The 439,707-nt window shown below is 38.2% G+C and overlaps 62 protein-coding genes, 1 long non-coding RNA gene and 1 other non-coding gene across 107 annotated transcripts; 31 read left to right on the forward strand and 33 right to left on the reverse strand.

Annotated features, from left to right (window-relative positions):
* Positions 1–27,443: 27,443 nt before the first annotated feature.
* On the forward strand, positions 27,444–35,060 carry LOC132194313 (zinc finger protein 628-like). The gene is made up of 6 exons (XM_059615492.1): positions 27,444–27,575; positions 31,266–31,407; positions 31,471–31,611; positions 32,176–32,537; positions 32,960–33,110; positions 34,447–35,060. The coding sequence occupies exons 1-6, from the start codon at positions 27,534–27,536 to the stop codon at positions 34,671–34,673; spliced, it is 1,065 nt and encodes a 354-aa protein (XP_059471475.1). The 5' UTR covers positions 27,444–27,533; the 3' UTR covers positions 34,674–35,060.
* Positions 35,061–36,301: 1,241 nt separating this feature from the next.
* Positions 36,302–49,396, reverse strand: LOC132194413 (protein abrupt-like). Its single transcript, XM_059615668.1, has 7 exons — positions 49,384–49,396; positions 47,174–47,607; positions 46,917–47,114; positions 46,634–46,834; positions 46,362–46,566; positions 46,256–46,309; positions 36,302–44,806 (listed from the first exon to the last, which is right to left on the reverse strand). Exons 1-7 carry the CDS (start codon positions 49,394–49,396, stop codon positions 43,863–43,865), a joined length of 2,049 nt encoding a protein of 682 aa, XP_059471651.1. The 3' UTR covers positions 36,302–43,862.
* Positions 49,397–55,977: 6,581 nt separating this feature from the next.
* LOC132194161 (voltage-dependent L-type calcium channel subunit beta-1-like) lies at positions 55,978–103,510 on the forward strand. Of its 8 annotated transcripts, XM_059615281.1 has the most exons (11): positions 94,111–94,512; positions 96,502–96,559; positions 97,137–97,253; positions 97,315–97,434; positions 98,512–98,758; positions 99,013–99,247; positions 99,314–99,479; positions 99,533–99,631; positions 100,832–101,147; positions 101,341–101,385; positions 102,857–103,510. In XM_059615281.1, the coding sequence occupies exons 2-11, from the start codon at positions 96,527–96,529 to the stop codon at positions 103,285–103,287; spliced, it is 1,809 nt and encodes a 602-aa protein (XP_059471264.1). In that variant the 5' UTR covers positions 94,111–94,512; positions 96,502–96,526; the 3' UTR covers positions 103,288–103,510. The 8 variants fall into 8 exon arrangements, 7 of the variants coding, with proteins under 7 accessions (XP_059471260.1, XP_059471261.1, XP_059471267.1 ...); XM_059615277.1 differs by lacking the exons at positions 94,111–94,512; positions 96,502–96,559 and adding an exon at positions 55,978–57,230; XR_009441516.1 differs by lacking the exons at positions 94,111–94,512; positions 96,502–96,559; positions 101,341–101,385 and adding exons at positions 55,984–57,230; positions 102,153–102,466 and having other exon boundaries at positions 102,857–103,000.
* A 2,186-nt stretch (positions 103,511–105,696) lies between these two features.
* Positions 105,697–111,596, forward strand: LOC132194255 (cationic amino acid transporter 3-like). 2 transcript variants are annotated; one of them, XM_059615416.1, is made up of 15 exons: positions 105,697–106,016; positions 106,466–106,600; positions 106,664–106,816; positions 106,871–106,975; positions 107,030–107,203; positions 107,258–107,385; positions 107,436–107,533; positions 107,586–107,728; positions 107,870–107,972; positions 108,025–108,158; positions 108,223–108,392; positions 108,443–108,551; positions 108,605–108,846; positions 108,911–108,962; positions 109,486–111,596. In XM_059615416.1, the coding sequence occupies exons 1-15, from the start codon at positions 105,797–105,799 to the stop codon at positions 110,592–110,594; spliced, it is 3,075 nt and encodes a 1,024-aa protein (XP_059471399.1). In that variant the 5' UTR covers positions 105,697–105,796; the 3' UTR covers positions 110,595–111,596. The 2 variants fall into 2 exon arrangements, with proteins under 2 accessions (XP_059471399.1, XP_059471400.1); XM_059615417.1 differs by having other exon boundaries at positions 109,495–111,596.
* On the reverse strand, positions 110,613–115,321 carry LOC132194256 (protein borderless). Of its 2 annotated transcripts, none has more exons than XM_059615420.1 (13): positions 115,185–115,321; positions 114,453–114,583; positions 114,160–114,394; positions 113,816–114,097; positions 113,572–113,762; positions 113,244–113,468; positions 112,633–112,895; positions 112,405–112,574; positions 112,057–112,128; positions 111,802–112,002; positions 111,242–111,487; positions 111,111–111,177; positions 110,613–111,051 (listed from the first exon to the last, which is right to left on the reverse strand). In XM_059615420.1, exons 1-13 carry the CDS (start codon positions 115,255–115,257, stop codon positions 110,985–110,987), a joined length of 2,223 nt encoding a protein of 740 aa, XP_059471403.1. In that variant the 5' UTR covers positions 115,258–115,321; the 3' UTR covers positions 110,613–110,984. The 2 variants fall into 2 exon arrangements, with proteins under 2 accessions (XP_059471403.1, XP_059471401.1); XM_059615418.1 differs by having other exon boundaries at positions 110,614–111,051; positions 111,802–112,005.
* A 955-nt stretch (positions 115,322–116,276) lies between these two features.
* LOC132194249 (DNA-directed RNA polymerases I and III subunit RPAC1) lies at positions 116,277–118,132 on the reverse strand. Its single transcript, XM_059615411.1, has 8 exons — positions 117,991–118,132; positions 117,873–117,917; positions 117,563–117,803; positions 117,379–117,495; positions 117,106–117,321; positions 116,964–117,050; positions 116,797–116,913; positions 116,277–116,659 (listed from the first exon to the last, which is right to left on the reverse strand). Exons 1-8 carry the CDS (start codon positions 118,030–118,032, stop codon positions 116,547–116,549), a joined length of 978 nt encoding a protein of 325 aa, XP_059471394.1. The 5' UTR covers positions 118,033–118,132; the 3' UTR covers positions 116,277–116,546.
* A 148-nt stretch (positions 118,133–118,280) lies between these two features.
* On the forward strand, positions 118,281–119,308 carry LOC132194250 (AP-2 complex subunit sigma). Its single transcript, XM_059615412.1, has 4 exons — positions 118,281–118,426; positions 118,494–118,643; positions 118,701–118,874; positions 118,930–119,308. The coding sequence occupies exons 1-4, from the start codon at positions 118,424–118,426 to the stop codon at positions 119,029–119,031; spliced, it is 429 nt and encodes a 142-aa protein (XP_059471395.1). The 5' UTR covers positions 118,281–118,423; the 3' UTR covers positions 119,032–119,308.
* Positions 119,303–124,213, reverse strand: LOC132194248 (membrane-bound transcription factor site-1 protease). Its single transcript, XM_059615410.1, has 18 exons — positions 124,011–124,213; positions 123,581–123,870; positions 123,371–123,519; positions 123,140–123,316; positions 122,961–123,084; positions 122,689–122,909; positions 122,448–122,632; positions 122,191–122,393; positions 121,907–122,135; positions 121,353–121,551; positions 121,104–121,297; positions 120,922–121,048; positions 120,629–120,870; positions 120,368–120,570; positions 120,173–120,316; positions 119,972–120,116; positions 119,811–119,921; positions 119,303–119,754 (listed from the first exon to the last, which is right to left on the reverse strand). The coding sequence occupies exons 2-18, from the start codon at positions 123,714–123,716 to the stop codon at positions 119,391–119,393; spliced, it is 3,153 nt and encodes a 1,050-aa protein (XP_059471393.1). The 5' UTR covers positions 123,717–123,870; positions 124,011–124,213; the 3' UTR covers positions 119,303–119,390.
* A 721-nt stretch (positions 124,214–124,934) lies between these two features.
* On the reverse strand, positions 124,935–132,257 carry LOC132194375 (sodium-dependent transporter bedraggled). Its single transcript, XM_059615608.1, has 18 exons — positions 132,104–132,257; positions 130,442–130,577; positions 129,954–130,174; positions 129,682–129,870; positions 128,585–129,459; positions 128,321–128,529; positions 128,133–128,263; positions 127,914–128,076; positions 127,805–127,844; positions 127,630–127,751; positions 127,419–127,573; positions 127,071–127,296; positions 126,735–127,012; positions 126,265–126,396; positions 125,982–126,206; positions 125,728–125,928; positions 125,499–125,668; positions 124,935–125,438 (listed from the first exon to the last, which is right to left on the reverse strand). Exons 5-18 carry the CDS (start codon positions 129,445–129,447, stop codon positions 125,030–125,032), a joined length of 3,324 nt encoding a protein of 1,107 aa, XP_059471591.1. The 5' UTR covers positions 129,448–129,459; positions 129,682–129,870; positions 129,954–130,174; positions 130,442–130,577; positions 132,104–132,257; the 3' UTR covers positions 124,935–125,029.
* Positions 132,258–132,337: 80 nt separating this feature from the next.
* Positions 132,338–135,976, forward strand: LOC132194377 (conserved oligomeric Golgi complex subunit 5). The gene is made up of 12 exons (XM_059615611.1): positions 132,338–132,554; positions 132,695–132,796; positions 132,886–133,224; positions 133,282–133,424; positions 133,476–133,641; positions 133,691–133,945; positions 134,003–134,150; positions 134,207–134,484; positions 134,535–134,778; positions 134,832–135,063; positions 135,123–135,323; positions 135,379–135,976. Exons 1-12 carry the CDS (start codon positions 132,524–132,526, stop codon positions 135,565–135,567), a joined length of 2,328 nt encoding a protein of 775 aa, XP_059471594.1. The 5' UTR covers positions 132,338–132,523; the 3' UTR covers positions 135,568–135,976.
* LOC132194380 (pre-mRNA-splicing factor ISY1 homolog) lies at positions 135,971–137,523 on the reverse strand. Its single transcript, XM_059615614.1, has 7 exons — positions 137,320–137,523; positions 137,143–137,165; positions 136,869–137,032; positions 136,605–136,808; positions 136,404–136,553; positions 136,244–136,344; positions 135,971–136,186 (listed from the first exon to the last, which is right to left on the reverse strand). Exons 1-7 carry the CDS (start codon positions 137,320–137,322, stop codon positions 136,019–136,021), a joined length of 813 nt encoding a protein of 270 aa, XP_059471597.1. The 5' UTR covers positions 137,323–137,523; the 3' UTR covers positions 135,971–136,018.
* On the forward strand, positions 136,979–139,168 carry LOC132194381 (peptidyl-tRNA hydrolase 2, mitochondrial-like). Of its 2 annotated transcripts, none has more exons than XM_059615617.1 (6): positions 136,979–137,087; positions 137,975–138,111; positions 138,167–138,436; positions 138,501–138,589; positions 138,644–138,758; positions 138,837–139,168. In XM_059615617.1, exons 2-6 carry the CDS (start codon positions 138,004–138,006, stop codon positions 138,921–138,923), a joined length of 669 nt encoding a protein of 222 aa, XP_059471600.1. In that variant the 5' UTR covers positions 136,979–137,087; positions 137,975–138,003; the 3' UTR covers positions 138,924–139,168. The 2 variants fall into 2 exon arrangements, with proteins under 2 accessions (XP_059471600.1, XP_059471599.1); XM_059615616.1 differs by lacking the exon at positions 136,979–137,087 and adding an exon at positions 137,582–137,737.
* On the reverse strand, positions 139,156–141,249 carry LOC132194379 (translation initiation factor eIF-2B subunit gamma). The gene is made up of 8 exons (XM_059615613.1): positions 140,952–141,249; positions 140,700–140,854; positions 140,481–140,646; positions 140,239–140,434; positions 140,029–140,177; positions 139,699–139,976; positions 139,391–139,640; positions 139,156–139,287 (listed from the first exon to the last, which is right to left on the reverse strand). Exons 1-8 carry the CDS (start codon positions 141,106–141,108, stop codon positions 139,235–139,237), a joined length of 1,404 nt encoding a protein of 467 aa, XP_059471596.1. The 5' UTR covers positions 141,109–141,249; the 3' UTR covers positions 139,156–139,234.
* A 113-nt stretch (positions 141,250–141,362) lies between these two features.
* Positions 141,363–143,534, forward strand: LOC132194378 (uncharacterized). Its single transcript, XM_059615612.1, has 4 exons — positions 141,363–141,771; positions 141,839–141,999; positions 142,058–142,221; positions 142,282–143,534. The coding sequence occupies exons 1-4, from the start codon at positions 141,483–141,485 to the stop codon at positions 143,267–143,269; spliced, it is 1,602 nt and encodes a 533-aa protein (XP_059471595.1). The 5' UTR covers positions 141,363–141,482; the 3' UTR covers positions 143,270–143,534.
* On the reverse strand, positions 143,326–148,597 carry LOC132194376 (dynein axonemal assembly factor 5). 2 transcript variants are annotated; one of them, XM_059615609.1, is made up of 13 exons: positions 148,511–148,529; positions 148,347–148,458; positions 147,588–148,239; positions 147,349–147,532; positions 147,139–147,284; positions 146,843–147,081; positions 144,862–145,059; positions 144,626–144,800; positions 144,378–144,536; positions 144,147–144,326; positions 143,801–144,079; positions 143,560–143,739; positions 143,326–143,506 (listed from the first exon to the last, which is right to left on the reverse strand). In XM_059615609.1, exons 3-13 carry the CDS (start codon positions 148,225–148,227, stop codon positions 143,370–143,372), a joined length of 2,517 nt encoding a protein of 838 aa, XP_059471592.1. In that variant the 5' UTR covers positions 148,228–148,239; positions 148,347–148,458; positions 148,511–148,529; the 3' UTR covers positions 143,326–143,369. The 2 variants fall into 2 exon arrangements, with proteins under 2 accessions (XP_059471592.1, XP_059471593.1); XM_059615610.1 differs by having other exon boundaries at positions 143,327–143,506; positions 146,843–147,078; positions 148,347–148,597.
* On the reverse strand, positions 145,888–146,080 carry LOC132194522 (U2 spliceosomal RNA). Its single transcript, XR_009441551.1, has one exon. It is a non-coding gene; the product is annotated as a U2 spliceosomal RNA (small nuclear RNA).
* Positions 148,598–148,794: 197 nt separating the features above from the next.
* LOC132194374 (nascent polypeptide-associated complex subunit alpha, muscle-specific form-like) lies at positions 148,795–153,690 on the forward strand. Of its 3 annotated transcripts, none has more exons than XM_059615606.1 (16): positions 148,795–148,813; positions 149,002–149,113; positions 149,354–149,558; positions 149,621–149,932; positions 149,986–150,111; positions 150,163–150,258; positions 150,328–150,468; positions 150,525–150,608; positions 150,663–150,701; positions 150,760–151,008; positions 151,068–151,804; positions 151,863–151,946; positions 152,000–152,746; positions 152,808–153,360; positions 153,420–153,509; positions 153,569–153,690. In XM_059615606.1, exons 2-16 carry the CDS (start codon positions 149,035–149,037, stop codon positions 153,597–153,599), a joined length of 3,573 nt encoding a protein of 1,190 aa, XP_059471589.1. In that variant the 5' UTR covers positions 148,795–148,813; positions 149,002–149,034; the 3' UTR covers positions 153,600–153,690. The 3 variants fall into 3 exon arrangements, with proteins under 3 accessions (XP_059471589.1, XP_059471588.1, XP_059471587.1); XM_059615605.1 differs by having other exon boundaries at positions 148,805–148,839; XM_059615604.1 differs by lacking the exon at positions 148,795–148,813 and having other exon boundaries at positions 148,884–149,113.
* Positions 153,691–153,936: 246 nt separating this feature from the next.
* LOC132194487 (beclin 1-associated autophagy-related key regulator) lies at positions 153,937–159,697 on the forward strand. Its single transcript, XM_059615792.1, has 9 exons — positions 153,937–154,165; positions 157,761–157,866; positions 157,923–158,004; positions 158,067–158,307; positions 158,365–158,537; positions 158,595–158,757; positions 158,889–159,065; positions 159,120–159,264; positions 159,319–159,697. The coding sequence occupies exons 1-9, from the start codon at positions 153,966–153,968 to the stop codon at positions 159,511–159,513; spliced, it is 1,482 nt and encodes a 493-aa protein (XP_059471775.1). The 5' UTR covers positions 153,937–153,965; the 3' UTR covers positions 159,514–159,697.
* On the reverse strand, positions 155,006–156,686 carry LOC132194488 (uncharacterized). Its single transcript, XM_059615793.1, has 3 exons — positions 156,322–156,686; positions 155,759–155,988; positions 155,006–155,470 (listed from the first exon to the last, which is right to left on the reverse strand). The coding sequence occupies exons 1-3, from the start codon at positions 156,551–156,553 to the stop codon at positions 155,135–155,137; spliced, it is 798 nt and encodes a 265-aa protein (XP_059471776.1). The 5' UTR covers positions 156,554–156,686; the 3' UTR covers positions 155,006–155,134.
* Positions 159,524–160,564, reverse strand: LOC132194490 (uncharacterized). The gene is made up of 4 exons (XM_059615795.1): positions 160,322–160,564; positions 160,129–160,235; positions 159,865–160,029; positions 159,524–159,804 (listed from the first exon to the last, which is right to left on the reverse strand). The coding sequence occupies exons 1-4, from the start codon at positions 160,374–160,376 to the stop codon at positions 159,703–159,705; spliced, it is 429 nt and encodes a 142-aa protein (XP_059471778.1). The 5' UTR covers positions 160,377–160,564; the 3' UTR covers positions 159,524–159,702.
* Positions 160,565–160,626: 62 nt separating this feature from the next.
* Positions 160,627–171,032, forward strand: LOC132194486 (kinesin-like protein KIF14). The gene is made up of 15 exons (XM_059615791.1): positions 160,627–160,788; positions 160,996–161,072; positions 161,210–161,403; positions 161,480–161,735; positions 161,786–162,013; positions 162,069–162,354; positions 162,410–162,598; positions 162,692–162,811; positions 167,788–167,951; positions 168,396–168,776; positions 168,830–169,163; positions 169,215–169,373; positions 169,436–169,549; positions 169,609–169,767; positions 169,824–171,032. The coding sequence occupies exons 2-15, from the start codon at positions 161,002–161,004 to the stop codon at positions 170,403–170,405; spliced, it is 3,237 nt and encodes a 1,078-aa protein (XP_059471774.1). The 5' UTR covers positions 160,627–160,788; positions 160,996–161,001; the 3' UTR covers positions 170,406–171,032.
* Positions 162,896–165,804, reverse strand: LOC132194491 (uncharacterized). Its single transcript, XM_059615796.1, has 3 exons — positions 165,588–165,804; positions 163,227–164,261; positions 162,896–163,153 (listed from the first exon to the last, which is right to left on the reverse strand). The coding sequence occupies exons 1-2, from the start codon at positions 165,775–165,777 to the stop codon at positions 164,086–164,088; spliced, it is 366 nt and encodes a 121-aa protein (XP_059471779.1). The 5' UTR covers positions 165,778–165,804; the 3' UTR covers positions 162,896–163,153; positions 163,227–164,085.
* Positions 170,588–171,978, reverse strand: LOC132194489 (uncharacterized). The gene is made up of 3 exons (XM_059615794.1): positions 171,785–171,978; positions 171,075–171,203; positions 170,588–170,925 (listed from the first exon to the last, which is right to left on the reverse strand). Exons 1-3 carry the CDS (start codon positions 171,879–171,881, stop codon positions 170,690–170,692), a joined length of 462 nt encoding a protein of 153 aa, XP_059471777.1. The 5' UTR covers positions 171,882–171,978; the 3' UTR covers positions 170,588–170,689.
* Positions 171,979–174,007: 2,029 nt separating this feature from the next.
* LOC132194287 (uncharacterized) lies at positions 174,008–175,199 on the reverse strand. Its single transcript, XM_059615458.1, has 3 exons — positions 175,011–175,199; positions 174,537–174,656; positions 174,008–174,391 (listed from the first exon to the last, which is right to left on the reverse strand). The coding sequence occupies exons 1-3, from the start codon at positions 175,087–175,089 to the stop codon at positions 174,171–174,173; spliced, it is 420 nt and encodes a 139-aa protein (XP_059471441.1). The 5' UTR covers positions 175,090–175,199; the 3' UTR covers positions 174,008–174,170.
* Positions 175,200–178,764: 3,565 nt separating this feature from the next.
* LOC132194350 (uncharacterized) lies at positions 178,765–181,342 on the forward strand. Of its 2 annotated transcripts, none has more exons than XM_059615575.1 (8): positions 178,765–179,050; positions 179,108–179,250; positions 179,315–179,508; positions 179,568–179,753; positions 179,818–180,269; positions 180,327–180,405; positions 180,471–180,696; positions 180,754–181,342. In XM_059615575.1, the coding sequence occupies exons 1-8, from the start codon at positions 178,941–178,943 to the stop codon at positions 181,020–181,022; spliced, it is 1,659 nt and encodes a 552-aa protein (XP_059471558.1). In that variant the 5' UTR covers positions 178,765–178,940; the 3' UTR covers positions 181,023–181,342. The 2 variants fall into 2 exon arrangements, with proteins under 2 accessions (XP_059471558.1, XP_059471556.1); XM_059615573.1 differs by having other exon boundaries at positions 178,766–179,050; positions 179,809–180,269.
* On the reverse strand, positions 181,150–182,920 carry LOC132194352 (uncharacterized). Its single transcript, XM_059615578.1, has 3 exons — positions 182,698–182,920; positions 181,864–181,980; positions 181,150–181,740 (listed from the first exon to the last, which is right to left on the reverse strand). The coding sequence occupies exons 1-3, from the start codon at positions 182,810–182,812 to the stop codon at positions 181,526–181,528; spliced, it is 447 nt and encodes a 148-aa protein (XP_059471561.1). The 5' UTR covers positions 182,813–182,920; the 3' UTR covers positions 181,150–181,525.
* Positions 182,921–184,128: 1,208 nt separating this feature from the next.
* Positions 184,129–196,244, reverse strand: LOC132194348 (inositol hexakisphosphate and diphosphoinositol-pentakisphosphate kinase 2). 7 transcript variants are annotated; one of them, XM_059615560.1, is made up of 26 exons: positions 196,085–196,244; positions 194,849–195,120; positions 192,522–192,713; positions 191,913–192,144; positions 191,701–191,867; positions 191,546–191,647; positions 191,307–191,497; positions 191,058–191,252; positions 190,912–190,998; positions 190,581–190,855; positions 190,372–190,533; positions 189,189–189,495; positions 188,927–189,135; positions 188,650–188,876; positions 188,346–188,597; positions 188,150–188,218; positions 187,876–188,003; positions 187,693–187,810; positions 187,532–187,558; positions 187,167–187,277; positions 186,998–187,098; positions 186,785–186,948; positions 186,657–186,698; positions 185,817–186,215; positions 184,793–184,993; positions 184,129–184,631 (listed from the first exon to the last, which is right to left on the reverse strand). In XM_059615560.1, exons 2-26 carry the CDS (start codon positions 194,957–194,959, stop codon positions 184,198–184,200), a joined length of 4,503 nt encoding a protein of 1,500 aa, XP_059471543.1. In that variant the 5' UTR covers positions 194,960–195,120; positions 196,085–196,244; the 3' UTR covers positions 184,129–184,197. The 7 variants fall into 7 exon arrangements, with proteins under 7 accessions (XP_059471543.1, XP_059471544.1, XP_059471548.1 ...); XM_059615561.1 differs by having other exon boundaries at positions 190,372–190,521; positions 191,701–191,855; positions 192,510–192,713; XM_059615565.1 differs by having other exon boundaries at positions 189,189–189,423; positions 190,399–190,533; positions 191,701–191,855; positions 192,510–192,713.
* LOC132194351 (uncharacterized) lies at positions 193,950–198,249 on the forward strand. 2 transcript variants are annotated; one of them, XM_059615577.1, is made up of 4 exons: positions 193,950–194,107; positions 196,867–197,707; positions 197,763–197,901; positions 197,961–198,249. In XM_059615577.1, exons 2-4 carry the CDS (start codon positions 196,917–196,919, stop codon positions 198,117–198,119), a joined length of 1,089 nt encoding a protein of 362 aa, XP_059471560.1. In that variant the 5' UTR covers positions 193,950–194,107; positions 196,867–196,916; the 3' UTR covers positions 198,120–198,249. The 2 variants fall into 2 exon arrangements, with proteins under 2 accessions (XP_059471560.1, XP_059471559.1); XM_059615576.1 differs by lacking the exon at positions 193,950–194,107 and adding an exon at positions 196,256–196,742 and having other exon boundaries at positions 197,961–198,248.
* A 1,018-nt stretch (positions 198,250–199,267) lies between these two features.
* Positions 199,268–219,759, reverse strand: LOC132194349 (cAMP-regulated phosphoprotein 21). 7 transcript variants are annotated; one of them, XM_059615568.1, is made up of 17 exons: positions 219,567–219,759; positions 206,248–206,438; positions 204,605–204,748; positions 203,766–203,866; positions 203,455–203,622; positions 203,197–203,392; positions 202,993–203,140; positions 202,688–202,934; positions 202,546–202,632; positions 202,208–202,389; positions 201,957–202,147; positions 201,423–201,901; positions 201,035–201,314; positions 200,818–200,938; positions 200,385–200,496; positions 199,990–200,311; positions 199,268–199,932 (listed from the first exon to the last, which is right to left on the reverse strand). In XM_059615568.1, the coding sequence occupies exons 3-17, from the start codon at positions 204,618–204,620 to the stop codon at positions 199,862–199,864; spliced, it is 2,721 nt and encodes a 906-aa protein (XP_059471551.1). In that variant the 5' UTR covers positions 204,621–204,748; positions 206,248–206,438; positions 219,567–219,759; the 3' UTR covers positions 199,268–199,861. The 7 variants fall into 7 exon arrangements, with proteins under 7 accessions (XP_059471551.1, XP_059471549.1, XP_059471550.1 ...); XM_059615566.1 differs by having other exon boundaries at positions 206,248–206,441; XM_059615567.1 differs by lacking the exon at positions 219,567–219,759 and adding an exon at positions 209,688–209,820 and having other exon boundaries at positions 206,248–206,441.
* Positions 219,760–220,009: 250 nt separating this feature from the next.
* On the forward strand, positions 220,010–222,155 carry LOC132194165 (phosducin-like protein). Its single transcript, XM_059615288.1, has 3 exons — positions 220,010–220,123; positions 220,624–221,078; positions 221,221–222,155. Exons 2-3 carry the CDS (start codon positions 220,629–220,631, stop codon positions 221,626–221,628), a joined length of 858 nt encoding a protein of 285 aa, XP_059471271.1. The 5' UTR covers positions 220,010–220,123; positions 220,624–220,628; the 3' UTR covers positions 221,629–222,155.
* Positions 221,867–222,932, reverse strand: LOC132194168 (succinate dehydrogenase assembly factor 3, mitochondrial). Its single transcript, XM_059615290.1, has 2 exons — positions 222,663–222,932; positions 221,867–222,414 (listed from the first exon to the last, which is right to left on the reverse strand). Exons 1-2 carry the CDS (start codon positions 222,840–222,842, stop codon positions 222,181–222,183), a joined length of 414 nt encoding a protein of 137 aa, XP_059471273.1. The 5' UTR covers positions 222,843–222,932; the 3' UTR covers positions 221,867–222,180.
* Positions 222,933–223,146: 214 nt separating this feature from the next.
* On the forward strand, positions 223,147–224,311 carry LOC132194166 (uncharacterized). Its single transcript, XM_059615289.1, has 4 exons — positions 223,147–223,510; positions 223,565–223,643; positions 223,701–223,916; positions 223,980–224,311. The coding sequence occupies exons 1-4, from the start codon at positions 223,308–223,310 to the stop codon at positions 224,094–224,096; spliced, it is 615 nt and encodes a 204-aa protein (XP_059471272.1). The 5' UTR covers positions 223,147–223,307; the 3' UTR covers positions 224,097–224,311.
* On the reverse strand, positions 224,308–239,012 carry LOC132194164 (protein patched). Its single transcript, XM_059615287.1, has 12 exons — positions 238,658–239,012; positions 236,618–236,810; positions 229,026–229,218; positions 228,795–228,962; positions 228,594–228,717; positions 227,959–228,531; positions 227,643–227,897; positions 226,463–227,551; positions 225,883–226,362; positions 225,681–225,823; positions 225,518–225,617; positions 224,308–225,456 (listed from the first exon to the last, which is right to left on the reverse strand). Exons 1-12 carry the CDS (start codon positions 238,787–238,789, stop codon positions 224,875–224,877), a joined length of 4,032 nt encoding a protein of 1,343 aa, XP_059471270.1. The 5' UTR covers positions 238,790–239,012; the 3' UTR covers positions 224,308–224,874.
* A 4,991-nt stretch (positions 239,013–244,003) lies between these two features.
* On the reverse strand, positions 244,004–247,622 carry LOC132194187 (zinc transporter foi-like). Of its 3 annotated transcripts, none has more exons than XM_059615323.1 (8): positions 247,322–247,622; positions 246,256–246,514; positions 245,821–246,173; positions 245,614–245,766; positions 245,425–245,557; positions 244,967–245,347; positions 244,725–244,912; positions 244,004–244,667 (listed from the first exon to the last, which is right to left on the reverse strand). In XM_059615323.1, exons 2-8 carry the CDS (start codon positions 246,494–246,496, stop codon positions 244,524–244,526), a joined length of 1,593 nt encoding a protein of 530 aa, XP_059471306.1. In that variant the 5' UTR covers positions 246,497–246,514; positions 247,322–247,622; the 3' UTR covers positions 244,004–244,523. The 3 variants fall into 3 exon arrangements, with proteins under 3 accessions (XP_059471306.1, XP_059471303.1, XP_059471304.1); XM_059615320.1 differs by having other exon boundaries at positions 247,317–247,621; XM_059615321.1 differs by lacking the exon at positions 247,322–247,622 and adding an exon at positions 246,895–247,219.
* Positions 247,623–247,957: 335 nt separating this feature from the next.
* On the forward strand, positions 247,958–250,504 carry LOC132194188 (proton-coupled zinc antiporter SLC30A2-like). 2 transcript variants are annotated; one of them, XM_059615325.1, is made up of 7 exons: positions 247,958–248,483; positions 248,548–248,676; positions 248,733–248,895; positions 248,958–249,111; positions 249,167–249,341; positions 249,399–249,639; positions 249,699–250,504. In XM_059615325.1, the coding sequence occupies exons 1-7, from the start codon at positions 248,223–248,225 to the stop codon at positions 249,845–249,847; spliced, it is 1,272 nt and encodes a 423-aa protein (XP_059471308.1). In that variant the 5' UTR covers positions 247,958–248,222; the 3' UTR covers positions 249,848–250,504. The 2 variants fall into 2 exon arrangements, with proteins under 2 accessions (XP_059471308.1, XP_059471307.1); XM_059615324.1 differs by having other exon boundaries at positions 247,959–248,486.
* On the reverse strand, positions 250,178–252,319 carry LOC132194189 (STE20-related kinase adapter protein alpha). The gene is made up of 7 exons (XM_059615326.1): positions 252,100–252,319; positions 251,811–251,996; positions 251,443–251,675; positions 251,214–251,385; positions 250,984–251,161; positions 250,651–250,917; positions 250,178–250,600 (listed from the first exon to the last, which is right to left on the reverse strand). The coding sequence occupies exons 1-7, from the start codon at positions 252,115–252,117 to the stop codon at positions 250,530–250,532; spliced, it is 1,125 nt and encodes a 374-aa protein (XP_059471309.1). The 5' UTR covers positions 252,118–252,319; the 3' UTR covers positions 250,178–250,529.
* A 730-nt stretch (positions 252,320–253,049) lies between these two features.
* LOC132194508 (uncharacterized) lies at positions 253,050–259,263 on the reverse strand. Its single transcript, XM_059615817.1, has 5 exons — positions 258,868–259,263; positions 258,515–258,775; positions 258,214–258,424; positions 257,249–258,083; positions 253,050–256,643 (listed from the first exon to the last, which is right to left on the reverse strand). Exons 1-5 carry the CDS (start codon positions 259,152–259,154, stop codon positions 255,490–255,492), a joined length of 2,748 nt encoding a protein of 915 aa, XP_059471800.1. The 5' UTR covers positions 259,155–259,263; the 3' UTR covers positions 253,050–255,489.
* LOC132194514 (testis-expressed protein 9-like) lies at positions 258,826–261,618 on the forward strand. Of its 2 annotated transcripts, none has more exons than XM_059615826.1 (6): positions 258,826–259,384; positions 259,931–260,019; positions 260,147–260,303; positions 260,361–260,534; positions 260,587–260,721; positions 260,776–261,618. In XM_059615826.1, the coding sequence occupies exons 1-6, from the start codon at positions 259,382–259,384 to the stop codon at positions 260,992–260,994; spliced, it is 777 nt and encodes a 258-aa protein (XP_059471809.1). In that variant the 5' UTR covers positions 258,826–259,381; the 3' UTR covers positions 260,995–261,618. The 2 variants fall into 2 exon arrangements, with proteins under 2 accessions (XP_059471809.1, XP_059471808.1); XM_059615825.1 differs by lacking the exon at positions 258,826–259,384 and adding an exon at positions 259,645–259,757.
* On the reverse strand, positions 261,012–265,178 carry LOC132194509 (cullin-1). The gene is made up of 12 exons (XM_059615818.1): positions 264,965–265,178; positions 264,269–264,455; positions 264,032–264,215; positions 263,864–263,973; positions 263,445–263,808; positions 263,096–263,389; positions 262,783–263,046; positions 262,279–262,727; positions 262,104–262,224; positions 261,955–262,055; positions 261,681–261,900; positions 261,012–261,625 (listed from the first exon to the last, which is right to left on the reverse strand). Exons 2-12 carry the CDS (start codon positions 264,415–264,417, stop codon positions 261,545–261,547), a joined length of 2,337 nt encoding a protein of 778 aa, XP_059471801.1. The 5' UTR covers positions 264,418–264,455; positions 264,965–265,178; the 3' UTR covers positions 261,012–261,544.
* A 571-nt stretch (positions 265,179–265,749) lies between these two features.
* On the forward strand, positions 265,750–267,847 carry LOC132194517 (DAZ-associated protein 2-like). Of its 2 annotated transcripts, none has more exons than XM_059615831.1 (5): positions 265,750–265,958; positions 266,422–266,451; positions 266,744–266,868; positions 267,074–267,289; positions 267,351–267,847. In XM_059615831.1, exons 1-5 carry the CDS (start codon positions 265,943–265,945, stop codon positions 267,540–267,542), a joined length of 579 nt encoding a protein of 192 aa, XP_059471814.1. In that variant the 5' UTR covers positions 265,750–265,942; the 3' UTR covers positions 267,543–267,847. The 2 variants fall into 2 exon arrangements, with proteins under 2 accessions (XP_059471814.1, XP_059471815.1); XM_059615832.1 differs by having other exon boundaries at positions 265,758–265,958; positions 266,744–266,859.
* Positions 267,848–268,016: 169 nt separating this feature from the next.
* Positions 268,017–270,350, forward strand: LOC132194512 (uncharacterized protein KIAA0513). Its single transcript, XM_059615823.1, has 8 exons — positions 268,017–268,443; positions 268,518–268,618; positions 268,670–268,756; positions 268,866–269,035; positions 269,092–269,281; positions 269,342–269,561; positions 269,644–269,738; positions 269,800–270,350. Exons 1-8 carry the CDS (start codon positions 268,241–268,243, stop codon positions 269,892–269,894), a joined length of 1,161 nt encoding a protein of 386 aa, XP_059471806.1. The 5' UTR covers positions 268,017–268,240; the 3' UTR covers positions 269,895–270,350.
* On the reverse strand, positions 270,302–286,820 carry LOC132194507 (protein transport protein Sec24A). Its single transcript, XM_059615816.1, has 16 exons — positions 286,542–286,820; positions 275,387–275,608; positions 275,016–275,095; positions 274,680–274,961; positions 273,663–274,464; positions 273,506–273,608; positions 273,317–273,443; positions 272,919–273,260; positions 272,703–272,860; positions 272,427–272,646; positions 272,217–272,370; positions 271,869–272,155; positions 271,632–271,810; positions 271,442–271,579; positions 271,064–271,365; positions 270,302–270,984 (listed from the first exon to the last, which is right to left on the reverse strand). Exons 3-16 carry the CDS (start codon positions 275,059–275,061, stop codon positions 270,873–270,875), a joined length of 3,252 nt encoding a protein of 1,083 aa, XP_059471799.1. The 5' UTR covers positions 275,062–275,095; positions 275,387–275,608; positions 286,542–286,820; the 3' UTR covers positions 270,302–270,872.
* On the forward strand, positions 276,065–278,524 carry LOC132194513 (probable very-long-chain enoyl-CoA reductase art-1). Its single transcript, XM_059615824.1, has 6 exons — positions 276,065–276,234; positions 276,510–276,560; positions 276,888–277,201; positions 277,256–277,472; positions 277,710–277,902; positions 278,023–278,524. Exons 1-6 carry the CDS (start codon positions 276,229–276,231, stop codon positions 278,148–278,150), a joined length of 909 nt encoding a protein of 302 aa, XP_059471807.1. The 5' UTR covers positions 276,065–276,228; the 3' UTR covers positions 278,151–278,524.
* On the forward strand, positions 279,719–283,278 carry LOC132194181 (uncharacterized). Its single transcript, XM_059615311.1, has 13 exons — positions 279,719–279,935; positions 280,099–280,388; positions 280,463–280,533; positions 280,592–280,729; positions 280,797–280,834; positions 280,899–281,001; positions 281,067–281,329; positions 281,391–281,610; positions 281,905–282,068; positions 282,126–282,279; positions 282,333–282,458; positions 282,565–282,723; positions 282,784–283,278. Exons 3-13 carry the CDS (start codon positions 280,464–280,466, stop codon positions 283,107–283,109), a joined length of 1,761 nt encoding a protein of 586 aa, XP_059471294.1. The 5' UTR covers positions 279,719–279,935; positions 280,099–280,388; position 280,463; the 3' UTR covers positions 283,110–283,278.
* On the forward strand, positions 283,758–284,699 carry LOC132194516 (protein phosphatase inhibitor 2). Of its 2 annotated transcripts, none has more exons than XM_059615828.1 (2): positions 283,758–283,873; positions 283,974–284,699. In XM_059615828.1, exon 2 carries the CDS (start codon positions 284,042–284,044, stop codon positions 284,624–284,626), a length of 585 nt encoding a protein of 194 aa, XP_059471811.1. In that variant the 5' UTR covers positions 283,758–283,873; positions 283,974–284,041; the 3' UTR covers positions 284,627–284,699. The 2 variants fall into 2 exon arrangements, with proteins under 2 accessions (XP_059471811.1, XP_059471812.1); XM_059615829.1 differs by having other exon boundaries at positions 283,783–283,873; positions 283,930–284,699.
* Positions 283,770–286,029, forward strand: LOC132194515 (NAD(P)H-hydrate epimerase). Its single transcript, XM_059615827.1, has 2 exons — positions 283,770–283,873; positions 285,180–286,029. The coding sequence occupies exon 2, from the start codon at positions 285,185–285,187 to the stop codon at positions 285,929–285,931; it is 747 nt and encodes a 248-aa protein (XP_059471810.1). The 5' UTR covers positions 283,770–283,873; positions 285,180–285,184; the 3' UTR covers positions 285,932–286,029.
* Positions 286,821–287,022: 202 nt separating the features above from the next.
* LOC132194510 (L-2-hydroxyglutarate dehydrogenase, mitochondrial) lies at positions 287,023–289,655 on the forward strand. 2 transcript variants are annotated; one of them, XM_059615820.1, is made up of 8 exons: positions 287,023–287,164; positions 287,430–287,603; positions 287,667–287,809; positions 287,893–288,176; positions 288,242–288,442; positions 288,498–288,659; positions 288,716–289,005; positions 289,054–289,655. In XM_059615820.1, the coding sequence occupies exons 2-8, from the start codon at positions 287,470–287,472 to the stop codon at positions 289,247–289,249; spliced, it is 1,410 nt and encodes a 469-aa protein (XP_059471803.1). In that variant the 5' UTR covers positions 287,023–287,164; positions 287,430–287,469; the 3' UTR covers positions 289,250–289,655. The 2 variants fall into 2 exon arrangements, with proteins under 2 accessions (XP_059471803.1, XP_059471802.1); XM_059615819.1 differs by having other exon boundaries at positions 287,070–287,215.
* A 470-nt stretch (positions 289,656–290,125) lies between these two features.
* On the forward strand, positions 290,126–292,401 carry LOC132194511 (nucleolar protein dao-5). Its single transcript, XM_059615822.1, has 8 exons — positions 290,126–290,285; positions 290,434–290,489; positions 290,551–290,799; positions 290,863–291,094; positions 291,145–291,292; positions 291,347–291,532; positions 291,591–291,737; positions 291,795–292,401. The coding sequence occupies exons 1-8, from the start codon at positions 290,217–290,219 to the stop codon at positions 291,959–291,961; spliced, it is 1,254 nt and encodes a 417-aa protein (XP_059471805.1). The 5' UTR covers positions 290,126–290,216; the 3' UTR covers positions 291,962–292,401.
* Positions 292,064–298,200, reverse strand: LOC132194506 (NACHT domain- and WD repeat-containing protein 1). Of its 2 annotated transcripts, none has more exons than XM_059615814.1 (17): positions 297,900–298,200; positions 297,167–297,303; positions 296,741–297,100; positions 296,469–296,678; positions 295,885–296,327; positions 295,480–295,607; positions 295,190–295,424; positions 294,897–295,133; positions 294,702–294,839; positions 294,521–294,643; positions 294,352–294,460; positions 294,031–294,295; positions 293,275–293,877; positions 292,871–293,219; positions 292,641–292,818; positions 292,454–292,588; positions 292,064–292,401 (listed from the first exon to the last, which is right to left on the reverse strand). In XM_059615814.1, the coding sequence occupies exons 1-17, from the start codon at positions 297,965–297,967 to the stop codon at positions 292,184–292,186; spliced, it is 3,936 nt and encodes a 1,311-aa protein (XP_059471797.1). In that variant the 5' UTR covers positions 297,968–298,200; the 3' UTR covers positions 292,064–292,183. The 2 variants fall into 2 exon arrangements, with proteins under 2 accessions (XP_059471797.1, XP_059471798.1); XM_059615815.1 differs by lacking the exon at positions 297,900–298,200 and adding an exon at positions 297,518–297,798.
* Positions 298,201–299,031: 831 nt separating this feature from the next.
* LOC132194500 (cytochrome c oxidase subunit 7C, mitochondrial-like) lies at positions 299,032–300,251 on the reverse strand. Its single transcript, XM_059615808.1, has 2 exons — positions 300,081–300,251; positions 299,032–299,240 (listed from the first exon to the last, which is right to left on the reverse strand). The coding sequence occupies exons 1-2, from the start codon at positions 300,171–300,173 to the stop codon at positions 299,124–299,126; spliced, it is 210 nt and encodes a 69-aa protein (XP_059471791.1). The 5' UTR covers positions 300,174–300,251; the 3' UTR covers positions 299,032–299,123.
* On the forward strand, positions 300,251–302,908 carry LOC132194498 (methylcrotonoyl-CoA carboxylase beta chain, mitochondrial). Its single transcript, XM_059615806.1, has 10 exons — positions 300,251–300,384; positions 300,455–300,657; positions 300,712–301,206; positions 301,265–301,443; positions 301,499–301,691; positions 301,744–301,893; positions 301,948–302,171; positions 302,224–302,338; positions 302,404–302,489; positions 302,541–302,908. Exons 2-10 carry the CDS (start codon positions 300,523–300,525, stop codon positions 302,656–302,658), a joined length of 1,695 nt encoding a protein of 564 aa, XP_059471789.1. The 5' UTR covers positions 300,251–300,384; positions 300,455–300,522; the 3' UTR covers positions 302,659–302,908.
* On the reverse strand, positions 302,831–305,453 carry LOC132194499 (PHAF1 protein CG7083). Its single transcript, XM_059615807.1, has 9 exons — positions 305,293–305,453; positions 305,154–305,236; positions 304,911–304,994; positions 304,589–304,792; positions 304,317–304,533; positions 304,052–304,263; positions 303,911–303,993; positions 303,765–303,855; positions 302,831–303,709 (listed from the first exon to the last, which is right to left on the reverse strand). The coding sequence occupies exons 1-9, from the start codon at positions 305,354–305,356 to the stop codon at positions 303,509–303,511; spliced, it is 1,239 nt and encodes a 412-aa protein (XP_059471790.1). The 5' UTR covers positions 305,357–305,453; the 3' UTR covers positions 302,831–303,508.
* Positions 305,454–305,711: 258 nt separating this feature from the next.
* LOC132194497 (phosphoenolpyruvate carboxykinase, cytosolic [GTP]-like) lies at positions 305,712–311,604 on the forward strand. The gene is made up of 11 exons (XM_059615805.1): positions 305,712–306,031; positions 306,364–306,472; positions 306,530–306,675; positions 308,101–308,282; positions 309,595–309,977; positions 310,036–310,249; positions 310,310–310,505; positions 310,566–310,764; positions 310,825–310,977; positions 311,030–311,233; positions 311,293–311,604. Exons 1-11 carry the CDS (start codon positions 306,003–306,005, stop codon positions 311,395–311,397), a joined length of 1,920 nt encoding a protein of 639 aa, XP_059471788.1. The 5' UTR covers positions 305,712–306,002; the 3' UTR covers positions 311,398–311,604.
* LOC132194496 (ATP-dependent RNA helicase DDX54) lies at positions 311,406–314,660 on the reverse strand. The gene is made up of 13 exons (XM_059615804.1): positions 314,533–314,660; positions 314,265–314,427; positions 314,026–314,193; positions 313,759–313,967; positions 313,550–313,696; positions 313,308–313,494; positions 312,845–313,249; positions 312,597–312,791; positions 312,429–312,534; positions 312,286–312,373; positions 312,093–312,228; positions 311,868–312,033; positions 311,406–311,814 (listed from the first exon to the last, which is right to left on the reverse strand). The coding sequence occupies exons 2-13, from the start codon at positions 314,418–314,420 to the stop codon at positions 311,660–311,662; spliced, it is 2,118 nt and encodes a 705-aa protein (XP_059471787.1). The 5' UTR covers positions 314,421–314,427; positions 314,533–314,660; the 3' UTR covers positions 311,406–311,659.
* A 5,313-nt stretch (positions 314,661–319,973) lies between these two features.
* Positions 319,974–342,261, forward strand: LOC132194340 (uncharacterized). 2 transcript variants are annotated; one of them, XM_059615537.1, is made up of 8 exons: positions 319,974–320,148; positions 331,013–331,107; positions 331,167–331,574; positions 332,987–333,085; positions 334,407–334,472; positions 334,535–334,789; positions 337,298–338,769; positions 338,879–342,261. In XM_059615537.1, the coding sequence occupies exons 2-7, from the start codon at positions 331,024–331,026 to the stop codon at positions 338,753–338,755; spliced, it is 2,370 nt and encodes a 789-aa protein (XP_059471520.1). In that variant the 5' UTR covers positions 319,974–320,148; positions 331,013–331,023; the 3' UTR covers positions 338,756–338,769; positions 338,879–342,261. The 2 variants fall into 2 exon arrangements, with proteins under 2 accessions (XP_059471520.1, XP_059471521.1); XM_059615538.1 differs by having other exon boundaries at positions 331,013–331,080.
* A 10,218-nt stretch (positions 342,262–352,479) lies between these two features.
* Positions 352,480–355,501, forward strand: LOC132194269 (uncharacterized). Its single transcript, XR_009441524.1, has 6 exons — positions 352,480–352,576; positions 352,762–352,797; positions 352,863–353,114; positions 353,208–353,324; positions 353,386–353,467; positions 353,578–355,501. It is a non-coding gene; the product is annotated as an uncharacterized LOC132194269 (long non-coding RNA).
* A 436-nt stretch (positions 355,502–355,937) lies between these two features.
* Positions 355,938–356,927, reverse strand: LOC132194205 (NADH dehydrogenase [ubiquinone] 1 beta subcomplex subunit 8, mitochondrial). Its single transcript, XM_059615355.1, has 2 exons — positions 356,781–356,927; positions 355,938–356,588 (listed from the first exon to the last, which is right to left on the reverse strand). Exon 2 carries the CDS (start codon positions 356,576–356,578, stop codon positions 356,054–356,056), a length of 525 nt encoding a protein of 174 aa, XP_059471338.1. The 5' UTR covers positions 356,579–356,588; positions 356,781–356,927; the 3' UTR covers positions 355,938–356,053.
* A 189-nt stretch (positions 356,928–357,116) lies between these two features.
* LOC132194335 (polyadenylate-binding protein-interacting protein 1) lies at positions 357,117–361,620 on the reverse strand. 3 transcript variants are annotated; one of them, XM_059615519.1, is made up of 8 exons: positions 361,404–361,620; positions 360,735–360,844; positions 359,934–360,182; positions 358,778–359,043; positions 358,499–358,721; positions 358,154–358,381; positions 358,007–358,098; positions 357,117–357,951 (listed from the first exon to the last, which is right to left on the reverse strand). In XM_059615519.1, the coding sequence occupies exons 2-8, from the start codon at positions 360,837–360,839 to the stop codon at positions 357,870–357,872; spliced, it is 1,245 nt and encodes a 414-aa protein (XP_059471502.1). In that variant the 5' UTR covers positions 360,840–360,844; positions 361,404–361,620; the 3' UTR covers positions 357,117–357,869. The 3 variants fall into 3 exon arrangements, with proteins under 3 accessions (XP_059471502.1, XP_059471503.1, XP_059471504.1); XM_059615520.1 differs by having other exon boundaries at positions 357,117–357,948; positions 361,404–361,619; XM_059615521.1 differs by lacking the exon at positions 359,934–360,182 and having other exon boundaries at positions 361,404–361,618.
* A 767-nt stretch (positions 361,621–362,387) lies between these two features.
* LOC132194101 (ensconsin) lies at positions 362,388–377,096 on the reverse strand. Its single transcript, XM_059615184.1, has 5 exons — positions 376,551–377,096; positions 370,063–370,138; positions 364,374–364,531; positions 363,751–363,906; positions 362,388–363,223 (listed from the first exon to the last, which is right to left on the reverse strand). The coding sequence occupies exons 1-5, from the start codon at positions 376,821–376,823 to the stop codon at positions 363,122–363,124; spliced, it is 765 nt and encodes a 254-aa protein (XP_059471167.1). The 5' UTR covers positions 376,824–377,096; the 3' UTR covers positions 362,388–363,121.
* A 274-nt stretch (positions 377,097–377,370) lies between these two features.
* On the forward strand, positions 377,371–380,608 carry LOC132194100 (BSD domain-containing protein 1-like). Of its 3 annotated transcripts, none has more exons than XM_059615182.1 (9): positions 377,371–377,552; positions 378,011–378,101; positions 378,600–378,716; positions 378,775–378,930; positions 379,064–379,258; positions 379,313–379,445; positions 379,503–379,766; positions 379,825–379,842; positions 379,918–380,608. In XM_059615182.1, the coding sequence occupies exons 1-9, from the start codon at positions 377,542–377,544 to the stop codon at positions 379,986–379,988; spliced, it is 1,056 nt and encodes a 351-aa protein (XP_059471165.1). In that variant the 5' UTR covers positions 377,371–377,541; the 3' UTR covers positions 379,989–380,608. The 3 variants fall into 3 exon arrangements, with proteins under 3 accessions (XP_059471165.1, XP_059471164.1, XP_059471166.1); XM_059615181.1 differs by having other exon boundaries at positions 377,373–377,552; positions 379,500–379,766; XM_059615183.1 differs by lacking the exon at positions 379,825–379,842 and having other exon boundaries at positions 377,376–377,552; positions 379,500–379,766.
* Positions 380,609–380,779: 171 nt separating this feature from the next.
* LOC132194095 (vesicular inhibitory amino acid transporter) lies at positions 380,780–384,418 on the forward strand. The gene is made up of 5 exons (XM_059615173.1): positions 380,780–381,440; positions 382,280–382,519; positions 382,712–383,473; positions 383,530–383,730; positions 383,920–384,418. The coding sequence occupies exons 1-5, from the start codon at positions 381,102–381,104 to the stop codon at positions 384,208–384,210; spliced, it is 1,833 nt and encodes a 610-aa protein (XP_059471156.1). The 5' UTR covers positions 380,780–381,101; the 3' UTR covers positions 384,211–384,418.
* A 1,435-nt stretch (positions 384,419–385,853) lies between these two features.
* Positions 385,854–395,371, reverse strand: LOC132194097 (uncharacterized peptidase C1-like protein F26E4.3). 2 transcript variants are annotated; one of them, XM_059615175.1, is made up of 8 exons: positions 395,203–395,371; positions 387,858–388,151; positions 387,695–387,758; positions 387,422–387,626; positions 386,722–387,017; positions 386,450–386,667; positions 386,246–386,397; positions 385,854–386,186 (listed from the first exon to the last, which is right to left on the reverse strand). In XM_059615175.1, exons 1-8 carry the CDS (start codon positions 395,354–395,356, stop codon positions 385,968–385,970), a joined length of 1,602 nt encoding a protein of 533 aa, XP_059471158.1. In that variant the 5' UTR covers positions 395,357–395,371; the 3' UTR covers positions 385,854–385,967. The 2 variants fall into 2 exon arrangements, with proteins under 2 accessions (XP_059471158.1, XP_059471159.1); XM_059615176.1 differs by lacking the exon at positions 395,203–395,371 and adding an exon at positions 389,369–389,499.
* A 7,910-nt stretch (positions 395,372–403,281) lies between these two features.
* LOC132194294 (exocyst complex component 1) lies at positions 403,282–410,968 on the reverse strand. 3 transcript variants are annotated; one of them, XM_059615469.1, is made up of 15 exons: positions 410,844–410,968; positions 410,626–410,757; positions 408,909–409,067; positions 406,559–406,648; positions 406,337–406,432; positions 406,018–406,278; positions 405,738–405,965; positions 405,440–405,682; positions 404,874–405,374; positions 404,614–404,810; positions 404,350–404,560; positions 404,128–404,281; positions 403,921–404,066; positions 403,673–403,867; positions 403,282–403,614 (listed from the first exon to the last, which is right to left on the reverse strand). In XM_059615469.1, the coding sequence occupies exons 3-15, from the start codon at positions 409,059–409,061 to the stop codon at positions 403,462–403,464; spliced, it is 2,628 nt and encodes an 875-aa protein (XP_059471452.1). In that variant the 5' UTR covers positions 409,062–409,067; positions 410,626–410,757; positions 410,844–410,968; the 3' UTR covers positions 403,282–403,461. The 3 variants fall into 3 exon arrangements, with proteins under 3 accessions (XP_059471452.1, XP_059471450.1, XP_059471451.1); XM_059615467.1 differs by having other exon boundaries at positions 410,831–410,965; XM_059615468.1 differs by having other exon boundaries at positions 410,626–410,773; positions 410,831–410,965.
* On the forward strand, positions 406,950–408,653 carry LOC132194295 (V-type proton ATPase 21 kDa proteolipid subunit c''-like). The gene is made up of 7 exons (XM_059615470.1): positions 406,950–407,144; positions 407,480–407,528; positions 407,582–407,665; positions 407,723–407,870; positions 407,930–408,065; positions 408,130–408,245; positions 408,304–408,653. The coding sequence occupies exons 1-7, from the start codon at positions 407,072–407,074 to the stop codon at positions 408,334–408,336; spliced, it is 639 nt and encodes a 212-aa protein (XP_059471453.1). The 5' UTR covers positions 406,950–407,071; the 3' UTR covers positions 408,337–408,653.
* Positions 410,969–439,707: the final 28,739 nt, after the last annotated feature.

A 439,707-nucleotide genomic window follows, 5' to 3' on the forward strand; every position in this document is an offset into this window, starting at 1 on the left:
AACTCTACTGCGGAGAGCCGTAGGGGAAAAGCGGCGAGATGCATCAATTAATCGAGTAAAAAGTGACCTCATATCCTTTTGTGCGTCGGTCTGCATGTTCACACGGCCATGTCGACCATCGGAGCGAAATTTGCTTGTGCCCAGCGCAGAACCTTAATCTTGTGTAATTGCATCATCACTCATTTTCGCAGCGCAAACAAACGGGCGCGCACGGGGGTCCGTCAGAAAGCAAACGCGCAATTTAGCTTGATTATGTAATTTCAGGGCCAAAATGGAGTCTAATCAAACTCGCAGTCTGCAGCCGTTACAATTAATTAACTCCGGGCCTTAATTTTCTTCGCTGCAGCTTCAATCATCAAGTAAGAGAAGAACAAAGTCCCGGCCGAGGACGGACATGATTGTGTCCGTCTGAGTTTTAATTAAAGCTAAGTGGACAGTAATTAATCCGAGTGAGTTGGTGCTCGATGGAGCGACGTCAGTTTCGGACTTCCAGGGGTCAGCGCTTCCTCCTTTCTCTCTCTCCCGAATTGACACGCTCGTTTTGTCTCGCTCGTCACGCGCAATGTATTCTGATTCTTCAAATTGATTTGGGTGTTTTGTTTCCTCAGACGGTGTTCGATTTCCAGCATGTGTTCAACTCGGTGGCTTTCCTGATTGATTAGATTCTCTTTTTATGTTTATTATGCAAACAGAAAAACAAATTTTAATAAATTTTCTGATACTAAATTAATAAAATAAAAATAATCTACAGGACTACAATTATTATTTCTCAATCCGGCGGTCCTTGTTATTCGCGGACAATTTCGCTGACAAGAAACAAACAGAAATCACTTTGTTTGTCCAGCAGTGTCGTTTCTTCTACGGCGTTCAGTTTTATTTCGGTCACCATTACTAATAACAAACTAGACTCAAAACAGAAATTAGAAATTTATAACTAAAATTATAATTTATGTAAAATTTCATACAAAAGGCTCAACGTTCAAGCTCTTATAAAAGACCGCCGAGTTGAGAAAATTTGGAAAAGTGGCGGCGCATTTTATTAGACTGCGGAGCAACGCGATCACGGCACTCCCGGGAAAACGATTGAGGCCACTGGGTTCTTCCTAATTAATATCTCCAGAGCATTGGCCAGAATATAATTTAACCGCGCACTGTTGAGAAGTCAAACAAAAGTTGGTTGATGTTGGCTGGGCTGTTTTGTTGGCTCTCTTCGGTTTGAATATGTGTTTTTCCTCTGGTGTATTAATAAAGTTGAGAGCACCGCAAAAAGTATACAAGCAATGTGCGGATCGAATGTTGACTGTAACCACAGCCTTGTTCCCTGGTCACTGCGCTTCACTGACCACCGCTCGCTGTGCGGCGGCCCAATAGAAATGCTTTGTAGAGCCTTTCTGTTTGTATGCATAACATAATACGCCGCACACAAAGCGCCACTGCTCTCGAAACAAAGCTCGTAAGCACTCGAAAAACAAACACGCCTCTCTCGCGCTCTCGCACACACACAGAATCTAACTTTTCTCCATTTCAATTAATTTTTAGTGCACAAGTTTCACGTTGCCCAACACGATTGTAACTGTTTGCCAAAGGCGGAGCGCCAAACTGATAGACGCCCGCTCTATTATTGTTTTATTCCGGCTCGAAAATCGAGTGGGCCGTTTAATTTCCGAGTTGATTTTGCTTTTGTTGGCACAGTCAGAAAAGCTAATTTGGCCCGCTGAATTGAAAAGCGCGCTGAAAATACAATCCGGTGTTTTAGTTGGATTTGTCGGCCGAACAAATATTTACACTGGAGAACTTTCACGCAACTTGTTATCAAATCATCAATCGTGCTGCCGGCCGGTGGACACGTTCAATCAAACTTCCATCATTAAAATTGAGTACGATTCAACCAAAATAAATATTTTTAAAAGTATATTGTTTTGTCCAGTAAAAAATATATGAATTTTTAAGATTTATCTTCATTATCTATTCTTGATTCTTCAGTAAAGGCTTATCTAGGGATCTATAATTATGTTATTTTACTTTTAAAAAATTTTCTGTCTGCATTGTGGTCGGGTGAAGAATAAGTTATTTTAGATTGATGAAAATTTCGGCAATTGAATAATATTCTGATATCTTCCTTTTGTTGCAGCGATCATTCCATTAGATTTCAGAACTTTTGATAAGGTATAAATATGAATCTAAAATACGCATAAAATATTGAATTTATGGATGATGTATTTAGGCAGAGAATGCCAGGTGATACATTATTAAACATGATTTGAAACTAAACATTTTCCAAAAAATTATAACACCGTTGATTGACATTGTTTTCATTAATCGTACAATCCTAAATTTTGAAAATAAAATACCCATAAGCTATATTTTCTGGGACTAAGACCAAAAAATTTCCAACACCGTTGTTTGGTATTGTCTTCTGGAGTTGTACTGTATGTACTGTATATTTAAAATCAAATATCCATCAATTTTTTAAAGGTTACATATCATATTGTTGTTTGAGTTTTGAAAAAAAAAAAAACAGGAAAGACTTCTCAATGATTCTTTTCAACAATCCTAATTTTTCCTTTATCGTTCGCTGCGCGGACCTTGAAAATATTTCATTATAGTACAAAAGAAACCGTACTCAACTACATGATTAACTGCTATTTTATATTATTATTAATAATAAAAATTATTTTTTAGCTTTTTCAACATTAAATTTGTAATTAATTGGGCGATTTTCACAAAGATTTTTTTATCAATATTTTCAATACCAAGAAATTTTACTTTCGAATAATATGTGATCAGCAAATAATGATTGAAAAGCTTTTATGAGTCTTTTACATTTTTCACAATTCTTCGTTCTATCTGCAAATTATGCTTTTATATCCTTTTTTCTTTTCTATATCCTCTTTCCATTGTAATGTTTTTTACCAACCTAGTGGAAAAACACTAACCTTAATGAACCTGATCAATCTTGGATATTACTTGTTTACAAAACGCTCGGTTCTGCCGGTGGACGGTGCGCGGCGCCATTAACTTTTATTTATATTCCACGCGAGTATCGGCAATCAATCAATGCGAGAGAGCACACGAGCTAGATGCCGGTTTAACGAAGCGTGTATTGTTTTCTGTGCGATGGGCGTGCCCCCAATAAAAAATCAGGCCCGCAAATCCCATTCCGACCGCAAAAGGAGGCCTTTCTGCTTCTTTGTGAGCGGCAAATTGCCGGCGCCTGCCGCTTATGCAGCTCGGCGCGTCACCCGAGTCCGACCGTTTGCATACGTCGGCTAACGAAGAACGCGCTCCAACTATTTTGGCCTTGTCATTAACGCACTCAAACTTATTCTTTGCCGGCAATTAACCTTTTATATACGCGAATGGCTCACTTTTGTGTCGTGCGAGGGAAAATCCAGTTTGAAAAGAGCCAGCGGCTGCACTGCCAGGCACTGTGCAAGGGGTCGTGCGGCGGCTGCATGATGAGCAGTTCAAAGAGAATTTCAATCGCTCGCTCTGGGGCAAACAATCATGTGGCTATCAAAGGACATTTAAACATCATTACTCCCGATGCCCCGACACGCTTAAAACATGCACCCCTATTGCTCCTTTTTTCGCGTGTAATCGCCTTTAAAATGAATTCTGTTGCAATATCTCCGTTGGGAAATTTGCAGAGCTATAGAGCAACGAGACAATTGCATATTTTAAAATCAAGGAAAATATATCTAGTCAATTTCAATCAGTGGATGATTTAAAATACAGCCAAAATGCTTATTATATAATGACAAATTTTGTCAGACAAAATAATAAATATATAAAAATTAGGGAAAATATAGTCTCTTTTGTTCTTTTTTTTCAGTTTGAATTGCAGTTATAAAATAAAAAATATTTGGTGATAAATGAAAATATTGATACATTCAAGAATATATTTATTAATGGTATTATACTTGATCATTAATACACAAAACTAATTTTAACTAGAACTCAGGAAGAGTTTTTAAACGAGTTTAAAGAAATTTTAATGAAGAATTTAAACAATTTGACAGACACAGATGCTGAATACAAGGTATTAAAACAAGAGCTAAAAACCCGATTCAAACAAAAGAACTAGCAAACGAGCAAAATAAATGGAAAAGCGCAATCGATTCCAAACTAGGTCAGTCTAAAATCAGGGTGTCATCAGCAAATCTGTTTGGTTTTTACGTTTGTGACATCCAACAAAAATGTGGAAAAAGTAAGAAATAAAATAAAGATAATGAGTTAAATTTTTATACATAATAGTAAATATAATCTTTTTTATTATTAAATATTAAATAATCTTTAATAAATTTATTTTGTTTTTCCCTTTCTCGTTGCAATTTTTATATAATCAGCGGCTCTAGTGACTTTTCACTTGTTTAACCAAATCATACTGTAACATTATTTAAGAATATATTGTGACAACAAGGCATATTTGCAAGGTCTTCCATTTAAAGTGTACATTTATTCAAAAATTAAGTTTTGCAGCTTTAATGTGTACAAAATTCATGGTTGAGAGTCCGCGTATGACAAGCGCAACTTAATTGGCGACAGTATAAATCGCCAGGCCACGGCGTTTGCAGAGTTGGAAAAGTTCAATCTGTGATGAATCAAATTCTGGGCCTCAGGTGCGGATGCACTAAAAGCCTTTATCCGCGGCGCCAGGTGGCATCGTCGCTATTACCTAGCCTCCCGACCTCTTTATTATTTGCCGAGAGTGCTTTTAGCCGGCAGCACGGAGCAAAAGCTCTCCTCACTCTCTTCGCACGCCGCGTCTGCCGAAGCAAGGAAGGCTTAAATTTAATGAACTCGTAAATTGAAGCGCACACTGCTTGCGATCGGTATTATTTTGCGCGCTCCAATCTTGCGAAAATCACCGATCGCTATAAACAAAGTGCTCACCAAAAGGAAATTTCCGAAACTTGATTATTTGCGTGCGAATTAAAATGAGAAGTGTCGGATGCAAATCAGACAAAAAATTGCACCTGCATTTTTGCCGACAACATGGAGGTGATTACCATAAAGAATTAGCACCCATTATAGCAGTTGGAATTGCTCAAAGTTAAAAAGCACTCTGAATTATTAAAGCCGGCTTCTCTCGTCATATAAATCAGGAAAATGCCCTTTTTGCCATAAAAGTAATAAGAAGGAAAACAACGTCAGTGACCTGAATTGGTCAAGTATAGAACTGCAGCCACCCGCAAAGTATTATTTGAACGGATAAATGTTCCGAGTGTGTTTGGACGCAAACGGACGCAGCACCTGCCCCTTTCTTCTCCAAAAGACGCGCCATAAGGGCCTATTAATTGCGTCATCGTTCCATTCCGCCACCATGCTCGCCGGCGATTAGCGCTGCCACAAGCTTTGATAAACTCCCGACGCCTTAATTGACGAATTTAGATTAAAAACTGCTGCAATAATAATTGCCTTTAATGACACGCACACGTGCAGCCATAAACATTTAAGAGACAATCCAAGGGGTGACATAAAATTTTTGTATTTTTTGTTATTGAGAAGTAGATCGAGTGATCCGTATTTCAATTATTTTAAATTGAGATTAAAATATAGGAATAAAATTAATTAAAAAAAAGGGAAATTATTATATGAGGCATATTGCATGCACATGTGAATTAATTTATGCACACATCACTATTTCAGATATTGATCCAAAAGAGTAGTCTGGCCCACGTTTAATAAGTCCACCTACTTATTTAAAGTTGGTAATTTGATTTGTTTACCTTGTTAAATCAAAACATGTATTTTAAAAAAAAATTAATGGATAAACTTCTGAAGGGTCAAATTAAATCCAATAAAATTAAATCATTGTCTTATTAATGGCTAATAAAAATGTGTGTGAAAGGAAAAATATATCTAATTCCTTATTTTGTTAACTAATTTTTTTTTTACAAATCAAAATTTGAGCATTTATAATTTTCCAGGTATTCAAATATATTGGAAAAATTTGCATGAATTAAAATAACGTGAAGATTAAATGATTTTAATTACACTATTTTTTATTAAATGCTTACAAGTTCTGCGATGAGGAGTTTAAACGAAATATTTCCAGTGTTATGTATTTTTAACTCCTCTCTAGCTCTGGGCAACAAACGACGAGCTGCTGCTGCAATATGTAAATAAGCAGCAGAGAGCTTCATTTAATTACTATTCATTATTTCATTTGCCTTCTGGCTGCTCGGGATCGCTCCTGCACTCATTGTCAGTTGCTTCGGATCTCTTTTACAAACTCTCATTCCAGAAAAGCGACGAGAGAGAGAATTAAAAAACAACAAAAACATCTTCCAAGCAAGTAAGCTGTGAGATTAAATGAGACTCATTTGGAAACACTCGCACAGCCCTCTTATATCAAAGACGCAAACATTACACGCAAATTAATAATACAACGCTTAAGAGGTGTATCGCGCTCCGCTTTGAAGTGGCGAGGGACAATTTAGAACCTCATCGATGCTTCTGTGTGTGTTGCCGTGGCTCTTTCCCTTTGCTTTGTTAATTTCGCGCTCCCGCTTGGATTGGCTGAGCGTTGCGGCACGTTAGGTCTGAGCAAACACAATCAAATGGAATACATTTGTCAGCGACGCTCTTCGCTGATAAACATGCGATTTCTGTTCAAAATGATGAAATTCTTTTTATTTAGACAGAGAAATTGATCTAGTCAAATTAATCAAAGTGGTAAAAAAAAACTAGAAATAAAAAAAACGGTTGATGTTCATATTTTCTATAAACATGAAATTCATGATTAAATTCCTGTATTGACAAAAGAAGAACTAACTGCATTGATCAAAATAACAATTTTTAAAGATGAAATCAAATATTCACACTACATATTAGTATGCACATTGAGTTTATAAATGTTTAAATTTCCATTAATTAACTACAAATCTTTTTTTTAATTAATTTGATAATTTTCATTAAACAATTTTTAATATTTAAAAATAATTTGTAATTTGTTAGAAATTTTTCTTTAATTCCAATTTGAAATATAATATTCATCAATAATTAACTGTAAAATTTGTCTCATTTAACGATAAATAAATTATGAAGGCTCAACATTGGTAGGTATACTTAATAATATGTATGAACTTTGAATAATACTTGGCATGATGTTTTGGGATTGATTACATAGTCTTCTATAATGATGGTTAAAATATGTATGTAATAATATCACTGACTGGAGAAAAATCTTCTAGGAATGCATTTCACATGGTCGCAGGATTAACTCGTCGCCGCCTTTGAACGTTGCATCAGACATCGGCACTAATTTAATTGGCGCCAAATATAGCAACAAGCGTGAGAACGGCTTTGTGCGAATTGTCGTGGGTCACAGCAGGGGCCGAAGGTCGCCGCGAGATGCGTGTGCGTTTGCACCATTGAGGCGCGAGCTAAATTTAGCATTTTGATTACTGCAAATGAACGCGGCACACAAGTGAGAAAGAGAGAGAAACAGCAACACAGATCTGTCGCTCGAGTTTTAGTTTCATTGGGATAAATTGGGCACACTCGACTTTTAAATTGGCCCTTTTACTTCACTCAGAGTCAGCACCATATATTTCACTGGAGATTTCATTAAATGCAATTTTAACATTGTTTTAAAAAGAAAGTAAATTTTTATTAAGAATAGATTGAAAATTTATATCAGGATTTAAATATAATATATCCTCACAATGAATAATATTCATTGTGAGGATGAAAAATCTGTTTCTGAAAACGTCGTCTTCAAGATTAAATTAAGCAATTTACTTTATTTATTCTATTAAAAAAACATTATTTTGAATGAAATTTTCCCATTAACAGAGATTATTAAAAGATTCTTAAAAAATACATAATGAAAGTTTATCCTATTTTTGATTATAGTGATTTTCTTATTTAATTTGAATAAAAAACAATTTATTTGTCTGTTCCCCATTACATAGACAACAAACATAGACAACTAGAAGCAAATTGTTGTGAATGAAAATTTGAAGGAGTCAAATAAATTTTAGTTAAGTTGTCCCCTGAAAAAATCCAAAATAATCTCAAAGTTAAAAATAAAATTCGCCCTGTTGATTTGCAAAAATAAATGTTCAAAAGTCATGGTCCTCTCTTCTGGCAGTTGTTATAAATCCAAAGTGCCCTCCAGACAGTCAGTATTGTGGTCTCGTTGCGAGCGAATCCAAACTTTTGTTGAAAATTAGGCCCCAACGAGCGGCCCCTTATGAAAAATGAGAGCAATTGGATTTGAATGCTTTCAGCTCCCCTCGCAAACTCACGGCCAGCCTAATTGAATTTGCACGCGCGCGAGAGAGAGAGGAAGCAACACCAGAGAGAGGACGCGACGGCCACACATATTTATGATTCTTTTTTGCACAAGTGTCCCCGGAGAGGAATTGCGAGAGAGAGAGAGAAGGGATGAGTGCGTGGCATGTGAGTGAATGTGAATTATTCAGTCCAAGTGGAAGATATATTGCCGGCACTCAAAGGGCGAATAATGTTTGTGCCCGGCGTGTGTGGTGCCGGTTGCGTTGCCACGGCGCAAACCGACCGAGCTCTTCTCTCTCTCTCTCGCTCCGTTTGTGCGTCTGGCTATCTTTGTGGCAATAAACAGTCATTGCTACTGAACCAATGATTTATTTAATCGAGTTACGCTTAATTTGTAAACAGCGCCGCCGACACACAATATGATCGGCGCGGCCACATAAACTGCTGCGACGTGTCAACAACGGGCCAAACATCGCCCATAACCGTTCCCAGGGCATTATGCGAACACACACTTTTGCAACGACGCACAGACTGACTTTTCGCCACATTTTAAACTTATATGGATTTCCACCGGTTGCAAAAAAAGCGAGTGAATTTTAATTTTTTTCAACAGTTCTCAAGAACTTTGTAAAGCTATCAGCTATCTCATTAAATTTTTACTAAATATTTTATTACCACAATACAGATCTGGCCTTATGGTCACCACCAAAGCCAAAAATTACATCTTCAACAAAATATTTATTAGGCCGGATTCGGCTTTTTTTAATTTAATACATAAACAAAATAAAATATTTAATTATAATATTTGTTTGACAGCAAGTTATGCCTGAATTTTACCTTTTAGTGCCGACGTGATAAGAGGCATGAAAGCTATCTAGGAGTTAAAAAATTTATAAAGTTTTAAATTATAAAAAAGTAATGTAAATTAACAATCAATTTTTATTTTAAAAGAAATTTATCGAAATTTATTATTATTATTTTTTTTTTAGTTATTAATCAATGTATAATTGCAATTTATTTATTTTGAAAATTTCGTAATACTATTCTTTTTTTTTCAAGTATTTTTATATAATGCGCTGATCACCTGAAAAGTTGCAGGATGTAGAAATTGATTTCACGTCATATTATAATCTCGATTTCTTGTACCTCTCTCATTAAAGTATCTATATTGTGATAATAATAAATTATTAAGAGATAATAAAACGCTAAGCAATCATTTAACTCAAAAAAGTAAAAAATAATTAAATTATTCTCCAATAACCGAAAATAATATTTCAATTTATAAATTAAGAGATTAGTATAATATAATTTATGATTATGTTCATTAAAATAATCATACGAAAAAATAATAATAAATTTTGAAAAAAAAAGTGGGAAACAAAAGTCACTAAAAAATTGGGGCTTCAGGGGAGGGTCTTACCGAACGGGTTGCAAAATTTTTACACTTTTCACTTTTTCAATTTGTAAAAAATTTCATTCTAATTTGGTAATATTTATTTCTCACTTTTTTGCAGAATATTCGAGTCAAGTCACGTCTTTGCGAATGCACTGAAGTTTCAAAAGACGGCTGCGTGCGCGTCTCAAATAACTAATGCAAGTTTGATTTGTGTGCCGACCATGATCGGGTAATAAAGCGAGCGAATGTCAAAAAGAAGCGACACACGCAATGTGTCATCCGAAGACGATTATATCCACGAGAGAGAGCAACTTGTTTCATGAAGGTGCGGAACGTGTTTTTCCGTGCGAGACAATTTCCTTAACGGCCGCGCGTCGACTTTGATGGCCACACCTCGTCAAATGTTAATGAGCCGAAGAGCAAAGAAAAAACACTGCGGCGGAAAATATAATGACACTAGAACTTGCGACGACAGATAGAATGCATGGAAATCAGTCGGAATTTATATAGAGAGAACTAAACTGGCTGCTCTTTTCGCCTCGCTTTTTGCCGCATGAAAAAGTTTCCAAGAGGACCCTTTGTCATGCAAATTGCCTGACTTGCTATGAATTCAGCGAGTGGGTGAAGCGAGGCTCTTTGCTCTCTCTGCCGATGGTGGCTGCGGCCGCCGCTGGATTTGCTTGCCAAAGATATCATGCCAAAGCTCTACCTTTGCCTTCCAAACTCCGTTCTGCAAATTCCATTACAGGGTCGGATTTCTCTCTTGCGAGCATCTCTCTCGACTGCGTACATGGAATAATGGGCGCACAGAGAGCGCTGGAAAAAAAAATTGAGACGGAAAGATAAATCGATCGTCAATTTCACAAACCGAATTGAAACCTGCGATTTTTCTTTTTGAAGTTCAGTTTCATTTGTTCTTTTTTTCTTCAAATTTTAGCTGAAATTTATTAGATATGTCGATATGTCAATTTTATTGAAATAAGATAATATGTTAAATTTCATAATTTGAAATTAAAAATACAGGATAAATATAAATTTTCAGCAATTAAATTAGCCGTATCTGTTCTCAGAAAGATTTTTATGTTGTTTATTGAAAACCCTTTTACCCCTCTAAGTTTTTTTTTATATTTATTTTACATAAACCATCTCATTAAGGGAGTAAAAAGCAAACAAAACTTCTTTCTTAAAGTCTGGTAAAGATTTATGTAAAGAAACAAAGACATTTTATACAAATTAGTGAATATAAACAATCATTGACTCTTTATTAATAATTTTGTTTCTATTGAAAAGCCACAAATTGGTAAGTTAAAGGGAAAACTACAGGAATTTTATAATAGATTCCAAAATTTGAGACCACCTACCTAATTCCATGAGGTATCTAAAACACCAAAAGAGCTCAAAACCAATATAATTTTATAATTTTTAAATATCTTATATTTTGTTATTTTTATAATATAATTACTTAATGATTTTTAGTAAGCTAAATTTTTATTATTTGATTTTTTTACGTATAATTATATATATAAATCATTAATCACTGTTTAAATTTTATTTAAATGAGCAGTTTTTCCAATTTTTTCTATGAGATTCAAATTATTGTGATTATTCATAAAAATATTATACATTTTCATTGCACAAACTTTGATTCAATTCATGTTAATTTACATAATGATTACATCAAATCTAAGATATTTTAACTTAAATAATAATAATAATTTAAATGTAATTCAAATAATTCTTGAAGCACAGAAAAACTATAAAATTATTTAATTAATTTTTTAATATGTAACTGTAAGTATTGCAAGAACTTTTTAGAAGCAAATCATTTATTTTGTATGCAGCTGCAGGAGTAGTAGCGGAAGAAAAGCAGAAGTGGCTTCACCCCTGCAGTAATGTGAAAATCCTCGGCGTGAGGGATAATAAATCCTACAACTTGTGACAGCTCCTTTAAAATATACATTCGCGAGAGAAACAAAACGAAAAGGCAGCGCGGCAGCTCTCAGCTAGCAGGCCGCGTATCAAATTCCGCGATTATGAATTTCGCCACGTCGGGAAATTAAATTGGACGCGAAGAAGCGGAATACATTTCCCGCGCCAAGATGCAAATCAGATAGGAAAACGCGGATCGGTGCCGCTGCAAATTGGACCTGGGAATATATTTCATTCGTGCCACGGGGGAACAAAATAAAAAAAGGGAAAAATAAAATTGCCAAAAAAAATTCAAAGCTTTTTCCTGTTCCGAGAACTGATTATTAAAAACAAAATTTTATTTTTAAAAAAGGGGGATTCAGCTCAGAGAGGAGAAATAATAATATTTTGGGGATTTTTGCGGCTAATCTGAAAGTCAAATAGATTGCAAACAGGAGCCGTGTTCACACACGAAGAGACACTCTGCGTTTGAAGATGAAAAAGCAATTGCTCCGGGAAAGTAAGCAGAACAGCGAGCGGAAGCAAAGAGATTCTCTCGCTGCCTCAATATGGAAATGAACCGGCGGCAGCGAGGTTAAACCAATATTCAGCAGATCTGCTGCAGCGCCGTGTCCCTTTTTCGGATGCCCTCCAGCATCACTCCATACCACTGCTCCCTTTTTCACGTGCATAAAATTTCACCTAAAAAATATATTTAAAAAGTAAAAAATTCACTGCCTTTTTTGCATTCGAGTTTTCTCTCCGATGCATAATTTAAATTCTCATCAGAGGAGAAATCCAAGGTTCTTGAATAAATTGGCTGCACTTTATCAGTCTCGCTGCGCGAATCAATCGACCCGGCTTGACAATCAATTCGCGCCGACCGCAATTTCCCTGACAGATTTCGTATTCTGCACTTGCTTGCTCTCTTTCTCGTAAAGAAGGTTTTTTTGCGGAATACAAAATTTACCCTTACTTAGCATATCATGCAAATAATGGAAGTAGAGCCCTCGGTTTTGTGGCCTGCAGGGCTTTATCAAGCTGGAATACCAAAATCCGCACCAACCCATTTTCTCTCTTTTTCTTCTTATCCTCGGCGCCGGCCGCCGCCGGAATGATTGAATTCAACTCGAGAGGTCTAACCGACACGGCCGCACACGCACAACTCTCAAATTTTATTGTGTGCCCTCAGCCCCCGCTTTTTTGATGCAATTTTACTGTGCGCGGTTCTGATGAATTATTCATATCCCTGATTGAAACTATTTTTAGAATTTTAAACAAAAAATTTGAAAAAAAAAATAAATAAATAAATTTTCCTTCTTTAAAAAAAAAAAAAGAAATTCAAAAAAATAATGTATGTTGAGATGAAATAGGATTTTTTTATAAAAATTAAAACTAGTCATTCTGTCAACCAAAAATAATTTTTTGTCAATAAAAAAATGTATTCCTTACCAAGTGGCCTATTGAAAAAGATTTAATTTTAAAGTGATCTTAGAATTTTGGAATAAATAATATACTCAGTATGGATAATTCTTTTTTGAAAAGGAGAGATTAAATTTCCAAGCGTATGCAGCCCGTGCCACCTCGTATCGAACGCTTGCACCACTCGGCCAAATAACCTCTACTCGTCTCTACTGCTTTGCGCCGCTGAAGTATTTTTATACTTATATTATTATATTACTGTTCAAAGAGAAATTCAATGTGAAATTGTGAAAATGAGGAATACACGATTTTAAATGACAAAAGTCAATATTTAACTGTAAATCTGGAATCTCTAGAGCCAAATTAATCTGTTTAATAATTAATTCTTAAAAATAAACATTGCTGGATTTTTTGTCTATTTTCAAATCCACAGCAAAAATCACAAATTTAACAATTTGAATGTTGAAATCTGTCTTTCAATAATTGACACAATATGATTGTAACAGTGAGGATAAAAAAAAATACAATACAATGCTTCGATTAAATTTAAATGTTATATTTTGAACCATAAAAACTAAATTTTCACTACTAAATTTTAATTTTTCAATAATTTCAGTACACTTATGTTATTTTTTGTTATTATTAACAATGTTTCTAATTATATTTCAAATTTGGTTTCTAAATCTGCCTCAAGTTTGATTGATATTAACTTAACTGGTGACATGTCTCTTATAATTATCATCTCTTGGCTCGAATTTTTGTTGATTATAATTCACGAAAGAAAATTTGTTTAATCTCTAAAGTTTTTTTTAGAGCTATTTTTATAAATCTTTGAAGTAAAATAAAATTAATTAAGGACGCTTTACTTTCTCTCATATTTCGGAGTTTAAGGGGGAACATATTTGTATTCAAATGTAAATTTGTTCCTTTAAAAGTTCATGGAATTTCTATGATGATATTATTTGCAATCGACTTTTGAACTCATTTTATTTATCGTCTTTTATGACGCATTTTGCTGAGATCACTTGTGAGAATGAACAGAAGATATGATAAAAAAAAATTGAAAAAAAAAATACTTCCATTAGATTAAAAAAAAAAATTCTCGCCCTATATTTCTTTACTTATTAGCAAGCTCAAATCATCGCTTGACTAAATCTAAACCGTCTGCAGAAAATCCGTTGGATTTGTCTTGATAAGTAAGCAGTGTAAGTCGAACATATGGCAGGGCATGCATAGTCATTTTCGGTCAAACGCAATTACAGGCCAGGAAATCTTCACCGACGCATTAGATTTACAATATTCAAATCTTAATCAGTTTCGGCGGCTCGCGCGCGCACGAACCAAAAACACAACAGTTGGTGCCTCGAATAAAAAGGCGCTCGTCTGTTACAATTTTTTTTTTTCCCCATCAAACGGGTGCTGCTTCTGCTGCTGCCTTTTATGTTCTCTTTCGCTTTAATTAGGGTGGGCCTGGTGTTGGCCGCCTTCCTGCTGTCGCGCGTTCGCTCTCCTGGCCGTTGCTTTGTTGTCTGCTTGGCTTGGTTGCATCACTGCAGACAGGTCGCGTGCCCCTGCCCTGCTCTCTATACACACAGGATGAATCTCAAAATGACTCTCTATAGTTGGACTTTCACTCGAGCGCACCTGGATTTGCACCCTCCCATATCTAAAACGCGCCCTGTTTTCACTTTTTTCCATTAATTTTCGAATTAGCCACACTGAAGACAAAAGAGGGAAAAGCACTTTCCTGCAGCCGGACCGCGCCGCAGCTTTTACCGTGAATTTAGATAAGATTAATTCCCCGAGTTTGATGCGTTTTACGGAAATAATCGACTTTTATATCGCATGTGATGCGGGGACGCTTGTTTCAAATTAAAAGTCGTTTATTTTATAGATGGTTTCTATAAAGTGGATGTTTTTAACTTTCTCAATATTATTGTTCTCTGGCTCAGCTGCGACTTGAATTTTTATATTTTAATGTCATAAAACCTATATATCTACATATAAGCTACTAAGCATGTAAATAAATATTGATGAATACAAACTGTAAGATTGCGAATTACATTATTTAAAACAATTATCATTTTCTATTTTTCTGTATAATTAAATGGAATTGTTTCAAAACAAAATAGTTAAAAACTAATTTAAATCATTTACTAGGCATATTTTGTTACATGATATTTAGAGTTTTCAAGCAATTTTAAACAATTATGACAAAAAATCAATTTTAATAATTCTCTAAAATAATTTTTCCAGGATCAAAAAGGCCGATTTAAGGAACGGGAATATTAAAATCAATATCGATCCACAATCCTCTAAATCTAATACAAAATTATTATAATTTATAATAAAAGGCACCTGAAATTTTTATTTGCTTTTGTAGACGACAGTAAACAAATTAAGACCTGATGATGCTGTTAAAAGTTAATACTTTAAATATGTGCAGAATTAAAAAAGCTTTTCGTGTAAGTATAATTATTAAATGAATTAATGCATGGAAAACACCAATTTTCACATTTGAATTATCATAAAATATTATATAACCTATAAATACAAAAGACTGATACAAATAATTATAATTTTAATTTGACAAAACAAAAACAAAATTAATTTGGTAAAAAAAAGTTATGAAAATGATACTTGAAGTTTAGCAAGACGCAAAAAAAACAATGATCTTATAGGATTATTGTATAAATCTGTAAAAAATTGAATAAATGATTTCAATTCATAAAATATATTGTTATTTAATTAAAAATTATTATAAATGTTAAATATTAATTTAAAAATTGCACTTGATGACAGGGAGGTTTCTATTGGCAGCAGACAAATGAGCCGTAGACGAGAGGGCAGACAGACACTCTCGTTTTCGGCTCACTTGAGGGTCCGCACAGGTGAAGAAGCTGCACGCGGGCACGTGTGTGTGTGCGTATCTGTTTTCTGATTACAACAGCCGGTAGATGCGCGTAGTGCGATTGCCGGACTATAAACAGAGAGGGTGGCTTCGCTTTTTCATCCCCCGCCGACTCACTCTTACTCTCGGCTCGATGAAAACGAAACTAACTGTTCTTCGTGCGGAAGAAAAATATATGTGGCGAAGAAGAAAAAACTTGAAGATGCACCCGTTAAAATTCTTTGTATCAATAAAACGTCTGCTGCGGCGTTTTGCACCCGCAGGAAGGGCCAATAACTAATGGTCGCACCAGCAGACGCTACCCCGAGTACAGTTATTCTTAATAAAGAGAAAAAAAGCCGCGCTTAGTTCTGCTTTTGCTTATCGTCCCACCCTCTATTTTGGATTAACAACCACGTTCACTTTTTTCCTAGGCACGCTAGCTATTTTTTTTTCAGCGGCAAAACTGAAACCGTTATTTATCATATGATTTCTTGAAAATTTGCAATTTTCTTCAATATTCATTGGAAAAAAGTTTGGCCTTTTTTTCTGTAATTTGTAACGTATTTTATGATGCTATTTTTCTCTTAATTTTGTTAAATCTTATAAAGTGAATTAAAAATTCCATGTTTTAGTGGCAAACATAAAGATATACTTAGAAATTGTAACAATTCATTTTGTTAATTAAACTAAAGTTTCACCCAATTTTAACCGTTTTTTGTTGATAGTGCCTTTGATTATTACAATGAACCTAAATTTTTAGATTTTCAAAGAAAATACTTTTCGCCAAAAAATCCACCAGATTTCAATGGCAATTTGCAATAATTACATGTTTTCCTTCAATATTCACAAAAACTTGGTCGAAACAAGACTGAATTTGGACGGTTTTCAGAAAGAAAAAAATTAATTTTAAATCAATTAATCTAGCCTGTGTCAGCCGATTGTAAATGTTTTATGGTTCTTCGAGCAGTTGGTTGATAATAGAATCAGCAAGTTTTGATATTCAAATTGAAGGGCTCGATATTTGCCGGGTGTGAATCTGGGTCGTCTAGAAACGAACGTCAGCCGATATTTTGAAAAATGTCACGGTTATGCAAAGTCACGAGATCTAATAACGCACGGCGTATTCAAATATTTTCCCCGCTCTGCGCAAACAGCACCTTGTACACGTTTTACGCAATCCTTTTGAGTTATTACTCAGGTAGGTCGTCGAGCATTGTTATTTATTCAAGAGGGGTGCATTTTGTGTTTGCCGCCGATGGATATCATTAAGATGATGATCATCCATCAATGAGGCTCGAGAGTGTGTGACGGGCACTCTCATTAACCTGGTAATATCATGATTTATTTGCATATCAATCAAAGGGGTGAAATTTCGTAAGCCACCAGTTGGCGTCAGATATGCTTTGTGCTCTATTTATAATTTTATTTTTTTTTATCTTGCGTGAGATATCAATATGCCCAAAAGAAGCAAATGAATTTTTTTTAAAAATCCGGTTTTGATTTGATTTTAAACAAATATTTTTTTCATGCTAATAATACAGTGCAATTTATTGTGTTGTTTTAATTACTTAAAATTTTGTATATGATTAATTGATTACTTATTATCAAATTAATTATTTATCAAACTGTCAATAATCCAATCAGATTTTACAAAAACGAGGGTTCCTCATTTGTCAAAAAATCGTGCAATCAAATCTTTGTGAAATCACCCTAAAGAAATCGGAAGTGTTTTAATTCTTCACTTCCTCTCTCTCCTTAATTCAAACCAAATTTATTTTACTACTAAACACAATCAATTCAAATCCGTGTGCAATAAATTTCCCCGGCCATATTGCGCGCAAAACGCGCGGCAGCTGCAGCAAACCTGCATGCGTGCTCAAAATTTTGTAGTGATGCGTCGGCAGGGGCGCATCCCTTTCACCCCTTTTGACAGGCTGCAACATGGACTTCCTGTCCAGGGTACGTGTTCTCATTATAATTTTCCTTCGCTCTATTGCTCTTCATTTCATGCCTAATGAAACCTCGCAGCGGCGGCGATTCTAGCAAAGTGTGATTGCTATAACGGAAAATCTAAAAACGCCGCCACCCTCGCGCACTGTCGTGTATAAAGTTACTCCCTACCATTGACGCACGTGCCTGGATTTTTTTGGAAACCTAAAACTGCACTGTTCAACCGCCATTTTAGATTTTCAGACTTTTACAATCAGGAAAATCGTGAAAAATAATTTAGCTACTTTAATTTTGAAAATTAACATATAGTATTAAAGAAAAAATTTCAGCTCTAAGAGATGAAGAAATCAACGAATATTGCAAATTGCAAGTATGTTATTAGTTTGAAAAATTGTAAAGAAAAATATATACAATTCATGCTTATAGAAAAAAATAAAATTTATGCCAGCTAGGGCAACAAAACTACCCTCATTTGATTAAAATAATATAAAAGTATAATAAATATTAACTTATAAATTCAATTAAAACTATTTTACAATATAATTTAAATAATGTCAATACTATTTTAACTAATTATGGTTAAATAAAATTTGTGATTGTAAAAAAGTAAATTCAACATACTTATTTTTAATTAAATATTAACTTTTCATCAAATTGAAAATACGGTAACATTAGCTGTTGTTGAATAATTATTGAGTGACCATTTCAAAATTTTTCTTAATCGGAAGTCAATGAAGTGCTGGGAAGGAAGAGATTCCAATCATTTTTCGCAGACGATTTTTCGTCACTGCATCTGCATGTGACGATTTTTTTCGCCAAACCGCTTTTTCGAACGCACCAGCATTCCAATCCATGTCCGCTTTTTGTCGTGATAGCAATACCAAATAAGCTGACAATGTTTCAAGAACTATTTCCGTGGCGACCTATCTTGTGAGAGAGTCACCTGCATCTCTCGCGCAGTTGCAGGTGCTTGGCCATTTTTCAGAATGCGTTGTTTTACTAAAACAGTTTTAGTGCTGAGAAAGGAAGACCGGTCACTGATTAAAATCAGGAATTAAGGGATGACCACTCACGAATTACAATAATAAAATAACCGGTGTGTCCAGTGATGGCTAACGAAAATCCAAATTTCCCAGACACTCTTATCTTCTCTGTTGTTAAGTTTACTATTATAAATGACTGCACGCAAATGTGCGCGGCTGCTTGAGAAAAAAAATTAATAAATGCAAAATATAAAAAGCAACAGGAAGCAGACTTTGCTGTCGATTAAGGCGCGATTGCATATTTTAAAATTATTCAAGTGGTCTGTAAATTGGTTGTTTATGTAAATCAGCAAGATTTTGTCCACTTTTATTAATTTCGCACAAATTCGCAAGCACCGTGATAGTCATAAAAGAAATCAACAAACAAAAATCTCAACCGTTTCCTTTTGCAATGACGGTCACAATTGTACTGCTTCTTGTCCCTATTTTCTCGCAAATACACAGCAAATCTGATTTTGCCGAGAGGTTTTCAGAGGTTTGTAATCACAGAGTACAAATCATTGGGAGCATTTGATTATTGGATTAGGCAGACATATTTAGTTGTAACAGAAGCCACCCTAGTTGCGCGACAGCTCAAAGGGGTTGCTTGCTTCGATTGTGTATGGTTTTGCTGTGTGTATTCTTTTTCAGCAGCAGGCGTGGGACGGGAAAGGGTTGAAGGAGTCTTTAACGAGACTATCGTGACTTGCGAGGCATAAAAATGTCAGGCTTCAAAGCAGATTTCTTTTGCCGCTGGCCTGCTGCCCGTCCAACTTATTACAATGCAAATTAGGGTGCGATTCGGGCTTGCTTACACTCAGCAATGAAGGGCTTCGTCCGACAATTATTTTTTTCTCGCAACCACTCTCCATTTCTTATTTTTTGACTTTTAGTAAAAATTTCTGCGTTCTATTTTATCACATTTCTCTGCTGTATTTTCTTTCAATCAAAATATATTCAGGTACAAAATTTTCATAAATATAATTCTTTATTTGTTTTTCGGATTTTTTTTTCATTTACAATTAACATTAAAAAAAAATTGATCTGGTTGTTTTGATATTATTGCTCTGAATAAAATCAATATATTATCATATTTTAGAGAATTTTCACGTCAAATTTTTTTCCTAAAATGAATTTTACAGCCCTCCATTTAAGGGGAAAAAAGAGATAAATTAAGAAGTGTTCATTACTATTTGTAAAAATTTCTTGTCTTCAATATGGTATATATCTAATTCAGCAAGGAAACGTAGCCATTCAATTTTTTGAAACTCTTGGAAAAAGAAATTGTTTAATTTTCATTACCAGAAATAATAAACGTTTTTCTCTCAATCAAGGATTATTTTCACTCATTGCAAAGCCACCAATTTCTTGGATTTAAATTACAGGAATAATAAGTTAGCTCTCATCGAAGGATAATTTAACGAGTCCTATTGTATTTTGCTAATTAAAACATTCATCAACGTTCTCCCGTCAAGGATATAAATGAGCCCATTTCGGCCGTGAAAATTCATCTGCTGCTCGATATCATGATTTTGATTTGTCGGCTGAAAGGCTGAAAGCATTCAATTTATTGGATATATAAATGAGCGTAACCAGTGAACGGTAATAATTTCGCAAATTTTGTATGCTGGTCGCTCCACTCGATTACATTTGCATAATTCTCGCAAAAAATAACAACTATTCCACAAACAGCAGGCGCTGCGGATACGTGAGTGCCAATGAGTAATATAATTGAACAGCTGCCTTGGAGGCACGGATAAGTTTGAGCACAAGGAAAAGATTTTTTTAATTGGTTCCAAAGACTTGTTGAGACAAAGCTAATTTTTAAACTTATAATAAATAAAAACTAATAAAACTTTCCTAAAGTCAAATAATTTTGATTTAAAATACAATTTATGCAACATATTTATAAAATTGAAAATATTTTTAACTATAATTTTAATAAACAGTTTACATTTTTATTGTATTTCCTTATTAACAAATAAATAAAATTGTTTTTTAATCATGATTTGTAAAAGTTTATGGCAAAATAATATTATGTATACCTGTCATCCAAAAGATAAGATTGGATTTCAATTCTGTCTTAGATGACACTTAGAAAAAACCATCATTTTCTTTATCCTCATAAGAGTTTGTATGAATTTATGAATTATTATAAAAAAAAAATAGGCAAATTTAATTTCCAACCAGCAACAAATAATAATAAAGCAATATTAATTATGATAGTCTTTTTTTCATAGGGTGATTCGCATAATTATTCATAAATTGCATTAAAATATAAGTCTGCATTTTCTGCCACATGATTAAAAAGCAAAATATCCTTATCGTAATTTTGAGAAATTTTAAATTAATAGCTCAACATCCTCACAAATTAAACTTTCCTGAATTCGCTAAAGCTCAACTGACATGTTACAAAAGGAGAAAATATAAATTTGGTCATAGGGACGATGTTGATAAATTAATTTGAGAGAGTCTCTGCATTAGCGATTAGCCCTGGCGACAAATGGGCTGCCAAATAAAACGTATATATTAATCGAGATGCAAATCCGCAGGTGCGTTTGGATTTGCACAGTGCTGGTACTTTGCAAATGAAAGAAAAGTCTCACGTGGGACATGTGCTGCTGAGAGGGATGGCCGTTGCTTGGCCCGTTCGGCCACCTGCGGCAATCGGTCGTTGGGCCTGACCGCTCAACAAACGTCCACTGCATGCCGGACTCTTAAATTTATATATAATATGCGAATTAACAAACTAAACTCTCTCATCCCTTATCTTGATCGTCATGTTTTCGTCCACGGCGGAACACTTAATTCCTGCAGCTCTTCCGAAATTTTCACCTTTCTTTGACGGCGCACGAAATTATTGCTCTCGGGTTTTGCGCTCGCTCGGACACGCACCCGAAAAAGGGATAATGTATGCGTGTCTTTATCGCAGCGATTGATCGCGCCCGGCTGATTTTCACTTTATCTCTGCGCGTTGATTAAGACTAGCCATCAACTTGGACGCTCTAAATTGATTCTAAACGCTCGGAATTTTTTTATATTAATAAATTTCAGCCCGCGTCAAATATATTTCTTATCAAAATATAAGTGTGATGGACAGAAAATTGAAAAAACAAATATAATCAGCGTGTTGGGTAAATCGTTTATACCCTGACCAGGATAGATAGATAAAATCTGATATATTTGGAAATTGATGTTATATTTTACAACAAATTTCATAATTTAAAAAATAAAATTTGACAACGTTGTTTTTGTTCCTCATTTCATTGGATTTACTAGAAAATGAATGTTTCTGTCAGTAATAGTATCAATTTTATAACTAAATAAATTTCAAATAAACCAAGTGTATATAATCCATGAATATCCAGAATTTTATTTGCAGCATACAGAGCTCTATTTTAGTTTCTATAAGTGACTTAAATCACAAGTGGGGTCTAATTCATCCATTTAACATGAGCATCAAAAGCTTTAACGCAAACAAGGATCGTTTAATCAAATTAATAGCAATAATTTGTGGCAGAATGATGCACATATTATTTATATTAAAAAAAATTAAAAACACCTAGAAAATATTTAAAATAAGTTAATTATCATATTTAAATTAACAATTTGTAAAAATCTTTAAAAATATTAATTTAAAAGATTTTTTTTAAATTATAAAGTAATAAATTTAGATTATTTCTATTAATTAAGTGCAAAACCGCAAAAACACAGTAAGACTAAAAAATAATAATTAAATAGTAAAATTATATATTTTGTATAATTACATATTATACTACTTTACAATATTATATAATATTATATAATAATTATATAATATTGTAAAGCAGTATATATGCGCTTGTACTCATTGAAATTTTACTTAAATCTCGTATGAAAATTCAAAAAGTGGTTATTTTAATTGTTTTATTTTTTGTCTGTTCGAAATATTGGTGTTTGACTTAGGAATTCGCACCTGGACGTTTTCCACGGTTTGATGATCCAGTTGCTCATCACGTCATCAGCAAGTCAAATTACTCCCGTGGCAGCGGAAGTCAACAAAAGCTTTTCGGGGAACAAAAGAGGGTCAACGCAGTTGCAAGTGTGCGCGATTTGGTGCACTCCCGCGTGTGCAGCTGCGGCCCGTGAGTTTTGGATTAAACCGTGCGTTTATAATGTTTAGTCTCTGTTGAAAATTTTTTATAGCCGCAAAGTTCATTTTTCATCAGGTGCGCTCTCGGCTTTTAGCACGGAGCTGACACGTCCTGCTGAGGTGACATCGTAATGAAATTACCACCTTGATAACGGTCATGCATGATTTTGTCTGACCGACGGAACAAATGGACGGGAAATATATACAGAGAGAGAGAGGAAGTGGTGTTCATATGTGTCTCTTTTTGGATTTTCAAACTAAATCCAGGAGTTAATTGTACCAGACTAATTTTTCTGAATATGTTTAGAAACCAACAATAGAGATTAGAAGTGAAGAAAACATGCTTTGCATGAAAATATTGTTTTTCATTAAAAAGAGTTTTGAATTTGTGCAAAATAATTCTACTAGCATACAAAACCTGTTTATCTTCATATCTACAAACATCTCCTGAAGGGCCAACTTCACAATTCACAATACAATATTTTTTAAATAAATTAACAATATAAATAAAATGCAATACTATAAAAATAGATTTGCGGTGGTTTTGCTTGCATGGGTTCGATGAAGATCACATTTTCCACCTTTCACCTCTGTAATTACTTCTACATAATCAACATAGTTTTCAGTACCGGCTTTTGAATCGTTTCCTGTCATTTCAAACCAGCACAAAGCAAATTGAAGCAATCCTGTCACTGCTGCCAATGCGATTTGTTTGATAAAATCCGCGCGATAAGCCTCGGGAAATCAAGCACATGTGCCTTTTTACCTCCTCCACCACTTATAAATAAATAAATAATTTTCCGTCGTGCCACATCCTCCTGAAAGGAAATGCAGGCATTGTTATCTCATTCGCCCATCGAATCGAGTAAGCAAACCGACTTATTGGTTCGACGGGAGAGCAAGAATACGTTCTGCTGCTGGCTGCTTGAAATCCTTGGCACTTTTTGCTCCGATTCGCTAACATGACCTCAGTTCGTCAGTCAGCAAATTCAAGCTGGAGCGAAAGAGCAATCGAAAAACACACCTTGGCTATTTCGTCAATGCGGGCCGGTCCACCTGCCCTTTGGATTTTGCTCTCCAGCTGAGTGATGTACGTGATGGAAATCGAAAAGTTTAGTAAGAAAATAAATTAATGTAATCCCTTTATGAAAAAATAAGTAACAAAATTTTTTTTTAAAAAATGTAATTAAAAATGATGATTTTTAATTTAATAATAACAAAGCTGTAAAAATAGCAAATATAAAAAAAAAAAAAATTATAAGAATCCCGAGAAACCAAAAAGAATTGCAAACATTAAGAAAACATCATTGAAAAATTCAGAATTTAAAAAGAAAAAAATTGAATGAAAGATCTAAAAAAAATTACCATTGAAATTCAAAAGTATCTCTGCCAAATAAAAAAGCATATATTTATAAATCAATTTTTTTTTTTAATTTTTAACCATAAAAAAGGAGGGTCGAGTTTAATTAAAATAATTTTAATCAGCCGTGCTTACACACACAAAGCAAGGTATTGCGTGAAAAAATCCAAAGTTTTGTTGGAAAAAATCAGCAGCTGCAAGCAAAACTTGAAAGGGCCAGCAGCGTATATTTTGAAAACAATGTTTGATAGACTCCCTCTCTCTTTTTCATAGGTTTTGTTTTATATTTTATATATACGGTTAAAACCGGAAAAGGCAGAGAATGATTTATCAGCAGACGATTGCGGGGGCAACAGGGGTGCTTTTGGCTCACTTTCGCTCTTTCATGCTCTGCTGCTGGGAGGGAAGTAAATTTAGTTTCGGCTCGTGCGGTGGCTTCTTTTGTGCCCGCGCCGTTGAAATTGCTGCGAGGCGTCCGCCCACCATATGGCGCGCATCCTTGCACCTTTACCTGCGAGTGGCGTCAGGCGGTGAATAACTGCACATCAACCCTTGCAAATTTCTCTCTCTACATAATATACAGACAGCCTCTGTTATTATACGTAGAAGGGGCTCGAGCCACAAATATTTTTCTCTGCCCGCATCTGTACATTTTTTCTTCACAGTGTCATCAGTTGGGGTGGAGTTTACAGTTATGATTCAAGGGTTGGAAGTGAAAAATGGCTCGCAACAATGATCATCAAGGAAATCACTAAATAATTGAAAATTACAGCGTAGTATTATTTTATGAAATTCAGAACATAAATAATACATTTATTACACGAGATATTTTATTAATAATGAAGGAGTAAACATTAATTATAACATAATATATATATGAATTTTACAAGATTTATATATCTCTATGTTACGTGACGCTACGTTACTCTACGCTACGCTACTTTAGTTTCTAGAAAATGATTATTCATGGGTTCGAAAGTAGAGCAACTATGCCCCATACATGAACTCATCCAAAAAAAATGTTATCACTCATGAAATAGAGTCACAGACCGTGACCGGAACTGGTAGAGCCATTTGTTTTTGAATGAAGAAAACAATTTCTGCGACGAAGGGATAAACAATAAAAAAAAATATTATAATATTTGTGGGCTCATCATATCAACAGTTTTTTACTTAATATTAACGCTGTTGCTTGAATATTTCTTTTGATCACATTGCAAACCTAATCATGGAATCTAAAAGCTCACTTTTTATAGAGAGGAAAAAATATAATTGTAATAAATTAGTGCATTAACATTAGTTCTTAATTGTTCTAGACAGTGACAATCAGGAACAAGGCAATGACAAAAGCACTCGATTTTCGGCCAAACGGAAGAAGCGGCTGGTGTGGACAAAGGCAGGGAAATTAACCTTTAGTCACGGGCTGTTGGCCATCGGCGGCGCATAAATGAATGTGAAATTACGCGGCTGGATTAGCGAGCGGAGGGAGGAGGGAGCACGCGTCCGTGCACGCGTCACTCTCGGCACACGCCGCGCCGCGGCAACCAAAGGTGAGGTGCATACCTGGGTAGGTACCTTTCGCAGCCTCCGAGCGAGGAGCACCTGCCTCGGCGGCCGCACAACAGGTGATGCGGCGGCTGCTGCGTCAGGGACCAGTTCCTTGCTCTTTAAACAAAATCTCAACCACATGCCTCTCCAAGATTTCGCTCGCCCGCCCAAAATAATACACTACCTGCAGTTGCCCGCAGAGGATCAAATGAGTTGAACCAGAGAGAAAAAAAGAGAAGAAGCAACTTTAATGACCGACGAGTGATCGTCGCGCGGCATGTGCTGCTCGTTTGTCTGCCTCTCTGTAATTTTCTCTGATTTCTACCCTTTAAAAAGATGAGCGAGTCGAAAGGGTGATTTTTTTGTTCATTTGAGATTTAGAAGAAGATGAATTCTTTGGTAATGGTTAAATATTTTCCTATGGTATAAAAAAAGATGTTTTTATTAAGTATAAAAATTTCGAGAACTTATTCGATTTTTAGATAAATATTACCATGATTATCCTAACTGAAATTTGTAATCTTTTGTAAATATTAAGTTAGTCAAGGTTCTATTCTTAAAAATATACAATTATTAGTACAAAAATCCGTAAAATTTTATTTTTTCAGCAAAATTTTTATTGAGTTAGTCGCGGTTCTAATTTGGTTTATAAGTTTGCTAATCAATTGGTGTGAAATAAACAATTAAATTTTCTGGCCAAGTGGAATTTTTTTCAACACAATAGAGTAACAATATTACCTTTTATTTAAAAAATTTAATTATTAAAATTTTTAATGAAGAATTTTTGAGGATCATAACAAAATTCCAAACGATTTATTAAAGAGATTTTAATTTTGTACATGATTGATTTTAAAAATCACATCGGTTAACTTGAGTCTGTTCTTTATATGACATTTTCTATCACAAGTGTCGGATTTGGTCAATCCTAACATTTTGTTTTTGTGTCAGTAAAATTCCATGATCCGTCGACACTAAGACTAAATAAATATGGAATTCTACAACTTAGTTGTAAAATTTAATCAAAAGTTTTTGGCTGTAAAAGATTTTGTCAATGAAAACAATGAGAGTAATTTAACTTAAACCCAATCAAAGTTTTTTAAAAGTCATTTATTAATAAGCTATATTTTTATAGAACGTTGCCTATATTTTAAATTTGTTGCGCAGTTCTAAATGTTCTAAAATATTGGGGCTGCTTATTTTCTTGCTTCAATTTCAAACAAAAAATATTTAAATTTCCAGATTACGTTACACACAGTTTTCGCCTCATTATTCACATTTCGAGGTGATTGAAAGCTGCGGTGCGTGCTGCCTACCGGGCAGGGGCATGCGACGGAACTTGATACACTCTTGCGGGGCGAGCGAAGCTTTTTGGCCGCGTGTGAGGTAGGTAGGTGAAAAACAATATCCCCGCCACCGGCAGAGCGATTCACCTGGCTTCTGTCCAGGTAGGAGCCAATGAGTGCGCGCCGCCCCTGGCCCTGCCACCCCTGGCCTGGCTCCTCCTTCTCACCCCGGCGTCGACCCCACGGCCTGACCTCTCGTCTCTTGTCAGTTACTCTGCAGAACTCGGCCCAAGTGGCAGCCTTTGATAGCAGCAGCGACGATCCTCGCTCGCGCGCGCCTTCAGGTCCAACTTAGATCTCCAGCGCTTTTGAATGAGGCATGGAAACGCTCCTTCACCTCTTGCTTGCTTAGAGGTAAGTTCTCTTTTTACATTTCAATTGCTGTTTTCAAATAAATATTCAAATTGATGTTTGTTTCTAATATATAAAAATTGCATACGTTTTAAATTTTTATATTTTTGTTTAAATTTTTTATAGTTTATTCTAATTTTAATGACTTTTATAGAATAAATTATATTTTTTGTATAATTATATCATTTGAAACTAGATTTGTCATGTAAATAATATTTTTTTTAATCAATTCTTTTCTGAGCGATATAATTTGGAATAATTTATTTTAATAGAAATTAAATTTCAAATTATTCTTTTTTTTTCGATAGTGTGGGTTTACCGCGGCGGCCGTGTCTCTTTTGATGTCGGGCGTTTTAGCAGACATCTGCTAGTTGTAAACCCTTTCTTCTCTTTTTTTCTCCAATTTAAAAATTTTTGTACAGACCGAGAAGAATAAATAATAATAATAAATAATAATAATATAAATTCTTCAACGTTTGTCTGAATTTCATTGTAAAAATTCATACATAATCATGCTTCTATCATAAGAATACGTTTGGCGTTATACAAGCTTAATAATTTTAAACTAACCGATTAATTTTTATTTATCAAATTCAATAAAATCCTGAGGCTGAAAGGTTCTTTTCAATATGAAATGGGATTTAACGCAACAACAAAATTAATTAATATGGCTTTGGCCTTTTGAGGCTTAAATGAATATAAAATTTATTTTAAAAAATGTAACAATTAATAACTATTACAAATTATTTTGTTTGAAATTATTGTATTCTATGCAAAGAAGTTAGTATATAGAACTCAAATATACAAATTTTATATTAGATTATTTCTACAAAAATATAGATGAAATTAAATTGCACACTGCAAGATAAGTAAATATTTTAGAAATTTTTTAAAAATTCAACCCTTTCTTTGGTTTCCGTCACAAAAGATGCGATCGAGTGAAAAAGTAGCAGGATGAACGTTTCTTTATCCCGTGGATTTTTGTCCTCCACAACAATAGGAAGAAAGGCTGGATCGGAGGAAAAATGCACGCGCGCGTCGCTTTTGTACAAGCGCCAATTTTACTCGCTACTTTCCTATTTCACCTGCCCGCTCTTTTCTTCCACACGTCTGGAGCACCTTCTGTCTTTTTAAAGAGCAGCTGTCTTTAACCTGATTTACCTACACACACCATACGACCTGCAGGCCTCTCAAATCCAAGCAGCCTGTCTGCTGCGGCTGGGCCTTCAGCTGGTGCACAAGAAAATCCCTAACATACCCCGCGCACGAGCCCGCTATCTCTCCAAAACATCTTCCAGCAATCCAAACAGCACAATGAGAAAAAAAATACAACTGCCCGCAGGACATAATTTTGTTTCTCCCCAGATTGAGCAAAGGTGTGGTTTTTAAATCAGGTGCCCTCTCAGAACCGCGTGCAGGTCTATAATAATAAATTTGTGCCAAGATGAGGAGAGTGTAATTTTTCGCTTCGTTCGCTGCGATAATGAATTATTTATGACGAAAAACTAAATTATTGACTCAAAGATGTGAATAGCTAGATATAGAAGGATAAGAACACGCAAATATGCCATGAAAATTAAATAATATGAAAAATAATGTATATAATTGATGTAAAAATCAGTTTCTTAATGGATTCCAGACTTTTTTAAAGTTATTATATAATCTAATCAATATCTGTTTGTCTGGGAATATAAAATGTATGGGTGTTTTCGCGATAGATTAAGCTCTCATTGGCACAGGAAAATAACCCATCCTGATTTTTAATTAATATTATATTGTTGGGTTAGATGAGAGACCACTTTCCCTGAATAATATATTATATAAAAAAAATGATTGATTGCGCTGTGGCAAATAAAAAGAGAATATTTATACAATAAGCAATAATGCATATAAAATTTTGGCCTCACCACTAAAACATTTAGTCTGAAGTTTTTTTATTTAATAATAGTTGCAAAATGTGTTTATTTATCTATCACAAAGGCAATTTGTTGCCCATAACGGGATACATCATTAAATTTCTACATTCAAAAATTATACAAATTCTATGCAATTGAGAGAAAAGATGAGAATTTTACAAACAAAATTTCACAAACAAAATTTGCAATAAAAGTCAATTATTTTTTAACTTCTTGAATTCGAAACTTACGCAGCTAGCTTATCTGAAAAGTGACAGGAACCGTTTTCAGAGAAAGAATGCTTTGCTAATTTTCTGTATTAGCAACTTTCTTATAACCGTCAAATCATGTAAAATCGCTGATCAAACCAATATTTTTAACTCCTAAAAATCCAATTTGAAAATAATAAAATTATCAACAGATTTTTGTTAAGAAATTATTTAAAATATTATTTTTTATTTAGCACTAATTCAATCTCAAAATATTAATTATTATTTTGGAAAAAAAAATTCATGTTCGGGTACATTTTAATATTTTCCTTTTCCTTAATGCCTCGTTATTTTGAATTTTATAAAACTGCAACTCTGATTTATGAAGTGTCTCATGTATTTTATTTACCATGGCGGAAACTGTCTCACGACAGTAAAAGTCTGGTGACAATAAAAACGCAATAAAACTTTGCGATAAGTTTGGTATAGCCCCCTTTTTCACCGTTCCACAAGAAATATATACATGAATCAAAAGCGTTTCTTGGAATGACCGCACCAGAGACGGTAAAGTAAAAACAAATCACTCCCTTTTAAAACCAGTTTAATTTGAATTTTCTATATTTGAAACTAAAATTTGCTTAAGTCGCTATTTTTATAAAATAGAACACAAATATCTCAACTCATTGAGAGATAACAACTGTGATTTTTCCCGCGGTCTAGTGCTGCATAAAACATAAGCCAAGGGACATGCATTTATAGACTTTCCAAAACATGCACACTTTCAGGCAGGTCATGAATTTTTAATAAGCAATCTGATAATTACTTGTAGGTCCTCGCCGGTGATGGATTTTCAGCTTTTATATTGTGTTTGGGCTCTCTTCGGCTCGTTAACTTTGTCAAAGGGAGAATTACTTAGCAGGATTACTTTTTCAACGATTGGCGCCGTGAATAATTTGGCGCGCGATGTCACTCAGACCAAGTGCTATTTCATTAAATATTCCGTCGAGAGGACCCCTTTCCGCTCTATGTGCTTATTATTTCTATTGACTTTCGCGTGAGCCTGTTGCTGGTTTGATTTTTGTTCCCTTTCACCCCGCACCACATTCATCACGCAATAGCGCGTTAATATTTGATGAATTCCGCCGGAACATATTGTTGCTGTCTTGTGCAACTGTTAGTGTCACATTGCGCCCCAAATGGAGAACACGTGATTCCATATTAACCGCTGGACACGAACAATGTGTGTGTCTCTTTTACCGAATTCGTTTCAGCCAAATTTCGCGCACGTGATTTCACAATCAGTATATATATTATTATTTTTCACAGCCCGTTCGAATTTATATTTATTGACATTCGGTGTAGTTCTATGAGTCGTGCGATTGGGGTTTATGCAAATTTTGGCATCATGCGGGCCTGCATTAATTTATGCACCGAAAACATTACCCTCTTTGCCAATTTACAATCCCCCATTAATCTCGTCGTTTGACGTCTGTGCGAAATTAATTGCAACATTGAAACTGATTTTCGTTTTTTAATCCTGCATAAATTTGAATAAATTTGAGTGCAATGTTTTTTTCTCGCTGTTACAGATGCCGCGATCATTTTTAGTCAAAACGAGCTACCCGTCGAGAGAAATGTCTCCGCCACTCACTCCGAGTCCCACCAGCGTCATCAGACGGCACTCGCCGAGTGCTTTTTCGCCAGTCAACAAACGCAGATACATAGAATTAGGTCAGTAAATTTTTTTTCATATTTTGTTTTCGAAATTTATTAACAATTTTTTTTGCACGCCAGAATGCAGGCAAACGCGAATTTTGCCAGAAACTCCACCACCGCAAGTCTTCATTTGGCCACCGCCGTCCAGACTGTGCATGCCTTGTCCACCAATCGATACCGTCCACACCCCAACCAGTCCTGAAAGAGCAACTGATGCAGGTAAAAAATGTTACTAAGTCAAATAAAAATATATATTAATAAAAATCTTATATTAATAGCATAACTTAATTTTAATACAATTTTTGACTGATTATAAAAAATATTTATTTAAAAATCAATTTTAACATTTTTTCATTTTTCAATTTAATTTTTTTATTCATTATAAATTTAATACAAACCGTAGTGACATTAGACATAATATACAGCATATACAGAGTAAAAATTATATAAAACGTCATTAGACATGCAAATCAACATGAATATACTGTTTTTACAGGCAATTGTTTTATCTAATTCACTTAAGAAATTACAATATATTGTTGTCTAATAATTATCATATTTTCTATTAAATTCAAGCACTTATTTTCTATCAATATGTCAGTTATATTGGCATTAATCAAATTTTACAAGCAAATAACATTTGTATATGTTAATGTTTTTAGTTTTTAGGTTATACTTTTCAGTACTTTTCATTACATCATACTTTACCATTACCATATTAAAAAATATTTTGGTTATTCTTTTGGATTCAAGCGTTCAAATCTCCATGTTATTTTGTTGCAGAAGACGCTCCACTCGACCTCTGCCTGAAACCCGCGCTGGCCCGTTTGGCCGCCTCGGCGCCCCCTCGCACCTCCCCAGGCCGCTCGAGCTACCCGATCTGGTCGCCGGCCAGTCAGTGCGAACAAGAGGCGGCCAAAACCAACAACAACAATCACGCCAAGTCGGCGTACAAGTGCGTACCTGCAGTGATCGTGTCGTCTTTGCGGCCGCCGTCACCGTCGGCCGAGCCGGACAGCACCGCCTTTCTGCCCTCGTCCCGCTGGAGTCTGCCCCTGACCACCCCTCTGCCTCCTCACCACCCTCCAGCGGCACAGCAGCCGCGCATCGCGAGACGGAGCGAGAATGGCGAGAGATGCTTTCAGGTGTGTAAACTTTTTTTTAAATATTATTCAATTCCTTCAATTCCAATTTATTTTTATCTGAATAATAATTGGATGGAGAATATTAAAACAAAACAAAAACAATGTCACACTTGAGTACAAGAATTGAGCTGAGAATGTTCAACAAATAAATAGTAATTTGAGCCGTATGGGAATTTTAAGAGGAAATAAAAGACAATTCTAAAAAAATATAAAAGTATAATATTTTTTTATAATTTTATGTCTGGAAATCATTTAAATTCCTACCAATCTGTAGCACAAAAAGGAATCTTTTTTAATTAAAAATTTTCGTTTCCTTCCTTTAACAAATTTCAATATTCGCTAGATCCATTTTTTCGCTACCAAATATCATTTTATTTTATTTTTTATTTTGGTCGTAATTTTATATTTTAATTCAATTTCAGTGCAAACAGTGTGGGAAAACTTTCAAGCGTTCGTCCACCCTGTCCACGCATCTGCTGATCCACTCGGACACCCGCCCCTACCCCTGTCAGTATTGCGGAAAACGCTTCCACCAGAAGTCGGACATGAAGAAACACACTTACATCCACACAGGTGAGAAACTTGATTGCTTTTCCTTCTGTTGAATAATTAATTGGATGCGTGCAATCACAAAATGTGTGTTAAAATTCTCGCGCTCCATTTTGGTTATTTGAGTTTGCATATACGAAAGGAAGGAAACGGCCGGACAGGAGAAATCATTCCATTATTCAGGGATTTCCTTTCATCGAAGCGCGCGACTGTTGCTTTTCGATTGAAATGTGTTTTGACGTGCTGGCTCAGCATTTTGATAGCCCTCATTCGCGCGCTCAATGAAAAGTGGAGAACCATTGTGCGACCATATAGCGCTGATGATAATGGATTGGCACGTCTAGCTTTATTATTGATAAATATAGCAACAGGGTGGCAATGTTGGGGTGGCGAAATTACTTCCCTCCCGTTAAAATGCTTAACTACTTAGGATTTTATTCAAATATTCAAAATTTTTATTATTTTTTATATTTTTGTTGTTAGCTTTTCCAATCCGTCAAATTTTTACATTCAATTTTTTGAAGATAAAAAAAAAATCAATTTTTAAAAAAGGACTTCTTTGAAAAACGGCAAATAATTCATTTTCAAAATTTTTCCAGCTTCTCAAATAATTTGACTTTGCGCATACAATTTTAATTTAAAATCAATGGAAAAAAATTTTATGAAATTTTTTCAAACCCTGGCCTGTGGTTTTTTTTAATATTTAACAGGCATTTATTTATTGTGTATTGATGAGCCATCCAATCGGTGACACAGAAATCGTTTCCAATCATTCAAGTGGTGTGTGTGGAGAGGCCACACGCGAAGTTGTGAAAAGGTGACAGCCGGCGGTGACATCTGAAAGAATTAATTTTCGCTCCCCATATCAGACGAGGGACCCCACGTTGATGTCGCGACCGGCCACAGTGCATGTCATTAGCAATTAACGAGGCGTCGCCCCCACCCCGAAATCAATATGCAGTCAATAATACATACAGGCATATTATGTGACAGTGGTTGCGCGCTAAGTAATACTGGGAGGTGAAAATTGCGCATCAAAAGAAGAATGTTATAAAAATACGCGATATTTCCCAAATTTATGTATTCTTTAATTTTCAAAAACAAAAATAATTCCAATAATTCATCCTACCTTAGGTTAAAATTTGACTGAATTATAAAAATATTTAAAAAAAAATTCGGGCGAATTTCGATAAATAAATTTATTTCAATAAAAAATGTATTTTAAAATTTGTAATTGACTGTTTTTACTGATTTGAGCTTAATTAATTAATAATTTTGATTTCATGCGTGCGCCAGTAATTGGCCGCCCAAGTGTCAAAGTCGTTCAGGTGGACTTACCTAGCTGCTGCTCTTGTTTCAGGCGAGAAGCCGCACAAATGCATCGTGTGCAGCAAAGCCTTCAGCCAGTCGTCCAACCTAATCACCCACATGCGAAAACACACCGGCTTCAAGCCCTTCTCGTGCGGCCTGTGCGAAAAGGCGTTCCAGAGAAAGGTGGACCTGCGCAGGCACCGCGAGACGCAACACCCTTCGGCCGCGCCACTGCCTCCTCAGGGCACCACCACCTACAGTCTCACCACCCTTTGAATATGAAAGCACCAGTCTCATGTACAGCAACATCTATTCATTCTTTCCATGCACCTTTTTATACTCTTTTAAAAACTGTCCTTGAAAAGGAGGAAAGACTTTTATCTCGATCATTTAATTTGATCTCAAATTTTCCTGTTAAAAATCCTAGATTTGTGTTCACCGTAATTTATTTTTCCAGCACCAAATTTTCTTTATTATTTTTCTATCGAACATCTTTAGCAGTTTCTTGAGACAGCGTAAAGAAAGAGCAGCTAATTGACCAAAGATTTTGTGAATTTATTCTTGTATAAATAATGAAATGATAATTGTAATAAAACGTATTCCATAGAGATACAAAATGAAGTGTTCACGTCAGCCTAGTTGGTTCTCAGGTTGTGCTTTGAGAACCTCATTAGATTTAATTCTTAATTTATCTGTCCACTAGCAAATAAAAGTTGAAAGTTAATGTTAACTCTTTGATTTTTATTTCATCATTAATACCTAACTTACATGAAAAATCTGGAATATTTTTTAAATTTCATTTCATTTTAATCCTATTAAATTCATAACATAAAGTTTTCAATTCTTCATTTCAAATAAATAAAAGTTAAAAGTACTAAAAAAAAGGTATCAAAACAAGTAATAAAATTATACCTGCAATATCTGAAGAATCTAAAACATGTCAATCAATTTGCATCCATCATTTTCATAGAATTAAAAAAAAAATGTTCCTCTCTTCATGACTAATGAAAAAAATGAAGAATAAAAAAAATAATAATAAATACTTATTGTTGGAAATTTATTTAACTGGTAGTTTTGGTGAATAAAAGACGGAAAGTGCTTGGCGAGCTCTTTATTTTTAACCTACTTTCATCATCCATTTTCATCAATTGTATAACTATTTACAATACACTGTGGATAGTTCTACAAAATGTCATACACGTTCCCCCTTGTTTCAAACCATGTTTCAATATAATTCTCAATCCAATTTCAACTTCAGTGATGTGATAACAATTTCCTTTCATTCAAGATGGTACATCAGCGGTAGTGCTCGGAATTTCAATTTTGAAATTAAAAACTTTTCTTTTTCTTGGTCGGTTGTCATCAAAATGGCTATTCATCATCATTTTTATAAAAAGGTTCTTTTTCACGATAAAAAACTGTATTACAAATACAAGCGGCCGCGGGTGCCAAGCAAACTGTCGGGTCTCTACCAAATTACATTTATTTGTATCACACTACCTCCTAATATAGTCTCTCCTTATATAATATTATATATAAAATAATTTTTATAGAGAACCGACAATTTAATTGGCTGCCGAGGCGTTGTGTTCTTTTTCAATATCCCTCTCTCTGTTCTGCAATTTATATTTCTTTTTGCTCAAAAAACACATCACAATAATTTTACACCTATTTGTTTGTTGCATTTTCACGAAAGTAGAGACAAAAGTAGTAAACATTAGTAATACAGTTCTTATAATTATCATACAGGGGTCGGCCCGCGGGGGCGCCCACGCGTCCGCCATCAGCCTATAAAAATTATGATACAATGTGGCGGCGCGCGGCCCCCGACGGACGCTCTCTTTTCTAAAACGTTCTGTTCGCAAAGACACATTTCATTTTCTTCCTTCTTCGTCATATTTAAAAAAAAAAGACGTTATTATTGGAACTGACTAGTGAATTGAGATGAATTCAACACAAAAAAATCATTATTTATTTATTTAAACTATAAAAAGTCATCATTAGATCTGGACTTGATTATCAACATTTGCTCCTAAAATTGTTTCGACGACTAGTGGCACATCTGATTGTGAAACAATCAACACCCAGTAGTACAGAATGTGACCTATGTCATCCCCAAGTCCAGATACGTGTGAATATTATAGCAGCTGGAGAGGTGACTTTTTTAAACTAATTTTTTTTTTTAAATCGAAAAAATGCACTGTATCTTTCGCTAGTATTTGGATCGGCCGACAAAATTTCCACTCCAGATGAGCAAAATCGGTTTCGGGGAGGAATTTGTTTCAAAAACATCTTTTCCGGAAAAAAGAGATCAGCGGAATTTGAGGTTGCGAATAAAAACGGACGCAACTGAAAAACATCAGCAAAGTCTCATGCGTCATTTGGAATACAGGCGTTGAGCCAGCAAATCGGTGAGCAAATCACATAATTATAGTTTTTGTGCGCGTGCACCGCCCGTCACTCCGAGTCCGCTCCTTCAAAGAAATATAACTCGAGCGGTCGGACGGGGCGAGTGCACGGAACGCACCAGTCTCGCCAATTTGCCGACCAACTTGCTCTTTTTGGCACTACGTGGATGCAAATGTGTAGAGTTAATTAACCCGTAGGAAGGGGTGGGAGGCGAAATTTTGTCCTTTCCGATCGCGGCTGCGTCCCCCGCCGAGCACGTCCGAGCCGTTTTCTCTCTTTCTTAAAATCCCTATCGTCAGTGTAGTATAAAAATAATTTCGGCCGTGACTGTGCTCGCGGGGGAGGCGACAAAAGCAAAATCCAAGTGTTGGTTTTTAATTATTATAATTGTTTGTAGAGAGTTTCCTTTTCTCGTGTAAATATATCAAGATCCTGAGGTCGGTGTGAAAATGGGGTTTTTTATTAATAAATTCCGCAAAAATTCTTTGCCGTTCGATTTAATTTTTTGTTTCTCATTTAAAAAGGGGACTGCTGGGGTAACAACATGCAAGCACTCACACACATTAACTACAATTAGGGAAATGTTTAAAATTAAGCTCAACTTAAAAAGTAGGGGTGAGGATTTTTTCATTTTGAAAATAATGATGTTTTCCATTTTTCAATTAGTGGGGAAATATTAATTTAAAAAAAGCAACAAGGGGATCAATCAATCGGAAACAAAAACGGTGACGCCTTTTTGTGACGCAGAAAAATTACTCGTAATTCACTTTGAGGTGCCAACTCGCAATAAAAAAAATTAAACGCTTCAAAGGGAAAAAATCTCCAGTTCTCCGCACTGATTTCATTATCACATGCTCCAATAGTAGGAATTATTTTGATTTTAGCCGCGTTACGCCGTCTGCTGTACAATTTGGAGAACGGGAAACTTTCACCGAAAAATCCCCACTTGCGAAAAAATCATCATATTTACTTTGAGAACTTTACACGCTAGGACATACAAAAATAAAAACTAAAATTGCCCTGAGTTGCAAAATCAACACACAACATAAATCCCAGGTGAACGCGATAGATAAAAAATTAAGAAAAAGATATATTGTGACACTTCTTGTAAGTAGAAAATCAAAGAGTTTGGCGTCAGCACCATCAACAGCGAAATTGGATTATACGACTTTCCTCTTTAAGTCTATAATATGGGGTGTACTATGGAGCATTTTGTGAAAATCTTTCTTTTTTTTTAAGGCGGCCCCACTCTCATGGCATAGGAACCACATTTACACTTTGAATATTTGCACGGATTACGCGGTGGTAATTTTTTACATATTAAATTCATCATTCCATAGAGGGGAATATTTAAAACTTGTATCGAGTGTTCTTGTTGCAAACTGCGCGATTATTTTGGTATATAATTTCAACCGTACTTTTTTTCTATATAGTTCAACACTGCCAGTCCGAGAAACAATTTTTTACTTCCTTTTCATACAGTAATATAACGTCAAAGGATACACGTAAAACATCTACGGTAATAACATCATCAGTATTAAAATTTATGGCACTAGCAGTACAGTCAGTTTCGTAATTATGTTCTTTTTTCAATCATATATCTTGTGATTATAAGCTCGCGAATCAGCAGTTTATTTAGTATATAAGTTTGGTATTTTTTGTTTGCCTTCTTATCATTCAACAATTGTGTGTACCTTTGCAATAAGTAGAAGTAAAAAATTCACTTTAAACCAGCACTAAAATCGGGGGCATCTACATACGCGCCAAGAACACATGCAACGAATTTTTTGTCACATAGAAAGAGGTGAGCTGTGCAGCAAAAACATGGGGGAGTAAAAGTCGTTTTCTATACGTATATAATTTTGTTAATTTTCTCTCGTCTAAATAAATCACCCAAAGAGGTTCGCCAATTACGTGTTAGCAAAACGTGTCTCGTCCGTGATTTTTACCAATATCTACGTGTGTGTTATGTATATATTTTTTCCTTTGACTCTTTCTCATCGCAATCTAAAATTTAGTTTTCATCAAATGGGACAACGCACAAATTATTCGGTAGTACAACGAGTGAGGTAGTAGCAATAGAGTAGCGAAAGTAATAAGTAGTAATATATATGCTTCGTGTTTTTTCTTTCAGAGAAAACATGCCTAGAGTTAAGTCTGCTCTTTTTTTCAAGTTTTTAATTTTGTTTTTATATATCCAATAACACATTAATCATCTTCACCACGGGCCGTGTCTCCTTTTTGTTCAATGTAAAATTCCGAACGCGTGTTCACTAACGGGGGGTGTTAATCAAGAAGCCCAATCGGGGATTCCGGGATTTCTGGGATGTGTTGATTGGATCGCACTTACATAATTATACACGAAAAACACTGAAATTTACATACAGAATTCAATTCCTTTGCAAACAAAGAAAACAACGAGACTAATTGTCACTTAATTAACGAAATAGCGCGCGCATCATTTTAATTCAATAATAAGCCTAGTCTATTAACGATTTTTGAACTTGCAAAAATTAATTGTAACCTATATTGATAGATAGATATACAAATTTGAATTAACTCAAAAGGTTCTCTTCTTGTTTTAATCATCCTGCAACTTCTCATCCCACCCAAGAGCCCTCGAGAGGCGGAAACTTAAATTTTATACCAAGTGAATAACTCCTACGTTTAAGCCTTATTATTTACAACCATCCAACTCGTTCTGATTTCAACCAACTTGCTGTACAAACTTTTCATTTTCTAGCATATAAGCACCCGAGGATCTAAAACACGTAATCAATCTTTGATTTTGTTAATAGCCTTAAACGCGAAAATTTTGATAATCCTAGTATTACCGTTAGATTACTACGTAATTATTATTCCTTTAGACGAATTTATCGCGAATTTCTAAAACGCTTGCTTGTCAACAAACCATTTTAATCCGTTCCATGCTCGATCGTGACCTTTTTCGCACTCTTTCGCAACTTTCCCTTAAGACGTAATTTACAAAATCAAACAAACGAAAATTGTACATCTACTTTCTAGCATCAGAATTGAACGAAGAATAAAGAAAGATTTTCCGTTGGGTGGCAATTAGCTTTTCTAATATCCCATTGTGAATCGTTACTTTCTTTACAGTGAGCAGCGCTCAGCTGATTTTTTTGTTCTCATAGCTTATTCCCTCTCAAATCGATTTCATCTGAACTTTTCCGCAATACGTAGTCCTGTCTTCTCGCTTTTTACATTTAAAAAAATGTGTGCTTTCACCCGACTCATTCTAAAATAATTCTCCGCGCCTAATATTAAGAGTCAAGTGGAGTTAATTCAATTTGACGGATTCTTTTTTATCATGGGAGGTTCTACTTCTGATCAAAGGTGGGCACTTTCCGAGTTATCTTCCTTAACTTTTACAGAGCAGACGTTTTACATTTGAAGTTAACTAAAAAGCCCTGAGATACACTCATATGATGAATTAATAATTGTGATCTTGAAAATGTTTCAGTCTCCATTTGTGTGTAGTCATCTTTCTAAAACGAAATTTCAAAAGAGAAGCCCGTCTGTGCGCGGCGTCGCACAATTGTCAAAAATAGCGGAAAATGTTTAAAAAAAGGACTTTAATTTTCATATATACTTCTTGCGGAATTTGCGATGTTTTGTGTGAGAAAATCATAAAATTCTGCGATAAACATTTACGATATAATTTAACAGAACTCGTAACCAACTGAGAAACCAATCAATTTTACATAAATCTAGTTATTGAGCTTCAAAAGCAATCTACGATAAAAACCGATTTTTTTAAGAGGAGCCCTACTGGTTTTAGAGTCCATCCGCGGGACTGTTCCAACGAAGAAAAGATCCCAGCTTCTTCAATCAAAACAGCCAATATTGCACATTTGTCAGCGGGGTGATCAGCAATTGAGGGAATCACAAAAGGCGAGTCGCGCGACTCGGCGAAAATACCGAATTTGGGCCGCCGGCGCGCGTCGCCCGAGATTTATTTAAATGTTATTATTGTATAATGTTCTCGTATACTAGTGTTGGTGAAAGTTATGTAAAGCTCTTGTCAATTATAAAATTTTCCAATCAACAGCGTATTTTCAAAATAACCAAAGCTGGGATCTAACTTGTCAACATATTAATTTCTTTTCATATTCAACTGCAACATACGCAAGGGCGGAATCGGGGCGCGAAAAAGAAGAAATTACATTTTGTGCACACGTTCGCGGGTACACATATCAATAATTTTTTCCAGGCATACTACAAGTGTGCTTTGATTCATACACATCATTTTTATATAATATTTTAAATTCCCTGAAGGTCAACGTTTTCTTTTAAAGTGAGAACTCTCCTGTCATGGTATTTTAAATAAAGCTCATCAGCGTTACAAAGATTGATGAATTATAACTTGTGAAACGGTAATTTTGTACTGTATAGACGCGGGATAAAATACGGGTGGCTGTTTTTTTTATTGTATAAACATGTGTGTTCTGTATAATGACTTGGAGTCTAATTCAATAAAGAAGGCAAGAACATCGCCCGAGTTAACACGCGGTGATTTGGGACAGTTATGCAACCTGAGGTAGTTGGTTCGCTTTGCTAAACTAACTGCTTAAATAATATTATTATTTTAAAATTGATACTGATTTCCATATTGAGTCCCTGCGCTTCAAGCTAAACGTGTAAAAATATTTGCTGTGTTTACAACGCGAATCTGAGTCAGTATAAATTAATCCATTACATTAAGCGAGTGTTGTTTGAATGACTTTTTAATCGGCTTGACGGCGGCTGAATTAGTCATCTGAAATATATGCTATGCGTTTTGATGGAAGTGTTATGTAAATTTTGTGTGTGACGAAACATGCATTCAGACTTGCTTTTACTCTGTAAAGTGTGAGATAGGATGAGTTTTAAGCGACGATTTACATGACAATTGCATATAGCACCATTGGCATCAAAACAAAACTAACAAAACGTGATCAAGAAATCATCTTGCTTCAAATTGTTTAAAAATAAATGCAATAAAACGAGTCTATATAATAAAATGGACAGTCTCCTTAGTAATAGATGTAGTTAATATCCATTTGATTACATGTCAACAAATAATGAATGGTGTATAGGATATGTGTGGTCTGTTTCAATATCAGTTAATGAAAAAAAGAAGCGCGAGTAAAATTCAAGCTCTCTGCAGCTTGACCGCGTTTCCTCTTTTTAGATGGAAAACTTTTGATTCAAGATGACTAAATCAGATAATTTTTTCCTTAACTCTGTGTTTATAATTTTAAGTAGTTGCGACTGTGTTATGATTTTGTGTGTGAAAAAGTATTGTTTTTAAGTGGCTTCTCCGCGGTTTAACGTCAGGGAGTGACGATGGATCTTTTTTTACAATAAAAGGTATAGATTTGTACTTTGTTAGGGTTGGGATAACTTGTGGTCATCGAGTTGATAACATTATTCTATGGAACTGCACGATTGAGGTATTTCACCAAGCTCGTATATTAATATCGAAGAACACAACACTAAAAATATAACTCTCATTCGATATCAACTACGGAAGCTTCAGTTGGTAAATTAAAAATTATCAGAGAACAACACTGTAACTATTTTTCATTGTGTTTTCTGCAAAGTTAAATTCTCCCGCTTAGCGAATGGGTCAAAATTTAAGGCTTGCGTGGATATTTTTGTGAATAAAGGTTCTCTTTCCTGCGCTGCCATATGAGGAGCGAGCGCACAAAGATTTCAATACATCATAAGTTTGATTTGAACTAGCTATTTCTTAATAAAAAATTTCGCTCATCAGTCTGTTGAAACGATACAACAGGTTAGCGTAAATGTCTTTGCTTGGATTTGGATTCTGGTGGGTGGGTGTGTACGGTTTGGTTTCGAATTCGCGTTGAGGAGGTTTGCATACAATTATTTATATTTTGGACTTACACTTCTTTTCAAATTAGGAACCATTGAAAACCGGTGAGGTGGTTTTTTTGTTTTGACAAAATCTAGCCGGAATAAATATTCCTCTTATACTTGCGTAAATAATGCAACTCCTCGTTTTTATATAAGAAAAATATTTCACAGTGTTTGCTTGTTAGCATTCATCAATAATTGAATACACCTATAGGAACCTTGAAGAGGTTTTGTCAATCAATGTTTCTCACGCTTTCAAACCCCTCCCAAAGACGAAAAGTCATTCATTACATCGCTTATTTCAATTTTGTCATGATTCAATTTTTGCCTAATATAAAGACTTAAAAATTAACAACACTAATTTTTTGTCCTTAATAATTTCCATTCCATAGGAGCGGTCAATTTATCAATCTTCAAACACTTGTAGGCTAACAATTTTACGGGAAAACGATGTGGCAAGATTTCAACGATATAACTGGACTTGGCCACATTGAGGGTGGGTGGGTGGGCAGGGCGGGGCTCAATATTAATTTGAGTAGCACGGGGCGGGATGCAAAGTTCTTATTTTCGTGTCACTTTTCCAGTCCACATTTTTCAATTATAATTATTTATATAATTAACAAAGCACATTATTGGAAGGAGAAGACTCTGCGCGTTTCAGCATCTCCTGTGGCCTTAAATAATAAATAACACAATAAATTTTATCATCTTCATCTTCTCTTCTTCCGTCATCGGGTTGATGGAACAGAACATCAATATTATGCAATGGCTTGAATTACAGTTAACTCAACTTTGTTCTGGGCACGGTTTACCTTATTATACGTACGGATTGATTTAGTTTTTCGCCTAACTTAGTTAACAAAAAAATCATATCTCGAAAGTGTATGTATGCTTTCAATTTCTCTGTAGTCAAAATGAGAACAGTGTCTTTGTGTCAATGAGGTAGATGAGTTAATTAAAGCATAAATAACAAAATGCTTCCAATATTGATTAGCCTAAGTTATTACCCGCATAAGAATTTTTACCTTTTGCTCTCGAGAAGGTGTTGGTGATAGTAGTTGGAAATTAAGAGGTAGTAGTTGAACAACTGTGTTTCTTGCTTACACTTAGGCTGAGGTAAAGATGTTTCTGGTGGTTGTGGTTTTTTGTTGCTGGAGTAGTAGTCGCGGCAGGGGCTCACTTGCCCCTATCCTCGTCGCTGTAGTCGTCCGACTCCTCACCGGAGGACTCGCCGTGGCGGCCGCTGCCGATCCGACGGCGCTCCTTGCTGCGGTGGTGCTGGTGCTCCCTGTGCACGTCTCCCCGCTCCTTCCTGGCTAGACCGATGTCTCCCTGGGGACGGGCTGCTTTCCGTAAGGCCTCGTTGCGCGCCGCCAGCAGGGCGGCCTGCTGCTCAGGCGTGATGCCGAGCGCGCTGGTTTCAGCTATCATCTGCAGGTAAGTGTCAATAAGGGCACTGCCAGTGGAGGAGTTGGGCGTGGCGGCCGCTGCGGCCGCCAGCGCCTCCCTGTTCATCGACTGTGCTATGGCATCCAAGTGAGATCTGTTGCCACTCACAGCAGCTGCCGCTAGTAAGGCTGCTTTTTGCTTAAGTAACGCAGACGAATTGGGCGGAGAGAGGGCGTCAAAGCGAGAATTGGTCACGCTCAGGTCTTCGGGGTCCTCGCCGCACATGCTGCTCTCGGACTGTGCGGCCGAGTGGTGCCGACCTTCGTAGCCTCGGTCGTTGTTCGAGGCGTGCTTCAGGTCGAGCCTGATGTCGGAGCGTCGGGGACCGGTGGGCGAGGCTCGAGCTGCCAATTCGGCAGGCGAGACCCTGACGCCGGCCTTGGCCAGAAGACGGGAAGCCAGCTCGGGGTCAAACGGCGATGGCATCGGAAGGACGGGCAGGTCCTTGGTGCTGATGCCGCGGTGCTGACGGCTCATGTGGCTGTGCAGAGAGTTCCGCGACTTGGCCACAGTGCCGCACAACACGCAGCGGTAGCCCGGGCAGATGGTGTGCTTGTCCTCAAGATGCGTTCTCAGAGTGTGAGCGGAGCGGTAAATCTTGCCGCACTTTGGGCACGGCCGAGGGTCGGTGGCACGGACTCTGGTCATGTCGATGCCTCCTCTTCTGTTCACTGTAAAATGGAATTGGTTGATAGAGAGTTGCCACAAAGCAAATTTGGAAAAAAAATTGTTACAAGACTAAGGCCAAATTCAAAGTTGCTCTCATGAAAGAGGTCAGTGTTAGTACAAAAAATCACAGTTAATATTGAATTTGTTTATTATACAATAGCTGCTGAAACTATTAATTTACGTAATAAACAGTCTGTTCGCCATTGATTGGCTAAGTTACGAACATTTTTAACGGCTAACTTCTGTAAAATAAATTCTGTCTCTTAATCTTCTTCATTAGGTCCCACACGTGTCCATGCTTCTGTTTCATGTGATTGCGCACTGAATTAGGGTGGGAAAACAATTTTAAACAGACGGGAACGGGACATTGTTTTGAGTCTGGGGGATAATGATCGGACAAATGCTGCGAGAGGTCAAATTGCTCCTCGAATAGGATCCCACAGAGTGGACAAACTAAATCTGCGTGGCTTTGATGACAGGACACTTGGTAATTAGAAGTCGACTCGCCTGCACAACAGGAGGAGCCAGAAATTACTAAATGATTCTCACAATTAACTAAATCAAGCAAGCACTAGAAGAAATAACTAAGGGAGAAATTAGAAAGGCGGATGGAAAAGTGAAGAGTTGCTGCGCTCGTCTTTGACTTGCTGGTTGTGCTGATGCTGCGGCCTCTGGATTTGTGACATTCCTGGGCCAGCCAGTTGGTTCATTAACTCGGGTCTTGCTTGGAACTGCGGCATGAACGGAGGTCGGAACTGTAGAGGGTAGAAAGGAACTTCATGGTGCTCGGGTGCACTTCTGACCGAGGGCGTCCTCACAGGTGATGGTCCTCTGATTGTAAGTGAGCTGTTGGGTCCACGGAATGTCTGCACGAAGGTCAAGTTTTGTTCTTGACCAGAGGAACTGGATGTAGTAGGTGGCTGGGTGCTCTGAACTGGCAGCTGGTGGCTTCTCTGTCTCTGTCCGTGTGCGTATAGCTTGTGGTTCTGAAGGTAATGCTTGGTCTTGAAGTTCTTGCCACAAATGTTACAAGTGCACCACTGCTGTGGTTGCTGGTGCACATTGTTGATGTGTTGCCGCAAGTTTCCTTTGGACGAGTACTCCCTACCACAGATGGGACACAAAGGGGAGCCTTCCGAGATGTTGCTGTGTGAGGAATGTCCACTTGACGATGGCATGGATTGGCTTAGCTCAGTCATTGTTCCTGCAAGGATAGCCCAGCTCAGTGTTATGGGCCCCACAAGAAACAAATGTGAAAGTTTTTATCAAAATACAATTGATCACTTGATGCAGGGCCTCTTAATGACATTACCTACCACACAAAATTCATTAAAATCTACAACAAAAACCGTCAAATTTCCATGATGATCCGACATCTAACCAAGTTTCAAGAGAGCAAATTCCCATGCAAGTTGTAAATTAACGCTACCGATAAAATCACTTTTACTAACCAAAGCTTCCTAGGTCTTGTGATGTTCCTGGCCCAGGCAGCAAATCAGTGAGTCCTGAATAAATAATAATGAGCGAAACTTTGATAAATTGCATTGGAAACAATACCTCTTATGCCAAGTAAACCAGTTGGATAAAGATTCCTCTCTCCCCTGTATTGATCGACGCCTTCTCCAAGATCTTCTCCATACTCAGACGGCTCCGACTTTGGAACAGCATCCCGCTCGTCCCTACGACTACTGCTGCTTCGACCATTGTTTGTAATCTCAAGTTTGTCGGAGGCAGAATCACTGGCATTGCTCTCATCTCCAGACTGGAAGCAAGGAATGTTTAATTTAAATAGGATCTATTAAAAACGTTTAACTTTAAAGATAACTTACGTGCAGTTGCACACTCAATGGATGGCCTTCGAGAGCTTGACTTAACAAAGATTCCCTGTGGTCAACCTGGCTGTTGATTTGGCTTGGGAGATCCGAGTATCTGTCTCCCCTGGATCTTTTCATTGGAGGTGGTGACACAGCCCCATCGTCACGAGCACTTGAATTCAATGTGTTTGAACCCCAACCAACCTGATCAGAACCCTGAAAATTATTACAAAATTAGCACCAGTAATTTGGAATAGAGTTGATGTTACAAAAATGATTGAAAATTTAGATCAATTACCATTGACAGTCGATGAGAATCTCTCTCTGGGACGTCAGCAAGGCCTCTAACTTGTAACATCTGAGCAGTCTTGAGGAAGTCTTTGAGCTGTTCCTGGCCAATATTGACTTCACCATTGTACATAAACCGTAGCAGCGCTTCAATGTCCTTCCTCTTGACATCTCTTAAAATCACTATTGGATGTTGGCATGGATTCGCCTGCAAGATAAAGAATATAATTAAATAACAGTAAGAAATAAATTTATTTTCTCGAGTACCTTCAGCAGTCTCTTGAAATAGGGACTGCAAGCAGACAGCACGACTTTGTGGGCAGTGAAAGAGCAGCCGTCGCAAGCCAGCGTGACATCCACAAAGTCCTCTTCGTCCCTCAAGTGTCTGAAGGAGCTGAGGATGCTTGTGTGGTAGTCGTTCCATCGTAAGCTGTACTGCTGTTCGCCGATGGGGTGACTGGACACGATGGCAGGTTCTGACGGTGGTACTGGAGGCGCTAGTGGCCTTTCAGGTGGCCCTCCAGCGTTGCTGCCACTTTCCACGCTGCTTATGCTGCTCGCAGGAGATGCTGGCCGCTGTGCCACCGCCGGTGGCGGGGCCAGCGGGGGAGGGGGTGCCAGTGATGGCTCCAGTGCCGAAGCAATCGTTGCAAGATTTTCGCCGGGCGCGCCGGCTGCCTCTATGGTCGAAATTTTTAAATCTGGAACAATCAAAATCAATATTTTATATATATAAAAACCTAAGTGGTAATTAAAAATCAGTTTTTAATGTTTAATTTCCTATTAATTTGTTTGTAATTTTAAAAATTTTGCTTCATGTGTAATCACAATTTCCTCCTAATAGCATGAATTATTTACTTTATAGATAAAAAATAGATTAATGAAATGGCAGTTTTATTACTTCGATTTAATCATTGACTGTTTCAATTTAAATTTTAAAAACATTATACTTCAATAATAATCACTGTCAATACTGTCATAAATTAATCTTATCTTGATGCCCATGACCAATATTTTTTCAATTTAGATTTTACTAGAAGTTGTTACATATCAATTAGTAAACAAGTTAGTGCATCGCTTTGCAAATTCTGTACCACATTTTTTTATAAATCTTGAAAGATTTCTGGACCGAATTATGCAGTGAATGCATCTTTCACGCATGTTGCATTTCGGTCAGGTCACTCACCTATTGGCAGCCTACTGGGGCTGCAATGTGCTTGTTGATTGAGAAGAATGATTCGTCCTTGGTGACTCTTCCAAACTCGCTGATCCTCGCTGCGGAAAGTGTTGCTGCTGATCCGTTCGCGTCGTTATTCTGATGTTACTCATTGAACAGCAGCCCTTCATAAACCTTTTGCACTTTCCGCGTCGTGCTCCGGCCAGCGGGGGGATTCTCTCTTGGTGCCAACTCTCTAAGAAGCAATTTTCTTCTTGTGTCCTCAGGACGTTCCGTAAGCTACTGAACAGTTTTGTTCAGCACCTTGCCTGCATTATCGACTTCCCCTGATGATTCCGGCTCACACCCCCTGTCAACAGCAGAAAAATTCGATTAGCAAGAGAAGAAAATTCGCACAATAATCAAGTTTGTTTGGCGGGAAACAAAACGGCGGCGGTGGATTCCGGCCGGAGGTGTGCTGGAGGAACGATAAAAAAAAAAGAGTTTGGCGTCCTCCACGTGCGCCGCGCCTTCTTTCTAGGTCAGATCAACAAATTTCAAATGCCCGATCCGCGCGCAAGTGAAAAAGCAAGCAAGGTGACATACATAGCTTGAGCAAGTGCACGCCGATTCATATGCTAATGAACCCAAATGAAAAGAGCCACGGACGACCGACACCTGGCTCACCGCGCGCGTTTCGCTCGCCAAAAAGAAAATAGGATAAACCGAGAGGACGAAGAGGAACCGACCGATCGTATTGATTGAAACGCACGGCAAGAGAAAAACAAAAAAGGCATCACGAAAATCGCGGCGCTAATCGTGCTGCTCCACGCATTCCAACTGATAATTAGCAAGAGAACTTTGAGAGTCTGCGATTGTTGATAATTGTTAGAAACACGTTTCGCAAGAGCGAGAACTAAAAGTATATTTTTAAAAAGGTGTTTGATTTGTAAAATATAAAATGCAAAAATAAGAACGTTAAGGAGAGGATTTTGGATCCATCCAGAGCAAATTTTGGAACCAATTTTGTAAATGAAAATTCATTTTGCTAGCAATTTTTTCATAAGAAATATATTTTTGGCAAAAAAAAGTAAATAAGTAATTAAATAAAAATAAAAGTTTAAAACGTGAATCTGTCAATGAATTTTACAGAAATCTAAACTTGAGTAAAATTTCACCAACACCATCTCGGTCAAATAAATAAACGAACGTTTTGCTAACTGTTCTGAACTTAAAAAGTTGCCTGCACGCCAATTATCACTGCAGTCGGGGGGCAATTAGTGTTGAGAATTTCTCCGCACACTCACACAAACGCACTCACTCGCTAGCTCCATTCTGGCGCAAACAATTTGGCGTAAAAACACAAGGAAAGAAATGCATAAAGAGAGGAAGGCGCGCGCGATAAGAGCGGCAACAAAGTAACGCAGCAGCGGTGGTGGTAAAATTACTGGTGCTTGCTTTTCAAATGTAATATTATGCGCATGTGGTACAGAGTGAGAGAGCGAGAAGTAGGGGAAAATGGTTAAAAATAAGAACACACACTGCAGCCATAAAGTGTAATACATAACATGGAACCTGTACACGCATTTCCTCAAAAAAGAGAACGAGGGGAACCGCCGCGCTCGCTGGCGCGGTGCTGCCTTTTTCTTTGCGCTCCGTACAATCGGCATAAAATTACACGAGAGGCGGTCATTAAATTAGAGACCCTCGCTTCTCCTCCTCCCGAAAATTCACAATCGATTCCTCCGAGCGCTCCGTCAAGTGAAGAGAAAAATACTCGAGTGCGCACCGAGCGCATTTACTACGCAGTTGCGGCCATTCAAGTAGTTTCGGAATAACTGAGGGAGCAGGTTTTTCTTAATGAGGAGCGAGGCCCCCCAAATGGCGATTCGACTTTGAAGTCAGGGAGAGAAAATCTAAATAAAATGGCAAATGAAGAAAAGGGCCCCTCGTGAAAAAAGAACTAGGCATCGATTTCCGTGGTGACAAAAGTTATTAAAAAATGCAGCTATTTTAATTTTTACTTTCCCGAGAGAGCTTCTAATTTGATACGAGTTTTGTAAAATGAGGAAATTTTATTTTAATTGGTGCAGGAAAATTTCCAATTTAAATAAATAAAACGTGGCCTTTCATCGCACTTTCTTCACAAACTATGAAGGCCGCGGTGGTAAAAAGGCCACCAAAAGTAAAATATTTTAAAATGTCGAAGCGTTGCGCTTTTCACTTTTGCTGCTGTCCTTATTTTTAAGGGAACGAGATAAGAAAATTAAAAAGGCAAATAATTCCCCTTTCTACTCATTTTTCCAATTTCAATTTTTTTTCGTGACTCGAGTTGAATAAATAATAATAATAATAATTAGGACTTATTTAGAAATTTTATTTTTTTCCAGACATATTTTTTTGGTTCCGGCAAAGGCGCCACTAGGTAAATAGCGTTAATTTTGTACTAGGAAAAATTATCTAATCTCACTGAACGTTAATTTGATTTGTTGAAAATTTATATTGTGTTTGCTGGAGGTGCATCTTTTTACGGCAATCATATATAGAAAAGGCGCGATAAGACGATTAAAAACGCCTTCGGGAATGACTTCATGCGATTTCGAAATTATTTTCTGACAATTAGAGCAAAGGTTCAAAAGTCTCCGGAAACAAGCAAAAAAAATTAGAGAAAAGGAAAGAGGGGCTCTATCAGCCGGAGATAGCAAATGCAAAGTCCCAGTAATAATGTTTATCTAACACAGCTGTTCGTGAAAAGCACAAAATTTTATCTACGATTTAAAAAGTCGGTCACTTACAAAACTCTTCGGCAAACCGAGAAAGAGTAATTTTCATGAATTAAAATAAAATTAAAAAAATTTAGAGAAATTCAAAAAATGAAAATTGAACTCGAAAGTAATTTTGATCAGGCGGGCGTAAACTGCAGCTTTTCGGACAAAATCGATAGCGTTGCACCTTACCGTACTGATAGCGAGCGTAATTGCGTATGAGCCCCCCCCGAGTAAAGTGCACGGGGAGCAGCGAGTGAGCGAACGAGAGCACAAAAGGGCGAAAATCAATCAGCGAGAAAGAGCACCGATTCGGCACCAAAACTCGGCACGACGCGCGGCCCTGGCCATTTTACTGGCCCCGCGAGAAGTAATCGCACTCGCGGCACCAGCAGCAGCCATATTCGCTCTCATTGCTGCGGAGATTACTCGGCCGAATACAATTGCACACCAGCCGAAACGGCACACACCACTTTGGCACGACACTGGCACCGGTTTCGGGAGGCCGACTCGTCGGCCGGCGAGGGGATTCGCACCTTAAGACGAATTTCGGACGAGTACGATTCACGTAGACATATTCACTACAGCGCGCATTAGCGATCACTGCCAAATTGATAAAAAAAGGAGGAGGCGCAGCGCAAAGAAAACACGCCGTCGGCTGCTTTTTACTTCTTCAAACTTTTTATGCAGCTTGCCAATGCCAAACTCTTCCCCTCCCACGGCGCCACTCGGTCGCGCCCCCGCGGCCCCCGAAGTCCCGAACGCGGCCCCGAAACGCGGGCTTACCCTCCGAATTTGCGAAAATCGGCGATAATCGTACCTGTTCTCATTCTTATAAGCCACAAAAGATCAATCAACAAGCACAAAGCGGGATTATGAGATGACTTCCGGCCAACTCCATACTTGCTGTTATTTTGGTATGAGAATCTCACTCGCCGCGGCCACGCCCAGCGCGCCAACTCGGCCGCCCGGTTTGAAAGTTTCGTATTGATTTTCGGCGGCCACGCGCTGCCCGGACCGGAGGAAATGAACTTTTTGCGCAATGAGATCCAATTTTCACGCTAGCACTTGCTATGGTATGGTGTACCCGCGACTCGGGTGCACCGGGCACGCACGAAATGGAGGCGAGGTTGTGCCAGCACTGCTTAAAATTCGTACCGGCTCCCTTTGACTCCGACCGCGCGCACATTCCTAGCTTGAAACCCCGCGAGTTTTATTACTTTAATTGATTGCAGAAGAAGAAGAAGAGTAACGCAGAAGGAATAAAAATCAGTGGACACGTATATATGTGAAAATATAATATCGTCTTTGCTCGGCACAGGAAGTAGAAAGATAAAACACTCCGCAGAATAATATGGTGGACACGCAAACTCGAGGCGAAAACACTTGGCGCTATGAAAGCAAACAAAATTGCTGATAATATGCATGGCCCACACAATACACTTGCGGCAACCGGCAACGTTCGTGCGGCGAATACATTGGTTTGCACATGACCAACTGGGCAATCCCTTTGCTCGTTCTAGAATATTATTTGAAAAACATTAAAATAAAGAAATATATTAAGCATATTTGTTTTTCAAATTTATGTTTTTTTTGTTTAAACAGTTTCATACTTATTCGGAGTCGTTGGAGAAATCAAAACATTTTGATAGAAAATCTACAGCTGCAACTACAGTGGCAATGGGCTGTGCAATGGGCCGCTGTGATTTTCTACCTGAGCAGTTACAAACATCATACCGAGAGAGCAAGAGGAAGTTTCATATAATTTTGCACTGCTGTTTCCTGCACGCTTGTGCTGGGGGTTTTTTATTTCAATACTAAAAATTCATCAGCATGCATGGGAAAAAAATTGGAGTTAGCAAGAAATTGTGTATCATATATATAAATTTTTTGGAATAGATTAAAGTATTTATAATATTTTTACAGCGTTTCAAAGTTAATAGAATATTGTTATACCCTAATGCATCTATTTTTCATTGATGCTGATATAGAGGAAATTCAAATTTTAAACACCAATTTCTACATGAAATTCTAAAATTTGCCACAGCGTAACAAGAAATTTTGCTTACAAAAGCACAAAATTAACAATTAAAAAAAGGAAATAACAAAATTTAAACTTGCATACTTTTAACCTTTGAACCATGCAACTGAGGTGTTTTTGACTATAGTAAGAACCATAAATGATTATTATTATACAGTGATGTTCTTGTTATTTGAATTATTGAATTGATAAAGATTCATAATTTAATTTTTTTTTTCATATTTTTTATATAAAGCAAAATTTTATTTTTCTTTTGCTGAAATTAGAAAAAAATGTAAATGAAAGGTAAACTTTTATAACTTCCTCTATTTCTTTTACTAAATTGACCTAATTTCTTAAATCAAAATTGTAATTTTTTTTTCTTCGACAAAGAATAGGAGAATTTAAATTTATACAAAATCTATTTTCCTGTTCAAATCTCGTCTCTTTAACACGGCGTAACTTGAGAAATTACACCGCGAGTCGAAGGAATCATTCGGTGTGAAAGCTGTTGTTCGGCTGTGGAGCGACCTCGAGATTGGGCATTGACAGCGGCGGCGGGTTAGATCAAGCCGAGAAATAATAACAATGCAGTAAGACAGTGTGTAAAGTGCATTTGACTGTTCTCATTTTCTTTATTTCGAGGTGCTGGAGCTTAACGAACGGCGACGAAATGGGAAACAAAAAGGCAGAAAACGAAATGTTGGTAATGACACGGGGCGGCCGGCGCTGCAGATGTGGCTGCGCCGCGCTTCAAGGCTGCATTTGAGGAGAGGCGAGCGAGGGCTGTACGTACTTTCCAGCAGCCCTTTTTGCCGCATTGCTGGAACTTTTTTTGCTCTCGCAGCAATGTGTTTTGTTCCAGCGTATTGATTCGATGCAACTCGAGAGTGGATTCAATGGCAAATAGCGCTCTTTTTGTAGTAGTGCTCAAGTGCACTGCGCGCGTACTACGCACACTCGCTCTCCGCGGCGGCCCCGCGCCTCCCCGCGCCCCCTGCGCCTAGCTGCACTCGCACCGAATAATCGCAAATTGTTTAATTATGCTGCTGGAAAAAAGTGCCGCAGAGCCGCGTGTCGTTTTGCACTTTTCGAAACGCATAAGGAAACGACGCATAAAACAATAGGTGAAAATTGCAGCCAGCTATATGTGATGAATTTCAAGCGTTTTCAAGCATCACGTAATTAAAAAGCTCACAAAAGACGCATAACAATTAAAATTAAATAATTAAACCATAAAAATGGCATTATCCTTTATTGTGTGCTGGTTTCAACAATAGTGTATTTTTATGCACTTTTAAAAGTTATTTTTAATGCTATACAAATAAATTTGCATACATGGGTGCGCTCAACAATTTTGCGCTCGCGCTCGCGCTCGCGATCACTGGCAACAGTGCGCTCGCGCTCTGCGCTCGCGATCAAGATTTTGAAAATGTTGCGCTCGCGCTCTGCGCTCGCGCTCAAATTTTTAAAAAGTCTTGCGCTCACGCGTTGCGCTCAAAAATATATTTATCCGAGGAAAAAGTGCGACTTTTTAGAAATTTTTTTAATATAACAAAAAATACATCGGCAATTGGAAATGATAAAGTTGAAGTTAAATCACCAAAATTGGGATCAGTTTTGAAGTTTTTGGTATAAAAACACTGTTTTTCATTACAATTTTTGATCAAATTCGGGAATTTTTACTCTTGGTTTGAGCGCAAAATGAGCGCAATTGAGCGCTGCGCTCAGCGACCAATGCGCTCGCGCTCTGCGCTCGCGCTCACGATTTTGAAAATCGTGCGATCGCGCTCTGCGCTCGCGCTCATGAGCGCAGAGCGCGAGCGCAGATCGCAGAGCGCAAAGTGCGCTCTGCCCATGTATGTAAATTTGTTTAATTTATTTAATTTTGATTAACTCTTTTGTATTTTAATATTAATTATAAAGTTGATAATTAATTTTAAATTTTTTGTGAATATTAAGGATATTAAGGATTGGAAACTCCTAGTAGAATACAAAATACATCAATTGAATTGCCAGATAAAAATTTTACGTCACAATAAAATTAATTTTTAAGTTGATTTCCTATATTTTTAGACAAGAAGTAAATTTACTGCTTTTTCCCTTTTATATCAAGCATTAAAGCTCTATTTATTTCATGCACTCCCTGCGTAGTTGCACAAAGGAAATTGCAGATTAAAAATGCAGCAATTAGTGCGCAGCTTTATACTTGTTTGTCGTGTCTTATCTGCGAGGGCCGTCAAGGGGAACGTAAAGAGTGCGTTTATTAGAGAGCTAATTTAACATTCTCGCAATGTATTAGCGGGAGACGCACACACCAGTGCATAATTTATCACGCATGGCCATCTCGGAGTCTAATTGTGCCAAAGTGCTGGCCAAAATTTGTTATTAACATGACAGCCACTTCCTTCTCGCAATACAAATGACGAACAATTACGCCAAGTGTGGATAATTAGTGTGCGTACGCCACGTCAATTAAACTCTAATTTTCCTGTATATCTGGAAATCTGTTCCACCAAAAAAAATCAGACTATAAATTATAACAAGTGACTTTTTAAATTATAAAAAGTAGACTTATAAAAAAATTTGATGCGGGTTTTTTTGTAAGATGATCCCCGCATGAAAAATTTCTCATTCCTCTCTTTACTCCGCAGACCCTCGTCAGCATGCAGCAACCACCCAGCGCATAAAACAGGATGCACGCAGCTCAGCAAGATTTTGTGTCAACAGCCCTCAAGACCCCCTTTTGTTACAAATTCCCCGAGAAATAAAGAAAGTTATTGATGGAAAGATAAGGCGGTTTTGCTGAGTCAGTTGCGCTTGTAACTCAATAATATTAATCAATAAAAAAGGGAGCGCACATCCTTCAACCTCTCGACCACCACATCGCCTATTTACAGCAGGCATTACTGCGCTGCTCTGTCGGCAAAGGGCGGTTCACCCGCGTACGAACTGGTGAGAGAGAGGGTGAGCGAGCGAGCGCTTGCACTGCCGCCCCGAGTGCGGTGGCCGATTCGAAAATATCACTCAAACTTTCCCGGTCTGGAGAGAACTTTTCCGTATTTCCTCGACGCAAACCGAGGACACACAAGTTTGCCCTAACATTGAGTCGATACACCTTCAACCCCTACGTACGGCTCTAACCCTCCCCTTGAATTTTCCCCGTTGTTGCCCTAGTGCTTTAGCAAGTCGGCTCTCCGGGCTTCCATGCGGGCGTATGTGATTCACGGGCGACCGAAAAATAGCAACAAACAAACAGCATAATGCAATTATCGGCGTGCAAGGCGATTGTCAACGAGTTCTAGTGTCGAATCGAGCGAAAACAGCGGCCGATCGCGAGCATCCCCTCGGCGAGGGGCAGGCAGCCACCACCGCAGCAGCAGCAGCAGCAGCACCGCCACCACTGCCACCGGAGGAGAGTGAAATCGTGTAATGCTGCTGGTGTTTTGCAACAACTGCCATTCGAGTGCATCAAATGTGCAACAGGCTTCAATTGAAGTCAGTGTGCTGCAGTTAATTCGCGACACCCCCGCTCGCCTCGCGTCCCTGCGCCAAAATTCTCCGCCCCGGTTCGCCGATTAATTAGCCCGCTGCCGAATCGCGCGCGCGACCCTTAATTGTCAACGTAGAAAAAGGACGAGTACTTCTCGTTGCCGTGCAAATTGCTACACACCGAGCTCTTTGGCTCGCTCGCTGCTTCTCTGTGTTATATTTTCTCTCTCGCAGGGAAAATCGATCTGCTGGCGTTCAGCATGCACTGGCTGGCCTCGTGCACCCTTTCTCGCCAGGTCTGACGCACCCGCGATTTATTCGCACGCAGAATAAATTGGCACTCAGTCCGAGCCGCACGCTCTTAGAGTAGACCCACTTCTTGTCTGCGGCAGCATGAGCATGGAGTGGAACGAGCACTCGGGGGGTGGCTACCCTCACCGACGCGGCGGCCCCAGCAGCACCACCCGGCCCCTGGCACCGGCCTGGGCGTACGAGGGCACCGGCGGCCAGCAGCAGCAGTACCACGGCGGCGGCCACGCGTACTTCAGCGAGGAGGAATCGGCACAAGCCTGACCCCATGGGTCTGGTCCGGCGACGGTGATGACGGGTCGTCAGCACTCCTCTTCCTACCCCCAGCACTACCAAACCCATCCGCCTCCGTCTTCGTCCACGCAAAACCACCACCACCATCACCACCACCACCACCATCCGCAGCAGCAGCTGTCACCTCTGACCTCGGGCCCTTCCGCCGCCTACCACGGCCAGCAACACCACCAGCCGGTCAATCACCACGGCGGCCACCCCCATAGCTCAGCAGGACCACACCACGTGACCCAACAACAATCCAACTCTAGGGAGTGCCTTGAGGAACCCGTTGTCTCCGGCAGCCAGGTAAGTTTTGTACACATAATTCATTTTTAAAATAACATTTTTAATTTTTTTTCTTTTGTCTTTGGCCACAATTTTTAACTAATATAGGAACCGGATTTTGAAACCGCCGATGAAAAATATAATGTTTTGGTGTGTTTCCGTCAACAGAAATATAGAAATTAAAAAAAAAATACGAGGCAAATCTTTGATGGTTAAATTGGTTAAGATAAATTTAAAAAAAAACTAATTATAACAATATATTTTTTAATGGAATTTATAAAAAAAATTATAATATATTTTTTAAGCTATTTTTATTTTATGGTGAAAATAATTTGTTCGAAACAATAAGGGGATAAGCGCCATCAGAGCAGCATAAATGCATCCGCGATCAACAAGTTATCCCGGAGCATAGCGCAGGATTATGCACCCTTCCTACCCGCGTCGAGCATGAGCAGTGGGTTCATTACCAACCCTATTCAAACCGCGAATTTAATTAATCCGTGAGAAAAAGCGAGAAACCGAATCCGAGAGTGCGTGTGTTTGTGCTTATGCAACGCGCCCGACACGGATGAGCTGCACTGCCGGCCAAGTAATGCGCGTTTTGCACACCTCAGTACTCACCCGGCCGGCTTCAAAAAGTGGAATCGGGCAATGAGCTGGCACCAGGGTTATCTGCGTCCAAACATACACACACAGGGCGCGCGCACACATGCATGATTTGTGTTCATAATTCACTTGAATGAACTGCAAGCTCACTCGCAGGGCAACACTTTTATACACTCTGCGGTGAGCATACGATCGAGATGCTGGCGAAATTTCACAGCTCACTTGTTTCAGCACAGCCGTCCGCCTGCCAGTTGCTGGGATGCAGCAAAACGTGTCCACGTGTATTGATCATGCGAGATACACCGTCAAGTACCCGCGCGCGTTATGCTGCATTCGTCACATCCTTTTTGCGGGGGAAAATACATCATGAAATATAACAAATCATGGGCGTCATCTGTATTATATTCGATGATGACGACTGGAGCGATGCTGAAAAATAGAGGGAAATTCATATAATAATGTGGTGCAGTTGGCCAGCAGTTTTCCCAATGTTTTGATGCACCGCGCAGTTTTCCTGTATTCATTAACGCGCTTTTGCTCACAGGAATATAAATCAAAAGGACGTGATGCTTTCAACTGTCGAAATCACACAATATGGCGCATTTGTGCGGAACATGGATATTCAGCGCAATCAGGAAACGATTCTAAAATTTTATGGAAACTAGATATAAAAAAAAATCTAAAACATTTGCTGCCTCAGGCTAGCTTTTGAAATAAATTATAAACTAAGCAACATGTGTTCGCTCAAATTATTTAGAATCAATTAAGTTTGCTTTAAAAAATTACCTTCCTTGATCTTGCACCCTTATATAGACTCCATTTCTCAACTTTTTTTATTTAATTTTTTTATTATTATTATTATTTTTTAGGCACATTTTCCTTATCAGAAGTGAAATCATGAAAGAGAGGCTATTTATAAAGCAGAAAAATCATAGGTTTACATACAAAGGAAGATTTAATATTTTAAAAAGTTTTTGATTTAAGAAACTGAAATTTGACAAAATTAAATTCATTTAAAAATTTATCAAATTTTATTGGTCCCATAGTTATTAAAAAATTAACTCCAGATACCCCATTACAAGAATAATAAATATACCAAAATCAATGTTCAAGTTTTATTAATTTTGCTTTTCAGAAAAACTAAAAAATTGAATTCCTCAAATCAAAAACTTTTTTAAATATTAAATCGTCATGTGTATGTAAGCCTGTAATATTTTAAGCTTTTTAAATAGCATCAGCGCCACATAAATAATGAGTACCAATTTTTCTTCTCCATCTGAGCGCGCTTTATTTTCTGCTGTCGACCGCAACAGTTTGGAACGGAAGTGATGCGTTTTGATTTTTCATGGCTCGATTTGCAGCTGCTGTCGCGGTGCATGAATAAAATATAAAATATTACGCACGCGAAAATAAATACAGCGGCAGCAGGGACGCACACGCGCAAGTTTAAATTGAATGCAAATACGCTCGGCTCGTGCGTTTTAATGATGAACCTCCGTGACGCGAACTCGTACAAAGTCGTTTTGCTCCTCTGGAGGCCACAATGTGTGCCGAGATGCCTCCCTTGCAGCATTTTTTTTCCCTCTCGCAAATTGCCTATCTCGACATAAATCACTTTTCCTTCTTTGAAGAGGGCATTTATACCGCGCAAAAAAAAACTACCAAATGTGCGCAATAAAGTAATGCGAGTCATGTCCGGTGCATGTGCTCGACGGAATTGTTCGCTCTTGGAGATTTTCCTCCTACATTAGTAATTCCGAGGATCACTTGCATGAAAGTTATCCTCACAGGAGTGGCGGCCTTTTTTTAGCACAGCCAAATTTTCAATTATTTTTATACTCGGAGAGTAAGAGCGATGTACACACTTCACTCAAGTCTAGACCGACATTCTTATGAGCTGTTCTTAGAAATGAGGAAAAGTCTTGTTACTTCAATTATTTCCTGTTGAAATAAGAAATAATGCTTAGGTTAAAAAATAATTTTAATAACCTTTTGAATTATTATATAATAAAGTAAATATTCTAAAATATAATATTATACATTGAGGCTTGAGAACATTTTCATGAGCAAAGTTTTTCATTTAAACAAAATTCAACTCCCCCATGTGGAAATTTTTACAAGAAGTGAAATTATTTTATTTATTATTCACCATTAAATTTTTTTCAATATCACAGCTTAAATATCATTAGCTTAATGATAAGCGGTGTAAAATTTGCGATTTTCATAAGGAAAACTTTGAAATTAGGGAGGTATAACTACTCTTCTGGAAATTATAACAAAATCTTTTACAAAAATCGTATCAAAATCAATACAAAATTAAAGGAAGTTGGGCAACCAAAATGATAAAAAATTTGGCAATTTAATAAAAAAATTTAAAAAAAAAATTGTTATCCTTTAAGAAAAGCAACTTATTTTCAAAGTCAAAGTTTTTACAACAATGACGGTTAAAATTTTCGATTGTTCTCCAATCTTTGCCAAAAATTGCTACAATTGTTAAGTCCTCCTTAAAGCGAATTTTAAAATTGATTTCCGCACCCTCTGCAAGGCCCACCTGTGGCAAAACCAGGGATCAGTGACAAACTTGTAAAAACTAAAAGTCAACCAAGGCTCATTTTAAAACTTCATAAATTTGGAAGTTTTAAAAGATGTCTCGCTAGTGGTGATACCGTTTTTTCCTAACAATTAAAAAAAATTCTCTCAAACAACAGATTATTTTTCAATTTATACTTAAATTTCGCAACAATTAATTAGGTCAAATAATAATAGACACGAGAAAATAAATTTAATTTGAACCAGTTTTGAAATTAAACAATTATACAGATAAGATATGAAAAATCACAATAAATCTTATCCCAGTTGATATCGTAGCTTAGAACAGTTGTAGGGCAAAAGTTGTTTCCACCAACTAATTGGACGGTGGGCCATTTTTATTATAGTCGCGGTGTGTGTGGGTTGGCGGTGGTTGTGTTAAAATAATTTATTGCTTCGCAGACGTTGGGCCGGACTTGCGATTGTCATAACAAGAAATGTACTGCAGCACTTGCCCACCCCATTAAGTGCACGGCGGGTCAATCGATTTCCTTTCCGCTCTCGCACGCAGACAAACGAAAAATTCTCACACGCCACCCTCCTGCCTATACCGGCCAGCGAAAAGACAGATTGCCGTCCGGCAGGACAACATTTTTAATATTTTCTGCACCGCGAGGGATTTCGTGATTAGCCTTTTGTGCGCGCCGGCGAAATGCTGCTCTCGACAAAAAGCAGCGAATTTTGCGGCTTGCTTTTGAATTGAACGAAATATTATTCTGCCCTTGAATCATCCTGTTCAGATAATGGGCCGCGCATATTTCGACTAAAATAGTATTTGAAAACAATAGGCTGGCAGAAAATGCAAAAACTAGTTGTAAACTAGGAGAGGCAGCAGCAGCAGTGGAGACTCTTCCGAGCTCTCCGCTGAAACATATATTTGATGTGGAAAACCGGTTGTATCTTTTTCTTAGAATTTGCATAGTGGTTTGACCACAAAACTGAAACGGGGGAACATTGAAATTATCTAATATGCCCCAGCACAGAGCGCTAGGGTCGAGCAACAACGCCTCTTTTGCTCGCTTGCTTTTGCGTGTACGTACCCTACTTACATTAAGTGCGCGCAAAACATTACCGAGCGATCAATTTCACATGCGGTGCGCGCAGCCCACGGCGGCAAATAATAATTGCTGCTGGACACACACATACACACGCCGATTTTCAATAACAATAAAATCGCACGCCGGCCAGTAAAAGAGCAGGCCGCGCAAAATAATAAACCCATAAAGTGGTGGCCGCATTGAGATCAAATTACACCTGCAAAAACACACACCAGCGGAACGACCGACCCGGCCAGCGCGAGTATTAGAAAACGCATAAAAGCTATCTCAACCCCACATGTTGGTCCTTATTTACGTAGTACAGGTTTTAGTGTAAAAATATTAAATCTAATATTCTCACAAATATTCAATTTTTATTTATTTAAATTTCTTATATCTTTTTATTTTAATTTTTTAATATAATTCAAATTCTTTTGTTGAAGCAATTTACATTTTTTTTATTTAAAAATAATGATATTTGGATCAAAATAGTTATTTTTATATTCTTTGTTGTGATTCTTAAATTTTTTTATTTCTTCTCTTCAATGCCATAAATCAATATTATAATTGAAAGATAATTAATTGTGCATTATGTTTTAAATATGAGTTAACGGTGATATCATTTGTATCAGCAGACAGTAGATATAAGAAATTCAAATAAAATTGAAATAATAATTAAGAAAATACAACAGGTTGTATTGCTAAAATTTCAAATTTCTCTGTTAATATGCGTCTCAAATAAATTTAAATTGTTAGTTTTCTGCTTTTTTTTATAAAAGTGCCCAAAATTAATTTTACTATGGTAAATGCCAAACTGCTGCTGTTCAAAGTTCGACGAAACGTGACGTCGAATGTAAATTTTTTCGGAAGGGGCCGGAATCGAAATTGATGTGTGCCTACGCAAAGGAGTGAATAACTGAAACAAACAATTACTGTGCGCCGAGTGAATATTAATAGCATTGTATCAAACGCAGCATTAGTATAGGGACGAGGACGAGATTGAGTGAGAGAAAGAAAGAACGAGAGGCTTGGTGATGTGTGTGTGTGTGCATGCGAACACACACATATACAACATACAACAGCCGCGTTGTAATAATAAAAAAGAGAGGAGTGAAAGTTCATCGAACTCGGGAAATAATTACCAAAACGCGCACAGTGAAAAAAAACACAAGGCTCGGCTCGTTCCCATATTAATCCGGAATTCAATTTTTCATGTAAGGCGCATTATTAGACATCAGTGATACGATGCAATAAAAACATAATTAGTATGCATGCTGAGGAAACGCAGCTTGCAGGGATTGATGGCCGCGCTAATGCCAAGGCTGCCTTACTACGCGTTCGACTTCAAAAAATAACACTACGCTCCTTTCTTCTGTAATAAAAAAAGAGAAAACTTATTACAATGTTTTATGCCCATAGCTGTGCGTATGGCACTTTAATCTCCCCTCCAAAAACGTCTTTCTTTAAACAGGAGTATAATAATAATCAAGGTCTCCATACCAAGCGTGTCAGTGCACTTTTTAGTGCGCACAAATTTTTAGCACCTCCTTCAGCACTGCTATGTAATATTTATTCAGTACGTGCTCACCTTCGCACGAAAAAATGATTGCGCAGTTTCATCCTTTGGCACTCACTTGAGCGGGTCTCTGTAAATTTATTCCCGCATTGGATTAAAAGCAGGCGTTGTGTGTCGCCTCAAGTTTATGTACGAACAGGTCCTGCAAGTGTTGCAATGGCAGATTTTGTTTTCATATTATATTATGTATATCGGATCACACGTGAGAAGCAGTCGGCGTTACCACATCGGTGCGTTGATATAATTGTAATGGCTTTTCATGCAGTTGGTTCTTTAGTTGGTTAGTACCTCCTGATGGCCGGTCGCCTGCCAGGAGACTTTCCCTTTCAGATTAGAGCCTCCGCGTGTAAGAAGGACACACACAGCAGTTTGGTTTTTTTTTTAATTTTGTTTGGAGATTAAGTTGCACTCACCTTTCTAATTCACTTCATTAATCATGACTCTTGTGTAATGAGATTTATTAAATTTTAATCTGAGTGAAAAAGAAATTAAAAAAAAAACAGCGGAGCAGACGAATTTATGACTCCATTGGCCAAATATTTTAAAACTTCTATTTTCCAGTCAAGCTTAATAATTATGGTGTAATATAAAGACGTCAAAGAGAAATATTATGTTGTACGCCTTCTTTACTTTTTATTTTGAGACAACACACAAGCTCTTGAAACAGGATACAAAATTTATTTGCCAGTGCCACCCGAGCATTACTATCTGGATTCTCATAATTTACAATTAACATTCTAGCAGTTGAGAAAATAGTACACGCACCGACAAAGAAACGAGCATATAATAAGTGGATTACCAAACGCGCCGCTGTGAGTTTCCAGCTAGAGAGGTTGATAATTTGTTGCGTTTGTTATCTCTCTCTATATATAATATGAAAAGAGACCCAAAGTATGTATCTTGCGTGTTAATTTCAAGGTTGGTCCATCTAATACCTGCTGCATTAGAACTGCTGTGGATGCCCCCTTCTCGATTTTTACCTGGCTACCTCCTCCACTTTGCGCGTTGGTTCCCCTTCGCAGCTCCTCGTTCTGCACAACCTGACTCACAAACGAGCCCGGCCGACGCGTCCTCTACGGCATTTTTTACTATTTCTCCTTACAATTAAGGGTTTTATTTATTCACCTATAAAAACTGATGCCCAACTGTTAAACTTAATGCCTGCAACACGAATTCTTGGTGAGTGGAGTTGCGTCATTAGCCATGCCGAAAACGATGAGAATAAATAGAAAGACGCGGCCCAGCACTTTGCCAAAATAAAATTAACCTGAAAAAACTGCGTTTCGGTTTTTCTGGCGTGAAAAATAATAAGTCGATGCGAAATGAATGTGTGCCGCCAAGAGTGTGTTCATATTTTCGCTTCAGACCCTCTTCTTCGAGAGAGTGAATGAAATGTTATGAAGAGTGCGCGGAACTAACCTATTGTAAGCCACCATGGTATAACCCTTTCTGTTTCTTTTTCATTCACAGCTCGACGTGCCCGGGCTGTGTATGCTCAGTCAGAGAGAGAAGACGTCATTTTCCTTTTTCGCAAATAAGCGTCGAAATTAAACACAGAAAAAATTTTCATTCTTTTATTAGGGATAAGCAGAAAAAAACAGAAGCCACACTTGACATTTTAATCTGAAGTGCATTTTTTTTTTTAGGTAAATATTTATCGTTTTAAAATGCACAGGTGACTTTTTTCCAACATGTAATTATGGCAACTGTGCAGAAAAAAAGCATAAATTTCAAATATTTCAAAACGGCTTTTGGATACTTCGGATAAAAAGAAGAAAAAAATTAATCAGGACAAAGCTTGTTTTCTCACTTCGTGAAGTCTCCCAAATCAAGTGCTAACTTCTTCACTCAAATAATTTAATTGATAACAAATATTAAAATATTTCGTTTCCGAGCTAAATTATTATCTATTATTGTTAATATCAACACTTACTTTTTGTATAAAAGTGATAGAATGTTATCGCTCACTGCCCGCTCATCGACGGCCTGGGAACAAATTTTTCCACGGGGATGAATTTGAGCGTCGAGAGGGGATGCTTTTTATCCGCTTCAAATCATCATTGCTCTCGGTGCAAAAGATTCATTTTTTAGAGAGGAGGAAGTGGAGAATTTATATAAAATATTTTCACTTGGGGGAGTTTTGATAGAGATGGATGTGAGGGTGGGTCCCTCTGAGCAGCGGCCATCAAGCACAAGTAAAAAATGCATTGCACGCCCCTCCATGCACTTCATACAATTGTAAAAAGTACCTGTGCTGCGTGGAATCTTGACGTCGGCCAGACGCAAAAGTCTCTCTTATTCTCGGCCCCTCATTTTTTGAATTTTTTCGGTGGAAATTTTTCTTGGCTTCACGTTCGGTTTCTTATAAATATACCCCGCTTTGTGAGAGTTTCTTATATAGTGACGTCACACAGCAAGTAGTTGGAATAAAAAAATCAACCCTCTTCAAGAGCGCCGACCACCTACGGTTGACGACTATACAAAACTTCAAAGAAGCAATAAGGAGAGGAGAAAAAATGTGTCCTGTGCTCTGATCGAAGGTCAAACGAATGAAAATTTTCCTTTGTCTTGCACTCCGTGACTCTTTTTGTTAATCTCTTTTTAGCATAAAATAAATTGTGAAGTGAGGTGAGAAAAAACTATTGAAGCAGAAATTGCCATAAACAATAATCGGCGCATGTTCATGGCTTTTCGCACAATCGAGCATGTGGTCTGTGCCAGTAATCAGGGCTTTGGTCAAATTTCTTTCAATTTCTCTCGCAGAACACAATGAAGGATGCCGACCAAAAACTTGCGGCACGTTTCACATAATGTATCGTGCATTGTCCATTCATTTTGAATTTATAAATTACAACGCATATTACAATCGAGTTTTGTCTCGTTAGGTCGAAAATTATGCGAGGCAGCACTCTTTGATGTTGCGACCCCCATAAATCCATTCATGATAACTCTCATTTTCGCGCGGGCCCACAGCTGCCGCATAATAATAAAGATGGATGGACGGAGTGAATCAGTATTCGTCATGCGGATTCAAACGAAAAACAATAAAAAGCAGGCGACATTGCGAAAAAAATGTCTAGGAGGAAAATTCGAATATTCCGGCGGTGCGCCGGCGACTTGAAAATTTTTTGGCTCCTGTCGCGCCAAAATAATTTCTAGATCTATTTCAAGGCGGCGGGACCTTTAATTCAAATTAGCAGGAGAGTTTCATAATAATATTCTGGTGCGAGCCGCGAACGTAAATAAATGCGCGCGTGGATAATTTAAATGCTGCGCGGTCTCGAGCTCTGGATGCCGCCCCGACGGAGAGAATTACTCTGTGAAAAAAATAGCCCTGCGCTGCTTCTTATTGGTCTGGGCACTACTTTTTTCCCTAGTGCTGTATTTATAAATGCATTCGCCCTAGATTCAACGGCTCTTCTTTATGTGCTGGTAGATAGAAGAACGCGCGGTGCGTCTCTCTAGCTCGCCATATTACGCACTTGCTGCGTTATTCTCTCGCTCGCGGAGCCGCGTGTGCGTGTTTTGTGCTCTACACACACACAGAGCGCGGCAAAGCAGCATCCCAGCAACAAGAAGAGGCCTTAGATGAGATCAGAAATAGCTTTTGGCATATAAAGCATAAAAAATATAATCTAAAGAGGAGCAGCAATGCATGTGCACATGTGATGACGCGACATTTGTTTAAGATATAACCATCATTTTTTTTTTTTACATTCGCCCGCTCTCTCGATGTGATACATTCCCTAGCTGCGGCGCATCCACGCACACAGGCCATGCCATTATATATCAAGTTACCAAAGTTGACTAATAAGGAGGAAGGAAGAAATTTTCGGCCCATGCATTGAGATTATTATATGAAACTGCGCCCGACTTGAACACAAATGCACGCATATGGCATACAAAGACGAGGCATTATTTATTAGAGACGCGCCAGAGCTATATGAGATGCAGTACCCATTTCTGATGACAAAAACTAAATTCACAGTCAAAGGTTTTTTCCTCCTTCCGATGACATCACGTCAACGCATTGGAAAATAATTGACGTAGATTTTGATAAGAGGGGAAATCATCTCACATTAAAGCAGTGAAATATGATTGAATCCCACTTGAAAATAAAAACAAATAAGAAAAATTAACTGAATAAAAGTTGTTTCCGATAAACAATTTAAAATCTTTCTATTGAAAAATTGCGGGCTCTAGCTAATTCAAGCTAATAAGGAAAAGAGCAAAAAAATAGATCAATATAATCTATAATTTTTCTAGGATGTAAATTTTACATTTCTTTTACTTCATTGATACCCTTTTGATCTTTTGAAAAAAAAAATATTTTTATATAAATATACCAATCTGTGAAAAAGAAGCATAATAATCCGATTATTCATTCATAGTTTTGTAAGCTGTTTTTTTCGCTGTTTTTTTTTCGGAATTTTAATTGTGAAGGATACCTTCTCTGAAAATTAAGAGCTAAAATTTCATGCGGCACAAAAAATCAACTTGGTTGCGTTCCGGCTTGCTGAGTGAGCTCAGCATTACTTGAAATTATATGGAGAACCTCGTCGAGTATAAAAACCAACAGGTCGATAATGCGCATTATTTTTTGCGTATACTTTTCATAAATCGTTTCCTGCGGGGTGAAAGAACTGCGCAATTAACATTTCACAATTTCCATCACGTCACACGTACGTACCAGTTTTATCTCGAAAGTATAATCTCGTGGCACTCGTTAAGTCTTTTTGCGTGCAAATTCAAGAGCGGCTTGTTATGTACAGTTGTTACCTCATTTCCAAAGCGCGAAAATCAAACCGCGCACCTATAATTTCTTTTCTATTTTAAGAAACACACGCGGCGGCCTGTTGTGCTTCTTATCGCACCGGTGAAATCTGCTGCTGCCGAGTTATAATTTCATTCCACGCAAAGTCGCACCGTACATTGAGAGAGAAAGAAAAGAAAGAGGGAAGCTATATGCGTGCACCGTGACCCAATACGAATTTGTGTGCCAGGACATTAGATATATACACAAAAAATGCCATTCATAATAATGCCGCGACTGACACGACCCACTTCCGTCACCCCGTAGCAATTACAATTTTTCTCGTTTCAAATTTTTATCTGCGCGCCTGCAGCGGCGGCGAACGCGAGAGCTGCCGAATGATAATTGACGCGTTTAATTAACGTCCGCCGCCATCTTGGTTGCGCGATGAGAAAAAGAAATAAATGCATTTGCCGTTAATCCCGGGGCCGACGCAATTTCGGTTCATAATTATGCAACGCCTCTCTCGCGCGCCCGGTTAAAAATAAACTCACGCACCTATTTAATATTACGCACGCCGAAAAAAGCAGCGGCGGCCGCGCTGATGCTGCTGCAAAGTCTCAAGCGCGGCATGCGCTCCCGCGCGCGCGGCCAAAGGTGACTAACAATTTATCTAAAAATACGCCCTAAATCAAAATGCGGCTGCTCTTTTTGCATCACACACTCGCTGCTCAGCACTTGGCCCTCGCTTGTGTGTGTGAAAAAGCGCCTGCAAGAAAAAATTGTCGCGCGGCTGGGCCGATTTGGCGCCGAGTCACTTTTTTCGCCCGCCACTGCCGCCCCGACAGAAAAGAGGGAAGGCTTTGCTCTCACTCGCTCTTCCTCTGTTTGTCTCTTTGTGCGTTAATGAATAACTTTAATTTGCATTCGCCGACTATTCAAGAGACATTCGCCTCTTGTCAGCTATTTCTGAACACAGACTGCTTGTGATGTTCACTTTGTTGTGGACGCGCTCGCTCGCCGGACACTTGCTTGGGTTGACAAAGAAAATATTAAGTGAGAGAACGGACATTACAAGAGAGAGGTTTAAGCCCTGTTCGATTAAGCTAATAAAGTTTGAGCCTGTGTGTTTGCAAATTTTAACGCTGTTGGCATGTGTTTTAAAAGCATACCAACAAAGTGAAATTGACTTACTAATTTAGTTTCCAGAACAGTTTTATCTTTTAAAGACAGGAAGTTAATTAATCTTATTGCTATAAAAAATTATGCTAATCCAAACTGGATATTTTATTTTAATTTTACAATCAGATTGAAGTAAGAAATGAAGCCAGTGAATTGTAACATCATGAGTAATCCCAAGAGACACAAAATGCAACCAAAATGAATTGTTATCCATTATAATACAAATTAAGCAATTTTCTTATAATCTGCCTATAATTTAAATTTTTGTACAGTTAAAAAAAATAATCATTTAATCCTGATTTAATCATTTTGGATGATGGTTAATTTTTAATTATTTTTGAAAAATAAATATATATTATAGTAATTCAATATTAATAATACTAAATACGTCTAAATAAATAAAAATAACAGCACAAATTAGCAATTAATAAACACAGATAACATTAAAATAAAACGGGTAAATAATAAATTTAGATTAATCTATTTATTATTAAAAACCTCAAATTGTTAAAAAGCATTATATTTATCTATGAAAATATAATTATTTTATCATTATAGGCTCAAAATTTCCACTGATTTGAATTAACATTGGCTATCAGTTTACAGTGGTTTACAGTTTATTTATTTTAAATTACCATTCATAAGCAAAAATGTTCTAAGCCTCTAGGATTATTTTATTTGTAAGATAATTTGACAGATTTGATTTCGTAATTTTGGAAAATCCGCCAAACTAATGCATTTCCTGTTCCGCTAAAATTGTCAAAAGCACATCTTCCGACAGAAATTATGGGGTGATCGAAATCTGGAAACACGTGTGGACATGAACGCATTTTTATATTTTGACCCAAATTCTACCGAATCATCTTCCGAGCGCGTGAAATGCATACCGACAAAAAGCTGCTCTGGCGGGCGGCAGCACCGCGTGATGTGTTTGTAATTCAAGCACTCTATGCTCGCTGGTTGCATGAGCTGCGCTGCTTTTCTTGTCGGACAATGCGTTGCCGTGAAACAAAAGGGTGCAGAATAAATAAAGAAGAAAAAGGAAGAAAAACGCGCGGGCGCGCGTTCAAGAGTGCGTGTGCAGCGCAGCCGAACACAAAGGCAGCAATTTTGTAGTAGGTTTCTTGGTCGTATATATATTGTTGACGGAATTAACCACGGGCGCGAGAAACGCGCTCGCTCGATTCATGCCTTTTAATTATTTGGGATAACACCGCGCGCGAGAGAGCTCATTGCTCTCGATGGTACCACGCCAAAGTTGGGCTCATAAAATTGTACAAAGCTGCAGCATAACAGAAAAGGAAGGCTACGTCACTCGGACGTGACGTCACAGAGACAAGCAGTTCACAGTTCACATGGTGAAGTCGCATTTATCGATTGTAATCTCAATGTGCCTCGGCCCAAGCACCACATGCAGTGTTTGTTTACTTGGCAACATTAATATATACACATATGAAATGTAATGCAATTAAGAATATTATTTCGCTTTGTTTCTTTCTCCTCCTTTCCCCTTTGTGCAGCTCCGTGGGTTGGCGCAAAAGGAAGCATGCACCGATTTTATCACGTGTGTAAAAAAAATTGTTGAGTGGATACATTATTATGTATAGCATGAGCCAAAAACATTCCCAGTAACTCCTTTGAGGAAATATAGATAATTTAATGATTTGAAATAAAATTCTCGGAAATCTCCACTATTCTACTTATTTTTTTACCCGCGGGTTTGGAGAATTGAAAGTATAATCGGGCGCAATCGAAAGAGAAAAAATGTCGCCGGCGAAACGAAACTAGGCGTGCCGGGCATGAGAAATCAAATTGGGAGGCGCATTGCCCAGCCAGGTCTTGCAAAAACAAAAACCCGCGGTTTTCACATACACCGCGGCCAGAACCTGTTGAAAAAACCTGCAGCAGCGGGAGCGGGAGAAGAGAGTACCTGCTCAAAAAACCTGTTTTTCAAAAGCAGCAAGCACACTTTTTTCAAAGAGGTGCTCATTTTCCCGGTGCTGCCACATAATAGCGCCATGATCATAACATACCTATTATATTTCGTTGCCGCTCTCTGGCTGCGTTCTTTTTTTATAACTTTCAGCGCCAAAGTTCCTTTTCCACTGTGCGGTCCTCCTCCCCAACTTTTCATCAAGGTGATCTGCATTGCGAGCGAGCTGGAAAGAGCGCTCCTAGCTGGACACACACACATCCTTACACATATGCTGCATATAAAAAAACCAGATCTGATTTATAATTCACCGTACAGAATGGAATAACAACAAGCCTTTCAAAGTGACTCTTTTTTCTCGGAAACTCTCTTACCAAATCTGTGCGTATGAAAATAAAATTTCATTGCTCGCGCACAGAACGAGGCTTTGAGCGGCTGCATTTTTGATTATTATAAGATAAGCTGCTCGCAGGCATTCTTTCATTATTATTTCTTATACCTGCGCCTCTCCAAAGAAATTTATTTTCCGCTCCTGCAATGACGGGCGGCCGACAACAATTAATAATGATTCAGGAAAAATTGCGCGCACCTGTGTAATTACAGTGGCGCTGCAGGGAGACGTTTCTTTCTTTGGCTGTTTTGTATGTGCGAGCCGCGTTAATTTTGCTCTCTCTTAAGTGATTAATAATCACTGCATGTTAATGAGAGGAGGCTCTTCTGTATATTATTCAAATTATTTTATTATTATTCACCTGAGGAGAGGCATTGGAGCGTAATGAAGGTGATGTCTTTCTCTAACTACGCCAAATTATTTCGCTTTGTGCGTGCCGCTGTGGCCAGGTGCTGCTCACGTGCACCATTACTGTGAGAACAAACCTCGCAAAATCAAAGCGAATGTGTACGTGTCTTTATGAAAGGAATTTTCTATCTAACGTTTGCAAGAATGTTCTCCGCGTATACACGATCTCGATGATGAGGGCATAAAAATTGGTGTTCATTGGATTTCACGCAACTCCTCATGCGTTCATTCCGGAAAAAATAAAACTATTTTTAGCCTCTTCTATTTCAAGGATGGCATTTTCTAACACATCTTGTAGACCGAAATTATTTTATTACAGGTAATAAGCGGCCCAGTGTTGTGAATAATTACTATGCGGAAAGTTCACACAGTAGCGCAGTTTTCGGCCTGTTGCTGGGAATATACACAAGTGCATTTAACTTTAAAAGTGGGATGTAAACACCTTGGACTCAAAATGAGTCATGAAAAGATAAAGAGAAAGACAAGTACTTTAAAAATATATAACCGCAATAGCAATTGGCAATTGAGAAGTTGAACCTTGAGTTTGACGTTTAAAAAAAATTCAGAAATAAATATAATTATTGGAAAGCAATTTGACCAAAAATAATCGTCGATTCAAAACAAAAATTTATGGGAAATGGTCAAATTAGCTAAATCCTTCTATCTTTGAAGATAATTTAAAAATTCAGGTTGGCGAACTGTTATTTAAAAGCTGCAACTTTTTAATCCAATTTTAATTGCATTAGTTCGGTGCAATGGCCCAGATTTATTTATGTGCGGCCCAAACAAGGTCTTGAAGCGGGCCATAATTTATCTTTTTTCATGCAGCAGCTCCGTTCTCGATATAATTCATAATTAACCCGGCGAGGAAAACAAAACAGGGCCTGATTAGGTGTCCAATAAGAGATGGTCTCGGCACGCAGCATCATGCAGCGAGTGCTCTTATTTCCAGCGAAGAGATGTTAATGCCTATAAGTGGGTTGGAAACCTTGAACCCGCCGGTTTTTGTAAAGTATGATGCACGTGTAAAAGTCGACGGACCTATGGTCGCTTCTTCCTCTCTCTCTCTCTCTTTCTCTGCTTGACAAGAAATTTTTCAAACGTACACATGCATAAGATGCAGCAGAGACTTTTCATTAAATTTAAAGACCGCGCGCGTCTAATTTAAATTTAACATCGATGTTGCTTCTCAACTCAAATCACGCTGGTGTGTGTGTGCCTATCTGACAGAGAGCAGCGCCAGAGATCACATACATAGTTTGACTTTTCATTGACCTTCATTTATTCAACATGGACCTCAAATGGAATCATAATTGTCCCTCCGCGCATTATCAGCACACACACGCACGAGCTTTGTACATTTAAATATACATACTAGAGCTCGCTCTCAGTGATGCCGTATATTATAAAATAGAGACTCGCCTCTCATGAATTTAACTCAAGCGTATGTGTATATCGAGCCACTAACTGTACCGCTCGTTTGTATAAGACGCACAATATACACGCACTGTGACCGCGCGAGGATAATATGTGTATCGCTCTGATCACATTTAACGAACAGCATTTCTCGCTCTTGAAGAGCAAAAAGTGGTCCACTGAATTTTAAGCAGCTCGCATGTGTCCACGAGGCAAATTATAAATGAATCAGAGCTCTCGGTGTGCGAGATGCCTCAACCGGCTAATTTTAATACTAAATTTGCTCAGGAGTGCCGCTTCGGAAAAAGGTGTGTGTGTGACCCTATAGGATTTTTTCGCTTCTCCCACAGCTGCGCCACGGAATTGCTGCTCGATTTATTAGCGACAGGTCCACACTGACGTTAATCGAAATATATTTTGCCGCTCTTTGCGACGAGCTGGCTCTAGAGAATCCTGTTTGCACGCGAAATTCAGGTTACCTTTTGCTTCTCCCATGCCGAGTAATTATTTTTAGTTGGCGTGGTGACCGGTCGCACCGACAATTATGTGCGTTGATGAGCGTAAAGTAACGCGCTCGGCTCAAGTATATTGTGAACGTACAAGAGCGTAACTGCAAAACATTATTAATTCTAAAATTAGAGTTCGGACGCGTTATTTAAAATTTTTACGAGTGAGAAGATCAAAATCTGGCGAAAAACAATTGGCACTAATTGTTAATTGAAGAATAATTGAATTTTTTTAAAATAATTTGATGGTTGCTTTGAGTGAGAGAAAGGGTATATGCAACCCGTTTAGCCACTGGCGTTGAGCGGATTTACTGCCTCGGACCTTTCAAGAGTTATTTACGAGCTGCGATTTCATTCGGCGAACCAAAGTAATAGGCGCTCAATATTTTAATTTGCGGCCTTCAGCTGCGCGGAAAATTAAGTAGCCTTAACCTTAGCCGACACAAACCCTCAAATTTTGTTTGGCCTCTGAAAACCATAAGGTGAGATAATCTGCTTTTTCATATCCACGTGCACGAGCTGCAAATAAACTTTTTCTCTCAGATCTAATCTCATTTTTTCGGAGAGCGAAAATAAGTTATAAAAATTCATTGTCCCTAAACAAAAAGGCTGAGCTCTTTTAAGTATTATAGACACACAAAAGCCGCGCTCCAACAGGGCGCTTAATCGATTCATAATTCAATAATGTGTTGAAAAGGCAAAGCTGCTGCGATGGGCAAATTAATTAGACAAATCTTCGCCGCCTCCTCCTCGACTAACCGCTGGCGATGAGTTTTTTCCCCGGCATAGAAAAAAGAACAGAAACTCCCCATCAGCACGGTGAGCACACGCTCTACGTCTTTCCACAATATTTATCGATTACTTCGGATGAGAGGAGCACCCGCGAGAAATTAATAAAGCGCGATCTATAATATAATATTTTAATCCGCGCGGGCAACACACGCGGCTTCGCCATCGGCAATCAAGGTGCACGCGGGCGCCGAGTGTGAGAAATTATATGCTAAGCACACACGAGCTCTACATTATGCCTTGATGATACTCTTTCATCTCGGTGGCACACAACAAAAAAGCAGGTGCAAGATATTATGCTGCAAAGTCCTTGTAAAAGAGCGCGGCCTGGCCATTTGACCAAATTCGTGTTTCGCTATATCAAGAGGAGAAGAGGAAGAAAAAAATTAATGCTTTTTAAGAGAGCGAGATGCCCCCTGTGAGAGGCACGCCGTTTTGTCAGACCTGCAACATTAGGCCTATTTAGATGCGTGCCAGAACACTGCTTTTTATTGGCCTGCTGCACTGGGAAAATTTCTAATTTTTAGGCATGGCCGAGTAATTTATTAGACGTGCAAGCGCTCTGTTATTTCATTTTATTATGTATGGGCTGGAAATTTTGAGGAGAACGGCCGCTTTTTGTGACGCAGGCACACGATTTTTGGCGATTCGAAATAAATATAAAAAAGTATTCCTCGCCGTGATCGAAAAGGAAAACCCTCTTTGGAATTTATAGGTGTATGAAGTCATGCGAGCAAAAATGCACCTGACTGACTGCTGCATCTGTTGTCGGCATCATTATATTTTCCCAAGGTGGATGCTGCTGGATATGAAATCTAGAATTTCCCTCCCCCCGTCATACCCTCGTATAAACGCACAAATCATGACGAAAAATCTCGACTTGGAGCATTACAAAAAGCATTATTCTGACCCTCCCGGAGTTATTTCTCTCACAGGTATACATAAAATGCCTTTTTACCTGTAAGCAGCGTAAAAGCTGCAGGTACAAAAAGGTGTGACATAACTTAATGCATCTCTGCAGGTAAAGAGGGTAGTTGAAAAGGGCAGGGAACAAATATAATAAATATAAAAATCTCTTGAGGGAGGGAAGGTCTCTCGCCATGGTACTCACTAAATATTTTCATTCCAGGCGAGCGCGGCCGAATTAATGTTATGTGAAGGATTGTCAAGAAAAAAAAAGAAGAAACTTACCCCCTGTCCCCCGAAATATGACTCCTGCCGCAGGAGGAACGCTGCTGCGGCAACCTGACGTTTTATTTCTGGGGGAGGCTCCGACTTTATTGCGGCGTCTCTTTTTCTCTACTTGCGTTTGTTACCTTTGTGCGGTCAGGGAAAATGTTATTCTTACTGAGAGGGACCGACAAAAATCTCTGCGCTTGTCACGGGAATAAAAAATGAAGGAATAAGACTATGTTGCGCTTTATCTCTCCTCTAATTGAAACTCGGGGTATTTCGTAATGCGTTCCTAGAGAAATAAACTGCCCGGGCACGATTTCCTTTATCTGCGCCTCTGCATCCGCATCATCAGCAGCATCAGATTTGGGGAAAATGCCTGCACAATGAACGCCGCTCTCATCATGGACCGACTTGGAATTAAAATTCCTCAACAATATATTTATTGCGATGGGCAAAAAAAATATTTATTTTCTGGTAAGCATTTCGCGTTTCCGAGAAGGAACGGCCACTGCCGAAAGAAACCAATAATTTGCGCGGGATAATTATCAGCAATATTTATGCTGTCAACTGACATGCACTTTAATGGCTTTTCATATGGGCACAGCAACCAGTGCGAGAGAGTCCATCCGGTCGAAAATTTTATACACGTGCCGAGCTGGCGCATGAGTTGCCAAATGCTACTTTTGCACGTAAACTGGCCATTTTAATGAACTTTCCTGGCGTATACGTGATTTCCCGTATTTTGTGTGTGCTTCCGACATGCAGTGTTTTTTTTTTTATGATAAAAAAACAAGAGCGCGGTATCGCAACTACTGCAAAGAGGTGTAATTATTTGCAAAGGCACGCTGATTGCAGTATAATATCTCCCCCACAGCCATTTAAATTATCAAAAAAAAGCGCACTGCACTTCTTTATTGTTTTTTTTTTTCACCGAGAGATAATAAATTCATTATTTTACACACGTGTAGTTGAAAATTTTCAACGCAAAAATTGGGGCGCTCCACTTTTTAACTTTTAACTTTTATCAAATAACTTCAGAAGTTTCCGGCGTAAAATTGCAAAATAAAAATCATAAAATGAAAAATAAAATTCTGTCTCTTTCCAAACAAATGTTTTAACATTGAATTTCATAGTTATCAAAAGCATTTTGTTAAACATTGGTTCCTAAAAATTTTAATTAATATAATATCTTTTAAACTAGGTTTAACAAAAAATTAAAAATTTTCCCAACAAAGTAATTCTAGATTTTAGGAAAATAAAAAATAAAGTTAAGAAATGAACTTTGAAACATAATTTAGATCGTGATCTTGAACAAGTAGAGAAAGTTTTTAAATAATCCTCCTCAAATATTCACCATCTTAAATTAATTTTTCATCGTTTCCCATCTGTTCGATTGATTAAATTTTAAATCCACTATTATATATTTATTGTTTTCCATAATAACCCAAGATTTGAAAGTGCCGTTTATTTCAAATAATACCTCATCCTTTAATAAGCCTAAATGCATCAGCACACACACACGTGGAGCACACAAAATAATTATGTTGGCCGAGAGCAGAAAAAACCGCTTCGTAATTGCAGGTAATTATGTAATTTCAAATGATCGTCACTTACACGCTCAGTGATATAAATTTTTCATGAGCGGCGGAATGGATTTCAGGCGATTGCAAATGGCCAATTATGTGCTGTAGATTTAATTGGCTGCGTCGAGAGCGGGCGAAAAGCTGGTTGGGAATTATGCACCTGAGCTCGATCCGCGCCGAAATATAATGATACCTTGGCATGAAAGTCATGAAAACACTCCGGGCTTCCTCTAGAGTAGCATTACGCGTGCGAGAGTAGTGCAAGAGCATATTTTTAGTGGCCCATAGATGCGAGAGGGTCATTAACATTAGGCAGCATGGAAGCGGCCTAGCATGTGTGTGTATGTGTGCAGTGCGTTTTCTCTTGAAAAATGCCTGGCTAGTTGTGGAGCTGCGGTGGCCAGAGGGCCTGATGGTAAAATAACAACGCACATTCACCATAACTGCATGCGAGATTCGTTGTGTAAAATTATTAAAAGCAATAAAGAGCGCATTGAGCGAGGAAGAGCCAAGAGCTTTCTTTGCCATCACTTATTCACGCACACCTCGACTTGGCCCAAGCACGAGAAAGGAAATAAATACTAGAGTAGATAAACGAAACACTGTTTTAAAAATCCTACTATTGTAACTCCAGGTGCTATCATATATTATATATTATAGGTCAGCTTATACAAATTATATATTGAATTAATTGATCTTCTTAAAATCTTCGTTAAAAACTAAACGCAGGAAACGAGATTTAATATTTTTAACTAAACTAAATTAAAAGGTTATAAATAAGATTTAAAGGCTAAAGAAAGACTTATTTAGGTCCAGTTCCATGTATTAATAATATCCCTAAAATCAGACAAGTTTGAGGATTTTTAGTATATATGTGTAGAATTTTTATTTCCTCTAAGGTTTACATTTAATTTTTTCAAGGGTGGAAAATTAAATGAATTTTCATCTATCTATTGGAAATAATGTTATAAACAGGTAAAAGACTTTAATTAAATTTTTAAATTAATTATATTATTTACTGTTACTACAAGATAAAACTATAAACAGCTGAAGTGCTGGATAAGAACAGAGTATAATAAAGTAATAAAAATATAAAAATGCCATAAAAAAAAATTTACGCAATCTAATTTTTTTTAATCTTAAAAAAATATATTATTTTCCACTTTTAATTTAATTAATAGAACTGTTGGGAAGAATTATAACGTGTTTGTTTATAATGTTAGTTAATCATTTGCACAAGTAAATGAGTGTTAATGTCTCTCTTCTGCTATTATCTACTTTAAAGAGGTGGTCCATTCTTTCTGCATCCCATGAAATATGATAATTTTCCCAGGTAAAAGCTGCTGCTCGCAACACATGCGCGCAAAGTGCGTCACAGGCCGAAATCTCGAGATAATTAAAACACCAAGCCAATTTGCATTCTTAACAAACTTGCCGTGCCGGGCAGAAAGCGCCGTCATCACGCAAAACTTTACAAATGTGCGAAGCTCTTCTTGCAAAGAGCACTAATTATTCCAAAGGCTTCTAAATATAGCGCCTCCGCATTGGATATACTAAACCGGCGAAAATTGATATAAAAGAGAAGATAGTTTTTTTTTTGCCCAGAAATCCAATAAAAGCCTCTCTAATTCGCCTGTCTGCGCAACCGATACGATCAAAAGACTTTTTCACCCGATCTCTTTTGATACTCACACACTTAACAATAACAACAAATTGGCCTGAATTGTATTTTTTATTTTATCCGGCGCACGTTTTTATTGGATGCAGTTAAAAGAAAAGTGCATCTTGAAGAGAGAGAAAGGCGATGTGTCGGTATACATTGAAGCAAACATGATCAAAAGTAATAAAAAAGCCTCACTTTTTGACGAGGCTTGCTTTCAGAGAGCATTCTTTCATCATCTCTATATTTTATCAGCCTGCAGCTTCAAAAAATAATATATAAAAAGGATATGAGCTCTCTCGGTATAAAAGTTTTGCTTCCAGCGCTTCTTTTCTTTTAATGTTTGATTCGCTGCCTGTGCTCGAGCAAGCAAGATTTTTCTGCTGCTCTCTCATCAATGGTCATTCTTTGTGCAACTGCATTATAAACGCGGCGCTATTCCAATATCATCGCACGCCATCCTTAGTCTTTTTATTCCACTTTGCCATTTCCTGTTGCACTTGTCTTTAATGGCACATTTGCAGATTTTAAATACCAACTTCAAAACAAATATTTATATAAAACTATCTTTAATTATTTCAAGTTTGAGAAAAGCTAAAATATATATACGAAAATTTAAATAGGAACATAATCTAGAGTTTATAAATAAATATGATTTTTTTTCTTTTTGAAAATATCTTCAATGTGGCAATAAATAAATTGCCATCCTTCCGGCAAATATTCAGCCCATTTATCGCAGCCAATGAGCGTTTTCAAAAAAGCGGCGGCCATGAAAGATTTGCCACAAACAAACAGGAAACCTGGCGTTTATTTCTGCATAAAATAATCTTCCCATCAATCTCGGGATGGAGCAGAGCATCAGGCGCGGGCACTCTTATTTTTCGCGGCAAAGAATGCGCCAGGTTTCGTGTTCTGAGCGCATTCTTGAAACGTCTCCGGGCAAGAAAAATAAATTCGGACCCAACAAGGGGCCTCCATCAAAATGCAATTAACCATTTACATCGGACGACGACTAATTATCAAAAATTTACAACCGCATTAACAGCTTCGCTGGCACTTCTTTTGTGGTGCGCTTTTGATAATTTTTTCTTCTGCTCAATGCTTCTCTAGAGCCAATTTGGACTGAAAAAAAATCGGAAGAGGCTTCTTCTCTTGTGCGTATATGTTTATTTGCACTGGATATATCGGCAGCAAGTTGTGCTGCTTCTGGTGTGCGTCTGTATTTTTATGGTTCAGTTAATGAAATTAATGATGAGGCAATCTCATCATCCGAGAAGCAACGCAGCGCGCATTCTCCTCGAGAGCTGCTGCTGGGCACGCTGAATTTTATAAATGCTCTCTTCAAAACAACGTGCAGCATTTCGACTTTCCTTCTTTTTCATTACTCTAACGCACGGCATGTGCTCCTCTCTGTGTGCAGCATTTAATGCTCCGAAAAAAAAAGTACAGGCGCCACAAAAGTCGGTGCTCCACACCTCGCTTTTCCTCCAACTTATTACGTTATTACGCACGTGAGCTTCATAATAGCAGCGGCCCTTTTTGTTTTCGAGATTACATCACTCGATGTGCAGTTGCGATAATGAACGTTTTCAAGGTTTTTTGTATAATAATAGTTAACGTGCAGCATATTTCCCACAGCAGATGCACCGCTCGTTTTATGATGCACTTATATATCCGAAATGCACTTCTTTACTTGTTCTTATATATATACGAAAACGAATTATTTCAACACACAAAAACAATGAGAGAGGTTGGGTAATTATTTCCCCGCTTTTCTCAGGTTGATGACTCACAATTAGAAGAGCAGCTGTAATCATAAACTCCGATCTTGCGAGCTCTGCTTTGATTAATTAAGCGTCAGCAAGTTTTGGTATGAAAAGAATGGCTTGTAAGTGTAAAGATGGTGGCATTACAATGATAGTAATTTCAATTAATGGTACAGTTAAATAAAAAAAATATATTGTAGCAGTTTATAAAAATTTTAAAATTTCAAGCTAGGTTTTTTTAAATTATATTTTTATTTATAATTATATTATTTTACTTTTTCTTGATTAAATTACGTTTTTTTTTTTAAATTTATTTATTTATTATTACCTTTTTAAACTGAATAACTTAATTGTTCATAATTTCATTTTATGTTTAAAATAATGATATAAATCTACCATGCTCAGAGTCATCTATCCTACATTAAAATGAATTAATAATAACCAATCTCAAATTTGCATTTAAAATTTTTATGAAGAGTTATGTTATTTCATGTCAAAATAAGCCACGTGTTATTGTAATAATCTATCATTTGAAATATCATTAAAAGGCCTTTTAATTTAATAGGCAAAAACACCACATTTTCAAGTTTAATATTTTCCAAGCCCTGTAATTTCTCAAAACGAAAACACAGCTTGCGTTTGATACGTGCTGCATTAATTACCTTATCCCGCAGTCATCAAAATATCATTACCGGCATCTAATTACGGAAAATCGAGATAAGGATCGTAGAGAGAGAGAGTGCGCAAGAGAAAGATCGAGAGTTGCCTGCCAGTTCTTTTTAGCTCGGGCAACGCTATTTGAATAAACGCATAAAAATATAATGACGTTGGACGGTTGATGAAGAAAATAAAATTTATTTTCTTGCAGGTAGAACGAAGGGATTAAAATAAAACCTGCCGGTGCGTGAGAGCCATGCCGCGGCGAGAATTGAAATGACGTGCCAAAAGGGTATAAAATGCATGCAATGAAAAACGCAATCAATTTCGTTTTCGGGCGCGGCGTGTGCAGTTAGTTTTCTGTGTACATTCGGGCCTGCAATCAATATTTGCGTGTACACACACAAGGCCCGGCCGTGTCCTTTGCACTTGCTAGTCAGCGCTTTTGTGTGTGGCTCTCTCGCGCTTTTTCACTTTCCCTCCATAAGAGAACGGGTGCATGCGGCAAAATTATGATTGCGCGCGGCGCCACGCAGCAGAAGCTCTTTCTTTCGTGCGTTTTTTCTTCTTCTCAGAGCTGCAGAGCAGGCGATGCGAAATAATAAAAAATCATTTTCCCAGTCAGAAAAATGTGAAATAGCAACTGCGCGTAATGCCGCGCGAGCAAAACAAGCGGCATGTATAGGGGAGCGAGAGATGGCAGCCGCTGCTGTTTCAAATGACGTAAGAGAGAATATAAACTTGGTGCAATGCGAAACTGGAAATCAGGGAGCACTTTTTTGGCTCACGCCGTTATGTGCCGGCGAATAAATTGCCGCTGCAGTTGTTTTTCATCCGGCTCGCTGAGCGAAAACATTTGCATTTCGGGTGCGCTAATGCGATTACAATAATTCACCCTTCTGCTGGCGGGCGAGGCATCTTGGTGATTTATTAAATTTGTGACGTTTCCACCGAGCACTGATGAAAAATATGCAAAATTGCATAAGGGACACTATTTTATCAAGATATAACATTTTTGAATTATGGTTTGAAATTTAAAAATAAAAATGTGTTATTTGGGCGGCGATTCAAAGAGTTGTAATATTTGTCCGCCCACTTTGCCATTTAGCGTGCGTGCGGCTTATTTGGCCAAATTAACATAATATGTATCAGCTTGAGGAGAAAATTTCCTCGGTGACTTGCACTTTTGGTAATTTCTTGTTTAACGACTCTGCCTGCAGAGAGTGGGCTCGTGAGTCTGACCGAGGAGGAGGAGCGACTGACAAATGAAAGGAATCTGAAGTGTGGCTCGGTGTATTTGCATTTTTTAAAGGCGTTTCCCGATCGATTAGCTCCTAAAATGATAAGTGATGTCTTCATAATAAATAAATGTATGGCCACGATTTTTCACCAGTAAATCTATCAATCACTGGAAATACAAAAATTGCAATTTTTTATTCTGCAAATGAAAAAAAAATATTAAAAAAAAAATAACTGAAAGAAGAGACTATAACAGAATCAAGGAGCCTTATAGAGATTCAATTGCTAATTATTCCATTTCATGACTGATTTGTAACAGATTTTACAAATCTGTTTTTTCAGGAGTCTGTGCCGTTTCACAAATAAATTAGTTTTGATTTTTTTAGATTTATTACAATCATTATAAATAAATTTTTAAATATTCTTGTTCCATTGAAACTATATTTAGCAATTATATTTTCTCCAGAAAACGAGAAAAAGAAAACAAAATCTATCTCTCCGCATAGAATTGGTGACTTCGTCCTGGATTTTAGAGAGCGCTCAATAATGGAAATACAAAAATTGTAATTTTTATTGTGCATGAATGAAAAAAAAAAAAATAAAAAATGAAATTCTTCGAAAGAAGAGAAAAGAAGGAGCCTTATAGAGCTTCTATTGCTAATTATTCCGTTTCAAGACTTTTTTAACAGATTTTTACAAATCAGTTATTGCAGGGGGTAGACTGCACCGTTTCACATCAATTTTTGGCACCGAGCTTGCTAAGAAGGGGAGCGGCGCAGCCTGCTTCCCTAAAGCGTGATTTTGAAAAAAATTAGAAAAAAATCAGCACATAGGACATCCTTCGGAGTAGGAACTCTATTAAGGTACCCTGAAGTCCCTGCGAGATCTGCAGACTCAGTTATTCGCTCACTTCGTGCACTCCGCTGGTGTATTTTTTGCAAAAACAGAGAAGTTATGCAATCATTCTAGAAAGAATCAGAAGCACATCGAGGCCAATGGTTAAAAGCAGCACCCAGCACTGTGCGCAAAGCAGCAAACACGGTACATAAATAATCAGCACACTGTATATACCTTCTTGTTCCTTGAAAGCATTTGCTGGCTAATTTTAGTATTACGAGGATCTAAATTCCTGCTGTGCAGCGGATTGAAGAATCGCGCAGTTAGGCTTCGGATTTATGTTAAGTGGCATAAAAATGTATGCGTTGGGCCATTAATTTTTATATTTCGAAAAAAAAGTAACAAAAAATTTCTCCTATTAGCACCATGATTAGATTGTTTCGTGAAATTGTGCCTCTGTTTACATTCCAGGTCCGATTTGCATTATTTTTCAACCTGTACACTTCACACGCCTCTTTGGCCCAGGGGCGTTGGTTGTTCCGAGAAGTAATCAGCCTCTCGCGCACAATGCGTTTTCTTCCCAACAATGACCCCAGTAGGCTCTTGCCCAAAAATCCCTTTAGCTGCGGAGAGTAACGACGCGCTCTCGTTTTCTGCCAGCCTCTTCTCTCCTCTCCCTGGAGTATAATTTAGGTGAAATCCGAACATTTGTCATGCAAATTTGCGCACTGCTCGTCTTTCAATTAGGCGCGCGCGTCTAATTGGGCCACGAATATTTGAGAAAAGAACGCAGGGTGCGCGCATTTGCGTCAGAACTGCGGAATGAAGGATGATATTACTTTGTACAGTTATGTCTTGATTACTCGTTTTTACCTGTTTGGCCGGTCACACCGATCATTTTGTTTCTCTAACAAATATTAGCGCTAGGCCTAGCTTTAAAACGAGTAACCTCCGTTAAAAAATCAGCCTGCATAAAAAAATTCTCGTTTTCTCCACAAGTTAAATATCCCCTTATGAAAATTCCTTAATACTGGGTCGAGTATATAGAGTTTTCTAAATTACTTTTCAAAATTCTTGTGATTTTTCCGCTAAAGAAAAAGTACAATAAGATTTAAAAACATATAATTATAATCAAATGGAAAAGGCCAAATATATTTCATATTGAATTTGTTTAATTATTTATTTTATTTAATTCCATTTAATTTATGTGGGTTTCCCACTCATTTTATGCGGCTAAACCACACAGGAAACTTTTGTTAAAAACAATACTTTTGTAATAAATTCTAAAAATATTTCTAATTTCCAAAAATCATGCATTTATAATATTATTGTATTCTTGTTTATTATCTAAATTAATTATTCTTGGTTTTATATACTATGGTTACTTCACTGAAGTAAAAAAAAAAATTGTGCCTTTACAGAAAGTGGAACAAAACATATTAAATGACATGTGTGTCTTAAGTTTGGAAAGTCCTTCTAAATAGCAAAACAGTTATTCTTATCTCTCAATTTGTCGCCGCAGCTTTTTGGTCAAAACGTTACATAACTGATTTTTGTGAGTGTCATGTGTGCGTAATGAACGGCAGGGCCGCGATAAGAGGACGCACAAGAGCACATACAATAAATGCATGGCAGAGATAAATCAGCAAACTTTGGAAATTTCGCTACTCATATATAACAACTTTGCTAGAAGAATCTGTTGTTTTTTCCCTGGTGAAAATATAACAAGACGGTGCCGGAAAAGCGATTTACGACGAGTTTTAGCGCCGCCATCCTGCCGATGACCTTTCTTCCATCCATCAGTCATTGGAAAACAATCGCTTCGGAAATCAGAGGAAACTTGACGCATTTTTCTCGTAAAAAGAGCGAGTCGTAAAATTAAGGAGGAGCTTGGCGGAGCATGGCGCTGCATAAAAGATTTATCGCGCTGATCGCTGATATGCTCGAATGGATTTTCTTTCCTCTCTTTGAAGGTTGCAATGAGGTATACGCGTGATCTGGTGTGCGTGATGCCAGTGGAAAGGCCTAGTGCTGGATCCGACCACCAGAGCAAGCCTTGCATTGCCCGTCCAACTCCCTCTTTCTCTCTCACTTGTTATTGCAAGCAAGCACCAAGGGTCTTGCGCTTTGAACTCTAAGAAAAAGCAGGAGCAGGAAAAAAATATAATGCCTTATCGATTAAGTGTAAGACAAAAATCGATCTTACACTGACTCTTTATTACTCCGCGAGAGAGCCGCGCTAGCTCCCATTATGGACGAGAAGCAAAGCAAAGCCAACCCCTTTCCTTTTTCTCATGCCGCTGCTTGCGCCGCAGTTTTTTCTTCCCTTCTTCTTCTTCTTCTGCACCCTGCATTGCGTGGGGGCCATGTTTGATGTCGGAGCCGCATGAAACGCACTGCTTCGGCGCCATAAAATAATAATTACTCGTTTTCTTTAACTCGCGGCGGCTACTGCAGGGCCCGAATTAATAATATGCACCCCCGTGTGTACGCGCTATGAAGAAATAATGAGCGCGCGCTGTATTTGTTTAGCCGCTTTGTTGGCTCCTTTTCTCTTCTAATAATGAATGCGTTTTAATGCAGTCACCAATCCCTAATGAGCGGCTTAAGATGGATTTCGGCACAAAAGAAAGAATAAAGCGAGAATTGACATTCTGTGCGTATGTGAGTCGATGCCCGCGGCAGCTGCATTTTTATATGTTTTGATACCGCGCCTCTGCAAGATAAATAAATTCTGTATAAACCAAAGGAAGCTTCCGTTTATCATGCATACATATTTTGTGGTGCAGGAAGTGCATGCGCTAAATTATAAATTTTTGATAAACAAAACAATAAAAACGAACTCTTACCTATTATTTTAGAAGTTGTGAAGTTTGTATCTATCAGATGATAAAAATTTAATTAATAAAGCTTTTTATGGACGAAATTAAATAAATGTAAAGTAAACAATAGTTCAATATCTTATCAAATTACTTGAATATTGAAAAATTTCAACATTTATTAGTAAAAACTTACAAATTTAATATATTTTGGTTTAGATTTACTATAAAAAAAAATTTCAAATATTTTTGTTACATTGAAACTAAATTTAACAATAAAATTATATCTCCTACAGAAAACGAGAAATTGAAAACAATTTCTTTCTCTCTCTGAATAAAATTGGTGACAAATCTTCGTCCTGGATTTTAGAAAGGCGCTCAATAATTTACGACTGAAAGCAAGCGCACGTCTCTTTCTCTCTCTGTACTGCTATAACAGTGAAAGATTTTGTTTTGGTAAGGAAAAGTATTGATTCAAGTGTCGCCCTATCCGAGAGGCAGGCACAGCGCAGTGCACGCGGCCAAAGTAAAGAGAAAGGCCGGAATTAAATGGGTCATGATATTTGCTTAAGTTTGGTGCACACACTCGGCACAATTATATGTGTTGCTGTGCGCGCGTGAATTCATGAGTTTGCCCCCACACAGCAATATTGAGCGTTCCCATTGATATCAATACAACGGGGCGTTTTGAAGTCAAGGACAAGCACGACGCTGCTCTTGCTCGCTTGCTAAAAGCTCAAAGAAGTAAAAAAAACTAGTTTTGCGAATGGTACACGCAGGAGAGGAAAATATAATGCCGGACTTAATAAGAGGAGTGCCCATTATCACTTACCACGAATTTAGCATTCTCCTCGCAATTAAGGCTTTCTTTTTCCAGAAGGATGTTAATTTTAACGGTTGAACGTACTGCAACAAGGAAAGTGGCGAAAGAATCATCTGCGTTACATCGCAAATGAACGTTGGAATTTCCGGCTCTCGTTCGGCAATGCCCTTGCCGGATTTATTTTAGTCATGATGAGTACGTGATTTTATTTCCATTCATTTCGTCGCTTGAGGCGCCATTGTTGAAAAAAGAGCGCATTTATCTTGATTTACTGCAACTACAATTCATATTTGAGAGGTTCACCAACCTAGAAAATATTTTGAGGTTATAAAGCAAATAATTTTTGTAGATAAAAATGCTCAGATTCCACTATTTCAGGAGAAATATCAAAAAATTAAACTAATTTTTATTTACTGCTAATGATTAAGAAAACAAAGCTGACACTTGTTTTATTTTTCTTTATTTATCCGTTGATGAAACCACGCTCCTCCGCACACAGGAAAAAATTTTGTGGCGAACACCGCATTTTCACCAGTGTGTGTATAACAACGCGTTTGTATTCTTTAGATTTATACCCTCCGATAATAGATACAACATTTCTGTGGCTTGTATTATTCGAGCTTGTTTATTTTCATAAATTCTCCTCTCCATACGCACGGAAGACATTTCCGCGGACGAAAGGCGCGATGAAAGATTGACTGACACCAAAATAAAAAGCGGCTTAATCACAACTATACGCTCTTCTCTGGTAGAAAAAGCTTTTTCCAAATTTTCGCAAGGTGCGTTTCAGAACGGAGAATCCTCCTGAAGAGAGTGTATAGTGTGCAAAAAAATTATTACCGCGCAGCCCTTGAAAGTTCACTTTGACCCATAAACATCGGCGCGCGGCAAAAGAAGAAAGAAGAAACACGGCATTCGGCAACAATAAATTTTACCGACTGCTTCTTCTTTTCTTTCTTCGGCCTCTCTGCATTCATCTGATTGCGGGACGAGTTACACGCACAACCACCCATACCGATAAATTATTTTTTTCTTCACTTCAACGCGGGCTGCTTGGATTTTATTTTTCGCGGGAGAGAGAATATATAAGAAAGGACAATCGCGGCGTTACAACCTTAAACTCGGGCCCCCGTACACGCACACAAAAACGCGTATATATATAAAATGATATTATACAAAGAACCTTGAGTTTACAGCACATTTACGTATGATACACACACACACACACACACACATAGCATACACACAGGCGGGCAGCGCGCGGTGTGGTGGAAGGAACCTTATATTCCTATAACAATAACGCGCGAGGTCCAGCTCTCCTTTTTGGTGACCGCGACTCTCCGCATCCCACGTGGCCTGCGACCCTTTTCTGATTTCCATAACTCGCGGTCTTTTTTTCTGCCTTGACGCGATGCTAATCGCGCTCCTCCGTGTATATAATTGATGAGGCCGCGAATTATTCATTTCGCTGCAGTTGGAAAAAGGTTTTGTGTATACTTGGAGAGCAATTTCTCGAATGCAATTTTCGCCCCGCTGTGTGGTCCGCGGCTCAAATCGGCCCTGGGAGATGTAGATGGCGAACCAGTGCGCTCCTAGATTTCTTAAACTAGGAGTTTATGTTACAAAACGAGTTTGCTCTCGCAGCTATGTTGGTGAACGCGGCCTTGAATTCTCAATCACATTGCTACGGCTGTTCTTTTTTTAGTGAGTAAAGGATTGGTGATTCTGGAGGATAGCTGTAGTTGTTTTGTTGCTACAAGCATCTTTATTTATAATATTATCCTCACTCTTCTTTCTCTCTCTCCTAGGTGCACACTCTGCCCATATAACCTCCCCACCGCGCTTGGAATGCTAGCTACTCTCTGCGAGCCGAGGCATTTTTTTTTTATTGCTCTCCAACGATTTTTCGCCATTCCGCGCAGAATGAAAAATCCGAACGGCCCCGGCCGCGCTCCAGAATTAAATATCTTCTACAAATTAATCTAGACCCGGCACCGACCGAGCCCAAAATCCATTTTTTAATATTTCACCTGCAGCTCTCGCTCGTTTCATCCGCGGAGAAGGGCTTAATCTGCAGCAAGAATCTATTTCAAAACGTAGGTTTTCAGATCTGGTTAATAAGAAAAAAGAGCGGATTATTTGAATTTTTTTAATGGCCTAACAAATTTAAGAATATTCTTTTTTCAGCAAATTTATTATTTTAAATATTAAAAAATAAATTAAACTGCACATTTACTCAAAATTAATATTTTTTTCTAATTAAAATTAAATAAACAGAAGAAAGATAATTTTTCCAAGACGGTATAGATGATTTGTGGCAACTTTTATCATTAATTTTTCAATTAAATCGGAAAAAATTTAATGTGTTATTGTATCTTATTTTTTTTTATATATTGGTAAAAACTTATTTGTTAAATAATTTTTGCACTTTTCTTATTTTTAAACAGATATTCTAGTAATAAATACAAGTTGTAGCATAGCTTTATTAATTTTTCTTTTGTTAATTCTTTAATTTATTTTAATCCTGAACCATCACAAATTAACAAACCCTTTGGGTCTATCAACACCTAATATTGTTTTCTAAGCTGAAAAAAGAGTGTTATTTGGTAAAGTAAATAATTGAACCTGCCATGATATTTATAAATTATTTCGGTCCATTTCACATCCATCTGCTTATTGGAGATGAAACGCAAAAGAGAAAACTTGGGGCGGAAAACTAACCAAACAGTGTGGTCGGAGTTAAAAATACATAAAGTGTGGTGTAACCAGCTTCCAATTACTTTTCTCAGATGAATAAACTAACACGCCGGCCGCCGCCGAGTCCCCGGCCCCAAATTGCAGCATAATGGGTGGCTCGCACATATATACTGTTTCTAACCGGGCTAATTTTAGCACTTATTTAGGTGGCAAAAAGTGTTGCATGCGTTAGAGGTGCTTCGGAATCGCAGCGCAGCAGTTTCAACCAACATAAACAGACACAGGCCGGCTCGCTCGCAGCGAGAAGAGAGTGATCGCCATTGAATCTCACAGTGGGAAAAAAACTAGGTGCGGTTTATTAATAGTCCGGTCCATGCGTAGGCAAGTTTGTTGTACGTGCAGCACTTTCCGTGTTATTTTATTTGGAAATGCATATATGCGACGAGCTTCTCACCGCTATATACTATATTTTATAATACAATGAACTCTCATTTCCAATGCACCCATGCATCTCTGAGAAAAGCAGGCGCCATTCAAGCTCGGAAGACAAACGACGAGGACATTGCACACATAAAATAATGGCGTGGCCACGAAATATTTTGTCGTTTGATTGTCCTCGGTGGATTTGTCACGTGAACCGCAAGATTTCCGCTGCAGTTTGTCTGAATAAATAACAAACTCTCTCTCACTCCACACAAACACACAACTTGGAACGCGCGCATTTATTTGGGAGAGAAAGATAAGGAAGAATTTTATATAGTTGCTCGTCCTCGATTTTGAGGTTGCAATGCGGGGAAATCATAGCCTGATAATTGATGTAAATCACGTTCGAAAACCAACCAGTCGTCTTTTCTTGCAGCGAAAGAGAGAATCAATCATTGTCTTATCTTTGTTTTTTCTCACACTCGAAACGATATTCAATTTATGCTTCTTGGACGGCCTCGTTTATTCTAATACTTTTTATGCACAACGAGGAAAATGCTTTTGGAATTTAATCGTACATCAGAGTCGCCGACATTTCAGTCTCTTCTTATCGCAATAACAAAGTAATCTCTGATAATCTCATCAACTACAATTATTGTCGCTATGTTTTCTAGTCTAAGGCCTATATATCGCAATAGCTAAATTTACAAGAGCATATTTTCCACAAATAAGATAATTCTGAATTTGATGGACGATGACAGACGAAATTGATTACGAATAGGAGATGGACTGACTCAACCGTCGGAATGAATGAATGAATGAGAGAGCCGCATGCATGAATTGAGATTTGAAACCCATCTTTTAATAATTATTAATTCAATAAATTCCCAGTCCGCTTTTTAATGCAGGGTCGATGCTCTTAAAACTTTTTCTCTCAAGAGCCGGTTGAGAAAAAGGCTGAGCTGGCGTTCTTTCAATTCGGAGAGCGCGCACGAGAGGCACATCTCGTCATTTCAATGCATCTAATTTCACTCTCTTTTTGTTGATGACGAGAGATGCAGAGTGCGCGGCGAGTTCGTTGAACTCTGGCATCATTCAATTTCTTCGGCAGCAGGCCCCGGGCGATGTACGCATTGCATTATTGCCACACACAGAAATAATTTTTATTACTCCGGCCTCCCTGCTGCTGCTGGATTGCCCCTTCCACCCTTGCTTGGCACCGTGCGTTCGCCAAAAGTGGTGCCGCCAGAGCACTCTAGTCCGCGCGACCCGAATTGACCGAAAGCGGGCCAAAAACGCACGCACCAATGCCATCTACGCCGAGGCGCCGCAGCTACCAAGTCTGCAGCTCGGCGCCTCGGAGAACAGAGGGCCGCTCGAAAAATTAATGCTGTGTGACATCACTTTAATCGATGCTGCTTTATCATCTTTGAATATTTCAATTGTGCAAGAGACGCCTTCGGTTTCATGGTCAATCGCATGATTCGATGGAAATTGTGAAATCTATGTCACACAAAGTCTGCTTGTTTGGTACATGAGTGACCCAAATTTGGTTTGCCTCAATATTTTCTGATGACAATAATTATATAAAAAAATCAAACGATCATTCCTTAATCTTTAAATAATAATTATTAATTTTTGAGATAACTCAGCTCCAAAATAAAAATCCCTATGTAGATTATCGTCGCATTTTAATTATAGCTTTCAAACAGTCGCGACATTATCCTAAATAATAATTAAAGGCGATTAATCTATTTACTAATTAATAAAATTAGCACTGATGAAGACTATCTTTCCAAAAGAAAATAATTAAAAAATTAAAATTAAAACATATTTTTCTGCGGATCACCAGTCAAAATATATTGGTGGAAATCAAATAATAATTAACATACAAACTCACGGGACAATTTTAATTTTTAAACTTCTTTACTTTACAATACAAAATTAGCGGAGAGAGAGCTCAAAGATAATGACTAAGTTGTTTTGCGCGAAAAAAAAACCAAAAAGTCTCGGCGGCAATTGCAGGAGGAAGCACCGTCCGGTTGGGCGACGGTCGTCACAGTGGTGTGCCCCCTCAGCCTTAAGCCAAGACACAATTATTTTTAGCCAGCCGGGGCCTTTAGGTTTCTTGAGCATCACAGAGTGCGGGAGCCAGCCATAATCATAGATAAATATACTCCAACGTCATAATCCGAGGGAATTCGGCTGCATAGTGTGTGTGTCGAGTGTTGCGCCTGCGAATCGATATTGTGCATTTCATGTGTGCATTATAAATTGTGAACCAGTTCCCAATGATGAGAAGCAGAGACGTGTACAAACGGTCTCCCAGGAGGAAGGTAAATCAAGCCTGTTTATTTTGCCTGGCCGCTGGTACGTTTTTTTTCCTCCACGCCCGCCGCGATTATCCGCAGCTCTCTCTCGCATTCCGCGCTTTTGTTCCCTCCTACTTATTTTTTCGCACCTGTCCAGTCCGCTGGCTTCTGCGAAGATCGATTTAATCTGCGAAACGCCACGGCCAATTTCGCCTCCCGAGGTGCGGCCAAACGCGCCGCTTTTGGCGCGTGCTTGTTTAACTTGATGGCCGCTCACTAATTTTTCTTTACACGCTCGGGCCTCATTTTGAACTGTCCATTAGTCGTAGAATAAGAAAATTGCATGAGTCGGTGACAATTGTGACGTAAGAAGTGGTGCCGCGGAAGCCATCATTGTTTCCTTGAAACAGAAAACACATCTGAATATTTTTATACATTTGAATGGATGTGTGCATACTATGCCGACGCAGCTGCCAACGTCGGGGGAAATCTGTTGGCATGTCTGTTATTCAACCGTTTCACTTCTTATGCTTTATTGGCAAATTTTAAATGCATTTGCGTTTTTATGACGAGCAAATCGAATTATTATATTAATAAGTTTAATATTTGAGAGTGCAAAATTAAAAATTTAAATTAATCCCTTGAGAAAAATTTTAAAGGAGGAACTGATATTTAAATAATATATGCATTTATTTACAAAATTTTTGTTAAAACGACCTGTACTTTCATTAGGAAAACACGTCAGTGAAATGGAATTAAAAATTAAACAAACACAACACCGACGGAGAATAAAACCTATTAATAGCGTGAGTGCGTCAAAACAAAAGAGCGCTCTCCGATCTGCGACACGCTATGCCTCAATCGGCCTAACTGCATTCGCTTAATTTCCAACGTATTAAAGCTGCGCCTGTAGTAGCGCGTTTCTTTGTTTCACCCATTACCAACAACGTAATATAAATTAGCCTATCATTCTTTGAAAATCGCATTGAGCTAAATAATAAAAAATAAAAATGACAAAATGTACGAGTTTGAATTTTTGTAATTATTTTTAATATGATAATCTTCATTTAAATTTCTAAAATAAGGGAAAAAATATATTGAAGGGAATTTTGTTTAAAAAAAAATCACTAGAGACAAGTAGGTTTTTCAATAATTTAGCAACGTAGTGGATCGATGTGTGACAGATACTGGTGCTCTCCAATAAATTTCAATTGAGGAGTTCCAACCCCTTTTTATAGAGGGTGGGATGACGTATTAACCCTCTCTCTGCTCCAACCCTCTCGACCGTGGCGCGCAATGAATGAAATAATTCATGGGCCACGCGTCTCGGTGGAATTCTCGAGGTGCTCGTACAAAAACGTGATCAACTCTCTGAGGCACCAGAAAGAAAGTGACCCCGTGTCGTATATATATGTACGGAGCAATCCCTGGCAGACATTTATTAGCAATGACGAAGTAGTGGTGGTGGCGACCACGATGAAGTACGACCAGCGACCCGCCCCTTCAGAGGGTTTCGGAGCCAAAAAAACTGGCCGAAAAAGGGCCAGTCCAATTGAGGAAAATCAGTTTGGCGTGTTTTTCGTGGAGGGGTGTCCAGTGGGCGCGCTGGTGAAGTGTGACTATCATAATGTATGCCTTTGCTTGTTAGTGGCGCATTGGGTACAAACACAGAGGGCAGGATATGTTGCATTGAGTCGCCTTAGATCAATAGAGGCGCCTGCGCCTGTCTCACCGACCGCCGCTCTAATAGCATAGGATCAGTTAACAATTTGCGACTTCCATGTAAAATATTTCCAGTTCTGGGACCAGGCTAGCTGCTCGAAGCTCGCCGCCGCCGAAAGTGCTCTTTCGCCCGAAAGTGCAGGTGCGATAGCGTGGCCGCCGATTCGGCCAATTGCGAAAGTGAGGCTGCGAGCCGAGAGGGGCGCGACGCACGCAAATCTCACGGCGCCCAGGAAAATGTGTTCCAGCAGCACCACCACTGGCTTCTTGTTTTGATATTCGCTCCGATTGAGCCGAGCGAGCCCGTTTCTGGATCTAGATGGTGCAGAAGAGGGATCATGAAGAGCGTAACATGATAGGATATAATCAGTACACACAGGGTTACAATAAGCTGTTCACGCAGGTAATTTCACCCCCGTTCTTTTCGCTCTTTTTTCCGCCCCAGCTGATGTCGCGCGCACCGATTTTCCAGAGTGTGTGTGTGTGTGTGTGTGCGTGCATTGATTCGGGGTGCTTCTTTTCTCGGCCGGGACCGAAAGTAAACAGGCAAAATGACGTTTTCGCCGCCGCTAATTGGATGAGTCGAGGGTGCTGTGAGGCACTCTGGGCCCTCTTTAATTGGTTTCCGCGCTCACATCGCTCGCGAAAATAACTATAATTGGATCACACAATCCTATATCTTATATTATTTGTGTTTTTCCAATACATATCCGCCGTGCTTGGACAGAGCTGTGCCAAGGATTGTTTGATTGTGGCTTTAAGTTGCGCCCATGACAAAGGTATAATATCAACGGCGGAAAATGCTCCAATTTCTATATGTTCTCTACACCCAGCACAGCTTTGCAGAGAGAGCTCCTGGAACTCCCCGTAGAAAATTTAGGTCCCCTGTCACTAAAATAATAATAAAAAACTGCTCTTCTACACGGCAAAAAAAAAATTGATTTAAATTTTATAGAAGAACAAAATTCGTGTGCCGCTTTTTAGAGTTTAGATGAGTGTGTCACACTTTTGAAACGCCAGTCACAACCCTTGTTTTTTTTTACCAACCACAAAACCCTTGAAACTAGACCGAAAAGCACGCATTCGTGTTGAAAATGCAGCACTTTTATCCACATCACTGGCCGCGAGTCAGTACCACCGGGTACTAACTCATCCCCGCGGAGTTTTGCAAGAAAGTTTTCTCATATTTTGCCAGCTGCTCTTCTCCCGAAGCTTTTTCCTGCAGTGAACTGCCACACTGATTTCCTCTTTTGTACAACTTTGCCCGTATTGAAAAAATTTTAAGTGGCAAAACGTGTCCGTAAACATACTGAAAAATTATCAAAAATTCCGTAGAAACAATAATTGCTAGATATAAATCACCTAGCGCAATCAAATTAGAAAAACATGCTGTACGTGAAAGGCGATTAAAACGTTTCAAGTAGTGTGTTGTCGAGAGTTTTGTGATCCAAGCAATTGGCTAAGTAGCCGTGCTCACTACTTGTGGAATGGGTCCCGCAGAAAAAATTGTATTTTTCCTCCTTTATTTTTGTATAATTAAAAAATTAATAATTGCAGGCTGGGGGTTGGTTAAAAAATAACGACGGACGAGCGGGGGCACTCGGTGTGCAGCACAGTGCTCCTCATTCTGTGGCCCTGATTATGGTCGTGCAGTGTGGCAAAAATCAATATACCACACCAGTGAGTCAGAGAGGCAGCTCTAATGCCCTGACTCGCGCGCTGTGCAGTGCGCTCTTTCATGAGTATACTCGCGATCCGCGCCCAGCTGGCCCTTCTTTCTTTTTTTTTTCTTTTGACACGTGCCGTGGCCAGTGCAGTCTGCTGCAACCATTTCAATCACGCAGGGTCACTCGCACTGCTGAAAGTGACAGTGATTTGCGCCGTGAATAACAACGGTTGCGGCTTGATTGACAGTTCAAAAGGGCCAAGTCCACCCGACGGATGAAAATGAAATGGCCCACTCTCGTCATCCGCTGGTCAGGAAACGCACCGGAAATTTAAAAAGTTTTAAATTTCAAAACGAGCGACGTGGAAATGATTTAAATCCAAAATGCTATTCGGTTGGTACCTCCAGTGTGATCTTTAACCTTTGCGGGTTTGAGGAAAATTTGGGTGTGTTCCTAGAAATTTTAACTGTTGATAATTAAAAAACTTATTCTTATAAAAGGTTTTTTAATTGAAGCATAAAAATTTAATTAAAAAACTTCATAAATGTTAGAGTAGGACGCGCTTTACTAGCGGCAGCAGCATTTCTAAAAGCGCCTCTATATAAAATACACAAACATAGAGCTTCAGAACGAAGGCCGCAGCAAATCAATAAAGCGAGCCACAATTGTTTGATTAAAATGTAGATCGCAGTGGAAAATAAAGTCATGTGTGTTGTTTTCCCCAGGTCTAGAGCGCCCCCTGTAAATAAAATGACCAAATATAAACCGCTGAAAAATGTCAAGGTATTCCAAGAGCCGTTCTGATTGACTCATTTTCTGTAAACATGTGTAAACGCAGAGCTATTTCAGTAGGTGTGAATATAATTTGGCGCATTGCTGGATATGCGGGCAATCCCCGATGCCTGCGCGTAAACGAAGCTATTTTCGCTCGGCATATTACCCAAATCCCATGGATTTCTTTAGCTTAATCCCCATAAACATAAGAAAAGCACCACGGAGTTAGATTGGCTAGCTAATAAAAAATTTTGGTAGTTAAAATTTAATAAATCATGCAGCCAGAATAGTAAAAATCGCTTTAGTCCCTCAATTTCTTTTGAAAATCACAAAAATATCCTCCGCTTTTCAACTTATGCAACTAGTTGAGCACCGAAGCCATGCCAGTTGCCTACTTCACTAAAAATAAAACGTGTTCAGAAAATCTACACACTCGTGAGCAAATAAATCGAACTACTGTCTCTTTTGTAGTTCTCAAATAGCATTTTAAGTATTGTGGCCAAGTAGAAGCACTTGTTTCTTTCTTTTCTATAGTTCACCATTTTACATTAATATTGCCAGTTTTACACAAAATTTATATTTTCAGGGCTCGGCCGACTCGAATTACTCGCAACCTTCGTCAGACCTGTCGCTAGATGAGGAAAAGGAGACTCTGAGAAGAGAGAAGGAACGCCAGGCTTTGAATCAGTTAGAAAAAGCCAGAGTGAGTGGCGAGTTTCATTCTCTCTTGCCCTCTTTAATTAGCGCCTCTCTTTGCTTCACAGACCAAACCAGTAGCCTTTGCAGTACGTACTAATGTTAGCTATGATGGAACTTTGGACGACGATTCGCCAGTGCATGGCAGCGCAATATCATTCGAAGTCAGAGACTTCTTGCACATCAAAGTAAGTATTGATTTTATGTTTGTTTTATATGCAGTCACTGTCTGCTCGCCGAGCCTTTTCAATCATACCACTCCCCATTTTGATAGCCCAAAAAAAGAGTCGGCATTTAGTTTTGTAATAATTTACATTCAACAATTAAAATGATTAAATTTTGATCAAAGCTATTAAATTTAATAAAATTTCAAAACCAAAAATATTTTAAGAAAATTATATTGTATTTTAGTTCTGGGTCACCAACAAAATTTGCTGATTATGTCTTTTCAGTTCCACTACATTTTATTAGCGAGGTTTGAAACTCGATTTGCACCTTTGTCATGATATTTTTGATATCTTTCTCGCAGGGTCCCATTATTTAATATATTTGCTGATATACGGAACATCAATATAATAAATTGTTCACGGTAAAATACCGTTTAATTCCTTACTGCAATAATATTTAAAGCATAGCAATGAACAATATATTAACCAGTCGCATTTTGCATTTCTAATCCCCTAAAAATCTGGTGCAACTAACGATAAAATTGAGATTTCCTTTTGTAGTTGTAGAAGAATATGTTATTTATATTGAGAGTTAAAATTTGCTTATTTAGTAATCGCTTCAAAATTGAAAAATTGATTTTTATAGTGACAGGAAATTGATTTGTTTATTAAAGCCTATAGAAGAATAATGACGATAAATGTTAAACTCAGTATTTTGTGTTATTAGTCTTCACAGCCAAAATTATAGAGTTTAAAAAAAAAATTCATTAAATATGATTATGGACACGCACAAAATTTCTCTTTCCGCTTCTGCGGATGTTGAGAATAAAATCATATATTGATTTTTTAAATTAATTTTACTCAGCAGAAACAGAACATCAAAAATAATTATCTTCATTTGGATGAATCAGCTATATAATTATGTCCTTTTTGTTAGATTATGTCAATGGCGTAAGAAAAATGTACATTTCCGTCAGGTTTCCGTATTAAATGGAAATGTATGCAGTATATATTTTTCAAAAGCATTGCTTACAAATAATTCAAGCCCCTTTAAATTGCTCCTCTTTATAAATGAACTAAACTGATTATAATTTACAGGAGAAGTATGACAACAACTGGTGGATTGGCAGGTTGGTCAAAGAAGGTTGTGATGTTGGTTTCATACCATCCCCGGTGAAACTAGAGAACCTGCGACTGCAACAGACGCAGGCTCGCAACTCAAAGCTTTACGCCTCAAAGACTTCATCATCCAGTAATCTAGGTGCTCTAGCGGGTGCCGATGGCAGTGGTCTTCCTACAGGCAAAACCGCCACCAGTTCCCGAGGTTCAACACCCCCAACTCCAGGCAAGTAGTCGCTTTAAAACATAAATAATCAGACACAATAAAATTTAAAATTGCAGTCTGGCGCGATTTCATTAAAAAAGAAAAAGTTTTTTTATCAAAATGAGAGACTTGCCTCAATTACTTTCTTGCCAGTTTTTTTTTAATTAAAGCAGCTTAATTGACTGGACGAAAAAAAATACAATTAAAAATTAATGCCAGTACTTTGCAGTAGTTTCGTTTGTGTGTCTCGATTTAAAATGGCAAAAATGTTGCAGGGGATGACTCAGACTCTGTGGGTAACACAAGACTTGGAAAAGGTCCAATCACCACGCCGCCAGCGAAAGAGAAGCGCAAACCCTTCTTTAAAAAGCAAGAAAACATGACACCCTACGATGTAGTACCTTCGATGCGACCGGTAGTTCTTGTTGGACCTTCCCTCAAAGGTTACGAGGTCACGGACATGATGCAGAAGGCGCTCTTTGACTTTCTCAAACATCGATTCGAGGGGAGGTAATTGAAGCCTCTTTTGATCTTTTGCATCGACTTTTCAATAATGGGAACTTCCTTCCGTTGCAGAATTATAATAACAAGGGTGACTGCCGACATCTCGCTGGCAAAGAGATCATTGCTCAACAATCCTTCAAAGCGTGCTATCATGGAACGCTCCAACTCTAGGTCTACTTGTTTAGCTGAGGTTCAAGCCGAGATCGAAAGAATATTTGAGCTCGCCAGGACCTTACAGGTGCGAAGATTCTTACAAATAATTAAGTGAAATAAAACGCTTTGGTTTTGCAGCTGGTGGTGTTAGACTGTGACACAATCAACCATCCATCGCAGCTGGCCAAGACTTCTCTAGCGCCCACAATAGTCTATCTCAAAATTTCTTCTCCGAAGGTCAGTTTAAAAAAATTACATTCACGTCCTCCTTACATTGAAAAAATTGTAAAACTTGTTAAAATACTCATTAGCGAATTTCAGACTTCTGATATTAGAGTGAAAAATAGTAAAAATAATAGCAGTGGGTGCTACTTTTAGTATAATATACTATTTGATCTTCCAGTTCTATATTTTCTAATTAAAATGTGCTGCATGAACAATCATGATAGCCCCCGAAAATCCCCAGTTTCCATCAAGTGACCTTTGCCCTTTTGGGTGTGGTTCTGCAAAAGTTTTTGAAACTCCAAAGAACTGCACTTTTTGCGTAGTCTGCGCAATGTAAATAGCCCACCCGCTAAAATCACAAAAGCATGCAGCCCTACGATCCCTGCCATTTCAAAAGTAATCATTCATCAATTGGAATTCGTTTTACCATTTCCATGACTATCAACGGACTTCTTTAAAAAATTATAGCCAGTGAGTACCAATGGCATTGTTTCGTCGTTGTCTTTTTACAATATTTGTTTTTGCTCAAATGAATCTTTTCTCTCTATTGTCAATGTTTCTTTTTGGATATTTTTCACTAATATTTTATAATGCACCAAAAACAGAGGTTCACGTAGTTTTCACTGTGTTTCCTTCAGAGTTCCACATTGTGATCAAACCCACTGAGAGTTGTAAATCGACTCGTTTGATATGATCTGAGCATGCCAAAAACGCAACCTCTCACGATAGTCGGCAGCATAATATGCATTTGGAACCGTAGTTTAGATATATCTGCAACTTATACCTGCATATATTATGTAGATGACTTTTGGGTTATTTTTGAGCGGGGATGTCGTTCGAGGGGTCACGAAATGACTATTGGAAATGTTAAATATACGCATGAGCATCAAATAATGGGGAATCAGTTTTTCGTTCAAATTTGCATGATTCCTCAACACACAAAAATACAGTGGAAAAATCAGGGAAATAATGTAAAACTTTCAGATAACGAAACATGAAAATTTCAATAAAAATGTACTCAAGTATTTTAGCAAATATGCAAAACAAAATCAATTCGGAACAATTTTGCATGAATTATTATAATTTTTGAAGGTTAATTTTTCTTATGAACGGAATGAAATTTGCATAAATTTTTCGATCGATTTGCCCGATCAAGATCTTGCTTGGCGCGTTTGCAACCCATCGCTAATCCGCCCGTTTTCCTGTCTTCAGGTTCTGCAGCGACTGATCAAGTCTCGTGGCAAGAACCAAGCGCGCAACCTCAACGTTCAGATGGTGGCTGCGGAGAAGTTGTCGCAGTGTCCGCCGGAGATGTTCGACGTGATCCTGGACGAGAACCAACTGGAGGACGCGTGCGAGCACATTGCCGAATACCTGGAGGCGTACTGGCGCGCCACGCACCCGCCGGCCCCACCTGCCATTTCCACCCTACCTTCGCCGCCCTCGAACGTGCCCGCTGGGGCGCAGCCCATGCACGGACAGTCGTCGCCCGGCATGGAGCACCCCCCGCGCAACTCGACGCCCCCCGGTGAGCAAACAACCCTTATTTCTCGCGAGCGCATTATATTCATTACACGCCCAGCAGTCTTTCTTTCTCGCAATTCTCTCTCTCATTAATTCATGCCTCCCGTGTCGTTCTCTTTCTCAAGATGTGCACACTCAACTATTGTACTATGTTTGTCGATTGTCATGAGTCTAAACACGCGCGTACGTAATTTCAGCTCACCTCGATTCCTACTACGGCCATGACCACCATGACCATAGAGGTACATTGCGGTGCTCGCATTTCTCTTTACGGCTCGTCCTTCGAGCCTTTCCAATTGCTTCCTTTTTCTTCCCAAGCGTGGCCTTCTGCGTGATAGTTTTGCAAACCAAAGACAAACTTTACTTTTGCGCACAAGGGAATTTTCCCGAAGCATTCGCAGAAAATTTATGCCTTGCTCTTGTAGAGTTCCTCAAGGACTGGCCAAAATTAATGTTATATATTTGAAAAATCTGAAATCATAAATTTCTTTCATTTACCGTTTGGAAATAATTTTACTTTCTTTTTATTTTTCACTTTCATTGCAACAACGTTTCATTTTCTATTTGTCTCTATAGTCATTAATATTTGTTAACATTTTCAAACAATGTCATATCCAGTTTCAAATCATTTGCTTCATTGATTATTTAAAACAAAAATCTCATTCTTTAGGCTTTTGGCCAATTATTTTTTACTTCAAATTTAATATAATTTCACTTTTATAAATCATGCAACTCATAACGGACGATACAAGTCCAAAGTATCGATTTTGAGTAGTCACATTAATATTCAGCACCTTTCATTAATATGAAGTTTTTTTATAGATTCGCTAGATTTATTGTCGTGTAGTTTGCAATCACGCAAAAGGCCTCCACGCAGTATACATAGTCGCTTTATTTTCTATACATGTATTTCTAAGATTTATTATTTTTGTATCTTTCTCTCTTCCTTCTTGTAGCGCTTGCATTTTCGTAAATTTATCTTTTTATTTCTTTCTGTTTTGTTGCGCAGCTGGTTCAAGAGGGGTCATTCGAACGGCAGTCATTCCAAACTAACTCCTGAAGCCTAACTAATTTTATATAAAATTGTGGGTGGAAGCCCCTTTTTGCATCCACATGACTATAGCTGTTTTGCCCAAAGGAGTTGCTATATTGAAACTTGAAAAAAGATGAGGATAAATGACGTTCATTGACAGTCTGTGTCAGTGGCAGACTGCACTTTTCATTACTTTTTCTGCTCCTAAAATTATTTGCCCCTCGCATTCCTGACGCCTTTAGATTTTTAAATATTTGGATTGATTGTGCCTGCCGATTCGCGAAACTGCAGTAAGTAGTTTTTTAAACAACAAAAAAGACGATTCAGCTAACAAAATCGTTATTCCACTAACACCAGCTAGACATAAAAATCTTCAGAGTGGAAAATGTTGACTAACACGCTAAAAAAACTAATTTGAGATTATTTATATATTATATAAAATCAAATTTTAATTTACTTTCACTAATTGTGTATTAATTTGAACAATGTCCCCAGAAACCAAAACCAGTTTTCTTTCAAATAAAAAATGAAATCATTACAGCTTGTTTGTTTGAGTCAGAATTTAGAAACCGTAGATATTTAGTAAATTTTGAGTTTGCAATATCAAAGTAGCTAGATATGAGTATAGAATTTATTTTTCTCCCAAGATGAAGAATCTAAACCAGAATTTGCACTTGCAGGATATCACCACTCGTCGAACCAGCAGCCGCACTACCAGCAACAACAACAACAACAACAACAGCAGCAGCAGCAGCCGCACCCGCAAGGCCAGCACCACCACCACCACCCCTCGCAGCACCACCGGCGAGGGTTAGTGCCGCAGCAGAGAAGCATGGACCACCCGCACGACTACGACGAATTCGGTCTTCCCGTTGGAGGCGGAAGCGGAGGCGGGGGTGGCGGCCACCCCCAGCAACGTCAGCAGCACTACCACAGGGGCGGCAGTGGCGGCGGCATGGACGAGATGCAACAGGGCAAGCCGTACCGGCGCGAAGACGACATGGGCAATGGCGCTGGGGGCGGCGGTCGTCCCAATTACCACCCCCAGCAGCCGCAGCAGCACCACTCGCCCCACAGATCTTCGTCCAGAAGAGCGCTGAATGCCCTTTAAAGGACCGCAGTGGTTGTTGCAGTGCGCGATGAAGAGACGATTTTACACACAAAATTGATAATATGAAATTGATGGATGATTAATATTGAATTGAAAGAAAAAATCTGATTTGCACCTACTGTTTGCGAAGTGCAGTGATATATAAAATGAATTAGATTTAAAATCGAACGAGACAGAGAGAGTTATTATCTCTCTGGTCTATGTACATAAAAAAAAAATACAATTCAAAATGACAGAATGGAGGAAGAAAAGGCAGTATAAAAATTTAACTTGATTAAGCATCATCAGTGTAACCTGATATTATACTGTGGTGATGGAATTTTCAAAACTTGAACATGAAAAGTATGTCTTTGAACTTAGATAATTAATATATGATGGTGATCAATATTTTGTTAATGCTACCTAGCTTAATGCGATCCTTATCGATAAAAGTGAAATGTGGTGTATATAACAAGAGAGCGAGAGAAAACGTGAGGTTTGTGACAAAAGAGACCTCCTCCTCCACCTCCTGATGTGTAAAATCTAACGCGAGAGAAGCTGATGAGCGAGATGTTTTGTGAGTTACTGTCGATTTTTTTTATATATCTTGCAATCTTTGAGAAATTATCAAAATGAGGGTAATTGCTGAATTGATTTGATCTGTATGCCGTTCCGTTGTTCCAAAAGACAGCAGGAAAAATTTCCTCTTTGACCTTCTTGAGTACGGAAAATTGTTATCACCTTCTACATATTATATATTATATATTACTGTGCATTAACTGAATGCAAAGTTTTAAATTTTTTACCTATCACTCCCTTTTTAAATTGAGACAAAAGAGAGATATGCCTTAAATTTCAAAAAGAATGTAGATAACACTTTCAATAAAAGATAAAAGGCTGCAGTGTACTACTACTACCTATTAAAAACAACTACTGTTCTACTCTTCACTCTGTAAGATACAATTTAAACGATGAGGAAAATAGTGAAATAGCAGTGACATTATTTGGAGTGACCACACGTACACACATTATTACTTGAAAAAGAAAGAGAGGAAAATAGTCTACTTAGCTCCCCATTTATCATAAACCACAGTACCAAAACGGAGACTAAAGAGGAGAGGAACAGGAAATAATTAAAGGTTGTTATTTATCATTCGATTTGCATAAAGGATTAAACAAGAAAAACGCAGCTTTTCTCGAGAATTACAATGCCAAATCCTTCATATATGATGCTTTATATTTATATATCAATCAATAATATCTCCATTGATTACTAATGATTACTACTTAATTGATTGCCAATTGTATTCTCTACCGACAAAGTGTACGATCCACGAAGACCGTGTTTTTGGTTTTTGCAGACTTCTCAACTTCAGATAGATATTACTACAGCAAAACTAGGATTACACAGTGAGGAGATGAATATTGTTATATATCGAATAATTACAAATTCATTTTCTCCGTCGTGCATATTTTGCAACTCGCATAATGATTATTGATATATTGTAATGGCCAGAGTATGCGAAATTGCGGAACCCTGTTTTCATTTGGCGCAAGCATTGTTCGAGTATAATCTTTCTTATATTCTTCTATTACTGCAAAAGTATATAATATTGTCAAAACCTCGTCCTCCTTCTTGTTGCGTGGAGTTTTATCCACCTTTCTGTTCCCCCCTCCCCCCACTGTGTCAGGCAAGTGCAGTTTTTTTGCATCAACAGCTGATGACAAGCAAATTGTGTAACCACCGACCAAAATTTACGACTCCTTTTGCAGTTCTTTGGGAATACGTATATTGTACATGAATTAGGCACTCTTTCAAATTATCATTGAACGTCAAAACCAGTGGTTGATTTTCTCTGGAACTGTTCAGTTCTGTTGGTACATGATTCTTGGATCAAGTTCTAGATTAGCTTTCATTGTTATTTTATGTTCATGTGGCGTCCAAAACGACAAGCAAAAATATAATGTGAAATTTGACACAGATTTATAGATTTGCAATTACAAAACAATAAAATACAACATCAATGAAAGTAAAAAAAATCCGCTTTTTGTACAGATTGGCTCCCACTTTATTATTTTAACAAGAACTTTGCTTTAATTTTATCATTTCACTGCGCAATTGACAATTAAAGTGATTCACGCATTGTCCACCCAACGTCAATGAAAAAAAAGAGTCCGAGAAGGTGAGAAATAAAGATTACAACTGCCACAATACTTATTGTGCCCTTATAAAGTGTTGCACGCCCATCCAGCTTGCTCGCGCACAAAAGAGGCGCTAATCTCGAATATGGTTTACAGATATGCAATAAAAATTCGAGTTGCAACCTGTGTTATTCGAGATAAAAACGTCATTACTACCAACGCGATATCTCGCTGATAACATGGAAATGTACTTCAATAATCTTGATTACACGCCGGCATAGTATTGATTACGTGCGTGACTAATGAATCTAGAGCGTCCGACACACACAAAGAAAAAAGTTTGCACCACAGCTGCTCGTCGGGGAAATGACTAATTAGTGGACTCGGAATGGGAATTTGCCGCAAAATGTTTCGCCCTCGAGAGCCGACAAAGGTCGAGCCGCCGGTGCAAGGGTTGCGAGGCCTCTACCTGGCGGACCTGATCAGCGACTCCATAGGAGGGCCACTCGGTCTCGCCGTTTTTGTCCTCCTGGGTTATGTTGCCAGGTTGGCAGGACCAGCAGTGATAATTTCCGTCGTGTTTGCAGCTGTGGTAGCAATTATTGCAGGTAATGAGATTCGGTGAATAAATTACAGGAAAATATAGCATCAATTTTTTATAATTTTATTGCGTTAAAATTTGGCCAATAAATTGAGTTATGTTTTTACAAACCAACACTGTTGAGACTTACGTAAGTTTTATGCAACAATTTTGAAGCAACAAAAATTTAAAATAATTACATCAAATTGTCTTCTAAAAATTTGAATAAATCATATTTTCCCTAAAATTAAGATTATTGCAACACATTACTTTTTTGCATTAATTGATTCTCTTAAATAAAGATAGAAAATATATGCTTGTTATCTGCGTTAAAAAATTCGTCAATCAATCAATCTGACACCTAAAAAATCATGGAGGGATTTGATTTGACCAAATATACGATTTTCAAAATCTAGGAAACATTTCTTATTTAAAAAGAAATACTTAAAATTAAAATAAAACTGATTCCAAAACTAGGAGCATGCTACGCTGAATTAGGATCATCAACCCCTAGGACGGGGTCGACGGCTGCTCTTGCCCTAAATCTAGGGAGAGTCGGCGAACTAGTCGCGTTTCTAGTCACCTGGAATCTCATCGCAGACCTCGCAATAGGTTTTGTATTTCAAGTTGCATCCACATTTGGAGATAATTCACGTTTAAACTTCTGCTCATCAGGTACAGCCGCGGCCGCAAAAGGTGTTCGCGCGTCAATTGACGCCATGACAAACAACGCTCTAACGCAGTATTTCACAGAAGTAGCTCCTTTGGAATCGGAATACACGTCTCCATTCGTCGACTTCCTAGCCCTGCCACTTCCAATAATTTGCAGTAATTTTTAATAATTTAATATTTAATTTCAAAATTAATTCCCTTTGATTCCAGTAATTACTTGCTGCGTGTTCCGAGAATACATGATGCCGAGAGTGGCCGGAACGCTTTTCGCCGTTGTAATTTTCCTCTACATGGTAATCGCAGGAGCTTTCGAAGGTGATTAAAATATGGCTTCAGTAATCTCTTTCGCTAAAATATGCTTATCTTTAGCCGACAGTTCATTGTGGAGCATTCCAGCAAATTGCACAGGCAATACTTGCCCTCCGGGGTTGGCGGCGATCATAGGCGACGGCTACTTTCTGCCGTACGGAATGTGGAACGTCTTTCAAGGAGCTGCCATTCTGTCAATAGCGTTCATTGATTTAGGCAAAGGCGCATATCCAAGTAAAAGAAAACTTTGGAAAAATTGATAATAATAAAAAATAAAAAATATTGCAGTTCGAGGATTGGTCAGCAAAAAACAGATTCTGCCTCCTTTGTCATCAATGGTTGCATTTGCGATCGGTTTCGTGTTTCTCTTTTCTATTGGAATAATTGTGACGATGATGAGAGCGTACTTTATGCTGGTATGCAGAGGTTTTTACTAAAAGTACCTTTTTATTTAGTCCTATCTTAGATTCCAGCGCAAGAGGTCATAACCGTATTCAAATTACTTTCTTACCGCGAGGGTCTTTACATTGTCGCAACGGGAGCGATTCTTGTTCTTTTATTCACGTAAATTAAAAATATTTGTTTTTAGTTCATCATTTACAAGAACAATTTTTAGGATAGAAACATTTGCGTACACCATTGCTGGGGAACTGAATGCCCTCGTAAAAGAAAGAGCCTTGTTTCCATTTTTAGGAAACGTGGACGTTTACGGCAGGGAAAGGCCTTTATATGGAGCTCTAGTTATTGGATTAATATCAGGTTTGTTTGATCACAACTTAAAATTTAATTAAAAAATGAAAAAATTTAAATTTTTTCTGACTTATGAAATTGGAAGTTTTATTTCAAATATATAATGATATAATTATTGGATTTTAAAACTAATAAAAATTTAATTCATAGGTTTGCTTGGTGCATTTTTCACGGAAGGGCAACTGGCGCAGATGCTCTCAATCGGTACCCTGATTTCTTTCGGATTGATCATGTGCTCGTCCATAATCAACAGGTACTTAAATTATGAAAAATTGCATAGTTTTTATGTGTACATAACATAAAAGATGCCAATACGACGCTTGGAAAAATGAAACGGGTTCGTTCGCAAGCGTGGTCAAGCAATTTCTGATGTGCCGGAGGTTGGAGGCGCCGAATTTCGCAACGTCAAACGCCGCCAAAATAGCAACAGTCCTTTACAGTGAGTTTGACAAAAATTATTACGACGGCAGGTCTTGGTCTCACAAAGAAAATTTGACACACAGGCCTTCTGTGTCTCGGCCTCGGAGGGTTAATTGTGTATTTCTCGGCGGAAATTGGTTTTGGCTACGTTGGCGCGGTCATCGCTTTGATCGTCCTCTCCGTCCTGGCACTCTACGTGCTCACCATTATTACTTTGCAGCCCCAGAACACAAGCACCCCCATTTACTTTAAGGTTGGCTCAAAGTGTCCAATTTTCCTTAACTTATTTCCAAACTCCGGCAGGTTCCGCTCTTCCCGCTCTTCCAAGGACTTGGAATTTTATTTGCGGCTTTTCTGATTATGAACGTGCACGCGTGGGCCTGGTACAGACTTGCGTTGTGGAGTGCAATCGGTAATTAATTGCTTTAAAGAAGACTCTAGAAATTTTAGTTGAAAAATAAACAGGTTTAATTTTGTACGTCGCAAACTTCTGCTTCAAGTCCAGTGACCCCGAATCAAATGACAAGAGCAAAAGAAGCTCAGGAAGCGACGTGGCCGCTTTGGTTGGAAGCAAATCTAGCATCTCGGTCCAGTCCGAGACTAAATCAACTAAGGAAATAATTCTCACTGGCGGCGCCGTAATGAGGGAGAAGAGTGAACGGAAAACGGACGATTCGAGGCGAAATGGATGGTTGGAGGCAGAAGAGGTACATGACTTTTATTAAATAATATTGTTCAATTCCAAGATAAATTTCTAATTCTTTTTTACAGAATGAGGTCAAAATTGAACTTGTCGACACTTTGAGTCTAACATCAGAATCAGGTATTTTTAATATCTCTCAATAGTCTCAATCGATTCAATTTCTTTTTTAAGGACTGCTTCAAAGTTCAGTAGCACGGGATTTTGTGTAGTAATTATAATAATCTTGATGGCTAAGTAACTTCGCTCGTGCATTATCTCTCGTAATATTCTTTATCTCGTGCGACCAAATCTGCCAGAACAGAAACTTGCGATATTTATTAGAGAAATCCCTTTAATTATTGTTTTAATTAAATTTAAAATACATTTTTCGAGAATTATGGAAAAAAAATTGTTTAAATTTTTATAGTTTTTTGTATAATTTATATAATCATAATTTAAAATTACTCCAAATTAAAAAAAAATATATATATATGCTTAAAGATTACTGTTAAAATCTTGCATAAAACCGGCCTGCATATTAAATCATTCATGTATTTAACATGAATATTTTTATGCACTTTTTATTTTATTAAAAAAAATTAAAAATTTTATTAAATGTAATTTATGTATGTATTTAATGTTGTACTTACATAATACAAATCAGATGTTGCAGTTAGCGGAAACTCGTCGGCTACTGCCGAACAGCAAATTGTTGAAGTGGCTGTGCCTGACATAGTGGTCTCGGAAATCCTGAAGACCGCGGACGATGTCGGCACTCCGACATCCAGCAGGCACGAAGACACCCCCGAATTCTACGCCAGACAATTGGACGAAATGTTCACGTTTGACACTCCGGGCGACACCGACTCGCACTACAGCTCCGGTGAGAGCGTCGTCGAAGTCCACCAGCCGCCCAAGGTGCTCGTGGACGAGGACACCGGCGAGGTGTCCAGGGAAGAAAGCCGTTCCGTCCGCTTTGCGCACACGGACGATGAATCCTCGAGCGATGAGGAAAGTAATAATGAGAAAGACGAAAACAAACTGCATGTGGAGGCGGGAGAAGACGAGGTCGTCGTTGCCCCCTCCAGCCCTAAACCCCCTCCCCTCCCCCCGGCAAATTTGGTAATTTCGGCGCACCTCTCATCCAAGTCGCGACCAGTGGAAGTGGAGGATGTGGTGGTGCCTCAAAGTCCAACCACCAGTTTCATCCCCGAAGAATTCTTTGAGGAGAAGACGACGAGTCATTTGAATGACTTCCAGCTTGAGCTGAGGAACACCCTGAAGCTGCGAAGCCAGAAACTCATTGACAGCATTGACAACACGGTCGTCAACGTCAACGAAGGTATAGAAATTTTTGGGGGCCGCAGAAGTCGGGAGGTTTCCATTTCCGAGCCGGTTATTTTGCCCCCACCGGTCACCATGAAGGGAGGCAAATTCGAGAATCACGCCTTTGTGGAGAAATTGGATTCGATTCTGAAGGAGCAGATCAGCGGAGTCGAGAACAAACGACCGCGAGCAAAAGTCTACAAACAGCAGAAGAGGGTGGTTATTCTGCAAGAGCTCGAGGGTGGCGAATCCAGTGCGCCTATGAGATTCTCCTCGGCTGATCTCCTTTCGGCCAAGTCGAAGTTGCGCTCCAGCAATGGGGAAAGTTCAAGTCTGGGTGACCTTAATAATAATTCTAATAAATTGGCTGAAAAAGCGCCGTCAAGAAGGGAGGCCAAGTCGCTCGAAGCTTTTGAATCAAATCCCATGATCATCGAGGACAAGTGATGGATACTTAAAATAATATAGTGTTTTAATTGTGCACTTTTGGATATATGTATATCAATTTATTTTATAGAATTTAATATTTCAACAGTCCGTGATTGTACATAGTATTTTATTCTGCGCATATCTGTATAAGTTTGAGATTTATAAATATTTACAATTTTTCAAACCCCAATTTCTTATTCCTAACATTTTAGGAAATAAATTATGTCATAAATTCTTAATTAACTGATAAATTCTTTAAACAAACGGAATTCACATGCGCGCTCTTTGTTATAAAAATATCAGCCAATTATTAGACGCACCACTTTCTTCCACTATAAATCAAACGCATTTTTTTTTCATTTATATATAATAGTCTCTGTTCGATATATTCAACAATCACCAGATCAATCAGTCATAAGCAGCCCTAGCGTAAACAGGCGATCCCGTTCCCGCCGGATTGGAGGGAAGATTGTTCCTAAACAACAATCCGAATTACTCTCTAAAGCATTTGCGCTCTCTCGGAAAAATATTTACGGAGGCATCCAAATATTATCAGGCAAATCCGGCGACGCCTGAATACCACTCATCAGGGCTCCGTATCCTGAACAATTAATTTTCCGCACCTTTATTGACACGCTTAGTTTAATAGTGAGCTAAATTTTTACTCTTGGAGTCGATGTGGTGGTGGTCCTCGGGAGGCGCCGATGCCGGAGATTTGTTGCCGCACGACTTGCCCGCGTGCCACGACGCGATGGCCACCGTCAGCAGCACGATGAAGCCCACCAACACGGACAGGGCTAGCATTTGGGCGCTTGAAACCTTTTGGGTGGAAACTTCGGTCACTCGCTGCACCCGTGATCCGTGCGCCTCAACTTCAAAAACGTAAATCTCACCCTCCTCCAAACCATTTACTGAAAACAGCAATTAAAAATAATTAAAAAATTTAATTAAAAACGAAGTTTATTTTATAAGTATATAAACTGTGGTCGAACTAAATTGCTTCCTGTATAAATCAAGAATAAGTTCAAAGAGCTTAAATAAATAAATATTTTTGAATAAGTGTTATTCTTTATAAATTTTTTTCTTTTTGTCTTCTTGTTTCTTGTTGTTATCTAAAATTTTAAAATTATTTCTATATTATTAGAGATGCATATTTTGAAAGCATTAATGATTTATTTAATTCTTAAAAAAAGTTGCGAAAATTCTAAAATCAAAGTTCTTATACCAAGAATCCATCTGTCGTTGGTGTCGATGACTCTCTCCTTATTCGTTCCATCTTTCATTGTTCTCCAGCGCACGGTGTACTTTTTATTGTGACTATTCAATCTGCTTGGTTTGCTATCATCTTTCCATGTAACTAGCCATGACGGGGCGCTCACTGCTCGAACGCTTACATTGGACGGGCCGTTTCCTGCTCCCACAGTGTCTGCTGTTTGAATTTAGAAATTAGTGATCTGCAATTTTTGTGTCCTCTGCCAACCTAAATTATCAGCGAGCCCTTCATTTGTCTCAGTCTCGTCGTCTTGTTTCTCAAAGCTGTCAGGTTTCTCCCCTACAAATAATCGCATTATATTGTTATTTTTATGTGTGATTTTTACCCAACAACACAAATCTCGGTTAAAAGAGGTGCAAGGAAAATTAAATAATACTTCTCCAAAATTTTACTTCCAACCCCAGAATCAAATTTTATATCTATTAAAAAACTCAATTATATATTCGTAAAAAGGAAATTATTAAAAAGAAGTCAAACAGATAAATAAATCTATCAATAAACAATATTTTATTTATATTATTGGGTTTTTATCACAAAATTTAATAATTTAAATACCTTTAGTGTGGATTCGCACTGTTTTACTCATGAGCCCCTCTCCGTGGGGGTCTCGACTGGAAACCATCAATTCGTAAAGGGAACCAGGAATTAGATTTTCGACGGTCGCTTGGAAAACGTTGTTTTCGACTTTCATTGTTCTCCATTCATCGGTACTCACAAGCCGGAACCTGAATTAAAATTCTGTTTTAGTAAAAAAAAATGTGTGGCCTCGAGCATTTTTTAAACCAAACGAGTATTTGCTGCGACATCCTTGTTTCACTGGACGACCACTTCAGTAACACGGAGTCTTCAGTACTGCTGGCTGATAGGGAATGCGGCGCCTTCAAAGCGCCTTCCTCCACAACTAACTCGGCTTCTGCAGTCAAACTGGCAGCCTCGTTGGCCACCGTGCAAATATAAATCCCAGAGTCTCCAGGTATTAGCGATCGGATGGTTAAATTTCCACTTTCCAGCATATACCGTCCGTTTGGAAGTCCCGTTCCATCTTTCTACAATTTAGTGTGTTGAATGCGAAATAGTTTACCAGTTTTCAAATAGTAAATAAAATGGAAAAATGCGGTTGAAATTTCCAAAAAGTAACAATCTTTCCTTAAACTGGAGCCCAAATTTACCCTGCAATCCCAAAAATTATTTGCAGTGAGATTTTTTTTAAATTATATAAATTTTAATTAACTCTTGTGCACTTCTCAAATTTTCTTTATTGCTTTAATTGGCTTCTTTTTCACAATATTTTAATGATTTTATATATAAATATTTGCCGTTCCAATCTCCCACCACCAAATAACGAGTTTGAATTCAATAAAAAAATTATTTCTATTGCTATTTAAAATTCTTACTCTGAACCACGTGACGACGAGCGGGTTTTGGTTTGAGAAATCGTCAGATTCTGCCGCGCAGTGCATTTTGACACTGTTTCCCACTCGCCGCACGTAGAGACTGGCCGGACGCACCGTGAACATGGGCGGCTGCTGGACGACCACTTTCATCGGGCTTGAGGAACCGGCGCTTCCGAGATCGTTGAACGGCGTGCAGGTGTACATACCGGCGTGGCCTTGGTCCACCTAAAAAACGCATGATTAAACAACCTGCCCGACACCGCAGTTCGGCGAGTTGCATAAATCGGAAATTCGAAGGATCGTTTTTTCTCTTTTCCATTTTACTCACGTTGTCGAAGGCGAGCGAGCCGTTGTGCAGAAGAAAAACGCCAGGCACGTTGTAGGGATCGTACAGAAATCCGTCCTTCTCCCACTTCAGGTACGTCAAAGGCGGATTCGCTCTGAAATGGCAGTCGAGCAGACCAGGTTGGCCCTTTGTCAAAAACTGCTCTGGAGGTGAATTCACCACTTTGGCTTTATCTGAAAATTTTTCTTTACTTTTTACTTCCTATTTCTAAATGTAATTTTTTTACAAAGGACGTTTAAGTAGGCGCCTGCCGTTTGCATTTCGCCTGCTTCGTTGGTCACTTCGCACACAAACGTGCCAGGGTCGGTGAGTTCGGTTCGTTGGATTATAAGTGTGCCGTCGCCCTGAACCTCCGACCTGGCCCACAACTCAGGCACCTCGGCTATTGGTACGCCGTCGCGGTACCAAATAATTCTTGCTCCAGACTGCTTCGCCACACATTTGAAGTTCACATCTTCTCCTTCGAGTGTGGTTTGGTTCACTGGAGGGATGGTCATGACTTTTCCGCCTTGATTTAATTTAAGGGAAGAATTTTAATTTTAAATTTTTTTGGCCCAAAAGTTTAGTCACCTTCGACCGTCAGGTGGAACCAAGTTCCGTTCGGTCTGGTTGGAGGATTTCTGTTAGGGAAGAAAACTTGGCACTCATACCAACCCTGGTCACTTTCTCTGATCGACGTCAAGTTGACGGCCCCTCGGCCGAAGTGACTGCTCCCCTCGTTGTGGGGTAGACGAGAAACGCGGCCTTTGAAGTTTGGAGAAATTTCTAATTCTTCCGGTCCGTTCCACGAAAATGCAAGGGAACCCTTTTGTCATATGTTTAGTTTTAATTAATTCTAATTATTTTTGAGTGAAATGAAAAACCTCTTTGTTCCATCGTAAAATGTAAGGCACCACAGTGTCGTGCGGGAAATCAACCTCGCAGTTTAGAAGAACAGATTCACCAATCTCGGCAGTCAAATGGGTTGGCTTTCTCCCGTCAACAGTTTGGCCATCTAAAAAATTGGAAGATTCGAGATGCATTTTTTTCTACTCGTTTTAATTTTAGTTTTCAATTGTAGTGAAGCAGGAAGTTGCCTATCATGCTAGATAATTGATTTGTTTAATTTAAAAGTGAAATTAATAAAACTATCATTTATAAGAAAATTTATAATCCAATTCTGGCACAAGTGTTGGTATTAAGTAGGCTGTTGCTTCACCAGCCCATTCATGAGCCGAGCTGCTCTTTTATTATCAGCTCTCATGACTTTATATGACAGCTTAATTTGACTGCATGTACCATACTCGATCTGCCCAAGCAGAGTTGGAATTAAAGGATTAAAACTGCTGGCTGGTCGTGCGAGTGCTCTTGCATTGCTCAGCTAACCGCACTTACTTAGAATAATACAAGTTACAATTTTGTGTATTGTTAATATTTCTCATATTGAATTTTGTTTTTAATTGGACACAAAACTAAGACAAGAAATAAATTTAAATCATTGGAATAATAATTTGCTCTATTTAAGTTATTTTCAATCTTATTTACGTGCTGATGGTTGTTATTAAAAGCAATTACGTGTAAATAATTTTTAATTTTTTTTATCTTGAAATACTCACAAATTTGAGAGGCCAACAAGAAGATTGCAACCGCTGGAAAAATCAAGTGACTGCACAATGCAAACTTCTCCATGCCAAGTTTGCTAGAACTTGAAACCGAAAAACGCAATCCAATTCCGCTTGACACCACAGGCCGATCCAACTCCAACTGATGTCACGCTCAGCATCTGCGCTCCGTACCGAGCGCGGTGCTCGTGACGTCAGGCAAGCTCTAATACAATCCGGATGTCCCAACTACACAATACCAAATTGCTCTTAAAATGCACAAATTTAAATCTACTCACTCAAGTATTAAAAAATTTGCATTATCTAATAATTATAATAATATATTTTCCTTTAAATTCAATCTTTTTATAAATGCGGAAACACATTTATTATCTTATTTAATTTTTTATTCCTGTGTTGTTTGAATTATTTATAGAGGGTGGCGTGGGTGCACAGAATTGAGATGAATGGGGGCTATTTACTCAATTAACCCCTCGGTCATTCAAGAGTGCATTCTCTCTAGAAATTCATTTCTGATTGAAACTATATATGGCTGCGGTGAAACAATGACGATGAATTCTCTTCGGCTGGACACTTGACAAGTGCAATTATGGTGCGCGCATTCACAGATTTTGCCCACAATGGAAATTATGTATGCTAATGAACACCATTCAGAAGTGATTGCCAGGCAATAAGACTCAAAGGGGCAAGCGACTCATTTGAAGTCGCGCGCGTCTGCACCGAGAGCAGAGGACATAATATTTCATGAAGGCTACAATTATTTAATTAGAACAAATGGGACTCGTGCTCGTGTGCGCTTACGTAATCAATTATTGTTGACAACCCCATGGTGCGCGGTAACTCCAGGCTCTTCCCTCGCCATTGGGAGTCAATTTAACACTTCGGTTTCAAATTTGTTTCCTTCTCAATTTTATTAACAAAGGACGACTTTATTAACGCTAGTAAAATGTTTTCTTTTTGCTTCGGCAGCATTAAAAATTGCGGGTTTTTTTTACAAAAGAATTTCATTTTTATTGACAAAATTATTGAGAAATGAAAATAAATAAAAAAGTATCAAATATATTTAGACTCAGCGGGCCAACAAAAAAAAGCAAATTTTCACGGTTCGTAGTGCTAGAAGGGAAGTCCGCGCTGGCTAAACAAATGCATGCAAATTATGGTGCAGGCGGTTCAAGGGCATATGCAGTCTGAAAACAATTACATGCATGGCGCCCGCTCATTAAAAGGCTTATTGTGATTAATGATGCTTGTTCCAGTGCAAAATACAGGCAAATGAGTGGACCGAAATAAATTATACACCGGCTTTTCAATGGTTAAACACAAAACTTTTAATTAAAAAAAAGTAGTTTGCCACGTTTAGGAACATTTGTCCAATTCTGCTAGCAAATTTGTACATTTTGTTTTGAGAACTTTAACAGCATCTAGAAATAAGGCTTCCGGCTCCATAGCACCAACAGATTCAATAGTGACTGCAATAAAAAATTTGCATGAGAAATAAAATTATTTTATAAACCTTATATTATAGTAAAATTATGACTTGCAATTAATTTGACATGTAGATATTATGCTTAAATTCCAGAGGAAAACTATTGAAAATGGTACTTACAAATGTGGTGGTCTGGAACTCTGCCAACCTTGACAAATGATGCCAAATCAGGATGCAACATGTAATTTCGACTGCCGTTGTCGTACCTTGCATTTTTCACCTTTGCAATGGATTTTCCTGTGACAAAATCATATGAGAAAAAAAACATTTGCATTTCTTTAATTCACCTTTCTTTTCCACAACTTCGATCACTCCAGGACTGAATGATTTTTGAAGTCTATGAGCTGCGTCTCCTTCGATTTCACGTGTCAACTCTAATACAAAATTTTTTAGTATTTTTACTTTTTTGCAAATTATATTGCCACCAACCAATAGTTGGAAGCAGCCTGTAGGACGCTGTGGACACAGGAGAATATTTGGCGTGATCTTTTCCACAGCCTTTCCCAGCAAGCATTTTCATCTCTATTTCCTGTCCTGGTCTCAGTTTAGCAATAAGGATGTCGTCGAAAACCGGACCAACGTCAGCCGCACTGAACATTTTCTCCTGGTCTCCCATTGGCAACCATTTGATACTTTTGCTATAAACTGTTAATAAATATTACAGTTAGGTATAAAATTTCATGAGATGAAAATTTTAATTGCCTGCATGGTTTTTGTACAGGTCAGCTAGCTCGGTGGACTTTGCTGTGGCATTGTTGTTTTTGGTACACTTGATTTTTAATTCAAACTCCAGTGTGTCTTGTTCTGATGGAGCAGCGCCTGGCATGGAAATAATGAGAGATTTAAGAGATATTTTTTGTAACAATTAAGTGACAGAGAATCTCACCTTCTTGTTGAGTTTCAAATTGGTGAGGGTTGGCTTTGAATGGAATGAGGCCTATTCTGTGTGCAAGAACTTCGTCTTGAATCACCGAGGTATTCATGTACATGTGGACCTCTTTAATAGCAATACTTGGAACCTCCGACAAGAGGATCCTACGGAATGCATTAGCCAGGGAGGGTTCGACGCCTACCATGTCAAACTCCATTTCCATGTCACCCATGTACATAACTTGGATTTTAAATTTCTGAAAATCAAAGCTTTCTATTAAAAATATCCATAGCTTTGCTTTGCTGCAAATTTTATTTTTGTTTACCGTCTTAAAGAATTTTAAACTCCACACCGACGGCTTTGAAGGAGCCTGTAAAAATTTTGGAATTATTTTTTTAGTTATTAATACATTATACATGTTCCAAACAGCTGAATAAAAATACCTTCAATGGGCCACTATCAGTTAAAATGTAATTGTTATCCATTTAAAATCTTTTGTTTCTTGCGAATTTTGGCTTCAGTGTTTTCACACGTGCTTTCCTGTAATTCCTGTCCCTGTTTGTTTTTTTTTTAATTACACTGTTGCCAACGATGCAACGAGTAAAGAAAAAATAAATCATAACCGAAACCACTGATACACATACTAAAATTAATATAAAAAATTCTTGAATTTAATATTAATATTAAGCATTTGAGCTGAAAACTCCCATGGCCCTTTTATAACATTATGTTAGTATTTATTTTAGGTTGGCAAAACGTAAAATCAATTTTTGTTTTTATTTCGGGAAACTCCCCCTGAAGTGTCAAATTTTCTTCAATCCGATCAAGTCGTTACTCATTCATTGATATAGAAAACTCAAGGAAAATCGAAGCAAAATGGTAAAGAAGAATACATTTATTAACTCATGAACACTTTTCTTACATGCGCCCATTTGTTTTTGCTCAGATCCGGTTTATCTTGATCCAAAATCGTGCTGGCAAAACCAGGTTAGCCAAGTGGTACATGAACTTTGATGATGACGAGAAGCAGAAATTGATTGAGGAAGTCCACGCCGTTGTCACAGTGAGAGATGCGAAACACACTAATTTTGTTGAGGTTTGTTACTGAAATATTATTGTGTCCATTACCGTATTTATTTTTGTGCAATTTCAGTTCAGAAATTTCAAAATCGTCTACCGCCGCTATGCTGGCCTTTACTTCTGCATTTGTGTGGACGTCAACGACAACAACCTTTGTTACTTAGAGGCGATCCACAACTTTGTGGAAGTTCTCAACGAGTACTTCCACAATGTCTGTGAGCTTGATTTGGTGTTCAACTTCTACAAGGTGAGATTAATCTTTTTTTTTTAAACAGCGCCCTAAAATTGTTTTTAACACACAGGTCTACACCGTTGTTGACGAAATGTTTTTGGCCGGGGAAATTCGAGAAACTAGTCAAACCAAAGTTCTCAAGCAGCTGTTGATGCTGAACTCACTGGAGTAACTTCGGGCTGCTATCAAAACATAATATATTTGTCATTATTATGTGAACTGAAAGCGCAAGTGTAAAATTTAACATATATACAAATAATTATTGGTAATGTATTGCCAATTACAATGTCATGTAGCAACATCCTTCATTCAAAGCTAATCATGACTTCCGTCGTCATTCCATTTCATGTATAAAAAAATTAACTGGATCGAATTTGGTTTGTTTAGATCTGAAAATGTGAAGTCTTTAAAATAACCTCATGTAATAGAATATTGATAATAAAAAACATTTGTTTTTGTAAATTTTCTTGCTGATTTAACATTAAAAGCAATAATTTATTAAGATAAATCAAATAGATAGGTAAATAGATATTATACAGCAGGTACTTTTCCAGATGACGAGTTCCCTAGTGCCATCACCAATTTTCTAAGTCTTTGTTGTTTTCTTCTGCTTCGTCGTGATGCAGTCACTGGGGTAATAAAACTTCGACGCCGTAGACAAAAGAAGCAAACCACGCACACAATAGTCAGCAAAGACAAAATTGCTACTGGAGACGGACTGATTTCTGTATCCTGCACGTCCATGATCGGATTTGCTGCGTTGTTCCAATCGGCAGGTGGTAGGACACCTACAGAATGCTTCGGGCCACCTCCATTGCCCATCGCTGCCCTCAAGTCAAGCTCCATGGGGCCTTTAGGAAGCACGGAAAGTAGTTTTTGGGATTTGTACAAATTTCTGAAAAATATTAGTAGGATGAAATAATTTAAATTAAAAAAAAAATACAAACTTACGTTGGTGCAGATTTGTTTAATGGGTTGGGTGGTGCCCATACAAGATGAGGACACTGAGGAAGAGGTCTTGTTCTAATTCCACCCATGTGTGACTCGATGACTTTGGAATACCTTAATTAATAATTATTAACAATGCAGTAAACTTTGAAATAATATTTTACCTGTAAAGGTGGTTTGCTTCCATTCGTTGAGGCAATGGGAAGTCAGAGGGTTTGACTAAAGCTTTCCCAGCATTCGATTTGAAAACGGATGCCATGTGACCAGTGGAGGTGAACTCCAAAATAGCATCCAGCATCCAAAAGCAGTCTAAAAAATTCATTTAATTTCTAAATTTAATTATGCGAGAAATCAAAACTACACACCTTTTTGCAAGTGGCTATTATCCAAACAATTTGAGTCTCCGTAAACAACAATGCGCCCACTGTTTTTATTACTTGTGCTTTGGTACAACCCCAAGATGGGTACATCCTTAACTACTTCAGACTTTGAGCCCATTATCTCCGCACCTTCAATCAGAACATAGTTAATTTTAGGAACACTTAAGTTGCAACTTTTACCATGATCTTTAAGATCCTTGTAAATTACAGTTCCGGACTCGGGAAAATGAATAAGGCTTGTGCCCGACGCATAATGCATATCATGTCCTCCTAAGCTAAAATCACCTTCCAGCACCATATCACCCAAAGCCATCCCCCAAGAAGAGAGCAACTCATTGAGAGCAGGGATGTTTGAGCCTCCCGTGTCAGGGAGCCACCATTGCCTGAGATCAATTTTAATATTAATATTTTTTTCTTAAATAATTCATTGAATGATTTTACCTTGTGTTTTCATCATAAAATTTAACTTTTTTCATGACTGATGAATTGTACCAATCAGCCACTATCACAACAGAAAGACCAGCCTCAACATCACTCCTTAGTTTTGCAAGTTCTTCGGGGAAAAATTCTTCCTCCGAATCGACGATCAAAAGTGTGCTGTACTGTGATTGATCGAAACATGTAAGAGGTGCTCCGAGGACATCAACGTAGTAGCCAGCATTTCGAACGTGCTGGTACATATCCTAAAAAACGTATGGTTAAGAAAGCAAATTAAATTTAAATACTGATTCTACCTTAAAATTTGTGTGAATGTGATCTCCATTCCAGTCGAGTGGATCGTTTTTCATGCGCAGATTATCTCGAGGGAAATAGCCTGGGGGATATCGTAAATTGTGATATTGGTCCCATAAAATTCGTTTCCTAATAATTACAATGAATAATTAAGAAGTTATATGCAAAATGAAAGCCACTATACTGTTTTGGGGGCGTTGGAACAATGCGTGCTTTGATGGCCAGGCGAACCGAACTTTGACGAGGTTCAAAATTTCCTTCTTCTGGCGGCGATTCAACGGTTAGGGATATGTGACCCTGGACAATACCTGACCAATTTGCGCTGTTTTCGTTAACTGCAAGCCAAACGGCAAGATAACCTGACCAAGGCCATAATACCTAAGAAGGAAAATTCAGACATAGTCAATTAATTAGCAAAACATAGATAACTTACAGGCGAATACTGAATGGCAACATCAAGTCGATGACCCTGTTGCTTTGTGTATGGGTGCCACTTTGGCTTGCCCACAATGTGCCCAGAAACACCTAATCCATTAAGAACAGTAACGTTCACCGCAATGGGCATGCCACCCCTAAACAAGGGTTGAGTGCAATAGGGCCACATGTACTGACACTCTGTCAAATCAATATAACTGAAAAAACACAAATTGTTAAAATCTCTGCAAACGAAATCTCTTTGAAAATAGATTTTAGGTAAATTGTTCCAAAAAAACTTTTCTACCGCAGATCGACTCACAATTCAGAATACGACCTGATTACAATTATCAAAATAATCCAAGATAGGAAAGGCCCTCAGATGGCGCCCCTCGGATCAAGAATGGCACCCCTTGGGCAAGAACAGCAACCCTCGGGTCTAAAGTGGTGCCCTAAGAGCAAGGATGGTGCCCCCTTTTATGCTGTTACGTTATGCTTACAATATTAATTGTAATAGTCAGAAACGGCAATGGATTTGTCTTGGAACAATTTACTGTCACTCTTTGTAAATACCTTGGGCTTAGACTAACTTGCGGCTTGTATGTATGCAAAATATTGTGTGCCCGTAGCAAATCCAACTTTCCGTGGCCCTGTTCAAACATATTTACGCCAGGTAGTCTCCTGGCCGAAGCCATGAGTGCTTGCTTCATAGACGCAGGGTTGATGATACTGGCCCTGTGTAGGGCACCACTGTATAAAAGGGCAACAGCTCCAGCTACCACTGGAGAGGCAACACTTGTCCCTGAAGTGAAATTATCTCTTATGTTTTCATTGTAATCTTAAAAATGGAGTGTTACCTGACAGCGTTCTGCAACCTTTTTTGACACTTGAGCCTCGGACAGCTGAGCCATAAGTGACAATATCAGGCTTCAGCCTGCCGTAGCCTCCTGGCAGTTCCCAGGTGGTCATTCCTCTAGAGGAAAATTTGGCAATTTGGTCCTCAAAGTTGATTCCACCAACACCAATGACATCCATTTGGTCAGCTGGATTATTCAGAGTGCTAGTTTCACGCAATAAGATATTTTGTTTACTAAGCAGAAAGCGAACTTTTTACCCGTATAAAGGTCCGTCATTTCCAATAGCGGAGACCATTATTATTTTGTTTGCAGTGAGTTCCCAAACTTTGTCTACAAAGGGTTGATCCATGAAATCTGGACCCCCAATGCTGAGGTTGAGAACAGTTACTTTCCTCAAGATGGCGTAGTTAAATGCATCCAAAAACCAAGATGTGTAGCTGACCTTATTTTCAAATGCAGGTTAAAAATGGATTAATACTGTGTTGTAATCAGGCGTACTTGGTTGTTGGTAAAAACTCGAAAAATGTGCAGCTCTGCATCAGGAGCAAGACCCAAACATTCAGAGCTGGACGCGATAAGACCAGCAACAAATGTACCATGGCCTAAGCCGTCGTCAAAAGACTTTTCGTGGGTCCAGTTTGTCCTTTCTTTCACCTTTCTGAAGTGAGGATGGCCTTTGGCTAGACCAGTGTCGAAAACAGCTACCTTGACTCCAGCACCTATGCAAAAAATTATTTTGCAACAAATAGATTCAAAATTGAAACTCTAACCAGTTATGCCCAAGTTCCACAATGCATCAGCTTGGAGGATAGAAGTTATCTGACGAGGAACAGCTCTCAAAAGCCTTCGACTCGACAGTCTTCCAGTAGCTTGCCAAAATTGGTTGCTTCTCACCTATTAAAAAAAATTTTATAATTCAGCATATTAATTATCTTGTGGAATTAATTACATAGTGAGGTGTCTCGTCAGCTTCTTCTTCCGCAGTCTCTCCGTTATCTTCGTCTCCAGAGTCTTCATCAATGTAATGAAGTGTCCTTGTAACAGTTCGTTGTGGAGTCACAGACTTGACGTTAGGATGACTTTCCAAGCTCTTGATTGATTTTTGTTTGGAGGGGTCATTTTTGAGCTGGTGAAGGAAAATATAGAGTAACTTGAAACAGCCAGTGTAAATAAATATTACCAGCAAAACATCAAAATCACTGGGAAAGTCACTCGCAGGATTGTTTCTGGGCAAAATCTCCCAATCGGAAGTGGTGTCCCGCAGAGCAGCCGAAATAAAATTCTTTCGAGCGGACGCTTTGTAATACTTCTTAAAAGCGACTATGTATTCTAAATTTTTATATTTCAAATTTATAAGAAATATTATTAACATTTTAATTTGAAAAATTACCATCTTTGACAATATCAGAGCTGAATTCCATTTTTATGACTTGATTCACAGTCGTTCCATTGCCACAACCTTTTGCAAGGTTGACGAGGCAAATGGAGAAAGTCAAAATCCATATTACTCCTGAGAGCGCCTTCATTGCGACTCTAAATTGCAATCCTTCATGCTGCTATTAATAAAATGCCAATTCCCATTTTCCGCAGAGGACACCCAAGTCACGTACTTGTAATCTCAGCAAAGCTTTACGATTGTTGAACTCTATCTTGCTGAGTCTCTTCCAAGTTTGTTCGATTCTATAATAATAAGAATGGCACCATTCAGTGAAGAAAAGGGTCAATGCAGGAAATACAAAATAAAGTGTGAACTACATAATTATACAAAAACATAATAATCCAAAATATTATTGCGTTTCTCAAGTAAAAATTAAACTCACCTTCATAATTGGAGAAAAGATTGCGGAATGCTCTTAACATTTTATAGACTACCGAGATGATTGAATATTCTTATTTATTGACGGACTGATGAGTCTGTTCCTAGTGAGCGGTCTTCCAAATTAAAAACTGATTGTTGTTTTCGTTTTGCACCAAAACATCAATTTTCTGTCATGAGGTTGTGTGTGCGATGCAAAAGTGCGATGTGAGGTCGTAAGGTGGCGGCAGAAGGGGGAGGATGGAATCTGATGGAATCATGGAAATAATCAAGGAGGTTTATTTTTTACGTGCTTCTGGCGGTAAAATATAATCAATATCCCAAACGCAAACGCTTTTAATAAAAGCATTATTATTAACCAAACTTTCAACGATTAAAAAGAATAATTATTACTCATTTTATGGACCTTCCGATTTCTTCCTTTTGCAACAAATATTATCAGAATTGTTTAGAATTGCAATAAAATGATGAAAATATTTATAAGATCTAAAAATTTCTACATTATCAGTAACCCTATGGACCACACAATATATGCGTCTGAAAAATACTCATAATTTGCTGCTTTTTCATGAAATTCATATCCATTATTGGTAAAAATTTTTAAATCCTTTTTATTTTTTTATTAAGCTTAATTTTCCAAACAAATATATGTTTGATATCGGAAGCATAAATTATGAATCTTTTTTTCACTTCTTTTAATACTAATAAAGAGTTAACTAATTTATTTTATAGACGTGAACTAACTACTATTTTTGTAAAATTCTGCATTATAAATTATAATAGACTGTTTTCCACTGTTTTCTAATTTTCTTTTGACAAAAGTGCAAAAAAGTATCCTAGCGCTTAGATCATGCTTAATGGTGCTTAATGGGTTTAGTGTGTGTTGAAGGCGCGTGCAAGAATAAAAAACAACAAATTTTAAATAAACTATTCGACTAAAGGCACAATTTTATTTACGTTACACAAGCTCACTTTTGTTAACACAAAATATTACAATGCGTGGGAAAAAAGCTTTTCATCACTTCATTTATCATTTTCTTCAGTCTGTCCTTGATCATCTGGTTTTTCATTTCGAGCCCAAGGGTACAACGTGTGGTTCCGATACCTCTGACTTCTTCTAAAGCTGCCGCGCAAAATTTTGGCAACCTCCGGCGCGGTCAGCTGCTTGCTCCTGGAGGGCAACGTCTGCGACCTCTCTCCATAGGACTGCATTATCGCTGAGGGTAGCTCACTGCTAGCCTCATTAGAAGGCAGCTGCTCTGCATTTGGCAATTCTTCGGCAGGTTGGTGCATCTCGATGGTCACTGACGCTGTATAGGCTGGAGGCAGAGTTTGATCGTCACTTTGATTTTGAGCTGCCGCCTGGAAAATCGTGTTTGCTGATATTCTGCGAATACTGCGACGGAAACTTTGTCGCAAAATATTAGCAATCCTGAAAAAATATATTATTTTAAATTATGTAAAAATTATTGAAGTTGGCAAGCAGATATACCTAGCTCCAGTGGCTGTTGAATATGATGGGGGAGGAGTGTACTTAGGGGGTGGATCATACGGCACTTCAGAACTTTCGATTCCTTCTTGAGTATTCGTCACAAAGTTTTCAATATTATTATTTTGATTGGAAGGTCTTTCAGGTGGAGGCCTGTACAAAAGCTCAAGCCGCTATAGAAGAAATTGTAATTAATTCATTATAGTTACAATTTTTTTTTTTCAAAACTTACCTCAAGCCAATCGGAAGGGCCTTTTGAAAGATATCGACAAGTTTGCACAATTGCTACCAAAGGCACAAGTAAAATTGGCATCAACTGCAGACATGATCCCAGCTCACGAGCCCACACTTCCCAGTAGTGATTTTGCTTGGCTATGTTCCAGTCATACAACTTGACACTTTCACTTGAATAAAACAGCAGCACAGTCATGCCCTGTAAGTATTTCAATTGTTAGATAAGATGGTAATTAATCATCAGGTGCATACTAGAAGATAAACAGGAAGTGCTACGCTCCAAATGAATGCCAGCACTGGAGAGAGGAATTTTTTGACAGTGCATTCTTCCCCTAAAAGGACGTTTGCCAGAACTTCTCCATTGTATGGATACCCTCTCACGACAATGACTGCTATTATCAGGAGACAGTGCAGGAGCGCAATCCACCAGCCATTGCCAACTATGGTGTCCAAAAAGTACACAATCCAAATTCCAAGCTGAAATTAGGGGGAACATTTAAAAAAGATCAGAAGATAGTATATTTTAATATCATACCTCAGTCGTTAGCGGCAATCCGAGGACACATGCAAATATGCAGGTGAAAAATGCAATTGTTGTGCGCCAGGGTTTCAGATTTTTTGAACTTATGGAAATTATGCCACTAATGACGGAGTGCCATATAGCCAACTGTAAATGAGAAAGGAACTTATTTAAGTGACACAGTCTATGAATTAAATATATACTGAGTTCACCATTGTTCGGCCTGAGAAAGTTAATGACCTTGGTTAATTGTGTGAGAAATCCACCCACTATTTTCTCATACTCATATAATATGTTACACTTATTGGCCATGGCAGTGACCTTTATGGCACTTTTCTCCAGAAATGTCAAAATAAACGGATAATTAATTTTTTTAGCTCATTAAATATTTAAATTACTCCCAAACCAATTAATTTGCTCAAAAAGAGGCATCCCAACTAAAATAATAATTGCAATTTAAAAAATAAAAATTTCAAAAAATTAACCTGCTGCAGGAGACCAAAAAATATTAGGGTGAGAAACGCCAATACAGCCCAGCACGGTGACATCTGTCTCACTCCAAGGGCGGCAAACGTTGCTGGCAAAAGCTCCGTCACCAGCCGAATGGCTTGATATCCACTTCTGGAGTTTTGAGTTTTTGAGGCAGTCATCGGAGCAATGACTCTGTTTCCCACCATTAGCGAACTGTGCATCAGGTACTTTGTTGTAGGGTCAATAACTGGCTGATCCACCGTTCTCATAAATTGAGCAGTGCTCATGAGTTCTGCAAAAATTATAATAATCAGTTAAACGAGTACGTCAATTAAAATAGACAAAAGTACCAAATGAGGATGTGTGGAAATACTGAAAACCACTTCCAAGCAAAATTTGCGTGCAAGCATCGGCCATGCATGCCACAAGGGCAAGACATGCAATGACAGCAACGATGGTCACAAGTGATTGGCGCAGTATTTTGTGTCGGTTGTTTACATGAGATGCAGTTTGCATCGTTGCTGCTCCTATCATTCCCCAAGTGAGGAAAGTTTCAGACGCAGCTGCAATCCAGCTCTATAAAAATTGGAAAAAAAAATATTATGAATTATTCACCTATTTTTGAGATTTTTTTTCGAGTTCAACTTTCTTGAAGTTTTTGATAAAATGTTTTCCTATTTTTACAAAATTGTTTTTACCTGTCCGTTGTAAAAAATGTCATCCCAGGTGGTCTCTGATAAAATGCTGTGTTCATATTTTGAGGCCAGATAAAAAATTTCAGAGGAGAAAACAATCAGGCCACAAACAGATAAAAACACCAAGGCAGTAAGTGCTTTTGTGTAGGACTTCACTCCTGAAATTTTGCGAAGTTAGATAAGTTTCTTGTTTGTCTCTTTGTGGATATTTTACCCTTGCTCAATGTTAAAAACACGACAATCCAAACCACAGCAAGGTTGAAAACTGGGCTAAATTTAAAATGTCCAAAGGACCTGTCGTTTGAGTATAAATTGAAGCGCTTGAGTACGACCCCACTAAAATTCAAAATTAATTATTTTTAAGCAATCGATATATAAGGTTAGCTTACTTAAAGTAATCAGATACAGTCTCTTCCAATTTTCCTCTGTCTGAAAGATGACAATAGAAAATAGAACAATAAAACTTCTCAAAACTAAAATCTAAATATTAAATAATACCTCTTTTGGAGAAATCGTTGTGGGGCGTAAAAGGGAATACCCATCGGTATGAGTCACTGCCTCTTATGAATGAGTCTCTTAGATAAACCAAGAGCCACGACATCCCCACAATGCCGTAGAATCCAATGAATGCTTGGCCTATCAGCAAAGCAATGCCGACGCCCTAGTAATTTAAATAGGAAATGCCAAAAACCATTAAAAAGCTTGAAATATTTTTACCTGAAATATTGGACTAATTTTCCACATGCTGATAACTCCACATCCTAAATAGTGTCCCAGTGCAACATGGAATAAGAACAATGGGATGCCAAATAAAACTGACAAGATCAAAAACTGCACTAGGAATGAGCCTAAAAAATTATTCAACAATGAATTTAACACACAATGGGAATAAAAAAGTCACTTACCGCCAAACTGAGCGCTGAGAATTGCAAACCTACTGAGGCTGAAAAGCCCTATCACACATCCAAATGAGGCCAGTGAAAAGCAAAACTGGAATGGCCATTGGCCCAAAGAGCTGGGAGTCGCAGTGGGACTGTAAGGAATATCATCCACAGAATAATGACTTGATCTAGTGTCTCTCCTCTCTTCAATGCTGGTTGGTAACTCAGGCATTCTAATTAAAAAATAAATATATGAACACATAAAAAATAAGGGAGGAAAATCACAACCTTGTTTCACTATATTGCACAGTTGATGCTGATGATAAATTACTTTCAATGCTAGAGTCCAAGACGTTTCGTCTCAAAGTTTCCACTCCCGTAATTGAATTAGCATCTAAGTACGAGTCCTCAAAATCTGTTGTCATTGTTGAGTTTATTTCTTCGTTACTTGTTGCAAAATTAAAGGGAGGAGGCAAAGGATCAACAGGTGGCTCTTCAGCGGCAAGTGGGAGTCGAATTCGTTTTATCCGCCTCATTGAAGGCCTCACAAATCTCGGAATCACGTCCGGACTAACATCGACGTCTTCATCACTGGACGATGTTGAGTCCATCGAAGTGACGTCAGTCTTTAAAGAAACATCGAAAAATTCATCTTCTCTCTTTCCTGCCACAGACGCACTGTCCTCTGCAGGGGCGGAAGGCCCCGCCGTGGCTGACTCATCTGTCGCTTCCAGCGAAGGCGTTTCGTAGCTTTGATTGAAGCTATCAAACAGGGGCTTGCTTAATGACATCAGATCAAATCTGGTCATATCGACTAAGGAGGGCGCTCTTGTGAGAAAATAATGTAAATGGCCCGGTCTGTCCACTGAGTGAGACGACGAGGGTCCAGGATCACGCACAAAACTCCTGGCCGACCGCGGGACGTGATGGCTCGGAAGGTGCACCAAGTTGGTAGCAACGTGATCACTGTGCCGAGCATTAAAATCTCCTACTTGGTCGCCATAGAGTTTATTGTTGACTTGACTAGTTGGTTCCTCTTCGTTAAATGCAGCATTGGTTGCGCTGAACGTCCTTTGACTGCTTGCTTCTTCTTCAGGTACAAGCCGATCATGCATCCCGTCGCCGACAAGCGTCTCGTCGCACCGACTCATTTCAGCAACTTCCTGCAATGCGAGTTAAATAATAATGCCATGGGGACCTTTAATAAAATCCAAACAAACATGCAATCAAGCTACACACAGCACACCCCTCGTATAAATGAATATCCGCAACACCTGCTTCTTCCCATAGTTGCAAACACACCTGCCGCTGGCTATTTAATTATATTTTTTAATTTTCCCATAACGGTGTTTTTTCAGCAAGAATTTGTAAAAGGGATCACTCACGATTTAGCCTCGGCAGCAAAATCCATCTCACGCGTACCCGCAGATTATTAGGACACGATTTGATGTCGAGCCACCCGACGACGCACTCGTTGCATTTTGATTGCGAGGCGGAACACACACGTCGTTGCAGTAGAGAAAGGCCTGCAAAACAATTGCAGCTCCTCCGTCCGTTTGGCTTGGCGTGCGGCGCTGCAATTAAAAACAAGTCTAGTGTGACAGATGACAGATTACGGAGTGAGATGAGTCGGGAAGCGAGCAGCAGCAAAAAGTACCGTTCTGCACGCAGGCTCTTTAGCTTCTGCGCTGCTCTCAGGGTCTGATTATTGGGGTCATTGGACCTGCTGCTGCTGGAAGCCAAGATGCAAGGTGGTCACATGGAAAGGTGTTTCGCTCCTCCTCCTTCCAATAGTATTTGTTCGTTCAAGGGCCCACCAGGTGCCTCTTCTGCCGATACCAATTTTGTGGCGCGGACTTGTGCATTAAAAATAATTTCCTACAACAATAGTGAAAGTTTCAATTTTCTGGCTTTGTCTGAAATAAACAAAGGAAGCAATGCGTAGAAAAAAATTTATGCAAAGTGCTTCCCCCGTCTGATAAGAAAATTACTGATTTTGTCGAAGCGAGAAATTGCTTGTGGTGTTTCACAGTAGTGATTATGAAAGTGAGATTATTATTACATAGAGCAGACAGCTCAGATACATGGTTTTTAGCGTTAATTATTTCTCAAATATACATGCTTCATTTAATTAATAATTCTTACACATTCTTACGCCAAAATTAATGACAGGATTACTTGCCGGGCCAAGCAGGTGGTGCGATTTAATTCCATTTTAAGCCAATATACAGATGAGCGCTTCGTTCTTTTGCAATCACAGAATCCACGAGCACTTCCCTAACTGTAAAACAAAATAAAAATAAAACAATAAAAATCATTACACAGAGTTAAAAGAAAGCTTGACCCACAAAAACACAAAAGATTTTTCTAATATCAATAAAGCAAAATAATATCTTGATTTTTTTATATGTGTGGTGTGTAATTTATAATATTGAATTATGGATGATGTATTTGGGCAGAGAATGCCCGGTGGTACATTAATAAACACAATTTGTAACTAATTGTTTGCATGGTGTGGGGTGGGATTTTACGTTTTTTGTTTTTCAAATTATAATAAATAATGAAATTATTTAACATTCATTTTTGCTAGTATATTGTAAATAATACAATTGAATAAAATTTGCATTGCATTTATAAAGAAAATTATTAATAATGTACTTGAAAATCTAAATTTATCATATTATTAATTTACAATTTCAAATAAATTTGGAAAGATTAAAAAAAATTTGCAAAAAGTGTGAAATCAAAACCCACTCAAAATGGAAATAATTAAATATAGTAACTATAAGACTAATTGCTAATCGCCTTTACAGGGAATCACATCAGGAATTTTCTATACTATTTTATGCCGGCTTGTCTCAAATACCTAGCGTCTCGCAGGCGTCTCGGAACGTAATTCCACGTAAATAATAATAAGAATAAGAGAAATAATAATAAATATCGATTACTTGATTTTAATTGATCATAATTTTATTATATTTAATAAAATTTTTTTCATGATATGATAAAAAAAACCAATTGCCTTTTCGTCCAATAATTTTCATTTTTCCCTCTCAACAAAAATGTTATTCTTTTAATGTATAAACTTTGGAACAATTCGGAAAAATAAATATAAAAATTTATCATTGGGGCCAAACTGATACAAAAGTATCAAAATTATAAATTTAATCATTATATTGAATTATTATAATTATTAGAATCATAATTATTGTATTGCCTGCTTTGATATAATTTATCCAATTTTATCATGCAAAAAGCAAAAGCACCACCTGATTTTAATATTCTTCGAATGATTTAAAACTTGGTAATTTAGATTTTCAATCAGTTCAATTCAATTTTTTCTATCACAATAATTCTAGTTTTAACGATTTTTAATTGATTGTAAAATTATGTGTGTATATTGTAAAAATAAATATCGGCGCATTCACCAACATAATTATATTTTTGCTATGCAGATTTTTGTAACAACATTAATTAATAATTATTCTTGTGCCTTCCCTTACATAATTCTGATTAATGAATGTATGTAATGAGCCTTCTTGATTTAAGTCGACTGCACAAAACTTAATTATACATACTTTTTCCTACAATCGCATAAAATATGCGAAAATTAAGAAGGATGAAAACTATAGATACATAGACGATGGGTCGGGTGTCAAATGTGTAAAAAAAACGTAACAAAAAACCGAAAAAACATCATAATACACAATAATGTATGTAATACATAAGATGTTGTTGCTTATTTTTCTTCGACTCTTCGTCTCTGCTATTGGCCATTTACCCTCCTATAAACAATACTTATCTTACCTTTTGTGTGTGTTTGCATCCAGTTGTGTCCCTACAACCACATAATTCTGCACCCTTAATTGGTACTCAGCTGCAGGTACGTCGAGAGGTCCCTATTTCGCAGGTTTTGCGGTGTCTTCAGCATTTAAAGGGACAATATATGCTGGGCATGAGACGTGAATGGCATTCCCAGACATCAAAGAGGTTTTTTAAACATTGTTTTGGTTCCGTAGCTTCCGCACCAATGAGATGCGAGCTGCGCAGCCACATAAACAAATAGACGTCACGACACGAAGGTGCAGTGCAGTGCCGGTTCTCACTTTTGTAAATTTAGTTTTTATAATTATTACGCGTGCACTGCATTCCAAAGAATTTTACGAATTTTTAATACGCGTATAATCACCAAAGTTTGAACAACTAAGATTAAAATTTGCAGTCATCATGGACTTTTGGGAAACCATTGAGAAAGATGGTGAGCCTTGATCAGTCTCCAAAATTTAATTTCGTTTAATACATTTAATTAAATTTCTAGAAGTTAAAGTTATAGTTTGATCTTAAGCCAGTTTTAGAAATTTTCTGTTCAAAAATTAAATGCGTCTGGTAAAATTTCAGACTTCTTCAAAGCTTTCCTTGAAGGAGCCGATGAAGGAAAAATTCACGAGCAAATTTCCAAAGGCCTTCTTGTCGCAGACCAACTCGCTAAATTGTCGGAAGGTAAAGTACATAATATAACTAATGCAATTATTTACGTGTATAGATATATCATTATTTATTTTTCTTAATTCATTAAATGTATTATATAGGAATCGGACTGCTCGATAAAGAGCTTATGAAGCAAGTCACTGACCACTACGAAGATTTGATTTCCCAGGCAACTTGCATTGAGAAGCTCGAAGACGTTTTAAATGTGATGCAGCCACACATTCAGTATCTCCTTGTAGCTGTTGATCGACTGAGCTCTAAAATCGTAGAGCCGTACAACAAGATTCAATGCCAAACAAGGATGCTGAACAATTTACATGCCACATCGGACCTTTTACGACGCGGCGTTCGCATCTCCCAGCTCATCAAGAGGCTACAGAATCACATCAAGGCAGGGCCCCAAGAACTAACAAAGGCAGCAAAAGTTTTGAGCGAACTTGGTAATTTTAACAAATTAATATCTATTTGAAACCCAAGACTTATTAAATTATTTGTAGACGAAATGTCAAGTGATGTGGACTTGACTCATTTAGAGGCAATCGACAAAGACCTGAGGTTATCTCGTCATCATAGGGCTGATGTGGACAGGCAAGCTCGTCAACTTCTCATCGATGGTCTTGCCTCTCAAAATCAAACTCAGGTTGAAGTATACTTAAAATTATTGGATTTAAAAAATAACATTTTTTGATAGGTTGAGAATGCCCTGCTGGTTTTCCACAATCTTGGCCTTTTACAAAACACCCTCAAGCAAGTGATGTCCAGCAGTAAGGAAATGGTTGCGTCGAAACTGAGAGCCGAGCTTGATTTTCATAGTTTGACACAGCAACTACAACCAACATCTGCACCAAAGAAATCAGGTTGTCAATCTCCTATAAGATTTAAAAGTTTTTCTAATTTAGTGCTTAGGTCCAGGAGGTCCAGGACGAGCACCGTTAGTGACCCCTGGAAAGTCTGCCGAGTTTCGCTCTTCATTGTGGGGCGCTATCGAGAAGAGCTTAGAATGTGTGTTTGTTGAGACCAAAAAAGCTGCAACCCTCCAAAAACAACTGTCGTCAAGTTCAATTTTGACGCCCCATGCCAAGGATATTGATTCTGAGTGCTCCAAATTTTGGGATGACGTTTTGAAAATATTTGGCGAAGAACTTTCCAAAGCATCACAAAGTAAATTAACAAAGTCAAATTGATTTAAATTGCTTAATTTGAAAATTTTTTGGCTAGGCTCCATTTTTATCCAACAAACGCTGGAGGGTGAATATCCAAAGTTGATCAAACAATATTTGGAAATGTGTAATCGTATGCAAGCATTCAACAGTCAACAAAAAGGCAGTCTTTTTGCTAGCGGTTCTGCCCAGCAGTACACCTTAAAGTGAAAACAACCATTGATATTTTCCTGTTTTAATTTATTTCCCTTATTATCAACAGCCGCAAGGTGGTTAACTCCTTTGAAAACGCCTACTTGGCGCGCTCTATGTCAAGACTCTTCGATCCGGTCAACAACATGTTCACCACCGAAGATGGTATACCGTCCCACGACAGCATTGATAACCTTCTGAGGACTGTCCTCAATGAACTCACTGTGTCAATGGTTGATTCCCACCTAAATAAAGTGGTCGCCAGTAATGTCGCCAACACCATCAAGTTATTATGCACCAAATGTGAGCACCAGGCCGTAACGGGAACTGATGCCATTCAATTCATTGGTACATATTTTAATTTAGATGTAATTTGCTATTAAGAAATTTGACTACAGAGGCACCTACCAGTGGCCAGTTGCTGAATGCATCTTTGGTTGACATTCTTCATTATTTCACGTTACAAACAAAACGACGAGTTGGAAATATAAACGGCCTTTCCTCGGAGGCATCGACAATTATATTTGATGCCTTAGAGAATTGCTCGTCATTAGCAATAGCAATAATTGTTCCTGTGGTGACTGCAATTGAAAGTGCAGTGGAGGCAATACTTCTAACTATGCATAATGAGGATTTTTCACAGTAATTTTTTCCATTATTAATTGGATTAAAATTAAATAATTTTATTTCATTAGGAATGATGACAACAAAGCCGAGGCGCCGTGCTCCTTGTACGTGAAAGAGCTGCAGAGTTTTTTGAGCAGAGTCTCCAGTCAGTACCTGACACTTTTCAAGTGGTCGGAAGTTGTGGCAGAAAGTGTCAAACCCGCTGCCGAACGGTGCTTGGACCTATTTGTCCGCCTTGCTTGTTTAGTGCGACCCCTTGGTAGTCTTGGCAGACTTAAATTAGCTGCTGACTTTACTCAGGTATATTAAATCAATCTGATTAAATTTTACGGGCAAATTAAATAACAAATAAATGACAGATGGAAATGGCTATTGGTTTCCTCAGCATTCCTTCAGAGCTGGGGAGACCTTACAGGATGCTCCGCTCTTTGAAGCCTCTGTTGTTCCAAACACCAGAGGACATTTCCAAGTGTCCCATGTTAGGGGACATATTACCCCATAGTCTGGTTTTGACACTGCTGTTTGCATTTGGCCCAAATGAAATGCAGTCACCTCATGTTGTAAGTAATGTAAATAATCCTTTGTCTCTAATCTCAGAAATTTTGAAAAATTCAGAGCGCTGGCTGGTCGGTGAAATTTTATTCCAATTGGTTGGACGAGAACAAGAGTGAAAGAAAGCGATTGGAACTAATTGACGGTGCTTTGCAAGGGTATGCTAAGGCTGTGTCTGCGTCTGGGAAAACAAGTTATCACTTTGTTTATCCAATTATGGTTGAACTATTACAAGCTGGATCTGCAGTTTGAAATTGACAAGGATGGACAAAATCGCAAAAGCAATCTGCAATTGCGATCTGATCGCACTATTTTTTTGAAAAGATGATAGCAATCACAAAAAGGTGGTCAATTGCATGCGATCATTTGCAACCGCGTGTTAAATCTGGAAGAAAAACTCAGTTTCAGGCTATTTTATTTTTTGTTAGGACTCCTTGACCCAACTCTGATAATAGAATTTTTAAAAACAGGTCAGAAATGACCGGTAGAAAATAAATAGATCGCAAAAAATTGCATCATTTTGAGATTGCGATCTCAATTGTCACTTTTTCAATTTCAAGATCTTGATCGCAAAACTTGAGATCGCGGCCATCCTTGGCAATATTTTCCTTGCATTTTGAAGATTTTTGTTGATTAAAGCTAGATTCTTTAAAAGTTAAAATCTAAAATTATTTTATTTTTGAACATTGTTCTTGAATTTTTTTCAATCAGCCATCATCGAATCACTGGCATATTTGTCAATCAGCTCCTGTTTCTTCCTCTTCAGAATTGCAGCTTCAATGTCTTGTTGTGAAGGAACGGGCACATGAGCAATAAATCTTGACAGTTCTCCAGTTCCCTCAGTGGGGTACGAGGTCATTTCTTCGTCAGACTACAAAAAAGAAAAACAATATGTACATTCGTTCTCCATTGAAATAAGTTTGCTTACATTTTCTTCAACTTGTGCATAGTAAATGTCCTCTTCTTCGTCGGGCTTTGCACCTGTTGTATCTTTCTTGCCTTTCCACTCCTCAATTTCTGCTGCAATTACTGAAAAAACCAAATATTTTTCAAAATTCATGCATAGATTTTCATATTAGTTGTTGTACCTTTGCGTTCAATTTCTTGCTCTCTGGGAATCAAAATTCCGTCATCATCGTCTCTGTATCCATAATAATCAGCATCGATCTCTCTCATCAACTCGCCCCTAGTCTTTTTAGTAGGAGGCGGAGGCTCTTGTTCAAATAATTCTTTGACACCTGAAAAATAGTGTTATTATTTTAATTCAATTTGGTGTCTATAAGTATAACCAGGTAGTTCTTTTGCTGCTCCAAAATATTTATAGCCTCTGTTTCCAGGCACCTCTCTACCCTCGTGGTCTAACATTTTGGGGCCCGTTCTTGCATAGTCCGGACCACCTAGTTCCTTGATTTGCGCCTCCCAGTGACCTTTTTCTCGGAGAAGTTTGTTGATTTCATCGTTCAGATCTCTAATGCGGAATTCACCCAGGCCGGCTAGAATTTTAAAGACAAACAAAAGTGCATAACATGTTTATAAAATATTATTCAAACTACCATTTTGTATCTGGGTAACTTTCTTGGCAATTTCTCCAATGACCTGTCTTCTCCATTTCTCGCACCACCGTAAATTTTTGCACTCAGACGCCAAGTACGGTCGTCTGAGGGTTTTCTTTTTCCAGTCATCAAGCTGAGATGCTCTCCACCGAGCAAGTGTCGTCCTGAAGAAGCATTAAAATACATAAGTGAGGAGATCGTCAGATCGTATGACATAATGTATGTATGTATAAAAATTTAAATCAAAAGCAAAGAGATAAATATATGTACTTACATAGCCTTCTCTGCATTTCGTGCCTGAAAAAAATTAAAGCAATAAATAATACATGAAAACACATTTAAATCGCTAATATTAGCTTATTACATTGAGAATTACTAATTAATTCTAAAACGTGTTTGCAAAAAGCCGGCAAACTCATTCCGTTGTTATTATTACAGCAAAAGTTCTTACCATTTTAATCTATCCACGGGGGAATGGGGAATTTTCTGAATATTTATTTTGCGAGAAGAATGATTTTAGATAATTAATATGCTAAAAGTAGAGATGGATCGGGTAAATTTCAAATACTGCAGTCAAATCTTCAAATTTCTCACGAAAAAACAGAAAAAACAACGCAACAACACAAGCTGATGCGCCGAGTGAGGGGAAGAAAGGGGATGGGTTATCAAACACCAAGGAGGTTTTCGGAAAAACGTTTTTAATTGGTGGAAATCTATTGCTATTGTTTCCCCTCCTCTCTATGTTTGGATTTGGAAGACAAATTTGGAAGGTTTTTGTGGCTGCAATCATTTCTGCTGGATAAATGTTCTTATTTTGTTGAAAACTTTTCATGTGACCCTCTCGCTGCTTTGCAATCAAATATTTGAAGGTATGTAAAATAGATTTATGATTATTTATCTGGAAGAAAACTTTGAGTTTAAAGTTTTGCTCCTGTGCCAAATGTAGAAATGTATCAACTGCCTAAAAAAATTAGGGAGTTTTCGCATTGTCCCTTAATTGAGTTTTATTTGTACCCTTATTGGGTGTGGACATAATTTACCCTACGCACTTACAAACATAAAATGTTTTTATTTATTTTTACTAATCTCAAGACTGTATGATCCAGGAACTTAATTTCATCTTATTGACACTGTGATGAATGAAGAAGCTGCCGGTGGGGACCCCCAGCAGGGTTGGAAGCCTAATCCGGAGTTTCTCCAAACTCTAATGAGTATGGGGATTGAGAGAGCAGCTGCTGAAACCGTAAGATTTCAGATTAAAACGGTATTAGGCAATTTCCTGGATGTTTATATTGCAGGCCCTTCAAATCACAGGCAACCAGTCTGCAGAACTTGCTGCCAGCTTTTTGTTTGACAATGAAGAGGACTGGGGCATGGCAAGCGCGGTAGGCGGGCCTGGCGATGACACTGTATCTCAAAATAGGGTTCAAATCGATCCTCTCGATGACTGGACCTCAGCCCCACCAGTGGAGGTTGTGACGAACGTGGTTGGGGCAGGAGACTCGAGCAAAATGGTTTTTGTTATCAACACCGAACTGAGCATGACTCCAGGAAAAATTGCTGCTCAGGTAGAATTACATAATAATGTGCTTCAATTAAAATTGCTAAATATTTTGCTCTTTGTGAATCCAGGTGGCACACGCAGCTTTGGCCTTGCACAGGAAACTTCAGTATATGTGCTCAGCGGGAACTGACATATTGACACAGTGGGAACAATCGGGGTAATTTTGGTAGTTGTACAATGCGATTTTGTGTTAAATAATTTCTTTGGACAGTGAGAAGACCGTAGTGCTGAAGTGCAATAATTTTCCTGAACTAAAGAGGCTCCACGAAAAAGCAGATTCAATGAATGTGGCCAACTGCATTATCCATGACGCTGGTCGTACTCAGGTAATAAAATTGATTTTAATTTATCTCTACCTTTTGAAGACTTTTCAAGTGAATTAAATATAACTTTTATTCTTTTAGGTTGCCCCGAACTCGGCAACAGTTATGGGATTGTTCGGATCTGAAAAGGACGTTGATGATATTACTGGCTCACTCTCACTGCTGTAGAGAAAGTTGCTTCAAGCTGAAGGATTATACAATTTTTTGGGATTTTGTTGACCCCTGCTACTGCTTTGCTCTTTTCTTATTTTGCGCAACTTGTATTAATTATACCGCAAAGTGAGTATTGGCCCATTTAAACATTCCAGGCTTAAAGAAATCGAGCTACAGCATCCTTGCGTACCTTGCATTATTTATGTAGATTGTACATAAATTTTCATTTATGAATAAAACGAGCGCATTGCCGCAATAGACTTTAAATTTATTTTATTATAAATAATTGTAGCTTTGCTTTCAAAAAAGCAGTCCACTCTAGATCTTCATTCGTCAGTACTCATCAAGACTCCAGAGAGAACTTTGAAAGAGCTCTCCACTGAAAAGATCATATTAATTAAATAAAATGACTAGTTCTGAAATAATTATATAATTTTACTACATAAAATTCACTTTACGTAGTTTTCCTTCAAGACGCATACCTTTTTCTGCAACAGCAAATTTTGCATCCACCAGGCAAGACTTGAGTTGGCATCCAGTTCCAACGACAGCTCGGTCGCAAATTAGGCAATCAGTCAAAACGGTGCCTTCCTTAATAGTTACACCATCCATCAACACTGAACCACTGATCGTCACATTCTGTTCAATAGTGCAAGAACTGCCTATGGAACTCCGCTCGATTTTTGAGCCTTCACCAATGCTACAGTTGGCACCAATCAATGACGATTCAATCTAAAAAAATACAATATTCAAATATTTGTTTAAATACTTTCCGGAAACTATAGTAAACCCTTTTTGTTCTACTGGTGCAAGAAGAGTCGACACGGACCAGTGGCCTTCCCCTTGCCAGCCGTTCCCAGTTTTCTGTGCTCAAAATCTGCCTATTTATCTCACAATAAGAAACAAGGTTGTTCACTTTGAAGCTGCTCCCTGTTGGAGCAATGTATGCAAAGCAGCGCAGGCGATCTTTTAGATAAGGTCCAAAAATGGAGTTCGGATGATCGTGATAGCCAGTGCAAAGATCAATTTTATTCTGAAGTTCATCAACAACAAAGTGCTTGAAGAATTCTGTGAAAATTGATAAATAAAGCTAAAAACTAGAACAAATTTTTAGTCTTACTGTGCGTTTCTTCAGTCTCGTCGTTTTCATTGGTGTCAGCATCCAATCTCATGAGCACACCCTCTTGACACTCATTGACTTTGTTGAGCCGAGACATTTGCTGCTTGATTATGTAGGGAAGTACTTCTCCCTTCAAGGACATGTCAGAACTGGAATAACAAGTTGGGTTTTAAATATATGTTGCACACTTAATTTTCATTATTAATTTACTTTTCTTCACTGATAATGAAGTTCCAAACTCTATTATTAATGATGAAAAAGTGTCCATCTGTCAAGCGGCTTTTGATTTCAATGCTTCCAAATTTCCTCAACAATCTCATTCTAACATTCATTGAATCGTCGTGATCCATGGCCGAGGTTAACATCAACAGTCTCTTATGTTTGTCAAGTACAACCAAGTCACGATCTAAAAAAAAATAAAATATAAACATAAAAAAAAAATAAGAAGAAACCTGTTCTGTTCTTTGACTTGGGGCCTGGCACGGGCGCCGAATCAGAAATCGAGGGAAAGAAAAAGGATGTTACTCCGGATCCAGTCGTTCGGTGCAAATTGATGATTTCACTAAGGGATTGGTCAGTGACAAAGTCACAACCAAGCACAATAACATCTTCTTTCCACTGCAGGAAGAAATATGTAATAATATTTAATAAAAAAAATTTGATATTCACACCTCTCCAGGGATTGCGACTTTTTTTAAAGCATCCGCTGTTCCTAAATCATCAGATTCGCGTATGGTGTAATACTTGCACTCAAGCCTGAGGCCTAACTTTTCAATGGCCTTCTTCACTTCAGCATGCTGCACGTCCAAAGTAATAATCGTCACCTCTAAAAAAATAGGGGCAAATAAAATAAAATTGAGGCATTGTGCATTGACAGATAAAATAGCTTGAAAAATATTTTATTGATAATTCAATTTCCAAACCTTGAAAGCCTTCTCTTTCAAGCAGGGACAATGGAAACCAAATCAAAGGACAATTTCCGACAGGCAACAAGCATTTCGGCTTGTTGTTTGTGATGTCTCTCATCCTTGACCCCGAGCCAGCGGCAAGCAGAATCACACGGAACTCTTTGCCGTACATTTTCGGAAGAGATTAATGATTATTTTGCCCTAAAAGTGAACAAAACTCTTCGACACTGCTACACGAGAAAAGCTGTTGTTTACTTTTTCGCACATATGGTGTAAAAAATGTACACATGGCATCACTTTTGTTATGACAAGTCGCAAGTTCACAGTTGTCGTGCGTGGTACTTTCTTTGTTCCCCTGTTGCGTTGCGGGGGGAATTCATGAACCGAAACTGTGCGTGTGACGTTGTGCGCAACATCTGTGAAGATGCTTTACTCCTTGATGCTTTATTAGAAAGGGGAGGAGCCATACATATTATACACAAACAAAACAAAAAATTCAATTCAATTTCTGCAATTCAATTTTAGATTGCTCTATTAGATTTGAAGATGTCTGGAAGAAATGCCTTTTTCTACGTCGACAACGCATATTATGCAGCCTTGGAAGATTTAGAAGACGAATTGCCACGACTTCCAAGCAAACCGACCAATCCTTTGGAGCTCATTGACAAGAGAACCTACCTGGCGCGGAAGAGTCAAGCCGACAATTTGAAAAGCCTGAAAGACCTCTGCCTTGAAAATGTTGCTAGGAACATGGACAAAATCTGGTGTAAGGACTACGTCGAAAACTGGTGTGGACAAACACTGACCTTTTTCCTTGGTCCCTTTGAATTGCTAGGTAAAATTTAATCCACGAGTATGTATGCATTGCAATTAGAAAATTAATTTTGAAAATTATACTTTAGCCGGCAGATGCATTTTTGAGCTGATGGAATTACTGAGGTCGAAGAATTGTCTGCATTTCCGATACCTGCCAACCTTAGTGACAGGAAACTTGGCCGCTTTAAATTTGAAGAACTTTAAGAATATCAATAGAATTTTGACTCCAATCAAGCATAGATGCCAGGTTCACACATTAAAAGTTTCCTGAATGAATGCAATTTAATCATGAGTTTTTCTCGCAGAATAATTTACGTATTCTGAACTTAGAAAATTGCCTTGGGATGACGGAGGCAATTTTGTCATCTGCCCTCGAGGGTTTGAAAAGGTTGGAAGAACTGAACCTTAAAAGCACAGGTGTGTCAAATAATATTTTGGAAACGATTGGATTGTGTGCATTCCCTCTCAGGTATTTTCTTATTTTTTTTTTTTTTTTGTGTTGCGGTCATTTATAAAATTTAATCGGTAGATATCTTCAATTGAGTGACAATGAAAAAATAACAAATGAGGGGATAGAAAAACTCTGCACAAAACATCTTTCGCTCCACCTTTCTGCAGTTTTACTGGATTTCACTAGCGTCGACATCGAAGGACTGTTTAAATTGATCGAATCATTACCAAAACTCCAGGTTTTAGATCACATATCAACAACAGATGCAGTTCTGTGTTGGAGACTCAAAAATATGGACAGCGACAACAACGTACTAAAAATCAGGCAGTTGAAACTTGACCCTGGGATTTACAGCATTGATGAGCTCTGTGGAATTGTTACGACCTGCCCTAACTTGACTGATATATCATTTGCCTCTAGTGCACCAATAGATTTCAATGCCGCCTTGCCTTTTCTGGACGCAAAAAATCTTTCAATGTTTGCGTCTAATAACAGTTTGATACCAGATAGCTCTTGGTTTATGCATATGGGTCAGTCTTTAATAAAAATTGATCTTCGGGGCAGAAACTCAAGCAGCTTACAATTTGACTTGACTGTGATTGGAAAATCGTGTCCCCTTCTGCAGTTTTTGAAGACTGAGAATTTGTATTTGACGGAGAGCACTGGCCAAACTACAAAGATGTTTGAAAGCTTGACTTCCCTATCTTTGCAAAACCAAAGGTTGAGCAATTGTGTTCCAAGCACACTTAAAATTGTAGTTACACATGCTTTCAATTTGAAAAGTATTGAACTGACCAGATTTGAACTCATGGACAGATTTTTTGAAGAATTATTTGTAGAAAGCAGTTTGGATCACAAAATACTTGCAAAATTGCAAATTTTGAGCTTAGTTAAATGTGAAAACGTGACTGATAGTGGTCTAAACCACCTGATTTGCTGCTCTCCAAATCTCTCAGAAATTCACTTTCATGAGAATGCAAACTCGTACATGATTGACAAAATTGTAGAATTCAACAAGTTAAAATTAAGCATCCTCTGTGATAAGTCAGTTGAAGATGTAGATTAAGTGCTTTCTCTTGTCCTGTTCATCACAGGAAAAATGAAATGTAAATTTTTAAATTTTAAAGGTTTTTTATGAATCAGAAAAATGAATGAATTTTTATTCCTTACATATTATCATTATTTTTTGTCACATAATTTATAAGTTCATCGCATAGATCTTGTCTGGAGAATTTTTTCCTGCACACACCCAGTAGTTTGGTCAAAAGTTCAATGTCAATCATACCAATGACTCTGAGTGTATCTGGAAAATGTAAAGTTTTAAATAGTTCAAAGAAACAAAGAAAATTAAATTACCCAAAACGGCAGCTGAATAGTTTAAATCTTGGTCATCAAGGTGAATGAGGGCCGTCTTGTACAACAATTCAAGGTGCGATTTATAAGAGGGTGGCACATGATGAGGCAGTGCTGCTTTCACAACTCTCAAAGCTTGAAGGCGAACTTCTGCTTTGACGTCATCTAGTCGTTCAGCGGCAACTGCAATAGAAAGAAATGTTACACATGATATTATATTATTTGTATAGTTTGTTCTTAAAACCTTGCACAATTCTAAAAGTAGTGTCAAGATCCAAGAGATTTAATTTTTTCCATCTGAGACACAAAATTTCAAGGACTTGTGCTGCTCCAAGGCGTGGTTGGTTAGACATTTCTTCTAACATGGTCATGAGAAGAGGAGGGAAATTCGTAGCCATGTGAGCAAATATGCTATCAGGTACCTCTGGATCACTGACAGCAATGACAAGTAAAACCAGAGCCTGCGATCTTTTTGCCTCAGCCACTCTTCCTGCCGACCATTTCAAATTTGGTTGAATAAGCCCTGAAAAATATTTTGAAACAAATTAAATGTTTAAATTAAAAATTAAATACAAGAAGAAAAAAAATACCATTAATAAGTGAGAGCAGAATTTTCTCTGGATCAGCAGCACAACTTTCCAAAAATTTCCACGAAAGGATTGGCATTGCAACTCTTACCATGTCAGCCAGGTCCACCCCAGTAGTCGCATGTTGTCCCCAGGTAATCAGGATATCTACTACCAGTGGCAGGTACACACCAATACCAACACCTTTTAAGTTTATTAGTTTATGACAGATTACAAATTAAATCTAGATTTTACCAGCTTCTCTTGTGAATGCTATGAAAATATTCTTTGGTGCGCAGTATTCAGTCCACACAGACACTGTTGATAGGATTGGTGTCAAAATTTCTTCTCCGTATAGCTCAAACAATTTTGGATTACTCGTTTCCAGTAAATCAACCAGATCGTTCACTAAAACTAGTAGGAAAAATGAAAACTCGATTTTATGAAGAAAAAAAACTATTCAAAAAAATGTATATAAGATAGTTGCAATTCATTTTTTTTACCTTTTGAAGCAGAGCTGATGTCCAGGGACTGTGAATTTCCCATCAGATTTAACAACACAGTGAACAAAGAAAGGGACGAAGCTCTATCAAAAGCTTTTGTCTCATCAGATTTTGCTCGTCTAGCTGCATACAAAGTGTTTGCCGTGCAATTCAGCAGAGCATTTTGGTACGAGAGCTGGATTAAACAAGAGATGAGAGTTAGTCAATTTTAAATTACAAGGTTATTTATTTAGTACCTCCATGTTGGTATTGACAGATTTGCAGAGAGCCTGGCAAACAGTTGCGAGATACGGCTCTTCGAGAGTAGTCAAACCTTTCAGGGCTGCAGAGAGGCAACAGAGCTGGCTCATGGTAAGCTCGTCTTGTGGAATGGCAACCTGAAGAAGCGCATTTTCGGGCACAAAATATCCTAGCAGGAAAATGCATTGCTCAATCTGAAAATTTCAAGTTTAGAAAATGTATTGCATACACTAAGTTTTTAAATTTCAAGTTAATTTTTAATCAGCTTAAAAGTTATGATATGAATAAATATTATTATTTTATATTCAGTTTATCAATAATTCATTACCTCTCTGCAAAATTTTTAACAAAAAACACGATTGTTTTTTATAAGTTGTGCTCTACTCGACAGTCTTAATAATATCCTCCATCATGCAACATTATAGACCTTGATTATAGAGATATTCAGGATATTAATAATTATAGGCACAGCCGCACAAGAGATCTGATATTTTTCTTGACTTGAAAATTGCTGGAAATTTTTTGCTCTCGTCTAGGAACGCCGATTGCCGTCTGCAACCTAACTAATTACTAATATAATTATGAAATATTTTTTTTAATTTTTAGCAATGCAGTTGATTAAATATTTAATCGATATCTCATCGAAATATTGAGTTAAAATTAATTTTAGGCAAAATTTTTTTAATATATCATTTATTAATTTTTAATTATCTTTATTAAAATACCCTTACTTTTGTTAATATTAGTCAAATCAGAGATTTCATTCAAAGTTTGGCGTGTTCCAAATTTTGCCAGGATCGAAAGTTATATTTTGTATAATCAAATTTATAATTTATGCAACAAAAATTTAATTTTAATCCAATACAAGCAGTTCTGCGCTAATCACTTTCCAAAAGGCCGAGTGACGCTGCCATTCGCGATCAAAAATCTGTTTTGAGAAAATAATTGAATTATAAAAGTGATATTGAATAAGGTGGGATGGGAATTATATTGTTTATGGGGAATAGACTATTATTAATTCGTTTCTGTGGGCCGATCCTGGCGGTACTGCAATACCAGGCCAACCCGTGTCAGGAGTGGAGCAAGCTCCTAGCATCCCGACAATTTCCAAAAATCAGTTTAATATTCTGGACCGGCAATGCCGGTCGTATCAGATATTAAGCTGATAAGAACAGATACTACACTTTGATCTTAGCCAAAAGGCCGAGAAGCGATAACTTTTAAGAGGAACATTTAGGGACCCGACGAACGCTCATTGCTCAGTTGCACGTCCGTGGCTCGAATCTATTTTGCTAACGCTTACATTGCAAAGCCTTATTTTACAATGAACTGAACATCATAACTAATTCTATACTTGATTGTTTGTAAAGAATTAATTAATTCATGAAAATATGAATTAATTATGTGTTTAAAATTGTATTAAGTAACAAGTTTTTATCCTAATTTATAAGTGACACCTAGCGGTCGACTATACTACTTCAGACCTGTTGGCGCTGTGCACTGCTTGGCAACGCCAATCATGTTCGTAAATTTCTATAGCCGAAAATGAGAAGAAGCAATAGCACTTGCAATAGCAATAGCACGCATGTTTTAATATCTTATATGTTTTTTTTTTAATTGTAAAAATAGTTAAAAATAGACACATTTTCTTTCTGATATATAATAAAGACTGGGCTTCCAATGTTCTTTCCTCAGACTATTCAATTCAATTTTGAATATGTGTTAAAAACAATAAAATATACAAAATATATATTTTTTTAAATAAATCATATTATGTATTGCTGTTGTGACAATTAAAAAAAAAAAAAAAAAAACAAGTAGTTCTGATATTGCACCGTTTAGGGAAATGGAGGCAACAATTGCTTCAAAATGTGTGCACCAAATTTTTTTAGTAAAAATGTTATAAAAAAATTATATTTTGATTATTTTTGCAATGTATATATACATAAAAAATTAAACCAATGAATTTGTACTTACATTTTTCTGCATGAGTTGATCATTAGGGTCAATGCACTTGAGGCAGAGGTCAGGCCACAATCGTTGCAGATGCTGAATACATTTACTTTCAAGGTGTCTGATTAGTTGGTACAGGAGACTAGCCGACTGCATTCTGACGCCAGCATTCCAGTCATGGAGCTCTTTCAAAGTTGCAGGAATCAATTTCATTGCATTTTGCTGAATTAAAACACGACATCCAATCCGAGGACGAGGTTCTACTAAATTTACAACATATTTTTAATATTCTTCATTTATAGGTAGAAAAACTAAAATACCTTTTAAAGGGTAGTTGGGGAGATTTTTGATGCCATAATCAAGTTCGTTTTTTAACTCGTCTTCGTTTTCCATCTCGAACAGCCGCCCTGCTTTATCCCAAACAGTGAATGCGATTTCTCGAATTTCAGGCATTTCATCGTCCATTCTATTTAAAATGGTCGAAAAATAAGTTGGCAAAATAATTTAAAAAATAAGATATCAATAATTACCCTATGATCACCAAAGGGATGATTCGGCAAAACTGTGAATATCTGTCTGGTAAGTTGCAGAGCCAGTCACCACCAATACTGACAACTGCTTTCCTAACTGCAGGGGAAGAGTCGTAAAGACGTTCAGCAAGCACCTGCGCAACTTTTTCCACCAGGTTATGAGTACCGTACTGGATAACAACTCCTATAAATTAGAAATTGACTTATATGTCAAATAATAAATTAAATTTCTATCTAACCAATGGTGGATATGGCGGCAGCTCTGACTCTGCTGTGTTTGTGAAGAGCCACGGGGATCAAAGATTTTAAATAAGTTTCACACTGCACATGAAAATTTTTAGGCGCTGACAGTACGAGGTCCTTTGTGCAATCACAACAGGCTGACTTCACATCTGGAAAGTCATCTGCAAGTCCAGAACACAAAACCTTGCTCAGGTCATCCAGGTAAGGGATAAGATTGCATCCTTTGGCCTTTTGAAGGGCACCAGACAAAAGTTTAAACAGCAACAGGCGAATTTCCTCAGATGGCTCTTTGTTATCCCCAGAAGAGATTCTCTTGACAAGGATGGTCAGCAGGAATGTTAAGAAGGGTTCGATTGATTGAATTTCCGGCAAAAAATCACTGACCAGCATAACCGATTGTTCGCGACACGCTTCAGACGGGTCATTGAAGGCTCGGAGAAGATCTTTGAAAATAACTTCAACCGCCTGGGCCAACTTTTCGTGCGGCAAATCATTCAGATGTGATCGAATTTTTAAAATACAGCGTTTTCTTGCAACTTTGTTTTCATCACTCAGTCCTCGGCACAAGCTAATCAGGGCTTCCTGTTCAAACTTGGCTGTTTCGTTAACATTCGATTCCTCAGACGGGCTCTCCATATCAAGAAAACGCTATAAAAAATAATACATATAATTACATACACAATATAATTTATATAAGTAGTTAATGACGTTAATAAAGTATGAATCAATATTATTTAATGAATACATAGACCAACCAGTGTTTGTCAGCAATTCGCCAATTTAGTCGTTTGTAAAAGATTAAAATGAATGAAAATACGTATGAGGAGTTCGTGATCAATTTGGCAATTTGGCGTTGGCCTCTAAACTCTAAACAGATTAAATTTTAAAATCAGTCAAAACTTTTTGCTGTCAATCTTAAGATTCAATATTTGAGCGATCGAGGATCGAGCTCCGTTCAAGTCAAGCGTGTTGATGTTGATGTTTGTTTTTGTTTGTAATCAAAGGAATCCGTTTCCTGCGCGCTGATTGGCTCAAAGGTTGCTAGAATACCACTGGCACGCCCTCTTTTGTCGACAAAAACTTGCAATGTTTTGATCGAGGTGCCGCAGTTTCTCGTCTCCGCACTCCGCACCTCCGCAGTCGGCTACGAAACGAACCAAACGAACTTTCGTTCAATATGGGGATTGGAACTCCACAGTCACGTGACTGAATTTTAAGCCACGTGACTCAAAAATCTATTTCTGATTGGTGGAGCTACGTTATCACCCCACATTCTTGTGTCCAGTGTCCATGTTTAGATTTGATTTTCGCAGCTTAACTCGCCTATTTTATACATAATCATAATTCTAGCAAAATAATATCGGATATGTACATAAACATTAGATTGTAATGAAAGAACTAATTATCTAGGGCAGAGGGTGCATTAATCAACAAAAGTTCGTCATGTCTGCATCTGCTGCAGAGATTGAACTGGCTGAAGAGCAGGGAGCTGAAGAGGCTGCAGAGCAAGGAAGAAAACAAGGCATGTTCATATTTATGAAAGGAAAACGATTTAGAAAAAAAGGAGAAAAAAATATTTAAAATGCACAATGATACAAATGATACATGAAGCATTCACTGCAAAGCTCACACATATTTTCAAATTTAATTATACAATAGCAAACATAAATTAATTTAAATTTGCAAGCTGTTTGCAAGTGAAAAGTATGCATGAGTTTTACATAATATGTACCTTAACAATAATATTTTTTTTGATTTTTAGGAAAACAGTCAACAAGCAAGGCAGAAAACAGCATGCAAGTGAAGCCCTTAAAAATAGAAAATGAAAGCACAGAATGGCCTCTGCCTCCTAATAAGTGGGGAAACAATTACTGTTGCGTTCGAGGTTGTCCAAATCGAAGAAAGTACCATCAAGTCAATCATGTCTACGGAATTTCCTTCCACAGTTTTCCACGAAACCCTCATACGTAAATTCTATAATATATGATCTGTTATTACATGTCACAAACTGTTATCCTGTTGATTTCAGGTGTAAAAAGTGGTTGGATTTTTGTGACAACGAGAATTTGGATGCATTGTCGCTGGATCGTGTTGCTAACCGTCTGTTTGTCTGCTGTTGGCATTTTGACTCCAGCGAAATCTCACATGACAAAAAGAATAGGCTTGCTTTCACTGGTCTAGTGCCTCATTTAAGGCCACCTCGGCCAAAAAACGTCATTGAAGTTTTACCAGGCGACGAAAGGCTAAAAGCAAACCATTCAGATGATCCCAGCAACACGAAACCAGAAAGCAATTCAGAAGGCCAAGGCCCCTCAGAAACTGAAATTTCATCCTCAAGCCCGTAATAATTATTTAATTTACCTTAAAAAAAATAATTATAATTTTATTTTGAAGAGTGTACATGGCAACCCGACCAATTCCGTCAAAAAGGGCAAAAGGGACACTTAAAGTCACAAACATGGAAGCCGAAGTGACGAAAAAACCTAATACTGTTTCTATCTTACCCAATCCTACCCAAGGGTAAGGAAACCTGACTGTAATTTAACATTTTTCACATTCAATTCCATTAAGAATGGTGCTGTTGAAAAGGGATGTTGCCACTGGTACTTTGACTCCAGTCCCTGGTGCTCCAATACCTAAGTTGCCAGTTCCCAAAGTTGCTAAGAGGTTGGTTTTATTTGCATACTTAATTATTGTAATAGCTATAATTATAATTTTTTTCTTGTTGATTATTAGGGTCACAATTGCACAGCGGGCAATACATCCGACCCTGGGTCCTGGTATAGTTCTGCAGCAATTGTCTCCTGCAATACAAGGGGACCCAACAAAGAGATTGATTGCTCCTAATTCTGTTATTTTCTGTCAAAATTCCAAGAGGTAGATTTTTAACATATTTTGGTGCATTAAAATAATTGGTTTCTTAATTAAATTAGGCTGGTGAAAGTTCACGAGGTAGCCAATGATATGGAGGTCGAGGTCCCTGGCAAGGAATCAGAAAGTCCCTCTAATTTGGAAAGGTATAATTTTTTACTATGTTAATACATTATTTATCAAAACGCCTGTACCTGTAGCTCACCTGCACCAGGTCAACCTAGTGGTGGTGTTGAAAGGTAAATTTTGTATAAAATCCCATAAATTCAATTAAAAAAAAAATAAATAAAAAAATAGGGTGGTTGTAAAGAGGCATGGTGTTGACACTTCAGCAAGACTGATCTATAGTCTTCTTGGAAATAGCCTCACAGGAGCTGTGCCCCTAGATGCCGTCGTTTCTGCTAGTACAGTACTGCCGTCAAAGCCTTCCAACCCATCCAAACCCTGTAACACACCTAATTCTTCCAAACCCTCTAGCCCTTCTAAACCCTGCAGTCCCTCCAAGTCTTCTAAAAATCCCAAACTTCCACTCATTAGCACGCAAAGGTTTGACTTAATTTAAATTGGTGTTAAGAAAAAAATTGCAAAGGATCAATAATTTTCAGGGTGCTAAAAAAGATTCAGACAACAAATCGGCCATTTCAGCCTCAGAAGTTTCTTGGCTTGCAGAAACATGACACTAGTGCTACTTCAAACACAGAACCAAGCTCAGAGCCTGCTTCTAAAAGAATTAAAACTGATGAAAGCAACCAGGACGAACTTAAATCTGCAAGTGGTGAAGTCTCTGCAAAAACGACTGACAAGCAATCCGAAATCATTGACGAAGGTCCGAAATTGCCTGGGCTAGAGCCAATAGAAGCTTCAGATTTTAGTGCAGCTATTAGGAGAATGCCGAAGGACTTTTCTCCTTCTTCCCACCATCTTTATGCCGTCACTGATGCAAATTTATGGAAAGTTCCTATTGGTACTCTACTCTCATTCAAGATGAGTTTGCTGGAGGCTATTTTGTCCGAGAAGAGCGTGTCTAAACCAAACATTCTCAGCAGAAATCGCAACACTCCACTAAATCAGATTTCCAAAGATCAATTCCAGAAGATTAAACTGCTGGGCAATGCCGTTTTTGACAGGGGTCAACTACTGACTAAGAGTACCTTAGTTGAAGTGATTGCTTCAAAACAAGCCTACATTGTGCCCAGTACAAAGAACAAGCCGTCTAAGGTTCCAGCCAAGAGACAATTGGTACCTGAAAAAGTACTAGACAAACAAGCCTCACCAGCTTCTACTACTTCAGAAAGCTCTGAAACCTTAGAAATGGTAGACAACTGTATGCTTGATCCTGCAGGTAAATTTTATTCACATGGCATTTTTATTTAACTCGTTAATTTTGTTTACTTTTTCAGGTGACATCCCTGTTGACGAATCGGCTTTGGCGAACCAAAACTCTGAATTAAATAGACAAGAAGTCAGCCAAACCTCTTCTTCTGGTACATTTTTAGCTGATGGTTTATTTATTTTCTTTTAATGTGATGTTTTGTAGGTAACATCCCTGTTGATGAATCGGCTGCAAGCAACCAAAACTCTGAACAAGAAAAACCAGAAATTAGTCAAACCTCTACATCTAGTGCCACAAAAGTGCAAAAAAGGAAGCAAAAATCTCCAGTCAAAAAAGGGCCCATACAAAGCAAGGATAGTGTGTCGGCTCCTTCAGAAGAACCTAAAAGTCTAAATTCAGTTTTGTCTTCAACTAAGATGTTCCCTGTTCTTGGTACAATATCGGCTCTACCAGGACAGATTTCCACTCCATTAAATAATCTGGCTCCTACCGCATTGCCGGTTGTGGCCCCCCAGAGACAGTTAGTCATGCTTCCTGATGGGACACTTGGGACTTTGGTCAGCAACCCACTTGCTCCGCCTCTTGCTCCCATCAACATTCCACCACCTGCTGCTGAAGTGCCAAAAGAGAATGAGCAACAACCGAAGAAGAAAAGGTCGGTTGCTACTCCAACTTCAATTCGTATTCCACCCAGTGTCACAGCAGCTCTCAAAGAAAAGCTGCCAATGCTTGTTGGCAAGGAGGGAGAACTGCGAGTCTCTAAAGGAAGTTTCCAAAGTATCTTGAATGCACTTGACGAGTTGCATTACCGAGTCGATTATCGTGGCCATGTTGTGCCAAAATTACAGAAGAATTGCAGGCGCATCGCTAACGTAATACCAGGACGAATTGCAAATGGTCCACCCAGAGACCTGAAGCAAGAGGCTCTTGATAGAGAGGCCAAGAAAGAAGGTATTTATTTTATTTAACACATTTCCTATTGAACTAGCTATTAATTATTGTAACTATATAGCAAAAAAACGAGTCCCCCGCAACCGCATCAAAGATTCCGTGGAAAAAATGTACAGGGAAATCACTTTGCTCCGGCGCAGAAACAAATACCTTGCTGCACAGATGGAAAAAATGAAGACTAAGCCACTTACCAAGCAGCAAAAACGAAATGTGACTATTGAGACAATGAAGGAAGTTTTCAACAAAGAGCAATTTATGTTCTTCATGAGCCAGTTGGAAAACGCTGGAAAGTTGGGAGGTTCTGGAAACCGATACGAACCAGAGCTGTATGAGTACTGTGCCTCAATTTACCTTGAAAGCCGTAGAGTGTACAGGAAGTTGAGGACCACTTTCCACTTGCCTGCTCACCACAGTCTGGAGAAGAACGTGCCCGAACCGAAGTACTTTGTACTGCCCAAAAGGAAACAGTATCCCAAGAAAAAGACTTACACTTACCCCAAGAAAAAGGCTCAGCAGCAAGATGGAGAAACTTCTGTGAAAAGCAGAAAACAACCATCTGCTGGAGGTGGCGGAAAGAAAGAAACCAAGGCCAGGCCTAAAAAAAATCCCAAGGGGTATTATTTTATATTATATATTTTTTTTTTAATTTTTCCTTAACTAATTTTCCTCATAGGAGCAAAAAATCTCTGGCCGAAATTGTGCAAGAGGCCACTGTGGAGGATCAGCATGTCTTTAATGATGGTATATATCAGGATGACTACAGGTAAATTATTACTTTTATTTGCAATGGAATCAAAATATTAAATTAATAATTTTTTTCAGTGGAATTCATGATTTGCTGCAAACGCTATGATCTTCCAAATTTAGCAAGAATTTAAAATATTTGTTACACAAAGGATAAAATAAATCAAATACATATTATACAAAAATTACTTTACTATTATGTTAAAACCGTTCACATACTCATGATCATGAAATTCTGAAATTCTACCACAAGTTTAAGGATAAAAAAATATAGAGCAGCTATTTATTTTCATAAGCTATTAACTTCTGTTAATTTTTATTTATATTATTGTTGAATTTTTATAAAAGGAAAGTTGAACAGATTTTTTAATCTTGCTTTTGAGAGGAGATTTTGACTTGACTGGCACTGGATATGGTTAAGTTGGCAGCTCTTCCTGAGTCACTGCAGCTGTAATTTTGCCATAACAAAACAGGAATGGCGACTTACAGTTCGTGTGAGAGTTCTTCAGCACCCATAGACTTCCATTTATCCTCGTCGACGGACGACTACACCTGCAGGATTTCGACTAATTACCAGAAATGTCCATTGTGTAAAAAATCCCGCTGCAAATTCTACTGCAGGGACTGCGTCAGGAGCGGAGACTTTGTCCGTTCGACTGCGCCCATGGTGGACAGGTAAAGTGCAATTTTATTAGTAATTACATACCTGCAATGATTACCCAAGACACTTTACTTCTCGCTTGTTTTAAATTCCCAGAATTAACATTAAAACTTCGTATTTTTCTCATCGGTAGGAAAATTTGAAAGTGTAATAAAAAAAATATTTATTTGTTATTAACTTATTAGCAGTTTTTAGTGACGTCTTCATTATATTATGTGTTATTGTCTTTTAATAAATATTTAAGCCAATTAATTTCTTTACGTTAAAACTCGATTTATAGTTTATTTTCTTTTTAGATATTTCTATAAAGAAATGAAATTAGCGTCTTAATTATGGGACTTTTGACGTTTTCCCATATCAATTACATATTTTTATTCTTCTCCTAACAAGTCAGAACAATCACAATCCTTTTGTATCCTAACGAGTAACGAGTTTCATCTTTTAATGTCTAAAATATTGCGTTCTATTTTTATAAGAAATAGAATTCACAGAAAACTTTAAACGTGTTTATATATGATAAGAATTTCAGCGATTCCAGTTAAATACATGACTCATAGATGAACAATGATCAGGGGCGTTCTTTATAAAATAAAAACATTTTTTTTGTAAATATTGATTGATTAATTATGATTACTTGAAAATGATTTTGGTAAAGTAAACTATAATAATGCAAAAATTGATACAAATTTTATTTTATTAATTTAAAATTTCAACGGTAATAAATTTGGTAGCTTCAATATGGTGAAATTTTTTATTTTCTTATTTATAGAAACATTTAATCAAACATAATCATGCTACGATTTTAATTATTGCTTGGGGTAATTTTATAACATTGAAAATAGTATAATTGTAAATATTTTTTTCTTTCTAAAAATTTTTTATTTAAAATTACAAAAATTTACAATTATGGGGATTTTAAGAGAGAAATCTATATTTTAATGTCGCGCTTAATTTTACAATTATTAATGAGCTGTCATTTGCCATCAACCAATTGCCTTCCTGCATTTTCCATTAGCGTCTCTGCGTGACCCCGGCGAACAGTTGAGCAGGGGTGCCTCTATGATGTTGTACACCCTCACAGGCTGGGCGCAGTTGAGCTCCATGGTGGTTTCATTGACAGTGAGGACAGTGCCCTCCTGGATGTCGTTGCAGGGGCCGCCGGTTGTGTCGAGGGGAATGCATTCGGGGCTCCTTTTGGGCTTGACCTGTCCGTCTGGACACGGGTTTCTCGTGCACTTGACCTTTTGGGTGCGTTTCGAGAAGACGAGGTATTCATTCTTGTCACAAGGGCCGCGACGGAATAATGGGTAGCATTGCTCCTAAAAATTTAAAGCAACTGTTTTATTTTTCTTAATAAAAAAAAGGAATGTTAGTTGATTCCTCAGCTTTTAGTCCAAGCCCCGGAGTTATCAACAAGAATATTTTCAAATTAATATGATTGATCATTTCTTAAGAGGTCAGGCCGAGGTTAACTTGTAAAAAATATGAGAGCAGATAAGTTGATAGTGATTTATAAAACTTTACCAAATCCCTATGACTTTTTCCTCGTTTGATAAAAATTTTGCTTTTACTTTTTCCCTTCAACCTTGATTTTTTTTATTCTATACCTTGTCGCTGGGGTTGGGTCTCCAGTAAACGTGTGCTGGTTGACAGTCGCAAACCCCTTCGCCAGTCTCTGTGATACTGACATGCATTCCTCCCGGACACCTGGACCTGTCCTTGTACTGGACGCACGTGCCGTTGAAGTGCACCGACGGGAATTTGCACTCGTATTTTTTGCACACGGGTTTCAGCCTGTCCGAACTCATAACCAACCATTCGCCTGATTCGCACGGACCTGAAATTTTTTATTTAAAATCTTCCATTTCCTTTTGTACGCCTTGAAATTATTTTTTATTATAATCTGCAGAGCATTCAAAATTCCCATCAGGAGTCTATTAACAAAATATTTTCATGGAACTTGAATAATCTACTTGGCCGCGTTATCATGCTTGTTTTTCTTTTTCTGGTTTCGTAGCCTATGTCGCCAAGTCATTTCCAAAATTGCTCCCTCCGAGAAGATGATTTTTAAACAAAAAATTCATTAGTTTTAAAAATAAAAAACTTAAAATAATTGACTCTTCAAAAAAGTGACACCGTCAAATTGAAATGAGATCATTTTTTAAATCACCCTTTGCAAGCAGCGTCTCGCACTGGCCAGTTCTCAGGAACCAGACAGTTTGGTTGAGGGGGATGGAGCACTCATGGCCAGGTCCTTCAAGGCCTTGGCGACCAACACGGCTCCTGATGGTGGCGGCTGCGGCAGGCTTGATGAATTGGATCTTGTCATTTTTGGCCAAGTCGACTGCGAAGAGGAAGATGACGATGAGCGATGCGTAGAATGTGGCTGAGTTGGCCTCCATCTCTCCCAAATGCCCCAGCAACACTGTGACCGAGACTCGGATAGCAGCGCCGGCGACCGTGACTTGATTTATTGTCGCTCCTTCGGTCAGCTATTGTTCTTCTGCTGCTTCCGTTTAAATTGTAATCAGCACTTAAATTCCGACCAAAAAAAAAACTCATTATTCTAATCGCAATTAAATTTGCATAAATTGTTTATTTTCCGCCAAGGTATCTCACACACGCACTTTATGAAAAAAGCGAATATCAATCAAATTGATGCTCTGCGCTCTCATTATTGAATACTCGCTTGACAACTTTTGCCACAGGTGGGTCAACTCATGGGCAAACCTAACCGGATCCTGTGTTTCAAATCATCTGCCGATTTAAAAATTTCCCTGTTGTCCTAGATGTTGGGAGGCAAAACGTCTTTCTAATCGCAAGACTCGAACCAAGCTGCTTATTTTAATCACACAACCAGCGCTAGTAGAAAAATGAACGCGACTTTTATTTCAGTTTGTAATCTTGATATTCACAAATAAAAATTGCTGCGTAATGGTTGGTTGAGGTTCAAAGTCAAAATTAAAAGTTTCCAATTGATTCTGCATTATAAAATTATACACGCCTAAAACTTTTAAAAATAATTCCATTTTTCCCATGTGTTCTCTTGTTTCTATTTTACTTATTTTTAATTGTTAATCTTTTGGCAAAACGCCTATCATGTCAAGTTAGTTGAGAATAGGTGCGAGTATTTATATATATTTATTTGTTGCTGTGAGAGGGTGTGTGCAAGCCAAAAATACCCGGCTGTTGTGAAATGCAGTGCGCGGATGGTGCGCAGTTTGGCTGATTCAGCTCGAGAAGAAGTGCATAAGTACAATAACAGCAGTAGCTCAGTATGTGGTGCGCGAAATGTGTCCTTCTGGAGACGGCCAGGGTGCGAGGGTCTCGTTGCCAAATTTGCGATCGCCAGCCTGCACTTGAACCCAGTAACTTTGTCCAAGAGTGAGTCGACGACCTCTCTTTTTATTAAGTGGTGCTCACGTGGCCTTGCTTGCTAATTGCACAACAAATTGACCAATGAGCAAGGGTTCCCCAACGCACACGTTAAATATGAAACGATTATTAATATTTTAATTGAAATAATTTATTTTAATAGATCAGGATTTTTTTTTCATACATGTTATTCCTTGAGAATGAGATTTTTACCAAGAAAATTTTCTGTTAAAGGTTTTCTGAAATGAAAATTCAGCTGCAAAGAAAGAAAAGACTGAGGACGGAGGTTCAAGAGAGCTGTGAAATCATTCTTCGAAAGAGAGAGAAGGCTGAAAAACTGGCGAGCAAAATCAATTTGATAAATAAGAACAATAAAATTATGTTTTTTTTTCTCAGAAAAATGACATAGATGCGTGTAAGGATCGAATAAATTTGCTGAGGAAAATCTCTTCTCAATGCAAGGAAAACATTACTAAAAGTGAATAAAAAAATATTTTGTATATACTTAATTTATCAAAACGAGCACTTCTTATTTCCTAGATAGAGCATTAGCACGGAATTTAAATGAAGTTAATAGGCAACGTTCCGAGCGGCTCCCCAAGTACCAGGAAAGAGTTGCTCGACTGGAGACGATTGCTCGCCAGTCAAATGAAAAAGTGGATGTCCACCGAAATCAACTGGTGGCCATACAGCAGAAACTGAAAGTTGTTGTCTTGAGAAGATCAGAGCAGTTGCTCAAATACATTTTTCCCATTACTGAAGTCATTCCGCCTTCGAGAAGGTAATTTTATTTTAATAAAAATAGTAAAAATAAATCATTAAAAAAAAAATTTCACAGTGAATATTCTGACGGTCTAGAGGATTCGGTCACAAGTGCAATAGCTGAAGCTTCGCAAATGACCTTTGTTAGAGGTCAATGGGTGTCCAGTGATTGCTCTGGAGAGTTGCACCACTGCATCGTGGCACCAACCCTGCCCATTTCTGGCGATTATTCAGCTTACAGCATGTGGGGTAATTATCTCAGAATTTTTAATATCTATTTTGTATCTATATCTCTATTTGTTGAAGTTGCTGCAAATAAAGATGGTGTGCCGGGCGCAGGAGTTTCAGCCGACAAAGTTGAGCTCAACCCAGCCTACACTATATCAGCAGCACTCACCTACACTGCTCAGCTAGTCAACGTTCTTGCCTTTTATTTGGACGTCCGACTACCTAGAAAGCAGTACTACAGGTTGATATATATTTTACTAAATTTGATCTTCATCTGAGGGTTATAAATTTTCAGTGGAGATTTTGATGAATGGTTAAAGCTTTGAAATAGAGATTTTAATACATAATTTTAAAAGTACCATATTTTTTTAGTGATTTTTGTCAGCATGAGATGACGGACCAGCAGTTTGCTAGACGTGTTGCAAGGCTGAACGCAAACGTTCTTCACTTATGTTTTTCGCAGAATATTTCTCCTTCTGTATTACATCCTACAAGGACCCTTCACAATTTGCTTCAGTTGTTTAACAAAGACGTCAGCGACCTTGGAAGGTATGTTGCTTGCCATGCTCAACTTAACATAAACTGAAAGTTTAAAAATTTAAGGCAAGGTCCAGTTGAAGTTGACACAGATCTTGTTCGATCCTTGGAGGAACAGTTGATTCGAGATTTAGAGGCATTTGACGGAGACGAAGAAGAAACTTGTTCAGACGGTGAAGAGGAAGATTACCTGCCAGGCGAATGGGAATCGGTAATTGTTAAAGTTTTTGGGTAAATTTGGATTTGTAACTACGAAATCGCTCAGGTTCCTTCACTGCCGTACCAAGAAAGTGGCGCTGGCGCCCTTGTCGGCCGCAGTTCGACTGATGGCAGGGCTTTGGTTTCTGCTCAGGGCAGTGCAGTTGGCACCAGCGTAGCTGGTGGACTTGTGACTAGTGCGGCTGCCAGCATTGCGTCCCTCTGGCGTGGTTGGACGGCTGGTGGCAATACCAATAGGTGATATTTTTGTTAAAGCGCAGATATTGTGCTGATTGTGCAAATTTAGTTTATTTCAATGTTAAAAATACTCTTTATAATTTGTGGACTGTAATAGTTCCTCCGCACATTTTTTTTTTATCTTTGTAATGGACCAAGAACTGCAATCTTAAAGCTAATAAATACAGATTTAAGCATATAAAATATTTTGTTATTAAACTGGGTTAAGAATTTTGTAAAGATCATTATCCTTTTGGCGCACAAGTTGGTTTTGAACTTCTTTGATTTCCTCGACTTTTCGCACAAGACGTTGGACCTAAACTCACCAAAAAATTATATGAATGAAGGTGCACTATTCAAATTAAGATTTTTTTACCCTGAGCTCAACATTTAAGTCCTTGAGATCTGAAATAGGCACTTGAACGTTTCTGAAGAAGTCCTCGCAATCCGATATGATGTGATAAGATTTGAGCCTGCTCTCCAATTTCTGGTTGTGCTTGCTTGCATAATGATGCCAAGGGAGAACAACTTTTGCAGATTTCTAGAAAAGATAAAATAAAATGTAAATAAAATGATTTTCATAATGCTCATCATGTTATTAATAATCGTGCGACCAGTAGCCAAAATGTTTAATCCTTACCACTCTGTTTATCTTAGATTCTTGCATCTGCTCCAATTTTTTGGCACACTTTGCAGATTTTGACTTCCTGTATTGAGCTCTTTCGTATAATTGGTTGTAGTAAGCCTCTGAAAAAGAAAGAAAAGTTGTGTATATAAAAAAATGTCATTATGAAAGAAAATGAATTCTGTATTTAATTATATTATGCTTGTACCATCATCAGTGACATCCCCACTGGTTTTGCTCTGGGAAACTTCCTGGTTACTCATTTTGCTTAGTAGGCTACGATAAACTTGATCCCGAAATTGTTGACAGCTTTAATGCCTGTCGCACAGCTTCCTTGAGCTTCCTTCAAGTGTCCTGTATTGTATGACTATTAAACTTTTGTATATCTGTATTTTTTGTGTAGCCTTCTGCTTTGCTTATATTATTCTTTATTTACTTTACCTGCTGTTCAGCAAATTAACCCGCCAAGAAAGGAATGATTACATTTTTTTGATTGGCTGCCCCGAAGCCCCGCCCCTACAGAGGAAAGACAACTCTCCGCCGCAACGGTCAAAAATAAAAAACACGCGAAATCGAGTGGAAAACAGAAATGATCATCTGAAAACACGTTTTTTTCTTGGATTCACTTGGATAATTCTTGACAAATATCATCTGAAAAGTGTGCATTAATCTAAGGTATGCAAGGAATTTCGTTCGCGAGGAACTTTTCTTTGATAAATCATTCAAAACATCTAAAAGATAATGCATCCGCATTTTGTGTCATATTCCACGCCTGGTTTTTCAATGCCTACAGCGCCTGTTTTAAATCCATTCTGTTTCAGCTTATAAGAGATGAAGTTTTCAATTTAAATTATTTTTATTTAAAAATTTCTATAATTTTAGCACATCATGAGAGACATTGTTGTGCCAAACAGATACAATAAGGAGAATAAAACACATCATGCAGCCGGCACATCGAGGTAAAAATAAGAGATTTTATAATTATTTAAACACACCACCCAAATGTGCTTATAAATTTATGATAGGAACATTTTTAGCACTTTTTAAAAGTACCGTACCAAAACTATGCAAAACATTAATAGCAGAAAAATTTCAGCTCATCAAGACCTACTCCAACTGAGAAAAGCAACTCTTCTTTAAATTCGTCTTCAGCCAAAATCACAATCGAGATGAAAACTGCTGTCACTCCAGGCAGAAAAGATGGGTTTGCCACCCCGAAAATAACTGTGTCGCAGCACAAGTCAAGTTCATCGACGTTTCACCAAAAGAAAACACAAGTTTACAGTTCAAGTATGTATGATTGTAATATCAAAATACTCCAAACACCGTTGAAAAATTTCTCTTAATCTAATTTAAATTCATATAGCTACAGATTCTTCAACACCAGTTGGAAGCAGCAAAAATTTAGCCACGCCAAGTTCTGCTTTCAAAACACCAGACTTAGTGAGATCAAATTCTGTTAGCCAAAAGAGGAAGTTTTTCAACACTCCCACGTCAACGAAGCATCCAGACACTCCGATTCCCAAAAGAACCGCCAACCAAAGTCTTCACGCTTCCATGACTGAGACAGAGGAAGAGTGTAATGTTACAGTGGCCGTCAGGGTCCGCCCTTTAAACTCCAAGTAATACAAAATATTTAGAATCGAGCATTTAATATAAATAAAAATTATAGAGAGCGAACTGAAGGCAGCACAATCAAGACTGGTCAAGATGGACTTGTGACGATAGACGGAGCCGACGGTTCTTCCCTCAGTTTCCAATATGAGCACTGCTTCGGACCTGATTCAACGCAGATGGAGGTCTTCAGGGATCTGGTGCACCCTTTGCTCACAAAAGCCTTGGAAGGCTACAATGCTTGCTTGTTTTCCTACGGGCAGACAGGTTCTGGCAAAACCTACAGGTAGATTTAAAAATATTTTGATTATATTAAGGAATTCAAAAACTTTGCCTCTCAGCATGATGGGTGCCGAGGTTGTTAGTGGCTGCAAAGTTAGTCGAGAAGCCGGAATCATACCTCGATTTGGATTTTCCCTGTTTGAGAAAATCAACAGAGGTAAAATGAATGTATCCATCGAAGTGTCATACTTTGAAATCTACAACGAGAAAATCCGTGACCTTCTGAGTGATGACGCTGGACTGCGACAAGCCAAACCAACCCTCAGGGTGCGAGAACATCCTCAGTATGGGCCGTATGTAGAGAACCTGACCGTGCAGAGCGTCAGCAGTTTCGAAAGTCTTCAAGTACAATTTTTATTTATTGAAGTGAAAAGTTGGAACTATTTTCTTTTATCGTTAGGGATGGCTGCGCCTCGGTATCAGCAGAAGGGCCACTGCCGCCTCTGCTATGAATGACAAGAGCTCCAGGTCGCACAGCATTTTCACCATTACACTGACTCAGGGCCCCAAAAGAAGCAAAGTGCACCTGGTTGACCTGGCTGGAAGTGAGCGACTGGTGAACACCTGCGCCACAGGAGACAGACTCAGAGTATGCATACTGATCAATTTTGCAGCTGTTTAGAATTTTAATATTATATAATATTATTTGTGATATTGATTTTTTTTTTCAAATTGATTACAGGAAGGAGTGAGGATAAACACGTCCCTCTTGACTCTGGGCAAGGTCATCAACGCTTTGGCCGACAAAGCAAAAAAGACGTTTGTCCCATATCGAGACTCCATGCTGACCTGGATCTTGAGCGTAAGTTTCCAGAACAATTTATTTTTATTTTTATTGACCCATAACAACATGAGGGTGCCAGTTGCGTAATAACAAAAACTTTAGTTAGTAAATTCAAATCTGTTTATTATGTCAACAATTATTTTACAAAGCTATTGCCAAAAAAGCAGAGATCCGATTGAACTTTGTGGGTCGCCAATTAGTGAAAATCAAGGGAAAAGGGAGAGCCCATGGCCACCTTGAATACAACTTGGCCACACCTGCACGACCTGCCACATTTGCAGTTTGAATTTTTGCAAAATCTGTTGACGCAGCTCTCAACAGTACCAGTGGACGAACTTCCCTTGCAGGAACAACACGAGCCTAAAATCATGTTTAGCAAAATTGATTTTTTTTTTAGTTTTGCGCTGACAAGGTTGATTATTAATAATTTTACCGCTATTGTTATTGCGCAGCTCGTCCTTTTTGCTTATCTTCGGCTTCATCTCGAAAAATCTTATCAGAGACTCGGTGCTCGCCTTTTTAACGGTTTGTTTTCACCCGTCACTGTGCCTCGTAGTTTTAGAAACTTTGGCCCAAGTGCAAAATGAACGTCATGCGCGCTGCGGTATCTCTCACTGCGCCTGCCGTGTTCGCCGACAAGGCGACTCGAGTGCACCATTGGGGCCCCAGAGCGGTTTCCCATGCAATGTGCCAAGAATAGGCTGCAGATACATGCACCGATGGCCGAGAGTCACTCGCTAAATAAAAATAGCATGATTCACTGAACTGTGAAGGCGATCGCCTGTGACTAAAATGCTTTGTCTTTAATACAAAAGACAATTAAAATTTACAAATGAATTTCTTCGAGCCAAGGGTTAAATAAATAAAATGCATTTTTTCCAGAAAATAGAAATAACTTTGTAGAAATTTATTTTTCTCTATTTGAAGTAGTTAGTTTTTTAATCTTTTAATCAGACTTTGCCGTACATTGGCCTTATCTTTTTTCCATTAGTTTTTATCCACGTTTGACAAAAATATAGAAACCTTAAACTTAATAAAATATTCATTAAACCAAAATTTAAAAAATCAAAATCAGTTTTAAAAAGTGCTAATACTCCTCAGGAGTCAACTCTCCTGTCTCTCAGGTCTACAGGGCAAAGTGTTAAGTGCGAACTGCGAATTATTTGTACAAAAAGGAGGAGCGCTTATCAGCGATTAACATTTTTTAGTCTTATCTCGGGCGCAACCAACGATCTCTTCACGTGTTTTGCACCCAATCTCTCCAGTCCATGATTTTCGCGATCGAAAATTTTTCACTTTTGCTGTTCTTGGGGTTCTTCCTCCTCTTCTTCGATCGTACTTTCGCTATCCTGCCTCGACTTTGAGCGAATGTAGTTGTTGAGTTGACGGCGCCGATTCGCTTTGCACATCGGACAGTCTTTGTGGTCTTTCGAGCCTGACGATTGTCGGTGCCTCGGTTTCTCGGCCACTGTAACAAGCAATTTTAACAAAAATTAGCGATTTCTAGCAAAAGAAATAAGATAATTTTTGTAATTTTATAAATATTTGCTAGAAAAATACTTCATAAGTTCCGAACTAAGTACTAAGATTTATTTATCCCAAATTGTTTGTATTTTTTCGACCCACAAAAATTGGACCGAGGTCCCTGTTTGTTATCAGAGAAAACATCTACTCGTCTGGTTGATCATGATAATTTTCAAAATAAAAATCAACGAATGAATCTTTGTCAGGGGAAAACTTTCTTTTTGAAAGTCAAAGGAAAAGAATTTTTGATATTTTTCACTCGCTGAGAAAAAGTGAACGTCCGCAGTCGCAAGGATGACGGACAATAAAAAATAAATAACGACTCAAATTGCCACATAAAGTAACGCGCTTATCATCCTGTTGCCGCGCGCCATGCGACGATACTATGATGTGTTTGGCATGAGAGTGATAAATGTTTGGTAATAATTATGTGTGCGTAGCCTTGGGAGTAACGAAACGAAAAGTCCAACCAAAATATTTTTGACTAGAACTAGGCGAGGTCCGCCGCTTTCTAATTTTTGCCTCTGACCTCAACGTCACTTTCAGGGTTTATAAAGGTCGTTTGCTCACTGTACAAGATAAATTAAAAATATGCGTGTCATTTGCTCGCTGCAGGATGCTTCGTGTGGTTTAGGGGTTTCCCGATTATTGCTCGTGCACTAACAAAGTTTCTCTAAAAAACAAAGTCATAAAATTTATTTTACTCTTCAGCACAAGTTTAGCATTTTCCTTACGACCGCAATTTTTTACAATGCACGTGATGCGCCGAACCTATTTGGATAAAAACCTCGCGTCTCTCATGTGATCTGCAGCGGATGCTTGAAATTTAACCACTCACATTTATTCTCAACCGACCGAGAAAAAAGGCTTTCTCCGATGGAGCGTTGCTAACTAGAGACGAAAACAGAGCGGCGACCTGCGTGGGCGCACGTAGCTGTTTCTTTGCGCAATCTTGACAGCGTGCGTTTCGCAAAATGTAAACATACGGAGAGTCTAATTACTCCTTCACTCTGTTGAGGCGAGAGAAATTCGTTTCCAATCTTTTTTGTTCTACGAAGGTCTCGTTGGATGTCGAAGGTCAAACTGAACAGTTGACTATTGATTTGTGAAGGATTTGGCATTCATCGGATATTTAAAAAAAATCTGAATATCAAGCAAATTCAGAAGAAAAAAAATCAATAATGATTGTGCGATTGATCGTTGTTCCGCTTCACCTTATTGTCGGAACTTAAAAAAAAAAATTGCTGCGTAAATTGATTAGGGAACGCACCTTTCGAGGTGGACTTGTTCGGGCCCCAGAGGATGCGTTCCTCCTCGTAATTGTAGTAATTGCTCTGGTAGGTGTCGGGCAGGTACATCAGGTCCATGGCTGCGAGTCTGCTTTTGGCACTCGGGAGGGTCGACGGTGCGTTCTTCCCGGAGTGGCTTCTGTTTAGGACTGGACGAAAGCAAGCCAGCATGTTCTCCACTCCCCTCGCCCGAAGCCTCTTTTATTCCGCGAGCGAACCAACAAGTCCAACGAGACGCGCGAGTCGTTCCGAGTGAGCACGATCGAAGCTCGAATTGCGTCTCATTAGCTTTAAGCATGGGCCTACGTGTCCTTTTCAATGACACGCTCGAGATCAAATTTCAAATTCCAAGACAAATAAATTGGATTTTTAACGATTTTCATAATTGAAAAATATATCATCTTATAACAGAAACTATTTTACTGTTGAAAATTTTCATTTTTACTTCTAAAGTTTTCCACCTGGAATATATTTAATTATTTATACCGATTTATACGAATAAAAATGACGCGCATATATATTAAATTGGGTTATAAAATAAACTATTATTCATTGGGTTCCTTATTTTTAATGGACTTATCAGAATTCAAACAATTTGCATAGCTCTTTCATTTCTGATAAATTTTTTAAGTCGTAAAACAAAGTTTTCTTCAATGGAAAAAATTTCCCAAGCTTCAACACTTATCCGCTATTTCCATTATCAAAAGACAATGCTATTGACCTTATCTATAATTTTTTGCGTCATTCATAATTCAATTCTCAAAACGGAAGGGCTTGTCTCAGAAATTATCACATGATTATTTTGTTTGCTACTTTCAAAAATATTTTGTAGTAAAATTTAAACAAATAGGAGGCATTAACCTGTTGCTACGTGCTTAAAAATAATACTTTTCCGGTATGCGCCGCGTCAAACTGTAAGGCTGTGGTTCTGCAAAGATAAAAAAAAATTCAAAACCTGTTGGCTTCCAACAAGGAAAGTTATCATCAAAGATCGATGTTTGATCAAAAATTTAACGTTCCCATCATACAAGTTATTTTTTCTAGATAAAATAATTTTAATAATTGAAGAAATGTACACTAATAGTAATATAGAGTAATTTAAATTGTAATTTTTCGTGTCAAGGAGAAAATTTTGTCCTTGTCTTTTCTTCTGGGAAGAAAATCTTTCTGCAAATTGAGAGTATTTTTTTAGGTCGTGCCATGAAGTTCTCGTTTTACCACTTCAAGTTGGACGATATTTCTTTCTTCAAATATTATTAAAAAGATAATTTTTGATAAGGATGCCCTTTGTTATCAACATTCGCAAATTAATTAATTTGGCTTTCTTAAACTGTCAAAAGTGAGCTGGTTTTATTTGAAAGCATTCTCGCGTTTCTTGGAAGACCTTTCTGCGATTTGTTGCATCTCAAAAGCCGCGTGCAATTGAACAATGCTCAAGAGAGTTTATTGCTCCTGCCAGTCTTTTAGATTAGAAATTTATCGGTGCGCGACGTGTTATTATTTATTTGCTCTCAGCGTCCAACTGGCTAGAATGGCAAACATTTATATAGAGTCTACGTTTAGCAATCTGATCTTACAATAGAGAACAAAAGTTGATACGTGGAGTGGTCATTGCGAATCCAATTATGTATTCATTTTGATTGCCGCCGAAGGCTGACCAAGCGCAATTATTAGGATAGGGACCATTATCAAATTTATTTGATCGCGACCGCTATTACGCGATTAAACGTTGACGTAAGCACTGGCGTTTGAATTTTATTACAAAGAGAGAAAATATGAAATTTCTTCTCTGGGAAAAATGAGTAGAGAACGACCAAGCTGTCGCACACTATTAAAATTTTTGTCTCGTCTCGCATCAGCCAATTTTATCAGTGGCGTCTGCATCGCACTACTAAACTTATTACTTAATCTTCAAACACACACTGTACGGCACAGTATCTTTTTTCTAATTTATTCACGGCAATTACATTATCAGATTTGATGCGTCACTGCAAAACAAACAGCTGCGAAGACGAAACGTAGAATTAAATTGTTATAATCCCCATTATTCATACCTCACATGAGACTGATGCGGCTATTTTTAATTATTCGCCTTTTGGACGATAATATTTTGCCTGTTTATGCGTTGCTGACCTAATTTCTAAAGGATGATAATTATTTTTTTTAATGTTTTGATCGCAGGATTCTTTGGGTGGAAGCGCAAGGACGGTGATGCTGGCCACCGTCAGCCCATCCAAGTTGTTTGTCGAAGAGACTTTGGCCACTTTGCGCTACGCCTGCCAAGCCAGGACCATCGTCAACAGACCGCAGGTTCAGCTTCAACAGGGCGCCACCCCACAAATGCAGTAAGAAAAAATTTTATTACTTTAAAATTATTTAATAAAATATTAATACATTACAAATAGTTCTATGACAAGAATAAGACAATTAAACTTTGGATTTTTGAAATGAAAAATTTAGTCAAATTATATAAAAATTCAGTAAAAATTCATGACAAGCCCCTCAAATGAATCATATTTTTTTTAATTAGAGCTAAGAATTCAATCTATCTTCTAAAAAATATTCCAATTAAATTAAATAAATGACAATTTTAAGGCCAATTTAGTTTCTTAAAATGGAATAGTTTATAAAACAAATTAGTCGTAAAAGATTTAAAAAATTATAATAATAGAATTTCCAGTTCCACGTAATCAATTTTTTTTATTGAATGTAAGCAAATAATTTATTTTTTTTATTCAATAACTAAAAATATCATAGGTGCAATTAAATTAAATGAATCAAATTTTAAGGCGTCAGCTGCACGAAGAAATGGATCGACTGAGGCAAGCTCGCGAAGAGTATGAAAAGCGCGGCGCCGGCCGTGAGGTGCAAGCGCTTCAAATGGAGTTGTCCTCGGTGCGGCAGAAGCTGCGGCAAGTGGAGGAGGAGCGTTCGGAGTGGGAGTCCAGGGTCAAGGCCTATGATCTTGACCGCTCTCGCCAACTTGCCGAATTGGCGCGCAAGGGAGTGACCACCAGCGATAAGCCAGGGTTGATGTTGTTGACCTCTGACCCTTCCTTATCACTCCATTACGCGCTGCCCACCGAGGCCAAGCCGAAATTGGTGTTCGGCAGTGTCCAGCCCCCAGCAGATGTTATCCTCGACTCGCCCCTTGTGGCCGAAAACCACTGGTAATTTTTTTGATAGTAAATATTATAATTTTTAAATAATTTTGAATAATTAGCTTGTTGGAGTTGAAATGTGGCACCTTCTGGCTGACCCCTTGCGAGGGCTGCGAGACTTTTGTCAATGGAACTTTGGTAACCCAGGAGTTGCCCCTCACAAATCGGGACAGACTCGCTCTCGGAGGTGACGTGTTCCTTCTTTTGAATCTTGACAACTTCAATGAGTCTGAAACTGGCACTAATGCCCCTCTTGTGGACTACGAGTTTGCTCGCATGGAGTTGAGCTTGGCCCAAAATGCGAGACTCAACATGGAACTAACCTCGGCCAAACAGAAGGCGCTTATGGAACTGGAGGCCAAGAAGGCAGAGCTGGAAAAACTTGGAGCATCAAAAGTAGTTGAAAAAATAATTTTGAAATAAATCATGTATAATTTTTTATTGAAGGATGCTGCTGAGGCAGAACTGGAGCTGATGAGAGCTGATCAGCAAAAATTGGCTGCCGCTTTGAGGGCCGAGATCGAAGCTGAGAAGAGACGAATGGAGCTTGCTATGGCCCCGCTCGACATCAGTATTGCACCTTCGTATGATTCAAACTTCATTCAGGTAGGAGAAAAAAATAATAATAAATGTTAAATTCTGAATATCTCAATTTTTTGCTGTTGTAGGAGTTGAAAAGTCTTGAGCAAGCTTCAACGGCGCCGTCTGGCATCGGTCTGCATGAAATGCACTGCTTGGTTAAAGAGGCAACTCAGCGCTGCAAACAATTAGGCCTACCATATGTAAGTTTATAGAAGAAAAAGAATCAAATTTTATTAAATTATTATCATTATTATTTTAGAGGTTCACTCAGGCCCAAAAAGTGAACTCTGGAGGCAGTTCAAACCAATCAGCGTTGCAACCTTGCGTAAAAATCCGTGGAAAGGGAAGACTTTCTACTGTGTGCACAAATGACCAATTTATGGATGTTCTGGACACTATTAGAGATTGCGAAGGCGAGGTATATTTTTTTTTTTTTTTTTTTATCATATCGGGGACTTATTTATCTATATCCAGGTTTCCACTGCCACTGATCAGCTAGAAAATGGTTGTCTCTTGGAATGGTGTGAGGACGAAAATGACTCTTCATCGTCTGAGAATAGCATTTTAGTTGACATGGCTCCATTCCGACGCCCGAATTCCACTCCAGCAACTACAATTGATCCCGAAAAATGCTTTGCTGTCATGCAAGAAACTCTGAAGCAGCTCCAAGGCGTCACTTTCAAGCACCCGAATGCCAGTACTTATCTGAAGAATGTCTCTGACTTGTTGTGCCAATTGGAAAGGGCGTACTTGCACCCGGAGTTTGACTCGTTCCAGTCAGAAATTTCTAGTGTCCACAGCGAGAAGTCAAATGACACGGCCAAGTCTGACTCGTGGCTGAGCGAGGCTCTCGACAGACTTCGAAACACCTCGGTGGCGTCCTCAATCGCATCATCAGCAGCGTCCACCTCCACCATTCTTTACTCGCCACCCTCAATTTCCGCAGTGCCCATGAAGTCCAACATCAGACAGCCTTTGGCAGATTCGCCTAGCAAGGAAGTCCGGTTCCACATCAAGTTGAGCAGAAAGCGAAAAAGCGACCCGAAAGATAAGTGACTAGAGTAATTTGCTCAAACCTTGAAATCTTGCCTTTACGATTGTGCCTTAACATAATTTTTCAAAACTAACCTGTACATATATAAAATGTACTTACGCATTTAAATTATTTTCCCGTATTTTTTAATTAACAGACAATATGCGACAGGCATGTTTGATAAATAAAATTGATCTGCATTGGAGTTTTCAACAATAAATATGTAATTTATTTGTACAAAATAAATAATGATAATGTTAGGGGGATTGAAAAACTGTGCTCGGATATGCCACTGTAGCACACAATTTCATTGTTGTGTGGTCATCCATTGGCTTGGAAGAAAAGTGTTAGTGCCAAATAAATTCTTTGAAGTATCAATTCCATCAAAATATTTGAGCATCTTCTGCGCTCTCTTGCCACTCTGGAGACTCTCCGAACGAGACTTTTTGCGTCTGACAAAGAAGTCAATCAAAGAGGCGGTTCGGTCGGACAACGAACGTCTACTAGAGGACGCAAAGGAAGATCGGTCGCTCGAACCAAGGCCTGAAATATTCATAAATCCTAATGAGAGACCGATTAAAGACGCTAAAAATTATTTATAATTAAATATATGTTTACACATTGCAAACTTGATTTTAGGCAGCAAAAATGCAAATAATAAAATGTTACAAAAAAAAATAAAGAAATCTTACTGTTGTTGCTCAGTGAATCAAGATCGTCCGTAAGACTGGAACGATATATTGGTATCTTTGGTGATGAGGTACAGAATGGAATCTTGAGAGGCAGATCGGAGAAGGAGTCTCGGCCGCTGCGATAATTTGCTGAAATTTTTATGAAAAGAAAAAAATCACTATATTTAGTTTTTACAAGAGAGGAAAAGACTTAAAATTATAATCTTATTTTATGCTTAGGATGTTCATAAAGTCGAAAATGAATGAAAGAATTATAACTTTTTTATCTTTCTCGCATCTCAAAAAAAAATTTGTGAAAATTATTGCTGACGGATTTTAAGAACGGAATATTATTCTAAAAATTAATTTTTTTTATGGGGGGTCTTGTTCAATATCATTGTGAAAAATGATTGATGAAGGATTTATTTTTCAAATTTTAAAATAAAATCCTGCTATGGGCAAAAATTGCCTTTGCAATAGATCAATAAACAATTTTTTTTAACTAAAATGGAAAAAAGTTGAGTTTGGTCAGATATTATATGAATTTATTCCCTTTGCTTATGGACCAACCAAATTTTTATTCCTTTTAAAAGGACCATCGGCGTTATGGGATTAGCATGACGTGAGTATTCCCTAATATTATTTATATAATTGTAAGATTATTTGGTTTTTACCTTATTTTTTATGGAACTTAAAAATCTGCACAAAATCGATTAGGGAACGGAACAAACCTTTCGGGTTGGACTTTATAGAGCCCCAGATGATGCGTTCGTCCTTGTCGGAGTAGTAATTGCTCTGGTAGGTGCCAGGCAGGCAAATCATGTCCATGTTTTAGTCTGCTTTTTGCTCTCGCGAGGGTTCACAGAGGGGTCAGAGGGGCTGCTTCTTCTTACTGGAAGAAGGCAAAACTTCATGCGAACTCCTTCGGCCGAAGCTTTTTATTCAGCGAGTGAGCAAACAAGTCCAACTAGCGGAGCGAGTCAACAAGCTATGCGGCGGGGGTGAGCAAGGTCAAAACTTTAATTGCGACTCCTCATCAGCTGATAATTATGACCAATTTTAAAATCCAATTTGAATAAACTGTATTGAAGGAGATTGGAGCTTTAAAAAAAATTGGTGTAGATTAACTGATAAAGAGAAAATTAGTTTTTTCATGTTCCATAAGTTTTGTATTGACAATATAAATCTCAGTGAAATATATCAATCGATTTTAAAATGAATGGAAGATTTTTATCCTTATATTTATCCTTATTTTAAACAAACTTTTAATACTTTTTTACACTTTTTATGTGAATAAACTTTATTTGAATTATTTTAAAAGTTTTTATTTGAGACTTTCAATAAATTCTGCGGAACAATTTGATTATAATTTTTTCAAATTGAATAATCCCATAATATTGATCGACAATAATCAGATAATAATGAGTAAATATATTTTAACAAAAACGTCAATCTTCAATTTTTTTTAAATCCTTAAGTCAATGATAGGGGTGACATTGCCTTTTTTTTAAATCAGTGCTGTCAAAATTTTTGTCAAAAATGAAATTGATGCAATAATCAAAAATTTTAATTTTACTTCTGACGTGGAAACTAAAATGGCTCGCTATAAAAAAAAAATTTTTTTAGTTTTCTATATATGCTATAAAAAAAACAGGTAAATTTTAGTCTAAAAATCCCCCATTGGCTATTTTGGGGAAAAAATCACTTTCGCCATTCCGGATATCTATCTCAATTGGTAAATAATACTGCCGCAAATAGACTAAAATATACTTATTGATTATAATCTAGTTCAAGGTTGGCAATATTTTTTTCCAAGTATGATTCGCAAGCAGATTTTTTTGATAAGGATGAAGGACGCCGTTGAAATTTGTGTAACTGGGTCTTTCAAGCCCTACGACCATGGAGACCAGAGAGCCCCTTTGCTTTATTTACCCTTTTATCACTTGAAGGTTGTGTTGAATGCACAATGCCCAAAACGTTTAAAAAAATTAGAGAGTAAATAAAATGGGGGATTAAACTGCCTGGCTTTTAAATGCACATTGGTGAGCAGATAAAGTATGGATTGCACATATTTTCAGCATACTAAAAACTTTTCCTTTCTCACCATTCCTTGTACCTATGATTATATGCTGACAATGATAATGGAATGGAATAATTCCAAAATTTTTTGTAATGTTCTCTTGCGATGTAATATAATATGCGGCATGCGCCAATTGGAGAATCATAACTATTGGTGTTCTGTGTTGATCACTATTTGATTTGCTACAATTCTTGCATTTTTTTTATCCCGTACATGCAAATGAGAATTAAAGTTTATGCATGTGTTTGATCTTTGATCAAATTAAATAGTCATTATCATGATGACCAATTATTTATAAAAATGGACTATATCATTTATTCATTTTTTGCTACCACTTGCTACGATTAAACACTGAATCACTTTATATTCTTTTAATGAAAATTAAGAACAATTCCTTCACCCAGGAACAAGCTGCGAGGCGCATAAAAAAAATCCGCGAACAATATGCAAATTGATGAACTATAGTATAGTCAAATCAGCCAACTTTTTAAGCTGCCTCTGCATCTGCATAGCACCTTTTAGTTAACATCATAAGTTTGCAAAAACAAGCAACTTTGATGACAAAACCAAGAATTAATCTGCACTTCAGCGCCATTATCCGCATTATTCATGCCTCACATGAGGCTGATGAGAGGCTATTCTAATTTGAAATCTTTTGCCTGTCAAGTTCTTACTTATTTTTTATTAATTTAATAGATTAAGTTTTTTTAAATTGAATTTTCATGTTAAAAGCCATTTTTATTGTATTCAAAATTAAATAAATAAATGTATTTCTGAGGCAATCTTATGATGAGTACAAAGAGCGCCAACCTCAATTTCCGCAGATCATTTTTCCATTAACATAGACAATATTATAATTAAAAAATGATCAACATTTAAATTTCAAAAATATTATAATTATAATTTATTAAACCAAAAATGTGTACAACTTAAAATTTACAACAATAAATAAATAAATAAAAATAAATATATAATTTATTTGTACATAAAATAAATAATAATTTTACGGGGTAGCACACTGTGCGCGCCATTTGATTTCATTGTTGGCTTGGGGGAAAAATTCCATATGCATATGCAATCTGCGTAGTATCAATTTCGTCAAAATATTTGAGTATCCTCTGCGCTTTTGTGCCACTCGGGATACTTCCCGAACGGGACTTTTTTCGTCTGACAAAGAAGTCAATCAGAGAGGCGGTTCGGTCGGACAACGAACGTCTACTAGAGGACGCAAAGGAAGATCGGTCGCTCGAACCAAGGCCTGAAATATTCATAAATCCTAATGAGAGTCGCTAAAAATTATTTATAATTAAATATATGTTTACACATTGCAAACTTAATTGATTTTAGGCAGCAAAAATGCAAATAATAAAATGTTACAAAAAAAAAAAATAAAGAAATCTTACTGTTGTTGCTCAGTGAATCAAGATCGTCCGTAAGACTGGAACGATATATTGGTATCTTTGGTAATGAGGTACAGGATGGAATCTCGAGAGGCAGATCGGAGAAGGAGCTGCGATCAATTACTGGAATTTTTATAAAATTTTCTACAGTTAACACAAGAGAGGAAAAAAACAAACAATGATGAATTTATTTCATGCTTTCAAATGCTTTGAAAGTTCATAATATCGAAAATGGAAGTATTACATTTTTTCTCTCTTGCATCTCAAAGTAAACTGAGTAGAGAAAATTGTTGGCCTTCTTTTTATTTTAAATTACAGATAATTATTCTAAATTTTAAAATAATGTTCATTTAATTAATTGATCTTAAATTGAACCACATAATGTGAGAAAATATAATATTTAATTGAATATACAATGTAGCGTTCGCTTAATTTTGGGACAAGACTTATAAAAAAATCGATTATAAGTGAATGCACCTTTCAGGTTGTATTTCTTAGGACTCTTGATGATGCTTTTGTAGTAATTGCTTTGGAAGGGCAGGTCCAACAGCTCCATGACTGTAAACTTGCTTTTGACACTCGGGTACGTTCTTCTAGGACGGGCAGCGTCTTCTAACTGAAGGAAGGCAAGACTTCGTGTATTCCTTTGGCCAAAGACCGCCTTTTATTCAGCGAGAGAGCAAACAAGTCCAACTATATGAGCGAGTCGAGCTATGCTGCGGGGGAGTATACAAGGCCGAAACTTAATTTTGTCTCATTAAGCTCTATGATAATAATGACCCATTTTTTCTTTTTTTTTTTTTTTTTAGGGTCAGGCCAAGAAAAAGTCTTGTCGGCCTGTGCCCTTTATTGGTGGTACAGAAGGCACTACCCAATTAATTTTTTTTTTTTTTAATTCCAAATTGAAATAACTGTTTTTAGGAAGCTTAAAAAAAATTTATGTCATATAAAATTATTCCGCATAAAATTAATGATATCATTTATTCATAAAACTTTTCTCTCAAAAATAAAATTTTGTGCTGTTTTTTTTAGGAAAAATTTAAGATTTTGCTTTTTTATATATATGGTTATAATATCTGTTTGATTTCTTCAATACATTTTGTGATATTTTTTAGTATGGACTAATGGAAAAATTGTTTTACATTTTTTTTTTTTAATGCTACAAATTTAATTTTTTTTTCATCGGATCTTTGATAATCATATCATTCTAATTATATTTTTAAATATTCTATCTGAAAACTATTTTTACGAAAAATATTGCTGCTTTAGATTGTTTGATAATGATAATTTATCAAGACTTTATTTTAAACTTTAAGACTTGACCTGTTTAAACGTCGTTTACGACTTCTTTGAGACAAATACGCATTATAATTTCTTTGCGACTAATTATAAATGTTTATAAATATTAATAATTCGGGGAGCAATATGATCATTCTGTTTTAATTTTAATAAATGCAATTGTTTTACTGATTGACTATTGTGTGAAAAGTGTGTGGCCACACACTGGCTCGATTTGACGTGGCTTGGGGTCTTCTATTGAGGAGAAAATTATTAAAAAATTTGTACAAAATTCAAATTGATCAGTAATTTAAATATAGAAACTTAAACAATGGCTTGCTAAAAAAATTTTTAGACTATGAGAAAATGTACCAAGCAACTAAAATATTTAAGCCTTAAAAGCCACTCGTTTTGGAGGAAAAATTACTTAAGCCGAATTTTAGAGGTATCTTATCCCGAGTAGAATAATAAATTTAATAGTATTAAAAAATTGACAAATAGACCAGAAAATTTCATCTCAGGGTTATAATCGAGTTCAAGGTTGACAATAATGTTTTCCAAATATCATAATCAGAAAGCTATTTTTTTGATAAGGACGCCCTTGCGCTTCTTACTTCGTGGAACTCGGTCTTTCAAGCCCCGCAAGACTAAAAAGAACATAGAGTAGACCTAGCCCACCACATAGCGAGAGGTTTCTCTGCACTTCTCCGCCTTAACTTAATGTAATGCATTTACCCATTTTACCCTTATCACTTGAAGGTTGCGTTGAATTGAAGTGCTCAAAATTTTTGTTGAATATTTAAAGGTAAATACAATGGAAAAATTCAGATTGGCGAGCGGTTAGTGCTCTAATTTTCAGCATTTTCAAAACATACAACTCTTATGTATTTTCCTTTTTTTTTTGTATTATAGTATTTTTTTCGTACAGTGCACCAACTTCATGTGTTGTTCACATGCAATGTAATTTCTACGAATTTCTGGAGAGCAAATATATTTAATAAATGAATCAAAAATACCCTTCTTTGGGCCGGTTCGTGCTTGCGCTGTCCAATGGCTCGTAAATAGTATCTTTTTTCTATATTTATTTTGCCATACCTTCAGAGCGGGAAGCTTAATTATTGCTCTGATAGGCTGCTAAGTTTGTGGTCAGTCAAAAGACCTTTCCGCTAAGAGCACAGCATCTCAAAAGCCAGTGTGTACGATCAAACAAGGCGAGCAGAGTTCGTTTCTTCTGCAAGATTAGGAAATTTATCTGTATAATATAGTAGCGCGTGTTTCTTTACTAAATTTGCGATTAAGTTAATAATACACGTGCTAAAACAAATTAAGTGGGCTGCGCTACCATCATTATGTATTGTTATGCATTAAATAAAAAAAATCCGCGCAGTATGGTATTATTATTTGTAACTATTATTATTATTTATTCTTCTCATTGTCAGTCAATACAGTAGTAACCAAATTAATTTATCAGCGGCGTCTTTGCACCTGCATCGCACCTTTTAGTTTATCTAGCTTCAAACAACAAACCGAAGCATCGCATTTTTATTTTTATTTACGCAAGGTTGTGATACAAATAACAAATTCATAGTTAAATTTGATAACAAAATCAGGAATTAAGCGCCACTATCCGCTTTATTCATGCCTATAATATTTAATTTTTTTTAATCTTTAGCCAGAAAAAGTTCATATCAGTAAATCTTTTTTTCCTGGTTAAAGCCATTTTAAAATAAAGTTAAAGGATGTCAAAGGCAATCTTTTGACGAGAAATAAGAGCGCCAACCTCAATCTTTATTTTAATTTAAAAAAATAACTGATGTATTTTATTTGCAGAAAATTAAAGCACGATTAACTACGATGGCGGGACAAGTCAATAGCAGAAAGCGAGCCGAAAGAAAAATAAAAAATTAAATTTCCGAGGTACGAAAGTGAATATTGAATTTAATATTTAGGCGGGGTGAGTATTTGCGGCGGCGCGCTATGTGCGAAACACTCCGTGTGCCTATAGAATGCCGAAGACTGGACTTTAAATTTCAAAAGCTCACCCTTGATATAAAATGTTGCCCATCCAGAAGTAGTTTCTTTGCGTATGTTTCTTCTAAGAAAATGAATTTCAGTGGGACGAGTTTGTAGAATTTGAGTGAATAATTTAATGTGATATAATGATGCGCGCAAGAATAAAACGTGATCCTTTTACACAGTAAAATGCAGCAGACTTGTTTTTAAAATTCAATTGCACGCTTACCCCTTTAAATATAAAGCAATGCATAATGCAGAACTTTAATTACTTATACTATCATCTATTTTTATTGATGAAAATAAAATTTGTAGAATAACGAAGCCCCCTATGAAATTTAAGCGGAGATATTATTAAACTGTCAATGAGGTAACAAGTTTGCGCTTTGAAGTCAAATAATGCGTTTCATGGAATTAATTAATGAGCGGATATATCCAGTCAAGTCAAAGCCCTTGCAATGAAGAGCTGCCCGTCCAAAAATAGCTTATTCTTGCATCATTATATATTTTTTTCATTTTATAAAAAAAAATTAATGTAATTTATATGGGAATGAAGTGCTTATGAATTCATAGGCTCCACATGCCGCATCTGGGTTTATAGATCTGTGTTCGCGAACTTCGCGAGTTAAAAGACATACCTCAAAACATAATATATGATATGTACAAACAACGAACTTAAATCTGAAACTTAAATCCAAGCGTATTCCTTGAAATAAAAATAATGAAAATAATATGCTCCTCTCAAAGATTTTCACCGCCTATATTTGTACGAGTGACATAAAACTCTGTCCTACTCCTACAACGCACAGCACATCTCATCCTTACATTAATTTATTATTTATTTTCATTTATATACTTTTATCATACTTATAGAACATTACACTCCTTGATTACATTTTTTCTCTTCGCGCCAAACTAAATCTCCACACTTGCCTGTTAAAGGGGCGTAACCAAACGGGCCGTACCAAACGACGGACGTACGACGGACGTCCGGCAATCTTTTTCTCGATTTTCCCGCTTTGCCGCTGTTGTTTTAGATTATCCGTGTAATAGAATTACCCTCTCAGAACATTTTATGTAATAACAATTTAAAACTAAGTTCAAACTGGTCCAAAAATGGCCAAAACAAGCACCTTCCGTGGCCCTTCATATCGCTATCATGCAAAGATACCCGTCACAGATCATGAATTGTACCAAGAAGCATTCAAACAATTCCAGCAGTTCAAGTAAGTATCAAAAAAATATTTAAACTAAATTTTGTTTTATTAAGAAACCTTTTGCAGGTATCTGACGATTAATAAGATGGAGATTACGATAGGTTCGTTTGTTGAGCTGCAAGATGATGTTGAAAGGCTTCAAATTCCAGGGTCGAAGGATAATCTTCCTCCACCTAAATTTGCCCAAATCTACAGGATTTTGGAGACTGGTAAAAATCCTTTTGACGTTTAGATTGCTCTTTATTAATGGTTCCTGCATTTATTTTTTAATAGATAATGGCCCATATCTTTTGGTATTTTGGTTCCACTCCATATCCGAAGGATTGAAAAGCTTACCATTAGCCCCTCCCAAGGACAGAATCCTACAATTTCCAGATTTTACAACAAAGGACGTGATTTTGGATAGGAGAAGATCTCCAGATTTCTTTGGCGGAGTGACTTATCATCAAATTGCTGCTGTCAGATCGGTTTGGAAAAATCTTAAATTGATTGAACTATAATTTTAATAATTCCTTATCATCTCCAGTTTGTTAAAGTCCACTTCCGTGATGACCCAATAGAGAAACTTGGAGAGTCTGGAATGGAGTTCATCCACCGCTTTGATGTTGCGTACAAAAACGATAAATCAATCTTGATTCCTCGTTTAAAACCAACTGACCTGAAGAATGATGTCTACCCAGTTGACGTTAAAAAGACCAACGAAACCTTGAAAGTAAGCAGTCTATTGATTTTCTTATTTTTGATCAAATTATTTTAAAATATTTTAGGTAAAGACGGTAAAGTGTGCAGCTGATTTGGCACCACCTGCCACAATAGACTCTAAATCAGCAAGTGTAAGTGGACAGAAAAGCAGTGACAGTCAAAAAAACAAGGAGAATGTGGCACCATCCACTTCAAAAAATAAAAGAACGCCTGTCTCAACTGAAGACGAGGACAAAAACCTTCAGACAAGACTTCGAGAGAAAGTTATCCAGACAAGAAGCAATCAGAAAAATCAACCAGACAGGAAGAAACATGCTGAAAAGCCTTCCATTTCAGTTGAATCAAAGGAAGAAACGGAAATCAAGAAGCTCCAGAGGAAATGTGATAAACAGAAAGAAGAGAAAATTAGGTTGGAAGTCACTGCTCAGCTATTAAAAGAGAAACTCCAGAAAACTGAGATTGAGTCTACAGCAAAGGCGAGCAGCGAGCCGGATAAGAAGAAAAATAAAAGAAGCGAGCAATATTTGTAAGTGAGCCATGATCCTTGAATTGGAAGAAACCTGAATGAATATCTTTTTTCTAGAACCCATCTCAAAATCATCTCCCAAAGGATGGCGAGAGGAAAGAAAAAGGAAATACTGCTCATCCACCAAAATTTTCTGGTAAGTGACCAATATTCATTAATATTAATATGTAACAAGTTAACTGTGAATTTATTAAATTAAAGGAACAGGACGAAGCATCCGAAGTCAATGGAATTGGAGTTTGTGATGATATGGTGCTGGTTGCGAAGGCTGAGTGCAACGGAAAACTGTTTAGCTACGCTCAAAAGCTAGCCACCCAGATTTTCAAGAAAGAAGGGGCCAAGTTTTTTTCCACTTCGGGCCGTGCGCCCAAAGGTGATAATCTGAACACCCTAAAATTCCCGTCAGACTACCTTTTTGGATTTCAAAGTAAGTTGAAATTGGCTATTAATTAATAGTTTGTACCTTGAATTAATTGTATTTTAGAAATTGTGGAGTTGACCGCTAAAGCTCATGATATAACAATGCCTACAAAGCCTGCGAACCTCAAGCCTGATGATGATGATGCGTACAAGAAACAGATTAGGGAGGTCACAAATCGAGCTCTAAACAACTGGCTGAGCAAGTTGCGAGACCCTTTCCGCACTCATTGTCAAGTTAAGTCTAGGAAGAACAACAGTGGCGAACCAGTAGAAGACAAAGAGAACTTTGATGAGAGCAGTCAGAAGTCATCAGAAGAAAGTAGTAATGAATGAGACAAAAATCAAAGCGGTCTCATTGATCTAATCTTAAGGAATGTCGTCTGATGAAAAAATTAAGTCACTTTTTATAAACTCTTATTGTATTCTAAACCCATCCTGTCTCACAAAAGCAACGGCTGTGCTGTGTGCATAATAATTTTTATTTTTCAGACTGCTGATATTTGTATTTTGATAATGAACTGATTTTATACAAAATATTTGAGTGAGATCTCAGACGCTATTCAATAATTTATTTTGTGACAGTAACAGAAGAAAATTGATTTACATTTGTATTCCTAATGAAACAGAAATTTCAAGAAGATTTAATTTTCAATGATTTGTTGTTTTCTTCCCAACTACCTAGACTCCTTTGCAAACAAAAATACGATAATATATTATGATTAACATGTTGGATCAATAAAATTCATCTTTATTTAATTTATAACAATTAGATAATAAACTACAATTTATTTGTACAAAATTTATATACATAATGTTGGCAAGGGTGAATTGTTTTTTCATTGTTGTAAGGGTACCCACTGGTTTGGAGGAAACATGCCTGGTTGAATCTTTGTAGGAACCGCTTCGATAAAATATTTGTATAAACCCGTCACTTTTCTCTCACTCTTCGAACGTGACTTTTTGCGTCTGACAAAGTACGAGTTGGAGGAGCCGCTGGAGAACGAAGGTCTAGTCGAGGACACAAAGGAAGGTGGGTCGCTCCAACCAACACCTGAAATGTTTTGTATCATAAATATGAGGAGATACAAGTTAAAGAAACTTGGAATTATCAATATATGATTCCATGTATATATTGTAAACTTAATTTAAAATAATAATAATTAATCACTCTTACTGCTGCTGCTCAGTGACTGAAGATCACTTGGAACATTTCCTGACATTTTAGGTGACGAGGCACAGGATGGAGTCTCGAGAGGCAGACTGGAGGAATATTGACCGCTGCAATCAATTGCTGAAATTATAAGAATTTACAATTAGTTTTCATAATCAAGACAGGAAAAATAAGATCTAGCAAAAGTCGAAACACATCCGTAATTTAATTAATTACTGCATTGGAAGAGCAAAGGCGAAAATAGAGGAAGAATCTAAACTTTTATAAACCTATTTATAGTCTCTTGCATTAAAAAAGGTAATTTGTTAAATTTAATTAGTATTTGATGCAATAAAATTAATTTATTAAAATTATTGCTGCTGGATTTTCACACCGCATAATGTGCACCACAGTTTTTTTTTTATTGAGTTTTGAAAATGATTATTCATTTATATTTATTCTTCTTTTGTCAATGATAAAAAAATTTTAAAATTGGAAAAAGAGAATAGTTTACAAATAATATATTATGTCTGCTGATGTCTGCCAATATGCCAATGTCTGCTAAAACGACTGATATCAAAACTCAGCCGCCGCGGTAAACCCTCATCAGTATTACAAAAAAATGTTAAAAAGTATTTTTTTTTCTGTGAAGGTCTCGTTGAAAGCCTCTATTTAAAAAACATTAAATTTGATTCTTAAGGATTATTTAAGTTTTAAAGTTTTTATCATTTAATAATTTCGTAAATTAGACCAAATTTGTACAAAAATATTGAAAGATTAAGTGTTCCCCTTTTAATTTTTAACTTACAAAAACTGCCGAAAAAATTGAGCATATGTAATACGCGGAATTGAACACACCTTTAAGGCTAGACTTCTTTGGGCCCCAGATGATGCGATCATTGCGGTTGTCCTCACAGTTGTAATAACTGCCCTGGTTAGTGAGGTTGGGCAGGTACATCAGCAGGTGATTCATGGCTGTAAGAGAATGCCTTTGACACTCAGGAGGGTCGACGGTGCGATCTTCTCGAAGGGGCTACTACTGCGGGTACTGCGGAAAGGAAGGCAAAATATATAATATGCTCCCTCGGCCAAACCCGGCTTTTATTCAGCGACTGAACAAACAATTCCTACTATACAGGCGCGGGCGGCGGGGGTGAGTGCCGAAGCTTTAATTGCGTCTTCATTATTAGCTTATGCGACACGCGCAAATACCACTTTTCAAGTACCAAGTTCAATAAACTGTATCTTGTTGTAGCGCAATAATACCTTAAAAATCCGATTGTTTGACGAAATTTTAATTTTTTTTTAACTTTAAGTTTTGGTACAAATTAATGATATTTAACATCAGGTCTGTGTGAATTATTTTTTGCTAGAAGTAGCTTTTTCAGGAATTTTTTTTCCTTTTCAAATTTTGTGCGCATTTTTGTTTCTTTATTTATCTCAATTAGGTTTTGCAATATTTTTGGCACGAAAATTTAATTGCGACATTTTCTGTCCGTTTTTTCTGGTACGTATCAAGTTTGGTGATGATGTTTGTTCAAATATTAATAAAAAGCTAATTTGTGATAAGGACGATCCGACATCCTAATATATCAGCACTTTCAACGGTTAAATAATTCGCCTGTTTTGTTAAAAGTTTGCGGGCCTAATTTTGTTGAAAAGCATTATCAGGTCAATATCAAAAGACCTTTTCCACGAAGTACAGCCTCTCATAAGCCGTATGTACATATTATAGGCCACAGCAAAATTGAACAAGGAGCGCTGAGTTCATTGCTCCTACTAGTCTAGAATATTTATCAGTACATGCACACCATCGTCATATTTGCTCTAATGAAATTGCAAGCATTTATTCGGTCTGCGTTCTGTTTGTGCAGTCAAGAACGAAAGTTAGTACACGTTTTTGAGAGAGTTAAGTGGTCATTGCTATTATTTTATGTATTCATTTGGTTGCCAAAGGCCAACCATCTGCTAATTGAAAGAGGATCATAAAAGTCGTTATATAGCTGCACAAATATTTTTATCTTGATAGAAATTGTCTTTAGCCAGAAAAGTTTGAATAAAATTGATAAATTTAATCAATATATTTAAATTTTGTTTTCCTTGTTAAAGCCATTTTTATCGATTTCTTATTTAAATGAAACCTGAATGAAACAATAAAAACGCCCACTGAATGAATAAATGGGTCGTCCGAGGCAAGCTCGTGAAGAGTGCACAGAGCGCCACTCTCAATTTCCGCAATGCCTACAAAGTGCATATAAATAGAGGGTTGACAAGTAAAATTGATCTGTATTTAAATTTTCAACAATGTAACTATAATTTATTTTCACTTTTCACAAAATAAAAAATTCACATGATTCATTATGACGGTGGTGGAGGCAAAACAGTGCTTTGCGCGTCAGTGCCACTGCTGGGCGAGTTGCTTTCAGACTCGGGCGGCACCAGAGGTTCTGCTGGCCAAAGCGGCTCCTCGGTGACCGTGACGTCAGGCGCGTGGTCCTCCTCGTCAGAGCGCTCGTTCAGAAAGTCGTCAGGGGTGGTGGCAGAAGAGCCGGCGGGGGTGGCGTTGGAAGGGTTGTTTGGAGGAAACATGCCGGCCGCAATCTGCGTAGGAACCATTCCGCTAAAATAGTTGAGCAGACCCGGCGCCCCCTCCTCACTCAGCAGACTCGCCGAAAGGGACGAAGGGGCGGTCGGTTCGCCACCGACAAAGTAGTCGATCAGAGAGGCGGAACCGTTGGGCGAGGAAGGTCCACTCGAGGACACAAAGGACGGTGGGCCGCTCCAGCCAACGCCTGAAATATTCACATCAGAGATGAGCAACACAATTGATTCGGAGACGGGGTGAAGACATTTGAACTTATCAATATGTTCCCATGCAGAAGGATTCACTGCAAACTTAATTTTAGCAGAAAATAATAATGCAACGAAAACCAAATTTAGAGGTCACTCTTACTGCTGTTGCTTGGTGATTGGAGATCGTTCGGCAGACGGGGAAGATTTCCCGGCAACTTTGGCGGCGAGGCACAGGACGGAGGCGTCCGGAAAGGAGCAGCCGTCATCCGTTCGAGAAAGGCGTCCAGCTGGCGCAGGGAGAGAGCGTTGTGAAGAGTCTCGAGTGGCCGAATTGGGGGAACTCCGCCGCAGCCCTCAATGGCTGAAATCCATATAAACATAATTCAGCATTAGGTGAAATTTTACTTCAAATGCAATTGACAATCAAACGTAAAAAAGGGGACAAAATAAAAAAAGGAACATCCTTCATTACTTACTGCTTTAGAAGAGTATAAAGGTGAAAATGGAAGTATTAAAACTTTTGTTAACCTCTCTTGCATTTCAAAATATCTTATAAGTAAAATTATTTTTGCGGATTTTCTTTTGCCAAAACTTAAAATGTCTTCTCAATAATTTGTATCAATGTTTTGAAAGTTAATTCCAAGAATTTAATTGTATGTAAAATTTTCAACAACTAACTGGTCCACGGCCAATCAGCTAACTACTCCAAACATTACATGAAATATTACGCTACTTGCAGCAAATAATTCCAAGATACGAAGCGGGAAATGGGACACGTATTTAATATTTGAAAATTATCATTTCTTCCTAGGCGTGACTTAAAGTGAATGACCGTTAGCTACCAGTGGGTTGGGGGTTACGTGAGGTGGCAATTATTTGATATATAAATAATTTTAAAAATTTCAAGCATTCCAAACTGATTCCAAATACTCTTTATCCTGTCACAATATTGAATAAATCGCCGCGTTCCACATCTTAATTCTCTTAATGCTTTGAATAGTATTTTCGAGTTTCTTATCCGATCGGCCATGGAAATTCATGACTGTATTAAATGGAGAATAAGTAAATAAATAATAGCTCTTGTAATGGTAAAATTTAAATTTTCAGTTTAAAGTGTGCAAAATTGGTATTGTTTTGATTGTATTAAAAAAATGAATGAGAGGGAAAGGCATAATGGTGCGCACCTGCGACGGTGGGGATCTCGTGGTCATGCTTGAGGAGGCAGGGGGCGCTGACAGCCGCCGTGCCTCCACTGATGACGGCCGTGCTGAAGAGGCTGGAGGCGGAGGCGCCGCCTTTGCCGAGCATCTTGAAGAGGCTGGGCACCTGGTGGGCCAGCCGACGACCTTCGGCACCTGCGTTCAGGGGAGGTAAGGACGAGTGTGTGCCGCACGGCGTCGAAAAGGAGCGCACAAAGAGCGAGGAGAGCGGCGAGGAGGGAAGGGTGGGCGAGGACGTTGCGTATGCGGACAGGAGCGGCGCCGGAGCCGACGTCGGTGATTGCGAGCGCGGGCTCAACGGCGCCAGGGGCGGGTTCAGCGAGTGGGGAGCCAGGGGACACGGGGGCAGAGACCAGGGCGCCACTGGAGACCACAAAGAGAGAAGAGCAGAAATGATCAAAAGAGAGAAAATGACATTAAAATATTCAGCGACTTCTTCATAGCAAAATGTGATTTTTTTAAACAATTTCTTTGTTAATTAAAAAGTTTTTTAAAATATTATTAAATAATATCAAATTATTTCAATAATTTTTTACTTTTCAATTACTTTATTGCTGATTGTAACAAACAACTGAAACTCAGAAACAAAACAAAGAAAAAAAGACAAGAAATAAGACAGGCGATTAAGAAAAGAGTAAACAGAAAGAAAAGAAAACCGGTGTGAGTGGCAGGTCTTGGGATTGGTAAATAGGCGACGGCCAAACAGCACACAACTCAATCAACAAGTTATCAAACAATTAGCAGTCAAAGAGTTAATCACGAGCCAAGCGTATGGAGGATTTATTGTGACTTTGTGCCCAATACCTGGCCACTGGGCTGCATCCAGACTCTGGTATCGCGCCCCATCTGTTGGCAGGCACATCACAGATCATATCCGGGCTCGGGGGTTCATACTCTTTGCCACACAAAAGCTCTCACAAGTGCAAACTTACCCTTGTCATGTGTCGCCCTCTCCCTCTGGTGGTCGAAGCTGCGAGACCGAGGCTCGTAGTCATCGGCGTTCAGTTTACTGCGATTTAAGGAGGAACTTCTTTGGTTGCTCTCCTCGGCAGCCACCGTTGCAAGATTGATATCTCTTGGAGGACTTGCTCTACTTCTATTTAATTGATCACTAAAAAGTTTAAATACGTTCACAAATCTCAAACCTTATTGGAATTGGTTCCGATGATCTCAATATTGATGAAGACGAACATGACAGCTCATCTGCGGCTTCATCAAATTCGTTGTCTTCCTCGGCAAGAGCATCCTATAAAAAAGTTAAATTTAAAAATATATATTTTTTTTTTGTAATTTTTGTGATCTTTGATTACGCACAGGGGTAGGAGTGACCTTGTCCTGCTTTGGTTGAACTCCCATCATTTCGTCCATGTTGAGATCTTCTTCGTCTTCCTCTTTTGTTGTACTTCCGCCAGAATCAGAGCCTTGCTGCAATAAGAATAACCAAATGAAGTAAAAGATACATCGTGCCGCTGATTTTACACAAAAGAAAAAACTTGACAAATTTATTGCCGCCTTCTAACTTTGTGAATGAAATCAAACTAATTGTATAATTCAGGATTTTTTTAACCATAGAGGAAGAACTAATATTGCAAGCATAGCACGGTAGAATAGAAACAGGCTTATATAGGTCTAAAGGGTTTAGGTCATAGAGCACAAAAGTACATCACTTGCACAATTACCTTGCCCACTAAACCAGTCCAAAAAGCCTGCTGACACAAATAAAGTGGAGTTACTAAAGGGCTTCATAGAGTCAATAAAATCCCAAAAACTTGGAGCAAGGGTGGGAAATTTTATAAATTTGAGCAGCTCGGTTGAAAGGATTGAGGAAGATTATGCATACCATATTTTTTGATGCTGCAGAATCGTTTCTGCTGTGGGGTCGAAAACCAGGCCCAGGAGGCAAATTTTTCTGGACACAGCAATTTACTCCTGGACTGAAATGCAGCTCTACGTGAAATCTACCAAATGAAGTATTTTAATGCGTTTTTTTTTTTAAATTTATTAATATTTTTGTAAATTTTACCTAGCCTCAGAAAAAGGATCTTTAGTTGGGTCTTCGTAAAGCATGATGACCACTTGTGCCATGTAATTGAGCTCGGACACCATGGATACATACTGCATTGCACGGCGCCACTGCTCATCCTTTGCTTCCTGAAATGGAAAAAGTAAGTTCAAATTGCCAGGGAACATTCGATGGAAATTACAAAGCAAATGAACGGATCCAATTCTAAAATAAAAATTACAGAATAGTCAGCGCTGTCATGCATAGAATAACACTTATTCCATCACAGACTTGCCTTATTTGCATTGCTTGTGTCAGGAGGACAGGTTGGTTCTATTGTTTCAATCTCTGTTTGGAGCTTTTTCTGAATTATACGACAAGATGTTAAAGATTTAGCAAAAACGTTAGTGTGAAAAGTGCAATACATTAATTAATTTTGAGAAATAAGCAGAAAATTTAATTTCATCATGAAATTCTAGCCTACAACTTACGTCAAGAAGGCCTCCATAACGAAGAACGGTCAGTAGAGAGTGCACATGACTCTCGCTAGTGAAATAAAGGCGGGTGCGCACATGGCGTCCTGGGCTGGACACTCCGTGAGAGTAACGTGGGTTCAGTCGGTTCACACTCTCTTCACCAAATTCTTCAATATTTCTCTGCAAGTCTGCTCTGATTTTCTTCAGCAAAGGTGTGCAGATTCCCTGACCAATCATCAGCTTGTTCTGCTTATTCAAGCCGTACTCCTGCGTAGCCGAGAGTCAATTTTATTTACTTTTAATTTCATTCAATATTTACTTGAGGTATCACTATGTCAGCCAGGTACTTTGCGCAAATATACAACTCTTCAGCTTGCTCAAATTGAAGAGTGTGCTGGTTGTGCTGGAGGTCGTATTTGATGCAGTCATAAATGTCAGGAATTTTCGAAATGTCAAACGACTTGTTCTTTGTGGAAAAATCCTTTTCGATTTTGCCCCACCGACGGCCCATCAGTTCCCATGTTTCACCATGGTATAATATTGCATCTAAAATTAAATCAATTAATAATTTAAAGGTATAAAATAGCACCGTCTACCTTTAGTTTTTGGGTCTTCACGTTTAGTTCTAACTATGGCAACTAGCTTTTGAATCAAGTCGTGGACTCTTTCACAGCACCTAACAGGATTTTTCACAAAGTCAAGGGCGGCAGTAATGGACGAGGCATTGCACGGATTTAACTTTTCCCTGTCTTCCTTGGTAAACTCTTGGTCCTGCTGCATCAACTCGTGCAGCTTTGACTTAGCCCTGGAGATATACTTTGTATAAACTTGCAAATTTATATTATAAAAATTATATACATATTCTGATGCTTGCTGGAGTCGCAGTCGTTGTCTAGCAAGCCGTTCGTGTTGGCACTCTTGACCATTTGAACGAGGATGGGGGTGAGTTCGCCCTCGAGAGCCAGCAGCCCCTTGGCAAAGGCAGCCGCCGTCATCTGGACACGGCCCTCGTCTGAGGCGTAGATCTTGAGGTCGTGTCTGAAGGTCGAGTGCAGCCGGAGCAGGCCGAGTCCCTGAGTACCAGCGTACTCGCCTGAAATGTGGCAGCAGTCAGCCACAGGCCCCTCTCTTTGAATCTGCTCTGCAACGCTCGGTCTCGGTCGTGCTGCTCACACATACTCTCACTCAGTTTAAATTGGCTTTTTCCAAAAAATTTTGAAATAAAATTTCTTATAAATAATTTAAGATGGTATAATGATATTTAAAGAGAATTAAATAATATAAAGTGACAAAATAAAAGAGTTAGAACAACAAAAAGATTTAGAGATAAAGCAACAGAAAAATTACACATCCCTGCGCTTTAGTAAAGAAAATTTTTTACAAAGAGAATAATTGTGGTCATGCTTTTGGTACTGTACTTTACTGCGTTTAATGAGAACTGGGACTGCATGTAAAATACACAAATAATGATCTATGTAAGTCGAATGATCAACTAGACGGAGAGCAAAAAGTCAACCAAAAACAAAAGAGCATTTCCTCATCCACTCTCACATTGCAGCAGGCAGATTCTAATTCTAACCAAGAGGTCATAATATACTAAATAATATATTTTTTAAATTCATGAGTAGAGACCAAACGCATTTGCAAATCTGAAAACTAAGGTGGCCCAACAGAGAGTGTCAACTGAGACCAATCTTGTTAGTTTCGCCAAGATCTAGAAATGTGGCCAGCAACCAGTCACGCACCACTTGGCCATTTCAATCAACCACACATTCAATTTAGCCGTGGAACCTCCACCGAAATTGCAAACCGAATCAAGACATTATCACACACACACATTTTTGCTATTTATGCCTACTCAGTTAATTAAGTGAACATTTCACTGGTTCTAAGGCAAAAGCAGATTGTTTAGAGTACAAAAACCATCCTGAGCCGCAGCGTACGTTTTTATACCAACAACGCACTTGCGAGGCTCAGCATGGTGTGTCAAATCAAGTGATTAGGAGCGTTAAAAAGGCGATGTGAGCATAGAGGGGCTCACCCGCAGCTGTGTGCCTAAACCTTCTACCTTGGCCTCCTGGGTACATGCAGCGGAAAATTCGGCCCAGCTCCTCTGCCTGCACCCGTCCAGCCGGGGTCAGTTCGCCACCCCACTTCAGGATGAGCACCAGCGATGGCTCTTTTGGCAGGTCTAGGAAAAGGCCTTAAGTTTAATTGAAAAACCATTGCAATCAAGTTTCAGTCTCTGACCATCATCGCTGCTTGAGCCTCTGGGTCTGCCTCTCGGTTGGTATTTCATTTGAACTTTGCGGTTGATTCCAGAAAAGTGACCGTACATTTCCAAAACACTTTTCAGCTGCTCAAGTTTCCCTTGCTTTTCTTCCAATTCTGGGTCAGCAGCTCTGTGCTGAATTTCTGTCAGCAGCGAGCGAGCCGTGTCGAGAATTTCTTGCAATTGCTTTGGTTTTTTCAACTTCACATGACCTTTTCTGTAGCCGTCGTACTTTTCGAAAATTTCAAAGAATCTATAAATTATTATTAATTTATTGAACACATTTTTATCATTTTTGTATTTATTTACTTCGGATGCCGAACTTCGACTTTCATTTTCTGTTTTGGCGTTCTGTCACCATGTCTAATCACAGCCACAACACATCTCAACTCCATCCTGCATTTGGAATGAAACAAAAATTATGTAAGTATTGATAAAAAAAACTTGAGTATTACATTTTTCCAAATGTTGTAGGAACGATTGGGGGATCATCTAATTGAAACGGAACATTCCAAGGGATGTGCAAAGTAGGGGCGAGCTCTCGCAAAATCATATTCCCTAGGATTTTGGCACAGTCGTCGTAGTACTTGTTGGAGTTCTTGACAAAGCTGAAGCCATTCACATCGCAAACAAAAGATTTACCATTTGCTCTATAAAAAATATATTATGTAATGGGGATTAAATTTTTAAATCCAATAGAGCACCTCAATAAATCAAAACCGCACACAGTCTGCTTGAATGCCATGCAAACCTTGCGCGAGATTAGCTTTTCAGCATTGCTCAAAATGACAGGATAGCGGATTTCTTTGCCCTCGCTGTCTCGCTCTACTTTGCCGTCCAAGGCAGGAGACTTTCGAGCCTCGGCATGGGCGTAATCAGGCCCAACAGTGTAAACCTTGATAAAAATAAGTCAGACACAAGAGCAACAAATAATATCTCTCACTTTAACATCAGTCCCATCAGTTGGCATGAAATCCTCGTAAATGAAAGAACCTGTCTTTCTAACTCTCGATTCTGGCGAGTAAACGGAACTCCTGCTTCCAATCTAAAAAGACAATCTAGATCAAAACTGGTGTTAAAAAAAGAGCTTGAAAGTACCTTTCTGAAAAGTCTCTGACTGCCGCCGCCAGCAGAAGTTGGATAGTAAATGTAAATATTATGATCCTCGGCCGAAACTGGCTTCTCGACAAAGGGCTTATTGAACACAACTCCATTGACTTCGACGTGATCCTCCGACTCCACCAACTCGTGATCTAAAGCAAGTTCTGGATGTCAATTTTCTCTTTTACCGAAAACTCCTTTGTTCCTACGTCTCGGATCGGGCGAGTCTCTGTCCAGGACAGCATATCTGGGAATCTCGATGCCCTCCTTCGCCAGTATCGAGTACACTTTCCGCCGGTCCTGTATGTCGTACTGCATGTGCAGGTTGTTAATGATGAAAGGGTTCCGCAGGTTGGCATACTGAATAGCCTTGTCCAGCGGGAAGCCCTTCGAATGGAATGAGATGAGACAGTCGCAAATGGGCCAGTTTTCCACAGGCTCCTGAGGACAAAATTCTAGTTTTAGTTTTTCTGTATACAAAGCGCCAAGAAATAAATAAAGTATGGTTAATGACTCGGAACTTGGATTCCAGCTTAGTCATGCATGTTAGCTCGCAAACAATAAATTGTAAATCAATTTTAAGTGTGAGAATTAAAGCACGTTCGTGATAATAACCAACACCCCCTTCTTCATCTTCGGCGTGCATTATTGCAATTTTAGTATTATAAAAAATTGAATAGAAAAATCATTTGCAAACTTTACTTTATTGAGATGAGATAGAGTTTAATTTGAGAACCAAACAAGCTTGCTGAGAAGCTGAGCGGGGAAGACACCTAGTTACAAAAAGCAGGAGGAACAAACGAGACCTTGAGAATGACCTCCTCGTTGAACACGACGATCCTGAGGTACTCGAACTCCTGCAGCCGAGTGAGGATCTCCTTCATCGGCTTGGACTGCGACTTCTTGGCCATGGCGCACACCCCCACCACCACCTGCTTGCCGCCGTCTTCGCCGCTGGACATTTCCGTGTCCAAGCCCAATCCATTGTCGTCCAGACTTGAGCCTTCGCCCTGCAAACAAATTCGCACGTCACACAGGCGCTGATAATCATTTTGCGGCGCTAATGAGTGAGATAAACGGAACGAAAAAATAACAGAGAGACAGCGCAGAGGAAAAACAAAAACAAATTTTTAAAACTTGACTTCTGCACAGGTTATACATAATTATTATTTCATCTCAAATTGTGTGTGCTGAAAACGAGGCGGAGTTTTTCGGTCGGTGATGACGGAGCGCAATCAGGGCTGACAGAGACAAGCTTGCATTTTTTTGCATAGTACACAAGCATTATAATTAATTAATCAATTTAAGAGTTCAATTAAAAATCTGCTTCGAGCAGCAGCTGGAGAGGAGCAGAGCTAGCACACTCCTGTGATTTTTAACAGAGATTATGGATTATTTTTAGGACAAGTTAATGCTGGATGATTGATGTTTAAAAATGGATGTTATGGTTATCAACAAAGCACTAAAAATTTAGCTCTGGGTTCAAATTAGTCTTTTATATTATTTAATTACAGCATTGGAAATTCGTTTTTTTTTTCAAGAAGAATTAATTTGGACACGTAAAAAACAACAATAATAAAAAAAATAGATATTAAATAGTAAAATTTACAACTAATATGATTTCTTGCTGTAATCTTTTGTACGTGGAAATTTTAATTTTGAATAAAAAAGTAAATTTTCAATAAATTTTCAAAATAAAAATTTAATACTCAGATTTACGTTATATTAAAAATAATTTGTAATTTAAAAATTATAAATAAATAATTTAGCAATTGTAAAACACGGCAAAATCACAAATAACTAGGCTTTTCCTTGTTGAGAACATGTGTTATTTTTAACAAAATTCTCAACGCGGAAAACTTCCATATATTCAATTCAAACTATAGAATTTTTTTTTCAATGAAGAAAAATATTTAAAAACATCAAATTTAAATTAAATATTTTTGTTAGTAAAAAAAATGAGGGTATGCAAGAAAAACAGACATTTTGTCCCCAGCAGTCGAGAAGGACGCTGACGTCTGCTCGGACGCGCCACCAGTCGCTGGCCCACTGCCGGACATGCTCCATGCCGGAGAAGAGTCGGCTGCCGAGTGAGTCGCGGGCGGGCGTTTATCATCCATCGCGACTCGCGGCCGGCAGATAAAGAGCGGAAAAATAGCATGTGTGTTAATTGGGCATGCGGTTAGCGGCGAGCAGCGAGCGAGTGAGCGAGTGAGGGAGAGCGCGGGGGACACAAACAGCCGCCGGGACAGTACCAGCAACAGCCAGTAGGGCTCTGCGTTGCTGTCCACGTCCACAATGCACACGCCGGGCAGACGCGCCGAGGAAGATTTACCACCGTCCATCCTCCGACCTCGACAGCTTCAGCAACGACAAAGCCGGAGAGAGAAAGAAAGAGAGACAAGTAAAAATCATAAAACGAAAAGAATGTAAAAGCCGAATGAAAATCATAATTAATTCTGCTACAAAATTACAATGAAATCAAAATTCGAAAAAAAAAATATAATGTTACAAAGAAAATAGATTCAATTATCATTTGATCAATGAAGGTCAAATCAGGTCAAATCAAAAAATAAATATATGGAAAAAATGGGTCGATTTGAAGAAATTAAATATTTTTATAATTAATTACATTATTGCTAAATGAAAATTATTTTCACCAAAAGAATTCACAACAAATGTTGAGATTTTTCAATTTTAAAAACATCAGATAAAAATTTCGAACCAAAAAATTTAATCTTGAAATGCCATTTTCTCAGAAAATTTTATTTTCTTGGTGCAAGGAAAATTTGGATGTAGTTTAATGGGTTAAATGAGAAAATCTTCAAAAATTTGTAAATATTTTTTTCTTAGTAATTCTAAAACAAAAAATTAGCCGATGTGAAAAATGTTTTGTTTTAAATTTTAAGATCATAAACCCATTTTTTTAACGTTTAATTTGTTTTTACCAAACTTCGAATTTTTTTAAATACAATAAATTTCATAAAAAAAATGGCAGAACTTTTTTGGCTAACAAATAAAACGTTGATAAGTTACTTAAATTTAACATCCAAGGTTTCCGCCTTTTACTTTTTTTTTATATAAATTAAAAAAGTTCTCACTCCCGATTTGATTAAAATTAAGAAATGTGTTGTTTGCAAATTACTCTCAGTTTGGCAATGCGTTCCTCGTGCAGGTAGGAGGGCCTGGCTTTCTTGAGTCCCTGGTAGCCGTGCTCCAGTTCCGTGTAAGACATGTCAGTGGAACTGCGTCTCATCCAATTCGTGGTTCCCACGACTCATTATCAAAATCACTGGCGCGCCTCTGTTTTTTCCGCCAGCAATTCCAAACGCCTTCCTTCTCAGTTGCCCTTGGCTTTTTTTTTAATGTGATGAATAACGAAAAAGCAGCTCTCTTCAGTGGGGACACCACGAACTCCTGAAATCACGATCAGCCCGAAATAGATATTTGAGTGGCCTGTCAAAAACAGCTGCCGCCCATTCAACATGACAATCAAAATGCAAACAAAATTATAATTCAAGTGCCTGTTGAGTTGAGCGGCTTCGGTGAAAGTAAATTAAAGATTAAAATTCATTTGTACTTCATTTATTGGAAAATTATTTTAAATGCGTAATTTTAAATAGTTTTTCATAAAAAAAATTGTTAATTTCAATGCAAAATATTTTTTAAAACATTGATTTTTGTACTAATTTATATCTTAATTATTTCATCAAATATTGATATATTTAAATTTTGAACACGACAGTTAATTTAAATTCTAACGAATTAAAAAACAAATTGATTTTTTTAATTAATTTAATTCAAAATAACAAAAATTGCATTATTAATATTTAATATTTGTCAGATTTTTGTCATAAAAATGAATTAAAGTTTTCAATTTTAAATATTCAAGGGAAGAGAAAATTTTGCTGTTATACATTTTTTTCTGTATTTTTTGTATTCTTCTCCAGAGTTCGTAATTGCGCAATGAAATGACCTACTATCATGTTACGTAGGTGGGCAAAATCAATACAAAAATAAGCCCTGCTCCACGCAGTTATTGATTTCTCGCTCAAGTTGTGCGCCACTTTTCTTGCTCTCGGGTGTCAGTGTTATATTTTTAAACTCTTTGAAGAGGAAAAATAAATTAAAAACAGCATTGAAGGTCGAGCGTGTCGGCCGTTGACACTGCACTTGAGACGAAACCGAAAGCACGGGAATTTGCCATTGACGAAATATAATCCGAGTCTTTGGCAAATTAATGAGACTTTGTCGGGCGATTTATTGTATATTTTCTGCCTTCGACTCTCTTCACGTCGACGGCAAAACAAAATAAAGGGATCAAGTGCAAACAGGGGACCCCTGGAAGCACAACGAGATAAAAATAAGTACTCTCTAATACCTTGCTTGGCGTAAATACAACAACCGTTGTCCTCTCTTATCAAAGGGCGAGGGACTTGCAAAGCACTCGTGCTCACCGCACTCCGCGACGACGAAAATTGCGAAATTTCGAAGATGGCGGGGCGGGACTGGGGCAGCAGGACACCAATGCAGTGCTGCCACCGTGACGGGGCTGAACAACAACAAAACAACAGCTTCAATGGTTCCCACGACCCCTGTTCGCTAGAGCACCTTTTGCTTGCATGTCCTCGACTAGCTCCTGCAAGAAAAAATCTGATGAGCTGCCTTAAACAGCTCCATCTCAACTCCTCTATCAATCTGTCTACAATCCTCTTAACAAATAATAGACAAATCTATTTTGCATTGCATGCCCTGTTTCAGGTCATCTTTCCTAAATGTAAATACAACTAGTAAAAATTAAACCAACATAAATAAGACCTGGCTAAATGGTATTAACTATAGCCAATTAAATCAAAATACAACAACAACAACAAGCTTCAATGGTTGCTGACCAGTTACGGTTCTCGACCAAATCTTTATCTTTATCGTTGATTACGTTGGTACACATGGCCAAGAACTGTAGTCACTGTACTGACGCGATTTCTGATCAAAACAAACTTGGGATCCCACGTGTGTTGGAGAAATAGCTTCTTAAAAAGGCATGCATTTTTAATTGAATTATAGTTCAATTGATCTTTTGAGTTTCTTGATTGCAATAGATTATAATTGATCTTCAAATAAGCAGGATTTTAATTTTAATTTGATTTTTTCTTTTTATTTAAGGCGTCGTCCGCTTTTGTTTCTGATTCAACGCTTGCAAGCGCAGCTTCGAAATGGTGAGGAAGTCCCTGACGCCGTTTCCAAAGTCTGAGAAAATCATGGGCGTCAAAAAGGAAAACACGCCTAAATCTGGCTTGAAGTCCAAGGCCCTGGTCGAGACTTCGCCTGTGTCAGCGTCTCCTCTTTCTCTCAAAAAGAAGAAAAAGGCGAGCATGTCCGGCTCGTTTGAAGTGTCCGAGGTGGCCGACGTGAAGTTGCCGGAAATCCCTGAAACTACGACCCCAGTTAGTGGAAAGAAAAAGAGGAAGGCGCTGTTGAATGTTCAGCCGGAATCTGAAGAATCGACCCCTGCCAAGGTGAAGTCTGAGAAGAAAAAGAAATCTTTGGGTCTTGTCAAAACGGCAGAAATCATAAAAGAAGAGGTTGTGCTTTCGGGAAAGAAATCGATGAAAAAGAAATCCATCGTGCCAGAGAGTGCCGAAAGCACCACTGAAGACGGACAGAAGAGTTTGTCTGCTAAAAAGAAGAAAAAACTTTCTCTTGAAAGTACCGAGCAACTTCAAAGTCCGGTCTCAAAAGCACTAAAGAAAAAGGGCCAGGAATCAAAAGTTGCCGAGGACTCTCTTGATGTTTCCGTCCAGTCACCGGAGAAGAAGAAAAGAAAGAGGAAGAAATCGAAAGGTCCTGCTGGAGAGCCGGGTTCTGCTGTGAAGAAACCAAAAGTGGACGGAGAAGAATCAAATGTTGAGGAGGAAACTGGAAAATCTCCCAAGAACGAACAGACGCCCAAGAAGAAAAATGAAAACCAGAAATATACTTTATTTGTTGGCAACCTCCCCTACGAGTAAAATCTCACAATCAATTTATTGAACAATATAATTTCATGTTCATTGTTTTAGCGTTACTGAAGAAAACATCAGGGAACATTTTGGAAAACACGGAATCAACATAACCAGAGTGAAACTCCCAAGAGACAAACAAACGCAATTGATCAGAGGATTTGCTTATGTTGATATTCCAGACAATGATCAATATGTTGTAAGTGAAAATACAATTGTGTATTTTTCTGATTTCTATAGATGAATTTATTATTTCAGAGAGCTTTGAAGATGGATGCGTCCTTCTTGAGCAAGCGGCGTATCAGGGTGCAGTTTACGTTGCCAGGCAAAAAGTCGCAACACGGCAGGATGAAGGTGATCGTGGCCAAAAACCTGAAGTTGCATGCAATGAAGAAAAAGGGCATTTTGTTGGCTTAGAAATTTATATAATTGCAAAATATTATGATCGAAGGCTAATTTGAGGAATAAACATTTAAGGATGGATATTATTTCACTAGTTTTTGTCGACATTCATATAACTAAAGCACTAATAAGATCACACAAAAAAATTTTAAATCATATCAATTTATAATTTAGGTGCACAGACTAATATTATAATCTGTGTTTAGGTGTTCCATTTATTCCTATATGAAAAATCTAGGTTAAAAAAATTTAATTAAAAAGCGAGGTTGACTTGACTAGCAATAAAAATGCAGTTGGTTCGTAAGAATTTCCGAATGGTTATTATTCGTCTGGAAAATAGTCGTAACAAGATGATAATAAAGATATACATACACAGTGCACAGTGACTGATTTTCAAAATCAACTCTACTGCAGAAGTATGACAAAAATAATAGAAAAGAGCAAAAGCAATGGCTTCATGATTAATAGAAGTAGTAGTAGAAGTAGAACAACCCTTAGGAGTAATCATCGTAAAATGTTGTAACATACAGTTAAAATTCTGCCATGGAATAACAAGAAGCATCGCATGGAGGACTTGTGCGGCTAAATTTTTATATTTTATTTCTCTTCTCTCGCTAAAACCTCTTTTCTCCAGCAAGCCTAGTGTGTCCCCCAGCATTAAATTTTAGTTGAAACACACAAATTAGCACTAAAGAGATTGTAGTTTTCAAGAAATTTAAATTTGCGCTCTCATGTTTTGAGTCAGACGTGGCTGCTGCTTGACAGAATATGACCCTATTCCCCTTCGACTAGGCAAAACAAAGGGCAGTGCTAAACGACGCACGCAAGCATTAGGAAGAGTAAGGTACCTTGGCAAAGACTGAAAGACTCTAATAAATTAAGTATAATTAAGGTACTACGTATGGCAGATATTTACAAAAATGTATAAAAAAAAGTGACTGATCCATGCTTTTGTGCTGCTGACAAGAATTTGTGGGAATAGGGATTTCTCCGAAGACAGCCTCAGGAACAGAAGAAACACATTGAGAGAACAACGCATATGATTTTTCTCATAAGAGTGGCTGGGCAGAGCCTTGACCAGCCTTGAGCGTTGTTGATCACAGAGCCGCAAAAAGACATAAGAGCTGCTTTTATTGCTGGAGCGCACTTTTTATTTACTTGAATTTGTTTTTTCTTTTTTTTTTGTGTACGAGACATTGAGTGGATTTGCTAATATGGATTCATTTACATAGTATTAATCAGAAGTTATACGTTTGATTTTCATCCAGACTAGGCTCAAAAACAGCTGCCCGGATGTAGCTGTACAGACACATGCAGTTAAAAATGATTATATATTCATATGATTTCACCTCTCTGTTAATAATGGAATTGTGCTATGCGCCATCTCATCTCGTTTCGTTATTAATATTTGGTCGAACGGTTAAAATTCGGGCTAGCAATGCAGTATAAAAAGTCATCTCCTCACAGTGACGGGACAGGAATGACAGCATTTCTTCAGTATTATTTAAAGTACGTAAAAGTGATCAAAATGTTTCATTATCATAATTCCTACGAAGATTTTTTATGCGCACTACCATCTCTCATTCTAGGTGGTGAAAAATTAGCAAAACCATCAGAGAGGGTGGCTTTTTGAAATTTTCTTAGAAGAAGAAGAAGTGACAGTAGAATAAGTAGAAGCATAGCAACCATGTCTGGGTGTGTCAAATGTACTGGGAAGTCTGAGTTGGCAGAGAACGGAGGCCAAGGCAAAGAGGATCTTAAGGCGGCAGTCGGAACCTCCCACCGATCATTATTGTTCTTTGGTCTGTCAGTTCGTGGTTGTCAGAAACTGAAAAAAATTTAAAATGTGATTTTCTTTTCAAAAAATTAAAATCAAATGAAGCACCTTGTGTGGGTTGATTTTGATGCTGCCTCAAGTGAGGCCAGAGCAGTTTGAGAGGCACAGCTGTGTACGGTGGGTGTGCAGTGGTCCCCTGCCTGCCCGTCGGGAGCCAGCTTGGGAAAGAAGAGGAGCAAGGAGAGAAGAGGCTAACAGTTCCAGGAGGCTGGGTCGTTGGCCGAAGGGGCCACTGACTGAGACTCCATGGTTGGCTGCTCGGCAGGTACCCACGAAACCATGCACTGTCCACCCCCGGGCCCGGGACCGCCTGGAGGGGGTTGTCCGGGTGCCCCGTTGACTCTTGGCTGCTGCTGGCCGCCGTTGGCACCTGTCCACTTGAGGTCACAATCAAGTTGATTAACTCTCGCTCAGCTACAGAGTTAATTACTCATGCAACTTACCTGGTTCGGAGGGTTGAAGCAGTACGATGGACACATGCCAGCTACAGGGGCTGCTGGGTAGTAGCCTGTTGTGCTTGCAAACGCAACCCCCTCACCAGACGAGGCTGGTCCCCTGGAATTTCATCATTGTCAAAATTTGAAATTTTTAATTGTCTACACCCAACGATCTCCAGGCCTGTAGCCGCGCGAACTGGAGCAGTGAACTCTCTACACTAGAGCTGCCACCGCTCTAAGCTTAGAGCAGCCACCGCTCTAAGAAAAAGCCCATAACGTTACACTAGAGCGGCCACCGCTCTAAGAAATTTCCCATAACGTTACACTAGAGCGGTGACAGCTCTAAGCTTTGTTGGGTGTAGCTTTGAATAATTTTGCATAGATTATTCAGTTATTATTTTATTAAATGCCACAGTTAAAATGAAATAAAATTAAAAACCTCATGGACGGTGAAACAGTGTGCTGTTGCTGGAACATAGGACCAGGATTGTTGTTCGGCGGAGCGGATGTTGCAATCATAGTTTGTGGCGGCGAATAGTATCCAGCCTCAGCGCCTCCACCTGCATTTTTCCAGATTACAAATTTAATATATTTTTGTTCCCTATGTCTCAATTTTATCATGATTGAAGTGGAAAGTTTGCTAGTTCAGCTCTCACCTGAGTGGGGAAATAGGGCCATCGGTCGCTGCGGCTGGACTAGAAGGACCGTCTGCTGAGAAGGAGGCATCACCACATTTTGTTGTTGTTGAGTTGATACTGGTGGTGGGGGCGGCAAGAGTGAAGGACGAGGTGGTGCCTGTTGCGGAGGCTGCCATCCAGGGGCGGCCACAACATAGCTGGAGGCGGGTGGGGCAGGACAAGCGTTGGATGCATCATTAATTTGCATGCCAGTCACATACGAAGTGATTTCAGTCATGCAGCACCCCTCCTGTGAACACTGAATTGTTTTTTTGTTTATCTTTTGCCTTAAAATTGATTTATTTAATAAATTTTATTTATGTATTTAATAAATATTATAGTTTAACTTCGGTTATTTTTTTGTTACCTGTGAGTGGTGAGAGTGGGAATGCTGGGCTTGAGGGGCAGCCTGGTACGAGTAGATGACTTGCGGTTGTTGCGAATATTCGGGTGGAGGCGGTGGAGGAGGGGCACAGGTGTAGGCGTGCACCTGTATGGAGGGAGGTTGTGGCGGGGGGTCTGAGGTGGTCAGCAGTTTGGGTGGATTGCTTGGGTCGTAGCGATAGACGGATCCATCGCTATTGAGATATGGTTGGCCGGTTTGCGGATTGATCAGTAAACTCCCAGCTGGCACACTGTCCATGCTAGACACGGCCCACATCAGAGTGGGTCCTACGAAGTGTTGCTGCAGGTGAGCCGGCATCTGCATTGGACCCTGCGGAAGTAGAGGTGTGGCTGTTGGAGATGGGGTTGCAGACATGGTCGCGTCCGACCGCTGAGATCCCAAAGACTTGTAGCCCGAGCTGAGGGGTGAGAGACGCGAGGCAACGCTGCTTGTGCCTGAGTCTATTTTTTTACCATTAGAAAATTACTGTTTAGAACCAAATTACATTTCACTTGCCTTGTTTGGTCAGGAGACGAGCGCCAGCGCTATGAGTGCTGACCATACTGTCACCCCTGGCTATGCTCGGAGCGGTAGTCCCACCAGAATAGCCGCCAAAGCTGTACGACTTTGAAACAGCCTGGCGCATCGAGTTTGAACGTAGAATGTCTCTGCTCTCAAAGGATTCCACTTTAAGCAATCGGCTTGGTCTGTAACAACATTTGTCTATGAAGACTGAAACTTTGTGGGAATTTTGAGGATATATTGACCTCAACGAAGAGGAATGGGGAGGACTGGGTCTGAGGAGTTGAGGTCTCCCGTCAGAACTGTCTGAGCTGCTCCAGGTCTGGGCACCCGCTGCCCAGGAGCTGCGCAAATCCTCCTGACTAGACCTAACTTCATCCCCTTCACTCAAACCAGAGTCTCCTCTCATCACTCGCATCCCATCACCCTGCAACCAAGCACACCGGAGATTTGAGCGTTTAGCATGAGCACAGGTTAATTGCATTGCATTTTTTTTTTATATAAGTGTATCTAATGAATCAAAGTTTCTGTGTTTCATGCAATTAATATTGAAAACGATAAATTTTTCTTGCTAATATGGTACCTCCTGCTTGAAAATTCGCTTTCGAACTTTCTCATATTCTTCTTCTCTCTCCTCAAAGCTTTTACTTCGGCGACTGTCAGCACTTGCCTATTTTAATTGTTATTTTGATAAGAGAAATTCCGTTATTTCTACAATGGCTCACTTTAGAATTTGGATCGTCCAGGGAGTTTGTGTCCCTCTTGAGAATCGACTTCCGTGGTTCCATCTCGAGGTCACCTCTCATCTGGTCTCTCAGTCTGAGGTCGGGTGTCTTGGAAGTGGCAGTCTTGCCGACCACCACCTGCGCCCCTGTCGAGTCCACGTTGTGCTCCATGTTGTACAGAGCAGCCATTCGATGCACCAGCATTCGTTGATACGACGACATGGGAGGGAACTTGAATTGCGTGCGCCTGCGGAGGAAAATTTAACGTGCTGATTATCCACTTGGATGGACAATTGGTTAATTACTTTGTATCTTTGACAAGGTTTTGCAGCTCTGTCTCAATTCGCAGCAGCAGCTGCCGGTCTTTGTGACTCCGATTGACTGTTTCGGTGAGAAAGGCTGGCAAGTCGACACCAGAGCTGTCTCCCGTTGGAGGTTGTTCAGTGCTAGAATCTGGTTAAATATCACCAAATTAGGATTTTTCATCAATTAAATGAAAAATTTCAAACCTCTAGATAAACTAAGAGGTGAGTTGCTATCCATGCTGCCTTGAGAAGAACCCTGTTGCTTGAGTCGCAGTCTAGAACTGGGCCTGCCCGCGCCTGCGGGAGGTTCTAGAGTTGCCCTCTCAGGGTCTGGCGGCGGCGAAGTCTCCTCCCTCATTGCATGACTTCTGACTAGAAGTTTTACTTTGCTATTTTGTGACTGAAACGTATAAAAATTTTGGAGATATTAAGAATTAAAAAAAAATAATCAGGAAAACATACCTTTTGACGAACAGGAGCACTTGACCCTGATGAATCACCAGGCGGTGGTTCTCCTGTCTGTTCGTCGGCCTCGTTCTGCTCCTCGTCGCTGGCTACAGTGTCGGCATTGAGATCATCGTCGTTTGCTGTTTTTGACTCGAGGTCGTCGCCCCTAGACTCCTCGTCCTCCTGAAATTCATTTTCATTGGTTGAATAAATGTGGAATCTTTATTTGCATCTTGTACATTAAGTGTGACACGCACAATGTGTTCAATAAAATTCTATATAAAAAAATAAAAATATAGTGAAAAAGGCCAAGGACGTGTGTGTACCTGTTCGGCTAGCGAGTGCTGCAAAGTGGAGATGGAGGCGCGCTCCATTTGAGGACTGGCAGGGCAGCTACACGTGCCAGCATGAACCACTATGCTGGGAACTGCGGCGAAACAGACTCAATCAGTTTTCAGATCCAACGGCTCAAGCAAGCATTTGAAAAGGGAAGGGGATCAACACAGAAAAGTGATTGAGGGAGAGTCACACTCGACTCAGATCTAAAAAACACACCAGTGACTAGCAATTATGGTTTTCCTAATGTTTGCCAGTTTCTCAGTATATAACAATTTTATTATAATGACAGTTAATTTTGTGAGCAGAGGATTTCAATATGAAGTTAAATGTTGGAATTTTCTCAAAACTTCTCGGACGGATTTATTATTATTAATATAACAAATTGTGTTATGTGACGGGTCGAACCAAGAGTAAATACGGGGGATGATGACACTGGTGAGGTGCAAACGTGTATGAGAGAGGATCTCGTGCAAAATGTATATACGACGGGATAAACCAAATTGGAGGCTGAAAACAGTGTTTCTGGCCACAGCAGTGCAACAAAGGAACAACAAACATGAATAATACCAAAACCATGTATAGATTATGTATGTATCTGCATGGAATGGAAAACGATTGATGTGATGGTGGTTGAGAGAGAGAGATAGAGAATTAATTTGGTGACTGGAACACCCAGCCGGGGAAAGGTCACAGAGATGTGTGATAGGGATGATGGCGAAAATAATTAAAGTGTATAAAACGACGAGCAACTAATAAGTAAGAGGAGTATACAAAATTGGAAAAGAACAAAATGTATATATAATTTGTATACGTTCTGCGTACTCACTTTCTAATCTGGCCATGATTTTTGATATTAAATTTAGACAACAGATTTAACTTAGGGGCTAATTAGAGCGAGCTTCCTACGATGTGTGTGCACCTTGCATTGTACAGGCAGAGGATTTCAAGAGGGTACTCAAGCATCTGAAATCTGCGCGGAACAATTATTTTAAAACACTCCAGATTGTCCCTCACAGTTCTAGAATTTACTCAAAGTGTGCAAATCAAAGCAATTGTATATTAAAAAATATATAGTTCTAATTCTCAAAACAGTGCACGCTATTATTAAAAATGAACTCTTTGATTCCTCCCTTGAATGACAGAAAAAAATCTGATTTATTTATATCGATTTCCAATGAACAACAAAACAGCGATGCTGGCGGGTGGAAACAGTTGGGCTGCCTCGAAAGGGACATCACGAGCGACGCGCCAAGGACAAGTAAATAGGAAAACTTGCTTTTGTTTGTTTCGTACCGGGTGCAAGTAATTCGCAAATTGGTTCGACATTTCCAGCGAACTTCCTCTGCTCATTGATTGGTTTAACCAGTAAATAGAAAAACTTTTCCGCACCCCCTCTATTGTGCAGAAAACGCTTGTCTGGCAGAAAATCACCTCTGCTGTTGTTAAAAAAAAATATTCGGAAACGTTAAAAACCATAATAAGAAATGAAAAAGACTTGACTGTACCAAGATAATTTTTATATAAAATTTCAAAATTTGATTATAGTAGATTTATTTTTCAGCTGCAACTTCATTAAATTGTTTACATGTTTAAAAAAAACATTAAAAAATTAACAGAAAATGAATGAGCTAAAAAAAAATGGTTATTGAAATGAAAATAGAAAAAGATGAAAAATAAATTGTAAAAATTTTAATAATAATAATTCCTCTTTTTTTTGCCATTTTGAAATAAAATTAAAATATATTTTAGTTATGGTTTAGTCTTGAAATTCTCAGCCAGGTGTAACTTTGAACTGCGGAAAATGATGCAAAAATTGCAAAATAACATTAATGAAACTGATGCAAAAATATTTCTTTACTTTTAAGTTTTCTTAATTTTTGGAAAAAGTCTGGAAATTAACTTTGGAACAAAATCGAAGGACGTTTTGTGTATTTGTGTACACATTATTTTGCATGTGTTTGCCACTTTACTTGTCCTTGGGTGGCCTTTTATTCGGGGTGGTTGGCGCCGATCGATCGAGATGGAGCCGCATTTCAAATCACAATTAATCACACGACTCTTGACACGGAAACATCGCCGACCGAAAGAGAAACTGCCGAGCGGCTTGCAGGATATGTAGTACGACAAAAGAGAGAGAAGAGACACAACGCATGCTTTTCCACCCCATCGATCATGCAATTTTTCCATTTCTCCCGCTGGCAGGCCGCTCGTGAAGAATAATAATATAGAACATCAAAGGAAAAACAGCAAATCGCAGGATGCGTGCTTCACTTTTATTAGGAAAATAAAAGGAATTCCGCGCTTTTGTTTACGAACGAGATTGATTTGATTGGCGACTAAGTACGTTAGTAATTAATTGATCGGCTAATTAATTGTCTGCCGTGAGAGCGAAGCGCGCGGGTGTGCTCTGGTTATTGAGATTAGCGATCGATCCGTTCGCGCATTTTGGCCAGTGTGAAATTATGCTACCTTGAGCATCTGATGGTTTCAGTTTGGCTTCCGCCGGGGTGCCGCCGCCTGAGGTGGCGAAATCGCTGATGGCCTCCTCCGGTCGGGACGGAGGCGGCGCGCCGCTGTTGCTAGACGACAGCTCTTTTCTCGCTTTGCCAACTGCAAGTGTCGAAAAACGCTGAAGCTCCGGTGGCGGCTGCTGCAGACCTCTTCTGAAACAACAAGCACGCTTGCTTTGAAAACGGAGCCATCTGATTATGTTTGACTATTGAATTACACACGAGAGGCTTATGTGATTTGCTTCGGACAGTTTTATTTCGAAGTGGATGACAAATATTGGGGATTGACTAAATATTTTTTATGTACAAGATTGGAATCAAAATTTTAATTTGATTTTAAGTGAAGATGGCATATTTCATTAATTATCCATTCTTGCATTTATTATTATTATTTTTTTTTAAGGACGAAAAATTCTTGAATTTGTTATTATTTTGTTTATAAAAGAAATAAATCGAATATTCTCTTCTCTTCTTAATTTTTCTGATATTTTAATAACTTCGATTTCCCCATTCCATATCAGTTTCTTAACTTTTATCTCTTTTCATTGAAAAAAACTTGATTGACGTGAGTAATGAAGAATCATTAACTTTAGTCACTGATGATGTTGAGTCTATCAGAGCAAGAGTTTATTTTTGCCAAAATAATATGTTTTCGTTAAAAAATGTTATAATTTATAATCACTTGTGACTAACAACAGACTATAGATGTAGTGGTGAGAGTGCAGCAAAAATCAGACATAGTATTTAAGTCAATTTGTGGTCAAAAGTGAGAAAATTTAATAAATTTAAACTTCTTAGCAAAAAATTTAAAATTAAATATTCATTTCTTTTCAACATTCATATTTGACGCAATTTTTGAACCACGCCTTAAAAACAAAGTTTTAAAATGAAATTGTGGATGTTATTAATCAGTTGCTACGTTTAGCAGCATAACTTGAACTTTGTTTTCCAAAAGGTATAAATTTTCGTTTTGCTAAAGAAAAGTATACTAGAGGGACACACAAGAAAAATATAAATAAATAAATAAATTATTTATAATTTTTATAATTTAAGCACTAAAATTTATAATTAAATTTCAGATTAGATTTTACTTTTTTTATCTTATTGTTTGAGTCAGTTTGATTGATGTTTTTAAAATGATACAAATTATCATAAAAAAAAAAAAAAATAGTAGCGGCAGTTTAAAATTGTCTTTAGATCTCCCTTTTGTTTGCGTCAATGGTTTCGACTTTCGGCAATTAAAACGTTCATATTCCGAGATAATGAGAGGTGACAAGAAAGTCGAGAGACACGCGAGCTAGCTCGAAAATGTCAAATAGTCACAAGTGAGGATATCACAATATTTGAGCTCGCGGGCAATATTACGATACGGAACGATAATTCCAAAGTTTGATCGAAACTTTCCCGCAGCCTCAAAATTGGAGAAGCCATTAGGCTACTCTCGTCAGGGTGTGTGTAATTTTGAAAATTGTCCTTCCTCTACTTCGCAACAAAGTCGTCGCATGTAATAAAGAACGAGTGATACATGAAAGTGGTTGGATCTGATCGTAAAAAGTAGCGGCGGCGCGCGATTATTTAGCCGGGCGCGTTCGTTATCGCGATGCCAAACATGCCAACTAATATGGATTTCGGGCTGTAATCAATTTTGAGGAAGACGAAGTTTGAAGGTCGCACCCTCGAATGAGTGACACGAGAGGGAAAAATCAATCCGTTGGGCGCTCGGCCGCCCAATTTGCCTGGCTCGCGTGCACATAATGGGAAATCAAAGCCGAATGTAAATATGCAGGGCGCCCACTGCGAAAAATTCTCAGACTTTTTCCGAGAGGGATGATCTTGAGGTCACGCAACCCGGTGATGAATCACGCCTGCCGGGGGCACGGCTGGCCAAGGTCAAGGACTTAATTGCGGCGTATTATCTCGGCAGACGCTCTCGTGCATAAATTAGCCGAAAGCGAAATTCATTTTCTCTGCGAAACGCTCCTAATCGCGGCCGGATCGTCGCCGATAAAAAATTTGGCGCAATGGAATTTCAGGCTCGCGTGCTTGGGAAAATCTAGCTTGGATAAATATGTGTGTGTTCTGTGTGATTTGTGCATTTCATTTCTGGTAATTTCCTCGATTCGTTATTAACAAAGGTCGATGAAATGTCATGAATAAAAAAAAGCAGGAAAACTCGCAGTTATTTCCTTTCTGCGTCGCAGATAGAAAAGTTGCGAAAGCGAAACTGTAAATCAACTTTTGGCAGCAACATTTTTTATTTTTTGGAAATGGATAAAGGTTAAGAAAGTTTCAAATAAGAATCACATATGGGAGATGAATCCCTTAAGTTCAATATTTATATGAAAGAGTGCTGATTTTTTTATGTAAAAAAAAAAATTGTTCAAATTATTATACCTGATCAAGAGCAGTAGCAAATAATAATCTTCCTCTTCCGGCTTTTGATTGTCGCGAATGGAATGCGATTGATTATTTTTATTACACAACAGCTTCGCCATAACAAAAGGCAGAAAGGAATTTGAGGAATTTCCGTTTATGTAGCGTGCAAGCAGAGGGTGGAATATTTCACAGCCTGATATCTGACATGCACATTGCACTGGTGCTGGCAAATTTCCAAAGCAAAAAGCACACTTTGTCAAAATCAATGAAGGGACGTGTAAACAGAGTAATTAATATGAATGATCTTGATGAAATGGCAAATTTCGTAGCTGAAATTTTCAAGGTGGAAAAATACTAATTTGTTTTTTTGCCTCTTAAAAATTTTAATTGGAAAAAATAAAGCCTAAATTTAATCAAAATATTAAATCACTTTTTAAAATGTACATTTGTGACTTTGATTTCCACGTAACAAAAATCGCTTATATAAAGTACAAATAATTATAAAATATTTATTGCTCAAAATCCTTTGAAAAGAATTTAAACGTATTTGAAAAATGCGAATGGTCTTGCATAAAAATATTGTTATAATGAAGACACAAATTTTAAACATCATTAAGAGTAATTACGAAAAGGCTCGTTCAAGAAAATAAAAAATGATAAAATAAAAATTTTAATAAAAAATAAAAAATATCATTTGTGAAAAGTATAAAAAAAACTTAATGATAAAGATAAAACCAAGGTTGACGTATCATAACAATAAAACAAACTATGATTTTGTTATTTGAGATCTTTGATTGGTAACTCAAGTATAATCAACAATCAAAATTACTGATTGCCTTCGAAAAACCCAATTAAGAGCAAAAATTTGCTTTCTGCATCATCAAATAATATTTTCTAATAGAAACTTGAAGTTTATAACTACTTATTACCTATTGTCAAGAAAAAGAATAGTCTGGAAATCGATAATAAGCATTGAAATTGATGAGAGACCAAAAACCGTTTTATAAATCTGAAGTTACTTACTAAAAAGTGACAATCAGCGTTTGAGGAAGGGCAGAGGGTCCGGCCTGGAGGGCAAGGGTGCGGAAGGGGTCGCGTGCTGCTGGTGAGGAGGCGGCGGGCGCACTGCGAGGTGTTTTGGCCTTTAACAAGGGGCCGAGACACATGCGCCCTGGGAAAGCGCGTGGGCGGCGTGAGATGCCGCCCGCGCCGCACGCCCGCGTGCACCTACACACGCGCCACAGGTAAATGTCATAGAGCAATTATCGGAAAAGCAGCGGCGCCGACGGAATTGAGGACTTCCTTTTCGCATGACCTACATATATCTTGGACCAAAGGCATTTGTGTTTGTTTTCGCCGGGTCTGCCCGTCGACGGCGGCAAACAAACGCTGGCCGGCCTGCGCGCTCTCTGCTGTTGCTCCATCCATTATTTTATTTGCATGCAGGCGAGAATAGAATCACGCCGTGAAAATCTAGCCGCCCATAAAAACACACACTCGCGCGCGCGCTGGCCCAAACATTTTTCGCTCCTCGCTCCGCACCCACTCGGGCGAAATTGGCTCCGCGTTTGTGCTCATGGAAATTAGACCGAGTGTTTGCGCCACTTCTTGAGCTTTTTTTCCTCTTTCTCGCCGGCCGGACGTTGGATGGGGCAACCCTTCTTGTCAGTGTTTTGCTTTGCCCAGTGTAATGAGCAGAAATGGCATTTATTATTCAAATTCCCCTCCATACATCATTGACCTAGAATTCCTCCATACAGCTCCGCGTGTTCAGCCAGATTATTTGATTAAATTTGGAAAATACATCGTCTTCAAGCATAGCATTGGTGTAATGGAAAAATTTTACATGAAATAATTTGTCTAAACAGCCACGAATAAATACTAGAGTGCAGCTTACTATATAACGAATAAATTTAATTGAAATTTTTAAATTCTTAACTATATCCCAAGAAAGGGCATAATTAAATTAAAGTTGAATATTATTGTTAATCTGCATTTTTTTTAGATTCGCATTTTTATTCTGTTAAACATTCAAGTAATTATTATTATAACTTTAAAAGTTTAAAATGTTTTTAATCAAACTGGGTAGCAGAGATTAATTGTTAATGATTAAAATTCACGTTTTTCCCCTTTTTTATTTCCAATTCTGTCTCAAATAATTAAAGGAGGAAAATTTAACTCTGCTATAGATTAACTTTCTCTACCCAAAATTTAAGTTGATTGATTGATCTTTCATCTGTCCTGTAACATCTGAAAAATTCTTTTGTGAAATTTTCTAATCTCATAAAAATTGAAAAAAAATGTACCATATTACATCCTTTTGTGATTGAAAGGGGGGTTTATCTTTATGTAAGAGAGAGTAATATTACGTAACATTACACACATTCTTTATCTTTTGCAAAGTTTAATAAAAGAAAAGGTAAAAATAAACATTTAGAAATAACAATTGGACCTATTCTCAGAATCTAGCTCTGTTTTTACCAAAAATAAGATTTCAGTTTTACGTTACTTGAATTATTGTTTTAAGCAAAAATTATAACACAACTTAAAATATGAGTTTCAAAATATAATTCAAATTATGACCTTTCTCAAATTTAATTTTCAGCCACATTCTTATTTGCTTTTTATTTCCGACTTTTTCAGCTCCGAACAAAACAATTCTCCATAGGAAATAGTGCGAGACGAAAGTTGATTCTCGATAGCACTTTTCCGCGAGTGACTGGAAATGCCAGGTGTCAGCGGCGCCCCGTGACCTCTGACCCGCGTGGGTCGCGCAGGGTGGAATTCCCTGCGCGGAGGATGAGTCATCCGCTTGTTTGGCTGCTGCACCCGAAAAGATGGGGTCTCGGTATCGCTGCGAGAGAGACCGGCGGAGCGAGATGGGCCGCCGCATAAATATCGACCATGCGCGCCAGCGGCCCTGACCCGTTTCCCGCGCGCGGTGCCGATAATACACCTAGCCGGCCGCCGAGCCACCCCATCAGCAGGCATCCCTTTCGAAAACTCACCGCCGGTTCACTCACCTCGATCGCTCGCCCACTCGCCTGGCAACAAACCGCCCTCGTTCGATTGCAAACGCGGCCTTCTGACAGGCCCTTCCTCCCTTCAGCCTGACTGACTCACTCGCTCTGAATGATTTCGCAAAAAACGACCCTGCACATGTTGCTGCCTCCGGCGTGGAAAGTGAAAAGGGTTGGGCAACTTTTTGGCGCAGTTGTGAGTTAATTGCTTTCAAAGGGTGGTTTTAACGACTCTGTTCTGGATTGTAATTACACGATTAAGGGGCTGATGCAGGATGAAATCTTATTAAATAGCCAGCAGGAAACGAGTAAAATTTTACAATCGCAACTAATTATCTGCAAGAGGATTCCAACGGTGCACGCAAAACCGATCAAGATTAGAACTGACTTCTTGATCACAAATGAATAAGGAAGTTAATAAAAACGATTGAATTTAAGACAGCATTGGACGGAGTAAAAATTCATTAAATGAAAGCAGAATAAAATATTAATATGTTCACCCTTTAAATTTTAATAAACATGATCTAGATAAAAAGTTTGTTACACATTTGGTTTTTCAAAAATTAAAATTTAGTCAACTTTTTCTGCCAATTTCATTCAATTTTAATAATTAAGAAATTTTCTCAAAAGAAATAGAATTAAATTTCTTAAATTGATTTTTGTCTAAACAAAAAATTAAATAATAAAATAAATTGCGCAGAAACGCGAGTTAAAATAAAACAGGATATTAGGATCATATGGAGCTGAAAGGTTGAGTTTTCACCTCTAGTAGTTGAGCAATAATGAATGCAACGAGTGAATCACTTTCCGATGGACACTGCGGACAGCTGGATAAATAAGCTGAGAGGCGGGAGGAGAAAACTGGCGGTCCTAAATCAGCTTAAAACTTCACCGGCACGTTAGGGCAAAAATACACAAGGAAACGCTGCTGTTGGCTTTCGCAAGCAGCACCCGACGAGCTCGTTTCACACAAAAAATATGTAGGACATTCCTGGCTGACAGAAGGGAGTTGGCAAAAGAGTGGTCGGTGATAAATTCGGTGCCAGTGAGTGAGTGATTACGGACGGACGGGTTGCTACGGCACTGCAACTGGAGCGCAAGGTTGTGCACAAAGCGTTGCAAAATATTTCTCACCCTCTCGAACGCAATAATCGCGTCCTCAAACAGAAGGCATCGATCCCTTTGCAAAACGTTTTCGCGGAACGCCACCACTTCGGCGAATGCACCGCTTAATGCATCGCGAATTTCCGCGAAACACCTTCCTTTTTATACCGAGAATAGGAAGGGTTGCATTGTGAAGGGCTCAAGCGCGGCTGCATGGCCTAGTTGGGAGCTTGTTTGAACCGCGAAGGCGATAACTGAAGACGGCATTTTCCTGTTTGGCCATCACTCTGATAAACGTTAAGTGGTTTGCATGATTTAGAGAGAGCGACTTAAAATTAGCGCAGCGGGAGTTTCGGAAGCAAAATTTTAACACTGAAGTGGCTCTTGAATTATTTAGCATTCAAATAATTATCTGCATTTCTGAAGTTTTTCTTTGATGATATTGTTAAATTTTTACAGTTATAAATAATTATTTGTCGCTCAAGATAATTTATTGCTGAGAGGAATTTTAAATTTGTCTTATAGTAATTTATTATTATTGTTTTTTCTTCACAAATGAAATGGCTTACACCTCAAATTATTTTAATTTTCTGTTATCGCCAAAAAAAATTCTAAATAATTTAAACCTTTTTGTATTTATAAATTTTATTGATTCCATAGCAATTGAAACAAAAATTAATATTTCAAGACACCGTTTGGAGCGTAAAATCTTTATATTCAATTTAAATATTAACTTCACCTGTTAAAGTGTTTACAAAAAATTGCAGATTTTAACTCTTCTTTTCATTTAGTTGATCTGCTCGTGATTTCCAGCTCCTCTGTTCCCATTAATTATTTATAAGGGTTAGGGTAGGGCAACGTTGGCACAACATGACCAGAGTATCAAAAAAATCTTTCGGCGTCATTCAAGCCAAGCCGAAGATCCGTAAAAGCAGAGATTGTGCAGCGACGATATAAGTGGGACGGAGATGATACGACGGCCAATTTCTCCTGCGCGATCGTAAAAACCGAACCGTCCGATGATTAAGAAAGGACCTCACCCAATATTAATGTGCGCAGGATGGCCGAGGCACGCACCACCCCGTGTTTTCCGCACACACAAAAATAAGGACGCAGATTGGGTGCGATAAAAAAGCAGTGTGGTGCACTTTTACAAGCTGCTCATTCACTAAAAATAAGGGCGTCGGCCCACCAACTGCCGGACTTTGACCCCGAGAGCGCCCAGACCAACGTCCGAAATCTTGCGGATTGATTGCTTTTTCTTATCGGGAGGAAGACTTGCGGATGTGCCGAGTCGTGATTGATGTGGGAATGAAATCAATTGCGAACTTGATAGACTTCCATTCCATTTTCCCATGGGAGTTTTAGTAGATTGCAAACAAGCAGAGGAATAAAAAGAGAGAAAACTTTTGCACAGTTAACATCAATCTGCGAAAATTTTTATGGATCGTTAATATCTATGTTTAGATCAGGCAACCTGTAGATGTCATTTGAAAATTTAAAATGAATTTAATTTATTGAATTACTTACTAGACATTGGTCAAATTTCAGTTTATTAAAATTCTTAGGGGTGATATTAAAAAGTTCAAAAAATGTCCTATTCATTATAAAATATATATCGTTTCATGTGAATATCATGGATAGTTGCAAAAAATTGAGAATTATTTTACAAACTGTATAATATTTAAATTAGTTATTTCATTAATTTCAACTTAACGGGAAATTTTCTTCTTGTATAAAATTTCAAATTTTGTACGAGAGTCCAATTAAAATTATTTAATTTTTTAATTAAACATTACCATTTTATTGGAAAAATAGTTACTGGAAAACTAAACAAAAACAAAATAAAAGGAAATGATTTTTTTTTTACTTTTATAGTTAAATAAAAATTTAGTTAAACTTATCAACAGACTAGTTGCCCCGTCCTAAGAATTAACATGTATTATTTTCTCTATTTGAAATCATGGATCGCATGCAATTCAAACAAATTACAAAGCTGACTTGAATTAATTTTCCGGCTGAGCGTTAATGGCGAAATCGGTGTTGCTGACGCGCGAGATAATTAGCATTAGAGATGTTTGCAAGTCATTATTCAAAATTTGCATTTGCAGCGGGTGTGCATGCGGAAAGCACCCGCGCGCGCTCGCTCGCTGATCAATCTGCGGCGCGAGCTGCCGGGCGCAATCGTTCTCTCCCTGATTAATATATGGGTCGACGGCCAGCTGGTGCTGGAAAGTGCAGCTCGCCGAGTGCAACTCCAACAGCAAACGGTGGTGCAACGGTCTTTTCCATTTTTCACCTGACGCAACGTACAAGCTCAACATGCAAGCCGCTCGCAACCAACTGCGGTCGCAGTGCGGGAAGACGCACCGGTGTGCATGGAATTTATAACCTGTTTACAATACAGCACTGCTCATCTGTTAACCTAATTGCTATCAAAGGTTTATTTGAATCAATAATCAATTAAAGAAAGTTGCTTGGCAAGAAATGAAATTTTTTGATAGAATGCTTTATAATTTGATTCAATTTCAACATTTTTAATGCTTGGAAAACTAATAAATGTTTTAAAATTTCAATGTAAAATTTCATTATTATGACGGTTAATTAATAATTTTCCTTCGAAAATTTGACGAGTAAAATAATTATTAAATTAAAAGGCAAAAATCAAAGGAAGATTGTTGGTCATTGTTGTATACTCTAGAAATAAAACTGCTCCTTTCAAAGGTTGCTATGGTCACAAGAAAAGAAGACCCTCTGTCTTCTTGCTATATGATTTTCCAACCACTATAGTATGAAGATTGTGCAATTTTAAGAAAAGTTATTAAGAACATTTGGAAAATGATAAATTAAGGAAAATATTTTTTTGTCATGTCATTAATATACGGAAGAAGTCGTATAATTTTCATTCTCAGTACTTAATTAGTGAAGTTTTGGCATGAATTGATTTTCTCGTGAAGCCTACAAACTTCTGTCCTGATTCTCAGTAGAAAATCATCAGAAATAAGATTAGTTTAAATTTTGTCATGCTCCTTATCACCGCATATTTACAATGGACATTCCAATAATATAAAACGTCTATTCAATTTAATCCATCCTGGTGCCAAAAATTGGGATTTTTAAAAGACGGTCATAATTTGAAATCGCATAATATTACAGTCCTTTGACAAAAAGGATAAAATTTAAAATTTTAATCAACATAATCAATCCCGATTCTATCAAATTATGCAACCTGCTTGTCACTTATGCGTTTCGGTTGCATAACTAAAAATTCCAGTGTAAAAAGTTCTGAACTAGAATATTAAATTTTAGTGTATTTTCGAAGCGAGAAAAAATGAATGCAAACTAACTTTAAAGAAATTTCAAGGATTATTTGTTGTTATTGTGTTGTAATTTAAATTTCTCTTCTCTTTCCGCATTCTTGCTCTAGTTTTCAAATTGAATATATTTCATTTCATAGAGAATGCAAATTAGAAAGCTTACTCGTCGTTGGGAAGGTCAAGTTAAACTACGCATCACTCGTCGCAATTAGCGTCGAAATAAATCGAGTTGTTGGAAATGGTTGGCTTGTGTGCATCCGAAAATTGGCCGACCGAGATTCCAAAGTTGCGTCACATTTTAGTGCGCCGGACGAAAGAAGAGAAAGAAAACGTGGCGCTGCGTTTTGTTGTTGTTTCGCTGCAGGATCAATGGCTGTGTTCGCGGCGGTGCGAATCTCATCGCGGCCGAGAATAGCCGGGTCGGCCGACCACGATTTTCGGCCGAGACTGGCCGCCGCGCATGCACTCGGCCAGAATTGAGCAAGCGTCCATTCACGGCTGCATCTGCGGCCGAGTGACCCCGACCGAGTCACTCTCGGAGAGTGAGCGCGTTCTGTCTTTTTGCTAAAAATGTCGCGTGGACGGATGCCAAGAAGGGCGCGCGTAACACAACTGCTAATCTCGCTCTCGGGAAACACATTTTTAATGACCCGTGCCTCTCTCTCTCTCTCTTTCTCCATTCGCCATCTCTCTAACTCGCTGCGGCTAAATAAACATTCACTTTTTGTTCCTGCCTGCAATGTCCTTTGATGTCGTCACCCCATTGCACCGATTGCGATGCACCACCGACTCTTTGCTCCTTTCATTGGACAACGATTTCAGCACACTTTCGCGACTCTGTGCCTGTTATGAGCCACCGTGGACTAGATAAGCTAATTTCAGGCATAAAACCCATACCAAATGGTTTTTATATCTATCATTTTATCATTTTTTTTTAAAACTAATTAGTAATTTAATATTTCTTACGAAACGCAAAAAATAATTAAAGTTAGGAGGAGAAGGCTAATTAACTAATAATGATATCAACCTCACACAACTCTCAATTTGAATCAATATAATCCAAAAATATCAAAGAAATAATTAAAATTTCATTGGTCTTGAAAATAAAAATAAAGAATAAAATTTGGATACTTTTTCAGGAGATGCGAAATTTCCACGCCACCAGAACGTATGGAAAAGTTTCCCTTTTGAATTTTTATTGTTAAAACTTATTATTTTTATTACCACTAGCATTAATGCAGATCAGAGAATGAAAAATTTATTTTAGCAATAAAATATATTGTGTATTTTTTTTTCATAAAAAAATATAAAGGAATGACTGAGAATGACACTGAAAATAAAAATATTGGGAAATGCTGAAATTAGTCACAAAGCAACCGGAGATTTTTCTTTTAACATAGATTTTCCTATATTATTTATATTTCTCTATAGTAATCATTGTTGTATTCGGAGTTCCATCAGACTCTTTTCTTTGCTTCTGCTCCAAAAAGCACTCGAGAAATCCCAATGATTTCTCTTTTCTCAACAACAAACACTAAATTACTATGGATACGGAGTTTTCCAAACGCAAGTTTCCCAGATATAACGACGTTCTATGAGTTACAAGAAGACAAGAAAATGAAACCTCAAATTTTCTTTGAACCACAATTTTTTATATATTTTGAAAGCATCAAATTTATCTCCCCCAAAATTTCAATCTGATCTTTTTTTTTTAAATAATCTGTTTTTCTCTGTCTGAGGAGCCAATATTAGAAAAAGATCGTTAGCTGCCTGCGTACGCGAAATGCGCTGGAATTTCAAACAAGCGATTGCCAAGAAAGAGTTGAGCGTTTTTTGCCCGCTAATGTCAAGGACCGGGGCAATTTTGGCAGAGAGAAAGAAAGAGAGCAACGCCGGGGAAAATAAATAAATAAATAAATAAGGTGCCTGCACTCTCGGCTTGGTGGCGAGTTGCGAAAAGAAAAGGAGTGGAAGAAAAAAAAAGAAAATATACCACGTAAACGGCAGCAGAGTGTGCATCTGTCCGTGCGAGAAAGAGGAGAGCATGTATTGCCGGGGGTGTTGGCAAATATGTGCAATCGACCTGTTTGTGCACGTGCGTCTCCCTTGATGGTCGGTCGGTCGGTGAACAAGGAAAGATGACTCACCCACCCACATTCCAGCCCAGGTGACCAAACACTTTATCTTTTATCCCTCGGAGCAACGATAAACAAGAATGAAGAAGAAATTTTATAAATGATAAAAAAAGACGATTAAAAATATTTAATTCATTAGAAATTATTTGTTTCAAAAATTCAGCCGGCAATTAATTGACATTTTATTTTAAATCTTTTTTACATTTATTTTTTATATATTTTGTCAAAATAAAAAAAACTGTTTGAAATTTCATTCCGCAGAAAATTGCGTGACAGTCTGTTAAGAGGGAGAGAGTCAAGTGCTGGCAAGGGGTGTCATTTGCTCAGAGGGCACCCCGAATAGGTCACTCCACTCTAAAGGTCAGCCAGAACAATGGCCCGCGAGAGTGTATCAAAGACTCTCAGCTTACGTTAATGCTAGAGCGGCTGCCGCGTCCTCGACGGCAAACGCGACACAAAAGAACAAGATACACTGCTGCAGTTTTCCTTCTTCAAAACGTCATTTACTTTTCGTTAGACGAAAATCTGTGGCGGGGACATCAATTTTGTGTTAAATTTATTTTACGGGATAAACTTGTGAAGCATTAACGCGCAGTTTAAAACACTGGCCTTTGGGAAATCTAGCAAAATTGATTCGCCATAAAAGTTACCATCAGGCCAATAATTTAATCCACTCAACATAAATATTTAATATATTAATTGATTCAAACTTGCTACTTTTATGTGAATTTTGGATCAAATTAGTGTTGTTAGTATTATTTAAATTTCTGATCCGAAAAAATATGTGCCAAAAATAATTCGTCACACCTGCATAATTTTACAAAAATATATAAATTTCTCATTATTATCTAGCTATATTTTATTTAGTAACTTTAATTTATTCCTATAAAGATGAATGATTTATGAAAAAAATTAAAAAAAAATTTAATCTTATTTTTCCTGAATTGGAAAACGACTAAACTTTCTATTTGAGAAGAACGAACAAAAAATTTGATCATTTTTCGTCTCTCCCAGCTGCCCAGCGCAGGGTGGCCAATAATTTATCCCAAAACCACCCACATAACCCTGTCCATATATCAGCCAAGGCAAACGTATCCGAGCACGTAAAATCTGTTTTGAAAATAACCCTAAGATGTCTCATTGGCCAATTTTCAAAATCAAGCGCTCCTTTCGGGGCCCCAAATGCAGCCCCTGCGTCGGGGCTCTCGAACTGCCCCCGGGGGCAACCTACGGCAGATCGTCCGCCGTCGTCTTGGCCGACGGTTGTCTGCAAGTCGAGGCCGTCGGGCCGGGCAAGGGTGGTGCCAGAAAGGTTGGAGGACTCACCTGGTGCCGGAGAACGGTGCTCGCAGGTGCAGAGTTGAGTCGCCAGCCGATGGCCCGCAATTTTCTTCACCCACGGACAGCAATTGTTCTCCACTGCTGTTCCCCGAGAGCAAAATCAACCCCCGTCTGATATTCGCATGCGCTACGCGACATCTCTCATCTCACGGTGTAAACATTCAACCAGATAACCTGCATTCCGAAGAATGGGCAAAAAGGGGGCGCGGTCGCTGCTCTGAACCGGTTGTTGAAAATTGACCGGTTTTCAGTTCTTCGCTCACGTTTTGTCAAGCTTTTGATCCAATTAAATACAACTTAAAGTCACATTGTGCATTTTAGAGAAGAGCGTGTCTACTTTTAAAGTTTTTCTTTGCAATTTGCTGTAAAATATATGTCAAATTTGAGATTCAGTTAATTTGCAAAAACCTGATTTCAATACCGGTTTACTTCCCTTTGGTCACTCGTGTAAACAAAAAAACCCAATCAATTCTCACGAACAGAAAGCAGTGGCAGTCGCGAGCAGGCATCTTTTTGCGAATTGGCGCAGTGACTGAGAGAAGGTAGGTTTATTGAGCCCCATTGAAAGAAATTCTCATCATCACATTATTTTCTTCTAAATTTTGCAAAGTTTAGTTTCCCCGGCACTCATCTTTTCTCGAAAAAATCAAACTTTAGTCAACTCTAAAACTCACACAATGTTTACAAGCCGTAATTTAATTACAAATTGAAATGGGGTGGAGGAATCTCAGTTGGACCTTTATTTTTGCCTTGATAATTAGCCGCTTTAAAATGTAATTTTAGAAAAGGTACATATGTATTGTCAAAAACAAGTCAATATGTATTGACTTGTTCTTTGTGTTTTTAGAAGGTCATAACATTGCCCTCTCATTTTCTTTTATTCTTTCTCATATATGTCTATTAATCAAAAGAACAGAAAATTTGGGTCACTGGTTTTATATCTCACATAAAAACTTCAATAATGTTATAAGAAAGATAGGTTTGTTTTGATAATAGCCTGCAAAGGAAAACCAAAATAACTAAATTGATTTAATTTCAACAGGTACCATGGCTACCTTGGACGACAAACTTTTAGGTGAAAAGACTCATTATTACTGTAGTAGCAGCGAGGACGAGGATGACAACAGCAACGGCTCCGACGAAAACCAGGCCGGTGGCAAAATGGTCAAGTCGGAAGCTCGGCCTTCTCAGGGCGTGGGGCCCTGGGAGGGCTCGTCAACAAACACGGGACCCAAGGGTGTCATCAAAGACTGGCAAAGGTTCAAGCAGCTTGAGGCCGAAAGCGCCGCCGAGAAGGAGAAGGAACGTCTTGCCCTTTTCAAAAAGCTGTCGTTGACCTGCCGGTCGCACCAGGACGAAGAGAAGGAGAAGCAGCAGCAAAAGGAAGCTGAAGAAGAAGACGAGCTGTTTGCTGAGGACCCTTTCCTTCAGCAGTACATGCAGCAGCGAATGTCTGAAATGCTGGCACACAATACATCGTTGCCAAATTTCGGAAAGGTAGAGTCAAAATAAATATTTTTTTTTCTTAAATTGCAAATTTTTCCCCATATATGTTTCCTTTAATTTTAAATTAGGATTATTAGATTTTTAAATTTATTTTCTCTTATTTATAATTAAGGAAATTTTTAAATTTCAACAGGTCATCCCCGTTAATGACAGCATCCAACTCCTCACTGAGATCGAGGAGGAGCACAAAGGAGTGACCGTGATTATCCATGTCTTCGAAGAAGACGTGGAGGGATGCGAGGCCATGAACGGCTGCTTGGTCTGTTTGAGCCAGCAGTACACTCGGGTCAAGTTCTGCAAGGTAAGCAGTCGGGTCGCCGGAATGAGCGAGCGCTTCCAGATTAGTGGGGTGCCGGCGCTTCTCGTCTACAAGGCCGGACAGCTTGTAGGGAATTTTGTCCGAATGACTGATGAATTCGGGGATGATTTTTTCGCAAGTGATGTGGAGAATTTCTTGGTGCAGCATGGACTGCTGCCTGATCAGAGCTGTGTGCCACCAATCATAAGGAATGGTGATGATGATGATGATGACAGTGAATAAATTTTGGGTCTTGTGAGAGACGAAGTGATTTTTTTTCGTTGCATTCAAAAGATATTATATTACATTTTCTTCTCTGTAAGTCTGTTAACGATCAGCTCTTTTCTGTACGCTAGATTTTTAGTTCCTGTGAATTTTATCTATGTGGGTCCAAAGTAATCTAAGATGTCCCTGTCAATTCTTGTAAAAGAATCAAATAACAATTAATTTAATTTGCTTCCAAAATGTTATGTCTATTTTGAGATGTAGATTCTCTTCATAAAAATGTGCATTTTTCTTGAATACAATTGTTCAGATGTAATTATCATCACTCTCCTTACTTTATTACTATTATTAAGTTCTGCATTAAGAAACAGGGTACTTAAAATGTCTCACAGCTTTTTGTTTGTTTAATTGTAAATAATATTAAGCAAACTTCCACAATCACATTATTTAATCTATTAATTCTATTGTGCTTACATGTTTTTATTCGATGATCATGCTAAGAAATAAATAAGAGTTTTCCATTCACAAATAAAGCGTTTTTCAATCTGACTCTATAACTCATCACGCTCTTTAAGTTTTATTGTTTGATTCACTTTTTTTAGAGTCTTTTTCACTTTCGGTTAAGTTTTTATCTTCTCCAGAATCATTGCTTTCACCTGCTGCGGCTAACTTAAGTTCATAAAGTTGAGCGATCTGATCTTCCCTAAAATTATCCAGGTGTTCTTCCGAAAATGAATTTCCAATCGGCTTAGAACTTTTTGCTCCTTTCAAACCCAACTGCTCAGCCAGATTTAATGCGTATCTCTGTAAAAAAAACAAAAACATAATATGTGTTTGTTTTTTATTCACCATTCATTCTCTCTTTAAAAAAAGACTAAATATGTATTAATAAAAAGCAACAAAATAGAGCTGGTTTGATTATGTAACAATAAAAAGTAAAAAGAATAATATTCAACCTGATTCAACCTTAATTTAATAATAATTTAAGTACATATAACATAATTATATATACTGATTAAAAATGGATAGAGGGAAGTAAATTTTATGCTTACACTCCATTCGACCATAAATACATGGGCTTCTTCTGGTGTGCAGCTTTTATGCCTTTTAAATTCATCTCTTGTGTATGTAGTGCCTAATTCACTTAGCTCGGCTGGCAATCCTCTATGAAGTCTCATTATTGCTTTGTACAGCGTCCGAACTCGTGATAAATGGACCGAAGAGGCTGACATTTATAAATATTGTGATATAATTCTTAATTTTTTACTTCTGCCTAAAATTTTCAACAGCAGTCGCAGCAGTCTTTGTGAGGCAGGCGTGGTTATTTTGGCCTTTTCAGCTGATTGTAAGTGGTTTTGGGAAGGATTTAACCACAATTTAATAAACTTTAATATTTTATGATATGTTTTTAGGATAATTTGCCAGTAAATGTAATTTAATTAATGTGTATAAACTTATTTATCTAAATATACTGCAAAATAGTGTAAATTTACCTGTTTTAAGAATTTAATTTTGATTTTATTTTTACTCCTTTGATTACACCAAACTTCTTGATCAGGCCTGCCTGCTGTTTATATAGGTCGCTCGACGCTCAAATCGAAGCAAAATTATTTTTATTTGATTCCTATCACTGGAAACCCCCACAGCATAAATTCCTAAAAGATTAAACTCCAGTAGGATACATTATTTGATAAGTCATGAATGCTGCAGACGCTTGGAAATTAGCCTGTGGTAATCTAAGCAACAGCGAATCATGGTGGGAAAAAGTCATTCAAGCTTACCAGGAACCTTGCAGACATTACCATAATGTGGCCTTTTTGGACCGCAAGTTCAAACTGTTGGATGAACTTGGAACAGCTTCTGACATGAATGCTGTCATATTGGCTATAATTTTCCAGTAGTATGTATATTTCAAGTTTTTTGATGAATTTTACTCATAAATTCATAATTTTAGCTACGAATATGATCCTCAGGACAGAGCCAGCACAAACAATCTTGCTCACTTTCAAGAGTTTGCCTCTACTAATGATTTGGTAATTAAATAAATAAATTTATAATCAAAAATTTTATCTTGAATTTAAAAATTATAGCCGCAAGGATTAAGGAGCAAAGTTGAAGCTTTACTGACTGGAAACGAAGATGATCTTGAGAAGAACGCTAATGGCGAAAATGATGTCCAGCTACTGCAAGATTTGGATATGTCATTTTTGGGGCTTGTTAGTGATGCTTTCTTGGACATTATCAAACTGGAGAGGAAAGAGTATGACTTTATGTCGGATGAAGCGTACAATGCAATGCGAAGAAAGGTAAAATTAAAATTTTAGGAATAAAAATTTATTGTTAGTAAATTAATCCTAATTAAAATTTAGGCGTTGCAAACATTTTTGCTGATACCGAATATTTTTCTCACAAATGTCTGTCGAGACCGCTTTGAAGCCCAAGCCAGAGCCAACATCGAGGCTGAGGTTCAGTCTCTCGGCAAGTAAGAAAATATCCCGATCTCAACAATAACTCGCTATTTATTGTGTGCATTCCACTTTGTTAAATTGTTTTGTTATCCACGCATCTAGTCACTCTCATTTTGTATTTGATTTATTGACTGTAATATGTGATATATATATTGACTCTAGATATTAATTTTATTGATTAAAAAAATGCAGCAGGAATAAATACCAAATAAAATACAAAGCATTCAATTGGGAGGAAATGTTTCATGTTTTATTTATTATTTTCTTTTAGTTAGCAACAGGCGCGACTATACAGGCTGCCTTATATTGAGGTAGGTTTGAGTGTCTCCGTCACTCAGCACATTGTGTGTATATAAATTATGAAGTTACCCAAAACTAGGGTCTGTACAGTTCAAATTTACATAAAAACATACAGAGACTGGCTCTCTCAGTCCAAATAAATAAAAGACCTGAACGTAAAAAGCTGCTGAGCTGTGAATTTGGAGGTGGTATGACCATTATAAAAAATAATCATCTGCTCAAGTAATAAATTAATTAATCGTAAAAAGGTATAAATGCTAATCGTATAGTAGTAGTAGTTGAGTATTGTGGTTCAGTCTCATAAGGGCTACTGTACAAAATACTGCAAGGTTGTGTCCAGATTTGCAAAAAAGTACATTTCTTAAGGCAGGTACAGTGGAGGCTGCTTTTTAAGTACAAAGGCAATCAACTAGCATTCACGCCCTATATGCATTACTAAAGCGGTTTTTAAAAGTCCAAATCAGGCTGAATTTTGTTGACTTCCTTCAATTCTAAACTACGACAGTCTTCCACCACTATCCCCAGATTCGTCCGAGGTTGAGGTCATGGACGACGAAGTTGACGACGACGTGGAGGCAGAGGTGTTGATCGGCCCAGCGGCTGCCAAAGCTGGTGTGTGCACTTCCACCTTGAATTTCGCAGTCGCTGTCACTCTGGTGGTGGTCATGTGACCTGTCTGAGGGGGAGGAACACTGGTATTGGCTGCCGACGGACAGCCTTTGGAACACCCTTGGGGCGCCACCTTGGGAGCCGCTGCAGGACAACCCTCTGGGCAACTTGCAACGCCGTGAGCAGGCGGAGGGTGGTTGTGGTGGTAGTGGTGCGTCATGGTCTGCACAACCAACTCAGGCTTGACCACCACTTCGTGAGTGTTGGATTGATACGAATTGGGCTCTTCACTTATGGTCGACAGTGACGGCTCTCGGCAATGATGGGCGCAATTCTGGGACGAAGACTGCTGACCAACCACAATTGGTCGACGGGGGTTGCGCGTGGAGGATGGTTGTGATGTGCGGCGCTTTCTTGGCGGTGAGGGAGTTGGAGTTGATATTCGATCCTCAAACTCATGGGGCACCACCTAAAATGAAATAAAGTATTTAGTGCTTCGATTCTAATTTTGATTCAGCAAATAAATTTACCATAGCCATAGGGCCAAATATTGATAACAAAACTGGGAAGAACAGCAGACCATTAACTAATGACACGACTTGCACTCCTAATAATGACAGGAAAAAGTACCTGGAAATTTTTAAATATAATTTAATATACAAATTTCCATGAAAAAAAGTCGGTGAAACTTACTTGACTATAAAATCAAAGCGGGAAAAGGCAAGCATCACAACACTCAGCAGGGCAGTAGCAGCGCCGTGTATCACGGGAGCCATCATGTGTTCTAATGAGAGTCTAACTCTCCTGTTTCTATTGCCAATGGCGGTAAGAAAACTCTAAAAAAGGAAATAAACAGTCAGATTCTATTTAAAAATTGCAAATCTATTGAACTTACAAGACTAATGTGAAGGCAAGGCTGGGCAGCAATGCCAACGCCAAGCACCGTGATCACTCCTGTGACTGCGCTGAGAGGGATGCCAAAGGCGCCAAGCATCCCCAACACCTGCAAGGCACAGCTTGCCAAAGTGATGGCCACCAACAGCACCATCCACGGGTTGAGCAGCAGGGCTAGGATGGTGATGCTCACTGCAGCCAACGCGACGACCAGCGCCACAGCCAGACTCTGCCGTAAGCCTAAGTACTGTTCCCAGAACATGAAGGGGATGCCGATGGGGTAGTTGGGGAGGCCCTTATCCTCAAACTTGGCGCACAGCTTGCGCACCTGCTTGATCATGTCCTTCATGGCCGCCGTGTCGTGAAGGTCATGCAGATAAAAGGGCATTTGGGCATAGGCGATGGGCTGGGACTTGGGAATTTTCAGCTCATAATCGGATGCTTCGTGGTACCACATTTTTGGTTCTGGCCTCAGGTTGGCCTGTTGACAAAAATTAATTTATATGTTGTTAAAAAAAATTATGAAAAATTTATTTAAAAATTTTAAATAAAAATTATTAATGAAATAGTTTTCTAATTACCTGACTGGCACTGTAAGAGAGCGCATCATTGGCCGTCCATGCACTGAGGTAGTTGTAAAATGCTCTGGGATTGATAATTCCCGCGTTGTCAACTAATTTTGCTCTTGTCAGCAGTGACTTGTCAATGGGGTGCTCGACTCGTCCAGTCTGCACAAGCAGTTTGTAGGCCAAGATGCCCTGGTCACTGGCGTTGGAGAACCACCGCTCAGTCGTGATTCTGTTTTCGTGCCAGTCGCGCTCAAAGGCATTCTGCAGATCGATCAACCAGTCTCTGAAGAGGCTGAGCCAGAAGGGCGGCAGGCCTCCGTCGTCGTTGCGAAGAACTTTTTCCACTTGGAGAAATGCATTGTGGTACTCGTGTAACAATTTCTGTCCACTGGGATATTCAAAACCATTCTGGGTAACTGCATACATGCTGTAGAACCCAAAGTAGTCTCTCTGCACACTCAAAAAGTTGTGCTCGTCTGTCTCGGCTGGCACCAGCTCTGTGAGCTCAAGTCCGTCTTTCAGTCGGAGGGCGCCAAATCCACTAAGCACCAACACCACAATCAGCAGCAGCATGACAATTGCCTTGACTGCTGGATTGGTGATAGTGGGACCGTACTGGGACTGCGCCAGCCTCTTCAGCGATGGGCACTTTTTGACACATGCAGGCACTGGCCAGCCGTCCTCCAGACTGCTGGGTTTGAGAGGTGCGTCCGCTCGCTCCCATGCACCCACAGTGGCCTCTGGTGCCAGCACAGTGGTCACTATGTGTCTGTCTGGGGGAAGGGCGCGCGTGATTGACTGCCGAATGGGTCGGATCAGGTCAGGTTTGGCTGCGGCGTTTGACTGCGACCTCACTGGGTCCTGGTAGCAAAGCAGGTCGGAACGCATTGCCCGACGCCGCATCAGATCAAAGCTGATCAGGGCGGGCATCACAAACAGCATTGAGAGAAGGTGGAAGAGCATCAGGATGGCCGCTTGAAGGGGCATGTTGCGCAGAGCTGGGATAGGGATGATGGCAGCTGCAAAGAAGACGCCGATTTTGCTCAGGGATCCGAGCAAGACGTTGATTCCAGCTTTCTTTAAAACGTGGCCAGTTTGCTCCTAAACAAAACAAAAATAAATGTTAAATCTTGGAAATAATTGTTAGTTATTATAGGTAAAAATTTATGAAAAATACAAAAAATCAACTTACTGCTGGTTTTCCATGGTTATGATCCTGATCTGCATAGGCCTGTGTGAGTAGAAAAAGGTCACTCATGCCAAGTCCAAGGGCCAGGAATGGTAGGATCTGAGTGGTTGTCGCATTAAAAGGCATTCCGAGCATGGCGCACACACCTAGACCAGCAGTGACAGTTAAACCAATGAGGAATACGCCCGCAATGCCCACTGCGCTCTGGGATTTGACAACGTCCTCTAGCTGAATAAGGGCACAGGCTGCGTAAACAAGCTGGAAAAATTGATCACAAAATTTAAAACCTTTCGAAAGGATAAATTTAATTTGCACTCACCACAAGGAGGTAGCCAGCTGCCAGTTTTGGAATGCTCAGTTCGGAAAACTCGGCCACCAATTCATCGAGGGACGATGACGAAAAAGAGACGACTTTGAAGTTTGACAGTCTGGCCATATGGGACTGATTCAGTTCTTTGTTGGGGTTGAAGTCGTGCTCCTCTTCGGGACCAAGTTGGACTGCCTCTCCTTGCACCAGTCGGTTCAGAACGTCTGTGAACTTCTTCTGCCATGCGTTGATGATCGCAGCCGCCTTGGCCGGAGTCCACTTGTAGTCCACCTTGTAGGACCGCTGCCAGTACTCGAACATGTCATTGGGCCCCACCAGTTGGATGACTGTCTGGAGAGCCTTGGCGCGCAGCATGTGACCACTGCTGGTGTTAAACTTGGCGCCGCCGACAATCAGTTCCTCAGGCGAATGCATGAAGCGCGAGGCGTACCCATAACAGCCTCCAGTCAGTTCTGAGCCAATGTTTGGCGGGTATGGAGAGCCCTTGTTAGGAGCCGTTTCTGGGCACTCTGGGTCCATGGGGTTCAAACATGGTTTGTACTGATAACCAGTGGTGATCCCAGCCTGAAGAATTAATAAAAGTCAGTAATATAATTTTTTCCAATTTTTTTTAATTAAATATTTACCCTTTTCATAAAATCTTCAAGTGTTCTGTATGGGAATGACGGGTCTTGGATTCCAAAGGTCTTTTCCATTTGCTCCAACAGTTCTTGAGGGTTCAAATTTTTCCACGTCCAATGAGAACCGCCACTGGAAATCAAGGAAATTGTTGAAATATTTTTCAAATGAATCACTCTAATTCACAAGGAAAAGGTGAAAATACTCACGGAAGGGTAACAGGATGATACGGTCCAAGCAGCTTGGACCCTTCCCAAAAGCAGTCGAGTGGCGTGATAATGGCACAGGAAGAAAGGCTCTCAAAAATTACATCAATGTGTTGCTTTTCAAATGAGGGGAAACTTAGACCGTAGCAAAAATCCTTTAGCCTCCAGGTTCTGAGGAAAACGGTTGTATTTGTTAATAAAATAAGGATAAAGCGGAAAAAATTAATAACTCACACGTCGAACATGTGGATGGTCACGGCCGAAGCTGCCCGCAACACGTCCAGGTGTGCTAAGAGGGCGGACGGGTGCAGGACAGAGGCCTCAGGGTCGCGAGGCGTCTGGATGACCAGCTGGTGCGTCGTGGTGGACGCATCTTCACCGAGTTGTTGCTTCGTGTAGAGCAGCTCCCTCTCCAAACGACCGCCTTCTGCGAAAATAAAAAATAAAAGTCGCATTAGGAGCGAGGCCATGAATAATGCAATTCACGCATAAATGATAAAATAAAGAGTTCCGAAGGGAATAATAAAAAATAAAAATTTGTGTAATAAATAAAAACGGAGAGGTTTGCTCATTTGAATATTTAAAAAGAGGAAAAACGTCACAAGGAGAATTAGCGATTGAGGTGTGACCATCGGACAACGACGAGAGTTGGCGGCCCCAGAGAGTAACAAGGCGCGCGGTTTTTATTGTATGTGCAGCGCGCGGCCATCGCAGGCCGAGAGGAGTCGTTATTGATACCCTCTCGTAAAAGTGACAAGAGGCACAATAGGTTGGATGGCAATAATTAGGCTGTTGTTAATCTCCTTATGGGGATATAATGTAGAAGGGGGCGCGGCGTTGAAGGTAAGAAAAGAGACCACACACGATGAAGCGCGACGTGTGAGGTCCGAGCTATAGAAAGCAGCCTCGCTCGCTTCTGGCTTGTTGATTTTCTTACCCACACACACAGCCGACTTTTTGGTTGCGCAATTTCGAACGTGGAAAAAATTATTCCCATCCTGCGCGGATTTTCAATTATCTTTATGGCCCGCAGACGAGAATTCTGCAGGCGTCAGAAAAAGCATCATTTTTCTCAGTTTCACCGAATTTTTGCTTTGGTAACGTGCCAACTTTTTTTATATCTGCACACAAATGAGAGTTTGCGTTTACTTTAAAAATGTAGTATAAATCAAGTCGCAAATTCCAGCGGGAAGAGAATTAAATTTTACGATCGCGCACTTTGTCGAATCGATTGCGAGAGAGCACAATTCTTGTTTCCTCTCGATCGTGGCCATGTTTTATTTTCTGAAATTGTGCGGCACACCCTGCCATTGAATTGAGTGAGTCTCTCTGCTTGGGAAACAATGCTGCACCACAATCATCGCGCCCACAGAATAACACGCAGCGAAAAAAAGAATGTAATAATTTATTCAGCAGCGACTTGGGTGACAGAGGCGGCGCCTCGGTATTTTGTTACCATACGGACGGAAAGACGCGAGGAAAGAACATTTTTTTAATAAAAATTCAACCAATGATTTTGTTTTCCTAGAAACAATAATTTAATGAAGGCAAAAGGAGCCGCGCGAGTCGAATTGATTCATTTGCTAAAGACTTTTGAATTGTTCTTTGTTCTGTCTCTCTCGTTTTCGACGGCGGCAATAAAAATGCAAATATTTACGGATTCGCTGCCAAAAGCTGACAACGGAGACAATTTTGTTTGGGAAGGAATCCGTGGCAACTTTATACGTTTTAAGGTGGATGCCCACCAGCCAGGCCGGGCGGGCGTCGTGGCTTTTGCAATTCGCACGCGATGAGGCTGCTGCTTTTTGCTCGATTGCGCGAGGGTCGTATTTCTTGAGCGTGTGTGGTCCTCATTCAGCCAACCAGCCGCACAATACAATCATAATAAAACGCGGCCGGCCGACGGGCCGCTCGCTCACTCGCTCGACTCTCCAGCGACGCACAGATTATGGTCGTGGCGGCGCGAATTATGCAATTGGGCGTGCATCCCGGTCACGCAGGTTGCCTCGCGACCAGGATCAGAGGAAAATAAGTGAATGCATCGCGCGTCGAGAAAAGGGGAGAAAAAAAATACGTTTTTTTTCCTTTCTCGCCATCAGACTCGCCCATCTCCCGGCCATGGAGAATTTTTTCTGATACCATCATCGGAATTGAAATGAATATAAAATATTGTTGCAAGGGAAAATTTTATTTAAAACAAATGCTTATAAATACATAAATTTCAAGACTGATATTTGCGAAGTTTATTTTAAATTAATTAGAGTAAATGATATTATTAAGTCTCTACGGGCTCAAAATATACTAAATTTCATAATTATAATAAAATTCATTACAAAAATATTTCTCGTGGAATTTCCGCCACCCACGATCAAATAAAATTGCGTTGAATTTTTATTTAAATCCTTGGGAAAATTCCGCCGAAAATCTCGGCGAGTGAAGCCCCTTAGCTCCCTTTCTGCACACATGTTGCTTCACATAAAATACCACACCGAGCAAATCGGCTGTCGCGAGACATTTAAAACAGCTCGACCACAAAATTAATCGCAGCAGTTAACGGTGTATCAAATGTTGGGGGGAAAATTAGCAGTGCAGAAAATGTGTTGCTGCTGAGAAACTCAATCTGGTCTCGTATTTAATATATTATTATGATCGTACTGAGCGTTGTAAGGATTCCCGGGCTGCTCGTTTTTTTTCTCCAAGCCGACAATGGCAGTGGATCAAATTTAAAATTGCACTTCGCAGGTAGCATATGGGAGTAGTATCATCATCAGTCTTGCATGTCAGACCTCCCCAGTGGCGGGAGCAGCAGGTAAGCCGCGAGGGAGGCGACTTCCAGGAAAATCTCTTCACAAGCGGCGGCTGGCCGGCGCGGTTTTGCCCCCTGCCGCCCCCATCCCCAAATGGCTGGCTGACTGACACGTGAAACGCGCCTAATTGCCAAACTGGCTCAGCTTTTCTCATCTCCGACTGACTGAATGACAGCGGCAAACAACTTCATTTTCGGTTCGGTTGAAATTTCTCATAGCCTCCCCTAGACACCAGTTGGATTCTGTGAATTTTCCAAAGACAAGTGTTTGTTCTTTAAAAATTAGTTTGACATTAAAAAAATTGGAAAGAAAAATCAGAAATTAATTCAAAAATAAATGCAAAGATTTTAAGAAATTAAATATTCTAAGAGCTTATTTTTAATTTTCAATGAAATAAATAAATCAATCAATCATATAGAGCACTAGTGGGAAAAAAGAAATTGTAATTAAATTTAAATTATTTTCTATGATTGTTATATCTATTTTCAGTTCCTTTCCTTTCTCCGGTAAGAAATTTAGACGGAGTCCCTACTTTGATCTTTTTCTTTTTGGGTCAAGCGTCCAGTTCACCCCATCAAATTCGATTTCAATTTTTCACGGAGCTTCAATTTGACAGTGCGAGAAATTTAAATTGAGTCTCTTGTGGGAACCCTTGTCACCCCCCGGGGGCCAGACGGACCGTGGTGAAGATATGGAAATTGAAAAGTCCCCAGAGCCTCTTTTTCCCCCCCCCCCCCCCGGCAGGACACTTTTATGACTTTATTGCCTTTATCCTTCCAATTGTGGGCTTTTTCTCGCAGTGGATGGAAATCGAGAGAGGGAAGCAAGTGAAATTGACTGCTGCAACGGCGGCGGTGGTGTTATTTCTCGTGGGCGAGAATAGCGAAAATTCCTGAGGCCACCGCGTAGGAAAAAGCAGGGATTCCTTGAAAAAGGCTTTCATAAAAAAACGCCTTTGTTGGGCCAAAGAAGAAAGAGACGTCAAGGTAGCAGCAGCAGCAGCAGCAGAATGTGCTTGAGGGGGGTGTACAAAGAATTTGAATCTCTTTTTGTCAACTCGGGGACCACAGCAGAGAAAAGAAGCACTCCTTTGTGCTGCCTGCTTTCAGGGGACGGGACCCTTTCTAACAGAAATGTCAAAAAGGCAGAGGGTGTCCACCCCACCTGTGTGAAAAGTCAGCGTCTATGAAGCGTTTGTAATAATCGGCACGACCACTGCTGGCAGAGAAAAGAGAGGGAGATCTGATGGATCAATTTGGGCGATGCAACCAACTCTTTTCAGCAGCAGAAGCCAATTTTATTATATATTTCGTGGGCCGACCAATTTGGCAGAGGTGCCGCGAAATTGGCCAGACGATTTCGACTGCGCAAATTAAGATCGAGGCGCTCGTTCGGTTGTGGTTTATGAAATTACCCTGATTATCCAGGAATCTTATTCTAGGATGAAAACGATCCATAAGAATACAAGTAAATAACCTTTAAGTATTTCGACTTTTTTAAAGCTATAAATTACAATGGAATTAAAAAAATATATATATTTTTTCCTCACTTGATGCGATAACAATTAAATTTGGAGTAGTGTCTTTTTGTGTGTTTTAAAGCGTAAAGCAGTTTCAGGGTTTAATTTTTAAGAGGTTTTTACGTATTATTTTTTTATTTTTCTGAAAACGTGAGAAAAACAATAGAAATTGTGATGTTTTTGTGACTCAGAAATATTAATTTTGAGCCATTTCAAAAACTCTCATTAAAAGTCTAAATTTTGATTTGTATTCCATTCTTTAAATCCAAGTTTTTCTCACACAGTTTCAGAAAAAACATATGAGAACCTTCCAGAGATTTTTGTTATTATTAACTAGTTTTTGACTTGTTCGTTTTACTTGTTTTTCTTAATATTTCTATAAATATTTTAAGAAATTATATCTGGGCGCATTTGAGGGCCGGAAGTAATCCTTTTGGAACATTGCCGGACCACAACTTCCTTTTCCGAATGTCTTAAAATTCAACAAATCACCCAAGACTCTTTGAAACGAAAGAGACCGCGCGGTGAAAAACGCTTATGAAAAAATGCACATTCGCTTTGAAACTAAGTTAGCAGGAATCTCGTAGCGAGAAATAAAATAGGCAATCAAAGCGAGGCACCTTTGATCTATCTGCCTCTCTTTCTCTCATCCCGTGCAACACACACACACACACACACACACACACACTGGGGCCAGACTGAAAAACTCATTTGAGAATAGGCGTCGTCGGTCGGCGGCGCCTGCCTGCTTTTAAGCACCCAGCAGCTTTTTCTGCCGCGAGAGTTGAAAGATGGAAGGAAAAAAACAACCCCGGCTCGCGTCTAACGAAACGAGACCGACAGAAAGGGTGGCTTTGGCCAGGGTGGGTGGGCGCCTATTGTGTGCATAAATTAGGGCCGATTCGGCTGTGGAGAGCCGAGGAGGCCCCTAGCGAGCGGCGCAGAGATGTGAAAGAGCGCGGCTGCACCTGGACTGCCTTAATGAAGACATCAGCGGCGTTGCGCTCGGCGAAAGGATCTAGACGAGGCCGACGTGGGGAGCCGCTGGAGCCATGTGAGCGGCCAGGATCTAGCGGCAAAATTAATATATATCCCACCAGCTCACAAGAATGCGGCCTTCCTTTTTGTGAGTGTGTGTAATAATATCATCGCGCGCGGCCAACAATGAAATCAGGCCCTGCGCCCTAAAAAAATTAGGGCCTTTCCGACGCTTAATGCGCCTTAATTCGGATTGGAAATTCAAATTTTTCAACCATAAAAATACTTATTTTGGTTAAAAATTTTCAAACGCTTCAATTTTTTTATAATTTTTGGGGAAAAGTTTTTTAGACTTGTTGGCAAGAGCAGCGGTGCGAACGTAATCGAGAGTGACCGCTCATTTGGAGCGAACCACTCGAGAGTAGGTCAATAGCATAGTGCATAAATCAAGTTACATGTACACACTTATTCTATAGAGCTAATACCCCGTGGTGACAATTAAACTGCCGCTTTGCAAACAAACTTGCTGGCTTATTTGCATGCCGAGCATGAACTGGAAATTGCGTTCGAGACAGACAATTCACTCGCGGTGGGGAAAAGGACGAGTTTTCTCGCGCCACCCAGGCTTAAATTTTAATATTTTACTATCCAATTCTTGCAAATTGAAAAAGAAAATTGAACAAGAACTAAAAAAAACACAATTTGATGATTTGACATACATTGGAGATTTAATGAAAGAAGGCAATTAACCAAAATTTTAAGTTCGTTCCTTTGAAAGAAAAAAAATCCCATAGTAATAAATACAACATATTGACGATTTCTGGATTGTTATACAAATTTTTGCATCGCTTTATGTTGATAAATATATAAAATAAATCCAAAATATTTTCAGATTTTTTTTACATTACAAGGATTTGATTGATCGCTCTGGTCATTTTGAGATGAAGATGCACCCACTGCCGAGTGCCGGACAAATAAAGAAAGCTGCACGCGGCAATTTGAGCGATTTTAATGGCGAGCCGGCTCATGACTTTCGAATCAAACAACGAGCGCCGCATCGAGGCGGCGAATTCAAAAGAAAAGAAAGAATGCCACACAATATGAATAATACGCGCCGGCGAGCATTTTTATTCTTGAAAAATGCCCGCTGATGCGAAAAGGAATGGCCTCGTTCAGTGGCGCTCCATTAAAAGAAATAATGAGTCAATTTCGCCTGGGCAGCTAGGCAATATAATATATATCCAAGACCAGGTGCCTCAAAACCTTTTTGGCCTGCCAGAGAGAGAGAGAGAGAAAGAGCGCCGCCGCTTGTAACAATCGTTTTTGCACGCGGGCGAATCCAATTATTGGCAGCTCGGTAATGAGAGCAGCGCAGAGAAAGAGAGCACAGTAGCAAAGTATAAAAGCCAAGTATAGAAAAAAAAACCACCTTGAATGAGTCACGCGTCACGGCCCTTAAGTCCAGCAACAGGTACTGAAATATTTTTCGCATAGCAAGAGGCGGAAACCAGAAGGCGAATGATGAGCAAAAACAACTTTTGATTTAAAGAAAATATGGAAAATATAAAGGCTTTAATGGCGGAGGGAGTAATTAAAAGAGATATTTATTAGACAAAACCCAATATGGAGGTTCTAATAAAAATCTCGAGTCTTTTAATATTAGTGATTATCATTTTATTGATTTTCTTGAATAATTATAAATCTTGCTAGTTAATTCGTTTCAAAAATTTTATTTATCATTCTTCTCTCAAATTCTACATCTTCACTATCAATCCAACAAGAGTCATAATATTTGTAAAATAAAAATAGATTCTCAATTTATATCACATTTTAAATTAATCTTAATTTTAACTAAAACAATGCAGTAAAAAAAATTAAAAGGCAAAAACTTCTGAAGGCCATGAAAAATGTAAGTTATAGACAAAATATTACGGTGCAATTTAATTAAATATAAAATTAATCACAATTAATGTGATATGAATTAATAATTATAATGCTAATTTAATACTTGTCCTTTAACTTTCCTTTCAATTTTATTTCAAAATATGAGAAATCGATTAATACAATAATGCAAAAAATCAAGATTCTTCTGTGCGTTTAATTTTTTTTGCCTTTTTTATAAATCAGCGTCATCTGGTAAGTATAGGTGCACCTGTGCTCTGCATGCATGAGTTTTGCGTCAAACTTTCTCGATTGCGCGCACCCTTATCGTGAAACATGAGCTTCGCCTGGCTAAGGAAGTGGCATCTCTTACTTTTTTACTTTATCGCGACAGATTCATCAGCAGATTTTTTTTCGTTACGCGACAGATAAGAGAGATGCTGCAGGAAGCCGTCTGCTCCCGCATTCGCAATTTTTTCCGGTACGGAAAATGCCGGCGTTGAAATCTCCAAAAAGATCGGAAAAGCAAGAAAGGGGGTAAGAAAAATTGGCATCCCCTATATTCAAATCCCCTCGGTAATCTCCGTGAAACTCATCGCGATTTTGAGCAAACAAAATGTATAAAAAAAAATTGGACTTACCTTCAACCCAGAGTTTGTCAACTTTGGTCTCGAATTTGGCCGATTTGAGGCCGATAATGCAGGCGGCCAGCAAAAGGGCGGCAAAGAAGAGCACTATTCCCGCATAGCGTTGGACGAAACAGCCAAGCTGGAAAAGATGCTGCTGCACCACGGAGCGCACCCACAAAACAGCCCTTCGGCCGGACGCTTTTCCCTGAAAGCAAAAAGAGTAAAACTGTAAAAACAACTGCAATTTGAGTAAGATATTTAATTTCATTAATTAAGAAAAATTCCAAAAATGTTGGTAATTGCATTCCAATTAAATTTAATTAACACTGAGAACAATTACGTCTAATTGCACTTAATTGGAAGCAACGCAATTTTCCTCTATCCGGTCTTTCCGCTTCAATTTTTTAATTTGAAAAATTAATTTAGAGATCAGGTTCACAATTTTTGAGAATATTTCATAACTTTTGAAAAAGAAAATTCTCTTCCTAATTTTGATTCAGGTTCGAGGTTGGGGACAAGCGAACAACAAAGGAAGATGGAGATGGCTTTCCTTTTTTGATTTTTAATGAAGCGGCGGCATGGAGGCTTGGTTGGTTCGGCTGACTTGTGTGGCCCACCCACTTTGAATGTGGCCAGGTAGAAGAGAAGAAGACAACAACAAGAGCCGCTCTTCGCTCTCTGGCAAGAAGGCAGGCAGGCAATAATAACATACGCAGAAGAAGGCAGGCGAATAAAAAAAGCAGCAGATGCCTCCAATATGAATGAATTTATCGCCCGACAGCCCCCCATGCAAATTATATTATTTCGCTGCTTCCTTTATTTCTGCTGCATGCGAAAGAGAAACACGACCGACGGCTAATGAGGTGAGTTACGAGCATGAGTTTTGCTGGAGAAAAAATGAATTGCGGTAAAATGAATAAAACATGACGAGTGGGAATTGCGCGCGGGGTCATTAATTTCTGGCATAAAAGTCATACTTGAGAGTTAAAGAGACTCTGACTCGTAAAAGATGATTTGAGTGAGCAAAAACTTAATTGGACGTAAATATTAAAATTATCGGTGAGATGGTAATTCATTAAAATTCGCCAATTATTTTCTTCATCAGAAATAATGGAAATAAATCAGTTTCATATTAAAGCAAGATTCGTGTTTTTTTTTCATGAATCAGAGAGGAATAATAATTAAAAAAAAAAAATTAAAAATTCGAATTTCCAGCAATGCCGAGCTCTTAAATTCCATGCTGAAAAAAGTTTTCCTCCAAATTTTTCAGTTATCCACGCAAAATCCTTCTTTGCATCTTAATAAACCGTGAATAATATTTAAATTTAATAATATTATTAATCAACATGAGACGTAATTAACAGTAAAAATATAATTAAATCAAGATGAAATTAACTGTTCATTTAAATTGTATTAGGAGGAATAAAAACCTAAAAACCCTTATCATAATCAAATTTATTTTCTTTACATCTTTTGACTTCAACGGTTAATTTTTTTAATAATTCTAAATTTGGAATTTATTTTAACTCGCATTAATTATTAAAGCTTAAATAATTTGGATAATTTATATGATTTCCCTGGTTGAAATGTTTAAAAATTGTAATATTTTAAAGTAAATTAATAATTAATGGAAATTTCTTGATTGATTAATTTGAAATTCCTCGGTGACGGGCCGGCTGGAGGCTGGAGCGCGGTCCAGCCAACACACGAATAGAGATGTTAGTCCTGAGAAATAAATTGTGTTCTCTCTGGAGGAGAGAGAGACGTCTTAGTTAGCTTATCCGGCACTTCCTGGTGCTGCAGCAGGCAGCGCTCGAGAGAGCCGCAGCCAGATCGTGCCACCCACGGCGCTCTACCAGCATGGCCGCCTCCGAAAAACAACAACAGCCGCCTCCGAACGGCTCGCAGGCCCGCGGGGAACGCGACTCGGACGCGAATTCCAACTCAAACGCCAACGTACACATGTCATTGATCAATTCAAGTCGGGATTTGAGAACGTTTTGGAAATTTTGTGCAAAAATCATCCGTTCAAAGTTAGTTTGACCAACTTACTTTGTCGATTTGCGAAAGGGCGAGGGCGGCGTCGACCCAGGAGGTCCTGGTGTACAGGTCGGAGGTGTGTTTGTCCTCAGGAGGACGGCAGCACCCCTGCTGGTCGGACGATGCCTCTGGCGCCGGCGTCATTGAGGGACGACGTCTTCATCGAGCCGTCGGACTTCTGCAGCTCGTCGTGCCGAGCCGCGCCTGGCGCCCATTGAACTTGGATTACACTCTCGGACACTGTGTCCCGACTGACTCAGGCTGGCGGGGCCAAACACATGATGAGCGCGTCACTACGACCACACGGATGCACCTCCGGCCCCAACCGAATTCAGCCTTCGACTGATTTTCTTTCTGCTGCCGCCTCTGTGGCCACACCAGATGCCCGGTTCTCGGTTTTTAACTGGCAGCATAACCGGTTTTCCTAGGTTTCCTCCCTAAGCATTTACATATTATTTATTTTTTTCTTTTTTTAGAATCAATAATAAGAATTTGGAAATATTGAAAATATCTATTTAATTTTTTTTTTAATTTTATATCTCAACTCATTTCTGTTTTAGTTATTTTATTTTAAGTGATTTTAAGGATCACAACATCACAAGAGTCATTGATTTGGTCAGAGGTCAAATTATTGCTAAAGAATGAGAGGGTCAAAACGTAACCTAAATAAGCCAGGCACCATTATTATTAATGGCCTATTTTCTGAGACCACGCCAGAGCAAGTGAATCGGAATGTTGAATAATAAATAATTTTCAAGAAAAAGTTTTGTAAATATAATCTACATTCTATTTTTTATTTTTTTTTTTTATAAGCAAGAACAGCTATTAAGCTGCTTTTTTTAATTTCATAGTGTAAATATCTCAACTATACAATTGTATAAAATTTTTCCCAATTCTAATATGTACGACTTTTATAATGGAAATGAAGAGGTCGGGCTTTTCCTCGTTGCAGAAATTGTTTTTTATTGAAAAAATAAATTGCTCTACCAGTTTCGGTCACGGTCTGCGACCCTATTTCAAGAGAAAAAATACCAAATATCAGCAAAATTGAAAAAACCAACATTTTAACATTAATATGAAAATCTTAAAACTATATATAATATGTATTTTTTAATTTTTATGTTAAAATGTGGTGTTTTTCAATTTTCCTGATTTTTTTTTTATATTTTTCTTGCTCAAGAAATACGGTAGTAGACCGAGCATTTTGTTTTTTCAAAAAAAAAAAAAAAAAAAAAAAAAAAAATTCTGCAACGAGGAAAAGCCCGATCTCTTCATTTCCATGACCATCTCCTCGAGTGTCAATTTCTTCAAACAAACTTTTATAATACCTTCTGGAATTATTTTTCACTTCTGCGCTGCAAAAAGAAAAAAATTTATATTTAATTTCTAAACGATTTCAATGAAAATCAAAGCATTCAATCGTTGTTTAAGGGATGCAATTAGATTAACTCTGCAAATTAATTCTAAATTAAAAACTTTTGATTACAAAACTCCGCGAATATCTAAAAACTCGAACATCAAACTTTTCCTTTGGTTCATTTAAATTTATTTTAGCTGACAATGAGTTACAAAATTTAACAGCAAGTTAATAATTTTTTCTAATTATTTTAATTAAATCTTTGTATTCAAACATAACTAAAATTAATGTGATAATGTCGTAAATGAAAATGTATTTTCATAATATTTTTATCTTATTTGAAAGTGTCGATATACTTTTAAATTATTACATTTTTTAGCTTTATAATAAAACATTATTGAAGATTTCGCGAGACCTGTGGCTTCAATCAGAATTGCCGATTAATTTGCTACAAGTACCGGTTATTTCTTGTTCAACACCGAGTTCGACGGCAGCGCCGTGACCCAATGCCGAAGCGATCTCGAGGCAGGCCGGCGGTTGGTGAGCCGCTCGGATTGGCTGTGTGATGAATGCCCGCGAAGAGGGCCATCGGCGAGGCCTGTCCTGCCATTGGGAAGGGACCACCCAAGTTGCCACCAACGTTGTTGAGCCCCAAATCAATCTTTTAGGGTCCTTATACGCCACGCTTTTTTCTCTTCTCATTGCTTTATTGCTGTCGTTGGGAATAAAAGAGAACCCTGCTGACGGTGTTCTGCTTTTGCAATAATTCAAGTGAGGCCAAAGCCGAACAGTACCATATTCTCTCTTCTTTCGCCTAACTAAATAGCAGGTACCACAATGTAAATGTGTACACTTGCCACTGGCGTTCCTATCGTAATTGATCAGCTTCGGCAAACTTGCTTTGAATCTTATTTATTGATAAAATATATTTACAGGAAAAATATTTCAAAAAAAGATATAAAAACAACTCGTGTTTTAGGAGAAACTGGTAGAAAATTTATACTTCAAATAATCCTAATTTAAAAGTTGTTTCGAGGAAATATCACGTCGAGATTGACGCTTTTTTGCCGAGTTTCTCGCGCCAAAGCCCCTCCACTCTAAGAAGCGAAATAAAGCGCGAGAGAAACACACACACATAATTGTGCGTTGCGGTGATCGGTAATTCATTAGCTAAATTATACTGGAACGAAGTGGCGGCGACTTCAAAGGCTGCATCTTTTGCGCGCGGCCCACAAAGAACAGGACGACCTTTCACGGGATCGCCTGCTCTTTTCTCGCCGCCTTTCATTTCATTCAGCGGTGACAATTTATAGAAAAATAACTTTTGCCTCATGACATGTCAACGCTGCTCCCTATTCATCTCAATTTCGCCCGCAATATTGCGCATTTTCCGCTTCATCAGCGGAATTATTCAAGTCTCGCGCGCGCGTCAGAGAGGAAAGGAGCCGCTCTCATCATTGTCCCTTTATTCTTTTCATTTCCAATTTCTTGCTGCCGTGCTTAAGAAAAAGTGCCGTGCGACGACAAGCTGACTGTAAAAGGACTGCTTAATTTGAAATAACCATTAGAATTGTGAAAATTTCCATTGGGTTTCAAGAAATTGGTGTTCTCTCTTTTTAATTAATTAAGTAACATTATCGGTTTGTGTTGGATAAACAACACAAGTTATAAAATATGATTTTTAAACAATTGGTGTTTTTAATTAGAGCACCTAATAAAATCGCGATCAATTATAAATATTCGCAGTACGCCATAAAACTTGATAATTTACGATATTTTTTTAATTCTTTGCTCCCCAAAATAGCTGAATTATATATAAGTAATTTAAAATATATAATATGCAAATATTTGCACCGTGACTGTCTATTCATATTTGTTGTAAATTCTTAATTCAACGTTAATGAACTATTTATTTGTATTTATTTATTTATTCATAAACAAATAATAAATAAAGGACACTAATTAACAATTTTTTATTTAACTTTGACAGCCCAAAATATGATTTGAGGAAGTTCCCGTTAGCAAAATAAAATGTTTTTTATTTAGTTGATTAGTTTTTTGATGCAAACATTTTTAATCGAAAGGAAATAATTTTCTCAGATAATTGTTAGTGTGCGTGTGTTTTTTCTGTTCTTCCTTTTCATACAAATATTTTTATGAAAGTGCCACGAAAAGTCAATACTGATGTGCAAAATCAGCCAAATGAATGACAGTGAATTTTTGGGCTTAATGATTTGGATAATCTTGGTTAAAGTATTATGCTCCAAAATAATTATGTAAAATTTACTATGAAATTACTAGAAAAAAGCCAATAAGATGCAAAATATTATTTGAATTTATCAACCAAAGCCAAAATGAAAAAGACAATTTAAGTTCAATTTTGAAATTTGTGTATTATTTTATTTACATTTGTTTTCAATTATTTTGATTATTTTGTTATTTGTGGATTTAAACATTTAAAAGTAAAATGTGGGTTTCAAATTTGTTTTCAGCTCTTTAATATCAATGAGCTTAATTAATTGACAGTATGACAGTTTGAAATTATAAGCTATTTAACTAAGACTACAGATTTTATTTGTTTTTTATAACTATGATGTTTTATATTTTACTGACTGAATTTTATTTAAAATCATTTAAATATTCAAATATTAAGCTCATGCGAAAACTCTTAACCTTTGATATATTAGCAGAAAAAATCAAAATGAAAAATAAAAAAATAAATATACACTTTATTATGGTTGCGATTGCTAGCCAAATTTATTCTAAAAAAACTTTATTTCCACTTCGATCAGTTTTTCGTCTCGAGAAAATGAGAAGCGATGACGTTAAAATTTTGCGAATTTTATATCAGAATCATGAAGCATTCAACGATAGTGATGCGCCAAAGTTATGCAGCATCAACCGCGAGAACTTTAATATATAATGGATGCTCTCTCGGCGCCAATTACTGCGGTTAATTACGGCACTCACTCGCGCTCATTCATATGGCGAGGGGTGGTTGGGAGGCAGAGCAGAGCGAGCGCGCGGTGTCACTCTGAGGACCACCACTCGCCACTTGGGTGGTCTGCCCTTCCACCGCTGCTCTGCGCCTCAAAACCAACAACTATTAGTTACAAAAAAACCTGGAAATGATATTTTAAAAGCACGATTTATGGCCGCTAGGGCATGCATAAGCTGTTCGGATGACAATGCGCATAAACATTATTATCCACTGGCACTTTTCTCTCGCGCGCCTATAATATACTTTTGCGCGAATCGGCCGCACTTTTTTTAATTGTGGGTCGTAAAGATATCATTTTATCCTCCTCGCTCTTTTCAATTACCATATTTCAGGCAAAAAGCCATTCCGCGAAGGGAAATTAAATTCGCAATAAATTTGATTTTGGAACTGGTTTTAAAGGGGCGTCGCAAATCGAGTTCACAGGAAATACGAAGTACATGCTAATAGATGTCATTTCATTACACATATTATAATAAAGCGCGACCGGACGAAGGGACACGGCGAGCGGCTCAAATCGTAAATTTCGGCCGCGACATGTCACATTTTGTTCAAGTCGATTTGATTTTCTCTGGTTGGATGAACCGCAGCGATGAGGTGGTCTCGATCGTTAATTTTTATTATTTGCCTTTTCATATTAAAAATATGCGCTTGCCACAAAAAAGGAATTTCCTTTTGTTTCATTTTATGGGTGCTGGGCCAAGCGAGCGAGGAAAATTATTCCACAGCTCGCATGGCACGTTGGGCAAGGAGAGATTATTTGAATTAGTCGAAACATCAATCAAGCAAAGTCTGAGGCGCGAGAGGGACCACCCAAGTCGTTTTATTGCCTGTATGAATGTTGACGCCATCAGCCAGTATATATGCCCATGTGTGATAATATCACCCCCAGCCACCATGCACATCCTCTTTTCCTTCTGCCCGCTTCTCAATAGCTTGTCTCGCCTTTCATTCATTATCTTCAAGTGCGTGTGGTTGAAAAAATTGAAGAAAAAACTTCAAGTACAAAACATTTGACTTAAATTTTTAATGAATGATATCATACACAAAATGCTTCCTATGGCTAACCTCTAATTAAGTAAACAAGTTTGCTAGTCAGAAAACTAACCAACCAGACCATTTTATAAAAATGCATAATTTTGTTAATGCCAAAGAGATTTATCACGCTTGGTCAATCGTAAAAAATATTGCTGTTTGATGATCGGTAGATATGTTTCTCTACTCAAATCTTGTGTTCAAAACTGGTAAAAAATTTTGTAGGAACAAACTCATATAACAAGTAAAATAAAAATCGTGTTATTTGTTTAAAACACAAATTATCGACTCTACGTTGACTGTACAACATGGCCAAATAAAAAATGCACCATTTTAAACCAAGAGGCCCTTGGTATTTTTTTTGTAAATGGCAATAAAAATTAGAGATTGCAAAATGAGAGTTCTAAATTGAAATGCCTCATGATTACGAAAATTAATACTGCAAAATGTTCTGAAAATTAGGCCTCCGTAGTTGAGATGTGACTGCTTCAGTCGTTAAACAAATTATGCAAATTCTCTTCATAGAAGGCGATCAGCATCATTATGGTTACCCCGAAAGACATACCACACAATTGCAGGATCAGTGTCTGTAGCCATGAGCCTGAGGAATGGCCGTTTGTCAACTCTGGGATCTGAAAATTATTACGAAATTTATAATATGTGCATAAATTTTGCTTAGAGTTGCCAACCATGTCCACCAACGCAATGTAGAGGAAAGTTCCTGCAGCCACAGCGTAAATCCATCCTGCAGCCGTTTCAGAGTGGCCTATTGTAATTCCTATCAGCATCCCCACAAAGCACAAGAAGGATGAAAGCAGGTTGTAGCAAATAGCTTCTTTGGCACTCATTCCTGCTTTCAGCAGCACCGCAAAATCACCTAAAATTTGAGTAATATAAAATGTACTAGCATTTCAGGTTATCAACAACTTACCCAATTCATGAGGAAGTTCATGACAAAACACGGCAGTGGCAGTTGAAAAACCACTGGTAAGGCCACCAGCAAACGCAGCACCAATGGCTAGGCCATCTGTCAAGTTATGGAGTCCGTCGCCCATGATGACCATCCAGGCCACAGAGCTTAGAGATGAAGGTGCAGAGTGCACATGACCGTGCGAATGAGAGTGTCCGTGGTGTGAGCGTTCGTGTTCTCGAACTATCACTGTGTAGCCTTCGCCATTCTCGGCAGGTTCCTCCTCGACCACCTTGAGCTCTTGGTTGACTATCAGCACCGGAGATTGGGCCTCACTTTTCTCAGTAGCATTCTCGGCCACAGTTTCCTCCGGCTCCACCTTCTTGTCTCCAGATTCAGCAACTGTAAATATCAAAATTTTAGAAATTGAATATTTTTTACTGTATAGGGATATTTATTTAAAATATAAATCACCGTACCAGCTTTGCCTGTGATTTCCTCATAGCAGTATGGATAGGAACTATATTTGTGTTTGCAAAGCTTTTCACCCACTGCACTGTTTCCTTGCAATTGCTCCGGATCTCTCATCACTTTCACCTTTGGCGGCAGTTGCTATAGCACAGTAAATTATATTAGTTGGTTTATAATTTCAAAAAAACTTCGCAGACCTTTTTCTTCTTTTGGTTCCTTCTTCTCCACTCTGACACAACTGTTAGACACCTCTCCATAAAGAAAAATAGCAAAATTCCAACAAGAGCTACAAAACCCCTCCAAACATTCCTCCTACTCTCCTCATCATGACTGTGACCTCCAGTCATGGCCTATAGGATGAAAACAAATTAAGGGTTGAAGTCAACACAAAAATCGTGATTTACATGTGGTAACAAGTGCAGCAGGGCATCACCACACAGGGTACCAACGGCAAGAGCCACAAGAAACTGAATCATCTGTTGGTAGAAGAGTTTCTGCATCACAGGAATGACAGCCACGGCCAGAAGGCCACACGCTGATATCACAACTATGCTGATCACCGCGTACATCCAAATGTGGCCTGGCAGGGGGTTGTTATTGTTTTTGTGCTTCTCATTGCAAAGGGACGGCTCGACGATTCGCAGCAATAACGAAGGACAATCACTTGCAATTGATTCTCTGGAAATAGGTTCTTGCCATTTGCAGACAGACAGCTCATTCTGATGATCATTTTCCTGGCTCAAGTTCAAATCATTTTCTAGAGTATAAAATAAAATCAGTGAAAATACGTTGCAAAAAAATCATAAATTTCACAAGAAGAGATAAGAAATGTTAATCACCAGTGTGATGATGGTGATGCGGAATCTTAAGGTCTTTGAATAGTTTTTCCAGTCCTTCGTGCGTAATAACAGTACCATTGCCGTAGCGTCTGAGCAACTCTTGCATTGGATCGCTGATGGCACTGTGGTCATCTGGAGGGTGACTCTGCGCACCGCATCCGTGGTGCACCAAAATGCAGCAGCAGAGGACGCAGCAGGTGGATAGCACCCGGCAAGTGTGGCGTCCTCGCCCCTCGCCCATCTTCTCCACACTGAAAAACTATGAAACAATAAATCAGTTTTAAACTTCTTGTAAGATCTGTTTCGTTTCTAGAAACAAAACTATTTGGGTCAAAAGATAAAAATACGAAGACGATTGTAAATTAATTTTTTTCAATGTAAACCTCTCGTTTATTTTTAACCTCCAGACGACCGATAATAAATTATTGTTTTTGTTTTAATATTTATGTTGCATTCGCGGTTTGTCAATTGGATTTTTTTAACATGCATTGCGCGCTCCATCCGCATCGTCTGGCCGTCGCGGTGCATTTTAAAAAGAGAAAAATGTAAGGTACAAATACAAACGCAACTAAAAATAAACTGGGCGCGCGTTCTAAACTAAAAATATTATTCATGATGGAGAAATAGTGAATCACGTACATCCGTGGGCGGCAATAATCCGTATGGGTGGACAAAAGAGTGACACTGGCGTCTGCTTTTTTGCTATGATCCGATCTGTTTTGCGTAGACCGATTTTATATTTGAACTAGGGTCGTGTGTGAAAATATTTTGCAGTCACAACTCACTTCCCACCGTTTTGCGGCGGCACAAAAATTGCACAGCGCGGAATTTAAAGAAAAAATCAACAAATTCGAAAGTGCTGATCGTACGCAATTTTGCATAGATGTTGGCATGCAACATAAAAAATTGTCACGTGCTTGACAGGTCCCAGCCGTCCCCGAGTGCCGATTATGTTAGGTCACATTGACATCGGACACGTTCGAAAGCGACCGGAAACTTGGTATTTAGCACAAAAGTGATATTGAAAGGTGGCAAACGTGATGTCACTCAATATAATTTACCTTACTATCGTGCACGCGTGTTTTGCACTTTGCGTTGATTCAATATTCCCGCTGGTCAACAAAATAACTGCTGCTGTTGTGGTCTCGTGTGCAACTCCTCAGACCTCAGGTCAGGGAGATTGCGAATTTAATGATGGCCTCTGGCCTGGCTCTCTTCATGCGGGTGCACTTTATACGGCAGGTCCAAACTTGTTGACGAACGCGCACAAGCCGCCATGTTGCATCCGTTCATGGAACCGCCGAAATTAAATTTTTAGTCACAGCGAACGACCATTGGGAGCCGATTGAAAATCCATTATGGCGCAAGTTTTAGCCTCTCATTTTTCGATCCAATCGTTATATCGTTATTCAGCCCTTTTGAAGACTCCTTGCTTGAACGCTTTTCATTGGCTGATGGCATAAGATTGCACGATTTGATTGGGTAAAATAAAATTATTTACCAAGACTTTGAAAGCGGCAAAATCAAAAATTTATTTTTAGTACTCGGATTTATATTATTTTCAAAACAATTAAATTTCTTCGGAACATGTTAATTTGAAAAAATAATAAAATAATTTTCAAATTAATTTTTGAGATGTTTGGAAAAAATTGAAACGAATAGAGTAGAAAACTAGAAAATTTAAAACTCCTTTTGAAATCCCCCTTTGACGGTGCACAAGTTAAAAGTAGAGCAGAACATCTGATTTGTGTGAGAGTAAACATACGTGTATAAAAGAAATTAACGATTCGCGACACTTTAGCAGAAAGTGAAACGCGTGCAGCCCATTGGAACATTTCTCTTTTGTCTAGGAATAATAGGGTCCGCTATTGACCTTATTAGTGAACCATGGTGCAAACGTGATCTCCACCTTGAACGTCGAAACTCGAACAGTTGAGTCCACTGACCTCAACTCGCCAATAATCATCATGTCCTCCCTCGGGCGGATTAACAGACTGCCGCAAGATTTGGCTGCGAGAATGCGCATCGAAAATTCGGAGCAGCCTCTGCTCGGCGTTGAGGACGACGACGAAGACGATCTGCCGACATTCTGCGTGCGATGCCGAAGTTTGTCAGGGTCACTCGGCGAACCTTGGCGAACCGAGTGCAATGGTCACCACCCCTCGCCCCGTGCCACTCCTCAACTGATCATCAACGCTGAGGATCCGGACGTGCCCCTTCTCACAAATGTGGTATAGATGATCACATTTTTAATTTTCATCTTATTAATGAAAATCTGGATTATGTTTTTAGGAGGGCTACAACACAACTTTGCTTCCGCCCTTTGAAGAATACCACTGCCACTCGCTATCACAGAAGGACACTTCTTCGTCCCCTTGGAAACCTCTTTTAGCCGCTACTTTGATGTGCTTGGTTTTTATGGTAATGCTTGTGATAAAAGTGTTTATTCAAATGTAATTATATTCTTGATATTGCAGATTGCCGAGGTAATTGGAGGGTACTTGGCAGGTAGTCTTGCTGTTATGACTGATGCTGCTCACTTGATGTCAGATTTTGTTGGATTCCTTGTCAGCCTCTTTGCAATTTGGGTCGCAAAGTGGCCCTCGAACAAGAACCTCCAATTTGGTTATCACCGTGCTGGTATTTACTTATTCAGATTTTTATTATATTAAAAATTAATATTTTTTTTTTCAATTTGGTAGAAATTTTGGGTGCAATGTCGAGCATTTTCATCATCTGGATTTTGACTGGGATCTTTGTGTACCTGGCTGTGCTCAGGGTTATCAACCAAGACTTTGTAATTGAACCTGATACCATGATGATCGTTGCCGCACTTGGGGTGGTGGTGAATATATTGTAAGTTTTTTAATTAATACGCTTGTAGCTCATTCTTATCTTGACTATAAAATAGTATGGGACTAGCTCTACATGGGGCTTGCTTTTCATCACACGGACATTCACATGGACACCATCACAGCGATGACTCAAACAGGAATATTAACATAAGAGCTGCTGTGATTCATGTTGTTGGAGATCTTGTGCAAAGTGTCGGTGTCTTCATATCCTCAATAGTCATCAAATTTTATGTAAGGCTTACAAAAATTACGATTTTTAACTTATAAAGCAAAATTTACTTCCATCAGCCTCAAGCAAAATTAGCCGATCCTATCTGCACTTTCGCATTCTCTCTTCTGGTGCTTTGCACAACCGGACCTATTGTGAAGGATGCTACCAGGGTGCTCATGGAAGGTGCCCCTCGGCACTTGGACTATTCGGCAGTGCTAAATGCACTGCAAAGCATCGAAGGAGTTCGTCTGGCTCACAGTTTGCAGATGTGGAGCCTCTCGCTTAGTCAGACAGCAGTTATGGTGCATCTTGCTGTCGGTAAGGAAGCAAAATCACATTTTCCAGCAACATCAAATTATGATAATGTATTTTTGCAGATCCGTCTGTCGATAGGGACCATGTCTTACACATGTCGAACAAACTTCTGCGCCGCAAGTTCAACATCAGCATGAGCACAGTGCAAGTGGAGCGATATCAACCAGACCTCATGAGCAATTGTGTTCAGTGTCAACCACTCTCCTCATAATCATGCAAAACTAGCGGGTGATTTGAATATGTGATAAGAACCAAGCGTGGAGCAATTTAATATAGTTTTGCTTTTTTAAAGACGTCTTGCGTAGCAATCACAGAATTTAGAGATATTAAGGACTTAGATTTAAATTTTTCCATCCGGTATCTTAAACCCTGACCACAAGATTGATTTATACTCAAAGAGATCTTGAAATTTAAAATTTTTTACTCTAGCTAAAAAAGCCGATGTGTTATTAATTGATTTTCATAGATTAAAGAAGTGACTGAAATTGGAGAAAAAAAATATAGGATATTAATTAGAAGTCTAAATGAGATATTTTGGGTGCATAATTATTTTGATTGTACTTTATCTTTGGAGATATCGTTAGGCGTATCAGTGTAGTTGATCAAATTCCATATTACGGCACAATAGTCTATAATATACCAGATTTGGTTACTGAAGGAATGTACTACTTGCACAACCCGGTTGTTATCATGTTAAAATAATGGACTCTTATTTAAATCAAATGCAGATTTTAGTCTCGATTTAAATTGAGGTTTCTTACCTTCCAGGACACATCACATGAATCAAAAATTAATAACATCACAGCCATATGTATGAAACATGATGCCACATTCCTGTGCTGTACCAATACAAGATCTATTTTATACAGACATGGCAGTTTCATTTCACTTGATTAAAAGTTCCATTGCACACTGTCAAGTTGAATATCAGATATCCTCTCGGCCGTCATATCTGTCAGCAAGTCTAATAATAAAAAATGAGTGATTTTTTAAATTCAATCAAAGAACTTCTACCTTGATTGAGAGCGGAGGCAGTCTGGTTGGTTAGGTATGGGGCCAGCACTGCAGCCAGGGAGCCTCTCCGACACTGCTTGAAGAACGTGTGATTGAGAAGGCGTGACGGAGATGGTCGCAAACTGGGGGTCCGTGAAAGACAGATCTCGACAAAGTGGTGGAAAGGCTCAGAAAATTCTCTTTTCTCCACAGCACTCAATGCTGCCTCTTCAGCCTCTGAAATTTCGGCGCTTGTACCAACTCCTGAGTCAGGTTGTTGGCTGCTTGCTGTAAAACATGTTTGTAAATTTTAATAACAAGGTGTTGCCGTTTTTAATTCCAAAAAAGTCTTACTCTCTGTGAGGTAGGGCACTGCGTATTTATCCAAAAGTTGGGGACACCTTCCACCAATTTTTTCGGTCAACATTAAAAGAGGTTCCATGTCAGCGTAGGGAACAATTCCATTGGCCATTTCGCAAGTCGTAATACCCAGACTATAAATGTCTGATTTGCTATTGTAGCCAAGCATATTCTGAAACATTTTTGTTTTTTAAATCAGAATATAATTTATGAAAAATATTTACCTGTTCTAAAATTTCAGGACTCAGCCAATTAAGATTGGGCAGTGTGCTGGAGGGAAAGTTGTGCAGACTTTTGAGCCACCTTCCGTCTTTGATAATGCTGCAAGCGTATCGAAGCCCTCCAATTCTCACTTTGCCCTTTTGACACACATACAAATGACTAGCTCTGACGCTCCTGTAAAAAATTTGATATTAAAAATATAGCGACAACAAATTGAATAATATTGCAAACCTTAAAATGATTCCCTGTTGATAAAAGTAATCCAAACCATGCAGCGCGTCACGCAAAATAAAGGCCACCGCGAGCTCAGGGATGCCGTTGGGGAAGAAGTTTGTGATAAGATCTTGGCACGAGCCCAGATCCATTAGAGGTGACAAAATGCACACCGACTGGTCCCACACAAAACTGGCAATGCAAGGTAGAACATTTGGGTGTCTCAGTTGCTTGGCCATGAAAACTTCGTGCTGAAAAATATAAGAATAAAATTAATAAACATTTACTTATGTTCTTCACAAATCGAGAAAAAAAGATATTAAATTTGAAACACAAATAAATTTTATCAAATTTTGATTTTCTTCAAGTATTTAAATTTGCCTAACCCTGATGAGATCTTCCTCTTCGGAAGTCAGTCTGTCGAGCTCATAGCGTTTGGCAGCGAATAGCGTGTTTGTGGGCGAATGCCTGACCATAGCCACGATGCCGAAAATGCCAGTGCTTTGTCCCAAATCGGCCAGGATTTCATAGTCAGAGGCTTTGGGCGTCAGTTGAGGTTTTTCAGTCTCATCCTGCATGAAAACCACATTAAGTAAATATAAATGAGCGTCGTGTACTCCCACGATTCCTTAAAAGAAAATCAGGCCGTGCACATTACATTGCGATTTGCCTCACCATTGCTGCGTACACCATCAGGGTCCTCTGGGGTGCGAATTCAGCGGATGCTCTTGGCCTTCAACGGGCCAACTCCGTCTGCTGCTTACTTCAGGGCGAAATGCGTCCGGTGTACCAGTTCGGGGTAATTTGTCCGCCCCTGAGGCCGGCACACGGGTCCGAAAAAGTGGTTTTCTTATTCCGGTAGCGAATTTGCCTGCAGCCCTGCCTGCCTGGTAAACAAGGGACACCGACACGCCCATTCTTAATGTCGCTCTTTTTTTGGGTGGTGGGTTGGGTGGAAGAGGGGGGGGGGGGGGGGCTAGCGCGCCAAAGAAAATGGTTAAATAAATTAAATTTGAAATAAAAGAAAAATATCAAAAACGCATTTTTATCATACAACGGAATTACACACTAAATAAAATTTTTGTTCTTCAAAATGTTTTGGCATGAAAATTCTCTTCTGCTTTTGAATAATATTATTAGATTATTGTATCGCTATTTTTTTAATGAATCTCTATTCTCGGTTGGATTATAATTTTCTCAATATATATTTTTTTCAAATTATTTATACATTAAAAAATGAGAGGTTTCAACTTCCATAATATTTATTGTTGATTTTTTTTTCAAAATATAAGTTTATTTTAACTGGATGAATTTTAAGTTTAAGCTTATATGTTTCTTCGTTTATTTTCTAAGTCATCTTTTAAATACAATCGTATCAAATTAAATTTTTAGAGGTTTCATTAAATAAAAGGTAATTTTTTTTCATATCTTTTTGCGTTTATTCGTATTCAAAAACAGGCTAAATTATAGTGAGCTTATACACAAGGTATTGATTTCAGCTAACTTCGCTTACAGCCAAGAAATCTTGGCCTCAGCGACACCGAGCTAGAAATAATCGCGCCATTTTAATTATTAAAATTTACAATCATATTCGATATCATCATCGTAATCATCAAGTTTTATTAAAAATTTGTACTTGGCAGCATGATACAATCGCGTCGTGTGAAATTGTATGACTGGCTCCCGTCAGCCCCCTCATGGTGCAAAGCTTTCTAGTATCTTTCTTTTTTCCTCTAAAAACGTTGGTCGTACAAAAATATTGTGTTTCCGAGTAGAGACGTCATCATCAGTCCGTACACTTTTTTTTGGCAAAAACGTCATTTCGAGATGAAACAATTGGTTACTTGTAATTAATCGGCTGCGTTAACAACAAGTCTGTCGAAAATATACAAAAGGCCGAATGACGAGCTGCAATTATCAAACTTTCCTCCCGAGTGTTGCGTGTGTGATTCTACAGATCAAATCCAACAACAAAAGTATCGCGATAAAAATTATGCGGTTAAGAAAATATTACAATAATAGCTCTTAAAAAAACTGCATGCAAAATCAACAACAAGTGCGTAACTGCAATTTTGCATGTGTCTGGACTTGGCGGACCCGAAGCAATTTCGCCTACCTCATGAGAAACCTTGAATTTTTTCAGCTAACAATAAGTTCTCAGTTTAATTTTTGAGTTTCTCAAGTCGTTCAGTCTTGAGTGAGAATTGGATCAAAAATACAGGCACTGTCTCGGAGTACGGATGGTCCCGAATGTATAAATTTTTACTATCAGACGAAAGTCAGAATGCGGGGAAGAAATTCACAAGGCGAAATTGCGACGGCTTTGTGCACGACACAATAAACAAATGCTACCAAACAACAACAGAAACAACCAGAGCAAAACAGAAAAAGAATCAAGAAGAATCATAGATTTTTGACGCGCAGGACATAACCGAAAAAATGTATATAAAACAAACGGATAAAAATTCGTGTGTTGTCCCGGTTCAGCAAAATATAATAAAAGCATCTATAGGAAGTATAAAATATAAATTTCTTCTCGCGTTTCAGTTTTGCATCAACATTTCTCTCAAATTCCTCTCCCATGTTAACACATTCTCCTAATATTCATCGTCAATCTTCATCTCGTAAAAAAATACAGGTCTCGATCGGCAATCACAAAATCAATTACTAACGATACGGCCGAAATTTTTGAAGTCTGGATGTAAAATATAGTCGCTTTTTACAGAGTGTGTGGCTTGTCTTACAGTCGATCAACTAATTCTTTAAATTAGGCGGCACACATCACATTGAATTCGCACGCGCGGAGAAACACGCGTCGACCGAAGCTGCCGTGCGAGTCTCCCGTCTGCTGCCCTACCCTACAATTAACAGTAAGTACACGGTCGACGTCGGCACGCGGGTCGGCCGATTTGGTGCCGACGACGACGACGCTTTTGTGTGTTTTATTCATTCGTTAACTAGCACAAGAGACGCTTAATTCCTTAATACTGCTGGTCGTACAAAACCACCAATAATATATAGTAACGTGAGTGTGTGTGTGTGTGTGTGATTAATCGTAGTTAGGTAGTAATATAACTCGCATGCAAAACACTGAGTCGAGTAAGAGAAAGAGAGAGACAGAGTGACACCAACATTAAATCGCTAAATACAGCAGTAGAAAATATTATTCCAATTTATCACCGAGGATTTTGAAAAAGACAGAGTTTGGTGCCCCGAGTGCCGCCGCGATGCACCGCTAGCTTTTATCTTTCTTATTGCCTCCGCTGGGGTGAGATCATTGGGGGATGCTGGGCCACTGGGGCACGCGCTGGTCAACCGAAATGGCACATCACATGATTCACAACGGACCGTTCCCCCGGCGGACCCCTTTGAAAATGGTGCTCAAGCTTCCGTCTTCATTCAGATTGTCGCGAAAAAGTTTCAAAAATATAGAACGAGTCTTTTTGGATTTTGATTCGGTTTTCAAATTCGACACTAATGGGTGCGTGCAAATCAGATTGTAGTAATCTGCATTACACAAAGAAGGCGCTGGACGTGGAACAGTGAAACGGAGCGAGGGTATTTGCTTATCAACAAAAACCGGCGATGAGAGAGTCCAAGTTTTAAAAGCCTTTGAGTTAATTAAAGCCTATCGTAAAGTGATATATTTAATTTGACCCCCAAATGCTGCTGCAGCTAGCCAACAATCCGCTAGAGGAAAACTAGCAGCTAACTGCAATTTCCAGAAGTTAAAAATGCAAAGAAGAAACTTTAAAATCTCATCGCACACGTAATAACCAACAACCACTTTGTACCAATGCGATCACATTTCCCGCGACCAACGACGTCCCAATCCAGCGCACTTTACTTTGCGGCTTGATCAATGGAAGCGAACAAAAAAAAATCAGCTTTATAAAAAGCGCCCATTAGCGTCTGGTACATTTTTCATATTGATTGCAAGAGCACCGACTGGCCGCCCGCCCAAGGAAGAGGCCCGAGCCACAAGAAGTACAAAAAATAAGGCTGGAATGCTCATCCTATCAAAATATAGAATTCCACGTACAAAAGAGTTGCTTTGCTTGTGCGTTAGGAGAGCGACTCGTCCTGCAGAAGACTGGCGCTGCCCTCCACCTCCTGCACCAGCTGCGTCAGCTCCGACTGGTCAAAGTCATCAAAAGTGTTCTGCTCCGGCGGCGCCCCAAACTCGGTGCCCATGCTCTGGAACATGGCCTGCTCGTCGGCACTGAAACTGCTCGACTGGTCGATCAGCTCGGACAAATTGCGTCTGGCGGTGCCGCCGAGTGCTGCCGGCTGGTTGATGGCATTGAGCGTGAGTTGCGAAATGACTGGGTCCGGCGCGTTGATTACCGGCGTAGTCGGGTACGAGCGGGACGACGCCGGCTGCTCGGCCAGCAGGGACGGCAGCAGCGTCGGCCCCCCGATTTCAGTGACTGGGGTGTTGGGGAAGGAGCGCGAGTTGAATGAGGTGGACACGGTGGCGCGGGCAGCCTCATCTAGAATGTCCTCCTCACCCATGAGCAACTGGTCCAGTTGGAACGATTCAGATGTGTCAAAGTCGTTGAACTCGGAGGGCACCGGGGTCGGCGCAATCGACGAGTTGTTCGTTGCCCCGATCATTTGGTGCAGAGGCACCGACTGTGAGCGGAACTGATGCATGTTTGGCAGGACTGTGTCGGACAGAAAGGTCTCGTGGCCGAGCAGTTCGTGGAGTTGCAGTTGCTGGGCCGAGACGTGTCGTTGTCGGCCGTCCGGAGGGGCAAGCATGGTTGAGTGTGACCCGTGTAAGTCGAAGCCCAACGGCGCTGGACCGGAGAAGTTTCGACCGCGAACGGTGAGGTTGGGTTTGGGTGCTGAACTGTGTCTGGTGCGCGAGGGGTAGATGAACTGGTTGCCCGAGTTGTTGCGAGAGCGCGGCACAGGGGTGTTGGCCGGTGACACAAACGGACTGGCCGAGGTTGCCGTTGAGGCTGGCGACGGCGGCGGTGCCTGCAGGATGCCGGGGACGACGTCATCCGGCGAGATGGGCAGAAAGTTGAAGACGCGCCTACGGGTGTTGGGACTGGCAGGCACCGTGTCGAAAGTTGGGTTTTCAAAGCTGACTCGGCGCTTGGTGCTCTCCTTCACCACTCGTTCGTTGCCTTCGAGCAGACGGCGCAGTTGCGAAATTTTGGCAGGCTCCTCATTTGTGACTGGTTGTGCTGGAGGCTCTGGATTGGTACCTGGGAACAATCCGAAATCATAAATTTAATATTTAATATAAACTCTTCTCTATGTGGTGATTTGAATTTAAAGTCGGCTTTTCCTCGATGAGTTTTGTGAGTTATTTATTGTTTATGAAAAACAATATCCTGCTCTACATGTTCTGACCAAAATTAATTTGTTAAAACATTTTAATTTTATTGTCAAATTTTGTTAAAATTTTTGGGTGAAAAAATGTAACTTAAAACAATTTTAACGAAAAATTGTTATTTTTTGGAGAATTTACTTTGAAATTTTTTTTTTTAAATATTGATTTTTGTACTAATGCTTGTCAAAATGATTTCACAGCTCATGAATTATAGCTGCAGCCCGCAGCCGAAACATGTAGAGCAGCCAGAGCAGGATATTGTTTTTCTAGAACAATAAACAAGTCACAAAATCCATCGAGGAAAAGGCGACTAAAAATTAAATTCACTATGAATCAACCCTCGATCATGAAATTCTACTACAAAATCCTTTTTTTTTTAAATTCATCTTTTTTTAATTTTAAATTTTAAAAGTATCTTTTATGTAAAAAAATAATTTTTTAATTGTACAATTAACAAATTCTGGAAAATACACTTACTTGCTGCTGGTGAGTTGGAAGTGTGGGTAAAATAAGTCATTAGCTCGTGGTCCTCCTGCTCTTGCGAGTTGCCCCCGTTCAAATAGTCATCGAACGCGCTAGGCTCCAAGTTAGGCATGCCAAGTGGTTCTTGAATCAGTTCACTAGAGTTGAGGTCGTTGAAGAAGTTGGCTTCCTCACCAGCATCCAGTGGCGGCTCTGGTTTAGGCTGAATGCGTTTGTACTTTTTGTTCTGCTGCTGCTGCTGAGTTTGTTGTGGTTGCTGCTGCTTCAAAGGCGAGATCAGGGAAGTTGAGGATCTGGTCCCACTAGTGGGGGTGGTTGCTGCTGCTGCTACCGTCGCTGGTCCAGTAGACAAGCGAGGAATTATCATTTTAGTGGCCGGAGTTGTAGGTGCTGGCGACACTGACGAAGAGGACGCCGATGGTGATGGGCGCTTTTTGGACTCTGAGGCTCGCCTCACCGGCGAATCGATGCTGTTTCGACCGTTTTTTAGCCTCTGCCTTTTACATTCAGATGCCGGCCGACCTGCAGATTCAACCTTGTCGCTGTCTTGGCTGCCTTTTCTTTTGGTCGGCTCCTTCTCCACAACCTTCCTCTCAAACTGGGCGTCTCGCTCTTTGGCGGCTAAAATGCTAGCAGGAGAATCCTCATCTTCGATGTTTTCTGCAGTCGCCGACAACAGAGCAAATGCAGCCACTGAACGGCCGTCTACGCACATTTTGTCCACAAGGTAAGAGGCTAGTTCACGGAGATTGCTGAACGACTCTCCAAGCAGCTTTTGAGCCCACTCTCTTATGAGGAAAGATGCGGCTGCTTCCAAATTTGAATCACCCTGGAACAAAGAAGTGAGAGAATTTTATAAAACATACAAGAAACATAAAACTGTTACCCTTTGAATATTTTATTTCAGTATTTAAAAAAATTATAGATCATTGTAATAAGAAAGCATAAATTTCAACTACCTTTTCAGTGATAGGTAACTCTACATCACAACCCAGGTCTGGCAGCATAGGTCGGTCAAGTCGCATTCTTTTGCACAAGCCAGCGTAGCAATATCTCGAGTTTCCTCTTGTACCTAATCGACGGGGTCTGACTCGGGGAAATACCTGTTTCATTACTTTGCCAAAATCTGCTGTCGACAAATGTTTCATCGCATTAGCTTCACAGTAGGCCCTGGAACAAATAAATAACAAATGAATTGATTTTTAAAATTAACCCGATGTTATCAAGAGTTTATCTTTTAATCTATAATTGAACGCTTACATGTATTCGTCGTAGACGTCTTGCTTTGGCAAGGACACGTCAGGGTCCTCAGTCAAATGAGTCTTGATCCAGGTGATTGTCTGCTGGATCTCGTGCCTGGTGCCCAAGGGATTGATGGGCTGCCTCAAAGGGTCAACCTGAGGTTGGCTACCACCGCCATTCTTGGATCCAGGGAGCTTCAGGTACAACAGCATCTTTTCTTGGGCAGACAGCATTTGCACTTGCGACAACAGCATGTCCACGGTACGTTTTGATTCGGGGCTGCAAACAGAGAATAACAAAAAGTTGTTAGTTGTCAGATCATGCCAAATTTGATCGATGGGGTCTCCAGGTCTGAGCACCCTGAGACTCACTTGGCGCTTTCCTCCAGGAACTGCTGCAGCTTGGCAGACTTGCCTCCAAGGAAGGAGGACGAGGGTGAAGCTGTCGAGGCCTCCTGGTGGAACCCATTTGTCGACGGAGTGGTGTGCTTCAAGTGTCGAGTCTCGAGATCAATAGGCTGCATTGTTTCGCTCTTGACGGGGACTGCATTTTGCTGGTGCTGGATGGGCGAGTGCGCCAACGTCCTCATCGTCAGCGGCTCCTGTTTTATGTGCAGCGGTTGTCCCAGCGTCAACGTGCGTCGCTGCGTCGCCGCCATCCCTAGTTTTGACCGCGGAACTGAGCGAAAATAATTCTCATTTGGCTGGGCAGACTATGCCCGACCATTTTGTCATTGCCATCAGCTGGGCATGGGCAACTTGTTAAAGAGAAAAAGCTGCTGCTCGGTCTGTAAATATCCCAGCTGGGGCTTGAGAACGATGCTGTGATTGGTTGACGACCGAAGCCATTGTCTCCCATTGGTCGATCGCCTCTTAGCTTCTGCTAATGGTTGTTATGCAAATTAGTTCAGGAAAATTCAATTTTCCATTCTCCAGGCAGTTTTTGGAAATAAGGAACCATTTTTCAGTCTCAAATTAGAGTACTTTATAGTTTAAAAAAAAAAAAAAGTCAACTGCGTAGGACTCGAAAGTAAAGAATCGCGAAATAAAAATAATGGTGGTCGGTCGCCATCATTGCCGTAAAATGGCTTTTGTTGCTAGGGCGGCGGGAAAGCAGCAAAAAATCCATTCCTTCACTCCGCGCAATAATAAGCATCATGGAAGGGAATATTCTAAAACGGGATCAGCAGCAATTCCAGATTAATGAGGAGCTAGATTTAAGAACGAGACTGCTCATGAGGGAAGCAGATTGCATTTTAAAGGTTTTTTCGGGTATTTTTTTGTAAATTTTATCCGATAAAAAAGGTTTATTTTTTAAAAGCAATTAATATATTGATTTTTCCCTCTGTATACGCTAAACAACGCCAACACGCTTTTTGCAAATAATATTTTTTGTTGATAAAAATTAATGTTTTTGTTTAATGAAATATTTCAGGATTCACCAAAAGAGTCAGAAAAAGATTCTTCAGTCAAAGAACGATCATCAGACATCGCTTCCAAAATCTTTATCCCCATTTCTGTGGGGTATGTTTTAAAAATAATAAAAATATGTATTTAATACAACAGCACAAAATTAAATAAACATTCAAAATTTATTTTATAAATTCATATATAATAAGCAAATGCAATTAAATTATTTAATGATTTTTAGAGTTGAATCCTCAAGCAAAAGTGGCAACGATAGAAATCTCCCATATACACTCACTTCGTCGCAAATAAACAATGAGGCCGAGCTGCGATTCCTCAGGGCGAAAGTAAAAATTTTGACAGCAGATATAGAGAAGCACAGAGATGATCACAAGAAAAAGGTTTTAAAATATTTGTTGAATGAAGTTTTTTTGAGAATAAAAATAAAATTTTTTTAGGTTGACGAGTTAAAAGCTTTTGATGCCGAGCTGCACACAGTGAAAGAGGAGCGCAACAAAGCCCTTCAGCAGCTATCAATGTCAGAAAATAAAGTTTCTAGGATCACAAGAACTTTGGCAGAGCAGGCAAACAATATCAAAATGCTTGAGTCAATCAAAAGTAGACTGACACAAGTAATAATTAGAATTGGTGTGGAACAAAAAATTAAATTACTTTAAAATTTAGGAGTTAGCTGTAGCAAAGAAAGATTCAAAATCATCATCGCAAGTGGTTGCGACGCTCGAGATCAGGCTAAACAGATCCTTGGAAGAAATTGAAAATCTACGAAGTTCTTTGCAGGACAAACGGGGGCATGAAAAAGTACGTTGTTGTTTTAGAATCATTTGTAATAAGACAATATTAAATGACTTGTAGGACGATCACGAAGCGCAAAGGAAAGTAATTGAAAATCAATCTACTGTAATTCAAAAACTGGAAAGACAACATGCAGAGTTGATCATGGCTTTCCGCAGGCAGATGATGTTATGTCACAATCTTCACAGGCAAAAAGAACTTCTTGCCAATAATGCCGCTTTGCAGTTGGCAGACACAAAATTTGGCAACCTACTGAACAGCAAAAAAGGGACCAAATGAATAGAAATGATGTAAAATTATATTATTTACATTGCAATTTTTATTCCATGTTGAAATTATATACTTTGGGGTCAACATCGTGGGAGGCTGATAGTTGATGTCAAAATTATGGTTGAAAGCAAATAACAAAAACGCACTGGATCCAATAAAAGTACAGGAAATATAACTGATAATAATTCACAACTTATTGTAAGAGAGCCGATTTGTATCACCATGATGTGGAAATAAACAATCTGAAAATTACTGTCTTTCTGGATTCTATTACAATACTTAAAACCATTCTGAATTCAATTTGTTCTATTCTAGATGAGATTAATTTGATAAAAACTATAGGCGCACATTCACGTTAAGGCAAGATATAAATTAGTTTTTCAGAGGCTGCCACAAGTATAAGCAACTGGGGCCATTCAGTTCATCGTTAGGTAGCCAGCCACCTTCATAAATTAATTGCTCCAAATCGCTCAACAAATAATTTTCCTGTTTGAAATTATATTTTAAATTTTTTTAATCAAAATCAACCCATTCACTTGCTAGCACCGGTAGTCAGGCCTCACGCCAGATAGCTGTAGGTGTCCTTCTGGCCCTCTGTTCGTTCTAGATACTCTTTCTCTATCAGAATGTCAATGCATTTCTAAAAGGACAAAAATTACTTTCAACCGACAATTTTGTGACAGAAATTTGCATACCTTAATCACGTGGACTCTCGGCTTAAAACGGGGTGAAAGCTGATTCAAAACTTCAGCCACCAGCTGCTGGTGCTTCAATACTTTGCGCATTTTCATAATTCGCACAACGGCAGCTTGGATAAGCAATTTTCGATCCTCTTCAATGTGCTTGTGGGTGGCTTCCTCTTCTACTCGCAGCTCAGTTTTCATTGGGATGTTTATGTTTACTCGCAATTTTTTACTGAAAAATTATAATTATGAGCTTCCTAAAATCACGCAATTGAACCGATCTTACTTGTTATAACCCAGGTACAGGGATAAGACCGAACTGTTCTGCAGATCAGACTCGTCATCTTCCGTTGTCAGCAGCTTAGCTCTCAGCAATATACAAACAACCTTACAGTTCGATAAGTAAAATTTTTAAATTAAAAAGTTTAGCAGTACCTGAATCAAATAGTCTTGCTTTATTTGAGTGTGTTCTTTTAACTGTCCTAGGGTCCAAGAAGAGGCGCTGTTAAACTGTAGAAGAACTGCCATTTGGAAAGTGGACGCTTGCAAGGAGTATCTGCAAATACAATTTCTATATCTTTCTGAAATATTTACAATCAGAAGAAAATACCTGTTTTTAAAGCAGTTTGTGACCAACTCGCCCTTGGACATGTTGTAGAGCCAACTGAGTTTTCGTCCAGAGTGTTGAGCACTGTAGAAGTTCGTGAATCGATGGACGCTGCGCTCCAGTTCAGTGGGTAGTGAGAAGCTGAAGGACTGCTGGAAGGGCCACGAACCTGAGGACAGCACCTGTATGCTGAAGTCTATGTCTGGGGTCTCCTTGGAGTTGCTTAAATGCTTCCTGAATTGATCGTTCAAGTCGCGCGAAAGCCCGATGTCTTGGAACATGCGCTGCAGTTTCGACGTGTACTCGAAACCACAAGCCTGTTTTAGTTTTGAGATCATTGAGGACTCGGCGTCGTCGCTTGCGGACATGTGCTGCACTAAACGCTTTGCTAACATTTTCGAATAGAACTTCTGGAAGACGTCCTTATCTTCAATGTATTTGAAGACTACCATCTAAAATTAATTTTAGATTGCAATTTATGTTTAAAATTATAAAAAAAAAACATACCACTTGATTCAAAGTATCTTCCAGTTCAGCCTCCTCTGGATTCTTAGAGCTCTTTTTTAGAAGGTGATCACAGAACTTGGCTAGAAGTTCTGGTGACTTTGACGATGCGTTGGCACTTTTAGTGACTGCATTTATATTTATAAACCGCCCACACGCCTTATCCAATGCTGCTACAAAGCCAGAGTCGTTGTTAAATGCCGTCAAAACTAAAGCATTGTATTTTTTGTGAACAGCCAAAACTGTGCTGACGTATACTTTCGGGTCCTGTGAAACTCAAAATGAGAAAAGAATACAGGTCAAATTCGAGTCTTACATTGACCGCCGATTCACCACATTTCTCAATTGCTTCCAAGCCTTGGGTGTAAATGTGCTGCTCAAGAAGGGACCTGAGCACTCCAAGACCGTCCGGGATCCTAGCTACTAATGAGTACATACGTCCAAGATCATCATCCTTATTTTGATCAAGGAGGATCTTGAACTCTTCGTGGAACATTTCCAAGTGCTTTTGTATAAGTTCATTTTCACACGTCTTTGCCAAACGATCCAAAGTGGTCTCGTGCAAATAGACCTTGACCCTCTTCTGCTCTTCTAAGAGCCTTTGCTCCGCCTGATAATACACACAATTAAATACAAGACAGACCTACAAACATCAATTAAAATACCTTCTTCATGTATTCGGTGAACGGATTGTGCAGAAGAAATTCACTGCTCTCTCTAGAATAAAATCGGCCAGTATCTTCGAAGAACAAATCCTCAAACGAGTCTTTGTAGACCGAAAGATTTGGACCTCTGGCGCCAGGGTCTTCCTCATTTAGACCAAGCTCAACATAACAGTTGATGACCCCGCTAACCAAGCGTGTGTTGATCGGCTCTCCATTACGTTCACGATCGATAAGTTTCAGGACGGCGTTGGTCACCTGCTTATTTAATTTGCTGAAAAGATACTCGCGCCATGTTACTAGAGCTAGCTGGTATATTTCATAGATTCCTTTCCGCCCTTCTTCACATTCTCTCCTGACCCAGTGCCTAAAACGTCACAGATTAATTTCCATTTTTCTATATTGACAAATGAATAATGAACCTATTCAGATATGCACAAACACCGTTGAGAACCTTTGAACTAAACTGGTATTCCTCCCATTGCCGTGTGTAAAATGTCAGTACATCCTCGTCCATCAGGTCGGTTCCATCCTAATTAAAACAAAAGATGATGCAATATGTTTAAAAATAATTTTTTCCTTGGACATACCTCTAGCAATTTAACAAGGTACTTTCTCAGGAAGTCTCGCAGCCTCTTGTAAAGCTCCAAGCCAACAAGCTGGGCGCCACCAGACATTTGCGTTTTTTTATTTTTACTCAAAGCCCCTGTTCGGCTTTCGTTCCTGCTGGCACTGTTGTTCTGGTTCACATTTGTACAGTAGTTGTACACATGACTAACAAAAATAAATATTAACTGGCAAAATTTTTAATTGGTATAAGATTTTACGTGTAGAGCTCCATGTATCGAGTCTTGGACATGGACTTCCTACTGTACACCTGTTCGATGCCCTCTCGCAGGTCACCCCATATCTGGTCCAGCTCAGTCTGCTTGGATCCGGTGGGCAATTGCTGTTGACTGCTCTTGGCGGCAGACATCTTCAAATCGTTATTATCAGGCAACCCCACTGCAAATCCTGCAAAAATCAAGACAAACGTGAGTCATCCCTTGTGCTCGGTCTTTGCCCCTTGAGAGCAGTGGCTTATTTTTTGATATCAAATGACGCAGTGTGCGAGACAACGACGTCTCGGAAATCGCGGTCATTGTCAAAATTTGCATTTCACGAGCAGACCACCGGCCACGGCATAGGATTTAAACTTATTTTTATTTGCATAAGCAAGGATAAGCAAGACCTCGGAATTTTACACAAGGCTGAGCTCAAAAAGTGAAATCTATTCACACCACTCGCGGTGATGAACGTGTCTCTATTACGAAAGCTGCTCGGTTTGCACCTCTCGAAAGAACCCGTCCTTCCAATTTTGCAATGGGACACTTTTTCAGGGCGTGCAGATGCCCAGGTGGATAATTTTGGGGTCAACAACGGAAGAAAAGCGAGGCGAATACGGAAATGGATTAGACAGTGCGCGGCCTTGCATTGCAGTGCCCAAATAATAATATAAAATGGAGTTTAAGCAAAGGGCTCACCGTTCACTGATTCATCAGTCTCAAAAATCTCAGTCTTGCTGAAGCTTTCCCGTAGATTTCTCTGCAGAATCTCTAATTGCAATATGCCAGCTCGAGCATCACACGGGCGTCTGGCTTAACCTGCAAATGGGTCTCGGCGCAAATAATCTGCAGAACAAGAAAGAAATCCCGTTCCGTTGTGAGTTGTGGTTCTTCCGCGAATGAATTCTTCGTCGCGGATGTACTTATTGTGCTCCATCTAGGGAGTACCCGCGAAATTCAAAAGTTTGTGTCGTGTTGCGATTTTACTTTACAAACAACGGACTTGCAGGCGTTTAAAGGCCGAAATTTTAAAGCTTAAAATGAGAAATTAAATTTACTAAATTTTGAACCGAAAATTCCTCCTTCTTGTCAAGCGGATTGTTGAAAAATGCACTTCTTTTACTGTAAAAATAAAGAGGACACTTTCTGATTTTGCTATTGGTCGAAATCGGCCAATCGGTATGTTTAGATAAACAGATCGTTCGCTGATTGGCCAGCAGGTGGTACACACAAGTTGCCTCGGGTGCAGCAGAGGGACAGCGGCAGGAAGACCCTGATTTTTCTTTAACAATAAATTTTTTACCTTGATAGACTTTATTAATGTAGTGACATGGAAGTAGTTTGGGCACTCATTTGATATTTATTTTTCTGATCAAATTGGCGGAGCTTTTATTTTGTAATTATCTTTGCAATTCAAATTTTAATTATTTACCCTTTGTATATGCTTATGCTTCCCACCGCTAGGTGGTGTATGAATGTTCTTTTTCTAGTGCTGAGGAAAACTGTTGTCAACCAGAGAAACACCAGCGACAGAGCCAAAAGAAAAGCAATCGCAGAGAAGGCACAAATCCAGCATAATCGAGTCGCAGTATAATTCTAAAGTTCCTACGATTGCGATAGTCTGCAGTTTTCTTATTCAATTCGCAAGTTCTTACGCTTATCGCAACGAACAGAATCATGTCCCACAAGCAAGGTAGGGTTGCAAAAAATATTTCGCGTCAAATTTCACTTCGAGAATCACTCTTACTTTCATGTTTGAATTACAATAATCTCTGGAAACCCCAGGAATTTTTCATATCAAAATGCCGGATTGTCAAAATTTTTTAGATTTTCCGCGAACTCGTATTATACGCAGCAAATTTTACATTACGCACTTAATCCACTTTGGCAGTGAATCAAGTATATTATTTTGGAAAAATCAATAAAATTTGCTGTCGTAAAAGTTGAATTATAAATAACGTTGGGGAAAGCTTTTTATCCTTTTGTTACTCTCCATCGCGTAAAAAAGGATATCGCGATATCAGACCTATGAATACGTCACTGGATGTGTCACATTACATTGTTTATGGTAGAGGGGATATCTTAAAAATTTCCACTAAACCCTGCTGATTTAATGGTTCTACATCTAAAATGATTTTTTTCTTTATTGTTCCCAGCACCAACAGCACCAGGCATGCCCCAACAAGGTTTGTATTTTAAAATAAATTATTTGACCTAAATACTTTCTCAATCAATTAAAAAATTTAAACGAAACATTTTTAATTTGTTATTAAAACAAAAATGAGTATCAATCACAAGGAAGACTACAGTAATAATTATTAAAATATATTTATTTCTTTATTCATTTGGCATATATTTTAAGGATAACATTAAGCAATGCCATTATACAATTTATACCCGCACAATTTAATTTGTTTAAATTAACCATTTGCAAATTATATATTTTTAACATGAATATTTTTCTGCCTATGATCGCAGGTGCTTATCCTCCATACCCTCAGCACTCACAACAGTATCCTGGTGCTCCACCAACCTATGATCAGGCCATGGCTCACCCAACAGCCCATACAGCCAACCTTCCCCAGGCAGGATGGGTAAGTGTGGTACATATCGTCTTACTAACAATAAGTTTGTTTGCAAAATCAGCTTATTATTTAACCCAATGGAATGTTGAAAAAGTTTTAAAAAAAATAATTGACCCAAAATGTTTTTGGCTATCTTTAATTTTGTACAGAACTCAATTTTTAAAGTATTGAATATTTTTGCAATAATATGTTTTATTAATTAACGATTTTTTTTAAATTCCAGCATATGCAGCATGGCCAGCAGCCTGTGATGTATCAAAATTACCAGTCAGCCGCTGCGGCTGCTGCTTCAGCTCAAAACTACCAGCAGCAGATGCAGGCGGCCGCAGGATATCCAGGAGCTTATGCGCCGACACCATTCTACTCACCTGCCCAGTACCAAATGCAAGGCCAGCACATGCACAATCCGCACAATCAGCCCACCACAATTGTGATGCCCGTGCGTTTTACTTTAATACGCAAATTTTCAAATTTCTCAACGAAAAATTGTGTTTTTGCAGGGAGTGGCTGCTTTCGATGGAGGCGCGCGGTTCAACGGAATTAGTCAACCAGTGGTGCCCCCGGCGCCCCCCGGAATCGCCCCGAATGCAGCCCAAGTGGCAGCCATGTCCGGCCATAACGTGGTCTTGGGACAAAAGAAGGGTGGCTTCTTGACAGGGTCTTCCACAGGAGGCGGGTTCACTTTCTGGTAGAGGCTAAAAGCCATTTAATTACAGGTGCCTAGTGCCTCTCTGCCAAATATTCAATTCAACAAGCATTTCAGTATAGGGACGATTTTCCGCAGCACTAAGCTGTTTTTAATATTCCTCCGATTTATTTGTGGTCTTTTTAAAGACTGTTTCCAAAAAAGCCATTTAGTCACAAAGGTTAGCGACAAACAGATGGATTAGTTGTAATTTGACAAAATTAATATTATTACTGTAATTACAATCAACTGAATGTGATCTTGTATTCTAGATTTCAGATTGCTTGATAATAATAAAAAGTTGAAAATGCTCTTGAAAATTTTGCTTTCAGATCAGAAAAACCCCAAATAACATTTATTTTATTTGATTACAATGCAGTAAGAAAAATACAGCTCGGTCTTGCGGGCTGGGAAAAACAGATTAAAGATTAAAAAACCACAAAAGAAATGTAGAGTGAAAATAAAATCAGTGGCCTGCATTAATGGCGCTCAAAAAATTGTCTCCCTGCCAACAAGGGAGAGTGAGCGGCCAATGTCACTGATCAGCTTGCACCCCTTACCCCTTTCACCCCCGAAACACAGGAATGACATAAAAGAAGGCGTGTCGTCGCACGTTCTCCAGCCAGAGCACCACCGCAAAAAATGTAAATCAGTTTGCGGTTTTATGTCGTTCATGGCCAGTTGAGAGAGAGCCGGAAAAAAGTCATGGTGGAGGTGCCTGGTCGGCGGGAGGAGCTGCTCCAAGGGCTGGTGGACAGGACGAGGTCAGGGCTGCAGTCTGTGCTGCGACCGTCTACGTCCAGGACTCGAATCTTCAACGGACTGAGTTCTCGTCTCGAATCTGCTCTCTCGATTCGGTCCAACAGCTCAGAATTGCAAACGCCTTCAACGCTCGAGCCACCAAAAATGTTCGTTTTATTATAAGATTTTATTTTAATTATATTTATTTAATGAAAGGATATGTAAAAAATTTATTTATTAGGGGCCTTGACGAGCCAGAGACCGAGATTAAAGTCAACAGCCCGAACGGATCTATTGTTGCTTGCGGCTCTGATCCCTACGAGCGACTCACATACAAAATTGGTTAGGTGTGCTGATGGGAACAGCAAAAGAAATTTATTGATTTTTTTGCAGATGCTCAAAGTAGCGGATCTGACAACGATGGATATGGGCCAAGCACACTCAGCGTCGAGTCAGATAAAAAGCAATACATGCAGTCAGGTAGCCTCTCTGTAAAAAAATAAGGCGCCAATGCAAAGAACTTGGCAAATAAAGGCTTAATAAAAATCAAAATGAGAGCTATACTATTATAAGTATAAACTTTTTTCAGGTTCTGAGGGATCGATCCAGTCGTGGGCGTCAAGCCTAAGCCTCGACTCACAAACAGACGAAGCTACTATTGAGGCTATTGAATTTATGCGCAATTTCGTAGCAACACTTTTCAGTGATAGCAACTCAATTACCAGGGAACAGAAATCTGCCTTTGGCAAATACGCCCAGGTTTGCTATTTTTATTTAATTTAAAAAAACTTCTTTATTTATCTCTATAAATTTAGGACGAGCCTGGGAGGTTGTGGTTTGCCCGCTTTGTCAATGCTCAAAGAGCGCAACACAAACGAGTGCCTGAATCGACCTTTTATAGTTTGGCTCAGTACTTTGCAATAATTTTATTTGAATGTGCCGATTCCGACGACTTTGGACCTGCAAAGACCTTGATGAACATGTGTTTCACATTTTATTATGAATGTATGAAATGCAAATTTTAATCTGGCTTAATTGAAAATATATATTAATTTACAAATTCAGCCAAGGGGCCCCCACCAATGCGGCAGTACATTTTTAATGTACTCAAAGAACAGCCCATATTCCATTCGCTGAGATTTTGGAATGCTGCGTTTTTTGAGGCTTTGCAAGGGGAGCGTTCAATAAGACCTGTAGCTACAAGGGAAGATGTGCTCAATAATCAGATGGAAGCAATTACAGACGAAAGGGCTTATCAGGAAAATATCACGTTTGGGCAACTGGGGTGAATATTACCTCTCAATTTCATTACATTTTAAATTTAATATTTCTTTATAAAATTATGCAATAATTTAATTTACTTGCAGGACTTTCACCAGTAACATGCACGCCTTTGGACTTACAAAAGATATGTGCATGGAATTTTTGAGAAAACAGTGCACAATCGCCAGTCTCAGTGATGGTAACTTATTCATTTTATATTAAAGAAAGTGGCAAAACTAATTTTTGTTACATCATTTCAGAACAAGAAAAAATGCTTAGGGATAATTTGGATGATCTGTATGTGACCGAGTCATTTAGTGAATTGACTCCAACCAAGTCGCTGTGGCAATCGTGAAGAGAGAGAAAAAAAAAATTAATGTGACGATCCAATATGTGCGATTTCCTTGCCTGGTCAATAACCAATAATATCATGCATTTGATAATATCATTCAACAATAAGCAAAAAGACCTTACAGAGAAGAAATAATGCGCCTTGAAATTTGCTTGCGCCTTTAGCGATATTGAATACTAGGGAAAACGCTATGCAATATTTAATCGCCAAATGATGTAGACTTTTAGTTTTGACAATAATTAATATCTACTTCCAAGCTGTAAATTAAACGTAAAAATGGTCATAAATTCATTTGGTTTACTCATTAGATGTTGAATGTGCTATCCTGTGATTATCAATTTTATTAATTAATATGTATTAAACTAATGCAATTTTGTAAATCATAAATAATAATTTTTATCTCAAAGTGATGAGTAAAATAAAGTTTTTTTTTTGATAAGGCAAATATATTTTCATAATCATTGCAAAATCATTCTCACCGCGTTTCCACGTACACTATCAACACTTACACGCTGCTATGTTCGAAATCAAAATCAACAATTCCAATTTTATTGCTACGTTGACTCGGATCGTGGCCATGTTCACATTATTTTCTTTTGGAAAGTCTTTGATTAAAATACAGTACTTTGAGTGAATCAATAAATTTGGTATCGAATATTTTAATAATATTGATAACAACGGCAACTTGAAACAAAGAAAAGCAGTTGAGTTGCCATCAGAATAACAGTATAAAAGGAACACACACCCAACATCGGTGAACATAATCAACATAACGTGGCGCCGGAATTCATGCGTTTAAAATTTATGGCGGATATAGACCGATCTTGTTGAACGTTGTTGGAAAATGAATATGTAGTGAGTGAGGCTTTCCCTCAGAGAGCAATGCATTTTACACACCCCAATACAAAAACGAAGCAGACAACGTAACTGATCGGCTAAAAGTGCGCTCATTTAGCTTCAGTCCAGACATGTGAACATCTATCACTTCACTTGTGTTTTTAAGTGTTGCAAAAATTCATAGTACGAAAGTGATGACTCAGAACGATCCTCGAGCAGGTATTGCATGAACCTGCTGCGGTACTTGCTGTCCTCTCTGCAACAGCACAATGCCAGACGCATTAAGTACCAAACTACAAAAGGACAGAGGAGGAAGTAAACAAAATGTGTCCTACCTGATAATCTGCAGAGGAGGCGGATACGGCTTGATCTCCTTCAAGTAATTCACAAACGCTCTCATCCGTTCAGAGTCTTGGTTGTCAAGCACTGGTAACTCAGTCATGACATCGGGGATGGCTTCAAAGGAGTTGGCACCCAAGAGAACACGGCAAAGAGCAGGGTTGATGTTTCGCAAAACATAGATGATTAAACTGTCGCCGGTATCTATAAGGAATAGGCCTCTCGAATCCAGTTTCTCTGCTGACAAGTGGAGTCTTGGTGGCTGTGGAATCACCTTGCCTTCGATCTCCAGAGCTCCCTGAAAATAAATTGAAATAAATTACATGTTAATAAAGAGCTACTCAAGATTTTAAAATCTAAGAAAAATAAATCACCTCATCAGTCAAGCAGTGTAGAGGGTACAAATCTGGGAATACACTTTGCATCAGCGAATCAAGTGGCAATGACTTGAACTGGCACATGGCATAGACCCGATCGTCAATTCGGACGTTCGAGCTTGCTCTGAATGCAGGCTGCAAAAAATTTAAATTTTAATATCTCTCAACAGGTCTGCTTTAGGCTTACATGTCTAAGCAAGGCCACAATATACAAAGGGAGGAGTCGAAGACTGTGAGGAGCCAGCAGGCCACTTCCTGCTCCACCCATGTTTTGAGTTGCTCTAAATGTAGACAAAACGTCAACAGCAACATTGATAAACGCTTCGCGCGCATCGGACAGTGAAGACGACTGAGAACGATCAACCGCTAAGAAAATAACCAAATTAATATTGTACCAAGTTGGGTGGTATTCGAGAAATTTTACCCATTTTTGTTAGAAGTCCAACAATGCACTGCTGGTCAGCAGAAGCTATGACTTCAGAAATATTGCTGGCAATCGGCAGACAAAGTGTATGCACTCGTATCCTCCTTTCTCCCTTGCTGGATGTGTAAAGCAAAGCTGCTTGGAGGCAGACGTTTTGCATATCAGAAAGGTTTTCCTCAATGGCCAATTGCATTCCAAAACCAGAATCTGGGCTGACGTTTGGCAGTGACAACAAATCTGTTGACCTTACAAAGAAGTTTCCATGGAATGTATGAATAGCAAGGCCCCTGAAATTTACAAGTTAAATTTATGAAACAGGTCTAACCATGAATTTGACCTTGAACAAACCTTGTGCATCTAACTCTCATCACAGCCTCTAAGCCAATTTTCCTAGTCAAATATCTCCGGAAACAGCGAGTTAATTGTTCTGAATGAAGTTTACTAGCAGCATGGAAATCAGGGAAGTGGTTAATGCAGCCGCCACTAAACCGAGCAATTCCACCTAAAGTTTTTTTTTTATAATTTGAAACTGGGATCAAAATTTATGGCTAAGCTTACTGATGGTGGCTAGATCGGCAGTCTGCGAATTTAACAAAAATAGATCCACAGCGACCTGTTGTGCTGAACACTCCAGAGCGAGACGCTTGTAGAAGTCAATGGCAGGGTTGAGCAGAGGGGAAGCATCTTTGGAGCCTCCAGATGTACGGGGTTGCAGCGCTCCTGGACCTAAACTGGGTAGAGTCACTTGGAAAACCGTAACTCGTCCTCCAGTTGAACCCTGACAAGAATCATAAATAAGACTTCAAGGTGTTAATTTTTAAGGAAATAATCTACCATCAACTTAAACGATGCCTGCAATGCAGCACCTAGGGCTGAGCTAGGCTCTGGATTGCCTTGGAACTTGTTAGGTAGCTCAGCCAAGAGGTCTCGCACCAGTTCGAAATCTTCGTGCAGATTTACCAGAAGGTTTTCAGGGCAAGGAAGAAAAATGTCTGTATTACAATAATAAAGAGTTATTTAAATTTATAAGCAAAGGGAACAAAAAATTACCGTCGATATCTCCTACAACCATCATGTGCGGTTGCTGTGCATCCTCAGCCAGTTCGTAAAAATGGATTGCAGAATCGTAGGTGATGAAGCCGATCTGTGTTCTCGAGTCACCAGGTAGGTTGTCTAGTTCCTCCAAAAGAATATCACACACAAGTTTCAAATATCCTGTATCAACAGCAGCTCGAGACACTTCAAGAACAAAAAGGTAGACGGCAGGTTGCGGCGGCCGCACCATGTACTCCGAAGGGGCGATGAATTCTATTGTGGCTGATCTGACTTCAGGCCTCCTTGTAGGCTCGCCGTATGTTTTGCTAACAGGGTCATATTGGAATTCGTCCGGCACTGCAATGAAATGAGATGCTTAGAAACTTGACACTACAACATAATGAGACACTTACATTCATTGACTCTAAAGCAAATATTGCATTTCCAACGTCGATGATCAATAAAATACACAAAAGGGTTGATGTACGTCCGACAGGCTCGACAACGAACAATGGTATTACACTGGATTACAGGAAGTTGCTGCAAATGAACGAAAAATTTCAGACATAAAAGCAGAATTTAATTCAAAACATATTACTCACACTTAGGTCTTTGAATGGATGAATTAGTATTCCAAGAGGTAGTCGGGATTTATCTAGAATTGACTTGGTCTCGGGAATTTTAGTGACTGTACATCTGAAGATACTATAGTAACATGAAAAATTAGATGCGAGCGATTTTAAAACTTAAAAAATATACTCTGGGCTGCAGTTCTGGGCGTCAACAAATGAATGCTGCAGGTTGACTCTCGGAGCCTCCACTTTGGTTGGAGGTAAGATGTTCCTCATTTGCATCAGGTCATACGTTTCCATGTTTCCCCACAGTCGATTGAATCCTTGTTGAGTAACAGACATCGAACCCATTTGCGTTGTCAGTCCGTCCATGGATTTTGTGGTTGGCTGTGGAAAAACAGGGGACCTGGCGGTTTGTTGGGAAGGGTAAACTGGCGATTGAGCTGAATTTTGCGGAGGATATCGATTGGCCATAGGCGGAGCTTGCTGAGCCACTGGTTGTTGCTGAGGTGCAGGCGTCTGCTGGTGCATTGCAGGGGTGGAGTATGATGCTGGAGTGGGCAATGCAGAGCCATAATTAGCACTGGAAATTGCTACTGGCTGATTCAAAGGTGCTGCTGGAGGAGCGGAGGGAGTGGACGTGTAAGGCATGCTCGTTGGAGGTTGATTGGGGTTGGAAAATGAAGGAGGCCCTGAAGGGCTAGTGTACTGAATATTCGCCCCAGGTGGTGCTTGTGGAGGGCTAGCAGGACCTGAGAAAGGTGGCATGCCCATGGGTGGTGCTTGCATTGGACCACCAAGATTTAACGGAGGTCGAGGAGGCCCTCCTTGCAGGTAAGGTGGGCCTTGACTGCCGACACCAGGTGGAGGTGGACCTTGACCAGGAAAAGGAGATTGTGAGTTGGGAAATGGCTGCTGCATTGTGATAGGTGGTCGAGGTTGGAAGCCTGCTTGCGATTGAGGTGGTCCAGAGAAAGGCCCAGGCACATCTAAAACGATTATAAATTTAATAAATTTATGTTTAAAACTGCCTTTCATTAATTAATTGCTCTAATTAAATTTGCGGGAGACAAAGTCTGCTTTCATAAAACTTAAAATAAGTGATGATGATGCACACAAAAGAGGATCATTTTACTCAAGGTTGAAATATAGCCCATAAAAAAGTCTCTTTGGATGGTTTGCAGAGTATTTTAGTTAGAATCACCTTTGTTAGTCCCCATCATCAACGGAGAGTTCCTGTTTGGCGAATCTACAGGTACTGGAGACGGCCTTGCATTTTGGAACTGGGGAGGCGGCTTCTGGGGACCATTCATGAAAGGCGGGGGCCCATTGACGCCTGGGGGTGGAGGGTAGGGTCCACTCTGTGGGGGCCTCATCTGTTGCTGCTGCTGGTTGTGGTGTCCGTTCACTGGAGGCGCCGAAAACTGCTGTTGTTGGACCCAGGGGGGCTGGCCATTTGGGAGTGTCATGGGTGGCCTTGCAGGTCCTGCGGAATCAATTGTAAATATCTCAGATTTGCGGACAACAGTGGGAATCGAACCGGAGAATGGAGGCATTCCTGGTGGAGGTCCAGCTTGGGGATCCATTTTGATTGAGTTGCTGCAAGTGGCACTTGATGAGCTGCAACATAAATATGACAAACAGCTTGTCACTATATCTTCCACGTCAGTCGTCCACTTTCAGATGGGTGCAAAAATAATTATTTCCGTCCCGAGGAGGGACTGCTCGTTGCTCAGGGAAAGCTAGTATTTAGAAATTGAGCGTCTCGTGACCTGTATCAGGCCAACAGGCAGCTGGAACGCTCTTGCATAATTCAGTAAAAGGGTCTCGAACAGCATTGGCAATGTCAACAGCCACCCAGAAGAACACCTTGACCAAGTTTGTTCGGCGTCGGCAAACTGAACCACTCACCTCTAGGGCAGCCCGGTGGTCGTGGCACTCCGTTGCATGTACGCCGAGGATTCGATTAGAGCCGACCGACGTCCCACAAAAAGCTATTTGCTAAATTAAAGGGGTACGAAGTGACCGATGAGTAGTGCCGTCTCTACCTTTGCCCTCATTCTTCTCAATCACATGCGCTGTTCGCTTGTTTCTCCTTCCACATCACCAGCAAGGCGCCGAATTTGAAATGGGCTAAAAAAATAATAATTAAGCGAATTAAAAATTGGGGCAAAAATTTTACAATGATTTTTCTACAAACCAAAATTAGTGCCGAAAACACTTTATCTCATAAAATATAAACAAAATGATATTTTTTCTAAAAACAAATCAAGATCAGACTTCCTAGAGAGAACGCCAAGAAAATCTTTGAAGCAATCTTTGCAAAAGCTTTGTATGTACGTGAGGTGGATTTCAATAAGGAGCATTCTTAAGATTCAAGTACTATTACTTTACATGCAATCCATTGATTCCAATAACGTACTGATCAATTTTTTTATAATATTTTGTGCAAGTGCCTTTGTTAAATGACATTAATTTACCATTCTCAGGCTTCATAAAACATTTACTTGTAAATCCTTAATCACACTCCACTTGAGTTAAGTAACATTTTACGTGGGAATCATTTGCTATAGCTAGACATACACGCTAACTGCTGACTGGCATTTTTCTTGTATTTCATATTCTTTTCACCTGAGGACGGCCAGCTACGTGTGCTTCGTGTTTTCTACCTTCTGAAAATTGACCTCAGGTCACCTTAGACGGGCTTGGACGGCCGTCCTAATCTCAAAAGCGAACAAACCCACCCTTGGACCATGGAGGTAAATTTTTATTTTGTATTTATTTTATATTTTTCATAATATCCGGCACTTGAAATAAAGTTTCCAGCTGATCAGACCCATTTCTCACAAAACTGTAAATTATTAATTAAAAGTTACACAAATAAATAAATTACAGCCTGCGGGTAAAGTCCTTATAGTAGCTTGTGCGACGAATCTTCATTTATTAAAGCAATTATAAAAAATAAATATTAACCCTTTATAATTATTATTATAATATTATATTTTTGTTGACAAAAGTTGAATTTCCATTTCAGATTGAAGTACTGAGCACCAGCGGCTCAAAACCTGTAGTGACCTTAACTGGTGTAAGTATGCAATAAAAAATTTAGATAATTGCCTAGCGATGGAAAATTTTGGTGCATCATCTCTTTTGTATATTAACAAAAAAAAAATTGCTGCGAACATTTGCACGTTATTCTGCTGGTGCCCTTGACTTTTGCTAGCTGCAATGACTTAGCAAATTTAAAATTTACAGGGACACTTTAATTCAGCAACTGACCAGCGTTTTCTTTTTCGTACTTAATACATTGTATAATATTTTTATATTTCCTATGAACGTGCTTTATTTTGTATATAAAAAAGGTTATATAAATTTTTCATCTATAGTAAAAAAAATTGTACAAATATTCTAGCTTGCACCTTCGACAACCATCAAGGATATCAAGGAGCAAATCTACAGGAAGAAAAAGAGCCTTTACCCTGACAGACAATCCATCCGACTCGAAGTGAGAGGTTCGAGTCTCAAAGAAAGTGAACCGATTTCCTCATTTGGACTAAAAAACGGAGCCAAGCTGTACCTCAAGGATCTTGGACCACAGATTGGTTGGAAGACTGTTTTCCTTGCCGAGTATGCAGGACCACTGTTTGTCTATTTGTGGTTTTACACAAGGCCCTGGTACTTCTACGGCGAAGCGGCGGCTTCTCAGCCGTTCTCACAATGCGCAAAGTATATGACTAATTTTTTTTTTTATTATTTGGGGATTTATTTTGAGTATTCCAGGATTGCTGCCATTTGCTGGTCTGTCCATTACGCCAAGCGTCTCCTGGAGACGCTCTTCGTTCACCGCTTTTCACACTCCACAATGCCCTTCTTCAACCTCTTCAAGAACTGCTCGTACTACTGGCTGTTCACCGCCTACGTCTCGTACCACGTTAACCACCCTCTTTTCACTGCCCCCAGTGACACTCAGATGTACATCTCTCTTGGAGCCTTCGCGGTAAAAAATTTCATTAAAATATTTCCAAAAAATATCATTTTTTTATAATATTCAATTTTTTATTTTTTAGAAATGTGGATAATTAAAATAAAATTATTATTGTTGATATAATAATATCCAAATTGTGGGGTATAATTATTTGTTGAAAGGTTTAACTTCATGAAATAGGATTGAAAAAATCCCTTTTTGAAGAAAACAGTAAAATTTAATGATTTAGTTTACTTATTTTTGTTCCAGCTTTGTGAATTGGGAAATCTGAGCATTCACGTTGCCCTTCGTAACCTTCGTCCACCTGGCACCACAGTTCGCAAGATTCCCATGCCCACCTCTAACCCGCTGACTGGACTCTTCAATTTAGTCTCCTGTCCGAATTACACTTATGAATTCGGAAGTTGGGCTGCATTCACAGCAATGACTCAATGCTTGCCTGGTATGATATATATATTTCCTCTAGTGAAAAAAAAATAATAATTATCCATAGAGTTTTGCTTCTCTTATATTTTTGCTTTTTATGTGTCTTAAAATTAATTTTCCCATGGCTTTGTTCCAGCTGGTATTTTTGCTCTTGCGGGGCTTTACCAGATGACCGTGTGGGCCATTGGAAAGCACAGGCTTTACAAGAAGGAATTCTCTAACTACCCTAAAGGACGCAAAGCTATTCTTCCCTTCTTGATTTGAAACAAATCAGCTTGTACTGCTATTTTAGTCTCTCTAAATTTTTGTTATTATTATATCATCGAATTGTATTCATTGCAGTTTTACTTTTCGCAGTGAAACTCTTGTTTGGGCATTATTTAGTCTCCCATTTTTTGTAGGTAATGCATAATGGAAATTATAATTTGTTAATTTTCATTAACGACCAATTTAGTGCATACAGGTTTTTCATTCCAAAGGTTAATTTTCATCTTTAATAATGCTGTGCTCAATGTATAGAGATTTGTTTATTTGTCATTAAAATTTGTGGAATAAGGTTTGCCATAATGGTGTTCTAATACTTTTTGTTTATTAAGTTGTGTTATTTTATTCAATAAAATTCCTGGATCTTCTTAAAAACAAAAAATTGTTTCTATTGTGAACGCAAAAAGAGTATTTGAAAACTACCTTTAATGAAGCAATATTCCTAAAATTTTCAAAATAAAAATTTAGAGGATTTTAAACAGATCTGGCTTTATGGTACCTGCTTTAGCCATAAAACTACAACAATAGGAAATTTGAAGAGCGCTGTATAGAAAGATTGGAGAATTTGGGTCAGCAAAAAGTCTGTATCGCTTTGCGGCTAAAAATATATTTAATTAACATCTATTCCTATCTAATAAATAAATAAAATACGAAATCATTAAAAAAATTGTAGAGTGGTTAAATAAATATTTATTCATTATTTTATTTAAATATTTAATTAAATTCATTTAGTTTTAATTTAATTTTCAAATTTTTTTATATTATGTGAAATATAACATTATAAATTCGTTTATTTAAATTCTATTTTCTTATTATAACTAAAATTTATTTAATTTCGTTAAATAGTCTACTTAAAAATTTCATTAAAAGTTTGGCGTCTTCAAAATTTTGCAAGGATTCCTAAAATTTGTCTTGTTTAAATTTATTAAATTCAAAATATTAGCAAAATTTATTGATTTCGTCCAACCCATTAAAATTCAATTAAAGTGCTGCTGTGTTTCCGCGCGCTATTCACATTGCAAGAGGCCGCGCGACACTGCGCTAATCGCTTTCAGCTAACCTGGCCGCCTCACTCGGGACACTCGGCGCGCCGTGGTGCCATGCAACATGAAAAATTGCCAACAAGAATTTCATGTGTAGAGAAATATCTGCTTTCCTCTGTACCTAAATATAAAAACAACGTCAAATGCTATTTTCCCCGCAGGATTTAAAAAATATTATTAATAAATTTGTGTATATTCTGTATGTTTTTTTATAGTTCTTTAAAGCTACAATATTAAAGCATTATTTTTGTGTGAAAGTGTCTTGGTTGTAGGTAGAGGTCTGGGGGAATTGCACTTATATTTTACCGCATTAATTCAATTTAAGCGCGTGGATATGCATTCTATGTATGTATTACATTATTGCTTCCACCACAGTATCAGCTTGTCCAATTATATCATCCTGCATAAGGAACCACCGCGGTGCACGCATTTATTTATTAACGTCCGAGCTTCTGATTGAACGAGACCCTATGGAGCACAATAACTTTCGCCTCTTTTAGCTGATGGAGGGCCACAAGATGATTTCATTGTGGTTGTTCTAACCTCATTGCTGGTTTATTTGCAACAGTTTATTATAAACGATCACAAGATTTTACGTACTCACTGGATATTTTACAACATGCGCGCTCTGTATCAATGGTGAGTTAAAGAATAGCTCGGCTGCCACAATTAGATAATAAGCTGAGAATATGAACTGAAGGAGAGCTCGATAAACGTATATCCCAAGACATCATTCAATTGCGTACGTATATTTTATGCTGTGTGATTTATATGCAACATATTATTGTACTTTTCCTATTTGCCTGCGTCATCCTATAATTTATTATTTTACTTTAATCGTGCAAGATAAAAATTTGATCTGCGAATTATCCGTCTTTACTTAATTGAATCTTTTGACCCAACAGCTGAACTTTTGCCAAAGAGAACGACACCTAATTGGCATGAGGAAAATTGAAAAATCAGCAGCATTTGACGCTTTGTAGAATATATGGTTAAAAAAAAAATAAAATAACGGGAGTGTGAAGAAATCAAAGAGATAACGCCCAGGCAAAGATCATTTGGTTCAAAGGGCTTTTAATGGAGATTTTAATATGAAAAATAAAATATCTTACTGCTGGCAATGACTACGTCTTGAACGTCCAGCTGAATCTGAATTCTCCATTTTTAACTTCAACGATTTTCCCCCAAATTTTAGGTAAACGCTTTTAAACCAAATTTAATTTAAGTATTGGCTGACTTTATATTTTTTAATTTCAATGATATTTCTAGCATGGTGGCAAAATTAATCCATTCCACGTATCAACTTGCCTTCTTTACGCTCCTCTGCGTAGTGCTAACAGGTTGGTTGCATCCATTTTAAAATTGTTTTAGTTTTAAACATATTAATCGAAAGCTCAGGTGCCGATGAATTGTTCATTGTGAGGCGGACGCTCACTAACAAAACTACAGAGCTGCAGTGCTTCTACAATGGACCACAGGAATACTCTCTGGCACTATCGTGGATCCTTCCACAGGGGGTGCCAATGATCTATGAATGTAAATCTATATATTTTTTATTTTTTCCCTCGAATTTATAATTATATGCATATTTCTTTAATTGCAGCTCACCAAAGATGGAAACACAAGACTAACGACGGTTTTGTAAGATAGAAATTTAACAAAATTTAAAGTAAAATTAAATTTGCAAACAATGCAAATTTTATAGGTAAGAGGTCACTTTGAATATTATGGACATGTTTGGGAGGCGAAACATGCTCTTGATGTTCAGAACAGCATATTGCCGCCGGTTTTGGATGAAAGATGGAATGGTGAATTATATAAAATGGTGTAATTAATTAAATTTTATTGAAGCCGCGTATGTTCTGCTTTGTAGATATGCAACGAGTGGACACAACGCCGTTGGGACAATTTAAACTTTTAAGCAAATTCACCACTGACCGATTCCACCTTTCTGTTTTGGCAAAAAGTGACGCTCAAATAGCCCTTCACACGGGCGACTCGGCGCACACGAGCATGTCCTATCTGTTGACGCTGGAGCCCAGTGATAACGCAGGAGTGATTACCCTGGCACTTTGCCCAGGTGGAATTAGAACAGAAAACGGCACTCACGGTTGTTTTCTGCTATTTAAATCAGAAGTGCGAACTTTGGTAAAGTTTGGAAATTAAATTATTTAACATTTCTTGGTATCCCTTTTAGGTGATTGGAAGCTCCAACTTGTTAAAAAACGCAAAAGAATGGACTCATTTCACCATCAATTTTGAGTATAGCCCCTTGCTACATCACATAACACTGTCAGACGCAACAAAAAGTGGAAAAAAATTGCTCGACTTCAGGAAGTCTCAAGCTTATCACAGAAAGCCAAGTGGTATTTCAGTGAGAACAGTGAATTCCTACGGCTCATGGAGGCTCCACAATCGTATGCAAACTTAATATTAAACAATATAAGCTATTTTTTTAGATGAGGCACCCAGATTTCAATGAAAATTGGTGAAAAAAATACTGTTTGGCAAATAATTGTTTGCCAAATTTTCCTTGAATCATTTTTTTATGCCAATTTAAACTCACATGAGATTTAATTGAATTACACTAGAGAAATTTTAAGTAGACAATAACTTTCATCAAAATCGTCGTGTTTCATTACAAAACCATTAATTTAGTGTGGAACTTATTGGTTAGATGATTATTAATTTTTCAAAATTCCAAAATTTAGATAGGGTTGTGATTCACAATGGCAAAGAGGACGGAGAAGGATTTAACGTGATGGTCCTCAACAAGCCATCAATGTCATGTTTACAAATCCATTACTTTTTTCGCAAGGGGTACGGAAAAGCCTATGTAAAGACAAAGGACGGAAGTTTTTCAATGGAACTGGAGGTAATTTCACGGTCGAGAAATGATTTGAATAAATATTATTATCTGATAAAATTTAAGCCCACTGACGGAAAATGGAAGTATACTGTAATAAAGGCGATGATGAAGGCGCCCTCAGATTACTTGCACTTTGTAGTTCCCTTCGGTGACCACTTGACCCACGTCTCTCCCGTCTTTGCTTTGCATCAACCCTTCCGAGTATGCGGAGAAGATGGTAAATATTTTTCATCTTGTTTCAAAATTTAAAACGGATATCTTTTCGAATAGAATTTTTTACTTCCAAGGTATTTTTACCTAATGGAACTAACCCCACCAACACAATTTGCCAAATTGTGGGCGAGGAAAAATTTGCTGTAGTTCGCAGTTCCGTATACACTGGACCTAGTGAAATAGGTAATTTAATTATATGCAAAATTTTTAATAATTTCATGAAGTTTCATATAATCCAAATATTTTTTTGCAAGAAAATTTAAGATTAATCCCATCATTTATTTTTTAGAATGTCCACCAAATGTTTTTGGAAAGTACTGCAACATCACCTGCGGTAATGTGATGGGCGACGCAACGTGCAGAGCAAAAGTCTTGTGTGACACGGACCGCTGTTCATGCCTGCCTGGATACGAACCGACTTCAAATTGGGACACGGCCTGTCTTGAAGGTAACGGATGATTATTTTCAGAGCAAAGTTTAAGAAGAATAATCCATTACTTATTGTTAGCTAAACCAAATGCACCAATTAATGTAACTGCCACTCCGCTGGAGGTCGAGGAAGTTGAAGAGGAGGACTCGTCAGAGAACAAGGAGACCTCGGATGCTTATATGGAATGGGATTATAATGCGCAGGAGATTCCTGAGAAAACGAATAACTCTGTTGTTTGGTGGATTGTTGCACTGTTGTGCTCTTGGGTTGTTGCGGTCTTTTCTTTGTACCTCGTTTTCAAAGAGAGACCCGATTTAGTGCCAATTTGCATTTACAACCCCATAATGCGATGCACAGGTCAGAATAGGGGCGGCGATCAACTGATCGAAGATGATAACGCATGATAATTTTCTGGCTTTATTACTTTAATCCCAATAAATATTTTTCTATCATTAAAACATAGAAAGAGTTACTTTTGAAAATTTAATATGAACATTCTGAAGGCGTTTGTAATCAATTCTTCTGTGTATTTTTTAGTAATAAAAATGAATTGAAATATACAGGTGGGCTAAACTACGTAGTGCAAAAAAAGATTAATAACAAATGAAACGGTATAAATTGAAATTTAACACTGGAGACAGAAAATTATTTGAATCATTTGATACAAAAATAATTTTATTTGATACATTTTTCATGCAAACGGTCATATCCTAACTGATCTCTAATTAGCTTTTCGATTCCAGTAATAATTATGCACTTTTTTTAAAATTCATCCAAATTATTAAAAATATTGTAGTTTATTTGTCAAATTTTTGAAAAATTATCACTGAAGAAATGCCAATTTATGGGAGGATAAAAATAAAATTTTATGCATGTCGTATCTTTCCTTAAATCTTACTCCATAACTATTATTTGCAAAAGTCATATATATAATTATGCTAATTATACGTATGTGTGAATTTGTCTCGCTATTTCCCGCGTCGTAATTGCAAATTGCCTAGGAGGTCCCCGTATCTAGAGAGTTCTCTTTGATAATTCCTCCTTGCCGTGGCCCGTGACGTCATCGTCAAAAGTGATCCGCCCTTTTTCTTGTTTGGCTGGCTGCTCGCAAGTCGGTTGTGCGAATCTTCAAGTCTCGCCGCGCCGCAACTAATTTGCATTTGTACAGGTAAGCAACCCTTATCTCGAGTGCCTGACCAATCTGAGTGGCCAAATTGAGCGCAGATCGATGCAGAGGCGGTGAATTAATGACACGTTCCTCTCCGCAGAACGCGTATGGAACAGCCGAAGAAGGACTCTTGACTTGCCCGCCGTGTGCAGATAGGTGCGTGTGACCATGGCCGAGAACCTGAAGAAGAGACCGGCCAAGGGCATCCTCAAGTCGTCGACCAGCTTCGAGAAGCAGGAGCAGAGCCAGCTGAAGGCCGCCAGTCGGCAAAAGGAAACCAAGTGGGACGAGATGAACATAATGGCAACGCTGCACCCCGCGGACAAGGACTACGGACACATGAAGATCGAGGAACCAAAGACTCCGTACAACTGGGCCAACGAGGAGCAGGAGCAGATGGACGTGGCCGACGGCAAGGGCGTCGACGCCACAGCGTTAGCTGAGAAAATTTCCGAGGCCACTTCGCTACCCACGGTTTGCCAAGAACCGGACGAGGAGAGCGAAGAGGAAGAGGAGGAGACAAGTCCCGAGGAAAAGGAGAAGAAAAAGCACTTTGAGAGCAAAAGGAAAATGCACTACAACGAGTTCCAAGCTGTCAAGTTGGCGAGGAAATTAATGGAGGAGGACGAGGAAGAGGACCACGAGGACGACGATGCAGCCGCGTCGAGTTCGGCGGCCAATCGAGAGCCTGAACAGGAGGTGGAGGAAGCCGAGGAGGCTGAGGAGGAGAGCAAACCCAGTGAAGGAGATTAAAACGGAGTACTTAACAAACAAAAAAGGACAGTCTGCACACAAATATTACTGAGTGATATGACAATGAAAGTGACACTGAGCCAAACAGAGGCGTGTGGCTCAAATCCTGTTTTCTGATCTGGTTGGACTTCAGCGACGCCGAGTCTTGACTGTGTAAATTTAAATTATTGATCTAACAAGTATTAAACAATTTGACGGAACGCAATTAATTGCAATAATTACTAACACGTACACATTTTGTGAAACAAAGCTGGATTAATTATTATTGAAAAAAAAATATGATGTCCTAGTCTGTAAATGTTTCAATTGGCAGCAAGAAGTGTTCAAATACAACCGGAAACTTAACTAGGATAATTTTAAAGTCCTCAAGACAATTAAATGTTTTAGCCAGAAGTGTCCATATTTGGTGCAAATAAATAAGAAATCGGTGAAAAAAAATGCTTTTTGTTCTTCTCTCATCGTTTCCATGCTCTTTTGTATTCATTCAGATTGGTCAGTACATGATTATATAATTTTCTATTAAAAGCCAAATCTAATTTAACTTTCTTTTCAGAACCTATGTTGAAATCCCTACTCAGGGTTAAATCTCAATCGTCCACCGCCCATCACATCAGAAACATGGTGCGTTTTTTGGGTCAACAAGAGGCCATCGATATTGACCAGGCCCTATTCAACAACTACCGCTTCTCAGTGGACCAACTGATGGAACTGGCCGGCCTGAGCTGCGCCACTGCCATTGCCAAGAGCTTCCCGGACAAGGTCGGCCAAGGGGTGCTGGTGTGCTGTGGGGTGGGCAACAACGGTGGCGACGGACTTGTCTGCGCCCGTCACTTGGCCCTCTTCGGATACAAACCAAGCGTTTACTATGTTAAGCGACCTGACCCGAGCAAGACCCTTTACCACAACCTAATCCGCCAGTGTGAGAAAATGGACATTCCTTTTGTGGAAGTGTCCGACGTGGACGAAAGCAAGTACCAGCTGGTCGTCGATGCCCTCTTTGGCTTCAGTTTTAAGCCGCCGGTCCGAGACGCCTTCGTGCCCATCATGGAGGCCCTGCAGAAGACCAAAGTGCCCATCTGCAGCGTCGACATCCCGAGCGGCTGGCACGTCGAAGACGGCTGTCCTGCCGAAGGAGGGATTCAACCAGAGCTGCTCATTTCCCTGACTGCGCCCAAAAAATGCGCCCAACACTTCAAAGGAAGGTTTCACTACCTTGGAGGAAGGTTCGTGCCACCTGAGTTAGAGACCAAGTACCAGATGGACCTGCCAAAATACCCAGGAACGGAATGCTGCGTTCAATTGTAAAATAATCCTTTAACAAAAAATTTTCCTCAACATTGTAATTTTTTCTTTTTCAATGAATTTAAAAAGACTGCAATAATAAAAAATATACTAAACTTGCACATTTTAATTTACATAGTTAAATTTTTCCTTGTCATTTTATTGGTAATGTGTTGCTTCAGATTCAAATCAAATTTTGATATTAATATTATTTTCAAAGTGATTTTTGAATTACAAACAAACAATCCACTAACATAAAAATGGTGTATCATTCGTCATATTGATATTATTTTGGTGAAGAAAAATTAAGGTTAAAAAATTGAAAAATTACTCAGAGTAAATACAAAATTCAGCTCGAATTTACAATTAGTAAAATAATAATTTGGGATTTTTCGGGCCTTAATTATTGTTGATAATTATTTTATACATACCGATACATACATGTTGCAATTTCCGTTATGATAATTTTGTATTATTTTCATTCTTAACGCATTACATTATACACTTTCATTCCTTATTCATGATATTGTCATTGATATTTTAACTCCGTACGAACGTAGATGAGAATAAAAATAATATAATGGCACAGGGAAATTTTTAATAATGTATAGTCATATTTAATTTTTATTCTTACCTGTAAAATAGGGGCATCAAACTTCACCGCAAATTAGCAGCACGATGAGATGCACAAAAATCGGAATCTTTGCTGCGATGGCTCCGCGATGAAACTCTAATTTATGTCAACAAAAAGTTTTCTTCCAAAACTGCACACGCACAACATAATTTCACACCATTACTACCAAAACAGCGTAGCAACCACGTTTTGTTACAAGGTCCATACATTTCACAGACACTATTTCATCCGATTTCATCAATTGACAGACACGTCACTATCAAAAACAATTTCCGTAACGTATTGAGAATTGAGTCAGCATTCTTGATCTTTTTGTCAAAGAACAAGAGCAACAAGCTGGAGGGTTGTCGGTTGTCGTTGTTTGTCGAAACTTGCAAAAATTTGCCCCACCTGCGTACACCTGCGTACACCCGCCAGCAGCGGCTCCGCCGGCTCCGGAAAAAGAGGGTGGGAGGACGATAGCGCTGCGATTGGCTGTCAACGGTATTGCAGCCAATGGTGATAAAGCTGCTTGTGTGTTTACATTTTGTACAGCTGGAAATCGGCTCTTTTTGACAACCAAGAACGAAAATCAGAAGATCTGCAAACATAACCTTTGGGCCCTTTGGCATGGAAATTTTCTGGCACGTACACCATACACTTACATTTTAAGTGCTCATTTTTTCCGACTTTTCGTAAGCACAGGAGTTCTTAAATTATAATTGAAATCTCTCCCTTTTTTTTAACAAATTTGGACAATTTGTATGTATGCTTATAATTTATTTATTTATGTAAATAATGTAATTGAACACAGATAACATCATTAAGAGAGAAACAGAGAGAAATTTCCTTGATAAAATTTTATTTGCATTGAATTTTGCCAAAATTATTAATATTTTAATGTCTCAGGTTTCAGTAAGCCTGCATTTGTTTGCCTGACGCTTTCAAAATGACATCTTTAAATGTTTTGTCCGCAAACCGCTTAAATTCGATGAAGCTTTTTGGCAAAACTCTTGGATTGAGGGTCAGTCCTTGTATCGTCTTTGCATCTCATGGCCCAAAAAGAGCCAGTGTTCCAGCTAGGTTTGATACAATTTTTTATATTTATTGTAAAACAAAATATCTGATGGTGTTGAACTTTGCTAGATTTTCTTCGACCTCTGAATCGAGCAAAAAATATGACGTGGTGGTTGTTGGAGGCGGCATCGTGGGAATGGCAACAGCAAGGGAACTTAAAATGAGACACCCTAGTTTGACCTTTGCTGTCCTTGAAAAGGAGAAAGTTCTAGGTACTGTAAAATATTTTTTATCGTATTCAATACTTTGTATTATTTAATCGATCAATAAAAATTAAAAATAAATAAAATTGCAGCTGCTCATCAGAGTGGTCACAACAGTGGTGTCATTCATGCAGGCATCTACTACACTCCAGGGACACTGAAAGCAAAACTCTGCGTTGAAGGCTTTTTGATGTCGTACAAATACTTTGATGAGAAAAATATACCTTACAAAAGGTGTGGCAAACTTATTGTGGCCACAAATAGCGATGAAGTAAAAAAGTTGGATGAAATAATGAGGAAGGGAGTTGAAAACAAAGTACCTGGTTTAGAGATGGTTGACGGTGAAAAAATAAGAGAAATTGAGCCATATTGTAAGGTGCGTAGTTATGCTATAATAGTATTGAATTTATTTTATGCTTCAACTTTTTTATCTTTATTTAGGGAATAAGAGCAGTTTGGTCACCAAACACAGGAATTGTAGATTGGGGTTTGGTGACACAATACTATGCCAAAGACTTTGAAGCTCTGGGTGGTCAAATTTTCAAAAATTTCCCTGTTTCTGGTTTTGAAGAGATTGCGGAAAGCAATAAGCAAGGAAGTGACAATAAACACTGCATCAGAGTGACCGGGGCCCCTGGTCAGGTAAAAATAAAATAAATTTGCTTTTTCAGAAGTCTGAACATTTTTTCTAATAAAGGAAGTCCGAGCGCAATTTGTGGTTACTTGTGGTGGATTGCAGTCTGATCGACTGGCTCAAATGTCTGGTTGCTCCAGTGAGCCAAAAATTGTGCCATTCCGAGGAGAGTATCTTCTCCTTAGTCCAGAGAAGAGCCACATGGTCAAAGGAAATATTTATCCAGTATTTATATAATTTATTTTTATTTTTTCAAATGAATAAATTCAAAACTTTTTTAGGTTCCTGATCCACGTTTCCCTTTTCTCGGTGTTCACTTTACGCCAAGGATGGACGGCAGTATCTGGCTTGGCCCCAATGCAATTCTTGCCTTCAAAAGAGAAGGATATGGATATGGAGATATTAATTTGACCGATTTGTTGGACGCTGTTAAATTTAAAGGATTCAGAAAGCTTGCGTTAAAGTATGCTGGCTTTGGCGCTTCTGAAATGATCAAGTCCATCTGGATCACAAAACAGCTCAAAGAGCTGCAAAAGTTCATTCCAGACATCAATGCTGCTGATATTCGAAGGTAATTTTTTTAAAGTGCTTTTAATCTTAAATTAATAAAGAATAATAGGGGTCCAAGTGGAGTTCGTGCTCAAGCCATGGATTCAAATGGAAATCTTGTCGAAGACTTTGTGTTTGATTCAGGAAAAGGTCCCCTGAGCAAGAGGATCTTGCATTGCAGAAATGCTCCTTCCCCAGGGGCAACCTCTTCTCTAGCAATAGCCAAAGTTATTGCTGATAAAATGGAAAAGCAGTTCAGCTTGTGAACCCTTTCCTTAGTTGCCGCAAGAGGTATGCACAATAAATCGTGATTAAAATTTGAAATACTGTGTTACAAAAAAGGAAAAAGGATGTTCGCAGAAATTAATGTTGTTATTTTAATCTATATTATATATTTTATGAAGCAGCTGTATACATTTTTATAAATATAATTAATTGGCTTTTCTGACCTCTCTTAAAGAAATTTTAGTTTTTTCAGCAATATAATTTTAGATTTCAATTTTCATTTTAGCCTAAACAAGAAAAGTTCATATTATGCATGCATAGCATTGTAATTATTAAGGTATTTCAATGGAAAATCACATGAAAATCTATAATATGAATATGAATGTCAGATGAAAAATGAATTAGAAAATTTGTCTCCTTTTAATTAAATACCACCCTTCTGGAAAATTATTCTGGTTTTAAATATACGACCACTACTGGGAGCCAAGAATTAATTTTTTTTATTCCTCCAAAATGTCCCGTAAAACCCGCAAAATTTTGAGTTTGTTTATAAAAATTTATGGAGTGTGCCTTCGTTTCATGAGGAATAAGCCACACAATTTTTTAGGGTGCCAACATCAAATTTGGGGTTACCCATGTGGAATGTAAAAAATTGCTCAGTTTAGGTTATATGTCATAATAACCAAATTTTCCAAAGTCTCAGTGCATGTTTGTTTTTTTAATAGGACACATAAAAAGACGTTTTATTATTTTTTTTAATCTTGCAATCTTGGCAATGAAATCTGATGTGCCAACAAAATTAAATTTGCAATGTTAGTCACACGTGTCCCTTTATTAGAAAATTTAAATCAGCCCCTTCTTTTTATATAAAAATTCTCATTGGTCGAATCGAACAACGCGGGAAACAGCGCCAATAACATATGAGAGCAGTGGCGGTGCCTTGTTCCGTGCTGAAATAAAATTGTAAACAAAGAAAATTTACTCGCTGCATAATTCCAGTAAAATTTAATGCCGAGAGAGGAGATGGGAGCTCATTTTGAAGAAATTGAGGACCTTGTCATTGGACAAGACGTGCCCGTTAGTAAAACTTAACTATTTATTTTACTGATTGTAATTTACATGCAAATCCAGCGAAAAATCAAACTGCTTCGCATTTGACACAATTTTGAACGCAATTATATACACATCTTTTAGCTTTTTATTGATTCTTCCGGACATTTTGCAGGTTTCATACAAGAGACTAAGCAAGCACTTGGACGTCCACGTTAACAAAGCAAAAAAGTATGGGTGTTGTAATATTTTTTAAACGTTTTTTTATTGAGGCTTAAAAAATTTATTGCAGAATACTCGCTGATTTTGCCGATGGCAAGGAAGGAAAAGTCTCTGAAACCCACCTTGTCTCGGGCAAGGTTCCATCAAGCAATGGTTTTGGATGGCATGTTTGCGTGGTTCACAAGCAAGATGTCCAAACAATTACCAATTCGTCTTTCTACGAGTCATCCTCGAGTCACGTCTATGCCGTCTATAAAGGGTCAAAGAGTACTGAAATTTTGTCCGACGTGACAACAAGAATTGAAGATGTTGCAGAAAAGTAAGCTGTTGATTATGTTACCATTAAAACTGTAGCAATATCACAATTTTTTATTATCTTCAGAGTGTCTGGCATCCAAAATAAGCATGTTTCGGTTAAAGAAAGCAACGGAAAAAGAAAATTCGCAACTGCTAAAACGCCATTATTACCTGCCATGACGAAAAAGAAGGTTGAAGAAGTTAAGAAAGACAAATCTGAACCTAAGCCTGAAAATTCTCCTACCATGCAAAAAGATACTAAGAAAGAGCCAGAGGCCTCTGCGGAGAAGAAGACTGAAGTTTCTGCGCCTGAGAAGGTTCTAATATTTTATTAAAAAAATATTATCATTATTCTATGACAAACCAGGAATCCAAAAAGCTTCAGGCAAATTCAAACAACAGTAGCAAGCAAAAGGGTATTGCAAATTTCTTTCAACGAGGAGCTGCTCCTGCCAAGGCAAAGCCGGAACCCAAGCCTGCTGCTAAAGAGGAGAAACCTATAGATATAGAAGAGGGTATTCTCTATTTTATTATTACTTATAGAATTTTTCAAGCTCAAATTCATTCAGATGAGCCCAAACCAACTGAGACGAAACCCAAATCAAAAGCAGTGGAGAGTAATTTAAATAATAAGGGCAAAGCGAGCAACGGAAAAGTGGCTCCGAAGAGGAAACCTGCAAAATCTAACGGGCATCCTGAAAAGAAGAGGAAGAGGATTGTGATTGAGTCTGACTCTGATAGCAGTGACAATGAAGGTAATTAATGAAGATTCAATAATATACACAGTGTACAGCATAAGATATTGTGTCCCAGGGCAAATTGAAGAAGTCGAAGTAGACGAGCCTGCACCACCAACAGCAGTTGCTGCCAAGGAGGAGCCTGAAGTGTCTCAAGAAGAAGGAGTCTGTCGTGAACGCAAGCTGGTCGACAAGATGTTTAAAGATGAAAAAGGTTTTATTGGTAAGCAAGATAAAATTAATAAAGGAATAGTTTTTATGTTAAAATTTGCTATTTTAGTCACCAAAAAGGTCTGGGTCACTGAAGAAAAAAAGATTGACACCAAGGAAAATGACGATGTAAAAATAATAGAGAAGGAAGAAACCAAGAAGGTTGAAGAGAAAGCTGCTGTTGCCCCAGCAAAAAAGAAGCAGGCTGGCATCATGAGCTTCTTTACTCGTAAGTGATCAACCTCAATACTTAAAAATATTAATTCGACGATTACTTGGCCGGTGTCCAATTGTAAAATTTCATGTAATATTAAGTAATGAAAACTTTTAAGATATTCTAGTTGATATCATGGGCTTTATTTTTTAATGACACATTCATTTGACATGAGGAGAAATGAAGGATGAAACTGACTTGAGTTTTGTCTTGACAACACATATACAGAATTATAAATTAGCTTGTCACCGAAAGTCTTCATCATTTAAAGTAACAACTTGGCCATCCATTTCTGAATCACCGTATGTTTGTTCCTGGCTTTCCTCTTCTTCTTGTGTGCTCTTTAAATGCAACGTTAATATCCCTGCTTGGCCTTTGATTGCTAGTATCACTGCACGGCCACCGTTGGCCAATTCGCATGCAGTGAATGGATAGTCAGGCGTGAAAACAGCTATGCAGGTTCCTGTAGAAAATGCCAATATAATATATTCACAAAATAAATTTCAAAATTTTACCAGAACTCAGATTCCATAATCTCAATGAACGGTCACGACACAATGAGTCAGTGGAAAGGAAGAAGGAGCCAGTTGAGTCTAATCTCAGCATGGTTACTGGGGCAGTGTGTCCACTCAGAGTGTGTCGGCAGTTACCTATAAAATAATTTCAATTTTTTTCCCCAACACTAAATCAATCAAGGTTTACCGGTCGTCAAATCCCAAACCAAAATTTGCGAGTCTTCGTGTCCACTAATCACGAATTTGTCCTGTGATGATGAGATTGCAATAGAAACGGTGTTGACGCCAGGTTTCCACTTTTTGAACAAGGTGCCACTTTGAAGGTCATAGACAATTATGAAATTTGGCGACGGCTCGTCTACCTCCTGTAAAAGTTTGCATTGGTTGCTTGCTTCAAGCTCTGTAATTAAAACCCACCTTGCAGACACTGCAAACGTAATGTCCCTCGTCCGTGATGGCTGCGAGACTGGTGACAAAGTCGTGATGAGGAATGCGCAAGTCGTACATGAGTTTTCTTGAGGTAAGGCTCCACACCAACAACGGGAAGGGCTTTTGAGTTTCGTCTCCACACACCAAGATCCGACCATCTTTGGACACAAGCAGAGAGTCGAGGAAACGGTCTTCGCCCGCTTTGAAGGTGGTCACGCAATCCCCTGTTTCCAGGTTCATCAGGTTGATATACATGCGATTTCGGGACAGGGCGACAAGGTGGTGCTCGTCGTGCAAACCAAAGTAGGGCATTTTTTGGTTCATCACGCCTTTCAATCTGTAAAAAGGCCCCAAGGCTAAGAGATAATTTTACACAAAATTAAACCACAAACCTTTTGAGTAGTTGACCCTGGTCAAGGTCAAACACGGTGAGCTCTCGGCGGCAGAGAACAACGCACCGACGCCAATCGATGAGCTTGATGGCCGATGGCTGCGGAACGTTGGTCAGTGTGCGAATTTGGCGGCCGGTGCAGACGTCCCAAATGACCACCTCGCCCTTTTCAGTGGCCAATGTGCAGACAAATCGCACCATCTCAGGCAGCCGCGTGATTAAGTTGATGGGTTGTGGCTCGTCAGAGGGCTCCAATGGTCCCAGCGGCATCAACGAGGCGATCGGCGGCGCCGCGCACATGCTTTGCAGCCTTTGCAATCGGGGTTGGCCCTCAAGTGATATGTGTGAGAGGCGGAGATGCAGCTGCGCCCACAGCTGTCGGCCGTCATAGGCCAGAGCCTGGCTACTTTCTTCCAAGCACTTCCGAAGGGTGGCCGCCTCGTCACCGCTCCCTTCCAAAGCAAAATCTTCAAGCGTTTGGTATACATCAGCGCCGCACACTTTGTCCAGCAGCCATTCTTCGTCAAGTAGGAAGCGCTCTTCGATGCTCCCACTCACAGCAAATGTTTGATAAGGAAGCTCAACTAGCTTTCGGATGTTGTATCTGAAAAGGAAAGCAATTCATTAATGGAAAATTAAATTTTATTTCAGAAAATTATGGTTTTTAAACCTTCATTTTTATTGCTATGTTGATAAGGTACTCTTTTTTTAAAATTATTTGGTATAAATTTAAATTTTTATAACAGAAAAAACCTACAACTCAGTGTCCTTGTTTGGTTGCTGAACTATTCTGGCTGAAAGTCCATCAGCAATAACCACCCCTTTGCTAAAATAATGTTCAAGCTTCTCATGCGCCTCCCTGGTTGAATCTTCGTCCATATATCTGTCGCTGACTGCTTGTTGGAAGCTGATGTCTCTCCAGCGGCGTACACAGTAACCACCCGACACCCTGGTCCATTCGAGGAATGGCGCAAGGTATTTATTGAGTTGCGCCCAAAAGAGGCAGGCTGGTGCCCATGGTACTAGTGTATGAATTAATAATTAGTTTGATGCATTTATTTGAATTAATTTTTAATACCATAAGTCTTCTCACTGTGGTAAACACTGTCTTGTGCCAGCAAGTCCAGCATTTCTGAGTCGCACAGTCCAAATTTAGATGCAGAAATGAGTGATAATGCTTTTTTGATCTGAAATTGAAAAAAAAATTAATGGTTCCTGCATAATGAAAAAGAGAAAAAGATGCATACTCTGACTTGGCCAAGGATTGTCTCAAGTTCCTCGAGTAATGCATGAAATTGATCCTTGACATTCCCCTTGGGAAGGATTGTGTGCTCTTTGTCAACCCACAATGAAGTCTGCCATGACAAGATCTAAGGAGAAATTTAAAATTAATAAGACGATTCTAAATAATATATTTTTATGTTTCACCTTAATATATAATGGTAAAGTGCATTCCATGACAGAGTTGCGCACAAAGTCTTGGATTTGCTTGTTAATGCTATGGTTGTACTGCACCACAGCAGACATCAATATGCTCTTGGCCTCAGTTTTCCCCAGTTGAGGGACCTGATATGGGGTAGTCGCATGAAATATTCATTCAAATTTGTTTTTAGAAATTAATACCTTAACAAGTTTGGTTGGGTCGGAAACTTTGGCTTGAATGGTCTGGAACATTTCACTGTCTTCGTCAACCGAGAGTACCAGCTTCAGGTTTTCAGGAAGATTCTCGGGGAGCCACTCGCAAGACTGGCAACCAAAGCTTCTAACTTGGTCGATTCCGTCAATCATGATGATGAGTGGATTTCGAGAACTAGCCGACGCTAACAACTTTGGCAGCAGTTCTCCGTACGTCGACACACTCTGTGTAATTTAATATTGTTCTAAGAGACATTTCAAATAACAATCCAAAAACTCACGTGTGGGCAGTACCAATCCTCGCACCCAGCAAGAACGGAGCATTGCATCACAATGCTGAGCAGCAGCTGCTCCATTGTGCCACTTGCAGGTGTGAGACCTGTGAATCTGATGATTTTGTACGCCTCGGGTTGCCACACCTTGATGGCTTGGAAGGCTTTTGCCACCAGGGCACTTTTCCCACAACCCTTTGGCCCATGCAGAACAAGCGGAGTTGTGCTGCTCTCTAAAATGTAACTGGAAATTTTATGAGTTGTAATAAGCTAATTTTTTTTAATAGGAATAAAAATACTTTTTAACATGCTGCAATACTTCCTCTCGGTTGATGTTGCATTGGGCAGCTTTCTGGCAGTAGTTTGCTTGTTGTACCAGTTCTTGGAAGAGTTCTCCGCTGACTCCTAAGCAGGACTTCAGCGGGTCCTATAAGCACAGAAAATTCTTTCAATTATAATACCCAAATATGTAAATATTTTGTCTGAATTTGCGGTTGAAATGTATGCAACCTGTGCAACACGCAAACCCAACCGGTTGCATACTTCAGCCTTCGCAGGCGCTGATACCATCGATTATTCTTTTTACAAGACAATTTTGTCTGACCCTTGATTTAAAAATAGAAGTAATAATGCAAATCTCATTAAAGTAAACAAAGCAAAATAGAAAACCTTATAATTATATTTTAACATGGATAACAATTTACCTTTGCCAAATCTTCTGAGATGATCTTTGTGACGGCAGTTTGCAAGTGTGCGTCCAGTTTTTCCGCCAGGTCTTGTGCGTACTGTTTCTGCTGTTCGGCCTCAGGGTCCCTGGCCTGCACCCTGATGATGTGCTTTTCAGCCAGCTGACCTTTAAGGTTATCTTGAAGAATTTCGAGACGCCGCCGTTGCTCAACTAAACCCGTGGAGATCTCTGCGGCGTCATCGGCAGATTGTGGGGCACTCGCCCTCCAAACCCATATGCTTCGTTTGGCTAACTCTTGGCTCATCAGCACCGTGTTGTGCACCTCCTGCTCCACCACAGTGGTCAGATATGTATCCCGCAACTCAGCTGGAAACACTTCCACCATGACGGCCAGGATGCGCTCAATTTCGAGGCGCCACTCGTTGAGGGCCACTTCATTTTCTCCCTCTTCCTTGACGCCTACATGAAAATATTCAAGTTTTATTTAAACTTCATTTGCTGGAAATATTTTTAAATGATAATATATATTAAAAGCCTAAATAAGTTTTCTAGTACTGCTTTGAAAAATAATAATACTATGCTCATGAATATCTTTTCAACCTGGAATGTGTGAGCCAATCGGTTGCAGCCTGTAGCATGGAGGTTGGGCATGACTGTCAAGTTTGTACCATTTCTGCAGCAATTCCTTGTTCTCGGCGCTGTTGAGGGCAAATTCAAAGTCCTGTTTCTCGATGGTCTTTGGCAGTAGAGGTGTTCCGAGCGAGTCGTTCAGAAAAATGATGGGAATAACATATGCGATTTCGCTTTGGCCTTAAAAAATTAAACAATTTGTTTCAATTTTATATAACGTTAAAATAATACTAATTACTCACGAGCTAATTCTCCGAGGCAGAGTTCTGGGAACTCATGGTCCTGCTGCTTCTCAAGCGCCGTTTTCCAGTGCAGATCGACGATATGCAGTTCGTACCCTTTGCCTCTGCAAATGGACCTGAGCTCAGGGTACACAAAATTGTGCAGTACGCCTTTTTCAACGCAGCAATCCTGGGAGTCGGCTGCGCATACATAAAGGGCGATCTTGTGCGTCTTTTTGATGGGCTTGCTTGAGTCGGGCGCTCGACCTGTCAATAGTTTGGCCAGGTGACCAGGGAATTTGAGCAGCTCAGAGGACAGTGGCGGCTCTTTCGGTCTCTGTTTCTCTTCTTTTGATGATATTTTTGATTGTGCGGTATTTGCTATAAAGTTTGAAAAGGTTATTATTTATTATAATTTTAAAAAACCAAGTATATAGTAAATATTACTTTTGTTCGGTACTGCAGTTGCAGTAGTTCTGCCGTCGTCAGGGTGAGCAACTCCTCCACCACCTCCATCGTCCTTGTGATTGTTCTTTGTCTCATTGGCATTGTTCTCGACCTTTGCCAATTGATAGCAAGGTGACCTGAAAAATGATGATTGATTGAAAATAACAGGTTAAATTTTATTTCATTAAATTTTAAAATTGCTGATATCAATTTTTTTTAATAATAATAGATTTTTTACAACCATTGTACAATTTTTCATCTGTTCTAAGCCCCATTTATCAGTCTAACTAATCCTCCATTAATTGGAGTCTATATTTCTTTGCTCGTCCCACCCACGAATGATTTACCCACATGAAACACATCACAAAGCGCCTTTCTTCTCCAACTAGCCGAGAAAAAATTGCAAGTGATTGCAAGCTCCTCTATCCTTTCCCGGCATCGGCAGATGCAACACGCAAGGTGCCCCCTAACCGCGAAACCAACCCCCGCAAAAATACTCATCATTTTATTTCAAAACAAACCCTGCCGAGGCCTGCCGGACGAAAGAATTGAGGAGTTTGCAATGGGACCATTCAAGATTTAGAGGCACGGTGCGGGAAGAGGAGCGAAATAAATAAGAGAGATGCTCAGAATAACGGGTTGAAAGAGCAGAGTCAACCCTTTGGTGCTGGCGCAACATGTAAATGCGGGCCTATATATAGCTCTGGCCCAAAATACCGCCGCCCTAACTCACTCTTCGGAGCAAGGTGAGTTGTTGTCCTTGTCCTTGTGGGCCTGCCTGGACGAACAATTGCTGCCCATTGCTAGGGTCGTTCACATTTGGCAGTGCCGTCAGGCCGCCGAAGCATTTTTCCTCCCCAGGCTAGCTGCTGGTCGACTCGCTGCCAAATAATCAATGTCGCTCGCTCGCTTCTTAACAACTCGCACGCAAGCGCTCTCCACCAACTTTTCTTCTTTGCAACTCGCTACTCATATTTTCCCGTGCGTAATCATCCAGCACACACACTCGCTTCGCTCTCTCACACACACGCTCCCCCTGCGCGTTCTCCCGCCCCCGCACTCCTCGTCGACCCGCCACCGTCCGACTGGACACTTTGCTAATTTCAGCTCAAAGCCGATGACATTGTGTGCGTTTTCGCCTCCTGTCAAAGGAAATAATCTGATTGTTCAGCGCGCCGGAAACGAACTTGCTCGCACCCCTTTCGGCTAACGCACGTCTCTCCTGTTTTTGCACCCTATACATGCACGCTCACATTTGCCTGATTGACTATCCACGAGCAAAATGTAGCGCGAAAGTGTAGAGAAATTGACATACAAAATTTCACAGTAAAAATTTGCACCTGTTATGAAAATTATATTATGGTACAACAGTAGGAAATGTGTAAAAAATAAAAATCTTTTTGGTTATTCTGTTAAACTGCTTTCTGAAATTATTACAAAAAGTAAGCTTTTTATTTTTGTAGAAATAAATAAGAGAATAAAAAAAAAAAAAAAAAATAGAGAAACACCTCAAAAAATATATTTTTTAAATTTTGTATATGTAACAAACTATTTTAACAGGCGCAAGAATGAAGAGCGTTTAAAATATTTCAATAAAAAGAAGCACAGTAAGCTTGAAAGTTCTTATTAAAATTAATAACGTCTTCCTTTTTAAATAGACAAGCTCATTGCATATCTTGTGCAAAGCAGAATGAGGTCAATTGGAAAATACTTGATTAATTTTAAAATACAGAATGATACAGAAGAAAAGAATACAGGCGAATGAATTTTCACCATTCTAAAAAATTTAGACAAAAACACAATTTTTTTTCTTTTCTTTGATTGAAGATAAAATTGAAGTAAAGGGATATAAAATAATGTGCGAATTTGTTGATAACGCACCACTGGGTTTATTATTTTTTTGTCCTTAGATACATAATCTGTACACTTCTATAACAGCTAGGAAACAAAAGGCATTCTACTTCTTCAGGAGCTGGTGACGCAGGATCAAGAAGGGAGCAGCCAAGCCACTGCCGAAGAAAACGATGAAAAGGGCGGTCAGCCTGTACCTGTTCTTGATTTGGAATGGCAGGTTCTGAAACAAAACCAATCACTTATATTATACAATAATTTTTTAAAGAATTTTTTAAATTTGTAATTCATAAATAGGCAGACAATTAATTTGATATTAAAAAAAAAACTCATTTTTATACGCTCCAATATAAATCAATATACATATTTATAAAAAAAAATTAGGATGATGCTTCTGGCCAGGAGCGTAACTTCCTGGGGCATTGGTCGCGCATTTCCGAGGGCCTATACCAAAGTCGACGTTTTATGCAACCCACAACGCACATGTGTCAAGGTGCTGCCTACTTTACATGAGTTTCAAGAGGACCCCTGACTTCAAAGTTACGTCCCTGATTATGGTAGAAAGTCACTTCGTGAAAATCATGAAACATATCCAGCATTTCCCAGTGATATCAATGAAAACAGAACATCGAGCAGCATTGCCGACTCTCAAAATTTACGAATAATAGAGACCGAGATTAAATTTAAAACCAATTTAATTTTGGTGATCAGAAGTGATCCAACAGTATAAGTTAATCAAATAAAATTCTTCATTTAATATTTGGAATATTTATTGCCCCCGTCTTAAAAGTACTTTTAATTCTTTTCAATAATTGATGCTACGAAATTTTAATTCCCGAACAAGGCATTGTCTGTTGAGAAAAATTGGCACTGTAAAATTTTTTAATAAATTTTACTGACTGCATAGATTCAAAATAAGGTTATCTTCAAGATAAGTGCTAATAACTTTAGGTAACCTTCAGACATAGAGCTTAAATTAAAAATTTTTAAGTAGGGTTCAAACGTGCAAAAATTCTTGGTATGAAAAGATCGCACATTATTGTGCACGAAATAAACAACTTACGTCTCCGGGAAGGGTCACATGATGGTCTCCACCTCGCCTGATGGCAGAGGTCGTAAAGGTTCTGGCGACCTGAGACAACCTAGAGGACAACATGGCAATTTTTCGACGAGATTTGTTGAAAGCTGGGAAAACGACTCAAGATGAAAAATGTCTGCCGAACAGAGGTAGCGCATGCGCATTACGACAAGGGGGTGTAACATTTTGCGCAAAGGACAAAAGGAGGTGTGTCAAAAATTTGCAACCTCGAAGATCGCAGATTGATGTTAATGAATTAATTATATCAAAAGGACTGATTTGGACTGCGGTAACGAAATTCGTTTTTACAGTAGAATTTTGTAATAATATAGTCTTTTCATTTGCCTTCTAATTGATAGAATCAACTTAAATTTTACATCGAATTCCGGAATCTCAATATTACTGTACCAAAACAGACACCACAAAAATGAATAGGCTCAACGTTGCGTTGCTACGAAACATCGCACCGCTGAGAAGAAGCATTTTTAAGAACCGCTATCACACTGACAAAGTTGCCGTCGCTATCGGAAATGATACTGATAGAAATTCTCCAGAGTTCAAGGTATTTTGTAATGCAAAATTTATATTCAATTATAAAAATTTTATGAATATTTAGGAGAATTACGTTCACATGCGCCAACTGGTGTCTGAACTTCGCTCGAACATTGAAAAAGTCGTCGCCGGTGGAGGTGAAACTGCCATTAAACGTCACAAGGAAAAAGGAAAGTTGTTGGCCCGTGAGAGAATTGACCTCCTCCTCGACCCTGGCTCTCCGTTCCTCGAGTTCTCTCAGCTGGCTGCTCATGACCTCTACCCCAATGAGCACGTGCCTGCCGGTGGAATTGTCACTGGAATAGGAAGAGTGCACGGCACAGAATGCGTGATTGTGGCCAACGATGCCACCGTCAAAGGTGGCACCTACTACCCCGTAACTGTCAAGAAGCACCTTCGAGCGCAAGAAGTGGCACTGCAGAATAACCTGCCTTGCATCTACCTGGTCGACTCTGGCGGTGCCAACCTGCCTCGACAGGCTGACGTTTTCCCAGACAAGGAGCATTTTGGGCGCATTTTCTTCAATCAAGCCAATATGTCTGCACAAGGCATTTCTCAAGTAATGAAATTGCAGAAAATAAATTTTGAATCAAAATTTCAATTAATCGATTTTAAAGGTTGCTGTTGTCCTTGGTATCTGTACTGCTGGTGGTGCCTACATACCTGCCATGTCTGACGAAAGTGTGATAGTTAAGCAACAGGGCACTATTTTCCTGGCTGGTCCACCTCTTGTAAAAGCAGCAACTGGAGAAGAAGTCTCGGCTGAAGACCTCGGCGGTGCTGACCTCCACTGCACGTAAATTTTGACCATTTTCATTAATTTGCAAAATTTGGGAGCTGACGTTTTGCAGAACTTCTGGCGTTACTGATCACTATGCTCTGGATGATAAGCACGCAATCCATCTTGCTCGTCGGGTAATTAGCAATTTGAATCGTAACAAGAAAGCCCCCGTCCAAGCACCTGTCGAAGATCCCCTGTTCCCAGCTGATGATTTATATGGCATTGTTGGTGGCAATCTCAAAAAAACATTTGACGTCAGAGAGGTTCCTTTTTTATGGAAGCCTTGTATTATAATAATTAAAAATTTTCCTTAAGGTCATTGCCAGAATCGTGGATGGTTCCAAGTTTGACGAATTTAAGGCTCGATACGCTGATACTCTTGTGACGGGTTTTTCGAGCATCCACGGAATTCCCGTCGGGATCATTGGAAATAATGGCGTGTTATTTTCTGAATCAGCTCTCAAGGTAAATCCAAAATAATATTTTATTGATTGAAATAAAATCAAATAATTATTTCAGGGTGCCCACTTTGTTGAGCTTTGCTGCCAAAGAAAAATCCCGCTGCTGTTTCTTCAGAATATTACAGGTTTTATGGTTGGCAGAGATGCTGAAGCTGGAGGCATTGCTAAAAATGGTGCCAAAATGGTGACGGCAGTTGCTTGTGCCAATGTGCCAAAGTTGACTCTATTAATTGGCGGTTCATATGGCGCTGGTAACTACGGCATGTGCGGACGAGCTTATGGGTAATTTCAGTGCAAGAAAAAGGAGATTTTTAAATAATTTAAACATTTGTAGACCCAGATTTTTATACATGTGGCCTAACTCAAGAATCTCAGTGATGGGAGGTGAGCAGGCAGCAGGAGTCATGGCCCAAATTACACGAGATCAGATGATCCGAAACAAGAAGGAGGTAAAATTTGCTTTTTAAATCTGTGAATAAATAAATTCACAGTAAAACTTTTATAATGATTTAAGTGGACACAAGAGGCAGAGGAAAAGTTGAAAGCTCCTATCGTTCAGAAATATGAAGCAGAGGGTAGTCCGTATTTCTCTAGCGCAAGGTAAGGTTATAACAATAATTTTTTTTACTCTCGATAATAATAAATTTTTAGGCTTTGGGATGATGGCGTCATCGATCCCATGGATACGAGGAGAGTATTGGGTTTGAGTTTGAGTGCTGCTATGAATGTGCCTCTGTCAGACACCAAGTTTGGCATTTTCAGAATGTAATGTTGCCTTTGTTGTAACTTGTAACCTGCTTGTAACTATTGTCTGTGCCTTGCCAATTCAAAAGTACAATATTGCTGTCGATATCGAAATTTTTAAGGGTATCAGGGAGAAAATATCATTGTGCCAAATTTTACAAGCCCCATGTAATGAACTTAACAGATATTGCAAAATGTTATTTTTTGAGTATAAGTTTTTATTGGAGTCTTATTATTGTTGAACAGTAGAATTAAAGTGGAGATATATATTTTCATTTCAGATGTTTCATTTGATTGTGCCTGCTAATTCATATAAGACAATTACTCACTGTTAAATAAACGCTCAACTAATGTTAAGTAAGCCTACGTCATTCGTTATTAAAATAAATATAGACTATCGATTGAAGACAATCATAGAAATATCAGCACTGCAAAATATATAATTATGCTTATCATAAAGTCATTGTAATGATAGCATTAAAATATCACAAAAAATTAAAATAAAGCAAAAAGAAAGAATTTATCGCATAATAATATTAATCAACTTCTGTCTCATTTTTTTTCCAATACAAAATTATATACTTGGTATAGTTTACTTTTTGATGATTTGTCATTACTTCGCTTTTGCACAAAGAATTGTAGTATTGCTCACTGAATGGAGGAATGAATCCAAGACGAATAGGCAATCAATTTAATAGCAAATGTCTATTATTTAGACTTATCTAAAACGAACGTCTAATGCTCCTCTCTGCACAACTCTTGAGTATTGTTATTCCAAACGGGAAGACTGTGTGGTTTGAAAATGATTTGTTTGAACCAGTTTGAATAGAAAGTGGTGCTCACATCAGCTAGTGCAGAGGGGCGCAATGCTTGTGTTATTCACTCTCACTGTGCAGGGTAAGGGAGGCAATGTAGTTGTTCGGCATCACTTCAAAAATTATGTCCTGATAGCCGTAGCTGAAGGTTGATCCAAAAGGATTTGTTGTGTTGGTCGAAGAAGATCGATTTAGCACCACTGGCCGCTCGCTGGGGCTTATTTGTTCTGAGATCGCATCCCATTGAGTGAAGGTCGTCACCTGAGCAAAAATTTAATTATGATCAAAATTCCAAATCGATTTTGAAAGAACTTACCGTCACTGTCTGGCAGGGGATATTAATCAGCTTTTTACTATTGTCTCTGCTGTCTTGGGGGAGAACCAACTCAAACTCGCATCGATGATACCTAAATTTATTAAAGAGTTGTGATGAAATGCAAAGAAATACATTTGAAAATTTACATGTTGAAGTTGTAGTGACCGGGAAAGTTTGTATGCAGCACAAACTTCTTAACCCGTTGAGTTTTGGAGTCAAACAAAACATCCTGAAACAACATGCCTTTAGTGAGACAGTTAAAATAAAAAAACAACAATCAGCCTTACAAGTCCTAGAGTGAAGTAATTGTAGAAGTAGTCTGAATGAGCGTCGGACGACTTTTTGTTAGAGTTGGGACTATGAATCTTCATTTTGTCCTCGGACTTGTAAAAGACTCGAGAAGGGGTGCCCAAAGAACTGAGCACGGACTGGCAAGTGTCCCCAAAGAAAACTTCTTTGGTTAGGTTTTGGCTCTTATATTCCAAGAACCGAGATGGTCCTAAAAAATTAAAAAAAATTGATATTTTCAAAACATTCAAAAGACAATATTACCTTCGCTGTAAAGGTGCAGGCGAAGGCCAGAGGTTTTACGAGCCTCCCTGATGACCTCCACCTTTTGCAGATAAACATTGTTCATGTAAACACACAAAGGCAGAAGAGGCGCCTTGGTCTCAGAGGAGTTGTTACCCGAGTATATGGCCATGCAGCTGACCACGGGACTTGATCCACTGGGAAATTGCAGTGAGCCAAGACCCAGGGCATAATCCGGCTTAAAGTGGAATTTTTACTATTTTATTGTTCAAGACGATTTAAAAAAAACCTACTTGGTACTTTGAATCGACAGGAAAGTAAAAAGTCAAACCACGGAAATTAAGGACAAACAGCTGCTTTCCACTGTCGTACATGCCAGGATGAGTGGCGCCAAACGAATTCTCGATCTGTTCCACGGTCGGAACAGTCTCATGCGAATTGAAGACAACGCCACAGTACTTGAGCCTGACCAGCTTCATGTTGTACACTTCGATGACCTACGATAACATCACCTCATTAAATTAAGTTCAAGCAGCAAAAATTATCAAAATTATAATCTAATTATACATAAAGAAGCTTGGAAGTTTTATTTTTAAATAAATATTAGAAGTTTACCTTGAGTCTTTGAACAACAGCATCAAAGATAAGTCGAATCCCATCTTGGGTGAGATCTAATATGAGATCAGTATTCAGGGGATCCTGGAAAGAAAAATTTTTGCAAATTATTACGTCATTGTTGACATTAATTGTCCCAAATAATTAGCATTGAAACGAAACTAGGGCGTTATTGACAATGCACGACTGTCAAGGTCAAGAAATATGTGCATAGGATAATCAACAGGTATGCATGATATTTACCATTTCACTGTACAGTACGTGCACTCCCTTGATTACGCCAATCTGCGACTGAATCACTGACACTGCCTGGGAGAAGTGCATCCCTGTAAACAAGGTCGACGTTCAGTTTTGCGAGCTTCTCAAGCTGCAGATCGCTTACCAAGGATGAATTCCCAATTTTCGCATCCCAAAGACCTCTCGGGCACAATCTCCAGGTCCAACATTTTCTGCAAATCGTTAATTGCGTGCAAACATAAACGAGAATAGCAACTAACTGCGATTACAACATAAACAAGGAACAGCTGCTGAAAACCCAACGCACTATTGCCAACTTGACACTTTAAGGTCACGGATCGATAAGTGCTGCGCAGATGAAACTACTGTCAACAGGTCTGAGCGTCCCTGCTGATGCAATAATTTGCGCAATTAAACCCACGGTGCCAATTAAAAGAACGCAAATGTTCATAGCCCCTAGTTTTGCGACGGTTTTTCGCAGCCCGGTGCTGTTATTGAACTCTGTGAGGTTGGTGACCCTACTTAATTTTTCCCGTCTTCTCGTGATTGCTAGCAAATTCGATCACATTGCATAGCAACCTGTCAAAACGTGTACATACCGGTTCTCCGTCCGCGAAAACCGCTTGTTCTCCAACTAATTTTGCACGGGATCGTGCGAAAGCAGGTCGCGGTTGTCGCTTGGACGGAGCCGTACCGGTTTAGAGCTTCGAGTGATCGAAGAACGAAAAGCTCTGCGACTTCGCGGCTTATCCCTGTTTGGCTGCTGCTGAGGCAGTGAGGGCTCAGCAAATTGCGAATCTAGTTACATTTTCACATTCCATCAAGACAAAGCCTGCTGGCTACAGTCTGTTCGAAATGGCCAAGCTGCTCAATATCTACTCGAGGTAAATTCTCGTTTAAATACTTTCCACACTTTTCCTTTCCGTGTTTTATTATTTTCCGCCGATGTATTTTGTCGCATTAAAATATAATACATACGTCACTTTTGATTACGCGGTTGGACCTTTAACATATTAAGGACGTCCTGCTGAATCGCAATTTAAAATACATTAGTCACACTTGCTGCGACACATTTTCGCTCTTACCCTCACGAAATATATTGTTTCAAAAATTAAAATATTCGTTTGAATATTTTTTTATAAAAAAAGTTGAAAATTTTCATTTTGGAAAATTCTGAATGAAAGTCATGTAGGAAATTTTTGATTTCAATTTTCAGAGGCTATGTTGGAGCTCGCAACAAGTTCCAACACATTTTGGCCGTCGACCGTGTGGCCTTCAGGGTCTGCAGACGCAATCTGGAAGGCACCGCCGCCCTGAGCCCCAAGGTACGTTCGCCGGACGCCGCTCTTCGGACTGCATTTAAATCGAATCTTTCCCTTTAGTTGCAAACATTTGTTGAGAAAAACGTGGCTCTGTGTCAGCCCGAAAAGGTGCATATCTGTGATGGCTCGGAGGCAGAGAATGATAAACTCATCTCTGTCATGGTTAAACTTGGAACCCTCGAGCCTCTGCCCAAATACAAAAACTGGTACATATCACCATTTTTTAACTAACAAAAACCACCTCCCATAATTCACTGTCTCTATTTTTTTTTATATATAAAAAATCGTGATCAATTAATTTATTGAAAAGTGCACAGTTAGCTTTTTTCTTTATAGCTTTTGCATTTGCAATTACTGTCGAGTGCTGTTATTTTAATATCACCTCGCATCAGCAGTAGCTGCTTTACTTTTATATGCTATTTGTTCAATGTCTTGTCCTCTTATCGGCGGATGCAGCTAGTGCATGTTGTATGTCGTGAAAGAAAGTGGAGCACTTAAAAGAAAAAAGCTTTGAGATTGTGTTTGATAAAAGAAAAACTATTCATGTTGAGCTGCAGTTATATATTTTCTGCTAAGACGCGTAGATCTTGCCAGCAAGGAATTTTTCTAGAAATTTGCTAGCCTTTGAATTTTCCTGCAGCTCTGCAGAATTTTTTTCATTCAATTGACCTGAGAATTCATTTATATAATAAATTGAATAACAAAATTTAATAACTTAAAAAAAAATATTTCTTGTTGATTATGAAATAATTTCTGGACATCCTTCAAAACATGAGTGGCAAAATTGCGCCTCTCAAGCTCCAAGGGCACTCTTGAGCTGCCAATTTAATATTTTTCCGATCAGGTGTTTTTTTTTTTTTTTTTTTTTTTACTTGATTTGAGGATTAATGCGCGTCGTTTAACTTTTAAGATTAATTTCCACTGTTGATCTTTGCTTTCTTCTCATGGTCTCGGTGCGATATCGATGAGGTACATCTCGCGCGGAGTGAAAGATAGAGCGCAAGTGGTGAATGAACTTGACCCTCTTGCTTGTGGGCTCGTCGGGTGCATAGATCACTTTCTCTGTTTGAGCTCGTGCTCCGCTTTAGTTTATCCGTACTGCATCAAAGCATAATTATTAACTATGTAATTACAAAGAGAGAAAAATAACACTTCAAATATGTTATTGAAGAATATAATATTATTTTTGATCCAACTTTTAATAATTTATGAGGCACTTTTCAGTTAAATTATATTATTATTGTTTATATCATTTTTTTAATAGTTCTAAAATTTTTAGAGATTTAAATGAACTATTCAATTGGTTTAAAAAAAAAACTAAAATTTTTATAAAAAAAAAAAAAAATGATTTTTTGATTAAAATTGATCCCAATTGCTAATTAGATGTTATAGAGGTCTGTGTGTACGTTTTACCTGAAATTGTATTTACGTACCTTTCAATCCAATTTTAAACTATAATTTATTTAACTTATTTAGCACTTTCAGTTGATTATATGCTTTAGTAAAATTATTTGACTTTTTAATTTTCTCATCTTGTGTAATATTTGCCAATATTTGCCTGTTAAAAAAATTAAAACGCGGTGTATGCATTCCGAACGACCCAGAATTGATGCAATTGCTTTTTTTTCCAGCTGGCTGGCCCTCACAGACCCTCGAGATGTGGCTCGTGTCGAGAGTCGCACCTACATGAGCACCGACAACAAAAGGGACACCGTTCCCGCCGGCTCAGCTGCCAAGAACACCTTAGGCAACTGGATATCTCCAGACGACCTCAATAAGGCAGTCCAAGAAAGATTTCCGGGTTGCATGAAAGGTATAATAAAGGCTGAAAAATTTACACGGGAGGCACGTCCAGCGCACAGAGTGCAATTTTCTCTTCTTTTTTGCCGTGGGTGTGTTGGTCGGGACCAGTTCTGATTGGCAGCAGCCGGTCCACGGGCCCCCGTCACTCGACCGCACTCTCGCTTTTGTTGCCTTGAACTTGCCGCTTGTGTACTGAGTACGCAAAAGCAGGATGAATAATTATTATTATTTTTTAAAAAAATTTCTGCGTGCGCGAGGATTTGTTAACTCGCAGATTTCGCAACGTTGCTGCGCGCTTTTCCACTTGACAAATATTTACCACGCGCGGTGATAAAAATTTAACGACTTTTGCATTGACGTATTGTTGATTTAATTGATAAAGTAAATCTAAATTTAACTTAATTAATTCTCATTAACTTCATTATCGGACGTAAAAATAATGTTTACTGTGGAATGAACAATATTGTTTGAGAATTAAATTATTTTTTGTTTTAGTTTTTCAAACTTCCAAGGATTATTTAGTTATTTGCTGCATACTATTTTTTATACAATTACCTTAAAATAACATTTATTATGTCAAATATCCAAATCAAGAAGTTTCTTAACAAATGCAATGGCAAATTTATTTCCTCTTATTAACATTTTATCAATCAGTAATTTATTTTTTGAAATCAAATTAAGATTGAACGTATTATAAAATATAAATTTTTTGCGACTTTGGGTTAAAGATGTTTGCTGCCGTAAAAGATAAGATCATAAGATCCAAATATACCTGCGACCAGGCTGTAAAATTTTCAAGGTTCACCTTAGGTCATTGCTTTATCTCGCGAATACATTTAATAAATTATGAATTGTTTTTTCAAAGTCCTCTGCATCTACTTATGACAAATGCAGTATTGAAAAATTACAACTTCAACACGGGTTAATGTCCGTATTTCATGCACGGTCCGTGAGTCACGTATCCACTGACCTCCAGTAGATCATGCGAGAGTTGAGGGTCTGACGTGCGTGGTGCGTCCGTATCAATGTCCATTGCGCCACAATAATTTTTCCATACACCGCAACGTTGACATAAATAGAGAAATCCCTCCATGCGTCAAATAACTGTGTGTGTATTATATTTTTTTTTAAACCTTTGTTATGCCTTTTAATATAGCTAAATAATGCTTGTAAAAAATAGTATTTAAATATTTGGAACTATTCTGTTTTTTTAATATTTTGATAGAAAATATTAGCGCAAAAGTATTTATGAGTGAAAATATTATTTTATATATTTAATGCTTTCTGTAATTTAAATTAAGCAATTTGTTTCTCTTCTCCAGGACGAACAATGTACGTTGTGCCCTTCAGTATGGGCCCAATTGGCTCTCCCCTGGCCAAACTGGGTGTTGAGCTGACCGACTCGCCATATGTGGCAGCTTCGATGCGAATTATGACCCGAATGGGAGCCCCTGTACTGCAAGCGATTCAAAACGGTTCCGACTTTGTCAAGTGTTTGCACTCGGTTGGCCGGTCCACTGAGCCAAACAATCCTTGGCCTTGCGAGCCGGACAGGACCATCATTGCCCACAAGGCGGCCACCAACGAGATTATTTCCTACGGCAGTGGGTACGGAGGCAACTCCTTGCTGGGCAAGAAGTGCCTGGCGCTCAGAATTGGCTCTACCATTGCCAAGCGCGAAGGATGGCTTGCGGAGCACATGCTCGTGAGTTTCAATCAAATTTTCATTTTCAACAAAAATTTAAATATAATTTTTCTGAAAGATTTTGGGTATAACCAACCCCAAAGGTGTGAAGAAGTACATCGCCGCAGCTTTCCCAAGTGCTTGTGGAAAAACCAATCTAGCTATGCTGACCCCTAGTTTGCCAGGCTACAAAGTTGAATGTGTTGGAGACGACATTGCCTGGATGAAGTTTGACAGCCAGGGTCGGCTTAGAGCAATTAACCCCGAAAATGGCTTCTTTGGTGTTGCCCCAGGTAAATTAAATTGCCCTTCTATTAAAAATGGTATTTTTAATTTTTTTTTCTGCAAATCAGGCACATCGTACAGCACGAATCCTAACGCCATGAAGACAATATTTGAAAACACCGTTTTCACCAATGTTGCTAAAACGTCGGATGGTGGAGTTTACTGGGAGGGCATGGAGCCGAATCCAAATGTGCAGGTCACGGACTGGAGAGGCCAGCCCTGGACGCCAGATTGTGGCAGAAATGCAGCTCATCCTAACTCTAGGCAACACAATTTACACCGCTTTTGTATATCAAGTAAATAATATTATATTCTCTTTTATAGATTTTGCAGTCCGGCAAATCAGTGTCCAATCATAGATCCAGCATGGGAGTCTCCCGAGGGCGTTCCAATTGACGCCATTCTTTTTGGAGGTCGCCGTCCTCAAGGCGTTCCTCTCATATACGAATCATTTGACTGGAAACATGGTGTATTCGTTGGAGCTGCAATGAGGTCGGAAGCAACAGCGGCTGCCGAACATAAGGTGGTGTCTAATTCTAAAGCCTTATGCAAAACTTTTCTAAACCCTTTACTGATTATCTAGGGCAAAGTGATAATGCACGACCCATTTGCTATGAGGCCGTTCTTTGGTTACAATTTTGGTAACTACTTGGACCATTGGCTTAGCCTAGAAAAGACTCCTGGAAGAAAAATGCCAAAAATATTCCATGTGAACTGGTTCCGCAAGAGCGATCAAGTAATTATTGATTTGTTAAAATCAAAATAAAAAATATAAACATTTTCTTAAGGGCAAATTCTTGTGGCCTGGATTTGGAGAAAATGTCCGAGTTCTAGAATGGGTTCTTAATAGGCTTGATGGAAACGAGAGCATGGCGGAAAAGACTGCGATAGGTTACATTCCCTCTGATGGAGCAATCAATCTCGATGGACTGGACGAACCGATCGACACCAAGCAATTGTTTAGTGTTCCCAAAGATTTCTGGCTCAATGAGGTTAAAATCCCAATTTGCAAATGCAGGAAGTCATTAATAAAGAAATTTTGATTTTCCAGGTTGAACAGATAGGAAAATACTTCGATGAGCAAGTGGGAAGCGACTTGCCAAATACGATAGCAGAGCAGCTGCACCAACTCAGGGATAGAGTTAATAGCATGTAAAATTTTACACACCTCAATTTTTAACTCTGGTATGTCAGAATGCAATGTGCAATCCAATCTTGCCTAAATTGAAATTTTAACTGATGGGAAAAAAGTATACACAACTATATATTTTATATACAAGAGTTTACACTTGTGAAACGATGCACTCCATGCTATAGGACTTAATGTATTTTAGTTGTTAATTATATGCAATGAAATAGATAATATTGATTTTTATTCTTTTGAAATCCCATTAACATGTTTCCCAAAACATAGCGCACTACTTCCTACGTGGCTTACCTTTGCCCTTTGGCTTCTTCTTCTTGGATTTCTCCATAGCTCGTAGCTTCTTTTCTCTTACTTTGTGGATTTGTTCTGGTCTCTTGAGCTCTGACCTTACTTTCTTTCCCTTGCCAGGACCAGCATTTTTCCACCCTAGGAAAATTAAAATAACACTAATGTTATATACAACAACCTAAATATAATACCTCTTATCTGAAGCTGTCTGTTGTCTGGACGAGCACCACCCTCTTCTTCATCATCATCGTCTTGCTCATCAGCCTTCGACTTGTCCTTCCATTGCTTGTATTTGCCAGTTTTATAAGTAGCGGAAATCCAAACACCAGACTCAGTTCTGATTTTCTTTTGCGTCGTCTGTAGATTAATAAAATTAATTTCCATTCCCATGCTGATTGTAAATATTTTATCTTTACCTTCTGGCCAACCATTTTCTTCTTCCTCGAGTCCCACTTCTTCATTCTGTCTTGCAACTGAATGTGTTTTTCTTCGTCTCCCATCACATCCATTCCAACTTTTCTTGCTGCTTGTTCAAAATTATTTACAGCCAAGCTAATAACATTAATATTAAAAAAATAATTTAAATTAAAATGAAAAAGTTGATAATACCCAAATTCAGAATGGTGATCTTCCGGTAAGTAAGGCACATAATTGTCATCTGCTCTCAACTTAATTCTCTTGCTCTTAGCGGTGGGTACTGATACAAATTTTTGTTAGTAATTAAAAATATTGACTTTTTTTGGGAAACAAACTTGGCTCATTCTGGCCTCTCTTCCTGTGACTTGCAATCGCTCCTTCGTGATAGCTTCTCTTTTGCTTCATCTCCTTTACTCCAAAGTTTGATATTTCAAATATAGTCTGCAAATAAAAATACAAAAATGAGTTTTAACATCTAATGATTTCGTTTTTTAACGACTCACGGCTTTTGGCTTGTAGTTTTTCATTCTTTTTAACAAATCATCTCCTTCTTTGGTAATATCCGTGCCAAAAATTGGGTGAGAAGTATTGACCGACAGTGCCAACTGTTTACTTCTTTTGATACTATCATTGGACGCTCCAGGTTTTGATTTTAAATACTTTGAGTATCCATTGTTGCACACATTTTCCATACTTTCCTTTAAATTAGTAAAATTAATTATGTTTCCCCTTTTTCATTGCCGAAACTAACCAAATCTGCTTTTTCTCTATGCCACTCCAACAAAAGTGCTTGATCTTCCTCCAGCAAGTCAGCCGGGACTCGGCCAAGCTGACTGGGATCAAAAGGTTTCCCCAGAAATAGATGCAAGTCTAGCAAATAGGGAATGTCTTCCTTGGTGGTGAATGTGTAAGCTTCGCCAGATTTTCCAGCTCTGGCGCACCTACCGACTCTGTGCACAAACAACTTTGGGGTGGCCGGAAAGTGGTAATTGATCACAACCCCCACTTCAGGAATGTCGATACCTCTTGCGGCAATATCAGTGACCACCAACGCCTGGACCAAGCGATTGCGAAACTTTCCGACGCTGATTTTTCGGGCAGATGGGTCCAAGTTTGAGTACAAATAAGTGCTGGTGATATTTGCCAAACCCAAAATCTACAGGGCAAAAAATGTTTAAGTCAACGTATCTTCTTTATTTTTTATTATATTTTACCGTATTGATAAACTCAACGTGATGTCTCGTTGCTGCAAAAATGATAATTTGAGGTTTCTCATATCTGTTGGCATGCATTTCAGCCAATTTGCGCAGAAGACACAGGAGCACTGACGTTTTCTCTTCCTGTCTGCACCAGATATAGTTGCATTCAAGTTTTTCAGACAACTTTGATTCGACGTCCAATCTATTTGTGCATTTAAATAAAAAGATTAAAAAAAATTTTAAGAGCAAAAATTTACCGGATCAATACAGGGTCAGAGAGCCCAATCCTGGTGAATTCAACCAAAGATTTTGGAAGTGTGGCTGAGAAAAGCAGAGTCTGTCTTCCTTTCGGAAGTCGGGCGCAAATGTCTTTCAGTTGTTCTCCAAATCCCATTTCAAAAAGCCTGGATGAATAATTTTGTTTTAATACGTATTTATCTGAAATAGCTCTGTGCCAAAAATATACCTATCAGCCTCATCAAATACAACAAATTCGATTTCATTCAGCTTAAGTTCCATCTCGACACAAAGGTGTACAAATCTGCCTGGGGTTGCTACGATAATGTCCGGGTGGCCATGAATAGCTTCGAACTGGCTTTCCATGTTGTCTCCACCAGAGATCATGCAGCTTTTTAAGTCCGTAAATTTTCCAATGTCTCTTATAAACCCTAGAGTCTGAAAAATAAATAAAGCCATTTTATTCCAGACACATACAATATAAGTTTGTTATTACTTGTAGTGCCAATTCTCTTGTTGGCAAAAGGATCATTGCTCTAGCGCCTGATTTTGCAACTCGGCCCTTCAGCTTTTCAAAAAGAGGAATCAAAAAGCAGGCCGTTTTTCCACTACCAGTTCTAGCCATTGCAACCATGTCTCTGCCTTGCAGTGCTACAGGAATTGTCTGCAGAGGGTAAATAAAATGTTTAATTAAAGACACTATGTATTTATAAACAAAATTAAAGGCAACGTTACTTTTCTTTGAATCGGAGTTGGAACTTTGTATCCCCTCTTTTGAATTCCCTTCAAAATCGAGTGACTCAAGCCCATTCCTTTGAAACCATCACCCTGCTTTTTCTTGCTCTTCTTTGCGATAGGAAATGGGTCTTCAGTGTCTTCGAACGATTCCATTTTTGTGCTGCAGCATAAAAATGAATTTTTTAACGATTGTTCAGGGAAATTGAGTGTAAATAACTCTTTTCTTGCAAAAATCAATGATTATCAAATCTCAATAAGAACTTACTTTAAAGTTTAGTGCATTAATTATAGAAAAAATTACGAAAGAATCAACAAAATCACCGATTCCAAGCTGACCATGTGTCATAAAAGCACGAGAATAACAACACACGTGGAGCTACGCAAACGCCTATTGGTGGACTAGAAATTTTCCTTTCTGGCCGCCGCTTACAATTGGTTGTTACCAACAAGCCATTGGCGGAAACAGTTTGATTGTTTTAAATAAAAATTTTATTGCATTATTTAATAATTTTCTTTGCAAAGAACCAAGAACCTAAACTGTTAATAATTTTTTGAATCACTTAACGTCTTGCTAATTTAATGCTTCTGTTTTGTTAATAGGGATATTATATGTATTTTGCCAGAGTATATGCTATAATTGCGAATAAAAGTTGTATAATTCAAGTATGAAAGGTATAATTATTTTAGGATAAAAACCATTTAAAATAGAAAAAGCTTTATGCAATACGTTATTTAAATGCGCAGGTTAAATTTATTGCTATTTTTATTTCATAAATTGATTTATTTTCAAGTTTTGCTCTCACAAATTAAATTGCGGGCTTAATTAAAAATAATCATGCATTTATTGGAAATTAAAATTTTTATACAGAATCCTTTTCGATTAAGAAACATAAACCATTATTATTTTTAATGTAAAAACTTATATATTTTTCCTAAGCGTATCTCAATCCTATAAGTCGCGCTATAAGCTATTTTGTTTGGTTTATTACATATTCAATGATAGAAAAAAAATTATAATCTAATGCATAAAAGTATAGCGCTGGCAACGTGGCAAGAGAGCAGCAGAATCTCTGAGGAGCGGATTTTCGATCCTTGGCGGAGCCAAACGAGTTCTTTGTTCTTTTCGTGTCTGTACGTGTTTGTGCAGCGCAATTGAGAGAGAGAGCAAAAACTAATTTCTGGTGGAATTTTTCTCTATTAGTGCTCGAGGATCGGCATGAAATTTTGTTGTTTGCTGTACATGAAAATCTTGTGTTCTATCTTAAGTCTCGAGTTTCTGCATTCCTGTGCAGCAATATTTCAAAGTAAAGTTTCATCAGGAGTATAATTTCTTGAATGCAAAGCAATTTTGTCGTAATTTTTAAATAATTACATGAGCTTAATATCAATAAAAAATAAAAATATACCAGACCTCTTTTTAGAATAAAAATATTTGTTTTATCAATAGTTTATCTCGGTTTATCTTTTTCTAATAATCGTCAAGATTCCGCAATCCTGATAAGCAATTAAAAAAATACATAATTTTGTTTTTATTTAAACCCTAATCTAACCTTTAAATTGAGTTTCATAATGTTTTTCGATCAAATGTTTAATCATACAAATTAATCATCTTGCCGATGTTACAGAAATTATGGTCAAACTATAATTAATATAAAATGATTTTTATTTAGTCTTTTTATTTATGTGTACATAAAAATAAAAACTACATAAATCAAAGTTAATCTTAATTATGCAACTTCTCGCACATGTGAAACTGAATTCTGTATTCTGTAAATTTGCAATTTATGTGCATGCATAATCAAAATATCATTCATATTTCATTTAATTACAATATAATCAGTGTTTTTTACATAAGGGGAAAACCGTTTAATTTTATCAAGAATCAATTAATTAATTTCATGAAAAATTGATGGTAAAAATGCGGGGATATGTAAGATGTAATTTTTATACAGAATCCTTTTCGAAGAAACATAAACCATTATTATTTTTAATGTAAAAACTTAAATATTTTTCCTAAGCGTATCTCAATCCTATAAGTCGCGCTATAATTTATTTTTTTATTACATAATATATGCAATGATAGAAAAAAATTTGTATAATCTAATGCGCGCATAAAAGTAGCGCTGGCAACGTGGCAAGAAAGCAGCAGAATCTCTGAGAAGCGGATTTTCGATCCTTGGCGGAGCCAAACGAGTTCTTTGTTCTTTTCGTGTCTGTACGTGTCTGTGCAGCGCAAACGAGAGAGAGCAAAAACTAATTTCTGGTGGAATTTTTCTCTATTTGTGCTCGAGGATCGGCATGAAATTTTGTTGTTTGCTGTACATGAAAATCTTGTGTTCTGTCTTAAGTCTCGAGTTTCTGCATTCCTGTGCAGCAATATTTCAAAGTAAAGTTTCATCAGGAGTATAATTTCTTGAATGCAAAGCAATTTTGTCGTAATTTTTAAATAATTACATGAGCCTAAACGTTAGTGAAGTTGGCAATATCGCCAACTTTTTTTATCTTAAAAAAGGGTTATAAAAGAATGCTGATTGCGTTCTAGGGGATGCATTTGGCTATTATACAGTAACCCCCGTTATGCATTAGACCTCTAGATGTACATTAAATATGGATTTTTCGCGATTTACACCCTCACGGCCGGGTCCAGCCGCTTTCTAACCCACCCCAACTTACACTCTTGACACCCTTACATAAAAAACAATCCTTACATCGCGGCTGAACCCGGCCTTTCAATTTAATTATTCACCCGAAGGTATTTTTATGGTGCCGACTACAGTGAAAAATCAGTTTTTCGCAAATTACACCCCCACGGCCGGGTTTAGCCGCTTTCTAACTCACCCCGTTTGACACCCTTACGTAAGAAAACCACCCTTAAATCGCGGCTGAACCCGGCCCTCTAATTTAATTACTCAACGAAAGTATTTTTCTGGTGCCGAAGACACCTGAATATCAGTTTTTCGCGATTTACACCCCCACGGCCGGGTTCAGCCGCTTTCTAACCCACAACAACTTACTTCCTACACACCCTTACATAAAAAACAACCCTTACATCGCGGCTGAACCCGGCCTTCTAACTTAATTATTCACCTGAAGGTATTTTTATGGTGCCGATGACACCTGAATATCATTTTTTTTTATCAATTTTTAAAAAAATTAGTGAATTAAATATTTAATTAACAATTGAATATTTATATAAAAAATTTCCACAAATCGCTGGCCGCTGTAAATTGATTATCCAACTTTGAATTTTGATCGACTTGAAAATTTCCAAACTTCCCATAAAATAATTTAAAATAGAAAATTTTGACGAAGACTGTGTCTTATAAAATTGTGAAAATTAACAAGAAACTAATTTTTAACTTTACGGGGTTTACTATGTGCATTATCTTTCCGGCCTGTCATTTTCATATCTGGATTTTTTTTTTAAAAATAATTCAATTGAAATGTAAATTTCTATTAAAAATATGCATTACATTTTTCTTTATATTATTCAATTCTGTAGCAATAGTTCTGAGCGACAACAGTGCTACGACGAAAGTGATTCCTGGTGTGTTTGCTATGCGGTGAGAAAGGCACCCAGTACACCTGGCCGAGTGCAAAAATCGCGTCCTTAGTATTAATGACTATTTGAAAATGAAGTGAAAGACTTTAACTTTATTTTGTCGCGCACCACATTGAAAATTGCTTCCTAAACTTCTCTAAGTTAAGTTGAAGTTGTACTCAAATGAGTTTCAAATAAAAGAATATATTTTATTCAATTTAATTTTTAACTCTAAATCGATGTATTTATACAGGTTAGCATCACCCAGAGCAACCCATTACTGTTTGCTACTAATTGTTTTTTTTTCATAAACTTCTAAGTCAAATTATCAATGTGTAGCAGTCTGGTTTGAATTTTCTATTTCCCAGTTTTTTTAATTGTTTTTTTTTTACCACTTTTGAGAAGATTGAGATTTTCTTGATGGTGTCATCTGAAATATTTTGATAAACATGCTACTGAATGAGGATTTTTTTAACTTAACCCAATTTTACCCATGTATGTATACATATGTGTTTCCTGCCCCGGACTTGTTATAAATTTTTTCCTAATAAAATTTCATAAATTTTATTTTTAGATTAAAATACTAAATTTACTAATTTTTAAATTTATATCAAGAAAATGAAATTCTCAAATGATAATTGAAGTGGAATATGTAATAGTAATCAATTTTAAGAAACAACAATAAAAATTAAATGAATTGATAAAAAAGTGCTAAATTAATAAACCAAAATTCTGGAAAATGTGTGTGACATAATAATTGTATTTCTTAAAAACAAAAAAATACATGGGGTGTAATTTTTTTCGTTATTCAGGAAATCAAATCAAGAAAATAATTGTTATTTCAAACAGCTGATATGCTAGGAGAAAAAAACACAGCGGAACAAGGCCGTGGGGGTGTTAAATCGCGAAACCGATTTTTCACTGTAGTCGGCACCATAAAAATACCTTCGGGTGAATAATTAAATTAGAAGGCCGGGTTCAGCCGCGATGCAAGGGTTGTTTTTTTCGGTTTTTTTATGTAAGGGTGTCAAGAGTGTAAGTTGGGGTGGGTTAGAAAGTGGCTGAACCCGGCCGTGAGGGTGTAAATCGCGAAAAATCCACATTTTATGTACTTGAGGTCTAATGCATAACGGGTTACTGTATAATAGCCAAATGCATCCCCTAGAACGCAATCAGCATTCTTTTATAACCCTTTTTTAAGATAAAAAAGTTGGCGATATCGCCAACTTCTCCACTTTTAAAAAATGCCAAAGCCGAATTGATATCGCGCCAACTTCACTAACGTTGAGCCTAATATCAATAAAAATATACCTGACCTCTTTTTAGAATAAAAATATGTGTTTTATCAATAGTTTATCTCGGTTTCTCTCTTTCTAATAATCGTCAAGATTCCGCAATCCTGATAAGCAATTAAAAAAATACATAATTTTGTTTTTATTTAAACCCTAATCTAACCTTTAAATTGAAATTCACAATGTTTTTCGATCAAATGTTTAATCATACAAATTATCATCTTGCCGATGTTACAGAAATTATGGTCAAACTATAATTAATATAAAATGATTTTTATTTATTCTTTTTATTTATGTGTACATAAAAATAAAAACTACATAAATCAAAGTTAATCTTAATATGCAATTAACTTCTCGCGCATGTGAAACTGAATTATTCTGTAATTTGAAATTTATGTGCATGCATAATCAAAATATCATTCATATTTCATTTAATTACAATATAATCAGCGTTTTTTATATAAGGGAAAAACCGTTTAATTTTATCAAGAATCAATTAATTAAATTTCATGAAAAATTGATGGTAAAAAAGCTGGGATATGTAAGATGTAATTCATTGCAACTGGGAATTTTATTATATATCTGGTGGTGACGCAACCGAAAATGTAGAATCGGATCGTGTGCAAGTTGTAAGAGGGATGTTGGATGTTGGATTTTCTCATTATTCTCTTTTGCTTTACGTTTTCTCTGCGGTGGCGGATTTATTTCAGCGCGTGCCGCGAGTCCAAAGTCCAGGTCGGCCGAGCGCTGCCGAGCAAGGACCAATCAGCGAGCGTCGTTGGCACCGAACCGGAGCCAGCCAATCAGCAGCAGCAATGCGCGCCCCACAAAACCGTTCGCCCGCGCTTCGATCCCTCATAGCGACGATTGCTGCTGACGTGCCAAGAGCCTCCAGAATCCAAGCCACTTTCCGCCTTTTCTAACCACATTTTCCGAATCCGAGACCCAGGTCCGACAACAGCGTGCTTTTTTGCTATCAGGTCTTTTAAACAGATCCGCTGTTGTTGATTTTTTCTTCGAAGAAAGTGCGTCCCGAGTCTCTTTTCTGGTGAGTCTGTGGGAAAAGTGTGTGGCCACACACGGGCTTGATCCATCACAGCTCGGTCTTCTATCGTCATGTCGACGGCAGGACCCTGAACTGCAAGCTAGCGGAGCGGGCTGTGGCGGATGGCCATGTGGTAGACTGAATTGTTGTGTATATGAATTTGGTGTTGTTGCTGGTGCTGTGGAACTGCCACAGGGGTTCCCCCTTTGAGACTGTAGGTCGTAATGCTTCTTTCTTCTGCGTTGAGGTGGCGCCACCTGTCAGGCGAGTTATGCAGAACTCATTATGCTGGCAAGGGGCGTGTCGCTCGAAGCAGGTTGGTTGGATTGGTCGTGATGATTGATGATTATGTTCGGTTCTTTTGTCTGGGCATCATTGTGGGAAAAGTGTGTGGCCACACACGGGCTTGATCCATCACAGCTCGGTCTTCTATCGTCATGTCGACGGCAGGACCCTGAACTGCAAGCTAGCGGAGCGGGCTGTGGCGGATGGCCATGTGGTAGACTGAATTGTTGTGTATATGAATTTGGTGTTGTTGCTGGTGCTGTGGAACTGCCACAAGTCTATTAATTTTCTTTCTTTATGCGCGAAATCGCGTTTTATCTATTTCTTATACCTTGCCGGCGAACGCGGGCTGCCGTTTGCCCATTTCATGAAAAAGGATTTAATTGCGCGGCGATACTGGCAAATGCGAGATTTTCGGGGCCGGGAGCGGCTTGAAGGTGCTTTCCGTCGCTTAGCCCGTAGCCCGCCGTTCAGAGATGCTAATTGTTTGAGTGAGTCCATCGGGAGCTTACATAAATTTTTCTCTCGAGGACGAATCCCATAACCTGGAAAATTCTCCTTTTACCACCCACTCCCGCGCTGAGTTCTGAGTCAATATCTCTCGGGAATTCACGTTCCCGAAAAGTTATTAGTTAGTCCCGGTCATTATTATTAATTTTAATTTACATATATGTAATGAAAATTCTAAATAATTTAAGTAATAATAAGGTTTTTATTTTAACCCAGTGAAAATTTGAAATTTTTATTCATAAAAATAGTTTTTTTTTCTCATTCACAGCGAAAAATATAAAAAATTTAAAATTCCTAAAACTCGGTTTATTTTACTCAATTTTTCATTATTTCGCTTCCGGGATTTTCCCGGTTCACATCTGCCTTGTAATAAATGGGTGCACAATCGCTTCGGGGAGGCAAATTTTTCGGGAATCCCCAGGACTTCTGCAAATTCCCGTTCCTGGTGGACACACAATGATATGGGTGAGGAGAGAGGAATTTTTGCCCGACCGCATTCCTCAGCCTTATAGTTTATCAGAGCTCGCGCTTTTCAGCTCTCGATGAGGCCAACAAGAACAAACGTGTTTGGACTCGCGCTTTTCAGAACTCCTTCGACACTCTTGCACCACGACTTGAAACTAGCCTCTCTCTCCATGGCCTCTTAATTACCAACTCGCAATTTTTCTTATCCAGTCTAGTTTTTTCCAACGTAACATTAATAATTGTGCAAATTAAAAATTTTTTGCTGTATATCCATTACAATATTTAAATTTATATTGTATTAATTTTGAAATTTTTAAGAAATTAAAATTTTGTGCACCACGATTTCCAACTAGCCTCTCTCTCCAGGTTCTCTAACTAACTCGCAAGTTGTCTTTTCGAAATAGTCTTGATTTTTTAACGTTGCATTATTTATGATTGTGCAAAATAGTTGCTGAATTTTAATATTTTAATTTAATAGGTAAACAAATTTTTATTTTTTTTAAAAATGAAATTTTTTGTCCTACGATTTGAAATCATCCCTAGCCTCTTTCTGGTTTCGACTTGATTGTTGTAATGGATTTTGACATTTAAAATTTTGTGAGAATTTTTTTTCATTGTGAGGCAACAGTGGATTTAAGAATGCCTCTTTTTCGTCAGATTAATTATGCCAGAGATTGGCTTAGCCAAACTTTTCTTGTAGAAATTCTGATGGCTTGAGATTGATTAGAAGTAATGACATTTTTTAACCTCCTCATTAGTCAGATGTTCTATTTAAAAACCATATTATACAAAGAGAAATATATTCAATTATACATTTCTTAAAATTTCAATATATTACGAAATTAAACTTTAATAAATTAATCCGTGGATTATATCCATTCAAATTCTTCCCTAATTATAGTATTAAAATTCAATGTTAATTTTATAATCAGCTACTCTTATATTATGCATAAATTTTTTTTATGAAAGAAAAAAATTAATTGACCTGATTAGCAATTACGGTTAAGGAGAAACGTAGAGGTGTCACCACTGTCGCTAGCAGTGCGGATAGAAAATTTTGATGAGCGATGCGCTAAACAAAATAGGACAATTTCGAGAGGAAAGTTGAATTCTGATAAACGCTTTGTGGCAAGCTTTATTGTAATTTTAATCCATTTAATTGAAATTTACCGCTGTAACCACAATTTTGGATAAATGTGTTGTAATTAACTTTTCTTTTGAAATAAAAAATCAATTAATTTTTGTTGATAAACGAGAACTTTTAACTGGTCTAACGATCCTTAAGTAGATTTTAATTGAAATATTAAACAAGGCTCTAGAGACGATAAAACCCTGGCGGAATCAATCGTCATGGTGCCGAATTTTGACGGAGTTGATTACTTTTTCGGTCTCTCGGCTACAATTGATCAAGTTGATACCAAGGGCCGGCAACCCGCATCTTTCTTTTGTCACGCAGGTTGCCTAACCTCGTTTGCATCTATATCAGTCCTAATTTGAATAGTAAATGAAAATATTGAATTTTTAATCAGCTCTAATGCATATAAACATTCTAATTACAATCCATTTTGTTAATTTTGAAATTTTTATTATTTTTTCAACTTACATTGAAATTTAAAATCAATTCATTTTATTAAAAATTGGTTTTTACTTAAATTGCAATTCATAATTTTATATTCTTTGAATTTAAAGATTCCATTTTGCTGTCAAAACGCACCTGCCCTGATATTCGGCCAAAAATTTGAATCGGCGATTGAAATCTCTTCCCCGGCCATTTTGGCCCCACGCAATATTTTGAGGCAGGAGAGACGCAAACTCCCTCCGCTTGCTGGTGGCTGCGGCTGCTGCGACCTCCGAAACGATTGCGAACAAGTCTGGACGGCGACGAGAGACGTGTTCACGAGAGGCAGGCACAAAAATGAAAATAAAATCGCGCTGATTGAAAATTTAATTCAATCGAGTTTATTAATCAACTTCATATTTGAAGCATTGATTGCATTATTTTAAATTACGAACCCTGGTGTTTGTGCTGTTTGTCGACGCGCTTTTTTTAATTTTTTAAATTGCAAAAGACGAAAAAAGTGATGCAACTAATTAGCATGTTGTATGCAAATTCAGTACATAATCAACTGATGCTTACTGTTAAATGTGACTGCGCGTGACCTAATTTTGCTTTCGTCAAAATAAAAATGCAGCTCGCTCAATCTCGATTTGGATCCAAATGGACGAAACATCATTCGCGGTAAAGAGCTTAAAACGTTTCGATTCTTCATCAATGCGCGCCCATTTTAATTTCCTGGATAAAGTGCGGATTTCTTTATTACAATTATCTTGAGCTCACGTGTTGCGGAACAAGCATTAATTAATGCACCTGGCATTCCGCTCTTTGCCGCTCACAACAATTATAAATTTCAAATTTTCAGCAATCATTATTTTAAATTGAATTACTTTTCCTCTTTTATTCTTTAAAGAAAATATTTATCTGGATCAAAGTTGGTAGCGATTCCGCGAGAATTTTGTTATTTTAGTACTTGTACCGTAAATTTTTGACGAACAAATCTTGAGGGCCCAATCGGTGTCTCGACGAGGGAATTGAATTGTAAATGGAGCGAAAAAACCGTTTTGGTCCAAGTGACCTTGAGTGGGAGAAGAAATTAAATTGTTATCAGAGAATCGCAATGAAATTAAATTAAAATCAGAGGCCAACATTTATGTTACGAATTGACCACGGGCGCAGGGGCTGACTGCACCGCCCTTTTGTCAGCCCTTGGATCGTGCAGTGTGTTGGTTCGACCTCTGGTGCTGGTTCTCAAGGTGCATAAATTCCCTGAATTTGATTATCATTTTTTAATTTTTTTAATTGAAAATCACCTTAATCAGATCACGTGTCACGTTCACTTTCCTAAGGAGAATAAAATCTGAAACTCAGGAAATTTTTACGATAAAATTCCCTGGAGCTGATTTTAAAATAGATATTTAATTGATGGCATCACGTGACTTCAAATTTTGGTGCACTTTGAAAATTGAATATGAAATATAACTTGACAAATTTACTTGGAGAAAATAATTAATTTCAATTATTTTAAAAGGAGTGAGAAGACCTATTTTTTGTCACCTCGAGTGTAATCTTGATCTCAAATTTGCCCTCGGAAATCGGGTGGGGCGCCAGAAAATCATCCTGGGAAGATCGGCGAGCGTGCGCCCCGAGCAAAATACGCGTGTTTTTCTCATGAGAGCAGGACGCGCGATCAAACAGCTCGCTCTGCTCTCGCCGAGTGAAAAAGTGCAATTGCAGGATTTTTCTCCAACTTCCGGACCAAAATAAATTGGTGTTGGGACGTTTTATAGATTTTGCGACAAGCCGCGCCCGCGCTCAAAACCGACCTGTGACCTTCAGAAAGGGCAGAACGTGAGCTCAGAGTGCCCAATAGGCAGGAAGAGCAACCCTGGCCGCTGATTTGACGCCGGATTATTGACGGGCGCACGCGAATTAGCCTTTAACGAAATTTGAACGCATTTTTCTTAAAGGGTGAAATTAACGTGTCGGGCGGCTGCGCGCGAGGAATACTGTGGCGAGTGGAAAATAAATTTCGGCCGCTATCAAAAGGCGGCGGTCTGAAATTTCAAACCCGTGTATAGAGCGGGCACTTTTTAATTTTCCGACCAAATATAACTCCGATTTGTGCCTTTTTAACCCTGAAAAAATTCACCGAAAACACCTCGATTTTTTTTTCTTTTTTCACGGCTTACCCTGAGGATCGCTCCACATTCAGAGATTGCCTTTGTTGCTGATTTTTTGCGAGGAATCCAAAAATGAACAAAATATTAATACTACTATTGCTAAGATAGCCAATCGACTGGAAATTTAATTTTAGGTTATACCCGTAAATTTGGGTTTAACGACGCTGCATCTTTCAAGGGAGCTTGTGCTGAGAAATCCTAGTTATTTTTAATCTGGAAAATGTTTTGATTTTAATTTTTTTATTGTTTTAGTATACCTAGGTGCCATCTCAGACATCAGTCTGAGCTTGGGTTTTGTTTATTGATTTAGTATACCTAGGTAAGGCTGGTGCCATCTCAGGCATCGGTCTGAGTTTTGGATTTTTCATTTTATCATAACATTTAAAAAAAAAAAATAGCAATATAAGGGCTCGCGAGCGGAGCGCAAGCGTCAATATTTTTCATGCCGCAAGCGGGAGCGCAAGCGTTTTTTCAATATATAGAGGATTCTCATAATCCCAAAATTTCAAAAAATATTTTAATGACACCCGATGGAAAAAAATGTATTTTTAGACCGTACATAAAATAGCATTGATAATAGAATTGTACGTAAGAAAAATTTGAGAAGACCAATTCAAATTACATTTCGCTTAAAAAAAGCGACATCTGAAGAAGAGCGCTCGCGAGCACTCTTTTGGGTAAAGAGCAAAAATGATTTGAATTCGATTAAAATGTAAAAATTATTTGAATTTGATTAAATGATAATGTGGGTTCAACGGCGCTGCACCTGTCATGGGAGCTTGTGCTGAAAAATCCTAGTTATTTTTAATCGAGAAATGTTTTGAATTTTTTAAAAGGTAAAAATGATTTGAATTTGATTAAACGTAAATGTGGATTCCACGGCGCTGCACCTGTCAAGGGAGCTTGTGCTGAAAAATCCTAGTTATTTTTGATCGAGGAATGTTTTGAAATTTATCAAAATGTAAAAATATTTGAATGCGACTAAATGTAATTGAGGGTTCAACGGCGCTGCACCTATCAAGGGAGCTTGTGCTGAAAAATCCTAGTTAATTTTAATCGAGAAATGTTTTGAATTTTATTGATAAGGTTATAATGTTTTGAATTTGTTTAAAGTATTATAATAAAATCGCGCCAATTGAAAATTTAATTAAAACGAATTTATTAATCAACTTCATATTTGAAGCATTGATAGATGATGAACTTATGCAACTTTTTTATATTATCAAATCAGTATCTTGAGCCGAGTTTGAAAGCATTTTGCGGCAAATATTTAATTTTAATTTTTCATGTGGAGAAAATTTTTGAAATTAAAAACGCATTTAAAAAAGGTAGCCAATTAAATTATCTTTCTTAATTGTAATACTGGCAATGCCGTTGCAATTTTCATTACTTACGCTAGGAGGACTCGAAGTCAGAATTTGTTATTTTATGGATGGCATAAGTTTTAAAGTATTTTCTAAGATTCAATTGGAAAGTTAATTTTAACTGCGCAATATATTTGCAACTATACTGTGCATGTAGCAATAGGAAATTAAATTGAAGTTTTTCCAATAATCTTTTGTCTCTTGAAATGCGCCCCCATCGCGAGTATAAATACACGTTAAAAAAACATAAACAGAAAACTCTAACAATGAATGCATTATTATAAATTACGAACCCTGGTGTTTGAGCTTTTTGTCGACGCGCTTTTTTTAATTTTTTAAATTGCGAAAGACGAACAAAGTGATGCAACTAATTAGCATGTTGTATGCAAATTCAGTACATAATCAACTGATGCTTACTGTTAAATGTGACTGCGCGTGACCTAATTTTGCTTTCGTCAAAATAAAAATGCAGCTCGCTCAATCTCGATTTGGATCCAAATGGACGAACATCATTTGCAGAAAAGAGCTTAAAACGTTTCGCTTCTTCAACAAAGCGCGCCCAATTTAATTTACTGGATATAGTGCGGATTTTTTTATTAAAATAATTTTGAGCTCACGTGTTGTGATACAAACATTAATTAATGCGGATGGCATTAAGCTCTTTGCCGCTCACAACAATTAAAAATTTCAAATTTTCAGCAATCATTACAATCATCATTATAAATTTAATTACTTTTCCTTTTTTATTTAAAAAAAAAAAAATTAGATTTATCTTGATCAAAGTTGGTATCGTTTCCACGAGAATTTTGTTATTTTAATACTTGTATCGAAAATTTTTGACGAACAAATTTGAGGGTCCATACGTTGTCTCAACGAGGGAATTGAATTGTATAAAGAGCGAATAAACCGATAAGCCGTTAACGAAATTTGAACGCATTTTCCTTAAAGGGCGAAATTAACGTGTCGGGCGGCCGCGCGCGAGGAATACTGTGGCGAGTGGAAAATAAATTTCGGCCGCTATCCAAAGGCGGCGGTCTGAAATTTCAAACCCGTTTATAGAGCGGGCACTTTTAAATTTTCCGACCAAATGTAACTCCGATTTGTGCCTTTTTAACCCTGAAAAAATTCACCGAAAACACCTCGATTTTTTTTTCTTTTTTCACGGCTTACCCTGAGGATCGCTCCTCATTCAGAGATTGCCTTTGTTGCTGATTTTTTGCGAGGAATCCAAAAATGATCAAAATTTTAATACTACTATTGCTAAGATAGCCAATCGAATGGAAATTTAATTTTAGGCCATCGTATTCAAGTTTCAACCAAATATATAGCTCTAGCTGCTTTGTAGAAAAAGCTAATTGGCATACGAGAGGAGGTTCATAGATAAGTCCGATTTACTCGAATTAACTTACGATAAAAAACGCCAAGTCAGGCGAACATGCTGATAACAGAACAATTTTTGCTTAATTCATTATCATATTAATTAAATTATTCATCTGAAATTAATTTTTCGCCTTTTTTTAATCTTTGTTATAAACTTCTTTTTTAATATATTTCTCAAGCCAAATCATTAATACGCAGTAAATTAAAAAAAAACCGTCAAAGCCTTGATCAATGTTTGACGTTTCAAGCGACCAGAACAAACACTGACACGAAGTTAGACCCGGCGCTGCAGGGAACAAAATAGTGATTAAATCGAATTAGACTCGGCTGCAGTCGCTGTGTACAAAGCGGGTCTGTCTGCGACTCCTTCCGCGGCGGCCGCCGTTTTTGCCGGCTTCTGTCGGTCGACAATTCTGCCTATTTAGGACCGAATCTCGACCTAAATCTTCGCCCCAGCAACACATGATGCACTTGTAAACAGTGGCAGTCTAAACCAATCGTAATTGGGCTTGCTCGATTTTTTGTGTGTGCAAACACGAGATGAGTAGTGCAACCTGACAAAGTGCCCAGTGAAATTAAATAACAAAAACAAATTCACCTTCTGATTTGACGACCTTTTTCATTGTTGGGGGCCTAAAAGAGGATGCAATTTCGGGATGAGGAATCTAGTGGTGCGTCATTAATTTTGTGATCCGAGCGGCCGTTGTTGCGCTATGAGCATAAATACGCGCGCCTCTGCTTTACGCTTCACTCAACTCTCACTCGACGGCTGCACTCGCGGCGCATTTGGACGTTTGCGCGAATTTAATAATTTATTACTTAGCGTCGAGAAAAATCTTTCATATTCTCAGTATTGGTAGCCAAGTACATTAATTAATTTAATTTTTTATTTTTTTTAATAATTTTTTAAAAATTATTTATCTGGAGCAAAGCTATTGACGTTTCCGCGAGAATTTCGTTGCTTTAGTTTTTAATTTAAAGGGGAAAATTTGAAAAAATAAAAAATCTTGCAGAAAATAGTAGCCAGTAAAATTCACTACAATTTATTTCGTAGACTTTTGGTTCTAAAATTATTATTTTTATTTACCAATGGGATAACCAAAGTCTAAATATTACTTTTGTCTTTTATTAAAAAAGTTTTTTTGATTATTTTTGAGATAGCCAATCGATTGAAAATTTAATTTTGATCTTTAAACTCAATTTTCATCAAAATATGTTGAGCCGATTTTAAATTACAGAGTTAAATGGATGTCGTTGAGGCCGAGTAGCATGTTTTTAGTCCATATGCGCTTACTTCAAAGCGATTCAACCTATTTTGATGGAATTTGAGATCTCAGAAAAAAACTACAAAAACTTTTTCCAATGAGAAAAAGTAATGTTTCGACTTTGGTCAGCTCGTTGGTAAATTCAGAAAATATTTTTAGACCCAAAAGTCTGCAAAATAAATTGTAGTGAATTTAACTAGCTACAATTTTCTGCAAGGTTTTATATTTTTTTTTTAGATTTTTCCCTTTAATTTAAAAATTAAAGCAAAAAAATTCTCGCGGAATCGTCAATAACTTTGCTCCAGACAAATAATTATAAAAAATAAGATTGTTTAATTTACTTGGTTGCCAAGTAATAAATTATTAAATTCGCGCAAACGTCCAAATGCGCCGCGAGTGCAGCCGTCGAGTGAGAGAGTTGAGTGAAGCGTAAAGCAGAGGCGCGCGTATTTATGCTCATAGCGCAACAACGGCCGCTCGGATCACAAAATTAATGACGCACCACTAGATTCCTCATCCCGAAATTGCATCCTCTTTTAGGCCCCCAACAATGAAAAAGGTCGTCAAATCAGAAGGTGAATTTGTTTTTATTATTTAATTTCACTGGGCACTTCGTCAGGTTGCACTACTCATCTCGTGTTTGCACACACAAAAAATCGAGCAAGCCCAATTACGATTGGTTTTGAATCTCACTGTTTACAAGTGCATCATGTGTTGCTGGGGCGAAGATGTAGGTTGAGATTCGGTCCTAAATAGGCCGAATTGTCGACCGACAGCAGCCGGCTAAAACGGCGGCCGCCGCGGAAGGAGTCGTAGACAGACAAGACCCGCTTTGGCCGCAGCGACTGCACCCGAGTCTAATTCGATTTAATCGCTATTTTGTTCTCTGAGTGCAGTTCGGTGCAGCGCCAGGTCTAATAGACTCCGCAAAACTGAGTCTGTTAGTACTAATTTTGTGTCAGTGAAGTCCAGTTCCCGAGACAAGTTGTGTTGGCTCTGCGAATTTCGTTTCCTCTAACCATCGTGGACTACCTTTTAGCAAAAAGATAAATTATATTGAAATTATAGCTTATTTAATTTAAGTTAAAATGTTAATTTTCGTAAATTTTATGTTTATTTTTAATCATATTTTACTGAATTTTTGCGTATTTATCGTTTTTTTTACCAAATGCGACTCAGAAGCGCCCTTAAAAAATATATGCCTCTTGCCCTTTTCATTGCACAAAAGCACTTCCGAGGCAGATCGCGTTTCGGCAAAACGTTTTCTGACCAAACCGGGTCGGCCAACAGCCCAGCACACAGTTGGCATTTAATTTGACCCTAGCGGCTGCGGATTGATTTTCATGGTTCAAAAAAATGCCTTTCAAGTCACCTTAATAGAAATCCAAGTATTTAAGCCAAAACGCCCATAATTATGTCTTGAGAGAATTACCGATTATTTTCGCAGTTCTCGGCCGCTGCACTCGATCTCGCCAATCCAAATTTCAGCGGCTTTGGTTCCGCATTTTATATGCCTGACGTCTTTCTGGAAGATTAATTGAATTGATTTCTGCATTCATTCTTGAAATCAAATTTAAGATTTTGATGAAAAACGTTAGTGCCAGTAGTTGTCTGAGTTTTGACGAGATTTAATTAACGGTGGCTGAAAATTTAATTGCACAATCGAAAGTGCCTGCACGTTGATGAAATTAAGTCTCATGATTAATTTGCTATTTCAATTGGTATTTAAAATAGATTAGAAGTTTATCAATTGTTGAGCAACTATATTATTTGTATTGATTATTAAGAGTGACCAATGTGCAAAATAAAATTTTTAAATCCATGACAAACTTTTAAACGTGATTTTTGTTTGTTTTGCAGAGGTTGAAACCATGGCGCAACCAAACCTCACTGATTTATTCAGCAACATGTCCCACGACGAGCTTCTCGTGAGCATCCCCCTTTTGTATGCTGAGGTAAATTATAATTTAGCGTCAATAAATTGTTCATAAGTAATACTTATTTGCTCTCTCAGGCCCCCACTGCCGCCTGGCGGGATGTTTGCCTGATTGAACTGTTCAGAAGAATGACTGACAAGTTCAAGAGCTGCGACGCCGAAACCCGCCGTCAAGGGAGGGCCTTGCTGGAGCTCGCTTGCCTTCTGGTCCTCGACCCCGCCACCAAAGTGGCACTTCTCATCAGATGGCTCTATTTAGTTCCTACACCTCCGTTCTGCGCCCCGCTGCAAGCCTCGGTGGCCGTCGAGGTGCTCAGGACCATCGTCGAGAGATATGGAAGCTGCCCCGAGTTCCAGTTTAGCAGTGATCTAGCGAAGGACATCGGAATGGAGTGCCTTGATGTCGCAGCCGGTGGACAGGGCTGGCGTTCCAAGCCACTCCATGAAGTCCTCTTCGATCTATCTGACAAGTATGAGGAAGCAACGGTAAGAGTCAAATTTTTAAGGAACCTTTTATTGTGCCTAAGTTAAGCTGCCTGCGCCCTTCAAAATATATTCAGTTGGCAATTTCATTCATTCAAAGCTGGTGCCCTATTATGATATATAATACGCATTAAAAGTAAATTTTGAGTTTCCAATGCAGCAGCCAACAGGAGAATCAAATTTTTTATCTTGCTGCACACTGTTTTTAAAAACTCTTGTAAAAACTTTTTTTTTCCCATAAAAAACTCGTCAATTTTGTAGTTTGTTAGATTTCAAAATTTATTTGCTTTAAAAAAATCATAATTATTTTTCAAGCCCCGACGGCTGAAAATAAGTGAGATGCATGGGAAATATCAGTTTGTAATGTATAGTAATAAGATTTACTGGACAATCAATACACTTAATTACTCGTGCAGCAAATTAAGCATCACAACAACAAGAAAAATTAGCCTCATGATAACACTGAATACCAATGGTTGCGATGGTGGATGTTAAAATATTATATCTCAACATTCATTTTATTTTTTTTATTTTGTCATGTTTTGTGATGTTGATGTCAAACCAACACAGCATCCACTCTAAAGTAGTTTTTGGTTTGGAAAATGATAAACAAGCAAAAGCAAAGCTGCGTGAATTGAAAGTTATTTGAAGGTGAATTGTTCTATCAAGAGCTAGCTGATTGTTCTGAGCTCGCTGATTTTTTGCGCACAACTTGATTTCATGGTCACTTCCAAGGTAAAGGTCATCCTTCGGATGTCACTGGGGCCATAATATGCGTTTTTGCTTTTTTTTATATTGTTTATTTTCATGGTCAGAATGCAAACACCTCAGCAGGAATATTTTTGATAATAAAATTTTAAATGCCATGTGGAATATTAATTATGTACGTTGCTTATAAATGAAAACACCAGCTTTTTGCATCCACTCAGACGATTATTAGTAAATAATTTGAATTTATAATTCAATTTAATATTCTCACAAAAACTTTTCATTTACTGTCCGTATTTTGAGTCAGTGAGTTTGGAAAAGAGTTATTCCTTAGTCGGGCAACTTAATTTGGATGGTTTTGGAAAAAAGCAGAAATTTTACTCAGAAAATTCCAATTCATAAAATTTAACTACCCTGAACTTGGGTTTGACCTCTTCCTAATTTTTCTGCACGCAGCAGAAAAGCTTTAATTATTAAATCCTAAAGCCAACCTTATTTCCGAATTTTAATATCTTGTTATATGTTGTAGCAACATCGCAAATGGCCAGTGATAAAACCAAATTTTATCAAATTTGGTCGACCTTTGCCTTTTTTGTTGGGTTGTTTCTGACAAACCCTTAATAAAGTGCTTTGTTTCCTTAAAATTGATATTTGTTTAACTTTCATTTTTGACTAAAATTTTACTGTTCTCCTTTTTTATTCAACAGAGGGATTTGGTGGTCAAAGCTCTTTATAAAACTGAGTGTGCCAAGGCTGAGGCATTGATAACGGACGTAGCAGGCCTGAAAAAATTCATCATCAACACCGTAAGTAATCTTACCCATACTACGAAAGTTTCTCTCCAGTTACTCTGCCTTGAACCCCAAGTCAGTTAACGCGTGATCTGTGAGATCTGCTAATCTAAGTCAATTTTAATGCTGATTTTATATTAGCTGCTGAAAAAACTCTGAAATAAAATTTTGTCAAATCTTCAGTCTGCATAAGCATTGAGTGAAGTATACAGTAAATTATTTCAATCCGAGGATCACAGCTTCAAGAATAAGTTTTCAAAACACTACGGTTGATTTGTATCTCAAGAACACAGGCATTTTCACTATAAGAGTTATATTTACTTCTTGCGTAAATTTTTTCTATTCTTCCGGTTTATACTGATGTAAACAAGACTTCGGTTTCAGAATTGCAGATCTTGATACCTCTTTTTATTTTACTAGCAGAAGGTAAATCACATCCCAAAGTCGACATGAAGACTGAAGTGTCGAACTATTTATTTAAATTCTCAACAAGAAATCTTAATATGAGCAAGAAAATGATGAATAGTAATTTACTTTCAGTTTCTGAGAAAAAAATTTAAAACCAGTAAAGAGCAAATTCGCAACAGTGATTTTAACTTTACGGCCTCACTACTCTGCATTGTCTAAATACATTGCCTGCTTGAGTATTCGCAGAAGTTCTGTTCATAATTTATAATTTCCATCTTATTAGCTTGCTCTCCTCCAATTTCACTGTTTTGTCACTGAAAATAATGATTTTTATATTTTTTTTCTCAAATCATTTCCGCAGTAATGAATTTCGCAGGAATGTCAATAAAGACTAGACTCTCACCGTTTCCAGTGGTGGATAACAAAGAATTATTTTCCAAATTATACTGCTGATCAACCTTTCCAAATTATAGCACCTGCAGTTTGATTCACTGCTTTACTGTTGATTCGATACAGAGGAAAAGTAAAATGGAGTTTTCTCATGAGGTCCAGCAGAGTAATTCGCACCACTCATTTTCTTTCCATGTGCTCTCCATTCCTTTTAATTGCTTTGCAATTTGATTGTTAGTAACCATCTATTTCAATGATAATTTCCAGTATCCTTAAGAATTTTAATGAAATTCATGCTCTCTTCACATCACAACAGAAACCAATGAACACAGCCTCATTTTAAACAATTTAATTTTTTTAATAACTACAAAATACCTTCCACTTGGACCCATAGTAGCAGGTTGATTCCCAATTCATTTTCATCCACACCCACCTAGCCTGCTGCATATTATACATTACCTAAACAAACAATTCAGCAGCAAACTGGTGTTCAAAAATAAAATATTTCACTGACCAACTGTGTAATTTTTCATTTCAGATGATGCGTAAAGATAGATACAACTCTCCCATCTCCAACCGCAAAATCAACTTCTTCACACCAAGAGTGAGTAGATTTTGTTCTTTTTAAATTGATGTATTTATTCACATTCCTGTGTTTTTTTGCAGAGTGCCTCCCCGAGTCCCTTTGAGATTTTCGTGTATGATGTCAATTCTCACATCGAAGAAACGATCCTCAATGTGGACCACTACTTGCTAGGCAAGCTTCTAAACATCTACATTGCCTGCAGTAGGGAGAGGCCTTCGAAGATTGACGGTCCCCCACTGGTCCCAGAGTGCGTGCCGTCCGAGACAAGCAGCGATGAGGGGGAGATCGACTTGTGGTTGTCTGACGACGAGACTCCTGAGATGCCCGTGTCCCAAGTAAGTACCTTCTATATTATGTTTTGTGGGCGCTGAAAAGTGAGCCCTGGGACCGGACCTAAATTTTTCTGGGACCAAAAATTCTATCATCCCTGCAGTTTTAAATTTCAAAATCAGATCTTTAATTTTCTGATTTAAAAAGGGAAATCATTTTTAAAATTTGACGATTAAAATTTTCTTATCTTTTGGGACTTATTATGATGGATGGGGTCTTTTTAGCCAAGGAAGGTTTAGCAAAATTCTTTGTTGTCATAGTACCTTATTATCCAGAAATTCGGTGTTCCTTCCGAGACAATGGAATAATTTTCAATAATCTTTTTCTAATGACTGGAAGAAAAAACAGAATTTGAGTGATTTTTTGAGCAATTTTAAAATGTTTAATTATTTAATATTTGTATTTTAATATTAAAAATCTCTCATCGCATCATTGGTTTCTCTGATATTTTGAAATAATTATCTACTGAAAATAGTACCACCAAATTTTAACACAAGTGGTACTCCGTTTCGTTGTACTGGTAACACAGAATTGGCCCACCACGAGGTGGTACTGCTGTACAACGAATGGGGTACCACGAGCGAGTACCACAAATATCAGTGTACCACGAATCATGAAATACCGGTAAGACTATATAAAAAAAAATCAAAATATCGGTAAAAAAATGACACAATTCAAATTTGAAATATTTAAAATTTATTACCTCATGATGAATATAAAATTTGAATCACATAAATGACTTCTTTTAAATAAAATATGAGCTTCATAAGTTCAAATCACTTTCCGGTCTCTTGTTTAAAAATAATGACACCAGATTTTACAAAAAAAAAGGCAAATGCGGGTCCACAAAGAAATTTCTCCTTTTTTGAGGCAATCTGAAACACAAAATTAAACAATCTTTAATACCCTGAGGCAATATCGTGGAGTAGTTTAATATCAAAATTTGATAAATTATTTAAATGTAGAAATCAAATAAGAATTTAGCCACAGTTTTGTTAATAAAATTAAATAATGCTTAATTAATTGTTTTTCATTCAAAATACGTTTTTTTCCTTGGCCTCATCCCGCTGAAGTCTCCGTTTGGTAGTTCCTGAAAGCAAATAAAAATTTCCATTTTTAATTATATTTAATGTGGAAGAGAGCGTGTGGTTAAAAAAAATTCATGTACAGCTAATCCAATACTTAGTGTTATTTAATTAAAAATGATTTTAATATTAAAAATAATAATAATTACCTTGTTGGAAAAAGCGTCAGTGCCGCGCTGCTCAGCTTTGGTTGCTTTTTTGCTGGTGTCTGCCTGTGTCGGAGGAACACATTTTTGTAAACGTGCAACTGTCGGCGCCGATAACTCTAAAAGTTCAGCATTTCCGTCGGCCAGATGCAGTTCCGCGTTGAAAGTGAACTATTGCTAACAAATCACACAATTATCTAAAGTCTTGAACGCGATTTACTGGCACAATAAGCGCAAAATATTGAAGAGCGCACGGAGCGACATCGCCATTTGTGCATCCCTATTGCTCTCACTAAAAACTTCCGTTGGCTCAGGTTAGGTGGGGAAGGTCAGGTTGCTTGCAGGGTAGGAAACAACTTCACAAACACGCCATCTGCTTCAGAAAAATGCGCTGTGAACAATATGTGCAGCTTTTTGTACACATATTTTGAGAACCTTCAAAGGTGGAAAGTGATAATTTAATCATTTTTTTAAAACTATCTCCTCAATTAGTGATCAAGACTTACCAGCAACATTCTATATAAAATAAAATAATTATTTATTGCCCTTGATTTAATTTTTGAATTTTTTAATTTACAAAAATTTACTTTGTCATTTTTTGGAAAAAATTTAATTATTTTATTAAATCAATATTGCATTGATTTTGAATAAAACAAAAAAAATTTAATTTTAATGAAAATTTAATGTGTATTTTGAGAGCGGAGAAAATTAAATATATATTAAGCAGAAGCAGCTAACAGTGCGCCTGTTGCGCTCAAAGAACTTGGCACGTTTCACAAATTTTTTGATTGCGACAAGAGATGAGTCCACGATAGTAGCACGAGCGCCGTTCGTGTTAAAATAGTACCACCTCGTGGTACTTGCCCTATTTCTCGTGGTACTCCCTTTGACTTAGTGGTGCGTCGTAACGCAAAATGTGGTAAACTTTTAAAACGATGTGGTACTTGAATACCACCTGGTGGTATGTACCACAAAAATATTTTCTGCAAGGTAGATTTTTTTTCATATATGTTAGAGAAAAACTCGTCAAATATTATTTATTGACCGACAATTTTTTTTAAAGTTTACGGAGGGCCAAAATATTATTAATAGTTTGGGATAAAGATGTTAATTCTTGGTCCTATCATTAAAGACTAGTTTTTCCCATGGTTGGAGAATAAGGATTGGGTTGGAAAGGAGTTAGCAATTAATAGTGAAAAGTTTTGCTGTTGACAAAATCTTCAATTGATTCGGATTGAGAGGATTGGGTTTTTCTAAATAATTTTATTTTTAATAATTGTAGATGAACCGGAAAAGGAAGGCTCTGTGGAAAGAGTTCCGTGACCGGCCCAAACCTTGTAAGGTTGCGCGCTTCGAGCCCACTAAGGTCAAGAGGACACGGAAGCAGCCGAGAATGGCGACGGAACCACTCAACAAAGGAAGCAGGTCGTCTACAAGATGGGCCTCCAAAGTTGCAAAGCATCTTATTGGTGCAAACTTCAATGTGGTTCATGAGGTTACCCTTGCACCGTCTGCTCGGCCTATGGACCCCACCAACGCCCCTGCAAACGCTCCTCAGGCAGCCTTGGCTGATGCGGTCCCCCAGGACGACTTTGCTGCAGCTGCTGATGCATCCCCTGCATCTACGAGATCATCTCCTTCAGGTTCAGCGTCACCAGCCTCTCATCCCGCAACATGGTCACCTGCCCTGTCTCCGTCAGTCCAAGACTTCCCTGACGACGATGATGATGATGAAGCCCTTTCACCAGCATCCTCTGCTGCCTCTGACCAGCCTTCTATGGAAAATATGTCTGCAGCGCTGTCACCGAAGATTGTGGCTGCTGTCGCTGCTGCTGCCAACGCTGCTGCGCCTTACCTACAAGCTGCTCCTGCTCTTATCATGGCCGCAACGCTTCCCGCTCCTTCGGCCGCACCGGTCGCCCCAGTGGCCGCGCCGGTCGCCCCCTTGGCCGCGCCAATCGCCCCCGTGGCCGCGCCGGTCGCCCCAGTGGCCGCGCCAATCGCCCCCGTGGCCGCGCCGGTCGCCCCCGTGGCCGCGCCGGTTGCCCCAGTGGCCGCGCCGGTCGCCCCCTTGGACGCGCCAATCGCCCCAGTGGCCGCGCCGGTCGCCCCCTTGGCCGCGCCAATCGCCCCCGTGGCCGCGCCGGTCGCCCCAGTGGCCGCGCCAATCGCCCCCGTGGCCGCGCCGGTCGCCCCCGTGGCCGCGCCGGTTGCCGCTGTGGCCGCGCCGGTCGCCCCAGTGGCCGCGCCGGTCGCCCCCGTGGCCGCGCTGGTGGCTCCTTTGGTCGCCCCTACGCTGAAAAAGAACCGTAAGGCGAGGCAGCAGGCCATGCCCTACACTCGCAGATCTACAAGGGCAGCTGCCCAGTCAGCTACGGACAAAATTCATCAACTCTTCAAGATCGCCACCCCTGGAGCTTTGGCCGCTTCCTCAGCTAACTTGGCACCGCCTGCGGTCATCCCTCCACCAGTGGTTGCTCCTGCTGCTGCTGCCATCCCTACTCGGCCAGTGGTTGCCCCTCTTGCTGCTGCCATCCCAGCAGCTCAACCTGTGGCGGCTCCGGCCCCTGCTCCTGCAGCAAACCCACTGGTAGCGAGGCGTCCAAGGCGAGACTGGAGAGCTCCACCTGTGCTTGGACCTCGCAGATCCACGAGGGCTGCAGCGATGGTGGCAAAGGCAAAAATCCACCACTGCCTTGAGAGAAACGCCAACCTTGCCACCTTCGTCTACACCAACTGAGGCGCCCACCCTTGGTGAGTACCAACTAAAATTTTTTACTTTCAGCACTCGTCTGTTTTGCGCGGATCATTTTATTTTATCGCATTTTTATCGAGAACTAATATTTTTCTCCGATATTTTTAGTCAATCGTCCTGAATCTGCCTATTCTTCACTAAGCTTACCCACCCAGATGGGTGCTCCCTCTATGAACTCAATTTTTTTTTTTTAATTTTTTCATGAATATCGTTTAACGTAGTTTATTCAAATCCATTTTACATCCCAAACAATTCAAAAAATCTGAAAAAAAGCTGTTAAAATCGGTTTGTTAAAATTGCTCTACACAATTCCGTTGGCGTCACGGCGATTTTAATTTAACTTCCCTTCCGTCACTTGCAACTAGGTTTAAGTGGGGCTTCTGATTATGACTTAAGTCTAACAGCTTTATGATATCGTGCAAAATCTAAAATGCCGATCCAAAACTTTAAAAATTTTCATAAAGGTCGTGTGGTTTTTGCGTCGAGTCGCGTCCGTAGCATACTTGTTTTTATGTATTTGATTTATATTGATCATTTTTGCTCTTGATAATTTTTTCTCATTGCGGCTTGAAAGAGAAGAGACATAAGCGAGTGGCTTTTTGCGTTTAGTTTTTATCAAGACTCGATAGTTCAATACGGTGCTTTTTTAATGATTTTTTTTGCAAATTGCACCAAATACCACTGCAGCTTATAGTTTAGGCGAACCATAAACAGGCTTAATTTGAATAAATTAATATAATTTAGTATGGCATGGGAACAAGACTAAGGAAGATTTTTATTAAGCCTCTGTATCTTTTGATGATTTGTTTAAAGAGCAAATCCACATTCGGAATAGTCAAAAAGCTCTCCTTTATTAGAGAAATTTTAAACTAAGATTTAAACTAACAAATTCTGTATACTCATTTGCTTATAAAGTAGAGTAATTTATTGTTAATTTGCAACGATAACTTGATTGCCATTGAAAAAAGTTAATTCTTCTGTTTATGCTCGGCTAGTTTGTGTTAAAAAAATTAAATATTTGTTTATTAAGGAATGCGATATTTTATAAAAAATAAAATTATAATAATAATAATAATAATTCGGCCTCCACTGGGACTTGCTGCGTGATCATGCAGTCGAAAATGGAATAAAACAAATAGAAACAAATTTCATAAATTATTATGGTCACTCAAAGGAAAATTGATTTTGTGTATTTGGCGTATTTGCAGCCCGCCTGTTTGCAGTTTTGCAGAGGTCAATCGTTTTCAAAGTTTACAATGAGTGGAGTTTGATTTCATAAATGATAGGTCGAGGGACAAACAACTCTGAGGGAAGGTGGGAGAAAAAACAATCATTACCTTTGCCTCAGTTGGAAATTTGCCGCGCTTGCCTTGATCGTAGGGCCCACGTTTGATGCAAAGCGGCCAATGGACAACCGAGAGACGCTCGGCACTCTTTTGCTAATTATATTCAACTCTCTTGAATTTGCTGGGATATTGAAGTCGTTTTTTTAATTTAAATTAATGTAAATCTGCTTTACAAACGAGAGTAGAAATAATGAAATGCTCTTAATTCAGTTAATTCTGACAAATATTTAAATAAAGGTGCCTGGGCAGTAAAGTAGCTGCGCCAAATAATTCAAAGAAATAACGTGACATGAGAAAATATTTGACAAAAATCAACGTGAATACTGCGAGCAAAATCTGACGAACTGCGATATACTTGACGATTGATAATGAATTTCTGAATCAGCAATCAATGCTTGACTACCGAGAATGGAATGTTTTTAATGAAAACAGAATTTTGACCGAAAGAAGGTGAATCGCCTTTCATCTGAAAGGAATTCGTCCGAAAGTGCTTTTTCGGACTCGCACGTACGGTGACCTCGATAGAAGCGTTTCAAGCGTTGAAATAATGCGCTTTCTACTCAGGCTCTTGAGCCAGTAAAGAAATTTTAATGCAAAAATAGAAAATAGAATGCATTAATTAGGAATCAGAGTTGTTGTGTCACCAAATTTGGTTCAAACGGCACCAGACATGTGTTATAGTATCTTCTTTTTGAGAGATAATAAATTTTTTTTAAAGTTTTATTGAAAAGAATAAAAAAATTAAATCTTTTTGTAAGTCGTGCCCAAATCAAGAAATATCAGTAATATAAAATTTTTGATTAAACCTGCAAGTACAAGTGATTTGCGACAGAATTTACCGACCGAAACTGATTGGAAGGAAGCCTGAAAGCAAAATTTATATTCGGACAAACAAACTGAATATTCAGTTCATTCGCTGTTTTGTGATCCAGGAAAAAAATGGATAGTGATGCGATTTAATATTACAATCTTTGTCAAGAAATCAAACTCCCAAATAATTATTGTTAAAAGAAAAATTAGCATGGTGATTTTTTTTAGTTTGGAGCAATTATCTACAAGCTCGAAAAAAATACCACATGTTCAGGAAAGTCTCTATTTTATGTCAAGAATTCTATGAAGAAAAGAAAAATCATCAAATTACATAAAATATACAAATATTCGATGAATTGCTTGTTGCCTGATTTAAGAAAAGAAAAATAGAATTTAACTCGAGCGATTGAAATAATCACCGCTATAAAAAGAAAAATTAGCATGAATGTTAGAGCTGGTATTTGTCATAGTTAGGAGCAATTATCTAGAAGCTCCAAGAAATAACAGATGTTCAGGATTGTCTCTTTATTTCAAGAACATCAACTCTACAAAGAGAAAATAATCATTAAATAAAAAAATAAAAACAGAAAAATTGAATGAATTGCTCGTTGCCGGTTTTTAGAAAAGAAAAACAATAGAATAAAACTTGAGAAATTGAAATTATCACTGAAGATTATTTGCGCGGTGAATGCACTGCTTGCAATTTAATAGTAAAGGTGTATGAATTACACCGCGACCTCTGCAAACTCTGCCACGAAAACACTCAAATTGCGAAAACAAGCTCAACGACCAAGGGTTAACTGATAGTGAGACCAAAATCTTGTTCGTCTTAATTTTAGCGCGCCTCTGCCTTCCAGCCATAATGGCCAACAAACTGAGCATCTTTGCAGACATATTGCTAAGGCTCATTCATCTACTGCGATCTGAAAAGTAATTTTTAGTAGTGTGAAAACTCAATTATTTGCTTGCAAGACGTTTTTGCAAATAGTGCAGGACAAAAGAAACTGATGTTTTGAAAAGGGCACTGAAACGGTGCAAACGGTGCGAATTGGAACTTGAAATTAGTTATATCCGAAATTCCACAAATAAGAAAATTCGACGTCGTCGTGAAAATGACTTTGTCATTTGCGATTATTGAGAACAGGAGGCAGAGGTGTCGCGGTCAATGTAGAAATCCGGGTGCGAATGAAAAAATGCTCATTGTTAATATAACTAGTCAAAAACTGCAAGTTGTTGGTTCCGGCAGACGTCGTCACGGAGCTGGTCCGGGCCACAGTAGGAAAATTAGGCAATTAGGAAAGGAAATTAGGGACGGTTCTCCTGGTCGCCTGGTCACTTTTAAAAAAAATGGAAAATCTGCAGCAGAAGAATCTGCGCTCTGCAAACGGAGCAGCAAAAAATCCAAAGCAAACGGCTGTGATATTTTTCTCTCTCCTGCCGAGAGGGAACCTGCGATACATTCTGTTGGATATTTATTCCGAAGTGCAACAGGAAAGTGAGATAAACTTGTGATACTGACTGTGATATTTTTGAGGAATCACTTGCGGTGATTTTTCACTGCATCGCCTAACTTGGCCACCTGCGAGCGTTTCTGTTTTATTTTGCTTCGAATAGATAAAAAATTATAACAAATTTAGCCAGAGTGTCCAACTCGATGTAAGGAAATCTGCGAGGCTTACAAGACCTGATTTGAATGGCGAGAACCGTTGATTTTTTTTATCCTGATTCGTCCAATAGAGCGGCACCTCAAATGAGGAAAAATAAACACATCAGTAAAAAACGTCCATAAAATGATTTCTACGGAACATGAAATGCTGCTTCAATTATTCAACAATGACCTACTTGGCTGCATTGGAAAAGGTTGGACACTCTGGGTCTGTGAAGAGCCGCTCGAACTCAAATTAATCGCGACGAAATGTGCCCCAGCGAAATTGGCACTTGCGGTTAAAACAAATAGCGAGGTTGAGCGGGTTGCGTCGTGAAAAGTGACCAGGCGCCCCATGTCCCCAAAACGATCGGTAGGGCCAGAGACGTGCGGAGGAGGTGTTCGGAAAAGGGCACCCTCCCTTCTCGGACGTCTCGTTTGGGCAGTCTGGGTCTCCGCAGGGTTGCGCGCTCAACTTGGTGGGCCTGACATCCCTTTGACTTGGGCCTGCCCTCTTTGTCGCGCCTCGACGCTCGCTCTCGGAATCTCCGGCTTTGGAGATTCCCTGAGCGAACATCCTGGCGGGGTGAAGGGGGTCACGCGGGCCCAGGTCAGAGGGGTGCGTCGGACCCACCGTGTTGAGCGTGCAACCCTGCAGAGGACTTGGCGCTGCTGACCCCCGCGGGCGCCACTCGCAGTGGCGCCCGCAGAGGCCGGCGGTGCCAAGGTCCCTTCGAAGACGCGGCTTGGGCGAAAAAAGGCGTCGGAATGTCAGAAATAAATAAATATTGAACAGCGAAAATAGAAGGACTGCGAAAATCTGAAATTGCCCGATATGCGCTGAGGGCTCATCAGCTCATTCGATTTTGGGCAATTCTCCACCTGGAGATGAGAAATATTTGCGTTCGATACGAACACCTATTTCATTGTTTAATTATTATTATTTAAATAATTATGAACTGATTAATTATTTTTATACAAATAATTAGTAATTAATTTATTATTATTATTTCAATAAGAATTAATCAATTATTGTTATTTTAATTATTATTAATCAAATAATTATTATTATTTTAATAATTATTAATACGAACTTTGGCACAAGAAGTGGGGGAGTGACTCAGAGGACTTCAACGATTTCGGTCATCAATGAATACTCTCTCTAAATCCTCTTTTTTGAGTACTTTATGGCTCCAATTTTCTATCAAATACTTATTGATCCACACGAGAGCGCCAAGATAAGTACCCTAAACGTGCGTCGAAAAATCTGAGATTAGTATTTCATTTGTTCCTCTAAAATGGAAATTCACTTTTTACCAATTCAGCTGCATAATTATTTGGTTGATTGGTGAATCACAAGGCGATCTCTGCCTTAATCGAGAGGCTTCATCCAAAGAACTGCGAAAAAAAAAATTAAAAAAATCTTTCGCTGAAGAAAACAGATGAAAAGTAATATTTTTTGGCTCGGCGGCCGAATGAAAGGCAAGATTGCGGCCGTGTCTTCGAGGAGTTCCTTTTCGAAGACAGGGCCGCAGTCTTGCCTTTCATTCGGCCGCCTAGCCCAAAAAAATTCCTTCGTTTTTTCTGTTTTCTTCAGCATTAGATTTTAAATTTTTCATCAATTCGAAGGGGTAGCGACCCCGTGTTTGTTTCTGACATTCTCTTCGCCTTCGGCGCGCCCTCAAAGGGCCTCGACTCCGCGCACGTTTGACCGGGTAACTCGGGGCGGGCACCTGGACATTTCCAGGGTCGTCGTGTACGACGACCCTGGGAAGGTCTCGGTGCGAGTCCAGCCGGGGACCCGACGACCCCCGGGCGGGAGGGGGGCGGCGACAGAGTGGACGCGGCGCCCGCACCCTTCTGTGGGACGAGGCGATCGGGGGCGACTGGCGGGGTGGTCGGTTTACAACCCTTGGCTGATGGGCTGAGGCCGGCATTGGATCTGGCGGAAGAGGAGGCGGCCTCAGAAAACCCCGAGGATTCCATTGCACTAGCGGATGACTTGTGCAGGTTGTGCGCCGCCGAGGAGGTGGAACCCGATCCGCGCGAAAGTCGACTTCTGACTCGCTGCACCGGCGGCGTCGAGCATGCTTAATGCATCACTTGGGCCGGCTGGGTTTTGTTTTTGCATGCAATTTGTTTTATCATCATTCATATGTTTTGCATGCATATTTTTCTATTGCTTTTTTTATAGATCTTTGAATATATTTTTTATTTTTTACATTTTTTTATTTATATTATTTTCTTTTTTTGTCAATTTAAATGCAGATTTTGTGTTAAATTCAATCTTCTCACCACACGTAATTTTAATTGGGGCCGAACAGTTTTTTTGTCTTTCTCAGCCGTGATTATAAAAATGCGTCCATGGACTGCGAGTAGTGGATGCGGTTCCCGCGCCGCAGTCCGCCCGACCTGAGTGGCTAAGGTGGGCTTCTCAAAGTCAGGGCCCAACCCTGACGCGCGAATCTCCTTTTTAATTATTTCAACAATCACGGCCAGGCTGTATGTTCGACTCCTCCACACTTCCTTCACTAATTTGAAAAAAGAATTAATTAAAGAGATAATTGATTTAGAAAGACAACTAATTTAAAAAAAAAATTAATTATTTGATAAAATTATTATTTATTAAAAAATAATAATATATAAAAATTAGATTTCAAAAATGGTAAAAATTTAAAAAATGATTTATTTATTTATTTGCCTTTGACTGAGAAATAATAATTCATTTATATGATTAGTTTAAAAAAATCACTCTTCCAATTCTATTTCTGCTTCTATGGTGCATGTGGCAGGGTTGGTGGTGGTGCATGTGATGGTGACGGTGCACGTGGTGGTGCCGGGGCATGTGGTGTTTGGGCTGGTGGTGGGGCGTCGCCAGCACTGGGTGCAGCAGCACGAGTCAGACTTAACGTCTGGATGGACGGGCATGCACGTAAATCCGAGCGCAGCGCCGCGAAGGAGCCTCGGACGCGAGTACGTGGTGCGGCCTTACAACCTTGGACGCGGCGAGATCCGTCGGTCGACGACGCCGTTGTTGGCCTTGGGTTGGATTCCGGGTGACTCGCCAAACACGGTCACCCCCTTTCGGCTGATGACGACAGTGCGGAAGGAACGGGGGCGCGGCGCCCACTCCGACGTTGTCCCGCTCCCGCCCGGGGGCCGTCGGGGCCCCGGCTGGGCGAAACGCAGCCTCGAGGGACTCGCTCCGACGTGCGCACCCAAAGCCCGTGCGATCGCTTTGGGGCGCTCGGAGAACCGGAAAAGGGCGGCGGGCGAATAAAGGGCTTAAAATTTGGAAATTAATTATTGCCAGGCTCGCCAATTCAATGTTAAAAACTGGTGGAGCTTAAAATTAATATCAACACAGATATTTCCACTTTTGGAAATTAAAACAAATTGAATAATTTAATTATTTTGGGGCACGTCAGCTCAATTTGTTTGGCACAGCTCAAGCGAAATATGAATTGCAGCTGGAAATTTAGAGATTCGTCTAATTGGAAACTGCACACAAGTTTTAATCAAATTTATTTTACGCTTTTGATAAGTATTTTTGCGGTGTCAAACAGATTTCAAATTCTTGCCAAGAACGTGGTGCCTTTTGCACATCAAGTTTTCTCCTCCAGAGAATTGTTTCTGAAACTCGTCGAAAGAAGTGAAATTCGCGAAAAGAGATTTTTAGCTCCACTCAGCACACGAGGAATCTGCGATTGTTAAAATGCAACCACACTTAATAAAGGGTTGCATCATCATTGAAAATTCGGAATTGCGAAAATTATTAGCGCCTGAAAAAAAGCGTCTGTGATAATTCGCCCGTCGCCCTGAATCCACCCAGGTGGAATTTAGAACTTGTAGCAAGTCCTTATGAGAAGGACATATAGGAAAGAAAATTAGGGAAAATTATTCAGAGTGTATGAAATTTACACTCAGAAGGTCAGCGTGAAATGCAAACACATGTGCTCCATAGAAAATGGTGTCACCAATAATATCATTCATTATTTGCCTCTGCGAATTTAATTTGCTGAGTGAATACGCTTTCCAAAAGCGAAGGTTTTTATTTTATATTTTGAAACATGCATACAGAAAAATAGAAAATTATCTTATCAACTGCAACAAAGTTGAATTCAAAAATAAAAAATTGAAAATAAATTAAATTGAGTGGTGCCGTCTGCACCTCTAATAAAGGGCACAGGCCGACAAGACTCTCTCTTGGCCTGACCCTTAAAATTAATAACGTTGATCAAAGAAATCTACAGAAATTAAGAATGTCGCTCAAAATTGAATCTGCGGCATGGAAATGAAAATTATGCGCACCTGCAACCAAAGGTGATCTGCGTCATTAACAAATTACTGCGGACAAAATGCGACAAATAAAATAATGCATCTGAAGAAATGCAAGCCCGGACTGGCCCTTATTTAAGCCGGAACCACAGACAGGAAACAACGAGATTGTTATTTTTTATTTACATGTGAAAAAAAGACAAAAAGCTATTGCACTTATTTGAAATCACTCTGGGTGTTTCAAAAGGAATGGAGTGAAAATTTTGCTGGTGATTACATTTCCCGACAAAAAAAAAGATATGGATATTGAGAAGGTACTTATACTAATTTTGCTTATTTGTTAGCAAATGCTGTTCTTGTATATTTGTATGTTCTTGCAAAATAAAAATTAATAAATAAAAAACAGTAAAGAAACAGCAACACTGGGAACCAGTTTCTAAAATTGTTCTGTCGTGATGGAAATTAGTGATAGAAAACCCGAATTGAATCAAATTTTAATTTTGATTGTGAAGTTGAAATAACAGTTTTTATCGTCTGAAAATAATCATCAAACTCGTGGAATTTGCAAACACACACAACCTTTGCGCAATTTCACCCAAAAAAGTCAAATATGTTTGGCAAATTTAGCTACAACAGAATGTAATTGGAGAAAATGAGCAAATTCGCCGCGGTTTCTAGTGAAAACAATTAAGAACAAATAATCGACGAGACGAAACAAGTTTTCAAAAGTAGGGAAAGGTTTTGAGCTTTTAGGTTGGAGTGAAAACCATCATGTTAGGAAAAATGGAAGAAGTTGAAAGGAGAAGCAAAATTGCTTTTATTAACCGAGATGAGATGATCGTTGTATGAAATTGATGAGAAAATCTGCAAATTTTATTTCATTAGAGATGATGGAAACAATTCTTTCCAATTCGAAAGAAATTTCGTGACCAAATCACCTGCGACAAACGTTTCGAAAATTCTACGTTGGCACACCAAACTGATATAATTTGTATTGGTCACTTCAAAAGATGAGTGTTCAGGCTGAAGGGCTAACTCTACTGATGAAGCAAACAAAAACAATTAATTTACTTGCCTCCAATTAAAGTTTTGAGGAAACCTCGATTTTTTTCTTTAGATTTTTCCTTTCCAAGCAAAATAAGTTTAAATTGATGTGAATTTTCTTGCAAGTGCTTCTGGAAAAAAAGGAGTGAAGTTTTGAGCTGAAATGACAGTGAAGGATTTGCAAATAAATTGCAGAAAGTTTCCTGACACACTGAAGAAAAGAGCGAAATTTGCGACCACATAAAAGATAGAAATCAATTAGAAAATTGTTGAGAAAATGCTCTTTTAATTATTGCAAAGAGAGATAATTGAAACTTCCTTGACCAATGATAATCGCTACGTTTTAATTTCAAAAGTGATCCATATTAATTCTATAATAGTAGATTTTGCATCAAAAAATTGATCACCTAAGGAAATGAAAATTAAAGTAACTAGTTTCAAGCACAAAGCTATTTTGCAAACAATTATTGTTATTAATCAAATGTGAAATATTTCTGTTTGTTCAACCGACTGCATGAATTCAAAATCAATTGAATTTGAGGTGTAAAACTCATCTCTGAAGTCACTAGCCTGCGACCCTCTGTGGATTCAGAGGAAATTCATCAACGAAAAAAGAAATGCGAATAACTTGCACCTGCAAAGACCAGAATGGTCAAGAAACTGCGAAATTCGAAAAAGAATTATTATTTTTTTTAAACATTTTTAAATTTGAAAGATATCTGTTCTGCTTGACGGACGGCGTTTTGATGGAAAATGACTCAAAAGTCACCAGCCTCTGTGGATTCGGAGGAAATTCGTCAACCAAAAGTGCATGCGAGCTTTCCTTGCACCAACGAAGACCAGAATGGTCCAGAAACTGCAAAGCCAAAGAAAGGCTTGATCCTGTAACTTGATATTCTCCAACAAGAATATTCTTAACCCTCCGCAAGTCCTGGTTTGGCCAATATTTTAGCATATAAATAATTAGAAAAATTAACTTACAGCTATAAAAATAATAAAATTTCATGTTTTGTGTCTAGTGCAAAGTCCAAAATTAGAATTGAATTTGACTTACTTTAAAATAAAAATCATCTCCAAAACTGGCATCAACAGAGAGATTTGGAAATTGCCCTGAGCAATAGTTTTATGTGAATTGAATCAACCGAGAATCCCTCTTGGGAATGACGAGCGGTAGCAGTCATGCTACATCTGCGGCCCCTCTCAATTCACTGAGAGAACGACGAATCAGATAAAAATTGATTTTGCCTGCATATATGTCTGGTGAGAAGAAAATACCAGAAATAGTTCATCAGAAAGTAAGAAACACATGCCAGTATTTTTTAAAGTTGCTCGCAAATTCCTTCAATAAACAATTAGTAATAAAAGTTTCAGTTTCCTTGGAGAAATGAATATTTTGTTTGACAAATTTGTCATAAATCAATAATTTGAAAGAGCTTGTGAATAGGTTAAACTTTGCAATTAAATCTAAATCTTTCTCCAAAATGAAAAATAAAGTTCAATTCAATTAAAAATTAATACCAAATTTTTTCAATGGCAGTGAAATTTTCTTCACTTTGACTCATTCGAATGAGCACCAACGTGAGAGGGGACTGCTGTCCTAACGTTCTACAAGTTGTCTGTCTGAGCCAGGCAGCAGCAATTTCCACCGAGAATTAAGTGAGTGGGAAAGAGATTTCGTGAGGCTCCGAGTAGAAGATTAAATTTTTAAATGACAATTTGTCGTCATGTTTTGATACAAAGACTTTCAATCAAAGGATTGAATCTATTTAACTTTATCAATTTAAAAAAATCTGGAGAAAATGAGCCAAAATTCTGATCATGTCAGACATTAAAATCAAAAAGTTTCTGTTAACAATTGTTTACCACGGACGGAGAAAAGTGGACAATTAAATTTTTTACGCAAATGAGTATCTAAATTCTAGTTCTTTTAATGGCGAAAGAAAATTTAAAGCCGCAATGATTTAACTTCTGTATTATTAATAATTTGACAATAAATTTCGCCACGTTAGTTTAGATAGGACCGAGAGATGCATATCCAAGAGGTGCAGTGAGGAGTTTATTTCCCTCCGAGCAGGGATAAGTCTTTGCATTAATTACTCCAGGTAGAAATATGGAATTTAACAAAGTTTATGGTAGGAAAATCAGCTTTATGATTTGATGTAGTAAAGAGCAAAAATGTTTAAGTTTTAATTCTGAATCCGTTTTTGAAACAAAAAAGCCCACAAGTTGTTAACAATGCAGTAATTAACCCTGGAAAGCCACTTGCTCTTTTTGGGAATTTTTTTAGTTTTGCTCCGTCATGTTAGATGACAAAACCAAAAGTGAAAATGCGGAGAGGAACCCGCAAGCACAGCCAGTTAAACTGTTCAAATGTGGCAGCGAGTTTTGCACAACCGAGTCTTCTGGAAAGAGAGAGAGAGAGGAGATAATTATTTGCACGAGTCTCCCTGTAATTGTGTGTCTGCGAGAGGTTGTGCGGGGTGGGTGGACATCCTTATGTCCAAAGTGCTGTGCAGGGTTGTGGAAAAGAAGAATTCCACAACCGCAGGGTGGATATTGGTTGCAAGTGACCCCGTCTGAATTGAATTTTGTCCCTTTGCAAGAGTCGCTTTGACACCTCCGAGATTGTGGCGAGTAATTTTGGCAAACGCGCCGCCACCTTTTCTCATATATTTGCCAATAATTCCACTTAGAGATTTTTGTTTGTCTGGCTTCGGCACTTAACTGCAACCCCAGCGGCTCCCCCCTTAATTGCTAAAAGAAATAGAATCAGTCCCTTGCGTGTCGTAGCCAGTTAAAGTTAGCTTCAGTTTTTTTTTATTTTGCAAATTGAGGCCGTAGTAGTGGAGTAGTTTAACTGGGTGAGCTAGTGAGAGGAGCTGGATGAGGACCGAGGCGCACTAAGCCGTGGACCTGCCCAAGACATGCGTCTGACCTGGAGGCGGAGCAAGACACACCAGAGCCATACACGCACGGTGTACGAGAGAAAACCCGAGGATTAAAGCACAATGACCTGTCTGTTAAACCAAATCCGTTCAAGATGATTCTCTGCAGTCTGCAGAATTTGCCAATACTTGTAAATAGTCTGAGTGACGTTTGAGCATATTGTTGCCCTACTAGTTTTTAGAGTGGTCACACTTGGACCGCCTTTGTTATTTAATTTAATGCCTTGTACATAAAATTTTCATACTATCTTATCTGATTCTCAATATTTGCTTTCGGTCGAGACAGAAGCAACAAATGTGTCTGCATTGTTTACACTATAAATTGTACAAGCATAAATCGCAGCCAAATTTTGCAGCACAAATTTAATAATTTTAACGCTGCCTAATTCATAACATTTCTTTGTACCATTATTGATTGAATGACGCTGGAGCAGTCTATACGACAATTTTTTTGCCTCACCGACCTCACTTTGGGGCGCAGACATTTATCGACACATAAAACAATGTAAAATGAAACCTTCTTGCAACCGACAAAACACTTACATTAGAATTTGTAACAAAAACCCATGGCGCCTTGATTACGTCCAAAAACACGGAAAGCTCCTTTTCTTAATCAAATTTTAGTGTTTTTTTCCCATCTTTTTTTTTTCAAACACCTCTGCCGTTTTTTGTTTTGCATTGAGACCGAGTGAAACGCCAGTTGGGCATCAAGAAAAACTGGTCACATTCCTCGAGGAAGTCTGCACTTGCTCCCCACGCTCTGCGCGCGAATTCGGTTGAAAAGCTGAGGCCTGGGGTCCTTAGCGTAAGTTTCGGATCCTGGGAATGACCTAGTGGAGTATCCGTTTCGCTCAACGAAAGAAAGATCAACAGCGCAGAAGGTTGGTTGGGCCGGGTAAGCACGGCCTATGTCCCCGTGCTTAAGAAACTCGCCAGCCAACTCGTGGCAGGCAAGGCCGATTTCTCGGGGGGCTCACAGAGGTGCTTATTTTTTTTACTTAAGAGAATTTTTTGCCCGGAGCTGAAAGTGTTATCCTTGTGCGCGCCAAATTGAGTTGTGTAAAGCCTGACACAAATCATATGTAAATAGCTCTTTCATTATGAAGCATTGTTTAGACTACACAAATATTTGTCTATTTATGATTTAATTCATCTAATATTTTATTTGATTGTCTTACATAAATAATATTACTTAATTTAAAATTTGAAAACTTTGCTTTTTATTTATCTCTCTTTTTAACGCCTTTATATTGTAAGAAATCGATTGAAGTCCATTTTTTCAAAAGGTGAGTGCTTCTTTTCAACCCTGTGAACATTGTTTTTCAACTTTGTTATTTACAGCTGAATTCCTGGGCCTCCTGGGGTCAACGTCTGGTTTCCGGATCTGCTTCAGGTAAATGAATCCATTCTCATCTTAACCTCCTCTACTTTGGTCCACCCCTGGTGCAGCCCTGCCAGGGTGGCGCGTGGGAATTTTGCTTCCGACGCGCCTTCGTGGACCTTCGAGGCCTGGGGCACCTCCGGCAAGGCGCCGTCCAACCGCCAACGGACGCTGCGTTGCTTGAGGTACTCCGACCTCAACTCATTTTTTCTTCTGCCACTTCTCTTGAATTTTTATGAGGACATTTTGTGTTGCTTTGCCTCTTTTTTCTGACTTCAGAGCGACCAGGAAGTGCAATCCTGTGACCAAAATGTGAATATCGGCTGACCTGTGCAACAATCTGGAGATTTTTACGAGGTTTGTTTCATTTAATAATATGACACATTTTTTTTTAGTAATTATACCTTAATTATTAATAATTTAATTATAGAATAATTCTTAACACTATTGTTAGAAAACAATATATTTTAAAAAAAGAAACAAATTCTTGAACTTGCCACTTAAAATTACACTAACTAAAATTATTATTTATTTTCCCACAGACACCTCTGCCTTGCAAGCCAATGGAGTGTAGAATGGTAAGAGATCCTTCTGAACCATTTTTATCATCAAATTCTCAATCAAAATTTTCTTTCGGTCGCAGAGGAAGCACCGGCAACCGGATCTGCTTGAGGCCTGGCCAGGAAACCGATCAAGCAAGAAACGTCAGGCTGCAGTGGACGCCAAGGGGGCCATCGACTAATGCCTCAGGATGGGGGCCAATGTGGCCTTCTCAACTGGCTCGACGGTCACCCACGAACAAGGAAATGGTTCGATTAGGATTACCCTTCCTGCAGGTTAAAAGCAGCTACTACTGGAAAGGCAACTATAGCTCCAGCATGCTCAAAGTGCGTTGGTGAGTTGAAAGTTTTGAATTTGATAATTAATAATTTAATAATTGGAACACTCAAGTAAAATTCAACAAATGTAATGCATGTTTTTTCTCTAGTGTTTTTCACACGATGCTGCCAGTTTCCAGTCCTACGCCTCGGTTGACTCTTTTGCACTTGCTGCCCTCTTTTGCCACTTCTGATTTTGTCGCAGTCACTTTTGTCAATTAAAAAAGGTTTGTACTTTCCTTTTGCTCTAATCTTAAATATTGAAATCTTATTTTGCTGATTTTTTAGAACCCTGTCAGTATTTACTAAAGGGCAGTTTTGCCTCCCGACTCAGTCAGCAGAAGCCTTCCCTTCAATTACCCATCGGAAGGTAAATATAAATTTTATATTTTTTCTAAATAACTTCAAGTTATTTAAAATAGGAACTTTGCACTATAAGTTATCAGAATGAGTTAGTTAATATATAAAATTTTGTTTCAGCACTTTCGATTTGATTGCATGCGGAGTCGCCCGATAATATCTGCGTGTTGGCACTACAGCTGAAAATTATTTGTAAAAAATTTATAAAAATCGATTTTTAGCGTGGTTTTAAAACTCATCAACACACTTTGTATGTACGGCAAAAAGAAAAAAAACATTTTGTGGGGTGTTTTTATTTTTCACCTGGGTCAAGGGGCGATGGGTCCCATAAAATCTCTTAATATTGTTAGAAATTTTTAATGGTTCATTTTCATAAGACATGGAAGACTTAATCAAGCATACTGCTGCGCTTTGAGAGGTTGCTTGTGTTGCAATATGATTTGGCCGAAATTTTTTTTAAATAGGAAATACAAAAGTAGAACCCTTTTTTAATTTACTTTTCTCTATATTAATCGTCTGGCCAGCGATATTAATTTGGTGGGGCTCAGGTTTAACATAGCTTGTGTTGGTCAAGACCAAGTGTCTATGGCCAAGATTGATTATAGGAGACCAGCTTGTTGCGCAAATAACTCTGCTAGAAGCGAATTGCAATGGTAAGTGCTATTTAAGGATGCAGCCTTGTCACCTTTTAACGTGCGCCATGTAGACAAATGTCACTGGTTGTAAGGCCATCATGAAACAATTATTCAAAAGTGCACAAATTATACATTTACATCGCTTGTAGTTCAGTTAAATGGTTAGTTTGAAGTTAAAAATTAGAGGCTTCCTAAATAATTACCACGAAAAAAATTGCACTTTATAAAAATTGTTCAATTGTAACTAAAAACTTGAATAATTTATCTACATCCGTTCTAATACTTCGAATGATGCAAGTTAAATATGTAAAATTTTCAAAGTAAAGTTTGACTATGTCAAATTAATTAGCATTTTATAGATGAATTTATTGCTCTTGTTATGATATATTTGTAAAGAGCAAATTAGGCATAATTATGATGACATTACCAAAAACCTTAAAATCTGATTGTTATTAAATGGTTATGTCAGATTATCTATAACGTCAATTCAATTACCGATTATAGATCTTCAATCAAATACTACATGGCGCTATCATTTTGTAGATGGCCTCGGCTGTGGAGAGATCTTAAGGCTTTTCTTCGTTCTTGCTGGGCGTTCACATAAAAGATGCACTGCCACAGGATCTCTTTCCTTGGAAAAAATTTGCTAGGTGAATGAGCGTCCATTTCTTCTCTGATCGTATTCACTCTGCACTTTGCAGCTGCAGAAAATAAGGAATTAGTTTTCTGCAATGAGAAGAAGAACAGGCTGTCTATCAAATGTTTCTAACTGCGCCTTTTGTCTTAATTCTTCAAAACAAGGAACCAGCAAAATTTTATGAGTTAATTGTAATGTTGTAAAAATCACTATGATTTAACAAGAAACCTTTCGTAATTAACTTGAACCTTAGCATGATATAGATTCTTATGAAGAGTTGATCAGCCACAAATTTCCTTATCAACGTTTTGAGGGAAGGGAAGAGCGCTATAAAAATGGTTATTACTTAAAAAAAATTATGTTGACTTGCAACTACCGCATATACCCACCAGCAAACCTCATACGTAAACTTGTAACGATTAAATTATTATTTTTTTAAATTATGCCTTTACTATATATTTCACAAAATTATAGACAGCATTGGAAAATGATTAGTTATCCTAGCATTTTCATTTCAACTAATTATGCCATGCTTTAGATTTTTTCATAATTGAATCTTCATGGAATTTCAAATTCAATGTATATTAATTGCGTGAACTTCAATTAAATTACCAACCAGAAGCTAAGAAAAAAGGAGTTTGATTTTTATCAAGGGTAATTTTTGCATTTTACCTTCCGCGCTTTTATATTTCGGCTATATTTTAATAATTCACTAGCGGAAAACTATGTTCAAATATAAGCAAATTTGCTAATTGATCGCTGGAAACCATTTTAAATTTTTATAAAGCTCATAAAAATTTAATTAATATAATTACATTTTATATATTTATAATGGTAGCTTCAAATTACTTATGTAAATAAAAACTACTTTAACTCCTCCACTTAATTGTTTATTAAATTTATTTATGTTTTCTCCGTTTGATAGTCATGAATAATATATAGCAAAAAACTAAATTATTTTATCATTTTTAATTTCATATTTCCAACTGCAATTGTGTTGTAAATTATGAAGAAAAAACGGTTAATAGACTTAAATTAAAATTTGAATCATTCATCACTCAGGGGTCTTGTTATCATCATTATCAAAATCACAAAATTAATTTCTTAGCTATAAAAAGCAAAATCTATTTTGCACTATTTTGAAAAAAAAAAACGAATTATTTGATAATTCATTTTTGTGTCTATTCAATCAATAACGTATGCCGATCTTCTATTTTTCACTTTTTATTGTTTTAAATTTAACTGAACATAAAGGAAACAATTTTTACAGAGCAATCTCTTTCAACTATTTTCAACAATTTTGCCTGACTGGCTATCCATCCCATCATTCCGCCTGCTCAAACGTGTAATGCGTTCCTTGAGCAGGAAGTTGCTTCGGCAAAACAGGTCTATATAGTTTAAAGTCGTAGGTCAAGTAGTAGATGCCAACCAAGGATCCAATGAAGCCAATGCACACAAGAATTTGTTTCGAATATGGGACGCTCGGCTTGGCTGAAATATTCCATCGATCTTCTCCGTAGGCGTCAGCATGAACGTGGATGGGATCGCCGAAATTTCTTTTGTGTTCAGGGAAGTCCCAATTGTAGAACGGATCTTTAGACTCGCCGGAAATGTCCGGCAACTTGGGGTAGTCACCCAGGCCGAAGCCATCATCAGGGTAAGGCTGGTACTCGTCAGGGTGAAGACCGTACTTCTTGGCGGCAGCACGTCGCTCCTCCTCCGTTTTGGGGTACGGTCCAGGAGCGAAATCTTTGTTCCATCCTCCTGCTGACCTCACAGCTTGGAAGGTGATGGCACCGTTCTTTCCTGTCGAGAGGCTCTTCCTCACAAGGCTTCGGAGAAGAGCCATGGTTGAAGACCTAGAAGGAAATTTATGTTATAAAAATTTTCAATTAAAATAATTTTCAACAAAGATAACAATTTGTAAAACGTTTTTGGTCTTCGAAGCTGGTTCTTGGTAAACCAGATTTTGACACCTCATGAACCTCGTAAAAACATCGTTACATGTCAAATCTCTGCACTCTGAAAGCTTTGCAGTATTCCTTTTTTACCTGGGATTAAGAAGAATGATCTGCTTGGCGTTGTGAGACTGAAACTTTCTTAAAAATCTAAAAGAATTGCATGTTTTTCGCCCGCCGACCACAAATTTTTGCAGTCTGCATGTACAAAGTAGAGAGCAGCAATGGCTGCGCCGCGCAGCCAATCAGAAACGCTGTCGCCTTCTCGGCAAGCATTCATTGGTCAACGCCTCTGTGTCGAAAGCTGTTCCAATTTTGAAATTCCAGTATATTTTATTCGGAGTTTGGTGATACAACCAAAACAACATCAAATTTTTTTGAATCTTTTTTTAATCGTGGGCGTGTTATGTGAATTTAAACAAATTCGACTGAAATGCGCCTATAATGACTTTGTATTTACACATGATGGCTTAAGCAATGCATTTGATCAATCTTATCTGTAAAAATATACATGATGTTAGGCAAAATACAAGTCTCCAATTGCTTCGACTCTTCAAGAATCAATACAAATAATAAAGCAGGGTCTAATCTGGCAGGGGGTGCTGAATCAACTTTGATTTTTAAGTAATTGCAGCTCAATATTTATAAACCATAACTTCACCTCTCACCTAAGAGCCCACTTGCCAAAGCTAGACCCTAGCTGCAAATAACAGTAAAAGTGCCGACACAGAAATTAAAATTAAAAACTGCTCCAACACGATTTAGTGCATAAGGATCCCCATCTCATTTACACATACATTTCTGTAACAAGATATTAGTAATTTATGTCTAAAAAGTACAAGACAGGCAAGTAAATTGAATAATAGCAGCAATTCAAAATGAAAAAGGCTCAAACGTTTTGTAAGCAGCAATTTCCAATCAAAAGCACCTAATATTTGTATGAATTAAAATTAATGAAGAATCAACCACTCGGTTCTTGATAAAAGTTGGCTTAAAGACTTTAGCCACTTGCAAAATCATTCATGGTGACATTTCATAAGTGAACACTGAATCCCTATTATTCCAAAATATTCACTGACAACTCTTGAGTGTGTCCCATCAACAGAGACCTCTATAAATACCCGAGTACACACCACGATTATTTATAACAAGTCCGTATAGAAACTGCTCAGTTTTTAATTATTATTTAGAGTTCGGAGCCATCTGCAGGAACTGTTCGTAGGCGTCCTGCAGCTCTTCATCCATGCCCTCATCGTCATCTCTGCTTAAAAAAAATCTACTATCAGCCAAATTTCTCTACGATGTTGTCCAAAACTTACCCTCCTTTGTTAGCATTTAGGCCTTCTTGGAGGAATCTGCTCTCTTCGGCAGTCAAAATCTGACCATCAGGTCCGTAGTATACGGGCTCGTTCTAACAAAAATCAAAATAAATTCTCTGCGCTGTGACGTCTTTTTGAAATTCTTACAGTGAAGTGGTTTGACTGATGAGAGGCACCGTCAGCACTGCTCCATTGCGGCTGGGCAGGGGAAGGTGGTGATCTGCCCCAGGTCTGGTGTCGCAGGTTGATGACACTCTTGGCCAATATGGCCATGTTTGGCTTTAGATTGGGACATGACTGAGCCTGAGTGAGAAGTTCCTCCAACTGGTCCATGGAGGCCGAGTCCACTTCCTGCTCCAAATGCATGCCGGCAAGCTAAAAAAAATTACAAGTACAGTAGAATAAAAAGGTTGAGTATACCATTGAAATTCTCTGTGGGGTAGATGTGAAAGGGAGAGTAAAGGAATTTGAGCTCAGATATCAAAGTCTCACCTTCAGCACTTGGCAGGCACATTTGACATTGTCGTCGTTTGGACTGGAGAGCAAGAGCTTGAGATCTTCGTACAGTTCTTGACCAAGTACCGATATTTTGGCTCCTGTGCCCTTTTTCGTTTCCAGCTGGATAAACAGCTCGGCCAAAAAGAGCGTGAACGAATGTAGCCTCTTCGGATCGGCTTCGATTAATTCTTTTACTTGTTCATTTTCTTGGTGACATCTGCAAAATCATAATAATTAAACATCGTTTCATCTTTCAACCATTCAAATTCGCACCTCTCCAGAAGGATATTTCTGAAGGCAGAGCCATCTTCGGTGTTGTCAAGGTTGTTGAGCAGGTTGCAGAGCCGTGCACCGTTGTACCTAAAGTTCGGCTCCATGATGGAATGCTCGAGGATGAGACCTATTGCCGAGGTGATCACTTCCGGCTCGGTCAACCACTGGCAAAAGGTGTCTCCGAGGGGCATCACAAGGTTGTCAAATTCACCGGGGTTGACGGTCAATTCGCTCATTGCCGAACGCAGCAACTCCGTCGGGCCCGACTGTCGGACAGACAGGAGGAAATTATACACAAACAAGAATTTCACAGTTAAACTAGTGCGATCAGTTTCAAAGTACACAAAATTAAATGATATTCAGGCAAGTAGGTAAAGCAAAGCTGAATTAAAAAGTCAATGCAGTGTTTCCGACGAGTAAGCTGAAAACAGGACACGTCTCTACCTTTTTCACATCAACATTGATTGCTACTGTGAATAAACTGGAATCTACCAGCAGGCCGAGTTGCAATGATGATCTACTCAAAATAAGAATGTTATGCGGTGTAAATATAAAAAAAAAAATCATTTATCGCGTCAAAACAAATATGAGCGTTCTATTAATTTCATATTGTATTCCATGGGCATTTATCGAAAGGGAAACCAAATCGATTTACAACCCCGAGGCCAGCAAACAACAACAGAGCAAAAAACGAAAAAATTGTCCCAAAAAACGAACAAACGTCGAGTGCAACTCGCTAAACAAACTGAGCCCAACAACAAGCTGAAACTGAGAGGTAACATCGAAGGAAGCAGCGCGCAAAATAAGTCAGCAGCCAGTAAAAGAACGTGAAAGAAGCAGCCCAGGGTGATTAACGACAAAAGTAGTCCCATTGATTGTTAGTGTGCCTCAGCAGCAAACAGATGCCTGGGTTTGGGGTGAGATTGATTTAGAATAGAGACGGACAGGGTGCAGACATGCGTGGACACGAGAGCTCCGTCAACGGACGACACAATTTTTGCAGAGATTGAATTATTTTGCACAGAACACAGAACCCTAACAATAACAAAAAATAATGCTCAATTTTAATTTAGAAAATATTTTTTTGGTGCAAAATATTGCCTCAAACGCAAAAACAGTGTGCAGAGATGCGTCTAGGAGCTAATTGGATGCGCACCTTGGACGACCAGTGAGAAGAGGGGTTAGAGGGGGCGGCCATCGGCCGGTGAGGGACGGCGGCCGGCACGAAGCTGGCAGCAGGAGGCACCACCATCATGAACCTCTGCTCTTCACCCCCCATGTACATAGGCTGCATTGTGCAGTGGTAGTCGGCAGGGTCGGCGGAGCCATTGGCCCAGGGCATGAGCATCGGCGGGAAGCCCGGCGCCCCGGCGGCCAGCGCCTCAAACCCCAAAGGTATTGCATGCTGTAACAGCGCCATGGTCCAAAATTAATACCAACAACACCCGCACCTTGGTACCCACCGACTCGTCAGGCCACACATCAAAATAATGAAACACGAACGATTCCGCCTAAAAGGTTTTAGTTAGCACCTCCAATTTTCATTTTTCTTTATCTTTATTTTTGCTTGACTTGATTTGCTCTTTCGCAACTGGTGACCGATTTGGATTTCTTTTTTTAATTTTAATAATTGATTTATTTTATGCTTACACAATTGAAGAAGCAAAGCTTGGAATTGATAAAATAATTGCAAAATCGTAGGGTGATTCATACTTTAATTTTTTGAGACTGACAAAAATAATTAAAGAATTGAAGAGTTAATATTATTGCTGTTGATTTTTTCATTTTTCCGTACCAAATGTATTAGTGTAATTGCCAGACGATTAGGAATTGTGTGAATCACCCTTGTAAATATTTGATTGTTCAAATCATAAAATGAACGGCAAGCTGATAAAAATAGGAAAACATAAAGTTTGTGAAGATTGACGAGTAAACTTTACAAGTCAATTAGCCATACCTGAGATGAGTTCGGTGATGCCATTGCTCCGTAGCCTCTAGGATAAAACTCCTGGGCGTCTGCTGACAAGTTCGAGTTCTTGGCCAAGTCTGATTCGTCTGCCATTATGTCTGAAATAAGCAATTGAAAATTCAGTTGATTCATATAATATTTATGATAATTTCTTTCAAATCATATTTGTTGTATTATTTTCTATTGATAATATTATAAATACATAAATTATTTTTTAGGTAAATTGTAAAAAAAAAAACGTGTGCAAAGAAAGAGGTTTCACAATGCTGACCTAATTAAATTACAACTTAAAAGTAAAAGTGGAGAAATTGACAAAACCAGTTGATATTCGGTTTACAGTTTATTTTGATTGGCGGAACAATTTTGATTTTCGGGTGCCGTCAACCCCGACCATCGGCAACCTTGGTTGACTGCAAGCAAGGCGGCCGAGGGTGGCATGCGCATTGTTTACAGCGTGGCCGCTTCCACGCACCTGCTGCCGCCCGAGTACGCGTCGCGGCCGCCGAAAGAGCGCGGGCCGGCGACCGGCCCTTTGGGTCGGGGCTTTGGAGGGGACGGCCGGGGCACTCGGCGGCCCGCCTGCGGAGCCCCGTCGGGGGGCGGCGCGGCGCCACACACTCGGCATGCAACGTGAAACGTGACAGGGCCAAACCATACCTGAGGTCGGTTCGCCGCTAATTGGCTGCTCAAGGGCCTGCTGGCTGCGCTAGATCACTCGCTGCTGCTGCACCAGAACGAATTGCTCATCCGTGGTGAATGTTGTTCTCGTTTTCTGCTGGAAAACGGCAAAATAAGCACGCGGACCTGGTCGCTGGCGGAGATGGGCGTCCTTGTGTCGATTTGGGTAGGATGACCGCAACCAAGGAGTAGCGAAAACGCTTCCATTGACCGCCGCCGATGCTCGCAATGGAGGAGGTCACGTGACGCGGATTGCAGCATCCGATTGGCCCGTCGCGCGTCACGTGATCGCATGAGATTTGCAGCGCACTCGAGTTGGAATGCTCCTTGATTCTGTCAAAGCAAAAGCCCGCAAAAGTTGTTTTCGTGAGGCCTCGCAAGGTTTTATGTAATTTTAAATTCTACATCCAATTTATTAACATTTCAATTTAATTGAATTTAAATTCAAAAACCAATAAATACTATTAAAGAGGTTACGTTTTTAGTTGTTAAAATGCCATTTCAAACAGCTTGAAACAGCTAAACAATTCATATTTATATAATTTAAAAATCACATTATGCTGCATTATGCATAGATAATTTTCTAAGAATTGTTATCAGCAACGGTATCAATGATACAGAAAATTCGAGACAATTAAAAATTATATTGAATTTCAAAGTTGAGATAATTTTTATCGATTTTTATATTCGATATGATAGGTATAAACAAGTTTATTCGTTCTCCGTATCATATCATACCGCAAAAAATATTTTTGCACCAGTATTCAAAAATTGAAAAATCAATACCAATTTATGTTAATTGGAATTAAAAAGAAATGGAAAAATATTTTGAAATACCTAAGATTATCTTGTAAAATTATTCAAAATGAGGAACAATTCTTTAGGAAAAACATGTTTGCTGAAAATTAAGGATAGTTCCGAATGGTGTCCGGGGTAGGAGATGAGAAATAAATTCTCACCGGCTTTTCAATTATGCCTAGATTGCATCCATGATTTTATTTCTAATTTATTTCACATGCTTATAGTCGACACACTGAATACACAAAATATACATTTATCAAGCTGTTTGGCTTGCTTATTTTTCTTCAATATTCCGTCACACTAAAACCCTCTCATAGTTTTTATCAGGCGAGAATTATAAAAAGAAAGATCAAAGATTAAAAGGAATGATTAAAATCGGTGCTGCACCTCTACAAAACTTGTTTCACCATCAAACGACGCATAATGCTTTAATTTATTTTCATTACCTCAAATACCATTGAAAATGCAGGCAGACTAAATGGAGCAATTTTAGGAGCGAGGAAAAGCAGAAAAAATGCAATTGATGATATGTGAGCGCGAAATGCAGAATGGGAATGATATTGTGAATGATTTGTTTGACTAGCTAGCGACTCGGCAGACAAATTATTTCTCACTCTTACAGCCTAGTTAAAATATATTCATCAGCCTAGCCAGAAAAATTCCTCTTTTCTTTCTCGGGTTGAAAGGAAGGCACAGCGAGGTCTCTTGGAAAACGATAAAATCTAGCAGGTCTTGTGTTGGGAATTTGACAGAGTATGATCACTTTTATGGCGTGGCCGATCTCAAAGGACGCCAGCTTATGTGTGTTTATGAAATGTCCACGAGTTAAAATCCTTTGAGGGCAGCTCATTGGCAGCAGCTCAGTCGAGGAAAGGGTGGGTTGATGGTTTTGCCGCCTACTTGTTGGGCTCCATTCGGGCACGCAGTTTGGCATGCACCTGCAGGAATTCGGGTTTGGCGTTCTGGCCGTTGTGCTCAGCTTCCTCTTCTTTCTCATGCTGCAAAAATATGTTCCAGTTATTATTTAAAAATATGCGTCGGCAAAGCTTATTATATTCATTATAAAAAAATTCAAATGATAAAAAAATAGTCTTTTTGCAAACTAAAATATATATATTTTTTTTAATATTTTAGTTGCTAACAAAATGATTTTCTTATTCATTTTCTTTTTACAAATTTAAAATTGATTTTTTATTACAATTAAATTTTCTTTGCGGAGTTGGAAAAGTAATGAAAGTTAAGATGAGTTTGATGTTGAATATTTCTTGGAAAAAAGAGCGCAACCCATTAGCTGGTTAATTATAAGTAAGAGCACCAGGAGCAAAAATTAAAACAAATTAAAAGACAAATTTTCTTTCTTTAGAGAGCAGCAATTTCTCCAGCGCCTTGCACTCGCAGACGACGCGTTTCTCCAATATATGTGACACCCAAACGACGACGTTTGAAATGCAATTAAAGGATTTTAAATGGATCGCACACGCTGCTCATTTGGTGTCACGCTCAAGCGTTTCAATGAGTCGCTCACCGATTCGAGGCGACGGGCGCGCTCCTCTATCACTTTCTCGAACGCAGTTTTGTTGTTGAGCTTCTCTTTTTCGGCTTCCTTACGCGCCGCCTGGTCCCGATGCTTCTCCATCGCTCTCTGCAGCTCGCTCTTCTGGTTTAGCACGTTTTTGCCCACCTGAGGAGACAGACATGACATTTATTTATGAAATGAATTTAATCGCCTCTCTCCAAAACCGACGTGCAAGTGGAAAGTGCGAGTGACCAAAAACCGCCGTTTGTTTCACTCGATCGCCTCGCGTCAGGAAAGTAGAAAAATTTGTGCATACCCGAGAGACATAAAATGAACCGCTTATTCTTAGCCACAACTTTCAAGCAATCTGCATGTAAAAATCCAACAGGAAACAAAAACTTGACAAATAAGATAAGAATGGACTTGTTAAAATTTGCGGCTTTGCGTTTCACACTTTTGCAGAGAAAACACCTCGAAAAGTGTTGAAAACTCACTCAGGCTTGACGGAAATTTGTCAAGCGTAAAAGTCTCATTTGTTTACCCAATTTTAATTGAGTTTTCAACGATAACTTTCATTAATGGTGATATGGTGAAAATAAAAATTCCATTATTAGGCGTTGAATTAAAATTACCTTTTTGTTGAACATCAATTCTCGGTGCAAGCTTTTGTGGTCGTCAGAGTCGAGGCAAGGGTTTGCCGGTTTGCGAGGCATAATCAGGCCTTCGCCGTCCTTGCGGATATCCTCCGATCCGTCGTGGTCAGGAATCATTTCTACACCCAGCTTTAGCTCTGAAACAATTAAAATTTTTATGAAAAAATATGTCGGCATAATATGACAAAATTTACTTGATATAAATGTAAAATGATTGTAAAACACTAGAAATATGACGACCTAATTAAAAAATAAAAAATTTCTAACTTTGAGTTTTAATAATTTCCTTGAAGGTTTCATACTTCTTTGCATGCATGAAATAGTAATTATTATAAAAACAAATTTATTTCAAAATTATTTTTGATACATTTTTTGCATTAGAAAAACTTACAATTGAACCCAAGAATGGCATATTGTGACATTTTCATCACACCTTTGCATTGGACTGACCATAACAGTGCGGAATAGTTATCATTGTTCATTCACACCAATGCAATTTTTTGTACATCCTGGTGTCAGTACAAACTAAACACACTACCATTTAAGTAACGAGCATTGGCGTGATTAATTAAGAAACCGCATGAGTAAGATGTCCCTCCCACAGCGCGGTATCTTTTTTTGTAATCGATTATTCTTTCCTGCTTCGTCACTTCTAAAGGAAACTCGCGAATTATCCGGTAAACACAGGAGACAAAAAGAAGTCATGTGATTGAGCAAGCGGCGAGAGAGTGGTTTTTTCTCAATTAGAAGAAAGTGAAAAGCGCGTGGATGACAACACTAATTAATTGTTCGTCATGTGTCGCATCATTGTGTCTGTGTGCGTGTCTAAATTTTTTGACGTCTCTCTAACAGAGCGCGCTTTGAGGTGCGGAAGCAATTTGCGTTTCGCGTAATTACGCCTGGGATAGTTAAGAACGGAGCTGCCAGCGAGCTAGGGAAATTTGTGTCAAAGAAGGCAGTGGAATACTTAAAAATGCCATAAAGCCAGAATACATATAAATAGAGTATTACGGTTTTCATTTTCCAGTAATTAGAAATGATGAAGAAAGCGAAGAAATTATAACATTTGAAGTAAAAATTAAAATTGCTAATTGAGTATTACTTCTATTATTCTCTGTTAATAATGAAACAGAGAAATGAGCTTTGCTAACGTTTTAACACAAGAACTCTTGCATACTTTCACGATTGAAGCTTAAAAATTAAGATAACTTAACAATTTTTAAGAAACGGATCCAGTTATTGCAGACGTTTGATGATATTAAATTTTGCAAATATTTTTTGTTTGCTTTCGTGCTAATTTATAACGCGCCAATAATTTTTAGAAAAATTTGACGTGTTTTCAGGTAAAATTTTAAATTTTCTCTAATAACACAAAATGCGACTGGAACAAATTGAAGAAGATCGGTCGTGGCTATACTTTTGACTCGCGGAGAAATTCCAGCTCAACAATTTCAAGGCTTAAAAAAGCATAGTGGCGTCACGCGGAGTTATCAATTCCATGGTATGAATCGACAAACGCAGAGCGAAAGGAGCAGATCTGAAACAAAGAGGATTCGCGACGGATCTTGGCAGCTCTAGAAGAAGTGAAGGTATGCAAGAGCAAATTGGCCTCGATTTCGGCCGATTCCCATAGAGCCTCTCTCGCACCTGAGTTCTGGAATTTCTGCACCATGGCCCGGACGCTGGGGCGCCGCTCGACGTCGTCCTCCATCGGGCCGGCCAACAAGTGAGAAAGGGCGAAAGAAGCCGCCAGACTGAGAAGCACCACCGGGGCCAATTTTGCGCCTCGCGTTTAATCCAGTTTGCCGAGTGCGCGCCGGCCGCTCTCGGTATATCAGAAAAATAACACAAGGGGCGGCCTGAATATCACTTCCTAATTAAGCAAGCTTTGGAGCTGCGCTCAGCCGCCCGACAAGGGGAATTAAAAAATGGTTGGATGTGTACATAATTCGCTGGCTCCGAGCGACGCCAGGGCTGTTTTTGTTTTGTCTCTCTAAACGAAAGTCAAGTGCGCGGCTGAAGAAAGCGCTTTGGCAAAAACAACCTCTGGAAATAAACGTGACTTTTGAGACGACGGCCGCGAAACTTGTTCACACACAGAAATAGAAGCGCTCGTCTACATTTGGTGTTCTTCAAAGGATGTTTTCCAGAGGCTTTTCTTTCTCTTCCTCTCTCTGCGACTCCAGACGTCTATTTTCCGAGGCGAATTTCCCGCTGACACAACTTACAACTTCTCGTGGTGTTGTAATATGCGCGGTAAGGTATGGCTCGGAGAATTTTATTTTCCCCGTCAAGATTTTATCATGCATCCTAAGCAAGGACTCTGCGCTGAAACTTGTTTTCCCTGCGATGAGAAAATGTCAAACAATCAACTTGATATCAAATCATACATTCATTATTGCTCTCATCATCGCTCCGAAATTGTTTCAGGGTCGCATTAAAATTTCACTCGCGATGGAATTCTCACCATATTTTTAATTTAATTGGCTCCAATTACAAAGCGTCGAGAAATCCATCGCTGTCGCATTGTCGTGTAACTCTTCTTAGGACACAAAAAGTGCATTAACAAGAGTTCTCTCCGTTCATTTATATAGAATGTGGATGATCTCGTCGATTTTTCCAATCGAAATGAAATGCACTCGCGACCGCAGACCTTCGTATCAGGTTGGCGTGTGTGTGTGTGTGTGATTATTATTGTAAGACGAGCCGATCGACCAGCGGCAGCCGTCCGGTTCAATAACCCGAAACGACAAACGAACTTCTGCATCTCCGCAATGACATACCATTTAAACATCGGCGGCCGCAACTTTTGCTCTCAGCAATTCATTTCAAATTGAGCTGAATAGAAAGCAATCCGATTCTTTTATTATTTCCTCTTGGCCGAGGGAAATTTGCTATTAGAGATTGCACCGGCAATTACATGCAAATCGTGAACAGGAGAATTAGAGTAATAATTGAGCCGGTCAGTTTCAGCTCATCTCCCGGCGGAGAGAGCGATTTTCGCACGACTCCCTTTCAATTTGCATATAAAAGCGGCTCACGATTGTTTCGTGCGGCAGAATTAAAAATGCACTGGGGAGAGGAATATTTTAATTGGAGCTTTAATCCGTGAACACTTTAATTAATGACTTAATTGTTGGGATAAATACCCTTCTAAATTCATACAATGTGAAGGCTTGGAAATTGTCCCTTAATGAAATTAACTTATCGAAGAAACTAAATAATTAATACTTGTTCTTGTGAAATTAAATTCTGCAGAAAATATCAGTTAAATAAAATTTTGCAACACACTCGACTCTGGCACATGCAATTAGCCTCTGTTTGATTGAAATGCACATCGCGCCGGTAAGTTTTTTTCTGACAAAGAGATCAATGAGACGAGAAAATCGGTTCCCACCTGCTCAATGTTAAACTCACGCAAGACATGTTTCGTGCTTGGACGGATTTTCAATCAAACAGGAAAACACTCGAGATGAGCCGCCGAAGGCATTCCTTGTTACTTTCTTCGATTGCGCACTTTTGAATATAGTTCCTGATACATGTGCACGCACTTCATAAATAATGGATAAATTAGCTTCTCTGCCGGTCAATTACAATGCATTATTTCGTTATTTACTACCGCAGGCAGAAGTGAAAAGTTGTGGTGTTTTGTTTGACTTGGAAAGTATTTTTATATCGGAGAACAATCGCTCGCCGCCGCACACCTGACGCATCAAGCGGAAAAAAAGCAGCGGCGCCAGTGCGTGTGCTGCTGCACCTCGGCAGATCGCTTATCGCAAATTACGCAACTATTACGAAACGATATGGCCTCCGACCGAACCAAAAAGCAATTAAATCGACGTACGGCTACTTCTCGTGTGAGAAATCACAGGTGCTGTCGGTTTCGGAATTGAATTTTCAAGTGTTAGATGTCAAAATCGCCAGCTCTCAAGTGGAAACCATCACACAAATCTAGGCCAGCACTTATGGCAAATATTTATGCTCACTTTTTAATGGGTTAATAGTACTTGAATCACAGAAACATATATCAATGCGATTATACTTATTGAAAAACAAGCTTTTAACATTTAATTAACTATCTCTTTCTATTTGTAAGAGGTTGTTGAAATCCTTAGATTACGTTTTTGCAAGGTTGTTCCGATCAGTTCCGATTTACAAATTAGTAAGTATTGGAATTGATTAGTTTTTATTATCTTATTGGTAAATTTGAAATTAGCATGTAAGTTTATTTATAAATTACTTAATAAAATAGCCTAAAACACTAATGTTTAATTTATTTATTTTTTTAAATAATTGAAAATTAAAACCAGAAAAAAATACAATGTTATAATTATAGAAAATAAATTATAAGTTAAGAAATGTTTACACTGAAGCAAAATTAGCACACCCATTTTTTTCTAGGCGTGTATTTCCGTGAAAAATAATATCTGTTTATCCATCTGTTTGTTTTGAGAAGCAAAAATAATTATAATAATTAAGAAAAAAATACCGACTGTTTTTTCAAGCCTTCTGTCGAACTTATGAAAGAGAGACACAAGGTTAATTGAAGGGGATATGTGCGGTTGGTTTGTTATTTGAGCGGGTGCGCTGGAGTCGTTAAAACAACACAACTATGACGTGAGAACATTCAGCCGCATTCTCGAGAGATTCTCTATAAACACCGCAGAGAGAGAAGAGACGATCCCTGAGAGACGAGCATCCAAGAGCTTTTTCCAAGGTTATTTGCATATAGTGTGTCTTTATTCGCGCGCGAGTTAAATTTTAGCCGACGGATCTTGTTTCTCGCGTCGTTGGCACAAAGAATCGCCCCTCATATTCTCCGCACAATTATTTTTCGCAAAAATGAAAGAAACGAGTTGTTCTCGTCAAGTATAACCAAGTCTCCTTTTCATTACTCGGCGAAATTGAACGATAAAAATTTATAACGAGCAGTAACTGCCTTAATTAGACACGTTGGCAAATGAGATGTAATTACAGTTTTGGACGTTTGCAATAAAAATGACTGCTGTTGTTTTCGATCCAAATTATAGTTTTCATTTGGCACGACCGCTGCAATCTTGGCGTGGCAGGATTTCCCTTGCGCCAAGAACATCACGCATACTCTTGGAAAACGGCGTAAAGCAAAAACAAATAATGGAAACGAAAGAAAGAAAGAAATAATGACAGCGGGAGATATTCATCGTCCTGAAATAATGAGACCGCTGAAGAACAAAAAATGTGTACGTGCATATAATGCTATTGTGTTCGGCTGACTTAATGAGAGTTGTTTATGCTGGATTTTTATGAAAGCTTGCTGAATTATTGCGCTGCTCAGTCAGTATGCAGTGCGCTTATTTTGACTAACGCTGCGGAATCGACAGAAAAAAAGGAATAGAGGTGCAGGAAAGAGAGAGGCCTACAAACAGCGCATTCAACAATCAGAACTATTTGGAACGCAGACAATCATTTCAAATGGTCTCAAAATATTGGTGTTTAGAGATAAAATTTGCAAAAAACAAGACATAAAAAATATTAATATTTTAAAAATTATGATCAATTGAAAACTTTTGAAATGATTTAAATTTAATATATTTTTTAAAGGATGCAAGTGTTTTGAAGAAATTGTGAGATTGTTATCAAAGTTGAAAGTGCTTCACCAGCCGTAAAAGAAATATGAACTTTGACTTACTTGAGGGCTTCAGGTTGCTGATTTGCGTCTGCAGTTCTTTCAGCTCGTTGTCTTCGTCGTCACTGCCGCGCAGCTCCTGCAAGCAAAACACCAGAATCAGGAAAATCTCGCCAGGACGTCCCACCACAGACACCGGCAGTGGAGGGGCCTGCGCGCCTACCAAGCTCGGCCGCGGCCTCCGCAAGCGAGATGATATAAACAAGATAATATATGATCATGTGATATATGCCCCGAAATTTGTTCTAGGAAGAAAAAATTATGATAAAATGGTTTATTCCAGGGTTCACAGAATTAATGTTTACGCCAAAAACATGACGAATGGCGGAAGTGCAGAAAAATCCCGCGTCAAATGGCAGTTCCGCCGCAAACGCTGACGTTTTCATTTTGCAATCGAGAGCAAAATGACGTCTTTAAGAAATTCAAAATTTTATTTCCTCATGCTAGATAAATTTAAATTAAAATATTTCTATTATACAGTATTTATTTATAATTTTGCAATGAGCTCAACTTTTCCTGTAGCGCAAAGCAATTTTAATTCAATTAAAACAGTTTCAAAAAGTTCTAAAAACTAAACAGTTTTATAAGAGCTTTTGGATCTCTACGAAAAATCTGAATTTCGTGTTTAAGCCTGCGGAGTATAAAAATCGAGTTCATTGCTTTTTAATTTTAAATAAAAACTGGAAATTCTTGTAGTAAATTATAAAGAAACTAACACATCTGATTGTGAATGATTGCTAATTAAAGAGGTTAAACTTTGATAAAATCAAAAATTTACATTTGAAATCCTGATAAATCAAAATAATAGATTTAAAATTATTTAAAAAAATTATTTGGAATTTAATTTAAGGATAAACTTTAAAAGTTTCCTGAGAGGAAGCCTTCATTGGTCTTGTAAATTTAAGGCAGACGCACAAAAAACTTTAAAATTTTACTCTAAAACAATTTTCAAAATAAAGTTTTGAATCGTTACAAAAGGATTCGGACCTGAACAAAAAATATTATGATGTTCTGAAAAAATATTTCCATTTAAAATATTTGTTGAGTAATACATTTCAATTCACAAAATCCATGAGCTTTCATTCAATTATTTCGTCATAACTTGCCACAATTATCTACGTCTTGGATGCATATCAGCGGCTGATTTTTGCTTTAAACTTTGTAAATTTGTACTAATTAAACACCTATGACATATTCAAATTCTTATTAATTACTCGCTAGTGAGTAAATTAATTTTAACTCAAGGAAGTTGTATGCACTGATTTCATAATTATACAAAAGCTGCATGAATGGCGGTGATAAAAATCACAGTGTTTTTCTATACAGCACGATACAGTAGACACTGCAGTGATACGAGCAAACAGTGCATGCTTTGTTTGCGTCACTGGTGTTTCTAATAAGCTAAGATAAGGTCCGATAGAAATAATGAAATTGGAGTCGCCGCTGCACTCGTTTCCTGCTTGCACTGCAGACACGCGATGCATCGCAAATAACGCGACTTATTGGCCAACGCTGCGGATAAAAAAGTCGCACATACAAAACAAACAAACATTTAGGCGGAGCGAATTGATTCGCAGCGCCTTTCCAAATCGCGGTTCGAGAGAGTTGGACCTGAGAGAAAAAGAGTCACGCACTTGCTGCAGAGATTCATTTGCATGCACTTGGATGACCAACAAAGGCGCCGAATCTATTTTTGGAAAGCGTAAAAGCTACGTGATCTATTGAGTGGCGCACAAGGACGGAGACTGCCTGCGTTGTGACGGCGGACGCGTGTCCATGTCAACGGGTCGAAAAGCGGTATTATGAAAGTTTACAACCCCATTGTGGAAGTGACCTTTATTATGAATTATGACCCACTCAAAAAAATTTGCTTGGCCAAAACCATACTATAATTATAGAAAATACTAAAATGAGTATTCTTTGTTTGTTTTGTTATTACATGTTTCAAAAATTATTTCAAATTATATATTATATTTTTTTTCCTTAGTTGATATTTTTAAATATTTTTTTCAGTAATTTAATTCAATATTCTAAATAATTAAGTTGTAGCATTTAAAATTTTTGGCAATCTCTAAATGAAATTTATGATTTATGATAATTTTTAATTATTTAAAAAATTAAAACAAAGTTTTGCACAAAATCATTCTCTAAAATTTATATCTCGCTTTTTCCACAAACATTAAAACCCTTTGTTACAGCTGTAGTGTTTTTCTTTCAACAGAACGATTCAAAGTTGCACAATTCTCAACTGAAGACTTGTACCTTTTGTCATGTACTCGCGAGAGAGCAAAGACTTTGTTGGCCACGATATTGAAAATTCTCGGCGCCTCTGGCCATTACTCGACGACAAGCAGAGTAATTGCAAAAGCACACTCGCTCCTTTGTGCGCGAGGTTGCACACTCATTATGCGATTGCAGTGTGGAGAAAAACACACACATTTCGAGTGTGGCTTGCTGCTTTTCCCCGATTTATTCACTGGTTGCAGCAGCAAATGCATGCCGGTTGGAAAAACCGGTTCCTCGGGCCGGCTCCGCGGCTTGAAAAATTAACGGATGTTTTTGAAAAATGCAAACTAGTTTCACTTTCAGACACCACGTGATCATAGAACAGTGACAAGAGATATTGAAGTTTTATAATAGAATAGGTTGAAATAAAAATGGAAAATAAAAACTCATAACCACACCAATAAATTGTGAAAATTTAAAAGATTTAAAAGAAGGAGGAAGTAAGTGAACACAAAATTATATCAAATAATCTAATTATTTCCTCTTATATGCCCTAAATTAATTATTTTGCTTCAATGGAAATTATTAAATATTGTAAATTTGCAACTTTACAGTATTTTTTCCCTCTTGTTTATAATTGAATGAAGAAATATTTGAACTCTAAAACTGAAAATTTCTGAAAAAATTTCAACCCATTTTGTGCCTGCATATTCGCAATTTGAATTTTAAGACGACTTTTCCTCTTAACAGCTCTTTAGTGATTATTTTTACATAAGGGAAAAAAACAATATCCTGCTCCACATGATTTCATCTGCAGGCGGCAGCCATAATTCGTGAGTTATCTCGACTGGGGTCGCAGAAGATAAAGCAATAAACGGCTAAAAAACATCAAGGAAACCCCGACTTTAAATTCTAATGAGTCAACCCTCGATCTAGATTTTTTTACAGAGGTATTTTTTATGCAGCTGGGAGTTCGTTCCAGACTGATCCAGAATTTATCAATATAAAAGTGATCAACGACGGCGGAAAGAGCGGACAAAGAAATTTGATCTGAACAAGTAATTGTCCTATAAATACATTTCCGTCCTCCTTCTCTTTCATTAAAGTTGTTCATTAAAATTGTGTTCAACTCGAGTGAAACATCAAATTAAAAGCAGCCTCTCGCAGCAAAATGCAAATAATTGCCGGCCGAGCATTTTTCATCCCACGGCTCGTGCACAGCGACCACCTACACACGACAAAAGCACTCAATCCGAGTGTCATTTAATTTCGCGCTCGAGCTTTTTTCTTCCATTTCGCGGCTCCGAGAGTGCAATTAATGCAGTCCTCCCGCGATTGTTCAAAATTATTTCCGCGAGTTGCGGCACGTTGCTTAATTATGCATGTCTGCCGCTGGCTGGAGAATGAAAGTGCAAGATCCATCCACATGTATGTATTTCTCACAGCAACAGCAGACGCGATTCCGGTCTAATAAGCATCCAGGATTTTTCGTTTGGATCTTTTCTGCTTATATTTTGATCCAACGCTCTATTTTGAATTAATCGACGTCTGCCTCACTCAGTGTGTTTGTTTCCACCTCAAATTGAGCATGGTAGGCCAGGCAGTCAGTCACAAGGAGAAAACAAACCAACTCGGCCAATTTGGGATCATAACCGACGCGTTTTATTTACATAAATCATTTTTAATAACGTCACGCTCATTATTTTCTCCAGCTGTGCTTACACGCAGGGAGCAAAACTCGGAGATATGTTAAGTATGTGGAATAAAACGTGTACGAGTTTATTCTGATATCAGAGATTAAAACGTAATTTTACGGCTCGGAAGATTTCACACATAAAATTATTTGCTCAGCAATTAAGTTTTAATTTGTTTATTGTAGACATTCTTTTGCAGTTGTAAATTTCCGTTCTACTACCGCAGAAATGAACAAGAGGGAAGTTACAATTGAGTTGGGAAATTCCATTATTTTATCAGAGGCAAAAACCAGATTTTAACATTGATTAAAAAATATAATCTTAAAGTCTACACTTTATTTAATTTGTGGTTTCTTCTTTAATTCTCCGCTTAATTATAATCTAAAATCTAAAGAAAAATGCTCTTTGAATGAAAAACATTAATATTTAATATAGGCAACCTGCGTGACCTTAAGTGATTTGCATTCTTAAAGGCATTAATTATTGCGTCTTGGAGACTAATGAAGCATATCTTTAGAATTAACCAGTCAATTATGTATATATGTTGCTTGTAGACGTTCAAAATCATTAAAGAATCATGGCCCATGGACATTGAGGCTAATAAAACATTATTTTGAAATGAACTTCACACGAAATTATCGGAATATTTTTGAAAGAAAACTACTAAATATCAAGCTTTAAATGGAACTGTTAGAGTTTTTCATCAAAATTTAGCTTTGTCTAATTCCTTTTTTTTTCGAGTCATATTTAAATTTTGGGCAACAAATTAGTGAAATTGAAAAAAGTTAAATTCAATGAAAAAAATTCATTTGCACAGAAAAGAAAAAAAAATAACGGATTGGCCAAAAGGCTACTCCAAAACAAAATTTCTGGGATTTTTTCACTTTGATGAAGAAACGTGGTTCAATATTTTTTCTTCAAAATATGCAAACTGCTAAAAACTTGAGCGAAATTTTTTCACCTCTGAGAGTTTCGTCATTTTGATTCATACCAAGGTGCTTTTTGTTTTGCATCTCTGGTGCTATTTCAGGGTCTGTTATATTCGGCACTTTTACGCCCGTCGCCATACGTTGATGAATAAAACATAGAGGGCTGAGCAAACAAGCAAGCAAAAAATAATACCGTCCTTGCGCCAGCTCAAGGGTGGAAAGTAGAAAAGCGCTGCGGCTGCCGTTTGACCTTGCGCCCAGTTCAATAGAGGCTCGGCTAAAATAGGGCACGGGCTGACCTCCTTGCTTCTGCAGCTTTCAAGGTTAGAATTGCAGCGCGAATATCGAGCTGCTGCACCAATCGCTCTCTCCGGGGGAAATTTGCAGCGAGAGCAAAACTTGTCGGGGGCCAATAAAGCACCACTTGAAATTACACAATCCATTAGGCAAACGAGACGCCCGCGTCATAAATGCCACTCTTCGCCTTTTCACGGTTCGCCGGGTCGATCAATTAATCAGGCGTGAGGCGGAAATTGGAGCCAAATTGCCACCGTTCGATTTCGGTGCGAAATTAGTCTGACAATAAAGTGGGCCGAGAATTTGTTTGGAAACGTATCCAGCAGGTTTGCTCGTGATTTTTTGTAACGCGAGGAAAACAATAAACTTGTTGTTTCTTCACACCTTATTATTTCATTTGAGCAATTTACGCGGAGATGGGCCTTGAAATCGTGTGTGGATGAAAGCGAGAATGGTGTGCGAGCATACAAAAAATTTATTTATAGAGGTTATTACATGGTAAAAGTGATAGCGCACCTTAAATTTACTTTTTATTGCATTTTGTTTCGTCAAAACTTGGCAGTGACGGAAGCGTCTAATTAATAGTTTAAAAAGTTGTCAACTTTGTCTAAATATTTAATAAACAACGATAATTTTTTGAATCAATAAAAATTAATTTCTCCATTAAAATAAAAATGATTAAAAAATTTAATTTAGTGTATATTCAACTCTTTAAAGACAAGTTTCTTTTGCACAGTTTCAGTAAAACAATATAAAACCTCTTACAAATGAATTATTAGAAAATTATAAAAATCATATAATTTCCAAGTAGTAAATCAATTTTATCTTTTAATTTCTCATCAATTCCACATAATAGTGCTCAATTCCACCGTGAAACTGCAATCTATTCTGATTCTTTATATAAAATTGAATACGTAGAAAAGGTTTTCGGGTAAAATATTATTATATTTTGCTGCCTATTTTATTTTTTATTATATAACTTTTACAGAGCTCTTTAAACTTTAAATTAAGCTCTTATATAACTTTTAATTTCTGGAACATTATCTAGAAAATGATTTATTAAGATTTAACCCCTTGATAAATCTTATCACCGCGATGAATTCCAACTTCCTGAGGCAAAGCGGAAGTCCATGTTTGGCTCTGTCTGAAGATACATCAAAATAAAACACAAACCTTGTGTAAATCTTCACAAAATCAAAGCCTGAAAACCAGACCGCCGATTCAATAAACAAACATACCGACCCTCTCTATATATCTCACCCCTTTCAACACTCGCGTCTAAAATAATCTCAACCCCCCACGACGTGAATGAATTATTATTTTTCAAAATTAAATATTTTTATACCTTCGTCTGCTCGGTTGTTGGCTCCTGCTCGCTTGAGATCCGGTTGTCCGACTTGGCCACCTTTATCTTCTCGTCGACCGGGTTGTCCACGCTGGGCTCGGAGCTGCTCTTCTCGAGCTGTCCGATCAGCGTGGACACCACTTTGCGTTTGGCATTCGGCGTTGAGGGGTTGGACGAACCGCCCTTTTTGATTTGATTGTTGTCCTCGTCCGAATCAAACTTGGACAAAAAGTCTCGGACGCGTCCGACCACGGGCACGTGCTCGTTGTCCATGCTGAGTGGAGATTAGCCAAGTGCGTCCCGGGAGCAGCCAGCAACCACCGAGCTGCACCAGCTGGGGGAGGCCAATTCGTCGGCAACCCCTCTCACATCTGACGACCCCTCCGACGGAAAGAGGCTGCGCGTGCTTCACCCTGCTCCCTCCGGACTTCAGTCGGACGTCGGATGGGACGCTCAGATTTGCAGACCGGATTTCAAACGCGCTCGATTGGGCACCAGCTTGTTTTGCGTATCATCTGTTTGTCAAAAGTTCGCTCCGTTGTTGTCCGTGACCAAACCTAGGCCACGCCCCCGAAAGGAGATCTTTATCAACCCCCTGGAGGAACTGGAAAATTTGAATAATTTTCAGAAATATTTTAAATGTGATTAATTTAATTTGACCATTATTTAATACTTTATGTATTTATGATATTTTTTAAAGGATATATTCTAATATAAACTCCCTATCATTAAAATTAAATTAAGAAAAACCCTTTTTCAAGGTTCGTACAAGTCCTGCCATCTGTGTGCAAAACTCGCGAGTCTCGTTCTCCCTTCTCCCCTTCTACAGTCGTTCGCAGTCCGCTGGTTGCTCGTCGCCAATCTTTGTAAACACGTCCTTCAGGTCTGGTACGTCGTCGTTGTTCTTCTCGTTACGAGCACCATTTCGAGACGAGACTGCACAATCCGGCTACCTAAGCAGCATCCGCGGCCACCGAGCGACTAAGCAACGATGGCTGAAGGGTAATTTGTTTGACGCGAGAGCTCAAAATTTGTGGCAATTGAGCGCTCTTCGTTGTTGCGAACCAATTTTTTCACGCATCTCCCAAGGCTTTGGAGACACGTCGTTACCTGACCTAAAATTTATCGAGCCCAGATCAGACATGCGGTCGTAAACTGATCTAGATTAGTGCAAATGTTCGTGCTGTTTTTGCTCAGAATCGGAAAAACTCATTTTGTTTTGTCTGAGGTCTGAGAAGAGCGAAAACTGCGCAATATTTTTGTTGCTGGCCAACAGGAAGAGAGAGTTCATGGAACTTTACGATGCGTCCAGCTGATAGCGATGTTTTATTTTTTATTTCTCGAAAAACTAAATTTTCTTGCACAACGAAGAAGGCGCTTTTCTAATAAATCAATGGATATTAATTAGGATTACATAGCGTCATATGAACAGCCGTCACAGGTGTTTTCTTGATTTTCAGGCCAGGTGATCAGCAACCTGCGGGTTCTGGGCAGGACCAGGCCTCAGGAGGATGGTCATGGGGTTCTATTTTCCAAGCAGCACGAGATAAGGTAATGCAAATTCATACGAGTCTGTGTTTGTTTATATTTTGACAATTCAAGATTCAAGCTCCACTATCTGGAAAAAAATAATGTTGATAATAACATTACTAATGAATTCTTTGCAGAACCTCATAATTGTCTCAAAACTTCTAAAGAGATTTAATATAAAAATAAATTAAATATTAATAAAAATATTAAAATTAAAATCCATCAATTGATAATTTATTATGATCTATAAAATGGCCATGAAACCGCAAAAGGAAAATAATGGCATATAATATGTAACTGATATTTTTTTCTGGAATCATCTATTTATTTTATAACTTGTTATTTACTGCTGTAAATTATAAAGTGGGACTTCAAATGAAAAAAACGAGCAATTGCTTTTTCGTTCTAAGCAACACATAATATGAATCCTTGTTGCCTTAAATTTTTTATGAACAGTAATAGCATTAAAATTAACTCTAATTTGGCCATTTTCATCATCTTTTTATTTCATATTTCCAGTCGGCGGAAGTAATGGAATTTGTCAAGCGGGATTTGGATGAATTTTCCGTCGCAATGAGCAACCAAGCAAGCAACGTTGTTACTTCGACTGCCACCGTCCTTAAAGATAAGCTCAAGGTCTGAATTTTCCGCATCGTCCTCAGGTGCAGTTTGTAAATTGATAATGACTTTGCAGCTGGACGATGAAGAGTCGACAGCTGGCTCCATGAAAAAGAGCATATCTACTTTGCTGGGGCAGGTGAATGAAGTGCTCAACCCGCAGCCTGACGACGAGGACGAAGAGGCCATGGTCATCCAAGGCGACCAACCGGTTTCTCTTTCGCCCTTCCAAGTACGCATTTGATAATTTTTATCAGCCCTTTTGGACTTTTAATTTCTCAGAACTCGCCTGACTCATGTGTTGTAAAAGTTCTGCAATATTTATCTATTTCTATATTCACTTTTTGTAATTTTCATTTTTGTAGAAGAAGTTGGTTGATCTGGCTAACGACGGAACAACCTTCCTGATTGACCCTGCCGAAGACAAAATCCTTGCTCCTCAATTCCAAGCTTGGTTAGAATGCCAAGAGGAAAATTCCATGAACACCAACCGTCTCACTAGAATGCTGGCCTCCAACGCTCACCTGAAAGCCAATTACGAAAAACTTGTTCCCGATGAGGTACTTCTTGCCCTCAAAATTTCTGCCGAGTCAAAAATTTTATTGAATTTCCAGATTTCTCATCAGCAGTTCTGGCAAAGGTTTCTCTTCCAGAAGGCTTTGTTGGAAGATGAGGAAGCTCGGCAGCAAGCGAAACAAAAGAGGCTGGAGGAGGAAAAGCTAAAAGCTGAGGAAGAAGTTCAGAAATGTTAGTCAAGCTTCACTTTCATTAAGAATTTAAGTTACATTTTAACAATTTCAGCAGCTCTGAAACACGGCGTCAAGGTTGGCAGTAGTGTGCAGCTTTCCGAAGAGGAACAAATAAGGATTTTACAGGAATACGAAATGGAATGCGAGGCTGCGGCCAGAATTTCAGCCGATCTGCCAATGAAACCTGACCACTATTCTCCTCCTGGAAGAGACCATTTAAAACCCGCCGACATTAAAACCAGGGACAAACGTGACATGGTCATCGTTGGTGAGGGTCCTAGCAACAGTAGTAGTGGACAGACGTCTGTTGCGGACAAAGGTAAATGAAAATCTTCTTTGCACGAAAAATTCTCTGAAACGTTTAACTTTTCAATTAGAACTGTTGAATCACGATGGTAATTTTCATATTATTTAAAAATGACTAAAATAACTAATATTTATGGATTAAACTTATTTTCTCGCAAAAATAGAGAGCATTGATGGTGACTGGGAGAAAGAGTTTGACTTAGAAGATGTTGAAGACGAAGTTTCAGCAGGATGAAGAGTAGTTTTCCTGGACTCGTAATAGACTAAAAATATCAAGGGTACGGTTCCAAGAGAGTGAGTGAGTGACGTGGGATTTGCTAGTCAGCAGCAAGAATGGCATTTTTGTGTGACTGTTTGATTGAATTGAATCTTGATGCAATCGGATAAAAGCTAGCAAGCAAACAAGAAAGAACGAGCGTATTTTGGCAAACTTGTGATTCCAGAGTGGTTGTCCTCTTTATAGACGCTAAGTTTAACAGCATAACTTTTTATTTCTTAATGTTTAAGAAGCATTATCAGTGCTTGCCATTAGCGTAAAATGGCATATTGATTGAGCGTATGTACCTCTGGAAAGCAGCCTCCAATACATAGGCGTCGCTTGCAGGCATTTACTTGAAAATTTTAGGGCAGAGGTCAGATTGATTTTTCTTCGACATATGTATCACTGCACTTTTGGGTCTAATCCTGCTCGACGCATACATTTTATCTATTAAATTTGTTATTCTATGAGAATAAAAGAGATAATTTTGAATGTAACCTACATAATTGACTACTTTCATTTAAGAAATCAAATCAAAATTTTTTATTCAAATTGTATGACTGGCTTACTATTTAAAAAAAAAAAAAATTAAGAAATGACTACAACAAAGAAGCTAAAACAAGATTGCTTTATAAGAGAGGTGCGTTGTAATATAGGCTGCAATTATAAAATTAATTACTGGTAAAAATTGTTTTATTTAATTTAAAATTTCAGTTAAAATTCATCCGCACTTTAAAGACAACCGAAAGAGAAAGTACTGCAAGCATTCCTATGCTGCTTACATACAAACATGTGTGGGCAGTTCATTCTACAGAGGCGGGAAAGAGGGTTTCTGGGTCGCGCGATGGGGTGCGCAGGTCTGGAGATGGAGCGCGATTGATCCATCGCGGGAGGCTGCGAGAGTGAGTGTGGCGGCGAGAGACCCCGAGTGACTCAGCAGGGGCACCGTTGGAGTATGACCAAGTGCATCAACAGCAACGAGCCCCGCTGAGAAAAGCGCCCTGTGAAGATTGGCCCTCCGCCCTCGAAGAAGAAACCGCTCCTGAAAAGACTTACGCAGGAGGGAGCTAGAACAAGTTCTCTGACACAATGCCCGCGATTCCGGGTTTAAATATGTCGGCCATCGGTCCGGTGGTAGGCACCCTTTGGGAAACGGCCAAGTCCAAAATCCCAAGCAAGTGCAAGGAGATGGCCGGCGGGGGCGGCTCTCAAGCCGCCCCTAACGAGAACACCAATTTTGCTAAGTTTGGGGGCGGAGGGCCACAGCAGAAAGGCGCGGGGTCCCACGAGATGAGCGACTTCAACCGCGGAAGGGCAGCCAGCACGGCCAGCAGCGACGACTTCTGCGGGGGTGAATCCAGCCACAAAGGCCCTGATTTTAAGATCAACGAGTGGCAAGCCGCTTGGAACGTTACCAACGCCATCCAGGTTTGAAATAAATTATTCATTGGAAAATTATTGTAATAAAATTGATTTTATTTTCCTGCCAGCAAAACCGAAAATAAAACTAAAAAAAAAAATCAATAATTTGAAAAAACATTAATACATATACATAATAATTTAAACATGAAAGAATAAAATTTTTTTTTTTTTTATTTGATAAATCTAATTCAAAATGTTAAATATTATTTAGATTATTTGGGCTAAAATTTTATCTTATACTTTTACACCAAAATTAACATTCCGTCTTTTCAGAACTTCTTTTGTAAAGTGTCCCTATAAATCTTTGGCAATCAACTAATTGCCCATCTCGACTTCAAGTAGATTCTTGTGGGCGAGTAAAAGTTTCCGCTAAAAAGAGCAGCGTGTGATCGCCAGACATGGCATGAAATTTTATTGATCTGCTCCCGAACGGCTGGTGTGCGCGTATAGCATACACAGCCTCCCTTTTGTGGACCACTAACGAAAAGTGGCGCATTCGCGGCACATGTTGCTTCATCTTCTACAGCTAAAAAATCTGATAAACTTTCGTCACCTCAATTGGCAATTTCAGATAGAGGCCTTATTAACAATTTTCTTGCTCTATTAAAACAATAAACTGGGAGACCATCTTTTAAAAATAAAATTTAGTCAGTTAATATCAGTCTATGATGATAAATAATTAACCTTTTATTATAAATGACGAGTGAAATTTTTGTTCTGGTATTAAAATTTTTTGTATCACTTTTTGCACTCTTTAAAAGCCCTGATTCAACTTTTCCTCATCGATCGTTAGTATATCCTGAGGCTAAAAAGTTATTAACGCTCTTTTCTTTCGTATGCTGCAGGGCATGTTCATCGTGTCTCTCCCGTTCGCTGTGCGGCAGGGCGGCTACTGGGCCATTGCAGCCATGATCGGCATCGCTCACATTTGTTGTTACACCGGGAAAATCCTTGTTGATTGTCTCTACGAAGAAGTGGACGTGTACGAAGGCGAGGAGAATGGACCAGCACCACCAAGGCCACCACCTCCGACGCGTCCAGAAAACATTTCCTGGGAGGACGAAAGCAAATACCAATCGACAGACGTAAGCGCCTGCATTTGTTTGCTTATGCAACCCCTGTAACATGAAAAGCGCGCGGGTTGCATAACTTTACTCACAATATCTGTAATAACACCATATTTTGATTAACAAAAGAGGACAAATAAAGTTAACACAAAAAAATTATATATAAATTCTAAATCAAATAAAATTTGTACATTTTTTTTTTCATTTCAGTTCTGGGACCAGCCCGCCGGTTACCAACAACAGCAGGGTGTGACTTTTGAAGACGAGCAGTTCAAGTCGAACAATCCAAACAACCCTTTCTACCAAGCCATGGCCGAAGAGCAACAGCAGCAGCAGCCACCGCCGCAACCTGAACCTCTGGAAGGCGCGATTCAACCGGCGCTCCCTAACAACGGCGTCCCGAGGGGCCGACTTTTGGGCAAGCGAAAAGTTCGGGTGCGCGACAGCTATGTGGCCATCGCAAGGGACTGCCTTGGGCCCAAGTGGGGCAAGCGGATGGTTCACTGCGCCCAACTCATCGAACTTCTGATGACGTGCATCCTGTACGTGGTCGTCTGCGGAGATTTGATGGTGGGCACCTTTCCCGAGGGACCCATCGACACGCGCTCCTGGATGATGATTTGCGGCATCCTTCTGATCCCGCTGGCATTCCTCAAGAGTCTGCACGCGGTGTCCGTCTTGAGTTTCTGGTGCACCATGTCCCACTTGTTCATCAACGCCATTATTCTCGGTTACTGCCTCCTGGAACTGCCAGATTGGGGCTGGGGCAAGGTCAAGTGGACCCTCGACCTCGAGAAGTTTCCCATCTCCCTGGGAGTAATCGTGTTCAGCTACACTTCGCAGATCTTCTTGCCGACTCTTGAGGGCAGCATGCAGGACCCCTCCAAGTTCAGAACCATGCTCGACTGGAGCCACATCGCCGCCGCTATCTTCAAGTCGCTTTTCGGATACATGTGCTTCCTCACTTTCCAAGTAAATTTGTCGCAATTTAACTTTTTTTAATTAATTAATTATTGCTAATTTTTTAGAGTGACACACAACAAGTGATTACCAACAACTTGCACTCTGCCGGCTTCAAAGGCCTCGTCAATATCTTCCTCGTGGTTAAAGCCATTCTCTCATATCCACTGCCATTTTACGCTGCGTGCCAACTTCTGGAGAGAGCGATGTTCAGAGGCAAACCAAAAACTTACTTCCCTTCGGTCTGGGAGCTTGATGGAGAATTAAAGGTAAGTTTTAAAATTTACATTTCATATAATATAATAAGAGAGCAATTTAAAAATATTCTTTAATAAATATCGGAATATATTAAGTACTTTAGGGAGGGATATACAAAACTACTTATTTTTCAATTGAACTTAGTTTCATAATTATAACTTTAAATCTTTGTCTGTATTTGCATTAATTATCTATTTCAGGTATGGGGTCTTGCGTTCAGAGTAGGTGTCATCGTTGGCACAGTTCTGATGGCCATTTCCATCCCACACTTTGCAACTCTGATGGGCTTTATTGGCAGTTTCACGGGCACAATGCTGTCCTTCATTTGGCCGTGTTATTTCCACATAATTTTGAAGGGCCACGAATTGGACGATAAGACCAAATACTTTAACTACTTCATCATTTTCCTTGGATTTTTATTTGGAATCATCGGCATTTGGGATTCGGGGTCTGAACTGATCAGAGCCTTTTCCATAAATTTGCCTTTCTAAAAAGGCAAAGGAATCTTGCAAACAAGCATAGACGGCAACACTTTCTTGATACGGGCTTTATTAAATTATTTTGAGGTTCTATATCTTTGGAACTGTGATAGCTCGGAAATTTATTTCTGGATTTATAAGCCATGCATCAATATAATTACAAAAATTCAGTTTTATTGAAATCTCTCACAAAATGTGTAAAATTTTGAAAAAAAAAGAATGCGAATAGCCCATTTCGAGAAAGTCGCCTTTGTTATAATGGTTTTTAAATATATTATTGTGATTGAAAATATGAGTCTTCCGCTCTGTAAAAGCAATGCAACTTCGTCTTCCATGATGAGTGAAAATGAAAAATGTATGTCTTCCATATTATAGATTAAATCGGTTAATAGATGTGAAGTGTGAATTATACAAACAGTCATGCATTCTAGAGAAAAATACTATTCCAGCACTAGGGAAATGTAAATAATTTAAGAGAGTGGTGTATACAAGAAAACGATCGCCGTTACCGCAAAATATTGTTCGGAGTTCAATATAAATTGAAAAAAGCATACACATTATTATATAAGATTACTCATGTTGCTGTCAAATATTTTTCAATGTGCGCGTTTTCAGCTAAAGGTGATTGAATCCACAGTCTTCCAATGACACTCATAATATAATATAAATGATCGTTTTTCTTTCCACTCATAAATAAGAATGCAGGAGAAAATCCACAAACAACTTTTGTCGAGATAAAGATAAGCAGCAATAAAAGTCAGAGATCATTAACCTGTACACATAATACAAGACATGACGTCGTTAATATATAAAATTAAAATTTCACATTGCCTGTGCATAAATTGGCGCAAACGTTTTCGGATTTAATTTTTTTGTTTTAAATGAGCAATTATTTTGTTTTCAATACGATTTATCAATCAATAATTTACAAAATCTGACTGATGATAATAAAAATTTATGATTAATAAAAGAATTACTATAAATTTTATCAGCCCTTGGCGCGTAAGGGTTTTGATCAACAGATTGTTTGATGTCAACAAAACCGAATGAAACTATCAAAGTGAGAATTGCATGAGATCCTACTTGCTAAGGGATAATATATCATTTAATGAGAGCCTTGTTGTTGATTAGCAAAGAGTCTTCCAATAAGTGACACAGGACGTGTACGTGTCACTAGATTGATTTATTTATACTTGCAGTTAGTTGAGAATTACAAATGAATTATACAATAAACACACATAAAATTATATTAATGTTGTGCGACAGAAAAATGTTGTGAAATTACTACGATTATTATAAAATGTTAACAACCCAAAATTATACACTAAAAGAAGTAAAATAAAGATTGTAGTCGCAAATAATTCTAGGTTGCTTCATTTTCACGGAACGAGTCACAGCTCATTTTAGCACTTACTTCTTAAATTTACAGGAAAATGGAGACTTAAATGAGTTGCATTTAATTAGGAGATTTGGCAGTGTTCTTTAATAAGATTTAAATCAAAGGTTCCCAAGTAAAATTGTTTTGTTAGAACACATAAATTCGCCTTGCTGGCGTTAGATTTACTCTATTCTTGTTTTTCCAAAAAGTAGCTGATTTCTCCATAATGAGCACATTTATATCTCAAAATGAGATCGATCAGAATACTTCCAGCCACTGTCTGCGTGAATATTTTGAGATGGATTACAAAAATTCCACCCATATTTATGAAAAATTGGCACATAATTTATTAATTAATAGGAGTTGAATGCTCCTTAAAAATTATTAATACTTAATTTTTAATCAACGGCCGTCTATGGTGCGCTGAACGCTTTTGCGTGAATTTGTTTCTACGGCGTCTGAGTGGCGGGAAAGTGTTAGGAGTGAACATGCTGGTGGTTTGTGCCCATGCGGCCAACACGAAATCTTCAATTTCGCATTCATTTGTTCCACGCCGAATGCGGAAGAGGCCATCCTCACCCCATTCAGTGCCCCAAGAGTTCATTGCCAACTGAAAATTTAAAAAATAAATTAGATTTTCCTTGAATGTATAAACAGAATGAAACTTACCCAGTATTTTACAGGTGGGCCATTATACGACGGCTCCTCACCCCAACCAATAATTCGCACACTGTGGTATCCCTCTATCTTTAGATTAGGTCTCGACGCCTGATAAACACCTCTCTGGTACATGAAGAACTCGTGATGAACAGCCATTGTGGCTAAATTGACACAAAATTAAAATTAAAATTGTATGCATTCAATATAGTCTACCTTGGACGGGGCCGGATTCGAAAATTTCATGCATAATGTCTTGCTCAGATTTGATTCTATAAGCAGGACCGGTGCGATAAGTTTCCGTTCTTGGAGGCTCAATCTGGTGCTGCGGAAGGCACCTAGCGGCTCCGAGGGATCTGATGGTTTTGCCAATTTTGCACTTTCCAGGGTTGTTGTGGTCACCGATGTATGGGTAGCACCTCTCTTCAACAACACTTTAAAACAAAATTATGCTTTTTTTTTATTACAATTTTTCTTTTATAAATTACCCATATTTCCTTATGTGCATCCACGCTCTGTCCAAATGTCCGCCCTTGCAGCCCTGCTGGCCTCTTGTGTTGCATTCAAGCAGCTGCTGCGCTGACAATTCGACAATCTCCCTTCCAAGCGACATGATGCCCAGACGGTCGGCAGCCACCTGAATAGTGCTCAGGGCCCAGGAAGATGCGCACCAGCCCTGGTCCACAACCCCCGAGACTTCTTCTTGCCATTTCGTGCGGGCGTCAAAAGAGTGCGGCAGCCTTTTAGCGTCGTACACCCGTTTGACTGGGATCAGGCCTCTGACCTGTTAGCAATTTTTCTTAATCAGCGACAATCGAGGCCACTATGGCTTATTGCAATTTCCATCTGTCACTACAGTGATGCGAGGAATGTGAGAGAGGCGCGCGATAAATCTCTTTGATAAAGCTAATCGTGAGAAAATTTAGAGGAGTGTTAAATGCTGCAAAGGTCATGCGGCGACACGGAATGATTTAATTGCATTTTTCTGGCTCTAAAAATAAATAATAAGATTTATTTCATTGGCGATTGTTCAAGAGTTTAAGCCAAAAGCGAAAGAATAAATACTCTTTTCTGGCGCCAGAGACGACCTTATTTCCATATGAGAAGAAAATTAGTATTCATCGCCGCCGATTTGATGAATTCGCATGCGAGCTACTTAAGAAACAAAATAAAAAGTAGCAGACTGACCGTTCTGCGGGGCTCGAGGGTGCCGAGCTTGTACTGCTTGCCTTCGTGAAGGGCGCGGCCCCAGAAAGAAGAGTAGTTGGCGGCACTCCAGGTGAGGCCGCGTTGGCCGTTGACCCTGTCGATTGTGTCCGGCTCTACGAGACACTCGACTTGCTCGCACTGCATCTCCACCTTATTGGGCCCCGACAGCGTCTGCATACAGGTGCTTGAGATGGAAAAAGTGTAAAAATTGATTATGTCACCACGAGGGCTATTTAAATTAGAGGAAGTTACCAAGTTTTGCAGTTATCTTTAGCCGAATCCCGAGGAGCAAGTAAAATGCCGTTGAAGACACACACTGAATGGTAAATTTAAATTGTTTATTTTTTTAAGATTTAAAAATAAAAACTTACAACTTTTTCTAATAAAAAAAAAAAAAAAATGTAAAAAAAAATACCTTTTGTCGGTTCTTCGGGAGAAGATTGGATACCATGACAGAAGCTCCAGTAATCAGGGCAGCAATCGTCACTTGTTAACGTCCTGTTGCAAAAGTCGTCGCAGTAGCAAAGGGTACCGAGAATCGGAGCCGAGCACGAGTCTGCTCGGCCGTTGCAGCAGCCCACGGTCCTCTGGCCGCAATACGGTCCAGGCGGCAAGTCCGAAATGTCTCCTTGGTACGCGAGCACCGCCGCGCACACCAGGAGACACCCTACCCACAAACTGTGCCACCGCACTCCGCTCATCTCACCCCCTTGAAACAAAAGCAGAATTTAATAAATAAATTAATTTTAAATAAGGCTAAAATATGCATTTTTCTGATGGGATAAGTATTATGAGTTTGTTGAATGAAGTGCACATTGGATGAGTTACGACCGCATTAAAACTAATGTGCGAAGAAAGCAAACGCAAAAATAGCCAAGGAAATTTTAACAAGGATGTGTCTGTCTGAGAGGACGATCGAGTTAATGACTCTATATACGCCCGCTTCGCACGCTGTGCTAATTTATGCACGAGTGGCGAGTGACTTGTGTTTTGTCATTATAGAACCCCCGAGCAGCCCCTTCTGTGTGGTCTTTATTTGTATACTATGTGCGAGTCCGCCTTAATTACACGCTACAAGCTTGTAAACAAGTTCCAAGAACTATTCGATTGTTTTTGAAGTCGAAAAATTGGCGACAAAATTAGCCTTGAAAATAGAAATTTAATATTAAGTTCTATTGATTTTATATTATTTTGATCTCATTGCCAACTGAATTGAAGTAATGAACTGGAAAGTTAATTTCATAATTTGTTCTCCTTTTTTGGCAAGAAGGCTTAAAATTTGGAAACGCTGCTTTGAAATTCCGGTTTAGTCTGGGAATATTTTTTTTATAATAAAATCCTCTCCCAATTTAAACGATAAAATATAATTGACTGTATGACTTGAAAGAGGAGATACTCGAGCTTGGAAACTGAAATAATCATTTGAACTGCAAGTTGAAGAATAATCATTTCAAGCTATTTATAAATTTGCATTATCTAGAGAATGCAAAATACAGCTTAGGGCTTGTTTATGACAGAGTGCACTTTCGCAGCGCAAATTATCGGCAATTAACGACGCAGCCTTGGACTAGCAAGAACACATTCCTCCAGAGGGTGGGTTGGATATTGTGCTTCCATCATCAGTTTCATCCACAAATAATTTATATTTGTTGTTGCAGGCAAGGAATTTTCGCACGCATTTCTCCGCTTTCTTCACAAAGCAGTGCGCGAAGCCTTTGGCTCTGTCAAAACAAACTATGAGATGTGCGAGCGCGCGCCTCAAAATGCTCTGTTAAATGCATAATATAAACAGGACCGCGTGGGCCGCGCGAAAACGATAAAAAAAGGCTGCCGCGGAATGCCTGTGAGCTGATCTGCGCGGCTTTCGTACATAAGTGCAAAAGAGAAAAGAATCGCCAAAGAGCATGTTCTCTGAAGTGCACTTACACACTTGATATTTCTCCGAGATCGATATCACAGTTTCTCAAGAAGCAACCGCATCCACACGACTTCTTCTTTTTTTCACCAGTAGCGCCGGCGATGAATTTTCTTTCCTCCGCACAAAGTGTATATATTTTATAAAATAATATATTCCCGGAGCGAACATGTGCGAGATGTTTGTCGCCGAGTATGCCACTGAACTTTTATGCTTATGGTAATACACACGGCGCAGAGGCTGTGAGTTGCTGTCCGCCTCGCTGCATGAAAAATTACACTGAGGAAGCTCTCAGTCGAAAAATCTAACGAGTGGTTCAACAACTTTCATTTCGATCGGCGCGCAGGCTATTGCAAAAAGTGAAGTTGGCAATATTAAAACAACGGGTCAAACTTATTTCTCAAATTACAATGAGTGGGATAACCGGCGCTTTTGCAATTATACTGCCATAATTTATTAGACTAGGGTCAGGGTCAAATTCTTGAACTGTTAAAAGTTAAAAACACCCATCCCACATAGAAAAACAATAAATAAGAGAAATTACATTTTTTTAGAGTGTTTCGATATTTAATAAATTTTTTGTTGCATGAATGGAACTGCTGCGAGACGTAATGTGTCACCGCAGAAAGCTACTTGTGCCTTTGCCACAAATGCTCTGGCGCGAACGAACGCTGATTTTTTAGTCACGCTATGCGCGCCACTCAAACAAGAGTGTTTTTGTGTTGTTCCAATGTGTAAAAAGCATTACGCTAATCACTCGGTAATGACTGCTGTCGTCGGTTAAACGTACTTATTTTTTCATTACGTTAAGGTTGCGTGCTGAATTTTGTGTGGCATTATAACGCATTAATTAGCGGTTTTTTACAGGTTTGAAAGTGTGGTTTTCATTTGTAAACCTTTTCCGTTGGTTTTAGCTAACCGCTAACTAATAAAAATTTGAAAAGTAAATATAATTAATAATAAGTTTTAATTAATTAACCGTAATTAACAACATCCAGCGGTTGTAAAATAAAAAATAATTAATTATATGAGTTCATATAAAAAATCGTAAAAACGTTATACACCAAGTTAAATAATCCATACAATCAGTTGGATATTGGGTGACAAGTGGCGTGAAATCTTAAATATATATATCCATTAAAAAAATAGAAAATAGAATTGGACAAACTGATAAGAAAAATGAGTAAAAGTCAGTTATTCTTGAATATTAGATTTTCATTATTAGATATTCATAAATATTAGATAAACATGTATGATTTAATCTAATCTAATTCATAAATATGCATTCTGCTCTACACGCCGAAGGGAAAGTAAGAAAAAAAAATCACATTCGAACAGACAAAATGATGATATTAATTCATTTAAATTATTTTAACATGAAAACCACATTTTTTCATTATAAATTGTTAGAGAAAGTTTAAGAAATCAAAATTGCTTTAGATTTTCGTTTATTTTTATTTCTTAATGATCAAGGTCAAGTTTATTTAGATTAATATAATTTGCAAAAATAAAAATTTGTTAACGATTTATTACAATTGTTTAACACACTTTGCTCCACGGCAAACTCTAACAAATTGAGGGGGCTTTGAACTTGTTGTTAGTCACTCTCCTTTGTTTGCAGCATCCTGCCGGCAGAATTGGCAAGTACTGCGGTATATTGTCAAAACAATTTGAATGGGATTAGTCGTGCAGGTGAGCACATTACTCGCGTGAAATTGTTTCAAAAAGCAGTCAACGTTAAAAATATAAAAGCACCGGCGGCGTGTACGTGTTTCGCAAATAGCGCTACATTTAAGTGGCACCGAGAAAAGAATCTGCTGTTTTGCTTCTGCCTGGCTGCTTCGCTGGCCGCGCCATCAGCAAATGAGCAAAACGCTAATTGCATATCGGCGCGTAATTAAAATACCAAGAAGGCTCGAGTGCAGCACTCCTCATCAGCTGGCAACGAGCCATCGCTAATTTATGCGGTGCTGCTGGTGCGCGTATTGTCTAGATGAGGAGATATGAGATAATTCTGATTGTAGAAAAAGAACACGCATCATTGTTGAGAGATGTCTCGAGGCTGATGTCATCCCCCACCGAATTTATGATTTTATTGCTCGGCAAAGTATCCGTAAACTTGTGCACCAATAAATTTAATTTAAAATTCAGCCGGCGACCCTGGCCGCCCATTACTCGCTGGCCGTCGGGGCAATTTGAATTTTGGCCCGCCTACCGTCTCGATTGTTGTAACCTCGCACCCGCCGTGTGGTGCATCACAATGACACCTTGCTTGATTTGTAAAAGTGCCGACTGGCCAATTGAGTACAATTTTAAATTGTATAAATGCCTCGTTGTTACAAATTGTATTTGAAAAGAATTTCAATACATGATTTTTTCCTCAGGAAAAATAATATTTCATTTTTTTTATTTGTTATATTTTTATTTGGTTTTTATTTCTTCTTTATATAAATAAAAATGGAATAATCTGTTCTCACAGTTAATTTTATGACTTTTACGAGCTGTCGAGAGAAATGGTTGGTCGACTAGGAATTGCAAGTTTAGCGATTTGTAATAAATATCTAGCTGGTATTTGGGTATATAAAATGATATAGTAAAAAGCTCATTATTTTTTAGGATTAAGCAAATCTTGCGTGAGATATGCGCGGCCTTGTGAAAGAAAATAAAACTAAGTGCTATCTAAGCCATCAGTTTTGGAATAATAATTGCAGATCTACAAATCCAGATGGGAAACGAGGGATTTATCTAGATTGCAATGATCGCATCTATCTGAAAAATAAAATTCGCTAGGATTCTCACTCTCTAAAAGGAACTCATTGTTAACAAACGCTTTAAGTGATTTTATGGGCGTCGTAAAGGAGGATTAGGCGAACCTAGTTCCATTTGAAAATAAATCATTTTCTCGCTCGACCCGCGGCCAACGCTAATTTCCCATAAAAAACGGCAGTCACGTGCAGAGCGTGGTGCACCAAATAGAATAAAAGAATGAAAGATGAAGTCATTATTTTCATTCCATTCAACGCCATAACGAGAAGCAATTGTTCGCTACTACTTGTGTCTTGCCAACTTGGATGCAGTCCCCGCAAAAACCCTTCAAAACACACAAAAGCAGTTTCTAGACAAATATTTACAGGCACAGATTTTTCAATTTTATTTCTAGGACGAAGTTCTCTGAAGTTTTGTATGGCATTGAAATTTTAGCACGATCATGGAGTGTATTATTTGTCTTTCGTAACTCGCCTAACACCAAAAATTTTATCTGCTCAACAGGAGCGAAACTCATCCGCCAGCCATTGGAAATTGATAAGATAAAAAGCTCTTAAAGGCCGTCCTAGACACACAATCACTCGCTCTTTTTATAAGATCAAACTTAGATGACAAAACAATTTAATGGATCCTAGAGCCACGAGTGCCCTTTCTAGTAAAACAAGGTGTAAGGCACTTGAAATAAAAACGCGATGAGAGTCGGCCGGGGCGGAGATATTATTATAGGGCCAGATTAAAGTGCTTCAAGTATTGACACAACTCGCTCGCTCGGCATTATATGAGCAAACACGGCCGCGTTTTGTGTATTTACGAAAGTAGCTGTTTAAATCTCACCGGGGTGAGATAAGGCCAGTTATTTTGGCATGGAAGTGGTTACCCATACTCTCGGTGTCGTTGTTCTTCTGATGGAGCACGTGTGGACGATGAAAGCTTTATGATTTGACCTAGGCCGAATTAAATTCAAAATATTTTGAAAATCTGGTCCATGGGTGGATATATACGATTTAAGCCTTTCCTGGTCCGTGAGTAATTGAGCGTAATTAAGGGTTTGGGCTCGCACTAATTACTTACAATTAGACTTAAACGATAAGCACGATTGAGTGCTCAGCAAATAAAACGCTTAAGTGCTGGACCGACCAATTTTGTGTAATAATATCTCTCGCTCTCGACTTGAAAATTGATCGCTGTATTTTGTTTGCCGAACACCTGTCGTCAACTAGAGATGTATGGAGCAATTATTTTATTTTTAGAATGAAGCGCACAAAGTATGAGAAGTAAAAACTTTTATTTTATCTTTCCCTTCAAAAATCCTTGCAAGTAATGTTATGCAAAAATTATACAAAACACGGGAATTTAATTATTAATTAAGAAAATATCTGACAAAAAAAAATGTAAATCTGTGTGTAATTTATTTTTGTGACATGCAAATGATTTAAGAAGGCAGCCAACAATGTACATAAAACGTATAAGTAATTTTTCTTTACTTAGAAAAAAATCAAAAGAATCCTCTCACAAAATGTATAAAACCTGTTTGTGTAGTACGCGAGCAGTTATTGCAAAAACACAAAGCGCGTGTGTGCGCGCCGCAAATTGAGCTCGAATTCTGTTAAACACTTTTAAGGTGGCGGATGCTGCGGGCAAAAATGTGATTGACACATTTTGTTTGCTCAGTCTAGGTTTTTAATGCAGACAATGAGATGTGCAAATATTTGCGTCGCTTAGCTCGCCGATTTGTCGAGCCTCGACGCCAAAATGATTTAGTTGATCCACGAGTTTTGAAGTACATATTTTCCAGCGTCTGTCCAAACCTTTTTTGTGAGAAGACGATACTTTGTTTGCCATCTCCTCATAGGCGCCCATTGTATCAACAAACACTCCAAGCGAAATCCGCTGGGTTTTTTTACCTCCACAAATCGACGGCTGAGAATTGCTCACTCGTGGGATTTACTATATATAAATTTATTGAATTCAATTCAGCGCACTTACTTTTGCGGTCTCACCGCTTTTTTTCATTGAAAACTTTTCAGATATGATCTGACAGTTCAAGGTTGCGAGAGTCTTTCAATATTTATTCAAATGCCATTTGATAGGCTGCGCTGCTAAAAGGCCTGTTTGTTGAGCAAAACGCTGAATAATTGCGAGCCGAGTTTCTCCAGGGCAGCAGCTGCGCGATTTTGAATGCGTTCAGATTTGATTGGAGCTAATTGACAACATATTGGAAGCGGATGCTCTTTCTTTTATTGCTGTTAACCCTTTGGGCACAATCACCTCCAAAGTTTCGGCATCTTTTTGACCATCTACAGAAACTAATCTCCTTTTATAATCAACTAATAAAACCGCGTAGGCGTCAACGAAGTGATTTCAAAATGAGAAGAAAAAAATAGGACTCGTGCATATATTAAGATAAAGCGCGGTCCTATATACCAGGTGATCTTGTCTTCAACTCTTCGCCTTTAGCTGTTGCCAATTCCCAAATTACTGCCTCCGGTTCCGAGAATCCCTCTCGGCCCCAGAAACGTCAGCAAATCAAATAGATTCCGATCGGGTTAAATTAAAACCCGTGCGTGCAAGCGGCGCCAGTATAAAGAGCTGATCAATTGGAAGCAAGAAACTGACGCATCAATCAATGTGCCAACCGACATTCTTGGCCAAGAGACCAAGTTTGAATGAGACACTAATAATATGAGATAGTACGTTGCCGATAAAAATGGTGACAGATTCCAATTGACAATTAATTAATCGAATTTCTGCTAAAAATTTCCCCGGCATTTCACTTCTTGCTTAGTGGCTCGTCGCGTATTTTTAGGTTTCAAGAGCTTAATTTTAGTTAGAAATTTGGCACTTTGGCGTGAAGGTCTTTCAAGTAGGCCTCTCATTGTCGTCAATTCACTCTCAAGAGAGGGAAAGAGAAAATTAAAGCGGTGTGAAAATAACTCGAATGTAAATGCTGGTGTTTTGATCTGCGGTTTGCCGCGAGCAACAAGTAAAAATAATGAAAAAATAAAATGTATATGTATCGTCAGTGTGAGTCACTAGATGTCTAGTATTACTTTTGATGACAAGAGAACACACCACGTACCTGGTGCTGTTGCGGACCGAAGAAACCGCGATCTCCTCTCGTTCTCTCGATCGCTACCTCGGCACTCACTCGCGAGCACCGAGACGCGTGGCGCTCGCTGCTGCACTGACTGAGGACAAAGTTGGTTGTCTTCTCCGCCGCGGCACCCCTCCATCAACGCCCCTGCGAGAGGTGCGTTCTATCACGTGTGAAAGAAAATAATGCAATCGCGCCTCGTCGGCCTTTCGTGTCACCCACTCTCACTGATAGATATAAAATGTTTAATTATTTATTTTTACTTGTTTATATTTACAGAGCTGATGTCAGTTTGAGATTTTTAATTAGATCCTAACAATGCTCTTCTTGTTCTTGAAGCACACGGGAATTTTGCTCTCTCGCTCGCATTTTGCTGTCGATTTTGTTTACGTTGGGATGTGCAGGCATGCATTTGGTACATGCAAAGTACAATGCAAGAATTCCTGCGGGGAATTTATTGAGAACGTTTTGAGCTTGAACTGAATACCAATTTTCCATTTACGGGTTTGAATTTAAATATTAAAATATATAAAGATAAATTTGAGACAAACTTGAAAAAAAAAATGATTTTCATAATTTTTTCGCATGGAATAATCCGTTTTTATGGAGGGCACAATTAAGGTAATGTGATGATTGACAAAGTAATTTAAAAAATCAGACTTCTATAATTTTTCCCTTTATTAATTATTTTGTTAAAAAATTTATATATAGCTTTCCTAGTGGTTTTTCTCATAAATTTAAATTTTATGAGGAAAATGTCATATACCTCCTCAAATATTCTCTTATCAGTCTTTTAAGTGTGTTGATGTCGAAATGTAAAGTTCATTGTTCCTATTTCGCTACCCTTTCATAAATCTCCAAGAAGGGGAAACTCCCTTTTTGAACGTAAAATTAAATTAGCATGCCTAAGTGCTGCATGCAAATGAATCAGGTCTGAGTCGCGAAAACGTTTTAAGTGCACATACACACAAAGCATAAAAACGTTGGCCAGCCCGCAGACACAATACCTAAAAAAGGCGCACATAGAACGCGCGCGCCGTAAGTAATTGCTCAGGTGTATTGTGCCGTGCATTCCTCTCTCTCGGACCAAAGAGGAGTGATCCACTTGGTGTGTGCTTTTAGACTTTGGCCAGAAGGCAATAAACGATAAAGCAAGCATTGAGAAAGAAATTCAATATTCGATCAGAGATACGAATAAAAGAACAAAAACCCAGGAGCGGCCCACGCTCTCGCTTCTCTCCGCGTGTCACTCCTCTGTAATCCAAACGTGAAATCGCCTCCGAGCTCCGATGGTCAATTAAATTAAAACCGTATATGTGCCGACTGGAAATAGATTATCCCCCGAGTCTATCAGCGGCGCCACCGAGTGGATAAAATTAATGAATAAACGCCGCGATGCATTAATTCGAAAAGGTGCAACGTGCATGCAAAGAGTTGAGAGCTCGCTGGTTTAATACATTATTTCAACCCACAGCGATTCCACGTCGGCGTGAGTGCACCATGACTTCTTTTCTTACGTCATCTCTCTTGGCTGCTGCCTCTGGAACGAGAAGAAGTTTTGCATCTCTCGTCCGCCCTCGTGAATCATAAAATAAATCGGCCTTTGTCTCACCCAGAAAAAAACTATAAACCTAAGCCGCGCCGAAAAGAGACTTTGTCGCGCAATTTTGCAACAAAATCTGCATGCGCCTACGCATTTCCGCGCCTAAAAGGAATGTTTTAATTTGGTCCGGCGGCAGCTATAATTGATAATTTAAATATGGGCTCTATAGGCTGCACAAAATGCAAATTAGTTTGGGCGGTTGGCTGTGCAAGGTCTTCGGTGTGGTCGATTTGCAAGAATTTCACGCAAAAATTTCGTCGCTATAAAGACGCAAAATAACTTTATCAAGGTCATTACTATAAATTTTCCTGAAAAAATGTTTTAGTAAATTTAATGTAATTTTTATGAGGTCAAGCTATTAATAAATATTAATTATATTTTTAACTAATTAATTCAATTAATTTATTTTATTCCAAACAAGTCAAGATTGGATTGATTGATCTGAAAATTTGTTTTTAATATATTACGAAGTTATAATCATTTATTTAATTAAATTTGTTCATACAGATTATTGTCAAACAGTAAAAAGCGTAAAAATTAAGTTATAATTTTGGGGGGAAAAATATTAAATTTCAGTCTATAAATATCCAGATATGTAGAGAGAATGAATCAAAATTGTTTGGGTTAATTTTTACATTAAAATATCGTGAATCGTTCTCCGCCACTCAAGATTTATTATTAAAATTGCAATTATATGTTTTCATATTTTCTTTTGCCGAGCCCAAGTCTCATTGAGTCAATGCTAGGCAGAGCAATAATCAATTACCTGGCAAAGTATACTTACATTATTTTTCTCTCCTGACGATCAATTCTCGCGACGTGACTCACGTTTTCCATTGCTTTATAATTCATCTTCTCTTATATACGTGTGATTAAAAATTGTAAGCAACATTTTTTACTAAGTAGAAACTTGTAGTGTCAAATTTAATATCACCTGACACTCACTTTCCGCCTCTGTCGCGTCGACCGAAAGCTCCACTTAACGATCACAGCCATACCTCTTATGGTAATTCGCACTTCTTGACGGGCTAAATTATACGCAGATTTTTCACCACCCCGCGCTCGCGAGAATCTCGCAGCGGCGGCGTCGGTGTTAATGACAAAACCGTGCTGCTTGCAATTCTACTCGCGACCAGATGAGATAGAGGCTCATGTGCGAAACACTCATGTACTCACAGACAGACGCGTTCATATTTAATCACATTACAAGGCAGCAGTCATTGACCGACTTGAATTCAACCTTTTGGTATCGCTCTCACTATATACAAAGGTGACGTGCACCGCGACTGCCAACGCGTAAACGAAAAACTTCTTGTGTAACGAGTCATTTGCATCTCTCCAGATTCGCTTTTTGCCAAGGTGTAATTACAACGCCTCTTAATTGCTGAGGAATTATTTTTAAGACGGGTTTGTATTTTTTTTAGCAGACAAGTGTATAATGTGTGAATAACAAAAACGAATTTTGTCTGTCTGCTTGCTGAGCTGAAGTTTTCATTTTAGAATTCTGGCACATTTTTTGCAAGAAATGTGAGCTTTGACCTTACGAGCAACAAGTCAGCATTATTGTTTTAATTTTTCTTAAGCTGACGAATTATTATTTCATTTTCCTTGTTCAAACGTCGTTGTAGAATATTAGGCTGCAAAGGTTTAAAATTTCGTCCTTGCGTGTTGAAAATATTCACATTTCTCGAGAGATGGGTAATAATTTACCTGGTTGATTTCTCTTTGACTTAAGATCACTTTATTATCAATAATTCATAGCGGTTTATTGCTGGTTTAAGTGCCGCAGCAAGTTGATGCATTACTCTTATGGTTTGTTCATCTAATTTAATGTGGCAGCTTTTGCGCAATTTGCATTTTTAGACTAATGAGCAACCGTTGCTATTTATAAAAGAAGGAGTGATTCAGCCTGAGACAATTTTAAGAATTAAAATAAAATTTAAATAAAGATTAAACTCAGCAAATGCAAAGAAAGGAGTAAGGACCATTAAAATACAAAGCTATTATCTTAATATGTAATGTAAAAATGGATACATTTTTCAATTAAATTTCAAAGTGACTATAAAATTTTATATCGTTCAATAAACATAAGAAAATTCCGTTAAAAAAAACTATTTCAAATGTAAAATAAAATTAGAAATATGATAAATTGAAGTTAATAATTAATTTAAATTTATTTTTCATGTCATTATGTCCTTTAAAATTTCCTCTTTCTCAAGCCTCAGAGATTTGCGATTATGTAAATGTACTTTTATTTGCCACTAAAAGTGCGCACATCGATAATTTTAAAAAGAAAAACTCGTCTTTAAAGTAATAACCTTTGTGACGTGTTGAGTGGTGCGGTGAAAAAATGCGCCGCGTGAGTTGTGCGAAAAATAAATCAGCGAGCGCTCAGCGTATAAATTGAGGAGTGACTTCAGCACCGGGGTATGTAATTGTCATTTTTTCGCGCGCAAGAATAAGTTCCGCGACTTTATTACCACACGTATAGAGAGCATGCGTAAGAGTAAATAAATGCGCGAGAGATAACGCAAAAATAACACAAGTGAAATGAGTCAGAAGAGACGGACCGCATTGCTAACTAAAGAGTAGCAAGATTTGTGCAGCCTTTGATTATTTGCATAATGCTCGAGCGCGTTTCCATCCGAGCAAAAACACATTTCGCGCTTCATTCCGTATCGCGGGGCAGCATCGCGCAGCGAGAGACGAGAGCGACTGCACAAAAAGTCGCGGGGACCACACACGGGGGACACATTTTTGATGCGCAAGCAAAAGCACCAAGTGTGCCCCATCATTCACCGAATCAATGTCTGAAGATGGAAAATGATGGCCAGCGGCACTAAAAAACGCATAAATACGTGGGTAAAGATCATGTGCCATAAATAAATCGCTGAATAATGCAACAAATAATGTGTGTTTATGGAGAAAAACCGAGCCTGCATTGTCCACATGAATCACTTATCCTTCCAGTTATGAATATTAAATGGGAAATCCACGCCTTACTTGGCTCAAGACTAATTCGTCCTTTGTACGCGAGTGTGTTTTCAAACTCTAGGATTATATTTGTTAAAAAAAAAACTACAAAAATATTCATAATTTTTCCAAACATTTCGATCATAAAAGCATTAGGAATATTTTGCTGAAGTCGTTTTTATTACAAAAATTCATGTGATTACTTAATTTCGGCTAAATTTTGACTTTTAGGCGTGGATAAAATGTAGCCTGAATTGTGGCAAAACTTATGTGATTTTTTATATAATTCCCTTATCTATCCTGAGCAAAGAGGTAGAATTAAAAAAGTTCAAAATTATATCTATTTAGCTTAGTAATAATTAATTAATCATTAAACATAAATATAAAATTTTAATACTATGTTTTTAGGTGCGTTGATCACTCTTGGTAGCACATAAATTACAAAGAGTATAGCATATTGATCGTTTGAAAAAAAAAACAGAAATTGAGGAAATTCATTATTTAATTTCTTAGAAAAAAAATTATATTTAAATACAAAGCAAATTCCATTCTGCAGATTTTGAGAAACCACTAATATCAATAAATAATTCATGGTAATTGTCAATAGAAAAATTATTTTACTTTCCAGACAAAAACGAAGGACATTTGAAATGTGGGTCCCCGCTTGACGCACGACATAGAGTGAATTAGGTGCAAAATTACAAGAGGCGAGCCAATTGAGAAAAACAAATTAAAGGCAATTAAACTTAGAAATATATTTCCAGTAATTACGGCATGTAAAACAATCTTTCCAAACATGAGACTGCGAGAAGGGCCAAACAAAATTTAATTGATTTACAGCCCCCTCGGAGTTCAACATGGCCCCTTGCATGCATGATATATTATGTGAGAAAAATAAACAAGGTTGATTGAAAGTGAAGAAGCAATGGTAAAAGTTTGCTGCTGCTCTCTGAGTCGTTCTTCCTGTTGTTGGTTGGAAGTCATAATTAATTAACGCCCGCGACGGAGGCGAGCGGGCGCGCTTGATGAGCGGCAATAAAAGCAGCAGCAAGAGGCCAATTTGGACTCCGAGTCCAAAAGATCGAAGCAATGAGACTTGATTCTTGCTGGCTCACAATAGCCACTAGTCGGGCTATTTTCTGATCTCTAGCGTGCGTTTCAATGGAGACGGCTATCGCCGCGCTTTGTTGTTAGCCTATTTCTCGGTACTTACATCATTCTATTTTTGGCCGTTTTGTCTTTGAGAATACGACTGCGTCATTTTCTCACTCATCCAAATTTTTGGAACTGTTATCTGATCTTGAATCTCCAATGGCGTTGTAGACGAGGAGAGTCTCAGAAATGATTTAGCATTGAGAATTACGCTAGTTTTACGATCAATTATCTTTGAGAATACATAATTAAATTATAGATGAACAAAATAAATTGTACTAAATTTTAATAAAAACACCCTTAAATTTAATAAAGGGAGATTTCTGTTTCTGTTTTCTTTAATTTTTAGTCGCATTTTGATGCGTTTGTTTTGAGTTAGTTTATCAGGTAGATTAAATACATATTGTAAAAAAAAAAATATTAATAATAATGACGAAGAAAACCAAAATTATTTTGTTTTCCTTTCATTGATTTGATTTTTCTTATTTAAAAACAAAAATTTACAAATTTATTTTTTTAGCTGATATTGGTAAATTTAATTTACTTAAAAATTTTAACTTGAAATTAATTAATTATAATAAGATAAATATTAACAAAAGTATTAAAAAAATAGCTGTGCTAGAAATTTTATTTTTGTTTCTACACATTAATAATCCTGGTGTTATTTTTTAATCTAATACAGCGATAAAAATAATTCATATCCTAGAATTAATATTATTATATTCTTTTTGTTTTTTAAATTTTAAAAAATATGGTATGACAGTTAATCTTGAACATTTTCGATGCAAACAGAATAATAAAGAAAATCTTTAAAAATAACATCTTAATTAAACGTTTAAATTAAAATACAGCAAATTCTCGTAATTATTTAAATCTTTTCTTGCCTTTGGGCACTTGTCTTGCTAAACAAGGTGTTGTTCTTTTCTGCTTCTGATCTGACACTACCACTCTTTATCTGCACTCTTTTCATTAGGTTAGGCGAATAAATTATGCAGATGTTCTGGAGTAGTTGCGGACTGCTGCTGCTTTGTGAAGATATTTTTGTTGCGGCGGCGAGTTCATCTTTTTTTATTCAACTCCACTACTTGATCTCTTTGTGTCAGAAAGGAATAAATTACAGCTGCCGGCCAAGAACGCGGCACCTAGAAACGCCAAATATGCATGCGAGAGAACGCGGCCCACTCCTCCCAAAAGAAGAGCCAACAGGCTTTTTTTTATGATAATCCGCACAAACCAGTGTGATTACTTAATTTCAGTGAAATATGGTTTCTCGGTCTGACACGCAGCACTAAATATTACATTTCATGGAGCACAGTCTGGCTTTATTTTGACCATTTGGGAATTTACATTATTCATGTTCCTGTAATAATGATGAGGCGCCGTAATATTTCATGCAAATGCTGGTTCTTTTGAGTGGTCAATGCTTGAATCGTTACTTTTGACGTACATTCGTAAATAACCTACATTACGGCAGAATTATAGCAGCCAATAACAATAAAAGTTAATTTAAAAACTTGAATTTTGGCAAAAAATAATTGCTTTTGGCAAGACTTTAATTTTGCAAAAACCTGACTCGAGTGAATAATTATTCATTAATCTTCTCCGCCCTAAAAGCAACGCTTTTGAGTTGTTACGAGTCATCTAAAATTCTCAGGTCTTGTCAAAGCAGCTTGATCAACCAATTCTCCAACTCGCATAAAGGACAGAGATAATAGAAATGATCCGAGAAAGAACAAGGCAACAATAAACGAGAATTTAATTGAGCCTAACTTTGATTAATAGATCAGAATCGGTTAATTCCTTCGAACAGACCCACATATTAAAGACAGATCTTTTATGGCGCCAATCTTCGGCACTTCTTCTTTGGTTTGCCCGAATAAATAAACAAATCAAGCCCTGACCCTGTACACTTTTTATTCAGCGCGCGCCGAATTTATGATGCAACTGCCGGTGCTCGCGCAGACAAGGACCACAGAGTGAGCAAGACTCTGAAAATAATGAGGCTGTAAAAATGTTGCAGTGACGCATTCACCGCGCTCGGCTCTAACTGGTCCTTAACTATTTCACTGGCCATATATCATTGCAAACACACAGCTTGCATTGTTATTATTATTGCCGTCGTTGTTTTGTGCACTCCTACCAGTGTCCAGAAACAATTGCGGCAATGTGGTTTAAATTGATTGGACTCGGGAGTTTACGTCGCATTCAATTGGCGAGACCAAAGTTAAACGTCTAATGCGGTTTATTTTAATGATCGTGAAAATCGTTCCGCAACCACCTCTGCTGAACAACTTAAAACAGACTGTCTGAATTTAGCATAAATAAAATTTGAGCAATTTCATTTCATGAGCGTTATATATTTGCTATCTAAAATATTTATACATTTCAACAAAAAACATTTCCCTTAACCAGTTATAACAAGACCATTATATCAACCAGTCGAATTAAATAAATTACGACTTAAATTAGGAAAGAGAATAATTATGATCTACCTATTATATCATTTGGGGATGCAGTTAGTGAGATTGAGCGATCTCGGAGAAGAACAGAAGAATGTCTTGAATGGTGAACTCAAGGGTGATCATTGCATTGGGGTAGCACCTGTGGATCAGTTCCTCGATAGTTTTATACTGCTGAATGAACTCTTCCTGCATGGCTCGCCAGACGACCTTGTGTCAAAATCGATAGTAGGTTAAGAGTATTTTTTATCATGAATTTGATTCCTACCTGAAGAAGATTTTCTTCTTCACTCAAATGCTTCTCAACTTTTTTGTAAAGGGAATCCAGTCCCTTTTTGACTTCGCGGGCTGGATATTCCTTTATGACTTTTCGAAGCTCCTGCTTGCTGAAGGCCATTTGGTAGCTGACCTCACTTTCCTTAACACCCTGAGCTACTTTTGCTTGCACACCCTCAAAGAAGAGCTGAAATTTGTGAAGTAATTAGCGTAAATTAAATTTTTATTTCTTGGGCTTACATTGAGCTTTTCGAGGGGACGACCAAAGTAAAGAGTAACATAAGCTTTGAGAGCGTCTTGGTACCGCTGCTTTGCTTCCTTTTTGTAAGATTCCAGAGCAGCAATTTTAAGTCTTGATAACAAGCCCTGAAGTCTATGGAAATTTTCTGAAATAAAAAAAATAGCTTGTTTTCCAGTTATTTCTAATGAATTTTGTGCAAAACCGACCCATTTTCACAACTTGTTGCGGAGTCTTTTGGTGCTCAACGCCAATGCGAGGAATTGCTTCAAACATAGCAATCATCAGATTTCTGTACCACTTTTCCAAATCTGTTCTTCTCTCTGAGCTCTGGAATATTTTCTCTGCAATTTTTGCAAAATCCTGAAAAAATTAAAGGTTATAAAATCCATACCAAGAACAGTAAGAACTCAAAATTTTATTTCTTTTACCTCAAAATTATCCACAAACGGCAGAATTCCACATTTGCTTGATCTATTGGCCTTTGTATCCTCGATCGATTTTCTTTGAGCAGTCATAAATTTATCAAAATTTCGTTTCACTTGGACAAGAAGAGTGGCAAAAGTAACACTAAGGAAATTGCCAGTGTCTTGAGCAAGCATCACATGTTGGCTCAGCCTAACAAGCACGTTCATACAGCAGCTAAAATTTGCTCATTAGAAAATTTGATTCAAAGACTTCTATTTCACACTTACAAACTATCAATTTTCTCATTGTAAGAAATAAATGCCATGAGCTCTGGTTCCAGACTTCCGAACAGTTCTCCCATCATCCTTCTCACTTCTTCGGTGACATATTTTTCCATTTTCCTCTCAGCTTCTTCCTTGCTTGGCGTCGCAATAGCATTGCCCGGGCTTTGCATGGAAAAGCTACTCAATGTCGATTGCGTGTTCTGCAAAAGAAAATGGCAAATATTTTGAATGAGGATTATAATTATTAATTCATTCAAAAGTACCGATCTTGTTGGTGAGACCATATCGAGCTGGAAGAACAGCATGCAGAATTTCTGTTCAGCCAAGAACATTGGCTCCAACTGAGTCAGGGCCCTCTCCAGCAGCTCATCAAATTTTTCCCTGTCTGCAGTGTCGTCCGCAGCTTTCCATTGCTCTCGTTCCTGAGCCAAGAGTCGTTGGTTAACAGGCGAGTTCTGCCCTTCTTTGGGTGTCTGACCAGAGCTGCTTATGTCCTGGCTGCTGCCTTTGCCTCTCTTCAGAGTGCCAGCGTTCAGCCTGTTCTTGGCTTCTTCGAAGAACTGGCGGATCACAGATTCATAACGCTTCTGCAAGGAGTTGATGTAAACTTTAGACAGGTCGGTGAATGCTTTTCGGTCCATTTGGCGCAACCAGTGCATCAGAGGCGCATACGGCTTGAGGTTGTTGTGGACAGTGTCCAGCGTCGGCAGAACTAGTCGAGATTCATGGTGATAGCCATCCATCGACATGAACTCTTTGTTTCCCTATAATATAATGTATATTTTTGAGCACAATTGAAGGAAAAGTTGATTATTTTTTTTCTTTTCACCTCATGAATAAATAGGTTGTTGAGGTAACGACAAATGCTCTGAGAAAACTTGATCCTCCACTTGTCGAATCGCTTCTTTTGCTCCTGAACTGCGGCCAAATTGACCAAAGCAGGATGCAAGTCAGCATTCATAGCTTTGATGAGAGCATTGCCTGCTTCGATGGCCTCTTTCAACCCGTTTGGTGAGTTCAGGTCAGCCTCGATCAGGGCCATCTGAAGTTTGTATGGGACATCTAGCTGGGACTGAACAAAATAATATATACAAATATGAAGCATGAATTAAAAAAATCAGGCTTACGACAATGTTTTCCAACTCTTCGAGCAGGACTTGATTGTTTTTCCCAATGACCTGGTTGGTGGTATTTTTCTTTCCCATGTTGACAATTGACTTTTGAATGTGTTGAATTGAATCACAGTATACGTTGAGCTGGGACTCGATTTTGTCTGCTTCACTTATTGCATTTTCCAGGTGAGACATGAGAGCCTCTACTTGCTGCTCGGCAGCTAGCACACTGTGAATGTTCTCCTGAAAAGTTGGTTTCAATAAATTTTCTGCAAATAAAACAACATCAGTTTACTCCGTCTAAAATTGACAAGTCTCTGGCCAAAGTTTCCATGAACGCTGCAGAATTACTGTATGCATAATCACACTGGCTCATGAGTTTTTCCAAGTCAGTGATTTCCCTCTCAGTCAGTGGCATGTACTCGGGGGTCTCGTCCACAATCACAGTGCTCACTGTAACTTCTGCAGATTCCTGTGCAGGCGTTGCTTCCGACTGCCATTCTTCAGGGAAGTTGAGGAACGCTGGTCTCTGCTTTGGAAGATATTTGTTGCTCATCTAAATTAAGGAAATAAATTAATGCATAGTGCAATTTTAGGTAAATTAAATAATTCACCTTCCACAAGAAAATCAAAAAATTTTGACGCTCATTTTGGTTTGTCGCACTCCAGTGGTACAGCTTGTCAAATTGCAGGTCAAAATCTTGGTGGTCCTGCTTGAAAGAAAAAAACATTTTTTTTATGATTTTGAACGAGACTAAAATTTGCTATAAATAAACAATATGATTTTCAAAGACGGTATATATTTATTATTTTCTGCCGAGAACAACATAACTTACGCCAGAAGCATTTTTTGCATCCACGAGCTTGAGATCCGACAATTCCCATACTTCCTTTTTCTTGAATGCGCTTCGGTCAGTTTGCTTCACCTTATAACAAATAAAATAAAAATTTAGATAATCTTAAAATATTTTAAATAGAAACTACAGTGCAAATAAATAATCTTTATTTGTATTAATTTACTTTTTTAATAAAATGTTTTTGTCTGAAAATATGAACTAATCTTGAAAAATTCATGTTTTTTTTATTATTATTTTAAAAGTTGATACGAAGTCGTCAAGATAGGAAAAATTAAAAAGCTTTTCTTTCACAATAGCTCGCACGTAAAGTCAGAGGCAAAACTTTTAAGTATTGGCGCCTCACAACCGTTCTCCTATTGGTCCGGAGTCACGCGCACCTCCCGAACCCCGTCCGACTGTTTTGTGGAGATAAATCGATCAGCCTCACTTTCAGCGGCTGAATTGGCGATTTCGGCCAAAATTCGCCACAATTTGACGCATTAGGCAGCAGAAATGTATTCCACACTGCGATCAACCGTTGCTTATGTCTTCTTCGGCACACTGTCGGCAGCATTGACGATAATAAGTGAGTTTTTCGCACGGTCTGACATACCGTATGGTCACGTCTGGTCATTTTCGGTGCGAAATTCCAACGCCAAGCTACATTTTCCCCAAATTTATTCGTCTGAAAACATTTTTGCCAGCCAGAACTAGCGTTGTATCGCACAAACTCAATCTTAAACGTCATAAATCATTTTTACAAAAATAATTTAAAACTTGATTGTACATATTTATGGGCGTAACCTCTTGAAATTAAAAAAATATTTTTTTCCTTTTTTGCCACAGTTGATATAAATTTAAAAATATAATTTAAAATTCAACTGAAAAATTAAAATAATTTTAATTGTGACATTTTTTCAGTCCTCTACTATGTGGTCACCGGCAAGGGAGAAAGAATAAGCGTAGGATGGTAATTTTTGTTAAACAAAATTTAAAGGAAACTATTAATTTTTATAATTTAAGGTTCTTGGAGGACACATCCCCACACATGTGGTCGTCGATCGGAATTGGTCTGGCTGTAGCTCTGTCAGTCGTCGGAGCTGCCTTGTAAGAATTTTCAGAATCAAAATGTTCAAACAGTAAGAAATTAATTTTCTCTAACAGGGGCATCCACACGACTGGTGTCAGTATTGTGGGTGGAGGAGTCAAAGCACCCAGGATCAAGACTAAGAATTTGATCTCAGTCATTTTCTGTGAGGCTGTGGCTATTTACGGATTGATCACAGCTATTGTTCTTTCTGGAATGCTCGAGGTGATAAGAAAAATCATCACGATATTTACTAAACCTTTCTAATGATTTGATATTTCCAGGACTTTACTCAAGATAAGCTTTTGGAAAATGAAGCTCTTGTTTCAATGAATTGGTTCTCCGGTTACTTGATGTTTGGTGCTGGTCTGAGCGTGGGACTTGTCAATTTGTTCTGCGGAATTGCTGTCGGCGTTGTCGGTAAGTTTCAAACCACAAAATTTATTTAGCTTCAATTAAAAAACTGAAATTTTGAAATTCTAAGGCTCTGGAGCTGCGCTTGCTGATGCTGCCAATTCTGCCCTTTTCGTCAAAATTTTGATTGTCGAGATTTTCGGAAGTGCCATTGGCCTCTTCGGACTTATTGTTGGTATTTATATGGTGAGTTGAAAAATATTTTGTAAAATTTTGAAATTTACTGAAAAAAAATCTGTTGCAGACTTCAAAGGTCAAGATGGGCGACAAGTTGTAAATTGTGAAGCACAAATGTATTTAAATGCGAGTGAGCGATATAACTACACAACGTAGCTTTCATGTTTCACATTCGAAGCCACCTCTAGTCCGAAATTGGAAAAACCTAACCAGAGGCCATCGATATTCCAGAACAAGTTAAAAAGATCAATATTTGAGCCATAAAATTGCAACATTCCACTATTACATGTCTTATCAAGTAACCAACATTTCAATTATGCATAAATGTGTATTAAATGTGTATATCGTATTATAGAAATTATATCGGGACACGTGTAAATAAAATGATGAATTAATAAAGGTAGGAGTTAAATGTTACTTTAGAATTTTCCTTTTCTATACAAGCAACCAATATTTTTCTTAATATTTATGATAATTTTTTTACTAACTTTACAATGTTGAGTCCGGCTGAATCTTATTAATTGTTTAAGTCAATGCCAGTCATAGCAAATATGTAATGATTTTTTAATCTTTTTTTCATGTTCTTGATGAATTTAATTGGGTATTATTTATTGATTTTGGTAGCAAAATACCTAAAAATCACGTGAATTTTTCATTAATTGAAATGTTTACCTGGTGAATGAGGACCCTCGATGGTGAATCTTTAGTGGCAGTAAGGCAGAGAAAACTGCTTTTCTTCTTCTTCATAGTCTTGTTGACGTGGACCATTGCAACCATCTTCTCGTCAAGAAAGACATCCTTTTGAAGTCCGTGCCAAGTGGCCATCCTGGGCTGTAAAAATTAAAACGAAAAATTTAGAACAAGGAAGTGAAGAAAGTGTAGTTTTAAGTCTGCCGATATTTTACTTGTCGGGGAAAAGGGTAAGTTGTCACATTTTATATTATTCATGAGATCTATTATTATTATTATTTATTCTTCTCGGTCAATACAAAAATTTTAAATTGGAAAAAAGAGAAGAAAGGGTTTACAACTAGCAGATGTCTGCTAAAACGCCCGACATCATATTTTAAAAATAAAAATCCAAAATTGTTAAATAGTTTATTTTGTTTTGATAGTTATAATTCAAATCCTTTCAGTAAAGAGGAATTATAATACCCATCGCCGGTACAAGGCTACCTAGGACAACAGTTGTAAATTTTGAAATGAAAATTTTCTATAGAAAAAGGGGCCAATTTTGATCAGTTTCCAAAAGAAATTTGTACGCGCAAACGTTCCGAAAGTAAAAAAATCGTGAAATTAAATTTGAAAATTCCCATTGTTATTTGCCATTATGCACAGCACTGAGGCTGCGTGTGCGATGCCTGGCGGATGAAAGACGAATTAAAGAGCAAGGACGTCGCATTTAAAGATACGATTTTACGAAAATATCGATTTGTGAATCACGAAAATATTTCCAAAATTAAGGGTGACGGCCAAAAAAGCAGCATAATTTACCGCACAATTTGAAGCTAAAAAAAGAGGATACACTTCAGCTCAGGGTCGCTAGGTACATCAAATCAGAATTTTTTTAATAAAAAGTACAAATATCTATGTTTCTCTTGCTTACAAGTCCGTTTGCAGACAACTCCTTTTGTGGGCAACTACGTTGTGGGTTTGCGAGCTTCGGGCTGGAGGCGCGCTCGCCCGAGGACGTGGTGAAGGCCGGCTCCGGGCGGGACAAAAGGGCGGGGATCGTGGGGGGGCTCCTGCGGAGCCCCCCCACGAACACAGCCGCCCTTTTGTCCTCGCCCTCCGCACGGCCTTCCCCACGTCCTCGACCTCGCTGCGCCTCCACCCCTCGCTCGCGGCTTCTGCAAAAATTAATCTTGGGGGTTGCCCAACTCCGAGTTGCCGGTTTGTGGGGTGGTCTGGTTCGTGGTGTGCGTGCAATTTCCCCTCACGTGGGAGTTTTGCAAAAATCAATTAATTCAAAATTCAATCAGGATTGTAGAGTACCCAAAAACATCGCCCTTAAATGCCTTAAATCGATAAAACTGTCCCATTTTTATGCTAGTTCATTAATACACTACATGTGGCGTGACGGTTTTTTAAGAGGAAACTCCCGTCTAGGTGGCGTTTTTACATCTGTATGCATTAAAAGTAGTTAATAAACGCCTAATTTTATTTCAACTCTCATTACTTCCCATTTCATTTGCGCCGGCTTTTCCTTATTGAGAAATGTTCAGCACACTATGAGGAATGTTTTGATATAAAAAAATTTCATATTGACAACTGTTGTCCTCAATGAACTTCTGCCCCCATGGCCCCATCTATGTATGTATATTTTGTCCTCAATAACTGCGCATACTAGTTAACACTGCAGAATTTTTTTAAAATAAATTACGCTTACCAAATTTGAGTGACAGTAGAGTCAGAAGACCGCAGTTCCTAATTTTGAAAGGCTAACTCCAGATAATTGCGGCTGTCATTAGGGCGCTGTCAAAAAGGATGACCGATTCTGAAGGCGTTTGCCCGTAGGAACCTGTAAAAGCGATGTACTGTACATGTAAGTGATTAACTTCATGAGATAATTCACATCAAAGTTGAGAACTGACCTGATTAAAATACCTTCTGTCAAGAGTGGAAAATTAGCCGGCGCAAAGGGGCTCAAATTATCTCAAATTTCGAAACACAGAAGCATCTGAACACCTCACTGTTTTTACTGTTTTGTTTTGTTATTTCTTTAAATGGGGGCGTTACATGGTAGATCCGATTGAAAGCTTTATTTCTATTGGTCGGTGAAAACTTTTGTATCCAATAAGCGCTCCGATTTGAAGAAAACCGATGTCTTTAAAAATAGGCGGGAAAATCACGTGATAAATATATAAAATGTCAATTTTTTTTAAAATTGTTATGCCAACAGTCAACAATTAAAAAAAATTAATCTAAAGAGGAAGGGGTAAAAAATCTTAACAAACAATGCAAATAATCAAAAGAATTCTATTTTAAAATCGTATTGTTGCTGAGACTGGATTTGAAAATCTCAACCGAATTCTCTCATCGATCCAAGATGAAGTTCGTTTTTGCTCTGCTCTCCATCTTGATGCTCGCTTCTGTGGTCAAAAGCCTGGAATTTGAACGAGACTCGCCGGTGACCAACGATTTTGAAATCGTCGGACAAGAAAATCTTCCCGACTGCGAGGACCCGCCGCTTCCACCGGTGCCCGACTGCAACCCAGCACCCGCCAGGCCGAGGAACGAGCATTGCCTTCGCAAAGACCAACTCGAGTCGGTCATCAGCCTGCTGAGGGAAGCAACCCGCAGACTGGAAACCGTTAAGGACAAGAGACCCAAGGGTGCGGCCGGAACGCCGACAAAAGACGTGAAATCGGCCGTCGAAAGTCGGCATATTGGGCTCCACGATACTGGAGAGATGATGAACTCTCGCTCGGACGGAAGGCAGTACAGCAGACACAGGTCCAGATCGTCCTGGAATTCCCAAATGGACTGAGAAATATTTTTACTCCATGTTTATTTAATAATTGATGTCGAGGTTTTTAATTTATAATGTAATAAATATGATTTACTCTTAATGTTAAGAATTTGTTTAAATTCTTGAGAAAAAAACACGTTGAAATGGAAAAAATTGAGTATGCAGCCTGCAGAGCACACTGAGCGTGCTTGTTGCATAAGAGCGAGTTATTATTTTGAAACAAAACTCAATGATTCGTTATGAATTTTTATCTGTTGTTAGAAATTCAAATTTTAGTTACAATTTTCATGAACTTATTTAAAAAATTTCCACTAAAATTAAATTATTTCCTAAAATTTTAAAGCTCCAATTTTGTATTTATTTATAATGTAATGTTTCTTACTTTTCAATTTGATGATTTACATTTTTCAGAGGTAATAAATAACTTAATGAATCTATAAGATCATTTTGATAGGCAACTTTCATGTTACGATTTTTCATGGAAGTGATCACGTAATGGATTTTGTCCTTGCACACACGGGTGGTAATTTTTCTCCGAGATAAACCTTTGAGGGCCGATCACAAGCAGCATTAGGTAATCAAGTAGACCACGCAGATGGATTGCGATAACAGTCAAACCCATCCATAAATAACCAAAAGGATCTTGTCATTGGCGCAGCCGAAACTAAAAATTGAGCGTCCGCCGCAGCCTCGCGCGGTCCCAAAGAGGAGACGAAGAAGAATTCACGGCGGTGTGCAGACTGAGGATAGACTCGTTGTTTTGACGTATGTTTATAACCGCGGCTACGTTTCACATTCCGGCCCAAAATCAATTTATTATCTGTGCAGAGAGAGCTCGACCGCAACGACGGCCACTTGGCCGCCACACAATCTTGATCCGGTCCGACAATGACATTTACAAAGGGCGCCCACGATTATATATAATATTCTAAATACTTAATAGTTGTCTTGATTGATTTGGAGATGCGAGAATGTGATTGCGCGCGCGTCTTTATGGTGAAATAAAAATATGCTTCGGTGCACTGCTTTCGGTCATGTCCACCTCGTTGAAAAATTACTTCCTGCGCCGCACTGTGATTAAGAGTGCGGCACGACTCTCATGATTCATTTTTTAAAGTGAGATGCTCCTATTAAAAATAAATTAAATAATATTTGCGAATATTTGTTTAATGTAAAAAAAAGTGCTCATTGCAATTTATGTTTATATTGTTAGACCTTTTGCTGCAAAAACGGTGCGGCAACCTCTCTTTTTATTTTTTATCTTGATCACAATATTCAAGTTTTTTCTTGTATTTTAACATAATTACTTTTAAGCAACAATGAGACAATTCATATTACAATTATTATTTTTTGCTGATTTTGATTTGTTCTTTAAACTGATATTTCTTTTGGAACCACGAACCAAGCAAGTCTGGATGAAATATTTCTCGTTATTTTTTTTCAATATCAATATGTGTTTTCTCTAATGTTAGAAGAAAATAATTTGGTACAGTTTTATAAAAAAAAATTGAAATTAACTAGCCAAAAGTAGTTAATAGTGTCTATTATTTTGACTGTGTAAAATATTTATTAAGTAAATAATTTGAACAATTCTAGTATTATTAATCATCTTTTTTTTTAATTGAGGTGACGATTGCTTGTTGAAGAGCTTTAAAATTAATTGCCACCGTCGCCGACTTTGAGACTTGATTGAAAAAATCCCTTTGATTGCTCGCAGTGGCTGATGGAGCGGGACGAGTGAAACAAAAGCGTGGGACGGCGACGTCTGCGAGCAGAGGATGGATTGGGCTGCGCGACCAAGAAGGCACGCGTTTAGCATGAAAAGCCACCAGATTCGAGGCAAAAAAGAGCAGCCGCCGAGTGGGCGATTCGGTGTGTGTCTTTTTGGCTACCAGCTTCGCAATCATCAGATAAGAATAAATGTACAAATTCAACTACAAATTTCCAGCCCGGCCCTGCTTTTACATGCAAATCGGTCGTTTATAGTCGGAATAAATAAATTCGCGGTCGATTTCATTTTTGTCCAGTTGATGAATTTCGCGAAAAATAAAAAAAATGTTTTGCTTTTGGTAACGAGATGCAAATTGGCGAGACGGAGAGATTTATCTAATAGGAAAGATGAAAAACTGCCAAAGTCGAATAGTTCAAGGTTTATAATAGTGACTATAGGCGTTGTTGCCTCAGAATACACGGATGTGTTTGTTGTGTTCATATAGACTGCTGAAAAGTCTCTTTATTTAAAATAAGCGATTAATCAGGCTAAATTGTTGCATTAAAATCGATAACTGAAATTATTTATTCTTTGCTTCTGTTAAAGTTTCTTTGGTTATTTCTTTCGAAATCTAATTGAAAGGTTTTGATTGTATTTTATTCACTAATATGCATTATAATTATTATTATTTTATAATTCCATTGTTTAATTTTTCAAACTTCTGTCCAGTATCCATCCACTACTGTCTAAAACTAACAATAAATAATAAAAAAAAAATGTACAAACATATTTTAAATGTTATTTAAAAGTTCATAAAACTTATACATAATTAAAAAATAGTGATCTTACATATAAAAATATAAAAGTGATGAAGATACTTTAAATAACAGAAAATTTATAAAATTCCTTTTGGTAATAAATTTAAGGAATCGATAAGAATATTTTACAGCCGCTCAATTAAAAGTAAATAAAAAGCCAATTTAATAAATTTTTGCAACTTTGAATTTTGTCAGTGATGTCAAAAAATAAAATTTGAAACATTGCTAACGCTGAATTTTTACTATCAAAATTGCGTGGTCGGCCTTGGATTCGCAAAACCGAGGTACAAAGCAGGAGTGAATTTACGAAAAAGTCGCAAAAATGTGGCGGAGCGGATTGCGCTTTTTTGCGGGCGGCGCGGGTGAGCCGGCCTTTGATGAGCGCGGCCCTTCTTCTTCCTCCAGCTCGCTCATTTCAATTTATTTAGTTACTGTGGGTGTAATTCCAGCGAAAAGCAGTCCGGAGAGGAGTCTGCGAGCAGGCAGGGTTTTTGTTTTGATCAAAAAGGGACATAAAAATAGCGAGGAGCAGGGGGGTGGGCAATAAACAGGACCAGCATTCAGGTCCCTGACATGTTTATAGCCTGGAAGCAGGCGGTAGCAGAAGCACTAAAGTTTACCTTGACAGCCGACCATCTCGCATGAATTACTGCACACCGCCAATTTGATTTACATAATTCAGGCTGCGCCGCAAAAAATCCAAACAAAATAGCTTTCAGCGCTCTTTCTTTCTTGCTCTCTCTCTCTCTAAATTTTATTTCTGCTCGTCTCCGCGAGGTCTGCGGACGGACGCGGGCAGAAAACGAGTCCGGTGAATTTTCGGCGCGGCCCCGCACAAAAAATGGAATCGTGCAGTACAGACCGACTTCTTGTATGTGTGTTTCGAGCCGAGCTTCTGTTTTTCCCTTCTCTCTCGTAGTGTGTGTGTTGTTGATAAAATTATACTGAATGGTCATGCAGCATGTTTAGGGCTACTGAATTCCAACCAAACACACACTCTTTTCTTCGGCCAGCAGCACAGTCTGAAAGATATAACGTATTTACGAGGCTGGCCGAGGAAAAGAAATCAACATGCATATTATAGCTGCCGTGCTTCTGCTGTTTAATTTATGAAACCTCTTTTAATGCATCATGAGGAATCAAGATAAAGCATCGCATAAATACTTCCACAGTTCCATGGCTAGAGAGCTCTCGCCGAAGCATTTTTCCTTTTTCTGTATATTATGTAGCCATGCAAATATGGGCATGTTGACTACGGACGATTGTTATTCTGCAATGGCGGAGACCCTCTGTTAATTGATATGATAGTACTAAGAATTTAATTAAGTAATTAGTTTGAATAATAACATGAAAATCAGAAGCTCAAATGGTGTGAAGGATGCTCCATTATATGATCACAACTTTACAAATAAATTAAACATTCATGGAAATGACGAAACGAATCGCATATTAAAAAGTTTCTTTTAGAAGAAATTGCTCATTATATATATTTTTATTATAAAGAAGTTTTATGTCATATTGCAAAGATGAAAATCAGCAAATATATAATTATTATTGTTTTACAAAAAACGTTCATGAAAACAAAAACAAAAATGATTAAATTGTTATAAAAACTTATAATAATATAAAAAAACGTAATCAATGTACGTTTATAAAATTTATTTAAAAAAATATTAAATTATTTTTTTAGTTATCACAATATATTATTTTTGTCATCCATAATTAATTGACAGTTTAAAAAAAATGGAATACACTTAACAACGCAAACACGACACAACTCTACACTAAAAAACAAAAATAAAAAAATAAAACGTAGAATTTCATGATCAAGGGTTGATTTATTTTGATTTAAAGCCGACCTTAAATTCCAAACACCATTAATTTCTCGATTTTGCTCTCAGCTTCTTGGAAAAAACATGCTATCTAAACTTACTCTGATTTAGTGAAATTTAAATAATTAAATCATAATTAGTTTTTATTGACACCAAACTACAGGTTACTTGGTGCCATTATAAAGCTGTATTTGTTTATTTTTATTTTTATACAGTTCCACCTTAACTTTCTGTGTGTTCTGTGAGTTGATTATTGTTTTGGCTTGTGTGAGCGATTTCAATAGACGCGCGATAATACAACAAACAAATGTGCGCTGCCCAGGCGCGAGAGAGACCCACACACTTTCGGGGGCGCCCCGCCGCGAATGATCAACCTCATCAACCCATAGGAAGGGCCGCGTTATGTGTGTGTCGGAGAGAGAGGGACTGAGTATTTGACAAGGAATCGTCATTTTGAGAAGCGCACATCAATCTCGGGAAACTCACGCGAGAACATCTGATGCGAGACGTTGATAAATCAAAAGGGCAAAAAGACGCCGGGAGTGATTAATTAGAACAAGCGGCGCGGCTCTGAATCAAATAATATGCGGACGAAGACGCGATCGAGAGAATCTCGGTGCTTGTGGCATTCTTCGCATCCGAGGTGGAAGAATCGTGCGCTTCAACGTGATGGCGAGTGATTGAAATTGATTTCTGCATAATGATTTACAAGTAAACTGACTGTGTATATTGCAAAACACAATTTAGGAATTACATAAGTGAAAAAAAAATGATAAAGTCTCATAGGAACTTCCTTATCTAATGAAATAAAAGAAGTCAATAAATTTATAGACGCTATTAATCAACTGAATTAAACTTTATTTATGCAACGATTCCTAAACCAAATCTGTTAAATAAATGAAATGTAAATTAAATGAGAACTTTAAAAATCACAAACTTGAAAAGATCGTTAATAAAAATAAGTTTAACTCCAGATTTTTTTTCTTTTAAAATGTAAAATACATTTTTGCAAATTTATGTAGCTTTTTATCTATTTTCTTTCTTTAACTTTAAACAATATAGTCTGTTTCCCTTTAATTTGAATAATTTATGTGTTGATCCTTTTTGGCAGAAATTTGTGTGCTTCCTATGCTTCTTGCTCAGTTAATGAATTTGGACAATCTTTAAAAAAAATATAGAGTGAATACAATTATTATCTTTAAGAATTAAAATTTTATTCTCATACTGTTATAATTAAACGACTTAATTTGCAAAATGAAACAAAGTTTCCAATTAAATTATGATTTCAATTTAATTCCATTTGATATTAGCATTCACCAGCTTCATACCCATTGTATGCCGCACTTGTTTGGATAATTTTGCCATTAATTTAATTCAATTCTCTTTTTCAATACCCCGCATATGTTTATATAAATTTAAAATAAAAACCAGAGCTGGAACTCAACGAAGCTCGTAATGGTAGCGCCGGTGGCGCACATCATTTATCACAATCGCTGTCAGGACTCATTGAGAGGAAAATAAATAAAAGGAGTGAAATGCAGGCGGATAGAAATAAAATATTACTCACAAAAAAGAGATATAAGAGCTTTGATTGACGTGTTTATAAACGTTTATCCGCGGCGTGTGCGCGTCTGAAGCCCCGACGACAACTCTGATGAAATTAATTTACTATCAAGAGATCCATCTTGTAACGTCTCAAGTCATTTGATTATAATTTTTTACTTTTTGAAAATCTAAAATAATCGTTTGTTAATAAATAATTTAAAAAAAAAATCAGAGTAAATTTTTTTAGCGTTTTGATTGAACTTTGGAACTGCTGCAAAATTAATTTGTTTTCAAAATAATTATTTTTTCAATTTGAGTTTACACCCAGATTTTAATATTCAATTTCTAAACGCAGTTTGACCTTGTGGGCTCACATTTTCATATTGAGCAATAAATAATTTCACGTCTGGTGAGGATCTCACTTCAATTATCTCTGGGGACGATTGCCTTGCATATATTTCCAGCCATAGAATCTGGCTCAGGGAGCCGAGCGGAGGAATAAAACGAATGCGTGGTGGCGCGCGTTATCTAAAAGGAATCACAACTTTTGTCATCAGATGGAGGCGCGCACGGCCCTCTAATAATAATAAAAAGCGGCGGTCTTGAATTCGTCTGATTTATGTGAGTGTCACGTTCCCGCTGAGCAATGATCGTAAGCAGCGCAGCAACGAAGAAGAGTAATGTCCACCCATCAGGTGGGTCAATATCAGCCCCGAGATTTGATAAAAATGAAATATTAGATCCATCAGTTTGACTGATGCCAACACCGCACGCTGCATGTCTCAGTCAGTGCTAAACCATCCCGCGCGAGTTATTAAGACCTATAGGCGCGCAACTCTCAAAATTCTATCCATCGAGTCGCTCAATGGGCAGTGCGGGCAAAAAGCACCTGGCGTTCCTCTCTCGTGCAGCAATAAAGCGAGGGAAATATCCATTCACAAAAATATGTATGCGCGCCCGCTCGTTTGCCGATTGATTGATGGATGATCCGCCGCTTTATTGATTTTGATGCTTGTTTATGTTTCGAGAGTACAATTTTATCCTTGAATGAAAATCTCCAATGTTTCTCTAAAACGGAATAAAATGACCAAGAAAGCAAAATTACAGAAGAAATTGAGATTATTGAAAAATTATTTAGTGAGTATTATTTATTAAAAATACACGCTGTTAGAGAAATTATATACTGAAATAATGTGTCACAAAGAATACAGTTAGAATTTACTTATGCAAACTGATTGTGAGCAGTCTTAAGTTATATGTAGTTCGCAATGAAATCTTAATTAACTTTTTTGTACATTATTGTAAACATGAAAATTTAAAGGATTTGCATTGTTATTTGTAAATTAAGCTAAAAATTTATTAAAGCAAATAAAGCGTATGTTTGCAATAGTTTTTATATATTTTTTTTTATATCCAACAGTAATTTACAATTTAATATGTAGAAATATTAAAAAAAAAATTTTTTGAAAGATTTTAATTTAACTTTTTTATTTTAGGTTAAAAACTTTAATAAAATTATATATATCTTTTCCAAACTCGTTTAATTATTTTTTGTGTATGTATTTTAAAACTTTTTTGCGATTAGAAGTTTTAAATCGATTATCAGTAAACAAAATATAAAATATACTTAGAAAAAATATACTTAGAACAAATCTAAAAACTGATATTGAAGGTGATTTAATTCAAAAAAATATCTACCTGTACCTTTTTTGATTTTGCATTAAATTTAATGATATTACATTATCATATCGTAGCAGATAATAAGACTAAAAATTATTATTGTTGTTTATTCTACTCAAGTCAAACATGAAAAAAATTGATTTGGAAAAAATGAGCAGAAAGGGTATCACAACTAGCAGAGGTCTGCTAAAACGCCCGACATCAAAAAGAGATCGGCCACCGCGTCAACCCACACTATCTATAATAGTGAAAATTTACAATGAAAATATTTAGAAGTTGAAAAGTCAAAATTAAAGGATTTTTCATTAAACGTTTTTACCAATTCCATTCACGTGCGGTTTAGGAACTTCTGATTGAGTACATCAGGAAATTAAGATGACGTGGTAAAATATGCGAGCATGACTATTCCGGCTATTCCCTTCTGAGAAACCCCGTCAAATGTGAAACTGAAAATCCCGAAATGACTTTCCTTGTTGCAGTTTCGGAAGCGCCAATCATTATTCCGAGCGATCAATCGCGCCGCCGGTCATAAAATTGCGCGCGCGCTTCAATAAGTCATAAAATAATGGGACATCATAATCGTCGCTGCTGCAATTGTCATTTAAATTGTCGCTGTTATTGAGAAGAGAGATTTATTCAGGAGCTGATTGCCGATTCAACGTGTTGAATTTCCGCTTTTAATTGAGCCCTGTGCAATAACAATTCACTCTTGCAAAGGAACCGCCTCGTTTTCGCACGACAATCACGCCGAGTTTTATTGAAAGTGTTTGATGTTCTCTGTCTGGATGTGAAAAAACTGCAAAATTTAAAAGAGGGGACGTTTTTCTCTCTCTCTCTCAAAGGCTGGAAATAAAAATTTCCGTTTTTATATTATTTGCAGAAGTGCAGGTACATAAATTGAAAATAAATTCTGTAATTATGTCAAAACAATTTTTCAGCAGGAGAGGAAAAATGAAGTCGGCCGGGTCATAAAAAAAGAGGCCCGAAACTTTTATATCGATAGCGCGGGACCCTTAACAAGGAGTAAATCTCCATCTTTATGTTTATGAGATTCAGGAATTCACCTTTCCACGAACAGTAGCTGACCATCGTTAAATTTGATCGCTGTTTAAATAGCCGCGCGATATGCATAGAGCATGAAAAGCACATTAAGCATTAAATTTTATGGCGTTTTGCGATCAAAATTGCCTTGAATTCTTCTAATTTGCCGAGCATCTGGCCGCTGCGAAATTCTAAGCACGCCGAAAGCTGCCGGGCGAATTCTTTGAAATCAAATATCCCGCTGATTATATCAGAGGGGCACATCATTACCAATACCATAAAATGTAAATCCTGTGCGCGGTCAGTGCGAGAGTGAGGTCATTTGTTTTTGGCGACTTTTTTCGGCCACACCAAATCGGACGTAGAGTTATTCAACAAAAACAATACCAGCTTTACACTTGTCTAATTGTCTAACAAAGTACTTACAGCTATAAACTCGCATTGTCTCCCTATTTGGTAACATTATATTGATTATTGTTCGAGCCAAGTTATGAAGTTCGATCACACTTGTGTGTATAATGTTTTTTTCAATATAACAGGATAGAAATGGAATTTTGTTATTGATAATTGTGTTGGCGTGCAAATGTAGTACAAGGGGGTTCGCCTCTCCCTCATTCCTTTCTCCAAAGTCAGATTCCGAATTTTCACCGGCGCACTTCACCTTTTTCATTCGGTTCGACTCGCCTACCGGAATATTAATTAAGCGCCGTGGTGTATCGGCGGCAGCTAGTGGAATATAATAAGTAATTGTGTAGAAATTCACCCATTGTTCGCTTGGCCTGACGTCATTTTGATGTCGCGTGGCCGACACACCTGAAATAAAAGAATTAAGGTGCTATCGGGTGGACGTGAGATGTGCCTCCGTACACCGTCCGAGCTGATACTCTGGACGCGTCAAAATTCCCTGCGGGCACCGCAAGTTCAAGGAAAAGAACATAAAGGGAATCGTGCATTATTATTTTCCCCCCATTTACCATATATTTTTCTTCTTCTTCAAGAAGTGAAGCAGCTCGGAATATAAATGAGAATTATTATATTGTTTTCTGGAAAACAAAGCAAAAACCTCATCCTTGGTAAATCGATGAAATGAAAATTATATAAAAACACAAAACAGAGACATACTTGCATTGGGTTTAATTAAGTGCTCGCTGCTTCTTATGCAATCCGAGCAGGAAAGGAATCAAAAGGGCTGAAATATAAAAAGCGTTTGACACACGGCGCAGTGCCATAAATAATGTGAGAGAGACACCTGCGCCCGTATGTATATGAAATAAGTCGAGACCTCTGCGGCAAGTTGAAGTCTTTCTCTCTCGGCGCGAGCGCCGTTCTTATGCGGCGTAATTAATGGGAGAATTTTTTCAAACGCGACTGAATTAATGAGCACGGGCTTTCAACAATGAGACCAGAATTTGATTTAATTAATAGCGGTTGCAATTTTTACCGCGACTTCTCACCGCAGCTGTCTGCACGGGTTTAATTTTGAAAATGTATGCAACTTGCTGGATTAATTAACCTGTTATTTCTGTGGGCGAACGGTTATGTAAAAAGCTGAGGTTGGGGTCTTTCAGGGACAGCGATTTGATGCAAAGTATTAATAATAAATAATAATTACCCCAAGAAAATTATGAAGGCACTACATCTAATTTTTTATTGAATATGGACAAGTGAAAATTTTACAATTAATTTAGAAATATAAAACTAGAAAAAAAGCTATTTATTTGCTAATTCTTTTTTTATGATTTTGTTTTAAACATATCAATTTTCTATTCCATCCATCACTATTGAATCTGATTATTATGCCCATTACTGCGTTAATTACTATTAAAATTTTTTGAATCGCCAATCTTAAGAGACAATGGAAAAAAAATGTTAACTATATTTTTTTTGTAAAAACTTAAGAATTTGCAATGAAGTTAACAAAGAAAACATTAATAAATGAAATAATATATGTACATCATATATACATAGTGATATTATTTTTTTATGTGTTATTCTGAAAATATCACTCCCGATATATTTTTAATTAAAGCTGAAAAGGCAAATGAATTTATAAAATTTTTTGAGTTTTTTACGTATAACAAATTCATATGATGACTGTGTATAAACTAATTTTTGAGCTGACCTGTTCATCAAATCACATTATTAATTATTTATTTTTCATTTAGTAACTGTCATCAATAAAAAAAGTAAAAATGATATCCAATTTGTATATTGAAGAGCTTTTGAAAATGTTCATAGAAAGTGTTACGCTATATCAGGGTTTTATTTAAAAATATACTGCAAAATTGAAAGCACAGTTTTCCGGGTGATTTATAATCGATGAAATTTTTTCGCTGAAAATATCCCAATTTAATTCATTATTTTTCTTCACATTTAGCTGTTTATCATTGTTCAGAGCACGTTGATTTACCGGTGAAAATAATCGGCACTCGAAAAGCAGCTTTTTGCCACTCTCGCGCAAAAGAATTTATCGTGGTTGTGCCGTGAACCAAAACGGCCGTGGCACCCAATAAAATCGATGGCCAGCCCTTTGACCCGCACCGAGGCAAAAGTGTCCGCACCAGCAAAGAGAAAAAGAAGTGTTGCCGAGACGGGCTAAAAAGCTTATGAGCGGTAATTCAAAAGCGATAAAGCACACGCAGTGCTGCCAATGCGTTCCATTTGTCACGAGTGATTTCGAGAGATTAAGCCGCGGCGGAACACAATTAAAGCAGCAGCAACACGCATCGGGCAAAAAGCGAGCGGAGGAAAGAAAAAATCCGCGCGCCGGCGAGTAAGTCAGTGATGTATTGCTGGCGATGCGAGATAAGGAAAAGAGCAAAAGCTGCTGCTCTTTTCGCGGTGTCTTTGACTGTGTTTATCCGTTTTAGCGAGAAAAAAACAACAATGTGCGACACAGGTTCCAACATTAAAAATATCAACACATACCGGTGGAAATATTTTCCAATGTATCAGATATGCAGGCGGCCAATGATTTAGAGTTCCAGCCCGATAGCAATAACATGCAAATCGGCGGCGGCGGCGCGACCGACCGACCAGGCATCCGGCCCAACGTGCAAATAATAAAAAATGAATTTACAAGCCGAGCTGCTCCTTTCTCGTATTTATTATTTTTTGTTCCTTGAGCTGCTGATGGGAATGATGTGTGCAGTTGCTTTACGCGTGAATTAATGAACTCTTCTTTTAATTAGCTATGCGCCAGGAAGCGCGCTGTTTTTAAATAAAATCTAGGCAACCATATCGCGTACAGCGGAATTTTAAACAGGTCAAAGTTTATGCACTTTTCACAGCTGCGTTGGTGCGGAAATTAAGATGAGCCAAGGTGTGCTGCCTTAAATTTTAATCAAATGCACTATTTAAAGTGCTTGTACAAAGTTTTATTTCTAGGATATTGAATTCTTTTGGATGAGTTTATTATGAAATATTAAAATAATGATTATCCTGCATTAATTAAATGATTGATCTCCTCAAACCCCGCATAAACGTGTAAGTATAAAGTTGCTTCAAACAAATTTTCTATACATCAATGAGGTAAGGCATGCATTTTTTATGCAATTTATAAATTTAATCAAATAAATAAATGCTTGTAAAAATTTCAGTTAGAAAAATCTTATTGATAAATTGAGATATTATATATTAACATTACTTTAAATAAATATTAAAAAATTTATATTGAAAAAAGTGACAACCATGAAAATTTTAAATTCATAGTTTTTAGTGGCGAAAGTAACATTTGTAAGTTTTAAATAATAATTTATTTTTATTTTGTGCTTACTCAATGACTTTAAAAAAGTTAGATCCATATATTTCCTTAAAAATTTTAATCCTAATTCGAAATTATGGAAATTATGCAAGTGATATTGTAAACGAATGCAATTGGAATATCTATAATTGTCTTCAGCGTTTAACGAATATAATAATAAAAATACAAATAAGATATTTCTTATAAGAATTATGAATTTTTTAGTTATGCAATCCGTCAGACATGTTTGTCGCAACGGTTGCGGTCAATTATCTATAAATCTTATATTCCTCTGCAGAAACTTTTTTGAAATTCAATTAATGGACACAAATTTGATTACAAATAAAAATGAAAACAATGAGCTATATCGAAGAACGCAATAAATTTCATTGCCGCATAATTACAAAAAGTTGTGCTAATTTTGAAATGTATGGTTAACGCACGCTTAAGTTCATTGGCTTTTGTGTTGGCAATTAATGGCTTCTTATATAAATTCTTTCATAAAATGCAAATGAGTGCTTTAAAAACGCGATGCATCAAATTTGACACCGTTGTGGAAAGTTGCCGCGGCTTTCGGTTTTCGGCCTTTCGTGCGAGGGGCTGACCATCTGCGAGGTGCACACGTTGTCTTTTACTTCTCCTCGGCGCGGCTCGAAAACGGCAACCTCTTCTTGTTTCACATGACCCTGCTGGGAACTGAATTTAAACACTTCCTGTTTCTTGGCCGCCTCCATTTCTTATTTACGATAATAAATTTACCTCACCTCGTAAATTAATGAAACATAAAAAATGCAGCAGCGAACTGAATAAGAAAAAAAACAGACTGCTGCCGACGCTGCGTTGATGGCTTTCCTGGGATCCGTTTAAAAAAATGGGCCTTATGGTGCAAAGCTCATTAATGTGCAAACTGCTTTTTAATTATTGCGTAAATTTTTCCCTCCATCTCGAATTGGAAAATTCGTTTCTCGGAGTCTCTTCGATCTTGTCAACAGTTATTTTCTCCTACCAGTATATTTTATTTTAATAAAAAATTCTCCCTCGGCAGGATTTGTGCGCCTTGTCGGAATACGCAAAATAAAAGTGTAGGAGAATTCCAGCGCGCGGCGCCGCTTCTTTTCATCCTCTCTTCTTATCCTCGCGCGAGTGCAAGCCAAGAGTTGCGTGGATAATTAAGGTTTGGTGTACGGCTTGTTTAATGAAATTAGAGAGAAAGTGCATCTCTCGACGTCGCCGACGACATTTTACTACATACATGTACCTACACGGGACAAGCTCGGCTCTCTGCGCTGGAACATTTAAGTAATGAGCGAATAAAGGTCGGCGCTTGTTCGAGCCGCCAAAGCTGAGAGCTTTTTCAACCGAATCTGCCGCCGAGCTCTTAAATCGCTGCCTTCCATAAGTAACAACAACAAGTCTCTCAAGAAGCAAATAAATTGATTGCCACATGAAACGCCAATCAAGGTGATTAAAAGTTGATTATTTAAATATAGTTCTTAATTTTAAATTAATTAGGAAAAAAATCAAGGTAAGAATTCGGAAAAATACTTGAGATGAAAATGATTTACTATTAAAATTAAAATCCGAACAATTTATTTTATGATGTTGGGAATTTTTTAAGATAATTGTATGAAATTTAATCTTTAAGATCTCTGATTGAAATTACTGCAATTTTAGTTTTGATGATAAACTTGTCGTTTCTCTTCGAACTCTTCGGAGCCTCTCTGCAATCACTCAAACGTAAAATGCCACCGCGAAAACTCATCGAAATAATTAATTCCAATCTTTAACACCTGCAGTCGGTGCACCGGATGTGTTTTGCAAGTGACTCAGCGCATTTGAAAATGAAGCGGCTCGAGAAAGGCACACATTATGTATGTGTTTAGGTATTTTGCTTCAAAGCCCCTTTCGAGCGCTGCACCTCCGAAACACAGAAGCTTAACCTTTTGCATAGCAGGGCCATCAGATTATTTTCGACACCTTCGACGCACCTTTTTCTGCGTGCCTTACGCGCCAAACTGGGTCAAAACTGATTCATCGTACCAAAGTTTAATTCGAATGTCTCATGTTGAACTGAATTTTGTCATTTGAAGTCATAATTTACGTGCTTTAAAATTGGTTCAACTTTCATTTTTTAGTGATATTAGTAAAAAACTAATTTTTAAAGAATCAGCTTTATTTTTAATTTCCATGTTTTTTTTTCTGTCACGATAGTTTGGATCACAAAAAGTGCTTAAATATTTGTTTTAAACAATATTAGAAAAAATTTTTGTTGAAGAGTTTCCAGAAATTTTCAAAGGCATTTTTTGAAAACAAATAATATTTGCATTATCAATAAATAAAATTAATCAAAATTTCTGAGGACGGTCCAACAGTCTAACTTACTCCACGCTAATTTAACCTCCTAATCAAATTGAATGGAAAATATCAAATTCAATAGATATTAAATAAGCAAATTAATTATTATTTTTGACATATATTTTTTTCTTTGTTTTTTGCAAATTATTACGATTTTAATTCAAAGCAACATTGCTCTTTAATGCAAGTTGAAACACCTAATACTAATAATTTTGTTGCATGTTTGAATATTTTTTGAAAAGCTGCAACCATTTAACTTGTTAAAAAAATTACAACTTTCAACTATATAGTATAGTTAATTTAGTTCATAATTATAAAATTGAGTTTTTCACATAAATTTTGAACACATTTTTCCTGAATACTGAATGTGGTGTAAAAATAAGAGAATTAATAAGAACAAATGTACAAAAATAATTATTAACATGATTTTATTTCTCGATGTTATCATATAAGTTATTATATTATTTTTATTTTGCTTACAATTGGATTGAAACATTAAAATTAATTATATCTTTAAACAATAAATATTTCTTAAGAAAGGTTATTTGAATGTACTTTCTAATACATAAATTATTTTCAAACGTGTGAATTAATGTCTGGAAATTTTATTTATATATATTTGTGTCCCTGCTAATTTCCGATTATGAGTAGAATTTACTTTCAGTAACTGTTTGTAGTGCCAAAAGCTAATTAGATTATAAATTAGTATTTTTGAGGAAGCGTGGAAATTTGAGAAATGATTTGAATCTATAAATTTGTCAAGGTGGAATGTGATCCTGTTGTACTCGGACCCATAACGGGTTGATCGTTTTGAAATTTCCCCATTTCGCATGCGAAGAATGGCTTTTGTGCAACTGCATCTCGGCGGTCGTCTGTCTCACTGCTCGCCTCCTGAGCATTCCACTCTCGGACTTTTTCAGCTCATTAGCATATTCATTGCCTCTGTGTGATGCACGTATGTGTTTCCAGCGCGTGTACCTCTATATCATTTATTTGTACGTTTATTTATAAACGCGCGGCGCGCGCATTTGTATTTATGGTCGCGCACACGGGGAATAATATTGCACTCTCGCGCCGCCGCCGTCGACAGAGCAGATTGAGAAATCCCATCCGCTGCTCGTCCTCCTCTCATTATGCAGACCTACTTATATTCCACCGCAGTTATGAATATTTAATTTTTTTTCTTCGGCTTTTATGATTATTTTACGCTGCGGGAATTTTTATTTTCTGCATCACCACTCTGGCATGGCCTAGAATTCCCCGACTTTTCATATAAATAACACGATCCACCTACGCACTAACAAACAACCTGACGACAATCCGCGTGTGTGACCTTTTGAACACCGCTAATTAAAAATTAAAATTCAAAATTCTCTGCAAGTGAGTTTTCAACTAATTTGCAGTTGAATTGCTTGCGGTGTCTTTTATTAATAAACTTCCGTGATTTAATAATGGCAAAAGTCTCAAGGATTTGTAGGAAATTAAGACAAGGAAGGAGAAAATCAAATTTAATTTTAAGTTAACTTTCAATATCACGGTTTTAACCTTTTTTCTGGTTCCATGATCTAGTAACGAAAGCTTTGATTTGTTTAGAATGCCAAATAGTTTTCAATTTTTCACACCGCAGCGTTTGTATATTTTTATTGAGTATTGCAGATTTCAAATCGAGCTATTTAATTATTTTAAAGGGTATTGCTAAGATAAAATCTTGTCAGTCCATAAGCTTAATTTATGTGCAGATTTTTTTGATTTATATAATTTATTTCTACAAATAAAATTAAAAACAACTAAAATAATTGATTTGATTTATATAATTTATTTCTACAAATAAAATTAAAAACAACTAAAATAATTGATTCGCTGCCATTAAAAAATTATTTTAAGAAGAGAAGAAAAAATAAACTTCTGGAAAAATTTCTGTTGAAGGAAATCCACATTTAGAAATTTTGCTATATTTATATGCTATATGAAAATCTTCAAAAAAGATGAAATTTTTTTCCATTTTTAGAAGCTTTTATTCTGCTTTTAAAATTGTAAATAATTTCAAAATATTTAAAAATGTAATTTTGCATCTTTTAAGTTCTGTATGTAAGTTGTGTTTAGCAAGAGTGGATGAATTTAGATAACGGTGCAATTAATTTACAATCAACAAAGTTTCTCCAGTTTTGGAGCAAAAACCCGTGGCGCGGCATTGGTTATTTGGCCAAACAAAACGCTTTGATTATCGGCGCGCTCTTAATTTATTGCACCGTTTGTGAATATAAATAGGCAGCGCTAAAAAGCATTTCGTGGAGAGCAGAGAGCGAGAGGAGACGGACCGACGGGCTTTTAAATAAAAGAGCGCGAGAGCGAAAAAGAGAGGAAAAAGTTGCCCCGACATGTAACATGCATAGGCACCTGTCCAAGAGAGCAAAATTAACATGGGCATTAATTAATTCCGCTGCTTGTTGGATGTGCTGGCCACACACACAAGAAAAAAGTGAGTTTGTTGTTCGTTATCATCAATGAGAGTCGGGCGATTTCCCGCTTCAAAGGCTGACTGCCGCAATTGCGCGCACACCCGACAAAAAGTCGCAGCTTCCACAAACAACTGCAGGTTAGAATGACAATTACAAAATACAGTTCCATTTAAAAATTCTAATTTTCTTGAAACTTTAAATTTGAAAACCTGAGGAAAATGTGCTTTTTTAAAAAATCCAAAAAATATATTATGTCAAGTTTTGGAATAGAAGCATAATTGATCAAAGATTTTTCCGACTTTTCCACTTATTGAAAGTGAAATTTTAGATTCTCATGGGAGGTGGGGATTTTAAAGGTTTAGGTCCTCTTTATTTTACGCTGAATCAAAGTTTAAAAAAAAAAATAAAATTTTAAAATAGGAACTATGGAAGATTTATTGATTGTTAGAGTTGACTGAAAAATAAAATAATTTTCTCTTTCTCCCTTCCCATAATTTATTATTTATTTTTTTAGGCCAAAGTTTATCCCAGAAATTGATATTCAAGAGCCCAACTCCATAACGCGCCACTGCGCAAAAAACGGCAGTTTTTCCTCCGAATCTCCCCCGAATCTACCGCCAGGGGCCCCACGCGACTATTTAAAGGATCGACACCTAGAAATTAATATTCAAGGGCCGGTCGTGCGTTTTATTTTCCTCTCGGAGCGTAAATTATTCGGCAGTGGTGTGTCATTGTCGTCAGTCAGCGCACACATCGTGTCAAGCGGCGGCGGCGCGCCGAGTGTTTTGAATACAGCAACCTTGAATTAGCCGAATTTCATTCATCTCACGCAATGATGAGTCGAGAGGAGGCATCACCGAGATGCATGATGTTAAAACAAACAACGGTACCCCGATGCGTCCCTTGCATTTGGAATCGCGGCTCGGTGCCACTCGCTGCCCATTAAACTCAAGGCCCGACGCCTCAGGAAACCGAAAGGCGAAAAACTTAAGCCGCGAGCCAATTGTATTTTTCGCCGTTTTCCTCCACGGATTTGCATTGACAACAAAAGTGAAAACGACGCCCTTACAATTTCAGTGCGTGTGTCATCTGAAATTTTCACAAAATACACAAGGAAAAACTGCTTAGCCGCACTTAATGATATTACTCGGTTGGAGAGTGGGAGGAGGAGACGTACGCGAGTAGGTGTTTTGTTATCAAGATTGGACCCAGTTCAGCGGGGAAATTAGCAAAAAGCTTTAAAAGGAGAGATAATTCAAGGAATCGAATACGTGTGTCCGACGCCGCCGCTTATTTTATCCTGCTATGCTTAATTCGGCGTTGGAGGAAATTTTTGTAATGCATCCTGCTTCTTATATATTCTTCTTCTCTCTCTCTCGATTCGCAATTATTTTCTCATTTCTCTTTTGCATTTTATGTACCGTCGTGCGTGCAGTCAGTGTTCATTGGACTGGCGGATTTCGAGAAAAGGGAAATGGAGAAGGCAATAAACTGATATGATTCCTTGTAATTGCATAATATTTGCATTTTATGATGCTTGTTTCTTGATTCCAAACAATATTATTCATTTTATTTTGAAATAAATTTATGGAAAAATCACTTGTTTTTTTAGATAATTTTAGAATTACATTAAAATATATTTATAAATTACAATATGCATTATATTTTAAATACTATCTAGCCATTGAATCAATAAACTCATTTAATTAAATAGTTATAATTACTTTTATTACTATTACAGCATTTTGAAAATAAGTAAAATACTATTTAAAAAACACATAAACTCGCACTTTAATTAAAAATTAAAAAAAAAATATAGACTTGCAATTCCATGTTCCACCTAAGATTTATATTTCAAACATTATTTAGTCCCTCGGTAGTCCTTGGGCTAAAAACATTAATTTATGGTTCATGTAATGCAAGAAAAAAATTATAGAATAATGAAATAATAATTTCTTTGATATTTCACTTCATGATAATTGTTTTTCTATCATGATGCAGTGAGAAAAACAATTCGAGTACAAAATTGGAGCCTGAAAGTGTTGCAAACTGGCATTCAGTTTTCTAATATTTGAAAACAGCTCTTGTAAAAAATCTGGAGACAAGAGTTGGAAATATGAGGTAAAGGTAGAATAAATTCCTGCAAATAATGTGTTTAATATTTAAATTTAAACAAGGCGATTTCTGGTCGCATGACGACGATATAAGTGATGGAATTTTCCAGAAAATTTAAGATCAATTTCATTTATTTCACCAACAAAATATTGCGAATTTGTAAGACTTTTATGATAATTTTATAAGAAATAGGTAAATTGACACTGATTTGCATATATTGAGAAAATTAAAAATGACTTTTTTTCCACTTCATATTGAACAATCCATTGCGTCCTAATAAAGAACTATAACAAGAAGTGACTTTAAAAACGAGTAGAAAAACAAACTCGTGATAGCAGCATCTTTTAATTAGGCGAGCGTCGGGACCAAAATGAATTGATTATGTCGAAAGCAGAAACAAAAGGTCGCGCGTTGCTGTGGTTCGGAATGCTGTGAGCTCGCGCGTCTCTCTAGTTTGGTTGTGTTGCAGCCAATTTTACAAAATGCGTCCTGTGATCTATTTCTGGGCTATTAGTCGCAGCTTCGTCAATAAATCCACGTGAACGAGACATCATAGAATGAGAAAGAGTCGTCCGATGATATTATTACCCACCAACAAAACGGTGGCGCGGCCAAGAAGAACACAGCCGGCGTGTGTGTTCCGAAGAAGAGTGTACTTTTAATGGGACTGCCGAGTAATTTGTTAAAACACACGCATCATCGTAAAATTTCTCGAAAGAAGAAGAAGTGCTGAGCGCTGCTCTCTCGCACCAGAAATTAAGGATGCGTATATCACACACACACACTCACGCTCACTCTGTGGGGCCTTTGTTTGTTTGTATTTGAGCCGCCACAAAAGGTGCCCACAAATCAAAATCACCAACACACAAAACGCCCCTAACAAAACTGGATCCAGTCCGTTCTCCTTCTCTCTTCAGGTACAATGGAACCTTATAGAAATTATAAATAAGGCGTTAAATTGCCGTGCCTTGGGATTAAAAAAGGCGACGATGATCTAACTAATCATAAATTATCTTCTTTGCTCCTTTGGCCTCACTCATTTTTTTAAGAATTCAATGCATTTGTAAAAATTAAATCTTTTTAAAGACTTAAAAATTGCAATTTTAAGTGATTAAGAAATTAATTGTCTTATTAATGAACGTGAGTAAAAAATTAGGATAGTAAAAAAATATGTTTTCTAAAAATAGCAAGCAATTTTCAATTCAATGGTTTTAAAAATTTTCAATCAAAATTAACTAGACTAGGGCGGAAATATAAATTTTTGACAAAATCCAAAATTTTAATTTCAACCCGTTGTTATATGAAGTGAAAGGTCTTAAGTTATAATTAAGTGAAACTAAAATTTTAATCTGGATCAAAAAGAACAACTTATTCAATCTCACAGTTTATAAAAGTGCCCCTTTTCTAACTTTTTTTTTTTTTTTTTAATTTCGCTTTCTCAGCTAAAGCTGCAAATATTTACTTCAATTCAACTGGATTTCTTGGAAATTTTTCGTTGTATTTTTTTCAAGCTGTCACTAAAATAAGTTACCTCTACATGGAAATAATTTGTATAACTTCAGAGGTTGTGTGTAAAGTAGATGTTTGGCTTTCTCAGCGTATACCACACTTGTGATGTTTCTTGTTAATTAAAAAGTTGTCACGCGGTGATGGTGGGATTTGGTGGGTTTTAATCAAAATTGTTGGACTGCTGCGTCCGGCGTTGTTGGCACAAACAACACGTCTATAATTTAAGAGAGCTGCACTATGTGTGCTGCTTTCCTTGGAACCGCCGACGAGAGTTGAGAGAGCGCGCGAGTTGTGTATAAAAAAAAGTTAAAACCGGGAGGCATCATCGTTTGGGTTATTTGTGGTTTGTTTTTAGAAATAGATCACCTCTTTCCATCCCTCCTTATTAAATGCGAGCGACTTCTTCGATAATTGAGATCCATCAGCATTAAATAAAGTGGCTCCAAATACGAACCGCCGCCGCGCCGTTTTTTGTTTTGTTTCCAATCTGTGCTTTACATTATTTGAATGCGGGGTGGAAATGTGAGAGTCTAGACGCGACATAGAAAAAGACAGCTGCCGCTTTTGCATTTATGACACCGGGGAATGCGACGCGCGCTGGAATGCTGCACAGCATCTTAATCAAACTATATTTGTCCTAAGAGAGCCTAATAGGGCGGTCGTCATTAAAATATCAAGCGAAAAATCCTCCCGTTAACCCATTTTTTACGAGCTAAACTAGAGTAGTCCTATTACAAGTGGGAATAACATTCAACTTGTCACTTTCATTAACATTTTTCAACCTGCTTTAAATATTTTCTTCTGTATTTTAAGTCTAGTCCTTTTTTAATTAACAGGGATTTGCTTCAAAATTATAAAAATAATAAAATGCAGAATTATATAAAAATATGTATATTCATAACATTTTTAATCGGGCATAATAATTATTTCCAGTTGATTTAACTCACGCTATAAAAACGTTTAGGACCGGATATGAGGTGTGGTTTTTTTCCTCATTATGATTTACTGGGGCCAACTGGGGCATTGAAAGATTTAACTCACTACGCATCTCTGTGCGCTAAAGTGAGAAGCAATAGAAGAAGATAAAGTTAATAAAAAAAATTATGTTTAATTAATTATATTCAAAGAAAAATAAAACAATAATTTTTTTATTTAGAGGTGTATATTTAAAATTAAAAACTAGACATTGTCGTGGTTTGGATAAAGAGATATAAAGTTCACTTTCCGGAAGAGTGGTGATGACTCGGCTTCCAATCACAAAGGGAGGATTCTCCGTGCACTCCAAAATTCAGTGCCATCTCTCACTTGAACACAATCCATTTGCGAATTTCCTTATTCTTTTCTGCTTCGGTCATTTCCTTTTTTCGTGATCGCATGATTGGTTTGAATAATGAGATTCGCGACCGCGCTTATAATAATTATTGAATCAGCCCTCGAAGCCTTTTTTTGTCACGCTCCGTCTTCTTTTCTTTTCACTCTTCTCTTTTGTCACGTTTTTATTTGTATTTCAAGAGTGGCACTCTCGCCGCGCTGCCAGAGCTGAATCTCGTGTGTTCGGTGAGATTCAGAGCGTTGAAATTTGTCTGCAAAACTGTCACCAACACTTTCATATCGCTTCACTGTCAAATAATTAGCGTTTAATTCGCCTTTCTGAAATGAAAATAACGAGACGAGACACACGCCAGGAGGCCTGATGTACTGAAATTTCCTTTTTATCAAGAGCACTGTTTCCTACTTTATAAATGGGAGAAAGAATGCATTAATCAACCAATTCAAGTACTAATTTTTACAGTCGTTAATTTTGCGAGAAATAATAATTGACCTTAGACGGCTAGCTATTTAATCCAAAACCTTCAGGACTGTTTGGCTAGCCGTCTAAGGTCAATATTTATTTCTTGCAAAATCAAGGACTTTACAAAAAGGTATAACTTATTTCTAAAAAGACGTTGATTTTGGATAGACAATTATTGACCTTAGACCGCCAGCCATTTATCTTCAGGACTGTTTAGCTGTCAGTCTTAATGTTTTCATTTTGCTATTTTTCTTCAAAAAAGAGGAATAACGATGAATATGAATTCTGGTTTTTTACAGTCCTTAAAAAATTTAAAATTACACTGGCTAAAAGTAATGAAAAAATGGTTCATTTCTGAAAATGTAATATTATCTCCTAATTATTGAAGTCCTATTTGAGCGGATTAACTGCGTTTTTTAGTTTTTCTTGAAGTCTAGTGAATCTGTAGACATATAATTAAATATTGTAAATTCTTAATCTACTTGCTTTAAAAAAGTGCAAGTTATGCTAAACACCTAAACTTTAAGTTTAACAATGGAAAGTAAAGTAATGTTATATTATTATATTTATTACGGTTTGCTCTGTCAATATAATTATAAAATTTTAACAAGTTTTTTTCACCAGGCAATGGTTGTTTTGAAAATAGAGTCTCTTTGTACTTATCCGTGAAGATAATTGCACAAAATTTAATTTTGTGGCTTCAAATCAGAATTTTGCTTAATATAGGGTAAAAATACTCAATTATTTTTGAAATTCTTAAAAATTATTAAAATTTCCCGTCAGCATTGCAAATAAAACCTGTATCTATATCAAATTTTAAAAATAATTATAGAAAATCGTCTATAAAATATCCTTCTTTCAGCGAAAGGATAAGACATTATGTCCTTTTAGTGTCATTCTGCTATTGTAAATCCACTTTCCTTGACTTTCATGCTCAGTGCTGCACCTTAATTAGCAACTCACACACATTCCTGGCAATGTCATTGCTAAAAACAAGTACTTTTTAAAACAATAAGACCATAACTGACGGATGAATCTCTTTTCCTGATGCTATTGAGAATAATATATAACTTCGGAAGGCACCGTTTTCCTATAAGTCAGAACTGAAATTGAAAGTGTATCATTTGAAATTAGCAAGAATTGAGAACGAAAGTAAAATTTCGGCGTGACACGTTCGGAGAAAGGGCGCGGTGATGCTTACGCACACATACTTAAGCGAAAGATGAAAGTGAACTGATACTTGTCTCAAAAGTGCACTGCACCGTTTGACGATAATTTAACGCATGCATCTCCGAATTGCGACACGCAAACTGAGAAGAAAGAAAGTGCATGTTTTGCTTTCGTTTGCAAGTGCATTAATTCAATTGACTGCTTAGGCAAAACTGTCGCTCTCGTTCCAATTCGCTCCAATTTGTCTGCTCACGAAAGCAGCAAAGCAGACGCGACTTTTAGAAATCTGCTGCTGCAAATTATCTTTGAGCGTGTGGTGAATTTTGCGTTAAAACATAATTTCAGAATTTTTCGAGAAATAAGAATTACCCGAGTTGGATAATTCCGAGAAATTTCATTTCAAATCGGTTCGGGCTGAACTTTGTACATTTGAATCGGTCCGGGGACAAAACACAATCATCCTCCGGTGCTCCAAGATAAAGAATAGTCAATCGCGTTGGAGCATTTTCCGAGTAAAGAGCGGCAGAAGCATCCTCTAATCATTCTCCACAGAGAGATGTGTAAGTGTAATTGGAGTGCACATTGTGACGGATGAACATGTAAATTCCCAGCGCGGGACGTGAATCTCGATAAAATATAGTGATTGGAGTGAGTCACTTGATGGGTGGTCGGATGCAGTCGCGGTAATACACAATTAAACGAACGCGATCGGCCTCTTTTTGGCGGCCCCTCTGAAGAGAGCAAACTGCTGATTATCGCTCACGCCGGGACCACCATTTGAATAATTTTTCAGAAACAAACATTGACAGGCGTACCGAGAGCGATTTAGAAAATGTTCAAAGTCGATTCGATATCGTGATGGGGTCAAACACCTGCTGTTTTACTTTTTTACACTCGACTTTTGTGACTCGTGGTGTGGATTTCACACAGCCAGTGCTGTAGAAATATGAAAAGTTCACCCTCTGTACTTAGCAGTCACAGACAACCAGTGAAATGAAAAAATTAACATTTTTTAATTTAACTCTTTTCGTGAGAAAATTAACAATTAATTACATTATTGAAATACATATTATTAACATATTTTTACTTCTCTAATTAAAATTATTTTTTATTTAATTTTTTAAAGCATTACAGTAATAGAGAGCATCAAGATAAGTCAAGCAGTGATTTGTTTATTTAAACAATTTCACAAGTAAAACAACAGAAAAAAAAATAAATTGAAGTGAAGCTCTGGCTACATTTCGTTTTAGTCCAGAATATAAGTTGTCTTTGTCAATAGAATTCTTGAAACTCCTATTGGGGATAAAAATTTTGAGAAGGTATAATTTAGTAGTTAAGTTTAATTTGCTGTTGTTTTTCCTCAGTTTTTCCTCTTCCGGCGCCTTAATTGGGGCAGTAAATCGCTGTGGTAAATTGCATGCTTCCCCTGATAAGAATAGCCATTCAGGTTTTCAAAAAGACGACACGTGCGTGAAACTTTGCAACATTCAAACATGTCAAATAAAAACAAGTTTCAATTAAAAAGCAAGTTTCAATTAAAAATGCAAGTTCAGAAAATCATATTAATTAGCGCCCCATTACAAGATACGCGAAGAGTTCTGGATTTTTTGTCCAACTTTCAACAAAAATTATTTAAAGGTAGAAGAAGAAGAAAGATTATAATTATAAAAATGTTTAATTTATCATGAAAGAAAATAAAATGGTAATTTTTTTATATCTAAAAAATTATTTGAAAATTCTAGACTATATTTTATTGTCTACTTGCTTATCTACTTTGATTAGTATTTCTAGAGTGTTTTCATTTTGGTTCATGGCAGTTCAAGTGGCAGCTCAGATTAATTAATTACACCGACATGATTCTTATATGACGTGATGCATACTAAAATTAATTGGTCCTCATTGGCATACGATTGTCGTGGCATGACTCAATAACCAATTATTGCATCTGCTCTCGGAAACGCACGCAATATTGCGACGGTGCAGAGAATTAAAAATGTAAATCACCCTGAATAAAAACGTGTTGCTTTTTTATGACCATTTCGTGCGCACTCGAGCATTTTTATTCTTTTGTTGTGAATTCTTGCCGGCCGTAATGACTCGCAAGTATGCAGCCGCTAATTAAATTTGAATATGTGGATTTTACCTGCACACACCGAGGAAAGTCTTAACCCTGTGCGCGACTCTAAATCATACAAGAATGGAAAAAATATCGAGTGAACGGCTGTAAAAAAAATAAGTGATGAGAGGGAAGAAAAGAAAACAGCAGAGAACGAGCAGAAAATTACTGCAAAGGAGAAAACAAAGGACAGGACTTTTTCTGGTTAATATATTTTGGTTTACCTTATCGAGTGTAACACAGAAAAGATAATTATTTTGTGCAGGGATGTTATTTAGCAAGTTAATTAAAATTCAGAATGTATATTTAAAAAACTTTCTATTTTTTTTATAGCATGGAATTTTTGATTAATGAAAGATAATAGCAATCAGTCAAACGAGAAAGGGTTGTGAAATGATTGTATTAAAAACATACAGCTAACAAATGTAAAAAAAATTAATGTATTGTACATAAGAGAGCTTAAAAGAGGATTAAATTTATCTTTTTAGTAAATTTCCATTCTATTAAATTAAATTATTTTGACAATTTTTATAGAAGTTATATTTTTCTGTAAATTTATTTTCATGAGTGAATTCAATGAACTGCTTGTATCCTAAAATTCATCCTAAATGTGATTGATTCTCAAATATATTATATATAATTTACTCATACTAAATTAACTACAACTTTTATAATTTAAAACTGAAGAATGTGCAGCAAACGGTTATTGATAATTGGGAATAGTAATATTTGATGCCACGTGCAAACCATTAAATTCTTCTCTAATGTATTTGAATTAATTAGAAATCATTAAACAACCTTGATTGGGGCGACGTCACGCAGAAAAATATGCATTTTCCTGTTGGTCGCAAGCAATATGGAGGCCAAGGAGAGCTTCCGTTGGAAATCCGCGTAGGCCCAAATCGAAGCCTGTCGAATGTGTACGCATGTAAATCGCGCGTGAATCACCGGCGAAGGAAACGCATGGCGCGGTGTTGCAATTATTGGAGAAATGAGCACTCGCGACACAGAAAAAAAAACTCAAAACACACACGTACAGCACCGAGGGAGTGGCCCCGTGCGATATAATTAAGCGGCACGACGCCCCGATTTTTCGTGAAATTTTAATTGATTGTGTGCAGCGCGAGCCTTTTGTCCACCAAGGCCGACACGAAAGGCCCAGTCTTGCGCAATTAAAATTAATTCCAGCCTATCGTACATCAAAATAACAATTTCCTCTCGGTGCGACAACAAAGAGAAAAGTTTTAATATTTATGCTTGGCGTTTGTGTAAGTCCTAATGAGTGAATGCCCGGCCGATCGTTTTTCTTTTATTTATTCGCGAGAAGGCGAATATGGTCTGCAAAGTTTATCGGCGGAATAATGCGCGGTGAACAAATGAGCCGCAGCAATTAAATCCAGCCAGGTAGGTCCTTCATTATAGAGTGCACGTCTGCCCGCTCAGAACCATATTATATTATATAGCGAGAGAGGAGTGCCTGCTTTTTCTCCTATATAAACAAACAAATAAATATACAAACACACACATTCAAACCAGCGAAATAAGCGGCTCTATTTATGCCTCAATTATTTCAAACATGCACGCATATAAAATATATGCCTCTAGTTTGAAATATAACTAATTTAAAACTATGTTGAGCTTATTATAAAATACACGGTCGGGATTATTATTAGGATTATTAGCGAGATTATTTCAAAAGGGCAAGAGCCAATTTATTAGCCGTATGTATCATATTGCAGCTCTAACTTGATTTGAATACACAAGTCAATTAATTCAAATCGATATACTGCTTTATTTTCTTGGGCAGAAAATTGTTGCTTTCATGAGCATGCACGATCTCGCTTGTCCACTCTTAATTAGTTTGTTTTGAAATTTAATTAATTGAACTGCATAAAATTACATTCCTTGGATTGCTTTGAAAGTATTTTTCAATCAGAATTCAATGCGTCGAATATTATTGAAAATGTAAATATACATAATGAATTCCAATCTAAAAGCGTGAGAAATAACATTAAATAACTTGGTACCAAATTTCAAACCATGATTATAGAGTTGGACAAAGTTTTTTTCACGAGCACACGAATACATTTTTTGTTGTGAGTTTGTTCGTTTGT

The sequence above is a fragment of the Neocloeon triangulifer genome, unplaced genomic scaffold (genome assembly GCF_031216515.1).
Source record: "Neocloeon triangulifer isolate White Clay Creek 2 clone unplaced genomic scaffold, ASM3121651v1 ptg000006l, whole genome shotgun sequence".
Taxonomy (NCBI): Eukaryota; Metazoa; Arthropoda; class Insecta; order Ephemeroptera; family Baetidae; genus Neocloeon; species Neocloeon triangulifer.

Excerpts from the sequence above, each read along its gene's own strand:
- LOC132194100 (XM_059615181.1), top strand. Across the intron at positions 378,717-378,774 it reads TCCTTAAAGATAAGCTCAAG|CTGGACGATGAAGAGTCGAC; the intron begins GTCTGAATTTTC and ends ATGACTTTGCAG. Across the intron at positions 379,259-379,312 it reads AAAAACTTGTTCCCGATGAG|ATTTCTCATCAGCAGTTCTG; the intron begins GTACTTCTTGCC and ends TTGAATTTCCAG.
- LOC132194101 (XM_059615184.1), bottom strand. The coding sequence starts at position 376,823 with ATGGACAACGAGCACGTGCCCGTGGTCGGACGCGTCCGAGACTTTTTG. Across the intron at positions 370,139-376,550 it reads CAACAACCGAGCAGACGAAG|GAGCTGCGCGGCAGTGACGA; the intron begins GTATAAAAATAT and ends TTTTGCTTGCAG. Across the intron at positions 363,907-364,373 it reads AATTGATGTTCAACAAAAAG|GTGGGCAAAAACGTGCTAAA; the intron begins GTAATTTTAATT and ends CTGTCTCCTCAG.
- LOC132194188 (XM_059615324.1), top strand. The coding sequence starts at position 248,223 with ATGTCCTCCCTCGGGCGGATTAACAGACTGCCGCAAGATTTGGCTGCG. Across the intron at positions 248,677-248,732 it reads TGATGTGCTTGGTTTTTATG|ATTGCCGAGGTAATTGGAGG; the intron begins GTAATGCTTGTG and ends TTGATATTGCAG. Across the intron at positions 249,342-249,398 it reads CAATAGTCATCAAATTTTAT|CCTCAAGCAAAATTAGCCGA; the intron begins GTAAGGCTTACA and ends TACTTCCATCAG.
- LOC132194487 (XM_059615792.1), top strand. The coding sequence starts at position 153,966 with ATGGCGACTTACAGTTCGTGTGAGAGTTCTTCAGCACCCATAGACTTC. Across the intron at positions 157,867-157,922 it reads GAGAGAAGGCTGAAAAACTG|AAAAATGACATAGATGCGTG; the intron begins GCGAGCAAAATC and ends TTTTTTTCTCAG. Across the intron at positions 158,005-158,066 it reads CAAGGAAAACATTACTAAAA|ATAGAGCATTAGCACGGAAT; the intron begins GTGAATAAAAAA and ends CTTATTTCCTAG.
- LOC132194255 (XM_059615416.1), top strand. The coding sequence starts at position 105,797 with ATGGGAATTTGCCGCAAAATGTTTCGCCCTCGAGAGCCGACAAAGGTC. Across the intron at positions 108,552-108,604 it reads TGCGTTGTGGAGTGCAATCG|GTTTAATTTTGTACGTCGCA; the intron begins GTAATTAATTGC and ends AAAAATAAACAG. Across the intron at positions 108,963-109,485 it reads GAGTCTAACATCAGAATCAG|ATGTTGCAGTTAGCGGAAAC; the intron begins GTATTTTTAATA and ends AATACAAATCAG.
- LOC132194181 (XM_059615311.1), top strand. The coding sequence starts at position 280,464 with ATGGTGGCAAAATTAATCCATTCCACGTATCAACTTGCCTTCTTTACG. Across the intron at positions 281,330-281,390 it reads TTCTGCTATTTAAATCAGAA|GTGATTGGAAGCTCCAACTT; the intron begins GTGCGAACTTTG and ends TATCCCTTTTAG. Across the intron at positions 282,069-282,125 it reads GTTTTTCAATGGAACTGGAG|CCCACTGACGGAAAATGGAA; the intron begins GTAATTTCACGG and ends ATAAAATTTAAG.
- LOC132194381 (XM_059615617.1), top strand. The coding sequence starts at position 138,004 with ATGAATGAAGAAGCTGCCGGTGGGGACCCCCAGCAGGGTTGGAAGCCT. Across the intron at positions 138,112-138,166 it reads AGAGAGCAGCTGCTGAAACC|GCCCTTCAAATCACAGGCAA; the intron begins GTAAGATTTCAG and ends TTTATATTGCAG. Across the intron at positions 138,437-138,500 it reads CAGGAAAAATTGCTGCTCAG|GTGGCACACGCAGCTTTGGC; the intron begins GTAGAATTACAT and ends TTGTGAATCCAG.
- LOC132194510 (XM_059615820.1), top strand. The coding sequence starts at position 287,470 with ATGACATCTTTAAATGTTTTGTCCGCAAACCGCTTAAATTCGATGAAG. Across the intron at positions 288,443-288,497 it reads TGACCGGGGCCCCTGGTCAG|GAAGTCCGAGCGCAATTTGT; the intron begins GTAAAAATAAAA and ends TTTCTAATAAAG. Across the intron at positions 289,006-289,053 it reads AATGCTGCTGATATTCGAAG|GGGTCCAAGTGGAGTTCGTG; the intron begins GTAATTTTTTTA and ends AAAGAATAATAG.
- LOC132194486 (XM_059615791.1), top strand. The coding sequence starts at position 161,002 with ATGAGAGACATTGTTGTGCCAAACAGATACAATAAGGAGAATAAAACA. Across the intron at positions 161,073-161,209 it reads CATGCAGCCGGCACATCGAG|CTCATCAAGACCTACTCCAA; the intron begins GTAAAAATAAGA and ends GAAAAATTTCAG. Across the intron at positions 162,355-162,409 it reads GCAGTTTCGAAAGTCTTCAA|GGATGGCTGCGCCTCGGTAT; the intron begins GTACAATTTTTA and ends TTTTATCGTTAG.
- LOC132194517 (XM_059615831.1), top strand. Across the intron at positions 266,869-267,073 it reads AGGCAGGATGGGTAAGTGTG|CATATGCAGCATGGCCAGCA; the intron begins GTACATATCGTC and ends TTTAAATTCCAG. Across the intron at positions 267,290-267,350 it reads CCACCACAATTGTGATGCCC|GGAGTGGCTGCTTTCGATGG; the intron begins GTGCGTTTTACT and ends GTGTTTTTGCAG.
- LOC132194166 (XM_059615289.1), top strand. The coding sequence starts at position 223,308 with ATGAATGCTGCAGACGCTTGGAAATTAGCCTGTGGTAATCTAAGCAAC. Across the intron at positions 223,511-223,564 it reads TTGGCTATAATTTTCCAGTA|CTACGAATATGATCCTCAGG; the intron begins GTATGTATATTT and ends TCATAATTTTAG. Across the intron at positions 223,644-223,700 it reads TTGCCTCTACTAATGATTTG|CCGCAAGGATTAAGGAGCAA; the intron begins GTAATTAAATAA and ends TAAAAATTATAG.
- LOC132194313 (XM_059615492.1), top strand. The coding sequence starts at position 27,534 with ATGAGGCATGGAAACGCTCCTTCACCTCTTGCTTGCTTAGAG. Across the intron at positions 31,612-32,175 it reads TGAAAGAGCAACTGATGCAG|AAGACGCTCCACTCGACCTC; the intron begins GTAAAAAATGTT and ends ATTTTGTTGCAG. Across the intron at positions 33,111-34,446 it reads ACACACTTACATCCACACAG|GCGAGAAGCCGCACAAATGC; the intron begins GTGAGAAACTTG and ends CTCTTGTTTCAG.
- LOC132194378 (XM_059615612.1), top strand. The coding sequence starts at position 141,483 with ATGTCTGGAAGAAATGCCTTTTTCTACGTCGACAACGCATATTATGCA. Across the intron at positions 141,772-141,838 it reads TGGTCCCTTTGAATTGCTAG|CCGGCAGATGCATTTTTGAG; the intron begins GTAAAATTTAAT and ends ATTATACTTTAG. Across the intron at positions 142,000-142,057 it reads CAATCAAGCATAGATGCCAG|AATAATTTACGTATTCTGAA; the intron begins GTTCACACATTA and ends TTTTTCTCGCAG.
- LOC132194516 (XM_059615828.1), top strand. The coding sequence starts at position 284,042 with ATGGCCGAGAACCTGAAGAAGAGACCGGCCAAGGGCATCCTCAAGTCG.
- LOC132194375 (XM_059615608.1), bottom strand. The coding sequence starts at position 129,447 with ATGAGTCGGTGCGACGAGACGCTTGTCGGCGACGGGATGCATGATCGG. Across the intron at positions 125,669-125,727 it reads GCCCTTCCGATTGGCTTGAG|CGGCTTGAGCTTTTGTACAG; the intron begins GTAAGTTTTGAA and ends TTTCTTCTATAG. Across the intron at positions 125,439-125,498 it reads TCAACAGCCACTGGAGCTAG|GATTGCTAATATTTTGCGAC; the intron begins GTATATCTGCTT and ends ATATTTTTTCAG.
- LOC132194335 (XM_059615519.1), bottom strand. The coding sequence starts at position 360,839 with ATGGCAGACGAATCAGACTTGGCCAAGAACTCGAACTTGTCAGCAGAC. Across the intron at positions 358,722-358,777 it reads AGAAATATCCTTCTGGAGAG|ATGTCACCAAGAAAATGAAC; the intron begins GTGCGAATTTGA and ends ATGATTTTGCAG. Across the intron at positions 358,382-358,498 it reads GTGCCTGCCAAGTGCTGAAG|CTTGCCGGCATGCATTTGGA; the intron begins GTGAGACTTTGA and ends AATTTTTTTTAG.
- LOC132194413 (XM_059615668.1), bottom strand. Across the intron at positions 46,835-46,916 it reads ATTCTCATCGACTGTCAATG|GGTTCTGATCAGGTTGGTTG; the intron begins GTAATTGATCTA and ends AATAATTTTCAG. Across the intron at positions 46,310-46,361 it reads TGGTTTACTTGGCATAAGAG|GACTCACTGATTTGCTGCCT; the intron begins GTATTGTTTCCA and ends TTATTTATTCAG.
- LOC132194349 (XM_059615568.1), bottom strand. Across the intron at positions 203,141-203,196 it reads ACCTCTTAGTTTATCTAGAG|ATTCTAGCACTGAACAACCT; the intron begins GTTTGAAATTTT and ends ATATTTAACCAG. Across the intron at positions 202,633-202,687 it reads TGGACGATCCAAATTCTAAA|GCAAGTGCTGACAGTCGCCG; the intron begins GTGAGCCATTGT and ends CAATTAAAATAG.
- LOC132194205 (XM_059615355.1), bottom strand. The coding sequence starts at position 356,578 with ATGGCTCTTCTCCGAAGCCTTGTGAGGAAGAGCCTCTCGACAGGAAAG.
- LOC132194294 (XM_059615469.1), bottom strand. The coding sequence starts at position 409,061 with ATGGCCACTTGGCACGGACTTCAAAAGGATGTCTTTCTTGACGAGAAG. Across the intron at positions 406,279-406,336 it reads TTTTGATTTTCTTGTGGAAG|ATGAGCAACAAATATCTTCC; the intron begins GTGAATTATTTA and ends TCCTTAATTTAG. Across the intron at positions 404,282-404,349 it reads CGTTTGTGGATAATTTTGAG|GATTTTGCAAAAATTGCAGA; the intron begins GTAAAAGAAATA and ends TAATTTTTTCAG.
- LOC132194187 (XM_059615323.1), bottom strand. The coding sequence starts at position 246,496 with ATGGGCGAGGGGCGAGGACGCCACACTTGCCGGGTGCTATCCACCTGC. Across the intron at positions 245,558-245,613 it reads GGAACCAAAAGAAGAAAAAG|CAACTGCCGCCAAAGGTGAA; the intron begins GTCTGCGAAGTT and ends ACTGTGCTATAG. Across the intron at positions 244,668-244,724 it reads ACATTGCGTTGGTGGACATG|ATCCCAGAGTTGACAAACGG; the intron begins GTTGGCAACTCT and ends AATAATTTTCAG.
- LOC132194161 (XM_059615277.1), top strand. The coding sequence starts at position 56,940 with ATGACGGGTCGTCAGCACTCCTCTTCCTACCCCCAGCACTACCAAACC. Across the intron at positions 57,231-97,136 it reads CCGTTGTCTCCGGCAGCCAG|GGCTCGGCCGACTCGAATTA; the intron begins GTAAGTTTTGTA and ends TTATATTTTCAG. Across the intron at positions 101,386-102,856 it reads TGACCACCATGACCATAGAG|GATATCACCACTCGTCGAAC; the intron begins GTACATTGCGGT and ends TTGCACTTGCAG.
- LOC132194380 (XM_059615614.1), bottom strand. Across the intron at positions 137,033-137,142 it reads CGAAATGCAGAGAAGGCTAT|GACGACACTTGCTCGGTGGA; the intron begins GTAAGTACATAT and ends ATGCTTCTTCAG. Across the intron at positions 136,187-136,243 it reads ATGCACAAGTTGAAGAAAAT|TCTGACGAAGAAATGACCTC; the intron begins GTAAGCAAACTT and ends TCTTTTTTGTAG.
- LOC132194256 (XM_059615418.1), bottom strand. The coding sequence starts at position 115,257 with ATGGAGAAGTTTGCATTGTGCAGTCACTTGATTTTTCCAGCGGTTGCA. Across the intron at positions 114,098-114,159 it reads GTTCCACCTGACGGTCGAAG|GCGGAAAAGTCATGACCATC; the intron begins GTGACTAAACTT and ends AATTAAATCAAG. Across the intron at positions 111,488-111,801 it reads CAACGACAGATGGATTCTTG|TAAATGGTTTGGAGGAGGGT; the intron begins GTATAAGAACTT and ends TGCTGTTTTCAG.
- LOC132194498 (XM_059615806.1), top strand. The coding sequence starts at position 300,523 with ATGAATAGGCTCAACGTTGCGTTGCTACGAAACATCGCACCGCTGAGA. Across the intron at positions 302,172-302,223 it reads ATGTGCGGACGAGCTTATGG|ACCCAGATTTTTATACATGT; the intron begins GTAATTTCAGTG and ends AAACATTTGTAG. Across the intron at positions 302,339-302,403 it reads TGATCCGAAACAAGAAGGAG|TGGACACAAGAGGCAGAGGA; the intron begins GTAAAATTTGCT and ends TAATGATTTAAG.
- LOC132194497 (XM_059615805.1), top strand. The coding sequence starts at position 306,003 with ATGGCCAAGCTGCTCAATATCTACTCGAG. Across the intron at positions 310,250-310,309 it reads CTTCTTTGGTGTTGCCCCAG|GCACATCGTACAGCACGAAT; the intron begins GTAAATTAAATT and ends TCTGCAAATCAG. Across the intron at positions 311,234-311,292 it reads AAGATTTCTGGCTCAATGAG|GTTGAACAGATAGGAAAATA; the intron begins GTTAAAATCCCA and ends TTGATTTTCCAG.
- LOC132194514 (XM_059615825.1), top strand. The coding sequence starts at position 259,653 with ATGGAAGGGAATATTCTAAAACGGGATCAGCAGCAATTCCAGATTAAT. Across the intron at positions 260,020-260,146 it reads TTTATCCCCATTTCTGTGGG|AGTTGAATCCTCAAGCAAAA; the intron begins GTATGTTTTAAA and ends AATGATTTTTAG. Across the intron at positions 260,304-260,360 it reads GAGATGATCACAAGAAAAAG|GTTGACGAGTTAAAAGCTTT; the intron begins GTTTTAAAATAT and ends AAATTTTTTTAG.
- LOC132194295 (XM_059615470.1), top strand. The coding sequence starts at position 407,072 with ATGTATTCCACACTGCGATCAACCGTTGCTTATGTCTTCTTCGGCACA. Across the intron at positions 407,529-407,581 it reads GAAAGAATAAGCGTAGGATG|GTTCTTGGAGGACACATCCC; the intron begins GTAATTTTTGTT and ends TTATAATTTAAG. Across the intron at positions 408,066-408,129 it reads AATTGCTGTCGGCGTTGTCG|GCTCTGGAGCTGCGCTTGCT; the intron begins GTAAGTTTCAAA and ends TGAAATTCTAAG.
- LOC132194351 (XM_059615577.1), top strand. The coding sequence starts at position 196,917 with ATGGTGAGGAAGTCCCTGACGCCGTTTCCAAAGTCTGAGAAAATCATG. Across the intron at positions 197,708-197,762 it reads GTTGGCAACCTCCCCTACGA|CGTTACTGAAGAAAACATCA; the intron begins GTAAAATCTCAC and ends TCATTGTTTTAG. Across the intron at positions 197,902-197,960 it reads CAGACAATGATCAATATGTT|AGAGCTTTGAAGATGGATGC; the intron begins GTAAGTGAAAAT and ends TTATTATTTCAG.
- LOC132194164 (XM_059615287.1), bottom strand. The coding sequence starts at position 238,789 with ATGACGCCGGCGCCAGAGGCATCGTCCGACCAGCAGGGGTGCTGCCGT. Across the intron at positions 228,532-228,593 it reads TTGAAGATTTTATGAAAAGG|GCTGGGATCACCACTGGTTA; the intron begins GTAAATATTTAA and ends TTAATTCTTCAG. Across the intron at positions 225,618-225,680 it reads CGCTTTGATTTTATAGTCAA|GTACTTTTTCCTGTCATTAT; the intron begins GTAAGTTTCACC and ends AAAAATTTCCAG.
- LOC132194489 (XM_059615794.1), bottom strand. The coding sequence starts at position 171,881 with ATGGACATGATTTGCCTGCCTGGCACCTACCAGAGCAATTACTACTCC. Across the intron at positions 171,204-171,784 it reads TATAAAGTCCAACCCGAAAG|CAAATTATCGCAGCGGCCGA; the intron begins GTTTGTTCCGTT and ends TAAAAATTTCAG. Across the intron at positions 170,926-171,074 it reads TGATTCACTGAGCAACAACA|GCCTTGGTTCGAGCGACCGA; the intron begins GTAAGATTTCTT and ends TGAATATTTCAG.
- LOC132194499 (XM_059615807.1), bottom strand. The coding sequence starts at position 305,356 with ATGTTGGACCTGGAGATTGTGCCCGAGAGGTCTTTGGGATGCGAAAAT. Across the intron at positions 304,995-305,153 it reads ACGTACTGTACAGTGAAATG|GATCCCCTGAATACTGATCT; the intron begins GTAAATATCATG and ends TTTTCTTTCCAG. Across the intron at positions 304,793-304,910 it reads CTGTTGTTCAAAGACTCAAG|GTCATCGAAGTGTACAACAT; the intron begins GTAAACTTCTAA and ends ATGTTATCGTAG.
- LOC132194511 (XM_059615822.1), top strand. The coding sequence starts at position 290,217 with ATGCCGAGAGAGGAGATGGGAGCTCATTTTGAAGAAATTGAGGACCTT. Across the intron at positions 291,095-291,144 it reads AAGTTTCTGCGCCTGAGAAG|GAATCCAAAAAGCTTCAGGC; the intron begins GTTCTAATATTT and ends ATGACAAACCAG. Across the intron at positions 291,738-291,794 it reads AGATGAAAAAGGTTTTATTG|TCACCAAAAAGGTCTGGGTC; the intron begins GTAAGCAAGATA and ends TTGCTATTTTAG.
- LOC132194500 (XM_059615808.1), bottom strand. The coding sequence starts at position 300,173 with ATGTTGTCCTCTAGGTTGTCTCAGGTCGCCAGAACCTTTACGACCTCT. Across the intron at positions 299,241-300,080 it reads ATGTGACCCTTCCCGGAGAC|AACCTGCCATTCCAAATCAA; the intron begins GTAAGTTGTTTA and ends GTTTTGTTTCAG.
- LOC132194165 (XM_059615288.1), top strand. The coding sequence starts at position 220,629 with ATGGCTACCTTGGACGACAAACTTTTAGGTGAAAAGACTCATTATTAC. Across the intron at positions 221,079-221,220 it reads CGTTGCCAAATTTCGGAAAG|GTCATCCCCGTTAATGACAG; the intron begins GTAGAGTCAAAA and ends AAATTTCAACAG.
- LOC132194189 (XM_059615326.1), bottom strand. Across the intron at positions 251,386-251,442 it reads CAACAGGGAATCATTTTAAG|GAGCGTCAGAGCTAGTCATT; the intron begins GTTTGCAATATT and ends AATTTTTTACAG. Across the intron at positions 251,162-251,213 it reads GTCCTGAAATTTTAGAACAG|AATATGCTTGGCTACAATAG; the intron begins GTAAATATTTTT and ends AAAATGTTTCAG.
- LOC132194249 (XM_059615411.1), bottom strand. The coding sequence starts at position 118,032 with ATGGATAACAATTACATTTTAACTGATAGTGGCCCATTGAAG. Across the intron at positions 117,804-117,872 it reads GTTTAAAATTCTTTAAGACG|AAATTTAAAATCCAAGTTAT; the intron begins GTAAACAAAAAT and ends TTTGATTTTCAG. Across the intron at positions 117,051-117,105 it reads CAGGCTGCTTCCAACTATTG|AGTTGACACGTGAAATCGAA; the intron begins GTTGGTGGCAAT and ends ATTTTGTATTAG.
- LOC132194340 (XM_059615537.1), top strand. The coding sequence starts at position 331,024 with ATGGCGCAACCAAACCTCACTGATTTATTCAGCAACATGTCCCACGAC. Across the intron at positions 331,108-331,166 it reads TCCCCCTTTTGTATGCTGAG|GCCCCCACTGCCGCCTGGCG; the intron begins GTAAATTATAAT and ends TTGCTCTCTCAG. Across the intron at positions 334,473-334,534 it reads TCAACTTCTTCACACCAAGA|AGTGCCTCCCCGAGTCCCTT; the intron begins GTGAGTAGATTT and ends GTTTTTTTGCAG.
- LOC132194376 (XM_059615609.1), bottom strand. The coding sequence starts at position 148,227 with ATGGAGAGCCCGTCTGAGGAATCGAATGTTAACGAAACAGCCAAGTTT. Across the intron at positions 147,533-147,587 it reads TGCCGCCATATCCACCATTG|GAGTTGTTATCCAGTACGGT; the intron begins GTTAGATAGAAA and ends TCTAATTTATAG. Across the intron at positions 144,801-144,861 it reads CTGTCAATACCAACATGGAG|CTCTCGTACCAAAATGCTCT; the intron begins GTACTAAATAAA and ends TGTTTAATCCAG.
- LOC132194095 (XM_059615173.1), top strand. The coding sequence starts at position 381,102 with ATGCCCGCGATTCCGGGTTTAAATATGTCGGCCATCGGTCCGGTGGTA. Across the intron at positions 383,474-383,529 it reads TGTGCTTCCTCACTTTCCAA|AGTGACACACAACAAGTGAT; the intron begins GTAAATTTGTCG and ends CTAATTTTTTAG. Across the intron at positions 383,731-383,919 it reads AGCTTGATGGAGAATTAAAG|GTATGGGGTCTTGCGTTCAG; the intron begins GTAAGTTTTAAA and ends TATCTATTTCAG.
- LOC132194496 (XM_059615804.1), bottom strand. The coding sequence starts at position 314,420 with ATGGAATCGTTCGAAGACACTGAAGACCCATTTCCTATCGCAAAGAAG. Across the intron at positions 313,968-314,025 it reads CAAGAGAATTGGCACTACAA|ACTCTAGGGTTTATAAGAGA; the intron begins GTAATAACAAAC and ends TTTATTTTTCAG. Across the intron at positions 312,034-312,092 it reads AGAAAATGGTTGGCCAGAAG|ACGACGCAAAAGAAAATCAG; the intron begins GTAAAGATAAAA and ends ATTAATCTACAG.
- LOC132194248 (XM_059615410.1), bottom strand. The coding sequence starts at position 123,716 with ATGAAGGCGCTCTCAGGAGTAATATGGATTTTGACTTTCTCCATTTGC. Across the intron at positions 120,571-120,628 it reads TTTTATGATGAAAACACAAG|GCAATGGTGGCTCCCTGACA; the intron begins GTAAAATCATTC and ends AATTGATCTCAG. Across the intron at positions 120,117-120,172 it reads TAATAGCCACTTGCAAAAAG|ACTGCTTTTGGATGCTGGAT; the intron begins GTGTGTAGTTTT and ends TGAATTTTTTAG.
- LOC132194350 (XM_059615573.1), top strand. The coding sequence starts at position 178,941 with ATGGCCAAAACAAGCACCTTCCGTGGCCCTTCATATCGCTATCATGCA. Across the intron at positions 179,051-179,107 it reads AAACAATTCCAGCAGTTCAA|GTATCTGACGATTAATAAGA; the intron begins GTAAGTATCAAA and ends AACCTTTTGCAG. Across the intron at positions 179,509-179,567 it reads AAATTGCTGCTGTCAGATCG|TTTGTTAAAGTCCACTTCCG; the intron begins GTTTGGAAAAAT and ends TATCATCTCCAG.
- LOC132194250 (XM_059615412.1), top strand. Across the intron at positions 118,644-118,700 it reads AACACACTAATTTTGTTGAG|TTCAGAAATTTCAAAATCGT; the intron begins GTTTGTTACTGA and ends GTGCAATTTCAG. Across the intron at positions 118,875-118,929 it reads TGGTGTTCAACTTCTACAAG|GTCTACACCGTTGTTGACGA; the intron begins GTGAGATTAATC and ends TTTAACACACAG.
- LOC132194512 (XM_059615823.1), top strand. The coding sequence starts at position 268,241 with ATGGTGGAGGTGCCTGGTCGGCGGGAGGAGCTGCTCCAAGGGCTGGTG. Across the intron at positions 269,036-269,091 it reads CCTTTGGCAAATACGCCCAG|GACGAGCCTGGGAGGTTGTG; the intron begins GTTTGCTATTTT and ends CTATAAATTTAG. Across the intron at positions 269,282-269,341 it reads TTTCACATTTTATTATGAAT|CCAAGGGGCCCCCACCAATG; the intron begins GTATGAAATGCA and ends TTACAAATTCAG.
- LOC132194348 (XM_059615558.1), bottom strand. The coding sequence starts at position 194,959 with ATGAGACGCAGTTCCACTGACATGTCTTACACGGAACTGGAGCACGGC. Across the intron at positions 188,877-188,926 it reads TGAAGACCCAAAAACTAAAG|ATGCAATATTATACCATGGT; the intron begins GTAGACGGTGCT and ends ATTTAATTTTAG. Across the intron at positions 188,004-188,149 it reads ACACAAGCAATGCAAATAAG|GAAGCAAAGGATGAGCAGTG; the intron begins GCAAGTCTGTGA and ends TTTCCATTTCAG.
- LOC132194488 (XM_059615793.1), bottom strand. The coding sequence starts at position 156,553 with ATGGAGGCCAACTCAGCCACATTCTACGCATCGCTCATCGTCATCTTC. Across the intron at positions 155,989-156,321 it reads CGAGACGCTGCTTGCAAAGG|GTCCGTGCGAATCAGGCGAA; the intron begins GTGATTTAAAAA and ends AAAAAATTTCAG. Across the intron at positions 155,471-155,758 it reads GACCCAACCCCAGCGACAAG|GAGCAATGCTACCCATTATT; the intron begins GTATAGAATAAA and ends TTAAATTTTTAG.
- LOC132194287 (XM_059615458.1), bottom strand. The coding sequence starts at position 175,089 with ATGGAGCTGTTGGACCTGCCCTTCCAAAGCAATTACTACAAAAGCATC. Across the intron at positions 174,657-175,010 it reads TAAGAAATACAACCTGAAAG|TAATTGATCGCAGCTCCTTC; the intron begins GTGCATTCACTT and ends TAAAAATTCCAG. Across the intron at positions 174,392-174,536 it reads TGATTCACTGAGCAACAACA|GCCTTGGTTCGAGCGACCGA; the intron begins GTAAGATTTCTT and ends TGAATATTTCAG.
- LOC132194507 (XM_059615816.1), bottom strand. The coding sequence starts at position 275,061 with ATGGATCCCCAAGCTGGACCTCCACCAGGAATGCCTCCATTCTCCG. Across the intron at positions 274,962-275,015 it reads AGGAATGCCTCCATTCTCCG|GACCTGCAAGGCCACCCATG; the intron begins GTTCGATTCCCA and ends TTGATTCCGCAG. Across the intron at positions 270,985-271,063 it reads CCTCCTCTGCAGATTATCAG|AGAGGACAGCAAGTACCGCA; the intron begins GTAGGACACATT and ends GTGCTGTTGCAG.
- LOC132194515 (XM_059615827.1), top strand. The coding sequence starts at position 285,185 with ATGTTGAAATCCCTACTCAGGGTTAAATCTCAATCGTCCACCGCCCAT.
- LOC132194097 (XM_059615175.1), bottom strand. The coding sequence starts at position 395,356 with ATGGAGGGGTGCCGCGGCGGAGAAGACAACCAACTTTGTCCTCAGTCA. Across the intron at positions 388,152-395,202 it reads TCGGTCCGCAACAGCACCAG|GGGGTGAGATGAGCGGAGTG; the intron begins GTACGTGGTGTG and ends TTTTGTTTCAAG. Across the intron at positions 387,018-387,421 it reads CCCTCGAGCCCCGCAGAACG|GTCAGAGGCCTGATCCCAGT; the intron begins GTCAGTCTGCTA and ends AATTGCTAACAG.
- LOC132194491 (XM_059615796.1), bottom strand. The coding sequence starts at position 165,777 with ATGCTGGCTTGCTTTCGTCCAGTCCTAAACAGAAGCCACTCCGGGAAG. Across the intron at positions 164,262-165,587 it reads GAACAAGTCCACCTCGAAAG|TGGCCGAGAAACCGAGGCAC; the intron begins GTGCGTTCCCTA and ends TGCTTGTTACAG.
- LOC132194168 (XM_059615290.1), bottom strand. The coding sequence starts at position 222,842 with ATGTCAGCCTCTTCGGTCCATTTATCACGAGTTCGGACGCTGTACAAA. Across the intron at positions 222,415-222,662 it reads TATTTATGGTCGAATGGAGT|AGATACGCATTAAATCTGGC; the intron begins GTAAGCATAAAA and ends TTTTTTTTACAG.
- LOC132194509 (XM_059615818.1), bottom strand. The coding sequence starts at position 264,417 with ATGTCTGCCGCCAAGAGCAGTCAACAGCAATTGCCCACCGGATCCAAG. Across the intron at positions 263,974-264,031 it reads ACCTTGTTAAATTGCTAGAG|GATGGAACCGACCTGATGGA; the intron begins GTATGTCCAAGG and ends TGTTTTAATTAG. Across the intron at positions 262,728-262,782 it reads AAGATACTTTGAATCAAGTG|ATGGTAGTCTTCAAATACAT; the intron begins GTATGTTTTTTT and ends AATTAATTTTAG.
- LOC132194513 (XM_059615824.1), top strand. Across the intron at positions 276,561-276,887 it reads CTGTAGTGACCTTAACTGGT|CTTGCACCTTCGACAACCAT; the intron begins GTAAGTATGCAA and ends CAAATATTCTAG. Across the intron at positions 277,473-277,709 it reads TCTCTCTTGGAGCCTTCGCG|CTTTGTGAATTGGGAAATCT; the intron begins GTAAAAAATTTC and ends TTTTTGTTCCAG.
- LOC132194508 (XM_059615817.1), bottom strand. The coding sequence starts at position 259,154 with ATGGCGGCGACGCAGCGACGCACGTTGACGCTGGGACAACCGCTGCAC. Across the intron at positions 258,425-258,514 it reads GACGTCTACGACGAATACAT|GGCCTACTGTGAAGCTAATG; the intron begins GTAAGCGTTCAA and ends TATTTGTTCCAG. Across the intron at positions 256,644-257,248 it reads TTCCAACTCACCAGCAGCAA|GTACCAATCCAGAGCCTCCA; the intron begins GTAAGTGTATTT and ends GATTGTTCCCAG.
- LOC132194352 (XM_059615578.1), bottom strand. The coding sequence starts at position 182,812 with ATGAATCACCTGCTGATGTACCTGCCCAACCTCACTAACCAGGGCAGT. Across the intron at positions 181,981-182,697 it reads AAAGAAGTCTAGCCTTAAAG|CAATTGATTGCAGCGGTCAA; the intron begins GTGTGTTCAATT and ends TTATAATTTCAG. Across the intron at positions 181,741-181,863 it reads TCAGTCACTGAGCAGCAGCA|GTGTTGGTTGGAGCGACCCA; the intron begins GTAAGAGTGATT and ends AAAACATTTCAG.
- LOC132194374 (XM_059615606.1), top strand. The coding sequence starts at position 149,035 with ATGTCTGCATCTGCTGCAGAGATTGAACTGGCTGAAGAGCAGGGAGCT. Across the intron at positions 150,112-150,162 it reads TTACCCAATCCTACCCAAGG|AATGGTGCTGTTGAAAAGGG; the intron begins GTAAGGAAACCT and ends AATTCCATTAAG. Across the intron at positions 150,259-150,327 it reads GTTCCCAAAGTTGCTAAGAG|GGTCACAATTGCACAGCGGG; the intron begins GTTGGTTTTATT and ends GTTGATTATTAG.
- LOC132194506 (XM_059615814.1), bottom strand. The coding sequence starts at position 297,967 with ATGGGCAGCAATTGTTCGTCCAGGCAGGCCCACAAGGACAAGGACAAC. Across the intron at positions 296,328-296,468 it reads GATTGGCTCACACATTCCAG|GCGTCAAGGAAGAGGGAGAA; the intron begins GTTGAAAAGATA and ends ATTTTCATGTAG. Across the intron at positions 294,461-294,520 it reads CAATCCTTGGCCAAGTCAGA|ATCAAAAAAGCATTATCACT; the intron begins GTATGCATCTTT and ends TTTCAATTTCAG.
- LOC132194379 (XM_059615613.1), bottom strand. The coding sequence starts at position 141,108 with ATGTACGGCAAAGAGTTCCGTGTGATTCTGCTTGCCGCTGGCTCGGGG. Across the intron at positions 140,647-140,699 it reads AAGTCGCAATCCCTGGAGAG|TGGAAAGAAGATGTTATTGT; the intron begins GTGTGAATATCA and ends TTCTTCCTGCAG. Across the intron at positions 140,435-140,480 it reads CAAGTCAAAGAACAGAACAG|ATCGTGACTTGGTTGTACTT; the intron begins GTTTCTTCTTAT and ends ATTTTTTTTTAG.
- LOC132194377 (XM_059615611.1), top strand. The coding sequence starts at position 132,524 with ATGGACTTTTGGGAAACCATTGAGAAAGATG. Across the intron at positions 133,642-133,690 it reads ATCTGCACCAAAGAAATCAG|GTCCAGGAGGTCCAGGACGA; the intron begins GTTGTCAATCTC and ends TTTAGTGCTTAG. Across the intron at positions 133,946-134,002 it reads ACTTTCCAAAGCATCACAAA|GCTCCATTTTTATCCAACAA; the intron begins GTAAATTAACAA and ends TTTTTTGGCTAG.
- LOC132194490 (XM_059615795.1), bottom strand. The coding sequence starts at position 160,376 with ATGAGTAACCAGGAAGTTTCCCAGAGCAAAACCAGTGGGGATGTCACT. Across the intron at positions 160,236-160,321 it reads TGGGGATGTCACTGATGATG|AGGCTTACTACAACCAATTA; the intron begins GTACAAGCATAA and ends TTTCTTTTTCAG. Across the intron at positions 159,805-159,864 it reads ACTTAAATGTTGAGCTCAGG|GTCCAACGTCTTGTGCGAAA; the intron begins GTAAAAAAATCT and ends TGGTGAGTTTAG.